The sequence below is a fragment of the Malaclemys terrapin genome, chromosome 7 (genome assembly GCF_027887155.1).
Source record: "Malaclemys terrapin pileata isolate rMalTer1 chromosome 7, rMalTer1.hap1, whole genome shotgun sequence".
NCBI classification, from domain to species: domain Eukaryota; kingdom Metazoa; phylum Chordata; order Testudines; family Emydidae; genus Malaclemys; species Malaclemys terrapin.
The window spans coordinates 1,447,478-2,022,509 of record NC_071511.1 but is presented as its reverse complement, the minus strand read 5'-3'; the positions used below and the strand labels follow the sequence as shown (position 1 = coordinate 2,022,509).

Genomic DNA, 575,032 nt, shown 5'->3' with positions numbered 1-575,032 from the left:
CATCCCAGCCAGGACTTTGTCAAGCTGGGCCTTAAAAACCTCCAAGGAAGGAGATTCCATCACCTCCCTAGGGAACGCATTCCAGTGCTTTACCACCCTCCTAGTGAAATAGTGTTTCATAATATCCAACCTAGACCTCTCCCACTGCAACTTGAGACCATTGCTCCTTGTTCTGTCATCTGCCACCACTGAGAACAGCCGAGCTCCATCCTCTTTGGAACCCCCCTTCAGGTAGTTGAAAGCAGCTATCAAATCCCCCCTCACTCTTCTCTTCTGCAGACTAAACAATCCCAGTTCCCTCAGCCTCTCCTCCTAAGTCATGTGCTCCAGCCCCCTAATCATTTTTGTTGCCCTCCGCTGGACTCTTTCCAATTTTTCCACATCCTTCCTGTAGTGTGGGGCCCAAAACTGGATACAGAACTCCAGATGAGGCCTCACCAATGTCGAATAGAGGGGAACGATCACGTCCCTTGATCTGCTGGCAATACCCCTACTTATACAGCCCAGAATGCCATTAGCCTTCTTGGCAGCAAGGGCACACTGTCAACTCATATCCAGCTTCTCGTCCACTGTAACCCCTAGGTCCTTTTCTGCAGAACTGCTTCCTAGCCATTCGGTCCCTACTCTGTAACAGTGCATGGGATTCTTCCGTCCTAAGTGCAGGACTCTGCACTTGTCCTTGTTGAACCTCATCAGGATTCTTTTGGCCCAATCCTCTAATTTGTCTAGGTCCCTCTGTATCCTGTCCCTACCCTCCAGAGTATCTACCACTCCTCCCAGTTTAGTGTCATCTGAAAACTTGCTGAGAGTGCAGTCCACGCCATCCTCCAGATCATTAATAAAAATATTGAACAAAACCGGCCCCAGGACCAACCCCTGGGGCACTCCACTTGAAACCGACTGCCAACTAGACATGGAGCCATTGGTCACTACCTGTTGAGCCCAATGATCTAGCCAGCTTTCTATCCACCTTATAGTCCATTCATCCAGCCCATACTTCTTTAACTTGCTGGCAAGAACACTGTGGGAGACTGTATCAAAAGCTTTGCTAAAGTCAAGGAATAACATATCCACTGCTTTCCCCTCATCCACAGACCCAGTTATCTCCTCATAGAAGGCAATTAGGTTAGTCAGGTATGACTTGCCCTTGGTGAATCCATGCTGACTGTTCCTGATCACTTTCCTCTCCTCTAAGTGCTTCAGAATTGATTCCTTGAGGACCTGCTCCATGATTTTTCCAGGGACTGAGGTGAGACTGACTGGCCTGTAGTTCCCCGGATCCTCCTTCTTCCCCTTTTTAAAGATGGGCACTACATTAGCTGTTTTCCAGTCATCCGGGACCTCCCCCGATCGCCATGAGTTTTCAAAGATAATGGTCAATGGCTCTGCAATCACATCCGCCAACTCCTTTAGCACCCTCGGATGCAGCGCATCCGGCCCCATGGACTTGTGCTCGTCCAGTTTTTCTAAATAGTCCCGAACCACTTCTTTCGCCACAGAGGGCTGGTCACCTTCTCCCCATGCTGTGCTGCCCAGTGCAGCAGTCTGGGAGCTGACCTTGTTTGTGAAGACAGAGGCAAAAAAAAGCATTGAGTACATTAGCTTTTTCCACATCCTCTGTTACTCGGTTGCCTCCCTCATTCAGTAAGGGGCCCACACTTTCCTTGACTTTCTTCTGGTTGCTAACATACCTGAAGAAACCCTTCTTGTTACTCTTAACATCTCTTGCTAGCTGCAACTCCAAGTGTGATTTGACCTTCCTGATTTCACTCCTTTATGCCTGAGCAATATTTTTATACTCCTCCCTGGTCATTTGTCCAATCTTCCACTTCTTGTAAGCTTCTTTTTTGCATTTAAGGTCAGCAAGGATTTCACTGTTAAGCCAAGCTGGTCGCCTGCCATATTTACTGTTCTTTCTACACATTGGGATGTTTTTTTCCTGCAACCTCAATAAGGATTCTTTAAAATCCAGCCAGCTCTCCTGGACTCCTTTCCCCCTCATGTTATTCTCCCAGGGGATCCTGCCCATCAGTTCCCTGAGGGAGTCAAAGTCTGCTTTTCTGAAATCCACGGTCCATATTCTGCTGCTCTCCTTTCTTCCTTGTGTCAGGATCCTGAACTTGACCATCTCATGGTCACTGCCTCCCAGGTTCCCATCCACTTTTGCTTCCCCTACTAATTCTTCACGGTTTGTGAGCAGCAGGTCTAGAAGAGCTCTGCCCCTAGTTGGTTCCTCCAGCACTTGCACCAGGAAATTGTCCCCTACACTTTCCAAAAACTTCCTGGATTGTCTGTGCACCGCTGTATTGCTCTCCCAGCAGATATCAGGGTGATTAAAGTCTCCCATGAGAACCAGGGCCTGTGATCTAGTAACTTCTGCGATCTAGTAACGGATGATTACATCTGTCAGCCCTGCCCAGCCACAGCACTGCACCCTGGGCCCCGATCCTGCAATCGGATCCACCCTGCGCTCCTGCCCATCAGTGGCCAATGGACTCACCCAGCAACAGATGTGCAGTGGCCTTCCCCCAGCCTCTCGCCTGCCTGCCTGAGCCCAGCAGCCCCCGGCAATCAGTGAGTATTAAGGCCATTCCAGCCCCTCAGCAGTCCTGAGGAAACTCCGGGCTGTGGATCGAGCCCCCGCCATAGCACAGCAAAGGGAGACCAGCAAGGAGAACTGCTGGAAGGAAAGGGGGACAAGGACACAGGAAGCAGGGAGAGGAAACCCCTCCAGAAGAGGGGCGAGGAACGGAGAGCTGGAGTGGGCTCTGGGAAGGGGGGGGAGAGGGCGCCAGATCCGGGGGTGGGGGAAAGACTGAGGGCAGCAGTGCAGAACATTTCCTGGCTGGTGCTAGACTAAATCAAGACAGAGAAGGACGAGGGGCTGAGGGGAAAGGAGCGGGAGACAATGAGCCCAGAAAACCCTGAAGGAGCAGGAGCGAGCATAGAGAGAGGCGTGCGGCAGCGCCCAGAGGCGGCAGGGCGATGACGGCTGAGAGACACACAGCCAGCAGTTGAAGGGGCAGGTGGCGCGGCCGGCTCCAAACCTTTCATTTGCAGACTGGTCCCCTGATGTGTAGCGGCCTCTACTCGAAGGCGCTCAGGGTCACAGAAGCCCAGCCAACCCCTCACAGAAAACAGCTTATGAAAGAGAGGTGAAGACAAACGCTGGCATGAGCTGGGCTGTTTAACCATGCTAAGAGGGGCTGAAGGTGCCTGCTAAAGTCACAGGTTGCCTGGCCATGGCCTGCAGAGTCCAGAATGGGAAGCCATGTGTAGTGGGGCAGTCACCCCGCTCCAGCCCTGAAAGGGTTAAAAGCCAGCCCTTGGAGAGGGCTGGGGCAGAGAGCCAATGAGAATAGGCTGATTGGGAAGCAGCCACAGTTGGTGCCAGGCCCAATTAGGAAAGAGCTGGTCCTATAAAAGGGCTGCTAGCCAGGAGCTGGGTCAGTCTCTCTCTAGCTCTTGGGAGAGAAGGACCTGGCTGCCTGGGAGCTCAGGGTACAGGGAACAGAGCAGGGCTGGGAAAAGGCAAGAGGAGCTGGGAAGCTCCAGCCTGGTAAATCCCCAGGCTGTGGGCCTTGTTGAAGGCCAAAACAGGTACTGGGGTTGTACAGGCTGCAGCCTGGGGTGGGGCAGAGGCCTGGTCCAACTGCCTTGCCAATGATGAGTGGCCATGACAGACTGCAGTCTGCCCCAGTGAGCGGGGGCTAGATGACGACTGGCAGTAGCCACTGAGGCAAGGGGCGTGAGAGGGTTGGGGGTTCCCCTGAGAGGGGAGACCCAGACCGTGGGTTACTGCTGGGGGCAGCACCCCAGTGCGCAGGGGCACCAGGGTCCAGGAGGGATAAGGGGGCCCTAAGGCAGGCAAGACACCGGCCTGCAGAGGGCGCTCTGGGCTGCACAAGAGTAATTCCCAGGACGACCAGCAGGAGGCGTCGCGCCGGTGAATCTCACTTCACTACACCATGTTTATAGTCCAGTCACCACAATGTGCTTGCTTGGTTCATGCTAACGGGCGAGGCCCCTCCTTGCACGCCAGGTGTCTGGGGCACTGGCTCTCTGCTGCTTCCGCAGCGAACGTAGCATGAAGGAACCACACCGGCACCGGGTTCAAATAACTGCGTTCACGAAGGGCTTGTCTACACTTGCAGTGCTGCAGCTGCACCTCTGTAGCACTCAGTGCCGACACTACCGACGTCGACAGGAGAGCTTCTCCCATGGGCGCAGTGACTCCGCCTCACTGGGGGGTAGCCATGTGGACAGGAGAAGCTGTCCTGTGGACATAGCGCTGTCACAGGGTGTTAGGTCGGTATAACTGCGTCACGCCGGGATGTGGATTTTCCACACCCCCGAACAACGTAGTTACACCGGCAAGTTGGTAGTGTAGACCAAGCCTGACTGTTCACAACATGCCGGGCCTAGCTACGTACATGCACTGCTGTGCTGCCGGGAGTCTAGGCTCAGACCACAGACCGCACGGCTAGAGGGCTCACAAGCTATTTAAAGGGATAATACCCAATTCCTCTATACTATGGGGGTTGTTACATGGGAGCAGTGGGAACCACGGACGGGAAAAAGTGAGCTTTGTCCCTTCATGGCTGCCACACCATCCTCTCCTGGGACTCTAGGATGCACCATGACACCACTGGGCCCTGACTGGCCTCAGCATGAAAGGCATCCTGACCCGACCGGGCCTGAGAGTGGGAATCAATGAAACTGTCCCCGGCTTCAGCAAATCCTGACCACCACCAGGGATGTGAGGCTTGGGTCCCTGCTCCCCTGTCTGTCACCTTCCTTCCCCACCTTCTTTCTCCTCAGTCCAGCCGCTCTCGTTGCCTCTGTTGAACAAGGGGTAGACAGCCAAGATGGCGTCGCCTTCTGCAACACTGCTGTGAGCCTCTGACTGGGAAGGCTGCTAAGGGCAATGCCGTGAGCCCGGTCGCGGTGTGCCAGGCTTCGGCACGAGGCTGCAAGTGGAAGGCAGCCCCAGAGACAGAAGGGGCCTTTGCTGTCCCTGCTGTTCTCTCCTCTCCCCTCGTGAGTGAGTTGGCCTTGTGTTCGCTTAAGTTTCATCAGCCCCAGGCCTTGCGCACCTTCCTCGTGCAGGCCGAGGGGACCGGCAGAACCACGCCGCACAACCATGGGTGGGCTCAGAGCACTCCCGCTCCCAGCTGAGTCCGATTAAAGTTGGATTTTCCCGCCCTCCTCATGCGTTCAGCTAACGCCATCACTGATCCCTGGATGCTGTGGTATCCGACGGGATTATTGCCGCACGTGGGGGGCTAGGTTGTGCCTGAGCTTTGCGATAAGGGGCAGGGTAGGGTACAGGCACAGGTTGCACTCCATGCCCACTCCTGCCCGTCAGTCTCCATGTTGAGGCCTGTTGTATACAGAATGCTTTGACTGTGGTTGGTTTTGACAGTGTTACAGAGCACAGGGACGCCGGAGGGGTTTTCCTGTTATAGTCCTGTTATTTCAGAGCTGTCCTGCTGGCAACTTCGGGAGGGGTTCTGCCAGAGTCCTGAGGGGTCTTGTGGGACATTCTGAGCCGCAGATGCCTTGTACAGAGCGAGAGCCATGTCTGGGAGTGAGGTCACCAAACATTCAATATTCTTGTGCTGCTCTCCCCACTAGACCAGAAATCAGGTGTGATGAGGTCACAGGAAGAGATGAAATGGTCGCTTTCGCTCTCATCCGGTGTGGGGAAAGTCTGTTCATCTGAGCAGCAGACTGTTTCTTAAGTGTCACTTTAGGCTGTTTCTGCCTGATGCAGGGAGCAGGCCTGATTTTTAAAACATCAATCAAATAAACCCTTTGCTGTCTAGAACTCTCAAGCAAGCAAGAAATCATTTGCCTGCTGCTGTGTTTTTCTGGTGATATCCATGTGCGGTCTGCAATAGTTGTGTCTGTCTGCTGAAACCTAAAACCAGGCCTCTGACCGCTTGTGATCATCCAAGCTCCTCTGCCTCCTTTTGGTAAGACCAAGGGTGTTAACCTCAATATCCTGGCTAAATTCTGCCTACTTAAAATCCCCATGCAGTTGCAACTCGATGCTGTGTTCTTTTTAACTACCTATCCCGATACGGTGACCAGATGTCCCAATTTTATAGGAACAGCCCCGATTTGGGGGGGGGGGGTGTATGGGCTCCTATCACCCCCGGTCCCGATTTTTCACACTTGCTATCTGGTCATCCTATATCCCGAACTCTTGCATGGTGATTGAAGAGCTGCTGTATTTCACTTTAGGGGCAGCTGCGTTTCAGGCCTGGCTGCTGTGGTCCCTGTATATCAGGTGAGGTTTGAGATCCTGGAAGATGAAAGGTGCTATATTATTGTCCGTTGGCATTAGGACCTCGTCCAAAGCCCGCTGAAGTCAGTGCAAGTTCTTCTGCGGGCTGCAGTGGGCTCGGGATCAGGCCCTACTAAGCAACTCAACCAAACCAAAGAGAGAACAAATCGCAGAGCTAACATAAATGTCAGGAATACGTCCACAGGCGCCCTCTTGCTGTGGTCTCCTTGCACAGAAGGGAAGTCAGTTTATGGGGAATAAGAGGTCAGGAAAACAAAACTGCCCAGCAGATAAGAAACTGCTTGTGTTAACCAGGCCGGCTCAGCAGTTCAGGCAGGCACGTGCTCACCTGAGCAGCTCCCATGCTACCTGCAGTTATCTCCCTAGGGAACAGCAGCAACCCGCTTTCTGCCCCGTCGCTGTGAGCTGGGATGCAGAGTGGGACATCTGTCAGCCTGCCTGGGGCCTGCCCCCTCTCCCTCTGAGTCTCTCCGGCTGGGCAGGGGGTGAGGAGCTCACTTTCTCACGGCCACGCGTTTCCTGCAGGTGAAGGGCTAGTGCAATCTGGGCAGCCACCGGGCGCGTCGCTCCATGCTGAGCAAGGCAATGCAGGTTGGAAACCTGGGATCTAATGCCATTCCCACTGAAGTCCTTGGGCTGGAGTCTCACTTACACTAAAGCCCCTTGACACCACTCTAAGGCGGTTTGCACTGCCCAAGGCTGGTTAATGAGCCTTACTGTGCCCTTTAATGGGGGTTGGATCAGGACCCTGGTGGTTAACTGTATTGATAAAGTATCCAGGGCTGCATTTGTTCAGGGGAAGGAGTGCAAGACGACTGTACGCAAAGGCCCTGGATCAACAGGGAATGCAAAGAAAAGGGGAGTGGGGCAAAAATCTTTCTGCACAAAGCAGAGAACCCTTAAAGTGCTAATTAGAGCTGAATAATGTCCGCCACAGACCAGGTGCTGCTTCTGACCTCAGACGAGTGGGGGCCTCGCTGTTCACATTTCCCATTACAGCCCGGCTGGAAGTGCTGCTCTTGTTAGGGTTACGTCAGCAGTATTTCTATTACCAACCGGCTTTTCGGCTGTAAAGCTTTGCTCTGGGTGATATGTGGGATCTAAGTTGTCATGCTGAAAATTACGTTTTGAACCTCGAAGATAATCCATTGGGCTCTAAGTGGTGGGAATGAAAAAGGAAAAGGCTCCATTCACCATGTGCCAGGTGAATGGGGCCTGGATCCTGAAAGATGTATATTGCATACAGCGCAGGGTGGAGAACCAGCCCCTCCGAAGAGCTGTTCCTGGCATCCGGCGTATAAAAGTAACAGCTGCTTAAAAGAAACCTGCCTAAATACATATTTGCTGTTAACTGTGGGCTCCTTTGGAAGCATTATAGTCTTTTGGAGAAATAGGTGCTTACCCAAGACAAACGGTAATGTTTCATGTGAAGGTGGCAGGCTGGATTCTGCTCGCAGTTACACCTGTGTACATTCAGAGTCACTCAGGTCAGCAATTGGGGTTACTCCAGATTTATACCTCTCTCAATGAGAACAGAATCCGGCTGATCTATTTTATAACCATCTGTCATAACTATAAAGGGAAGGGTAACAGCTGTCCTGTGCACAGTACTATAAAATCCCTCCTGGCCAGAGACTCCAAAATCCTTTTCCCTGTAAAGGGTTAAGAAGCTCAGGTAACCTGGCTGGCATCTGACCAAAGGACCAATAAGGGGACAAGATACTTTCAAATCTTGGCTTTTGTTTGTGTTCTTTGTTTGGGAGTGCGTTCGCTCTCGGGACTGAGAGGGACCAGACATCAATCCAGATTCTCCAAATCTTTCTGAACAAGTCTCTCCTATTTCAAACTTGTAAGTAAATAGCCAGGCAAGGCGTGTTAGTTTTCCTTTGTTTTCTCAACTTGTAAATGTACCTTTTACTAGAGTGTTTATCTTTGTTTGCTGTACTTTGAACCTAAGACTAGGGGAGAGTCCTCTGAGCTCTTTAAGTTTGATTACCCTGTAAGGTTAATTTCCATACTGATTTTACAGAGATGATTTTTACCTTTTTCTTTAATTAAAAGCCTTCTTTTTAAGAACCTGATTGATTTTTCCTTGTTTTAGATCCAAGGGGGTTGGATCTGTATTCACCAGGAGTTGGTGGGAGGAAGGAGAGGGGGATGGTTAATTTCTCCTTGTTTTAAGATCCAAGGGGTTTGGATCTGTATTCACCAGGGAATTGGTGAAGGTTTCTCAAGGCTTCCCAGGCATGGGAATTCTGGGGATGGTGGCAGCGGACCAGAGCTAAGCTGGTAGTTAAGCTTAGAAGTTTTCATGCAGGCCCCTACATTTGTACCCTAAAGTTCAAAGTGGGGATACAGCCTTGACACCATCCAAGGACACTTTCCTTACAGATTTCTGTAACTAAAGACACCAAATGATGTTCGACTAAGACGAAAAGTGGCACAAAAGAAGGAACGGTAACAAAGTCCAAATTAAGGCTGACACACTGTCCATGATGCCCACAGCATCTTTCTTACCCAACTGTGTAAGTTTGGAAACTGCAGCATGAGGCCACCCAATTTAGGCTTGGTCAATTTTCACCTTTATTCATAAATTTTCAGACAGAATTATTGTCCCTTATAGTTTCTGATCACATAATGTGATAGACCATAAACAACTAAGACGGAGCAGGTAGGAGTTCAAGTAACCGAGTTCTGGGGGACTGGGAAGTTCTCCTGAACTTCATGATGGTCTCTGGCCTCTGAGCTGGTGTTTTCCTGCAGTCTCTGGTCTGCTATTTCCCTGACTTGGGCCTTGCTCCCTTGGATTCTTATTTCTTTCCATATTACACAGTCATTAGATTTCTTCCAATCAACCTTATGTAACATGACGCATACCCAGTTGTACATTCACCCCAAACTTTCATAATTTGTTTTTCATGCTCCAGTCTATGTTGTTATAAATCATTAGCATTACACCAGCATTAAACACAGCCTTTATTTTCTACCATTCAGCCATTTCCTTTATGTTTTGATGTCATCGTTCAGTGCAGGTGGATCATCAGAACCTTTAATTGCTATTAAATAAGAATAGGAGAGTTATGGGAACAATATGACCTGACCTTAATGTCAGCATTTTATTATCTTTTCCAAACTGCGTCTTCATAGAATCATAGGACTGGAAGCGACTCGAGAGGGCATCTAGTCCAGCCCCCTGCAGTCAACGCAGGACTAAGTATTACCTAGACCAGGGACAGGCAAACTTTTTGGCCTGAGGGCCGCATCGGGTTTCGGAAATTGTATGGAGGGCTGGTTAGGGGAGGCTGTGCCTCCCCAAAAAGCCAGGCGTAGCCCGGCCCCCGCTCCCCCTCCCCCCACTTCTCGCCCCCTGACGGCCTCCCCTGGGACTCCTGCCCCATCCACACACCCCTGCTCCCTGTTCCCTGACCGCCCCCAGAACCCCCACCCCTGACTTCCCCCTGCCACCCCATCCAACCCCCCCTCTCCTTCCTGACTGCTCCCCCTTCCCCATCCAACCACCTCTTCTCCCTGATTGTTCCCAGAACCCCTGCTGACTGCCCCTCACTGCCCCATCCAATCCCCCTCCTTCCTGACTGCCCCCCAGGACCCCTGCATCCATTCAACCTCCCCCCCGTTCCCCACCCTCTGACCGCCCCAACCCCTATCCACACCCCCTGACCACCACCCCGAACTCCCCTGCCATCTATCCAACCCCCACTGCTCCCTGCCCCCTTACCGCGCTGCCTGGAGCACTGGTGGCTGGTGACGCTAGAGTCGCGCTGCCCAGAGCACCAGGACAGGAGCCTGGCTGGAGCCATCCACGCCACCGCGCAGCACAGAGACCGGGTCAAGCCCCAGCTCTGCAGCTGCGCTGCCCCAGGAGCTCACAGCCCCGCTGCCCAGAGCACTGCACCTGCGGCAGGAGGAGCTGAGACTGCGGGGGAGGGGGAACAGCAGGGGAGGGGCTGGGGGCTAGCCTCCCGGGCCAGGAGCTCAGGTGCCGGGCAGGAGGGTCCCGTGGGCTGGATGTGGCCCGGAGCCGTAGTTTGCCCACCTCTGATCTAGACCATCCCTGACAGGTGTTTGTCTAACCTGCTCTTAAAAATCTCCAGTGTTGGAGATTCCACAACCTCCCTGGGCAATTTTATTCCAGTGCTTAATTCAGGGGGACTTTTTGCTCCAAGTCTAATATCATGCTTATAAATTAGTAAAAAAAAAAAAAAACTGGTTGGTAATTTTGCCTGTTGTATTTTGAGGTGCTTTTTATTTTGCGGCCTTGATGATCAGTTTTTTTCCCCAACAACTGCATCAGACTTGAATGTTGTGTCAGCCGTCCCTTTGACATTGTTTGCTCCCCTGGTACGTCTTATTTCCTATGTAACAAACTCCACACGTGCTCCCTGCACGGGGGGCCAAGCTCCGAGGGTGGACGATGGTGTAAATGAGATCACCCCCTCACACTAACTTAGCCCCCACTTGAACAGTGGTTCAACTACATTATAAAGTCACGGAGCGTCTCACAGAGAAAATGTTGCTTTATTTCTCTGCCGTAATTTGGGGCCTGACCCTGCAAAGTTTTACTTAGGCAAGTAGCCCAATGACTTCAGTAGTAATATTGATGTATTGGCAGGTACATGCTCATATCTCTCATCTGTTGCAATTGCTATGTGAACTACTTTAAAACTGAGCAGTAAAGAGGCACATGAGATTCTGGGATAGGTCCTGCATCTTCCTGTGTTTATATGCTGAGAAAGAAATGGGGTGGAGACCAGCTAAGTATGAATAAAAGGCCAAAAGGAGGAAATGAACTAAACAAAGGAATTAGCCACGTTTGAGCAAGATCATTATGACTGATCCCTTTGTGTGCACACGGATTTTTTTATCAATGCAGAGCTGAGCTTCCATGTGAATAACCTCACAGACTTCCTTGTTCTTGTGGTTTGTTCTGAGCCGCTGAGCTGTGTGTAGTTGATTTAACATTTTACTAGACCAGCAGCACAATGCACACGGAAGGTGTTTGCGGTGATTCACAGAGGGGCTGGGCTATACCATGGACTCAGCCCAGTGGATCACTAGACTTACAAGCGTTAGTCAGAAGGTGTCCTGTCCTCTCTCTGACAATACCCCATTTGGAACGCAGCCTTCCGAGTGAAGAGGCCTGTCGGACGGTTTCCCTGGTATGTACATTTGAATTCAGTCCACAAAAGAGCTCTGATACCTTTGTGTGGCTGGAAAAATGCCTGGGAAAAGGGGTTTTTATGTATAACTAAAATAATAGATTTTTGTCCTTTCTTTTGGTTACCATTGTAGATGTTTTTTACAATTAAATCTGGCTCAAGCAAGGGTGATTTCAGTAGCTGGGTGTAAAATAAAACACAGCTAATAGCAACCATTTGGGACACATATTTATTTATTATCCTTTCTTATAACATGGGGAAGTTGCGAGAGAAATCGGATTAGCTGGTGTACTTTTTACAGTCTATAACCTGGGGCCAGGTTTCCTTCTTTCTACTCCTCTCTCTGTTCTTACCCTTCTTTAGTTCTATGTATCTGCTTTTCCAAAAGACAATTTTCCAGTCAGGGTTACTTGTACAACACTGTTTATGGCAATAGTTAGTTTTAAAGCCCTGAGCAGTTTCAGTTTCTGCGTGTCCATTGACGAACTGGCGATAGAACCTGTTGTCTGATGTGTGTTCTGTACCAAACGTCTATCGTTTACCGCTGTCAGAATATTGCTAGATGTATTTCTGAAAGAAACAGGACTTTTTTTTAGTACCAGCGCCAAATGCTGTGGCTAATAGTCGAAGGGCCAGTTGTTATTGCTGAGTATTGATCGGTTGTTTTTTGATAGCACCTGAAGAGATCCTTCTGGTCAGGCCCTCCTAGTACTGCGTGCTGTACACACATGTAACAGACAGCTCACAATTTCAGCACATGACAAGGAAACAGGCAAAGAGAAACAGGAGGAGTCGAAGAAGACAAGGTACCCATGTAATGATCAGGTTTAGTGCAGATCATGTTTAGCTCTCACAGGCTGGATAATAATGAACTCTTCACTGTCCGACAAGCGAAATCTTTTAATATTCTTGTTCAAAAACCCCAGAGCTGAGCTGATCATAGCTGTACATAAAGCAAATAGGTCTGTAAACGGTAGATCTGTGCAAGCTTCAGTGCAGACTCTTTAATGCTGATCTGACTCTGATGTGCTGTAGGGGAGGCTTTGGGGCCGATGTATCCACACATTTTATTATCTTCATTAGCTGAGTTTAAATTCATCCCCGGTGCAGGCAGTTCTCAACAGGGCTGTTGTTAACAACGAGGACTGCCAACATCGTCTGTTGGGTTTGGTTCTCCTCCCCACTAGTGCACAGCTAAGCCAGGTGTGCAGGAACATCTGGGAGCCAGTTCCAGCTCCTGGTTTGGCCCTGCTAAGAGTTAGGGCTCTTTGAGTCATTGACTCTGGGTCCTTAGTGGCACAAAGCCTGCGGCCGTACTTACACAGTGCGGGATTCTACCCGGGAAAGCAGTGACCGTGAAAAAGCTTTAGGGATAAAACATGAGTTCCATTTGCAATGCAGGGCCAAAGGTCTATGTGATCCCTGGATGCATAAACATGGGACTCTTCAAAAGGAGTAGAGAGGTCACTGTACCTCGGTATTTGGCACTGCTACGGCTGCTGCTGGAATACTCTGTCCAGTTCTGGTGTCCACAATTCACAAAGGATGTTGAGAAATTGGACAGGGTCCAAAGAAGAGCCACAAGAATGATTAAAGGATTAGAAAACCTGCCTTATAATGATAGACTCGAGGAGCTCAGTCTATTTAGCGAAGAGAAGGTTAAGAGGTGACTTGATCACAGTCTACAAGTACACCTCTATCCTGATATAACGCTGTCCTTGGGAGCCAAAAAATCTTACTGCGTTATAGGTGAAACCGCGTTATATCGAACTTGCTTTGAGCCGCCAGAGTGCGCAACCCTGCCCCCTCCAGAGCGCTGCTTTACCGCGTTATATCTGAATTTGTGTTATATCGGGTCGCGTTATATCAGGGTAGAGGTGTATCTACAATGGCCTCTTCAGTCTTGCAGAGAAAGGTCTCACGTGATCCAAGGGCTGGAAGGTGAAGCTAGAGAAATTCAGACTGGAAATAAGGTGTCCATTGTTCACAGTGACGGGAATTAACCACTGGAACAATTTCCCCAGGGTAGTGGTGGATTCTCCATCACTGGCAAAGTTTCAATCAGGATTGGGAATGTTTTGAACAGGTCGGCTCTCGGGCTTACGGGGCGCAGGTCTCTGGCCTGTGCGATGCAGGAGGTCTGACGAGACGATCACAGTGGCCTGGGAATCGATGAATCTCTGGACTCAGCACAGTGGAGCATAAACATAGCACAGTCGCCCTCTGACAAACCCCTCCCCACACACACACACACACACACACACCCATGCCCCTTACACGACAGGGGAGGAGAGCAGGTTGCAAAGCCACTGCTCTCTGGCTGGTCTGAGCCTGGAGGCCACAGGCAACTGGGCATGAATGAGAGGACCTCTGAGCCTGCTCTGATGCCAGGAAGGGGGAAGCAGTCTGGCCCTGCATCTTTGTAACCACCAGCCTGCTGTATGCTGCTCTTTCCTCGCAATCTTCATGGCCATTCTAGAATCTGCAGCTGTCCAGAGCGACCCTGGCCCCTCGGCTGCTTGTCACATTGGTCCAAGAGCTCAGTGCAGTCACAGCAGCAGGGTACCGCCTGGCCCAGACAAAGGGCAGGGTAGGTGTGAGAGCCACCTGCAGCGTGCCAACACTGTGCGTCAGAGTCCTTTATCTCTCTGTTTACCTTGGTTTCCCACCTCTTCATTTCCTCCTCTCCGTGTTCGTTGCTCTTTGATATTTGTTTTCTCAGCCTGCAGAAATCGGTGGCTGTGCTGAGGAATTGCAGTAGAACAGGTTCTTCCAATTGACCTGCCTGCTGCTTTAGCCCCAAGCCTGATCAACTTAGGGCAGGTCTTGGAGGGTGGGTGCGGGTGCCATAGGAACACAGCAGCTGCCAGATTGGGTCAGAGCCAAGGGTCACTTAGGCCAGTAGCTGGTCTCTGATGGTGGCCAGCACCAGCTGTTTCACAGGAAGGTGTAAGAACCCTGCAGCAGACAGCTCCGGGAGAAATCTGCTGCCAGGGAAAATTCCCTCCCAAGCCCCAGTAATTAGTGGCTGGCTTATGCCTGGAGCGTCAGGTTTCATGTCTGATCCCTGACGCGGGAGGGTTTTTTAGCACGTACCGTTCTAATTCTGGGTATGCTTGGTATCCATAGAACTGTCCGGTCTTTTTGTGAATCCCGTTGAGCTCCTGGAGGGACTGACGTAGCTTTAATTTACCTCCAGGCCCCGCTGCAGGGCTTGATGAAACGCACGGTGAGGCTGCGTTCATGGTGGTTTGGGTCTTGGCTCCGTGATGGGCACTGAAACTGGACCAAAGGCTGAAAATCAAGGATAAGACAATAGCCACATTCTCAGCCGCTGGGAATCACGTAGCTCCAGCTGGAGTCAGTGGAAGTCAAGGTCTAGCCCAGTGCATTGAGCTGGGGATAGCTGTCTAGTGGGACATGGTGGACCTTCTGTTGAGTCCTGTCACTTGCAGGCAATCCTCCTAGGCCCTGCCTGCCGACCCCTTCTTCACTGAACCAGCTGACCAGCCCCATCAGGGTAGGAGAGGAACAGCAAGAAGGAGCAACTGGACCCAGCGCAGAGAGAACACAGCAGAGCATGTGGTACTGGAAGCCACGGCCCGTGCCCCATTTCCTCAATGGCCCCATCACCACCATAGGGATCAGTGGGTCCCAGATGTTTGGCTTCCAGACCCTTTCCCAGCTCTGGGCCAGATGCTCAGCTGGAGCGGGCGGGCACTGGTCCATTGACTTCCACTAGAGCTGTGCTAACTTACACCAGCTGTGAATCTAGCTGCTTGGCTCCGACCTTGGCCTTCAACCCTGACACTGTTCACTGAGTAACTATTAACCTACCACCGCTGTAAATTCTTCAAATGACTCACATCTCGTAAGCCTTTGGCCAAACATCTTTATGAGCTGAACAATATATATATTTTAAAAAAGCCATCTAGCAGGTAGCATTTGCCTATGGACTAGCCCAGCTAATCACATTAGCCCCCACCCTTATCACAGGTAAAAATACATTTGTTCCCTGTCATTATAAAACAATCCAGCCCCAGCCCTCTTATCAAATTAGTTTCGATGCATTTGGTTCGGTTTTGCCATACAAATATCAGTATTTAACCTCCTCGGCATTCTGCAACTCAGAAGAGCCTGGGATTGATTGGGCCAGGAAGTCTCCTTAGAGACCCATTTGTCAGCCAGGGTTTTCCACACTTCTGCCAAGCAAGATTGCATCCCCCCTCCTTGACTTGCAAGAAGGAAAAAGGTTTAAACTGACCACCCTGAGAGCAGTGGTGCTGACGCCGGAGGGGAGGCTGCCTCCTCTTTAATACACAATTAAGGCCTGAACACAGGCTCACTCACCTGCCTGCGTCTCTGAACTGCCAGGTATTTCTGACGTCAAAAGCAAATACATTTGGCAAACGCTCTGAGCATAACAATGATCGTTTCAAAGCAAATTGCATCTATCTGTTCAGCTAGAAGGCCCGGTGCCGGATCCTCAGCAGGGGGAAATTGGCACGGCTGCATTAAAATCAATGGAGCATTGCTGATTTACACCAGTTGAGGAGCTGGCCTCATTTTTTCCAAAGCTGCACAGTGAATGTGAGAGACAATTCAGGATTTGGGTCTGTCTTTTGTCTGTGCTACTTTTCTTTTGATTTCTTTGAAGGGAAAATCCTTGTCTTCTATGTTTCAGTCCGCTCAGTAGCTAGAAATGTCTAATGCCATGAGCGTGGGTGTGAGCGTGTATCTAAAGCCAGGTTGCTGAGCTGAGGTCATCAGCCTGCCAGGAGAGAGAGAAAAGTGCAGCAGTGAAATGAAAAGGAAAGAAGAGAAAGCGGTGTTTTCCTTGGGACGCTAACCTGAGTTTTTCTCCACGATTGAGAGGAGAATGTGAACATTCATAAACTGGAAAGTGCTGACACTCTGAACCCCTCTCTAAGAATATGCACATTTCATGACATTTCTCTTCCAAAGGACTGACTGCTGCAAACAATATCTTGGAAAGATCCAAGATCTATTCTAACAGGTAGTTTCCTTTAACGTCAGTGTCTGCCAGGAGTCCTGTAAAGGAGGAAAAGTGTTGCCTGGATAATGTTTATTAAGAAATCGATTTGTTCTGGGAAAGGTTTTTAATTGCTTAGCCAAACAATCTGTACATTTCACACCCCCACCCCCACTATCTTCCACAACTTCTTCCTTTCCTCTCTCTCTGGCTAGTTGCTTCCTCTTCCATTGCATTTCAGTGGATCTTCCAAAATCAATCCATACAATTAAAAGGGAACATCTTAGAAATAGTGGGATGAAATGGTCCCTGGGATATTGCAGTGATGTGCCGGGGATTTCACCAGGGGCAGATTTGAGCCAATGAGTTTCATTTGGGGTTACATCAGAGACAAAGGGCACAGACAAGTAAATGATTTGCTGAAAGATGTATTACTTATTGGCTTATATGCTGTTTGTCTCTCTGCAAACCTGGCAGCAAAATCAACAAGAGTAGAGATGAATACACCTTGTGTGAGGGATAACAGCTGGCCAAGGGGAGGAAGCAATTCCCTAGATTATTTTCCTGGGAGTGGTTCGTCTCCTGTTAAGGTAGGATTTGGGGCCAGTTAGAATGGGGTTGTGTTGGGTGTGAAGCCACTGCCAGTGCAAAGGGGAAACGTGGGGGGGAAAAGCCGCCTTGGAAACACTCCTGCCCCTGGCCAAACTCCTAATTCATTGGAAGAAGGAGCTTGATCATTTTATGAAGAAGATGAAAGGACAAGGTTGCCTGTGACAGCAGGGAATTGAACTTGATGGCCCAGAAGGTCCCTTCCATCCTACGTCCTTATATTTTCTGCACCTCCCTTTCCTGGTTTCTTTCGTTGCTAAGGATATTGGTGTGAAAACAAGCACATGGATTTTCAGGGCTCCATCCCCTGTTTTATGTTAGTGGTGCCAGCAGCATCCTGGCTTCTGGCAATACTCACAGCAGGGAGAGGAAATCTCCCCTCACGGAGAACCCCCTCCCCCACATTGTCCCAGAAAAGGCTGCATGGCCCAAAATCTGGCAGTGCCCCGGGAGGGTGGAGTCATCTCCCCCCAACCCCATCTGACTCCCTGGCTTCATGCTCCTCTTCGTAGACACAGAGTTCTGGTGACTCAGTCATGGGCTGGGCAGGGTGGGAGCCCAGAGCTCAGAAAGGCTGAGGGTGGAGGAAGCACACGTTGTGTTTCCAGACACGGCTGAATTGGAGTCGGGGGGAGAGCGAGGAGCTGCAAGCCAGAGACTGAAAGCGGCGTAGGCCCAGCAGAGCAGGTCTGACCGTTCATGGTGCCCGTAGCAGTCTCCAGGCCTAGGTGCTATTCCTGGGACACTGGATCGGTCTCATTCTCCTGCGTGCCTTGGACCTATGCGGCTGCCCAGTGAACTGCAGACAGCTGGGCCAAGTGCCAGAGCAATGGATTGAGGCTCCAAGACAGAAGAGAAGGAGCTGGACAGCTCGGGCTGACGCTTCTGCCCCATAACCCCCTTTTCCTCTTCCGGGCCTGGCTGTGGCTGGCAGCTGCAATGCGGGCCTGGTTCTGATCTCGTGCGCCAGTTTATCGCCACTGGCAGACCGAGCAGGAGGGCTCCCACAAACGGAGCCATTCTGGAGAGGGGCCAGTCTGGCTGCCTAGACTGGTAACTCCCCGGCACATGCGGTGGTTGCCACTGAGATCCTTAGAGCCGTCCATTGGCAAGTACCCTATGCTTCGCCAAAAGGGCTTGACCCAGCCAGCTCCTGGGTGCGTTTGAAATCCGTGCGGCTCCCGGTGAAAAGCAGGACTATTCGTGAGGTTAAGCCTTGGCCCTTGGAGCTCGAGATCCTGGATAATTAGCTGGGTGAAAGTGTGCTGACGTTAACAGCGGTGCAGAAGACAGGCTGAGAGGTTTGTTTCAGGCTTTCAGCAATCTGACCAAACTACCAGCCTTTGGTCAGGGACCAGCAGTTCTAGCCAGGGAACCCAAGGAATTGTTGAGCTTTGTCTTTCTGTTCCAAATTCTCCAGCATCCAGTTCAGACATCTCTGTGCTCTAGTCAAGCACACGGTGCTGGGCTGGATGCAGGAAGCACTGGCTGCAGTTTTGCTGCCTGTGAGATGCCGGAGGTTCTGCATCAGCGGTTCTCAAACTGTTAGTCACGACCCCATTTTAATGGGGTCGCCAGGGCTGACATTAGACTTGCTGGGGCCCACACTTCCTGGGGTAACAGAGCTCGGTCTTCGGCTTCAGCCCCCCGGCCCGGGGTGGCGGGGCTCAGGCAGGCTCACGCTTCGGTCCACCCTCCTGGGGTTGTGCAGTATTTTGTTGTCCGAAGGGGGTCACGGTGCAATGACGTTTGAGAGCCGCTGAACTAGATGATCGTAAATGGTCCTAAATGGCTCGACCTCAGCTAACAGCTCATCCGGTGGACATGCTAAGAATAGGCAGCCAGCTAAAATCTGGCAAAGTCTCTTCAGTTTCCATTGTCTAGCGATTACTGTGAATCAGAGATGGATCTATGGGGGCAGTTCTCCAGTTTCTTGGTTTCTCCCATTATAACAGGACTCCAGTAAAACAAGTCAGGATGGAATTTCCTCCTTTTTCTTTCCTTGAAGGTTGAAGCTGTAGAGAGGAATGTGTCTCCGACATTAACGCCAATCCAGAGAAACACCTACAACCTCGATACTGGCTGAAAAGAAAAAAATTGTGACTTTGGCCCCTGTTTTCCTTGATTCATATAGTCAAGGCCAGTGGCTGGGGCATGAACAATATTTCACTGGAGTAAATTAACTTCCAGAATATTATTATCTCTTGTAAATAAGGGCTTCTGGGGTCAGAAAGCCCCACGGTGCTGCTAACTGCCAATACATTGCTTAACAAATATTTATCATGTTAATAATAAACCTAGATGTGAGGCAACCACATGCAGAGCGAGCGTTGGAGCTCCTTGAAAATGCGGCTAACGAAAAGGCCAATCTTTTGTCCCACATCATGACTTGGGCTAGTAAGCACAGTGTCATTAACTCTTCCTTGGCATGCTTCAATAGTCGCTTCAACTAAAAGTAAAACCAATACAGCCTTGTAACTGGGTTGAAACCCTTTGGCTTAGCAGAGACTTGGGGAGGGACAGAGTGGGCAGAAGGGGCAGTAATTTGCTAAGAATATAAGAACTTGCCCATCCTAAAGGCAAGGTCTTGTGGGTAAAGGCACTCGGCTGGCCGGGGGCTCTGGGCTCATAGCTAGGCCAAGAAGGCAGGGCTTCTCTTTCCCTCCAGCTCATCTCCACTCTCCCTGGGCAATATGGAAGTTCCTTCTCTGGGATCCGATTGTGCATTGGTGGGGCACTCCAGCCCCACACTGATCTCCTGCAGGAATGCAGCTTTGGTCCTTAAAGGACCTATCTCTAGATCTTCGCCAAAGGCCCAGGGGGTGTAGTCCTGGACAGGCTGGTTTCTGGGAGGCACCACCAGCTCTTAAAAAAGCATGTTGGGATGCAAGCAAAATCATTTCATACATGCTCCGAGGGCTGGACGGCGCCTTGTAGGCACAGAACCACATTGGGAGGTGGGCAGTGGAGGCCAGAGAGGCAACGAGCTTCAAGGAACCACAGCGTCTCTGGGCGCTCACTGGCTTGCACTCGGGGCATGCATGCCCCTCTGTGGGGTGCAGAGAGAGGGGCCAGGCCAGGCCCCTCCACACCCACTTTGGGGGGTTGGAAACACTTGCAGTACCAGCCTGAGGACTGAGGTAACGCTCAGCCCTTGCGCAACTATGGAACCATTGTCCGAGTCTGAGCAGGCAATGAAAGATCCGGTTTGCCATTAACTCTTTGGCCCAGTGATTACATGACCTGTCAATCAGGTTATGGGCGGGTCAGTGGAGAAAAGGGAGCGACTCGAGGGAAGGATCTTTTTTCTTCCCTCTTTACATAAAAAAGAAACGCACTCTCCTTCCCCCCAGCCTGGCAGCAGCGGTCATTATGTGCCCGTCAGACAGGAGACACGGAACCTACCACAACTCGGGTATGATATTTTCCAAGGGAGAGTTCACAAAAGTAGCATTTGCTCCTTTAAGGCTGAACAAAGCAGAGCTGGGGGCATGTGTCAAGCAGTTAAAATTAGCCTCCCAGCTCCAGAGCAACCACAAGTGGTAAAGCAGGAATTGAGGTGAGGGATCCGTCCTCCACAGTCACCTGCATTGTGTGTGTCAGATCAGAAGCAGCAGGATGGGGATAGGCGGCAGCACAGGAGGTAAATGGACCCTTTCAGGCTTCCTTTTACCACTGATAAGGGGTTAGCTTTGGAATAGACAGGCCAGACAATCCCATTAATTGGGGACTGAAGGTGCTCAAAGAGAATGGTAGTGAAGGCTTATAGGAGTAGACAGATAGACCATGCTCAATCCCTACGTAGGCAAAACTCCCAGAAAAGCCAGTGGGACTTGTGTTTCAGTAAGGCTAGATAATCTCATCGTCGGGGACAAACACTGATCTTAGTCACTCCACTGCAAATCCAAAGAACTTGGCAGACTTCTGGTGTCACCCCAGGGCAAGTAAGAATCGAATTTGGTCCTGTGTCTTTATTTACAGTAGAAATGATCCTAATGAACTTTAATAACTTCTTCTAGGTATAGGCCCCATTTGGTGGGTAGCCAAAAAAAAAAGTATCGAATATGTGATGCAAAGAATGGAGATCTACATGAGTATGTAATATTTGCTTGTTACTGTTTTCAGTTATTCAAATATTGCGGTTTCTTTGATGGTATTGATTTGTGACAATAAACTTTCCCTAAGCTGTCAAGGCCAAATCTTGCCATGTCCCCACCTGGTGGTTAGCACTCGTTAGGATTAGAAATGCACTTTGCATTATCCAGCTATGAAATGCAACAAAACGGTGATTTGAAATATTCTGTAATGAAGAATGTGCTATACAATTTTCAAGTAATTTTAAAACTCATTATTCTTATTCTAATCGTCAACAGATAGAAAAAAAAATTGATCCATTTTGAAGTAGAACATAAAACATTACTGGCAGGTTCAAAGAATAAGTGGCAAGTAGCCAGGGGTGGTCTGAAAAATGAAGTAAGTTTCAAACAGTGTAAGCTAGTCTCATATAATTGAGCCCAAAATTATAAAAATTCTGAACATTATAAAAATGACTTGCAATAGCTCCAGAAGAACCATCACAGCTGAATCAAGTCTGTGTGTAACTATATATAATGGGATGCTGCTTTGGTGTGACGTCTTGTTGCAAAAATACTCCAGTAGCATTACCGTAGCAATTAAGATCTTTAATCTAACACTCATCTATTGCTTCTGGAGGACAGTTACATTTTCAGATACTTTTTCTGTTTCAGCAGGTTGAGCTGTGAGCGTTGATTAGAGCCCAGATTCCGCTGTCCCTGAGCGCTACAATGAGGTTGACAGGTAAGAGGCCAGAGGATATTTGTCTTTTATAATGATTATTAAGAATGCTCTTTGTTCCTATTCGTTGGGCCTGTTTCTCGTTCGCAGGAAGACTCTACATGACCGTATTCAGCCGGCGGGGGCTAAAAGGATCTACATGTCAATAAGTGTGCAGCCTTGTTTTTAATAACTTTTATACAGTTCAGTCTATTGTCCTTTTTCCAATGAAATCCTCCAGACTGGGGAAGAGGTGACCGTGGAGAGGTTCTTTTCCAGAAGCGCCATTCACATGCAATATCAATGTTTTCTGCAATCATGTTTCCAAGGCAGGGAAAGCACATTGTGCTCCACTGACCATTGCTTTAAAACCAAACCCCAGTCAGATTGATCTGAACAGCTGTTCAATGAGAGCTAGTCACTAGTTGCGGGGGTCAGGAGCCTCCCAGCTCTGGGAACTCAAGCAGGACTTGGATTTACGTGGCTTTTGAACGCCTCAGGTTTACTCTAAGACAGAGAAGAACGTGGGTGATGCTTTGCAGTTATGTAGCATCTTTCGCCCACGGACCTCAAAGCACTATAGAAACGTGCATTAATAGAACCAAAGATTTTTAAGGCCAGAAGAGACATTCTGATGATCTAGACTGACCTCCTCATAGCACAGACCAGCAGCTCCACCCAGTGAACCGAACCCAGCCCCAGGAACACGGGCTAAGCCCCATGAGGCGCATATTATTTGTATGTAAGAATGGGGAAACTGAGGCACAGGGCGACCAAGCGGCTTGCCCAGAGTCGCACAGTGGGCCAGTGGCAGAACGTGACTCCCAGTCTCGTGCGCTCACCACTCGATCTCTTGCTACATGCAGGCCCCATTAAGCAAACCCACTGGAGCTTGTGAGGGCCGTGCCCCGAGCTCTGAACACCCCCGAGCTCTGGAGAGGGTTGGCTCTAGATGTTGTGGTTCGGGCTCATAGCTAAGTAGAACCCACATATCGTGACATTGCTGTTGCCAGAGCACCCCACCTTTACAGCCCCCCCATCCCTTCACCTCAGGGGGGATGAGCAGAACTCCCTTCCCCGCCTTCCTGCCCCTCTGCCGTAGGGGATTTGCCAGTATCTGCTCTTCTCCCCACGTAGCTGTCGGGGGTATTGCTTGTCTCTTCTCTTGCCTTCTCCCTCTGCGGCTGCATGGGGACTGGCTGGTGAACGCTGCTTGGCCAGCCCTCTGCAGCACCGTGCTCTAGGGCCGGGGACGTGGAGGGCAGGCACAACCAAACATCGGTGCTGGTGGCCTACCTAACCCCCAATGCTGTGGCCTACCTAACCCCAACTTGGGCCCCGGCTCCACGGGGGTGGATGTCTGCACCAGTGCAGGACCACATCAAAGGGGCTCTGCATGGGGGCAGAGGTCTGCCCCCCTGGCTCTGACTACGGGGGGGGGCTCTCGGGAAACTAAAGAAAGAGAGTCACGTTTTACTTCGCCAAAGGTCGGAGGAGAATTCTACCAGGGACTCGCTTCCTTCTCGGAGAGTGACCCGTGGTCCCCGGCAAGCAGCGGGAAATGAGCTCCCCCTGGCCCTGGCGGGTGGCTGTGCTGCTCCCCTCTCCAGAGCGCTGCGACTTACCGCGCTATTCTCTGCTCCCATTGCAGGGCTGATCCGGATAGTGACCGTGCTGTTTTCGCTGGGCACCACCTGGCTCTTCGTACAGACGTATTTCAACACTGGCTGGAAGGTCGTCAGTCTGCGGAGCTGGCTGGGTACGGTGATTTAGCAGGACAGCTGGGGCCAATCTGGAATACGTCGGTGGCTTCCCTTTTGAGGAAATAGGGGGCTCCATGGGATCTGTAGTGATATTGATCCTATCAGCCGCCGTGGTCCTGCCTCTGGCTGGACAAGGTATTCTGCCGCCCGTCCCCTCCACGGAGCCCATTTACTCGGGGAGCATGATTTGCCTTGTAAGATTTCGCATCCATCTCTGCAGTGGGTCTGTGTGGACAGCGGGCTCGCCACTCTGCTTGCCCACCTAGATCACCTGCACCGAGTCCTCCAACTCTGCGTCATGTAATGCCCACAGCGGGGCCATGGGAGTGGCACATAGGGCACGTCCGCCCAGCAGGAAAAGACCCGTGACAGCAAGTCTCAGAGCCTGGGTCAACTGATTGGGGCTTGCGGGGCTGGCACTGCAGGGCTATAAGGAGCAGTGTAGACATTCTGGCTTGGGGCACAGATGTTTGCCCCTGCCCGCACTGGCTCTGCATCCAGGGCATCCGGTCAGTTTATTCCAGGATTAATCATCTTTTCTCATTTACACTCATGGACGTATTTCTATGAAGTGGGTCTCCCCAGCCGGCCCCGTTAATCCAGAACTCTGGGTTGGGCTTTGTTTAGCCAGACCCCCGCCTTCCTCCTCCAATGGCTTCCTTTGCTGCCCAATCCCTCTTTCGGCTCGGCAAAGGGGCGGAGGGTTTCAGAGGTGTAACGCTGCTGTTTGTGTCTCCCCAGGTTCCGATCCTGACCTGCCCAGTGAGTATACGAGTGCGCCGTTCTCATGGCAGCCGCACAGAGCTCTGAGAAGTGCTGGCAGAACGAGGGAGGCAAAGCAAGGGGTGAAATCCTGCCCCGCTGAAGTGCCTGGGAGTTTCTCCGGTGACTCCAGTGGGACCAGGAGTTCAAACCCGGGGCCTGACTTGTTGCCAAAGATTCACACCAAGGCCCCAGTTCTGCCCCCCTTATTGCTGTCAAGTGCCCCCCTCCTAGGCGAGCCGTCCCACACGCACTAACTCCAGGCTGGGTGTCTTTGCACTCTAGCTCACACCGAAGTGCTGGGCTGGACGTGGGAATCCCTGGGCGAGGTTGTCTGGCCCATGCGATGCCGGAAGTTAGACTAGAGATGCTCAGAATGGTCCCAGGTGCCCCTGCACGACAGCTCATGACAATCGCAGTGATAGCAACAGCCTCTGCTCGACGGACATGCTGTGTCTGTGACTCGCCTGCCTGTTGAGACAGCCGCTGGGGGAGGGAAGCAAACCCCTTCTGGACGCTGCCCTCGGCTAACGATTACAAACGATTCACTCTGAACAAGCATCATACAAGCCTGCACCAGGGCCTGCCTGATTCACCCCCTCCAGATACACCGATCCCACGTTAAACCGTCAAACGGACTCAGCTAAACAAGCCTTTTCCTCAGCGACCTCCATTTCACTGGCTACTGGAGCTTACCCCAGCCCGTCTCTTTCCTTAGAGATGCTGCAGTTATTTCAGACACCCTTTTCTGCCCAAAAGAGTTGCATGCCAATATCAGAACAATAAACTCGAGTGGTGCTCTGCCACGGGGATGCCCCCACCCCCCCCTACAACTGTGCAAGGATGATTTCACCCAGTGCCCCAAACTCTGAAATCTCTGCTCAGGTTAGATGCAAACGCCCTCTGGTGTCTAGAGAAACTGAGTCAGTCCCCTCAGGATTTGGCCCATGTATTTCAAACCCTCGCCAGATTACCTATGTTAAGAAATGTCCAAAGGCTGCCTGTGCAAGGCCGTACAATTTACAGTCTGCTCTTCATTCCCTTCAGAGACCCAGCCCCTGCAAAACAAGTGTGGTAATCACAAAAGTTGTCCCGAAAACACTTTTGCATTTAAAATCTCGAGTGGAGCAGCCAATGTTGTTGGGCCGTCTATGTGCTTTGAAAATACGATGTAAGTACTGACCCAAAAGGCCATATTACACTGGAGGTAGGAGGGACTCTCTTGGGAGAGGACTTGGGGGTGGGCTGAGCAGCCTTGAGGGAGGAACCTTAGCAGCAGCCAAGCCTGGGGAGAGGGATTCAGCCACTCTTTGTTATGTTGTTAATTTCTTTGCTTGATAAAGGCAGACTCAGGCAAGGGACAAGTTTGGACCCTACACAGTAGGTGGGCTGTGCTTGGGAACCAGCGGGGAAAAGCGCCTGCTCACAGAACAGGGGAAGAAAAAACTGCTGGGTAACAATGGTGACAGGTATAGGTATAAATGAGGTTGAAAATCCTTTGACAATAGGCCTCCCTGCTGCTATGTTCATGACTATTGCAGCTGGCCTAAAACGAACCCCGCAGATGCCCTTTTCGAACGTCCCTTTGGACGGACATTGCTAGCAGGATGCTACTTGCCGTTTGATTCTCTGTGCTTTATTTCCAGTATCATGAGTGGCGTGAAGAACAACGTTGGCAGAGGGTTAAACATCGCACTAGTAAACGGTGAGTTCTCAGAGTGGGAATCATTCTCCTTTGTACACAGGGTGCCCTGTCCCGCACCGACTGCAGTGGGAAGATCGCCGACAGCAGGGCTGCAAGCGCCGGCCATTTCGATGCATTTGAGCAGCTACTTATCTCCATGAGTGACTGCGGCAATGGGAGGGAAATGATTGTATCCGTGAGATCAGTAATGACTCCTGGGGCTCTAGGTTTATAGCTAGTTACCTATTTAATTAACTAATGCTTGCCCAGCAACTATCCCAGCTAGTGGAGGTCAGCCCAGGTCCAATGACTTCAGCTCACACCAGCCGCAGATCTGGCGCTTGCATGGCAGAGCCTTAAGTAACACTCTATTGGGCCCACTCCAGAAGTCCTTCGTCAGGCAAACTCCTGTTGAACAGCGTTCACTCCGTTTTCATCTAGTCTTGCTGGGGCAGGGACCTCAGGGTTTGGCCCCTTACTGGCTGCTGACCAAAAACATATTGATTCCTGGAGTAAACCTGCCTGGCCATGTAGCTTTTCTTTGGACTCTCCCTGTGAGTCCCAGCACCCCCTGCTGAGTTTCCCAGAGTGGGCAAAATCACTGGCGCGATGTCAAATTTGGCACAAGCCCCAGAAACGCAGACCCACCCTGCTGGCTGGGCACTGAACAGAGCCAACTCCCTCGTCCTGCCAGTCTCCAGAAAGATACTGGCAATGAGAACACGGCTGGGAGGTTCAGAGCTCCCACATAAATAACGACCCCACTAAACGCACAGAGCTTTAACCAGGCGGCTCCCCAGCGGGGAGGAAAGCAGGCTAAGCAAGCAGCGCCCTGGCAGAGTTAATGGAAGCGCTCGGGTATCAGTAGGTTTGCCCTGAGTCTCTCCTACTGCTGGACATTACACGGCACCCCCTTAGGATGTAGCAGGAGCTGAGGCATAAGCCACTGGGGCAGACAATAAAAGGCACCGTAGCTTTGTCTCTGCACTAACTGGCTGTCCTCAACCCGAGAACTGAATTATCCGGTCAGCATTTCAGGGAAAGGGCCCAGCTCCGGCTGCCATCCCCCCCAATGGGAGCTCAGCTCGGCATCTTGAAGTCAATCTGACAAAAGGTGTCTCAGGTAGAAAGAGAGACCCCGGGGGCATCACTGTTACTCTGCCAGGGTGGTTAGACTGTCCAAGAGCCTTCAGTTCCCGCCTGGTCTAGTTTGTTGCTGCCCGACTGGGAGAGTGGGCAGCGGTGTGATAAAGACAGAGATGGAGACAGCACGAGCCTGGCTACAGACACCACAGATGGTCAAAATCTGCCCACATGTCCCCCTAGCCCCACACATGTCAGGGGGTCGCATGGGTGTCAGAGCAGAAGTGGGTCCAGTGAGGAGGCCAAGGGTTTAACGTAGGGGGTTGGTCTTAGGGAACCTTGCATTCCTCCAACGTACTGAGAACCTTCCCTGTCATTTATTAGCAGCATCTCTGCAGATTGACGGACTCTGCGGGCTGTGAATTTTGCACTTAATAATTCCTAGGAATCGCTCAAGCAGGCCTGGGACAATCCCCACTGAGCTTTTCCTAACAGAATTGTGTGAGATCAGCACTCCCCGCTTTCCTTCTGCCGCTGTCATTTCTCCCTTTGGCAGCTCGGGCCATCTCCCTCGGATCGGGGGTGCTGCCATTGCCTGAGTTCATGTTTTCATTCCACATTATGGTCCCAGTCCTGCAATCGGTGCCCCCAGTTCAGACCGTTCTGGAGCCCCATTGGGTGTCCCCCTCTGTGGCACAAGGATCTGTTCTAGTTGGTCCCTTTTGTTGGACTGGGACCTAAAATGAACTGATGGCCATTCAGCCGGGTGTCACTTATTTTAGCAGCTCCGCTCACTCATCAGCACTAGATCCTTTCCTGACTACTAGATGGTTGTGCTGATCCCATCGCTCCAGTCATAGGCAGCGTGTCCTTTACAAAGTGCAGGATTGCATCAAGGAGCCATTCTGCACATAGTCCACTGGATACATGAGCTGAACAGGACTAAACAAGGCATTTCTGTCACAACGCTTACATTATAGAAAGTAATTGCTCTATTTCATTTGCCACCTTTAGGAACAAACGGCCAGCTCATGAAAACAGACTTCTTCGACATGTATTCTGGAGGTAGGGCTTTGCTTTCACTAAACACTCAGCATCTACCAGTGCTTCCAGAGCATTGCGAGCAGTATTGATAACTAGCTCCTTCTACCTTCTCCTCTGTGTTTACTCACTAGTAAAATGAAGTGGACCTAAGCAGTGCTGCCAACTCTTGCTATTTCTTTTGGTGTTTTCCTTAAAGCCCCTATGCCTGGAATCATGTTATTATGTGAGACTCTCGGGGTTTATTTATTTTTTTTAAAAAGGACATTTCTGGCCCTCATGGCTGTGGAGAAAAGCTTGAAAACGTGCCCCCAGATGTCTTGATAGACAAAGCACATAAAAAGATCCAACTTTATTATTTTTAAAGCCTTATGATTATTAAACCAATGAGACCTGACTCATGGTTTGTGAACACTGAGGTTTGGCAATCTTGTTTATGTCGCCTGTTTTCTTCCCCTCCTATCACAGAGTAAATTACAGATTCAGTGTATGGAGGCTAAGTAGCTTTCTGCATTAATCACATCCAGCTAAAAGCATGTTTAAAAAACAGTCTTTATCTTCCTATAGAAACTCCTCTCGCTCTGCTCACATGAATTATTCTGCTGGTTTGAATGGGATGACTCTTGTGAGTGAACGGGACAGGACTGGGCCCACGTTTTGTGTCATGTAGACACTGCAGTGCCCAGATGCCAGCTCTTCTGAGACATGTCTCTAGCAGTTGGCCAATCACAAAGCACAGAGTCCGTGTTGTTAGTGCGGTAAGAAAGCTCATCTGTAGGTTGTAGGCTGAATCCCAAAGGATCTGTTCTCTGTCAGGAACGCCATTGCTCAGTGTCTTCCAGCCAGAGACCCCAACCTGCAGTCCAATGGGGGGAAATCACTTAACTGCCACCACACTATTTGCTTTCAAACATGGTTATTCCACCTGTCAGTATCCGAGACACCAAATTCTGCATACAGGTACACCGCTACTAACCTATTGCAGACAGCAGAGGGCAGGATTGGGCATTGCCGGGCCAGACCCTCAGCTGGTGTCAATCAGCGTAGGAATGTTAACAACCGTGGAGATGCACCACGTTACACCAGCTGAGGTGTTTAATTTTAAAGCGATGTGGAAATAACAGAGGGACAAGTCACTTACACTCTGCGAGGGCAATTCACGCTGTGCGGGGAGACAGCACTAGGGACAGGCACCACTCAGAGGGGCTTAACTGGCTGTTGGGGCTTGTTTCTGGCCTTCTGCATTGGATGCCTATCACTCTCGGGGGGTAAGGGCTCGGTGTCTCCCCTCAGCCCTCCTGGACGTCTGGGTGCTCAGCAGTGTACAGGATTAGACCCATCCTGCTCAAGAGCTAAAGACATTGCAGTTTTCGGCGAGGTCCCTAGACAGAGCCTTATACTGAAGAATCTCAGGTGACTAGAGTAGGTACCGGTAATGGTTGCAATGGAGTCACAGGGGGCCAGCTAATCTGCACCAACTTGATGTCGCTAACTAGGGTCTCAAACATGCACCTCGATGTTCCATGTGCCATTAATCTTAATTTCCATTGCTACCACCAGACTCATGCTAGGGAAATGGAATTCCACAGTAACCATAGATGCCGGCTTCCATCGGTTCTGCTGGCAAAGACGGCTTTCCATGCCAGGGTAGTGGGAGAAAATAGCTCTGCACCATGGTGCCAAGGGCCCAATCCTGAAAAGCGCAAGGGACCTTCTGCAAATTGCTGAGTGTCTTTGAACCCATTGAAGATAAAAGGCGCTGAGGGGGCCTGCTCCGATCCTGCCCGGAAATGTGGAGAAATTAATTTTCAGCTGGTTTTCCTCAAGGCAGAACATTCTGTGCGCAGTTGTTGTGTGTCTGAGGCCCAGTCATTAACCCACTCCATGGAACAGCCCAGTGGGTATGTGAGGGGGGGCAGTTGTCTTTGATCCTAATGCGTTTAGCCCAATCGCTTTTAGCTGATTGAGCAGCAAGGCGGTATTTTATTAATTAGCCGAAACGATGCTGTGTGATGAACTTTGATTTAAAGCAGGTTGGATAGGAAAACTATAAATAATACTTTACAGAAATGGGCTGCTTTGGCTCACAAGGGAAACCCAAAGGAGAATAATTGAAAAGGAAATTATTAGTGGAATTCAGACACCATCTTTCAAAAACCATAGCCTTTCCATATGGTCAGGACCTCAGGATCCGAGTAGCTAGTCAAACAACTTCAGGTACATTGCAGTAAGATCTCTGTGCAATATTTTTCTAACATAAAGCATGATTAAATGAAACCTGTCTGCATGTTATGCCAGGCAAGTGTAATTGTGTGGAAGTTACATGGCTGTCTATTGTCTGAAACAGGTCTGTTCTCTTAACGTCAATGTGCTGCGAATTCAGTCTGACTTGGAAAATGCTGTTGTACTCTATGGGTGTGTGGTGTTTAGATGCTGCATGTGATTATTAGAACTGGGAGCACTGGCTGCTGGGAGTCTGAAAGGACAGGAAACAGGAAGGATCTTGGAGTCATCATGGATAGTTCTCTGAAGATGTCCACATAGTGTGCAGAGGCGGTCAAAAAAGCAAACAGGATGTTAGGGATCATTAAAAAGGGGATAGAGAATAAGACTGAGAATATATTATTGCCCTTATATAAATCGATGGTATTCCCACATCTCGAATACTGCGTACAGATGTGGTCTCCTCATCTAAAAAATGATATACTGGCACTAGAAAAGGGCAACTAAAGTGATTAGGGGTTTGGAACGGGTCCCATATGAGGAGAGATTAAAGAGGCTAGGACTCTTCAGCTTGGAAAAGAGGAGACTAAAGGGGGATATGATAGAGATATATAAAATCATGAGTGATGTGGAGAAAGTGGATAAGGAAAAGTTATTTACTTATTCTCATAATACAAGAACTAGGGGTCACCAAATAAAATTAATAGGCAGCAGGTTTAAAACAAATACAAGGAAGTTCTTCTTCATGCAGCGCATAGTCAACTTGTGGAACTCCTTACCTGAGGAGGTTGTGAAGGCTAGGACTATAACAGTATTTAAAAGAGAACTGGATAAATTAATGGAGGTTAAGTCCATTAATGGCTATTAGCCAGGATGGGTAAGGAATGGTGTCCCTAGCCTCCGTATGTCAGAGGATGGAGATGGATGGCAGGAGAGAGATCACTTGATCATTGCCTGTTGGTCCACTCCCTCCGGGGCACCTGGCATTGGCCACTGTCAGTAGACAGGATACTGGGCTAGATGGACCTTTGGTCTGACCCGGTACGGCCGTTCTTATCTTCTTATGTTCTTAAAGAGTGGGGAGGAGTTGAAGAGACTGGGTGAGAGTTACAGAGGGTGCAGCAGCTTCTTGGTAAAGAGGTTTCCACTGTAAAAATAAAGTCCTGTTAAGTTTGTTCGTACCTTGCCTGATTGATACAACAGGATGAAATTCTCCTCTGCAATTCACGCTGAGGGCTCTCCCAGGACCGTAGGGGGTACAGTGCTTATGCTGGGGTGAATTTCACCCTATCCCTGTACAACATCTGTTGGGAAACTGGTTGTGGCTGGGTACCAGGCAGGGCCGCCCAGAGGATTCAGGGGGCCTGGGGCAAAGCAATTTCGGGGGCCCCTTCCATAAAAATAAGTTGCAATACTATAGAATACAAATTGCCCCACTTGCTCCCCCTTGCCCCCCCCCACCCCCCGGACGGCCCTGGTACCAGGTCTGTTAGCAGAATGTCTCTGTTGATTTTCTTTTCTTTACCAGATATCAAGCTGCTACTGGACTTCCTGAAAGCCATCGACAGTGGCACCATAGTGATAGTTGCCTCCTACGATGACCCAGCAACAAAGTAAGTACAATCCAAGGAGGTGATGTTTGATTTCCAAGGGCCAGTCCTTCACCCACAGAGTCAATGGCAAATCTCTTGTTCGGTTCCGGGGTAGCAGGATCAGACCCCAAGTCTATCCAGACAGTCCTTGCATTGCAATCAGAACTGGATTAGGATAATGTGCTCTACAGGGAGCTACCCCTTCAGACCATTCAGAAGCATCAGATGATGCAGAATGCAGCTGTCTGCTTGCCAGTCACCATGTGTCAGGGGGAGAACACATCACGCCATGTGTCGGGGGGAAAACACATCACACCATGTGTCAGGGGGAGAACACATCACGCCATGTGTCAGGGGGAGAACACATCACGCCATGTGTCAGGGGGAGAACACATCACACCATGTGTCGGGGGAGAACACATCACACCATGTGTCAGGCGGAGAACACATCACAGCATGTGTCAGGGGGAGAACACATTACGCCATGTGTCGGGGGAGAACACATCACACCATGTGTCGGGGGAGAACACATCACACCATGTGTCAGGGGGAGAACACATCACGCCATGTGTCAGGGGGAGAACACATTACACCATGTGTCGGGGGAGAACACATCACGCCATGTGTCAGGGGGAGAACACATTACACCATGTGTCGGGGGAGAACACATTACGCATTACACCATGTGTCAGGCGGAGAACACATTACGCATTACACCATATGTCAGGGGGAGAACACATTACACCATGTGTCGGGGGAGAACACATCACACCATGTGTCAGGTGGAGAACACATCACGCCATGTGTCAGGCAGAGAACACATTATGCCATGTGTCAGGCAGAGAACACATTATGCCATGTGTCAGGCAGAGAACATATCACACCATGTGTCAGGCGGAGAACACATCACACCATGTGTCAGGCGGAGAACACATTACACCATGTGTCAGGTGGAGAACATATCACACCATGTGTCAGGCGGAGAACACATCACAGCATGTGTTAGGCGGAGAACACATTACGCATTACACCCGTGCTCAGAAAGCTGCACTGAATGTCCAACGAAGTCCCCCAGGAGCTACGGACCATCACGAACCTCCCCACCTTCTGCCCCAAGTGCAAGACCTGCCATCTATAACAAACATATAACAGGTGTATTACCCAATCATTATAAACCTTATAACGATATGGTTTTAAAAACTCCAAACCCAGCACTCCCCTGTACACACTTCTCCCCCGGAGGAGACGGTGAAGGAACAAATAGGTGACAGACGTTGTGACAGACGTTCGTCATGTTGCTTAATGCCCAACGGGAAGGCTCCGCTCTACGCTGATGAGCATGTCGCACTGATCCAGACCCTGACTCGCAGGGCAGTGCGGGCTTCCCTGGAGAGGGTGAGGGAGCTGCCGCCCAGCTCTCCCGTTTTCCTGCTTCTTAGGCTGACCGATGAAGCGCGGACGTTATTCACCGACCTGGGAAGTAGCCATGCGAGCAAGCTGGCCTTCCGAGACAACTGGACTTTCGTAGGCGCGAAAGGGCTCAAGGATAAAAGCCCCTATGAACAGGTATTTTCCCCTCTCCCCCAAGAGTAAGCCTGTGGCCTTGGTTCGTATTTGGGCCGCTTCTGCCTGAGCTGCTACCATTCAGGCTGCCCTGTCGCCTGCTGGTATTCATCTGACTCGGACAAATTCTTTTGAAAAAGTGCCCGGCTCCGGCTGTAGTTCAGCGAGAACATGTGGCACACGTGGGAGCTTGCGCTCCCTTCCCTTGCACTGCTGCACAGCCGCACGGAACGGGGGAACCCGCCGGGCCTCGCATGCCAACAGAACTCAAACGTCCCCTTCTGCTGCCCAATTCCTGTGTCCCACACTGAGACCAGGCGCAGGGCTGAACGCCAGCAGGGCTCTGTTCACACACGTGCACTGGAGAAGCCAGGGCCATAGGGAAAGTGTGAGGCAAAATGCTTCTGTCCTAATTCCAGCAGTAGCCAAAGCTGCTGATTGGCAAGCCGCTGCCCGGGCCTTGCAGTGACCGGAGCTGTGCAGGAGCAGAGACCGGTCCCGAGTGCCCCAAGGCATGACTGTCTCCTCTGTATTCCCCTCTCCACGTAGCTGTGTGCTGCTCCCGCACATACAGTCTGCACAGGCAGACGGGAGCCGGGAGCCACTGCTGTTCCTTCCAGCACACACTGGTGCTGCTTTCACATGTGTGGGCAAAAATGTATAGAGTCAGAACTGGGTTAATAATTCTGTAATGGCATAATCTTTATACCCTACGTGGTGAATGGACAGCACCTGAACTTTCTACACTGGGAGCAGTTCTCTGCGCTGTCTGCTGAAAATGTACCCTTCATCTTGCATATACAATTCACTAACTAAATGGCAGGGCCACTAAAGGACAACAGCCTACTACCGCTACCAGCTAATGGAGCTTCTCCTTTAGCTCAAGTGGTAGAGCTCTGTGCTGCAGGGCTGAACATCCATGTTCCAAGCCGTGCTGACAATGCATGTAGGGGAGATGACATTATACCCACATTATACTGATTATCTGTCGTCTTGTAAATCTGACATTCCCTTCTGCCATGCCAAACCCCTCTGCTTTATTTCTTTTTCCCTCCTCCAAAGCACTTAAAAAATGAAGCGGCAAAAAACAAATATGACGGCTGGCCTGAAGTCCTGGAAATGGAGGGCTGCGTCCCAAAGAAGATGGATTAGCAGTGCGCTGAAGTCAGAACAACGTCCGCATCGAGCCTTATTTAACAATACATTCCTGTTTGGCTGGCAGAAGGCATTTCCGACTGAATCCGGCATATGGACTGATCCCCGCTCCAGGACAGCACCAGCCAACTGGCTGTTTTCAAATCCTCAGCCAAATTACACCGGTGTCTGATTGCTGCTTTAAAACCCTGTAGGCGATGGTACTACACCGGCTACAAAGCCATAGCAAATGTCTACGCTTTCAGCCTGCTGCTCTATTACATTACTCAGGCACATGTTGAGGTGAAGGCAGTAATGTCAATATCAGGCATTTCATTTTCCTGTCTGTCTCAAAACAAGAAGTGCACACCACCACTTGGGAAGAAATTGCTTCAGCTTCTGCTTCTTGAGTTGCTAAAAGTGATTTTAACAGTTTAAATCCTCCCACGTTGTTTCCAAGAAAAGAGATCAGAGACCAGGGGGCTTTTCAGCCTTGCTGACAAAGGCAGAACAAAATCTAGTGGCTGGAAGTGGAAGTTAGATCAATTCAACCTTGAAATAAGATGCCGTTTCCTAGCAAGGAGGGGGATTAAACATTGGAACAACTTGCTGGGGAGGTAGTGCACTCACTGTCACTTGGAGTCTTTGAGACAAGTTTTGATCTCTTTTTTAAGTATACACTTTAACCCAGCTTCTAGGAGAAATTTGAAAGCATTTGCGGGTGGGGGGGGGCTGGATATCATGGTGGCCTTGGAATGTGGGAATCCTATGACTCCCCCTGTTCGTTCCCTTCCTTCATGGGCCACGGGGAGGCCAGGAAGCTCTGCACTGCCCTCAGTGTGCTCATAACCCTTGCAGTTCTGCATTATGAGAATAACTGTAATCAAATCTCATGCTTCAGGGCTACAACCGGTCACCTGCAGTGGTCAGGAAGGGATCTTTCTGCCCAGTGAACAGTTGGACTGATGTGTTCTGAAATTTTTTTTTTCTCACCTTCCTCTGAAGCATCAGGGATGGGGCACAGCCAGAGTGAGGACACCGAACAGGGTTCACCAGTGCTCACGTGGTCCAGAAAATCCTCTTTCTTGGCTGCTTGGCTGGTGAGTCTGGCTCACACGTGCAGGGTCAGACTGATCCCCAGATCTGTGGTCAGGAAGGAATTTCCCCCCAGCTCAGTTTGGCAGGGATCGTGGGGGGTGGGTTTCGCCTTTCTCTGAAGCATGGGGCTGGATCACCTGCTGGGATCGTCTGAGCATGTGTCACCTAATCAATTCCCCACCATTGCAGTAGCCTCAGGCACTGGTGACACCGCGGTCCCTCCTTTACCCTGCCTGTGGCACCCAACAGTTTAGTCTCCTGATGAATAAACTCCTTTAGCCTAACTAAAGTCACTGGGCTCAATACAGGGGTAAGTGAGTGAAATTCTCCGGCCTGTGATGTGCAGGAGGTCAGCGGAGATGGCCCAATGGTGCCTTTTGGTCTTAAACTCTAGGAAACTATGTAACACTTCAATATTCTATGTTCAAATAGGTTCCAGAGGGGTAGCCGGGTTAGTCTGTATCCGCCAAAACAACGAGGAGTCCTTGTGGCCTCTTAGAGACTAACCAATGTATTGGAGCTAGAACCCACTTCATCAGAGGCCTGAAGTGAAAAATACAGTTAGCAGTATATATATATGCTGTAATATATATACGGTTTACTGTATTTTTCACTCCAGGCCTCCGATGAAGTGGGTTCTAGCCCATGAAAGCTTATGTTCAAATACATTTGTTAGTCCTTAAGGTGCCACAAGGACTCCTCGTTGTTTATGTTCAAATAGTTTTCTCAGGGCATGGTGTTGTCTTCCAATATATGGTACCCAGTCCTGTCACTCAGATCCCAGTCCACACGCACGCTTGCACACCAGTGGGTGTTTCTGCAGGATACCTGCATACCAGAGGGTGAAGTCAACATTTTAGATTATTAGCGTCTGAAGGAGTCATCATCCAGACAGCAGAACTCCCAGTGAAGTCAATGGGCCAGTGATGAAATCAATGGCCCATTGACTCCAATGGGACAGTTTGCACTATGTGCAAAGTTACCTTCATGTGCACGATTGAAAGGCCTTTGTGGCAGGCAGGGGTCAACTTTTACTCTATGGACAGCATCCAGCACAATGGGAACTCTGTCTTGGTTGTCTCACATGGACCATCAGCCTTGGGACAAAGTACTGGGCACTGCTGGGACCCCAGGTCTCACTGAAGTGCCTGTCTCCCCTCCCCTGGCTGGGGAACTTGCTGTGTGTGACGTTTTTTGCTGGTGTTCCCTGGGTTTGATTCCCGCCTGCTGGCGAGGCTTTAATGCCTGCTCTGGTGTCACAGGGCTAGAGAATGGGGAGTCCAGAGAGTCCAGAATGATTGGCAGGGAGGGGTTTTGCTCTTCTGCGTCACACACGCAGGGATGCAGGTTTCTTGCTTTCAGACATTTCTCAGAAATCAATTGTCTATTTTATACGGGGTCTCTGGTTCTGGGAATATCAAATCGCTGAACGATGGGGAGTTTGGGATTTTTTGAGTCTCTAATAAAATTTCTAACCAATGATGCTAACCAGCTCATTTTGGGGGAGAGTCACGCTGGGGAGCTGGGGGGGGCAGATCGGGCAGTGCAAGGGCAGATGAAGTGTAACTGGGATAAAAGCCCGGTAAAAATAACCTCGGCTTCTCATTTCAAATGACCGCAGTTGAGCTTGCAGAGTCCCCTGAGAATAAAGCCCTAAAGGTCCTTGCGGCGTGTGCAGTGAACAGGTCAGCTGACCACCTGGCTGGGTCCTCAGGGTGCTCACTTCCTCCCAGGGACGCTAACACCTCTCAGCACAGGAGCTCACGGTGAGGGTTACGGTGACTTTTACAGCAAGTGCAATGAGAGCTGACGGGTGAGGGAGGCAGAGGGGTCTAGTGGTTAAAGTCAGGGCTCTGTGCCCAACTCTGCTGCTAACATGCTGTGGACTCTGACTTCTAAGCGTGGGAAAGATGCAGTTGGAAGCTACTTTTTCCCTTCTCCCTCGCTCATTGAACAAAGGGGCACTGCTGGGAAGGAAGGGCCTGAGCATTTAAAACCATACGAAAACCTTTCTTTACACAACACCAAGCAAACCTCTGGAACTCACTGCCACTGGAGCTCGCTGAGACAAACAGGGCTGGAAGGAGGAGAAGGGAGCCACTTCTGGCCCCCTGTGGCAAGCTAGTCCTAACACTGCAGTGCCAGACCTCCAGGGTGAGAGCACCACTCTGCTGGGAGAGAGAGAGTAGGGTTGCCTTTCAGAAGCTGGCAACCCCATATGGGCACCAGCTGGGGAGCAAGACGCCCATGGAGGTTTGCGTTACATAGCATGCCTTGGCCATCCATGCCCAGAGAGGGATTTCGGTGCAGGGATCTTCCCAGGTCTGCGTGAAATGGGGGAAGACATGGTGCTGTCAGGGACTGGACACCGTGCTAGATGATCCACTGGACAGAGCTCGTATTGAACTTCCTATGAGAAATCTGAGCAGGGCAGGGACTGAGCCATGCACCAAAATGAGCCGAGCATTTTGGTGCATTTGAGGGGGGGGAGATAGCTCAGTGGTTTGAGCATTGGCCTGCTAAACCCAGCATTGCAAGTTCAATCCTTGAGGGGGGCCATTTAGGGATCTGGGGCAAAAATCTGTCTGGGAATTAGTCCTGTTTTGAGCAGGGGGTTGGACTAGATGACCTCCTGAGGTCCCTTCCAACTCTGATATTCTATGATTCTATGTCCCTGACATGCCCCATGGAGAGAAATCAGGATTGGATGTTTCTCTGAGCTATTCTCAGCCAGAAGTGAGGAGCTTGATGCAGGAATTACTGGGTGGAATCATGTTATATGAGAGGTCAGATCATAACAATCCCTTGTGACTTTACAAACCTATCAACCTTCAGCTTCATGCTTCTCTATGGCTGGAGCCACCGGACACCTGCAAAGAGCACATGGGGGGTTAAACTCCATGGGCTGTGGGCAGCACGAGCGTTGTTTCACTCAGTTCTCTTCCTGGCTGCAGATTTTCTTGCCTACTCATACGTGTAAGCAAGAGCCAGCATGCAGCCTGGGATGTGAGTGACGGGGAGAACTGTGACATGACAGATGTTGGACCCCAGGGGTTTGATGCTCCTCTCACACGAGTGGAAATCAGAGTGACTCCAAAAAAAAAAAATAATAATGGAGATATGCTATCTCCTAGGACTGGACAGGACCTTGAAAGGTCATTGAGTCCAGCCCCCTGCCTTCACTAGCAGGACCAAGTACTGCTTTTGCCCCAGATCCCTAAGTGGCCCCCTCAAGGATTGAACTCACAACCCTGGGTTTAGGAGGCCAATGCTCAAACCACTGAGCTATCTCTCCCACCCCAAACTGGCATTTCCTCTGTAACTCCAGGGAAGCAAAGTTCCAGTGGAGTTACAGGGGAAACGCCAGTGGTTAAAAAAATAAAGGAGTCGGGAGAGAATCCGGCACTGTTCCCCTTCACTGAGAGACACACTTGTGGCCATTGAGAAATGAAAAGTCTGAAAGTGATAAACCTATTTAACAAGTTGTAATTCTAGGTTCGAAGCAGTAGGTGGAAACCTTCCCGCAGGAGAGCTGGGAACACAGGCTGTCTGGATCTCTACTGGAAAATCAAAGCCTGCTGTCCCAGTTCACTAGTGATTCATCTTGTGCTTCAGAGTCTCACTAGACATCTGATGCTGACTAAACTTCACCAGGGTCCCCACTAAGAGAGATTTCATGTGGAGACGTGACTCCCTGTGTTTGTGTGGATCATATGCATGGCAGAGCTGCGCAGAACGCAGGGCTGCCTTTGTCAGAGCCCCGTTGGGAGCGCGGCAATGTCTGTACAAGTTCAACAGGAGCCCCAAAGCCCTATTTCACAAACACATCCGGCAAAACAGGCCAGCCCAGACGTGGCTCCGCTCAGCTCTTGAGCTGAGCCACATTCAGATCTGAAACACCCGTGTGCATCAGGTGTCTAAAGGCTGGGAAGATGTCTGGCCTAAAGCCTCTATCAGACTGCCCTCTGCCTCTCGAGCATGGTCCGGGCTAGGAAATCGAATGGCAGGTGAAAACGGTTGTCAACAATCAGGTGAGCTGGATGGGGGAAGAACATGGGTTACCTGTAATTGTAACCCACGACAAACTGGGTTCATGATTCTATAGTCTTTAATTTCATGATCACATCTGATTTTTTCCACCGGTCCTTGCCTCATTCGGTGCACAGCAGTGGTGTTGGAACAGCTTTTGGAGTGGGGGTGCTGACCTACACCCCTCTTACCCCATCCACGCCCCTCACCAACCCCTAAAGCTGGGGCCAGGAGCAGGGATGTGGCTCTGGGAGAGGGGGGCATGGACAGGGGTAAGGCAGCGGAGGCTGGGCCCACGGGGGGGGGGCCGGGGGGGGGGCCAGTGGCCGAGCAGGACCCTGGGGCTGGCAGTGGAGCCCCCGGGCACAGGGTCGGCGGGCGGGACCCTGGGGCTGGCAGCAGAGCCCCAGGGCCCCGGAGGCCGGGACCGCACAGGCGGGCCAGCAGCCGAGCGGGACTCCAGGGCCGGCAGCAGAGCCCCCGGGGCCAGTGGACGAGCGGGACTCCAGGGCCAGCAGATGAAATTCAGTGTTGATAAATGTGAAGCAATGCACATTGGTAAACATAATCCCAATTATACATACAAAATGACGGGGTCTAAATTAGCTGTTACCACTCAAGAAAGAGATCTTGGCGTCACTGTGAGTAGTTCTCTGGAAACATCCACTCAGTGTGCAGTGGTGTCAAAAAAGCGAACAGAATGTTGGGAATCATTACGAAAGGGAGAGATAATAAGACAGAAAATATCATATTGCCTCTATGTAAATCCATGAATACTGTGTGCAGATATAGTTGCCCCATCTCAAAAAAGATATATTGGAATTGGAAAAGATTCAGAAAAGGGCAACAAACGTGATTAGGGGGATGGAACAGCTTCCACATGAGGAGAGATTAATAAGACTGGGACTTTTCAGCTTGGAAAAGAGACGACTAAAGGGAGATATGACTAAGGTCTATAAAATCATGACTGGTGTAGATAAAGTAAATAAAGAAGTGTTATTTACTCCTTCTGGTAACACAAGAACTAGGGGTCACCAAATGAAATTAATAGGCAGCAGATTTAAAACAAACAAAAAGAAGTATTTCTTCACACAACCCACAGTCAACCTGTGGAACTCCTTGTCAGAGGATGTTGTGAAGGCCAAGATTATAACAGGGTTCAGAAAAGAACTAGATACTTTCATAGAGGGTAGGTCCATCAATGGCTATTGGCCAGGATGGGCAGGGTGCAAAACCATGCTCTGAAGTGTCCCAGCCTCTGTTTGCCAGAAGCTGGGAATGGGCGACAGGGGATGGATCACTTGATGATTCCCTGTTCTGTTCATTCCCTCTGGGGCACCTGGCATTTGCCACTATCGGAAGACAGGTTACTGGCCGTTCTTATGACTGCAGGAAGGGAAGGTCTGTTCTAGTAGATAAGATAGTTGAGTGTGACCCATGAGAAGTGGGGTCTACCCCTGGCTCTGCCATATGTTCCTGTTGAAATTGGGCAAGTCACTTAAACCAGCATTTTCCACTGTGTGTGTGTCTCATTTCCTAGGTGCCCAGTGAGAAACACCTGTGGTCTAATTGTCAGGCGTGCTGAGCATTCAGATGTGTAACTGATGTCCATAAGAGAGGAAAAAATCAGGCACTCTGTGGGCTTTTCGGAGACGGCCATGCAGCATGTCTACAGCCTGGCGTATGCTTTCCTGCAGGCGGCTCTGCGGCATTCCTGGGTTTGCTGATGCTCAATCACACAGAATTAAGGCAATTTTGTTACATTACAGAGACGCTCTTTCTGTTGCCTGGAAAAGAGGCCTAGGCCAAGCAAAAAGAATAAAGGGCCACAGATCAATGCAAAATACCGAATCCCCTTCTTAACAACCTAGCGCAGGGGGCGCACTCGTGAGCCTGGGCCTTTGGCCTCCGCTTCAAACCCTACATCCCCTAACCCTGAAAACAATTAGGAAAAGGAAGCTGCAGTTTCTTTTCTTAAATACAAATAAAAGCAAAATTCCCTTTAATAACTTTCGAAGGTTATTGCAAAAGCAGAGAGAGACTCATGAAAATATTTAAACCGTCAGGCGCCTGCCTGGCGTTTACCCACGTACCAAGAGCCCTCCGTGCTTTTACAATACGTTTCAGGAAGTCGTGATTTCTCACAAATAGGTCCTCAACTGTGCTGTAAAAACACTGCTGTTAAAGCCAAGTGCTCATGCACCCCCCGTGTCAGCGCTGAGAAACACGGTCCGTATAACCACCGCCGTAGCTTTGCAACTAACACCCGCTTCGTGCCTTGCCAGTGTCGATAGGCCAGCTGGTTTACTTCCCATCAGCAAGCAGGGACTCCATGCTAGGGCGGATAAAATTCAAGCTGTAAATATTTCCCACACAGCCACAGTGTCTCATAAAAATTCTATTCAGCCCTGCCGTCAGCACTGGGGTTGTGCTGGTTGGATGGGAAGGTTTTCCAAGGGGCCCTCATGTTTCAGGCACTGTACGGAGACTCTACGTTGGATTCTGCGACTGAGCAATCAGTCAGGCAGGTCAAAAAACTGGGGCTTTAAAGTCAGGCTCCTAAATCCATATTTCGGCAGCCCGAGGAGCAGGCAGATTTTCAGCAGTGCTGTGAGCAAAGCAGCTCCCCCTGGAGGCACTGGACTCTAGTGATCACCCAGCACTTTGTAAAATCTACCCATTTCTTTAGGGGCCTCCCCGGGGCCTTAGGAGCCAGTCACTCGAGTCACCTTTTTTACAAAAACATTTGGCTTGGTAGCTGCAAAAGGGGTAGGGGGGTGCCCCATGGCCTCCCGTCACTAGGATTCTTTATGACTGAGATCTTCCCTGGTGAGTTTATTAAAGCTCATTGACAAGTCTCCGGAGTGGAACTGAGCCCCCCCATCTCACACAGACTTTAACAGAAACAGAGGGTGTTCAGCACCCCCCTGGATTGGCCCTGGGTGCTGATTTAGCTGGGCAGAACTCCCGTGCAGCCGGAGCAAGCGTGTAGGACAAGGCCTTTGCCCGGTGCAGTTCGGCGGGGGGACCCACTGGGGCTAAGCCACACACACACGTCACGTTATGTAACATCTTTGTTTAAGATGCTTGTTTGTGAGCACTTGCAGAAGTTGAAGTGCTGCCTGATCGGGAGTGCCGGAGCCATAGCCTAGCAGCTGAATAATAAGCCTGCATTCTTTCTCGGAGAAGTGGGGAAATGGGCTTATTTTTCAAGGCGTCTCCGCCAAGCCATCGCGCCGTGCAAGACAAATGGCTAGAGAGGATGGCACAAATCCACGAGCAAACAAGGAGCTCCTAGTGCTAGGGCCCAGCCGAGCCCAGCAGGTCGAATTCTTTCCCAGATCAGCTCTGCATTCTGTGACATCTTGGTCTGTCAAGTACAATTACTATAATCTTCCACAGCCTTTCAGAGTAAGGAACCCAGCTTAGAAGCCAGGCATCTACAGGATGAAAGCCGCCTTTGTGCCTGGGCAGACCCTGGGTGCAAGTCGGACATTAGGTATACAGAAGTGAGTTCTTTACGTGGCGGGAGAAGAAGTCAAAGGAAAACTTCGATGCTCATCTCCTTTAAGATCCTGCTGATTTTTGCCTGCGTTGCTCTGTGGAATAAACTGGAGCTGTCAGGGAGCCAGGAGCCGTGAGCCCATGCCTCTCCACAGATTGTGTGGACAACACCACAGAACAACACAGAGCCTGCGACTCCCCGCAAGCGCAAGCCAATTGGACAATTCGGAGGGACTGCCGGAGATTTGGGGGAGGCTTTCTGGACACTGAACGTGTACTATGGGAGCAGCTCACGGGAAAAAGGTAATGGGATGCCTTTATTCTTTGATGCTTAAGCATTGGTGCCTTTGAAGAGATGACCCTTGTCTGCTCACATGTAGCTCTGATTAACCCCTTTGTGCACTGCCCAATCCTTTCAGGAGTTCAGTGGTGGGTTAGAGACAAGGAGCGGCTGGTGTGGACACAGGTGTCAAACGCTGTCAGCTGAATGAAGTCATTCGATCTGATCAGATTGATAATTGGCCTTCCTTTAGGGAGCTCTCTAGGGCCAATGAGGAGCGTGGGGTGGGGCTGAACAGTGATATGTCCGGAAGCTGGAGAGCTGCACACACGCACACACACACACCCACAAACCAGGCTTAGTTTTTGCAGTCACTGCCAATGACAATGTTCACTCACATATCTGATGTTTTTAATCTTGTCAGGCAAGGTCAGCAGGGTTTTACCGACTTCACTTGTGACAGTTCTAAGCGACGTTAAAAGCAGGGCAGCATTTTGCTTTCTGGCGCATTGGGGAGATGTGTAAAGTGAATGGGTGTGCAGGTCTGTCAATTGCATTCTCTCTAGATCTACAGCATGATTCCAGGGGTCCATCAGCAAGCCAGTGCCAGAAGCGAAGGAGACCTCTTGGGATTGTTCTACTTGCTAAACTCAGCAGCCTGGCGTCTTGCGTCACTAGGAGCAGCTCACTGCATTGTTTTTTCATTTGATTAGTGTAAATAAAATGTGAACTTATTCCCCTGTAGTAAAAAGCATTCCTCTCTGGCCGGTTTGGCATGCCTGCCTTCACGTTTCTGATCAGAAATGATCCTCCACCTTGAGAAAACATGTTAGAGGCTACAGCTGAGCAAATATTCATCGCAAATCAGTTCTTTAATGTAGCCTCTTGTCTGTTCGAGAATCACCTGCAAGCAGCTCAGAATTTCCCAGAATGTATTCACTGGGCAAAAGCATGACTGGTTCTCAGAAATATTTCTTGCCCTGTAAATTGTTCACAGCTCACTCGCCACCAAGTATGCAAGGCCGGATTCCTCTGTCAATGAAACTCAGCTGAGGTCTCTCCCTCCCCTCATCTGCCAGGAGGACGTGTTTGTTTTTCTCCCTTTCTCGTCTCCCATTAACTCCCCTTCCCACTAAGGGCACAGTCAGCATCAAATGCCACTGGCAGAGAATAAAGGCAGCAGCAATTACAGATTCATAGATTCCAAGGCCAGAAGGGACCGTTGTGATCATCTGCCTGATTCCCCGTATAACACCGGCCAGAGACCTGCCCCAAAACAACCCTGCAGCAGAGCGTCTCGGAAAACGTCCCAGCTCGATTTCAGAACTGCCAGTGATGGAGATTCCACCACAACCCTCGGGGAACGGTGCCCATGGTTCATGACCTTCACTGAATTGTCTAGCTTCAACTGCCAACCATTGGATCTGGCTAAACCTTCCTCTGCTAGACTGAAGAGCCCATTATTAAATATTTCTTCCCTGCATAGGCACTTATAGACTGTGATCAAGTCATGCCTTATCCTTCTCTTTCTTCAGTTACATAGATGGAGCTCATTGAGTCTCTCACTATAAGGCAAATTTTCTAATCCTTTCATCATTCTCATGGCTTTTCTCTGACCCCTCTCCGATTTATCAGCATCCTTCTTGAATTGTGGGCACCAGAACTGGACACAGGATTCCAGCAGTGGTCGCACCTGTGCCAAACACAGAGGCAAAATAACCTCTCTGCTCCTACTCGAGATTCCCCTGTTTATGCACATTAGCCCTTTTGCCCTCAGCATCACACCCGCAGCTCATGGTCAGCTGATTATCCAGCATGATCCCCAAATCTTTTTCCGAGCTTTCCCTGGTAGAGTCCCCCATCGTGTATGTACGACTGACGTTTACATTTAGCTGTATTAAAACACACGTTGCTTGCTTGCGCCCAGTTTACCAAGCGAGCTAGATCACTCTGAAGCAGTGACCTGTCCTCTGCATTATTTACCACTCCCTCAATTTTTGTGTCATCTGCAAACTTCCATAAATTAGCCTTTTCCTAACCTATCCCATACGCTCCGCCGCTGTGACACAGAGTATAGCTGCATTCGAGCTGCACAGTGGAACTTCCTGCTCGCGGAGACATACCTGTGTTAGCTCTGATTGAGGGGAGCCATGGTGCTGGGAGGGGATAGCCACGCCAACCATGATACCATCGGAGCCCCTCCTGCTGCTCAAGCCCCCGCGGCTGTTCTTCTAGCTCCATCAGGGATGTCTCCTGGAGTGGGAGTTTGCACCTGGCTTGAATGATGATGTACCCGAAGTCTGTGGGATGGAGGGCTGAATTTGTACCAAAGACCCCTGAGACGCGCTTCAATGCCTTCTATGTTACACCAAGCCGTGCGCTAGGAGCTGAGTGGGGACAAGGTAATTTAACGATAAAATCCCCCTCACGAGTGCTGCCATGGGGCCAGTCCCCCCCAATCGCCTCCATAACCCCTGCACTGTAGCTGGTGGATAGCAAGGCCCACAAAAAACGAGCGTTTCCAGTACAGCAGGCTTGGCTCTGACACGCTTCTGAAAGATGCTGGTTTGGAGACGACTTGACTTGGGTGGGTACAAACAAGGTCAGAGATTTCACTTGCATTTCAACAACCACAACGTTGCCTGGTTAGACAAAAGAATGTGGCCCTGGGTAGTGGCCGTTAAGCAGGAAGAGCCGTTAGAGACTAATGACTTGTGGGTCCATTTTTTATTGTCTAGAATGAATCTGATGGCGGTGGAAGGGAAAGCCCCTTTTCTCCTGTTTCCTAGGTACGGTTAGGTTGTGCGTTTCTCCAGCACTGAGTTAACGTCTATGTGCCCGAGCAGAAGCTAGCCTGGCTGAGGGGCTGTAATCAGGGGTTCCCGAGTGCCGACCTCCTTTCTCTGGCGTCCTTCGCAGGCATTTACAGACTCCCTGCGTGTGTTCAGATAAAGTTTCGCCTGATACATACAAGCGAAGGAGGAGAGCCGGATTTAACACGGCTGCCGCAATGTCTAGTGACTAGCTCGGCCCGGAAAACAGAGGAACAAAGGACAAGGGAGAGGCCTAGCCAGCTATCAGATGACTGGCCCAGGGCCGGCGTAGCAGCCCCTGTATGCCATGCCTCTCTGCAGACAGTATCGAGGTGTGGCCAGGATATAGCGACGCCCCATTGACAGCCCTTTGTGCGTCCTGCCAGCTAGCCCCAGTCGTTTGCTTTGTGGCGAAGTTTGGCCCTGGTTATGTAGGTAGGACTTTCATCCATCCCTGCAGTATCTGAGCCCCATGCCCGCGCTGCTGGATTCAGCCTCCCAGCCGTCCTGTGAGGCAGGGACTTCAGCCGTCCCATGTTATAGCTGGGGAAAGTGAGCCAGAGAGGAGAAGTGACTTGCTCAGGGACACACAGGGTGTCTGTGGCAGAGGTGGGAATTGGGATTCTGGCTTGAGTCCCAGTCCAGTCTCTTAACCACCTCACCCTCCTCTCCGGCTCTGATTTACACGGGTGGACCGGCCCTGTGCACAGGGACCTCGTGAACAGTACTGTGTGCTCCTGGCTGCAGCCCAGGACTTGGGCCGTAGCCTGTGCTCCTTGTCTCAGACCATGAGAACCAGGGGATCTGTGACGCGGACAGCCTGGGTGGAAGCCTACGCTGAGGCCCGCAGCGGGAGCCACGCCAAGAGGTTAGCAGTGTTTGTGGACCCCAAGGAAAGACATCTGTCGCCACACACGAAAGGCACAAGGGGGACTAGGGCCAGCACAAAGAGCGAGCTGATCGCCTGTGAGAGTCAGGGAGGAATTGTCCATCCTGGCACGTTGGTGCTGTGTGGGAGGAGCGTTACTGCCCAGTGAAGCGTTAGCACTGGTCCCTCTGAACCAGCTGCGTCTGCTCTGCCCAGGTATGACATCCCCTGTGTGAGCTCCTCCTCCCCTAGCTGTACCTGCCGGTCCTGGCCAGGTTGTGTTAACAGAAACTGCGTGGCGGTTTTGTCCAAGCCCTCACAGGCGTCATTAAGAGCTGCATTGAACACGCTGCTGCAGAAGGGATGGGTTCCCTCAGCCAGGCCCAGGCCCAGGAAGTGCCGGTGAGGGGCTACACGTACGTCACACCCAAGCTAGGGCTGAAGTCAGGAACTGTCCCAGCTTCACACCTTTCAGATTTAGAACAGAACAGCAGCGCCGAGGGATTAAAATAAGTGGATTGTGATGTACAGGACATCAGCAGAACAATAGGGCTTAGCAAAGAGTGCTGGCATATCCACAGGGAGCTTCTAGGGCTGCAGCTGCTTCACCATCGCTGCCTCATGTGGGGACACCAGCTCCGCACAGATCCACACCAGCAACTGCAAGATCGGGGCTGAAACAGGGACAAGATGCAACAGGAGGCGCAGAACACGGCCGAGGGCAGGAAGGGGGAGATCAGGGTGAAAAGGCCTCAGGGCCAGGCCCTCTGCCCAGTGCTTTGCAAAGCACAGATTCCGCCGTCATCAGTGAGATAGAGGGGAGTAAAGGCAATGGGGGGTTATTAGATTTAGAGCAGATCAACAACCTAAGCTAATCTAGCTCTCCGGCCCTGTCTGGGAGTGACTCCAGAGACTGATTTGCAGTTCTGAGGAGAGACCGCAGGTAGAGCCATGGGAGGGACGTGGAATTGCTCTTTCATGTCTCTGCTGTTGTGTCCGGGGTTTCCTTGCACCTCTTGCTCACCTGCACATTTAACACGTTAGCAATGCTGGCCTCAAGCTTCGCTGGCAGAGCCGGCCACCTTCTCAGTGACGGTTCTGGCCACACACATTCTCCGGAATGTCAGGCTTCCACAACACTGCAAAGACATACCCTGGTGTCAGCTCATCTTCCCTTGCAGCCGGGAGCGTGGCTTGTGGATATGAACTACTGAAGGCAGCAGTCCAATGATTTAGGAAGAAGGCCTTCAGACAATGACCGGGGGGTTGCGTAAGCAAATGAAGCATGCTGCACCAGCCTGATCGTCTGTTTTAAATTCTCCCTGTGGAGAGGTTTAGTTATAGTCAAGGGGAAGGGTCTGGCCTCTCTGGGAACGGGAGCCTGAAGATAGGCCATAGGTCAAGAGTGTTAAACTGGAAATAGCAGCTGGAACTGAAAACTCCGCCAAAGCCGTGAAGTCAGCCCGTGTCACTCAGTTCTTTATGAACTGCCATGGTGCTCTCCTACTTGGCCTGTCAGTATTTCTAGTCTGTCATAGGGCGAGCCCACCTGCAGTGCCCTCCAGTGGCAGAACAGGCATGCTGGCCTCAAATTCCCTCCTTCAGAGTCCCCATTAACGTCACACAGGCTTTCTTGCCTCAACAATTCCCTCCTTTGGGACAGTTTATTACCAAAACATAGTTCAAATATTCCATAACAAAAGCCCTAGACTAGGTCCACTTCTCCATAGTCGCCAATGTATATAGTCCTTAATATCTCACATTGTCTAGTCCACTGACCTAGCATGTACCATGTGCCCGCGTCTTCCACCACACCCAGATTCTTCTTTGGACCTTTCAGCAAGACAGCCACCCAGCCCGCACAACTAGACTGTAACCCCGCTCTTCCCAGCAGGAACCCCCACATCCTCTCTGCTGGGAGTTCTGCCTCACCAAGGGAGCACCCATATCAGCCCCCTTTTCCAGCTCCCAGCACTCAGCTGCCAGTGGGTAAGCTCCTCCACTGCTCACACATTCCCAGAACATCGGACATTCCCGCACTTCCAGGAACGGCATGGGCCTGCCCCCGCCAGCGTGACCTCACATGCCTGGCATGTGCAAGGTCCTGCCACATGGGGGATGCCATTTTCTAGAGTGCCCTGGCGCCACCAGCCTGAGCTGCATGAAGCGGGCAAGGTTAGGACAGAGGGGTGGAGTGGCGCCCTCTTCAGAATGGTGCCGCCCATCCGCTACTGGATAAAACCACCTCTGGTTTTCTCCTAGGACTGGACAGGGGACAAACCCACCAGAGAGAGGCCAGGCCAGTATCAAAAGAGACGAGTGGCCTCCCTATCCACTGCCCCTTGCCTTCTGCCTTCTCTGGCCCTTTGCTCTGGCTCTCCAACTTGAATACCAGGAGGCAACTCCCTCAGCTGCTCTCCTGCCTTCAGCCCTCTCATCTTCTGCCTTCCACCAGGAACCACCTACAGCTTCCTTCAGGGACCTCCTGCAGTCTCTTGATCTCTGGCCTTCCAGGCAGCTCTCGCTGCCCCTTCCTGACCAACTCTTCTCTTTAAAGCCCAGGTGCTTTTCACTCTTGTAATCAACTCATTCTGTCAGTTCCACTTATCCACAGACGACGACACAGTCCAGTGATGGTGACATCAGCCACTGGTATGGGAAACTGGTTGTCACCAGGCCCCAAGTCCATAGGAAGTGAAAGCAAAGCAGCAGGTAACCTTTCTGTACTGAGTGATAGCCTGTAATCTCTGGAGGGATGTGCTACTCCTGATTTAGTGTAACTACTGTTACAGCAGTAAAAGTATAATACCATGCGCTATGCCAGTCGTAGTATAACTGTACCTCTGGTCAACCTTACATTCCATCCCTTTCAATTGACATGGTACATCAGGCTATTGGTGAGATCACACTGCAGCTCTACAGAAGTTAAAGAAAGTTGCATACTTCAGCTCTTTTCTATTTAAGAAGCTTTGGAGAAGAGTGAGCTCTTCCTACTAATTTCTTCAGATTTTTACCTACCTCCCCCTCCCACATATAAAGGAAGCTCCCCAAGAAATGAAACTGTGCCTTGATTTTCCCTGCAGCTCCCATCGACGCAAACACAAGATAGATAAAAGATAAAATAAAGACAAGATAAAATAGACCTGTTGTTTCAAAATGATCCTGCTTCCTGCAATTTCAAATAAAATATGGTTAGCCATACATTCGTTGCAAGCACGATCATTTCCCCAAACCAGATGATTCATCCTGCAAAGGTGACGAATGCTACAAAAGTCAATATTTCAATTTTAAAATACAAGCTACGTCCTGGAATAAAATCCCTAGAAGGAAAGGGGCTAATATTACTTATGCTGTACCTCTCCTCTAACAGGAGAACGGTGCATCGATAAATAACAGGTCCTTTGCCCTTTTCATTGGCTTTGGTGTAGGTAATAGAGTAAAGCCATTGGCTATATATTCATAAGCGGTGTCTCTGTCAAAGCTAGTCATTTTATCCATTGTAAGGTTGTCCCAGATTATAAGCATCTGCCTGTTGATTCTGCCACTGGCACAGCAAGGGTAGCAAGTAAAGAACTAAGTAGAAGTTGGGTTTCTTTTGGTTCTTCTTCCTCCAGTTCTCAATATAGCAGCAGGCAGTGATGCCATTTTTATCAGTGTCACCAGACAGCTGAACAGGGGAATTCTCTTCCAAGCTTCACATGTGGATCAGCATCTGAACACAGGCACAACCTCAAGCATTCTAGCCCAACCAACCCTAAAACAAAGGCTTCGTTTTCTGAAGGGCATATTGTTAATGAGCCTCTGTTTGCCACAGACTGGACATTGGGTCAAAGCAGCACCTGGTATAATTCCATTTGTTCCAGTGGAGTTTACACCAGGGAAGAGTTTGACCCTTTCTCTTGAACAGTGCCAGCTGTGAAACGGCAAGAAGCTGGCAGAGAGCAGAGCTCTTAAATGCTAAGGGGAAGTTTAAAGGGAAAATCTGTGTCACTAAATGGAAAATTCACATTGACCAAAAGCCGCTTCTCTCCCTTGGAGCTTTTGGAAACTCTTGTCCTGCCCATTCGAATGCTGGGCCCTGCTTTTGGACAGAGAAGTGCAGAGCAAAGGCAAACAAGAGCAGCAGTGTTTGTGGCTGGCAGGACAGAGAAGAGCTTTATCATGCGAGCCAGAAACGGGCCCGTTCATTGACTGCAAGGCAGAGTGCAAGGAAGAAAGAACTCCAATTTCCGGGGGATTAGCATGTCATGCCAGCCAGCCGCGCCGAGAGCCGGAGTGTGATTCCACCAGCGCTATAGATCCGGGAACTTCCATTTAAAGGGAAGAAATGGACCCGGGGTCCCAGATGTGATTACTCAAAGACTGTTCTGTTCGTTCCCCAGCTCAGTTCCCATTTCCTTCCTTCTAAAGCTCATCAGCCTCCGCCGGCATCAGCTGGAAAGCAACAACCGATAGCAAGAAGAGCCTCGGGAATCAAACGGGAAAATGGAACGGAACGGGCCAGATCCCCAGCTGCTATAAATCAGGGTCGTTCTATTTACATCAGTGGAGCTTGTGCAGATTTGCAGCAGCTGAGGATATGCCCCAAATGTATTTATGTGAACATACAACTATCCCCACGTTAGTCAATAATCCCAATTAAACTGGAACCGCCAGTTCTGAAAGGCAGAGCAAAACTCACTGGCTGGAAGCTGAGGTCTGTGCTCCAAGGCAGAGATGTCGGGGAAGGCAGGAGCATCTGCACGGGAGGAGGATAGAGCAAGGGGGAAAGAGCATTTGCTTAGATTCAGAGACCCCATGGCCAGAAGGGACCGTTGTGATCATGTAGTCTGACCTCCTGTATCGCACGGGGCAGAGACCGGCCCCGCAGTGACCCCTAGAGCAGATCTAGGCAAACAGCCCATCTGGATTTCAAAATGTGAGAATCCACCACAACCCCTGAGCAATTGTTCCAGTGGTTAATGACCCTCACTGTTACAAACCAACACCTTATTTCCAGTGTGACTTTGTCTAGCTTCAACTTCCAGCCATTGGATCCAGTCAGACCTTTCACCGCTAGACTGAAGAGCTCATTAATTAAATATTTGTTCCTTGTGATCCCTTCTAGGCTGTGATCAAATCACCCCTTAACATTCTCTTTGTTAGACTCACGGAGCTCAATCTATGTAGTTTATCACTATAAGGCAGGTTTTCTAATCCTTTCATCATTCTCGTAGCTCTTCTCTGAGCCCTCTCCAACTTATCAGCATCCTTCTTGAACTGTGGGCACCAGAACTGGACACAGGATTCCAGCAGCAGGCCCGCCACTGCCAAATACAGGAGTGAAATAACCTCTCTGCTCCTATTTGAGATTCCCCTCTTTATGTATCCAAGGATCGCATTAGCCCTTCGGCCACAGCATTGCACTGTGAGCTGATTATCCACCATGACTCCCAAATCTCTGTCAGAGTCGCTGCTTCCCAGGCTAGACTCCCCCATCCTGTAAGTGTGACCTTCAGTCTTTATTCCTAGATGCAGGGCCGGCTTTAGGCCGATTCAGCCGATTCGGCTGAATTGGGCCCCGCGCCAAGAGGGCCCCGCGCTGCAGCTGTTCACCCCGCCCACTTCCCCCTCCTCCCCTGCCCTGCATGCCCTGCCCCCTCCCCTGCTTCCCGCGAAGTCTGAGACTAAGCAGCAGGGGCGGGCCGGCCGGCAGCACGAGGTAAGCTGGGGTGTGGGCGAGAGAGGGGCTCCGGGGAGGCGCGGCCCGTTCCCGCAGGCCCCAGCACGGCCCCTGTGGCCCGGCTCTGGCCCGGTCCCCGCGGCTCGGGCCCCCCCATCCCCCCCCGCGGCTCGGCTCGGGCCCCCCCGGCCCCCCTGCAGCGCGGCTCGGGGCCCCCCCGGCCCCCCTGCGGCGCGGCTGGGCTTGGGGCCCCCCCCCGGCGGCGCGGCTCGGCTCGGGTCCCTCCCCCTGGTGGCGCGGCTCGGCTCGGCTCGGGGCCCCCCCCCCCCGGCGGCGCGGCTCGGCTCGGGGCCCCCCCGGCCCCCCTGCGGTGTGGCTGGGCTCGGGGCCCCCCCGGCCCCCCTGCAGCGCGGCTGGGCTTGGGGCCCCCCCGGCCCCCCGCGGCTCGGCTCGGGGCCCCCCGCGGCTCGGCTCGGGTCCCCCCCGGCCCCCCGGTGGCGCGGCTCGGCTCGGGGCCCTCCCCCCCCGGCGGCGCGGCTGGGCTCGGGGCCCCCCCTGCGGCGCGGCTCGGCTCGGGGCCCCCCCGGCGGCGTGGCTCGGCTCGGGGCCCCCTGCGGCGCGGCTCGGCTCGGGGCCCCCCCGGCGGCGCGGCTCGGCTCGGGGCCCCCTGCGGCTCGGCTCGGGTCCCCCCGGCCCCCCGGCGGCGCGGCTCGGCTCGGGCCCTGGGGGCGGGGCTTGCTGCAAGCCCCGCCCCCAGGAATCGGGCCCCACTCTTGCTAAAGCCGGCCCTGCCTCGATGGATACATTTACATTTAACCGTATTAAAATGCACATTGTCACTTGTACCCAGTTTGCCAAGAACTCGGTATCGAGTGACCTGTCCTCTGCATTATTTATCACTCTCCCAATTTGTGTGTCATCAGCAAACTTTAGCAGTGATGATTTTATGTTTTCTTCCAGGTCATTGATAAAAAATGTGAAATAGCGTCGGGCTAAGGACAGCTTCCCACAGACTCTGTTAGAAAAACGGCTGCTTAGTGCCAACTCCCTGTTTTAACGCTGGTGGTGGCAGCAAATGCTGGTTGTGGGGGAGAGACACTGTAAGCCGATGAACAATTGCCCTCCGTGTGCTTTTCAAAGGCTGCTTACAGGCTATATTGACCTTAAAGAATGTTACTCGTCTGGCCAGAAAAGCATGCAGTGTGAGATGCTGTATGACTGATGGAAATGACTTGTGCTGCGGTGTGAAGGCCGGGGGCCCCCAGGCATTGCCGGGGACACTGACATTCAGGCCAGAGTTCTCAGGAAGGACCCACACTTTTGGATTGTCCCTAGCTCTTTTTTATAGCTATTGTGCAAAACCCAGTTTGGACGTTGCCGACTCTGCGAGTTCCTCTCGGCACAGGAACACACCCATCCTGCTAGAACAGCGGCGGCCTTCGCGTCGCAATCTGGGCATGACACCCCCCCTTCAGGCAATGGGACCATCGATGGTAAGGCCCAAAAGGCAGAGCAAGCGGGGCTGGTGGTCACTAAACACTACCAGGGGTTTCGTGGCACTGGTGTTTTGAGAGAAGATCTAATCAGCTGTGGGAGCAGGACAGAGAGTGGGGGTTTCCCTTGCGTTGTCCATAATAAACACGTCTGTTCAGGCATCAGAAGAGTTTCGCTAGAACGACTGGCCTGGCCAGTGCTGAAGCAACACCTATTTGTGTCTCCTAGCACTGGCGAGCTTGTTGATGAGTGGTTGGCTCTGACGCACAGATAAGCGCTCACGCTCTCTCCACGCAGTGCTGGGGAGACTATGGGCAGTGTGTCCACCCTGGCATGTGGCAAGGTTGGCGTGAGCTGGGGGATGAATCCAGTGGCTGTTTGTGGTCTGAATGTCCACACAGCTCTGTCCACAGGCATCCCTGCAGCCTGGTTCATGATGCCACATCCCCTGCCTTCTCCTCTTCCTCCTGTGTCCTCTTTCGGACCCCGGCAGCCTTTCCAAGCTGGGTTGTAGCCCAAGCGCTCCCGGGAGGAGCCTGCCTTTCTTCCAGCACTAGAGCCAGGCAGAGGGACAATTTCATTCCCAAAGGCTTTCCCACCTCATCTGTGGGCTAATTTCAGCCACAGTCAGCTCGGCGCCACATTTGTGCCTTTGCACAGAATACCCAAAGGCGAAGGCAGCGCCCTGGCCTTGCAGAGCTAACAGGTTGGGAGCTGTGGAGTACTAGCAATCATGGTTTGCAGTGGCCAAAAAGTGATGCCTTTTGCTTTACTTGGTGGAAAGAGGTTCCCCAGCCTTTCCTTCCCTCCAGGCCCTCATCTGCAGCTTGCTCCCGCCCTTTGGCTCCCATCAGCAGCAGTACGTCAGCCAAAGGGGTCAATGCAGAGTGACAGGAGGGGCGCTCTGCCCAGGGGTCTGCTCTTTAGGGTACTTCAGCTCTGACAGGCAGCAAAAAATGGCCAGTTCGGAGCCGTATTCCTAACCACGGAGCTAGTGGGTTAGCCCTACATGCTGGGGTTTCTGTGCCAGCTGCAGGGTTGATTGCCCTGCTAAGATGTACACTCTGACACTGGACCGTCTGCCTTTTGTAATTAGCGATGTGCCCGAGCCAGACACCATAGCCACAGCCAGGGCCGGCTCTGGCTTTTTTGCCGCCCCAGGCAAAAAAGCCTCCCGCCGCCCCCCCCCCCCCCCCCCCAGTGCGGCAGGGGAGGGCGCCGAGCCCGGCCTCCGGCCCGCTCTCCCTGACCGGCCAGAGCGCCGGAGGGAGGGTGGCGAGCCCACCGCAGCTCCGCTCTCCCCAGCGGCGAGCCCGCTGCAGCTCTGCTCTCCCTGGCAGCCGGAGTCGGAGCGCCGCGCCGCCCCCCTCCAGGTGCCACCCCAAGCACAAGCTTGGTGGGCTGGTGCCTGGAGCCGGCCCTGGCCACAGCCCGGCAAATGTCGTTGACATTCAGACTCCGAAACCAGACCCACACCCAAATGCCTGGCTGCTCCAGCTCAGCGAGACCAAACCGCTATTCTGAACAACCCTGAATTGTGGGGGTGGGTGTCAAAATCTGGGCTTGACCAATGAGACTTGGGCCCTTCGCTATTTTCCAGATTTCTTGTGGGAACCGAGAGCTTTGAGCCTTGTTAGCAGGAGCAAAAAGAAAAGCAGCTCGGTGGTTTGTGAAGCAAAGAAAGCCCGAGTGTAATTAAAGAGCCCAGCTTGCTGACAGGCGTCAAACTCTGGGCTTTCGCTGCCGCCGCAGTCGAGGAAGGGAGAACAAGCTCAATGTCACTCCGACATGCCCACAGAAAATGCCCTGACGTACAGCTGAGCGCACTGGGCAGGAAGCAAGAGAGAGCTGCTGTCTTCCAGCCCTAAGAGACCATTTGAATAGAACTAAAGGGACTGAATTCTGCTGACACTTTGGCCAAATGCCACCTGCGGTGTTAGGGAGGCTGCAGAAAGCATTTCTAGACAGATCCCTGGCCCACGGAACAGAGTTCCTTGTAGGACTTCTTTGCACAATTGTGCACACACATGTGCATGCACACACACACACACACACGCACACGCACACGCACACGCACAATCATTCTAGCTCTTTCAAGCAGACAGTCCCAAATGTATTATTGCTGGGTGAAATTCGCCCAGCAGGGTAAGGCACCCGAAGAGAGTCTGAAATGCAAACAGAGCTGCTATAATTCCACTGAATAGCGCGGGAGCTGTGGGAGAGGGGAATTTCGTATCCCCGGTGTGCAGAGGAGCTGGGCTCAGCATCACTGCCTCAGAAACCATTTACTTCCCCAGTGTGGAGTCAACAAAAAACAGAACCGCTGAAAAATCTGGGTTTTTTCTTTTGCTCTTTCTCCTAAAACTGTTTCCTTTGGGACTGACAAAGGCCCGTAAAAGCTCAGCTGGGGAGCAGGCTGGTCTGCGGAGTAGGAGAGGCAGGTGGAGTCGTTAGTGGGAAAGTGACCAGAGCGATCACTGCCCGGGAAAAGCACTGGCTGACAGATCTGTGCCAGCTCGCTGACGCCCAAATCAAAACTGATTCAAGTCTTTGCTGGGCTGCTGCTGCGGCTTTGTTCCTTGGGGTTTGCATTTGGATTGAGCCACTCACATGTCAAGGAAACTTCAGGAAGTAGCAAAATAAGAAGAATACTTTGTGTGTGCTTGTGGGGCCTGTCATCCCCACAGGATCCTTGAGCTCTTACTGCTGTGATCTCTCCATAGCCAACTACTGCTATGCAGCCACCTCTGGGGTGGGACTGTGGCTGTCAGGTGAACAATTTGCTCAGCTTCTACTGTATGGAAGTCTGGACAGGGGAAGTGTTGGCCAAGGATGCTGGGGCAAGCCGCTAAGCTAGCAATAAAAACGCTGACACAAAGTTCACAAACAATCTCTAACGCATCTCCTCTGCCGAAAGCTGTGAATGGACGACATAGGATGGATCACTCGGCGATTGCCTGTTCTGTTCATTCCCTCTGGGGCACCTGGCATTGGCTATTGTTGGAAGACAGGATACTGGGCTAGATGGACCTTTACTCTGACCCAGTACGGCCGTTCTTATGTTCTTCTCCATGTTTTCCAGTGACTTTCTATCTATCGCTTTTGCAACATTACTTCTACATGTACCAAGTCATGTAGGAGCTGCAGTGAGCATACTTCATTCTAAAATCAGCGTTAGTCGAACATGGGACTAGAGAGAGACTCGAGATGGGCTGGGTTGTGAAGCTCAGACACTCGGCAGTAGCTAAACTTGCTCAAAGTCCAGATGATTCAGATCCAGGTTTTTGATTTCGCTGATCATAGAGCCACAAAGACAGACCTGAATGTCTGCCACTGCCTTCAATTGTTCTTTGTAAAAGAGCAGCAGAGAATTATTCAGCATTAATGTCTCAGCTAGGAAGGCTTCCTTGACATCTAAAAATGTCTTCTTCAGTACAGGTGATGCTAAAACCCGCTGGCCCCATTAAACTCCAGTGTAGATCATGATTCATTATTTTATGGCAACCACAAGTGTGCTAGGCACTGCACAGAAAACATTCAGCGGGAGGTCCCTGCCCCACAGAACGTACGGCCTGTAGGAGTGGCTTGCCAGGTGACGGAGGGCGTGCCACACACCAGCAAGGGGAAGGGCATGGGAGGACACGCCCACATGGCTGCCTGTCTAGGAGCCATATGTCTTGGTAGTTCAGACATGAGAAGGTTTTTGTTTGTGCCCACATCAGTGCCTTTTTAGCTTAGGGCGGCAAAAAACCTAGAGCCGGCCCTGGGAACCAGGGGGTGGCGGTGTGTTTGCCCAGGGCACGCTTTGTCCCGGGTTTTAAGGAACTGTCCCTGTTTTCATTCCCAGGCCAGTGGTGATGTGTCCAAATCCTACGCTGAAACCCCAACAACCCAAACGTTGGGGCTGGGAGCCAGACATCTAGGCCTGGATACAAATTCTGCAGTTACCACCTCTCCCTAATGGGCTGAACCAGACCCCAACATCTGATCAGAGCCAACTTTGAGATTGGCCCAAACACAGGCTGGCTTTTTCTGCCAGGACCCATCTCCTGTAGGCCTGAGGCAGTGAGGTCAAGTGGGAAGGGGCCCATAGTGGGCGTCAGAAGAGCTGGGTTCTGTTGGCAGCTCTGTCCTCTGACCATGAGCAAGTCAGGTAACGTTTAGCACTCTGCTTCCCCATCTGTAAAATAGAGATAGTGGGTAAGATTACCAGGGCCGGCTCCAGGCACCAGCGCAGCAAGCAGGTGCTTGGGGCGGCCAACAGAAAGGGCGGCACGTCTGGCTCTTTGGCGGCGGGTCCCTCAGTCCCTCTCGGAGGGAAGGACCTGCCGCTGAATTGCCGCCGAAGAAAGAAGCAGCGGCGGTAGAGCTCCACCGAAGTGCTGCCGATCACGGCTTTTTTGTTTGTTTTTTTGGGGGGGGGGTTTCGCCGCTTGGGGCGGCAAAAACGCTGGAGCCGGCCCTGCATGAACACCAGCTGCATGTCAGAGCTAGGTATTGTTACTCGTGAAGTTCCTGTGTGATGAGTGTCATTTGTTGCAAAGCCCAATTCTATTTGGCCCCGTAGTGTTGCTTACCATGTTCTCCTCCGTGTGACAGCAATCCAGCCTTGAATCTCTCTGGGCCCCTTTTGTATCTGCCATCAAGGTAAACTCTCAACACTCCCCGGAGTAGCCAGGAATATCATTTGCATCCTTCATTCAATGTGTCTGGTACAATGCACAGAGTACACACACTCGGGCAGAGCAAGGCAACTTGAATGGCCCGGCGTTTCCATGGCCGGTACGAAAGGGACACTAATAGCAGTTAACAAGGTTCTGCTGAATGGTGTGAATGTAGCCAACTGAGGGCAGTGCAAGAATTTGGCTGTGTGGGTGTGCACATGTTACACACGCAGCGCACCACAAGGGACTAGATGAAAAGTGACCCATTGCTGGTGAGGATTTGGGGGGTCCTTTGGCATAGTGTACTGCATGGCATAATGTTGTGCTTTGTTTTGTGTTAGGTGGCACCCAACCAAGACTTTCCTTGTGGTCTTTGTGTTGGAGTGTCAGATTTGACAGTCAGTGCTAATGCTTCCCAAATTGTCCTTGCATACTGATTGGCTGGGCTGTGGGTAGTGTTTTACACTGTGTCCGGCTATTCATTGCTTTGGTTAATTTGCAGGCAGCCTGCTGTTCAGACCTGTATAAAAGCAACACATTACGCTTGATCTCACTGGTCTCTGTAGTGTTTGTTTTCAGACTCAATACGCAGCATTGAGATTGGACATTTATTGGGGCCGAGTCTAACTCCCATTGAATTCACTAGTGGGTTTTTCCACTTGGATTGAGCCCTGAGGCTATTAGCTTCCCTTCTTTATCTTTGCAGTTATATTTTGCCGGGGCAGTTGGCAAAATGGGCCTGATTCATCAGTGTTTTAAAACGTGTGGCCCTCTCTGCAAAACCATTGTTATTTCCTTAGTGCAGAACTTGCAACCAGAGCAGTGCAAAGAGTAAAATCCAAATGAACCAGCGAGACAGGAGTCCCTGCTTGGAACAGATCCCAGCCTAGAGACACAAGTGGGTACAGTACAGACGTTCCCCGGGTTACGCAAGACCCGACTTACGCAAATCCGCACTTATGGAAAAAATTCCGTAAGCTAGAAATAGGAGTTGTTGTTTTGGGGGTGGGAGGGGTGCATCATGGTCGGAGATACGTTAAATTTGAGTTACGCAAGGCGTTCCGGAACAGAACGCTTGCGTAAGTCGGGGAGCGTCTGTACTGCAAAGAACACACCCAGCAACTGGACTGGAGCTAAATTGAATTAAATCCATACCTGCTGTCCACTACACCAGCATCATAATATGACAGTGGGCCAATCAGTCCAACAACACACCCTTTGCATAATGCAGAGACAATTCACTAAGGAAACGTGCTTTTCTTTTTTTTATGTTGATGCATTTATTGTCCCTGAAAGTGAAGCATCACACTGGTTAGAAGCAGGTATCCTGCTTTTCCAATGCAGGTCCATCCTGACCTGCAACGCCCTCTTCCAGCTGCTCGGACTTCTCTGGTGCAGTGGCAGCTGACTCCCCTGTGCAGAGCTGGTGTCTGGTGCTGGGATGCGAATGAGAGTCTGTGGGGAATGGGATGAGGTCACCAAATCTGCTTCCATGTCAGGCCTAATCCAAACCTGAACCCTGCCCTCCCTCCAGAAATGAAAAGCGCAGGCCCTGAGGCCACAGAAAGCCTTAGGGAGGAAAGTGCGGTGGGGACAAGTCTCCTGCCAATAGCTCAGTACAGGCAGCACTCATTAAGGACCCGCGCAGTGTCCTGCCACCCTGTGTTAAATATGAGTATGGAGCAACTTATACTCGATCCAGACTTTGGCCATGAATTCATAGGGTGGATTCATGGTGTGATGGCCATGCCTGTCCTGTGAGCAATGAGCATGACCTCTTGGTATTTCAGGTCAGTGTGGGCATTTGCGTTAAAGGCCACCAGGGAAAAAAAACCAAAGGGTGCTTGATTTATGAATAAAATAACACAAAGGGCTATTCCAAGCACTGGCAACGTTCTACTTGAATAGCTAGTAAAGTGGCCACCTGTCTGATAGTCTCTGAGCACAGCCTGTGAGCCGCAGTAATGTGATAATAGTACAGTAATGAGATCTCGGGACTGGCCTCACTGTGTAAGCTTGCCATTTTTCGCCACAGTTGTTGAAAAGTCATTAGGTCACTGTTCGTTTTCCTGACATCAGCCAGAAATTAAATCTCACGGAAGTACTATAACCCTGAGCCTACCTTTAGCCCCGGTGGAATAGGACAGATTTTTAAAGGTCGGAAGATCAGTAATGAAATGTTACACCAATCATTTGATATACTGGAAAGCACTTTGCAATATGATAGTGAAATCTACTATGTTATGGGCAGGGAATAGAGGTAATATTATCTTTGTGCTTTGCTTAAAAAAACTAATCAGATGCTGTACAAACCCAGCTATGCATATGAGTCCCAGACAATGGGAACTGGCATAAAACAGCAATGCTTATGGTGTATTGAAACCAAGGTGAGATCAGGTATACAAAATCAAACAACCCGGCTCTGTGCTCAGAGGACAGTGTGTGAATTTCCCATTAACTTGTTCCTTATGTACATTAAAGGATTCCCATTACTATAGAAACATAATATTATGTCCTCCCTGGGTTAATGCTCTTTTCTGGAAATAAAGAGGAGGCGCTATCAGAGAGGGAGGTGTTAGAAGAAGAGGTGTGTTGGCAAACTGGTCATTAAAAAAAGCATTAAGCCACTAAGCCCACATGGTCCATCCAACAGTTCTGAAAGAACTCTGAAAGAAAGCAGGTGAGCTGCTGATGAAGATATGCAATCTCTCATTAAAATCAGCGACTGTTCCACAGGACTGGATGGTAGCAAATAATAATAATAATTAATAATAATAATTAATGGAGATATCCCATCTCCTAGAACTGGAAGGGACCTTGAAAGGTCATCGAGTCCAGCCCCCTGCCTTCACTAGCAGGACCAAGTACTAGTGTATGTTGAACCTATATTGAAAAAAAGGCTTGAGGGTAGTCTGGGGAATTACACGGCAGTAAACCATACATCGGTACTTGGCAAACTGGTTGAAACAATGGTTAAAAGTTGAATTATGAAACACCTGGAGATCATGATCTGATAGCATCTATCCAGCCTGGTTTCTGTGAAGGAAAATCATGTCTCACTAATCCTTTAGAAGTCTTTGAATGTGTCAATGTAGTAATGGTTAAAGGAGAATAGGCTGACATTATTTAGACTGCCAATATGCCTTTTACAAGATCCCTCACAAGAGACCATAAAAGAAGCTAGGTCATCATGGGGTGAGAGGCAAAGCATTGTCAGCTGCTAGGGGACTGTAACAGAGTGACTTGCCCCTGGGCTGGAGAGCTTGGGGCTAAGCCAGTCCCGATTACAGGATGAGTCCACCTGAGGGGAATCAGGTATTTCAAATACAAAAGGCAGCTGGAAGCTGCAGGAAGCGGGTTTGGTTGAGATGGCCAGAGGCAGGATCCTTGCCCGTAAGCAAGGGAAGAGACTGTGTGGATCCTAGAGCTGCAGAAAGATTGTGTGTTTGTCTGGGGACTTCTTTGAGTTCTGTTTTGTGTGTTTGTCTGGGGACTTCTTTGAGTTCCGTTTTGCACAATTATGTTGCCAGATTGCTGACGAGTGAATTAAAGGATCTGGGGCTGAGACGGCAACTGGAATCATTGTGAGTTCTTAAAGGGGCCCTCGTGAAGGAGGAACAGAGGCGGATGGTGGCCCTGGCACGACAGAAACAAAATGCAAAGAGTGGGATTCAATGGGAGCACAATTTGCAGATGACACAAAGAAATGTAGGGTTCTCAGGACCAGAGAGGACTGTCAGGAACATCAGAGATACCTGAACAAGCCAGGAGAATGGGCAACATCATGATAGATGAAGCTCGTTGTCAACACATGCAAAGTAATGCACATTGGAAGGGAAAAAATTAATCTGCTCGTACATCTGACAGGGTTCTACATTAACTGTATCACCCCAGGAAAGAGACCTGGTGATCATTGGGAACAGCTCAGTGCAGACCTCTGCTATACAATATTATGGTACGTAAGGAATGACAGGGAGACTAATACAGAAAATCGTTTATGCCCTTACACAAATCAATAGGCAGCCTTGCTGGGATACTGTGTGCAGTACTGGTCAGCCCATCTGCCACAGGACATTGCCGAACTGGAGGGAGGTCAGAGAAGGGTGACAAGAATGAGCAAGAGAGTGGAAAAACTCCTCTGAAGAAAGAGTGAAAAGATTGGAAATATTTACCTTAGAAAAGTATATAAAATACTGACTGATGCAGAGGACGTAGATCAGGAGTTTCTTTTCTCCTGGTCTCAGACCATAAGAACTAAGAGACATTTAATTGAACTGAAAGGTGGCAAATTCAAAACTGATAAAAGGAAATACTTTTTCACACAATGCATAATTAGACCGTGGAACTCACTGCCACAGGAAGTCATTGAGGCCAAGAACATAGCAAGATTCCAAAAGAAACTGGAGATCTATGTGGATGTCAAGAATATCTGGAGTTATAATTAATGACAAGGCCTAAAATCATAGAATCATAGAATATCAGGGTTCGAAGGGACCTCAGGAGGTCATCTAGTTCAACCCCCTGCTCAAACCAGGACCAACGCCAACTAAATCATCCCAGCCAGGGCTTTGTCAAGCCGGGCCTTAAAACCCTCTAAGGAAAGAGATTCCACCACCTCCCTAGGTAACCTAGCTGCTGAAGCATCTGCCGCGCTCGCCTCTGAGTCGCAATACAGCTGGCACACTACCAGCACCCAAGGGGTTTGGTGTACTGAGCAACGCCTCCCACCCCCCCCCCAAGAAATACTTCACTCATCATCAAAGGTCTGATTTCAGTGGGCTTTGGACCAGGCCCCAGTTGCTGAGAGGCAGCATAATAGACAAATTATTCAGAATTCAGATGTGAGAGGAGAGCAGCAGCTTCAGGTAACGTCTTAGTATCTAGGAGCACCCAGCTACATGGTCTCATACAAGGCAACGGGAGCCAGCAATGGGAGGGCGTCTCCAGTTTAAAATAACCAATGTTCACCTCGGATTTGGCTGGTGTGCTTCTAAGTCTCATACGATATGGTTTCACCAGATGGAATTGCTGTGTCTCTTGGATGTGCCTGTGGCCAATGTGTTGTTTCAATGCATCAGACCTCCCTTTAAGGGTTATTGTTGAAGCATTAACATTGTTTTCATTAATCAGTGTGTTCATTCACTGACCATCCGTGTAAACAGATCCTATGTCAACTTATGGGAATTAATTACCTTTTCTCTGATCTCACTTACATTAGAATATCTTGAGCAAACTCCAGTCAAGTTAATGGGGTTATACTGGTATGAACCGTGTGTGTGAGTTCAGAACCAGGCTGTAAATGTTCTTGCACTTGGTGGCATTTTATACACCTTAATATTTCTTAGTTACCATGAGCTGATTGCAGCAATTCCTTTCCTAGCTCATTTACTCCGATGGCAACATAATACTCTGACTATAATGCTATAAGATAAGGGCTTTGATATGGACCTAAATCCATCTGACATCATACTTATAAAAGAGCAATTAAATTTGCATTATTGCTACTTGGATTGTGCCCGTGTTGACAGCTGGCTTATCTAGCAACTTTCATCAACACACGAACACAAGTAAAGATTACCGAGAGGATGAATTTTGCTGAACGCTAGCGTTATGTTATCCAGGTGTAGGACAAGTATCACTTGTTCGAAATGTTGTATAGGAGGGCTGGGTAGGGGCTTTGGCAGAGGCGTGGGGTCCCTGGAGCAGACTCTCGCTCACCGGGCTAGAGATGGAAATTAACAAGTAGGAGGAAGAGGAAGAAGAAGGAAAGATAATTGATGTTTGCTCTTACCAGCCAGTTAATGGAGGTCCCCTGGCTTTGGCTTCACCTAATTTATGGTGAAGTTCCCCCGTCAAGCCGTTCAGAACTGAAGTAGCTCAGGAAATACAGGGGTTTCAGGGTGAAAAGGTGGGGGAATCCTTGGGATCTGGCTCCATGTGAGAGCAGGATCCAAACTTGGGGACTGTACAACACATGGGAGCAGAGCTGGTGCTGTATATGCTGACTATGAAACAAAACCATATCAACAAAAGAGCAAATTCCCACTCGAGCCAGTCTTTATAAAATAAGTCATTTTCCCAGTTTTCTCTGTGACATGCAATGCCGCAGCCTAGCAGAGAGACTTGTACACTCCCAGGAATATAGCCGGCCTAGTGTGGTGTAATGATGGAGCACCACTCCTGGAGGTAACAAACGAAAATCCATGTCCTAGGGGAGGGCATTCGCGTTTTCCATAAATACACGTTATTATATTTTAACTAACTTTTAAAGAACAGAACAACTCCAGTACGTAAGCTAGGAAGGGGAGTTTAAAATGGAGGGCTCAGCGCGTGTAAACTGAGGTCACTGGAGCGATGCCAGTCTATGCCAGCTGAGGCCCTGCCATGTAAACCGTAAGTGGGTGCTTGGTGTTCCCTTCCACAGCAGTTGTGTTTGAGAACCTCTCTCCATCGATGGGGAAATTTCCTGGCTGGATTCATGCCTGGTGGATTTGTTCGTCTCCTGTGGATGTAGGGAGCTCGGGGGAATTCATCCATCCTTGGCGCAGCTTCTTAGAACGGACTAGGAAGGCTAGTGATGCCTTATGCGCCTGCGCATTATGACTCCAGGCTGTTTGAGGTTCACTGGTTAGATCTCACACCCGAAGGCATGTGTGATGCTGACAGTGCTTCACCTGAAATGTCACAGCAAGCAGGCAGCTACAAACTGACGAGAATATAGGGCTCTGCCTGGAAGATGCTAAGAGCCCTTAGATCCCATTTACTTCAATCAGGATTAAGAGTACTCAGCACTTTGCAGGAGGTGCTCAGAACTTCACAGGATGAGGCCCCCAGTCCCTTTCATTTCATCTGTTAAGCATACCATGGCCTTCCTGCCTCTAGATTAGCTAGTTCTGAACCTAACAAAGAAAACTCTTCCCCATCAGGTTTTCTGCTTTGGGTCATTTCCCTTTCTCTTCATGTTCTCCTCCTGACACATCGCTGTTTTCCTCTGACATCATATCCCTGTAGGAAAGCGGCCATGATAAGGTTAACTGGGTAACCCAGGGTATTATGGGATGGAGCCAGGTTCCAGCCGGTCCCTTGCTTCCTGTTTAGGCAGTGGGACTTTCCCCCCAACTCTGGCATGATGCAGTGAAATAAAGCAGCAAGTTCCCAGCCTGCAGTGCTGTGAGTTGACTTAGTTTTGTTGCACTGAGCAGGCTCTGCAAAACTTCCGTGATTTAACTATCTAATTCTCAGAGGGAACCTTCAGCCCATATCCAGTGATGGCATTGTTCTGGGATAGCACAAGGCCTATGCTCTGACTTACTGCTCCCCTCCCCATGCAACTGCCCATCTGGTGTTGCCATCTCTAAACCGTTCCTACATGAGTCTCACAATAATTGTGGGTTCTCCATAAAGCCCCAGCTCCTGGAGACCAGTGATTACACACGAGACTCCAGCTTTCCTTTAAACAAGTAGTAAGTTTCTAGCCCTCAGGGTTGTAGAGAAAAGATCAAAAATGTGACTCAAGTGTAAGCTAAAGACTCAGAAACCAGAAAGCAAATTAAAAAAACAATTTAAAAAAAATACTAAAGATTTTTAAGCCAATCTCATGATTTTTTTGGAGCCTGAGTCATGATTTTTGACCATTTGGGGTTGGCAATATTGTAAATCTCAGCAGAATTCAGCCATTGTTATGTGAAGAAATCCTCTGCTGAGCTCCCCTACCATGCACAGCAGCCTTTGTAATCTCACTGTGGCACACGTGTTGACATTGGGCGTGTACCTCTGCATTTTTTCCCTTTGGGGTGTGTCATTAGCAGCCGTGTCTTTCTGCTTAGCCCTGAGCCGAGTCCACAGTTATACAGCAAAGCACAGGACATGACTTTTTGCTGATCAGTCCAGCTAGGCATGTTTACCGTTTTGACACCGGAACAAAGCAGTTCTTTGTTTGTAGCCTGACCTGCATGTCACTACTGGTCTGTTGCCGTTTGACGTTCCGAGGTCGTTTCAGAGCATTTTGGTTCCTCAGCACGTCAGGGCCTTTGTCTTTCTACACAATGAGGAATGCATGTCCTAACGAGGGGAAATTCACCTCAGCCCAGGGTCCAGCACTCCCACCTGCAGTTTCAGCCCTGGCTGCAGCGGGGTGAATTCCACCCAGTATGAGAGCCCTTCCAGTAAAGACTCTGCATCCTTTTTCCTGACCTGTCTCTATTAACAGAGTAGTAGGAAACCCACCTGACCCCATAATGCCAATAGAGTCAGTGGGGATGTGAGTTCTCTAAGCACAGTTGCAGTTACTGACCTTGTTGAGTGTGCATATTAGTAACAGTTATTTGGGGGGAAATAGATTAATGTGGCAAACTCATTCCCTTGTAAAAAGAAGAACAGGAGTACTTGTGGCACCTTAGAGACTAACAAATTTATTAGAGCATAAGCTTTCGTGGACTACATTCCCTTGTCTTTCTCTCTAAAGAAAAGAAAGCAAAAGAAGCAGGTCTCCAAATCTGCAACCTGGCCTTAGGGAACTGCTCCCCAGAGTTACACACTGCACCAAGCTGACACTTGCCTGCCTAAGGCCTTGTCTACACCACAGAGCCTTGGCCCGAACAAGCAGAGCCCCCTACTGCAGATGCAGCGTAAGCCGCACCACCTCCCGGAATGACACCCGCCAAGCTGACAGACGCGCTTGTCTCTCGGCACAGCTGCATCTAGAATGCGGTTTTGCCGGCATGGATACATCCGTGGGGGATTAGCGTGGTCGTGCAGACCAGCCCTGCAGGGTTTGCCTTGAGTTCTATCAGGCGGCGTCACCCACCACAGCAGTGCTGCAATTCACCATCAGAATACGGGCTGTGGAAAGTGCTCTGATGCCTAAGCGTGAGTGGCTGCCACACAGTTGTGCAAGAAGATTCTGCTCCTCTTCTGTGCTGTGGAGCTGGGATGGGGCCAGGCCAAGGCCACAGGGTCCGTGATTATAACCCCTTGAGGGAAGGAGGGCACAGAGGCTGACTTGATTTATGCCACACTTGGGCTTAGTGTTGTACAAAGAGGGAAGAACAATAAACCATCATTCCAGCCCTGAAGGCAAAACAGCTGCAAGTAAGAGGCTGTAGCACTGCCCTGTACCCTACCCGCAGGGTGCGGATAAGCTCCATACCCCCAGTCCATGCGTACTGCTCCACCCAAAATCTGTCATAAGCATAACGGGGACGTACACTCCTGGTGTTAACCCATTGAAGCTAGTGGGTCTGGTCCTCCACTCACCACCTTTTTACACCAACATAACTCCCTTCAATAGAGTGACTCCTGATTCACGCCAGGGTAGAAGAGAGATTTGTATTCAAGATTTGTATTCATCACGATCCCCCTGCCCCGACCTGCTGGAGGACTGAAAATCATGTGTCAGGACACGTTTTCCAAACAATATAATATTCAGTCATGGTTTATTTCCCCTGGAGCAGCGTGGCATTGAGACAGTGATACCGGGTGAGTCATGGGTGTCCTGGCTCCTCCTGTCACACTGTCTCCCTCAGTCCAGGAAGTCTCAGAGCGGTCACAGATCGATTACGTTTTAACAAAATAATACGTTTTCCCACTTAACCACCATCTTTTACTAACCTTGACAAGATTCTGCTCTAGCTGCCTCTGGCAGGGATTTACCCAGGAGCATCGCCAGTTTCTGGAAATGGCCGAAGCACATTTCTCAACCCATCGCTGCAATGTTTTTTCCGGGTGTCTGATTTGATCTGAAAAGCAAATTCCTGTCCATAGATCCCGCTGGATCAAGCAGAGGCACCCATTCCCCACTTCCACCCATCTGGAGCAGGAAAAGGTCGACTTGTGGGTAATTAACTGCATCCTGAGGGTTAGAAAGAAGCACTGAGGAGAGCTGCAGACCTTGTAGTGACTCAAGTGGAACTCACCCGTATTGTTGGCACTATTCTTTCTCTGGTTTTGGTGGGGGAGGCAGTATTCTAAGGGAGATATAGGCCCCCATACGGAGCGAATGACTTCACTAGGCCCTTGACTTTGATATTGCTGACCAAGCCCTAGATCCGCAGCTGGTGAAAATCAGCATAACGTCTTGGGCGTCCATGGATCTACACTGATTTATGCCTGGTGAGGGTCTGTCTCCTGTTGTTTATCTGTAGAGGAGAGGAAATATTTGACAGGTTTTGGAAGACGATCTTCCAGCATGTGGAGTGAAATCCAGGCTCAGTTAAAGTCCAAGGCAAAATTACCATTGACTTCAACAGGGTCAGGATTTCACCTGTGGACTCTGAAAGACACGACTGTGCACAACATTACCTCCACCTTCCTGCAATCTGTTCTCAGTGGGCTGAGATTCAAATGAGGTTTATGAAAGACACATAGGGGCCAGAAGGCGAAGTCTTTTCAAAGTGACCTGAGCCGTTCCCAGTTTATTTTGGAGCTTGCATACACGGTGATGGTTCACTAATGTCACCACCTGGCTGAATAGGGAATAGAGCTGGTCAGTCGGTTCGTCCCCTTGCCATGCATGTGGGAAAGGATAGTTTCATGCCATCCAGAGCTTTGGGAAACTGAGGGTCTGGCCTTGCTGATGAACCGTCTAATTTCTGTATTGATTATTCAGCTAGGTAGTTTTAAATAGCAATGAACAACTGCCACGCAAGGTGCCCTAGCAATTAATTAGCCAAATGACAACCACCCAGCAGCAACAAAGAACCCAATAATGAGTTAACTCCACCAGCTAATAAATCAACGCAGCAAACAGCCTCTGTAACTCCCACACCTAGGAACAGCCCCTATCCCTTCCCCCACCACCCTGTCAAATTAATGGCTTTTGAGAGTTAATATTCATCATTTGTTTTATAATAGTTCCTCATCTACTCCATAGGTGCAGTATTCAGTGCACTGACTGAGTCTCTGAGAACGTATTTAAGTAAAACCTAAGGCCAGATCCTCAGGAGGAGTGAGTCCGCTTGGTTCCCCAGAAGTCAGCTCACCGGGAGGGAAGACTGGTCCTGTGTTTAAGGAGCTGGTCTGGGACACAGGAGATCTAAGTCAATCACTCAGTTTCTGGCTCTGCGACAGACATCCCTGTGTGTGCTGCAGTTCTCCAGCTGTACAAACGGAGATCAGAATCCTTCCTCCAACCCCACGCCCCGCCCTACCCTGTCTTGTCTATTAGTTGTAAGCTCTCTGGGGGCAGGAATTGTTTGTACAGCACCTAGCACCATGCGGGTCCAATCTCAGTGGGGACATCTAGGCACAGCCGTACCCCAAACACTAAGGATAGCTTAGTGGTTTGAGCATTAGCCTCCTAAACTCAGGGTTGTGAGTTCAATCCTTGAGAGGGCCACTTAGGGATCTGGGGCAAAAATCTGTCTGGGGAGTGGTCCCCCTTTGAGCACAGGGTTAGACTGGATGACCTCCTGAGGTCCCTTCTACCCCTGATATTCTATGAAGTGATTATTCTCCTTTCCGCCTGAGAACAGCCCATCTTTTCTTTGAGACGCTTGTTTTCATTTTCCCATGAGTCACTCTGAAATTACAAGACCTGAACAGCTCAGGGTCACAACATTAAGCTACAAAATTGCTGCATAAGGAACATGGCCTACTAGGTGCCTGCTTAGGACTAGGGATAGAAGAAGTAAGAAAAATAACCAATAGTGCTGATAACATGCTGGATGAGTTGTCATCAGATTTCATTGTCTCAGGGTATCAAGTAGAGGAATTTCAGCTTTGCCAGTAATATTGGGCGAATTTGCAAACCATGAAATGCATTGTCCGAAGGAGCCGCTCCAGATAAGTATCACCTAGCAACCAGCGGCATTGGCACAGTAACCTTCAGGGAGCCGTGGAGAAATACAAAGGCTTTTTGTTAGCCCCGAAAACTTAAGAGCACAGGTTGAAATTGTTTACTAATTTAGATGCCAAAACGAATCGTAACTTCAGTAACTCCTAGGAAAGCAGGTTTGATGTGAAACTCCATGGCCCCCTTTGGCTCCACTGAAGTTCTTTACTCTCAGAAAGACTCATCCATCCCCGTACAGAGCCTGTACACCCCTACCATGTACAGGAGAGAGTAAACAGGCTGCACAGCAGAGAGGAGTCTGAGAGGGGGAGCTTTACGCATGGGCATGGGAGGCTGGGAGAGTGTATCAGACACAGAGCAGCATTTCATTTCTTCTATTTTTACCAGTTATCTAATGTTATCTGAGGCTGAGCTGATACAGGCTTCCTCAGGGGCCCACATCTGTCCTAGCAACAAGGCACTTGGGAGCTGAAGGCAAGTTTAAATCCTGCTCTTTTCCCCTTAATATGCCCCCGTGAACTTGCTGATCCAGAGCTGACCAAAAGCCACTGGCTGGTTCAAAAGCAATATGGAGAGAGCAGCTGCACCCATCCCTTCTTGGACAGAAAGCTAGTCGTGTGAATTAGGAGCTTGAGTATGGCCAGGATAATGGGACTGAGAGGAGAATCCAAGAGAAACTTGAAGGCCCATTCTGAGGGCGAAGAATTCCATTTGGGCTGTCACTCTGTATGCAGTTTAAACAGAGAGCCGGAGATTTCTGTAAATAACCCTGAGCAAAGTGCTGCTGTATCATGGAGGTGACTGGCCTGAAGGCAGTGACCCTGTATTAATAACCTGATACTTGATGTTAGATCCACATATTGCAAGTATTTTAATAGGAAAGGCGTGTTGCCTGATGGTTAGCACAATACACCAAGGGCCAGGAGGCCTCCTGGGTTGGAGCTGACTTGCTGTGGAACTTTGGGACAGGGACAGGGACTTTGGGTGTGTACCACTTTACGGGTTGTCACCAAGTGGTGTTGCCGCTTCAGAGGAAATAATACGGCCCTATCAGTGTAGCAGGCCGGTTGCTTTTTAGGTCATTGTTCTCATACAAGCTTATTCATATCTGCCTTTATTTGCGGTCATTATCTTGAGGCAGTAAGAGCCCCCAGGGCACATTTGCCTTGTCAGGAAAATGCACCATCCTGGGGCATCTTTGCAACAACACAGAAAATTAAGTATCAGAGGGGTAGCCGTGTTAGTCTGAATCTGAATTAGTAAAAAGCAACAGAGGGTCCTGTGGCACCTTTAAGACTAACAGAAGTACTGGGAGCATAAGCTTTCGTGGGTAAGAACCTCACTTCTTCAGATGCAAGTAATGGAAATCTCCAGAGGCAGGTATAAATCAGTGTGGAGATAACGAGGTTAGTTCAATCAGGGAGGGTGAGGTGCTCTGCTAGCAGTTGAGGTGTGAACACCCAAGGGAGGAGAAACTGCTTCTGTAGTTGGATAGCCATTCACAGTCTTTGTTTAATCTGATGATGTCAAATTTGCAAATGAACTGGAGCTCAGCAGTTTCTCTTTGGAGTCTGGTCCTGAAGTTTTTTTGCTTCCTAGACACCACCGTACAAATAAGCGATGGCCACATTAACACCACCCTATACCGAAAACCCACCGACCACTACGCCTACCTTCATGCCTCCAGCTTCCACCCCAGTCACACCAAACTTGACAGTCACTACGCAAGAGGATAAATGGACACAAGTCAGCTATCAGGAATGGTAATATACAAAAACCTGTAGGAGAACACTTCAACCTCCCTGGCCACACAATAGCAGATGTAAAGGTAGCCATCTTACAGCAAAAAAACTTCAGTTAGTCTTAAAGGTGCCACAGGACCCTCTGTTGCTTTTTACAGAAAATTAAATATTTCCTCTTATTTGTTCCACTTCTCGGCAAATGAAACAATGAAGGTTATAAATGTCAAAGGAATTGTAACAGAACAGTAATAACTAGCTGGACAGACAGACATCTATGGATCGTAGTAGGTCTGTGACATCCCAACTCTCAGCTTTCATTCTAGAACTTCTTGCTTGTGCTGAAAGTTAGCATGGCTCTGATCCATTTAAGGTTCGCCAGTTTTCCTGAGGTTCTTCTGGAACTGTCCATTTGAATGTATCTGTATGTCTTTGCTGCTGTGCAACAATTACTGTGGATGTGGAGTTCTGCTGAAGTGCCCGAGGTCAGAGAACCCAAGAGAGGTTTGCTTTAATTGTGAATTGTGTAACTGTGCTGTTTAAATGGAGGGCACTCACTTTTCTGACGTGGCTTTGTTCGAGAGAATGAGAGTCCTTCTGTCTACGTCAGAACGGCTCTTTTCAAATTTAGCACACACACACGCCCGCACGCACGCACGCACACATATATAGGTACCATGTATAGGTATTGAAATACATACCAGGTAATTTCTCCACTACACCCAGAAATATTAAAATCCAGCATTTCCCCCAAATCCTTGGCTTTCTGTTTGTAGCCTGCTTTACAGTTCACGGTTGTGCCACGGGTAGCTTAGAAGAAAACTCATGCCCCTGCTCTCTGGGGCCCTACTGTCTTCGAAGTCCATTGACAAGTCCATTGGCAGACTCTTTCCACTGATGATGAATTCAGGGCCTAGGCCGGTGAAGCTAAGGCATACGGCAGAGGTGATGAATTGGACTCTAGGGCTAAAGGAGGTGATAGGTCGTTGCTACATTATTCCTCCTCCTTCCTAATGCCTGGCTTGGCTGAGAAGACGGCCAAGTCCCTCTCCCTCTCTGCTGGGGGGAGCAGGCTGAGGTGAGAGAGTGTGAGGTGCAGACTGCGAGTGTGAGGGACTGGCGCTCGTCGCGTGGGTGAGATGACTCAGACGGAGGCAATGGAGACAGGCCCCCCGAGCACACAGAAAGGTCACCTCTCGCATTTCTCTCTCTTCTCTTTCACAGAAAGAATATTCTCTTCAGTCCACGTTTCCTAATGGAAGTGGGAAGCATGTTGTCAACGGCTCAGGTGAGTGTCTGGGGCGAGCCACACCGGGGTGGGAATGGCACGTTCTGCTCAGCCAAGCAATGGGGTGCTTCGAACGGCAAATGGGGCAATGCCCATTGTTCTGCACAATCAGTGTTCCGGGGGCTACCCCTTGCTAGCAAACACTGACAGGCTGGGGGGGCCAGGGGAGGGAGCTCAGAACATGGGTTCCAGCCAGCCACAATCTTGGTCCTCACTCAGGTAGGAGGAGTGTTACGGAAACACAGTATTTCATATAGGAACATCCGGCTGGTTCTGTGCAGCAGCAGAAGTGGGGGAGAGGGTGCAGGAAACCACCTCCCCCGCAGAGGGACCTGCCACAACCTCAGTAGGGAGCCCCAGGAATATGCTAGTCTAATGCCATTGGTGCAGCTAGACTGTGGCCTGGTACCCAGGGCCCATGGTCTTGTTCCTCATCTGCACTAACCAGTGCAGTTGAGCGGGTGAGGCGGGACGTGCGCATACACTTGTAAAAGGGTAGCAACGCTCCCCAGAATCCCTGGAGGAATTCGGGTTGAGCCAGCCAGCCCATCCCTGAGACCCCCAGCTACAGCATGGCCCCCTCCCGAGCAGGCTGCCGCCTTCCCCTGACTCTTCAGCTCCATGGTTAGTAAGTCAATATTACAGCCAGCAGGAAATCCACCTGCAGCTTCCCCTTAGGCTCCCACACTGCCAGGGTCACACAGGGCAGCCCGCAAAATGGCTCCCCTATTTCTTTCCAGGTGGTAAACTCCCCCACAGATGACAGCTCTGCTGCGACTGAAACGCAGCGATCGCAGGGCACCAGAGAGGAGCTCGGACAGCTGGCTGGGTTGTCTTGCAGAGCCCCCCCCTCCCCCCAGCCTGAACTTTCATCCAAACCCCAAAAGGAACCGTTCTCGGGGCGGAAAGTTGCTCACCCCCCACATCCCTCTCACCAATATGTGTTTGTGACCCCTGCTGAGACTAAGTCCCACGAGATCGTGGAGCTTGGGGTATACTTGCCCCCCCCCCATCATGAACCTGCTGAAGTCCCCCCCATGGCAGCCTCAGTCCCCGTCCCCCCCTATGCTTGTCATGCTACTCTCCCCTTCCTCCCTTCCCCCTCCATGATCCTGTTCCCTTCCTGTTCTTTACCCCCATGCTCCTGTGAACTCATCCCCTCGTGCCCTTCCCCCGCCCCCTCTCTGTGAACAGGCTGCATGCCTGGTATGGCCCTGATCCTTTTGTCTGTGTGATGCACTGACGTGGAGCATGTGAACATGCGTGTCTGGGCTAAGCGACCACGCAGCCTCCTATTTTCTCCCAGTCCAGAGAGTTTTTATTTACTGCAAGTTGTGGTTTAGGGGCCAACAGTCCCGGGTTCGATCCCTGCTCATAATCATGGTGTCGGTACCTTTATGTTGCTGCGGTTTGTGACACCTGTACCTTTTTGTCTTGTAGACTGTAAGCTCGCAGGGGCAGGGACTGCCTCTTCCTATGGGCTCGCCCAGGATCTAGCACGTTTTGGGCCCCACCCGAGTAGGAGCAATAATCACTCGAACAGTAACACTGCTGCCCCAGATTCATGTTGCGGTGGATTATCCCGGGCGGTGGGGAGTGTGGGCCCATCTCTGGACAGTCTGGCTGTCCCTGTCTGCGTGTGCAAGGCAGCTTTCAGAGCAGCAATCGCTGCTGGAACCTGGGCAGGGATTCTGATGCCTGTCAGCTCTGTGGGTTGCTGTGAGTGTTCTTGCTTCAATGGTTGTTCCGATCATTTGTCACACGTGAAGCTGTTTTCCTCCCCTGAAAAGCATCAGCTCGTCCTGAGCATGGAGCTAGCACTTGCTTTAGGAAGAATGTCCCCAAGCTGAGCAATTAACAGCAAATAAACCATTTCTGAGTGGAGCTGCCAAACTCCTGCAGAGGAGTTAATACTGCTCCCCTAAGGTGTGGGCGGCTCCCCTCGAGTCGCACAATAGTAATGTAATATCACAGGAGCCCAGCGGAATGGTTTTGTTAGTGCAGAATGTGCTTGTCAGCAGGGGAGGGCAGCAGCTATGCAGCAAGCTCAGATCACGTGACTTTATTCTCACTCCCTCTGAAAAGATCTTACAGAAGTGAGAGAGCTTAGCAGTACAGAGCCAAAAAGTCATGCACACTTAGACCTGCACAGCACTGAGAAGAAGCTAACTCAGACTACACACTACTGAGAAGCTCAGAGACCTGGCTCTCATGTCTCAGAGGGTGGAGGACCAGGTGAGGGTACCACCTGGAGCTACTGGACTCTACAGAGCAATGCTGGTCAAATCAGGTAAGCACAGGTGTCTCTGGCAAAAGTCTCCCAGGTGCCCTCCCAGGCAGAACCAGAAATTTGATTAACTTGAAATTTCCATTTGACCTTCTGCCTGCTCTTCCCCTGCATTGGCTTTGACAGCAGCAAAGGTGAAGCATTTTATGAATCCTCCTGGAGCTGTGCTGTCTCTGAGTTTCCCTAATAGGAATACTCTGCAGCACATCTGTGTTTATTTAAGGGACTATTTTACAACTAGTTTTAAGTCATGTAACTCTTTTGAGATCTCTTTCCTTTAAACCTTCTATAGTTCACAGGCTTCTTCCGCCTCTCCGAAAGGACCCATAGGCCACTGTGTATACCGTGACCAATCCTGTGCTGTCACTCAAATGTTCTGTTTGGAAGGGAATTATGCTGGAAGAATACGTGCTAATGAAATCCCTGCTGTTTAATTTTGGAGATTTTTCTCTGTGTTCTTTTAAATATCTTTGGGGTACCTAAAAACATTTTCTGGTGATTGGGACAATGGGATCTTTTTATTATGAGTATGCCAAAAGCAGAGAGCAAATATGCGATGATATATTAGTAGTGAATGTAGGATTTCTAGGCATCTGTCACTTCTTAACAAAAATAACTAAGCTGGTGCATTGGCAGATTAGCAATATGTACATTAGAGAGAGAATTCTTCTATGCCCATGAAAAATTTCAATTGTAATGACCCAAAACCCTGCCATCACATTATGGTTTTGACCACTCCCATAGAATACCAGAGCATGTTTTTATAAGTGTCGAGTGCTTGGCATTTCTGAAAGGCATTTCACTGAGACAGCTTTTTGCGGATACAGACTAACACGGCTGTTACTCTGAAGCTTGTTAATTGTTAATCGAGGCAGGACTCCAAGGACTGTCATGTGTATTTAACTGTCACAATCGGAGACATTTTAAACTCAATTGTTAACTAATTTACCAGATTTCACCTGCTGCCACCACAGCAGGGCTTTGGCTGCCGGGATAACTTTATAAGCAGTTTCAAGCTTAGCTGAAACACAGTCAAATTTGCATGAATTGTAAACACCTTATAACTCAGTTTGTTGAAAAATAAGCCAGGGTTTGTTTCACTTGGAAGATTTGGTGATTCCCTGTTTTGTTCATTCCCTCTGGGGCACCTGGCATTGGCCACTGTCAGCAGACAGGATACTGGGCTAGCTGGACCTTTGGTCTGACCCAGTACGGCCGTTCTTATGTTCTTGAGAAATTAGCTAGTGAGCAGGATTGGAGCAGTCCCAGGTGTCACGTCCAACCCTTTTGGATTTGAACACCTTGTGAAGGTATCGATACTGACAGCTCATGTTCTCAGCAGACAGTGCTAGCAGCTGGTTCTCAGTAGGCACTGGACCACGCTAAGTTACACCGGTGCAAATCTAGAGGGACTCCATTACTTTTGAGTTTCTTTTAACTTAATTTGCAACAGTGCAGGTGACAGCAGAATTTGTCCCCATATTTTCAAGAATGGCACTAAGAGTTGTGCTGGGTGGGTACATGGGAATATTAGTGAGTACCAGCACCTAGATGCCATGAAACAGTGTGTTACTCCTTGCACAGCTGTTTGGGGACGTAGCAGGGTGAGTCTCGTTCTCAGTAACACTGGTGTAAATCCAGAGTAATGCACCGCCTATTTGCAGATCAGAAATGGCAGGCTGCGGGAGGGGCTGGATGGCTTAGGAGCTTGGTAATGTGCTGTGGAGTCTTTGCCTTTCACAACAGGTTGCTGGATCAATCGAGCTTAGATCAGTGGTAACCCAAAGATGTTACCAACTGAGAGCTGTTGACCTACATGGAAGTAAAGGGTGTGGTCTCCTCCCCGTGGAGGGGCACCCACCTCCCAAAGTTGACACTTCCGGGGACCCTCCGGAAAGCTCACACTACTGCTGGCTGTGCTGCACTTGCTCTGTGGATGAACAGAGATCTCCATTCCCCAGGGCTGTCGGCCTGGAACCCTTCACCAGCACGAAATTCATAGAACGATCTATCAGGTCAGAGCAATTTTACAGAGCACAGAACAAAATATAGGCCTGCACTGGCACTAGGGAAGGACTAGGCAACCCAGCCGTCTTTTCAGTCTCTAATTTATGAATACATCTCCGTGGGGCCACCATGTCAGAGCTAATAAGTAAGACAGGGAAGCCACCAGCCCTGTGATGAGCGGGACACTCTGAAATGTTCCTTGTATGTTCTTTATCCCTGAACCCGTCTTCAGGAACACAGTTAAAAATCCAGGTGACAATAGGTACTGTGGCCCCAGTATAAAAACGTGAGCAGATACTGCTGTCAAGGTTTCTTTGCTTTCCTCCAGAAACAGTTTGTACCACAAAAGGCCATTTTCTTCCACCCTTATTCATGGTGAGAAGTACCTTATTCTGCGAGCAGTCCCTAGAGAGATTGCCTTTGCTATAAGATGAGCTTAATAAATTAGTGGAGAACAGTTTCTTTCCACACCCAGAGTGACATATAGCACAGAGATTCACGCACTGCACCTGGTCTGAAATCACATGGACCTTAACTGTAAACAAAATAAAAAAAACTTTCCTTCCCATAAAAACAACTTATTGCATTTGTAATGCCATTCATGTTTTCTTTCTCTTCCCGACATTGTGCCCTTTGTTCTGTGTTTTGTCCCTGAATTTTAGCTTAGAGAACCTGCAATGTGTGCATTTGCTGCTCTCATTCAGAGAGTTACGAATCATTTCCCAGGGTGATCACATCAGGTTACATTTGTCCTATTGCATTATAATGACCAGAATTAGGCTTGGTTAATTATTTAAAACTATAGATTAAACGGGGACAAAGGATTTTTGTCTTCCTTTTGGAGCATGCCCTGTTGCTCCTCAGAGATGTGACTGCGTAACCCAAGGGTGAATGATGAGGAGGGGAATGTCTGCCAGGTCTGTCTGTGGTTAGACCCCGTTTCCCCTGGATGGCATGCAGACAAACCAGAGCAAACGCCATGCACAGCAAATTCCAGAAGCTGCCTACGTGGCAGAGACTAAGAACCCAGACAGTTAAGAAAATCATAATGATGATGCCAATGATGCTCTGACAGTTATGATAATTAGCATCTGCCAATCATAGGGCTTTCTGTAATGCTAATTGCAATGTCCATCACCACTGCAGACACTAAGCTAATGTAAGGGAATCAAGTTGTTGTTTTGTCCCTAAAATGATCCTTGTTAATAATGAGACTCAAAATGGTTACTGCTCTGAATCACATATTGTAGATTCTGATCCTTAAGAAGCATCTGTCTAAGGCATTTCTAAACACCACTGAATCTCTGGTAGATTCTAGGATGCATTCACTTTTGATCATATAAACAAGACAGTTCTGCATTTGGCTCTTTTCAGTTCACACCTCAGGGGATAGAACAAAACTTTCCAAATCAGTTCATTTTCCTGGGGTTTGGAGAATTCAAGAGGATCAGGCCAGGTCAGCATTCAAAATGCTTCTTATTTGGAAGCTAGGTTCGTATTAATTTCATGCAAGACACATATTCCCACTGGCTAAAGAATACTGGCTGTGCTGCTCATTACGGTGACAAACACGGGACCAGTATGCGGCTGCTGTATTGGTCTGTGTCTTCAGAGTAATGGCCAGGAGGAACTGTGTCAGGAGCAAGTCCATTGTGTCTCTCTAGTCAGGATCCTTTTGCAAATCTAACTCTGCTCTGTAAACATGTAGGGGCAGAGCCTGGCATAGCATCACTGACTTCAGAGGAGCTGTGACAATTTACTCTGTAGATCTCCTCCAAAGACCTTACTATGGGAATTATCAAGCAAGGAGAACTCTAGCAAACAGAAACTCATGACAGATTAACGTTTCCTTTGTGTTTGTGGAACAAAAGTCAAAACAAATATCTGTCCCTTTCCCACAGCATCAGATTATACCAAAGTCATTGTGCATGTCAGCAATGTTGGGAAACAAAACAACCGATCTCTGGATTCCCTTGACATGGTTGGAAACGTTACCTAACGCTCCTCCAGAGATCTGAGACGTTACCGTTACTTGTGCAGCGTGGGTCAAAGGGACGGTAGAAGGATTCAAAACTCGCATGACTTCTCCAGTGTAACCTCAGGTTAAAAGCATAACAAAGAGCCTCCTGTTGATTTGTTACTGTATCTTTTGTGTCTTTGTATGACTTTGAGTACAGGATGTTGGGATACAGAACAGCCTACACCTAAATATTTCCAATCTTATCTCTTTTTAGTAAAGTAGCAAAAAAATAATCTAAATAACTGCAGGGTTATGATATAAATTGCCAAGAGGCAAGAAATTCAAACTGAATGATAATCATAGAATTGTATTCACCCACAAAAGCTTATGCTCCAATACTTCTGTTAGTCTATAAGGTGCCACAGGACTCTTTGTTGCTTTTCATAGAATTGTAGAATCATAGGTCTGGAAGGGACCTCGAGAGGTCATCTAGTCCGGTCCCCTGCACTTATGGCAGGGCTAAGTATTATCTAGACCATCCCTGACAGGTGTTTGTCTAACCTGCTCTTAAAAACCTCCAATGATGGAGATTCCACAACCTCCCTGGGCAATTTATTCCAGTGCTTAATCACCCTGATAGTTAGGAAGTTTTTCCTAATGTCCAACCTAAACCGCCCTTTCTGCAATTTAAGCCCATTGCTTCTTGTCCTATCCTCAGAGGTTAAGAACAATTTTTCTCCCTCCTCCTTGCAACAACCTTTTATGTACTTGAAAACTGTTATCATGTCCCCTCTCTGTCTTCTCTTCTCTGGACTAAACAAACGCAATTTTTTCAATCTTCCTGTAGGTCATGTTTTCTAGCCCTTTAATTATTTTTGTTGCTCTTTTCTGGATTCTCTCCAATTTGTCCACATCTTTCCTGAAATGTGGAGCCCAGAACTGCACACAATACTCCAGATGAGGCCTAATCAGCACAGAGTAGAGTAGAAGAATTATTTCTCATGTCTTGCTTACAATCCCTTTGCTTTAATTCATTCTTTAGGACATGCATATGGCATAACATATAGTGTCATCACACCACATCTAACACCATATATGGTGCCAGATTCAAAGTCCACTGAAGTCAGTGGAAATTCCCCCATTGATTACAATCACCTTCGGATCAGATCCAGAGATTGCCTTCCCGCACTCATCCGAGACCCCCTGCAAATTGGCTCAGCGGAGTAGTGTCAGTTGCGTTGTCAAGGGCCTGCAGGAAGCAGAAATGCTGGGTCTTGCTGTTCGAAATGCACACATTAAAACTTCTGGAAAACACATATTTTCTTCAAAAAATGTGCAGAGTTTTTAAAGTTCCTAATTCATCACAAAGGCTCCCTTGAAACTATAGTCTTATGCTTTGTCCTGGCATCTCCCTAGGACTCTTTATGTTATACGGTGATAAGTGGAACTTCTAGTACTTTTGAGTGTGTGGATTTTGAGATATCAGGTGGCTCCTTCAGTCAACAGGGACTCTTTCCATTAAGATTTAGGGATTTTTAATATGTGGATACTGAAATACTAGCCGGTAACAGGTCCCTTGTGTTCCATGGTATTGTCAATGTAGATGCCATTTATTTTTACGTGAGACTGAAGGTGCTCTAGGTTCATGCCTTAAATTTCCTTGTGGAATTCGGACTGACCAGCGGCAAGTGGGCATTTGCAGCCATCTTTCTTCTAAACAAACAAACTGTAAACTGTGAACTACGTTTTTGAACAGTCACATCCACGTTTAGAGACGTGAAGGCCCCAAGAGGTGCCTGCACTTCTATGTGTGCTGCCGTAGGCACACACACAAACCCTTCATGTGCTCATGCAACAAAGGGTAGTGTGGGGCACGTAGACGTGTACACACGCTCCAGCCTACCTTAAAGTGCTTAACTTTAAGCATGTGCTTAACTCCCATTTATTTCATTAGCAATGAGTGATGCAGCAGGCAGAGTGGAGGAAAGAGATCTGAATTCAGCATGCACAGAGGCCAGTTTTATATATCCTGTGTTTGTCTGGTAGCTGCCTTGCCCATCTTGCACTCCTGCGCCCCTGGTGACCCTCTTCCTCCATCTCCACGCGTTGTAGTGCACCTTTGACTTCAGTGTTCAAGTTAGGTGTGTGCTTTGCTAAATTGGGGTCTCGGGGGGTGTACCTCTGTAAAATTCCAGCCTCCAGCACAAACTATACTGATACAGATATATCACTAAGTTCTGATTCTTGTTTAAGCCGGGGTGAATTTTGGCGGCCAGGTTATAGACTCCTTAAAATCAGGGAGCACTGCTGACACATCTGATGCAGCCCTGTGACGAAGTGGGACTGTTCTTAATGTTTTCCTCAGTTTCCCCTATGCAGTTCTTAAGTATCTAGGTGGTGGGATAAGGGTGTATGGTTGCTGCAGAGCAAAGGGCCAGGATACATAAATGCCCGACCCTCTGTCTCCTAGCAACTGATGGCCTGGGCCCCTCCTCTGCAAAGGTGCCAACTGAAGGTGTTGGAGACAAAGGGATCAGGTGACCTCCTGGCCCGGGAAAGAGACAAAGCACAGAGAAGGAGGGGCTGGACGGGGGTTGGAGTTTGGAGCTAGCTAAGGACTGAAAGGGAGGGCGGCCGGGGATCTGCCTCGCTGGGCCCCAGAATGGACCCGGCGGACGGGTCCCGTTTGCTGGACCTACAAGCTCTGTTTTAGACCGTGTTCCTGTCGTCTAAAAAACTCTGTTTTACTGGCTGGCCGAGAGTCACGTCTGACTGCAAAGTGGGGGGTGCAGAACCCTTTGGCTTACCCAGGACCCCGCCTGGGTGGACTCGCTGTGGGAAGCGCACGGAGGGGCATATGCTGAATGCTCCCAGGAGAGACCCAGGAGGTGAAGCCGTGTGAGCTTCTTGCCCTGAAGACAGTCTGCTCCGAGGGAAAGGAGGTTCCCCAAAGTCCTGACTGGCTTTGTGGGGAGCAGTTCCAGAGCATCTCCCGGGGACTCCGTGACAAGCCCTAACTGTGGCAATGTGAATGATGACATTGTTCCATTTCACCCAAATGCCCAATGTCATTTCTGCGGCACAGACATTTGCTGGTGGTGCACAGTCAAGGCCTGCCAGCACTACTGCAAACTGTGGTACTAGCTTGAAAGAAAGAGCTTCATTTGAGCAGCTCGGCAGGTTAGCCAAAATCAGCCCTTTCGTGTATGAATACAGACCTAGCTGAGATTTCTCAAACTCTTTCTACCCTCTGGCCATGTTAGAGCCAGATTTCCACGGGTTGGGGAACCGAACATTTGTAGCCGTTTGGCAAAGCATCACACTTCAAACATCTTTGGGAGCAGAAGGCATTCAGAATGCTGCAGAATTTTCCATCCACCCAGTGAGTGTTAAGTGACCATTGCCAGATCCTTTTTTCCCTCTATGCAACAAAGGAGAAGGAACTTCTAAATGAATTAGCAAGTGCAATGGTATCGCAGTGCAAGAAAAGGCCAAGTCGGCTATTCCTAATTGTAATGGAGGTTTTTTAAAGCTAACAGAGAGAGCTTTATGTGTCTTTGAATATAGCCTTAAATATCTGCTTGATACTTAGTTTCCTCCCTGCCTTAACTTATCTGTTATTCAAAAGATATTAAAGCTGCTGCTATTTTTTTAAACATCTCTCCCAGATCCCATCCAAAATTGCTCCATACAGATGGGTTTTTAATATAATTTCTGCAGAATACAGCATTTTGGGGGTTGGGTTTTTTTGGGGGGGGGGGGGTTAAGTGTAGCAGCTCCAGAGTTATACCAGGAGTTGGCTTGGGCACTGGAACCTTGGTGCAAGTTTGAGTTGCCATAGAGACGTGTTGTGTTTGATATTTGTGCTTTGGCAGATAAAACGCTGCTTGAGTTTAGAACGCCACTGTGATGCCAAATTCTTGGAAATGACTATAACCTCAGCAGTGCTGCAACTGAGCGTGTGGAGTGCATAATGTAGGTTATTTCATAGTGTCAGATCAACAACTGAACCGTTCCAACTAGCTGTGATAAGCCACATTGCAATACAGTATATTGAGTTGTGGCTTTTAGATGACTCATGCAATGCATATTCTCCCACTACCCTATAAAAGTGTTGATATTACACCAACCCAGTTCAGTAGCCACCATCTCTAATTCGCTATTTTGCCGTTACTGTACTGAGATTTCTTCTTTTTGATCACAATAAGATACAGACAGGATATGCAAATAAGCAATGGGTTACTTCCTAGAGCTGTATTCATACATCACCATTCAGGAGAGGTGGATTGTTAGAACACTCTATTCAGCCAGTGATTTTAAGAGCCCTGAATAGCCACATTTATACCCAAGCTTCTGGAATCTTGGTCAAGTTTTGACTTTCTGGCCAATCTCCAGCAGGAACAGGGTTTCCTAGAATTATGAACATTAATGCTCCCTCCATGTGCGTCCTGACTCCAACCCCAGAATCATGCTTCAGGCCTCTAGTTTTACACTGGTGCCCTGTGTCCCAATCACCTATAAACAGAGAGAAAGGGGAGGAGGAGGAAAAGCGTTTTATTGATATAATTTGTCCTGAAGCAATCCCATAACATATAGAAGAATGAAATAATGAAATACAGCGCACATTCAGTCCTCCCTGAAAATCCAGCAGCAGTATTTCAAGACCCTGTAAGAGGGATAATAGGAGTTTGTTTGGTGCCCTTGAATATTTCCCATTCCCAGTATACATGTGTACTGCCGCACCCACTGTAGTTAAGGTCGGACTATTGTATTTAACAGATACCACCTGTTGTAGATATTTTCTAACTTTCATCTAAGCCCCCTTTTTCAGTTGTTCCTAATTTATTTTAAAAACTCCTTTTGGGGCTGAAATTTTCCATGCTTGGTCTCTGCTCAAAGGTGAACTTTTGTGGAAAGATGGAGTGAAATCATTTTGCAATTATTCGGTCATGAACAAAAACCTTTTCCCCAGATGTTCTAGCCAGAAAATTAGTACTCAGATAACTCAACCATCAGAAACTAGGAATTGCAAACTTGGCTTGTTTTATAGAACAAAGCTTAAAAATCAAAGCACTCTGAAGAGGAAAAGCTCTATAGCATTAAAGTTATACCTTTCGAAAGTCAGCACTTTTTGCATGTGTGCATTAGAATTTTTCCACACATTTTTATGAAAACATACAAATAATTTATATTGGTATATTTCCAGGTTAAGGGGGCATCTGTTAAGGTCATCCCAGGTAAGGTTGCATTAGTCAAGGATGCCCCAGTTGGCAACATTAATCACTGAAACATCTGTGAAATTATTTTGTTCAAATAGTGATTGATTTTTAAGTGTCAATGAGATCAACCAAACCAGCTAACTTTGACATTTCTAGCTTCAGCCCTTTCTAAATTTTCTAAGTTGGAATAAAAACAGCAGAATAGCAGACACCAGTTAATGGAATCCACTCGTTAGCGAAGCCAGCAGAGCTTGTGAGCGCCACTGGTTGAGAGTTCTATATCAAGAATATTGCAAGGTTGGCCAAGAAAGGATTTCTAAAGGGCTGCTGACTTTTGAAGGATAGTGCTTCAGCCACAAAGCCCAAGAGTCTGCGGAGCTCACTAACACTGCCAGGGAACCGTTAGCCTATTATTTGTATTATGATAAGCAAGATGGGGGGGCTATTGTTCTATTTGTCAAACACAGAGCGAGAGGCAGTCTCTGCCCTGGAGAGCAACAATCAAAATAGAGACACCAAAGAAAGGGTGGAGGGAAGGGACCTACCATACAAGTAAGTGAACAATGGGACCACTTGTAAATGCCGTGCGGAGTGGGGGAAGGCTGTGGATGGGTTGGTTTCCTGTTTTCCTTTTTGGGGGGGTTGTTCAGAGGGAAGAGGATTATAGCTATGGGGCGGGGCAAAGTTAAAGGGGAATTGAGAAGGGAAGCACAAGTCAGGCAGAGTGATGCTGGGGAGGAGAGACTGTCAGGGAGGGAGCGGGCAGCCAATCAGCAAAAGGGAAAGAATTTCAGCATAAAATCTGTAAAAAGCAGGTAGGCGCTGAGTCCTTGGGTCTCCCCTGTGCAGCTCTGGTCTGGGAGTGCTGGGGCGGAGCCTCAGCCCAGAAATAAAGCTTCTGAAGCCTAATAGCCCTGGGTTACTTTCTTTCTTTGCTTTTGTTTTTAGTCATTTTCCCCCCTCAATCCCTGGACCCAGCCTCAAGCTGTAACCAGCCATTGCACCTGGCCACTGAGTGATTACTTTCACTGCCCTTTAGCGGGGAGCTAATCCACTTAACATTCCTTGAGATTATTCTCCTGCATCCAGACTGGTAGACAAGGCAGCTAGAGCCCTTTAACACCAGCACCCCAGGCACCAGCATAGCAAGTCTCTGCCAGGTATGGGGATATATGGTTCTGTGGTCATGGTGCAAGGCCGTAAAGTGATCCATTTTTCCAAGACGGGGCATTTCCAGAGTGAATCCTTTCTAGTTAGAGATAAGTAGAAGGACCCCAAATACATGCTCTGTGACATGCATCTCCTGTCTCGTAGGGAAATGACTTCATTGTGACCCAAAGAGCAGAAGCAAATGAGATACAGGGATGGGGTTCACAGCTCGATTCACCCTCTGAGTTTGGGTTTCCACCCCAGTCCAGAAAATATAACTTGGCCCTGAAAGAGAGTGATGCTAGTGTCTGCGAGACCAGCTCACAAGGGAAGAGAAAGCATCATGCCACTCCAGAAGCCATCACCCCTGCCTGGATAGTATTCAGAATAAGAACATAAGAACGGCCATACTGGGTCAGACCAATGGTCCATCTAGCCCAGTATCCTGTTTTATGTTCTTATAGGCAGCAGGTTTAAAACAAACAAAAGGAAGTATTTTTTCACACAACGCACAGTCAACCTGTGGAACCCCTTGCCAGAGGATGTTGTGAAGGCCAAGACTATAACAGGGTTAAAAAAAGAACTAGATAAATTCATACAGGATAGGTCCATTAATGGCTATTAGCCAGGATGGGCAGGGATGGTGTCCCTAGCCTCTGTTTGCCAGAAGCTGGGAATGAGCGACAGGGGATGGATCACTTGATGATTCCCTGTTCTGTTCATTCCCTCTGGGGCACCTGGCACTGGCCACTGTTGGAGGATAGGATACTGGGCTAGATGGACCTTTGGTCTGACCCAGTATGGTCGTGGTTATGTTCTTATGTTCTGTCTTCCGACAGTGGTGAATGCCAGGTGCTTCATGGGGAGTGTACAGAACAGGGCAGTTGGAATGATCCACCTTGTCTTCCTCTCCTGGCAGTCAGAGATTTAGGGTCAGCCTGAGCATGGGGTTGCATCCCTGACCAGCTTGGCTAATAGCCATTGATGGACCTGTCCTGCATGAACTTCTCTAGTTCTTTTTTTAACCCAGTTATACTTTGGCCATCACATCATCCCCTGGCAACAAGTTCCACAGGTTGACTGTGGGCTGGGTCAAAAAGTAATTCCTCTTGTTTGTATTAAACCTGCTGCCTATTAATTTCATTGGGTGACCCCTGGTTTTTTTTATTGTGGCAGCAAAAGCGGACTGACAGTGTGTTCCATAACACACATCAGGCTGGGACTGAAAACAGCCTAAACTGGGAATGGCTCGGCTATTAAAGTGTGGCTGGAAGCCCTTGCTGAAAACAGACACAGTCAGGCTGAGCAGAGGAAGGGCATGTATTGTTCATCACCCGGACTTTGTTTCTTTGCCCAGGCCAGTGGGGGCCTCACACACTTTGGTGACCCTTGCAAACATGCAGTTCTGTCACAGAACACCGGGCCTCTGACAGGGGCCCCAAAAAGGCCAGAAACAATTATCCACTGATGCTGTAATGTCAGTCAGAGACAGCAGCCTGCAGGGGCTGCACGGCTGAAAGACCTCAGTCTGTGGTGGGTGCAGGGATATTAATTCAGTATAGATCGTGGCAATTAGATAGAGACCTGACATTTTAGCTACGTCTTGCTTCGTGGGGCTCAAAGGCAGCATCTAGCAAACTAACAAGTATGGGGAGCTACAATTTTCCTGATGTGGCAGAGTTTCAAACGATGCATTTGCAGTTATCTAACACTCCAGAGACATCATGCTTTTCAAACGCCAGCTAGCGCTTTTCCAAAGCATTCTCCCATCCTTGTTTTAAGGGGAGGCAATCAGTGCTCCACATTGGGCTGGGCAGAATGATCATGAACCCCCTCCTGGAAAATGCAGAGATGGACCAGAAAGGAGCCTGGCTTCGGGTCCTCAAATCTGATGGTGATTTTAGCTCTGGATTCCATTGTAACAACAAATGTTTGGGGCAGTACTTGGGCTCAGATAAAAGGTTCTGGTTTGGGCCCCTTGCTAATAAAATATGTGTAAACTCGATAGTAATGAAACTATAACTATGCCAAACCCACTAAAGTTGTCCATCCAAACCTAGATCTATACAAACATTCAAAAATAAGGAGGGAGAAATGTCACCAAGCTCCTCCCCTAAGTGAGCCGTATGGTTTAGAAGAAAAGTCTGTGTCCTGTAACGTCTGGCCCGGCTGGGTATTCAGGGTCACACATGATGGTGCATATACTAGATATCTGTGTATTGCTTATTAAGCAGAACTTCCCCGTTGCTTTTGAAACAGGTGATATGATAAAGGCTCACTGTATTTTTCTTGAACGAGGTGTCCTGCATGCTAGACACAGCACAAAACATAAGTGAAGCAAGAAGTTGCTATAGAAACTTCCTTTATATTGATACCAGAGTAAATATTTGCTTAAAACTTACCTAACTTGTTGGCATGCCTGTTTCAAGTACTGGAGATCTGCAGTGACTTTGACTGTGGTCTGAAATGCAAAATTTAAGGCAAGATTCTCCTTTAAGATCCGCTCAGCAGTGAGATCTGCACAGGTCAGGCTGCAGAATATGCACTCTGTGCCTCTGAGAAGAGAATTTCTCCCTTATTCTTTGGGCCTAGGCATTGCCTTGGCTTGGTAAACATTTCAAAGGGAACTCCTCCTTTCGCCACTCCTATCCCTAGGAGTGTTAACCTTGTTCCTTTACAAGGAAATGGCTTTCCCCCTCTCATTCCTCACTTCCTCTTCAGTTTGAGGTCTTGGTTCCTATTTCACCCCAATTTCTCCCCTGTTTGACCTGCATGCTGCCTAGGAATAACAGCCGGAGGTGAGCACATGACTATCTGCTACAGAGAAAGCTGGCCTAACCATTTCCTGGCAGCCAGTGCTTTAGAAATCTCACATTTTTATTAAAATAAGTTGGTTCCTGACTCTAGAGCTTGATTATGCCCAGCTGGACTCTATCAATGTGTTATGACTGTAAACATTAGGGGCCCAGTCCCCCACCGGTGTAGGTCTGCACAGCTCCAGGTTTGATGGGGCTTTGCAGATTAAACCAGCTGATGATTTGGGCCTAAACCAGGCCTGGTTTACATTCTGCAAAACCAAAACCAGTGGTGGTTTGGAACCTGGCCCTCTGCTACCCAAACCTCACCCCACCAGGTAGGGCATGACTGGAAGGGTTTGGGTTTGGCCCATTGCTAACTTAAATGGTCACTGGTCATTCAGCCATCGAGGCAAGCAGGAGTAGGGCCCAGTATCTGCCATGCAGCCTCTCTCCCTATACGTATCATAGCAACAGCGCAAGAGCCCCACGCCACTGTCTGTTCTGTCTGGCGCAGGTAGATGCACCGGCCACTTGACCGGCTCTGGTAACTCTCCAGGCAGGCGGCCAATCCACCCCAGAGGCTTTTCAGCCACAATACTCTGTTCCTTTCTCTGGAAAAACAAAGTGAAGGCAGCTCCTCTCAAGGACTGAAATGTCACATGAGGCTTCTCAGACTAATAACAAAGGCTGTGCCCTTCTCCCTCAGAGCCGCATGGACGCCAGGTGTCTCTGTGCCTCCAGCTTCACCCCGGAATACAAAAGGGAACTGCCACTAAGGCAGAAAGGCGAGAGAATTACGACAAGGCCAGGAAATGCGGGTGTCAGGTTGTCATCTGGGTTCCAAGCCTTTTGCTTTGGGCTTCTCTCTTGTGTTCTTTGCAAGCTAGAAAGGAGAAGTACTTTCCAGGGTGGCCTTCCAATTCTGTTTGTCAATGATTCTGACATGGGTCCCATAAAAAACTTCCGTTCTCTGCTTGTCTGGCACAAAGACAAGGAGCTTCAGTCTGAGGTACGGATAAGGCACCCAGAGCTCCCCCCTGCTGCTCCATCAGCGGGCTTCAGCCTGACCTGTGGGACCCCCTGTACCCGGGAGAGGCCGTTCAGGCTCCAGGGCTATCCTGTCTTCACCTCTCTCTGAAGCTGCCCTCCGGGGCGCCAAGTGGCGTCTCTGAGTCTCCTGCCTGCTAGGAAATGGACTGAGGCCTCCACTCCTTCCACAGCTCTGCCTGGGTGGGGAGGAAACTGCCACATGTGGAGCCCAAACCAAACGCCCTCCAATGTCCATGGCCTGTCCCAGATCTACGCCCTCTGGCCTTTTTCACCCGGAAAAGTGTCTTCCCTAAAAAGCCTCAAACATCTAGACATGAGGAAAGGGAACATATGTGAACAGCAAGCCAATGGCTTTTATAGGTGCTGGTAGGGCTGCCAACTTTCTAATCGCAGAAAACCGAACACACTAGCCCCGCCCCTGCCCTGAGGCCCGCTCCCACTCACTACATCCCCCATCCCTCAGTGGCTAGCTCTCCCCCACCCTCACTCACTTTCACTGGGCTGGGGCAGGGGCTGGGGGTCAGGACTCTAACTGGGGGTGTAGGCTCCGGGTGGGCCAGAAATGAGGGGTTCAGGGTGCAGGAGGGGGCGGGAAGGGGTGAGGGTGCCGGCTGGGGGTGCTGACTCTGGGGTGGGACCAGAAATGAGGGGTTCAGGGTGCAGGAGGGGGGTCTGGGCTGGGGCAGGGAGTTGCGGTGTGGGAAGGGGTGAAGGTGCCGGCTGGGGGTGCTGGCTCAGGGGTGGGGTTGAGGATGAGGGGTTTGGGGTGCAAGAGGGGGCTCCAGGCTGTGGGGTGGGACTGAGGGATTCGGGGTGCAGGAGGGGGTTCTGGGTTTGGTGAGGCTCGGGGTTGGGCAGGTTTACCTCAGGCAGCTCCTGGTCAGTGGCGCAGCGGAGCTAAGGCAGGCTCCCGGCCTGTCCTGACTCTGCGCTGCACCCCGGAAGCAGCCAGCAGATCTCCGCGCGCTGCTCTCGCCCGCAGGCACCGCCCCACCACCTCCCATTGACCGCAGTTACACGGGGCCAGATCCCACTGACATATGACTGAACCTTGCAAAAACAGGCCCAGTGCTGCTGGGAGGGAGCTTGGGTTACAACACAAACCCCTCTAAATGATGATACTAAGCAGGCTGATAGCCATATGGCTTTGATATTAGTTACATGCAGGCCTGAAACCTTTGGCTGAGCTCCACTAGAGGCATTTCAGGACATTTGGCCATAGGGTGCCCGTCTGGTAGAGTGCAATGGAGGAGACGCGTGGGTCCTGAACCCACAGGTAAGCCCTGAGTCGTGTTTTAGGGAACACGGGCACTTGTTACGTATTTACTTTTCATTCTATACTCCACCCTGAACTGTGTCAGGCAAAGGACCCATGAAGATTTATATAAGAATGGCCAGCCTGAGTCAGACTAAAGGTCCATCTAGCCCACTATCCTGTCGTCCGGGAGACTCCACCAGTGGTGTAGCTAGGAGTGGAAATTTGGGTGGGCTCCGACTTTCGGGTGGACAGGCAATGATAGCCTGTGCTAGCCAGGGCGACTCCAGGCACCAGCCGACCAAGCACGTGCTTGGGGTAGCACCTTGTAAGGGGCGGCCAATCTTGGGGTGGCGGGGGGCGCTCAGGGCTTTGTTTTTTTGTGGGTTTTTTTGGTTCGGCAGGGCGGCGCTCGAGGTTTTTTTGTTGTTGTTGGTTTTGTTTCGGCGGCGTGAGGTGGCGCTCGGGGGGATGTTTTGGCGGTGTGGCACTTGTGGGGGGTGTTTTGGTGGGGCAGCGCGGCGCTGGGGGGGGTGTTACGGCGGGGCAGCGCTCTTTTTTTGTTTTGTTTGGGGCAGCAAGAAAGTTAGAGCCGGCCCTGGTGCTAGCTCAGCTTCTCCCCTGACACCACACCCTGTTCCTAGCCCCGGTTCACAACCCTTGGGGTTTTGGTATTTTCTCCCCTAGCTTTCTCATCCTTCCCCTTGTTGCCTCTGGAAAAGGGAAGAAACAAAAGAAATTAAACCCAAAAGTGTGCTGACCGACTCCCCCCCTCCACTGCTGCAAATCAGTGGGCTCCACTGAAGCCTGATTTTTCCCCAGCTGAGGATCGGGCCCTAGAAGTATCTGACTCAGCCAGGCATTTGTCACTGAACGGCTGCACCCAGCCATCTTTCCCGTCTGCCAATAGTAATGTATGATTCCAATGGAAAATAATTTGCTATAAGAAATCATTGGCCCAGGATTCCAGCAGCCTTTAAATGTGTACTGAACTTCTCACCCCAATTACGCTGATGTAATGGGTTGTGATTTGTTTTTCTTCATTCCCAGAGTGCTGGGGCTCCAGCCACATTAACATGCAATGGGAAGCTGTTCAGAACTGAGTCATTTTCCTCAGCAGTATTTGTTCGTACACAATTTTAGTTGCTAGCAACCCACTTTAAGTTTGGTGAACACTTACTGACTGCGGAAGAAGCGGCCTAGCCGGCCTTTCCATTGATTGCTCTTTCAAATGGATGTTAAAGCTGAGAAGAGAAAGATGTTGCAAAACAACAGTTTGCTCTGTTGTTCCCCACACCCAAATGTAAAAGAGACAGTTCCTGATGTGGTGCTGCCTGCATGCACCTGCTTCCTGAGGTTACGCTGCACTGATTTATAAATTTCCAAACTGTACACGCATGTGGTTGTGAGTGAGTGATTAAGAATGAATTCCTCTTTACAGGCCACTTCAATTCCTGCATGCATGCAGCCTGGCACAACCGTCATCAGCCTGGCTGTGCATTGCACTAAAAGACACTTGAAAGTTTGCGTACTTTATCTCTCAGTCTGTGGTTTTGGTCATTTTGTATAAAAAAAAATTTTTTTAAACAGCATTACTGAACCTTGGACAACATCAGCAGGCTTGTTTGACATCCAAAATACTGTCAATTACAACATCACAAGCACATTTTGACATATTAACATGTGCAAAAGTATTATATGTGTGAACTGAAATATTGACGCTCTGGGGCACCGGGTTGGGTACAAAGCAGTAAACCAACAGGGTATCACTGAAAGTTGAAGATTTCATACATTTCATACAACTTGTAACCATTTCTTTGGAGCAGTTTATGGAGTCACGTCCTGTCGTCAGGGGCCCACTTGGAGCTGAGCACGTTAGGGTCTGGATGCACTAGCAGTAAGGTGCAAAGCAGCTGCACGGCACAGGAGTATCTGGGCCAATGTTTGTCTTTTGTTTTATTATGACCTATTTCGTTGTCATAAACGATTACAGCGTAGCGACTTGCATTAATCAATCAATTATCATTAAATGCTGTAGCCAGTGAACTGAGCGGCTGGCACTGTTTAACAAGTAGACTAATTCATTTGTATAAAATTCACACTATCATGGGGATTTTCCGAACAACATGATTTTTTGCATGGGTACATATATGCACACCCACGCACACCCACACACACCAAGCCACACGCATACACACACTTAGATTGTAAGGTCTTTGGGAAAGGGACCCTCTTTTTGTTGTGTTTGTACAGCGCCAAGCGTCCTGGCCCTTCACTGGGGGCTACCTGCTGCTACTAAAAAACATGTACATCAACTAAAACACACACATACATATGGGCACACACACACACAGGATGGGGTGGGGTGAAAGGAAGGTGTACCTGTTGGATTTTGACCTCAAATTCAGTTTGTTCCTGTCAATACTGAGCCTTCTCTTTTCTCTTCCAGCGTCTATGTATTCAGAAATACAGAGGGAGCGTCCTGAGGTTAGGAATTTCATGTCTCACCCAGACTACGTAGATGGAAATCCGGATCTCATCAGACCTAAGAAGCTCCTAAATCCTGTAAAAGCCTCGAAAAGCCACCAAGAGCTCCACAGAGAGCTGCTTATGAACCACAAAAGGTGAGGCAAAGATGCAAACACCTCTTCAGCTGCCTTTGCATTGGGCTGGACGAGAGAGACTGTGGTTTCTGGTGTCACTGTGGTTTCTGGTTCAGCTCAGGAGTGACTCGTCAGAAAGCCGCAGTCTGGGGTTTTTGTGGTAAAGCTCTTTATTGTTATGGGCAAATAGCAAAAGGTGTGAAACAGGCTACGGTGGGAGGCGGCGTCTCTCTGCCATGCTGTGACCCAGATTGTAAACGAATCGCTCCGTCATTCGGAAAAGCTAGGGAGTTCCTAAATGCCGGGCCTGCTTTTCAGAGCTGCAGAGAGCTCACCAGCCACTCCAACAGAAGGCAGTGGGAGCTGCAGGTGCTGTCTTGTGTCCCACAAACATGCCCCCCTCCTGTCTTACTCCCCCACCCACCAGGCAATGCCGTGATTTACAGCCCTTCTATGCCTCTTGGAGTGTTTGATGTGAATTTTGTGCTGGGGAAAGGTGGCCTGCTCTGTTTATTGACAGTGCGGATCATATCAATGCAAGATCCTGCACACTGGGAAAATGCTGACACCTGTTTCCCTACAAGCAGACTGCTGCTAGATTAAAGCTTGAGCTAGCATTCAAGGGCCTCATTCTCTAGTGTGTTACTTCAGTGTAACCGTATTGTAATCAATGGAGTTACACAGCAGTGTAAAGCTGGAATATGGCAATAGGGAATCAGGCCCAACAGGTGCATGGGCATTCCCGCAGTAACGTGGAAAGTGATGATTTCAAAAGCACATTTGGTACAGAGCCCTTTGAGCAAGGAGCGAATTCTACTGACTCTCAGGGGGATGTTTCCTAACCGTCTGAACTGTTTGCAAATCTGACACCATCAAACATGAACCATTGGAGAAGAGTGAGGGGGGATTTGATAGCTGCTTTCAACTCCCTGAAGGGGGGTTCCAAAGAGGATGGAGCTCAGCTGTTCTCAGTGGTGGCAGATGACAGAACAAGGAGCAATGGTCTCAAGTTGCAGTGCGGGAGGTCCAGGTTGGATATTAGGAAACACAATTTCACTAGGAGGGTGGTGAAGCACTGGAATGTGTTACCTAGGGAGGTGGTGGAGTCTCCTTCCTTGGAGGTTTTTAAGGTCAGGCTTGACAAAGCCCTGGCTGGGATGATTTATTTGGGGATTGGTCCTGCTTTGAGCAGGGGGTTGGACTAGATACCTCCTGAGGTCCCTTCCAACCCTGATATTCTATGATTCTATGAAATAATAATAATATCCATTTGCTTGGCTAGTTATAAACAGCAGGGAGAGTGAGTAGTGACGGCAGTAATCATAAGAGACAAATCAAGGTATTTAATTGGCTAACAATCAAGCCTTCCGAAAGCAAATTGGCGTCATTGATATTGACACAACCTGGACTTGGACTTGACCCTGACATTACAGGTGATAATGTGGACTTAGACAGGTCACCTGCGCACACCACGCTGGGAGAAGAGCAGAGAATGCACTTTGTTTAGCTAAACTTTTCACTGATCAATGCAAAAGTGAGCTGCAATTTGATGTTAGAGCGTTGGGCGTGCTGCCTTATGTTACTTCCACTTAGCCCACTAGATGTCACCAGAATGCAGCCTATACTACCACGAGCTCGCTCTCTCTCTCTTGAGAACCTCAGACATCTTTTCTTTAAACTCCAATTAGGGTTCTCAAAACGTCAATTGTCCCCCTTCCCGCCCTCCCCCCACGCCTCCCACACCAGGCCTTGTGGAGACTAAGAGCTGAAAAGTGACCAAGAAAATCCTCGTTCCAGAAGAATGCGTGGAGCCCCAGACCCTTTAAATTGCCACCAGAGCCCCACACTAGAGCCCTGTGGTAGGGCTGCGGGGCTCTGGGGGCTATTTAAAGGGCCGGGGCTTTAGAAGCAGGGGAGCCCTGGGCCCTTTAAATAGCCCCCAGAGCCTTGGGATAGCGGGGGGCTCCGGGGGCTATTTAAAGGACTGGGGCTCCAGCTGCCTCTGCTGCACCCCCTGCCCGCACCAGCCCCGCACCCCCTGCCCTGCCCCTGTCTCCAGCCAGGCCCTTCTGCACCCCCTGCCCTGCCTCCAGCCCTGCACCCCCTGTCCTGCCCACACCAGCCCCGCCCCCCTGCCCTGCCTGCAGCCAGCCCAGCACCCCCTGCCCACAGCCAGCCCCTGCCGCACCTCCTGCCCACAGCCAACCCTTGCCGCACCCTCTGCCCTGTCTCCAGCCAACCCCTGCCGCACCCCTCTGCACCCCTGCCTGAAGCCAGCCAGCCCCACACACACCCCTGCCTGCACCAGCCCCGCACTCCCTGCCCTGCCTGCAGCCAGCCCCTGCCGCACCCCCATGCCTGAAGCCAGCCAGTCCCGCACTCCTCTGTCTCCAGCCCTGCCAACCCATGCCGCACCCCCCATGCGGCCCTGCCTGAAGCCAGCCAGCCCACCCCACACCCCGTCTCCAGCCAGCCCCGCACCCCTTGCCCTGCCTGCAGCTAGACCCTACCTCCAGTCAGCCCCTGCCCTGCCTGCAGCCAGCCCCATGTCCACTGGTGCCCTGCAGTTCCCAGGGCAGTAACCCTGCACACCTGCTTCAATGAGGGGGGCAGGGAGCAGCTGGGATCCACACATGTGCACAACCTAGGGTGACCAGACAGCAAGTGTGAAAAATCGGGACAGAGGGTGGGGGGGTAATAGGATCCTATATAAGAAAAAGACCCAAAAATCGGGACTGTCCCTATAAAATCGGGACATCTGGTCACCCTAGCACACCCCCAGGGAGTGGCGGGGACCCACACATGTGAAACGGAGCTCATTAATAACCAATCAACAGCATATATGACACAATGTACATATTATATAATTTTATTATTTATATAGTTATGGAAAGTAAATAATACATGGAAGAAATGAAAGACTTTAATTTAAACATGTTTTATTTTTATTTTTTTTTTGTTAGTCATCCCTGCCGGGGCCCTGCCGAAAATGTTCGAATTGGGCCCCGCACTTCCTAAAGACAAGTTTCAGAGTAACAGCCGTGTTAGTCTGTATCCGCAAAAAGAAGAACAGGAGTACTTGTGGCACCTTAGAGACTAACAAATTTATTAGAGCATAAGCTTTCGTGGACTACAGCCCACTTCTTCGGATGCATATAGAATGGAACATATAATGAGGAGATATATATACACACATACAGAGAGCATAAACAGGTGGGAGTTGTCATAAGCTTTCGTGGACTACAGCCCACTTCTTCGGATGCATATAGAATGGAACATATAATGAGGAGATATATATACACACATACAGAGAGCATAAACAGGTGGGAGTTGTCTTACTAACTCTGAGAGGCCAATTAATTAAGAGAAAAAAACTTCTGAAGTGATAATCAAGCTAGCCCAGTACAGACAGATTGATAAGAAGTGTGAGAATACTTACAAGGGGAGATAGATTCAATGTTTGTAATGGCTCAGCCATTCCCAGTCCTTATTCAAACCGGAGTTGATTGTGTCTAGTTTGCATATCAATTCTAGCTCAGCAGTCTCTCTTCTGACCTGTGACTTAGGGCTTCATGTGGCCCATTATAAAGAAGGTTGGAGGCATTTGCAAAATCGGAATCTATCTCTGGCTGGATTTTGAACAGCCCAGTGGTGGAAGGTGCTTGAATCTAGGGATTTGCTTCAAGACCTTCTCTCATGTGCCCACAATGCATTAATACACAGGTGAAAGCTCCAGACATGTCTCATTTCCAGTGAGCCCATCAGGTCGTCTACCTCGGCTGCTCGGACCAGCACTGCTGTATTAATACGCATCCCAAGGATGAAACTCCTCAGTTATTGACAGAAACGTCTGCGTTCAGGAGAAGGGCCTTTGATTTTGGCCAAAAGGCCCAAACGCTCTCGGTCAGGCAGGAGCATCGCTATATTAGCTCCATCTCTAAAATCCGCAGAGCCAGAAAGTGAGTGGAGGAGCACCTAGACTAGATACAACGAGGAAATAATCTGCTTGAGGTTTAGAGGGAAACCGCAGGGCTAATTGCTGTCACTCACTCCCTCTGCTGGTAAAAAAGAAAAAACTCAGGCACTTAAACAGCCCCATAAAGTTACACATGATTACAGCTACGTTTTAGTCACGGGTAGTTTTAGTAAAAGTCATGGACAGGTCACAGGCAGTAACCAAAAATTCACGGCCGGTGACCTGTCCATGACTTGTACTATATACCCCTGACTAAATCTTGGGTGTTCTAAGGCAGTAGGTGGCCCGGGGGTGCCGTGGGTGCTCTGGGGCAGGGAGTGGCTTGGGAGCGCTATGGTTGATCTAGGGGGGGACCGGGGGCACCTCAGATGCTCTGGGGGGGCAGCGCTTGGCCCACGGGTGCTGGGGGGGATGGGCGGCAGTGCCCGGCCTGGGACCCCCGCAGGTGCTGGGGACAGGGGGGCTGGGCAGTGGCTGCCAGGGACCCCGCTGCTGCTGGGCTGGGGGGCGCAGTGGCAGAGACCTCTGCTTCTGCTGCTGGGGGACGAAGGGGGCGGTGGCCTGAGATTGCCTCAGCAGCAGCCGGTGCAGCTGGCCCAGGGGCTGCCCGAGATATTTGGACAGGCCCGGAGCCAGCCGCACCGGCCACCGCAGAAATCACGGAGGTCCCAGAAAGTCACAGAATCCATGATCTCCGTGACAGACTCACAGCCTTACACATGATCCTGGTTTAGAATTTAGCTACAAATTAATAAGAAAGGCCACTCCAGACTGTCCCACTTCCCCCAACTCACAGGACTTGACGGTGGCAATGGACCAGGGGCACCAGCTCTGGCTAGCTTTCTATGCCCATGACTCCCAGCCACTCACTGTAAACAGCACACATTTGCCAGGATGCCCTGCACTCCAGTATGCACCGCTGCATGTTACATATCCCCTATTAATGCATTCATGAGTTAAGAGCAGATACAAATCGCTACATGTTCCCAGCCCATAAACTTCATTAACCTGTAGCTAAAGTGTAAAATCTTCATTATGTTAGTTGAACGTTGCTTGGGTTTTGCATGTCGTTTCGGGGAGTGGATGAGCTCCAACCCAGGAATAAGTGAGTTTCCATTTTATTTACTGTGATGTCTTTCGATTTCGGCACCAGGCCTTGCGTCATTATTCAGCTGGGTGAGGAAGGGCCATTTAGAACCACATCCAACGCCCACTGAAACGGTTGGGAGTCTCTCTGACGATTTCAATGGGCTTTGGCTCAGGTCTTCAATGTTCCTATTTGGATCTGAAGACTGGGCCCCAGCTCTCTGAACCAGCAGGCTCCGCACACGTCGAACGGCAATGAGATTCTGGGCTGAAGGCAGAAAGGGCTCCAGCTCAGGGATACTCTGCGTTCTGTTCACAGAGGCTTGGGCGTGGAGAGCAAGCCGGAGCTCCAGCGCGTGCTTGAGCACCGACGGCGAAATCAGCTGCTCCGGCAGAAAAAGGAAGAAGAAGAGGCAAAGAAATTGCAGTCTCCATTTGAACAAGAGCTCCTGAAGCGACAGCAGAGACTGGATCAGGTAGAGACTGAATTTTAAATCACTCCCGATGTTATCTGAAGTGCCCCGCACACGGGCTGGAAGGTGCTTAAAATGGAGCCAAGTCCAAAGAGAGGGTTTGCTCTCCATGGCCTTATTCCTACCCCGAGTGCGAACTACAGTGGCTGAGTAAAAACAACAAGGCGTCTGGTGGCACCTTAAGGACTAACAGATTTATTTGGGCAGAAGTGGCTGAGTAGTGGCACTCCAAGGCATCCTGTCCCCAGTGGGCAGCCTCTGGCAAAACACCCCCCAGAGACTGCCGGAAATTGTCGACATAACATTTTTTCACCAGAAAATGCCAATCGCTCTAAACCAAAACCTTCCCCGGGAAAGTATTGGGATGGGCAAAGCTTTTGCTGGGAAGGTTTCTCGGGTCCAGGATGGAATTTCTGGTCAAACCCCGAGAGAGGAAGACCCACCCGGGAATAGCCAGTAATCCAGGGGTTAGGGTTATTGCCTAGGCCATGCGGAGCCAGGTTCTGGTCCTGGCTCTGCCTGATGCAGCCTCTCACATCCCAGGTGCACGCCCTAACCACTCGGCTCTTGGCTGGTCTCTGTCTCGCTCGCTCTCAATTTCGGGGTGTAAAATTTCGAAAGGTCTCAGTCTGTTCTGGTGCAGAACGAAACCTAATGGCAACACCATGACATTTGTCACAAAACGGTATTTTTGTTTGCTGGCCAGGCCCACTCTATAGCATTCCATACACCTGTGCTGGCAGGAACCAGGGCCTCCCTTCAGACCTGCTGCCAGCCCAGGCGACTGAGTGAATTTCATTCTGATTTTACTGTCTAGTTTCTCAAACTACATACAATTGAAATCTTTAGCTGTTCCAGATCTAATAACTACATTAAAATAATAGTTTATAATTATCCATTGTTTATTTATGTAGGGACAGATTTGCTCCCCTTACGCACATTAAATAGTACCTTACTCTGTAAATAGCTCCACTGAAACCAACAGGACTAATAGCAGAACAAGATGCTACTCAGTGTGAGTAAGAGCTACAGAATCCGGCCAGTAGTAATTAAGTATGAAACCTGCAACAATGTAGTGAATGGATTGCACTGCTATTCCCTAGCAGACAAATAACATTCACTTTCTTTCTTCTAGCTGGAGAGAGGACAAGAGAAGCATGAAGAACATGCACCAGAATTTATTAAAGTAAAAGAGAACTTGAGAAGAACATCAACGCTAACTGGGGAAGAGAAAGTAGTGTAGCATCTGCCAAACCTAAATGGAGGATCATATCAAGCTGGCGCTAATACCTACACACTGACAGCTTTGTATGTGGTGGACATTTACAGCCATGTCCTTGGGGCTACTTACTGTTACTAATGCTTGCTCCAGTAGAAATGCATAAAAGGGCTTTCCCGTCCAGGACAGGGTATTTAAATGGTAAAGCTGCGGTATTTACCAGTAGAAGTACACACATGAGGAGATGTGGAAGCAGATGATGTCATTCTCCCCTCAACTTGTGGGTTCATGCTAACATCCATCCCTATTAACTCTTGGTTAACCCCTTGAGATACAGCATATGCTCAAGACAGAGGCATTTATGGAGTGACAGCTCTCCAACAGGTTTGGGAGACCCTCCTAAGTAATCATACCAGATGATCTCAGACCGGGTGGCTGCTGGTCCTGAAATCTACAGGATAGCAGCTGTAGCTTGGGAGGGCTTCCTGGAAACCTGCAGGTGACACCTTAAAGGGATGATCCTGCATATTGCTGGGAATGGCCTCGGTGACGCGCAGGGGCCAGCTGGGAGAGCTATAGGGTGACTGTAAGATTTAAGCCTTAGAGAAGCTGTGTGTCCTCGCAGTACTCCCACGTTTAGCTGCTGTGAGAAACTCAAGTCCCATATCTGCGTGTTACTGAATCAGCCTTGCCAAACAGGCTGGGACAGCTCTTTCCCGGTATCGGTCCTGAAGTTACACCGAAAATCTGTTAACGAACTAGGACATAGCTACATAGCAGGGAGCACGTTGGGCTGCACCACAGAGGCCACCTGGGGTTTAAGGCTAATGTTAGACACTTAAAGCAAAGACTGGGAGTTCTGAGCATTACCGTTAATCAAACTGCACCCTGCCCTGCCAGCAGGTCCCCTTGGACCAGAGAAGCTCATACCGGGAGAGTCAGAGTGGCAGCCTCATTGACTCTTCTCTCCAGATTGTTGGGCTTTGGGTCCCCTCCCACCCGCTAGGCACCTGTTATTTTAACAGCTCTGAAAAGCGTGTTCCTGGTGCATTGCTTGACAGCTGGTGTAGGCGGGGTGGGGGAGGTCAGTATAGAGCCCCTCAGACCTAGCAGCTGCTCGACTTAGTGCTACAGCATAGCTGGGACCTGCACCAGTTTTTGTGATCTGTGGATCACTGCAAAATACTTGGTCATGCTCCTTTGTTATCCTTCTCCCCTGGAGGCCTGTTAAGGGGAGAGCGGCCACGCTCATTTGCCATGAATGCAGAGTATCCTCTCGTGTTCATGGTGGCAGAGGCCAGTGTGTGTTGCCATGGAAGGTGGCGCCTTTGCAGTCAGAACTGCCGCACTCCTAATCAAACTTCAGCTCCCCCCATTCCTGAACTTTGGGGACGTTCCGATCTGGAGCAAAATCCTCTGGCTCGGGCCCATCTTGGTTTCTTATCATTCACTGTTTCCCCGATAAAATGCCTTTGGATACTGACCGTCTGATCGCAGCAGTCAGTGGCCATGGCCTGTGACAAAGGCATCAGACGATTAACCAATATCCCCGGCGTGAGCCCCAGCGGCGTCACATGCCAAGTCTATATGCACTGGGGATTCAGCACATCTCTCTTAAAAAGTGAAAGCAACCCCCACAGGCACATTGTCTGGTCTCCCCACGCTCTGCTAGTTCAAGAGACTGTTGCTTATTCAGGCAGCAAATGTTTGTTTCCAAAATCTATTGCCTCTGGTCAACATAGAGCCAATGCAATAGCTACTCCAGCCTTTCTGCTCAAGGCAGCTTGTTGGGCAATCAGTGTGTTGTGGTTTTTTAGAGAGAAATTTCTCACCGACACAGAAGGGGAGCAGTTGGGACCATTTTACACATGGCTGTGAAGAACAGTGTGTTACACCTGCTAAGTAGCATCAACTTACCTAACATGGAGTCCTGTGGCACCTTATAGACTAACAGCTGTATTGGAGCGTGAGCTTTCGTGGGGGAATGCCCCTTTGTCAGGACTCTTTGTTGCTTTTTACAGATCCAGACTAAAATGCTACCCCTCTGATACTTGACTAACACTGTTATTAGCCAAACCTAACTGAGCTGGGTTTCTGATGGCTACATTGCTTTCCTCCCAGGGCTTACACCACTGGTTACGGTGTCTTAATTAAATATGGCCAAGAAATGAAACAAACTAACATGGCTCCTTGAAGGGTGAAATTCACCCCAGTGCAGACAGCCTGCACCCGTTACGCTCCAGGCGAATCACTCACCCTAAGCAGAGCACAGGACCATACGTCAGCTCCTTGCACTGCAGTGAATTCCACCTAAAAGAGCTAAGCGCTTGCATAAAGGAAAACCTGCAGTACTGGTAGCAACCGTGCCCTTTGAATCCATAGCATGAAATCCAGCAGGGCCAAGAACAACATGGGCACGTCTGTAAATCCCTATCGGTGGAATGGTTGAGTAGGCTCACGTCGGCTAAGACGTGGGGTGTGTCACCTTTTGACCAAGGATCTAGGTTATGGGTGATGGTAAAGCATGAATGCATCCTGGCAGGAAAAAGGAAGAGAGGGGCCAAATCATGCCGTTCTGACTCGGGGTAAGTTCCCCAGGGATGCCAGAAGAAATGTGCCTGCCTGTGGAGAGACAAGGGCCAAACTACAGCCGAGCCGAACGGCACAGTGGGTACGGCCCCACAAGGTTGACCCCACATGCCCCTGTGCACTATGCAGCCAGGCTCCATAGCATCAGGCTCCCTGGTGGAGACTGGGCGAGGCGGAGGGATGGCCAATGGGTCCACACACAGACCAGAGCCACCGATCTCGCCATAATCCATGACAGCCCAACTGCTAGAGTAACCCTCGCAAATCAGTTGCCTGGTTCCCTGCTCCCTGTTCCATACTGTGGAAGAGGGTTCCCTCCTCTCTAGTCCCTGCATTTGTCCCCCAACACAGGGTGGGAGCGAGGCAGATGTTCACCCTGAGCAAGGACTGCAGGCTCTAGCTCTGAGGGGTTGTACATTTGAAATGATGCTGTGAGTATTTAAGGGTTTACTGGCAGGTTTTAAAGTGCATCATTTTCAAACACAAATATCCTCACCTGTGTTACCTGGCAACCGGTTAAGGTGTTAAAACTGATGCTCCGTTCACCACAGATACCGTCTGTATTTCACCCGCCACTCTGCTTGGCCTAGAAAAATGTGGGAGACAAGTTTCTAGTCAGGTTCTGGCCCTGACCCTGGAGTCTGGCCGCACTGTTCGGATTGTAAACACTGCAGGAAATGTTTAAATCCAAAGAAATTAAAACCAGTTGTCACTGAATTAAAAAATACTGATCAGTGACAACAGTTCTATCATTATTACCTTACTAGGTTTTGTAAAACCTTTTTTTTTTTTTTTTTTGCCTTCTTTTAAATAAAAACCTAAATGATGGGCCTAAACTTCCTGTTAGATTCCCTTTCAAAAGCTTCCGTAAATAAATGTGATTTACCCAAATGATGCACAGTCCCAATGTTACTGAAAAGACAACCTTTTGCATTGTTTATGCTCTCGAATGCTCTAGGTAGTATACATACTGTATGTGTGTATGTATATGCACTTACATATTATGCAATTTTATTCAAATTAACTGTTGTTGTTCACATTATTTAATGCACACATTTCTGAAGAAAGATGATCAGCAAATAAATCAAGTGATGATTGTATATTTTGCTCTTTTCCACAAGGAACTGAAAAAGCTCCATGGATGAAGGCAGACAACAGCCAAATAAAATGATTTCAAATTCAATCACTGAAGTCCGACAGTTGATTGGTCCATTAGTGCTGCAGTGTCAGGCTCAGCAAGAAAATGTTTTCCTCTCCCTGGGCCCAATCTTGCCTTCCTCGCTCACCCAAAACTCACACTGAATTTGCTGCAAGTAACTCTGCAAGAGCAGGCCCTATATCTGTGCGGCCCTCCCAGGGTCGGCTCTAGGCACCAGCAAAGCAAGCAGTTGCTTGGGGCGGCAGATTTGCAAAAGGCGCAAGAATCCAGCCTGGGAGCTGAGAACCAACAGGGGGCCCTGGGAGCTGTAGTTCCTTGGTTCGCTCCCTGCCTATAGAGCCAGCCCTGGAGCAGGGAAAGAACTACATTTCCCAGCATTCCCTTGGCAGCTATCAACAGGAAAGGGAAGGAGCATGGAACTGAAATCTGCAGCTTGCTGTGAATGGTAGGAACAGAGACGCTCTAGGTTTTTTGCCACCCCCCCCTGCCCTGGGCTCCCCCTGCACCCCTGTATTGCCCCAGCCCTGGGCTCTCCCCCCCCCGCACCCCCTGACGCCCCAGCTCTGGCCCCCACCTGCACCCCCTGCTCCCCCAGCCCTGGGCTCTCCCCCCCACGCCCCCTGCCGCCCCAGCTCTGGCCCCCACCGCACCCCCTGCTGCCCCAGCCCTGGGCTCTCCCCCCCGCACCCCTGCTGCCCCAGCTCTGGCCCCCACCTGCACCCCCTGCTCCCCCAGCCCTGGGCTCTCCCCCCCCCCCCCGCACCCCTGCTGCCCCAGCCCTGGACTCTCCCCCCCCCACGCCCCCTGCCGCCCCAGCTCTGGCCCCCACCGCACCCCCTGCTGCCCCAGCCCTGGGCTCTCCCCCCCCGCACCCCTGCTGCCCCAGCTCTGGCCCCCACCTGCACCCCCTGCTCCCCCAGCCCTGGGCTCTCCCCCCCCCCCCCGCACCCCTGCTGCCCCAGCTCTGGCCCCCCCCTGCTGCCCCAGCCCTGGGCCCTTCCCCCACCCTCACCTCTTGCCGCCTCAGCCCTGGGCTCTCCCCCAAAGAAGGAACTGGGGGGACTAAATGGATGGTGCACCTCTCTATCTGAAGCCTAGCAAGGGAGATATGTGGATCCCACTAGAATTTAAAATGAAAAGTAAGGGAGGGGAGGCTCTGGACGTGGGCAGCTTTAGATACAGTACCAGGCACGTAGGAGGATTTCCACTTCTGAGCCATGGAAGCAGAAATTGACTTTTCCTTTCCAGATATAGCTAATATTCAGAAAGGGAATCTAGCACCTGCCTTCCAGATTTGAACACCTCAAAATTCAGGAGTGCTCAAGCTCAGTTTGGGCGGCTGTTACTTCATTTCTCCCAAATCAAATATACTGATCCACTGTAACTTGCTGTAGAAAAAGTAGAATAAATTGAGCAAGAAATGCTTCCCAGTGGTTATTAGGATTGGAATTTCTATTTTCAACAGCCATTGCCTTTTGTTTGTTTGTTTAAAAGGAAGACAGTGATATTGCATTGGCAAATTCCCCATAGAAAGAAAGAGTGGAACAAAAGACTAATAAAGGCACCTCAACTTTTCCTCATTTATGTAGGACAGTCTTATAATATGCATCCAGATACCCTCCAATCACACACGCTGAAAATTGTTCCACTTTACTGCAGTTCTGTAACCATATGGGAACCAATCCTGTCTGTGTTCTGTGCTCATCTAAAATTCCTGCTGAATGACCTGCCCTGGGAGCAAGTTACCAGTGACCCAGGGCTGCGGCGGAAGGAGGGTGCAGGTCGGGGGGGGGGGGAGCCCAGGGCTGGGGCGGCAGGAGGTGTGTGTGGGGGGCAATGGTAGGGGGGTAAAGGGGAACCCAGAGCTGGAGTGGCAGGGGGTGTGGGGGGGGGGAGAGCCCAGGGCTGGGGAGGCAGGGGGGTGCATGTGGTGGGGGAGAGCCCAGAGCTGGGGTGGCAGGGGGGTGCATGTGGTGGGGGAGAGCCCAGGGCTGGGGTGGCAGGGGGGTGCGGCGAGGAGCCCAGGACTGGGATGGGGGGCAGCCAAAATTTTTTTTGCTTGGGGCGGCAAAAAACCTAGAGTCGGCCCTGTCTACGGTCCTCTTCCTCGGACGGCTTTTACATTTGTCTGCGATGGCTTCAGGCAGCTTTTGTTTTAAAGGGCATGGGGGGGAGGGTCTGTAAATGGACGGCATGATACTGCTCTCTTTTTCCTAATCACTACTAGACGAGAGTCTTCCTGTTGCATGTACATGCCTTCGTTGTGCGTAATGGCACTAGATACGCGGGTCGCTACATCTTCGGTTATGTGTTTCGCAGCCATTTTCATGTGAGGCTTAATCATTTCTAGCTCCTTCTCAAAAGTGGCCCAGCTTTTCTAAAAAGACGTTTTGATTCTGGTCTGTCTTTATTTCCGTAGTGCTGGTTCTGACGTGCTGTTTACTCTCAGGAACATAATGAAATAAGAAGCGTAATAGGAATGAATAGTGAGGCTGGGCAGTTGAATGGTGAGAGGGGGGCAGGGTGAAGCCACTCCTGGGGATGCAGCAGGTGAGGGGTGGGGAAAGGCAGCATCACTAATTGTCTTTCTTCCCTGCCCAACACTTTCAGACCCAGTTCCACCCAGTGACAGAGTTCTATTGAAAAGAGTTAATTTGGAAGGAAAACAATAGATAATTCTTTTGCCTAGGGCCTCAAGGGCTGCAGTTAAGTCCTTAAATTAAGTAAGTAAGTTCTGAAGCATCTCTATAAGGCAAGTATTAATACCGCCATTTTACAGGTGGGGAAACTGAGGAACAGAGCAGTTGAGTGAGGAATACTGAAACCTGGGAATGTGCTGAGCCCCTCTGAAAAGCAGCTACCCAGCAAACCAGCATCAGAGCCTAGAACTGCGTCTAGAAGGTCCACCTGTCAGACACACACACACACACACACACACACACACACACACACACACACACACACACACACACACACACACACACACACACACACACACACACACACACACACACACACACACACACACACACACACCTCTCTGTCGTGCCCGCAAGCTGCTTCCCTCACAGCTACACACGCCAGAGAAGATACTGACTGACTCATTCCCAGAAATGTTCATTGCTCAGGTGCCGAACCACTATGCATTGATAACCACTATGTGTCATTGCAAATTCGCTGCTAATAGAACCCCAGTACATTCACTCAGAAACAATTACACAAAAACCGATACCTATTTCAAAGAGCCACTGTAGCCCTATCCTTTTCCATCAGCAACCTGTTTATCAGCATGTCACCTACGCACCATAAGCCTTGATATGAGAGCCACTGTGTCAGTGATTTGCAGCTGTGCATGTGAATCAGATAGGAAAAAAACTCCACCCCAATCAAATCTCACAGAGGCTGGTTTTACCTTCTTTGTGCTTTATTTTAAAACTAAAGCATGGAAACTCAAATCCCACCCAAAACATTACAGTAATGTTGGCTGCACGGTCTAGTCTAGCCTGAGAAAAGCAAAAAATTATGATAATACTAAATTGCACCCCGGACAACATTCTGGGTTTGGATAATTTATAAAATGATTTTTAAAATATCACAAAGGTGACCAGTTTTATAATAGTTGAAATACAAGGCAAGACCATCATATAATTGAAATATACTGAAATCAAGTCAATACAAAGAAACACTTTCTATTGAACTCTCTGCTCAAATATAACATTGAGTCAATTGTTCCAGTGAGTCAAATATTAAATTATGTCAAATTCTGTTCAGAGGGTTTCCTATCTACACCCCTAGCACTTTTGCTGATAGGAAAAATTGTGTCCAGAATAATAAATACAAGACCGTGACATGTCTCCTTCCTGTCAACTTTGTAAAAGTTTTCTTATATTTATTCTCCAGCTGCTTACCAAGGGCTACCTGCCCACCCCACATGCATGGTTGTGACTCCCACTGAAGTCATGGGAGTTGTACCTGTTGAACTGGGGTACCTGATTTAGTGTCGAACACACTACTGTGCGTGTGTATAAACTGTGTGTATAAACTGGGATTACATAGACAGCCCCCTTTGTGCCCTGGTAAAATGCAATTATACCTGTGCACTAATAATGAAATGACTGGCATGCTGCATCCTGTTGGCAGGATGGAAATAAACCACCCACAAACCTTCGCTGACATTCTGCATTTCTACAACGTGTTTCTATTGTAATGCGGTACGCAGTGGTGTTGTAGCCGGGTAGGTCCCAGGATATTAGAGACAAGAAGGGCGAGGTAACAGCTTCTGAAGTTGATCCAATAAAAAAAATAGGACTTCACCCACCTTGTCTCTCTCTTGTAAAGCAGCACATGGGATTTTAGGATTTGACAGATGTTCTACATTAGAGCCCTCTGAGCTCCAGTTGTCTATTAGTCACATCCATCAAAAGCACGTTGTTTTAGATCTAGGAAACTGCTACGTTAAGAGAGAAGGTCTGGATCTGTGTTCAGCTTGAGGTCATTATCAGTCGCAAATTAAACAGCTGGCAACGTTCTGTAGCAACCACAACACAGCATTCTGCGGTGTAAACAGAGCAGCTACATGCCCAAACGAGAAGCGGTAATGCTGGGACACTGCAATCCAATGCAAAGCAAACTGATCGAATCCCTTGAGCCAGAATGCACGAGTCACCCGCTGCTCAATGTGTGTCGTGCATCCTTCTCTCTGCCCCATCCACACGGCTTGTCAGTCTGTTACAGGGCTTCTCGAGACACACTGTTTCTTTAGCCCAAGTTGCAGAGACTCATGCTCTTACCTCTGGAGGTCACTGATTAATCCTTGGTGTTGGCCATGATAACAGCACTCACATTTGCACTATTGAGGGCATCCAAAACATGTGGAAGGAAGAGCTCTCTCTTCCCCCAACCTTCATAACAAACAGGAATCTGCCAGCATATGGAAGTCCATTGGCATAATGGAGGGTTTGGAAAAAATGCAAAACCCCAACTCCTACCTTCTGGCACGAGAGGAATTATTAAAAGTAAAATGTGAGGAATTGTTCCATTTGGGCCACGCTCCTTAAGAGAGAGGTCACAAGACTGCTGTTTAGAGCAAGCTTACCCTTGACTTTCCAAACTGGTTACTGCATTAATTGTTGGTCTCTTGCAATGGCTAGAGCAAGATGGCTGCAACTGACACAGAGAGCAAGGACAAAAAGACGTAGTTACAAATTCCAACCAGGTTTTGAGTTGCTGTTATAAGACTCTTGGCCTGATTTGTAGAGCTCCTTAGAACAAGGGACCAAGTTATTTCTCAGAACTTCACCTTTGTTCTCTTGCTCCCCGGAGGTGGATTTCCAAGACTCGTTAGTACTGATACATGTCATTTTAGATGGTCTCACCTTTTAACCCTCATGACCTTACTTTGTGGAGCTCATAAATTATTGAAACGAGTAATATTCTCTCCCTGCTTAAGCCCATACTTATGGTGTGCTCGTTTTCACTCACCGCCAAGTAATTTGGTAACTGTGAACAAAGAGATTTTTTTTTACATTGTGCTGTGAAATGGGACGTCTGCGCATGATCATGTTCTACCATAGCTTAAGCTTTCCCCTTTCTGCAGCATGAACACGTTGAACATTAAACTTCACCTCTACCCCAATATAACACGGTCCTCGGGAGCCAAAAATCCCTACCTCATTATAGGAGAAACCCCGTTATATCAGGGTAGCGGCAGCAGGGCTCCAGCGGTGATTTAAAGAGCCCGGGGCTCCGGCCGCAGGGAGCCCAGGGCCCTTTAAATTGCCAGCGGAGCCCCACTGCCAGAGCCCCGGGGTATCGGCAGCAGGACTCCGATGGTGATTTAAAGGGCCTGGGGCTCCCCACAGCGGCCAGAGCTCCGAGCCCTTTAAAGCGCCGCTGGAGCCCTGCTGCCACAGCTCCAGGGTAGCGGCAGGGCTCCAGCGGTGATTTAAAGGGTCCGGGGCTCCCTGCAGCAGCCGGAGCCCTGGGCCCTTTAAAGTGCTGCCCGAGCCCCGGTGTCGGAGCCCCGGGGTTACCACACTATATGCGAACCCGTGTTATATCGGGTCGCGTTCTATCGGGGTAGAGGTGTACCTTGCAAAAGGTGCCCCTAACAGAGATGGCTTTAACTGAGAGCTCAGTTCTGCAATGTGCTGAGTGCCCTCCACATCCTAATAAATCTTAACGCCTACATGACACAGAGAAAATTAAACAAAATAGTTAAACCTACAGTGAATGCTTTTGTGCATTGTTCTGACCTGAGCTGGATGAAATGCAATGAAACCCAAATCTCTCCTGGCTTTAGATTTTGCAACTGAGCCTCATCCCAGATATGGTGAAGAAATTCACTAAGACTACGGCTACACTACAGATTAAGTCAACATAAGTTGTGTCACTCAGGGGCAGTGCTTAATTTGTGCCAGGGCTGAGCGCCGGCACCTCTAGTCTCCGCAGTTCATAGCCCTGGCTATGAGCCCCGGCATCTCTTTCATTACAAATTAAGCACTGCACAGGGGGTGAATTAGCCACCACCCTGAGCAACATAATTTATGCCAACTTAAGCGCCGGTGTGGACAGCGCTATGTCCGCAGGAGAGCTTCTCCCGCCGACATAGCTACCGCCGCTCGCAGGGGCTGGCGTCATTACGCCGATAGGAGCAGCTGTGCCGCTGGAAGCTCTGTGGTGTAGCCACAGCCTGGGATTCACACACCTTCTCAGTGACCCTACGGCTGATCTTTGATCACACATGTGACGCTCATGGGTTTAACATGAAACTAGTAGAAATTCTGAGTGGACCAAAATGTTTGTATGAACCTCTGTAAACCAAAGGTGTTGAGTTTCACACCGCTCTAGTTCTAATACTACGCAATGTATTCTCAAGGGTTCTGTTGACTCTAGCGTTAAAACAAATCCATGAACTCTGTGTTTGTAATTATGCTCCGTACCACGGCAATATAGAATTGCCCATTATGGAAGTGACAGTGGGGTCCGGCTTCACGAGGACAGAACTGCTTGAGCTGTAGGAAGCTCGCAGTTAGCAATAGTGAATATATTACACACACTGCTGAGCCCGTCTGATTCCAGCCAATAGAAAGCAGTGGAATAAATGCACATTTCACAGCCAGCTCTTTATTGAATATACAGATGGCTTTCAGTAATGTGAAAAGACATCTCTGAGTGAGAACTTGAGATCCTAGCTGCATTAAACCCTATTTAACTCAATCTCATCTGTCATCAGAAGACACTCGCCTCCTGAAAGGCATTTTTAATAAGTGGAGTGAAACCTGAAATCACAGGCTTACTGCCAGCCGTGGCTTGCCTTCCTCTGAAGATGCTGGAGGGTGTGTCTTACGGCAGGTAGAGTATTATAAGGGCCTTAAAGTTAGAGGGGAAGAAAGGACACACATTTGAGAATAAGGAGAAATGAAGTTAGTATTTGTTATCTCCTTATTTGCAACATTACTTACTCTCTTTGGTGCAACGGATTCAGGTAAGAAGTCAGATACATTTCTTTTTGAACTTTTGCTTGGAATGTCTTAGCTAGGACAATTCAAGTGCAGCTCAACTCTTGAAAAGTGACTATGTAAAAATGATCAATTTCTTGCTCAACAGATCTAGTCCTTGAGTGTTTTGCTAGTCATAATTACTTCTAGATTTAAGGCTTCTCAGCCCTGCAGGTAAGAGAAAGAGTGCTGGATTCTTTTCTCCTTTTTTGTGCATCATCACCAGAAGTGTTCACTAAGGTTTGAATTACAGAGTCATTCCGTTTATAATGTTCTGAACAGGATGGGCATTCGGAGCTGTGTATACAGACAGGGGTGAGGAATTTATGTATTGGCATGTATAGAAAACTGTGCTCAGAATTTGTGCTGCAACCTTCAATTCCTAGGGACTCCCTCCTCAAGCAGATCGTGGTGCACAACCCAGGAAAAGACAAACGGTGGGCCTTTGAAACTGACAGCTCAGCCAGCATTTCCCCACCCCGACGAACCAGGAGTCACCATGCTAGAGACAAAAAGAAAAGAAAACAAGATCTTTTTAAAAAGGAGCCTGATATCAGACTGAGGGGCAGTCGCTTGATGAGTACTGATTGTGAAACGCTGGATCCCCTCCATGGGCCGGGGGGGGGGCACATTGGGAACTTGTCCAATGGCAAGAGATAACTTGTATTAGACGAGGGAATTTCTCTAATATAGAAGTGGAACACCTGAAGTTGCGCCTTTCTGTTTATTTTCTAGGTCACTTGGCTGTGTGGCGTTCCCTTGCTATTTCATCTCTGACTCAGTGATTTTTTCCTATTAAATAAACTTTTTCTTTATTTTGCCCCTAGGCCAGTCTCTGTTGTGCAGGCTGTGTGGAGTGTGTGTGCCAAAGTGACCGGATATCTGGGGAGCTGGTTTCATTCTCCTGGGAGTGATGAACTAGAGGGGAGAAACCCAAGTGTCTGGCAGTTCAGAGCTCGGGAAGGACAGATTTGGGGACACACGGGACCAGAAGGGCTGTTGGGGTCACTGGAATACCCTGGCTGGTGGAGTCCCTCATGCGGGTGGGCTGGTTACCAGTGGGGGGGCTTTGAGCCATCACAGCCAGCATTGAGTCTCCGCAAGGTGACAGAGGGTGCTAAAGGAGTTGGCGGATGTGATTGCGGAGCCATTGGCCATCATCTTTGAAAACTCATGGCAATCGGGGGAGGTCCCAGATGACTGGAAAAAGGCTAATGTAATGCCCATCTTTAAAAAAGGGAGGAAGGAGGATCTGGGGAACTACAGGCCAGTCAGCCTCACCTCAGTCCCTGGAAAAATCATGGAGCAGGTCCTCAAGAATCAATTCTGAAGCACTTAGAGGAGAGGAAAGTGATCAGGAACAGTCAGCATGGATTCACCAAGGGCAAGTCATGCCTGACTAACCTAATTGCCTTCTATGATGAGACAACTAGCTCTGTGGATGAGGGGAAAGCAGTGGACGTGTTATTCCTTGACTTTAGCAAAGCTTTTGATACGGTCTCCCACAGTATTCTTGCCGCCAAGTTAAAGAAGTATGGGCTGGATGAATGGACTGTAAGGTGGATAGAAAGCTGGCTAGATTGTCGGGCTCAACGGATAGTGATCAATGGCTCCATGTCTAGTTGGCAGCCGGTTTCAAGTGGAGTGCCCCAAGGGTCGGTCCTGGGGGCGGTTTTGTTTAATATCTTTATTAATGATCTGGAGGATGGTGTGGACTGCACTCTCAGCAAGTTTTCAGATGACACTAAACTGGGAGGAGTGGTAGATACACTAGAGGGTAGGGACCGGATACAGAGGAACCTAGACAAATTAGAGGATTGGGCCAAAAAAAAATCTGATGAGGTTCAACAAGGACAAGTGCAGAGTCCTGCACTGCTACAGACTAGGGACCGAATGGCTAGGTAGCAGTTCTGCAGAAAAGGACCTAGGGGTCACAGTGGACAAGAAGCTGGATATGAGTCAACAGTGTGCTCTTGTTGCCAAGAAAGCTAACGGCATTTTGGGCTGTATAAGTAGGGGCATTGCCAGCAGATCGAGAAACGTGATCGTTCCCCTTTGTTCGAAATTGGTGAGGCCTCATCTGGAGTACTGTGTCCAGTTTTGGGCCCCACACTACAAGAAGGATGTGGAAAAATTGGAAAGAGTCCAGCAGAGGGCAACAAAAATTATTAGGGGTCTGGAGCACATGACTTATGAGGAGAGGCTGAGGGAACTGGGATTGTTTAGTCTCCAGAAGAGAAGAATGAGGGGGGATTTGATAGTTGCTTTCAACTACCTGAAGGGGGGTTCCAAAGAGGATGGAGCTCGGCTGTTCTCAGTGGTGGCAGATGACAGAACAAGGAGCAATGGTCTCAAGTTGCAGTGGGGGAGGTCTAGGTTGGATATTAGGAAACCCTATTTCACTAGGAGGGTGGTGAAGCACTGGAATGCGTTACCTAGGGAGGTGGTGGAATCTCCTTCCTTGGAGGTTTTTAAGGCCCGGCTTGACAAAGCCCTGGCTGGGATGATTTAGTTGGGAATTGGTCCTGCTTTGAGCAGGGGTTTGACTAGATGACCTCCTGAAGTCCCTTCCAACCCTGATATTCTATGATTCTATGAGAGCGGGCGCAGCTAGAACCGCTTACTGGTCTGGGTGATCCCCAAAACATCACAATTGCTTTTCCCGTTGGTGCAGACAGAGAGATATAGAAGCCTTTACGTTTACTTTCCCCCCGCAGACCAACCGCACCTTCATCGCTTCCCACTTGTAATTGAACTCAGCTGTTTGGAATGAAAATGGAAGTTACATGCGTAATGTCGCCAGGCATTGTGCACCAAATGTGTCTTGGCACCTTTACGGCAGGCCTGCAGTTGGATAGGTATCAGCAACCCCGTTACCGTATTTATGATGTGTTGTTTCTGTACGGGATATATATACACTGCACACATCACAACAGCTGCCAGTGTTTTCTGGGAAGGTGCAGCGGTGTTCCTAGTGTTGGCCAAGCTGCAGAAAAGCCAGTAACCAGATAGAGCAGATTGCTGGAAGGAAGCTCTCTGCTAGACATATGTCATCTTTAAACAATAATCTTCAGGATCTTACAGTTAGAGTGAAAGCAAACCCAAGGCAAGCACAATAGTAGTGTGGTGTTATACCTGAGAATAAAGCAATGCTAGGCATCACTTTTCAGCATGATAAGCACTGTGAACATCATGTTCTGAACATTATTTTAAAGTATTAAAGCTGTAGGCTGATTGTTCTTCGTAGTAAACAGGAGATTCCCTGCATGATGCTGCATCCTATCTTCTCTGACTCTCCATTAACGTGCTACAATGATTTGTCCCTTTGTAGCCTTCTTGAAGAAATCAGATGCTCTTGAGTTCTTGGGCAAAATCCGCAAGCGCCGTGATGTGGACGGAGGCTGTGCTGGTGGGAGATGCACCTTTGAAGAAGACAATGATGTTTTTGATGATAGAAGCTTTGGGGTTAGTAGATGGCATGCTACATGGGAGGGCTTGAATCACGTTACCATAGTAATATGCGACTACTTCATTTGTTCCATGAAGGGTCACTATGATCCTTCATTGCCTTAATTCATGTAGGGCTAGAAAAATGTAATCATAGAAATGTCGGGCTGGAAGGGACCTCAAGAGAGCATCTAGTCCAGCCCTCTGTGCTGAGGCAGGACCAAGTAAACCTAGACCATCCCTGACAGTTGTTTGTCCAACCTGTTTTTTTTGCTGTGCAGACATACCCTCTGATGAGTTTAGATTAAGACCTTGTATCATCCTGGTACATTGCATAATTTGCAGTGATGAAATTCACCCTTGTGCAGAGGGTCTGCACAAAGATATAGGCAAAACATGAGGGCCTCTTAAGCCTCCAGGGTGACAGCAGTGTTCACGTCCTTGTACAAGCTCTCTAAACTTCACCGGTGAATCGTGTTCTTGCTCTGCTCCAATGATCACCACTGCTCCAAACTCCAATTGGGATTCAATAGTCACTAACAAGGTAAAGGCACAATCCGTTATTTCTGTTGTAGTAAAGGGATTGCTAGTGCCTAGTTTATGAGGCAGGGCAACTGATATGGCAACTGTCCCTATGGAAAAATATTTTGAGGGAAAAGCAACCAAAGCAATGCAAAGTCAGCTGGATTTCTGTTTGTTTGCCAAGTGTCACCCAGGTTGACATATGTACTAGAGCAACCTAAAAAAAGTCTCTCTTTTTGTTTCCCAAGGAAGAGTTCTTGAATTTTTATCTCTTTAGGAGTTTGTTACAGCGCCTTCACTACTCTGGGAAATATCAGGTATCTAGATATTTATACCTAGATCTACATTTAAAAGAATGAAATAGGTTATTTTGCATTTCTTCTACCAAGTCTGACCTATTAACTATCGTAGGCAGTGACTCTATGGTCATGTTGGTCCCAGGCTATCAGCGACACAAAGTGGGTGAAGTAATATCTTCTATTGGAGCAACTTCTGCTGGTGAGAGAGACAAGCTTTCAAGCCACACAGAGCTCTTCTTCAGCTCAGAAGCTTGTCTCTCTCGCCAACAGCAGTTGGTCCAATAAAAGGTATTACCTCCCCCACCTTGTCACTCTATTAACTATCAGCCATTTTCCTGGTTTTGAGGCCAAAATGGACCATCCATAGTGGTCATCTACTCTGATCTCCTGCATAGCACTGGCTGTAAAATTTCATCCAACAATTCCTGTATCGAGCCCAGTGACTTGCGTTTGAACCACAGTCCTCAGTGCCAGTTTTCCAGGCTGATATTCAAATAAAGTCAAGTCCCCCGTTCAGATCGTCCACAATAATGTATTTATTTGCATTCTTCTACAGCCCCCATTTCCAGACCATCTGGGTATCACACATTCAACTGAAAAATGGACCAATTAATCTTCGGCCCAATGTTTGACACAGGCCCTATCTAGGACTAGTATTTATATTGTGATAGAACCAAGAGGCCCCAGTCAGGCCATGAGGTCTTATTGTGATAGGTGCTGTACTGAGAGAAAGGAAGACAGAGATCACACCCCTAAGAGCCTACAATGTAGAGATAAACACCAGAAGGGATGCAACCAACAGGCAGAAGGATGGGGTGAGGGCGGGAATGTCATATTAATCCCAGGACTTCTTGTCTTTACTGTATTTGTTTTATATCTCTTACAAAAACTGAAGAGTCAGGGGGACTGTGGGGCAGTCAGGGTTGCAGCACGGGAGAGGGAGGAATTGTGGGAGGAAATGGAAACGGAAGAGCAAAGACGAGAAGGGTGGTGGGACATAAGAAGCGTAATAGGAATGAATAGTGAGGCTGGGCAGTTGAATGGTGAGAGAGGGGCAGGGTGAAGCCACTCCTGGGGATGCAGCAGGTGAGGGGTGGGGAAAGGCAGCATCGCTAATTTTCTTTCTTCCCTGCCCAACACTTTCAGACCCAGTTCCACCCAGTGACAGAGTCTCTACCGAAGCCCACCATGACGCCGCAGGTACTTTGCTGTTTGACAGGCTGTATGGCTCGCTGGATTGCTTTGACCCGGAAGCACTTTCGGGACCACAGTTCAGAGAGGTTTTTGATGAGGAAGGAGAATTAAAAGTTGCTGTGGTCTACAGACTCATCAAGCCAGGGCAGAAGAGGGCAAAGATGAAGCACTTGTAAAGCAGATGATAAATCTCATACGCTGGTGCTCATGGGAGATTTTAACCACAGAGAGAGAGAGATACAGCAGTCAGCCTTAACAACTACTATCACTAGCTTTGCCATAGACACACAGATTAGTTACCTCCGAATTAGCAGTGTCCTCGTGGTAGTTCTTCCAGTCAGCACAGGGAATGTTGGCAGGTCAGAAGTAACATAATCTGTGTACCTAAGGCAAAGTTAGCAAATTTTAACGGTGATCATCTCTCTCTCTCTCTCATTAATTACAACCTCCCGCAAGCACCAGGCCATGAGACTTGTCACCACTACTGCTTATGATCACTACCTCTGGTGGACTATATTTATTTGTTTCTCTATCGCCCCACTCCAGCCCCAGCCCACTTATTTGTCTCGTCCACCTGTTACATCTTGTCTTTAAGACGGTAAACTCTTTCAGGGCGGGGACAGACGTTTATATCCTTATACAATGCCTAGCACTATAAAGCCCACCCTGGTTGTGGCTTTAAGATCTTACTACAGTGTAATTAGGCTTGGAAGGATTAGATTTTTATCAATAAATGTCAATAAATGTTGATTTCACCATACATGCACAAACCGATGAAAAATATCTCCATTGGTAATTGAAATTTGCAGAGAGGCAAAGTAAGAAAAATGCTTCTTAAGACCTTATTAGAGTTTGATTTTAGGATATTTACTTTGTAAATTTTGACATGTGATGTTGATAGTTCATGTTGTGATGGCTATAAAGCTTTTTGAATCTCAGTATCTACAGTCATTAAATAATTATTGTCTGCATAATTGCCTGCAACTGTGAACTTTTACATTGACAACAAAATACTTAACAGCCATAATTTTGCACAAGTGTGAATATTTACATTAATAAAAATATTTAAAAAACAAATCAATATTATCTGTCAAAATTATAAAAAAATAAAAATGGAATTCTTCCAAGCCTAAAAGTAATATTAAATCATAATTTTCATTTGTCAGCTGGTCTATCTGTTCTACAGCTAGAGCTGGGATAATTTTATGGATGAATAGCTTATTTGCCAAAACACGTCATTTGGGGTTTATTGAATTCAAGTTGAATTTGGCTACTAATTTTGGTAAAAAAAAAAATTCATTTTTTTTTAAAGAATATAAATGTTTTGTTTTGACATTTTCAAAATGAAACATTTTGACGTTTGTAAAAAAAAATTTAAGGGAAAAAGACACCTGACAACTAAACAAAACATTTCATTCTACCTGAAATAATGTTTTCCATATTTCGTTGCAGTAAGAAAAACTGAAAAACTTTCATTTCAGTTTGATCCCAAACAATTTCCCCCTCAATTCTTCGGTTTGGCCACCAAACAAACAAACACAATCTGTTATTCACTCAGCTCTAGTGACCCCTCCTGACACGAGGAGTCAATAGACTCAATTCTTTTCTTATTCTAAACCACAGGATTTCACTGCTTCGACTGACATAATTCTCCAGATGTGCTCCTCTAGTACAATACCCAGCTCCTGCAGACAGATCAGATACACAGCCTTACCACAAAGAATAAATGTAACTCTGCTCGGGTTAACTATCTGGCCAAATATACTACTAGTCAAGTGCAAAGTGAGGGTCTGACTCTTCAAAGCCTGTAGGTTTCCATTCATTTCATTAATTTGCAGGCGTCTTCACCACCATCATCTGTTCCACCTGAAACTCGTCTCTTCGACTGATGCCCAGCTGGAGCGAGTGGATGGATTCACTGGTGACTGCCCAGTTGTGGTCAGAAGAAACCCAAGGAACATTCAGTCATCGCTCTTCGACAAGTAGAAGAAAAAGTAGCAGAAATTGGCTACTTGGAAGTTGTCTTGTCTGTATTAACTCTGATTAATAAAAGCATGCAAATAACGATGAAACGCAACACTCCCTGACTCAGATAATACAGACAAAAAGACACCAGGCTCCTCCCTCCTCCCAGACCCCCAGCTACGTTCATTCTAGCTACATATGTATAAACACAAGTACCCAGAAATGCATTTACCAGCTTTAACTATCAAAGGTGATGCACAAAACAAGTAAGACAGAACCTAGACCTAAAGGTTCAGAAACAATAAAGCTGAATATTGATTAGAATTTAAACACCCTTTATTTCAGAACTAAGAATAAAAGTGCAGTGTGAGAAACACAAAGAGTGTCAACAGCTGTTTATAGATACCACAAATTACCATTTATTTACTTTGCTTTTAAGACTTGGTATTTGAATGTAAAATATTCTGCTTTGCTCTGTATTTAAAAAACAACAGTGTTTTCTTACATATACAGGAGTCCTAGAGTTACATTGGTCAGAAATGATAAGGCTATTAAAGAAAATATATTCTTTCCTGGAGAGGTTGGGAGTGTTGGAGGCATGATACCCTTATTCCAGGCTACTAAAAAGCATGGTAAAACTCTGAGCAGAAAGCAGTTTGCAGCCTGGTTTATAGATTAAGATGCTTGCGCCCTACATAAACCAGCCAGAATCAAGTTTAAAAGAAATAAAGTGATTGTGTCTAATGTGGACACACAATAGCAGACTGATCTGGTTAACATGGCTCCCTGCTCTAAACACCATGATGGCCGTAAGTACATTTTAACGGTGAGCGACATCCTGTCTAAATACACCTGGGTGGAAGCCCTAAAGGATAAGGCCGAGAAAGAGGTGACGAGGACATTTAAAACTATTTTCAATCTAGTCAAAAATTACAGATGGACTGTGGAAAAGAATTTGTAACCAAAGCTTTAAAGAATTTGTTAACACAAATACTGTTTTGTTATCAATAATGAAGTTAAAGTAGGGGTCATGGAGAGATTTAACAACACTTTAAAATGAAAGATGTGGAGGTACCTTACATCTGAGCACCTATTGATACAGCGACATGATGCAGGCTTTTATACAGAAGTTACCACAGAACCATCAGTGGGCGACCGATCGATGTGAACAGTTCTGACGCGCTGGCTGTGTGGAGAGCGGTCTAGGCGGCCAGTTTTAAAATAAAGTTCACACAATCTCTTTTTAAAATCACGTATGGTACCTAAATCAAAAGGGGCATCAGTTAATGGGGGACTGCGAGGTACTGCTGTTGTGCTGCGTTCACATCTGCGGCAGCAACAATGAATTTATCACTATCATGCATGGCAAACTGCTGTGTCTCTCTCTCTCTCTCTGGTTAAAATCTCCCATGAGCACCAGCGTATGAGATTTATCATCTACTTTACAAGTGCTTCATCTTTGCCCTCCTCTGCCCTGGCTTGATGAGTCTGTAGACCACAGCAGCTTTTAATTCTCCTTCCTCATCAAAGACCTCTCTGAACTGTGGTCCCGAAAGTGCTTCCGGGTCAAAGCAATCCAGCGAGCCATACAGCCTGTCAAACAGCAAAGTACCTGCGGCGTCATGGTGGGCTTCGGTAGAGACTCTGTCACTGGGTGGAACTGGGTCTGAAAGTGTTGGGCAGGGAAGAAAGACAATTAGTGATGCTGCCTTTCCCCACCCCTCACCTGCTGCATCCCCAGGAGTGGCTTCACCCTGCCCCTCTCTCACCATTCAACTGCCCAGCCTCACTATTCATTCCTATTACGCTTCTTATTTCATTATGTTCCTGAGAGTAAACAGCACGTCAGAACCAGCACTACGGAAATAAAGACAGACCAGAATCAAAACGTCTTTTTAGAAAAGCTGGGCCACTTTTGAGAAGGAGCTAGAAATGATTAAGCCTCACATGAAAATGGCTGCGAAACACATAACCGAAGATGTAGCGACCCGCGTATCTAGTGCCATTACGCACAACGAAGGCATGTACATGCAACAGGAAGGCTCTCGTCTAGTAGTGATTAGGAAAAAGAGAGCAGTATCATGCCGTCCATTTACAGACCCTCCCCCCCATGCCCTTTAAAACAAAAGCTGCCTGAAGCCATCGCAGACAAATGTGAAAGCCGTCCGAGGAAGAGGACCGTAGACTGGGCCGACTCTAGGTTTTTTGCCGCCCCAAGCAAAAAAAATTTTGGCTGCCCCCTGTCCCAGCCCTGGGCTCCTCGCTGCACCCCCCTGCCGCCCCAGCCCTGGGCCCTCCCCCACCACAGGCACCCCCCTGCCACCCCAGCTCTGGGCTCCCCTTTACCCCCCTACCATTGCCCCCCACACACACCTCCTGCCGCCCCAGCCCTGGGCTCCCCCCTGACCTGCACCCTCCTTCCGCCGCAGCCCTGGGTCACTGGTAACTCGCTCCCAGGGCAGGTCATTCAGCAGGAATTTAAGATGTGCACAGAATACAGAAGGATTGGTTCCCATATGGTTACAGAACTGCAGTAAAGTGGAACAATTTTCAGCGTGTGTGATTGGAGGATATCTGGATGCATATTATAAGACTGTCCTACATAAATGAGGAAAATTTGAGGTGCCTTTATTATTCTTTTGTTCCTCTCTTTGTTTCTATGGGGAATTTGCCAATGCAATATCACAATCTTCCTTTTAAACAAACAAACAAACAAAAAGGCAATGGCTCTTGAAAATAGCAATTCCAGTCCTAGTAACCACTGGGAAGCATTTCTTGCTCAATTTTATCCTACTTTTTCTACAGCAAGTTACAGTGGATCAGTATATTTGATTTGGGAGAAATAAAGTAACAGCCGCCCAAATTGAGCTTGAGCACTCCTGAATTCTGAGGTGTTCAAATCTGGAAGGCAGGTGCTGGGGGGGTTGGGGGGGCCTGTGGCTCCGCAGGGGAGCACAGCAGCATGCATGCAGCAGCATGTCTGGCGCTGCGCGAAGCCAGACGCACTGGTCTGAATGGCACGGTAAGGGGGCTGGGGGGTTGGAGAAGGGGTAGGAGGTTCCGGGGGGGGGCAATCAGGGGCAGGGAGAAGGGGGGGGTTAGATGGGTCAGGGGTTCGGGAAGGGCAGTCAGGGGACAGGCAGCAGTTGGATAGGCATGGGAGTCCCAGGGGTTTGTCAGGGGACAGGTAGGGGGTGGGGTCCTAGGGGGGAAGTTGGGGGGGTCCCGGGAGGGGGCAATCTGGGGACAAGGATCAGTGGGGCTTAGATAGGGGGTGGGGTCCTGGGGGGGCAGTTGGGGCAGGGGTCCCGGGAGGGGGCAATCAGGGGACAAGGACCAGTGGGGCTTAGATAGGGGGTGGGGTCCTGGGGGGCAGTTGGGGCAGGGGTCCCAGGAGGGGGTGCTCAGGGGACAGGGAGCAGGGGGGTTGGATGGGTTGGGGTTTCTGTGGGGGGCAGTTGGAGGGAGTGGATGGGGGCAGGGTGGGGCTACCCTCCCTCCCCGTGGAGTGTCCTATTTTTTTAATGTTAAAACATGGAATCCCTACTCCCAGGGCAGCGCTCCATTCACTGCAGGCTGCAGCATGAGGTCTCAGCTTCCTCACTCCCTCCCTCTTTCCTGTTGATAGCAGCCAAGGGAATGCTGGGAAATGTAGTTCTTTCCCTGCTCCAGGGCTGGCTCTATAGGCAGGGAGTAACCAAGGAACTACAGCTCCCAGGGCCCCCTGTTGGTTCTCAGCTCCCAGGCTGGATCCCTGCCGCCCCTGCAAATGGGCTGCCCCAAGCACCTGCTTGCTTTGCGGGTGCTAGAGCCGCCCCTGACCGTAGATCACGGGGAAGGGGATCTAGACTCCCTGGGGGCCGCGAGCAGGTTTCCAGGGGGCCACCAAGCAGGGCAGCATTAATCTCACTGGAGCCCAGGGTAGAAAGCCGAGGCCCCACTGCATGGGGCTGACGCCCAGGGCCCTGAGCCCCACCACCTGGGACTGAAGCCTGAGCAAGCCCCAAGCAATGGCCCTGCTTTCATTCATGGTGCCCTGAAGAATGTGCTGAATCCCGGCTGGATTTATTTCAAATCGCCCCTCATCTAACCAGGATTGAGCATCGCTTTTCTGGTGAGGTGCCACCTTGGCTGCTTGAATGGTGAATGCCCCTCGAGCATGTTTTGTTTCAGGACACAGGGATCATTACTTAGACCTCACTCAGCAGCACTTTGCAGTGCATGCGCTGCAAGACAGCGAAAGAAGACGGTTCCGACCTTGATGACAATGCCAGGATCACCCCATTTCCACCCTTTTTACCAGCTGGCTGTCACTCTGGGTGACTGACTTATCAGCCAGACAACAACGCTTACCCTTACAAAGCCTTTATAGAATTGATTTTAAACTACCACAATGAAATCTTCTCTATGCAGGTGTCCCCCAGAGGGTTTCAGGAAGACACAGAGGGAACTCACGAGACCACCACCTGGCTGGTGTGGGTAGCAGAGGGTTTACACCGCAATTTCATTTTTCAAGAAAGATGCTGCTGAACGGTGTGGATGTGAAAATTAAACTCACACGTAGCAAAGATACTTTTTGCCTCATGAGTGGGAATGCCAGTCAGAATTATAAAGTGCATATTTAATGCTGCGACTCTCTTTCTGAATCGTCTGAAAGCGGCTCCGGGGGTCCTTTTGGGACATGCAGAGGCTCTAATGACAGCCAACGCAAAGCGCCCTGTGGACTGGTTGGGGATGAAAGTGTTTAATGTTCCAGCCAGTAGTCACATCAGTAACCAGGAAAATCTCTTTCTGGGGCAGTCACCCAAGCAGCTCGTTATTGGATTTGCAGATAATGATGTTTTCGGTGGAAATTATGCTAAAAACCCTTTCAACTTTAAACATTACAATGCTGCCACAAAAATTGTTGCTATTTTCAGCCTCCACTTATAGACAGTTTGTAGTGTGGTTGTCACTTAACCATGGCCTGGCTACCCCCAAAAACAGCTGTTCTTGTGCAATTTTTCTAAAGCCGCAGTTCTCTTTGCTCTTTTGAAGCTGGTTCCCGAGAGCTTTCTTCTTCTTGCTGTTGTTGGGTATCTTGGTAGATAGCAAATGATGCCTCTGCTAAATAACACCCATAAAACCCAGTTTTAGGATCCAGTAACAGATATTTTTTAAAGTTTTAAACAAAATCCTAGATTTTTAATGAAAAATGATTGATAACAATAAATTGCTGGATGAGGGATTTGAACTTCTGCAGAGACACAGGCTACTGGGTCTTAAATACAGCAGATTAACCACCCTTGCTCTAATCAGGTTAGGATACAGCTTGGCAAATTACTGTACGAATGTTTCTTCAGGATGTAAATGCATAGCAGAACTGTCAGAACTAACCCCTTCTTTATACTAAAAGGGATGATAATTATCTTTGAAAAACTTTACCTATGCACTGTCATGTTTATTTCCAATTACTTTTGAGTGAGATCAAAATCTTCTGGTTGTGTATGGAAGGCGGGGGGAAGAGCAGGGATTCTGCATGGTTCATCTCTCCTGAAAACTGCTCTCTGATTACTTAACCAAACAGTCAAGTCATCAGTGTTTCACATTTCACAAATCTCCACATATATAATGTCAAAATAGCAGTCATTTCTAATGGCAGCAATTTTTAATTCACTTTAAGTCTTGAATATGTTTAAGTTAAAAGCAAATTTTAAAAATACAGTTATTTCAAAAACTTGCCACACTTACAGCTTCTCAAAACCGTTGTGTAAACAGAATCAGAAACCCTTAACCTTCGCAATTGTACTAATAATCACAAATAACAACTATACCTATGGTCTTGGGTATTATTAGGAATAAGGCCACTTTGAATGCTGACTTGGTCTAAATTCCACCATATTTGGGCAAAAATAAAACAACAAGCAAACAAACAAAAAATAGACCCAGCTGATCTTTAGGAGTCTGTTTTTTTCTGGGGGGAGGGGGCGGGGCCGTCATTTCTGTAGCTATGCTCAGTTTGTCTTTTTTGGCACCAACATACACATCTACAGTCTCTCTTGTACTGATTACAATCAGAACAAGATGCAAAGAACTAAACTTCAGTGTTATCTTCAGCCTGTAGGTGTCCAGGGAACAGATTCCTGGAGCTGTTTGGAACTCGCAGTTTTCAAATGAAGAAACAGATTTTCCCATGAATTTAGCAAACTATGTCAAGGGCACCATTGCTTTCAGGAAACCAATAGCTAAGTTTTCAGACTCCCTCAGATACCAAGGCATAGAGAAAGAAAAGGAAGGACCCAGGCAAAATGTCACCATTTCTGCAGAGAAACTTTTTACATTTTTATTATGAAAATGACGAGTTTTAATTTTCACTGAAAAGGCTGAAACATTTTAAATTAAATTAGCAAAAGCCCCCGCACAGTTCCTGGCCTGCACCCATTTTTAAAGAGGTATCCGAAGAAGCTTGCCTTTAGGATCTGTCTGAGGGGGACTGAACAAAGATCTCCTTTGAGTGTCTTCCCAAATGCACTCTTCATGCGTAAGGGAATTTTCACAAGTGCACATTATAAAAGTATGAAAACCAGGGGTTCTCAAACTGGGTGTCAGGACCCCTCGGGGGTCACGAGGTTATTACATGGGGGGGTCGCAAGCTGTCAGCCTCCAAACCAAACCCCGCTTTGCCTCCAGCATTTATAATGGTGTTAAATATATAAAAAAGTGTTTTTAATTCATAAGGGGGGGGTCGCACTCAGAGGCTTGCTATGTGAAAGGGGTCACCAGGACAAAAGTCTGAGAATCACTGGCAAAACCTTTGGTGCTGAACTGTTTCGCTTCAGTTAGGAATTGCCTTAATCTAAAGTGAATAATTGACAGCGAGAGATAAAGCAAATATTAACTGTTCTATTATCAGAGTAAATCTGCATTCCCATGACCTTCAGTCACACACAGATCTTCGCCCTCAGACAGTCTCCTGTTGCATTAAATAATGGTTCACTGCTGAATCTCCGCGTCAGCCGTGCAGTTCAAACCAAAGCTTTACACTTTTGCTTTTGTGAAACAAGTACTGACCCCACAATATTTCCTGTTGCCTCCTTTCCTGACTTTTCTGGGCGGGGTAATGGAGATTGAAAGTGGGGACAACTCCTCGCTGGAAAGAGGCTCTTTGCTGAAGCTCTATTGCCCAACTTCAATCCAGACTTTGCTGCACACATAACAGAGAGTGTGGGAAGGGGGCTTTGAAACAGTGTCAGGCCTTCCTGCTCTCACTAATAATGCCGCTAATTTCCTAGCACCAGCAGCCCACAATGGAGGTGGCTGCGACAGGGAGCCTGCGTGGGGCGAAGATTCAGCCACCTAGCACAGTAGGGAGTGTGACACCGTTTCAAAGACGGCTCTCTTTCCCTCACTGGCTCCACGCTGCCACTGCCTGCAGCATGCTCAGGCCCCCAGAGCTGTCATATGCCAGTGTGTCAGAGAGACCCCGAGGGCAACCTATGCCAACCAAAGTAGGTGGGTTGGGAGAGTGTGTATCTGCCGGCCCTCAGCAAACATGGTGGCCCCATGCTGCCGGGAGGCAGGGCGGCCCTGTGAGGTGATACAAAGGGAAAATGTGGTGGGGAAGGGTCAGGGATAGAGTGCCTGGGGGAAGCACCCTTGGGTGTAGGCCTGTGTTCTGCTGCAGCTCAGAGCAGGCAATCGTAATGGTCCCTCCTGGCCTTACAATCTGTGAACCGTGGACGGTGGAAGAATTGAGCGGGACAGGGAGGATACTGGGAGGCAGAGAGGGAGAGGAAGGGAGATGGTGATGGGGCAGAAGTCTGAGGGAAAAGGGAACATGAGTGGGAGGGTCAGGGAGCAGATGAGGGTCTGAGATGGAGGAAGCCAGAAGGGGGTGATGGGGCAGGAGCTTGAGGCTGGAGGAAGAAGAGAGTGATGGGAGGGGGCATGGAAGGGGACAGAGAGCTGGGAAGGGGATGCCAGCCCTCGCCAAGCGGCTAAGGAGCAGGCCTGTGTTTGTGTGTGCGTGCATTTACATTGAATTTCCACCCCAAAACGATCTCACACCCACACACGTTGCAGGACTGGGGTGTCCCCCAAGGGGTGAATACTCAGCAGGCCGACCAAAAACAAAACCATTTTTAAAAATCAACCGCCTGGTGTTTTGGGGGGGGATTGAGCCTGGGTTGTGAGCTCTTGGGATCAGCCGTTCTATTCTCTGCAGTCGTGTTCTGACACCACTGGAGCAAGTGTGACGGGCCACCCACTAGAGGTCAGTGGTGGTGCACAGCTGCCAGTGTGCACTGCACCACAAGGAGTTAATGACAGGGCGAGTCCTGGGGAATGGAGTTTGCAGTCAGCTGCTGAGGAAGTTGGGACTGGACTGGAGGTGCTACTTTCCCTTCGAATGGCTGCCAAGGGGAAGGTGAGTGTGTGTGTGTGTTCGCACGGGTGAATGAAGTGCAGCTAAATCAAAGTAGGAGCATGAAGCTGAAGGTTTCTGGGTACCTCTAAGCTGCCACGTTTGCTTTTCACTGTACAGCTAGGGCAGTCGATTCCATTGGTTTTATTGGGCTGCTCTGGGTTGAGCAACGTTTCTATGCTAGACGATAACAGGCCGACCCTGAATTCGATGCCTTAAGATCATGCCAGGTGCTACGATACGTCTTGCAAAGGGCATCCAAAATTGAAATAACTAGGAATGACAGATAGGTGGATGAAGCCAGACAACCTCGTTCATCAACTCCGGCTGAACGGGGGTCCTTTTACTCAGCACTAGAATTGTACGTTTGGGTAGAATTACGGTTAAGTGTAGACAGATTTTAAAGCCAGAAGGGATCATTAGGATCATGTAGTCTGACCTCCTGACAGAACAGGATATAGAATTTCACCAAGTGATTCCTGCATCAGTCACATGTGGTTGAACTAGAGTGGGTCTGGGAGAATAGCTGCAATTCATTGAAAGAGCGTATTCTATTTTCCTCTCCTTTCCCTTGAGTTAAATGATTCTGCAGTCATGAAATCCTTATTTTTCAGCAACTCTGCTAAACAGCTTAATCTCAATCCAAAATTAAAGTACTATCAACACATGCATCTCGTTAAAAACAAAAAAAAAGTGTCCCAGCTACAACTGTGCTTAATTGTGTTAAGTAGTCAGGAAGCCTACTTCTCGCTCAGTCATTACCTGTCAGGGTTAATAAGCAACATGTTGGATAGGGGGCGTTAACCAGATAAAAAGCAAAACCTAACGACCTTTTATCCCCCTGACTTTAACCAGAAAGAGGAGTGGGATAGTTTTACGGGAAGAACTTCTGTTTTAAGGTAAGAGATTGTTGATGGCCTTTTTTTATGTTCAACATGTAAAGGCGGAATTGTGAGTTTGCTTCGGATATGTTGTGGTCGTGGAGAGGCAACTTTTCAAATTGCTATACAGTGTATGCACTATAGCTGCAGGCCTGCAACTGGATCTGTGGGAGCAGTCAAAATGTGTTCACACATGCCTAGGCATTCCTCAGCAATGTTGCAATGTTTTGAGTGCAAACACTCCCAGGCCCATTTAGAATGGGGGATGGTGAAGGAAGAGTAGTTTTGATCAGGGCTGGCTTTAGGAAGTGCGGGGCCCAATTCGAACATTTCAGCAGGGCTCCGGCCGGCAGGGATGACTAACAACAAAAAAAAAAAAACATGTAAAGAAAAGCCTTTCATTTCTTCCATGTATTATTTACTTTCCATAACTATATAAATAATAAAATTATATATTATGTACATTGCATTATATATGCTGTTGATTGGTTATTAATGAGCTCCGTTTCACGTGTGTGGGTCCCCGCCACTCCCTGGGGGTGTGCTAGGGTGACCAGATGTCCCGATTTTATAGGGACAGTCCCGATTTTGGGGTCTTTTTCTTATATAGGATCCTATTACCCCCCCACCCCCACCCCCGTCCCGATTTTTCACACTTTCTGTCTGGTCAGGCTAGTGGTGTGCACATGTGTGGGTCCCAGCTGCTCCCTGCCCCCCTCATTGAAGCAGGTGTGCAGGGTTACTGCCCTGGGAACTGCAGGGCACCAGTGGACATGGGGCTGGCTGCAGGCAGGGCAAGGGGTGCGGGGCTGGTTGGAAACGGGGTGTGGGGTGGGCTGGCTGGCTTCAGGCAGGGCCGCAGGGGGGGTGCAGCGGGGGTTGGCAGGGCTGGAGACAGGAGTACGGGACTGGCTGGCTTCAGGCAGGGGGGTGTGGCGGGGGTTGACTGGAGACAGGGAAGGAGGTGTGGGGCTGGCTGCAGGCAGGGCAGGGGGTGCAGGGCTGGTGCAGGCAGGGGTGTGTGTGGGGCTGGCTGGCTTCGGGCAGGGCCGCTGGGGGGTGCAGCAGGGGTTGGCTGGAGACAGGGCAGAGGGGGCAGCAGGGGCTGGCTGCGGGCAGGGCAGAGGGTGCGGCAGGGGCTGGCTGTGGGCAGGGGGTGCAGGGCTGGCTGCAGGCAGGGCAGGGGGGCGGGGCTGGGCTGGTGTGGGCAGGACAGGGGGTGCAGGGCTGGTGCGGGCAGGGGGTGTGGGGCTGGAGGCAGGGCAGGGGGTTCTGCAGGGCCTGGCTGGAGACAGGGGCAGGACAGGGGGTGCAGGGCTGGTGCGGGCAGGGTGTGTGGGGCTGGAGGCAGGGCAGGGGGTTCTGCAGGGCCTGGCTGGAGACAGGGGCAGGACAGGGGGTGCAGGGCTGGTGCGGGCAGGGTGTGTGGGGCTGGAGGCAGGGCAGGGGGTTCTGCAGGGCCTGGCTGGAGACAGGGGCAGGACAGGGGGTGCGGGGCTGGTGCGGGCAGGGGGTGCAGCAGAGGCAGCTGGAGCCCCAGCCCTTTAAATAGCCCCTGCTGTCCCAGGGCTCTGGGGCTATTTAAAGGGCCCGGGGCTCCCCTGCTTCTACCGCCCCGGCCCTTTAAATAGCCAAGGGAGCCCTGGGGAAGCGGCGGGGCTCCAGCGGCTATTTAAAGGGCCGGGGCAGTAGAAGCAGCGGGAGCCCCAGACTTTTTAAATAGCCCCCAGAGCCCCGCAGCCCTACCCCAGGCTCCAGCAGTGGGGGTCTGGTGGCAATTTAAAGGGCCTGGGGCTCCAGCCCCTGCTGGGAGCCCCAGGCCCTTTAAATTGCCCCCTGGGGAAGCTGGGCCACCCCAGTACAACACACCAGCTCTTGCCGGTACGCCGTACCGGGGCTTGGGCGCAGGGCCCTCTTAGGGGCGGGGCCCGATTCAGGGGAATTGGTTGAATTGGTCTAAAGCCGGCCCTGGTTTTGATAGGAAATTTTAAGTAAAAGGTAACAAGAATCGCTTTCCTTAAACTCTTACATTTTGAGTCCTAATCCAAGATGACCATGTGCCATCAAGTGCCCTAAACATGAGCCTTCTATGCTGCCATATGGTGGGGTGTAAGCAGTCATGCAGATCCACATATTCTAGTAAATTGTCATGAAAAGTTACCTGCCTGGGGACAATATCTACTCCCGCACCTTGTGTGTTGATGATGGATGCCAGTGACAGAAAACGCACAGTATTCTATTTGCCAATTCATAGGGGGGGGAAGAAAGTGACTGCCCTGCACACGTAGGATTTTGCCAGGCTGAGTTAGTGTCTGCTTAGCCGTGTTAGTCTATATCCGCAAAAAGAACAGGAGTACTTGTGGCACCTTAGAGATTAACAAATTTATTAGAGCATAAGCTTGGGCTGTAGTCCACGAAAGCTTATGCTCTAATAAATTTGTTAGTCTCTAAGGTGCCACGAGTACTCCTGTTCTTTTTGTCTGCTTAGTGGAAACCAATCAGCTGGTGCTTTTACAGTTCTTTTGGTTGCACAAAACACCACATGATCAGAAAAATCCAGCCAAACAGCGTCAGTCCTCGGGACTAAGCAGAATTCATCCTCCTTGTAAGACCAGCTCCAGACTTGCAAGTAGCTAATGAAAATGCTGCCATAGGGGATGCTCACCTGGGTTTTCGAGGGCTGACTCACTAATTCACCATCTGTTCTCAGGGCTTCCAGCAATCTCAGATGGCCCAGTGGAACAGGAGTGGCTATTTCAGGAGCCCTGGTAGCAGAGATGTGAATCCCGACCTTGAAGCTGAAAGACAGACTGCCTCCTTCAGCGTGGAGAGGCTCACTGCCATATTGGATGGAGGTGCTGACAACACCAGGACACGGAGGGCAGTGGGTGAGTGGGCTTTAAAAACCTTGATGCTTCCTGGATGAGAGAGACACTTCCATGTCCTTGGTATGTCTGGTTCTTCTCTGCAGTGGTGACTCTTCTATCCCGTGAGGAACCTTCTCCTCAGATCAAGCAATAAAAAATTCAAGCAAAGGAAACATCATAAGGGGCTTTTAGAAAGAGAGAGGCTTGAGCCCAGGATTCTCAGCTGATGTAAGTCAGCCTAACGCCACTGGAGCTACACAAATTTACACCAAACTTTTTGCCCCACTTTTCCTCCTCCAGATCTCTGGCTGACGTCATAGGGTGCAATAAATTAGGCAAAACATATAATTAAAGTTAAGATTTTGTCATGGATATTTTTAATAAAAGTCAGGGACAGGTCACAGGCAATAAAGAAAAAAATCACGGAAGCCGTGATCTGTCCCTGACTTTTACTAAAAATATCCATGACAAAATGGGAAGGGGCCAGGCAGCTGCAGGGTGGCTGGGAGCTCAAGAGCCCCCACCACCCATAGGGGCTCAGAGCTCCAGGGATCCCCTTGCCCCCTCCCCGGCAGCCAGGGAGCTCCAGGGATCCCCCTCCCCGGCGGCCAGGGAGCTCCAGGGATCCCCCTCCCCGGCGGCCAGGGAGCTCCAGGGATCCCCCTCCCCGGCGGCCAGGGAGCTCCAGGGATCCCCCTCCCCGGCGGCCAGGGAGCATGGTTGTTCCATGATTTTTGTGAGGAGAGCGGTGGGTAAAAGGGGCAGCTGTGGAGGGAAGGCTGAGATGCAGCGACAGCAAGGGAGAGGGTTGCAGCCAACAGCCAGTCAGCACAGAGCAGAGACAGTCCAGTCCAAACAGCCGATAGTTCACTGACTGTCCAAAGGTCCCTGCTTTAGCTGCTTCAAGTCTCTGGCTGGCTCCTCTCTGCAGGTTTATCGGTTGGGAGGTGCATTCAAAATTGTACTAAAGGTCACAGATTCATAACCCCAGTCTGTATATGTATTTCACAATGACCACCAAGTTCAGAACATTACAAGCTTTCATAGAAGACCAAACAACATATTGTGCAACCAGTTGATTCAATTACTTATTCTTTGGGGTTCAGACCCCTGTTCTCCCCGACTGTCACACTTCCTCACTACAAGTGTGTAACTGATTTGGCTGGTCCTTCCTCCCGGGCCAGCTCTCTGTGCAGCAGGGTATCCAGAGGACATTGCTCCACATGATGCACATGTCCCCTGGGCACCGTTCCCCCGCTGAGTCAGTATAGGACAACAGCCAGGGATAGTCCCAGGATGCACGGATACAACGAGAGTAAAGTAGCATGGTACGGGTGGGCAGGATACCTGGCTGTGTTATGAAACACCGGTTGTGTGGACACAATACAATGCTGTGTGGTAACCCTGCCAAACAGCATGTCATGACCAGGTTACCATACCGCTTGTACTCACCAGATAGACAGGACTCTGCAGGTAGCCCGGCTACAAACAAAGCCTGCAGCCGTGCCAATGCCAAGGAGGGGGCCAGAGCAGGAGCACGTGTGGTCTGGAGGAGGTTTCTGGCCTGGAGGGCTGGAAAACGGATCATGAAAATTAAGCTGTGAAGGGAAGAGGGGGATTCTGTGGGTTTGATCAGGTTGAATCCTTGCCTGGGTAGATCACATAGCTCTGCCTCACCTGAAACCGAGGCTGGGACCAGGGCTGTCTGCAGAGACCTGTGCCAGGTGAGGCTTTCCCTGTGGCCAGCCACCACTGGGGTAAAGCTTTCCGTGACTCCGGGTTTGCTGAGAGACTGATCGTACTGTGGCAGCGGCACCCCGAGCCGCACTCCCGCCGCGCGAGCCCGCCCGTTCCGCTCCACACCCGAGCCGCACTCCCGCCGCGCGAGCCCGCCCGTTCCGCTCCACACCCGAGCCGCACTCCCGCCGCGCGAGCCCGCCCGTTCCGCTCCACACCCGAGCCGCACTCCCGCCGCGCGAGCCCGCCCGTTCCGCTCCACACCCGAGCCGCACTCCCGCCGCGCGAGCCCGCCCGTTCCGCTCCACACCCGAGCCGCACTCCCGCCGCGCGAGCCCGCCCGTTCCGCTCCACACCCGAGCCGTACTCCCGCCGCGTGGGCTCTCCTGTTCTGTTCTACAGAGGCAGTTATCTACAGCGACCCTGGCTTTAGCAGAGAAAACCAATACTTCCAGAGCCAGAATGAGAGGTATGAAACAGCAGTCAGAAAAGCTGTGTACCTCAAGGAGAAGATGCATCAAATGGGATGGACTGAAGACGGGCCTGAAATTAAGTACTGCTACAGGTAATGGCTTTAGTATTGTTAATATTATTTTTCTTTTAAAAAAAAAAATCTGCTTAAATCACCCCTCCCCCAATTAAGAGGCTGGAGGCTGCAACTGTTAATGGACTGATTAACAGGGGTCCCCCCACAAGCATGCTACAGATTCTTACTTTAGCCCTGTGCCTGGGAGAAAAGAAAAACATTGGTATAAAACTGCAAGGGAACCACTCAAGAAGTAGCACAGCTGCTCCTGCAGCGACTCAGCACGCTGGAAATGACAGTGATCCAGCTTCCTCCTGCTGTCCTTTCACACACACCCCCTTCCCTCGAGTGCTGCTTGTGAAGACAGATGCGGCCTGGACGAACTCAGGCCGGGCTCCCAACTCACGTGGTCCTTTTAAACAATCCACCAGGACAAACAGAAACACGTTAAAAATTCCGAGTTAAAATGTGAGAGTGGAAGGTAAGCGTTTACCAGTGAGGTGGTGGCATGAGACCCGGAACGATAACTCCAATTCCCCATGAAAAGTTCTCATCCCCGCAGCTGAAGACAGAGAATGCCGCCCCAACTGAATTTTTAAGTCTCTTCCATATGATAAAACGCTACTCAAATGAGAGGCCAGTAGTATGACAATCTGACGACGTGGTTTGCAAACAGTCACTGCAGCTCAGCTTTTGAATTCATGAAAAAGGCAGGGAATTTACAAAGTAGTTGGAGAAGTTCAGTTTTTTAATAAAAAAAAGTTTGGTTCATGTATTTATTTAGTTATATGCATAAAGGAGGAAGCTGCTATCCTGGGCTCTAGGCGCCTTTGCTATCATTTTTAAATGCAATGACAAAATAACCAGTGGCTTTCCCCAAACCAGAAAATAGCCAATGGCACTCTTATGATACCCACCATACCTGCTTTCATCAGCCCCTTTCCCCATTGACATCAATGGGACTAGTCATGTGCGTCCAGTAAGCGTGTGCATAAGTGCTTTGTTGAAACAGGGCCGGAACACAGAATGCCTTGCAGGAGGACCGAGTCCCTGGCCTGCATCTCAGATACAATCACTTGGCAAGTTCTGCAAAGAGCCCAGTGACTCACAGTGTGGGAGATACTTGCCACTGTTTCACTATCTCTAAAAACTGTTTTGAAAATTCATTTTTAATAATGTATATTCCTAGCTAGCTAGCTAAAGAGTGTATCACTGCTGTGCTGTGCAATCTTCCTTCACGCATTCCCTTACACACATTTCTCCCTCTCCCCTCCCCCCCACCTCCCACCCTAGGTGATCGTGAAGCTCTCCGAGGTCTTGTATAACAGGACAGGGATGATCATTTATTAAAGAGAACAGGTGTCCATCAGTTTTTAACAGAGGTGCCTCTGGTGGCACTGCAGTAAAACAAGGGGGTGCAAATAATCTAAGGCAGTGGTCCCCAACCTTTTTCCTCGGGCGGACGCCAGACGACGAGCCACGGAGGACCGTGGCGGTGGACGAGCATCCGCCGAAATGCCACCGACAAGCAGCAATGTCAATCGGCGGAATTTCGGCGGCGACGCATCTGGATGACGCTGCTTCTCGGCGGTATTTTGGCAGATGCTTGTCCGCCAGCCAGTACGTGGGTGCACTTAGACGCCCCGCAGGCACCGCGTTAGGGACCCTGATCTAAGGAGATAATTCTGATCAATCAGCTCCACTGAGCAAAGATTTCTACATGTGACAAAAGGTGAGCTACCCTCTATGCAGAAGGAGAAACTCCAGAAGGAAGGTTTCAGCGTGGTAGCCGTGTTAGTCAGCAAAAAGAACAGGAGTACTTGTGGCACCTTAGAGACTAACAAATTTATTTGAGCATAAGCTTTCGTGGGCTAGAACCCACTTCATCGGATGTATGCAGTGGAAAATACAATAGGAAGTTATATATACACAGAGAACATGAAAAAATGGGTGTTGCCAAACCAACTATAATGAGAGTAATCAATTAAAGTGGGCTATTATCAGCAGGAGAAAAAAAACTTTTGTAGTGATAATCAGGGTGGCCCATTTCCAACAGTTGACAAGAAGGTGTGAGTAACAGTGGGGGAAAAAAATTAGCATGTGGAAATAGTTTTTACTTTGTGTAATGACCCATCCACTCCCAGTCTTTATTCAAGCTTAATTTAATGGTGTCCAATTTGCAAATTAATTCCAATTCAGCAGTCTCTCATTGGAGTCTGTTTCTGAAGTTTTTGTTGTTGTAATATTGCGACTTTTAGGTCTGTAATCTAGTGACCAGGGAGACTGAAGTGTTCTCCAACTGGTTTTTGAATGTTATAATTCTTGACATCTGATTTGTGTCCATTTATTCTTTTACATAGAGACTGTCCGGTTTGGCCAATGTACATGGCAGAGGGGCATTGCTGGCACATGATGCCATATATCACATTGGTAGATGTGCAGGTGAACAAGCCTCTGATGGTGTGGCTGATGTGATTAGGTCCTATGATGTTGTCCCTTGAATAGATATGTGGACAGAGTTGTCAACGGGCTTTGTTGCAAGGATAGGTTCCTGGGTTAGTGTTTTTGTTGTGTGGTTGCTGGTGAGTATTTGCTTCAGGTTTGGGGGCTGTCTATAAGCAAGGACTGGCCTGTCTCCCAAGATCTTTGAGAGTGAGGGATCGTCCTTCAGGATAGGTTGTAGATCCTTGATGATGCGCTGGAGAGGTTTTAGTTGGGGGCTGTAGGTGATGGCTAGTGGCGTTCTGTTACTTTCTTTGTTGGGCCTCTCCTGTAGTAGGTGACTTCTGGGTATTCTTCTGGCTCTGTCAATCTGTTCCTTCACTTCAGCAGGTGGTTATTGTAGTTGTAGGAATGCTTGATAGAGATCTTGTAGGTGTTTGTCTCTGTCTGAGGGGTTGGAGCAAATGTGGTTGTATCTTAGAGCTTAGCTGTAGACAATGGATCGTGTGGTGTGGTCTGGATGAAAGCTGGAGGCATGTAGGTAAGTATAGCGGTCAGTAGGTTTCCGCTATAGGGTGGTGTTTATGTGACCATCGCTTATTAGCACTGTAGTGTCCAGGAAGTGGACCTCTTGTGTGGAGTGGTCCAGGCTGAGGTTGATGGTGGGATGGAAATTGTTGAAATCTTGGTGGAATTCCTCAAGGGCTTCTTTTCTATGGATCCAGATGATGAAGATGTCATCAATGTAGCACAAGTAGAGTAGGGGCGTTAGGGGACGAGAGCTAAGGAAGCGTTGTTCTAAGTCAGCCATAAAAATGTTGGCATACTGTGGGGCCATGCGGGTACCCATAGCAGTGCTGCTGACTTGAAGGTATACATTGTCCCCAAATGTGAAATAGTTGTGGGTGAGGACAAAGTCACAAAGTTCAGCCACCAGGTTTCCCGTGACATTATCGGGGATACGGACCCATGGAAAAGTACTCATTCTTTTTTCCAGAAGGAAGGTATTTCAGACTCCTTCTACCTCTTCTCACTGTTTCTATTTTATAAAAAAAAATAAATATTTTACAAAAGAGAAATTTTCACCATGTGCTACTGAAATGACATTATCTAAGTTCCTATGGACTGCAGAACTTCAGAACGTGCCATTCTGGGATGGCACCATGCAGTTGAGCCGGCTGGCATGTCATCAGAGGAACTGACTAGACATTTTTAAAAAAAATTAGGTACGTTCAAAGTTGTCTAAGTCCTAAGTGACAGCAGATGCAGTTCAGTCCGTTCCAGCTAAAATCAGTGATGTTTTTGATTGTGATTTAAATAGAAGGAAGAGGAAAGATGAAAGGGGGAAAAGAGAAGAAAGGGTTAATAAACATCAAAGAAAGTTTAGGGGTTGGATGGTATTTTTTAGAATCTCAGTTCAATACTACTAAGCTGATCCGAAAAGAGAGAGAACACCTTTCCACATTGCCAATTAAAAGACAAGGGAGGTGTAATTATCAAACAAATGACTCTCAAGCAAGGTATGCTATTAAAGACAAAATGGAACCCGCTTTGAAGGATTATTTTTCTCGCACTTCCTGTGTAGATGCGTTATGTTACAAAATTAATTCAAAAGATCAGTAACAATGGGAACTCAGAACTGGTATGTGCTGAAGATTGTTTAAAATGCCTTATGCATTTGCACTGTTGCATTAACAATATTCTTGGAACGAGCACTCATGCAGAATACTGTCCATACGTTCCTTCCAGGGCACTTGGCGGAGACCTAGCATTTAACATCCACCGAGTCTTTAAGAGCAGTATCTTGGCCCTGGGAACAGATGAACAGATTGCCAAGTGGATCCCACTTGCTGACAAATATCACATTATAGGAACCTATGCTCAGACGGAATTGGGACATGGTAAGTCTACAGAGAAAATGTAGCATGTCCTTAGGAAGAAAAACACTGGCCCAGATGTTACAATTGGGGTAAACTGGCTCAGCCTCATGGACTTCATCTTAGGATATGTCCGAAGATTGTTTACAACGTGAGGCACCTTTTGGGGAAATGAGCTGCTCCCACCCAAAACATTTCAGAGACTTGAGTTTAGCGGTTGTGGAGCTGTTCATCTGTGGATTGCATGAGAGTCCCAAAGGAAGAGGGAGGTGGTGGAGTCTCCTTCCTTGGAGGTTTTTAAGGCCCGGCTTGACAAAGCCCTGGCTGGGATGATTTAGCTGGGAATTGGTCCTGCTTTGAGCAGGGGGTTGGACTAGATGACCTCTTGAGGTCCCTTCCAACTCTGATATTCTATTGTTCTATGAAGAGGAAAAGCCTCTCTCGCTTTATAGAGATGGCAGGAAAAAAATGAGTGTCAGAGAAAGTCTGCTGAGCTGAGTTTTGCTTTTTGATTCTGAAAAGTTCAAGTGGTGGAAGGGGAAGACTTGGATGCCAGAAAACTGGGATCCAAGAGGAGCACCCTCATCCCGGGAGTTGGTTGGGAGGATATATTTGGTTCTACATTTTCTATTCCTGGGAGAGGGATTTGCCAAGTTGCATCAAGGGTAGATGCGCCTGGAAGATGGGTTTTAGGGTAGCACTCACCAGAGAGTAAACCACAAACATTTGGGGAGTGTCCGTACTAGTTTCCAGAAAGGTGTAACTACTGCAGGTTAAGTGGCAAACTTAACTTAAGGAAAAATTGTCGTGTAAAAAAACTCCAGAAGTCTACAAGTTGGGCCCAGCCGAGAGCTGCAAGAGCCCGCACTGAATGCACAATCTCTTGCAGATCCTTCTCCAAGAGGAAGGGGTCTGGTAGGAAGGGGGAGCTAACGATCTACCAGAGGTCCAGTGTCACTTTTCTGCAGTGAGGCCTCGAGGACGGGGTGTCTGTCTCTCAGATGACCCTTCTGACACACTGAGGGATTATGTCCATTTATCTTTGTGCAGGGACATTTCTTCGGGGTTTGGAGACAACAGCGATTTTTGACATTTCCACTCAGGAATTTACACTGAATACACCAAAGATCTCTGCAATGAAGTGGTGGCCTGGAGACTGTAAGTACCAAACTCGGAATTACACTCTAGTGTTCCTAGTCTGCACCGTTCAGTCACTATCCCCTCCCGCTGCCCGACTTAACTCATCATGTGGGTGTCAAGGCTGCCTTTGCTTGCCCCCTAAAACGCATTGGGATTACATTTTAAAGCTGAGCTTTGTGACTGAGTGAGCCACGTGTTGTAAATATTTATTCATATTTTTAAAAGTCAAAATGGACCACTATGGTCTAGACTGACCTCCTGCACAACAGAGGCCAGAGGGGCCCACCCAGTGACTCCTGCAATGCAGGGAGTCATTCTGCTCTGCTCCAAGTGACACTGCGAGCCCAGTGACTTGTGGTTGAACTAAAGCAGATCTTGGAATTACTTCCAGTCTCAATTTAAAGACTCAAGTGATAGTGAATTGATCACCCCCATTGAGAAGTTGTTCCACAGGTTAATTATCCCCCACTGTGAAACGTTTCACCCTCTCTCCAATGAAACATGTCTAGCTTCTACTTCCAGTGCCTGGATCTTGTTAAGCCTTTGGGTCAGTCTACACTGCAACTGGAGCTGTGATTGCAGCATGTGTAGACACAGCTCAAGTAACTTTAACCTAGCACTTTTGGGAAACTGCGGTAACATGGGCTGCAGCATGGGCAGTTCCATCCTGCCTGGGACCCTGGGTACTCACTTGGTTGGCTACTCCGCGGTGCCATGGTGTCACTGCTGTTGACACTCTTGCTAGCTTGGGTACATCTACACATGCTGCAAGCGCTCCTCCAAATGCAGTGTGGAAATGCAGACCCTTTGCTTGCTGTAGCAAAGAGATCCCTCCAGTGGTGTGCAGTGATCACTCAATGCTTAAGGGGCTTGCAAGAGCTCTGCTTTATTCTGTGTCCAGTTCCAACTGACGGTGTTTAACAAGAGCTTCACCAGCATCTGTCTGAGACGCTCAGCCCTGAAAGCCACAGTCCCCAATACCACAAGTGGCAGATGTCTTCTCCCTGCGTAGGTACTCACGGAGCACAATGAACCCTGCGGTCAGTTTGCTACCAGTAGGTGGCAGGCTTTCCCAAAGTACCTGTAGAAATTAGAAATCAGCGAAAGGACCAGGCTTTGTCCCCTCAGTCCACATGCAGAAGGAAGGAAGGAAGGAATAGTTTTCTGGTTACAGAGAAGGATGGAACCAGGAGCTGTAGGATCAGGACATTCATTTCTTGTGCTTGTTTCCTTACCTGCAACACTGGGCTAACACACACAGTACCCCCTCTGCAGGGTGTTGAGAGGCCAAATTCACTAATGTCTGGAAAGCTACAGCGGTGCAGAGAATCAGCACCTGTACTCACAAGCCAGTGTCTCAGGTTCCCCTTGGTTTGAGGATGGCACATTCCACACACAACTACAGAACCCAAGGCAATTATATAAAACACTTAGCACTTCAATAGCATCCTGCATGAGCCTTAACTATTTACATAGATGAGTCTCCTCATTCCAAAGGGAAACTGAGGCAGGAGGATTAAGTGATTTGCCCAAGAAAATCCAGAAAATGAACAGTGCTAGGAGAACTACTCAGGGACTTCCTGGCTCCCACAGTCCCTGCTCAATCCACTAGATCACATCTTCCTCCAGGAACCATTCACTATCGACTACTCCATGTGTTACATCAAAGAAAACCAACATCTGCTACATTTAACTGTAAAAGCATTTATTGTATCTAATCTTAGAGAAACCTGGTATTCTTTCCCCTTCTAGTGGGCAGATCAGCAACCCACGCTGTGGTTTTTGCCCAGTTGTATATTAAAGGAAAGTGCTACGGTTTGCATGCCTTCATCCTGCAGATCCGCAGCCTTCATGACCATTCACCTGCACCAGGTAATTTACTCCAGATCCTACAGTGGTGCTTCAGTGTCCTTGTCTAGTTCACTCTCAACATATTTTCTAAACACTGGGCCTGAATTGTGAATAGTCCTACCTGGACACCAGACAATTGTCCCAATGTAGGACCAAGAACTTATAAAGATATTCCTGAATTTTCAGGGGGGGTCACAAGCGATGCTTGTCAAACATTGTCAAACATTGTCCCAGCATAGCTATAAATATGCCAAGCCCTTTAACTGAAGAATCATTGGTAATGCCCTTTGGCAGCTTTAATGTAAATCTACTTTCAATTGTGAAATGTCAAGGCTCCCAGGTGTGCTGCTGTAACCATTTTTGGTATTCAAACCCTATTCCCCAGGCAGCACCTATAAATCGGTAGATAGGTAAGGTGGGCAGACAGCCCTTTGGGACTCAGTTAATTTTCCCCATGGTGTGAGGGAGGTTTCTTCAAGGGAAGGGCCAGGGAGTTGAATTTTACCTTGTGCTAGATCTACAAACCTACTGAAGTATTAAGAAAAATAAAGTTCCAGTGGAAGTAAACAGGATCCGTTTTCCCATTCTTTAGGGGTTATTGTGGGAGACATCGGTCCCAAAATGAATTTTGAACACATTGACAATGGTTATCTCATGCTGCAGAACATTAATATTCCTAGAGAAAACATGCTAAGCAGATTCTCTCAGGTACGTGATGCATTAAATTACAAACACCTCAAGTAGATCCTATAACATCTAGATTTATGGCAAAATTTTACACTCAGATGTGCATGCAACTTCAATTGAAATCACTGGGAATTATAGATGAGGATATTTACCTGTATCCTAAATGTACTCTGTACATCAGGAGTCACACGTTAGCGGTTAAGGCAGCAGCTCCCGAACATTTTCCCTGCATGATCCCGTTTTTAGATGTATTGCCTCCCGCAGCCCCAGACAGGATGGAGGACGCCATTTAAAAATGGCAGCCTCTGTGCAGCGTGATCTTGCACACACCGTACATGCCAAGTCATGCTGGCATCCTCTGCACAGTGTGACTCCCACACGCACGGTGTGTGTGTGAAGTCATGCTGCATGGAAGGTGTCATTTTGTATAGCAAATAGCCTCTTCCATGCAGCATGACTTCACACGTACGGTGTGCGAGAGGTTGTGCCGTGCAGAGGACTGCTACACACATGCAGGATTGCTACGACCTCATTCGCTGATGGAGTGACCCCGCTTGGGGGTCACAACCCACAGTTTGGGAACCGCTGAGATAAGAATTATGATGCAGGCAAAATATATTGGTGTCAGCAGAAGAAAGAGCATGTGTATCTTAAAATGGGTACTTTAGCCCTTAGATACTGGAATATTTAGCTCCATGTTCATTTTGCTCAACACAAAATGACCACAGAACCATCTATTTTACTGAAGCCAACTATTGCCCTCCGTGGCTGCTGTTTTATTTCTCTGTATTTCAAAGTCTAGGTTCTACCAGATGGCACCTACATGAAACAAGGGTCCGATAAGATTAATTACTTGACCATGATCATAACACGTGTTCAGATTCTTTGGACTGAAGTTATACCCATGCTGTTGAAGGCCTGCACCATCGCCATCAGATATTCGGTGGTTCGCCGGCAGTCCAAGTTGAACCCGGGGTAATGGCATGTGGATAAACAAGGGGGACAGGTGCAGTGTCACAGTGTGTCCCCCTTCTCTATTTTCTGCCTTTATTCTGGTCTCCTTTCACACGTGATCTCATCACCATGCCATCAGTTTATTCACCTTTCTATGTGAGGAAGGAAATCAACATCTTCCATCGCTATTTACACTAACACCTTTTCAGCCAAATCCTAGAAGATCCCATTCACAATTATTGTCTCAGATAAGACCCAAGCTTTATGTTTATATAATCCAACAGCCAGGAAAGATCACTTATTTTCTCCCTGATTGGCCGCCCTTCATGATTACATAATCCAGCAGAATCCTGAAAGAGACACTGATGGGATAGAGAATTCTTCTTCAGTCCCATTCTATTAATGGATGAGACATTAAACTGATTCCCTAGTGAACGCAGTGTAGCGATGTCATTTCCAAACCTGAAGAAGAGCTCTGTGTAGCTCAAAAGCGTCTCTCTTTCACCAACAGTTGGTCCAATAAAAGATATTTCCTCACCCACTCTGTCCCTAGTGAATAGCTACGTTGTACGGTGCAGAATTTTTATTAGCATTATAAGTCCCTGTGTAATGACTGCATTAGATGGCTATTGTCCAATTGACTTAGACCCAAAACTTTAAACACTTTCATGATTTCTTTCTTTCTTTTAGAATTCCAGTGAAAACAAAGTCTCCTTCAAATGTGCAAACACTGCACCACTTTGCTAATCGGAAGCTGACTAGTTTAGTTTCATTGACAAGCTCAATTTTGGGCAAAAACTAAATACAGAAAAAAGTGAAGAATAAATTAGACTATTAAAAAAAGCTGTAAGGTCCAAATATTTTCATAAGAAATGCAGGGTTTGACCCACAGGAAAGGCATCATATGCTTTTATAATCTTTAATATAACAGTGCACATTAAAAAAAATACACATTCTGTATTCAAGAGCTTTTGAAATGTAATAATTTGGATTGGACTGTTAATACTGCTAATAACACAAGACAATCTGTAAGTGTGTGTCTCTGTGTAAGGAAGTTGTTGCTGTTACTAGGGCTTTTCCATTTTTTTTTCGATTATTCTTTCCCCCAGTTGAAGAAGAAATTTTGCTAAAGCACCTTTAACCTTCTGTGCCTTTATTACAGAAACATCGGCAGGAGTTGGTCAGTTTGAGCTGCTTTCAGACCAGAGGATCCTGCCTTAGGGTGACCGGATGTCCCGATTTTATAGGGACAGTCCCAATTTGTGGGTCTTTTTCTTATATAGGCTCCTATTACCCCCCCAACCCCTGTCCCAATTTTTCACATTTGCTGTCTGGTCACCCTATCCTGCCTGCAAAGCAAAAATACTTTGGGCTCCTTAGATTACAAAGACATTTCAAACTAAACTAATAATTATTGCTGTCCACAGCTTTCCATACTTTATAATCATAAATCATCTTCCTGCAGTGACCCAGAGGCAAAAATCCTAAACTACCAGACTCAGCAACAGAAGCTACTACCTCTGCTAGCAACAGCCTATGCCTTTCATTTCATGAACGCCTACGTGAACAAGTTCTACAACAAAGGATACACAGAGATCAAACAGGAGAATTTTGATTCACTACCTGAGGTAATTTGCAACAAAAATAATAAAATAATCATTACTATTATTTGCAGACTGTGCATTTTAATCCCTAGATCTCACAACTAATTTACAAAACACCTCACTAGACAGATGGGAAAATGAAGGACTAGGATGTTAAATGATTTGCCCAAGGCCCACAGTAAGATTACAACTCAGATCTGGACATCCAGAGTTATGTGCATGCAAAAGACAACATTTGAAAGGTTTTTTAGCTTGAGAAAACATTGTTTCAATGATCCGATAGCTCAACATGGCTCAGATTTACTTCAGTCTTTCCACACTCACAAAAAATTCACTTCTGGGCTAGGGTTGCTAAATTTGGTTGCACATATTCCTGGAGGTTTCATCACATGACAATCTTGAATTAAAGATTAATCTTTAATTCCTGGAACCTCCTGGAGGGTTGGCAACCCTGTTCTGGGCTGAGAATCAGTATGTAACTTTTGGGGCAAACCAGTGAGTGCCTGTAAACTGGGGCGAGGGGCACACTCAGGGCAGGTGGAACAAGGCGTGAAGAGGTGAGGCGAGGGCGGAGCAGGAGCAGAAAGAGGCAGACCAGGCCTGGGCCCTTGGGGAAGGGGGCGGGGGTTGAGGAAGCCGGAGCCTGAGACTCCTCCATGTGAATGCTGCGGCATGAACTAAAAGGTATCTAGTTCGCATTAACGCACTCCTCTTGAAACAGGACTAAGTTAATGCAAGAGAGTTACAGCGTAGGAATGCTGCAAGTCACCTGCCCATAGTCCAAACTGCAGGGCCACGTAGACATAGCCTATGAATCACCTGGCAGCAGGGTTTAGAAAAAGTGGACATGGTCTAAGCATGTGCAAATTTGCAAGGACACAAATGGACAAAAATCGGGCCCTTGAGTTTGCATGTACATGCAGCCAGAGGACCGACACTAAAGAAGTCAGATGTACCAGAGAATACCGTAATTTAGCTTTTTGTAAACTTTTAATGGCCTTAATCACATTAATTGTGTGGCCAAAGGCCAAACTCCTTCACTGTTAACAATGTATCTGCTTTATACAGCTTCATGCGCTTACTTCAGGCCTTAAAGCCATAATTACAGAGTACTGCACGGCAGGAGCGGAGGTCTGTCTCAGGGCCTGTGGAGGACATGGTTACTCTGCGCTGAGTGGACTCCCTTTTTTGTATACTAAACTAGCCGCTTCTTGTACTTACGAAGGGGAAAACACAGTTCTGTTCCTGCAGACTGCCAGGTAACTGTTCAGCCCTGTTTGTTTAATAACCTGCCTCCTAGTCCTCTCGCTCCCTACAGCATCTTCTCCAAAGCAGTTAAGGACATCAACAGCTTTCCTATAATGCAAGTCCAAATCAAACCCATTTCACAAATGATTCAGTTTTCACTCCCACAGGCAGGAAAGGAGGGGGAATAGTCACTGTCCGTCCCTAGCGCTTGGGATCTTGAGATTCCATGGGGATGGGGGTTGTAAACAATTGGCTACGTTGTACCTACCTCAAGATCCTGTCATTGGGAGGTGAAGTGAAAATACCCCTCCACCCGATAAGTTAGGGAAAGAGTTTTCAATTGAATTTGTTGCCTTTTAAGGTAATTTTAAATTAAGCTTAAATTTTGAGAAATTAAACTTGTTCCACTTAGACCAGGCTGTGGCATGATGTTGTTTTCCCTTGGATACATAGTCTACTAATTATCTGCAGTGAATAAAACACAGTAAAGGTGTTTTACTAATTGGAGTAATAAAACATGCACTTAGCTAAAATGGGAAAAATCTAGTCCATGTCCTGAGAGAGAGAGAGATCCACACCACACCCCCACCACTACCCACCCGCAGCATTTGCTGGCAGTACCAGCAGCAATGCCACAGATAGGACGGACTCAGAAATGACCTCTGTACTGTAGAGTATTACTCCTGGAGATGGTCCATCCAGGTCAGGGCTGAGCCACATCAATGGGACTTGGTGGTGAAGCTCACACTGCTTGTCTGTTTGTCTACCTGTCCGCGGAAAAAGAGCTTCAGTATTTGGGGCTCTCATGCCAGCATCTTTCATGCTCATGCACAGTTTTGTTTTGTTTTTTATTAAGGGGATAAATGCACCAAACACAAATTGGTTTTAACTTTCCTAGTTTTGTGGCTCATGCAGTTTTAAAGAGAATTATCTAATTATCACACAGATAGAATCATGTTAACAGCAATAGCAATTCTAAGCATTCATCAGGACTCAAACATTAGACAGACCCTGTGGAAAGCCAGGCCCATCACATCAGGTTACTGCAAACAGCACACAGAAAACAAAATTCCTGTTAATGGGTGGGTTTTAGATTTTTTGACGGGACACGTAACTCACTGCTTCTCCCTCACCACACAGAGAGGCTCATGACACCTTCCAGTAGTTTGCACAGAACAAACAGGTTCAGTGCAGCCTATTGCAACAGATTCTTTAAGGATGCGTGTCCTAAAATGACAACTAAACTAAAATTCGACCCGGGTTTGAAGTCCACTAGTTAAGCCAGACTCACAAAGCCATGTTCTTTCTCCAAGGTCTGTGCACCACTGAGGCGGAGTGTGTGGCTCCCGTAGAGGAGTGGGGAGCAGCTTGGGTTAAGCAGCAGCAGAAAGGAGTCATTGCTTAACAAGTGGTGGAGGGCCTGTCCAGCCCTGCTTGGTTAGCTGGATGTCAAATGTGATGCAGTCTGGGTGGGGATGCACAGGAGGAGACAGGAGCTTGTGACAGGGAAATGAGGAACTTCTTTCCCCACCTCATACCAGAGGAGAAAGGGTCCTACATTTTGACAGTGACTCCCCAGATTTCCAAACCATGACCCGGTATGTATTCAAATACACTTCCCAGGGTTTGCATCTGGCTTCAGCTGAAGAAGCCTCAGGTCTCCTCAAGAGGGGTCACTTTCAGGACATGGTGCAATTTTGGAAACATCCCGCGATGAGGACCCATTCTGTTACCCTGTTGTCAGGTTTCTGGTAAAGTGCCTTGCAGCAGTTCACTCCGGCCAGCCCATCCCTCCATCGGCTGCCTATTTGTATTCAGTGGACTCTGGAAAGTGTCAGGCATGGACCAAGATGGACTTTCTCAGATCAGACATTTACGGAGAGGCCTATCGGCACAGAGCAACCAGGTCAGTTGGGCTGGAGGAGAAACTTTTCCAAGTTTAACATTCAAGTAGTCTTTGAATTCAAATCCTTCATCACAAATAAGGAAACCACCAAAATCGGCTTCTTAGCTTAAAAAAGGAGATGGTAGTTTAAATTCAGCAAAAACTTGTCTCATGCCGTTCTCACAGAAATGAAGATTCCGCCCTTTCCTCGTGGTACCCTTGCAAGTGAGTCAGTTTTCCCTGCTCCAGATCCCACTAATATTAAACTTCTAATGCAGAATAGTAGGATTTTTAAAGCCATGCATAATACGTAACAGCTAGCATATTCTGAGCAGCATTGGGCTCTAAAATAAAAATAAAAATCACTAAAAATACACGTCACCAAATGGAATCTCTGCCATCCAGAGAGACTGCTGGGCAATTTAACTCTGTGCCATTCTAAATGTTGCCAAGAAAAATAAAACATCAGATGCTTAGGAAACTAATTCCTTCTCCAAATTGTGTCTAGCACAATGGAGCTCCAACTCGGATTCTAGCCATTGTGTACTACACCAAATTAATAATAATGCTACAAGTCCACACATCTATCGGTTATACACATTTACAGATCGAGTGATGTCACGGGTCTCTGGAACCAGGAAAACACTGCAAGCCAAATCCTCCTGTTTACACCAACATAAATGCAGAGTACCTCCCCTGAAGTCACTGTAGATTCATACTGTAGGACATTAGAACAGTATCTGGCCCCGTGTACTGAAGGCAGCAGTGTTGGAGACAATCAGTTATAAATACTGTCACAATTTCTTTAAATCCATTGCTCGCTCTCTCGCCTCATTCAGAAGCTAAAGAAAATTCACATGGGTCCCAGCTAAACAGAGATGTGAGCTGCTCTGGGTGGAGGTCCTTTAGTGGAGGAGTTACCCGAATGCTTTTCTCTGACTTGTGGTTAGATGGCTTCAGTTTCCATGGCCAAAGCTCTTTGCCTTCCGGGTACCTGAAATGAAATTCATTTAAAATACTCACTTCCGACATGTCTTTTTGACATGGTGGGTACATAGAGTGGAGAATAGAGAGTGTGTTTATAGACACGTATAATAGAAATAATTTTCTTCCCAGACTCCTCGGAAATGCCGCAACCAAACTACAGGCTTTGGTTCAGTCAGGAGCCGAGCAGCACGAGGCATGGAACCAGTGCACAGTACAGCTTGTACAGGCTGCGAAGGTCAGTACAAATCAGTATTCATTAGCCCTACTGGGTATGGCTGACCGACAACAGGAACCCATGGTCAGCTTAAACAGATTTAGTAACATTCCCAGTTATTTACTGTTCATAAGACAGAAGCACCTATTCTGTTCCATACAGCTTATACCTAGAGCTCCCAGCTGAGATCAGAGCCCCATTGTGCCAGGCACAAAACAGAGTGAGACACTTCCTGTCCCAAAGAGGTTACAGTCAAGAAAACAAGAGGCAGGAGGGGAAACAGAATCCATAGAGAGGTGAAGTGACTCACCCATCATCACACATCAGCCAGTAGCGAAGGAACTTGCTCCCAGTTCCGTTCTTGCTGCACTGAAACGCACTATCACAAATCACCATTTAACTCAATTGCCATTGAAAATGTTCATTCATTTCCTTTTAAATTCAGTGCTAGAATCAGAAAAAGTTGTAGGTTCATTGGGTGAAATTTACCCCAACAGAAGTTTATTGAAGTCTCTTAGAGTAACACCCAGGGCGAATTAGGCCTATTATTTCCTTTTTAGCTTTAAAAGGGTATTTCTACTACCAAAAAACAGGAACAGTGATATGTCTGATACTGTAATTTCCACCTTAAAAGAAGGAAATGGAATAAATAAGATCAATTTAGCGAGACCCGAAAATGACAGTATAGCCTGATGAAACTGATGTGGGAATTAAGGCAGGCAAAATATACATTCCTCAAACTGAAATTTGCCAAGACAGAGTTAACACCCTCTATGCTTCAGCTCTTTAGTGGAGCACACCAGGGGAACCATTAGAGAAACCTCATTCAAGGGGGAAATGAAAACACTTGGAATTTCATTACAGCTCTAGTAAGCAACAGATAAAAATAAGTTATCTGCAAAGTTTCAAACTTTGCTGCAACCATGTTAAAAATAAAGTTATCCTCTTGTTTCCTTTTTATCTAAAGGAGAATGTTTTTGAAAATAAAGATCTATAGCTCATTTGTTTTACTAAAATTAAAAAGTTTAAAATCTAATTTCTTCTGAAATGTGTACTTATATCTCAGCTTCAGCGTGAGACTGTCCAAATTAAACTGGAGGAAGTATAGCTCCCTCACCGGGGTTGTGTATAAAGGAAACTGACCACTCAACTGCAGCAGAATTGCTTAGATGTCCCTTAAACAGGAAACTGCACCCAGTGTGCTTAATCCAGCAGCCAAAGTTCACAACAGTGCAAGTGCTTCCCATCAGGAAAATAGGGCCCAGTGCCTTTGAAAACATGAGAGGTTATTCCTCTCCTACTAATCGCACTTTCAAAAGAAACTGTGCGCTATGATCTTCCAGGTCAACGTAATCTTTCAAAAGCAGAAGTAACTAAATCCACTTTGAGCAATATTGGCTCGCTCTAATGGCATTACAGTCCAGCCAGCTGCCCAGCGTATGTGTTTTCACCCTTTCTGGTAGATGGAAGAGCTGCAGGCAGCCTCAGTGGAGCAGGGTATTCAGCATGGATACGTAAAAAAAAGTGCCGCATTTATTATTAGGGATGGTTGAAAAATTGGAATTATTTTCTGTGAAACAGTTTGAATAGAACAAAGTTTTTTTAGTTAGAAGTTTTCCAAAAAATTGTCCAATGAATCAATCTGATACATTTCAAATGGACAGAAATTTAAATAAAAGCTTCCATTTTGGAGCCTGTCCTCTCCTCTCCTGACCCCCAGAGAAAGGGATCAGGGACAATAAACAAAACATTTTCATTCAGCCTTCTCTGTGCACAAATCTGGATTGTAGGCTTGATCCTGCACTCATTCAGTGACTGAACCCCCAACCCCCCATTGACTTCCATGGTCCATGAGCTTGGCGGCAGGCGGGGCTGGGAGAAATGGCCCATGCATCATAAATAAGGGCCAGGAATGCCCTACCAACTGTGGAATGGGAGTTCAGTCAGCAGAGAGAGAGAGACAGACAGAATTTGATCAGGATTTGTAAATAAACAAAACACTGATTAAAGAACGAGGAGTACTTGTGGCACCTTAGAGACTAACAAATTTATTTGAGCATAAGCTTTCGTGGGCTAAAACCTACTTCATGAGATGCATGCAGTGGAAAATACAGTAGGAAGATATATAGACACAGAACTTGAAACATATATATCTTCATGTTCTTTTTCATGTTCTGTGTCTATATATCTGCCTACTGTATTTTCCATTGTATGTGTGCATAACGATGAAGTGGGTTTTAGCCCATGAAAGCTTATGCCCAAATAAATTTGTTAGTCTCTAAAGTGCCACAAGTACTCCTGTTCTTTTTGCTGATACAGACTAACACTGCTACCGCTCTGAAAACACTGATTGTATCAGGTGTTTATCAAAGGAAAACCCAGTACTGAGTAAAGAGAATGGCAGAGCAGGAGTGAAAATGAAGTGAAGCTCGAGTTCCCCAGGTCCCTGCGAGTGACCCAACCCAGGGATGGAATTAGAACCCAAAGCATGGTCATTTGTTACTTTTCCCACCACACTTCCTGCTTCACTGAAGACAGCCCTGAACACACATCATTCTGTGACATCTTTAGCACACTAGAAAATACCAAGAGGATTTCAGAGGGAGAAAGATATTTGTATTATTTCTGGGCAGAATTCACCCTCTCCACTACTCCCATGTAGACTGCTCAGGTGAATCATTATGCACAGAAGTCTAATATTAACTCAGTTTGCCTATTTCATGTTGGAGTTCAGCTGTACAGCTAATTATGCTCGTTAGCAGGGATCATTTCTTTTGCTTTAGGTCAGCAGCCCAAAGGATTTCCATCAATTACCTAAAACAACAAAAGCATTGTAAGCTCTTTGGGGCAGGGACGCCTTTTGTTCTGTTTGTACAGCACCGAGCACGACAGGGTCCTGGCCCAGGACTAGGGCTCCTAGGCACTGTAGTAATATGAATAATCAATAATAATTCATTGGAAAGATGCACATTCATTTGTCGCTCCCTGACGAAAGACTGAAGCCTCCTTAGCTCTGAGCTCCTGGGAAGGTTGAGTGCTGCATGCTGCTCCAGTGTGACATCTGCAGTTGAATGGATTTGTTTTCCCCTCTCAGTCCACACATAATCAAACAGCCTTGCTGAGGTTCAGTGCAATGGGTTTCAGTGTGTTTCTGCCATTCAGATTGCCTGGAATGCTCACTGACAATATTTTGAATAAGAGTAAGCCAAGACTGGAAGCACTTTTCTAAGCTTTATCACAGTGGTTCTCAAACGGTGGGTTGTGACCCTGTTTTAATGGGGTCGCCAGGGCTGGTGTTAGACTTGCTGGGGCCAAAGCCCGAGCCCCATCACCCAGGGCTGGGGCCAAAGCCGAAGCCCAAAGGCATTAGCCCTGGGCAGCGGGGCTCAGGTTACGGGCCCCCCGCTGGCAGCTGAAACTTTTGGGCTTCGGCTTTGCCTCCCACCCCCGCCCAGGACAGTGAGGCTCAGGTGGGCTCAGGCTTTGGTCCCCGCTCCTGGGGTCACGTAGTAATTTTCATTGTCAGAGGGAGGTCGCAGTGCAATGAAGTTTGAGACCCCTGCTTATCAGTATCACAGTGGTGATTATTACTGTCCCCCCTTCTCTTCCATACTGTAGAAGTCAAACATGAATGTGAACGGCCTAACCAGAATAAAAACTGGCAGAAAATGGCCTGTGAAAATGGAAGGTTTGATACCCTTTGCTGGAATGTTTAGGTCACTCAGCATAGCCCTTGTCACTGGAGACATTTATGAGCATGCATTCATAGTTGAATTTAACTCTTTTCTAGGCTCACTGCCACTACATCGTTGTGAAAAACTTCATAGACACAGTGGAGAAACTTAGAAATGAGGCTGAAATCCAGAAGATTGTGAAACATCTTTGTGACCTTTTTGCATTACATGGTATCTTCTCAAACACGGGAGATTTCCTGCATGCTGGGTATATATCTGGGGACCAAATGGACATGGTGACTGCATCCTACTTGGATCTACTCGCTGTCATTCGGTGAGCTACAATAGCATAAGAAAGTTATACAACTTTCCCCCCACACCCCACAAGAGGAGGGAAAATGATGTTAAATAATTGTTAAGAATAGTTAAGTGTGTCACCATCACCAAGCCTGATGGGGTATCAGGTTTACATTTGTACACAAATCCTATGTGCAAGCTTTATTTTCACAGTTAAACAGATTTAAACCCTTAGAGGTCTGAAAAAAAACAAAACGTCTCAGGATTTCATAAATTGCCTGCTTTTAAATATCTTCGTTTTTAATCATTAAAATGTTACTACCAATGAAAGGTAATGTCTCAGGTACTTTACATTCAGCATCAGGGGGTAGCCGTGTTAGTCTGTATCTACAAAAACAACAAGGAGTCTGGTGGCACCTTAAAGACTAACAGATTTATTTGGGCATAAGCTTTCGTGAGTAAAAACCTCACTTCTTCGGATGCAGTTCAGTTTAAAAAGAGTTGCATGCACATAAGACTTCTCACACACACACCTAATTCTTCCTTGGCTTGAGATATTTCTCTGCGGTGATTGGATTGCAAACAATGTGGCATTGGGCTACTGCATGAGAAGCACAAAATAAAACAAAAATTAAACCGACTACATGTGACAGTGCAAAATGTAATTCATTGCCTTAATGGTGAAAAGTTAGATTTTAGAAATGGTTGTAATTGTAATAATCTAAGAGGTTATTAGCAACACAAGCAAGAAATTTTTAAGTACAATTTTACACTGACTATGGCTTTAAATTATTATACTATTTAGAGAAAAACGATCTATTTCAACTAGAAAGTTAAATAGCAACCATGCAGAGTGTCTTGTAGCTTTTAAACATCCAGTAGTACATGCTAACCTTATAAATAAAATAACCCTTGACCCATTGAATACTTTCTGCCATTTTACAAGATTTCTTAGTTTGTTTCAAAGTCATGTTTGGTTATAATCAGAAAAGATGAAAAGTTTTTCAGCCATGACTTTTAAACAAAAACAAAATTAACCACGGAGTCATTTCTCAGATAGTACAGTAAATTAATCCCTTACAATGTTTAAAAAGCTGTTTTCACATAGGATTTACTTTTTATAATAGAGCACTGCAATTTAGATATTCAATTTCATTGGGACGTTAGACTAAGTTGTTGACCAAGTGAGTTAATTGGGATTTTGCACACAATAGTAAGAATACACCCTACACAATGGACTAGAAAATAACAATTGAGGCAGCACACATTTGTACTAGAATTTCTCAACCAGGATTCAAAAGGTAGCAAACCTAAACAGAACTTTCAAAAGACCTTAGCCCATGGAACTCATAGTCAAACATACTGCTGAGGTCAAGAATTTAACAGGACTCAAGAAAGGAGTGCCCATTTCTATGGGATAATGAAAACATGCATGGAGTCAATATTTAGGATTAAAATGAAAACAACCAAGAGTTTGAAAGGGATACAAACACTCCAGCTTCGGGACATGAGACCATCTCATTGACAGGGGCTCGGAAGAAACTTCCCATATGAGCAGGTTGTGACGGGTTTCCCTCAGGGTGCCACTTGGAACTGGGGTACCACTGAGCCAGCCTGACCCACCAGACAGGGCTCCCTGTAACTGGACTGCTGTGACAAGCTGCAGACCTGCTCCCAGTCTCCCTCTTTCACCAGCATACATACAGATAGGGGCACATCCAGCTGTTGTAACATGCAAACAGGCTTTCTGACTAGCCCCTGCATGGGAAGGCTTCAGCTAAGGAACTGCCCAGATACTAAAGTGCACACACCCCTCTGGAACGCAAACCCAAAATACACCGTCCTGTGCTGTACAGAGAACTGTACAGCGTAAGCTCATGAAATTCACTCCCTCCCTCGATGTGGAGAGAGATATGCAACAGCTTTTTGCCCCCTATTTATGAATTTGGGATAAGATAAAACAAGTTTATTAGCTACAAAAGGTAGATTTTTAAGTGACTGTAAAAAATAGCAAACAGATCAAAGTAGATTAACTAGCAAATGAAACGAACATGCAAGCTAAGGTTAATGTAATAACTAGTTTCTTTAGAACTAGCAAATTCTCACCCTAAATGTTGTTTTAGGCAGATTGCAGAGGTTCTTGAAGGTCAGCTGCTCTTGCTGCAGCTGAAAACTCCAGGTATTTCTTTCAAAGGCCACACACCTTCTAGCCTGGGTTCAGTCCTTTCTTCCCCAGTTCACTCTTAGGTGTTTATAGCAGTCATCTTGGGTGGGGAGACAGTGAAGAATGAACCACGTTGAGGTCACTCTCCTGCCTTAAATAGGTTTTGCATATAGCAAAACTTAGTTTCCAAACTTAGGTCCCATGCCAGTCAGTGAAAAAACACTGGTATTCCAAGATGGATTCCAGTACCGGGTGACTTGATCACATGATCCTGCAGCCATAACTCAAAGGCTGGTTGTAACATCCTCAGGAAGACTTCCCAGGAAGATGGGAGATTAGCATCTTCTAAAACCTATTGTTCTTCCTAATGGCCCTTTCCAGCCAGCAATCTAGACTGATTGCATTCTGTCTAGTGCGCGTTCCCCAGGTGTACACACATTTGTAATAGCTGCACAGACAATATTCCTAACTACAGATACAGAAAGGATACATGCATACAAATAGGATAATCATATTCAGTAAATCATAACCTTTCCAGTGATATCTCACATGACTCATCTTGCATAAAATACATCTTAGTTATGTCAATCACTTCATAATATCTCTATGAAAAATATGGTGATGTAGTGTCACAGGTTATTTCAGAACTACCTACTACAGCATTTCATGCCGCTGTTGTACTTAAAGATTTATCTACACCGCTGGTACTGGCTATTGTCAGAGGCCAAGATTCAGCAAAGTATTTAAACACCTCATCACTGGTGACTACTCGGGTGCATAAAGTCAAGCATTCGGGGCCAGAGATAGGATACTGGACTAGATGAGCCATTGGCCTGTAATTAATTAAGTTTATCTCAATATACTGCAAGCTCTGCTGTCCTGAGGAAGCCCTAACACGTGTAGATTTATGAACATTTTGAAACCAACATGGTATTTGACCCATTGCTTAGTTCTTTGTTTATATGATGACATTATCCATCGCTTGTTGAGATCCTGGCTTTTTAAGGAGCTTTTCTAACAAGTAAATATAATTTGGAGGCATATTATTGTAATTCCACTTTAATTTCCTCCATTTATTTTTCAAAGGCACTAAAACCAGAACTTCATCATTTTTGTGAGGGAAATAAACAGTGTCATTTATTTAGTTATTTTAAAAAATAAATCCTCTATCAAACTTTATTTTTTTCTCATTAGTAATGCTGTTTAAAAGCTTTCTACGATTAAATCTCTTAGATAACGATTTACCAGTGGCAGTAGCATCAAGCGGTGACTTTCTAATACAATGATTAAGATTTGCATTTCATTCAAATGACAAGTGTCACTGCTTTTGATTGTGGGATAGCAGGATGTGACTGCCATGTGAAATACCATCTAGAAGTGAAAAGCTACCCCTGTGCCAAGGGCCAGCACAAGCCTAGAAACCACTTAAGCCCATCAGCCCACCTTAAAACACAAGCTGCAGGGCCTGCTGATTAAGTGCATCACATAAGATTCAATCCTGAGTCAGGGACCAATCCACAGAGGTGCCAAGCACCTTCGACTGCCATTGACCCCAACGGGAGAAGAGAAGGCTCGGCACATTGGGTAATCTGCCTCTCACAAAGTAAGGTATATTGGCCAATAATCTCTCTCGAAAACCAGGAACATTAGTTCCTAAATCACCAGGTTTCTTCACATGACAGTAAATACCCAACGGCAAATATGAAATTATGTTTTCCCCCATTTGGCCCCAGCAAAGTGGTAAGGATTTCATTAACCCTGCAGTGAGTGCGGTCCATTTGCTTCTCTAGGAACGATGCAGTGCCACTAGTGGATGCTTTCGACTTCACCGATGAAAGTTTAAATTCTGCGCTTGGCAGTTACGACGGACACGTCTACCAACGGCTTTATGAGTGGGCTCAAAAGTCACCAACCAACCAACAGGTAAGGACAGTGGGCTACTACCACGGAGTGTGGGGGAGTCAGGGCCCTGCACCCCCACTTCCTGCGATTCACCGGGACTCTCAGCCAGCCGGTAACACAGAAGGTTTATTAGACAACAGGAACACAGTCCCAAGCAGGGCTTGTAGGTACAACCAGGACCCCTCAGCCAGGTTCCTTGGGGGGGGGGGGGGGGGGGCAGGAGCTTAGACCCCAGACTTGGGGTTCCCTGTGTCTTCCTTGCCAGCCCAAAACTTTAAGAAACCCCCCCAGCCAACTCCCTCCCCTCCCCCCAGCTCCTCCTCTCGCCTTTGTCCAGTTCCCCAGGCAAAGGTGTCACCTGGCCCCACCCCTCTCCTGGCTCAGGTTACAGGCTCAGGTATCGTCCCTCAAATAAAGTCATCCCCTGCTCTCCCATCCCCCATGCAGACAGTCCCAGTAAAACTAGACGACATTCCCAGGTCAATCCGCCCCACTCCCTACTGCGTCACAGCTACAAACTACCGGCACCTACGCATTAGCCTAGGCACATTATTTTGACATATAACATTCAAGGCTGAAGAATGGAAAATAGCCGGGAGAAAGCAAGTGGACTGACAGGTTGGAATTTTGAGGCCAGAAGGTAAAAATCACGTGTTCCTTGGAATGGAGTATTGAATTGTGTCAATTACATGCATGGCTCAGAATCTGAGAGTTTAATGACTGAGGCCCTGCTCGAGCAAACAACTCCATTTGGATGGATCTCGACTGACATCAGTGGGGCACTGCACAGCCACACGTCCGTCCATAGAGAGCTGCTCGAGCAGGACATCAGAACCATGTCTGCCCTTGTTCCATGCGCAGAACAACCAGTAAGAAGCATGGTTTGGTTCTGGTGCGGTAATTGGAACCTTAGAAGTTTAGACCTGTTTGTTCAGTGAATTCAATGTTCGCAGAAGGCACTGGCCTCACACTGCTGGAGCCTGAGATCCAGTTTAACCACATAACAGGTACAGCATAATAGCACCACTGCATGATTCTCCATACTACTGTGCCAGTCTGCCACTGCCCTTTTCTGAAGAGAATGCCCTGTAAGTGGGGACAGGGTTTGCTCAGGCCCTTTTATTCCTTGGCCGGTTCAGCAGAGGCCTACTAGTACCATTTAAAATGGTGTCTTGTCATGAGCCCTGCTGCAACAAGACCACCCTGAAACCCATCAGATTGTCTTTCAGTCATTAGTGACCAGGACTGGATCTGAACAGACAATCTAGAGGTCCGGGGCTCTATCACCTATTACAGTAGCCAGAGCTGTCCAGCCCTCTGTCTGGAACATTTATTTATAGCTCTGAACTACCATCATGAAAAGGCAAACAACATGAACAAAACCTATATATGTACAATTTAACACCATGGAAAGATAGGATAGTTACATACTCTGCATTAACAGGCTGCATATTCAGAGGTACTTTTATCGCTACTTCTCAATAAGTACACCTCTACCCCGATATAATGCTGTCCTCGGAAGCCAAAAAAATCTTACCGCGTTATAGGTGAAACGGCATTATATCGAACTTGCTTTGATCCACTGCACCGCGCAGCCCTGCCCCCCCTACCCCCCCGGAGCTCTGCTTTACTGCATTATATCTGAATTTGTGTTATATCGGGTCGCGTTATATCGAGGTAGAGGTGTATGTTCTTCTTATAGTATGCTTAAGCAGTAGGGGGTATAAGTTTTAAACAAGGTAACCTCCCCCTTCCCCATCTCACACATCGTATTCTCAGCACACTGCCTTCATTTCTAACATCACATTAAAGGTGAATTAACATCACTATTCACACTACATTGCGTTTTCTTGCTTAATTTAAAAACACAGCTCACCTACTTAAACAAGATTTTACCTTCGTACTTTTCCCAGCAAACCAAGCACCACTAGCAAATTTTACAAATGAATGCACAATTTGAAGTTTGCCTTTAGTGAATATTCAAGTTAAAAATGTGCTTTCCGAAATTAAATGCTTTGCATCCTCATTTGGATGAGCAGCGCTGCATATTAGCAATGTAGGGGAATCCCAGGTACCGGGTTGGGGGGCATTACACACTACGGTAGCATATTTTTAAAAAATTACACTTCAAAGATCATTCTGAGTTATTTAGAAATCGTTGTTCCTCCTTAGTCACCGCTGATACCTTCCTATATTCTCCCTCTTCCACAGGTGAGCCAGGCCTATGCAAGGTACCTGAAACCACTTTTTCAGAGTGCTCTGTCAAAACTATAAAGATCAACAGCTGCTTGGGACACACAGACAACATCTTCTTTGGTTCCATGTATGGGGCACTAGCTAGCACACTGCCAGCGTTTTATAAATAATCAAAGAGTAACACAGAACAGTTGACTGTAATGTCTGCAAACATCAACTGAAATTCTTAGTAATTTACATTTAAGAATGGAAGGAAGCCAAACAGTTTTCAGCTACATCCATGGTTATGCCGTGTTTCATTAGGAACTTACCTAATTTTTTTTTTTTTTAAATATGTTCACAGTAGCTGCAGAAGCTGCCGTATTTAGCAGTCCAATTCTCAATATTTTATTACATTCAGATTAAAAATAATTACTTTCTTTCTGCCTGGGACATACGTTTGTTGAGCCCATAAAATGCCTTGCACAGAATCAAGGAACTTAAGTTAACAAAAGTAATGTAAAGTCACAGCCAGAGGTTCTAAATTAAGGTATATTGGCCAATAATCTCTCTCAAAAAACAGGAACATTAGTTCCTAAATCACCAGGTTTCTTCACACGACAGTAAATACCCAACTGCAAATATGAAATTATGTTTTCCCCCATTCGGCCCCAGCAAAGTGGTAAGGATTTCATTAACCCTGCAGTGAGTGCTTAGATTAAAAGCTCTGTTAAAATGTAAACTCTTTGGGACAGGGGACAGAATTCCTTCTTGTAGCTTGTTGAGCAGTGAGCACTATCTGCACTTATATAATCAGTCAAAACTCACACAGTATGTGCCAGCTTCCACTTGTGAAAATGATCTATGATGATGAAAGCTGCCGATACCCTTTCTGTAAACTTCAGCCTCCAATAGAGGTGTGTGATTTAGGGTTTGCTTATTAAATGGGTCAGTGGTGCTCAAGTAAAAAGGACAGATGTCTTCTATTTGGTGATTAAACCAAGCATTACATTGCAAATAAATGAAGAAATGTTGCGAGTACTTATTTTAGGATTTTCTTGTACCGTTGCAAACAAACTGTTTTACAGGGGTCTCGCTTGGCAAGGAACAGAAGCAGCTTGCTGGAGCTTCCTGAGTGAACTAATAGCAGCCTTTTCCTATCTGAATAAAATAAAAATCACTTAATGCTCACAAACAAAACCAAAAAACCCATCCCCTTAGCACCAATAAAAAGGGAGGTGAAGATATGACCAAAGAAAAACATGGCACTGAGAAAGGTCTTCATGGTCAAAGAATTGTGAATGAGCCAACCTGAATAACCCTAACCCACTGCCAATTCCTTGAACTCTAAGGGTATATTTACATTGCACTAAAACACCTGTGACTGCCCCATGTCAGCTGACCTGGGTTTGTGGGAGCATTGTAGACGTTCTGGCTCAGCCTGGGTTCCTGGACTCCCTCCCTTTGCAGAGTCCCAGAGCCCAAGCATGGACATCTACACTGCAATTTTGTAGCCCCTCAGCCCGAGCTCTGAGAGTCAGCTGACATGGACCAGCCGTGGGTACTTTATTGCAGTGTAGACATACCATAAGCCCAACCAAAAAGCTGCTGAAGTGGTAGCCCAGGCTGCAAAGCCCAGGCTCTCTCGGACCACACCCGGGATACTGGGGTCCATACTGGCCAGATCAGTTAGGCCAGGTGAATAGGACGTTTGTATACTTAGAGATGATTGTGATTTATTTAAGGGAGACAGAAACATTACAACCTAGAAAGAGGAGTAAGCAGAATTGCACTGGCCTAGTCACTCAAAGCAGATATCAAGTTTATTTATTTCAGTGTCTTCTAACTTTGATTCCTGTTTGTTAGCATCTTTTATGATTAATTCTACAGAATGCATAAAAGAGGCAGGAGAAGTGTCTAGGGAATTGGCAGATAAGAATGCAGAGCCAGAGTCCCATTGACTTCAACAAAAGCAGCCCTGCGCAGGGTGATGAGAGCTCTGAGACGTGCTGGCAGTTGATTTGATGAATATGAAACCGGATAATGTTTCCCACCAGGTTATCGTTATTCAGACTCTAGATGTACCCTGGATTAGCATCTTTTAACTGGCATTAGTCCTTTCCAACTTCCCATTTGTCAAAATATATAACTTCCCCTCTGAATTTTCAATATGGAAATATGAGGCTACAAAGCCCATTAAGTTGAATGTTAAGAGTGAGCTAATATTCTTATGCACCAGAATAGGGAAAGTAGGAGCTTGGCCAGTTTCACTTTCTTGTACTGATATACCTTACTCCCCCCTTTTTCCTAGAATAAATTAGTAGGAGAAGACAAAAAATACAAGACTTATTTCCATATTTGACATTTTATTAGCTTCTTGCTGGCAGGCATTACACTTGGGAATAATATTTCACCAGGCATTAAAAATATGAATTCTACCACAGGGATATTTTGCATTCAGAATCCAGTATAAATATTTCTAATCACATTTTCATGGCTACAGATAATATTTGGTTGCTTGATTTATATGCATAGAAAAACAGTTGTAATAACTGTAAAAAGCCGTACTTAACAAGTACTTTAAAAGGGTAGGATTTGTTTTCCTAAAATATTACAATACTGTTTATTGATTTAGAAACTAGGTTAGTTTACATGATGCTAGCACTTCCCCCATCTGCATCTTAAATCCTGTTTGTTCTTTACTCCCAGTGTTTTAGCATTAAATGGATTAGAGACCATTTAAATAGGTGAATTTAGCACTTTAGGTCAAAAGAGCTGACATCAAACTTCCTACCATACTGATTTTTAAGACTCCCTCTTTAAAAAAGTGTCTTAACAGTGTGAACAAGCACATGCATATCTTTTTCTGGACAAGACAAAAAACAGATCTGCTAGAGCATGTAACTTCTCCAGTCCTTAATGGTTATCAATAAATAATCTCATAAAAAAAGCCCATGCTGTTGCTTTAGTCAAAACCAGATTCTCTCAGGTATGCTGTTCCAGGAAGTTGCATGTAACCACTGAAATGTCATCTGTGGAGTCATACATCAGTCATCCGTTTTCCGTGCCAGTCTACAGAAAGTCCAGTTGTGCTCCACTGTATTTTCATTGGCCCGCTCGCTCATATGGTGAACTCTTGTATTTCTGATAGTGAAACCTTGTTTTGTAATGTACTCCATCAGATGGACTCTGAGGGAAACTTCCTGGTGGTAATCACATGGCCCAAAAGTAAAGGAAACTTGGCAGTCTCTTGTGTCCATCATGTGCTTATTCCACTTGGTAAAATGGTTTGAAATGCCTTCCAGTAATGAATGGACCTTAGTTGTGATGGTTAACTGCGTTATGATTACTGCCACTGGATTGGAATATTTGGAAAGTTTCCGTGTGCTGGACAACTCCACTACTTCCTCAAAGGTATCCACAGGATACAAAGGCTTGGGGTCATTAAGACATTGGATTAGGGGTTCAATTTGATAAAAATCTGCTTCTTTTCGAAGCAAGTCAAATTCCTTGAAGTCCAGTGGCAAAGTCAACTCTGAAGTCCTTAAAAAGTTAAGAACATACCGGAAAAGTGGTCCATCTCGGTCAATGAAGTAATTGCCCTGAGAGTCCCTGGCAGTGGGGAAGTCTCCCCCGAACATGGCCCCAAGCATTGAATCGGGATATCTTGTTAGAGTGGTGAGGGATGTTGTATACAAGTGTCCACCCACATTTATTGTGACTGGATCAGTCATCTAGAAAGAAAGAAATTCCAGAGGTTTATCAAACTACCATGAGAGATTTCTTATCGCCAACATGTGGCAGTTGCTGTCGGAAAGCTGCCAGCCCTAGAAAGAATTGCAACTGTTCAGTTTGAAACCTACCAATGGGGTTATACCGGAATAAATTCAAGAAACCAAGCCAAAATCCACACCTGGCAACTTAGAAAGCATATCTTCAAAGTGCTCTACAGGTATTAACTAAAGCCCAGAGCTCAATGTCAAATAACTATTTCATCCTCTGCAAAGTAAATATTTTCTCCATTGTACAGATGAAGAGACTGATGCACAGCGTAAGTGATTTCCCCAAGGTACGAGACAGAATTTCACCTCTGGCTCCTTGCTTTCACAACACCCCTCTTACTCGAGAAGGAGATAGCAAAACCTCTTCCCAGAAAAAATGAAAGGACCTAATGTAATTTTAGATCTAGGACCAAGAGCTTCCATCCAAAGGTACAGCTAGGGGACAGCATAAAGAAAACTATCAGGCAAATAATATGCGGCGTAGAGGAGGGTCCAGAGTAGTAGAGCTAGCCTGCAGCTACAGCATCCAGATCACACCTAAAAGGGCAGGGGAGAAAGAGGATAGGGCACCATGCTGGGCACTGATTCTGACAATCAGGGCAGAGGACCAGCCGGATAGGCAGACAGACAAAAGGGAACAGGAGGTTTAGAGAAAGAGGTGAGAAGGAAAAATAAGAGGTGTGTGTCTAGTTTTGTTATGAAAGATGAAGTTGAAGAAGCAAGAATATTTTTTCAAATAAAATGACAGCAGAGTAATTAAAGGAACAGGAAGGGAGAACATATTTTTTTCAACTCTGTATACCAGAAAGGTGGCTTTCTAGACCATCATCAAATTGTATCTTTTTAGGAGAAATGTAACCCTTTTCTTGCTGTTGTGTTAAATAATTACTACTATTTAGCTGAAGATTAAGAACATGAACTGTCCCAACACACAATATGAAATGAAACACTTACTAAAAACAAACCTATTTGCTTATATTATTTTTACTAAGTTCAATTGTCTTCACTCAACATTAAACCCTGGGTATATACACAAGGCCAAGAGATTCGACATAAAAATCTGGAAAGCCCAATTCTATTTTTCAGCATGCATTCACCTTAATATTGGATCACTTACCATATATCCCCAGTCTCCATTATCCATCTGTTCTGTTGTTTGATCTATGGCAGTCTGAGTTTAATTGAAGGCTGCTAGGAGGACACACAATTCACCTCCTATTCCCCCCTGCAGGTTGGAAAAAAGAATGTGGCAGACTGTAAATACTTACAAGAACAAGAACAGAGCAGAATATTTCTAATCAAAGACAGACTTGTGCCATAAACCAGTCTCTTGCATTCAACTACAAAGCCACGACAGTACAGGCATCTAACAAAGGAGGACTTCCCTATATGAATTTCCAGCATATCCTTCACTGTTACTCAGACTGCTGTCTCTAGAAGCAACTGGTAATCACTTTGTAGGCTGTCCTAAGCATTCCAGCTTTGTTAAACAATGAGTCTGTCTTTGAAGATGATTTATACTCAGAAGACAACCACATATTTCACTTGGGAAAAGGAGATATGGTTTAATAAGTAGTCCCAGTTACATAAATCAGAAACTTTATTTACCCACCTATTGAGATGGACTTTCAGCCATAAGAGATAGATTAGAGGGGGTGTGTGTGTGTGTGTATCGATACATGTGTATCGATACACACACACGTATATAATTATAATTTCAATGGTATTAATCAGTAATTCTGCATAAAATTGTACTGAAACCCACGAGTCACTGTGTTTAAAAAAAAAAAAAAAAAGTGAGATTCTCATGGAGTTAACGCTTCATTAGAGGGGACTGCAACTTGGCTGCAAGAGTGTGAACCACAAAGTGTGAAACCAGAGCCCAAGCTGATTTCACAGCTGCCATAGAAACTTGCAAAGCAGTTTACTTTTCAATGCATTTTTATAAAGAAATCAGAATACATTTTCAACAATATTCCAACAAGAATGGTTTGGAAAAAAAAGTTGTGCCCATAACTTTCTAAGAGAGATCCTCAAGAGCGTTCACTCACATGGCCAGGGAAGTGACTCCCTCCACTCCAGGAATGATGGGTGAAAGCCTACAGCCTGGGTTATGCAGGAGATCCCTTCTGGCCTTAAAAATCTATAATCTATAAACAGATTAGTACAAAAATAATCCTAGGAGAGCTTTTTAAAAACAGACATGTTTTACAAGCCCTGTTGTTGGCAAATAAGATCGGCTGCAGTATTCAGTCTCCTTACAGCACTCCAATCCATGATCACCCAGCAAATGAAATCACAAAGCTTTGGCTGAGACAAAGCCCTACATTCCTCTGTACCTCTTCAAACTCAGACCCAAAAAGAATTTGCTCTTTTTTTTAGTCCCTAGCAGAGAGGGGGTCCATATCACCCACTTCAGAAGAATGTGGAATAGTTCAATGCCTTCTGCTCCAAATAGGCCCAGTAGCAGAGCACAATGGCTCTCTCAAAAGGTCAGCCAGGCACTTGGAGAACTGTGATATAGCCACAGCACGCACTGCATCTCAGAATGAAAGAACTTCAGTGTCCAATCCGGCACTATGACGGGGCGGATTGGCCCCGCACTGGTTCAGCGGGGGTTAATCCTTCCCTCCTAGCAGAGGAAGCCACACCCAGGCATGCTCCAGTCAGGTATAAAAGCTTGCAGAGCTGCTCAGTCAGGGTGGACCACTGGAGGGGAAGGAGGCTCGTTGCTCTCTCCAGCAGAAGAGAGGCTCGCACCATGAGACGCAGAGGCCAGACACGTCCAGCCACACTGCAGAGGGGAAGTTGAGGATGCCACGACCTGGCTGAACCTGAGAATATGGTAGGAAATGACCCAGGGAGTTCTTAAAGGGAAATGGTGCTGAAACCATTCGGGCCGGTGTGTTTTGGGAAGATCCCCGCCGGACCACTGGTGAAGAGAACTCGCCACTAGCAGGGCCCTGGGTCAGGACCCAGTGGAGTGGGTGGGCCCGGGTCCCCCAACCTGGGCAACCCTCCTTTGAGAGGAGCTGGCCCCACACAGTGAGTTATATGAACTCTAGCCGCTAGGCCGCACTAGGGGAGAAGAATTAGCTGGACTCTGGCCATTGGGCTGCACTGCCCTAGGGGCACATTGTATGGACCCCATCCGCTAGGCTGCACTACCCCAATCGGCAAGGGGAAGTAGATGGACTCATGCCATTGGGCCACCCTGTGCAAACTACAGAAGGGTTTAGAACATGGACTTGGGCGTAGAGAGTCTATGCTACCTCCCACCCCCCTGACCTAAGGGGCCGATGAGGTACTAGCTCCGCCACAGGCACTTTTTGCAAATTATGAAAAGCAACCCAGTCAAATACAACTAATCACATTGGAGTCCCATGAGGTGGAGAGCACCTCAGAGCAGTGTAGTAGCAAATGAATGCTGACCTAAAAGGTGGGAACAACCTTAGAACACCAGCTCGACTGCCATATACTAGAATTCATTTCATCAACAGTAAAGGAATTAGTGGTCAAGAAAACAAGACTTCGCAGCTTATATTTGCTTTTAAGAATCTTCAACCTGAGCACAAAGTACAACACACAACTGCATTACACCAGGGAGAAAGAGCGGGGAGGGTTTCTGATAAATTCCCCATAACAACACTGGAGCCGCACTCAGACTTGTGGTAACAAGCAGCAGGCTGGCTAACCTAGTGAGGAGGGCTTTAAACTAAGTTCACCGGGGGAAGGAGACCAAAGCCCTGAGGTAAGTGGGATACCGGGAGAAAAGGACTCCTGCCTCATACTGAGAAAGCAGGACGAGTTATCTTTAGTGCCTAGATACAAGTGCAGAAGCCTGGGAAACAAGCAGGGAGAACTGGAAGTCCTGGCACAGTCAAAGAATTATGATGTGATTGGAATAACAGAGACTTGGTGGGATAACTAACATGACTGGAGCACTGTCATGGATGGATATAAACTGTTCAGGAAGGACAGGCAGGGCAGAAAAGGTGGGGGAGTTGCATTGTATGTAAGAGAACAGCATAACTGCTTAGAGCTCCAGTATGAAACTGCAGAAAAACCTGAGAGTCTCTGGATTAAGTTTAGAAGTGTGAGCAACAAGGGTGATGTCGTGGTGGGAATCTGCTATAGACCACCAGACCAGGGAGATGAGGTGGACGAGGCTTTCTTCCGGCAACTAACAGAAGTTACTAGATCACAGGCCCTGGTTCTCATGGGGGAATTCAATCACCCTGATATCTGCTGGGAGAGCAGTACACAGACAATCCAGGAAGTTTTTGGAAAGTGTAGGGAACAATTTCCTGGTGCAAGTGCTGGAGGAACCAACTAGGGGCAGAGTTCTTTTTGACCTGCTGCTCACAAACAGGGAAGTATTAGTAGGGGAAGTAAAAGTGGATGGGAACCTGAGAGGCAGTGACCATGAGATGGTCGAGTTCAGGATCCTGACACAAGGAAGAAAGGAGAGCCGCAGAATACAGACCCTGGACTTCAGAAAAACAGACTGACTCCCTCTGGGAACTAGTGGGCAGGATCCCGTGGGAGAATAACATGAAGGGCAAAGGGGTCCAGGAGAGCTGGCTGTATTTTAAAGAATCCTTATTGAGGTTGCAGGAACAAACTATCCCAACGTGTAGAAAGAATAGTAAATATGGCAGGCGACCAGCTTGGCTTAAAAGTGAAATCCTTGCTGATCTTAAACACAAAAAAGAAACTTACAAGAAGTGGAAGATTGGACAACTGACCAGGGAGGAGTATAAAAATATTGCTCAGGCATGCAGGAGTGAAATCAGGAAGGCCAAATCACACTTGGAGTTGCAGTTAGCAAGAGATGTTAAGAGTAACAAGAAGGGTTTCTTCAGGTATTTTAGCAACAAGAAGAGTCTAGGAAAGTGTGGACCCCTTACTGACTGAGGGAGGCAACCTAGTGACCGAGGATGTGGAAAAAGCTAATGTACTCAATGGGTTTTTTACCTTTGTCTTCACAAACAAGGTCAGCTCCCAGACCTGCACTGGGCAGCACAGCATGGGGAGGAGGGGACGAGCCCTCCATGGAGAAAGAAGTGGTTCAGGACTATTTAGAAAAGCTGGACGAGCACAAGTCCATGGGGCCGGATGCACTGCATCCGAGGGTACTAAAGGAGTTAGCGGAGGTGATTGCAGAGCCATTGGCCATTATCTTTGAAAACTCATGGTCATCGGGAGAGGATCCGGATGACTGGAAAAAGGCTAATGTAATGCCCATCTTTAAAAAAGGGAAGGAGGAGGATCCGGGGAACTACAGGCCAGTCAGCCTCACCTCAGTCCCCGGAAAAATCATGGAGCAGGTCCCCAAGGAATCAATTCTGAAGCACTTAGAGGAGAGGAAAGTTATCAGGAACAGTCAGCATGGATTCACCAAGGGCAAGTCATGCCTGACTAACCTAATTGCCTTCTATGATGAGATAACTGGCTCTGTGGATGAGGGGAAAGCAGTGGACGTGTTATTCCTTGACTTTAGCAAAGCTTTTGATACAGTCTCCCACAGTATTCTTGCCGGCAAGTTAAAGAAGTATGGGCTGGATGAATGGACTGTAAGGTGGATAGAAAGCTGGCTAGATCGTCGGGCTTAACGGGTAGTGATCAATGGCTCCATGTCTAATTGGCAGCCAGTTTCAAGCGGAGTGCCCCAGGGTCGGTCCTGGGGACGGTTTTGTTCAATATCTTCATTGATGATCTGGAGGATGGCGTGGACTGCACCCTCAGCAAGTTTTCAGATGACACTAAACTGGGAGGAGTGGTAGATACGCTGGAGGGTAGGGACAGGATACAGAGGGACCTAGACAAATTAGAGGATTGGACCAAAAGAAATCTGATGAGGTTCAAGAATGGGGAGGGATAGCTCAGTAGTTTGAGCATTGGCCTGCTAAACCCAGGGTTGTGAGTTCAATCCTTGTGGGGGCCACTTAGGGATCTGGGGCAAAATCAGTACTTGGTCCTGCTAGTGAAGGCAGGGGACTGGGCTCAATGACCTTTCAAGGTCCCTTCCAGTTCTAGGAGATAATGGAGATATCCTAATTTAAAATTTAAAGGGCAAGTGCAGAGTCCTGCACTTGGGATGGAAGAATCCCATGCACTGCTACAGACTAGGGACCAAGTGGCTAGGTAGCAGTTCTGCAGAAAAGGACTTAGGGGGTTACAGTGGATGAGAAGCTGGATATGAGTCAACAGTGTGCCCTTGTTGCCAAGAAGGCTAACGGCATTTTGGACTGCATTAGTAGGAGCATTTCTAGCAGATCGAGGGAAGTGATCATTCCCCTCTATTTGGCATTGATGAGGCCACATCTGGAATATTGCATCCAGTTTTGGTCCCCCGACTACAGAAAGGATGTTGATACATTGGAGAGAGTCCAGCGGAGGGCAACGAAAATGATTAGGGGGCCGGGGCACATGACTTATGAGGAGCGGCTGAGGGAACTGGGCTTATTTAGTCTGCAGAAGAGAAGAATGAGGGGGGATTTGATAGCAGCCTTCAACTACCTGAAGGGAGTTCCAAAGAAGATGGATCTAGACTGTTCTCAGCGGTAGCAGATGACAGAACAAGGAGTAATGCTCTCAAGTTGCAGTGGGGGAGGTTTAGGTTGGATATTAGGAAAAACTTTTTCCACTAGGAGGGTGGTGAAGCACTGGAATAGGTTACCTGGGGAGGTGGTGGAATCTCCTTCCTTAGAGGTTTTAAAAGTCAGGCTTGACTAAGCCCTGCTGGGATGATTTAGTTGGAGATTGGTCCTGCTTTGAGCAGGAGGTTGGACTAGATACCTCCTGAGGTCCCTTCCACCCCTGAGATTCTGTGAACAGTGAGCATCAAGGACAGCTGGCTACTTAAACTGCACAGCAAACAATGGGAAAAGAGATCCTCCTGTCTGCAGAGTAGGTGTGAAGCAGCAGTAACATATTCTAAAGGAAGAATAAGACAGTACATGCTCACCGACATAAGAGATTTTCTTTTTCAAATTTCCATTATGTAGCCGATGGCAGTCAACTGCAACCTTCCAACCCTCGGCATTGATAAATCAAGCAAAAGCTACCCTTTTGGGTGATCATAAAGGGAAAGAAATAGATTACATCTTCCTGTCTGTACCATAGCAAAAGGCTTCACTTGATCACAGCACTGCTATGTAACATCAGGGTGAATAATTTATGAAAGCACTTCGCTCAGACAAGCCCACGTGTCAATAAATAAATAATTAAATAACGGGCATTCAATAAGCTGCATTGATTTTGTGTAGGATTTGAAAGTCAGTAGACATACAGAAATCTGCTAAAGCAAAGATAATATTAAAGTGAGGAGCACATTAGAAAAACTCAATAGCAGCATTAAAACTGCATCACAGCCTAAGTGAAAATGCCACGTGCTTTAGAAACAATTAACTTTCCTCATCAGCATTAGCCATTAGCCTGGAAGTTTCTAGGTTGCTCTTTTAGGCAACTCCGTTTATAGTGATTATTTATTCTGGTCAGGTACGACTCAAGCATAATGAATATCTAGAGGCAGACTAGAATGGCGAGGGAAGCCTTTGACAGCTCTGCCTTTCAATGCATTGGATTATTTTAGTTAAAGGGATTTAACCACAGAATCTTTTAAGATAACGTATCTGCAACTAAAGAGAATGAATGCTCTCTCGGGGTTAAAATCAGCAAGCTAGCATAAGACTCCACTTAATCCCTATTTAGCCCACAGCCATTTCCCCCACTCTATGCAGAATGTTGACCATATAATCAAAGGTTAATTGAGCGCCATCATTTTGTGGCTGATTTTAGGGCAGCTAAAGAAAACTGTCCTCAATAAGCTTTTTGGGGCAAGACACACAGCACTAGAACAGTTAAGCACGCTTGACATTTTACCTCAGCAATGGAGGAAAAAAAGAAAAATCAAATGAACAGTAGAAAGCAAGTGACTGATGGTAAGTGGCCGTCTGATGATGAATGATCTCAGTATATCAAATCAGTGTGATCTCATTTATATCAGTGCAGCTTCTGAAAAAACTGTTGTTTAATATTTCATGACTCTAGAGATCTACTATGCTACCTTACTATCAGGCGTAGTGCTTATTACAGTCATTAGTCCCATTACTTCCATGGAGCTGGGGGGGGGGGGGGGGGGGTGGAAGAGAAGGGAAAGAGAGACACAGCGCAGGCTCAGAGTACAAATTATAATCAGAACCATCTGAGCATTCTCATCTGCACCATCCACACTGTGGAGAAAGGTTCAAGCCAGATTGGAAGAGATTTAACCCAGTGAGGTTCTTAAGCTTTTCACTGTGTGGACCCCATTTTAGAAGAGCGTGTGCCATGCGCCAACCTCACCCCAATAATACAATGTTAGGAAACCGTTCCTTATTTTTAGTTATCTTTTCCTGCAATTTAGCAGCTAGACTAGAGGACAGCCAGCACCATGTGACCTGCCAGCTGTTTGCAGACCAACTGTCCGCAGACAACTGCTTTAGAGCCTACAGCTTAATCATTTCTCTCCAATAAATCAACTAAAAGTCACTCTTAGTTCCAGTCTTTAATGGTTACTCCAGTATCAAAATATTAACCCTGTCTGTGTGCCTTCAATAGGTATCTTGGCTTTCTAGATCATTCATAAATTTATAGACATCTTAAAGACTGTTGCAGAGCTCATCTCAAAGGTTGCAAAGCTAGCACTCCCACTACACAGTTACATACATTTCGCTATTCAAGCTGCTCCCAGAGACCCACTTAAGATAGGTCACTGTCTCTGGCATTCACACATATATAGATGAAACAAATGTCCTAGCTTCAAGTATTGATAGTTACATTTGTACTGAATCTCTCTTCTCCTCAGTTGTGCAGAGTTTGAAAGATAATATTTTCATAGAAAATGGATGGAAGAAATTTGAGGCCGTCACTTGAGTTAAAAGAAACCAAGCTGGCACAGCAAGCTGCTTGCATTTGCAAATACAACAGAAATGTCATCATAGCCCAGTATTATTCTTAACTAAACGATTTATGACTTGACTTTTTTCTTAATACAACCCTGTTCAAGGGGTGTAACTCGGCCGTTTTGCTTTACTCCGCAATGAATCATGGTTTATACATTTCCAGAACCAAATTTTTTCTACAATAGGTTACAGACAATAAATATTACTCTTTATTGCTATTTAACTTGAAATAAGAAAACAAAATTCACACACAATAGGTGGTCTTAATGTTTTCATCTCTGCATGCTTAGTTACTTTATTATCATTTATAGCATCCTCAGCTCTTAAGGGGGAGAGCTTTATCAAACAATTTTTGTCAAAAAAAAAAAAAAAAACCCCACACACATATAGTTCAGACCTTTTCTTTTAGCTATAAAGTTTTCCATTTTAAAAGGTGTCAGGGGATGTTTTGATAAACTGAACAGTAATAAATCACCAGGACCAGAGGGGATCACCCAAGAGTTCTGAAGGAACTCAAATGTGAAATTGCAGAAGGACTAACTGTGGTTTGTAACCTCTCATTTCAATCCGCTGCCGAACCAAATGACTGGAGCATAGCTAACGTGATGCCAATTTTGATAAGAGGCTCCAGAGGCGATCCTGACAATTACAGGCGGGTAATCCTGAATCAGGAGGCGGCAAACTGATTGAAACCCTGGTAAAGACCAGAACGACCAGCCCCAGAGCTGAGCCCGCTGGGTGGGGACGAGTCCGCGCCTCGCCACTGGGCTCGCCTGGGGCGCGGGGCGGTGCACGCCAGGGGGTCCCCCGGGTCCCAGGGCTGCCCAGAGCTTTCCCTCCCGCGGGTCGCGGGGATGAGCCCCCAGGGTAGAGCCGACGCCTGGCCCCGGGACTGCACCGGCCCCACGCTCGGGGAGCTGCGCGAGAACCCGGCCCCCGCACCCAGCTGGCGGGTCACGACACGGACCCCGAACACCGTCCGCCCTGGGGCCCCCGCCTGGGCCCGGCTGCGCCCCGCGGCCCCGGGGAGCGGGCAGGACCCCCGCGTCCGGCCCTTCCCTCCCGTCCCAGCGCCGGGAACGGGACCCAGGCGTCCGGCCCCGCCCTCCCATCCCAGCGCCGGGAACGGGACCCAGGCGTCCGGCCCCGCCCTCGGGCCCCACCCCGGGAACGGGACCCAGGCGTCCGGCCCCGCCCTCCCGTCCCAGCGCCGGGAACGGGACCCAGGCGTCCGGCCCCGCCCTCGGGCCCCACCCCGGGAACGGGACCCAGGCGTCCGGCCCCGCCCTCCCGTCCCAGCGCCGGGAACGGGACCCAGGCGTCCGGCCCCGCCCTCCCGTCCCAGCGCCGGGAACGGGACCCAGGCGTCCGGCCCTTCCCTCCCGTCCCAGCGCCGGGAACGGGACCCAGGCGTCCGGCCCCCGCTCACCGGCTGCGCTCGCGGCTCCCGGGCTGTGGAGAGGCCGGCGACAGCAGCGGGGACAACTGAGCGGGAGCCCGGCGTTCCTGGAGCGCGGCCCTGACTCCGCCCCCGGCCCCGCCCCGCGCCCGGGCTCCTCCCCCCCGCCCCCGCGCCGCCGCGCGCCGGCCTGGCCCGGGCGGGGTCCGCACGCGCATGTCTCGGCTGCCGCAGCCGGGAGGGGCGGAGGAGGGGAGTGCGCGCGCACCCACTGCCCCGCTCGAAATGCCTCTCCCCCTCCCCCTCCCCGAGAGGCTGGGCAGCGGCTGCGGCCCGCGCGCTCCCCGGCGCGTGAACCAGCTGTGCGGGGCCGGGGTGCTGAGAGCCATTGAACTGGGAACCCCGTGTCTGACAGAGACCGCGTGCAGCGCCCCCCACCCCCTAGTGCAGCACCTATGACTCCGTGTAGGTGTACCTCCGGGGTGCAGTAATTCGTACACCACCTCTGGGGGTCTGCTAAACAGCCTCTGGCGAGGAGTTCCACAGGTTAACTGTGCCCAGTGTGAAGAAAGACGTCCTTTTGTTGGTTTTAAACCTGCTGCCTAATGATTTCATTTGGTGACCCCTGGTTCTTGTGTTATCAGAACAAGTAAAGAACACTTCTTTACTTTCTGCAGACCAGTCATGATTTGATAGATTTCAATCCTATCCGTGCTTAGTCATCTCTTTTCCAAGCTGAAAAGTCCCAGTTTTAGTCATCTCTCCTCAGACGGAAGCTGTTCCATTCCCCTAATCAGTTTTGTTGCCCTTTTCTGAACCTTTTCCAATTCCAATACATCTTTTTTGAGACAGATTGACTCATCTGCATTCAAGTATTCAAGATGTGCATGGATTTATATAGCAGCGATATGATATGCTCTGTCTTATTATCTAGCCCAGGGGTCGGCAACCTTTCAGAAGTGCTGTGCCGAGTCTTAATTTATTCACTCCAATTTAAGGTTTCGCCTGCCAGTCATACATTTTAACGTTTTTAGAAGGTCTCTTTCTATAAGTCTATAATATGTAACTAAACTATTGTTGTATGTAAAGTAAATAAGGTTTTTAAAATGTTTAAGAAGCTTCGTTTAAAATTAAATTAAAATGCAGAGCCCCCTGGATCAGTGGCCAGGAGCCGGGCAGTGTGAGTGCCACTGAAAATCAGCTTGAGTGCCACCTTCGGCATGCGTGCCATAGGTTGCATACCCCTGATCTAGCCCTTTCTTAATGACTCCCAACATTCTGTTCGCTTTTTTGATTGCCGCTGCACATTGAGTGGATGTTTTCAGAGAACTATCCACAATGACTCCAAGATCTCTTTCTTCAGGGGTAACAGCTAATTTAGACCCCTGCATTTTATATGGATAGTTGGGATTATGTTTTCCAACGTGCATTACTTTGCATTTATCAACATTGACTTTCATCTGCCATTTTGTTGCCCAGTCACCCAGTTTCTGAGATCCTTTTGTAGCTCTTCGCGGTCTGCCAGGGTCCTAATTATCTTTAGTAATTTTGTATAGTCTGCAAATTTTGCCACCTCACTGTTTACCCCTTTTTCCAGATCATTTATGAATATGTTGAATAGGACTGGTTCCAGTACAGACCCCTGGGGGACACCACTATTTCTCTCTCTCCATTCTGAAAACTCATCATTTATTCTTATGCTTTGTTTCCTATCTTTTAACCAGTTACCAATCCATGAGAGGACCCTCTTATCCCATGACAGCTTACTTTGCTTAAGAGCCTTTGGTGATGGACCTTGTCAAAGGCTTTCTGAATATCTTAGTACACTATATCCACTGGATCCCCCTTGTCCACATGCTCGTTGACCCCCCTCAAAGAATTCTAGTAGATTGGTGAGGCATGATTTCCCTTTACATAAAGCATGTTGACTCTTCCCCAACAAATTATGTTCATGTGTGTGTCTGCCAGCCATTAGTTCAAAAACTGCTCTATGACCTTTTTAAGTGCCAGCAATCTGGTTCCACTTTGGTTTAGGGGGAGCCCATCCTTCCTATATAGGCTCCACCTAAAAAGTGTTGCTAGCACTGATTTTTCCAGTCTGACCCCTGCTTTGGGTACACAGATTCAGCCCCATTTCGATGGATCTATCCCATCTCATTAACTTAACTTTTGGAGCTCTGGGGCCAGCATAGCTACATCACATGGAGACGGTATCCCAGTGGAGCAGCATAGGCACTGTATGACACAGAAGACACACCCTGGCTGCGCAGAGCCCAGTCCCAGGGGAGCCACTTTAGCTCCAGGGTGGTGTCTGGAAACGCCATTAGTGTGTGTTGGTGCAAGTATTGGGATCTTGTGACTTCACTGTCTGACACCACACCCAAACACTGTGACGCAGCACAACAGCCAGAACTGTGCAAGGCAACTACCAGAGTCTCCCCAGTACCAGCTGAACTTTGGGCAGTGGGATGCAAGTGCCTTGTGACGCACTCATCTTCTGGAGTGAGACCTGTGGCCTGCAGCTCTGCTTCTTTAGGCTAATGGAACGTTCTGCTACTACAAGAACAAAGCCCATGGGCCCTTTCTCAAGAGCCAGCAGAGTGTGGAACGAGCTCCCACAGACAGTAAGGACCATCGCTAACCTCAGTCCCATTGCAACCCCTATCATAACCACAGAGGCTTAGGGTATGTCTACACTACCCGCCGGATCGGCAGGCAGCGATTGATCCAGCGGGGGTCCGTTTATCGCGTCTAGACTAGACGCAATAAATGATCCCCGAGCGCTCTCCTGTCGACTCCTATACACCACCGCTGGGAGAGGCGCAGGTGGAATCGATGGGGGAGCGGCAGCAGTCAACTCACCGCAGTGAAGACACCGCGGTGACTAGATTCAACTAGGTCTAAGTACGTCGAACGTAGCTGAAGTTGTGTAACTGAGATCGATAGTTCCCTGCCCCTCCCCCGCAGTGTAGACCAGGCCTTATAACGGTGGCAGATTTTCACAGGCACATCCCTGACACTACGGACACCCTGCTAAGTTTCACAGGCGCCTCTGAAGGAAAAACATTGACCCAAGAATTTGTTACGTGGTCAAGAATAACAAACGTTCCCCAGCTTCATTTTCAGAAGCACCTGCACCCACCAGTCTGAAATCCCCCTTCGCCCCTCCCAACATAACCACAACCAGCTGGAAGCAGCACCCAGCCTGGCCAACGTCAGGCCAAACAAGCGAAGTCTGAGTGACAGCAGCAGCTGGAGACAAGTCTGCCATGCCCGCCTGCCTTCCTAACTGTCAGGGTGGTTAAACACTGGAACAAATTGCCTAGGGAGGTTGTGGAATCTCCATCTCTGGAGATATTTAAGAGTAGGTTAGATAAATGTCTATCAGGGATGGTCTAGACAGTATTTGGTCCTGCCATGCGGGCAGGGGACTGGACTCGATGACCTCTCGAGGTCCCTTCCAGTCCTAGAATCTATGAATCTATGAAGGCAAAGCTGTAAAGGATGGCGCCTCCGTACTAGTTTTGGTCCAAGCGGCTCACCATAGCCGCCGGGCAAGAGGACGTTCGGCCCGCGGATTCGCTGAACGCGCTCAATGCACGGAAGGGCGGAAGCGAGGCAAAGACAACCCCTAGGGCCGCTTCCGTCTCTTCTCGCGATAACAGTGGGTAGCTCCGCCCCCTGCGCCCGGCTGCCAGGCAGTGAGGGGGCGGTCCCAGCTCTGATTGGACAGACACGCTGTTGCGCAGTGACGTGTGGGGCCGACAGGCAGAGGGCAGGGGCAAGATGGCGGCTGCCGCAGGGGCACTGAGGAGGCTGGTGCGGTGCGGGCCCCAGCAGGTAGGGTCGGGTCGGGCCGGGCCGGCTGCCCCCGCCCGCCCCACGCTCCCCCGGCTCCGTGTTAACGCTTGTGCCCGTCTCTCCGCAGGGCCTGGGGCGGCGGCTGCAGCTGCGCAGCGGGATTCACGGCTCCGCGCCGGCGGCCGTCCAGGTAACGGGGTCACGGAGCGGGGGGGGGGCAGCCTCCACTGCACCGCCACAACCCCCCCCCCCGCCCGTGAGGGGGCGGGGCGGGGCAGCTGCCCAAGCTCGAGGGCGGGGGGGTGGGAACGGGCCAGGACCGGGGGGGGCGCCGTGACACGGTCTGAATACACACTGCTCCAAAGGGCCGAGCGACGCCCTCTGTCTTCACCCCCTCTCCCGGGGAGAAGGCGGCATGTGGTGCTTTCCTATAACCGCCCCTCGCTTATTTCAAATCGTTGTCTTGTGCCTCGTTCGGTAGCTGTGACTGCTGTCGGTGTATACCGAGCGCCGCTGGGGCTTTTCACCGGAGACTCCTTTTTTATGCTGTAAAGTACTTGCCCTGAACAGTTAACCCGTCTTTATCAGGTGACGGTCCGTGATGCATTGAATCAGGCATTAGATGAGGAGCTGGAGAGGGATGAGAGAGTATTTTTGTTGGGAGAGGAAGTCGCCCAATATGATGGTGCATACAAGGTGAGTAGACTCATGTTTATGAACTTAATTAACTAACATTTGGAAATCTAATCTTAGCAACCCAATTTGTCTTTGCTAATTGCAGATTAGCAGAGGTCTCTGGAAGAAATATGGAGACAAGAGAATAATAGATACTCCTATATCGGAGGTATGAATAAATTAGAATTTTGTTAATCTCTCCCCACCCCCTCCCCTGTCTTTTGGAAGTCATACTCATCCTTAGTTTCTTTTTCTTTTTAAGATGGGCTTTACAGGAATTGCTGTAGGTGCTGCTATGGTAAGTAACTTCTGACTTTTTGAAGTGTGATCGGTTTTCTCTCTGTCTAATCCATTTAACAGAAAAATGTTAAATGCAAAATACCTTGCTATTATGATAGCTATATTAGCAGTTAACACTAGTTTAACTGTCTTAATTTAACAGGCTGGGTTGAGGCCGATTTGTGAGTTCATGACCTTCAACTTCTCCATGCAAGCAATTGATCAAGTTATAAATTCTGCTGGCAAGACACTTTACATGTCTGCAGGCATGGTGCCTGTCCCAGTTGTCTTCAGAGGTCCCAACGGTGCCTCAGCTGGAGTAGGAGCACAACATTCACAGTGCTTTGCTGCTTGGTATGGGCATTGTCCTGGACTGAAAGTAGTCAGCCCTTGGAGTTCAGAGGATGCTAAAGGTCTGCTTAAAGCATCAGTCCGGGATGACAATCCAGGTGACTAACTTTTTATAAATACCATGGTCGAATGATTTAAGTGCCAGATGCTTAACTTACTCTCCAATTAGTCTCTGAAATAAATGTTTTTTAAAAGCAAATTTAACTATTAAATTAACACCTAGGCTGTTTAAAATCACAGCTTTAGTGCAAAGATTCTCCATGCCCTTATAAGAGCAATTAGGGTCTTTCTGCACACTTTTCCTAGCGTATAGTATCTGCAGCTGACTTCATGGCAAGTTATATGATCAGTTTGTGCCTTTCCCAGCTCAGCTTCAGTATGTGGTTAAGAACTTCACAGAAAATTAAGACTATTGAAGTTGAGCTGTCCCAGAAAAACAAACCACATACACAGGTTTCTAACTTGTCTAGTTATAAATGCTAGTTATTAACTCAGTAGTGCCATCTTGTTGAGTCTACATTTATAGAGTAGAAAAGTCAGTTACTCTATCCATTAACCATACCGCACAAATCACTGTAGTATTGGGCACCTTTGATGCATTGACTTTTTTTTTTTTTAAAGCCTGACACCATAACAATGAACTTGGGAATTTTAAGGGGGCATGCTGCTCCATACAGTGGCTTTAATGCTAGCAGGCACACACAACTATGCACCTGTGACTTGGTGGTGATTCTCCTTCTCTCCCCAGAGGGAGAAGCATATGCAGTAGAATGTCTTGTTTTGGTACCATGTCTTTAATATATAAATATCTATTACTATGTATTTTCTTTGACTTTGCTTTTTATAATATAATGTGCCTGGCACTTGGAGCAGAAAGTGGTAAGGCTTGTGATAGATTTTAGTTCATTCCACAGTGTTGGACAGAACTTTCTCAGAAGGTCAGTCTCCTATACAAATGTGCTTATTAACTACTATTGTTGAGAATTCCATTATGCCAAAGTTCTCTTTTAAAATCTTCCTAAAGCATGATATGACTTCTTTGCAGACTTCCAGGAACTTAAAGGGAGAAATCTTACACAAACTCCTGGCCCTAGGTCCTCTTGTTTAAATTCAGTTTAGAGGGAGGCCCAGATGTTTAATTTCTGTAGTGACCAAGTAGGAAAATAATTGGTACTGTATTGCCCTATTAAGGAACCAGCCTCCTGCATCCTTTCCCACATGAATAATGGGACTGCTCCTGGGAAAGGTTGTTGGATCAGGTCTTCGGCTTCTGCCTATCACTGAATATCTCAAATCACCAAACTTAAATGCTCCTGGTTTATTTTTTTTACCGTGTTAACAAACAGGATCATTTAGTCAAACTTACTAGCTGCTCAAGTTAACTGAGTCATATTTCATGCTGATACAAACATGCTACCTAAACTATGCTTTTATTGCACTTGTTTGCCCTCTTGTAAGTGAGCCAAGAGTTGAGCATAATGGAGCCCCCTACCACTTTAGGAACTTGGGGGGAGGATAGAGTAGGGAGGAGAGGTTAGATGATGCTGTATAATAATTTCATCTGGAGAAGTGCATCAAACTAGCCAAAGTAAGCACTTGATGTGTTTTCAGTTGTGATGCTGGAAAACGAATTGATGTATGGAGTCCCTTTTGAAATGGCAGAAGAAGCTCAATCAAAGGACTTTCTTGTTCCTATTGGAAAAGCCAAAATAGAAAGGCAAGGTAAGTTCGGAACACTTCACATAATCTGCTCCTCAAATTCTCCTCCTCTGTTGGGTCACTTTAATTGAATCATGTATTTCACATACAAAACACTCCCTTCTTGTGGAATAGGCAAGTATGTGAAGGGACAGAACTCTGGAAGTTGAGTTTGTTTGGACTTTAACATACTGTACACTAACTTCCTGTTAACAAAAAAAAAAAAAAATCACTTGGTTCCATCCTCTTGGCCACAAAGTATCTTGGTCATTAGGAAAAAGGTGCAATTCTGGATCAAGTCTGGAATGAACCAGGTACTAGGCCTATGTGCTGAGTGAAATCTCACATTTCTCTTCCTTCCTTGTATTTAGACAACTACTTTTGTTTAGATCTTTGATGTGCTGAACAAATTTGCCGTGGTTCAAATGTCTTATACGTAAATTCGTTTGCAATGATGAGAAGAACTTCATAGCCTACCATGGCAAATTAATGCTTCTCATTCTGCATGTAGAGTACAAGTGTCGGACACCTCAAATACGCAAACTCAGGATGAGTTGAGTTGTTGAATTTCAGGCTATTCCTAATGTATAAATCTGTTACTTTTGAATAGACTAAAAAAAGTGCAGTTAAATCAATATTCAGTCCTTATGTACTTACTATTTCAAAGCTGGACTGTGTTGTCCTGAGCTTTAAGGCTACTGAGGGTGTAGGAGGAAGATCTGACTTCTGTAGTTAACGCTTATGTAACTTGATCCATCACCAGCTTCTGTGTTTCAGGAACCCATGTTACTTTAGTGTCACACTCCAGATCTGTTGGACACTGTCTGGAAGCAGCTGCTGTACTTGTCAAAGAAGGTGTGGAGTGTGAGGTGTGTTATGGGAGGATTCTAGTCCCTTGTGAAGAAATTCCTTACTCTTTAAATCAAATTAAGGCCCTGCAAAATTAAGCCCAGTAAACTGTTTGCACTTTAAAGTACTCTTTCATCACGGATTTAAACAATGATGGAGACAAATGTGTTCCTTTCATATATCTGCCATCCCCTGACTTCCCATCATAGAGCTGGGCAAAATTTAATGCCATGGATGTAAGTCAAAATCACAAGCACAAGGGAAGCTTGTTTGTGAGAGAGGTTTATGCATGGCCGTAGTGCTGCAACTAGGCAGGATGCCATTTAGTGGGATTCCTAAGGGGTGACCAGGGGGTTTGTCTAAAGAGTTGTACCAGTTTAAAGTGGGGTTTATTTTTAATTGATTCTATACTGATTCTGATGTCCAGCCTTTTCACTAACTTAAATTGGTTTTAAAATCAATTAGTTAAGGTGTGTAGACAAGGCCTTAGTTGGGTGTTCACATTTTAAACTACATCGAGGCAGTGAAAGGTCTATTGTTTGCCTTGATCTAAGGAGGCTTAATGCAGAAAAACACAAGTGAATGTGTGTGCAATGCTAATTGCATACACCTCTATATTCAGGGAGGGATGACTAGAAAGTCAGACTTCTGACATGCTGGAGGGTGAGATGGGAGTCTGTAGCATGATATGGCTAAAATTAGTCATCCTATCCCAGAACGAAGTGCGTAGTTCCTCTTTGGACTGTGGGTGTGATGACAGCTGAAATACAGAATTTAGGCTCCTCTGCAGAGGAAAGATGGCTAAAATAATGGATGCAGAATACACCCAGTTGGAGGAAATGCCCTAGATCTCAGTTTGAAGCATTGACTTTCTTTAGCCACTTATCCTCTCAAGGACTAAAACAAGAAAAGTACTAAGGTGAAGTTAACCACTTATGCAATTATAGATAGGCTTAAAGAACCTCTTGCAAAAAAAAAAAAAAACCACACTTAATACTCTCTCTAAGGTGATAAACCTCCGTACTATTAGACCAATGGATGTGGAAAGTATAGAAGCCAGTGTTGTGAAGACAAACCATCTTATAACAGTGGAAGGAGGCTGGCCACAATTTGGAGTAGGAGCTGAAATTTGTGCTAGGATCATGGAAGGTATGTCAGAATAGCTTCTGTAGCTTATTTAACTTTGTATGGTTCCAAAGTTAGCTCACTAACCTTAAACAGACAGCTTTCATGATCCATTAGCTGTGAAGACAACTTTTTTGGGTGGGGAGAAGGAGGAAATTTAACAGGAAACTTGATTTGACTAAACTTAAGTTAAATGGTTAAACAAAAGCACATGGTAGTGAAAACCTTTACCCCTTTATTCTGCTGGGGCCAATCCCCCTAGAGCCAGAGCTTGCAGGGGCTGTGGAGGTGGCAGTGAGTTAGGCAACCTGGTAATGTGCCCCAGAAGAGCATGGGACACATCTCCCTTTCCCCACCCCTTGTAAACTTACTTGAATGTGTGAAGACTGAGAATTAAGCAAGAAAGTCTACAGGATTAACATGTCAAAGGACAGATGCAGGAATAAAGGGATTGGCCCCTGGATCACTTTGAGACCTTAACTCCTTTGAAAAAAGTTGTAGCTAAATCTGCATGAGCCTTTTCTAAGACCTTTTTTATTCTATTCCAGGACCTGCCTTTAATTATTTGGATGCTCCAGCTGTGCGTCTCACAGGTGCAGATGTTCCTATGCCTTATGCAAAGATTTTGGAAGAGAACTGCTTACCTCAAGTGAAAGATATCATATTTGCAGTGAAGAAAGTGTTAAATATCTAGGTTGTATATACAGGGTGCCCTTGCAACATGTGTGTCTTAAGAAGAGCATTAATGGAACAGACTACAAACATGTATTCATAACAATGTTATATAGCTCTATTGACCTCTTTGTATTGAGGGAAAGGTTTAGGTGACCTTTTAAATGTATTTAATCTGTGTTTAGTGATTTATCCTCAACTACTTTCATCTACCAAGCTAAGCAGTAAAGTACACTTACATTTGTGGGTGCCAGACTCATTTTGTAAGAAGTGAGAGTCTGTATTGAAAGCCTTAAGGATTACAGAATGTGAAAAGAAAATGTTACCATAGCAAGGGATCTAAAGCTTCCCTCTGACTTACAAATGGTAAAAAATAACCTTTGACTCAAAATGCACCTGAAAATAGCAATAAGCACTTAAGTGGTGGTGTCTGGGACTGGACTGCAGCATCATAGCATGCTTGAGGAGAGCATTTGCTGACTAAGTGAATGTTAGTTTTAACCAACTGTGTTTAGCTAGTGCTGGAGAACAGTGGTATTCTAGAGCTGGCACCTCATCTTCTACATTGTGGCTGTAATTATTGCTGGAAAACTAGCAAGTTCAGTGTGGGAAGGGAGGTAGCTGCCACTGGGATGTTCTACCCTTGCCATGAGGAAAGGAGGTTGTCCCTATAATTACAAAGTCAAAGAGGTCCATGCTAGCATAAAGGGTCACCTATGCTGTGACTTTCTTCTTCCTAATTGCACAGAAGTGAGGTAAATTGCAGAGGGGAATGAGAGATGCTGGCTGCAGTACTGTGGTTGCTTTACATTGGAGGAAAGAAGAAAGTGGTGAGCATTTCAGCCCAGTGTGCAGCAGGTTTTTTATTTAAAACCATGCTCTTCTGCAGCTCATTAGTTACAGCTGCCTGACTCAAGGTGCAGTTTTTTAAAATGCTAATTTATTATGGTAGGACTACCAACTCTTTAGGTGCAAAATCAGTCCCAAGAAAATTCTTGTGCTATTCACTTTCATATTGTCCAGTACAGTAGCTTCCCCTTTGTCAGATAAACTGATTGTAGAGGGGAAATAAGTCAGTCTGGACTAGTTTTGTTCAATCCCAAGTAGCCTGCTAGATCTAAAAACTTAAAGGAAGATCTACTAAATAAGGGTTAAGACTTTAAATGCTGTTTAAATACTTTGACCATATGATCAACAGGAGCACCTGTCCAAAAAACTAATCTTAATTATACCTCAGTCATCCACTCAGTTTCACCAGAGGGGTAATCAATGATCAAGTCCTGGTAAAATAAGGCATCATTTGAAAATATTTCACCACTTTTTTTTAAAAGCAGCTGCCACTATTGAGGTTAGACAGCTTGACTGCTAAGTTGTCTTAACTTTAGAAATAATGGAACCCTCATTTGGATGTAGTAAGTATAGGTTTAAGACCAATCCTAACCTGAATAAGGAAATGAATAGATAGCTAAGGTGCTGTGTTTTAAAAAAAGGAGGCAATAGTGAAATCAGAGAAACTAGACAAGTGCTGTTACTGTTCTAGAGGGAAGCACTTTTAAAGTAAGTAAACCTCTGAACAATAGTTTCAGGAGCAGCTAGTGATTGGTCACCACAGCCTATCACAGTTGTGGCCACGCATCAGTCACTGTCAGCTGCAATACCAAAACTATCTTCATGGAGGGAACTGAACAAGCCTCACTCACATACCCAAGGAGCTGAATTCTTTCCCTTCGCCTAGACAGTCAGGAACTTGATGCAGCACTAGCCTATAATTTCAGTACTTCTGACCATAGGAAAATGGCCATCTGTCACTTCAATGCAGGGTGTAGCAGCTTCTGCTATGTTAGATTCTCTATTTTATAGCCCCACTATTTTTATTTTAAAAGCAGGGACCCTCATTCTCTGACTGGAGGAATTCCAACATTTATTTTAATAAAAATATGACTGAATATATATCACAGGTTACATGAAACTTTATACACAATGACATTCTCTGCATAGTAAACACTGATGTGTACTTCAATTTAAAATGGATTATCTATAATCCTTTAAAGTGCAATTTGTTTAAGGTTTTAAGCAAATCATAGAATAAAATCTTTTCAAGCAGTCAACATCTAAAAACAAAGTGTTCTGCAACTTCCCCAAGAACAAGATTAATTTCATATGGATGCAAATTTTACCTGTGCTGAAAACTCCCCAATCCAGAACTTGTGTTGAATAATCAGTGCCAAATTAACTCCCATTTTATTGCCTGAAGTAACAGGCTGTTTGTTTCCCCTGCACATGTGGTAACTGGAACCAGCTACATGTTTTAGGGGGGGGGGGGGGGGGTCATTCCAACAGTGCATTACATACAAGCATGAGCACCATTGTTGAATTTTGGAGTACCCTCCAATGGCAAATATGCCATAGAGACGAAATTAAATCTACAGTTCCCTCACCCATGTACTACACTTTTGGATTAAGTGCTTTTAAAAAAAAAATTATCTAAAGCAAATGGCTGATTTTTGATGCAGCAAAAATGTAATGTGCCAACTACAAGGAATTATAGGAAAATAGGGCAGACTAACGTTAGATTTTTCAACTGTGTTTGAAACAAGGGGTATGGTGGAATCAGATGTACTGAGTCAGTATCCTCATGCTTGTTCTTATTTTCAGATTGTAGAAATATTGCATTACCTACCTTCCTCCCCAAAAATCACTTAACTAAAGAAGTTCATTTTAACTGGAATAACTGAAGTCAATAGTTACCACCCCGATATGGCGATGTAGTTCAAGTGATGTAGTGCTGCTACTCAAGGACAAGGAGAAATAATTTCCCTAGAAAAAGCTGAAATGGCTCTGAACAAACAGCTGCAGAAGAATAGACCAGCATGAAGTGGCTGATCACACCTCAACTGAGGACAGTTGTTCATGGGAAAAATATCCGATCCTGCTGTGAAGAGTTAACTTCAGCTGATCCTGGGAACACTGTAGTCACAGGTGTCTGCTTTCTTCAAAGCTCCTTTCTGAAAGTTTTGAATGGAGCTAAGTAAGGCTTCTCGGCTGGCACTGTCAGCAGGCGAAGGGTCAGGATGCACTGCCCCATCCATTTGAGGAGGAAGTGGAGGAGCTGCTGGTGGTGGAGGCGGCGGCGGTATAGTTGACACTCCTGTTAAGATGAGACAATTACACAAGAAACCACCACAAGATTAGCCAACCAAAAATAAGACCAAGCTGATCTAATAATTGCAGCTGCCTTGCTAGAATAGTAATAAATCAACTAGGGAAGTCATTTACCCAAGTAAATATGCAACTTCTTGAGTATTGCAAATAGGTACCAGATTGTGGAGAAGGAGGACATAGAAATTAGACGAGAGGAAGACCTAGGAGATCACATCCATCCACCTGTAAGTGCAGGCTATACAGTCCCCTGATAAGAGATCATCCAAGTCACCTTGAAGGGAAGCCCTGGATGCCCTGTTACTTGGAGAATCAAGGGCCAATACAACTACAAATTAGAAGAATCTTACACTGTCTGAGAGGGATGAAATAAATGATTTCCAGGACTTTTCCCTCATCTCTGATTCCTATGGTTTGTTTCTTAGTACTAACATCAAGTGAAGCAATCTGTCCCCCACCCCCCATCTCACAAAGCCAGACCCAATAAATAAAATAGTTGGACTGTGGCACTAAGTTTCTTACTGTTTCCCAGGTGTAGCTACACTGTAAAGTCTTTTTTCCTCTAGTCAGATTATTTTCTAGTCCAGGAGTTCTGTTTTTAGGTCATTAGCTATACGTGAAAGTATCAATGTTATAAATAGACCCATTTTCTAAGAAATAGAAAAAGGCAAGTTCCTATTAAAATTAATTATTGAGCAGTGATACCCTTTTATAGATTACACTGCATCACAAATTCTTACGAGGGCCATGAGCATGAATCACAAAGACCACGGTGCTGGCCAGTGGCATCTTTAGCACTGAAAAATCTTGACTTGTTTTGCTACATTGTGTTCTAGACCAATTCTCAACCTTTTTCTGAGCCCCCCACTCCCATGCTATAAAAACTCCCCAGCCCAGCTGTGCCACAACAACTGTTTTTTTGCATACAAGAGCCAGGGCTGGTTTTAGGGGATAGCAAGCAGGGCAATTATCTGGGGCCCCACACCACAAGGGGCCCCACAAAGCTAAGTTGCTCAGACTTTGACTTTAGCCCTGGGTGGTGGGGCTCGGGGCCCTGGGCTGCAATCCCACATGGCAGGGCTTCAGCTTTCTGCCCTGGGCCCTAGCAAGTCTAGTGCCAGTCATGCTTGGCGGACCCCCTGAAAGCTGCTCGCTGCCCCAGGCCCATGGTTGAGAACCACTGGTCTAGATCACACATACGCTTCACTTTCTGTAATTCAGTTAGTGTCAACTTTACACTCTGACATCAAAAATACACAGACACAACCTCCCTTGCAACTCCACATTACATGGCCATACAAAGTCAGAGCTGGGGAATTTAGTTAAGCTTGAAAGGATTTGATTTTTTAAAATCAGCAAATCTTGGTTAACGTCAATTTCACTGTTCACAAACAGATGAAAAAATATTTCAATGGATAATCAAAATTTGCAGATAGGCCAAAAAAGCTGCCTGATTAAAGTGGCTTAAGGTATTTATATTTTGACACATGATGTTGACAATTTGTATTTTAACAGCTTAAAAGCTTTAACTTTTTGAATGTTAACATCTACTTAAATAATTACTGTCTGACCTCCTCCATTGCCACCCCCATATTTGCCTGCCACTGAAAACTTAAAATAAACTTAAAATCCATAATTTTGCACAACTGTGAAAATTTAACTAAGAATTAAAAAATGCTTAAAAATTAACATTGATATCAGTTGAAATTAAATTCTATATCTATATAGATTGAATTCTGCCAAGCCTATTTATAGTGTCCCCTATTCTGTCAGATAATAGGATGACTATTTCCAATACACACATCACATATACTGCAAGGGGTGGAGGAAGTAGGATTACATCCAACACCCAGGTACTTTTTTGGTGATAGGAGCTATTCAATAGACAAACTGGAAAGAGGGGAATGGGAAAGATACAGCATTGCACTTAGTCATGCCAGGTTTAGGGTATGTAGAGAACACAGGTGAAAACTGCCATTATCTGACAAGAGGCTAAGGGAAACAATAGTTACCAAAGCAGAACCACGTGCTGCCATATTTCCATTAACAATACTTAAGGAATTAAGTCACACAGAAGGACATTCAGAAGTTATTCAATGCTCAGCCACAAACAGAAAGCAGGTGACGCAATCACTTCCTTCTCAACTTGTTCCATTCTTCCTTTCTGCTGCTTAGTCTCAGACTAGTAAGTGGTGGTGAAAAATAAGTGCTGTAATAAAACAAGCTGAGTTCCAGATGGAAAGAACTTTAGTTTGAAACATTTTCAATGTGTGTCAGTTTTAAAGATTGTTCCTATGTGGAAAAATCTACATCAAAAAGGAGAATGTTTATACAAAAACATTTTATTTGGCCAGTGAATAACTGCATTCCTATGGATACTGTACTTCAGACACTTGCACATGGACAAGAGTTTCCCTTCCTCACAAACCAGCACCTCCTGCAATGAGGGAGACAATCCTTTTATGGGAAAACAACAGCCTGTTCCCATGGAAATGTGACTGTTTCAAGTCTTTGTTTTACTCTCCTCCTCTCCAGTAGAAATGTCAGTGTTCAAAGAAGGACTCCCACACTGGGCAAAGTGGGACCATCTCTCTGTTACAGAGGGTTGTTTTTTTAACTCCATCCCTCTCTTTGGCAATTGAGCTGGAAGCAAAGTTAATACACATTTCAAAAGCAGAGATGGCCCAAATTCATCACTATGTAATTCACCAACCTACCTGATTTGCTAACTAATGGGCTCACTTATGATCAGCACAGTGTGGGAAGATACTATGAAGAGTGATACTTGAAATTCATGGCAGAAGGAAGAACAAATCGTGATCCACAGCAAAGGCTGAGGCAGGACGGTAAGCATTAAGGTTGAAGTGGTCAGAGTAGGTGAGGTCATCCCACATCTTATTGTTTAACTTGTGATCAAAGGAATTAGCCGTTAATGATATGCCACAAAGAAAGAGTCAAGAGCATCTGAGTAAGGAACGAGATTGCACGAGAGAGACAAAGCAGAGAAACTGATCAGATATGACAGAGAAGATAACAGACTAAAGAGGCTAAAAGGATGAGTTGTCCAATACCAAATATGAATGATTATGAACAAAAAAGGCAGGACTTCTGCAAGGGGACAATGATAATAGTAACACAGAAGGAAAAAAGGTGTAAACTTGATGAGAACAGTGGTGGAAAAGTCATACATTTAATGATGGATCACTATTTATTAATCAGTCCACGGCACTAATGTTATCTAGTTTCTAGACTGGTTACTGTTTTGAAGGGGAGAGATCAGTTTACTTTTTGTACTTTTTTAGAAAGCCTTTAGAACTCCATACTATATAATGACTGAACTGGAAACAGAACTGCCAGCACCAATGTGCAGTAAGGGGAAAACTCAGCTTTCCTCTATTCCAGAGGCACTTCGGTTGATCTGACAATTTAAATCTGAATTTAGCCTTAACACAGTTGCAACTATTGAAACTGTGTCTAAGTCAGGCGGGAGAACTATGTACAAACATCACATGTGTTCCATTGTATGACATAATGGGCCCCACTTACATGAGTGTCTTTACTGACAGGTGTCTACAGGTTTCCAGGACCTGGACTCTAGTTTATAAAATGTAACAGTTATTTCATTTCAATCAGCACATCTTATAAAAAGTGTCAGCCAACAAGTCATCTGTCTGTCCTTCCTCCCTGCTACTGAGTCATTCTGAGAAGGGAGACCCTGCGGTTAGGTCTGCACTGCAGTGCAAGTTCAGGGTTTGAACTCCGGCTCAGGCCTAACCCCCTTCCATCAATATATAAATTGTACTGAACGTGGGTCCCACTGTCCCATGGGGGTGGAGGGTCTAAGCTATATTGCTTTGCAGTGTAGACACAGCCCCATTGGGCTCATGCTCTGGGAGTCCACAATCACATGGGCCAACTTTCTTTGTCCTCTGCACAGTCAAGTTTGGTGAACAGTCAGTTTTCTCCACACTGCACCACAAGCAAGGGCGGGAGTGACCACATTTTGGGGAGGGTGCCAAGAATTCTGGGATATGGGTGGTTGGACTTGGGTCCACATAACGCAGCATAGATGCTGGAACCCCAGGTTGGGACCCAAGGTTCAATGATTCCTAACCTGCGGTTATAATTGAGGGTAGACACTCAAACCCTAGGTTAACAAACCCGGGGCTGCTAACTCGAGTTCTACTAACGCTAGGCTTACACGGCAGTGTAAACTTACCCTTAGAGTAGGTCTACACCGCAATTAACACCCCCATGTCGGATCACTCCGGCTTGCAGGGCTGTAAAATTGCTGTGCAGATGTTTGGGCTCAGGCTGGAGCCCAGGCCCCACATTACCGCCCATTGTGGGGTCCCAGAGCCTGGGCTCCAGCCCAAGCCCAAACATCTACATGGCAAATTTTACAGCCCCGCAAGCATGAGTCAGCTGATATGGGCCAGCCGTGGGTGTTTAACTGCAGTGTAGACAGACCCTCACTCACCTAAAGAACTTTGGTGCAGATGCAGCTACTGTCCAGCAGGAAAATACTTTACAATACCTATAGGGAGAAAGTGAGTTGATGCAAGAGTTTGGTTAGCAGGAGGCCTTCCCTACAGATAGATTGGAGGAGGCTGCTCAGGGCCAATGAATCATTTGTTTATCCCTAGGACTTCATGAATGAACACAAACACCTAGCAAGGGTTTTTAGAGTGCCATTTTTGTTAAGAGTTTGTTACAAGGAATTGAAAGTTTATCGGATACTGTAAAGCTGAAGCCTGGACTTGAAACAAAAAAACTCAATAATGGATTTAAAAACTACAGCAATTGTGAAAATTACATGTTTAAAAGGTTGGTAAGAGAATGAGATGCAAACAAAGAAAATCATTTTACTGATAGTTTTTAAAAGATACTATATTTAATTAAAATAATTGAAGTAGCTTATGATCTACTTCTTCTTTGTTCCTTTTTTATGCCGTGAGAAGTTCAAGGTCTATTCAGCTTTCTCATACAGAAACAGAACATCTTTAAAGAGAGCGAAATCAGCATTAGCTTACGTTACCGATAATTCGTGTTCAAAATGATGTAAGCTCTATTGAAGACAGCAGAAAGAGAGAGAGAGAGAGAGAGAGAGAGAGAGAGAGAGAGGAAGGACACGTCATTATTCTGGTTCTAGTGTCATTCAGTCACACTATGTTAGCTGTACAGTTAGTTAGGTTACTCAATGGTTATACTCCTACTTTTTTCTATGAATTAGAATGTATTGGTTCTGAACAGTTTTAAAATGCTCATTATATAAAAATCAGCCAAATAATTGTGCACGTAATATAATGAACTACACTTTTCTGTACTAAAATCCTTATTGACTGATGAAACATTATGTTGGTAATCTCACAGACACACATCCATCCAAAAATGCCAAATGTCAAGCTCTGGGGGTCTTGAAAGCACTTTTAGTTACACTAAGGTACATCTTAGAGTGATTCAATAATAAAACTGTATGAGAAGCAGCCATAGGAAATAAAATCCATTCATTTTGAATGTAACATTCTAATCATTTATTTTTACCCTAAAACACTTAGATTGTGCAGATCAGATACACGCTCAAAAAAGGAAGAACAATTAATGCAATGAAGTTGGCTCATAGTGATGGAAAAGGCAGAACACCAGCATACTGACTGCCAGCAGGACGTCTTTCTCCTTGAAGGATTTAAAGCTAAAGAAAAAACACCCATAGTCAAGTCCAAATCCTGCTCCTGGGGTCAACTCCATTTACAAGTTTAAGGCCAAAAGAGACCATGATGGTCATCAGCTCTGACATCCTGCATCACAAGGCCAGAGAACTTCCCCAAAAAAAACCCTACAGCAGAGCTTTTGTCAAAACAGCCAATCCCGATTTAAAAATGGTCAGTGATGGAGAATTCACCAGGACCCTTGGGGATTTGTTCCAATGGCTAATTACTCCCACTGTTTATGTCCCATTTCCAGTCTGAATTTGTCTTATCTTCAACTTCCAGCCATTGGATTGTTACACCTTTCTGTGCTAGATTGAAAAACCCATTGTTAAATATTTGCTCCCCATGTAGGTATATAGACTGATCAAGTCACCCCTTAGCCTTCTCTTTGTTAAACTAAATAGACTCAAGGAGCTTAATCTATCACTATAAGGCAGGTTTTCTAATCTTTTAAATCATTCTCATGGCTCTTCTCTGAGCCGTCTCCAATTTTTCGACATCCTTCTTGATTGGTGGCCACCAGAGCTGGGCACAGGATTCCAGCAGCAGTTGCACCACTGCGAAATACAGAGGTAAAACAACCTCTCTATTCCTACTTGAGATTCCCGTTGATGCATCCCAGGATCACATTAGCTCTTTTGGCTACAGCGTCACATTGGAAGCTCATGTTCAACTGATTATCCACAAGGACCCCAAAAATCCTTTTTGGAGTCACTGCTTCCCAGGATAGAGTCCCCCATCCTGTATGTCATGGCTGACATTCTTTGTTCCTAAGGAAGAAGGAACACCCATGAGGCAATTGGGGCCACTCACATTAGTAAGGGAAATTGAATCGACCAGAGGTGTCATCTTTCAGCCTCTACCTTCCTTCCTAGATAAGCTGGCTCATTAATTAATGCTTACTGGGGTCAGGAGCCATGCAATGAAGAATGAGTTATATTCCTTTATAGCATCCTCCATCCCATCGACTTTACGTACAACTCCCGATCACAGAAAATGAATGGATTTTTAAGTGAGAGCAGAATTAATGCAGTCAGGAAAAAAAAAAAAAAAAAAAAAAAAAAAAAACACTGAACATGCAAGAGGTGACGACAATCACTCTAGCCAAAAGCTCAGAGCCAGAGGAACCTGTATTAGAATCAGCATTTGCCACCACCTAAATAAGGTATCTCAAAAAGATTTAATAGTAAAGCTGAGAGAATAATTTACAACAAGTTTAGTCTCCTTCTCTTAGCAGCATGTCTGTTAGCCAGCCATGTTTTCTGCACACGTTATTCAGATTTAATTGATTAATCTTTTGGAACTTTTTGCTCTATGAACAGACATTTGAGTTATGTTGCTTCGTTGTAATTTATTAAAGTCACATAGTATTGTTTCTGCTCCGTGAGTGGATATGCACACAAGCACTACCGAAACACATTTATGGGTCCAAATTTCTCTGAATACTCATGTATGAGTCTTTGAAATTCACTCTCTGCACTATAAGTGTTTGAAAGCAAACACAAAAGGGTCATGAACATAGCCAAAGGGAAATCACTGAGAAATTCAGAAGATTATTCATGGATATTTGTTCGCATTGCTCATTATTGTTTGCTAGCAGCTTTAGCAGTGGCAATATTAAAACTAGGAAACAGACCAGCTTGACCTTGCATATTTGAGGACTGATTTGCCTTCACCCTGAATGAAGAGAAGGGAGATGAAGGTACATGGCTCTTTGCAGGATCAGGCCCCTCAGTAAGCAATACATTAAAAGTTATTCAAATCCCGCTAGTGGAGAGGCTGCACATTAGGCACCACTGTAAGGTCCTTCATTCCACTTAGATTAGGCCATTAGGTTTCCATTCCACTAGCTGCTAAGTGCTACATGTTCTAATTGCTAATGAGAAGGCACCACAGAAGACAATCTACCCTTACTTCCTCTAATTTAGAGCCATGATGTGGCTAATTCCCCAAGCACAGCACTGAATGTCACTTACCCAGTTCTACCCCAGAGGGTTCAGTACAGCACTCCAGCTACAATATATGAAGATGTCTAAATACAGTTCGTTATTTAGACTCTTAACCCAGTGCTCAACCAGATCATTTTTTCCTCCACAAAGTTAATCAACTGCACTGACATGAACAGGATCCAGACCAGAAATCTAGAGGAGAAAAGCTCGACACCTCTGCCAGTCACCTCACCAATTAGTGCCCCCATGAAACTTTCGTCCTTAGTCGAAATCAGGGAATGGGGAATACAGAATGCTGCTTCTGTAGCCTGTATCTTCTTTCTAAACAACGTTCTTCAGTTGTGTCAGGTTTTTTCCCCAATAAGGTCATTTAATGGTTTGATTGCACACAGAAGTGGAAAAGGCATATTCCTGGTGAAAATCAGAGACCCAAGCCCCCATAACTTCCTTTTATAGCTAATATTTGAAGTGAATTTAACCATTAATTAATGCAAAATAAGATGGTCTTTTTATACCATCCCGTATGTATTTAGTTTACAAAAAAAATACATTCTTAAATGGTGGCAGTACTAAGAATGCCTGAAACAAATCAGAAGCATCATCACCATTTGCATGCCACAGCACTTTTTGATTAGCACACATGCAGGGACAATTTGCATAGAATCAAATATGTTATGGACTAGATCAAGCAGCCAAGAACACAATGTCAGAAGGACGAGTGACATATGGTAGGGTGTTCATAATAGAGATGAGACAGAAGCCCAACACATGCTGAAACTGACAGAGCATATTTTAGTTTAAATCCACATCAATGTCAAGACATGAATCTAAGTAAAAAAAACCCTAACTTCATTTCACAAAACAAAGAACCATTTTCTAAGCATCTATCCGTTTGGGAAAGGTAGAACAGTTTCTTGCATTTTCATTTAATTCCTCGTTTTTAAAACGCATTCAAATCTGGGGGGGGGGGGGGAGAAGAGAACCCCAACCAAAATGTAAAATAAAAGTTGGTACAACTGGAGGATAACAACACTTACTTGAATATGGAGCAGATAGTGGCATTCTAGTATCCTAAATCCAGTGGAACTGGAAGACTGAATCCTTCTTAGAGAGGACATAGTTCATAATTCTCATTCTGAACTTGACACAAAAAACTTTGCTGAAGTTTGTGGACTACGGTGTCTTTTAGAAGGTCAATTAGAACAACCAACCACCCCAACAAACACACTGTCATTTCCCTAACCAACTAATGTAGCCTAGATGTAGGAGCTGACGCCGTTCAATGCAGCAGGTTCCTTGGACCAGAAATCAGGTGAGCTAGTCACTACTGCATAGGTAGTTGGCATCAATGTTTCTTTCTGAAAATGGATAGTATTAGCACCCTCTAATAATGCTGCTCTTCAGTGAGCCTTACAGAGGATGTCTGGAAAGTACCAATGACGGTAGGGTTAGGGTAGTGCAGATTTAGACTAGCATTTGTATTGTGTGGACAGATTATCTACAGGAGTGTTACAGGGAAATTTGTTAAAGAAGAAGGCTTTGTATGTTACAAGGCTATCTAGGATGCTCAGAAGAATGCAACTGTCTGAACTTTTGTCACTAGATGGTAAATAAATGTCATCTGTAAATTTTTATGGCCAGTCCTTGTCCCCTAAAACTATCACCCTTAAGGATATGATAGATCATCTCCTGCCCTAGAAAAACTCAACAGAAGACAGACCAACACTGCAGTGTCTCTTTCACTTACCTGCTGTAGAGGGTGGAGTGGGGGATGATGGAGATGTCAGAGGGGAACTTGCCCCAGAGCCAGCTAAACAAAATAAAAACCACAATAACTACAGTTGTGATTTCAGGATTCATTACAGTAACATGGGCCTGCCGAAACAGTCTGATTTTACGGACTGCTTCCACTGAAGTCAATGGCATAATTCCCATGGACTGGAATGGGTTCAGAAGCCTAACCGGTCTGAACGGACGAGCCGCACAGTGTGGGTGAACAGATCAGGCTTGACAAACATCTCCGCACCCTCAGAATTCTCCAATGGGGAACACTTCTTGTCAACAGCAGGTAGGCTGCTTTGAAATCCAACAGCATTTAGTCTGAGACTAAATTTTGCCCTCCTTTAGGTGCATGCCACCCACTGCCTGCAGACTCTGATCCCATCTCTCTTCCTAGGAGAGAACTTTCTGGTCAGTTGCTATAGCTTCACCAGTTACTTTGATAGCAGACTGTATTTCACAACAAATTGCTTTCTGGAATAGTTTACACTCTAAGATGGGCACTTCTTCCCCTTGCAAAATCATTTTAGTTAACAGAAACTGGCTGCACTACTAGACAGATCAGCAAGGTGATGGCTTACCCCACACACAGCCATCTTCAGGACTGGACACAGATGCAGTAACACCCCCCCCCATAGCTCATGGATTCATTTTAATAACTGCTTATCAAGAAATACAAATTGCAACAATGTTTCCATGTGAAGGATGAAGTATCCAATGGATTGACTGACCAATGCTATTGTAAGCAACACCACACCTTCCATCCAACACTCAGAGAACTAAGTTAAGAGGTTTTCACCTATTAATAAAACTATAAACTACCAGTGACAATGTTTTTAAACCCACAATTTGACCATGATGAAATAACCAATACTAGGATAAGCTTGTAATAGTCTGTTAGTATACAATAGACAATTCAAAGTGATTTTAGATTTTCTAACCAGCATGCAATTTGATTTTGTGTTTTTAATCCAAAAGAGAGAGAGAGAGAGAGAGAGAGAGAACTGTAAACCTGTTGAAAGGGCTCTGTTAGTTACCTGAATTGTTTGAGTTGCTGTATTTTGCTAAGTGTTCTTCCCCACTTTCGACAGCAGTAAGCTTTGACTTCTTTAAGAATCAAGGGGAGAGAAAAGACAGGAATAAACAGCATTTCACTGCGGGCTCTTACCAAGATGCCTTTGACACATGAGGATTTGCATCAGCCCCCAAAGGGTTATTAGAGCATGCGGGGATCACCAGTGCTCGAACCACACTCTTCCCTCAAGCGTACTCCTGCTGTCGCAGCCCTATGGGCCAACTCTACACCAGCTAGAGAATTGCCCATTGCTGGGGAACATCCCCACCTGCCCACTTTGGGCAGTGATATGGCCCTACTGCCAACCACAACAAGGGCCAGAACCAGAGATGCAGGAAATGTACTGCAGATGCAGGAGATCGCACATTCTGCCGGGGGGGATGGGAAGCTCAGGGACAGGCTGTTCTATGTACTTTAGGCATTCATATAGCCACTCAGTTTTTCTCTTTTAGCTCATTTAAAGTTACTGCAAATCAACTGCGGTCAGCATTTAAACATTGCTGCACAGCGCATTACCTGTCTGCATAGGTCAAAACAATCAGAACAGAGTCTCTCTCTCCACCCACCCCCCCCATGGGGGGTGGGAGCATATCCACATTATTCTCTCATTTCTTCAGCACATACTACACTTGGAATCTACATACTTCTCTGCACGCCAGAAACTCATGTTAAACAGTCCCATTTACCTTTCGTGCCAAGATTTTTCTTTTCTTTTTCTCTTCCTCAGAACCATGGTGAGACTGAGCTCTTGTCAGTCGTCTATGCTGGTGAATCTTTAGAATATGAGAGAGACACAGAGACCAAAACAGCCCACATGAAATGTACAAAACTTTCATCTGGCAACCTCAGAAAAGGGGAAACACTTGGAGAAAATACTCGTGGCTTTGAATTTTTTTTAAATATTTAGATCTTTGCTACTGGTTTGGGGCCTGAAGACCAGAGTTAAAATAAAGTTAGATTTATAAATTCGTAGGAAACGTTTTGGGAGCCACTCACTGTGGAAATTCCACTAAAGACAATGGCAGATCCATGCATACAACAGCTGCACAAGCGCAGTAATCAGGCCATGGCTCCTTTACTAGGGAGCGGAGGGGTGTCAAATGTGCTGCAAAACAAATGTGTTCCAACGATATTATTGTCCACCACATGGACTGGATAGTCTCTCTCTAAAAAGCATTCTTAGATCATACATCTCATACTGATCTCTTCCTCAGCTAGAGGTGGGCCTGTAACAAAACCGAAGACAAAAAACACTCCCAAAATTTGGGAAAGCTTGGATCTGATCCTAAGCTTTAAATCTGGTTTCCTTCCCTATAACAGACTGGGGAAAAACCCCAATTCAGACCCCCAAACTTCAGGAAACTTTAGATCTGGACTTTCTGACTCAAGCTTACCTATACCTTTCAACAGCCCTTTGAAGACTACCAAATTAATATTCAAGTACCCAACATAATACAGTCCATTAAGGGCACCAATTGCACTTTTATTTTTAAATGTAAGCGAATAAGAAAACAATATATGGCCAGATTTCCAAACTGTCCTCCAGTTTGTCCATGTATTTATCTGCATGTGCAAAAGCCAATACAGTGTACAAAAATCACGTGTGTCTCTATCATGCAAAAGTGTCAGAAGCCAGGAAGTTTGGCTTCATGCTGTCAATTAGCCATTTTAGCTCATGTAGTTTTTAAATATGATAAAGTTAACTAGAAAAACAAACAAGCTTGTGTTTTCTAATGTAATACTCATGTTCTATCTTACATTGTGCAGCATACCTTTAAGACACCCAAATATAATTAAATTGAAAAAGAATCTGTTCTAAAATGTTTCTTACATCTACTGCAATAGTCTCGCAGGCATACTTCACCTCAGTAAGATTTATTAAACCTATTGATGAAAATCTAACATTTCACCGTTTGTCATAAAATCTTTGGTTTAAAAGATCACGGGAAAGAATGTCTGTGGGAAAACCAGAGAGCAATGCAGAAATTACCAATTTCTGTTCTTCAGTGAGTCTCTTTTCTATGCATTCCTTGGCAGTTTTCAATGCCTCTTTTAACTTTGTGGGAATCTGGTAAAGGAAAGAAAATAATCATGGTATGAGATGTGCCAAGCAGAATTAACACAGCTTCACCTCCATACATCCACTTTTAATCTGAGGAATTTCTGGATCTATGATGAGTCCCCAGGTTCTAACATTGATTGTTTAATGAAGATAACTGTGTATCCACTTAGACCACATGGGATTTCTGCAAGCACTGCTCCCTCCAAACCTGGCTGCAAGCCTCAACAACAGGAAAAGAGCATGGTGTATGATGGAGGAGTTAAGGCCAATGTTAATCTAGCAGCTGTTCAGATACAAGGGGCTTCAGATCGGACTGTGGACTAGCTGATGGTTTAGAGTGGTTCTGTTGATTTCTTATGGGAAGGTTCCAATCAGTGGCAAGGAGATCACGCTCCCATGCAATACTGCAGGAGTCTGTTCTCACCATTGCTGTTGAAACTACTTGCACATGGCAAGTAGTTGGTAAACAGACATGGTGCCGGATCTATATTAGGTTACTCATGCTTTGAAGAGATTGTTTATCCTGAATCTCCTACAGAACTTTATGAAGTTCACATTTGTTCATCTTATAACAAAGAACCACCAAAGAAAATCTTGCTGTTTACTTCTCTTGTCCACTATGTACAAGTAACTTCTTTTCTGAGGGACAGTTTGAGGCATCTGCAGAATTTGGTGCTGAGTGCTCCCCCACTATCCCTAAACCCTGAGTTTGCTTTACGTTTGGGTCAGTGTTCACAGTAAGGAACAGCAACTACCATCATCCTTAAAAAAATCTAATGAGTAAAACATACAAGTGTCCCAGGGACATTTCAAATGAACGAATCCAATAAACAAGCTCCCTTGCTAAGTGCTGCTGAAAGAAACAGCAGCACTGGTGCCTTGGCAGCCCTGAACAGAGCCAAGCATCCATCTCATTCACCCAACCCCCCATTTCAGATTGATAGCACCAAGGCCCAAAGCCAGCCACATAACCACACAGTCAGCAGCAATTCATGATACGCCAGTGTCGTTCACTTTTACCTTAAACTGTGGTTTCTCGGAATTCGTTAGTAGAATATCACTGAATAATCTGAAAGGAAAGAAAAGTTCAAGCTGGTGTGTTATTTCCAAGAGACAGACAGGATCAAGAAGAGAATGCAGCATTACCACCATCCCCTCCACTGCTGCTTATTCTTTGCACTAAGACAAAGTGGATTGGACCAATTTCTGCTGGTGAGAGACAAGCTTTCGCGCTCACACAGAGCTCTTCTTCAGGTCTTTGCACTGGCATGTATATGGTGCTTTTCATCCAGAGGGTCATAATGTACAAATAGCAATCCTCCCTGACACGTAGCCACCTCTGATGTGGAACATGCAAGACTAGCTAACAGCTTTAGGAGGAGACCAAGAGAGACACTGACAGCTGAAACAAGGTAATTTTAGTTAGGCAGACCAGACTCTCCCACAGCCAACTCTCCCTTTGCTTAAAATGGCATAACGACTACAGGGATCAGGTGGTTTTTTTGGGTACACTGCATCTAAAAGATCACTCCTCTTTGACAAGAAGCTCTCTCTTTGCACAGTCATTATATATTCAAAGCAATAAAGAGCAAGGAAGACATCTGAGTAAAGCTTCACATTTCCGTTTACCTGGATTTTAACACTCCAGTTAAAGTAATTGAACAAGGAAAAAACATTTCATTCAATCCCACTAGACAGCAGCAACAATACAAATGATTAATCCTCTTTTCAGAGCACAGGGGAAGTACACTAGAGGGCAATGTTGTTATAATATTCCTATTTTCAGACTATTTCCAGCTACTTTCTATTTCTTTTTGAAAACACAGTAGAAGGTTGTCCAGTGAAATGTCAGAGTTAAATCCCCTGTGACCAATAGTTTAGAATTTTGACACTATTGCAGATCACCACATGTTTACACAAAAGTGATGAACTTCTCCAACATCCCAGATCCAGACACTCAGGAACAATAGTAGGTAGAAAATTCAGAGAAAGGTGTGATAAAGTTGTCAGAGTCCCTTTAAAACCTACTTGTGAATTTCTTCCCCACTCCCCCCGACCCCCGCTTTTTAATTATGTGCCCTTGCCAAAATTAAACAAACTCTTTCTACAGAATAGAATTTTATTCAAGGAGAGAGAGAGGTTTATTTTTTATTGTATTGGCATGTATATGAACCCAGAACCTACACATTCCAAATCATGCTGCATGTACACATCAGGTTAGACTGGACATGGATGATCTTCTCTAACTCATGACCTTTATAAATTCTTACACCAATACCATTTCCCTATTGTCAGATTTCTGTTTATTTCCTCTCCCCCTCAAATAAAAAAAGAAGACGACAAAAGACAAGACTGCACTGACCCTTTCCCACCAGAGAATATGGAACTCTACAACACGCCCCAAAATGTGTGGCAAGCTACACACCGGGGGACTAGGCCACAATTCTAAAGGACAGAATATTACACTTTTGCCCACTCCCTATTTTGAGCACAAACATTGAACAAAGCAATAAAATCTACTTTGTTAATCACATTGCAGGCTCACTGCCAATCAAATCTATTAAGGATCACTTCTGCATTTTAGATGTTTTCTTATCCTCCCTCCATGTACTTTTGCATGTGTTCGTAATGGATGGCTGGGCCTATTTAAATAATTACAGCAACATGCTCTGTACACCGGGCTTATATTTTTCAGGGTTAATTACTTCCCTTTTTGGGGGATTTATTTTTAGCAATTTGAATTTTATATAGAGGTCCAAAATCAGAGGTTTTCAGGGCTCTCTTTGAACACCCTATAATAAGTAAGTAAGTATGTATATAATATAATATTATATATTTACTCATTACAGAAATAAATACTGTAATGAATAATCTCTTGTAATGTTCCCTGGCATACTTTAACGTAGAACCAATTTAAATAGCACTATGCTAAAGTGCACTAGGGAACTTTTAGTGTACATCAGTAAGATCTACATGGACCAATTAACATGCAGCACATTAGTGCATTTTAGAAATCTCACCCGAGTGTTCCATATTACTGCTCTATATAGACAAGCCCATAGATCAAGAAACCATTTCCAGTGGGTTTTTTTGATAAATGCCAATTTTTTCTTTTTTTAATAAAATAAGGAGTGTTTTATGGTTGTTTATTAATTAAAGTTGAAAAATCAGAAGTCCTTCATTAAAATGCAAACACCACCTGTGTGGGTGAATGTATTATATGCTACAATGTAGCAAGGGTCAGAATAATTTAAGGAACATCGTCCATATTTTACAAGTGACGTACATCAAATAAAGTTAGACCATTAATGCTCTCATTTAGGAGAGGTTATTCCTCCCACCAAAAAAACCCTTTATTATGAATGATGAGAGCACAGAGAAAGCTTTGCTCATATTAATATAATTAACAATACTAAAGTCTACAAAAAACAAGGCAACGAGAACTTACGACATCTGTAAGATCTTGGAGACAGCTGGCATACCATTCTTTAGGGCCTCACAGGAGAGTAGGGATTCCAAAACAGCCACTTTAAAAAGGAAGGAAGGAAGGAAGAGAAAGAATGGGCAGATTTTTATACAGCAGGAACACATTTGCTAACATTTTTATCCCGAACCAAGGAAAGCAGATTAGGCACTGTTGTGTAACACTCCCTAACTAACCTTTCAACTAAAACAGTTCAGGAGCAGTAGATATTACTTTTACCAGATGATCAGAAACTGTGTAGTAAAGAAAGAATAATAAAGCAACTCAGTGTATCTATGTGCCATATATATTTCTTCAGGGAAAAGGCATCTCACAAACACAGAAACGTACAGGTATGGTACATTTTCTATTGTAGTTAATTTAGTAAATAAATTATCCAGCCTCAGAACTCTCCTTCTAAAGCTACAAGACATATTAAGTAGGTTTCTAGTATAGTCAAATATGTCCTTTATAGTTGGATTAAAAGAAAGGCAGACAATTGAAGTTACTTTAAACAGAGACTAATACCTCCCCAATAGTATACTGACCGACTGATGCGGATGGAGCAGGAGGGAAGCCGTCCACTGGGATTGAATCTGGAGGTCTCCCATACGTCATTTCATACAGTAAGTGACCAAAGCAATGTACATCAACACCTTCTAAAGTCTAGGAAGACAAAAGCCCAGCTTGCTAGAATCAAGCAATTTTGCACATTTCAGTTTCAATATTTACAATGCTCCATTAAAGAAGGATGGACTTGTGGTTAGGGCACAAGACGGAGATACGGGTTCAATTCCTAGTTTTGCCACCAAACTGTGTGACCTGGGGCAAGTCCCTTAGTCTCTGTGCCTCAGTTCCCCATTGATAAACATAATCCCAATCCTCTCATGCTTTGCCTATCTTTTCTATTTAGATGCTAAATTTGGAGGAGGGGAAGAACAGTTTTACTATGTACACAAACTGCACCTAGCCCAAATGGCTTCTCTAATAAAATAACCCCTTCACAAGTCATCTATTTGGCATTTTCAGTTGCAGGTGACAATTCAGCTAATTAACCTAATAATTGACCTATTTTCTGTTCACACAACCCTTATTTCTACAAAACATAGATTTTTGAAAACCATAATACTGAAAGGAAATCTTGAGCTAGCGCATTTTTCTATTATTCAAACAGTAAACACAGATTGAATATACTATATATACCCATACCACCACACACCCCACTGATTTCCAACTAGCCAATAAGTAGATAAAAAGGACTATTTGTACAAAATACCAGAGAGTTTAGTGCATTTGGCTTAATTTTAGCATAGTGAACTAAGTGTTAATAGAGGATGTTCACTGGCTTTTAGATTTATGTTAGTAGCAGACATATCTGTGGCTGCACTTATTGGCTAAGACTTTAGTAAGTTTTGATGGCACTGACAGTGAATATAACCGTGAACTTTTGAAAGTTTCTTTGGCAACTCAGTACAACTGTTGAACAAGGTCAGCAGCTGTCCCATGTGATACCTTATGTAATTTATTACAATGAGTACTTGAGGGCAAGGCAACATACCAGTTAAACACTTGCAAGTTCTACAACAGGGCAGATTTCCCAACAGAGGGGAAGTTAGGTCTAGCTTCTCTGTAGACACAGTCTACTGTTGATGTGCAAATCAACAGCTGAGAAATAATAACCTGCACCAACCCCTGCCCAACTTATGAGTTTTCAAGAGCCAGACATCTACATAATGTCTCTAGTCCATCCATCTTAGAGAACATTCTCTATTTCATTCCAGAGAGATATATGCTAACTTGAGCAGATGCCTACCGAAGTCGTACTTTCTACAACAGCATTAAGGTCACTTTTCAGGGTTGATAAACTATTGTAATATCTTATTGTCAAGTACAAATTGTTTTACTATCACCTCTACGATGATTTTCACGTAGGAAATATCTATTTATTGCTTTATATTTTAAGTGACTTACATTAATTTTCCGAAATTGTGTAAAATACGATCGATAAAAGGATGGGAGTCCCAGCAAGGAATTCTCTAGATCCAGCAACCTGCACGTATCACCGTCCAACATCACGTTGGAGGAATGTAGATGCCCATAAGGAAATCCTTTTTCATGCAAAAATTTTAATACCTGAAAGATCAGCGAAAAGTGTCACTGTGAGGACATCTGTTTGGACGATTGTCAGATAATGTTTGAAGTGTACTTAAAAGACTGCACAATGGATGGACCAGCTCCCCAGACTCTGGATCTTTCATTTTCCCCCATTCAGCTCCCATCTTCTAGCCACATGGTCACAGAGTCAAGCCACCTTCTACAGCTCTTCATTCAGATTGGGACTGGCACCACCTGTATGATATCACTCCTCCCTAGACCTCACCTGGTGGTTTCCCCAACCCATCAGGCGCTAAAGGTTCATGTTCTCACATTCCTCTCTAACAACTGTTTCCTCTACCCACTTCAATCAGAAGTAGAGATTTAAAAGGATGCTGCTGACTTTAATTTTTTCTTTAAAATTTACTGATTCGGAAAAATTCCAGTTTCTGATGGAGCACCCTTTTAAGTACTAGAGCCTGATTTTTTCAAAAGTTACCCTTATTAGTGCTTTTATGGATCCCTACTCCTGTCTATATTTATGGGTCTTTCCGGCAAGAAAAAAAGGTAGTTAACTTAGTCCCCAGCGCAGCAAATGGATCCACGTGGGCAGGCTCTGCACAGGTGCAGAGCGCCAGTTACATCACAACGGGGGCTCCATGCCAGGATAATGGTCTGCACACAAGGATCCAATTGCAGGATGGAGACCCAACTATCAGGGCTGGCTCCAGCTTTTCTGCCACCCCAAGCAGCAAAAAGAGTGGTGGCATTTCAGCAGCAGCTCAATCGTGCCACTTCTTCTGCGGCAGTTCGGCGGCGGGTCCCCCCCTCTTCCTCTTTGGTGGCAACTCAAAGAGGAAGAGAGGGAATGAGGGACCTGCTGCCGAGTTTCCGCTGAGGACCCGGACGTGCCGCCCCGATACCGGATGGAGTGCCGCCCCTTTGAATTGGCCACACCAAGCCCCTGCTTCCTCCGCTGGTGCCTGGAGCCGGCCCTGCTAACTATATAGGGGACTACACTGAACTGACTACACACAGTGTGGCCAAATGTACAAAATAAACTAACTTCAAAAGGATACAACATTTTTAACTCCCTTCCATTAGAATAATCCAAGCTGTTAATTAGGAGATTTTCAAGCCGTTAGTTATGAGGATATTAACCCTTTAGTCACAAATGCATTTTAGACAGTAAAAGGAGTTACCTCTAATATTTGTCTCCCAAATGTTTTTATTTGCTGAAGTTCAAGACCTTGAATTTTTTTGGGATTGCAGTACTTCTTCAGGAATGGGTCTTTTGGTTTTGCCTTTTTTAAAAAAAAAGTACACAGCTATTAATGAACATATAAAATGCCATGCTCGTACTAAGCAATTATAAAGAAGAAAACTTAAGTACTCGATTTACTCAACATAAAAAACTCTTTATACTATTATTAATATACACTCTAAAGACCATAAAGTAAAAAAACATGGCAGAGCATTTTGCTAAAAATCAGTGCCATTGTACAGTACCTTATAGATAAGGTCCTTTAGTGTTCCCTTCTCATTGAATGGTCTAATTACCAGTGCCGAGGATTCATTGGCTGTGGCAAAAGTGACTTTGTAAATGTAGGGATGCTGCCAAAAGAAGAAGCTATTAAGAAGATTCATACATCTTAATGTGGATTACAGTAAATTCATGCTAGATTCATTTACTAGAGAACAGATATCCTGAAGTAATATCATGCATTTGAATTATTTGTTTATCAAAATGACAAGCCAGAGTCTGTAGTCACATCTGCTTAACGGACCATTACTTTAGTCTTAACCAAGGGCAAACATAGCAAGGATTTTATTCAGCTTCCACTGAAGTAGACAGGAATCTTATTACTAATTTCAGTAACAGCTGGATCAGGCCCTAAATTAGTAACTCACACACAGGGACGTGCACAGGAATTTAAATCTAACTGAATTTGAAGCAGCATGTTCTGTGCTCCTGCCGCAGCCCTGGGGCTGGAGGAGCTTGCTTTGCCCCCTCCAATTATTGGGGGGGTGCCCAGGCCCCTGCTTGCCCTCCCCCCTCCCCCCCCCGTGCACACCCCTGCCCACATATGATAAAACAGATGTACTCCAACTGGAGGTGACCAAGCACAGGGGAATTTGGTGGGCATCAGGGGAAGTTAGGAAGTTGCAAACTTCATTACCTGCTCTCTTTCTCATGATCTCTTACACTGCAGTCACTAGCGTGTTGATAAAAAAGATTAAGGGTCCAGTCCTGTAAACACTCATGCCTGTGAGTAACTTTAAGGGGAGTTTAATGGGACTATGCTGCATAAGATGTTACTGTAGCTGTGTTGGTCCCAAGAGATTAGAAAGACAAGGTGACTGAGGTAATCTCTTATATTTGAACCCACTTCTGTTGGTTAGAGAAACAAGTTTCTGAGCTTACACAGAGCTCTTCAGATCTGGGAAACTTACTCACACTTGGTCAACACCACACACTTACTTTGGTATAACTGGGTCGCTCCGGGGTATGAAAAATCCACACTCTTGAGCAATGTAGTTATACCAACCTGAACCCCCCCATATAGACAGCACTGTGATGGCGGGACAGCTTCTTCCACTCACATAGCTACTGCCTCTTGCAGAGTCATTGAGCTGACAGGAGAGCTCTCCCCCATTGGCTTAGATTGTCTTCACCAAACACACTACAGCAGCGCTGCTGCATGGATGTACATTTGTACCATAGACCTGCCCTTAATGTCTCACAGCTAAATACAAGATGGAACAGATCGTTTAGTGTAAGTAAGTAGTTGAATGGTCCCTTGAAATACATGTTAAAATGAAGTGGCCTGTTATGTTCCCTATGACTGAAGGAGTATTAATGGGCCAGGTCACCTTGAGTGGTCCCTTGAAATATGTATTAACTATTTATGCTAAACCATCTGTTCCATCTTGTGTTCACCTTTGAGACACCAAATGTGGTTATGTTTACATTAGAGCACTTACAGCCTGCACCACTGTAGTGCTTCTGGAGAAGACGTTCTCAGCCAATGGGAGAGAGCTCTCCTGTCAGCTTAATGATTCCTGCCTCCATGAGAAGCAGTAACTATGTCAGTGGGAGAAGCTCTCCAGCCAACATAGCGCTGTCTACACTGGTGCTTAGGTCAGTATAACTCACTTTGCTCAGGGGTGTTGATTAATCATCTGTTATACTGAAGTAATTTGTAGCAGAGACAAGGTCTAAGTTTCCCAGACCTGAAGAAGAGCTCTGTGTAAGGTCAGAAGCTGGTCTCTCTAACCAACAGAAATTTGTCCAATAAAATATATTACCTGAGCCACTTTGTCTCTATTTATGCTGGATAAAGTTACTCATGGGTTTGTGGGCTCAGACCCTAGATTTGCATATGAGGTAGTTCAAGATTAAGAATTCACAGCACTAGTTTCATAACCTTTTCAGAAATTAATATCACTCACTAGAGTAACTCAGTGCAAGTGGGCACTATTTACTTTCTGCTGACAACTTTGCTTGCAGGATTGGAAAAAACAACCATTCCCATTTAAAACTTGGCTGTAAGAATTAGCCCCAAGGTGACAGCAAAAAGCAAGAGAGTCTGAAAGCGGAGACAGGCTGCACAGGACTCCCTTTGGGGTCAGCAGATACCATTCCTTATTCAGATAGAGTTACTACGATTGGATCCTGCCATGTGGTGTTCCCTGGAACATCGGAAATAAGAGCACTGCCTCCAGGCTACTGACAGATTGCAGACAGAGCACAGAGGATCAAAACACATTTCACGGATATCCATTAGATCCTCAGGACATCTGATGAGTTGTTAAACAATTAAATGTATAGACAGCACTATTGTGAGAGCCTGAAAATCTTGGACATTTACAATCCAAGCTGATGCTAACTCAAAGTATTATGGAAAGCTAGGAAGAGAAAAAACACAGCCGCCATGACTGACATTTCTGGTACTGCTACTTTCCTGGGTGATTACATATTACCTCACCAGGGTGCAGGAGGCTTAACTAGTGTTTGCAAAGGCTTTGAGCTCTTCAGATGAAAGCAGTTTTATAACAGTACACAATATTTTTATATTCGACTGCATACACTTTTTCAGGATTAGTCCTCATCAGGGTTAGTTTTGGGTTGGCTCAGTTTAAGAGTCAGCAAGGCAACACTCACAGAACAAGAAGGAAGAAGTTTCACAGCGCACTGGAAGTCTTTATCAGACAAGTATTTATCAGGGCCAAAGTCAGCCTAGAAATGAATACAAACAGTAAGGCATCAGCTGACTAATATACAGAAAAAGATGGAAGGATTTTCACTTAGTTTGCTCACAAGTTACTAAAACAGCTGCTTCTTAAAAATTTACCTCTAGAGTAAAAGAGGGCAAATTCCAATGCAAGGTAATGCTTTATACATTATGAAAAGAAAAATTCTAAAAGCTAAACTAGCTCACAAGTGGTTCACACTGCCACTTAGAGCTGGATCCCAAGCACCCAAGTTTACATGTTTCTGTAATTCACAGGCAAGATCTGATAAAACACTATGAAGTTAGGCTTCACTAAAATAAGATCTTGAGGATGAACTCAAAACATTTATTACTTTTGTTGGGGATGAAGGCAACCACACAGAGGGGTTTTATAATGCTGCTTTGACTAGTTCATTTATAGTGATCTTGAAGAACCTGAAAGTGGGATGAAATTTAAGATCCAAGCATACCCAGCTTAACATTAGTCGCTCCTTTGGTTGATTCTTACTCTTCATTAAGAAATACCTCTTACGTATTCGCCAACCTAGAAGGAAAAAAAGTTTTCATTTTTGTTTTTAAAAAAGCTACTGAATCATGGTAGGGTTTATGGGCTCACTCTCTATTATGCTTCTCCAATAAGAAAATTCTTGTAGATTTACAAAGATCTCCATCACTAGGGCATTATACCAACACATACCAAAATTATGTCAATGTGGAAAGATACATACATAATTTAAGGTTTCAGAGTAGCAGCTGTGTTAGTCTGTATCCGCAAAAAGAACAGGAGTACATCCGAAGAAGTGGGCTGTAGTCCACGAAAGCTTATGCTCTAATAAATTTGTTAGTCTCTAAGGTGCCACAAGTACTCCTGTTCTTTATACATAATTTAAGGTTTCAATGCTTAGTATGATCAGTGGTAAGACTCCAAATTCTTCATCAAATTCAGTTCCATATACATAATGATAGTGCTCTTCTAACTTGGCTCAAACTGCCACCATAATTCTCCATTTTAATTAAGTCTCCTTCACAAAGAGAGACACCCCCTCTCCTTTCCCCTCCCCACCCCACCAGAACAGTAACATGGCAGCCATGTCTCTCCTTGACCAGAGACCCAAACTGCCCATTTCTTACCTATATCTTTTAGTGGCTCTACCACCTCCCACTTTGGCTCCGACCGGAAGAACATCGAAACATGCTGTAAGGCAATTTCTGCAAAGAGATTTTTAAAAGTCTGTTAATTATACACATATTGCTGAATGTTCAGAGTCAGAAGCAAACTCCAGGGATTTAGGCTTTGCTTCACACGTAACAAGGCAGCAAAACTGTTTTTTCTATTAAAGTAAGTCACAAAACATGGCTAAAAAGTGTTTGAGCTTTTAACCTGAAGTAGTTTAGATCTTCCAAGAGAAGAGTGTAAATCAGCTGGCTTAGGGAACACAAAACTTCATGCGCTAACATTTCCTCTGCACTAGAAACGGGCCTAAGCCACAAGATCCAAGACACCCCCAGAGACAGTTCAGATCCAGATCCAAAGCTCATGGTTTGGATTTCCCCATGTCTGGTCTGCCTCACAACAGGACATTTCTTTGTTATTCACCTTTATGCCAAATTTTAAAACCTTACATTAATTCTGCCATTACCATCTCTGGAGATATTTAAGAGTAGGTTAGATAAATGTCTATCAGGGATGGTCTAGACAGTATTTGGTCCTGCCATGCGGGCAGGGGACTGGACTCGACCTCTCGAGATCCCTTCCAGTCCTAGAATTTATCTATTTATTTTACTTCTTGCTGCTCTGCTCCTGCAGAGTAACAGGGGCTGACTAGTGCAAAGGCACTTCCTTCCCTGCAGACATTCTGCTGGCAGCATCCAGCGAGCAATTATGAAAAAATGAAACCAGTCCAGATCACTTGAGACAGACAACACTCCCCCACAGCTGGAAAGGCAACTCTGTTAGGAGTTCATAAGGGGATTTAAGAGAAACAATCATTAGGGAAAGCAGGCAAACAATGAAACTTCTCTAATGTCACTGATCTTGACAGGGACAAATAGTGCGAGTGAATAAGGATGCAGGGTTTTAGATTTTATTTGACCTGTTGTGTATTATTTTCCTGTGACCATTTGTGGAAACGTGCTTGGAGAAGAGAAAAATGGTGCAACAGTCATTGTTTATTGGTACCACAGTAACTTAAAGTAATGCCACACTAATGGGGTCTGCCAAGATCACAGGCAGTGACTTTATCATTATTAATTCCCCTGGTACTTGCTGTAACAGTAATCTTGATGAACTTGCTCTGAATTAATATGGATGTCAGAATACTTCTTACAGGATCGCCACTATTTGTTCAGTGGTAACTAGATGAGCTGATATTTTAATGTATTACTTACATTTTAGGTCTCCTCCATAGCTTAACATAAATGTCAAAGAAGGTTTAGGGAAAGGCAGTTCACTGTATGCAGAGACAGCAGACACTAGGACAGGACTGGCCAAATTTACTAACCCGCAGAGCTGTATAGGACAATCTCCAGAAGTTCGAAAGCTGGGGCGTGCCTGAGGGGACTCAGCCCCACTCCTGCTGTGAAGCCCTGAGCCCCAGCAAGTGTGCCCCAAAGGGCTGAAGCCCCATGATTCCCCTCCTCACTGGGCATAAGCCCCTACCCTCCCCCCTGCTGTAGGGCAGGTATCTCAAGCTCCTCCCACCCCTCCAAGTCAGGTAGATGGAGAAGGGGGTAGCAAGCGGGGGGGCTCCGCAAGCTGCACTTTAACTGGAAAAAGAGTCACATACAGCCTGCAAGCCACAGTTTGGCCACACTTGCACTAGGATATTTCAGGGAGAGCGTGGACACAAATGAAAAATAAATAGCATGTTTCTGCTTTGGTAGGTTGTGCTTTTACGAAAATAAAGGTTTGCATTTCACAGTTTATAGGGGCATTGAAACTATACATTGTCTCTGGTATGGTTTTCCATTGGTTAGTGCTACAGGAATAAATTGTAGAATTCAAACAAAGGCAGCCAAGCAGCTTTCTGGGGTGGATTAGGCTATCATTTTACATCAACCTGGCACATCTTATAGGTCTAGGGTTAGGGTGACCAGACAGCAAGTGTGAAAAATCGGGACGGGGGTAGGAGGTAATAGGAGCCTATATAAGAAAAAGACCCAAAAATCAGGACTGTCCCTATAAAATCGGGACATCTGGTCACCCTATCTAGGGTTCACCAACAGAGGGGGTGCCTCTTGGTCATCTCCCCTTCCAGCTGCAATCACATAAGCCATTTCTCCTCCTAGTTGCAATCCTGAGGACCTCCCTCATTGTCCTTCAAAGCTACCTAACTGCTATGGGGCTAAACATGGCAACTATTATTGTAACTATTACTTACAAGGGGAAGCAATATTGAGCATATTTAATATATTTTCAGCCAGGGCTGGCTCCAGGCACCAGCTAAGGAAGCAGGTGCTTGGGGCGGCCAATACAAAGGGACAGCACTCCATCTGCTATTGGGATGGCATGTCCAGGTCTTCTGCAGAAATTCGGCGGTGGGTCCCTCAGTCCCTCTCTTCCTCTTTGAGCTGAGCTGCCGCTGAAGAATGGAGCGAGGCGACTGAGCTGCCGCCAATCGGCTATTTCCCCCCCCCGCTTGGGGCAGCAGAAAACCTGGAGCCAGTCCTGTTTTCAGCTTTCTTTACTGAAAGATAAGTTAGAACCAAGGAGAGAAGCCAGAACCATTTGGCTAGCAAGCTTCCTCCACAGGTGATCAGCAAGAGCTCTGAACAAGTTTGAGAGCTGCTGTCATTGTTTTTTTAGAATTTTCTGCATTTAGTATCTTCTGCAAGAACAGAGTTTTCAGTCAACAAGATCTGAAGAATATTCCTAGTCTCCCACAAAAGGATTTATTGCCAGCAGCTTTAGTATGGACAACAACGTTTAGAAAGTCCAACAGGAAAATCTTGTTTGGACAGGTACCATAAAATTCTTCCTCCTTTCATACTTGCCTGCTACGTGCTGGCCTATGGAGAAAGGGGAAAAACATACAAAATCCAGAAGCAGCAGTCCATGTTGAAGAAGGATTGGTTCCTAACAAGCTGGGTGAGCTCCCAGAATGTCAGTCAGTATGGTCAATTTATGATTAGAATTAAAACCATACACATGCACACTTCAATGTTTCCACCTTCCCAATTTATACTATGCACCTACCAACATTTCTCAAGGTGCAGGATCAGAGCAGGTCATATGCATATTTATGCATTGCCACAAAGTTACACAGATCAGGACACATTCCCTGTTCTGAAGAATTTAAAATCAAAGTAGAACCATAATACAATAATACACAAGTCTCTGACAAGTATCAGAGGGGTAGCCGTGCTAGTCTGGATCTGTAAAAGCAGCAAAGAGCCCTGTGGCACCTTATAGACTAACAGACATATTGAGCATGAGCTTTCGTGAGTGAATACCCACTTCGTCAGATGCATGTAGTCATCATCATCATCATCATCATGACTACATGCATCCGACGAAGTGGGTATTCGTCCACGAAAGCTCATGCTCAATACGTCTGTTAGTCTACAAGGTGCCACAGGGCTCTTTGCTGCTTTTAAAGTCTCTGACAGTGCTTTTCATCAGTAGATCTCACAGTGCTTTACCAAGAAGCAAACATCATTATCCCCATTTTACAGAGAAGAAAGTTGAGGCACAGAGAGATAAAGTGACTTGCCCAAGACCATCCAGCAGGCCAGTAGTCAAACAAAGAATAGAATCCACATCTCCCAAATGCCAGTCCATGGCTGTATGTGTAAGGTCAAACTGTACACATAGGACAAGACATTGGACAGCAGCCCAGGAAAAGACTGTGTAGCAGTTACTACTAATGTGAAGAAGACAGGAGGGATTACTGGCAGAGGTGGGTTTCAAGGAGGAATTTGGAAGAGGAAAGCAAGGAAAGTTGACACCCTAGGTAAATTCACTCACCCTTATTGGTTAAATGGGAAGAGTTTTACAGAGGGGTAAGCGTCTCTCACCCGCGTGTTCCCGTAAGGATGAGAAAGTCTATACAGCACTCTAGAAAAGGACTACCTTAAAAGAAAGCGAATTAGACATGGGGCTGGATGTCAGGACTCCAGGATTCTATTCCCAATGGCTCACTGTGTGCCCTTGGACAAATCACAACCTCTGCCTTAGTATCCCCATTACAGATGCACCACCTCTGTATAACACAGAGCTAGGCATGAAGAATGCTACCTGTGAAAATGTCAGCTACCCATGATGCAGTGGGCAGGAATTTGTGAGCTACGACAGCAGTACACAGTAATATATGGGGTCTCTATAGAAACCATGAGGAATTTGCACCATGGGCTTCACAAAGTACTCAGCAAAGCTGAAATCGTTTCCCTGCGTGTCTTCGCTCACTGCCCTAGCTCAGGTACACTAGTTTAAACTGCCCCTAGGTAGAATCTTATGTTTCCCCTGGTTACATTCCCTCATACGGATTCTCTTGATCCTGACCACTCTTTGTGGTAACTGCAAACTTGATAACAGTACAGTTAATGCACAGATCTGCTTCATGACAGACAGCATGTGGGAACTTCAGAGTAAATTCACTGCTCTATGCCACAGTATCACTCCTTAATAGGATTAATGCACAATTTATAAGGTGAGACTGGTCCTCTGTATCAGGAAGGAGTAAATTTCTCCTGTACCCTTCTCAGCAACTATTAGGCAAGTAAATTTATTACTGCATTTTTACAATCCTTCACTTACCAGTATAGTTTACAGAATAGTTGTTTGGATCCAAGAATTTCTTTACCAATTCACAATTGGACAGTATGTGATTGGTAGTGATGACGTTGAGATAGTTCTGGAGTCCCTTCTGTCTTTCAGCTATGAATTCACGATCCATATTCCCAATCAACTTTTTGGGAGGTAGAGGTAGACTTAGAGCCGAGATCTTTTTAAAAAAAAAAAAAAAAAAAAAAAAAAAAAAAAAAAAAAAAGGTAAGATAATATCAAACACTTCCTCTTCCAATGTCTCATGGCGGTAAATAATTGAGTCATAAAACACAAACACTAGTTTTGTGCAGTTCTAAGAACCAGGTAATTTTTAAAAAGTGAATATACAGAAAGTCTATATTGATATTTTGCTTTAAGTTCTGTGTTTGTACAGCGCTGAAATAGTCTGATATGTACTCTCATCTCACAATGTAGAGATTTGTATATGTACCACCACCAAAAGTGCCAGGAGATTTAAGTGCAAGAGACACATTAACAAAATGAGAATAAAGCATTGTGCTTTCTCAGCATACCTATGTCATAGCACAAACCAACATTGCATCCTAGTATATGCTCTTGGCAAACTGTCTTCTCTCCTATTTAACTTGTGCACAGATTGATAATAGTTTCTAATTCAACCACTACCATTATTGGGACTTAAAGAAGCTGGCAGTAAGGGCTTTTAACTTGCAGGTTCAATAATATGAGATATTCTTCACATCCCATTCTAAAATTTTTGCTGTGTAACATTATATAGGTAGAGCTGTTATTCTAGTGGTGGATCACTATATACTCCTTACCTACAAGTTGTGAGGCTTTAGTTAATGTTCATGAAGCACTTACAGCTCATCAGATGAAAGATGCTGCAGAAATGCAAGGTATTATTTTAAAGAAATCAAAAGATTGTGTTTGAAAAACAAGTGTAGGTTGAACAGTATTTAGATCTTCTTACATCATCTGACAAATAATTTATTTTGTACCCATTCTTTCCAACACATCCCTGTTCAGCAAATCAAAGCAGATGCCTGACAGTTACTGAGCCTTCATGGGAGAAATCCTGAAGAAACCAGGTGTCTGTCACAGAGGCCCATGGCGCCAGCTGGCAAAGGGTTCCCTATTCTGTAACAGCAACTCTTAACAGGCCTGACAAACTCACTACACCTATCAGAGAGGTAGCCAGGTCAGTCTGTATCAGCCAAAACAATGATGAGTCCTTGTGGCACCTTAGAGACTAACAAAGTTATTTGGGAATAAGCTTTCGTGGCCTATAACCCTAGCCCACGAAAGCTTATGCCCAAATAAATGCGTTAGTCTCTAAAGTGCCACAAGGACTCCTCATTGTTTTCGCTACTCCTAGCACACCACCACCATTTATCTGTAAAGAATATCATGTAAGATCTTAAATGAAAGCCAGGATCACAATGATCATCCATATTGTTGTGAAATGTATGCACAGATACCATGTCAGAAGTTGCAGGCACATATAAAATATATTCCTGAAAGCGTCTGAATCAAGGCAGAGTTGACAAACAGGTTTCTATCAGACAAAGGATGTATATTCATCTGTCTGCCCCAGTTCACATGCAAATCAAACAATGGAAGCTCTATTTGCATACGCAGTCAACATGAATTCAGCACACCAGAGAACAAGTGTGTGTGTGTGTGTGTGTGTGTGTGTTGCTGACTTTAGGAAGAACATAATGCATTTTGGGGACTATAAGGAGAAGAAAGCCTAAGGACACCCCTATCCTTCTCTGAGGAAGGATAGTGCTTGGGGATAGCAAACCTGGTATTTCTGGGAGTAGTGACAGGCTGGATGTCACAGGGGAAGACTTCAAGGGGGTTCAGGGACTGCGGTGCACCTATGAACCTGCAAAGCAAAGTGAGGGCTAGCTTTGGCTTGAGGAGACGGTACGACAGCGTTGTGTGTGCACAATAGCTACTTTTCTAAAGAAAACAGTTACGGCACTGGGGGGACACTTCCCCACACCACCTCCAAGTGCTCAACCCGGAAAGCGGAAAGAAGGTGGGAACTTTTGGTGGTTATGCCATCCTCATTTCTCACTGCCACCAGTTGGAAAAATAGAGACAGTTTAAAAAGCTGGAGGAAACTATCACTTTTTGCGAGAGGAGACAATGCCCTCAACCTTTCCCTGCTCCTCCCTTCACACTCCCTGGCATTATCAATGTTGATAAATGCCAAGTAATGCACATTGAAAAACATAATCCAAACTATCCATATAAAATGATGGGGTCTAAATTAGCTGTTGCCACTCACAAAAGAGATCTTGGAGTCATTGTGGATAGTTCTTTGAAAGCATCCACTCGATGTACAGCAGAGTCAATAAAGCAAACAGAATGTTGGGAATCATTAAGAAAGGGAGAGATAAGAAGACAGAAAATACCATATTGCCTCTATATAAATCCATTGTACGCCCACATCTTGAATACTGCATGCAGATCCGGTCGTTACCTAGTTAAAATAGGACCATATAGATCATTGTTGCAACCACTGTTATATATTTGCAACATATTTTGTACAAAATGTGGCATGTAAGGTCTATGGAAGGTTATGATTGGCTGGTTAGGATTATGCTATCTGGATGCATGTATCATTTTTGTATTTGAAGTTATGAATACTGGCTCTATACCTGGATTTCAAATGTTTGCTCCTGGGGTAACGCCCACAAGGTAGTCAGCCAGCACATCTTGGAGGCACTATTCAAATTAAGTGGGTCATCAAGAAACACTTAATTGATGATGCACCATGGGAGACGCCCAACTACACTGAATGGACTGTCCTGCAAAGTGCTGCTTGGGGTATAGTTAGTGGCTTCTACATGTCCAAACCTTCATGCGTGGACATGTGACCTGCCCAGATGACTCCAAACACTATCGTCTGCTGTAATTTTCCACTAGCTGTGCTGAGGGCTTTGTTTGAAACAGTAGGTTTTCCTCCACATGGCAGAAGCTATAAAAGGCTCTGGAAACTCTCCCCCCCCCCCCCCCCAATTTTGCCTCTTTTCTGCTCTGACCTCTGGCTATGAACATATATTAATGGGAGCATCTAACCAAGGGACTGAGAACCTTCCAATGATTTGGAAGCAGCCACAGATTTGACTTTGGCCAGCAGTTTATTCCATCACTGCTACAAGCCTGAACCAAGAACTTTGCAATTGTTGTATGTATTTGATTCCTTTAGCCAATTTTAACTCTAATCTTTCTTTCTTTGTTTTTATGAATAAACCTTTAGATTTTGGATACTAAAGGATTGTCATCAGCATGATTATTGGGTAAGATCTAAGTTGAATGTTGACCAGGGTGTGTGGTTGATCCTTTGGGATCAGAAGAACCTTTTATTTGAAGAGATTGGTTTTAAAGAACCATTCATCTCTCTATTGTTTTCAATGGTAATACAAGGACTGAATGCCTAGGGAAACCGCTTTTTTGACTTGTTAGCCAGTGTGGTGAAACATAAGTTTACTTTTGCTGTTTGTTTGGTCTATTTTATGGGGGATTAGCCACCAGTCTTGAGGTGTATCAGCCCTATTTTTCAGTAGTTTGTCCTGAATTTGGCGTCCTCAGTTGTGATGCTCTGGGGCACAGTTACAACATCTCAAAAAGATATTTTAAAATTGGAAAAGGTTCAGAAAAGGGCAACAAAAATGGTTAGTGGTATGGAACGGCTTCCACATGAGGAGAGATTAGTAAGATTGGAACTTCTCAGCTTGGAAAAAGAGATGACTAAGGAGGGAGGAATATGATAGAGATCTATAAAATCATGACTGGTGCAAAGAAAGTAAATAAGGAAGTGTTATTTACTCCTTCTCATAATACAAGAACTAGGGGTCAGCAAATGAAATTCATAGGCAGCAGGTTTAACACAAAAGGAAGTCTTTCTTCACACAATGCACAGTCAACCTGTGGAACTCTTTGCCAGAGGCTATTGTGAAGGCCAATACTATAACAGGGTTCAAAAAAGAACCAGATACATACATGGAAGATAGGTCCATCAATGGCTATTGGACAGGGATGGCTGGGGGGGAGGGATAGCTCAGTGGTTTGAGCCTTGGCCTGCTAAACACAGGGTTGTGAGTTCAATCCTTGAAGGGGCTACTTGGGGATCTGGGACAAAAATCAGTACTTGGTCCTACTAGTGAAGGCAGGGGGCTGGACTCAATGATCTTTCAAGGTCCCTTCCAGTTCTAGGAGATGGGATATCTCCATTAATTTAGCCTCAGTTTGGTAGAAGCTGGGAATGGGCAACAGGGAATGGATCACTTGGTGATTACCTGTTCTGTTCATTCCCTCTGGGGCACCTGGCATTGGCCACTGACAGATACTGGGTTAGATGGACCTTTGGTCTGACCCAGTCTGGCTGTTCTTATGAATCAGTAGCTGACAAAATGTTGGTAGGAAAAATAAGGTTGTGTGACTGTCTTAAGTTACTGGAACGCATGCAAAGCATCCTAACCACTGTGCATTTCCCCACATGCTCACCCTCCTACTTGAGGAAAACACATCTCCCTTGCAGGCTAAGCAAACACACACGTCAGTCTGAGAACCTGCACCAAGATTCCGCCAAAATTAAAGAATTACAGCAAAGCTTCTAAACAGAAAATGCATCTGATTTCTGAAGTGCAATCAATCCATAGAAAAACATGTCAGATCACAGTCATAAGGCTCTTCCCCTGAGGGTTAGACACTGCTTTACAGCGAAGTGACTAGTTTTAGGTGACCATTTTCAAACTTTCTCCAAATGCTCCTGGGGCAGATTTAGTTCCTTGATTCAGAAAAACAAATTTGACTATTTAAGGCAAGCCCAGTATTTTCACCTTGGACTTCTGCAACCCCACCTGCCAAATCACAAGGGGGACTGGGATCATATTTATGGAAAGGCACCTCAGTGAGGCCCTGACCCTACAAAGATTTATGTATGTGCTTTAGGGCCTGAGGGAATACTTACTCTGGGCCCTAATTCAGCACATAGAGAAGTAAAGCACCCACTGCAGACAATGGGATTTTTGCCAGAGATGGGCCAATGTTTTAACACTCTTATCTTCAAACCAGAGCATTCTTCTTAGAAATCTCTGTTGATAATTTAGAGTGCCTTGTTACAGCAAGTCATTTGCTCCCTTGGCAGAGAATGGTCTGAGGAGTTCTCTCAACAAAATGGAGATCACGTGACATACAATTTCCACACTTCTACACTAAATAATCTTAAAGTAAAAAGAAGATATATAGGATGGATTGCGAGAAGCTTTTCAATCCAGTACACTCAAGGAGACTCAGGTTGAGATTTTCAAATGCAGTTTGGAGATTTAGCCACAAGTCTCCCAATAATTTCAATGGGAGCGGTGTGGCTAAATCCTCTAGTCAGTCAGCTTTGAAAATCTCAGCCCTCGCTATTTTTAAGAAGTATCCGGTAATAAGGCAGTACAGACAACATAGAAATCCACAACAGTTCCAAGCTCAGGAAGACATCCAAGCACAACATCCTGAAGCAACAGGCAAACAGGTCAAGAATTAAGTGAGTCAGTAAAGAACATGGGTGGCTTATGGCTTTAAGTCCGAGAGAAGCATCATTTCTCTCTTCCAGGAATAGAGAAAAGTTTCATAGGCAATTTTACTCTGAATTAGCTTCCATCTCTACAGGAGGGGTTTAAGCTTGTTTTTTCAAATTCCCAAGGTCAGTCACAGGGCCTGAACATTTCTATACAAGATGGTGCTGTTGGGAGTTTTGGAAGGAACTAGGGACTGTGCTTCTTAAGGAATTAGAAAGTGTACACATGTGTATGCAATGCTGGAGTTATTTTACATAACTCAGTGGAGCATGAGGAAGAAAAAATAACCTTAATATGCCCCATTTCCCTGAGTGTTGCCCCACAAGCCTTGGCACAGAGGGCGGAGCTAGAAGGGATGTGTTGGGGGCAGTGCTACACAGCAGCCAACACTGCAGAGATTCCTGACAACACTGCAGCCAATATACGGTTTAAAGCAGTGGTTCTCAACCTGTGGTCCGTGGACTCCTGGAGGTCCACAGACTACATCTAAAATAGCCAAAGGGGTCCGCACCTCCATTCAAAATTTTTAGGGGTCCACAAATGAAAAAAAGATTGAGAAGCAGGGGAGGGGGAGGGGGAGGGAATAGCTCAGTGGTTTGAGCATTGGCCTGCTAAACCCAGGGTTGAGAGTTCAATCCTTGAGGGGGCCACTTAGGGATCTGCGGCAAAATCAGCACTTGGTCCTGCTAGTGAAGGCAGGGGGCTGGATTCGATGACCTTTCAAGGTCCCTTCCAAAATATCTCCATTATTAAAAAAAAAAACACCACTGCCTTAAAGTCACTTTAGGGACCGCTCCTTCCCACTGTGCTTCAAGTTCTGTGCTGTGCCTCCTAGAGGATATGTTCTCCCTCCTCCCAGCTTACAGATAGTGGGAAGGTCTGTTACTAAGCATCTTTTATTACTTTGACCCTTTTCAATCTTCTGTTATTTACTAAAACCGCTTCTGAGGAAACATGAGTTGAACATAATATGAGCATTTGGGCTTAACTGAGACTGCCCTGGCTGGGGCATCTGCCCACCACCTCAAAAAGAATAATTCCAGATGTTTCTGCCAATGCAAAAAATAGTTACAATCCCCAACAGCCTTGTTCCTTCCCCACAAGCAATCTCTTTTTACCTCAGGTGTCCCCATGGTGCAATTATTCAGTTAGAGTTTTGTAGAATACATTACACCAGCTTTTTACCAGTCAGAGGTGTTGTAGATAGCAATTTTGTCACAAGCACGCTCCATTTCTCTCTTCTAGGAAGTGGTATGCATTTTAAAGAACAGTGACTATCAGCCTACACACAGGACTAGGAGGGAAAGTCACAGGGTTTGTCCATTCAGAAGGATTTTCTTTTCCTGCTCATGGGGGGTTGTTTTTAAAACTGCTCCGTTCCCACATATGTGCTCTCTTCTGAAAAACTGATGGAATCCAATCGTCTCCTGCTGAAGTCATGTTTGAGCTGAACACAGCTAATACATGCCAAGATATACACAACCTAACAGAGTAGTCATGAACATTGTATGCTGTATCAGTATATTAAGGGCCCAATTTTGGATTCTGTACTCAGGAAAAATTCCCAGTTAGATCAAATGAAGACAGTGGGAGCTTTTCCTGATTAAGGAGTGTAGGATTGGACTGTAGAAGACAAAGAAAGTAAAGTTGGTCAATTAATAGTGGTCATACAAAATCTTGAGTGCAAATTCAGACCTGGTGGATAACCCCCATAGAACTCAATTAAGTTACACCTGCTTAAATGGAGTCTGAATTTCGTCCCGAGTCTATCTTCTACCCTCTACACGGTCATCTCTGCTTCTGTATTTAATGTTGCTCCTATCATGAGCACAATTCAATATTCTTGCCCATTCTTGTTCACTAGACTTCACCAAGTAGTCAGGTTTTTAAAACCAACAAGGAAATGAAAATCAGAAACAGCCTTAAGGTCCTGTAGTCACACTACATGGGGGGGCGGGGGGGGGGGGAGAAGAAGAAAGTGACAGATCAAATCTATTCTTAAAATACTAATAGTGCTCAATTCATATGTTATTTGTCTGGTGTTAAACTAAGAAATCCTGGAACCACAAGCATCCTTCCTGCAAATGTTAGTTCTGCTTGCCCCTCATCCCACACACTTTGCCTTTTCCTACGCAAACTAAAAGAAACTACTGTCCTAAAAAAAGAAAAGAAAAAAACCCACAGTCAATTCAGTGTTTAACTGAGGAACGCTTTGCAATGATACAGAAATCCATCACATGATAAGCAGCATCTGGAAGTGCTTTTAGAGGAAGACCAATAACGAGATACATAGCACTTCTGTGCTGAATTAAGAAGGTCAGTATGTGCCTCTGTTTTGTGAAAGCCAAAGAAAGAAGGGGTAATAATAGTACACCAAACCAGAACAAGTCACATTACTGAGGGGAAAGAGTCAATATCTGCCAATCTCCTCTCTTTAGATTGAAATTGGTCACACAGAGGTTACAACCAACATTTCCCACGGTAAAACCTAAAATAGCTCAGCATTTCTCCTTGTTCAAAAATGTCAGTTTATAATTTTAAAACTTAAGTCATTTCATTTCCAGCCATGTAAGTTTGATGCTGTCTCTGTTCTCTTCATTGTTGTATACAAAGAAAGCAAATGTATTTAAAATACAATATAGTAGTTAGAATTATAGTTATATATCGGGGGAGGGGGATCTTACCTGCAAACTACTATTAAGCAAATCAAAGTCACTGTATCTTCTCACAATCTGCAAAACATAAAGGCAGTACTGAAGCAACACACTAGTTATCAAAACATCCTGCAACATAAAATCTAAACAGCATGAGGGAAACAATTCCTATTGCAATCTTGGTTTCACTAAGCTTCTCTGTATAAATGCAAGACTGCTGGGTTTACACTGCTGTCTATGAGTCTATGCCAGCAAGTGGAGAGAAAGAGGAGTTGCTCACTGTGATATCTAATCTTGCAAGATTCATAGATCCCTAGGCCAGAAGGGATCATTGATCATATAGCTTGTCATCCTGTATAATAACTCAGGCCACAGAACTTTCCCCAAAAGACTCCTAGACCAGACCTTTTAGAAAGTCATCCAATCTCAATTTAAGAACTGCCAATGATAGAGAATAAGAACTAAGAACGGCCGTACCGGGTCAGACCAAAGGTCCATCTAGCCCAGTATCCTGTCTACCGACAGTGGTCGATACCAGGTGCCCCAGAGGGAGTGGACCAACAGGCAATGATCAAGTGATCTCTCTCCTGCCATCCATCTCCACCCTCTGACAAACAGAGGCTAGGGACACCATTCCTTACCCATCCTGGCTAATAGCCATTAATGGACTTAACCACCATGAATTTATCCAGTTCTCTTTTAAATACTGTTATAGTCCTAGCCTTCACAACCTCCTCAGGTAAGGAGTTCCACAAGTGGACTGGGCGCTGCATGAAGAAGAACTTCCTTGTATTTGTTTTAAACCTGCTGCCTATTAATTTTATTTGGTGACCCCTAGTTCTTGTATTATGGGAATAAGTAAATAACTTTTCCTTATCTACTTTCTCCACATCGCTCATGATTTTATATACCTCTGTCATATCCCCCCTTAGACTCCTCTTTTCCAAGCTGAAGAGTCCTAGCGTCTTTAATCTCTCCTCATATGGGACCTGTTCCAAACCCCTAATCAATTTAGTTGCCCTTTTCTGAACCTTTTCTAGTGCCAGTATATCTTTGTTTAGATGAGGAGACCACATCTGTACGCAGTATTCGAGATGTGGGCGTACCATCGATTTATATAAGGGCAATAACATATTCTCATTCTTATTCTCTATCCCCTTTTTAATGATCCCTAACATTGTTTGCTTTTTTGACCGCCTCTGCACACTGCGCGGACATCTTCAGAGAACTATCCAGGATGACTCCAAGATCTTTTTCCTGACTTGTTGTAGCTAAATTAGCCCACATCATATTGTATGTATAGTTGGGGTTATTTTTTCCAATGTGCATTACTTTACATTTATCCACATTAAATTTCATTTGCCATTTTGTTGCCCAGTCACTTAGTTTTGTGAGATCTTTTTGAAGTTCACAGTCTGCTTTGGTCTTAACTATCTTGAGCAGTTTAGTATCATCTGCAAACTTTGCCACCTCACTGTTTACCCCTTTCTCCAGATCATTTATAAATAAGTTGAATAGGATTGGTCCAAGCACTGACCCTTGGAGAACACCACTAGTTAACCCCCCCTTCTGAGAATTTACCATTAATTCCTACCCTTTGTTCCCGGTCTTTTAACCAGTTCTCAATCCATGAAAGGACCTTCCCTTTATCCCATGACAACTTAATTCACGTAAGAGCCTTTGGTGAGGGACCTTGTCAAAGGCTTTCTGGAAATCTAAGTACACTATGTCCACTGGATCCCCCTGGTCCACATGTTTGTTGACCCCTTCAAAGAACTTTAATAGATTAGTAAGACATGATTTCCCTTTACAGAAACCATGTTGACTATTGCTCAACAGTTTATGTTTTTCTATGTGTCTGACAATTTTATTCTTAACTAAGAATGCCCCACGATGCTTAGTAAATTATTCCAGTGCTTAACTACTCTCACGGTTAAAAAAAGTACCCCTTATTCCCAGTCTGAATTGGTCTTGCTTCAACTTCCATCAATACAGCTTCTGAGCTGTAATATTATATTGGAGCAGCTTCATTAGCAGTGTTTGCAGACACCTTCCAATTTTCCCATCCTAGAAGCAACAATTTTGAATCTATGATTTTGAAGTACTTAACTTGACCTTCCCCAGGAAGTCTATCTGGTAGCAGTGGATGCTCACAAGCTCTTTACAGGATATCATCATCATCATCACCACCATCACCAACAATTTTTATTACAGCATAGCCTGGACAAGACAATGGTTCCACTACTAGCTGGAAGGCAGGTTCTGGCAGACTATTCAGACCCCATAATTTAGATTTAAAAACAAAATGCCATCTATAAACACTTGCATATAGATATGTAATAGGAACACACTGCACAGATTATTCTTGGTTTGGCCTAGAATATCCACAATGGCAGAAGACAATGAGGTCTTCTGTAATTACCACAGCCACGTCGTTCTTCTAAGATGAAGAGGTCAGACAAAAGTGTTCCTCTAACAATCACAACTTTCAGAAGTTTTGGTTAAATATGGAAATAGAAAGTTTTTTTTTCCTGGAATAAAAACACCAAAACTTGCTTCCAAAACTAGAGCAAACAACGTAAAGTATCCTAGATTATTCTATCTACTGATGACTGACTAAATAAATAAATAGGAAAGCATGCTAGTGGGAACTGTGTATGAGAGCAACATGAAGACTTTTGTTCTGTGTCCACTGGTAGAATTGTCACAGAAACTAAAGGACGGATTCACCAAACTTTACTTATGGATGTTGCCCACTGTTGTTGGGGCAAGTAGTCCCACTGACAACGGGTAACAGTTGGCACAAAATGGGCCTTGGTGTTGTATCTTAGGTCATATAGATATAAGAAAGCAGGTCACATGCACTGGTTATCTGGAAGACCTAAACACTGAAATGAAGCCTTCATGCTAATTAATACCGATACTAGAAACAGTTTCCAACCAAACACATTCAAGCATTTCACATTCCTGCCTCACTCTCAAATAGTATTTGGTCTCTAGCTAGAATTAGACTAGCCAGGATGAATCCAGGTCTTTTCCTAGGAACAGTGGTGGATTAGCCACTGGGCCAATGGGGCCTGTGCCCAGGGACCCCAGAAAAATGGGTACCCTGACCGCACTCCCCTAGCCCACCCGGCACTCCTGCCGGGGAATGGGGGAAGCCCTCGTGCCCAACCCCACTCCTTGGCAGGAATGCCAGGTGTGGGGAGGGACAACTGCAGGAGGAAGGGGTAGGGAGGGGCCCCACAAAACTGTAATCCACCTCTGAGTAGGAAGAGGTTCTGTTTAAGTGAACCAACATTTAGAGAGAGATTACCTGCCAACTGTTTTCCATGGAAATTCCTCTCTGCACACGAATTATGTATTCCTAGAAATGAGAGGGAAAACAATGAAGAAAGTTATTAGAAACAGGAACTAATGACTCAAAGTGTGAATGCATAGTCAGTCTTCTCTTTATAATGGATTTAAACTGACCACTATGAAATTTGGAAAAGCTCAGAAATGGTGAAAATTCTGGATTTAGATTTAAAACCTCCCAGCTGGGAACTGTTCTAATCAGGGGTCTCGATCAGACCCATCTCTAGAACACACTGAAAGGTGAAACTGAATTTTAAGAGCGTACAGGTTTCTGAAGCATTTAAGCACTTTCATTTACGTAATGAGAGACAATATTGAATACATACCCTCCTGTTAACTCAGCCTGTAAAAGCTGAAGAAAAATCTGTTCCCCAAAGATCTAACTTGCAAGATATCTCCTGGATATTACAGCCACCTTCATAGCTGAACAAACTCCAGCTCATTAATCCCAACTTTACTACCACTCATTGCTGCTGAATGCGAAAAGTACTATAGAAAACTTAGGTGAGTGGATGAAGGGGTTAAATACAGTGTAATAAGCTTGCATAATTAGCACACTTCTATTACTCCTGATGCAGTGTTTCATTTCCAATGCATAGCTCATTTTCATTGCTTACAGTCAAAATATATAGTTAATCTAAAATCTCTTGAACCACATGTATATTTTAAGTACTGTTGATTTTTACGCACCCAGCTTTACGTTCCTTGGACTTAATTCTTTTCAGTCTTTCCCTTTATTTCCATAGTCATCTTTACACCGTGCCTCTTGAAATAGGGCCTTTGAAAATGTTTTTTGGGGGTTTTTTTTGAGAGAGAGATACTTTTGAAGTGTATTTATTTCTTTGTGCATACCCATCTGCTGATTTTGCTCCTCCCTTCTCAGAACTAGAGAAACCCAAATCTCCCACACAGCAAAGCATATGGATGAATTCTAGTCAAGCAAAAAGAACAGGAGTACTTGTGGCACCTTAGAGACTAACAAATTTATTTGAGCATAAGCTTTCGTGGGCTACAGCCCACTTCATCAGATGCATAGAATGGAACATATAGTGTGAGTGTGAGAGAGAGCGTGCCACAAGAGTCCAAAAAGCCAAAGCTAACCCAAAGGTACAATGTTGATACTACAGGCACTCCCCTGCCATCAAGAGCAGTTTTCCAATGAAGATTAAAACCAAAAACCAAAAGGACATTGTTTAAAAACTATCCACTGCACAGATAAACCTCAGACTAGACTCCTTGTTTCCTCTTTATCCCTAGGCCTCCAATAACTCTTTGGAGTAATGCAGATCCACTCTTGTGCACACGGATGCTTAAGTCTTCAATCAGCTCTTTCTTGTTCAGCACTTGTGTCCTCGGATTGTGAGAAAATGTCCCGAGTCAGAAATATGCGGCTTCCTCATCTCCAGCAAGGCAGCTGTGGAGAACTCCCAGCACTGGGGATCAGCTCAGCCAAGGGCCAGGGGATCATTTTGGCTCTGGCAGAAGAAAGGAGACACACAAAACACTCCCATGATTAACAGAGAGCAGATAAGTCTCACATTGGAGTGAATTCTTCCTCTGTTCCCAGGATCCATTGTGTCACTGAATGGACACACACACACGGTGGGAGTTCCCCTACCAACTCTAAGAGGTTAATTAAGATGAGCTATTGTTAGCAGAAGAAAAAAAAATTTTGTAGTGATGATCAAGATGGCCCATTTCAGACAGTTTGACAAGAAGGTGTGAGGATACTTAACATGGGGAAATAGAATCTGTGTAATGGCTCAGTCATTCCCAGTCTCTATTTAAGCCTAAATTGATAGTATCTAGTTTGCAGATTAATTCAAATTCAGCAGTTTCTTGTTGGAGTCTGTTTTTGAAGCTTTTCTTTGCAAAATTGCCACCTTTAAATCTGTTACTGAGTGACCAGAGAGGTTGAAGTGTTCCCCTACTGGTTTTTGAATGTTATGATTCCGGATGTCAGATTTGTGTCCATTTATTCTTTTGCGTAGAGACTGTCCAGTTTGGCCAATGTTTGGCCTATTCAAGCAGTATCTCTCCACATAAAATCAGCATGAGGATGGTTTCCACACCATTCATTCCTCTTTACCTTTCCCCAAAGCCAAAGAAGAGCCCTGATCTCCAACCCAGGTACAATGAATGGCAACAAAGTTAACCCTGATTTACACCAGTCTAACAAAGATTAATTAAGCAGACACTTTAAATGCCTAATTCACAGCTAATAGTTGGGTTTTTTCCATTTTCTGATTTCTAATCTGTATTCTAGGAAGTGGGAAGAGACTGCTTATATATACACACAGACAGGAAAAGTAGTAACCACTTATTCAGCAAGTCTCTAAGGAACATTAGTTGTTTCTCTGAAAGAATGTAAGGGAAAGATGATTCATGAGGTTTGGTGATTCATCTTTACTAGTATTTTAAAGGAAGCAGAGTTATTGCCCAATCTCCCCGACTGCTCACTGTTCACACGGGGACTGACCTCATTGTGCTACTAAGGAATGCTCTCAGGCCAGCAGAATGGAGGCACAGCTGCCATTCAATCACTGCTCGGGAAAATATAAAATTGCTTTCAATACAATATGATTCTTTCCTGAATAAAATACCAATAACACAGCTTCATCCACCAGCTTCCCTTATCTCCCTTCCAATACACTATCCCCATCGCCACAGTAAAATTCCTTAGAAGACAGATTCGTATCCAAAAATCTCAATTATCTTACACATCCCCTTGCCCCATCCAGCTACTTTTTTATCATCGGGCCTCCTCTTCCACTGCAATCAGCTCTCCCACAATCCACTGACTCCACTGGGTCAGACTGAGAAATACCGTTCATTTCCACAATGAACTCACTAGTAAGTAACTTCTGACTCAAACAAGTTAGGCTGCTCCACGGGTTCCTCGCTCCTCATCTGTTTTATACCAAGGAGGTTTGAAAAGCTGACAAAAGTACAGAAATCCAGGTCATCTTCAGTTCATCCAAAAGCTTATCAGAGGCCAAAAAAAAGGCTTTTCAAGCTTCCAGCTTTTTAATGCTCGAAACTGGAAACCGAATTAAGCAAGAACCATCAACAAAATACTAGTTTAAGAACACTGGATTGAGGGGTTTTTTTTAAATAAGGGGTTCTAAAAAGCCCCTTTTAAATGCTTATTTGAGAAATCTTCTAGTATGGAAAGTAGCAGTGTAATCATGAAAGCTGCTTAGACCTGTGGGTCCCTTTAATAAGGGACCAAGTATGTTTACTATTACACAATTCATCATTAAACCACCTCATCTAAGATACTGCTGGCACAAAGTGATGCCTACATGCAGTATAAACAATGCAGCTCGTGTCAGCTGTACTTTATAATGTACACACCATTTCATAAATAATTTATCAAAGTAGGACCACAGCAGAAGAAAATTAGAGACATGTTGCAATTCACTGAAATTTACTGAACAAGGAAACCACTTTGGAGAGAGCAGAGAAAAGGTGCTGTCCCTCTTCCCAAAGAAGGAAGAGCTGGCTAGTTCTCTTGCCTTAAGAGAAAGTGTTTTGAATTTTATTAGAGGTCATCTGTAAAGGATCCGGCAAGATGCCACGCACTTTGGACTCCTACAGACTTCAGTGGCATAGGGACAAACTCAGCACCTTGCAGAATTGATCCCTGAGACTGTATACAACAGATACAGTCCAAGTACACTGTAGCTCTCAGGTCAGGGACACTTCCTTTGAGCGGACAGCAGCCAACATAATTTGGCTGCCATCCTCACGGGGACCTCTGGGTGCTATAGTAATACCAATAATAATAATAATTAACAGTGCTATTAGAAACCTTCATACTGATAACACTAAAATAAGCTGTGTGTTCAATAGTCAGGTATCTTGTCTTTTAAGCTATGACTGTATTTTACAAAACTACGTTGGGCTGTTTGAGGTTTTCTTCAAAACACACACAACTCAGTTTTTTTAGTTAATGGTCACCTTTAATGCTGATTCCATTGTGTGTTTCAAAGCAAAGGAAAATGTTAGAGAAGAGGCTGAATTAATTGCAAATTAATGGCACGAGGATCTACAAGAGTTTCTAAACAACCGAGGTTCTCTCCTTTCCTAAAGTTATAGCTTTAGAAAAATGTAGTCTGATTTTACACTACATAACGATCTAGAGAGACAGATTAAAAAATCTGAATTAAAATTAACTAAAGGGATGATTACATGTTTAAAAACAGTGTCCCCATTAATCATTACTCAAAGAAGAGAAGCTTTCAAAATATATTTTGAGGAATTAATTCAGCTTTTAACTTCTGGGCTACTTTAAAGCAGCAGACTAATGGAATGGCAAATTCCACTTCACTGTTGTAACTTCAATGTACAATACACCAAGCAGGGAAAGAATGGATTCCAGAGAGGACATGCACACACACACCCCCTAATGGTTTTACTACTTTAAGTAGTTCTGCAGCTCGCAGGTTCAGGCATGCAACTCCTGCAGCAGGGATCTGCAGAGAATATCATGAAAGAGACTAGTTTCCCATTTAAGGATTAAAAAGCAAATGAGAAACAAGTTCTCATCTACAGATGGACGTGTAAAAACACTAGATGTCTAAATAGCTGAAACGCATTAAAGCCTTTCTGCTGAAAAGGACTCTGCTGTCAGAACACGGTATCTTGTTATTAGGCCTCTTACAAGTATTTTACCTTAAAACACATTGGACATGATTCTGCTCCAACTGAAAGGAAATTCAAGGACAGGAAGACTTTTGCCTGCTAAAGAAATTAAATCCATTCTTGGTACACTAGTATTGTCTGACTTGCTAAGAGCAGATCTTGCAACTGGACCACCATGTTCACAAGAAGCTATGTGACATGTTAGTCACACTGGTTAACGCACTATTAGAAGAGACTCAGATACTACAGTGATGAGAGTGGTGTAAGAACCTATACAGAATAGAATTTAAAAAGCCCCGATGAAATCAAATCCAGTTGCAGGATCAGGCCTTATACCCGGAGGGTTATATGAAGTGCCATTGAAATGTATATGAAATACAAATTGATTTGATGCTCAAAATTAAAGAGTATATACATGGTAAATATTGAGACATGGAATGAGCTATGTCCAATTATACATGCTAAGAAATCCTAGAATTTTTACATTGTGTTTAATCAGAAAAAGAGCTCTCTGAAAGTTAGATCATGGTGTTCTATATATTCTCACTTAAGGACTTCCAGCTCAAGTGCTATCAATCCACAAGCAAAACAATCTACATATATATGTACTGTGATTTTTTGTTTCAGTGTAGAAACTAAGAAAAAAAAATAAAGTTCTTTTTTGGTTTGTTTGAGAGACAGGTGCTGTCTCCTCAGTCTTCACTAACAATCAAGAGTCAAAAATCAAAAGTCAGATGACAATTTTGTTGCTGCAGCATGAAGCTGAAGAGAACTCCATATATGTACTCCACAGCGCTAACTGACATTGAACTGTATCTACTCAAAAGATCCTAGGACACGTGGGGAGCCAGTCTGCTGAGGGAGTGTAATTTTTAATAGTGATTTTATAGCCATTTTTCTGACAGACAACACCACTTGGTACAAGTTTAAGATGTTTGTGTGTGTTCTCGGTCAAGAGAGAGAGTTATATTTATTACCATGAAGGGCAAACTTTTGTCCGAACATTTCAAATACCAATTTCATTCCCGCTTCGGTTACTGACTAAATCAAACATACATAGTGGATATTCATGCTGAAGTTTCCTCCTCATCTACAAGATATAGGAATCAGTCTGGTGCCAAATGTAGAATTCTATTCAATGCCATTTCCCCAATATTTTAATGTCATACTATCCAAACTGTTGTACTTGACCTAATTTAACAGAAGCGGGCTAATCCACTAGAAGAGTCCATTTTAAGTTTCCCCATCACTAGTTTTTGTCTTGCACTTTGTATCTTAGCAGGTTTCGAGATTTTTTTTTTTTCCCCTGCAATTCATCACCTTTATCTTATAGGTCACTGGTTTATTCAAAACTCGGACCATTTCTGGAGCCTATAACAACTTTACTGAGTATTCCTAGCCTGGATGTCATATGATAGCAACAACATTAAATCAAATCTGGACCCAGATCTTGGTTTGTAAGAGCTATGGAAGAGGGTGTTTCATTTTTGATAAATCCAATGGAAAGTTTTTTAAGCAATCCCCACAGCATTTGCAGCCCAACTATTACAACACTACATGACTTAGTAGTTTCAGACTCAAAAGAGGAAACTATTTTCACTGTTCAAACCAACAGATGCAAGATCAAACAAATGAAAACAACAAAAAAAAAAAACCTCATTTTTCAAATTTTCTGCTTTAATAATCTTAGATGCCATCAGTATCACAGATAAGGATTTTAATTGTTGTTTAATATTTTTAATGTGGCCACATCCCCTTAAATTATGGATAGAATATATCACTGGCAAATGAACAACAGGTTTATTTATAGCCCCCTTTTCACATCTGCTATAGGGCAATGCTAATTTATGAAGATTCTGCTCTCCATGTATTTGTAGAGGATAAACACATTTATAGCGAGTATTTCTTCTTGTTGGGGCCTTTTCTTTGAAAGCCTGAATGGATTTTCATTTAGTCTTCCTTTTCATTCAGTATTTTCATTCAGTTTCACTTAGTCTTCCTATTAATAAAACATAACCACCACCCTGTGTCTTCATTAGGTCAGGAATACAGTAAAATGCAACTATTCCTCCCCAAGATGTCTTGACAAGTGCCTCTTCTTGGAGAGAATCCTGCCGCTACACTTGGGATCTGTTACTGTAATTTAATTTCCCCATCAAAGTTCAAATCAGATGCACTATATAATCAATTACTTCTTGCTCTCACCCAGTTTCCCAGCTCAGAAACAAGGGGATAAGGTCAGATATGCGAGGTGACAGGGTAGTAGCTTTATGTCAGATAGGAAATTCAGACTGCTGTGGCATCCACTATCTTGTTTCAGCCATTACCCCACGCTGCCTCTATGTAAACTATCTGTACTATGCACACCTCAAGACCATTTTATTTTAATTCTTAACGACAGTGCTTCTACCATAAAAGCTATTAGAAATACACGCACCCCAAACAGCTTTTAAATCAAAAGCACAGTGCTACTGCATTCTGATCTTTTGTGCATTTCTGGTGAAGTGCAGAATTACTATTAGAATCTTCCCCAATGTGAATTAACAAAACGGAAGTACAAAGACAAATGATCAAAGGGTCACAATACTTGCTACTGAAATCCCACACATGGAAGTCACATCACACCGAGTATTTGGGATAGAAAATTGCTTTTGAGTGCTTTCTGTACAACAGAACTCTTGGTGTTTTTTTAAATTAAATTCCTGCTAGAGAATCAACCAAAAAACAAAAACAAACAAACAAAAACCCACCACCACAAACAAACCAAAAGAAAAGACACAAAAAGCTATTGTTATCTTTTTACTTGTACGGGATTGTAATAAATGCTGTTGAAAACAGTTAAATGAGGGGAGGGGGGAAATCACCCACAACGAAACTGGGATCTGGCTTGGTAGCACAAGGAAACAAATTATGTAAACTCTCATGCAACTAAACACGCTTACACGTCTCAGTTTATGAAGACAGGTAAAAGGTTTGTCAGAAAGTATACCTAAAATAGCGTTGGTTATAATGCAAGTTTGAACACAGCTCAGAATTGAGAGCCCTGGCCTTGTAAACCACTAGTCATGACTTCTAAACTCACTGATGCCTTCTAAAAGATTCCTCATAGTTAGAAGCGGGAGATTGTGTTCAGAGAGAGATTGCTTTACAAAAGTTACTTCATTGAACTACCAATTTGAGATCCTCAGACAGAAAGCATTGCAGAAGTGCAGATTTGTATGGTTACAATTTTGATCATACAGAATGCTTATTAACTATAAATATAGCACTATCTACCTCTACAGTTATTCATGTTACAACGTTCACCAGACACAAGGAGTAAGTCAGAAGCCTGCTGCCATGATATGCGTGCATCTAAACAATGAGTAAGGCTGAAGGACACACCCCTTAATGTTCAAAACAAGTCTTACCAATGCACCTGCTGCTGTGGAAGTACACCTGGCCTCATCTCTTACATCCTCATTCCCTGCTAAGTGGGTAAAGCTCTGAAACATGTGATACCATACAGGTCTCCTTTTCTCTGATTCTGTACCATGGTACTGCTTGATAATACCATGGTAAACACAGTTTTTAAAAGTGCAGTTATACTCCAAGAGCAGCAGGCCTATAAAAATAGCATTATGGAATTCCATTGTTGTTGGGTATCAATGACCCCAGACCAAGTCTGCTCAGTTTTTAAGAAAATGGGGTCAGGTGTAAATACATCACAGGAAAAGGAGCCTGGCAGCTGAAAGTCAAACTGGGTTCTTTCTGGCTAAGCATCATAATCGGAGTGCTACATTCTGCCCCCAGTTACCCCTGCGCAGCCTCATCTTCACTGGACTTGCACAGATGGAACTGCGGACAGAATTTAGCCATATGTTGTCACCTACATTAGAACCCAGCTCCACTCCCATCATTGTGATGCATTAGCAAGGCTAACGTATGCAAAGAAATGTTAAAATCTTACTTTGGCACTAGAGTAAGCAGGCATAACTGTGCCGATGCAGTGGGAGATGGCCTGGGTAAAGGCTAGTCTACACTAGACGTGCTACAGCGGCGCAGCTGCATTGGTGCCAGGGCCGGCTCCAGGCACCAGCGCAGCAAGCAGGTGCTTGGGGCGGCCAATGGAAAGGGGCTCTTTGGCAGCAAGTCCCTCAGTCCCTCTTGGAGGGGAGGACTTGCCACCGAAGAATGAAGTGGCGGTGGTAGAGCTGCCGCCGAAGTGCTGCCGATCGCGGCCTTTTTTTTTTCCCCCTCGCCACTTGGGGCAGCAAAACCACTGGAGCCGGACCTGATTGGTGCCGCTGTAGTTCATCTGGTGAAGACGTGCCAATGGGACAGAGCTCTCTCTCTCTCATTGCCATAATAAAACCACCTCAGTCAGAGGCGGTGGCTATGACAGCAGAAGTGCTGTCCACACTGGTGCTTAAGTCAATGTAACATACATTGCTCAGGGGGATGGCTTTTCACACCGGAGTGACACCAGTTGTACCGACATAAGTGGTAGTGTGTACAAGCCTGAAGAAGATGGTGTTTTTACACTGTGGTTTTATTGACCAGCACAGTACAAATAACCAACAATAAACAACAACAAGTACAGGTACAGCACATGGCATAGAGCAAATCCATTGAGGAGAGAGGAAGCGAAGGGGCTGCACAGCACCGAGCTTACTGCAGAAAGCCAGGAGACAAAACCCTGCTACCGAGCCACCAGATCCACACAGCGAGCTACCCTGGGGCTTGTTCCCACCCAACCCCAATACCCCAGGTCTCACCCCCCACTTCCCCTGGGGCTCCCCCCCACCACCACACACCCGGCTCCCCCGGGGCTCCCCCCACACACACACACACACTCTCCCGGCTCCCCCGGGCCCCCCCCACAGACACACCCGGCTCCCCCCCCCACACACACAGCCCCCCTCCCCTCCCCGGCTCTCCCCCTCCGCTGGGGCTCCCCCCACCCCACACCCGGCTCCCCCGGGGCTCCCCCCCCACACACACACACACTCACCCGGCTCCCCCGGACCCCCCCCCACAGACACACCCGGCTCCCCCCACACACACACAGCCCCCCTCCCCTCCCCGGCTCTCCCCCTCCGCTGGGGCTCCCCCCACCCCACACCCGGCTCCCCCGTGGCTCTCCCCCCCCCCCACACACACAGCCCCCCTCCCCTCCCCGGCTCCCCCCCTCCGCTGGGGCTCCCCCGCCCCACCTCACATCTCCCCGCAGGGGCTCGCGTCGCTCCCCCGGCCATTGCCGCCCGGCCCGGCCCGGCCCGGCTCACCGTGTGCGAGTGCAGGCTCTGGCTCGCCTCGATCACGGCTGTCAGCGGCACCGTGTCGTCCAGCAGCACCTTGCCCGCCGGCGGCTTCTCCATGAAGGCCATGCCGGGCCGGGCCGGGCCGCGAGCGGAGCCCGCGCCGCCAACCTGCCTCCCGCAGCAGCGCCCCGCAGCGCCCCGCCCCGCCCCGCGCCGCGCCGCGCCCGCCGCTGTCAACACGGGACAGGCGCCAGCACCGCCGGGTCTTAAAGCCCGAGCGCGCCCGGGCCGCGCCGCCCCGCCCCGCTCGCAGCCTGGGGCGGGACCGGGGCAGGGGCAGGGGCAGGGCCCGGCCCGCCTCCCGGAGCGTCGGTCCGGCCACGAGACCCCGCACAGCCCGGGGGGGCTCAGCCCGGCCCCGCTACCCCCAGCCCGGAGACTGACAGCCCGGGGGGGGTCACCTCAGGGGCCCCGCTACCCCCAGCCCGGAGACTGACAGCCCAGGGGGGTCACCTCAGGGCCCCCGCTACCCCCAGCCCGGAGACTGACAGCCCGGGGGGGGTCACCTCAGGGGCCCCGCCACCCCCAGCCCGGAGACTGACAGCCCGGGGGGGGTCACCTCAGGGGCCCCGCTACCCCCAGCCCGGGGGGGTCACCTCAGGGGCCCCGCCACCCCCAGCCCGGAGACTGACAGCCCGGGGGGGGGTCACCTCAGGGGCCCCGCCACCCCCAGCCCGGAGACTGACAGCCCGGGGGGGGTCACCTCAGGGGCCCCGCTACCCCCAGCCCGGGGGGGTCACCTCAGGGGCCCCGCCACCCCCAGCCCGGAGACTGACAGCCCGGGGGGGGTCACCTCAGGGGCCCCCGCTACCCCCAGCCAGGAGACTGACAGCCCGGGGGGGGTCACCTCAGGGGCCCCCGCTACCCCCAGCCAGGAGACTGACAGCCCGGGGGGGGGGTCACCTCAGGGGCCCCCGCTACCCCCAGCCAGGAGACTGACAGCCCGGGGGGGGTCACCTCAGGGGCCCCCGCTACCCCCAGCCAGGAGACTGACAGCCCAGGGGGGGTCACCTCAGGGGCCCCGCTACCCCCAGCCAGGAGACTGACAGCCCAGGGGGGTCACCTCAGGGGCCCCCGCTACCCCCAGCCAGGAGACTGACAGCCCGGGGGGGGGGTCACCTCAGGGGCCCCCGCTACCCCCAGCCAGGAGACTGACAGCCCGGGGGGGGTCACCTCAGGGGCCCCCGCTACCCCCAGCCAGGAGACTGACAGCCCAGGGGGGGTCACCTCAGGGGCCCCGCTACCCCCAGCCAGGAGACTGACAGCCCAGGGGGGTCACCTCAGGGGCCCCCGCTACACCCAGCCCGGAGACTGACAGCCCGGGGGGGGTCACCTCAGGGGCCCCCGCTACACCCAACCAGGAGACTGACAGCCCCGGGGGGGGGCTCACCTCAGGGGCCCCCGCTACCCCCAGCCCGGAGACTGACAGCCCGGGGGGGGTCACCTCAGGGGCCCCCGCTACACCCAGCCAGGAGACTGACAGCCCGGGGGGGGTCACCTCAGGGGCCCCCGCTACACCCAGCCAGGAGACTGACAGCCCGTGGGGGGTCACCTCAGAGGCCCCCGCTACCCCCAGCCAGGAGACTGACAGCCTGGGGCGGGGGCTCAGCCCGGGCCCCGCTACACCCAGCCAGGAGACTGACAGCCCGGGGGGGGGGGGCTCACCTCAGGGGCCCCCGCTACCCCCAGCCCAGGGACTGGCAGCCTGGGGGGGCTCACCTCAGGGGCCCCGCTACACCCAGCCAGGAGACTGACAGCCCGGGGGGGGGGTCACCTCAGGGGCCCCCGCTACCCCCAGCCAGGAGACTGACAGCCCGGGGGGGGTCACCTCAGGGGCCCCCGCTACCCCCAGCCAGGAGACTGACAGCCCAGGGGGGGTCACCTCAGGGGCCCCGCTACCCCCAGCCAGGAGACTGACAGCCCAGGGGGGTCACCTCAGGGCCCCCGCTACCCCCAGCCCGGAGACTGACAGCCCGGGGGGGGTCACCTCAGGGGCCCCGCTACCCCCAGCCCGGAGACTGACAGCCCGGGGGGGGTCACCTCAGGGGCCCCGCTACCCCCAGCCCGGAGACTGACAGCCCGGGGGGGGGTCACCTCAGGGGCCCCCGCTACACCCAGCCAGGAGACTGACAGCCCCGGGGGGGGCTCACCTCAGGGGCCCCCGCTACACCCAGCCCGGAGACTGACAGCCCGGGGGGGGTCACCTCAGGGGCCCCCGCTACACCCAACCAGGAGACTGACAGCCCCGGGGGGGGCTCACCTCAGGGGCCCCCGCTACCCCCAGCCCGGAGACTGACAGCCCGGGGGGGTCACCTCAGGGGCCCCCGCTACACCCAGCCAGGAGACTGACAGCCCGGGGGGGGTCACCTCAGGGGCCCCCGCTACACCCAGCCAGGAGACTGACAGCCCGTGGGGGGTCACCTCAGAGGCCCCCGCTACCCCCAGCCAGGAGACTGACAGCCTGGGGCGGGGGCTCAGCCCGGGCCCCGCTACACCCAGCCAGGAGACTGACAGCCCGGGGGGGGGCTCACCTCAGGGGCCCCCGCTACCCCCAGCCCAGGGACTGGCAGCCTGGGGGGGCTCACCTCAGGGGCCCCGCTACACCCAGCCAGGAGACTGACAGTCTGTGGGGGGGGGGGTTCACCTCAGGGGCCCTTGCTACACTCAGCCAGGAGACTAACAGCCCAGGAGGGGACTCACCTCTGGCAGACTCGGGCCACCCCTCAGAGGCCACAGCCAGCCAGGAGACCCAGCACAGCCGGGGGGGCCTGCTGGCTGCTGGAAATCTCCTGCAGGCTGGCGCTGGTGGCCCCGTATGGCAGACGAAGCAGCAGGCAGTCAGGCAAGTGAAAGGGGCTGGCGGGAGATGCGGTGGAGGTGGAGGTGTCAGTGTCCCAGCCTGTCCTGCTGCCCCTCTCACGCCACTGTGGCTCGACACCAGGGCATTGCAGGCACGTGCAGTCCCTGCAGCCCCTGGGGGGAAGGGAGTGGCAGGCCAGGGGGTCTTCTGCAGGGCCGGCTCCAGGGTTTTTGCTGCCCCAAGCAGCAAAAAAAAAAAAAGTCACGATTGCTATCTGCGGCAGCTCTACCGCCGCTTCATTCTACGGCAGCAATTCAGCGGCTGGTCCTTCGCTCCGAGAGGGAGTGTGGGACCCGCCGCCGAAGAGCCTGACGTGTCCCCTCCTCCATTGGCCACCCCAAGCACCTGCTTGCTGGGCTGGTGCCTGGAGCCGGCCCTGATCTTCTGCCGCCGCCCCCCATTTGCTTGCAGTTGCTGTGCCCCCACACAGCTGGCCCACAGCTTCCGTGGCAGGAACAGCGTAGGGCAGGGACCCATCCACCATCCAGGCAACCCGGCCACAACCGGGACTGTCCCAGGTCAGACCCAAGTCCCCGTCCCCCCAGGACTTCCCCCTACACCTCCCCAACCTCCTGCCCTGAGCCCCTCTCGCCACCCAACCCTGACTCCTACACCCCCCATGCTCCCAGCCTTGACTCCTGCACCATCCACATCCCCACCCCCTGCCCTGATCCCCCCACACACCAACCCCTTGCTCTGAGTGCTCCCCCACACACATCCCAGCCCCTGAGCTCCTCCCCCCGAGGGGGGTTGTAATACGACAGTACCTGTAAGAAATTTAAGTTACTTTTACCCCTGCCGGAACCCCAGACCAGCAGTGGACTGAGCGGGGCTGGCGGCGGGCTGAGCAGCTCAGCCCGCTGCCGGTCTGGGGTTCCGGCTGCCAGCCCCCTGCCAGCTGGGGTCCAGACCTCCGGCCCCGCTCAGCCCACTGCCAGCCTGGGGTATCGGCAGCCAGCCCGGGGCTCTGCTCCTGGCCTCGGCCCCGTGCTCTTCAGCCACTCCCTGCTGTGGCCCACATTGGAAAACTCAGCAAGGAAAAGCAACGGCAAGGATCACACTAAACCGATAAGATCTGGATTTTAATCTTATTTTAAATTAAGCTTCTTAAATATTTTAAAAACCTTATTTACTTTAAATTCAACAATAGTTTATTTATATAATATAGACTTATAGAGAGAGACCTTCTAAAAACTTTAAAATGTATTACTGGCACGCAAAACCTTAAATTAGAGTGAATAAATGAAGACTCGGCACAGCACTTCTGAAAGGTTGCCGACCCCTGGTTTACAGTTTTGTTCAATGGCTTTCAGCACCCCCACTATAAAAATTGTTCCAGTGCCACTGCTCTTACCCAACAACCCCCCCAAACTTGACCCATTATATCAAATGGACACAGAACTGCACACCAAGGGAGGCAGAAGGGAAAGGAATTAAAGTCAAAAGGAGACTTGGAGTTGGGTGCCTTTGAAAATCTTCCCCAAGGTTATTCAGAGAAGGCCTGATCCTGAGGGGTCCTGAGCGTACTTGACTCCTCACTGGGAGTTAAGGAGGCTCAGCATCTTACTGTGTTAGGCCCAATGTAATAAGAGAAAAGAAACCAAGTGAAGCACCTCAAACTGAGAAAAAGAAACTGAAAGTCATGTGCAGTCAGTGCTGGTTCTGTGCCAGGAGTGGCCAGGGTAAACTCAGTGCCTCAGAGATGAAGCAGCTTCAACATTTTTCCTGAGATGAGATCACACTGAATACAAAAAAGGCCTTGTCCACTCCCACCTGCCCCCATCCGACCTCCTCCAGTTTCAAGGAGCCAGATTACAGCCCTTGCTCCTTTGTTAAACTCCTTTTGTTTACCTTTGAATTACAATGTGGCTTTGTAAGGACAAAACACCATTCACTTCACAATATACACAAACATATCTGGACAATTTATACTTTAGAATATTTTACCATCATGGGGGTTTTGCTAAACTGTCTGGGGAGAAGCATTTATACAATGAAAAATAAAAAAACTTTCTGAGGTTGGTGATAGTTCCCAAAATGAATTACATTAATTGTGAATAAATGTATTTCCAAGGAGGTGGGAGATACTATGGAAGGCATTGATAGCGTAATGGGCAGGGACGGAGGACTTTTGGCCAGCAAACTATGCAAGATTCACCAGCTGAGGAGAAGGGCTGGTAGTTCTGCTCCTGACACTCTCCATTACTCCAGTGCTGCTAGGTAATTTTTAAACATTCATGTTAGCATCTCTAATCACGCTGGCAAAGATGCAATGGAGGCTAGAATGATTCAGTCTCAGTTGTTCTTTACTCCCCAAAAACCTAATCTGTTTGAAACATTGCTTAGCACCACTAGTAACCCAACCAAAGGCCTGGTGGGTCTGGACCCAAGGCACATTTCAATCAACTCAGGATGAGCAAGCAATGTTTAGCAATATAAATTAATCTAGGATAGACAAAACTTTAAGGCCCTGATTCTCTACTGCTTTGCACCTTGCCTAGTCATTTATACCTGCATGACATGGGCAGGGCCAATGGGTGGGTGGGGGGAAAAGCCGGTACAAATTACCGGGGACCGGCAGTCCAGAAGGGGGCCCGGCTTCCCCCCCCCTCGTCGGCCCTGTTTAGCCGGCCCGCCCTTGCTGGGGAGCCCGAAAAAAAAATTTCACCAGGACCTGAACCCGCTCTCGGTGGCCCTGGACATGGGTGTAAAAGGCTACCTAAATACTATGGACAATAGGCAAGAAACAAGGCTGGAGACAAACAGGCCCTCTATTGATACCTTCCCTAACCCACCTCCCTCCAGTTCTAATAGACAAATTCCACCATTGAATGTCATTTGTTTGTTTACAATTAGATTTTGTAAGGCAATATGCATTTTACTTCTTCATACCTTCAAACCCCATCTCTAGACCAATCATTTACTCTCCCCATCTTAGCAAAGAGGCTGATTGTGATCAGCACTATATACAAAGGTACAAAGGACAAAGGTAGTGAGGACATTTGGGAAATAGCCTCTTGCAGCAATACCAACTAGAAGTGATGAAGTCGATCATGTGAGGAAATCCTGCTAATTAATCACGCAGTGTGTATCAGCATCCTTCCCCTCAGCACGGCTGCGGGTTAAACTTACAGCAGTTGTCCTTTGCCATTGGTATTTACTTGTCACTGAAATAGGTTAAATAATCATGGCTAGAGGATAACAGTAATGTTTACACACAAGTCATTTGAAATCTTGGCAGGGAGGGGGGAGCAGTCCAGGAGCTCTCATGAATCCACTATCAAAACAGCTCCTCCACTACTTTGGGATGTGTTTTTTTTGTTTGTTTGTTTGTTTGCATGGGTGAGCATGGTAGGGAAACAAAGAGCCAGAAGCAGGAAAGAATAAAATTATTGAACATCTCTAATATACTCAGAGGTAGATCTCTTTATGCATATACAGTAAATTCGGTCCTATGCAGCTGGTCAGGCCAAAACCTATGCACCACTTGAGTCCCACATAAGACCTTAAAAGCAAGGCTTAGATGTGCACAGGTCTGTCCCTCTGCACTGAGATGAATTTCACTGTTATAGAATGAGTGTAATGAGCATTTAGAGTAAAACAGTAGTAGATGCGGACCTCAAAAAAAGTGAACATCCTTCTGGGATGTATTAACAGGAGTGTTGTAAGTAAGACACGAGAAGTAATTCTTCCGCTCTACTCTGTGCTGATTAGGCCTCAACTGGAGTGTTGTGTCCAGTTCTGGGCACCACATTTCAGGAAGGATGTGGACAAATTGGAGAGAGTCCAGAGAAAAGCGGCAAAAATTATTAAAGGTCTAGAAAACATGACCTATGAGGAAAGATTGAAAAAATTGGATTTGTTTAGTCTGGAAAAGAGAAGACGGGGGGGGAGGGGGGGGGACACATGATAACAGGTTTCAAGTATGTAAAAGGTTGTTACAAAAAGGAGGAAGAAAAATTGTTTTTCTTAACCTCTGAGGATAGAACAAGAAGCAATGGGCTTAAATTGCAGCAAGGGAGACATAAGGAAAAATTTCCTAACTGTCAGGGTGGTTAAGCACTGGGATAAATTGCCTAGGGAGGTTGTGGAATCTCCATCATTGGAGATTTTTAAGAACAGGTTAGACAAACACCTGTCAGGAACGGTCTAGATAATACTTAGTCCTGCTACTAGTGCAGGGGACTAGACTAGATGACCTCTCGAGGTCCCTTCCAGTTCTATGATCCTGATATACATCATTACCCACCTACCTGAGAAATAAGATGATCAATCGGTATTTGTCAGCTATAAATCACTTTGCTAAAGTACAAACAACGCGAGCTGTCTGGCACTACATTGGATTATATGGAAGTTTAATAAAGATTCACTTACAGTGCCATAAGAAAATTAGAGCATTTGCACATTGAGCTATCACAGAAGTTATGGTCTCAATGACGGAAAAAAACAGGAAGCTTTTTTTTAAAACACAAGACTTCATACAGCTACTCCACAGAGAATGAAATAGCCAATTTGAACTCAACTTTGCCATCAGTTGTTTAGTTTGATTTTCCCCAGGAGTTTGTTTGCCAAAAGAACATCCTTGAAATAACACAGGACCCTCAATTGTATAAATCTTCCACTTTTGCAGAACATAGCCTTATGTGTGAAGTCTGTATTACTGTAAATTCTTTCCATAGCAACAGTATTGCCTAGCGGAGATCTGGGACTATCAAAATCCTTTGTAGAGCAGACTTCTGTCTGGAGCTACCACCAGAATTCTTTCAGCATCTCTGGTGTCAGATAATGCAGCAATGAAAGTAGTGCTTTCTCTGTATTCTCCTGTTGGGAGTTCTTTAAGGCCTCCCCATATGTACCATAATTAATCTGGATTTTCATTTACTTGTAAAGGCCTGGGAGCTCTGGCAGTATTTCCTCCCAGCAACCCCATAATATGAATGATTTTTAGTCTGCACTGGTTTTCCAGAGCATAGTCTGTATCTATACTACAGAGACTACATTGGCTTAGCTATGTCCATGTAGCTAAGGTGTCATAACCCCATAGTTTAGATGCAGCCTACACCAATGGAAGGGTTTTTTCCATGTGTTTAGAAACATCACCTCTCTGAACAAAGTCAGTTTTCTTCCATCAACATAGCTGCATTTACACTGAGGGTTTGGTTGGCATAGCTCTGTCAGTCAAGGGTGTGTATTTTTCACACACCCTGACTGTTGTAGCTATGTTGAACTAACTTTTAAGTATAGACCAACCCTAGAAAGCACAGCTTATTTATATGACTGAAATAAGCAACACTTAAAAGTTAGGTTATCGAAGTCATTATTGTTGAAAGCCTAATTTTTAAGCTCTTCTCCACAGCAGAGAGGGTGAGTTGTAATTCTTGTCAGTGCCCCCAGACTCCCTTAAGCTCTGAAGCAAGACCACCATGACAAAAGGAGTTGGAGGAGCTGAATGTGATGGTATCAGGAGCTACACTGTCAGTTACAAGCTTCAGTGTCAACATTATCAGCTACCAATTTTATTTTAAGCATTCTCAGAATATGCTCATGTATATGAGCTATACACAGAAGCTGAAAGGGCTATTAAAAAGATCTGATGCAAAACAATGCTGATATAGAGTACTAATTATTGCTTGAGTGGAGCGCACAGGAAGAACTATCAGCTGGTTGATGAGCCCTCTTCTCTTTTTAACTTAATTGTCTCTTGTTTTCAAACAGATCACCAGAGATGACAATCTGTCACAAGACAGAAATAAAAGTGTGTTATAGAGAAGTTTAAAAAAGTCTGAACTATCATGGGAGAATAATCAGCAGTGTTTGAGGTTTGAGATTTGACTTCTTTATTACTTCTCATAACACAAGAACTAGGGGTCACCAAATAAAATTAATAGGCAGCAGGTCTAAAACAAATAAAAGGAAGTATTTCTTTACACAACGCACAGTCAACCTGTGGAACTCCTTGCCAGAGGATGTTGTGAAGGCCAAGTCCATAATAGGGTTCAAAAAAGAACTAGATAAATTCATGGAGGATAGGTCCCTCAATGGCTATTAGCCAAGATGGGCAGGGATAGTGTCCCTAGCCTCTGTTTGCCAGAAGCTGGGAATGGGCGACAGGGGATGGATGATTACCTGTTCTGCTCATTCCCTGTGGGACACCTGGCACTGACCACTGTCGGAAGACAGGATACTGGGCTAGATGGACCCTTGGGCCATTTTTATGTACGCTATTAACTCAGCAGCAAGTTTCACAGCCAAGAAGATATCTACTTTTTCTCTAGCTCCTGAACAGTGAGAAAGTCTTCCTTCTGCTTCCTGCCATTTTCTTTTTAGTTGCATCAACAGCAGTTGAAACCGAGATCTGCTCGAAAGTCAGGAAATGACTTGCCTTTGAACAAACTCTTATTTTACTTGTTTCATCTTATAAAGTCACTGATCGTGCAGCTACCTCTTACTTTTACCTTGTTCACAATATTGTCTCTAGGGTGCAGTTTAAAATGTCTTGGCTACCTTTAAAAACTTTTAAAAGAACATTGACTTATTGTGTGTTTAAAAAATAATCTACTGTAATTTTGATCTATAAAGCCCTTTATGGGACAAGTCTAAAGGCTACCACACCCTCACAGAAGACAGCTGCTACGCTCAAGCTGACAGACCCCAGATTTGTATAGTGTGACGTAGGCTTGGTCAGTAGAAAGCTCTTGATTCTGGCAATTGTTCCCTGGGTCCAACAAGCTCACCCAGAGTCCAAAGCCCAAGGTCTAAGAATAGATGTTTGCTTTGTCTCTCCCCAGCATTCTGGCTGGCAGTTCTGTTATTCACAATGTATCATTCTTAACGTAAGCATGCCTAGAGATTTAGAATATATAGATATCATAAACAGACCTGGAATGAGTAACTTTAAGAGAGAAAAGGCACCACAGCTACTAAAGCAGAAGTCACCTAGTGTACTTTGACTATCCATTGTCTCCACAAAAAGCAGGTTATGAGTCAAACTCTGCCATCAGCTCCACAGCACATTGCTCTAGCTTATATTGTATAGATAACACTTAGTCCTGCCTCGAGTGCAGGGGACTGGACTAGATGACTTCTTGAGATCCCCTCCAGTTCTGTGATTCCTGCAGCTCTGAGAATGGGGTCAGACTTCGCTACTTAGGACAGCCCAGGGTTTGGGGTTGCATGGGACTTTGGAGACCCCAGGTTTAATTCCCTGCAAATGTCCCATATGACCTTTCGCACATCACAGCCAGTATTTTAAAAGGTATTACACATCAAAATATGATAGGTGCCTAGGCACTATGGAAAACCCCACAAGGTGCTTAGCTGCAGCTTTAGATGTCTAAATACCTTTAAAAATCTGTCCCCTGGTCTCTTTGGGCCTTATTTCCCCATCTGAAAAATGGGGATCATAGCACTTCCCTACCTCACAGGTCTGTTGAGAGCATAAATACATTACAGTTTAAGAGGCTGCTCAAACACTATGGTACCAGGGGGCAGATGGGCAGGTAACTCCCTTGTCAGGGAAATTTAAGGTTACAGCAGCGACCTCATCTATTCTGATCTGATCAAACTCTGCCTGTCTCCCTCATGCACATTTGTCTCCACATGTTGTCTGAAAGAACACCTCCTAAGAACAATTCCTTCTATCTACCCTCTTTCCAAAGCAGATCAAGGCCCAATTTTGATCACACAATAAGCAATTCTGTACTAGAAAGGGTTTAGCTCATAAAGCTACCATGTGTAGCCACGTCTGTAAAGTTCCCTTATAATTTAGGTTTAAGAGTTCCTCTAGTTGTGACAGGTTGCCACATGACATTTAGTTTGTAGTTTAGCAGTGGTAGGAGGTTATCCAAGACCTTTACACAGACCATTTTTGTATGGCCTAATGACAGCCTCAAATCAAATGAGCCCTTTCGCTTGAAAATTAAGTGGAACAATGCCTTAATTTGTGAAAGAAACATCAGAGCTACCCTAATAAAGGCAATGGTTGAATAACAAGCTTTTTATTCTTGTAAGTCAGAGGAGAGGATGACATGTGAATGTGTTAATATGAACCCACTGCTGCTTGCTTTATCCACCCACTTGTAGTCCCTTGGTCTTCAGTGAATTCATAGAAGGGGTGAGAGAGAGATCTGGCCCTTTGCCATATCTAGAACCTCAAACAGAACAAGAGTTCAAAACTCAATACATTAGACATGTGAAATGTGGCACCTGTTGTGCAATAGTAACAAGGAACCAAGAGAATACTATATTTATTTATCTGAGATACTTATCTTGGCTCCCTGTTTACTAGTCAGGGGACAGGAATCTCTTGACCAACTCCAGAACATTACGGGAAGTAAACATTTCTTTGTAAAAGGTTCCAGTTAACACTGGGGTTTATTCTGGTGACAGAGAGTTGAGCTAGGAAACAGACCAGGCTTGGTTGCACACGATGGTAATAGATGTAAGGTACGTATGGATCATACTGATCTTCGTGTGCCCTTACAAGCCATCAAAAGTGATGTTTTACATCTCTCACCTACAAGGCACAGCAGCTCTCAAAATTGACAGCAAGCTGTGTCCTTCAAAGTGTTTCTGCAGGCTTCCTCGTACCAAGGTTTGAGGTATCACACATGTGAACCCCCCACATATTTCTGAATTTTACTAAAGAATAAAGCACCATGCAGTCACGAGCGCTGACCTTCTGACACCATGACTTTCACTATCCCTTCCATAACAATCTTTTCACTTTCCTTAACAGTACATGATACTGAAATGTATGCAACAGATCTTTTCAGTCTCGTCACTTCTGCTGCAGCTAAGACTTCTTCTCCAATGTACAAGGGAGCTGGGAAGTGAATTTCCTGAGAAAGAAACACACAACCATAGCCAGGCATTTTAGTACCTATAACTGCAGAAATAAGTCCGTTGATCAAAACTCCATGTACAATTGTTCTCCCAAACCTAGTTCTCTTTGCATAGTCTTCATCCAAATGCAGTGGGTTTGTGTCCCCAGTTAAGTCAGCAAAACTAACAATATCTTTCTGTGTGAAGGCTTTAGTAAGTTCAGCCTTGTCTCCAACCTGTATATGTGAACGCTGAAGAGAGAGAGATCTAAGCAATGAGCTGGCAATGTTTGGTTTTGTCAGGATGGTTCTTTTGAAATCCCCACCAAAAATTCTAGGTCTGAGTAGTGCCAACATCTTGAGCAACTTCTGCTTCTTACAGCCTAACCACGTCTCCGGTGTATTCAATCCAGTAGGAGTTCTCTGCTGTTCCCAGATAACGCAAGGAGAAATGGAGAGGTCTGGTGGGGGGGAAAAAAAATGATACATTATGAAAACATCACACATACCAAACAATTTCCAGCAGGCAAGATTAAAAAAAAAAAAAACAACAACAAAAAATTTCCCCCATATAAAGCAAAATTAGAGCAACTTAAGCCAACCATGTTATTCAACTATCTCCTTGGAGACCAACTCCAGCTCCCAGACTCAATTACTGAAAGTTATGTGGCAGAATGAAGTGAAGCATTTCAAAAGGAACAAGCATTGGGCTCTGGAATTCAAGTGCAATGGGGTTTGGAGTGAGTGAGTGACAGTGGGCGAAACATACAAGTTTGAACCCAGATAGGGGCCAAGGACAAACTGTCATGGAAATTAGTTTCCTCAAAAATCTGTTAACAAGATCTACTACAGTGAGGTCAGGTCTGATATGTAAAGTGATGAAACTCAGACACAAGAATCTAGTTTTATAAGATCGCATCTATGTGGGCCCCCAAAAGGAAAGACGATTCCCAGCATCTACTTCCTTTCAGACAACCCCAGATATGACAACAGGTGATTGTTACAACCACCGTACAATATAAAGAGAGACCTGGACATGACAATTTAAGTTGATTGAATTTCAGTAATTATACGACAGACCGATTCAATCTCTCACCAATCTGTTTCACACCCATCCTTAAGGGTATTTAACTCTAAAACGGATCCGGTTTTACACAAGTAAGCCATGTCTCTATTAAGAGGTTCTGTGAACCTGAGTAGGCTGAGTAACCCTAAAGAGGACTAAAATTCAGGGGCAGGTCCCGGAGTTCCCCAGGGCTTTACCTGTATCACTCTGAAAGCACACTTCCTGTTCTGGTAGGAGCCCAGCAGTGTTAGAGCACTCCACAGCTTGACAAGGCCACTAAATTATGACAACATTAAATATATTATTAGGATTCACATGCCTCAAAAGATTTTGCTGCTGGGTATACAGCTTAAATAGAGATTCCCTAAACAGAAGGAATAATGAACTCCCAACTGCAATTTCATCAGTAGGCTCTGGTGATAAGTTTGTGACAATTACCCTTCAGTGTAGTTTGTCTTATCTATGGTTTGAAGTATTTAATACAATCAATGCTCATGGGTTTTTCCTTTGTCAAACCCTTTTTTAATGGGCCTGTTTCCTGAACCGCTCTTCCTGTGCCTTTAGTTTCCTTCCCTTTCCCATCCCCAATAGCTTCCATTCATCTTTAGTGCCCTAATCTCCCAGCTGCTCCTGACCTCTTCCCACAGCAAGGGATAACAGACACAGGTTTCAGTACTACATCATCCACTCCTGGTCATTTTATGTTTTAAGACAGGAACACTGTATGGATCCATGTTTAGTGTCTCACTGAGTACGTATTAAGTTTGCTCAATATAAGTAAAAAGATGTTTTAGTCTTTAACCTCCAGCCCTGCATACTCAGCCTAGCAAAATCAAGCTGGGTTCTTTCTAGGTCATGCATGATCATCAGTAAGAGATTCTGTGGGTCCAATTTTCCTTTCAGTGTCATCTGAGCAACCCTATTGCCGTCAACTGATTAACCACGGGTGTAACTGATTGGCTTGGAACCAGGGCTTTGGAGTGGAGCCTGGAGCTGGAGCGCGGAGCAGGTCCAGAGCAGTGGAGCTGCAGGTTTTTGCCTGGAGCTGGAGCGGAGACGGAGCACAGCTCCAAAGCCCTGCCTGGAACGCAGGAACCAATTCTGTTGATGCACAAGTAACACTATCTAATTCACTCTAACCTGCATTGGCTCTGCAGATGTAACTAGTACTGAACACTTACTTCTGTAACTAAATGCAGCAGATAGGACTACACACAAGTAGCAGCTCTGTCAAGACGTTGTGAGGTTTACGCATCTTCGTCACTTCTTAGACCAGTGTGTCATTTTAACTATTCTGGACCAGTCACATTTCTGTGGTCTGAGTCAAAAGATAGTTTAAACCCACAAATGCCAATGGAAATTTGTTGTGTTTGAGGTGGTTTCTTAGTCTGCCTTTTTACTGCTCTTTTGATTCCTAGTGCTTTGCCATTTTTCTTAGGGTTTGTCTACACTGGCAATTTACAGCACTTTCTCGCTCAGGGAGGTGAACCCCCCCCCGAGCTCAGCAAGTTTCAGCGCTGTAAAGCACCAGTGTAGACATTGCACCAGCGCTGGAAGCTACGCCCCTCGTGGAGGCGGGTTTTTCAGGACGCCGGGAGAGCTCTCTCCCAACGCCAGGGCCGGCTCTAGGCACCAGCAAACCAAGCACGTGCTTGGGGCGGCACATTTTTAGGGGTGGCATTCCAGCCAGCCCCCCCCCTTTTTTTTTTGCTTGGGGCGGCACACCTAGAGCCGGCCCTGGCAGCAGCAGCGTGTCCTGCACGGGCGGGGGCCGCGCCCTGGGGCCGCTGCGGTTCGCGTCAGGGAGCAGCGCCCGCACCGTATGGCCAGGTGGGCTCTGAGCGCAGGGCACCTGGGCTGGGGGCCGCCGCCCCATGGGGCGCACGGAGCTGCCTGCAGGTGCCGCAGGGCGGCCGCCCCCCAGCGCCGCAGCCGGGGCTGGGTGAAGCACCCCGAGCCACCCAGGGACTGCAGCAGGGCAGCCAGGAGCAGCGGCAGCAGTGGGGACCGGTGCCCGGGGTGCTGCCGTGCGGGGCCGCGTCCCGCTCTCCGGGGCTCCGCTCCCTCTGGGGCTGCCCTGCCCCGGCTCCTCAGCCCCCTGCCAGGATGGTGCCCCGGCTCTGCCCTCCCGGGTCCGGCCGGTCCTGGAGGCGGGAGCCCCGGCTGGAGGGACCCTGAGCTGAGGCGCGGCCCGGGAGCCCCGCTGCTTACCCCGACCCTGCCACCGCCGGACCGGCTGGAGATGAAGGGGCAGCGGGCGGAGTCAGCACTGGTGGGGGGAAGCCCAGGGCTGGGGCAGCAGGGAGTGCGGGTGGGATGGGGGGTGGGGGGGAGAGCCCAGAGTTGGGGCATCAGGGGGTGAGGGTGGGGGGAGAGCCCAGGGCTGGGGTGGCAGGGAGGTGTAGGGGGAGCCCAGGGCTGGGACGGGTGGCAGCCAAAAATTTTTTTGCTTGGGGCGGCAAAAAACCTAGAGCTGGCCCTGCCCAACGCTGTGCCGCGACCACACAAGGCACGTGGAAGTGCTGCTGCGACAGCACCTTAGCACTGCCAGTGTGGACTAGCCCTAAGTAGTACATGATTACTCCCAAGTTATTTAGTGCTTTACATCAAAAAGTCTTAAAGTGCTTTATAAAGCTGCTCACTTATCCTCATTTTACAGATGGGGACCCCATTACAGAGATATTAAGTAACTTACTCATGGTCACAGAGCAAGTCAGTGGCAGAGTCAGGATCAGAAAAACATTCAACACCCTTGCTCTAACTTCTAGACTCTAAATTAGGCAGCCCTCATATTATTAATGTTGAAATATAACAGGGATGTAAAGACTGCTCTGAAAGGCAAGTTACTGGATTTCACACCTTAAAAAGGCTTTTCACAGAGCTTTTTAAAATGGAGAGGAATCATTTACAGTTTTGCTCCACACCTAATCATCTTTCACTTCAAGTGCCAGGCACATTCTTCCCCCTGCCTCCTCTAACCCATCACAGAAAAAAAAAAAAAAATACTCCTGAGTGATCACTAAGCAGCATTCACATACACCCCAGAAACACACAAGAATCATAGAATCGTAGGACTGGAAGGGACCTCGAGAGGCCACCTAGTCCAGTCCCCTGCACTCCTGGCAGGACTAAGTATTATCTAAGACAGCGGCTCTCAAACTTCATTGCATCGTGACCCCACTTCTGACAACAAAAATCACTACACAACCCCAGGAAGGGGGACTGAAGTCTGAGCCCGTCCAAGCCCCGCCACCCTGGGCTAGGGGGGCCAAAGCTGAAGCCCAAGCACTTCTGCCCTGGGCGGGGGGCATACAACTTTAGCCCTGGGTGGTGGGGCTTGGGCTTCAGACTTGCTGGGGCCCAGGGACACCACCAGCCTTGGTGACCCCATTAAAATGGGGTCCCGACCCACAGTTTGAGAATCCCTGATCTAACACCATCCCTGACAGGTGTTTGTCTAAGCTGCTCTTAAAAATCTCCAGTGATGGAGATTCCACAACCTCCCTAGGCAATTTATTCCAGTGCTTAACCACCCTGACAGGACGTTTTTCTTAATGTGCAACCTAAACTGCCCTAGCTGCAATTTAAGCCTGTTGCTTCTTGTCCTATCCTCAGAGGTTAATGAGAACAATTTTTCTTCCTCCTCCTTTTACATACTTGAAAACTGTTATGTCCCCCCTCAGTCTTCTCTTCTCCAGATTAAAGAAACGCAATTTTTCCAATCTTCCCTCACAGATCATGTTTTTCTACACTTATCATTTTTGTTGCTTTTCTCTGGACTTCCTCCAATTTGTCCACATCTTTCCTGAAATGTGGCACTCAGAACTGGACACAATATTCCAGTTGAGGCCTAATTAGCACGGAGTAGAGTGGAAGAATGACTTCTCGTGTCTTGCTTACAACACTCCTGCTAATACATCCCAGAATGATGGTTGCTTTTTTGCAACAGCGTTACACTGTTGACTCTCAGTTAGCTTGTGATCCACTATGACCTCCAGATCCCGTTCTGCAGTACTCCTTCCTAGGCAGTCATTTCCCATTTTGTATCTGCGCCACTGATTGCTCCTTCCTAAGTGGAGTAATTTGCATTTGTTCTTATTGAATTTCATCCTGTTTACTTCAGACTGTTTCTCCAGTTTGTCCAGATCATTTTGAATTTTAATCCTGTCCTCCAAAGGACTTGCAACTCCTCCCAACTTGGAATCGTCTACAAATTTTATAAGTGTACTCTCTATGCCATCATCTAAATCACTGATGAAGATATTGAACAGAACTGGACCCAGAACTGACCCCTACAAGGTCCCACTCAACATGCTCTTCCATCTAGGTTGTATTTCCCTAGTTTGTTTATGAAAAGGTCATGCAAGACAGTATCAAAAGCCTTACTGAAGTCAAGATACACCAAATCTACCGTTTCCCCCCATCCACAAGGCTTGTTACCCTGTCAAAGAATGCAACAGACAAACAGGTTTAGAAAATCTGACTCACGAGGAAACATTAAAAAAATCCAGGCATGTTTAGTCTTGGGAAAAGACGACTGAAGGGTAACCTGATAACAATCAACTATGTTAAGGGCTGTTATAAAGAGGACAGTGAGCGATTGTTCTCCCTGTCTACTTAAGGTAGAAGTAGTTGTGATGAGCTTCATCTGCTGCAAGAAAGATTTACCAGTAGGTTACATATTAGAAATAACTTTCTAACTAGAAGGGTAGTTAAGCACTGGAACAGACTTTCAAGTAAGGTTGTGGAATCTCCATCACTGGAGATTTTTAAGAACAAGCCGGACAAACACCTGTCAGGGATGGTCTAGGTTTACTTGGTCCGGCCTCAGTGCAGGGGCTGGATTTGAAGAATTCCCAAGGTCCCTTCCAGCCCTGCATTTCTATGAAATCACAGCTATTATTTTCTCCCTTATTTTGATAGGAAACTATCAGAAGTTGTAAGCTCGTTATTTTCAAATTAAAGGTTATTTATACATCTTACACAATTCCATGTTGGTACTTGCAAGGTACTATATATGCAATCAGTGTCTTACCTGCTGGGAACTCTTAGTATTGCAGACAGGGTTTTTTCCTCATATGTTAAGACATCAACAGGCAAGGCTGCACCAACCTATGCACAAATAGGGCACTACTGTTAAATCAATATTATTCACTGCTTTAACACCAGTTTGTGAACATATGATTTCCACGTTCTCCAACTGAAAATATTATTATTAGAGCAACTTTGTAATACCCAGCTCTTATACAGCCCTTTTCATTCACAGATCTCAAAGCACTTGGCATCATTAGCACCATTTTACAGCTGGCAAAACTCAGACAAAGAGGTGATATGACTTGTCCCACCTCACCCAGTAAATCAGTGGCAGAGCCAGGAATAAAACCTAGGACCTCGAGTTCCAGTCCAGTCGGCCATATTCCCTCCTGCTGTTTTCCCTTTGAAGCTCCACTGCAGCAGGAGCACGGACACCGGGACTTAAAGGGAAATGGCTGTTTTCACACCCAGCTCAGTGGATGTCAGATAGCACTGAAGCAGGCTGATAGGAGGTACATTAAGGCTCCTAGTTCAGTGTCTTGAACTTAAAAGCCAAAGTCTATGAAACGGCAAAAAGCAGGGAGAGAAGGGCTCTGAGGGAGCACGAGGGACATCATTTTAAATTGTTTCTTCCTTTCCCTTTATGCCCCATGAGCCAAGCCTCCTTCCTGCTCACTTTCAGCTCTGGCTTCCTAGTCAGAATTCTAATTCGGGTAATACTATGGTTCCTCTTCAGACGGTATAAATCTTTCGCCCTCACTAAATTATGTTTTCTAATGGAAAGGATGAGCTAGAATCACTCATTAGGCCACGAACCTAGAGAATCACCAACGTTTTGGTCATCTTTTGAGGGACCCCATCCACATACTGACCCAGCCTGACCATTTAGCTTCAGAGAGCTTCCAGAATCACCCGTTTGCAATTCTGGGTGAAACAGTTTCCACACTGAGAAGTCAATTAGTCAGACTTCTTTGCCCTGTTAAAATTAATGTTAGGTCAGATGAATCGTGTATGCAGCATAAGAAACTTCAGGGTTCAGGAAACTTTGAATACACATCAGAACGGCAGTGAAGATGGAATTTTCATATCTTTGCCTACTGAAACAGAAGAATTGTAACATTCACTACCATTGTTAAAAGCAGCCTGAAGTTTACAGATTTAAAAACAAACAAACAAACCATAATCATAGGCCGTGGCTACACTTGAAACTTCAAAGGGCTGCCGCAGGAGCGCTCCCGTGGCGGCGCTTTGAAGTGCGAGTGTGGTCGCGCGCCAGCGCTGCAGGTACTCCACTGCCACGAGGGGATTAGCTCCCAGCACTGGGGCACTGTTTACACTGGCGCTTTAGAGCGCTGTAACTTGCTGCGCTCAGGGGGGTGTTTCCTCACACTGCTGAGCAAGAAAGTCGCAGCGCTGTAAATCACCAGTGTAGCCATAGCCATAGCGCGGTATATAAAGAACAAGGTGCCGAAAGATCAGGCTCCGCCATTCAGCAGCACACTCTCCTAGACTTTCCATTTGAAATAATGGTTTGTAAAAAAGTCAGCGCTATTTATTTAAGGATGTGGTGATTCTGCATCATGTGCAATCTTCAAGTGGAGAGAGAGGCTCAACTCAACTCAGAGTTATGGGCTTGATCCATAAATTATTAGATGAAGTTCTTTGGCCATTATTATGCAGGAGCTTAGACTAGAAACTAGAGCATCCTAAGGGTTGCTTCTGGACCCTGAAAACAAGAGTCAATGAATTCAGACACCAGTCAGTCACAGGGTCGACGCGCTCCTACCTCCCCATGTAACTCCTTCAGTGCGGAAATAACCAGTTGCTTGAAATGAGCAGCATTCAGTCGAATCCCACCTTCCTGACATTCTCTGAAACGAACCAGGTTTACATAAAGGCTGGTTAGTCAGCGCTCCTCGTGGCCAAGTGGCTCTGGGCTTGGGGAAGGGGGAAGGGGGCGCTCACAAGCAAACCCTCAGGTAGTGGTGTTCGGACGCGTTCCTGAAAACGAGTCTGTCAAACGCCGCAGGCGGGGGCCCCTCCCCCGCCCCTCGCTCCGCCATGCCGGGACCCCTTGGGCCCGCGAGGGGACAGGCCGCCGCGCGCGCTGGCCACGCCCCGGTACGCTGCAGGCGGGGCCCCGGGCTGGGAGACGCGCCGGGGGCCCGGAGCCGGGCTCCCCCTGCAGCCAGCGGCGGGCACGTGGGCGCAGCTCCCGGCAGAGCGGCGAGCTCTGCTCTGCGCACGCGCGGCGCCGGCCCGGGAGCGCTAGAGAGGCGCGGGGTGACGGGCTCTCGCTAGGCCCGCCCAGCCGAGGGGGGGATTGGACCGAACCGGCCCCGCCCTTCCAGCGTTCCCAAACCCGCGCGCCGCGCCGCGCCGCTTTCTGAGGTCACCGGGGGGGAGGGGAGGGGAGAAACTGATCTGTCCGCCCCACCGACCAATCAGCGAGCAGCTCCTCCTCCTCCTCGTGGCCAATGGGGGACACGGCCCGCCCCCTACGGCGTCCCAGCGGGGCCAGTGCGAAGCAGGAGAGGGGGTTGGGCTGCTGGGGAGTAGCCGGGCGGCCCCTCGGTGGCTGTCGCAGCTCAGGGAGCGCCCGGCGGGCTCGCCTCTGCTCTGCGCGTGCACGATGCTCCCCAGTGACGCGGCTACGGCGCGTGCACGATGCTCCACTGACTTAACGATTTCGCCGCGCGCCGCTGTGGCCTGGTCCCTGTGGCTGCCCCCCCCCCCGGCCGCCGCGTTGCCATGGGGATCTGACCGCGCGCAGGCGCAGAGCTCGCGGCCCGCTGTCAAGCTGTGTGGCTGCGGAGTGACTAGACCGGGGGGACAAACATGGCGCCTGTAGGGCGGGAAACGCCTGGCGGCGGCGGGGCACACACCGGCCGGGGCGGGGGCCGGGGCCAGGCTCAGAGCAGACGCGACATGTCGAAGCTACAACCCCGGGAGCGGGGCGAGAGAACCCCCCCCTTCACACGCCAGCAGCCAGGCCGGGGGCGGCAGGTGTAGCCGCTCCCGCCCTGCGCACCGGGGCTGCCCCTGCGGTGCTGAACGGGGGCGGGGCAGGGAAAGCGCTGGGCCGCCGGCGGGGCAGGGACTTTCCTCTCCTTGGCCTGCTGCTGCCAGTGCCCCCCGTGCACGCAGCTCAGGGCCAATGCCTCCTTGGCTCGTCCTCCTGCTGCTCTGCTCATGCTACGCGCCCCCGCCTCAGCATCCACCTTCACGCGCCTCCGGGTCGCGTGGCCCTTTGACCGGCTGCTGAGGGTGCAATGCACTTGTGTGCAGCGCCCCAGCACAAGGATGCTGCACAGAGGCCACGTACTAGTGCTCTGCACCAGGGTAAATGGGCCCTGAAGGCCTAAAGCACTTTCTGGGTAGAGAGCAGCTCAGACCATTAGCGCTCTGGCTCTCACAGAGAGACTAGAACATGGATAAGCAGAACTGAGTTGTTTAAATGTTTATTGGTTGGGAATTTAAAAACAGATATTCAGACTGGCCTCAGTGGGGACTAGGCCCCCATAACATTTCCAATTTAAAGTGCATCCATGAGGCAGGTGCACAAAGAAAGTATCTCAGCATTTTCACAGAGTGCAACTAGTGTATTTTTTCACCTTAAAGTAGAAACAAGTGAAAAGATATTCTAAAAAAAATTCACCCTTGGGGCTGAGACATGTGGAAAATGCCAGACTCAAAGGAGAATTCACTAGAATGCTGTGAACACTTAAGAATCGGATTTTTTATCCTGATGAAAGTCACAACAACCTTAACTACAATGCGCTCTACCCAGCAAATGCTGTATCTAACACCACTTCGTTTTATATGTTATAATGAGCTTCCCTCCCTGCCCAGGTTCCCTAGGGAAAGACCTGTGCATTGCATGGGTATGGACGCTATTCGTAATTAATATTCCATGCACAGACTTGCCATGTTCATTAACATGATACAGGATCTAGGCTGCATTTTTTGGAGCTGCTGCTTCTTTTTATAAATTTCCCATAACTGGGTTGTTAAAAAAAAAAAGGCAAAAGCTACTGATAGTGCCTAGAAGCTGCACCATGGCCTCTACCTGCCATCTAATCTACTACATTACAAACTGCCTAGGGAGCCTATCCTGCCAGCTTGTCCCAGGACTTTGCTGCTATCACTCCTCCATTGCAGCCCTCTCTAGAACAAGTGCTGCTGTTGCTATCAGGATCTGTGCTCTAAGCCACTCACATGCCTGTCACACCTGAGGGATCCTTTAAAACTAGCTCCCTCAGAGACAGGTGTCACTGCATCCATTGCAGGTGCTCTTTTAAACTGATGTGGGAGGTGGCCTCTACACCTGGCTTTCCTGGAATTGAGTTGTTGGTGGTGGGTTTTGTTTTGTTTTGTCTTCTGAACTGCAGCTAGTGCTTTGGTTCATCTTTCCAACCTCACTCACATGGGTAGATGAACACACACTGGCCTTAATCTTTAGTCTAGCACTAGTCATCAAGAATACAGAAACTGTTCTTTAGTTCATCTCCCACATTGTTGTCTTTTATATACACTTCATGATGGTGATCATCACCAGTGACAAATTTAACACAGTCATTGAGCTGTCAGTCAAAAAATTTCTAGAGCTAAAGTTTTTGGCTATTCCATCTGTAAACACCAGATGGCAATGCGGAATTCAAGGTGGGTTTGCGCAATGAAAGGGAGACCCCCTCAGATTGCTCAATGTATCTAGGCTTGGAAGGAGTAGCTTTTTATCAGTAAATGTCTCTGGATGTCGATTTCACCGTACACCCACAAACTGATGAAAAAATACTTACATTGATAATAATCAAAATTGACAACTAGGTAAAGTAGGAAAAATGCTGCTTGATTAGAGTCGCAATCCAGTGATTTCGTCTTTTGAATTAGGCTTGTGACAAATGGGGCTTGTAGCAAATGAACAGTAAGAACAGGTGTGATTTGTTGATATAGGATATTCACTTTGTCTATGTGGACAGGGAATGCTGACAATTTGTGTTTTGATGGTTTATTAAGCTTTAACTTTTTGAATCCCAGCATCTACTGAACTGATCCTATGCAGACTCATTGAGGAACCACCAGTCCTCAGTAGTCTCTGAAACAACGGGAGTGCCTAGGGATCTTCTGACCCATTACTTCTGAACTTGTTTCTCAGATTTCCTAAAAAGCACCATGGAAGGCAAACTACATCCTGCTCCTCCAACACTGGCTCCAGTTTGGGCTTGTTTTTGAGAGGTTTGCTATTAAGTCTTTGTCTTCGTAATATCTCCATTGGTGCTGCGAGGCAGACAAAGCAGGAGCACTGCTCTTGTCCTCTGTTCTCTCAGTGTCAGCTTCTGTGGTACTCGTTGGCTGGTTTTGGCTTGGAGTATCCGTGCTTGATCCTTTGTGAGAGCAAGAGTTCCAGGCGGGGTGGGGGGAGGGTGTTTGGTCCGTGTGAAAAGCTTGTGTGCAGGTCTCAAGGGGGCCTGAAAAGGGGGGGAAACAGCAGCAGGATGCCTGCAAAGTGACCCCTGGCCATGAGGGGGGCTATCGCATAAGCCAGCTACATCATGCAACACACAGGGATCAGAAGAACAGAGCTGTTTTTTTAAGAACTACAGTTGATGATAATCCCATTCCAACCAGGAGCCCTTACCTCCCAGCTGTGCCAGAAGTGGCTATGTGTATCTGCTCTGTTTCTGATACAAGTGAATTGATATCTGTATTTATAGATCCTGACGGGGCTTGATGATGTGTGAAACACACATAACAAATGCTACCTAATATGTAAGAGCAGAGTTTGTCTGGCAGAAAGAACTATACCAACAGGTCCTATAAAAAGTCACGGACTATAATAATACATGTAACTTGTACACAAATGGAAATATTCCATACACAGAACACGTGGATCTAGGACAATAGCATTAAATGGAACAAAGTTCATGTCTTTCATACTAATTTTTCTTCCTTTCTAAAAATATATATATATTTTCAGGATGTACCAAAGAAGAGTTCTGGAACATGGTTCGTAAGAACATGAACAAAGTCCCAACACAGGTCATCTGGGGAAATGAAGATCAGGTATTTTGGTGAATATAGGAACTGGTACTCTGTCGCTCTAGGAATGGAATATGAACGAGAACAATTATTTAGGTTGCTTTGCATTTTATTTCCCAGAATCGTCACTATCATGAGGTGGTGTTGAAGCAATTAGAAATAGAGTGATTCAAAAAGAAAAAAGCTGATACTAGCTGAGGTTTTGAGTTTAAGTAAATCTGAGGCTTGAAAGATGCCAGACTGGCAGCAAAGGAGTCACAGTGACCTCGTGACTGAAACAGGACTGCTGGAGGCAGCGCTAGCTTTACCGTGCTGCCCCAGGCGCGCTGCCTGGAGCTTCACTTGGAGGGGCAGAGCAGTCTGAACTCTCAAGTCGTGTCTCCTGCTGCAAATGCCAAGATTATCAATTATGAATGTGTTCTGCGTGCTAGGAACTAGACTTGAGATCAGACTCATTTCCCATAGATCAGCCATCCTGGATACCAAGGACCACAGTGAAAGAATGCAATGTGACTAGAGCAGAAAGGTTGCTGGTCTTGTCACTAACCTGATATAATTCCATCCATGGCCAGGATGGCTATGTTGAACTGGCTGATGTCTCTCTAAGCCTGAATAGCACAGCATTGATCCCTATGGATAGAAACTCCTATCTGAAAAACAGAGAGCAGTTCAGTAAAGTAGCTTAAGAGTGGGGAAATGTTGGTCCTGCCCTTACTAGGAGCAGAACTCTGCTAGCTACAATCCCATTTAAACACAAGGGGTGTTAAAATAGTAGGGTTCTTGCATTATTACCCTGATCTGAGCATTCAAAGTGTTCTAAAACTGTGTTATAGCCTGCCTAAGAGGGTAGGTATCAGAAGGGGGAAAATAGGGTCTGGTTTTCAGAAGTGCTGAACATCTCCAACTCCAGTTTAAATTTATGCTTAGCACTTCTGAAAATCAGGCCTAGAAGAATCCAGCCTGCAGAGGGAAAAAACACCATTTTTAAGGGGAGAAAATCTTGTTTAGGGTCAGCACACAGTGTTAGAGCACTGCTAGTATCAGCCATTCTGATCAGGGTTGCAGCTCGCATTGTTCTGAACACTGTGTGGATAAGGACTAAATGTTCTCATTACTTAACTATTATGAACTTCGTTTGGGTAAAGGAAATAAATGAGGCGCTAGCTGAAGAATCTGATGTGGGGAACAAATGCTTGTCATAGTATCCTACTCTCATACCCAAATGCATATAAGATAAATGCAGAGATTTTTTGCCCAAAAAGGGTCACAGTCACAGAGTCACAAATAACTTTGTACCCTGAGACAGAGACTTCCTATAGTACTTAGCCCTGTTTCTGTCATGCGAGTGCTGGCTGTTTCTGGAGTGGCTGTTTTAACAAACTCCATTCCTGTCACATCTACATTCCAGACAAAAGTGCATCTTGGAGTGTGTGGATCTGGTGCATAATACACAGGCCATTAAGGAACTAGCATGAACTTCAGGAGAGTTGCAAGAAGTACAGTCTCATTCTGCTCTGAAAAGCACCATGTAAATGGCATGCAGTGCTCTATGGGTCTCCAAAATTCTGAACAGCTGGGCTCCATTTACAGACAGATATCTAGTTCTTGGAGATTCAATCTGGTATCTGAGAACCCAGCTGCTCTGTGCTTCTCATACATCACCTGTAATAAAGGTCCCAAATTAGGCCCTGTACAAACCCACGTCATGTCTTTACGTGATGCCATCTGAATCACCTGTGCTAACTCAGAGCTTTCAGTGGAGTTCACAGGTAGGGCTGACTAAATATTAGTAAACTCTTCTGCTGAAGATACACCAGAGGAATACAGATTGCTCCCTCTGAGCATGTTTGGCTTTGCAGGGTTGACCCAGAGTAAAAAAAAAAAAAAAAAAAAGCAGCGAAATGTTAGTTTAGTTCTTAAAGTCAGCGGCTTTGTCTGAATAAAGTACCTGGAGCAAATCCGCTGAGCAAACATGGAACCTTCTTGCAGCCACTTCTCAGAGTAGGACCACACATTAATTTACAAAATTCTGCTGCTCTGAAAAGCTTGTGGGAGTTCTTCTACAGAATGTGACGGTGCCAGAGTTTATGCAGCTCATGTTATCTCATCCTCTGTAACAAGATTTGATCAACATTTGTAAGTTTATAGCAGACCCAGGCAGATTTAAGATTCTCTTAATTTTTATAACCATCTAGGCAATGTGATAGACCCGAAGGAATAAAAATACCTAGAGTCTCAATCTAGAAAAGTTAAGAATATGTAAGAAATGCGGTAAGAGGAAAACCTTCCTGGATTGAGACTTTAGGAATTTTTATTCCTTTGGGTTTATCACATTGCCTTGATGGTTATAAAAATTGTTGAGAATCTTAAATGTCTGGAACATCAGAAAAGTACTGTTTATATCATTATGTCATATGGAGAGAACTATGCATGAAAGTAAGACTTGCAAGATAATACTAACTCCGTATGTGTGGTGAATGAAATGGATGTAAAGAAACTGTGTACTGCATCTTTAAATTTGTTGAGAACCATTTTGTTCTCAGTGGCTTCTGCTGGTTCAGTGGACACACAGATACAGACACACACACAATGGAGCCTTGATTCTCTAACTTTTCTTGTTTGTATTAATCTAACAAAAGTCCTTTAGCCAAGGTCATGGTTGCTCTGTGTGTATGGAAGAACCTAACAGCATACTGGCAGTGGTGGTAGGGGGCGGGGTGTTTCACCACTGTATCCGTCTGCTGTTTGCATCTCTGCTTTCAGTCTAAAGCAGTGGTTGCCAAAGCGTGGAGTATGTAGTGGTTTTCTGGGGAGAGCTGGTTGGTCACACGGGGCTAGAGTCTCCTCATTCCCAGCTACATTAAAAAAAAACAGCTAAAAAGACATGCATACTTTCCTGAAATTACTTTTCCATCAACGCTGTTGCTGTAGTCCCCACTAAACTTTTGCGTATAACACCTCTGAACAGACAGCAGCTAGAGACCCAAATGTGCCCTCCCTCTCAGTGGAGCAGACAGTGCTGGTGATAGTCTGAGGATATCCAGATTGGCATGGAAACTGGAAAGACAAGGGGCCCCACTGCTGGCCAGCACCACTGCTCTTGCCAACTGTAGGTAAGGTTTTTAAAGACTTAGAGGGCTGTTTAAAACACAGTTCTATTCTGATGCAACCACCATCACTACTAAAATGTCAGAATACCTAGGAGCAATCAGCTCTTGGATTAAGAGCAGTCTTCATGCTCAAGCCAGACAAGACTGAACAGATGCTGGTTGGAAAGGAGAAACCCTTTAACAAAATGACTGGGACGATGTCTCCACCTTCCATTGAAGGCGCACAGGCCCTATTCACCAGAGGGGGATGAAGCTTTGGGGTCCTGTCTGACTCCTCACTGATGTGTGGATGGCCAGAAAGCATCAACATCTTAAAATGCCTTCTTTTACCCGCAGCTCATTAGGCAACTTCCTCCCTGATGAGGACTGGCTCCCATGATCCGTGCCTTTCTTTTCAAGTCCCTCCATTATCTCCCAGATAACTCTTGATGCCAGTTTAAGACCTTCATCCTAATTTTCAAGCAATTAATGGATCAAGCTCCAACTACATCAAAGACCAGACTTTGATTTATGAACCTCCATGACAGCTGCGTTCCACTGGGACAGAGGCCTGCCTGCTGACTGTACTGCCTAAACTAAGATGTTGCTACTTTTTGCCTCCTGTTGTTTTTGCAGAGCCAGTGTAACTACGGAGACGAGCTTGGATTCCAAGTCTGGCTCCACATCAGCACTAGAATTGTTAAGGATACTTACGGCTGGTTATATTTTAGTTGTAATCTGAACAGACTGGATATGGTGCCTCTGAGATGATAAACACAGAACCCTGCAATCCCTTTCTTATGGTCACTTAAGGTTATTTTGAAGGCATAGGGCTGTATTCTAAATACACCTCCAAATAGCCATGGTCAAAGAGGATCAGACAGCCCAAGCTTTTTTGCCCTGATCCTGGCTCCATTGAGACCTAAGGAGGCTATTACACCAGTCCTGCAAGTGGAGCCACAGAGGAGTGTTCTGAGATATGGGTTTAAGAACTGGCGCACAGACTGTTTGGAGCATTTCAATGCATGTGTACCCTGAACCAGATCCACATAATTCCTCCCCCAACAACCACAGCCATTCCCATCCTGCTCGTCACAGGAATAACATGGGGATGAGGGCTCTAGCTAGCTAGAACCCAGGCTCCCAATAATTTACAGTATTAAAATGCATCCTTTTTCTGGAAAACCTGAAGATTTCTCAGAACCTGGCCCATAATTCTCACTAATTTCTGTGATTGCTATTCCCTTGGGCTGCTGGATATTAATGCCAGGTCATTCTGTTGGCCTTTATTAAACTAAATTAATTCTGCTAAAACTGTATTTAAAATGTGAATTATCTTGGCAAGTGGGCAGAAAAATATGCTTTCGATGATATAATTGTTGCCCAATAGAACACTCTTATGTTCCATGAGCTGTCATCCCTGCATATAAAACTGAAACAGAAGTCTGTTAGCACAGTTTTTGGACTAAGTACTGTTCTTATTCACCCCTGCCAGTGCAGCCCAAGAGAGCAGAATGCAGCTCTTCATGCAGGCACATGTTTGAACATAAGAAAATATCTAATGCGGGAAGGACACAACAAACGTCATTGATTCCATACTTGGCAGTGAAGAACAGGGGCTGCTGGCCTCACAGCTTGACCTACTTGGAGTTTCTCCAGAGAACAGAGTGCATCCTTCCTACGACTAAACAGATTGTCTTAATTTCCCTGGGGCAAAGATACATATTATATGATGATGCAAATCCCTGAATTCACTAGTGTTACAAGATTTGATTAATGAGGATTCTCACTGCAATACAAATGGTAACCTAGTTTAGGAGTAGCATTAAATCCCATGGGAAAACTTGAGCACTTTGGAATGATCAAAGCATATAATATGAAATTTTTCTCATTGTCATTTACTTGGATGCTTGAAGTTGACAACAGTTGGTTTCTTTGACATTAACATAAAGCTTTAAAATGATAGGATAACAAAACAAAAACTGAATCTGAACCCCATAACAAGTGGGAGCTGCAGCAAACATAGGTATGAATTGTAACCAATGACAAGTGTGTGGTTCACCCCAGGCAAGAAGGGTAATCATTTTGAATGTGTTCTTTTTGTTGGACACTACTCTCCCACTCCCTTGGTTATAAATGATAATTCCCAAGGACTAAATACTCCATTCTTCAACCCCACCTCCAACCTCCTAACTCCAGCAATAGCAGGAGAAGGAAATCTTTTGAGATGACAGAGAAAGCAGCTGAGCTGAGAGCTCTGGAATGAACTTTAGATTTGAACGTGAAATACTAAAGACAACCATGGATTGTGGAGCTTCAGCTAACGCAGGTGAGTTGGAGCAAACTGGAAAGTTGTAATCAGGACTAGAGGCTTTTTAAGAGTTTTTCTCCAGCCTTTGCAATAATAGATGCCCAGCCACGGCCGAATTAACATGGTCATCCCACCAATTTCTGCTTGAAAAATAAAGTAAAACATTTGAAGATGACGTAGAAATAGCAGCCTGCTTTCAGTTACTGACCACACTGGCTCTGAAATGAGAGGCTGGCAGCTTGTTTTTACGTATCAGATTTTTTCTCAAATACAGATGTTTATTGTCAATTTAAGTGCTCCCCTGCCTACAGACAATTCCCATGTCGAGGACACAGTACTGTAAAACTTGGTAACCAATGGCAGCTCTCTATAGTATATATATGTTTTAATCCTGCCTTAGTGCCAGCAACAGTAACTGGACTGAGAATGCCCTGCTGTTAGTTTCAGAGATATACTGCACCAAAGCCAAGCCCATTTAAAAGAAAAAGAGCATCTCTGCCTGTGTTGCCCACAGTATGTTTATCATGGAGCATTCAATATTTGTCTTTCTGAAGCTGAACAGCTTAACTTCAGGAAAAGCCATCTGTATTCAGCTATGTCTGAGGGGATTTATTCCAGAACCAGTGAGTATTTCTTCAACAGCCTGAAATGAAATTGAAGATGAGACTGCAGAACCCTACACCTTCATTGCCCAGTGAATTTCTTGAGACTGCCTCAAACCATGTTACGTATCAAGTATTTGCATGGAGGTTTCCATGTTAAAAAGGGCACATTACATCATTCAAATGGCTGTCTCAACTTGGGAGGAAATGTAATTTTCATAACATGCAGATTTGGTCAAAACAGTTGATTTTAACCCCACAGATTTAAGGGACAGTAGTTCTGATAACCACTCATTTGTTTACAGTATCAGTATACTGTAGATGTTAACAAATCTGCAGCTGTGGCAGATGAGATTGTTTAGAAAACTAAATATGGGTTGTGCTTGACTGTAATCTCAATTTACAAGAAGTGCAAGGTGACTAACATGATACATTTCCTACCTGGAGTAACCTTGGGCAGCATGAACTCATTTGGGGATGGGGTGGAGTTGGGACAACAACAGAACAGGGACATAATCAGAAAAGTGATAAACAGTTCTAGTCCCTCATGCTAGGGTAAAAAAAAACACCCTGTTCTACATTTTGTAGTGGATCCTTTCACACTTTGTAATGATAAAGCATAAACGTTTCTCTGTACAGGGCCATGCACCATTCACAAGGGATCTTCAGTACAAACTGCTCTCACCAAGACACTGATCCACGCAAGGGAGCTAGAACTTTATCAGGAGGGGAAGGAAATGGGTCACTTTAGGCTAAGCCTGGTGTGCACACAATTGGGGGGGGGGGAGGATTTTTCTACTGAGAACTTAATTGGTACAACCCCTAGCATGGATGTAGTTGCAGCAGCATAGAGGTGCCTTATAGTGCAAAAGTGAATAGCCAGATTGCTGTAAGGCACCTTTATACCACTATATCTACACTGGGGGAGTGGCACGGCTTTAACAACACTGGGATAAAACAACGAGGAGTCCTTGTGGCACCTTAGAGACTAACAGTCCAGTCCACACAACACTTCCTAGACCCTACAGTGCTAATAAGCGATGGTCACATAAACACCACGCTATACTAGAAACCTACTGACTACTATACTTACCTACATGCTTCCAGCTTTCATCCAGACCACATCACACGATCCATTGTCTACAGCCAGGCTCTAAGATACAACCGCACCACTCTGAACACTGGGATAGTTTCTGTGTAGACAAGGCCCGTGTGCATTACAGTTTAATTGTGACAAGTTTCAGAGTAACAGCCGTGTTAGTCTGTATCTGCAAAAAGAAGAACAGGAGTACTTGTGGCACCTTAGAGACTAACAAATTTATTAGAGCATAAGCTTTCGTGGACTAGAAGTGGGCTGTAGTCCACGAAAGCTTATGCTCTAATAAATTTGTTAGTCTCTAAGGTGCCACAAGTACTCCTGTTCTTTTTTTAGTTTAATTGTGGACACTGTAGGAGCTGTGCTTGGAAGGATCATTGCCTGCTGAGGCCACTGTTGCTCCTCATGGCGTGCATCTGTCTGTCGTTTTGCTAGGGATAACAACCTGAGCACAAAACTTCTTCAGTTGGTCTTATTTTTAAAACCTACTTTTTAAAAAACTCAATCCAACAATTCCTAAAGGATTCTCACTTTTTTAATCACAACAACCTCCCCTACCCCTTTCCTGACTGTTGGTTTGATGGCCTTAAGCAGAAAGGTTACTGACCAGTAAGTAGGGGTTTTCATGGTTGTTTGCAGAGTTCCACACTCTTGGGCTGCATGTTTCTTTGGCACACAAATTCAGCCTTCTGGATGGCTGTATCCATAGAGGCTGCACATGTACCCTTGTGGATCCAACTGCTTGGCCCAGGAGATGTGACTTACTGTTCTGTAGTGCCTTTCCACATGACCTGTGCGCCAGGATTCTGCTGTTGGGGAATTCCCTGCCTTGCTGTGGTCTCTCTGCTTTCATTCAAGAACAGTTATTTGTGTAGGCCTCTTCCTGCCAAAGAGAGCCTTCAAAAACACAAACCAAAAATAACTGCTGCAGTGCTATCTTCCTTGAGTCTGCAGCCAGCCTGAAACAATGGCAGAGATCTGTCCCCATTCACCGCAGTGGCGTAATAGCTCAAATCTAACATCTTGCGGATATGCTGATCCCAGATGACAAGTGTCTGTGCACGTGATGCTTAGACATCAGTAAACTCTGTTGCTCTGCTTGGTGCCAAGGTAGACCCAGCTCCATGCCGCTTGTTTTCTTGGGCTGGGAAGTTTCTCTCCCCTCTCGGTTCCAATGGAGAGGGATTCGAATGCCCAGAAGGTGTGGGGTTCTTCCAAACGCCTAGTGCTCCTGGCAAGCTTCGGATCCAATCTTTAGCTCACGTCTTGATTGGGGAGACAGAGTCTCTAGTGGATGCACTTCATACCTTTTAGTGACACGGATCTGAATTCCCAGCTTCCCAATGCTGACATGGGAAGCAAAGCCCAGAGACATGACACATTTATGTCATCCAGAGCCCCTAGTGAATTTGCTAAGACACTTTCCATTTTGAAAGTTGATCAGTGTCCCATGGATACACCAGAATTCTTCTCCCATATCTATACATTTAAAGCTGTATATACATTTTAAGAGGGTTAAAATAAAACCACCTCAGCAAAAGCAAATATGCCATCATGCTGGGTGTTCAGATAGTAAACTCTCCAGGTCACACAGCACATCTTTTGTACTGGATGTTTACGTGTTTCCTTTAAAGGTTTTGTGTTAGTTTTGTTAAAGAAATAGACAGCCACAGCTCAGCACACACTATGCGTCAGCCACAAACGCAGGGCAGCTAACTTTAGAAGCTTATCTCACCTTAAAACTAGTTTTGTTCTCCTTCAGAATTTGTTTTAGGGCAATCTATGTTTTGCACAGTGCTCAACACACCAACAGTACTCATATAATAAATCAGAATGCCAGTCGCACCATTTTACCATGTAGTGTGGCAACAATAGCAATAGGAACTGGTTTTATCCATAGCAATAATAGCCACATACAGGTGTAATCTAAATGCCTCAATAGGGTCCTCTCACCAAATGGTAAAATTCGGTGGTTGGGGAATTTTGTAACTGGTTTTATTGTGTCAGGGAGAGAATACCATCTTCAGCAGGCCACAGAGAGTACTAACTATAGTGCCTCCAGCAGTCCTCCAAAGAATTTAGCTTTCTCCTTTGTCAGTAGACATACCCAGCCACTTCATTACATAATGCTGTGGGGGGCTGTGTCAGCTGGAATAAGTTAACACACACACAGGATTGTACCAGGAAGGCTGGACACGACATGTCAGCATTTTATTAACCAAAAGTGAAGCTGAACCCCAGAATGTTTTTAAACCATAAGCTTATATGGCAGGTATTTTTTTCCCCCACTGTCAACATGATAGTGCAAGAATCAATCTCTCTGTAATCACTCATCCTTTGAGAATCAAATACTAGTTGTAAAATGAGTTAATAAAATATGGGTCTCCCAATGAATCAATCAATAAAAAACATTTAACTCAATGCAACAGACCAATTTGCAAAACTGACTTATGGAATTCTCCCAGGTGAAAGACCTTTAAAGCACTTGGAGCCTTGAGGTAGCATCTTTATGCAGAATTCTTTTTTTTTTTTTTTTTTTTTTCTTCTGAGAGGAGGAAAATATTGGTAGCACATCTTTAGCTCCAGCCAGGCTAAGTGGATTTCAGTAATTCTCTTATGAAGCTAGTGGTTTTCTTTTGCATCTTTAAATACTGATATAACACTATAGCCTGTAAAGAGAGAAATTACAAGGAAGGCCTCTTGAAATAAAGCATATGGTTGAAGTGACTGAAAACAGAAGTAACTGTAATAACAACAAAAGGTAGCTGGAGTGAAAAAACCCAAAACATTTGTATTTTGGCAAGACTGGTTTACAAATACATGTCAAGAACCAGAGTCCCAACATCAGCTAACTGAAAACGAAAGAGAATGGAAAGTGACATTCAAAGGGGTTTTTTTTTTTCCTCTGTGCAAAACTGCACTTTGTTTTTGTTTTTTTAAAAAGAGACAGCTTTTTTTTGTACATTGTGAAACCTGTGCTGTGACGTTAACCAGAAATACCATATGCCAGGACACTTGACCACTGAAAGCTCCTCTCACTGACTTCACAACAATCACAAGCAGAGAATCAGAAATAAGACAGATATTTCTCCAAATCTCAAGGTCACCATCCTCTTACCCACTTTGCTGCTGAGTTCTCTTATTAAACTAGAGCTCTCTCCACTACCAGTTGCTGAGAATCCACGGCAGATTTACTAAACACAGAGCCATGCCACCAGAGAAACTCACACATCCATTAGAGACATTAAAACAAAAGTGGCTGGAGAGTAAGACAGGGATGTGGTGATGCAGCTGAATCACCATTGGTCGATGTCTCTCAGTCAGTTCTCTCTCGCTACTTTCAAGCACTCTGACTTTGGCTAGCCAGCCAGAGTATGAATAAAGGACAATGGTGCTATTGAGTAACATTCAATAGGTCACCTCTCCCTATCCCCACTCCTCAGAAGACTACAAAGCAAATTGGTTAGAACAATCCAGACCAGCCAGGCAAATCCCAAATGATGGACTTTAAACTGATGGCCCCCTGAGGTTCATTCTCTCTGCTCAAAGTTCAATTGCACACTTGCATCATACCAGAGTGTCCCATCGGACATTGGGTGTCACACGGCTCTGTGTGTGATAATGCCACCGTGCTGCGTTCAAGGAGCACAGAGCTGGGTAGAAGTTTGTAAATCTGTTCTCCCTCATCTGGGACCTCTAGCTTTCTGAGTCCATGGCCTCATGTTCCTTCCCTCTGCCTTCTAAATCCATTAAAATCCTTCCATTCAGAAGTTCCTTAAGGCCCTAACAAGGGTACCCAGTAGACTTTGCTTCCTTTTGGCCAGGCTTCAGTACCGTTTACAAGGTTTGCATATTCTGAGGCACCGAGACCTATAATGCAGAGAACTGAACATTGTAATGTAGCCAAACGTGCTGCACTCCAGTGGATACAAGGGAGGGGCATCTGAGGAAGTGTTCGTATGGGAAGGACCAAAGCTGGTTGAGGATATTTATTCAGAGAGATCCTCTTTGGTTCATGTGACAGCTTAAGCTGTATGGAAACTCAGATGGATTTGGAGACCAGCTTGTGTCTGGATTGCCTGGACAATCCACAGCTGGCCTGGCCTGGGAGCCTGAGTCTACTTTTGAATTTAATCTCTCAGTTATCAGCGTGAGGACTTGCCAACTGTTCTTTTTTTTTTAAATTCCACAATTACAAAGAAAGCTTATGAGTGTTTTTAGTGTTAAACCTCAGAAGCATGAATGAAATTCCAGTTCCTGCTGCTTTTTTAGCCTTGCAGAACTGAACCTGTACAGTAAAGCAGGGAAAACGCACTGTGCTAAGAATGGAGGCAGTTACAAGAGCAACTAGATAAGAGTGTGGCACACCTTGTTCAGTGGTATTCATTACAAATCAGTCCATCATCTGAAAGCGTAATGCAATCTACTGTAACTAGACAACATCAGTACAGCCTCAACCTGATACGGATCCCACTTTACAGAACAGTGCAGGAGCTGGGAGGAGTGAGGAAAATATTATGGGCTAGAAGCCAACTCCATGTTGTAGTTCTTCACCTTCCACTTGTTAAAAAGAGCAGATTTCTAGTGTGCTAACAAGCAGGACTTCAGAGTTGTAGTATTCTCTCCCCTTGTTCAGGTGGTCATAAAAAACTAAATAGTGGGTTCAGTTCCACCCAGAGTCTGCAATTAAAATTTCACCATCCCAGAAACATGTAGGTAAGTTTCACATAAATTTAGAAGACTGAAAATGGAAAGGGGACCACTAGACTTATTACCTACAAATTCAATGCCTTTTCTTTATATAAATATTTTATTTTATACCATAAAAAGGGTCCCCCTGAAGGTCTGAGTCTCATTTAGATAATACTCTGATAAAATCTCATCAGGATGTGCCTTAAGGTCAATAGATCTATAGAAATAGAAGTCTCCCTAATAAATGCTGCAGATTTGACAGATAAATATCTTTAACTGAATTGTTACCTAAATCAAAAGACCACTCCAAACACACCAACTGCCTAGTTAGCAAAGGCATTTGCTTCATGAAGTCAAATGTTGCTAATTTCTGAAAGATTTAACAAACAGACTTGGCATTTGGAAGTATCTAAGTGTCCAATCAAGTTAAAGAATATTACAAAATATTAGAATTGGGGGGAGCTGCTTAAGTACATAAATATTGTTCCTTTAAATTACAAAAAATTAACCTCCTTAAAAAGAGAGTTTTAAAACTGATCCAGACAACAGCAATGCCCTGTGAAATCTAGCAGTATAAAGGATATCTCTAAAAGCAGGAGAGGGTCATGTGCTGCAACATCTCAGCAGTAAAATCTGCCCACTTTAAGAAATGGAGATGGGGATGATACAGCTATGGCACCTTCAGGCCACTGGAGCTGTTGGACCACTATCAAACTCTCTGCATATGTTTGGTAGCATAAAGAACTAAAACAATTCTCTTTACTGCTCAGAAAATGTTCAGAAGTCAATCAATCATTCTTCATTTTCTGCATTTCAGTATTGAGCAGTTATTTCTTGTGCCCCCAGGTTTGTTTATAGTTTTATTACAGAACTGCAGTACCTGAAGCTTTCAGCAGATGGCAGGAACACCTCAATGCCAACTTACTCAATGGCTCTGATAATTTCAAGTCCCCTTGATATATTCGACGTCAAACCCAAATGCTACAATTAAATTTTTGACATTATGTAAAGGAAGTGTCAAAGGAAGATATTAAGAGACTGTAAAGAGAAGGCAGCTCCCTGGGGGGAGATAAGCAGCCTGCCATTACAGATCTGCTCTGAAGATTTACCACAACAATAAAATGAGAAAGAAAAAGAAGGTTCTGTATCTTTTACACTTTGGGTTTCGCATCAGGCACTTAAATGGTTGGAGAGACATGCCATTCTGAGCCAAACAAGTGAGAGAAGGGTTAGAATCATCTTTAAACTAAGCCTAATAATGAAATTTCAGCAGCAAAGTGGAGGCATGGAGTGAGCCTCTCCCCATCCATCTGTGCTGAGACTTATTTATTTATTTCTAAAATGCCCAAGAAGACAGCAGCAGTAACTGTTCTGTAGTGTCCATTTTTCCTTATGTGTTGTGTTGTGTTGCTGATAGGAGGCTTTTCTGTGTCTTGAACTGAGAAGGCACTAAGATACCCTGTGCCTAATTCCCTGGATCCAACAGGTCCATGCTTGAACCAAACATTGCCACCAGCTGCTCCTCATAATGTGTTATATTCCTCTTCATAATGTCCATGCAGGGGCCAAGCAGCCTCTCGAATGCTTGCACATCCATGACTACACAGAAACAAATAGAAGAGTGAAAACAAATAAAGAGCCGTCCTCCAAAATAAGGCAATAAGCTAATCCCAATTACTTTCTAAAACTCACGTAACTTGAGTCCAGCCAATATGGTTTTAATGTTTCAGTGGAAGCCACACCCACTGAAGTCAAACTTCTAGTTTTACAAAGCTATCATGCTGATCCAGGAGACTAAAAAATAAATGTCTGATCCTGGGATAAATCTGGAGGTCAAATGCCAAAATACACAGCTGCAATACAAGCAATACTGAAAAATCTCAAAGTCATGTGTAACAAACATCTTTAAAGGGAAGGAAATCAAGCTGAATGGAGGTTGTGCTTTTATGCTACCATGCTGCAGATACACACTCGACTCTATTTATGACTTCGCTTTTCTGGAATGGTGGAGGCCAGGCACATAAAGGAAGTAACACACTTAATCTCCACTGGCACTTCTGCCATCCCCAGTCAAAACAGAGATGGTACAAAGAAAGGCAAGATGAAGGCAACAATGGTTCCCAGACTGAAGTGCTGAAGGTCTCTTACAGGCCAAAACTCCTGGCCTTACCTGAAGAACAAGCAATCCAGATTGGATGCCAGTTAGGATCTACATGGCTGTACAACTTAATGGAATAGCATAGACAACATGAAGCGATTGGGCATTGCTTGAAGGCACCTATTGCAGAGAGAGACCTAGCAGCACAAAGTACCCTTACCTAAACACTTGACATCCCCAACAGCATAGGCAGAGGCTGCTCTGGGTTTGTTGGTAACAAGTGCAAGCTCTCCAAAATACTGTCCTTTGTGACACCGGGCAATCTCCACTTCCTGGTTAGCATCCTTACTTGTCATAGTCTGTGCCAGAAACAGAACAATATGTGAAGTGAATATTTTAATTGCTAAACAGTGCTATGCATACAGCTCTCCCTGAACAGAAGATCACAGCTGGCAGAGAAATGCTTCAGTAATGGCTCAGTATCCTGTGCACAGGGTCTCCAGAATATTCCCTAACAAAGATTTTAAGTATAACATACACAAGGCTCTGCCTCAAAGATTGCCTCAAACTGGGAGAACTATTCGTTTGAAAGCAAGTCTCCAGTTAAAAGAAGTCACAGGAAGGGCAAAGGGTTAAAAGATGCTGTACTTTGAGTATCTGTTGACTGTCACCTACTACAGTCCCCCCAGGGAAGACTGTATCCATGTTTGAAGTTTGGAAGGGAACATCATGGCAATTTGCACATGTGCGGATGGAAGCAAAGCATGTTTCTCAAACAGACATGCGTCATTTTCAGAATCGTTTTTTGAAATAGCTTGAAGCCACTTTAGGGAGATGTACAGCCTGCCTTGCCCAACTGGAAACAATAATGATCAAATCTTAACATAATCTGAGAGTTAGTCTGTTGTACAGCACAGCACTTTTATTAAGAACGTAGATCAGGCCGAGAATCCATCTAGCCCACTGTCCTGTCTAACCCTATCCAGTACCACATGCTTCAGAGGAAGGTGTAAGAAACCTCCATGAATCAGTTTTAAACTAATGTGTTTTCAATTTCAGTCAATGTCTCCTTGATCTCCTATTATAAGAGGTTATTTTTCTTTTTAGCCTCCCCTGCCCCTCTAGATGTATATTGAGCAGGGCTGTCTACAATGATGCCCAGGACTTTTTTTAAATTTAGAACACAGCAATAGCATGAAATGGTTCAAATTTTTTCCTTTCAGTGTTAACTACGCATGTTTTAACACTGAATGTAACCTGCTATCGTGCTGCCCATTCACTTCGTTAGGTCCCTCTGCAACTTTTCACTCTTCTGTAGTCTTTATTCACCTACATTAGTGTGTCATCTGCTGGTTTTGCCAACTCACTGTTCACTCCTTTTCCCAGCACATTGATAAATATATTAACCACCACTGACTCTATTATGGAACCATGCTACACCTCCTCTCCATTAACCTTTGGCTATAGTGAAAATTGACCATTTATCTCTTTTTGTTTCCTGTCACTTAGTTTCTAAACCACAATAGCTCTTGACTTCTCACCCCATAACTGTATTTGAACTCACCTTGCTTTTAATCAAGATTTTTACTTCACCAGACTCTACAATGTAAAAGCTGTCTGCTTTATCACCCTATAAAGAGAAAAGGTAAGAATAAATTAGCCATCCTATTTTAAGATGCAGAAATTATCTTCCAATGTTCACACTATACAGGGCTTAGTGTTAAATTGTGCACAAGTTGAAAATTTGCTGCAGTGAGTAATACAGGAAGTGGCCTAAATTGGGCTAAAGCAGTAGCTGAAAATGGGGACGAGGAGTCTGAGGAGAGTTCACCTGCTGACATCCAAAAGGCTAACAATGCCAATATCAACAAGGAAGGCTGGTGAAATACAAGGGAAAAAAATTGACAGGAAGTTGACCGGGTACAAAAACAAAGCAACAAAGTGATAACGAGGGGAGTCAAAAGAAATAAGAAAGGGTTCTAGAAGTACGTTCAGTAAAAGAGAAAGGTAAGGAATACACAGAATCTCTAACATCAAACAGGAGAGCAAGTATGAGAAAATATCCAAAGAGTCAACACTGCAATGAGCTGCTTCTGCTCAACTTGTAGTCAAACCCTTGTGCAGGAAGCAGGCCAACAGCAAAAGGGCAAACAAAGACGGGGAAAAATCTGGCAAAACTACTGCAGATCCTGATGAAACGCATCATATAGTTTTTAACAAAACTAACCAAGGAAGGCCTGGAACCTCTGAAAACAAGTTTCAGTGAGTCATTGGAGAGACACTAGCAGTCTGGAAAATACCATACATGGTAGCAACTATTCCTTTAAGATCAATAGGAGGAAAGAACCAGAAAATTACCAGCTAATTAACCCGACACATTCTGGGCAAAACAGCTGAGACTAATAAGAATCTAATACATCAATTTCTGTGGGAAAGGTGTCTAAAAACTCAAAAGATATTGTATTGCTAAAACTAAGCTATGCCAACAAATCAAATGGCCTTCTATAGGATTAATGGTATATCTGACAATGAGTGGATGGAGTATATTGGGATGGCAATAAGGCATTCAATATAGAGCCAAAAATATAATATTAAAGAAACAAAGTTACTCATTCAAGGGAAAAAAAAGATACAAATTGGTGGACAGCTACCTGAAGAGCAACCAAGTCCAAGAAAGATATTATAGGGTGGCTTCAGGTAATCAACTAAATATGACCTTGAAGTGCAAAATGGCTGGGGAAAAATGGGTGTGTAGCAACAAATGCACCAGAACGACCACCCTTGGAAATACTGTGTGTTCCCCTTAGGACTAACAGGGTGACCCCCATTACCTGTCTAGCTTTACTGTGATCCCATATATACGCAAGTACAGAGACAAGTGTTTTGTAGACAGGGCAGAAGCTTCGCCTACCAAGAACAGTGACCAGCACTTCCCATAATAAGACTGAATTTTCAGTTGCTTATAACTTTGCAAAAGTAACCATTTGGGCTGAAATTTTCCATGCCAGGCCTCTACTGCAGGAGGGTTTTTTGGGAAAATTCCAGCCAAAATGGTTCAGCTGTATCCAAGAATTAGCCTAGGGAAAAATATGTTTTGCCCATGTTAAAAAATTCAGGCAATCTTTTCTTTGAGAAGCTCTAGCACCTCAGTGCTTTGGAGCAGGAAGTTGTAATTTGTTAGGGGACTGCCCCCTGTGTGTCAAGGATGTGCCTTTTGCCTTCCCCATGAATATCTGCACACTTTTTTTCTTAATAACCCAAATAAGAGTAATTCATTTTATTGTACTTCCTGTATAACTTCTGAAAAAAGGCTTTTAAAAATATTCACAAGCAAGAAGTAAATAAGAAGGAAAATGGATAATGGAACAAAAACCTAGAGGGACTAGATACCAACCCATCCCTGAAAATAAAAAAAACCCTTAAATGAGATGTTAGTAGGAATAATGGCGTGAACAAGGTCAAACTGTACAACCAAACCGATATCTATGATTCTATGTAATATAAAAAAAGAGGGGGGAATTCAAAGTCCAAATACCTGAGAAATGATTCGCTCCCCATCTCGATACACCTTCTCCCCTATTACATCAACTATCTTCATTCGCTCTGAAACCTGGAACAGAGTGAAAATTTCCATTCAGCCTACAACTGCCCCGGAGGTTCATAACTCTCTCCATTTGCTATAAAATAACAGGCAAGTATAGTTAAATAAATTTAAGACGTGCCTTTGGGAACTGAAAAACATGCATGCCACAGTGAAAGTTTTTGCTACATTCCATCACAGCTTTCAAGAACAGAATACAATATAGGTAAAGTAAATTCCAATGTCCAATCTAAGCTTCTTTCAATCCTTGTTTTAATTTCCTATTCTTAAAGAGATTTTTAAGTTTGCATAAAATTGGTTCAGAAATCTAACAATTGAAAAAATTTTACTAACTAATTTCCCTATGTTTCCATTAAAATGAGTTTTCACACACACACACACACACACACACTGGGAGCCGCGATCGGCCGGACCTGCGGACGCGGCAGGTAAACAAACCAGCCCGGCCCGCCAGGGGCTTTCCCTACACAAGCGGTGTCCCAAGTTTGGGAAACACTGCTATAGGGAAACATCTCCTCTGGTTAATATCTAGCCAGCACATGTAGTTGCAGTTCAAAGTGTTGCCATATGATGGATCTGAGTTGGTAATTAACTCCCAGGACATCAGCTATGTCACCTTCTAGCTAAGTGATCAGAAGAAATCCCATGGTTCTAGAGTCTCTTTGACATCTCAGTCTCTGAACCTTGAAATGTCTTCATGATGGTGCAGGTCTTGTCTATTAACTGAGGTTTTGCCTCAGGAAGATTCTAGTGGGATCTATGAAGAAGTGTTCTTGGGATGAAAATCTAAGCAATATGTAATTTTAATTGCTGTAAGGGTGCCCAGAAACTAGGTGATGGCCCTTTTTTACAAATGTAAATACTACATCCCAGACACAACCCTCACATTTAGGATAGATCAACTTGACATTGGATATTTTCTAGGGGAAAAAACAGTGGGAGGATTAACCAGTGCAGAAAGAAGTTTATGACCTGTGAAGATACAATTTGCAGTTTTTACAGTCAAACTAACTATGGATCCGATCATTCTGGTGGGTAGAAGCAGAAGGTATGGGAAGGATGATAGAGAGTTGATGGCACTCCTGAGCAATTAGGACCTGAAACCATGTGAAGCTTTTCCCATTCTTGTGTACTACATCAAGCAGACTGCTTGCTATGCTCTTTGAGATCAGCATGCCACACAATTTACACTGAGCATCTGGGAGTTATTGCTTTTTCTGGTGTCATAGATAGAGAACCAAATTCAGCAGTGGAGTAAATGGAGATTGACTCTATTGACTTTAGCGGCGTTTACTCATTTATTCCAGAGCTGAATTTGACCCTATGTACTTATGACTAAGTTGCAAGGGGAAAAAGTCAAATGTGTTAACTTGGCTGCAGTTTAAAGGCCTGTTGTTTTAATGATGGTAAATTAGAAATTAAACATTAGAAAACAGTTGTATGAAATACGTATGCCTGAGTCTACATGTACAGGGAAGAGACAATAGTTTAAAGAGATTAATCTTACATTAAAGCTCACATTTCTTCTTGTCCACTTAGCCTCTCAAGAGAGAATTGATGGGTTAAGAGTGGCGGCAAAAACAGTTCAGAAAGTTATAATTCTACACCGAGGATGATACATCAGTAATGGATTTAAATCTTACTCAACTAATCTTGAGCATGCGTACCTCAAATATAATGAAATGAGTTATTTTACATACAATATAAACACAGTTCACCATGCAATAAGCCACCAAAAATGCTAATGAGATTTTTTTCTATTTCCCTAAATATTTATGCGACACTTTAGTGCTCAGGAAGGTCACAGTGATGGAGCTGGTTTAACCCAGGTAACAGAGGGAGCAGGGGCTGTGAACGTTTCCTCCCATAGCTTTGCCAATACACCTCTGTCCTGATCTATACCACCATGTTTTTTCCACCTCTTGAGCAAAGACTGCCAGTCACATCTAACCATAATACTTTGCTTTTCTCTAGCACCTTCCATCTAAGGAACTGAAAGTGCTTTACAAACATTAAGCCTTAGAGAGCACCCCTGATGGGGAAACTGAGGCAAAGAGACGTTAAGTCACTTTGTAAAGTAACAACACATTAGTACCATAATCTGGAAGAGAACCTGACCCCTTAACTCCCATTCCTTGCTTTAAACAATGTTGTTTCCCGTATGCATGGTGATTTTGAAGAAGGGTACATATGGTATTTAAGATTAAATCAGCAACCTTTCATTCCTCTTGTGACTGAAGGAAGGATTTGAACAAAATTTTTGCATAACTGCTGTAAAAGAAATTAGGTTGTTCTACTAAGGTGTTGTTACTATAACTTCTATTTCAAATTGTGCTCTAGCAAGGATCCAACAAGAATCCTATCTACTTGAAAAGCATCAATAACAGCAGACTCTCTAAAGCGAATGCTAATAAAACAACTTTACCTCCAGTGATTTAAGAAGGGGCACAGACTCAATAAATAATTCAAATGTCTTCCTCTTCTTCGCATTGTTTTTCAATATAATTCTTCTGAATGTCACTCGATCCTGTAAGAGAAAGGATAGAAAAGTAGATTATTTCCTTTGGACAAAATGACAAGTGCTTAAGAGATATGCAGACTGATGCTCTCTCTCCACAAAGCAGGAATGCTGCTGTGACGGTACCTCCCATAAGGCTCTATGGAAATATGCTCAGAATGTGTTTTATGCTACATATGCCATGTCATATATCTCCATAAAGGTTATGATCTACTGAATGTATTAATCCTATTTGCATGCATGTGTCATTTTTGTATTTGACGTTATGAATGTTGGCTGTGTACTGGCCTGATTTCTAAATAACCTTAGTAGAGCATTCGATCAGTTCCTGGAGAAAGGAATGTTGAAATTAAGTACCTGATCAAGAAACACTTAAAGGACAACGGATCTTGGAATGCTCCAATCCACATAAGACGTCTACTTGAGGACGGTTCAAGGTAGCATGTAAACAATGGATGCTACCTGTAAAAACTGAGTCATGCATGGACATGACTTGCCCAGGTAACTCCTAAACTCCATCTTGGAGCTGGACTTTGCATAGGAGTGAGGAGGGGGGTCTCCACCCACAAGAGAAAGTCTATTTTAAACCCCTGGGAGACCCCTCCATTTTGTCTTCAGCTGGCTAAAGAAAGAGCATCTCCACCCCCCAGGATACTTGGAAGAAACTGGAACAAAGGACAGTGACTGCAAGAGGTGTGAGTTATTGCTGGACCCAGGCTAAAAGGAGATTAGTCTGTAAAAGGGAGCATTCTGGAACTGGTGAGGATCTTCTCTGTATTTAGTTTGATTAGACATAGATTTGCGCATTTTATTTTATTTTGCTTGGTGACTTACTTTGTTCTGTCTGTTACCACTTGGAACCACTTAAATCCTACTGTCTGTATTTAATAAAATCACTTTTTCCTTATTAATTAACTCAGAGTATGTATTAATACCTGGGGGAGCAAACAGCCGTGCACATCTGTCAGTGTTCTAGAGGGCGAACAATTTATGAGTTTACCCTGCATAAGCTTTATACAGGGTAAAATGGATTTATTTGGGTTTTGACCCCACTGGGAGTTGGGCATCTGAGTGTTGAAGACAGGAACACTTCTGTGAGCTGCTTTCAGGTAAATCTGCAGCTTTTGGGCAAGTAATTCATACCCTGGGGTCTTTGTTGGAGCAAACAGGTGTGTCTGGCTCAGCAAGACAAGGTGCTGGGGTCCTGAGCTGGCAGGGAAAGCAGGGGTAGAAGTAGTCTGGGCACATGAGGTGGCAGCTCCCAGGGGGTTTCTGTGATCCAACCCGTCACAGCTGCAAATGCTAGTTTATAAACTGTTTAAAAAGTCTATTAAAATTGTGCTGTATTAATCAAATAATGGGCTTTGCTGATGGCTGCTGTAAAAAGGACCTACTGTAATAGAAATCAGAAGTTAGGAATTGTTGAAAACTGATAAGGGAAGCAAAGGGACACAAGGAGAAATCTATAGCCAACAGAGTTAAGGACAAGAAGGAGGAGACTTTTCTAAATATATTAGGAATAAATCCTGACTCTGATATTGGTCCATTGCTAGATGGAAATGGCAGAATTGTCAATAATGCAGAAAAGCGTAAGTGTTCAATAAATATTTTTGTTCTGTATTTGGGGGGGGAAATGCAGAGGATATAGTCTCATATGGTGACAGCACTCTCCACTCCAGTAGTATCTCCGGAGGATGTTAAACAGAAGCTGCTAGAATTAGACTTTTTAAATCAGCACTTTTTAAAACAGATAACTTGCATCCAGGTGTTCTAAAAGAGCTGGCTGACGAGCTTGCTGGACAGTTAATGCTGATTTTCTGTAAGTTCCAGATGACTGGAAGAAAGCTAATGGTGTAACAATTTTTAAAAAGGGTAAATGGGATGACTTGGGTAATTATAGGCCTGTCAGCCTGACATCAATCCCAGGAAAGATAGTGGAGAGGCTGATATGAGACTCAGTTAATAAAGTATTAAAGGAGGGTAGTAATTAATGCAAAACAACATGGGTTTATGGAAAATAGATCCTGTCAAACTAACCTGATTTTTTGACGAGATTACAAGTTTGGCAGATAAAGGTAATAATGCCGATGTAACATACTTAGACTTCTGTACAGCATTTGACTTGATACTATGCAACATTTTGATTAAAAAACCAGAACGATATTAAAATTAACATGACACACATTAAATGGATTAAAAACTGGATAACTGTTAGGTCTCAAAATGTAACTGTAAACAGGAAATTGTCATTAACCATGTGTTTCCAGTGGGGTCCGGAAGGGACCAGTTCTTGGCCCTATACTATTTAACATTTTTATCAATGACCTGGAATATAAAATCATAACTGGTTAATTTTGCAGATGACACAAAAATTGGGGGAGAGGTAAATAACGATGAGGACAAATCACCAATTCAGCACAATCTGGGTTACTTGGTAAACTGGGCACAAGCAAACAATGTGTGTTTTAATATGGCTAAACATATACATCTAGGAACAAAGAATGTAGGTCACGCTTACAGAAGGGGGACTCTATTCTGTGAGGCAGTGACTCTGAAAAAGGTTGGGGGGTCATGGTGGATTCTCATGGTGGAACATGAGCTCCCAAAGGGACACTGTGGCCAAAACAGCATAAGCAGTCCTGGGATGCATAAAGAAGGGACTGTCAAATAGGAGTTGAGAGGTTATTTTACCTCTCCTTTTTGGCATTAGTGTGACTGGTAATGGAATATCGTGTCCAGTTCTGGTGCCCACAATTCAAGAAGAAAGTTGATAAATTGGACAGGGTTCAGAGAAGAGCCACAAGAACGATTAAAGGATTAGAATACATACCTTATAGTGGTAGACTAAGAACTTGATCTATTTAATTTAACAAAGAGAAGGTTAAGGGGTGACTTGATCAATGTAGCCACTAGGTAGTAGCATTGACCAAATGAGATTAAGCTTGCCCAATATCTGCAGAGGTTGTTCACCTCATATTTTTGTATCAGAAATATTTAGCTTTCTTGAGAACTTCTTCTCAGCAGGCTAAGGGAAGAATAGTACAAAACATGTAGGGACAAAATCAGAAAAGCTCAGGCACAAAATGAGTTCCACCTAGCAAGGGCCATAAAAGACAATAAAAGATGTTTTTAAAATATATTAGGAAAATATGAAGGAATGATTATGTCTTCTACTTGGTAGGGAAGCAAAGCTAATAAATGATCACATCAAGAAAGATCAGGTGTTTAATACCTATTTTGCTTCACTCTTCACTTAAAAGGTTAATGGTGACCAGGTACTCAACACAATTATATTAACAAGGGGAAAGGAACACAAACCAAGATAGGGACAGAACAGGTTAAAGACTATTTACATAAGTTAGATGTATATTTAAGATGGCAGGGCCTGATTAAATTCATCCTAGAGTATCTAAGGAACTACTGAAGCAATCTTGGAACCGTTAGGGAGTAGCTTTGAGAACTCATGGAGGGTGGGTGAGGTCCCACAGGACTAAAGAAAGGAAAACACAGCACCTATCTTTAAGAAGGGGGACAAAGAGAACCCAAGAAGTATAGACCAGTCAGCCTAACTTTGATACCTGGAAAGATACTGGAACAAATAATTAAGCAGTCAGTTTGTAAGTACCTAAAGCATAAAAGGGTTATAAGAAATAGCCAACATGAATTTGTCAAGAACAAATCATGCCAAACCAACCTAATTTCCTTCTTGGACAGGGTTACTGGCCTAGCGGGGGACACAGCAGCAATGATATACCTTGATTTTACTAAGTGTTTTGACACAGTCCTGCATGATATTCTCATAAGCAAACTAGGGAAATTTGGTCTAGGTGAAATTACTATAAGGTGGGTGCATAACTGGTTGAAAACTCATACTCCTATAAGAGTAGTTATCAATGGCTTACTGTCAAAGTGAGAAGGCATACCTTGTGGAGCCCCACCGGGGTCTGATACGATTTTCATTAATGACTTGGATAATGGAGTGGAGAGTATGCTTATAACATTTGAAGATGACATCAAACTGGGAGGGTATGCAAGCACTTTGGAGAACAGGGGTAGAATTAAAAAAAAATCTTGAAAATTAGAGAATTGGTCTGAAATCAACAAGATGAAATTCAGTAAAGACAAGTGCAAAGCACTACACACTTTTCAAAATGGGGAATAATTGACTAGGTGATAGTACTGCTGAACAGGATCTGGGGGTTCTAGTGGATCACAAACTGAATGAGTCAACAGTGTGATGCAGTTGTGAAAAAAGCTGATCTCATTCTGGGGTATATTAACAGGAATGTCATATATAATTATGAGAGAGAGTTATCCCACTCTACTCGGCACTGGTGAGGCCTCAGCTGGAGGAGTAAATACTGTGTCCAGTTGTAGGGGCCATGCTGTAGGAAAGATGTGGATAAATTTGAGAGAGAGCGCAGAAAAGAGCAACAAAAATAATAAAAGGTTTAGAAAACCTGACCTATGGGGAATAGTTAAAAAACTGGATGTGTTTAGTCTGGAGAAAAGACGATGGAGGGGGAACCTGATAATCTTCAAATATGTTAAGAGCTGTTATAAAAAGTGTTCTTTTGGTCCTTCATGTCCACTGAAGGTCGGACAAGAAATAATGGGGTTTGTGACCCTACACCCCATATTAGTCAGAGGGATATGCTTATGGTATGAATATGGCACAACTAAGATATGTTTTGTGCAAAATGGGTCATGTGAGGTATCTTTGCAAAGGTTATGATTTACTGAATGTGATTATCCAATTTGTATGCATGTATCATTTCTGCATCTGAAGTTAAAAATATTGACTATGTAATAATTACAACTGTGTTTTCACCTGGGGAACGCCCACCAGACAGTATGCAAACAGCCTGGATGGGCCATTAGGAAGGACAATAGGACTTTGAAGATGCTAATCTCCCTCCTTCCTGAGAAGTTTCCTGGGATGCTGCTTTAACACTGCAGGGTCAGGTGATCATGTCACCTGGTACTGGACATCATTTTGGACTTCTGGTATTTTTCTACTGGAAGGGGGTGGGGGTCAAACTAGGAAACAAAGGATTCCTGCCATATGTAAATCCTATTTAAGGCTGGGGAGGGAGTTCATCTTGGCTCTTCTCCACTGCCTCCCCGCCCAAGAAGGAAGACTGCTGAAAACGCCTGAAGAAACAAAGGAACTAAGCTGGGAGCAAGGCCTGAGCCCAGGTGAGTGAAACAAATACCTGGAGATTCAAGCTGCAAGCAGTGCAGTTTACCTTCAAGAAACTCTGTAACCTGCATAAAACAACCCTTAGGGTAAGAATTTGCTAATATTAACCAGTTAATTTAGTATAAGAAGCTTAGTTTGTGTGTTTTGTTTTAGTTGTTCAGTGATCTGCTTTGTTCTGTTTGCTATCAGTTATAATCACTTAAAATCTACCTTTTGTTAATAAACTTATTTTTTGTTTATTCTAAAACCCAGTTTGTGCAATTCATAATGGTGGGGGGGGAGAGGGGAGCTGTGCACATCTTCCTCCATATTGAGGGAGGGAGCGAATTTCATGAGCTTACACTGTATAGAACTCTATACAGCACAAGACAATATAATTTTGGGTTTACACTCCAGAAGGTGTCTGCACCTCTGTGCTGGGCAATTCCCCAAGCGGAGTCTTCTCACACAGAGCTGATTGCAGACTCTGTGCGATTCTACGGGTGTGTGTGTGTCTGTCTCTCTCAATGGGACCCCAATACATCAGGTGGCATCCCGGAAGGGGGTCCAACCCATCACAGGGTTCATTTACAGCAAGGGAGATTTAGGTTAGATATTGGGAAAATCCTTCTACCTATAAGGGTAGTTAAACCCAGAATATGTTGTGGAATCCCCGTCATTGGAGATTTTTTGAACAGGTTGGACAAACACCTGTCATGGATGGTCTAGGTTTACTTGGTCCTGCCTCTGTGCAGGGGGCTGCACTTGATGACTTCTCAAGGTAATGAGAGCCTGAGGGACTAGCTGAGCATTTTAGGTATGCTGGCAGAGCAAGAGGCAGATCTTAGAGAGGTTATGATGGGAACAGTAGTAAGATCTGGGCACAGCTTAGAGCAGGGGGTCTCAATCTTTTTCTTTCTGAGCTCCCCCCCCCCCCCGCAACATGCTATAAAGACTCCACAGCCCACCTGTGCCACAAGAACTGGCTTTCTGCATATAAAAGCCGGGGCCGGCGTTCGGGGGTAGCAAGCAGGGCCATTGCCTGGGGCCCCCATAAAGCTACATTGCTCAGCCTGCAGCTTCAGCCCCAGGTGGTGGGGCTCAGGGCCCTGGGCTTCAGCCCCATGTGGTGGGGCCTCGGCTTTCTACCCTGGACCCCAGCACGTCTAATGCTGCCCTGCTTGGTGGCCCCCCTGAAACCTGCTCTCGACCCCCCAGGGGGCCCCAGACTCCTGGCTGAGAACCACTGGCTTTGAGTACTGGTGTAGACAGATAGCTGAGTCAGGGATGACACTCAATCTGTGGCCCTGAGTGACAAAGGATGGTGATGTTAGCAGTGATGGAAGACAAGTTCAGTCTTGACCAAAGGAAAGAGTGAATGGGAGCATTGGAGAAGAGTGAGTGAGAAACACCTAATGAAAAGCAAGAGGAAAACAGGGTTTTGGGGGACAACGGGAAAATGAAGTCACAGCAAATCTTGCTGATCTTTCCTTTGTAATAGCTAGTTACATCCTGTGTGGAGAGGCAGAAGACACAGGAGCAAAGGATGATTTCAGGAAGGCATCAGAGGTTGGGAATGAGTGTGGGAATGTGGGTTTGAGAGTCCGTGAGGGAGGAGAAGGGCTTCTGTTTGACCAGGAAGAAGGCAGAATTGAAAGAGGGGCGTGTGCATGTGAACGAGTCTCTCTCCAGAAGCATTCAGTGGCACAGGAGCAAGATAAATCAGATGTTGGGAGTGAGTACTCTTCACTGCTTTGCAAGAGACCTAGATTAGATTACTGATCTTAGTCTCCGACTCTTGCTGAGATGGGCTTGCAGTGCTGTTGCATTAGCTAAAGCCTCCTAAGTGGAAGAGAGTGCGAGTCATTCCTGTGGTTTAGTAAGTAGCTGAGAGCAGAGAGCAGGCAAAGGGATCGTGGGAAAATAACCATATTATGGCTAGATAAATCAACTTCATTTCAGCTTAAAGGTAACTGGAATAAAAAGTCATTTTATTCACTTTTTCTAACGAGCTCCATGTGCAGATGGTTCATTTTACATTATTTAGCCCGTTTTGTTACGGAAATTAACTAGATCCCAACACTACTCCCAGGTTAGCTTATCAGAATCTTTCCTTTCCTTTATGAACCACAAACAGAAAGAGAAGTCAATCTTCTCAGTGTGCACTGAGATTGCACAAACATGCTGGTGCGTAATAGCTTATCAATCATATAATCAAGGTCATAATGCACAGTCAACCTTTACTGATAGTTGCTGAGGAGCCCTGTGTACTATACTACAAACTTCAAAAGGCTTCTGTGGTATTACAGTCATTTTATGACGTGAACCCTAGCAGATGAGTAACACAGAGCACTATGAAGGCAGACCTTACACAAATACTGTAGAGGAAAGGACCATATAGGACAGGGGTCGGCAACCTTTCAGAAGTGCTGTGCCGAGTCTTCATTTATTCACTCTAATTTAAGGTTTTGCGTGCCAGTAATACATGTTAACGTTTTTAGAAGGTCTCTTTCTATAAGTCTATAATATATAACTAAACTATTGCTGTATGTAAAGTAAATAAGGTTTTTAAAATGTTTAAGAAGCTTCATTTAAAATTAAATTAAAATGTAGAGCCCCCCGGACCGGTGGCCAGGACCCGGGCAGTGTGAGTGCCACTGAAAATCAGCTAACGTGCCGCCTTTGGCACGCAGGCCATAGGTTGCCTACCCGATATAGGAAGCTCTGATTTCTAAAAGTCACATTTAACAAGCTAACCCAGAAATAAAAGCAGCAGTATTGTCTATCAGCCCAAAAGGTGGGAACAACTCTCTAAGCTGTGCTCACCCTGGGACCTCTTCCACAGTAATGTGAAGCAGGGAACATGAACATCATGAAAGCTACAGTTTGTCCTTGGGAAGATGAACAAATCTTTTGGTGTCTCCTCCTACAACCTCACAGCAAGTGTTTCAGATTACTTGACAGGCTAACGAGAAAGAAAACTACAACTGTTCCCCTGAGAAAGAGGAAGATGCTAGGAAGTTAACATTCTTGCTTCCCCAGTCCTAGATGGGTGGGGCTGCTCTCCTAATATAAAATACATGCATTCCTTACCTTCTCTTTATCCCTCTGCAGTATGAAAAAACAGACTAACTAGCAAAAGCTTTACATTGTAGCCCCTCTGAAGTGATCAAATGACCCTCACTAATAGATCTGGAGTTATGATTTATTGACAGATTGTTTTAGGGAAGTGCACAATGAACTCTGGGTTGAAATAATAAATTATGATAAAATAGCTATTTGCATACAGACACGCAATGCGAAAAAGTAACGGCTGACGGACGTGGTGCATTAATTAGTGTTTAACACTTGATGCAGCTGAGAATAGTTTTCCACACTTACCAGTCCCCAAAGGGCTCCTTCTGTTGTGGCAACAATGGTAGCAGCTCTAGGAGTGTTGTACATCAAGGCCAGTTCCCCAAAACTGCCGTGATTGTCATAACGGCCGACACAACGAGGCTGGCTGTCTCTCGTTACAAAAATGTCATACAATCCCCTGGAAAAAAAGGAAAAAATATTGTTCATTAGACCAAATTACAGCACTGCTAATAAAATCGTGCTTTCAACAGCTGGCTCAAATACAAATGATGCAAATGTTTTCCCAGTACAAAAATTAGTTTTCCTATCTCTGATTTGTGTACAAAGAACACATGCTCTGCCCAGTTTGCCATTATCTGATTGTAACCTATTTTTATGTAAGATGCCTTCAAAGCACCGCTCCCTTCACAATGCATTTTAACTCCTTGAAGCTTCCTTTTGTCAGTCTTGATCAGGGCTCCCTGCTTTCTTCTGAAATTATTACTTGGGCTTCCTGACTTTGCTATGCCTAGCAGATGTCACTGGGTTTAGGAGCTTTATCAGTTAGAATAACTGCTGTTAGTTCTGATGTTTGAGGTGCCTGGCTCTTTAAAAGACATTTTGTCAAACTATATTTGGGAGTGGGGGAAAGAAGGGAGATGAACATTTGAGTATGAATGTGTCTCCTTCAGTTAAGACAAGAAGATACACCAAGAGGGCTTTTGCTGTTTTGGACGGGGATTCCAAGTACTTGGGCAGTCCAAATGAGTTTCTCTGGTTATTCCATTTATTCTGCCCTCCCTTTATAGTCTAATAAACCTTTGAAAAGCATCTCTCTCAAAGTTCATAGACCCTGCTGTTCCTCCCTTCCTGTGGGCTTCTCATTCCCCATCTGATTTCTATATAAATGGGGCTTCCATTGTTTTGGTCACACCTTGCTTAATTTCTTTGGAGACAGGGAGATAGCTATAATGTTCCCTCCTGTCTGGGCGAGACCTGTTTCTCCCTTTGTTTGGGTCACAGATTGTAAAGCATAATATTAAGAAGTATTCATAATTCTCTATGTAGTATTAATAAATACAATTCACAACTATACTGATCACCAATGTGTCACGGGGGGGAGGGATAGCTCAGTGGTTTGAGCATTGACCTGCTAAACCCAGGGTTGTGAGTTCAGTCCTTGAGGGGGCCACTTAGGGATCTAGGGCAAAATCAGTACTTGGTCCTGCTAGTGAAGGCAGGGGGCTGGACTCGATGACCCTTCAAGGTCCCTTCCAGTTCTAGGAGATAGGAGATCTCCATTAATTAATTAATTTTTTTAGGCTTTCATAAAAGACCATGCTCACACTTTTATCATACAGTAATATTGTATGCAATCAATAGATTCAATTTCTGATCATTTGAGGTTCAGCCTCCACCCCGTTTTTATAGACCAGCAAAAATCTGCAATGTATTCTTTGAAAAGTAAAACACAGCCAAGCTTCTTTCTCTTCCTGGGTATAGACGCCATGCTGTCTCCTCCCCCCGTTGTTAGCTTGCTAGTTTAGGTTACCTAATATGTAAATAGCCCCTCATTCTCGCCCTCTGATGACCAGACTGGTCAGAGAAGCAAACATTTCTTTGTCTAGGGCAGACTGTTTACCAATTTCCACTGACATTCCTGATTTAAAACACATTTTAGTCATAATTCTAGCATATATCCATAATGTTTAATACACACCACATACATACATCATGCAAGAATATTAATAGAGTTGGAGTACACTAATTGGTCAGGCCAGCTGAAACTCATTACATGATACTCAGGAGCCCCCTACCCTCTGGCCCTGGGATGCTCTTAGGGTCACACCTCCCCCATTACAATGCCGCAGGAGGGTCAGCCACTGGCTGACCCAGAGGCAGAAGGTTAGAGTCGTCTTTCCTGGACAAGGCAGCTGCCCGTATTTTCCTTCCCTGTGGAAGAAACCTGTTTTCTCACCTTTGTCTGTTTACAGTCTCCAGGACATAATATCAGAGTATCCATAATTTCACATACAGAGTTGTTACAAACATTTCAGTGATATTAATGACCAGTGTGTTTCATAGATTTCATAGATTCTAGGACTGGAAGGGACCTCGAGAGGTCGAGTCCAGTCCCCTGCCCACATGGCAGGACCAAATACTGTCTAGACCATCCCTGATAGACATTTATCTAACCTACTCTTAAATATCTCCAGAGATGGAGATTCCACAACCTCCCTAGGCAATTTATTCCAGTGTTTAACCACCCTGACAGTTAGGAACTTTTTCCTAATGTCCAACCTAGACCTCCCTTGCTGCAGTTTAAACCCATTGCTTCTTGTTCTATCCTTAGAGGCTAAGGTGAACAAGTTTTCTCCCTCCTCCTTATGACACCCTTTTAAATACCTGAAAACTGCTATCATGTCCCCTCTCAGTCTTCTCTTTTCCAAACTAAACAAACCCAATTCTTTCAGCCTTCCTTCATAGGTCATGTTCGCAAGACCTTTAATCATTCTTGTTGCTCTTCTCTGGACCCTTTCCAATTTCTCCACATCTTTTTTAAAATGCGGTGCCCAGAACTGAACACAATACTCCAGCTGAGGCCTAACCAGAGCAGAGTAGAGCGGAAGAATGACTTCTCGTGTCTTGCTCACAACACACCTGTTAATACATCCCAGAATCATGTTTGCTTTTTTTGCAACAGCGTCACACTGTTGACTCATATTTAGCTTGTGTCCACTATAACCCCTAGATCCCTTTCTGCCGTACTCCTTCCTAGACAGTCTCTTCCCATTCTGTGTGTGTGAAACTGATTTTTTCTTCCTAAGTGGAGCACTTTGCATTTGTCTTTGTTAAACTTCATCCTGTTTAACTCAGACCATTTCTCCAATTTGTCCAGATCATTTTGAATTATGACCCTGTCCTCCAAAGCAGTTGCAATCCCTCCCAGTTTGGTATCATCTGCAAACTTAATAAGCGTACTTTCTATGCCAATATCTAAGTCGTTGATGAAGATATGGAACAGAGCCGGTCCCAAAACAGACCCCTGCGGTACCCCACTCATTACACCTTTCCAGCAGGATTGGGAACCATTAATAACAACTCTTTGAGTATGGTTATCCAGCCAGTTATGCACCCACCTTATAGTAGCCCCATCTAAATTGTATTTGCCTAGTTTATCGATAATTTGCCTAGTGTTATTAGATTTCAAACAATATATTACCTGTCACCTTTTAAAGAAATATCATGACACAGTGTGTATGCCAGGCCTGACAAGAGTTTCTGACAGAGTAGTGAACCTCAAATGGGCCTCTGATACAGAGGTCATCTACTCCATCACGCTGTGCTGAGGCGGGACCAAGTATACCTAGAGTCCCATATGCATTAGCAGACACTGCACTGCAACCAAGCCAACCAACTGTCAGGGATGGTCGATTGCAGTACCTCTGAACCATACCTACACCTTCATGAAAAGGCAAAGATTTCCTACATTTTAATGTTATAAGGGAAGTGTCTGAGCAGGAACTATGCATCTGAGGAATACCCTAATAGAGTCATTCCTTGGAACAGACATTGGTCAAGGAGAATTTATGAAAGATGTGATCTCTAGAGGAAAAACAGCCAATGAATCTGTTCAAGGAAGAGAACCCCAGAAAAACCACCACATCAAGTTTTTATATAGACTTAATGTTGGGTGCAAAGTTATAATCTTCACCAGCAAACTGGAGAGAATATTATTTACCTCCCATAGGGTGTCAACTGCCACCTAGAAATAAGAGAATTGTCAGAAATAACAGCAAGTGGAACTCTCTAATAAATACGTTTAGGAATAAATAGAGTTCACTAAGTTAAGTCCTAGCTGGCAGCATCAGTCAAGCAGCAGTTAGGAGTGATGACTGCATACCCTGGCATTGGATACGAGTTATCTTTGAACTCTGCTATTTCTAAAACAAGCACTGGGTGCAGCTCTGCGCCAACACCACTTGCAGATAGCGCCACCATATTGATGCTTCCTGCACAGACACCTCAACTCAGAAACTATAGCGTATCAGGTGTGGGAAAGCTTGCAACAAACCCACAAATCGGCATTCCTGCCTCAAAGCCTTTCAGACCGAAAGATTAAATTTAGTTTGCTGGGTCAATCCCAACTATGTCTGGGTCAGGCTTGAGAACATTTCAGGAGATACCTCAAAGCAATCCAAGAGTTACCAGTCTCAGTTGAGGCCTCAACTGAGGCACTCTTCTTTCATCCAGAAAGCTAAGGCTGAAGCCAGAAGAACAGGGAAATAGCCTACTATGTCTACAAAGGACTTTGACCCTTGGAACCATATTACTTAATTATATATGGAATACAGACAAGAGAAAACACAATTTCAGTATGCTAACAGAAGGCCACTCTAGCAGTGAACAGTGAACTACCAATGCCACATGCAGTTAACAGAGACACTATGAGCAATAAGCCTATTAAGGGAAGCATTAAGGCCATCAACAGAGGATAGGCGTAAGGACTCCAAAAAATAAGAAAGCACCAATATTGATAGGAGCAATAGTCAGATGAGTGATACAGTTAGTGCAAGGACTATACCTAATCCAGCTAGGAAATTGGGCAAGGTCAGACAAACAACAAATGTTTGTACACTAATGCAAGGAGCCTGGGCAATAAAATGGAGGAGCTAGAACTGACAGTACATGACATGAAACTGAATATTATACGGATAGCAGCAATCGGATGAATAGCAGCTCCATAGCAGGAGATGATGCAGCCTGAAACCCACTTAAGTTTCTGGGTAGACACTGATGTTCACTTAGCTATGTCTGCAATAGATACAAATAGTCTCTGAGAGGCTCTAAAAGGTTTAGTTCTGTCCAAATAATATGCTAATGCTCTCCTAACATCCAAGGTGTGATGGGCAGCATCCTCTCTAGTCTGATGGGGTTTAGTGTGGAAAACTGGCAGATGAATAGCCTGACTGATATAGAAGTTGAAGATGACTTTGGGTAGGAACCTGGGTATGGTTGGAGGGATACTTTATCTTTGAAGAAGATAGCGTAGAAGACAGGAATAACCATCAAATCACCTAACTCACCAAGTCTTCAAGCATAGTTAACTGCGCCACTAGAAAGGCAGTTTATGGAGAAGTTTAAAACCATACAAATATTATTATTAAGGATACAAGAGCAAACTATCCCAATGCACAGGAAAGATAAGTAGTACAGTAACAAAGCACCCTCGCTTTAACCAGTAGATCTTCAATAACCAAAAATTCAAAAAGTAAAAACTAGATCAAATTATAAATGATGAATATATATTAAAAAACCAACAACACAAGCATGTAGGGACAAAATTAGAAAGGCCAAGGCACAAAATGAGATTAAACTAGCTAGGGACATAAAGGTTAACCAGAAAACACAAATACATTAGAAGCAAGAGGAAGATTAAATGACAGAGTAGGCCCATTACTCAATGAGGACGAAAAGACAATAACAAAACGCAGCTGTGGCCGAAGTGTTAAATAAATTTTGTGTTTCAGTTTTCACCAAAAGGTTAGCAGTGATCAGACCACTAACATAATGAACATCAGTGCAAATGAGGTAGAATCTGAGGCTAAAATAGGGAAAGAACAAGTTAAGAATTACTTAGACAAATTAGATGTCTTCAAGTCAGCAGAGCCTGACGAAATACATCTAGAATACTTAAGGAACAGCTGATGAATCTCTGAGCCATTAGTCATTATCTTTTGGCACTCATGGAGGACGGGAGAGATCCCAGAGGGCAAGAAAAGGGTAAATATAGTGCCTATTTATAAAAAGGGGAATATGGTCTAGAATTCCCTGGGTTGTCCAATCAGCTTAATTTTGGTACTTGGAAAGATAATGGAGCAAATAATCGAACTATCAATTTGTAAGTATCTAGAAGACAATAAGGTGGATAAATAACAGTCAACATGGATTTGTCAAGAATAAATCATGTCAAACTAACCTAATATCCTCCTTTGTGAATGGGAGGGAAGAATTAAATGTGATAAATCTAGAAAGGCTATTGAGACTGTCTTACACGTCATTCTCAGAAGCAAACCAGGGAAAATGTACCCTAGATGAACCTACTATATATAGTGGGTGCACAACGGGTAATTTTCAGTGGCTCACAGAGTCAAACTGGAAGGGCACATCAACTGGGGTCCTGCAGAGCTCTGTCTTGAGCTCAGTGCTAGTCAATATCTTCACAAATAATTAAGGTACTGACACAGGGAGTATACTTGTAAAGTTTGAAGATGATACCAAGCTGGGAGGGGCTGCAGGAGCCTTGGAGAACAGGATTAGAATTCAAAATGATCTTGACAAACTGAAGAAACGGTGTGAAATAAATAGGATGAAATTCAATAAGGACAAATGCAAAGTACTACAAATAGGAAGGAATAATCAATTGCACAAATATAAAATAGGAATTGACTGCCTAGGAAGGAGTATTGCAGAAAGGATCTGGGGGTTATAGTGGATCACAAACTAAATATGAGCCAACAATGTAATACTGTTGCAAAAAGAGTGAATATCATTCTGGGATTTGTTAGCAGGAGTTTTGTAAACAAGACAAGAAAGGTAATTCTTTCACTCTACTCAAATCTGATAAGGCCTCAGCTGGAGTACTGTGACCAGTTCTGGGCACCATACTTTGGGAATGATGTGGACAGCAACAAAAATGATTAAAGATCTAGAAAACATGACCTATGAGAAAAAATTGGGTTTGTTTAGTCTGGAGAGGAGAAGACTGAAGGGGTGGGAAACATGATAACAGTCTTCAAGTACATAAAAGGTTGTTTTAAAGAGGAGGGTGATAAATTGTTCTCCTTATCCATTGAGGACAGGACAAGGACCAAAAGTAATGGGCTTAAATTGTAGCAAGGGAGATTTAGATTAGACATTAGGAACTGTATGGGTAGTGAAGCACAGGAAGAAATTACCAAGGAAGGTTGTGGAATCTGCGTCATTCAAGATTTTTAAGAACAGGTTAGACAAACACCTGTCAGAGACAGTCTAGATAATATTTAGTCTTGCTTCAGTGCAGTGAACTGGAGTAGATGACCTACTGAGCTCCCTTCCAGTCCTATATTTCTATAATTCTAAGTGGTTAGTGGTTCAAAGGGAGGTTTCATCAGAAAATTAAGAACTAAATTCAAATCTCAAGCTGTGGTGGGTTCTCTGTCATTTGGGAAGAGATTTGATAAACTTTGATGAATCTGGAAGTTGCAGGATAAGCAAATGCCAAGAAACCTTCCACAGGAGAATGAAATCCTGTAATGACCACCACATGGACTTTAATGGAGCTCAAAGACAGACCTCCTATCTTCAGAGTGAAAAAGTATTCTAGAACCTCCGAAATGAGAGAGCTGACAGGAAACAGAGGAAAGTAAGTGCACAGACTTTCTGAAGGTAAATTTTCCGTGTGGATTCCCTTCTGCTGTTGATTAGGACTTCTTTAACCTTTCTGGAAGAGAAGAGTTTTAACTCTGAGAGCCATCTAGGTACCAAGCCTTGAACCACAGAGTGTTCAGGTGGAGGTGACAAATGTTCCCCAAGTCCTGAGTGAGAAGACTGGGCATCAGAGGGAGATTGATGGCCAGCCAGGAGGAGAGGTGAAGCAGATGAGCTCCCCATCCAAGGAGGGACGCAGCCAAAACTACTGTGACAGTGGGAGGAAGATCGTTGAAGGGAACCCTGAGCAAACCTTGTCCGGACTCTTCAGTCAGTCGAGGGACTGATACTACTACACAGCTGGGAATAGAGAGCTACTTGTTCAGACTGTGTATAAACTGTCCTGGGCAGGCTTGGAAGCAGCGCAGATAAGCCTATTTGGAAGGAGCATGAGGAGCTGCAGACATGATCTCACAGTGACCTATGGTCTCAACCGGACTTGCGCAATTAAGTGAGTCAGACTGAGAAATCTGTCCTCAGGTAGATTTTGGATGTCGAGGCACCAAGAGTGGCCCCTTTGAACGCTATCAACTGTCAAGGTAAGAGGGAGGATTTTGCAGTATTGAGCTGATGGAGTACGTGAGGAAGAGAAACTCAGCCCTCTTTACTGTGGTTTGCACTTCAGTGTAGGAATGCACCTGGGAAGCCAAATGTTGAGATAGGGAAAGACTACTCCTTCCCCGGGTGAAGCTGTGCAGTCACTACCACTATAATTTTTGTAACCACTCCGAGGATGGCAGAGTCCGAAAGGGAGGACTCCCTGACCTACATGAAGCATTGGAATCTCTTATGAGAGAGGCGTATCACAACATGAAAGTTTGCATCTTGATGGTCAAGGGCTGTGAAATAGTTTCCCAGTCCACACATGGAGTAACAGCTGCGATTGTTACCATCTTGAATTTTTGTATCTTGACAAAGGTATTAAGCATCCTGAAATCTAGAATTGACCTCTACCCGCCCTTCTTTTTTGGGAACCAGGAAGAACTTGGAATAAAATCCCCTTCCTCTGTACTGAGTGGGAACTAATGTCACAGCTCCTGTGCAAAGGAGGGAGAAACTCTCTTATACAAGTATTGCAAGGCAGGTAAGGAACTGGCTAAAAGGGAGAGGACAATGGGCTGTGTTGAAAGAAAAATTTTCAGGTCTGAGAGAGATTGTTAATAGAGTTCATCAAGGATTGGTCTTGGGACCAATCTTATTTAACATTTTAATTAATGACCTTGATGCAAAACACAGAAGTGTGATAATGGAATCTGCTGATGATACAAATTTGGGAGACACTGTCAATACAAAGGAGAATAGAATTATTATGCAGGAAGAATTGGATGACCCTGAGGACTGGCGTAACAGAAATGGGATGAAATGCATTAGCATATAGTGCAAGGTCATGCATTTAGGGACTAAAAAGAAAAATTTCTGCTATAAGCTGGGGGGAGGGAGGCTCATCAGTTGGAAATGACAGAGGAGAAAAACCTGGATTAATTAATTGATCGTTGGAGGACTAGGAGCCACCAATGCAATGTCGCTGTGAAAAAGACAAATGTGATCCTACGATACATCAGGTGAAGTATTTTCAGTAGAGAAAGGGAAGTACTAATGCTATTATACAGTCACTGCTAAAACCTAATCTGAAATATTGTGTATAATTCTAGTCATCCACATTTAAATAAGATGAACTCAAACTGGAACAGGTGCAGAGAAGGGTTATTTGGATGATCAGGGGAACGGAGAGCATATCTTCCAAGAGGAAAGTAAAAGACTACAGCTTGTTTGGCCTAACAAAACAAAAGCTGAGAGAGGAAAGGATCTGATTGCTCTCTATAAATACGTCAGGGAGAAGAGCTATTTAAGCTAAAGTACAATGTTGGCACAAGAACAAATGGGTAAAAACTGGCCATGAATAAATTTACGATGGAAATTAGAAGAAGGATTCTAACCATCAAAGGAATGAAGATCTGGAACAGCCTTCCAATAGGAATAGTAGGGGCAAATACTCAAAACTAGTTTTAAGATGGAGCTTGATAAATCTGTGAATGGGAAAATATGCCAAGGTTGCCTGCAATAGCAGGGGGCTAGACTCAATGACCCAGAAGGTCTCCTCTTCCAGTCCCAGTCCTATATTCCTAATTTGCCCTGCATCCAGGGAACCTCAAAGAGTCATCTTAGTGCCTCTGAAGCAAAGTGGACCCAAAAACCCAAGCCTCTAAGGCATTGATGGTGGAATTTACTGCTCTACACCAGAGCCAGAAGGCTTTGAGAAAGGCCTGTGCCTAACATCTCCAAGCAGGTGGAGAACTAAAATCTGCCACAATAGTTACAGTTCAAATAGGGAGCTCCTTTGTCGACCATGATCAGAAAGGAACTGTAAGGAAAGGTTCTCAAGAACACTAGGGCACCAGCAATTGCTCTGTGTACAAGACACCTACTGATGGCTTAAAGAGCTAAAATCCTTAGAAAACAAAGGAATTTCCACCTAACTCAAGCTAGAAGTGCGTGACCCAGGAGTAGAAATCCAATCAATGTGGTATCTTTAGGGAAAAATGCTTTTGGACATGGAAAATAGATACAATAAAATAATATAGATAATGTTAGATGTTCAAAGATGATGATTTGTGGAACCAACAGTACAGCAGACACTGCTGAGCCTGCATTTCCAAATCAGGTCTCAACTGTCATACAATACTACTTATCAGGCTTGATTCACTTATTCTCAATATATTGTCTTTTTGACCTGCACAGTTTTGCCCACAGTTGTGACAGCAGTAAAGTACCAACTACCGTCATATCCTCGGGGGGGGGGGGGGGGACGGGGACGGGGACGGACATGTGGCACAAACTCTACAGCCTTAAATCTTCTGCAGCCAGCTAGCTTTCAGTATAAAGTGTTTTATAGCTGACAGCCTATTTGTAGAACATAAGCTAATCAAAATAGGAATTTGGCTGAATTAACTAGGTTACCAGAAGCTAACGTAAAAGTGCTTTGTAAACTCCCTAAAAATATCATAAATGACAATCCAAAGGAAATGCACTGTCTTAAGGAAATGCTTTGAAATCTTTAGTGTCTATTTAATGGTGCCATTATTTGAAAGAGGAGCATCTGATAATTACATGAATCAACATGTGTGGCTGAATCAAGATCCTGTTCCCACAACCACTTATCCTTACATTATTTAAGATTATTCTTATTAACATCACAGTTTTATAGGAGCCACAAACGTATATTCTTCATATCTGCAGAAGAATTAAGTAGGTGTTTATCAATAGAACTGTCATTAGGAGATGCTTATAAGAGGAAACACTGATACACCAGAGTTTCTCTGAATGCCTTTATTATAAAAAGGTAAAAAAAAAATATATATATATATATATTTATAGGTATTTTATACATATGAAAGGGAGAATCTCAATTACACAGATATACAGAACCCATTGATCTGCAAGAGAATAGATAGACTGATTGACTGACAACTGGGTACCTTAAAATAGCTACCTAGTACAGAAGATTAGGCCGAATAATAGAGGAAAGATGTTTATAAAAATCCCTAACGAATGAAAAAAATTAGAAAAACAAAAGCCGCATGAGGTGCTAAGTCTATAGGAATTCCCTACTATTTCCAGAATGATTCAAATGGAACAGAAATTATGAGTTCTGGATTTTTATCTCCATAGAACTCATACAAGTCAATGGCTCATTTTCCTACCTCTCAACGACATAAAAGTTGTCTCCATCATCTCCTTGGTCAATGACATGTTCCTGAGGTTTAACTTTCCTCTCAAACATGGCGTCGAGAACCTGAGACAGCTGCTCCTGGAAGGTTAAAAAAAACCGATTAACATTAGTCATTGGAAAAAGACTGGTTCATTCACCTTTTGTTCTGGACAGTGAGTAGTAAGGCATATGGATTTTCATATCCTGAAGAGGAATATTTGAGTTATTTTAATATTTTGACATTAACAATTCAATTTTATTTTAATATTTAGTATCTCCAGGGTTTGCTTGCATTGCATTTTCTGACAAAAATGCTGATTTGTAGTTCAAGCCTAAACAGCTTAATCCACTGCTATGGGTTCAACGCCAGACTCTCAGCAAGTGTAAACTGATATAGTTCCTTTGATACAGACATGCTGATCTACATCAGCTGAAGATATGGTTCACTAAATCTATGTACATAACAGCACCATATTTAACCATCAGTCTCTATCACTGTGCCATTTAAGGGTCTTATATGAATGCTGAACTTCTTTCCTATATTTGTTATCCTTAAAACCACTGACAATTGACTTTCACTGTAATTTCTGTCCACTATCAGATACGCTAACTTTACATTTAAACCACAACAAATTTCCAAAATGCAACTCATGAACACACCTAATCCAGCGTTTATGCTGCTTAATGCATTTTAAAATTTACTACACTAGTTTTACAATGACTCATTACAGCAGTATCTGTAAGCACCACTATGTTAGAAGTGCTGTCTGACTTTTCATCAGAAATCTCTTATTTTCTCATCTTAAACCCGCCCGGTATTTAAACTGAGAAGACAGTCTCAGCCTGAAAGCTGTTTGTTTTAACCACATATTTAAAGTATGTGTGTCTAAATAACAGAAGAAGTCAGAAAAATGTAAGCATTGTGGCTATAAATGCTTTAACGCCTAAAGCTCAACAGTGCCTTATTTTGGGGGGTAGGAAGCAGAGCCTTTAAAAAAAATCTTCAAGCTTGTTGATAATGTGAACAAGTATAGTTGGATCCTGAAATCTAAAATGTAAACAGCCATAGGAGGTTAAAATACTGTGCATGCTCACCAACTCCAACTCCTTTTTAATAAGAAGTAGTAGCATAGCTGATGCACATCCCCAATACATTACAGCATTTTAAGATTCTACAAACTCACTCACAAGATATTGTGAAACACAACTGCATTAGTGAAACGATCACATTTTTTGCAGGATTCTCTCCCATAACAGAACTTATATTTTGTTCCCCTATGGCTTTAGATGTGGGGACATAATGCAAGTTAGTTTTCCACAGGCAAGAGTGTTCAGATCTGCAGCATATTAAGGATTTTTGCTAGGAACCTGGATTGGTTTTACTCCAAAATTTACTCTGATTCTTGCAAGAAGTGATCCAAAGGACACTGGCTTCTTAGTTTTTGATTATGATTGTTTTGGTAGCTAACTTATGCCTTTTAGAAGACATATTTAAACAGAACAATTGATGTACTGGGCCTACATTTACTTTGGTTCAACTCAACTGAAATCACTGGAGTTAAACAAGAGATGAATTTGGCCAATTATGTGTACTCCAGTCATGCAAAGTTATATTTACCCAAAGAATAATTTTTTGACAGGTTAGTAAAATAGACGTCTTAGTGGGTCCCTTGAGAGATATCTTCAACACTATTCTGTTAAGGGAAAAACTTCTACAGCCTATGAAAGACGCTGTTGTGGTTGTTTTCCCTCAGGACACAAAAGACCTTACCTTATATGGGCCTATAGGAGCTGCATCACTGTTGAATCACAACAAAGACTATAGCAAAAATACTAGCGAGCTGACTGCAGTCTACGCTCGCAACTTATATAAATCCAGATGAAACTGGATTCATTAAGGATAGACAAATGTAAGACAATATTTGGAGAGTAGTTGAAATCATCCATAATGCTAGATTTAAAAAAAAGGTTTTTTTGTTATCACTAGACTCAGAGAAAGCCTTTGACAGAATAGAGTGAAGCTTTCTGTTTCAAGAACTATCCTGGACTTTAGCCCCCAGAGTTCCTTAAATGGATAACTGCTCTTTACACCAACCCAAAAGCAACTGTGCAAATTATTAGGGTGAAATCTCCCCTATCAGAACTACAAAGAGGGACCAGGCAGAGATGACCAATGCCTCCTCTACTTTTTGCACTGCCCCTAGTGCCTTTTGCACAGAGGATAAGGAACAATGAATCCATCACAGCAACAAAACTTGCAAGAATAGATCAGAAAATATCAATACATGCAAATTAGGTAATATTCTGATATAAATCAAATATTTACCTAAAATGAGTTGCTAAAGAAATCCAGGAATTTGGGAAGGTGTCTGGATTTAAAGAAAATTATGCAAAATCTGAAATGCTAGGTATTAATTTGCTAGACTCTGAAAAGTCACTCCTCCAGAAACATTTGGGTACAAATGGGCAACAAATTATATAAGATACCTGGGAATTCAAATCTCAAACAACCTAGAAGAGCTCTATGATTTAAATGTCAAACTACTACTTCAGCAAATAAACCAAGATCTGGAAGGCTGAAGAAAGTATGCAATGTCTTGGTTGAGAAGAATATCTATAGTCAAAATGAACACTCTGCCAAGCACTTCTTTATTGTTTCAAAATCCTTATGTGATTCTGTGAAGTTTTAGGAAAAAAGAACCGTAAGACCAGTAGGACAATGGAACCGACAATGGCAGGGGATTAGACTACATGGCCCTTGTAGTCCTTTCTAACCCTATGGTTCTATGATTCTACCCCAGATAAAACCCTAGCAGGAATACACAGGATGTTAGAATTCTGTGGAATAAGAAGAGACCAAGAGTGAGTGCAGATACTTTGTACAGACCCATTAAACAGGATAAATTAGCTGTTCCAAATATTCTATAGTGCCAGCCAGCTCAAAGCAGTAGTGAAGTGAGGGTGCTCTTACCCAGGCAAACACTGGCCCTTTATGGAACAAGAAAATTGTGGCAGTGAAAATGTCACAAGGCTACAACAGATTAATTAAAAAAAAAAATCATGCCCTCCCCAAATTTACACACAGTCTTTATCAAACGCTACTCTATGAGGTTGGGATAGAACTAGAGAAAAGATAAATTATTTTCTGTTTCCAATGGCACCCACTGCTAATAAGCCAGATCTTAACGCAAATTGTGAACTCCAGAGCTTCAAAAGATTGGGAGAGTGATAGAATATACATGGTTGGCCAGTTATTCAATAAAGAAACTTTTCTAACTTATTTAAAGATCAAAACTAACTTTAACTGGGTCCACTCTGCCTTGGTACCAGTACTTTCAAGTCAGGCATTATGTTTCTTGATTTTCCAGAAAACCTGTTTTATACAGAAAACAAACTTTAATAAAGCGATGGTGTCTACTCAATTAGAACACAAACAAAAAATATAACTAATTGATATCAATCTTTGCAGACAGCTTTCCTAACAAAAAAGTCTCTATTTATGACATGCTGGGGACAAGGATGCTGATAGACAAATTACCCCAAGGGGGTCTGATCCGGAAAAGAAGACCAGTGATCTTAGCACAATACAAGAAAATTTCTTGAGGATACTGTTTCAATGATACCTCACATCAGTCACATTAAAAAATAACAGAGATTAATGGGGATAAATGTTGGAAAAGTTGTGGTGAAAGAGGAGATTTTATGCATATATAGTGGACATGTCCAGTCATAACAGAGTATTGGGATGCCATCTGTAATCCAATATCACAAATTGTTGGAAATTTATTACCAAATGATCCTTTGGTAATCCTCCTGTGGCTTCCAAGAGGAAATGAAGAATTAATCCCTTATCTGCTAGTAGCTGCTTGGCTATTAGTAGCCTCTCACTAGAGAAAGGAAAAATAGTCCAATCACAGAAGAATGGTTCAAAAAATATGGGAGGTTGTAGTTATGGAAAACTTAACACACCAATTACGTAGCCAGCAAAATAGCTACTTAGATATTTGTTTACATTTTATTCAATACTCAAAGTACATCCATCAGCCCCCTCCCCCGCCCCATACCTGTTCAATGTTTCTGAATATTAACATTTGACAGACATGCCTGGTCTGTTAAACGCATACACTGAGATTTCACTCAACTTAATAAAATCACTAGAAACAACATATTATAGGTGTTGCAATGATGCTCACTCTGTAATATGGTAACACTCTGTTAAACAGATTACTTTCTTCTGTAAAATGTCTCTTTAAACACAAGGTAACTGTTGTAATGATAGTTTTGTTTCTGATATTTACATGGCAAAAATTTGTAAACTTCCTAAATAAATAGTATAAAAAATAGTTTTACACTCCCTCAGTCATCACAACAAAGGGCAGAAGAGCAGAGTTTTGACTGACTGTTTTGCAAGATTGGCTTACTTATATTAGACCATTCATTATGTTGAGACCACATACAGAACTGGATACAAGCAGATGCTGCACACATTGTGTAGCCTGGTATGTATTCTGTAATCGTTCTTCCCAGGCTGTTCATATTTTTCAGTTACTCAAGGGGACTGAGAAAAAGATGGCAAATGCTATCCACCATTCATATTGCTATTGGAAAGAAGCTTGACTCCTTTTGTAAGGTGCCCTCAGAGGTAATGACGTCCTGCACCATCTGCCTACACATCCTGATCATTTTCTTCAGCGCACACATTGTTCTAGTGTTGGAGCCCTAACAACTGCCATAATTAAGGTTGCTCAGTTAAGAGCATAAGAACAGCCAGACTGGGCCAGACCAATGATCTATCTAGCCCAGTATCCTGTCTTCCCACAGTGGCCAATGCCAGATGCTTCGGAAGGAATGAACAGAACAGGAAATCATTGAGTGATCCATCCCGTTGTCCACTCCCAGCTGTTGGCAAACAGAGGCTAGCACCACTCAGAGCATGTGGTTGCATCCCTGACCATCTTGGCTAATAGCCATTGATGGACCCATCCTCCAGGAACTTACCTAGTACTTTTTTGAACCCTGTTATAGTTTTGCCCTTCACAACATCCCCTGGCAACGAGTTCAACAAGTTGACTGTGCACTGTGTGAAGAAGTACTTCCTTCTGTTTTAAACCTGCTGCCTATTAATTTCATTGGGTGACCCCTAGTTCCTATGTTATCTGAAGGAGTAAATAAGATTTCCTTATTTACTTTCTCCATACCAGTCAAGATTTTATAGACCTCTATCATAACCCTCTTAGTCGTTTCTTTTCCAAGCTAAGAAGTCCCAGTCTTTTTAATCTCTCCTCATACAGAAGGTGTTCCATACCCCTAATCATTTCTGTTGCCCTTCTGTGTGCCTTTTCCAATTCTAATATTTCTTTTTTGAGATGGGATGACCAGAACTACATGCAGTATTCAAGGTGTGGGAGTATCATGGTTTTATATAGAGGCATTATGATATTTTCTGTCTTATTATCTACCCCTTTCCTCATGGTTCCTAACATTGTTAGATTTTTTGACTGCTGCTGCACATTGAACGGATGTTTTCAGATAACTATCCACAATGGCACCAAGATCTCTTTTTACACCCCATCATTTTGTACATTGAATTTCATCTGCCATTTTGCTGCCCCATCAACCAGTTTTGTGATAATCCTTTGTAATTTTTCACATTCTGCTTTGGACTTAACTATCTTGTATTTTCTGCAAATTTTGCCACCTCACTGTTTATCCTTTTTCCAGATAATTTATGAATATATTGAACAGCACTAGTCCTAGTACAGGCTCTTGGGGGATACCACTACTTACCTCTCTCCATTCTGAAAACTATTTATTACTACCCTTTGTTTTTTGTCTTTTAACCAGTTACTGATCCATGAGAGGACCTTCCCTCTTATCCCATGACAACTTACTTTGTTTAAGAGCCTTTAGTGAGGGCCCTTGTCAAAGGCTTTTTGAAACTTTTAGTATACTATATCCACTGGATCCCCCTTGTCCACATTTGCTGACCCCCTCAAAGAACTCTAAAAGATTGGGGAGGCATGATTCCCCTTTACAAAAACCATGTTGACTCTTCCCCAACAAATTCTGTTCAACTATGTGTCTGATCAATCTATTTTCCTCAGATTCAGCTTCCAAGTTCTGAACCATATTTTAGGGAAAAGAGAATCAAGTACACTGGTAACAAAGCAGCACTTATTGGCATAAGAACAGCAGCATTAGCAAAATGGGTTTGTCATTAGTGAAAATAGAAAGGGATGCAATTTTCTTGGGGGGAGTGTCTAAAAATCATGGTAATCAGAATCTTGAAATATTTAATTGAATTAAAACAGATTGATTGGTGTTTGATCTTTATGTACATGCTCAAAAACAGACTGCAAACAATTCATTTTTCAGAAACTGGCACTGTGAAAGTGATGGGCTGGAGTGTTAGAGTCAATGACAAAAACAGTGTGAGCATCATCAGCTGTGTGTGTAACTGGAGAATTCTGTCAAAATACTGGCATATTAGTATGCAAATATCAATGGGATAAATTTTACTGAGTGAAGGAAATGATCACTTGAATGATCTGACATAGTGGGCACGGTCATCACAAAGTAAGATAGCAATAGTGAGCAAAGCTACAATAAGCCATTTTCTGCACTGGTTCAAAGCAGAATGAACTGCACCAGTGCAAGTCACGGCTTACAGTGGTTTTGCCTGTCTGCACTAGGGATTTGAACTCATGCAGCTACAAGAGAGCGAACTATTAATGCTGAATCCCCAGAGCACAAGAGGTCTCAGAACAAGGCAGTTCCTACTGATATGAAGAAAGTTATACCAGTGCAACTAGTGTATACAGACAAGAGCTGAGGAAGGTCAGACCACAGATCTACAATGCCTAACTATTCCGTTATAAAATTCTTGTTAAGATATCATAGTATCACATATCAGTTGCTTCTACTTTGGATACTGCAACAGTGTTTCTGGGCAATCCACAACCATGCTATGGAATGATATTTTAGATTCTTATTTTCTGCATGAGATGGTGGTGGCTCACTTCATACTTCAGTGTACTGTTTCCTTCTCAAGTGTCATAACCTAAAAGCTACAAGAGTTCAGAAATTTTCCTACTGCTTCTTTTAACAGCTCTTTGTGGTTCTCAAGTTAGCAGCAGCAATAAGGCTGTCAGGCCTTTGACTGTTCAGCTACCTTGGTTTCACAGTATATTATGAAAAGCCTTATGGCTCTGGTCTTGAGGAGACCAAATGGTTTCCAAGGCTTGTCTAACCAACCTGTTACATAAGACAGTGCTGCTCTTTTGTGAGGGGCAAGAAGCGATTCTGTTCAAGTTCTACCTGACGAAATCACGTTTTTTACCCTCTGGTTTCCAACAGCCAAAAAGATAATTGGAATCCTGTCACGGTTCAGGGCAAAACATTAACAATGGTTACGAAGGAGAGCTCAGGATTCTGAGCTCAAGACTTGACTGGAGAGTACTTATGCCATCTAGCTAGTGTTTTATTTTAAAATGTATTCAACTGTAATTTAAATATTCTCATATTCTGTTACTAGTTTGAGGGTTTAGATTTTTGAAATAATATAAATTCTTCATAGTCATCTTTTCATAGAATCATAGGGTTGGAAGGGACCTCAGGAAGTCATTTAGTCCAACCCCCTGCTCAAAGCAGGGCCAATCCCCAGCTTTTTTTTGGGGGGGGGGGCCCAGATCCCTAAACGGCCCCCTCAAGGATTGAACTCACAACCACTGAGCTATCCCTCTCCCCCCTGCATTCAATCAGGAGAAGAAAGCAATAATCCCTCTTTTATATAGACAATTTCTCCTCCACCCCATTCAATCAGGAGAAGATAACAATAATAGAGAATACTGAAGCTATTACCTGGATCTATTTCTACTTTAACCTTTTACAAGTTGGATATTTGCTTCTTAGTTGAATCCTCCTTTGTAAGGAGGCTATTGCAGGATACAAATTCAGTATGTCCTTGTATTCCTACAATACTCCTTTTGCAATATTCCACTACTGAGAACAATATAAATGGCTAGTAATTATACATACGGTAAACTACTGTAGTTCAAACATTATAGCAGTACTACCTGATCTAGGTTTTTGAAGAGGAGTATATCTTTGCATGCTTCTTGCAGTCTACATCTCTGCTCATCTGTTTTTGGATGAACTACCTGCAAAGAAAAATAAAACAAAACCTGTCATGGCAGTAAAGAAATCTGATCACAATCTGAAGCAACGTATGTAGCCTCACTTAATGTGAATCACAACATTAAGTAAGAGCCTTGATGTAGCTGGAACCTCAAAAGAATGAAAAGTGAAATAATGTATAAAAGAAAAGTGAAAGAAAAAATAATATCTATATAGGGACAATAATTGTTCAGGAACTCGTACTTAAAAAAATTTGATATTCTGACAAAGGATATTTTTAAAGAACTTCTAGACAAAAACAAATACACAAATATTTAGAAAATTAAACTGAGTGAGCAAAAGCTGTTTCATTATTGCTCTTCAATGAACTATTTTATTGTTTTAATATTCCTCATCATAACAGCTCCACTTAGATTTACCATAACTAGAGCATTTGAGATATTTATATGTCTTAAAAGTAGTTATTTGAAAAAAAGAATTTTTAAATTCTGGAATTCTTTTCCACTCTTTCCCGCTTCTGAATTGTTTGGTGATCTTCAGGCAGCTGAAACACAAAGCCTGCCTAAGAGACTAGATCAGAGTATGGCATGGAAGGATGGAAAAGAACCCCCACCCCCCACCCCAACAACTTGGAAGAAAAGGAACAAGAAAACAATTCCAAGTAAAAAAACAAAGTCAGCCCTCTCTTTTCTTCTAACCTGTTCTGTTTTCTCTTTTCTCCTAATACAGAACTTGGGCAAGCAAAGAGGGACCAGCCACCAGTTCAACTGCAGTGACCATGTCTGATCCAGAGAACTCTCTGCCTCGTATGAGCAAGAGCTGGATAAGAAACCCATGACCTTTATGAGAATGAGAGAGGTGAAGCTAGTGCAGAAGGAGCTTCTCCCTGACAAATGACCCTTCCCAGGCACTTTCAGACACTAAGCATGGGAGGTCAGCAACTAAAATTTTTCCCTTGCACCAGTGAAAATTAGTCATCCATTCAATCCTAAGAGATGGGCTTATAAAAAGGAAACTGAGATCTCAGATGACAACAGTTTGTCCAGTAGATCCGCACAGCCTACTAACAACAAAAGTTATTTAATTTTTTCTAAACTCAGTATTAATTAAATTAAAATTAAATGTATAGAAGTAGACTGTAAACCATGTTTTTAGAGAAAAATAGCCAAGAAAGCAATGAACAAGAAGGTGGAGGAACAGAGGGTATCCCAGCAATAGCAACGTATGTAGCCTCACAGTAAGTGTTGGTTCCACAAGCAAGTGTATTTGCAGCCCCAATGGCCACAACTTTCTAGAAGGTTCAGATTTTGGTGCAGATGCACATGAGAGTGGGGTCTATATGGACAATAATTGAATTTGAAATTTTATTTTTTTGTAAGCCTTAAATTCCACTGAAAGTATCTGTAGTACAGAAAATCTTGATGAGATCCAAAATACATGGTATACTACTCAGATACCTTTGTGGGGATCGTACTAGAAATACCTAGACAGTACAGAAATCTTATGATACATGTTTCTAGTGGCCATAACCACCAGTAAATCATCTAAAAAACGTGATACCAGAATTTCATCTGATGTCACTACAAAAACCAAGAAAAACTGAAGTTTTTAGTTTTGTTTTCTTCAGATGATGTCTTCCCAGATAAAGAGAACAAATGTTCATTTCTTCACTAAAATAATTCATTATAATGAAAACAAAATCCAAGTAAATTCACTGGGGGTTAAAATTGGATAGTAAGCAGATAAGAGGATGAATTGATTGAAATTAACCACATAGATAGCCAGGATTCTGAAAGAAAGTTGCACCATTACTTAGCCATTAAATAAAAAAGAATGAGAACACTGAAAAACTTGATGTAAAAACAATACAAGTCAAAATACTACTCAGGAATCAAAACCTCTAAAATGGTGGTTCGCAAACTTTTGTATTTGTGACCCCGTTTCACACCGCAAGCCTCTGAGTGTGACCCCCCTTATAAATTAAAAACACATTTTAATATTTAATACTATTATAAATGCTGGAGGCAAAGCAGGATATGGGGTAGAGGCTGACAGCTCGCGACCCCCACGTAATAACCTCACGACCCTGAGTGGTCATGACCCCCCCTGCTCTAACACAATAAAATGAATCCACTTTTCAAAAACATATTTGCAGTTACTAGAGACACCTATCATCTATTTTTCAGTATTTTGTAATAAAATATTTTAAAAGAATCTCCTCCTTTAGAATAAATTAAATTGGCTATAGATTTTCACAATATTGAAAATCTGACATGTCCTTGAGACTAACAAGGCAACTGAGCTTCATTCCAGAAGTACAAGTCCCTAAAGGAAATATCGATCCCTATCAACCAGGATTTTGTTACATACAGTAGCCCTCGAGAAATACAATTACAATATCGGAACTGTAATAATCCCTATAAATTCCCTGCATTTAAAAAGATACAACAATTGGTGATTATAGGCTCAAGCACATTTCAACAAAGCATTTCCAATACAAGCAGCAGGTAGGCTCTCCCAGACCAGCTTTGATAAGGAAGGCAGTAAAAAACATGAGAGGTATTCTAGGCAGCCAGACACGAGAGCTGTGCTAAAGCTTCACTAATTCTTCACACTAGCACCAGTGCTCCAGGAATTGTCTGAACAAGTGTTACTTAAGCAGATAATTAAGAAAGGGAAATATTTAAGTTCATATAGATGGTAGGCCTCTAGCTACAATTTTAAAATCTTTTTGGATAACAAATTTGTAAATTAAAGCCCATAATGCCCAAAGGAACGTCCAGAACAAAGACTTAACATTTCAGAATAATTCTGCTTTTTCAGTAATCATTTCATTTTGCAGAATTAAATGTAGAATTGACAAGGGGATGATGTGCTTCATATGCACATTAACGTATGCAAAAGACTATGCAAGATGTGATTTGCCCATTCTTACCCTTGGTTCTGTATCTTCCTCTTCCTCATCTGGGTTGAAGGCTTCAGCACAAACTTAATAGGAAGAAGAAGAAAAAAGTTACACAAAAGCTCTATTTCACTTGAGCATAAGACAAATAAAATTTCAATTCCTTCCCTCTAAATTTGCCTTTCTATATTTCACTTTTGTTTTTAAAGTGATTTCTTGTATGAATAGGTCATAGTGCCAAAGGATGAAATCCTATTTATCATCAGAGTAGATACATTATGGTCATATCCAGACACCAAAGTGAGGGGCACGTAAAAGACTGAGTAAGCGTCTTCCACATTGGCCAAAACTATCTTTTAAAACTCTACCTCAAACCAACCAGCTTACCTTCAAATTATAAATACAGTGCTCTTAATCAAAACATACAGATTTCAATTCTGCAATGTCTTATAACCACATTTATAATGATCATGAACATAGATCCATTCACAAAACTTTCCCTAAACATTAGAGGAAAAACCATCTTGTAGCCACGACCCCTCATCCACATACATTTCAAAACTACATACAACAACTATAGATTCACACAAACCCTTTATTAATATATAAAACACAAAATGTAACCAATAAATATGGTCTCCATTAAGGCTATAAGATGGTGGCTTAGGATGAGAGAGTGAAGATGTGGGCTGTGAGTCATGGAAAGCAGGTAGGCAGGATTGAAAAGGGGAACTGATTAGTGGAGTATAGATGGGTTGTTGAATGACTAATTTGCTTTTTATGGTCTGTCTTGGAGAAGAAGGGGTGGAATATGGAATCTATCCATCTTAAAGTTCAGGTGTTTTTTCTGAGGAGGGCGGTAGAGAATTTCCCAACTTTTAAGTAAGTATTAACACTAATAACTACCTAGATGGGTAAGTATCAACTCTTGGTATGTACTATCACATGCACTCCCACCTCTCAGAGTCCAACATTTCATAACATTCAAACAGCCTGGCCCCCAGAGCTGTAGTCCTTCCCATGTGTCCTGTGCAGCCCCATTTCTCCTTGGGCACAGACTATTTCTGTGTCTCATGCACCTATCATCACAGTATGCGGGCACTGTCCCATAATGTATCTTCTGAGCTAAGCCAGCAGTTCTCAACTAGGAGGCCACAGCTCCCTGGGGTCTGCGAGCCCTTTCAGGGGGGCCGCAGGGCCCTGCCACTGAAACCCAGTGCCCAAGCAGGGAATGGTGTGGGGCTGAACTCCCGAGCCCTGGTGCCCGCCCCCCCGCCATGGGACTGATGCGGGGGGAGGGCTGAAACCCTGAGCTCCCCCCGTCCCCCTGCTGAAGCCAGGAGCAAGGGGGGCCTGAAGCTGGGAGCAAGGGGGGCCTGAAGCTGGGAGCAAGGGGGGGCCTGAAGCTGGGAGCAAGGGGGGGACTGAAGCCCCAAACTCCCCCTCCCCCCCTGCAGCCAGGAGTGGTAGGGCTGAAACCCCGAGCTCCTCCACTACCTTCTTGGAGCAGCAGGGCTGAAACCCCAAGCTACCCCCACACACTGCAGCCAGGAGGAGTGCGGGGCTGAAACCCCTGCCCCCCTCCACTGCAGCCAGGAGCAGGGGGGGCTGAAACCTTGAGCCCATGGGAAGAGTTGAGGGAGCACAAGGGTGTTGCCCCCCCAAACTGCAGTGCCTTACCTAGAGTGGGGAAGTCCTGGGGGCAGCTCCACCCCCCACCTCCTCCTTTCCCCCAGGCCCCCTCAGGACCTGCTCTCTGGCCGGGTCCGAGGCCAGCAGAGCCCTCGGGGAGCAGCCACCGGCACACAGCCCCAGACAGGTGGGTGGCCTGCGGAGGTGAGTCAGGGGGTGGAGGTGATGCCCCCTCCCCCCAAAACAGAAGTCAAACTAGGCCTATGCCCAAGAGTTCCCACCCTGGCCCAGAGTCCCAAGTCTCCCCTACCCCTGCTTGGCTCTGGAGTTTTTATAGCATGTTGAAGGGGGCCTCAGAAAGAAAAGGTTGAGAACCCCCCTGAGCTAAGCAGAGGCAATGCGTGGGAGGAGCATGTGAGGTCATGAGCCCCCTCCCCCCAATTTGCCACTTGGCTTGTACTGAGCATGCTCACACGGACTAAGCAGGTTCAGTAACATCTTCTGATGTTGCTGCCCTACCTTGATCCCCCGCTATCGGCAGGTATGGGTCATTTCTGGAGCTGAGCAGGACTTCCCTGTTGAAAGTCTTTGCAATACATTCCAGAAACACTAAATTTAATACATCACACACAATATATATTATATAATTTCATACACCCTCCCCACACTATATACATAGAGACAAAAGACTTGGGAGCCACTCATCAGAATAGTCCAATTCTGTTGTATAGCCAGAAATATATAATCAATTGATGTTTATAACACCCACTAATACATATTTAAATCAGTACACACTAGATTTTAATCACCTATATCTGCATTAACAAAGTGAAAGCCCAGCATTAAAAATAACATTAAATAATCTTTTTGGACACCATTTAAAAGAGGACACAATAGGCAGTGAACACTTATTGCATGCATACAATGATGTTATGAGGAAGAAGATTCCTGGCCAAATGACTTTAACCTTTAGTTATTACTGACACAATCATGATGTTACAGAGTCAAGGTGGGGGAGGTAAAATCTTTTACTGAACCAACTTCTGTTGGTGAGAGAGACAAGCTTTTGAGCTTACACAGACCTGAAGAAGAGCTCCGTGTGAGCTCGAAAGCTCTCTCCAACAGAAGTTGGTCCAATAAAAGATATTGCCTCCCCCATCTTGTCTCTAACATCCTGGGACCAGCACGGCTACTGTCACCATGTAAGAGAGGCAATTATAATGGTCCGTTTCAAGAATTTTGATGTCATTTGAGTTCAGTTTCTCAGTGCTTCAGGACAGACTTTTCTTCTACTGCAGTTTCAAAATTAGTAAAATCTGGTACATAATGACCTTTTTGGGAATATTAAGAGCCAAATATTCTCCAAGTTCTAGAAAGATAAGTCTTTAAAAGAAAATGTTTCTATTAATTTGAGAGCTTTGACAGTTCTTACATATCTAGGTGGACTTCGATTACATTCACATGAGATGCACAGATGTGCAGAGACACAAGGTGAAAACATTCTTGTTTTTATCTACTTCTGCTCTTGCGTTAGTAAGGGTAGTCTTGCGGCTAAGCCTGTACACCACTTAATTTTAAAAGAAAATAGACAGGCATTTTCTTTTGTACTTTATTCATTATCCTGACAATACTGAAAACTTGGCAAAATGCCCAGCTCATTACCATGACATCTAACAAATTAATGGATTTAGGAAGAAATTAAAAAAAAATAGCAGGTTTTAAAAATCTAGAACCAACTCTATTTGGAAGGTGCTGAATACTAATTTAGAGAAGCATATGGTACTGACCACTAATAATCTAGTCATTAGTCTTTCAAAAGGGTTACAAAAATCCATCATTTTAGCAACATTTAAGGTGCTTGTATATGTTCCATAAGCAGAAAGGTATAAATACAGTCACTATGTTAGCTAATTAAGTTTGAGTCCATTTTTTTTCTGGGCATGAATACTAAAACCTAATGCAAACCATTCATTCACATCACAACAATGAAGCCCAAATGCTGAAGTCATTAACTGTATGAACAATGACAGAGTGCTGTGGCACATCAGCGACCACATCACCATCCATGGTCTGCCAATACAGTTGTGCTCTTCTAGGACAAAACAGCTAACTAACCCCACAACGCAGCGCACAAGAGCCATAGATAAAGGGTTCTTGATTAGGGAGCATCTGGGTGTGGAATGTGGAACTCCAAAGGATTTCAGACGGTTCCATAATTTGTTTATCGTTAAGGCACATCACAAGATCTTCCTCTATGATAAAGCTTTCCCAAAACACTCCATTTTATAAATACACCCACACCACTAGATATGCATATCAAGGTTCTCAGCTGACCTGAAACAGCCAGACACAAGTCTATCAGAAGAACCCAACGTGGAGCTATGCAGTTGAGGGAGGCTTTGAAAGAACAGTTTAAAGTCAGCCACAGTAGTGTTTTGTGCTGGAGAGTTCTCTGGGCCTTCAGTTTTGGGAACTGCTAAGAATTGCATAGTGCTTGCTGTGCATTTATAAATAGGACTGGGTATTTTCCTGATGGTTATGAATTCTGTGGTGCTTGGTATGCATTTACAAGTACTGTTTGCTTTGACTACCACTCTGCAATATTTGTTGTCAATAAAGATAATTTGATTATCCAAAAACAGAACTTTATTGGGTGGGGGAAAAAAGTGCAGAAAAGTAATGTGCAAATAAACCACACAGGCAATGCTATACAAATTTTTAACATGTTTCTATGGCTGGTCTGTGGCTGTGCTTGCATAGTCTCTTCTCCCCACAGGCCCAGGAGATCCAATATTTCCTGTCTACTCCAGGCAGGAATCAGTTGGGCAGTTGCACACAACAAGGGTGAGCAGCTAGGTATGCTCACCATGATGGGCAATCAGGAAATGGCATTTCAACTCTGACCCTTGAGTAGTGGAGTTTAACACAGTACCAGAGCAGTCACTCATGCAGGGAACGGGGCACTGGGGGACAGCTGCTGGAGGACTGTTAGGGTATGTCTTCACTACCCGCTGTATCGGCGGATAGCAATCGATTTATCCGGGATCGATATATCACATCTCGTTAAGACGCGATATATCGGTCCCCGAACGCGCTCACCATCTACTCCGGAACTCCACCAGAGCGAGCAGTGGTAGTGCAGTCGACGGGGGAGCCACTGCAGTCTATCCCGCGCAGTCTGGACCCCAGGTAATTCGATCTTAGATACTTCAACTTCAGCTATGCTATTCGCGTAACTGAAGTTGCGTATCTTGGATCGATCCCCCCGTCCCCCAGTGTAGACCAGCCCTTACGGTCAACACCGCTCACGCAGTATCTATACCCTCCTGGTGTCAACCTCAATAGGTTGACAAATGCTCTATGCTATTTGGGGAGCTAGTTTTATTGTGTTGCTATAATGGCATGCATATCAGCTAGAGACAAATTTGAATGTAGATATATGCATACATAGGTTGACGCAAGGCATCTTACAACAACCTAATTTCGTAATGTAGACCAGACTTAAGATAAATATGACAAAGAAAAGTAACTTAATAGGTAGTTCTGTTTGTCATATAGTCTGTCTCCCATACTACTTCCCTCCCACACCTGCTCAGGGATTGCTTTTCAAATAGTGAGCCCTTTTCCATTTCTGTCTTTGCTTCGCTCTGGAAGTTTCATTATCGAAGTGGAAGTGGGTAGGCTGGTGCTTTTATTCTGATTTTGACAGCTCTTGCTTCCTGGTAGCTAGAACAGTAATACAATATCTGTTGACGGATGAGGAAGAAAGGAGATCTAGGACAATTATGAATTCTGAACTACAGATTAAATACTGTGGAGTACTACAAACTCACAAACTAGCAACAAGGTTGCCATGCTAACAAATGGCAATTGAATGCCCTGTCCATCCCAGTATTTTACAAAATTACTAATGCAAGAAAAATATTGTATATTAATATTTTCCAGTGCATCTCTCTGAACATTCAGTTTTATCGCCATTTGTTTTAATTTGTAAGCTGCTTGGGGAAACAGACTATCTGGGTCTTTTACAGCATGTTATCTATTTAGATTTTTATATCAAGTTAATCACCATGGTGTCTTAACATACTGTCTGTGCTTGAATAATAATGCTGTGCATCTGTTCCTTTTGCTGCCATTAACTATATACAAAACCCTTTAGCATATTCATGAAAAGTTAACATAAGGACAACTAAAGGTTACCCATTTGTAAGTTAAATTATAAACGCTGATTACACCAAGCTGATCCTTACTTTTTCACGAAGAAAAAAGGTAAAATGCTCCACTATCTTATATGACTGAATTAGCACTGTTGGCTATTTCAGTGTCTAACAAACAGATATTTGTGGGAAACCAACATATACAGACTATCCTAAAGATAAGTTTTGTTAGTATTGTCTTCTTGAATCCATCTCTGATAACGAGACAGTGGAATCAGACTTTACCTACATGGAATTTTTATAACAATTGTAGCTACACTGGAGCAAGACATGGCACACCAGTGTAAACTATGCCTTGCACCAGTGCAGCACATACACATCAGGCATGTGCATCACCGAGCTACACATTTACCCTAATTGTGAGCTCCACTGTAAAAAGAGCGAGTGTACGTTCATAAAATGTCACAATAACCTCGAACAACAAGTATTAATGGGAAAAGGTGCAAAAACAAGATGCGCAGACTGAATTAGTTTAAACAAAAAGGCCTACTGATATAACTCAAGGACTGTGTTAAGATCATGCTTGGTTAGCAAGAAAAGCGTGGAAATGAAAAAAAATCAGTGAACCAAAATTGGTGTGTCGGAAACTAGACCTAACTGATGGGCAGAATAAAGAGAGGATGTAGTATTCTGTCCAACACTCCCTTTTGGAGAGATAGAAGATGCACTTTCTATCTTTGTTGTTCAGTGTGTGTGTCCTGTTTTGTCTTCTAGGAAACAGGATCGGACTTTAAAAGCAGCAATAACAGCTCCAGCCCATTCCAACTAATTTCTCCCTCTCTCCAAAAGGACAGTTATCACCATCTTTAATAACATCTATAAAAACCTGTCGAACGGGTTTTTGTGCTTTTAAAAACTCTCTCCAGCTAAAGGGTCTTTGCTTTCTCCATCATCACTGTCCCATCCCTGTATAGTCCTTTGTTCTGTAACATGCATATGTCATGTCATGATCAAAGTCCTTGTGGCTCAGTGCAAATTTCAAAATACATATGGTAGCTAGGATGCACAGGTGAACACACACAGAACTCTCAAGAAGATTGTGTCTGGGCCATAAGTTGGGACATCAATTCTGCTTTTTCAAATCACCAACCACAAGGCTCAGATTGTGGAAGATTTCTGATCTTCCAAAAATGTGAGTTAGAATTATGTTGTGTGACACTCAGAGTGCAAACAGCATGCCAAAAACCTCAAACATCAAAAGTGAAGTTTACATTAGAGATGTTCTCATTTTTCATTTTATATTTTTGTTATCTTAGCAAACAATAAAGACCTCCTTTGTCACACTTTCTCTGCACTCTTGGAGATGGCATTTTCTGTAACTTGAACACAGCCATGGAATCAATATTAATATATTTTTACCCATATAAATGCTTAATTTTTCTTTTCTTTTCTTGCATCCAATAATGGACTTATGAGTGGAGTATATCCAGAACAAGGTGCTTTGCAATCATTCATTTAAAGCTTCCACTTTGTGCTACATTTAAGGCAACATTCTTTGCATAACAGAAGACTGCAACTTTAGCAAGTTCACATCTTTGCCTTTTCAGTTGTTTATAGATTGGTAACTGACATTTTGCCATTTTGGGAATATCAAAGAAGAACAGACATTGCTTATGACGTGCCCATGTGTTTGGTATCTCTAGCTCTCATTACTGTCTTTCAAAATATTGTAAAATATGTAAAATATTGGGGAAATGAGTAACTGGACTACTCCTCATAACATTATCTTGTCTGTGTCAAAATTCCCATTACAGCATATCAGCAAAAAATTGCAATAGTTCGACCCATGTGGCACCGAAGGCTAAATTTTATTGCCATAATCTCGGTCACACACTCCCTCTACTTTAAATTAAATCTTTTCGGTGATGTGATGAGTGCAACTTGAAGGGCCAAGCCTGGGTCCTGCTTTTCAAACAGTCTAGGATAATGATCATTTCTCCATAGGAAACATTCACAGAATTATATAAGTAACTTTTCCTCCAATTGCAATTTCAGGTATACAGTAAGCCAAAACATTTATATGGTGCTTTATAACATGACTATCTTATGTTGTCTTTTAAAATAAGCCAGTAAAATACAATAAACAGCCATAAAAATAGGTCAACCTAGCCACAGGTTAAATTAAATAGACATGTTAAATATAGTACAGTATTAAAAACACTAAGATTAAGTTCCCCTAGGGACCAAACAGGGACTTTCCTGAGGGAAGGCATAATATGATAAAAGTAATTTATGAACAGCAAATCTAAACTGAAATTTGGCACCTTTACACTGAATAAATCACTTAGACAACAATTCTTTTGATAGAGCTATGAAGTAGTTGATCTAAGTTATTCACGTAGCTGAAGTTGCATAACTTAGATCGATCCCCCCCAGTGTAGAGCAGGCCCAAGACTAGTTACTTGTAAGTCTATTATAGAATGTCCAGGGAGATTGAAGTGTTCACCTACTGGCTTTTGTATGTTACCATTCCTGATGTCCGATTTGTGTCCATTTATTCTTTTACGTAGGGACTGTTCGGTTTGGCCAATGTACATGGCAGAGAGGCATTGCTGGCACATGATGTTACATTAAAAAAGCCTGCATAAAGGGAGGCTTGATTTTTAACTCCTTGTCAGAGAAGCCATGTGCCAAAGAATGAATAAATCCACAGTCACTCATTCTTTTTGCAGTGAAGGATCTCTTTGAATAAAGGTGTATAGATCCTTGTGGTGATAGAGAGATATACATTATACCATACACACACAGAATTTGGTATTATAGACAAACTAATTTTGGTTAATTTGAAAGCAACTGCCTAGTATTTACATAGCACTCTATCTTCAAAGCACTTTGTAACAAACAATAAACCTTAGAACACTGTGAAGGATATTTCTCCATTTTACAGATGAAGGCTGAGGCACAGAGAGGTTAAATAATTTCCCCAAGGTCATCTTGCGACTGAACCAGGATTACAACTCCTACACTTCTGGCTCCCAGTTCTGTACTCACACCAGTAAATCTGGGCATCCCATTAGATCCTGAACTGCTCTGGATGTTAAAGTAACATAGAAGCAGAGTACTTTGTACAAAATAAGTTACATCATGCTACAGAATTGATTAAAAACAATGCAACTTTATGTGGAAGCAGTGTAGAAGGAGCTCACATTCTGACATGGGTAATGCCTTGATTTTGCCTATCACAATTAATGTTTGAACAGTATTTCAAATTTGCTACTTAATTTTTACTTCAATTCTCTGAATGGATATTTAAACAAAATCTTAAAAAACAGCTTGTTAGTCATTTGCATTATATATGTTGTATGTGTCCGGATGGATTAAAAACAAGGCTTGTATATAGGTTTGCTTTGCAAGCTCCAGAAAAACAGGAAAGAAAAATAGAATGTAAGCATACTGTTGATCCTATGCCAAACACTCCACTGTGGGGCAGCTTTCTAAGAGAGCCTCCCGGATGACACAGCTGTCCATAAAAAAAGGTCTCTGGAAAATATGATGCTACTGCTATGTCAGCATACCCCGCTTTACAACATGAGGCAGAAGGATAATTTTTAATTATTTGCAATGTTTTATCCAATTTCATAACCACAAAATATGTGTAACTGATTCAGATTAAACCAGCAACTGAGCACCAGAAATAAGTAATACTTCGTCTTGGTTACAAACAGCAGGGAGAAATGTTTAATTTTATATTTAGCCTTTTCTGTAGAGTACTCAAGACTCTAAGATTCCAAGAAATGAATCAGTAAATCTGTGCTCCCAAGAGCAGCCTCTTACACACAGATTTTTAAATGCAAGCAGATAACAGAAATGATTTAGCTAATGAACACAAAGCAGTCAGAGTATTTTCCCTCCTGGAAATAGGAAGCCCTCCATCTCAATGCCCAAACAGAGAAATCATTGCACCTTTATACCTTCATCTGTAAGATGTGAATTGCAAAGACAAAGGCATGTATTACATGAAAGGAGAACCAGCACCCTAGAAGTAGTGCATAAAAAGGCTTTTGAATTAAGATGCAAAGAGAAAGCAGCAGTACATTTAGTGTTGAAAATTACCTACACCTTTTCTGTCATCTATCATGACAGCAGCTTGAAGGATGTCTAAGTCAGCGGTTCCCAAGCTTTTTGCTAAGTCGACTCACCAACTGCATTTTGTCTTTTGTGGAGGTACACACAATAACTACTATTTTAAAATGTTTTTGATTAAAATACAAACACAAAATTATGTGCTTTTCACACTGCTAGCACCTTTCCCCAGCCTCCTATCCATCTACCTCAGCCTAGCCCCCAAACCCTCTTGCTCTCCTAGCCCTGCGCCTCCCCACCCCCCTGCAGCCTCAGCCAGCCCCCCGCAGCCTCAGCCAGCCCCCCACTCTGGGTCTTGCAACCTGGTGCACGGGGTCACACTGCCACTCACTTAAATTTGTCCTGGCCACCCCTCCACCATGACAAGACAAACCTGCATGGCGCTGTGACCTGGTGCACCAGGTTGCAATGGGAGCCTTCTCAAACAGGAGACCTGGCTCAAACCATCACTTTTCCCCTACACTGTGGGTGGCCCCATTGGGGGAGTACTTTCAGGGCATGTGGAGGTGATGGTAAGGGGAAGAGGATAGTGACAAACAACCACATTCTTCCCAGGATCAACCACTTGGGAAATGCTGGTCCAAGTCCTAGAAGGCCTTTGTGAACTAATAATCATTGTTTTAGAAAATTACTTTCAAGAACTTTGGGACAGCATTACCTGTAAGTAAAGATGGCTTCACACCTGTGTCAAAATAGACCTAAAACGGGGTTTACATAAGAACATAAGAATGGCCATACTAGGTCAGACCAAAGGTCCATCTAGCCCAGTATCCTGTCTGCCAACAACGGCCAATGCCAGGTGCCCCAGAGGAAATGAACAGAACAGGTAATCATCAAGCGATCCATCCCCTGTTGCCCATTCCTAGCTTTTGGCAAACAAAGGCTAGGGACACCATTCCTGCCCATCCTGGCTAACAAGTCCATGAACTTATCTAGTTCTTTTTTGAACCCTGTTAGTGTCTTGGCCTTCACAACATCCTCTGGCTGACTGTGCATTGTGTGAAGAAATATTTCCTTTTGTTTGTTTTAAACCTACCGCCTATTAATTTCATTTGGTGACCCCTAGTTCTTGTGTTATGAGAAGGAGTAAATAACACTTCCTTATTTACTTTCTCCACACTTGTCATGATTTAATAGACCTCTATCATATCCCCCCTTAGTCGTCTCTTTTCCAACCTGACAAGTCCCAGTCTTATTAATCTCTCCTCATACGGAAGCCGTTCCGTACCCCTAATCATTTCTGTCACCCTTTTCTGAAGGTTTTTCAATTCCAATATATCTTTTTTGAGATGGGGCAACCACATCTGCACACAGTATTCAAGATGTGTGCATACCATGGATTTATATAGAGGCAATATGATATTTTCTGTCTTATTATCTATCCCTTTCGTAATGATTCCCAACGTTGTTTGTTTTTTTGGCTGCCGCTGCACGTTGAGTGGATGTTTTCAGAGAACTACCCACAATGTCTCCAAGATCTTTGTTGAGTGGTAACAGCTAATTTAGACCCCATCATTTTATATGTATAGTTGGGATTATGTTTTCCAATGTGCATTACTTTGCATTCATCAACATTGAATTTCATCTGCCATTTTGTTGCCCAGTCACCCAGTTTTGAGAGATCCTTTTGTATTTCTTCGCAGTCTGCCTGGGACTTAACTATCTTGAGTAAAAAGCGACAAAGAGTCCTGTGGCACCTTATAGACTAACAGACGTATTGGAGGATAAGCTTTCGTGGGTGAATACCCACTTCGTCAGATGCATGTAGACATCATCATCATCATCATGACTACACGCATCCGACGAAGTGGGTATTCACCCACAAAAGCTTATGCTCCAATATGTCTGTTAGTCTATAAGGTCCACAGGACTCTGTCGCTTTTTACAGATCCAGACTAACACAGTTACCCCTCTGATATCTTGAGTAGTTTTGCATCATCTGCAAATTTTGCCACCTCACTGTTTACCCAGATCATTTATGAATATGTTCTTTTGTGTTTTTCTGCACAGGAGGCACAAAAATATGTGGTCCATATGAATTCTGTGCTCCTGCACAGGCGCAGAATTCTGTCAGGAGCATAGAAGGTTCCCAATATGATTAACCACATACCCTGCAATATCTACAGGAAACATTTTGTATAGATTCTAGTCCTCTTAAATTAAAAACACTTTTCTGTTACATGCATTATCCACAGAAAAACTGGAAAGAAAAGCTCAAGTTACCACAGAAATGGAAGCATACAGAGATCTCAAAACAGTTATTATGAGAGACTGTTTCAAGGGGAATATTTTTTCTATATCCAGCCTTAAAATGGGGATCTAATAACTAAAGTCCTAGATGGCTGGGGATCTTCTTGAGGCCTTTCTCGCCATGTAATATTACCATAATTGTAATCAGCAGATACACTTGTGCTTTCATCGGTTTTCTCTGCTTTTGCGAAAGGCTGGTTGAAGTTTCTGTAGGGGCACAGAGTACTTTTCAGGGTGGATAAAATAAATCCGTCTAAAATTAAACTTGAAATTATGACAACCTATGTTCAGGGCTAAAATTACTATTATCTATTCAAATTATTTAAATAAAAAATGTTGCATCAATGAGCCCTCAAATTTTAATGAGTTAAGCAGAGCTGCTTTTTTAATTACATACAGAAACGGGGGGAAAACTCCTAATTTTTGAGGTCTACTCAAATTTTTATGAATATGTCACAATGTAATGCATTATGTATATTATTTTCATGCTTTATAATGAAGCAAATTTTCCACATGTAAATATTTTCAATTTGTTATGCAGAAAAGCTTTTCCCTTCATCACTTTTGGTTTCAGTTAGCAGCAGGTGCAGAGAGAATATTTGTTTTCATTTGGATAAACTCATTCAAAATTAAGAAACTGGGAGCTGAAAGAGCAGGAAAGCTTGTTTTCCTCTTATAATCTATGAATGGAAACCAGATGGGAGAGGATGAGATCTAATAATTCTAAACCTGAAGGCCGTGAGGCTGAATTTTCAAAGGTATTTATAGGCACCTGAAGGCCCAGTGTGACCAGAAACAGTCCATCAATTCACCAACTACAATTAATACTAGCTTTGTCTAATAAATCAGTTTTAAATTTAACATAATTCTTGATAAACTTGTTTTTCCCCCCTTATCTACCGAGTACATTTAAGGTAGTTTTATTTAACAAACAATTTTTAAATGCTATTTTGCACATTTTTATTGAATCTAACTACCATCAAAATGCAGTTCAAAACAAATCCTGAGGGGAAAAAAATTGAATTTTTAAAACACAATTTTACCCCACTTTACATACGTTACATAAAAAAGTAAAATTTAAGAATCTGCATAAATGGATGTTAAGATATATAATTGCTTAATAAATGTGTATAGATAGACTATCCTCCTGGTTGGTTAAAAGGAGTAACAAATTTTGTATAAAGCTATATTTGGTTGCAAATTAATACAGTTTAATGGTTATACCAACCAACCAATGTGAATAAATCTTTCTTTAGGACAAGAATTAAAAAATCAGTAATTTAAATCCTTCCACGTTAGTACTTTTTGTCATTCTGGTGATTGATTTGTATTGTGTGGGGGAGGGTAGATCCTAGTTGGGTCAGGTATTATAAATAGTAGCTTTTATATTATGCATTTTATATTAAGGATCAGCACCTACGGCTTTGGACTAGACCTTTTTTGGTATGCTCAGAAATATAAGCATCACTAGCTGTTATCATGGAATTATTAAATATAACTTCAAGGTGAAATCTAATGTATCTACACAATATGAATCAACTAACTGAAGTTACATTTGCTAATTTCTAAAAGTAAATTCTTTTCATTATTTATTAAGCACCAATTATGCATGAAGAATTTTTAAAGAAACCTCTGTATTCCAAAGAGAGGAAAAGGGCTTCTTTCCATTAATGTAATGAATAATGATTCATATTTCTTACACGAAAGCACCCACACAATGCATCACTACTTTCATCTGCCCTCCCACACACTTAGTCCCTGCACTCATATCAGCATTTTTAAAGACAATTTATTGTCACTTGTAGTTATGTCAGTTCTGCAATGAAGACCAGCAAAAAATGACAAGCACATCAGACTTTTGTAATAGAGAAGCCATTAGTAACAATCTGCATTTCTAACATAAATCTCTTACAGATTATAGTTTGCCTGTAAACACTCACCAGGAGTCATCATACCAGTAGCAGTTCTATTAAAATTGCAAATAGTGAAACATGAGAACTCACTAAATATCAGAAGAAGCCAAACCTCCATTTCCAGTTAATCTTTTCAGTCCCACAATCCAGTACATTAAAAGTATGGAGAGTACATCATTTATACTGAATTAGTTACCCAATTTTCCTCCATGAATGATTTAAGGTTAAAAGATGTTGGCAGAGGAGAGAAGAGGCAGGTGGCACCCTCAGAAGAGGAAAACACTGAACATTATGGCTAGATCTGCATCTCAGAGGATAGGGTGCAGGCTTTGGCTACTGTCGTTATTGGGGTGTCCAGAAGGAGCATGGATTAATTCAACAGAACCCCAAAATTTTGTATAATATTGACCACCAGAGGGTAGACCTGAGCTGAAGTTATAAAGTATATCGGGAGACTAATGTAGTTCACAAGCTCTTCATCCACCTAAAGAAGATTTTCAGAAACATCACATTAAAAAAAGAGGTGTGCTCGCACATTTGAATTCGCAAACTTCCAGATAACGTTAAGGTCTTAGCAGATCCAGAATGCGAAGCAATTACTGAATTCAAGAGAGTTCTGAATGTGGATTGAATGTGTATAAATTAAAGTTATAATTAAGGCTACAATTCTGTCACGGTATTTTTTAGTAAAAGTCAGTGACTGGTCGCGGCCAATAAACAAAAATTCAGGGAAGCCTCTGACCTGTCCTTGACTTTTATAAAAATACCCGGGGGAAGGAGGGGAGACAAAGAGAGAGCTGCCGGGGCTTGCAACTGCTCCAGCCCTGCTGCTGCTCCTGCGACAGGGGCTGACTACTGTTGCTCCAGAGAGGCTGACCCAACCCCAGCTGCTGCTCCAGTGGCTGGGGACTGCTGCCCCAGGTCTGGTGGCTGGTCAGCTATTCCAGCAGCCACTGCTCCGGCTGCTCCAGCCCTGCACCAGAAGTCATCACAGAGGTCTCCGAAAGTCATGGAAACTGTAACCTCTGTGACAGAATCATAGCCTTAGTTGTAATCAATATAAACATAAAACAAATACAAGATTGGACAGAATAAATTACTGACGTCTAAGCTCTTGTCTACCTGAGAAAGTCGCTCCAGTTTAACCTAGATTCTGATTTTAAGTTGATTTAGTTAAACCACTGCAAACCCATAAAATACTCTTATTTTGGTTTAAGAATGGCAATATTTTAGTTTAGTTTATGTCAACTGGTAACAGGTTTTATAGCTAAACCAGAATAAGCCACTCTTAAACCAAACTAAGAGTGTCTGCACACAGGTTTTCATTGACTTAAAAAATTTCAACATTACAGCATAAACAAGGCATTGGAGTGATTAATTAAACATTCCAACTTGAGAGATTAGGTGAAGAGAAGAATCAAACTCCTTTCATACGTACCAAGTGTCATGAACAGCAAACTCCTTTTTAGCTGTCAAAAACATTTTTAAAAGCAACGTACTGCCACTTGTGATGTACAGAAAGAAACTTAACTGAGCAAGAAAACTGAAAAGGAACTAAAATAAAGACTATGAAGCATGCCAAGATTATGGTTTGCATTCCACTGAGGAACTGGAGAACAAAGTAGGTAACTGCAACCCCACAGAAAGTCACTCAGGCAGCAACTAGCTGCTCACAGAACATTGCACATCATGAATGGAAAATGGCAAATGGGATTACATTTACAATGGAATATGGAGATCAATGGATGACAAGCAGAGCAAGAACCATCAGGGACAAGATGAAAACATTAAGTAGGAGCCTTCACAGAGAGACTTTATGATGGCATGTTGTGACACCAAGGTTCTGTGAGTAGTGTAGGATGGTTACATGACTTCAGAGTAATAAACTCACCAATTATATGAAATATCCAAAGTGATATTCTTTGTGCATGCTGTATGGCAACAGTTTACAGAGAAAATATTTTAGCAAGTAGACATAAAAGGGAGATACATTTAAACTACAATTTTAGAATACTATGAAATTACCTAAGATAGCTTTTCTGTACATAATGTTGTCACAATGTTAAAGTATATGCGATCCTAAGGTACCCATCAATGCCGACTGACAAAGGGTTCACCATTCTGTAACAATAACTCCCTGACAAGCCTGGCAAACTCACTACACCCAGCACCTTGCTTTCATAGTATTTATCCAAGGAGGGTTAAGTGAGTTATCTAATAAAAGCTTAGGTCATACTCATCCTTAATCATGGCAAGATGTATGTACAGATGATATTTGAGTTGTGTGTATATATATATATATATATATACACACAGAGAGAGAGAGAGAGAGAGAGAGAGAGAGAGAGAGAGAGAGAGAGAGAGAGAGAGATCTATCTATCTATCTACCGGAAAATGTTTTAAAGTCTGAATCAAAGTGGGGTTCCCAAGCAGGTTTTGGCCAGACAAAGGATGTATATTCACCTGTCTGCCTTTGTTCACATGTAAAAGAAGCATCCAAAACATTGCAAGTCCATTTCACTCTATGCATCTGAAGAAGTGGGCTGTAGCCCACGAAAGCTTATGCTCTAATAAACGTGTTAGTCTCTAAGGTGCCACAAGTACTCCTGTTCTTTTTGCGGATACAGACTAACATGGCTGTTACTTTGAAACATTTCCATACAATGTCAACATGAGGATGTGAAGGCAACATGGAGCTAGCACACGAGGGAAAAAGCCACAGAGGTTATCTGATTCTGGATACAAAACTGTGGCTTTGGGAAACATATGGGGAAGGCAAAAAAGACATCCTTTCATCCTTCACCAAGGAAGCAAAAAGGACAGCACTTTTTGCATTAATAAATGTTGGTTGGGGATGCTGGGATATTGTTTTTGGTGACAAACTACTTTGGACAAGGGATTTACCTATTAAAGTTAGGAAGCATGTTATATATTTTGTTTTAATATGGAACCATTTCTGTTTCCATCATTATTCTTATTCACTCTTTTAAATCTTATGTTTGGTAATAAACTTCTGATTGTTTTCACTATAAATATATCTCAGTGCTCTGATGTTATATTGGAGCTGCTTCCCAGTTGAACCAAACAAGGTGGTGTGTACATGGTTTCTTTGGCAAATGCTTACCTGGTAATTTCTGAGAGTGTCTAGTCATTAGGGTATAATGGAGATATCCCATCTCCTAAAGCTGGAAGGGACCTTGAAAGGTCATTGAGTCCAGCCCCCTGCCTTCACTAGCAGGACCAAGTACTGATTTTGCCCCAGATCCCTAAGTGGCCCCCTCAAAGATTGAACTCACAACCCTGGGTTTAGCAGGCCAATGCTATCCCTCCCCCCTTAATTAATGGTTTTACACTGCAGAGTAATGTTTCAAGAGGGCTTGGGTGCACCTATTACCCTCCAAGTTTTAAGTAAGAGCTGGCAGAGCCCTGATGAGATTGTTTGTGTGGTTAACAGACTGGTGGTGTCAAGGAACTGACACCCAGTTAAGCACCAGCAAGTCTTCCTCTTGCTGGAAGTAGGGGGTAACAAGGTGACTTTCAGCCCTAGGCACTCTGAGAAAGCATCACATTGTGATATCTCATGATCTTCCAGGGCAAGACGCAAGTGCAATATGTCATTGGAAAGACCAGATATCAGACCTTAAACCTATCAATGGTCTATCACAGAATACTGCCCTCATAAGCGTAGAGCCAAAGGAACTGAAGGGAGAGAAAGAGGAGAAGAATTCCACATTTATGAAAAGAAGAAAACCATTTTATGGCTAGTGAGTTTTAAGTTAAATAGATATATATTAAAATACATATACTCAGATGAAGCTGCTGCGAGGTTTGGGATTTTGGAAGCCATCTCAGAAGAGACTGATTAGTGGGTAGAGTGTAGATGAGGTAGTCAAAGCAGCATGTTAGGGCCCTACCAAATTCACGGTCCATTTTGGTAAATTTCATGGTCATAGGATTTTTTTTTTTTAAATCTTAAACATTTCAGAGTTTCATATATTTAAATCTGAAATTTCAGTGTTGTAACCATGGGGGTCCCAATCCAAAAGGGGATAATGAAGGGGTCCCAACCAAGGCAACTGTAGGGGGTCACGGTATTGTCATCCTTACTTCTGAGCTGCAGGAGGCGGTAGCATTGCCTTCAGAGCCAGGCAGCCAGAGAGCGGCGGCTGCTAGCCAGGAGCCCAGCTCTGAAGGCAGCGCCGCTGCCAACAGCAGCACTGCCTTCAGAGCTGGGCTCCCGGCCAGCAGCTGCAGGGCTTCCTGCAGCTGGGGGACGTTCCCGGAGACGGATGAGACCCGCCCAAGGAGCGCCTATGCAGAGGCACTCCAGCCCTACCCCTCCCCAGCTTCGGGCCCAGCACTTGGGAGTTAAAGGGGCCTTGGGCTGGCTGTGTGAAGGGGGTAGGGGGCAGCAGACTTTGACCACAGCGCCCTGGGGGTTGCTCACCCATAACTCTGGCTCTGGACCCCCACCCCCGCCAAGTGCCGACCCCCTCATATCATGCCACCCTAACTTCTGCTGGCGCTGGCATTGCCTTCAGAGCTGGGCACCTGGCCAGAAGCCACTGCACTCTGGCCAGTCAGCTCTGAAGGCAGCACAGAAATAAGGATGGCAATACGGCAACCCCCCTACAATAGTCAGATTTCACAGGGGAGACCAGATTTCATGGTCCGTGACACATTATTCATGGCCGTGAATGTAATAGGGTCCTAAGTATGCTAAATGCAGTTTATCACGCAGCTATACATTTTATAATGTGGCTGTCACACCACCACAGATGTGGTATGTGTGATTATATAATGTACTAGCGGTGACCCACAGCTTTGCCATTCAAGTAAAGGGTTTTATGGTAAGTATGAGTGATAGTGGGTGAGTGGTGTGATGTGCTGGGAGATTTCTGTTGACTTACATGGGAGGGGGGTTGTACTGAGAGATTGGTGTTATTTGTGCAGACAGTGAATAAATGGTATGTGCTGTGGTGAGGGGCTATGCAGGTTTGGGGGTTACTGTGTGTGCTGGTTGTGTTGATTTGCATCCGGAGGAGAGGAATTGTTCTGGGGCATTTTGTGTTGATTTGTGTGGGTGGTGAATAAGGGGTGTGTGCTGCAGTGAGGGGCTATGTGCATTTGGGGTTACTGTATGTACTGGTTGTGTTGATTTGTGTGGACTGTGTTGTGCTGGGAAAGTTGTGCAGATTTGGGCAGAGGGCAAATGAGGGGTGTGTGCTGCCATGAGCGACTGTGTGTGTTTGGAGTTAGTGTGTGTGCTGGTTGTGTTGCTGGATGGGTGGTTTTGAGAAACAGTGGCATTTGGGCCAACTAAACCACCATCTGCACAGTCTCCACCATATAACTAGTGTAGAGTAAGAGTGGTGACTGGTTGACTTACCTCTGATATCACAGTGGTCTACAATTCTTGGTATGGCATAAATACATGCATGTACCCTGCACACTTCTTATCACACTGTCTGTACTCGGCTAGCTTGATTATCACTTCAAAAGTTTTTTGTTTTTTTTTTTTTTTTCTCTTAATTAATTGGCCTCTCAGAGTTAGTAAGACAACTCCCACCTGTTTATGCTCTCTGTATGTGTGTATATATATCTCCTCAATATATGTTCCATTCTATGCATCCGAAGAAGTGGGCTGTAGTCCACGAAAGCTTATGCTCTAATAAATTTGTTAGTCTCTAAGGTGCCACAAGTACTCCTGTTCTTCTTTTTGCGGATACAGACTAACACGGCTGTTACTCTGAAACCTGCATAGGTGTAATTCGTAAAGTCAGAATGGCTTAGAATTTAAAAATTGCATGGTGACAGACCGTAAAGCTTAGTGACCAGTCAACCTGCTGAAACTCTGAGCAAAGAGCCCTCGACTAGACCTGCAGCTGTTTCCATCACTTCACTCTGACTCTACAGACACAACAGGACTCAGGTAACACAAAGAGCGACAATCCTAGAAACTTGTAATATAGATTATTCTGGACAGGGATATTTAGTAATGTGTCCCCCTCTGGATAGAGTTATTTCCTTGTGACGGATAGAAGTGGCATCATATGACAGGGATGCCTGTGATAGCAGGGTACTGACCTGGATGACTCAGGAGGTCCCTTCCAGTCCTATGTCCTCATACAGCCAAGAGGATGAGTTCAACTAATGTTTCTGGGTACTTTAGAAAAGTTAAAAATGATAATTATTACAAAGTAAATTTTCCCATGTCTGCACATTAGCTTCCACTGTAAATTTCACATTTTTACAAGGGACATCAATTTGAAAATGTTTTTTTAAAATGAGTTTAAAGTAGTTTCAGATATTAACATTTCTGTGGGAGCTCCTCTTTCCATGAGTCTCCTAGTAATTTTTGTCATTTTATAATCATATCTTCTTGTTTTTTAAAGTTCTTCTCTCCATTGCTGATGGATGAGATGACACAAATGACCAAGGAGACTGACTGCAGAGGACATGCAGTCAATTTATTCTCTGATCTTTAAGAATCACCTTGAAGCAAAGGGATAAATAATATATTATAGTACTTGGAAACTTAGCATTTTAAATTGGTCTATGTATGCAACATGTTGTCTGTTGATATTTGTGAAAGAGGAAGCATTCAACATCCCAGTTTGTGTTGTGCACAAGTACTGTTCATTCACTGCTTCTGAAGTCTTCTACTTCTTACAAAGTGTTTCCCAACAGTTAAACTGTCTGCTTCAAAGATGTCTTTAAGTAATCTCATCTGCTCACATGGCTCCAACTACCGTATCATCTCTGCTCTGCTGACTCAAAAATCCACATGTAGATTCCTAGACTTTTCTCCTTCCATTCAGCCCTGCATCTTATCTGGTCTCTCTAACATGCCCTCTTGAATATCTGACCATCAGTTAAAACTTAAACATTGCCAGAACTGCACTCATCTTCCCTTCCTAATTCTCTTCACAACCCCTCTCATCATCACCCTTTCTCCTTATCAATACCATAACCTGACCATTATCTTTGACTCCTTTTTTATTACCCACACATCCAAGCTATGTCCAAGTCCCACCACTTCTTCCTCCACAAATACCTCCAAGAGTCATCATTTTCTTTCTATCCCTACAACTAAAACCCTCATTCAGCCCCTCATTTTCCATTTTGATTACTGCAAGCTATTCCTCTCTGACCATTTGACACCAGCATTATACCCCTCTAGTTCATACATGACAGCCACGAAAAATCATCTGTTCTTGCCCAGCATTCTGACCACGCTCTCACTCACATACTTTTAAGTCCTGCCACTATGTTTCACCTCCTTCATTGCATCAAGATGAAGGTTGTGGCTGGCTCTTTCAAACTCTGTCCTTCTTTCAGGCTGGGTCTACACTACAGACTCGTGTCGGTAGAACTACGTTGCTCAAGGATGTGGAAAATCCATACCCCTGAGCGACACAGTTATACCAACCAAACTCCTGAGGTAGATAGCATGATGTCAACAGAAGGGCTTCTCCCATCAACATAGCTACCGCCTTTTGGAAACCGTGGCCAATGGAAATTGCAGGGGCAGCGCCTCTGGGCGGAGGTAGCGCACAGGGCTGCCTGCCCCACGTCCACCTAGGAGCAGCCGGGACAGGTCGCTGCTTGCGGGGAGCCACCCGAGGTGAGCGCCTCCCCCCCCCCGATCTGATACCCCGCACCCCAACCCACTGCCCTGAGCCCCCTCCCACACCCAAACTCACTCCATCTTAGTTAAACTGGCATTTTTCACTTACCGGTACCCCCCATTCTTCCAACATGCCAGATAAAACATATATACACACACATACATTTTATTTATCTATCCATCTATGCATGCGCTGACCTCCTGTCAACCTCTGCAACTAAGTTTGTGGACACTTCCTGGCAATATCCAGAAGGAGCTTTGAGGAGCTAGAATCCGGTCTGTCATCTGATCTTGGTACCTTGGCCAAGTACTTCTCAAAGTGGCAACCTAAACTAAACTCACTAAAGACAATGTCATCTTGTTTCCATCTCACCAACTGATTAGCTCATTGGCTAATTGTTTTGAAGGCCTAGCATCTGTCAATCGTTTTTTAACTGTACCCTCCTTATTTTGGGGATAAATCTTGACAGATCTCTGTCCTTTTTTGACAGCACATCAAGACGACATGCACTAAAATACACTCGAGAGTCAGACTCCTCTGCTGGTTTGCTGGCAACTCATGGGGGACTAGTGCAGCTACTTTATGGACATCTACCAATGCCCTAATTATTACACATGCTGAATACTGTGCAGCAGAACGGAGCTCCAGTCAATACTGTGGCAAGTTGGACTCAACTATCAACTCTTCCCTTCATATCACCACTGGTACGACCTGGACAACTCCAATCGCCAGCCTTCCGGTCCTGGCTGGCATTGCTCCATGGCAATTAGGCATAAAGGCATGGCTCTGGCTGCATTACTGCATGCAGCCAACTATGAAAACAGCTTACTTCACACTTTCATCTCAAAATGTCACCAAAAACGCTGCCAAAAATGCCCAAAAGGCTCCTTCTCTGAAATAGTTGAGCCTCTCAGACAGTATATCAGATATGACCTTTCTAAGGAACAGCAGCAACAGGAGGTACATGACCACACTTTGGATCGATGGCACATTTCTTGGCAGATAGACAACTCAGATCTGCATCCCCTAGTTTCTCTGGATAAGCTCTCACATGCCCCTCAAAACAGCCATATTAAATGAAAGATCCTCCCTTGTTACAACAGGATACATTGTGATCATGGGAGGTTAACTTACATCTTTATCCTTGGGGCTTCTTGAGCTCCCCATCGTGCCCCTGTGGAGCTCAGGAGCAAACACCATGTAATCTGGTTATCTGTAATCTGATCTCAATCATCTGGATGGTGGATGGATGCATTTGATGTCTCCAGACAATATTGCTGTGACAGAGTGGCTATTTCTTTCTTGAATTATGGACACCAGAACTGGACACAGTATCTCAGCAGAGGTCACACCAGTGTCAAATACAGAAGTAAAATAACCTCTCATTCCTACTCGTGATTCCTGTGTCCACATCCCAGAATCATATTAGCTCTTTTGGCCACAGCATCGACCGGGAGCTCATGTTCTGCTGATTGTGTCTTCTGCAAACTTTATCAGTAATGATTTTATGTTTTCTATCCTCACAACTATCAGCTCTACAACTGCCACAGAAAGGAAGAAGCCTTATGTAATGATTCAATATGAATATGAAAAATTAACACCATCAGATTTAAGCAACAATAAACAACCACAGTTACAATAAGTAAGCTATTTCATTGAAGCTGGTTTCTTTAATAACTGGCAGTCGTAAGTACTGGCTTTAGGATGGAAGCCCAATAAATGGAAACCAAGAGTTGTTTGTGAGGAAGCAGAGAAGCATCTGATTTACAAAATCAAATGCTGACATTTCCATTCCATCAAAATTTCAAAATATCAGCAGAAAAATCTCATGAGCTACTTTGTTTTCCGAAGATCAAAATGATACCATTCTATACTACGCAAGACATCTTAATACTGTGACGGGGCAAGGCCAGATGGCTATAGGAAAGTATCTGCATATATGCATCCGAAAAAGTGGGCTGTAGCCCACGAAAGCTTATGCTCTAATAAATTTGTTAGTCTCTAAGGTGCCACAAGTACTCCTGTTCTTTTTATAGGAAAGTAGTGAGAAACAAGTATGTTAGCCCTAGGCTAAACAAATCCCTGTTACCATGGTAACCAAATGGCAGTTGCTCCAGGTTAATCAAGATACCTGGGGCCAATTAAGATCCTTCCAGAAAGCAGTGGAGACAGCTAGGTTGATTGGGACACCTGAAGCCAATCAGGGGCTGTCTGAAACTAGTTAAAAACCTCCCAGTTAGTCAGATGGGCACGCATGTCAGGAGCTGTGGGAGGAAGTTGTGCTGTTGGAGAGACTGAGCAGTACACACCATAAGAGGCACAAGGAAGGAGGCCCTGAGATAAGGGTGAAGTGGAGTTTGAGGAAGTGGGGGCTGCTGTGGGGAAGTAGCCCAGGGAATTGTACGTGTCCTGTTTCTAAAAGGACAGCTACCATAGCTGATATTATTAGGGTCCCTGGGCTGGAGCTCGGAGTAGAGGGCAGCCCCGGGTTCTTTCCTCCCCCCCCCCCCCGATTAATCACTGAGACTGGGAGACAACAGAGACTGTGTGAGGGAGGATCGTTTCTCCTCACCTCCCTTGCTGGCTTATGAGGAGAATGGCTCAGTAGGCTGTGACCCCTGTCTCTAGAGAGAGAAGGGCTACATGGAGGGTCACAATGAGCCTCTCAGGCTAGCGAAATCCGCCAGGAAACGTGGGACCCACGGAAACAAGGACAGAGCTTTGTCACAATACTCAATAAAATTAAATTTAGTGTGTACAATTATTTACAAGAAAAGCTATTTTTGCCTACTCTGCTAACCGAGCTACCAGTAGTTTGATTCATTTTTCAGAACATACAAAGACAAAAGACAAAAGTTGTACTTCAGTTACCTTGACATTTAAAAACAACACTGGTGAATACGGTTTTTTCACAAGGGTTCCATAGTTACTTGTGGCTAACTCTTTGTAGTGTATGAAGCATAAACTATAATTCCCAGTCAAACAATAAACTTGTGTGAGTCTAAGTCTTACAGACTGAAAGTTAAATGATTCATCAAATGTCATGTTGGAATGGAAGGTCATCTCATCAGGGCTATAGTACTCTAAATCAATACACATGCATCCCGATTTATATATTTTATCTTGGCCTTAAGAATACAAAGATTTTCTCTTTTCACCTAGATCAAACTGGAGGAATTTTAGTTTCAGTATCAAACAAAATTGTGTTAAGTTACAATAAATCCAAGAACAGTTTTTCAGCGAGTTTTTCAATTTGACCAGAGGTAATTAGTTCATATAATCAAGGCCACCAATATGCTCAGCAACAAGCTGGACCTAAATTCTGCATTAAGGCCCTTAGTACATTTCTGCAGCACTCCATTCAAACTAGAATTTCTGAAGCAGATTCAGGTATATTCCAAAATGGAAATTTTGCTTATTTAAATACAAAAATGAATTAAGTATGAACAGACATTCAGTGAGTATAGCTTTGCTTGTGTAGACTGATATTAAATTCAGTTTATTTCACACTGCTGCCAAGTTTTCAATATGCCAGATTTGTGTAGTAACATGACCATATTGTAGAAGTTGTTTGGGGAAGGGGGAAACTGAAGTGTTGGCATCCAGGACACAGCTGAGACTTTCAGCAATGGAAAGAAGATACAACCCTTTTAGCTTTCCTTGTGATATGGTCCGAAGTGGCTGTTCTTGGATGGGGGAGGAGATGGGGAAGATGGGCAAGCTAAGTTTCCCACCACAGAAACCCTTGACATCAGTGGATCCAATGACAATGGATAAGCAAATTCTCTGGATATTACTGCTGTGAACATAGTGAACTTTGTTTATTATTTTATTGATTTAGTTTGGTTTATAGCAGCAGTTCGCAAACAGGGGCCCGGAGCCCCCTGGGGAGCCACGAGCAGGTTTCAGCGGCTCCACCAAGCAGGGCCAGTGTTAGACTCATTGGAGTCCAGGACAGGAAGCCAAAGCTCCGCTGTGCAGAGCTGAAGCCCAGGGCTCTGAGCTCTGCCACCTGGGGTTGAAGTTGAAGCCTGAGCAACTTAAGCTTTGTGGGGCCCCAGGCAATTGCCCTGCTTTCTACCCCTTAATGTCAGCCCTGGCTTTTATATGCAGAAAACCAGTTGTGGCGGCACAGGTGGGCTATTGAGTTTTTATAGCATATTGGTGGGGGCCTCAGAAAGAGAAAAGTTGAGAACCCCTGGTTTATAGTAAATATTTTAACATTATCTGAAATGTTTTTTTGCCTAAGTCACTGATATTTGCAATGTTAGAGTTTATAAAACGGTGTTTTATTTGGTTTGTTTTAATTGCCTGGGAATTGCCTCAGGTTTTAAAAATATTTAAGAATTCTCAGTGACAGACATTCCTGTGTAACTTGCAAACTGCATAGGGACGGACCCCACTTCTCCCATACTACCTACCTCCCAAATGTGCTTACTTCCTCCCTGTGCCTAAAAGACCCTTCCCTACCCCATGGATAAAGAAGGAAACTACATGGGAAGATGGGTGGAATGGGAAGGAAAACCTACATGGAGACAGGGGAAAGAGGCATAAGAATTGGAGATAGGCTCCCTTTCCTCCCTATACATCTCTTCAAGACTCTCTCCAGACTAAACATGGGGGTGGTGGGCATTAAGATAGGGTGTGGGGAGGGCAGTTGTCCCCTTCCCCATGCTTCATAACACATCCTTGGACTGGCAGGTCTGGGTGTCAAGGCAAAACAGGAAGTGGCCCACCCATCCATCACCAGCAGTAATGGGAGCCCTAAGGGGGCACTACTCCATGAGGGCAGGCGGCAGCTCGAGTGTGTAGAGAAGGTCAGAGGGGCAGAAAGTGCAGAGCTGCAGGGGACAGAGGGCAGGAAGTGACACTGAGATAAAGAAGGTGCAGACCCTGCTCCCCCCCCCCCTTGGTGCAAAACTGGACTGGCTCTGCAATGCTCAGGCCACTACCACTTGAAAGTCGATCAGCACTTTTCCCCACCCATCTCCCGCTCCTGTCACAGGTAGATGGAGGCAGTGGCTTAGCTCATGCTAGCTTCTCTCAGAGGACCAGAGTGGGACATGCCCAGCCCCCTGGCTTCCAAAGTGTCACAGGGGAAAAGTGGGGGTGGGGAGGGGGAAAAGATGGCAGGGATTGCAGAAGTTAGGGTTTGGAGGTTTTTTTGGCGAGGGGAGGGGGGGGGGGAAGAGAAGGAGGTTCGGACCATCTTTATAAACATCCACGAAAGTCCATCTCCATAGAAAGCTTTGGAACACTATCCATAAAACCTTCCTGAATTGTTACAAATATGGTCACAAACAACCTTTACAAAACCTTAAGTCAGAACAGTTTGCTAACTTTGACCCTGATCCTTCAAGCACAAAGGGCCACATCCTGCAGCTGAAGCCATACCAGTACCTGCAGCTTGTGCTTCATCCTGGAGAAGGGGATAGAGAATGGGTCAGCAGGGCTTAGCACCTTTGCGGGGGGCGGGCAGGATAGAGGGGAATGGTTATATCTGCACTTTCCTCCTTAGCATTGCCCAGAGAGGTAGAGTCAGTGGGCCACTGTGAGACACCTGGCCTCCAACTGCCAGGGCTAATGAGTTGATGCTAAAATGAGGCATGTGACAGATATGACTGTACCATACAATATCCTGGGCAAACCTTATGGAATTAAGTTAAACTTTATTGAATTACATTTAATACCTTTGGGGTCAACTGTATTGCTTGTGCACTATTGTGGGATTGTATATAACTTGTTTAGGAGGAGGAAGGATTAATGCAATCTCTGAGAGAGAATATAAATGTCAAAAGACTTATGTTGAACAATATAGCAGACACAATTGAAGTATTGGACAGTAGGCATGAAATGGAATTCCTAGGAAGTACTGGAGAGGAGGCGATAGCAAACCCACACCTACGGACGCAGCCTTTGAAGCTTTGCCATGGGTGGAGGGGTATTGTTTGTCTGATGGGGAGGACAGTTAAAAGACCCACTCAGTATTTTCCAGTGACCACACACAAGTCAAAGATTTTTGGATAAATAGCATGGTTTTAAAGAGGCTCGGGGCTTTTTATTCTGATCCAGCAAACGGACAGAACCTCCGATCCACAGAGGGGTGTGTAGCAATTGATAACTGCAGCAATAACACTGTAACCATCCCTGAAGAGAGAATTGAAGCAGGTGTGCTTAGGCAGACTGTCTTTTGCTAGGACTAACCCAGGGAAGGCAGGAAACTGTTCAGTCTGGAAATGCCCCAGTCAGGCAGGAGAGAGATACAGCTCTCCACCCAAGAAAGGCAAGAGCCCAGGAGCCAGAAGCCTGAGAGTTGGTGCCCTTGCTGAACCACTAAGGGGGGGAAACCGATGCAGTTGCTTTGAACTGCGACAAGACATTTCTCCGATTTTTGCATGTTAGCAGATGGTTACTTGCCTTCTTGTAACTGATGTTCTTCAAGACGTGTTGCTCAGATCCATTCCAAACCCGCCCACCTTCCCCTCTGTCGGAGTAACCAGCAAGAAGGAACTGAGGAGGCGCCGGGTCGGCAGGGTCATATATTGAGCACCATGAAGGCGCCACTCCAGGGGGCTCCACAGCCGACCCGACGGGTTCTGCTAGGGGAAAAACTTTCCTACAACTGCGCACATGGCGCGCACACACCTAATTGGAATCGATATGAGCAATTACTCGAAGAACCACCCCATGCTCTGGGTGTCCTAAGCTTCTAATTGCCAGAAACTGGGAGTGGACGACACAGGATGGATCAATCAATAATTGCCCTTTTCTGTTCATTGGCCACTGTTAGAGGACAGGCTAGACCGACCATTGGTCTGACCCAGTACAGCCATTCTTAAGTTCTTAGCTATCACCCACCTAGCACAGTCTCCATTATCCTGTCTAGCTCAGTGTATCTCTGTCCCCTGCTAGTGACTGCTCCACATAAAATAAGAACCTACTAAAGCTACTAGCTGGAGGAGTCACTCTTTTAATTCAAGCTGTAGAGGCTTGTGTTTTCAGCTTTGACAGACTCAAGTTTGAATCCTGCTGTCAACCCAAATGAAAGGGGTGTTGGCAATGTTGTTATAGTATAGCCATTCTGCCCCTACACTATGGAGCTCACAGCCTTTGGACATCTGGAATAGCTCCATTTTCTCATTTACATTTTTGATTTAATTGCTTTTAAACAATGATTAGTTCTCAGGATGGATTACTTTAATATTTACGTTAATGTAAAATGCCTTGAGACCACACCAATAAGGTGCTTTAACGAGTTGTCACTGTCCCTCCAAATTCACCACTGCAATAGTAAAATGTGCTAGTGTCAAAATAATTTACATGAATTAAAAAGCTCTGATTATGGCCCACTTCCTTATGTGCAGCAAAACCTTTGTCTCCAAATCATGCCCTTAATTGAACCTGAGGAATTGCACTGTAGGCTAATAGGGCTGCCTAGGTGAAAATGAGGACATAATTTGGTCACAAGGGGACTTTACATGTGAAAATACAAAGGTCCTAAAAGATCTTTGCTTCTCATTCACTATCACAGGAAAGGACCATCCCAACTGTCTAACCTCAGGCTGAATTTGCACAGGTGAATTAGAAAAAAAATATTTTTATTTAAAAACGGAGAATATTTGAACTGGAAATAATTGACAGATAATGAACATGGAACTCACAATGCCATTTTCACAAAAGTACTTTTAAAAGTAGAACTACATTAAACTAATTTCCTGGACAACTATCCAAGTTTAGTTAAATGAAAATCAAAGAGAATTTAAGATGATTTGTGCTGTACTCTGGTGGAACAACAGTGGAGTTCATTTTTTTTATGTTTAACCTTCTGGTGGTTCAATACCACTCACTTTCAATATCAACTTTAAAAAAAAAAAAGGGCTGGTAAAATCAAATGAGAAAGTTGCAAAATATTTAACCATGTGGAAGAACTATGCCTGGGAACAAATGCATCAATTATGCTTCCTGAACAAATGGACATTTGCAGATCTGACATTTTTAGCTACGGCAGTGTAGCTGTAGCTGTGCTGGTCCTAGAATATTAGAGGCACAAAGCGGGTGAGATAATATCTTTTATTGAACCAATTTTTGTTGGTGAGAGAGAGAGAGAGACAAGCTTTCGAGCTACAGAGAACTCTTCTTCAGGCTCCTCTGTGTGGCTCAAAAGCTTCTCTCTCTCACCAACAAAAGATGGCCCAATAAAAGATACTACCTCGCCCACCTGTCTGTCTAGTTTTTAGCTATTATCAGTCTCTGGAGGCATGGCACAAGCATCTGCTGCTCTTAAGATAACCATCTCTTCAGATTAGACCAAGTGACAAAAATTGTCTATTGGAGAAGGCCTAACTTTCTGCATTCTGGTCAAAGATAAAACTGACAGCAATCTGGAAGATTAGCAAGAAGAAATAGCAGCAGATTCAAATAAAAGAAGCTGAAACATTCCCAGAGTTACTTAGATGAGTCTTTTCTGTGGCCTCTGTGATATAGGTCTTCACAAATGTATCTGGACTGAATGGTTATTAATGTTGAAGTTGCCTTAAGGCTTGAAATTGTCATTGTCAAGGTTCCTTCCCCACTCTGAACTTTAGGGTACAGATGTGGGGACCTGCAAGAAAACGTCTAAGCTTAACTACCATCTTAGATCTGGTTTTGCTGCCACCACTCCCAAGTGCTAACTCCCTTCCCTGGGTAGCCTTGAGAGACTCCTCCACCAATTCCCCGGTGAACACCGATCCAAACCCCTTGGATCTTAAAACAAGGAGGAATTAATCATTCCCTCCCTTTCTTTCCCCCCCACCAATTCCTGGTGAGTCCAGATCCAATCCCCTTGGATCTTAAAACAAGGAAAAATCGATCAGGTTCTTAAAAAGAAGGCTTTTAATTAAAGAAAGGTAAAAATCATCTCTGTAAAATCAGGATGGAAAATAACTTTACAGGGTAATCAAATTCAAAGAGCTCAGAGGAACCCCCTCTAGCCTTAGATTCAAAGTTACAGCAAACAGAGGTAAACACTCTAGCAAAAGGATCGTTTACAAGTTGAGAAAACAAAGATAAACCTAACACGCCTTGCCTGGCTGTTACTTACAAGTCTGAAATATGAGAGACTTGTTCAGAAGATTTGGAGAGCATGGATTGATGTCTGGTCCCTCTTAGTCCCAAGCACGAACAACCCCCAAAACGAAGAGCACAAACAAAAGCCTTCCCCCCACCAAGATTTGAAAGTATCTTGTCCCCTTATTGGTCCTTTGGGTCAGGTGTCAGCCAGGTTACCTGAACTTCTTAACCCTTTACAGGTAAAAGGATTTTGGTGTCTCTGGCCAGGAGGGATTTTATAGTATTGTACACAGGAGGGTTGTTACCCTTCTCTTTATAGTTATGACAGTCATTAATAGGAAAGGTTTTCCCACTAACCTATAATTTGCAATCTATTTATTTCTAAAATAAATAAATGGAGAGAGAGAGAATTACAATTATTTAAATAGAATAACTACTATGTAATGTACTAAATACAACAGACAAGTGTTAACAGGCTACATAAACTGGAAAGTTATTGCTTTCAATAAGCACACATTTAAAATATTTTCAGAAGTGTATTAAAATAATAAGGGAAACTTTACCTGATACTCTTCTGTTAAATCTGTTAATAACTGGAGCTGCAAAATAAAGAAAAAAAAAATCAGTTAAAGGTGAAATTACTGTTTACTAAAATAAGTCATTAGAATCAAAACTATCACATTGATAAAGCCACTTTATATTTTATATTTTATATCCCACCCTATTAAAATCTTACATACACTCTTCATCCACTTCCTTATGTACCAGGAGGAGTTTGGATATTTAAAGCTAAGCTAGATTTTTCAAGAATGTTATAGGATAAAAAATAAAACAGCCTTTTAGTACCTGGTATTTTCTTCCCATTACACTAATCAGGTTACCATCTCAACCTTCTTTTTGATAAACAGATTGAGCTCCTTAAATCTCTCACTGTAAAGCATTTCATCAGCCTCTCAAGTCATTTTTATGGCTCTTCCTGCACCATCTCCAAAATTTCAACGTCCTTTTTAGAGTGTGGACATGAGAACTGGATGCAGTATTCAGGGCCGGCTCTGGCATTTTTGCCGCCCCAAGCAACAAAAAAAAAAAAAAAAAAAAACCTGCGGCGCGGCCGGAGCCAGGGTGCAGGGGGACTCCCTGCGCTGCAGATGTGCCCCGGTTAGAGGGGAGGAGGGGGAGGGAGCGGGGGGGAGAGAGAAGGGGGCGGCCAGGGCTTCAGCAGGGCACTGCCACGTGGCCCCAACCGCCGCGCCACCTGCCGGGAGGGCTCCGCGCCGCTCCGGTCAGCTGGGAGGGAAAGACACGGGCTGCCCTACCGGGCTTGCTGCAGGGCACTCCCCTCCTCCGCACCGCCGCCCCCCTACAGGGTGGCCAGAGCGGAACAACAACAAAAACCAGCCGTGCCGCCCTAGGATTGGGCGGAATGCCGCCTCGTACAATCTGCCGCCCCAAGCACGAGCTTGCTCGGCTGGTGCCTGGAGCCGGCCCTGGCAGTATTCCAGTATCAGTCTCACCAAGTCTGGATACAGAGGTAAAATCACTTCCTTACTCCCCTGTTCATCCATCCAAAGACTGAGTTAGCCTTTTTGCCACAGCATCGCACTGGGGATTTATGTTCAGTTCAGTTGTTTGTCAACTTTGACCAAGAGATCTTTTTCAGTCTCTGCTTTCCAGGATACAGTCCTCATTTTGTAGGTATGGCATGCACGCTTTAATCCTAGATTATGACCTTGCATTTGGCTATATTCAAACGCATTCTGTTTGAATGGGCCCAGGTGAATTAGTGATCCAGATTGTTCTTCCGTCTTTTCTGCATCTGCACAGATAACGTTATTTAAATCAAGAGTGGAGCAAGCAAAAACAGAAAGATAAAGCTGAGTGGTGCTGTTGAAGACAAATAATGGCACTACGGCCACTCTTTCTGCCTATGTGGAAGAAAGAATGGCAGCACAAAAAGAATCAAAGCAAAACCTCACAGTCTCCTTCCAAGGAGAGAAAAGTGAAACTACGCCATCCAAACTACAGACAAGCCCAACCAACAGCTAGAATGGCTACACTGGCAGACTACCATAAAGAACAATGTGCAGTGCTGACTCAAGACACACCAGAGAATCACAGCCCAATGGGGAAAACAATCTTTCAAGTGGAAGAAAGAACAGACAACAACAACAACTAGGGAGGAATGAAAAGCATTAGAGACTGAGACGTGGGACGGACCAGGGAAGTGCAGGGGCCTGAGAATTATTTATTTATTTTGCTGAAGGGAAAGAAGAAATAAAGCAAGAAACCTGGGATTTGGATCAGATTTATCTCTGTTTCCACATGTACATAAAAGTATCAAAAGATGGAGTTCTCTCCAAGAACGCTCTACGACATCGAGCACACATGAACCACTCATAGGAGTGTCATAGGGGCTTTGTCAAATAGAGTTTTCCACTCAATTTGTTATTAAAAATTTCCTTTGTTTTTAATCTTTTATAAGAATGCTGCAATGGTAATTTGATCATGGAACTTTAGAGGGGAGTGTACCAACATACACAATTTGTATGCCATATATCAAGGTTGATAGAGCAAAGCATAAAAGCACTTTTTGCTACTTCCTTACAGAGATATCCACTATATTAGGAGCACAATTTGTGCCCCACTCATGTAACGTGCACTGGCTGTAAATACCAAGGCATCATCTAAGACCTGCACTATTACTTTTATATTTTGGAGCACAGTAGATCTAGGACTTTTAAATGCTACCTGTTGGAAATGCTGAATTGTACACACAAATGCAACTCAGGAGTTTATGGCACCTTTTCACAAATTTACTCCAGGGATGCAGTAATTTTAACTCTAATGCAGTTCATCCTCAAGACAATCAATCATCACATGAATATAAGAGCAAATGAAAAAACTGCCCCTTCACTTCCATGGATGCAGAGTCTGAAGTGTGAAATTTGCTTAAAATTTTTCAAAAGCTATCGTATTTAGGCATGTTAACATTCCAGAATTGCACCACAAATGAAATATCTACAATATTACACAGCTACTGTTATTACCAGAACAACTCAGTAACATAAAAAAACGACAAAGAGAGACTATTACTAGAAGTCATAACATGAAAGTGCTGGTACGTTAAAAACCCACCATATTTTACTACACACTAACTCTCCGAATCACCATAGGGTAACAGAATTTTCTGCTGAAGTACAATTTCATCTCATGACTGAGAAATTCAATTTTTTCTTCTAACATAGCTGGGATTGATATGGGATTGATAAAGTTTTTTGCCTTTCAGGCTTCTGTAAGCAGTAAATACAACATCTGAAGAGGCTCGTAGAAGGCAGACAATATGGATAGTGAGCGATCAGCTGTTGTGACCTGCACAGAATGTGCCATGTTTGTCTTTCTCCCAGAGGACAGAAGCGAAGGTTAAAGGACTGGAGAACTATGTATCAACCCTGCGTTGCATCAGAAAAAAGGAAGAGTTTCTGGATAGAAGTCAGTGTTTGGTACTGCAGGCACAGCAGGCTGAAGAACCAGAGAGGGCAGTGCAGAACAGGGAAGAAAATTAGCAGGAGGTGACCTCCAGAAGAAGAAAGAGGAGAACCCGTGTACCCCCAATACAGATAGAGGTAAGAAGCCGTTTTCAGGCTCTCTGCACAGGTACTACGGCAGAGAATTGTTTGGAAGAGTCATCTGAGGGAAAAGATCAGAAGGAGACCCCATTGGCCAGAAGGCATGGGATGCATTGTCCTAGAAATGGAGGTTCCACCACCACCACTCCCAAGAGGAGGAGACAGGTGGTGGTGGTCAGGGATTCCCTTCTAAGGAGGGATAGCTCAGTGGTTTGAGCATTGGCCTGCTAAACCCAGGGTTGTGAGTTCAATCCTTGAGGGGGCCACTTAGGGATCTGGGGCAAAATCAGTACTTGGTCCTGCTAGTGAAGGCAGGGGTCTGGACTCGATGACGTCTCGGGGTCCCTTCCAGTTCTATGAGATAGGGATATCTCCATATATTATATTAATATTAAGGAGGACTGAGTCATCCATCTGCCAGCCAGACTGGGAAACTTGAGAAGTGTCTGCTGCTTGCCTGGAGCTAGAATTCAGGATGTGATGGAGTGTCTGCCAAGACTGATAAAGCCCTCGAACCACTATCCCTTCCTACTTCTCCATGTGGGCACTAATGATACTGCCAAGAATGACCTTGAGCGGGTCACTGCAGACTATGTGGCTCTGGGAAAAAGGATAAAGGAATTTGATGTGCAAGTCATGTTCTCGTCCATCCTCCCTGATGAAGGAAAAGGCCCAGATAGGGACCATTGAATTGTGGAGGTAAATGCGTGGTTACGCAAGTGGTGTCAGAGAGAGGGATTTGGATTCTTCGACCACTGGATGTTGTTCCAGGAAGAAGGATTGCTATGAAGAGATGGGATCCAACTAACGAAGAGAGGGAAGAGCATCTTTGCAGGCAGGCTTGCCAACCTAGCGAGGAGGGCTTTAAACTAGGTTTGTCGGGGGATGGAGACCTAAGCTCTGAGGTAAGTGGAATACCGGGAGGAAACACAAGGAGGAGAGTGCAACAGGGGAGGACTCCTGATTCACACTGAGAAAGTAGGGCAATCAGCTAGTTATCTTAGTGCCTGTACACGAACGCAAGAAGTCTGGGAAACAAGCAGGAAGAATTGAAAGTCCTGGCACAGTCAAGGACCTATGATGTGACTGGAATAACAGACTTGGTGGGGTAACTCACATGACTGGAGCATTGTCATGGATGGGTATAAACTGTTCAGGAAGGACAGGTGGGGGAGAAAAGGTGGGTGAGTTTCACTGTAAGTAAGAGAGCGGTATGACTGCTCAGAGCTCCGGTATGAAGCTGGAGAAATGCCTGTTGAGAGTCTTTGGGTTAAGTTTAGAGGCGAGAGCTGCCAGGGTGATGTCGTGTTGGACATCTGCTATAGACCACTGGACCAGGAGGATGAGGTAGACGACGAGGCTTTCTTCGGACAACTAACAGGAGTTTCCAGATTACAGATTTTGGTTCTCATGGGGAACTTCAATCACCCAGACATCCCCTGGGAGAGCAATACAGCAGTGCGCAGACAATCCAGGAAGTTTTTGGAGCGTGTTTGGGACAACTTCCTGGTACAAGTGCTGGAGAAACCAACGAGGGGCTGTGCTCCTCTTGACCTGCTGCTCACAAATAGGGAAGAACTGGTAGGGGAAGTAGAAGTGGGTGGCAACCTGGGCAGCAGTGATCATGAGATGGTCGAGTTCAGGATCCTGACAAAAGGAAGAAAGGAGAGCAGCAGAATATGGATCCTGGACTTCAGAAAAGCAGACATGGTCTCCCTCAGGGAACTGATGGGCAGGATCCCCTGGGAGGCTAATATGAGGGGGAAAGGAGTCCAGGAGAGCTGGCTGTATTTTAAAGAAGACTTATTGAGGGCACAGGAACAAACCATCCTGATGTGCAGAAATAATAGCAAATATGGCAGGCGACCATCTTGACTTAACAGAGAAATCTTCGGTGAGCTTAAACACAAAAAGGAAGTTTACAAGAAGTGGACACTTGGACTAGGGAGGAGTATAAAAATATTGCTCGAGCATGCAGGGGTGTAATCAGGAAGATGAAAGAAAGCACAATTGGAGTTGTAGCTAGCAAGGGATGTGAAGGGTAACAAGAAGGATTTCTACAGGTATGTTAGCAATAAGAAGGTGGTCAGGGAAAGTGTGGGACTCTTACCGAATGGGGGAGGCAACCTAGTGACAGATGATGTGGAAAAAGTTGAAGTACTCAATGCTTTTTTTGCCTCAGTCTTCACGGTCAGCTCCCAGACTACTGCACAGGGCAGCAGAGTATGGGGAGGAGGTGATCAGCACTCAGTGGTGAAAGAACAGGACTATTTAGAAAAGGTGGACATGAACAAGTTTACGGGGCCAGGTGTAATGCATCTGAGGGTGCTGAGGGAGTTGGCTGATGTGATTGCAGAGCCATTGGCCATTATCTTTGAAAACTCATGGCGATCGGGGGAGATCCCGGATGATTGGAAAAAGGCAAATATAGTGCCCATCTTTTAAAAAGGGAAGAAGGAGAATTATGATATGATTGGAATAACAGAGACTTGGTAGGGTAACTCACATGATTGGAGCACTATCATGGAGGGGTATAAATTGTTCAGGAAGGACGGGTGGGGGAGAAAAGATGGTGGAGTTGCACTGTATGTAAGAGAGCAGTATGACTGCATTGGTTGGGTCTCACGGTTCTGGGTCTTGATATTCAGTACCAGGCTCGGTACCGGAACCAAGGTCCTGCTCCGAGAGGAGAAGTGGGGGTGCTCTAGATTCCGATACGGAATAAGACCTTCTGGAATGTGCCCCCTGGATTGGAGGAAAAGCCCAAGGGTTCCAGAACAGTCACTGTGCTGGCACCTGCCACAGTGCAGGTGGCCAAGCCTTGCAGCTGGGATGCCCTGGCTCGGGGGATGTCAGCTAGAGTGTTGATGCTGGCTCTTGCAGGAGACATACAACTCTGCCTCTGAGGATTCCATTTTAGAAGATCAGGGAGGAGCGGTGCTAGCAAATGGTGCCGGGAGGGAGGGGACCGGGGCTCTGCCATCATGACCGGTTTCCCTTTTGACGACTCTCTTGTAGTGGACAGTCCATCGGTGCCAGACTAAATGGTGCCTGTTCCGGGGTTGGAGTCAATGGCACCAGATGAGTTGCAGGAGCCTCAGAGTGGTGCAACATGGGTTGCACTCTGCTACCATCTCTTTGCCCCGCAGACCTCTGAGTTGGGGATCGCTTTCTGTCCATCTTCTGCTTCTTTCTCGGCACCAGTGGAGAGCAGTGCTGAGAGTCCCTTACCATAGTCGTCATCTTCTGCACCAGGGATGATGGACAGTGCCAGGAGTCCTGAGAAGCAGAAGGAGCATCCTTTTCCGGTGCTGGAGATGTGAAGCGGTGTTGACTCTCCTAAGAGAAGACGGAGTGACTTGGCACCAAGGGATAATGAAGTGCTGCCTCCATGAGGAGATCTTGCAGCGCTTCCACATGAGAGATTCCCCAGGTACTTAGTCAGCTGGAATGGGGGTCACTGAGACAAACAGACTTGTGGCATGAAGCACAAGACTTAAACTCTGGAGACCGAGGCATCCCTGGTGCCCAGAGGGACTTACCCCGCTGAGCGGGGTTTGCTATCCTACTGTCTTAACAACTGAAACGTAACGACTACAAATAGAGATGACTATACAAAATAAAAGAATCCAAGTCCACTGAAGGAGTATATGTGAAACACAAGGACAAACTGTAGTTCCAGCAACCCTCATTGGAAGTAAGAAGGAGCTGAGGGGGTGGCAGGTCGTCAGGACCCTTTCTATCAGCACCATGACCATGCGACTCCAGGGTGCACCAGAGTCAGTGTGACAGATACCACTGAGGGGAAAACTTTCTGGTGGCAGAGCTCGGGGCAAGCACACACCTACATTGGAATGGACATGGGCAAGCACTTGGAGAACAAGAATGTTCTTTGCTTCAGAAGAGCAAGGTCCATCCGCAGAGACCAAAAACGGATTACGAACAAATAATAGCAAATCCCTTCGGATTTTAAAATTTTCAAATCGCATTTTAAAATTTTCATTCAGATCGTTTAGGAACTTTTGCATTGCTTTCATCGAGGTTTCATCTGTAACAACAACACTCAATGTGGGAAAGTGCAACATCTTTTCTGTTAAGTCTGTCTGAAAGATTGCAAGATTCCTCTGATAGACATACACTTTTTCAAACAGATCCCCAATACAGCTTGCACGGCCTTGGAGCTGCAAATTGAGGGAATTCAAGTGATCAGTAGTATCGCACTGAAAAGATACCTGTGACATAGAAGGGACATCAAAAGATACCTGTGACATAGAAGGGACATCTAGGAACTCACAAGCCTTATTGGTCTTGTGGTTTGAAATAAATTTTATTATTTCTTTTTAAAGTGCACAAAATATCTCTAACACGTACCCCCTACTTAACCAGCAAATATAATTGTGCTGCAACAGGTCACTATATTTGGCTGGAACGTCTTATAAAAGAGCTTTAAAAAGATGATGTTGCAAGCTAGAAGTTGAGCATATGTAGTTCACTAATCTCTTCACAACATCCATTTTTTTTTTTCAAATCCCCAGACAACTTACCATACAGGACTGCGTCTGGTGAATGATGCAGTGAAGTGTATTTAATGAAGGATATATCGCTGCACGACTTGAAGCAAAGCCCTTCTCCTTCCCTCTCATGGAGGGACCTCTGTCTGTAACAAGTAAGTTTACTTTCTGCAGATCTAAACCATTTCCCCCTCTCCCCTCCCTCCCCCCAAAAAGCCTCTCTCGTGTGGTGTAGGTTTCTAATGGTATTAAGCACAAAAATTCTTCCTGGAAAATTTCACCATCATAAAATCTAACAAACAGCGATAGCTGGCCAGTGTCATTTAAATCTCTTGATTTGTCCACTGCAAGAGACATGTATTTGGTGTTTTTTAAATCAGAAAGCAGTGCTGACAGACAATCCTCATAAATTACCTCCAATCTTTGCACTGCCGTAGAATCAGACAGGAGAACTTGCTTCACATGGTTCACAACGTCATCTTTGTTTTTATCTCTGGCAAAAAGCTCCTCCAGCATTTCCAACGTGCACTCTTTCACAAGCTCGGCATCTAGAACAGGCTTTTTCTTTTTAGCTAGTACTCACGTTATCCGAAGAGAGGCAGCTGTTGCTTTTTCCTGTACTGTTGCTGATGTTGTGACAATGACATTTGAAGTGTGACATGGAGACTTCAAGATCTTCAATTTTGTCACATCTTACAACACTGCCAGGAGGATAGGCCGTGTTGAAATTTGTTTACTTTGATTCAAAGTGGTACCCGCCTGTAAGGTTGTCACTGCAAGGCGCAATAGTTTGGCATATAAAGGAGGTATAAAAAGAAAATCCTCTGTCCAGTTTGGGTTAAAATCTCAGTCTTTGCTGTCGACTTTGGATGTTTACTCCCACTCATTCATTTTTGGCTCCGTTTCCATCACTAACAAAAAAGTGGGTGGCGTCCTAGCTCAATTGTAGCTGATGCCATTGTGAGAACTTAAGAGCCAGTCAGTTACTTACTAAAGAAGCCATAGGCAAATGATAGGCAGCACATCACTGTTTGTGAATTTAATTATAAACATTATTTATATTTATATGCGAGCTGGCAGGCCACACAGGAAGCCTTGGCAGGCCACATTTGCCCCCAGGCCACCTTTTGCGCATCACTGATGTAGACCCTGCTGGAGTGCTTGTTTGTTTGAAACAGTACTATTGTTAAAATGCACTAGGGAACCTATAGAGGACACCAGCAGGATCGACATGGACCAATTAATGTGCAACACAGTGATTTCAGAAATCACATCCCTGCACAGAGCATTAGCCCCCTCCCTGTAGAAAAGCCCTAAAATTCTACCTAACTTCAGTGGACTATTGCTCAGTCACACTGTACTGTCAGATCTATTGGGTTCAGAGTTAATTATAAACTCAGGAAAAAGATGATATGCATGGCTGTGGACACCTCTATGAAATGGTGTGTTCAGTGCACAGTGGTGGTAAAGAAAATAACCAAGATGTTAGCATAGATGTAATCACTTTGAATATTGAGTCCACTTTTTGTCATGCTCTCAAAAGGGATACAGCAGAGAAATCAAGAGCAATACAAGGAGATATTAAAATCTTACTCTTCCTTTCCAAAACTATCAATGGTAAAATAAGAGATAAGATTAATACATGGCATAAAGAAGCATCTTTGACCAGATTCCATAGATCACCGTTCCTCAAAAGGAGGACTTAAAGGAGCAGCTCTACTGTAATGTTCTTCAAGGCAGAGGAAAGGTTATAGATAGCAGTCACATTAGTAAGAAAAGGCATGATGCCAAAAATAATGTTTGATGTTACTGCCAGTTAGCTGAGCAAGAATATTAATCGCTTATAAATTAATTAACTCAGGTTGGACAATCTTTCCCCCCCACATAACAAGATCTACTTGCCTGTAAACAAAGTTTTTAAGATTATCTGACAGAGTCAGATGTATAAATAAAAGAAGTGCTTGCATATTCTGACTACTGAGGTTCACAAAAACATGGTTTAAATCAGACACAATAAGAAACACTACTGGCCAAAAGCCATACCATGCTATGAGCTTGTCAGCTCTCACAAGCTGACTCACAGAAGTGGGCAGACAATTCAGCAGGTGGCACTTTCCCCTCAATCAGTAACTAACAAGATCTTCCTCCACTTCCTCTTCTCTAATCAGGTCTACCACAAACACAGACCTTTGGATCCTTTTACTGACTTCCTCTTGCATGTTAAGTTCAAGCTCACTCTGCTTTCAAGATTCTTCAAAACCCACTCCCACTTAACCTTATTATTTCATCATATTGACTCCCTTTTTGCGGCAGAGAGTAGCCTGTCGTAGCCAATCAACACAGGGAATTTCATAATTGAGAACACTGTGCAGCATCCTGCTCTGATTATCTCAGTTCCATTTCAGTTCTGTAGTAAAGACACTGTAATAAGTTTTGTAAAATGAATTAGGTCAGTCATATGAGACCGCCCTACAATACCAGACTATTGCAGTCTTTGCTGAGAAGCAGAGAGGGACTACCATATTTGTGTGGCAAAATACAGCATTTGTGGAGAAGCAAAGTGTAAATAAGCAATACGTTGACTATATAAAACAACAAATAGCAACATAATTGCTCTGGGGCACAATGTGAGCTGGATCCCATTGTTCCAAACCCTTAAAACCCACCAAAGTATATAATGGGGCATCTTTAGGGCTATTGAAAATCAGATAAATATTCGGCTTCAGTATCCATCTTTAACTTCAACAAGCTTATCTAGTAGCCAAGGCCAAAATCCTCAGCCCTGCACCATCTGGATTCAGGCCAAAAGGCACAACAGAAACAGCATGAGGGCTGTTGATGGATTATCTCTTGAGGTGAATGAAGGGCAGATATCCATTCTCATTCTCCTGGAACCTCCAGACAGGTGATTATGAGTTTCTGCCCCATCTCTGGGAGGTGGCAGGGTTCCAGGGAACAAGATCAAATGGCGTGTGTACTGTCTCGAGACATTCAAAAAGTAGTGCTGGGAAAACTATACTTCCACCCCCACATGCCTCACTTGCAGAGTCCCACGGGCTAAGTTCCCTGTAAGCTGTGCAGTCGCGCAGCAGCCATCTTAGCACCGCGCAGGTGCTCAGAGAACCCGCCCGGGGACCTGCCATGGCAGGGCTGCCCCTCCCCTGGCCCAAACCTAGCCCGTCCCCAACTCTGCCGCGTCTGGGACAGCCCTCCCCTGGCCCAAACCCAACCCCAGCCTGGACCTGCTGGGGGAGGGGCGCCTATCCTGCGGCCCCAGCCCCGCAGCTGCCGCAGCGGGGAGAGCCACCTCTCCCCGCCAGCCCAGGTGCTGCTGCAGGGAGAGAGAGCTGGGGAGAGTTCTCTCTCCCCACCATAGCCCAGAGCACCCCTCCTGCATCCTAAACCTCTAATTCCCAGCCCCACCCCAGAGCCCGCACCCCCTGCACTCAACCCTCTGCCCCAGCCCTGAGCCCCGGCCCCACCCCAGAGCCTGCACCTCTACCGGAACCCTCACACCCCTGCACCCCAACCCTCTGCATCAGCCCTAAGCCCCCTCTCACACCCCGAACCCCTCGGCCCCCACCCCCACCACATGAATTTTGTTATGTGCACTAATATGAAGGTGATGTGTCACACATCACCTCCATATTGGTGCACATAACAAAATTCATTCCGCACATGGGTGGGAAAAATTAGAGGGAACACTGCCCACAAGGTTCTATTCTCTCTTTAGTCTTATTCAGCATTTGCAGGCAGCCATTAGGAGAACTGAGGAGATATCACTGATTCAAATGCCTTACCACCACAACATTACTTTCTACAAGCTAGCTATGTGCTTGTCTTAAATCAGAAGGCTGAAGCTAAACCCAAGTAAAACAGAAGTTATGCTGATTGTCAGAGGAAAACACTTCAAAAAAATTGATAGCCATGGTTTAGTCTCCTCTGCCTAAAGATATGTATTCACAATTGGTCACGTCAGTCCACAGCTTAGGAGAGCTCCTGGATTCCTTCCTCATGTTAAGCTCACATATAGCAGTGTCCACAAATAACATATCCTACCTTCTACAGCTGGAAAGGAAAGAACATCCCCATCCTGGCAGATGATGACCTAGCCTCAGCAAGTAATACTCACCTTCATTATCCTCCTAACTGAACTATAGCAATGCAACTTACTTGGGCACGAAATGATCAGCCATCAGCAAACTAACTTGAGCACAATGCAGCAGCATGCCTCCTCAGCACTAGCCATATTAAAACCTGTCGTCCACTTGCTACACTGGCTTCCCATACAATAATGTGCCAAATTCAAAGTTTTGGACTTATCTTCAAGGAGTTCAGTCATCTGGGTCTGGCAGGGCTCAAACCGGGAAAAAACAGGTGCGGTTGTGATGTTCCCAGACCAGGTGCCAGCTCATGCCAAGGCCCCTAGGCCTCATGAACATTGACAAATGCATAGCTGGAAACCAGTCTGGCTCACCTGTGCATTAGCATTGTTAAAACAAATGTTAAATTGATAAGAATGTGTTTAGTCTTGATGAAATGCTTGTAGGATGCTGCATGTTACATCTGTAGCCCATGGTATAAATTTATATTGAGTGTTTGCATTGTAACTGTACATTGTTTCTGTATGGTTTAGCTCAGCAAACAGGAAAGAAGCATTCATGTAAAGAAGCCCCATTGAAAGCAAATGAGTTCCTGTGAAACATCAAAGAACCAAGACTTTGTTGATTGCCCTCCCAAACACACACCCATGAAGAGGAGACACTTGTTCCATTAGTTTGAACTCTGGGGGAAGGGAACCAGAAGGTACTGTATCACTGTGCTGCTTGAAATTTGGAGAGGTCAATATTTCTAAGCTGAAGCAAGAGATTCTCAACCTGCTTAAAGGTTAGTCCTATTCTATTACAATGGTGGGAACTTGGTGTAAATGATTAATAATGCACAAACTCAGCTCAGCCAAACTGTTACATTTCTGATTCATAGAATATCAGGGTTGGAAGGGACCTCAGGAGGTCATCTAGTCCAACCCCCTGCTCAAAGCAGGACCAATCCCCAGACAGAGTTTTGCCTCAGATTCCTAAATGGCCCCCTCAAGGATTGAGCTCACAACCCTGGGTTTAGCAGGCCAATGCTCAAACCACTGAGCTATCCACCAGCTACTATTAATAGATTAATAGAACACTTGACCATAGAGTGGAACAAACATACTGTTTGGTGTCAGGTCCTTTTATTTGCTGCCTCTTTCAGCACAGGTGTATTTCACTAACTTGATAGCTTAAGCATGATTGGCTGCAAATATTAGCCTTACTTCATCACTTTCACTCAACTAAAATAAATCGTATGAATGCAACCCCTTTCCTGCCTAGGTGGTAAACCAGATCATTAAAATGTACAGTATTTTTCCCAAAGCTGTATCACTTATATAACTTCCCTTTTATACATGTAACTTCATTACAATTACAATATTAGATCCCATCAAGTTCCCTAATTTTCATGACTGTATCTGACAATATCTAATATGAATTTAAATTTTAATTCATTCACAAATAGAGAAAAAGAGGAAGCCTCTGTCTGCACCAGTGGTGTACTCTTAAGAAAGGCTGCAGCAAGTTTTAGTTCTGCAGAGTACTGAAGAAATCTAGCCATTAGACCTTGCATTTTTATTCTCTCAGCCTTCTGTTCTATCTTTTTCTAAAATAGCCTTGATGCCTCCGCAATTCTCAAATAGTAATAACTCATAACTTTGGGCCCTTAGTTACAACAACATAATTTGATTTTGTGATGGCATTTGTGGTTGTTTCTTATTCTTGCAATAGGAAACACTTTGGCAATTTTTTTTTAAAATCTTGCATGGCATTTATACTAATGGGCAGATGTTTTACAGTCTACCATGCACCCAAAATAGTCTTAATTTTCTTGAGCTTGGCTGTCCACAACAATTTAATTGTTCTAACTTGGACTGGACAACCACATTTATTCCTTAAAGTATATTACAAGAAAAGCCCTGGTAAATAAATGAACAAAGTTTACAACGTACTGCTTAAATTCACATGCACAGTACCCAGCTTAAACAAAAATAAATTGAAAAACATGAAACAGGTTTGGATAAAAAACAAAACACCAGCAAGTGACTACTGCAAAAACTATCAGATTATTGTACAAAATTATCCTGTGTGAATGAGACGAAGACAGAAAACATAACGTAAACTGTTCCCATTTAACAAGTCAATTAAAAATTACCCAAATCATATTTAAGCTCATACTATAAACTCTTCACACTGTAAATATTAGGAGCAGAGTCAAATATCTGTTGAGATGACTGGCTGTGTGGAATGCAATGTCAAGTGCTGATAAGGAGGTGTGAGACTCTGGCTGTCAAGCCATTTCTCCTCTCACCACGATGTCAACAGGCTCATACAAACACAAACAATTATGATGGCGAGAAAATTTAACAGACTCAAGTTTCAACACTACAGGATTTTCAGTAATGAAAATGTTTAAAGTGCTACTACAGAAACAACACTTCTACCAACAGATGAATAATCCTTTACAGTAGATACCCTATAAAAAGCAGTATTGACTAGCAAATATTATATTTTAAGAGAAAGCCATAATACACAGGTTTCTTATAGAAGATGGAACTTCTCCACAGTAGGTCAGTAATACCTGCTGCACCTACATGTCATTAGAATGTCATGCAAAGGTTCAAAACTTATTTTTGAAATGTTAACATGGAAAATTTCATTAACATTTAAACTATGTTCTATCTGCTAGTGCTAACATGAATGCTAAGGACCAACTTGGTTTTGGACAGTAGCCACAAGACTCTGAAATCCCACACACCACAGCAAGCAGAAATTTGAAGAGGGCAAATAGGCTGAGGGGGAAACCTGGAATCTTGTTGAGGTTGCAGAGAAGTAGGAGAGATTTAGATGATACATCAGAAGGCAAAAAGTGGGGGATTAGAAAGGAGGGAGACAAAGGAGGAAAGGAAGTGATGAAAGGAGTGAAGGGAGAGAACAGAAGAGGGATCACCAGTTATTGAAAACACTGCAAGGAAAAACAGATCCAGGATAGGAAAGACAAGGGAAAAAATGTATTGATGGAAAAGTACAACAAAAAAGACATACAAAGTTGCATCTTTTAAAAAAACTAAAGTTGATTGACAAAATTATAGTTGAATTCAATGCACAAACAATACACCCATATTTTGTCCCTCCTACTACAAGGGAGAGTGATGATGCAGTTATTTTTTACCCTGGGTATTAACGCTTAGTCTTCTGCCTAAACTAGGAGACAGTAAAGTTTGCAAGTTCAGTGTAGCCTCACATCCTTGGATCCAGATCTATCCAATCTATTTTTATTTGGAGTTTGATATTGCAGAAGCAAAATTTTTTTTTTTTTTTTTTTAAGTACAGCGTTGAAGCTTGATCTCAAACATGAAAGCAGCTCTTGGGTATTTGTTTTCTTCTGTTTTGTTTGCTTTCAAAGCACTATATGGAGAATTTAAAAACTATTTTAAGGTAAAAGTTGAGTCAACAGGCAAGCAAAATGAAATGTCTAAAGAAACAAAATTTGGACTAAATTCACATAGCAAACACTGTATTATCTTCTTTTACTCAGGCAGCTCTCTAATGAATTATTAAAAGCCTTTGCACTCCAATACTGACAGATTTTAGGAATCTGGCAGATCTCGAAGGGAGTAAACCATATCTGGATAAACTTTAAAACTTAGAAAGCCAGGCAAAAGGAAAACTCCATTGATTAGCCAGCACACTTTTGCGAAATATTTACTAAAGAATGTTTTTTTAGAATTGAATAGTTTTTAAAATCCCATTGCAATTTTATTATTTCCAGGCAAGTATCAGGGGGTAGCCGTGTTAGTCTGTATCTACAAAAACAACAAAGAGTCTGGTGGCACCTTAAAGACTAACAGATTTATTTGGGCATAAGCTTTCGTGAGTATAAACCTCACTTCTTCGGATGCATAGAGTGAAAGCTACAGATGCAGGCATTATATACAGACACATGGAGAGCAGGGAGTTACTTCACAAGTGGTTAACCAGTGTTGACAAGGCCAATTCAATCAGGGTGGATGTAGTCCACTCCCAATAATAGATGAGGAGGTGTCAATTCCAGGAGAGGAAAAGCTGCTTCTGTAGTGAGCCAGCCACTCCCAATCCCTATTCAAGCCCAGATTAATGGTGTTGAATTTGCAAATGAATTTTAGTTCTGCTGTTTCTCTTTGAAGTCTGTTTCTGAAGTTTTTTTGTTCAATGACAGTGACTTTTAAATCTGTGATAGAATGACCAGGGAGATTGAAGTGTTCACTTACTGGCTTGTGTATGTTACCATTCCTGATGTCCGATTTGTGTCCATTTATTCTTTTGCGGAGGGACTGTCCGGTTTGGCCAATGTACATGGCAGAGGGGCATTGCTGGCACATGATGGCATATATGACATTAGTGGATGTGCAGGTGAATGAGCCCCTGATGGTGTGGCTGATGTGGTTGGGCAGGCCAGTCCTTGCTTACAGACAACCCCCCAACCTGAAGCAAATACTCACCAGCAACTACACACCACACCACAGAAACACCAACCCAGGAACCTATCCCTGTAGCAAACCTCGTTGCCTACTCTGTCCCCATGTCTACTCTGGCAACAGCATCAGAGGACCCAACCACATCAGCCACACCATCAGGGGCTCATTCACCTGCACATCCACTAATGTCATATATGCCATCATGTGCCAGCAATGCCCCTCTGCCATGTACATTGGCCAAACCGGACAGTCCCTCCGCAAAAGAATAAATGGACACAAATCGGACATCAGGAATGGTAACATACACAAGCCAGTAAGTGAACACTTCAATCTCCCTGGTCATTCTATCACAGATTTAAAAGTCACTGTCATTGAACAAAAAAACTTCAGAAACAGACTTCAAAGAGAAACAGCAGAACTAAAATTCATTTGCAAATTCAACACCATTAATCTGGGCTTGAATAGGGATTGGGAGTGGCTGGCTCACTACAGAAGCAGCTTTTCCTCTCCTGGAATTGACACCTCCTCATCTATTATTGGGAGTGGACTACATCCACCCTGATTGAATTGGCCTTGTCAACACTGGTTAACCACTTGTGAAGTAACTCCCTGCTCTCCATGTGTCTGTATATAATGCCTGCATCTGTAGCTTTCACTCTATGCATCCGAAGAAGTGAGGTTTATACTCACGAAAGCTTATGCCCAAATAAATCTGTTAGTCTTTAAGGTGCCACCAGACTCTTTGTTATTTCCAGGCAATAACTGAATTTGCATCTCAGTGGAGGATGGGGATGGGAGGATCCTATCCTATTTTAACAATACTTTTCAGCACATGACAAGCACAATGCAAAATAGAGATGAAAGAACTGGCTTTCCACTGGACAGTGGAAAGTTTCATAGTTGTATAATTTTATAAAAATTCTTGGGTTTTTACTTTTCACCTCAGGAGCCTTAAAATTTCTAATTCTTTCTAATGGAAAGCAGATTCTCTTTTTCTATTTTGCCCTGTTAAATTGCTTAGATGGTGGCTTCTGTTTGATTGTTAATTGTTCTTTTAATTTAACAGTGATTTTTCTGTGGTTTACTCTTTGTAATTAGATACAGCAATAATAATCTTATATTATGCTGTAGTTTTGCTTTAGAAAGTAGAGCAAGCTGATGTTAAGAAATATCTTAGAGAGATTTCTATTATAATGGTGCCTCAAAAAAAAAACCTGAGCAAAGGGAACTGCTGAGAGAGAGATCACAGAACTAGAAAAATTAACAAGGACTTTTGACAGATATTCACTGAATGACCCAATAGATCTTTTCCATCACTAGCTTCTATCATGAATTATTTTACCTGAAATGTAAATATCAACTGAAAATTTTATATTGAAAAATTAATCATTGTTGTGACACTAAGCCCCATATTATTAATAGAAATATTGTTATAATATGATTATAGCATATCTAAGATGTATTTTATGCAAGATGGGTCATGAGAGATATAATTGGAAAGGTTATGATTTACTGAATATGATTATCATTTGTATACATGTATCATTTTTGTATCTGAAGTTAGGAATAACGTCTATGCACCTATTATAAATGTGTTTACACCTGGAAAATGCCCACTAGACAGAAAACAATAAGTCTTTGAAGATGCTAATTTCCCACCTTCCTGGAAAGCCTTCCTGTGGACACTGCAAATAAACTTTGAGTTATGACTGCAAGGTCATGTGATCAAGTCACCTAATACTGCACTCCATGATAAAATTAGTACTTTTCCACTGACCGGGGTGGGAATCACACTAGAAGACAAAGGATTCCTGCCACATGTAAAACCTATTTAAGGCAGGGGAGTGACACAATCGTGGTTCATTCGTCATTGAATCCCCGCCCAGTATGGCTGCTGTAAACATCTAAGAAACAAAAAACAAGGGGGGAGAAGGACTGAGCCCAGACTGGAAGGATGTCTAGCCTGTGAATGAAATTTCTGAAGTTTTAAGCTGCAAGCAAGACCAGCTTGCCTTCAAGAATCTCTGCAATCTGCCTAAAACAACATTTAGGGTGAGAATGTGCTACCTGTAACCGGTTTCTTTGGTATCTTAAAGCTTAGATTGTGTGTGTTTTACTTGCTCAGTAATCTGCTTTGTTTGCTATCCCTTAAAATCTATCTTTTGTACTTAATAAACTTGTTTTTGTTTTCTCTAAAATCAGTTTGTGTAATTCATAATGGGGAGGGCAAAAAGCTGTGCAGATCTCTCTCCACATTGAGGGAGGGGGCGAATTTCAATGAGCTTACGCTGTATAGTTCTCAGTGCAGCACAAAACGATACAATTTTGGATTTACACTCCAGAGGGGGAGTGCACTTGAGTGCTGGGCAATTCCTTAGCTAAGCTCCCCCATGCGGAGGTGATCTCAGCATGTGTGTGAAACTGTAGCTGGGCGTGTCCCTACCTGTGTGTGTGCTGGTAAAGTGCAGTTTGAAGTCTGAGGGAGGGCTTGGCTGGCTTGCCTCAGCAATAGTGTAAAGGGAACCCAGGCTAGTGAGGCAGGTGGGCTCAGTGGTACCCCCGTTTCAAGAGGCACCCCGGGGAGAACCTGTCACAATTGTCAATAAATATTTTGGCTACCATCTACAATTATTTTCAACGTGCTAATTAGAGATTATGAATTAAGACTATAGAATATTTAGGTTGCTTTCAGTGACTAAATAGTGCTGTCAGTTTATTCACTAATCTTTTACTTTTGAAGATATGAATTCCAATCCTGCTTAGATCCCAGGTTAGATGGAACAATATAAAAAAAATGGCAGTGTCAAAAAGCTGTGCACTTCTTAATGGCTTTCAAATGAAATAAAACATTGTTGAGCCACTATTTATATACGACAATAAATAATTACATACAAAAATGCCAGATGTATGGTTGCCCATGCAACCTTAATCCTGCCTCTTAGATGTCCAACCTGTGTATTAAATAAAGCTGGGGTCCTGTAGAAAAAGTAACATGATCATACAATTAAAGATTGTAGCGTAATGCACACGCACAAGCGGGTGGAATGAAGGCTGCACAGGCAATCATAATCCTATAATTTCCCAGCTTTTGAGTGCTTGACTTTACAACCTAAATAACTCTTAACGTAGTATTTTTTTAAATATAATTTCCTAGGAAATGAGGTAAAAACAAATTCTATTTTATTCATCTGGAACAACTGCTCGCTCCATCATGCATCTTCATCAGAGTTTGAATCCTGAATCTTGCGCTACAGAACTACCTGCATTGTTTGACAGCAGAAAGCAGCTGTTATTTGGGGAAGCAGGGATGGAAGAAATGGGCTACATCCAAGGGATGAGCAGGGGAATCCCTGGCTAGTTTCCTCTCGCCCAGTTCCAGAGTGGTGGTTGGGCTCCTACCCCTGATGCCAGGAGAAGGGTTTCATGGAACAAATAATAGTAACTTCTCTCGGTCACGAATCTTCAAGATCTGCTGCAAACAATGGAGGGATCCAAACTTCTTTAAAATGTATGTACTTTTTTTTTTTTTTTTTTACAGTGGAAAATATTAGTCAACCTAAATAAACGCTTGTTATCAGCTCTCCCTATAACACACAGATCCCAAATCAAAACTGGTGAACTAAAAGAACATGAGAAGATTACTTTCCACCATCCTTGAAAAATGCTACTTATCCAAAAAGAGTAATATTTTTGGTTGGCAAGTAATATAATTATGGTTACATTAAAAACTGATGATTTAACAGATAGGCTTGTAGAAATTTTGCCTGGACGGGTACATTTTTATGATTGGTTTGAAGGCTGGCTTAAACAGTTTTTATTTAATATACCCCTTTGTAGCTCAGCTGAAGTCATTAGAGGCAACATGTCAAGGTTTCACACCAAAATTGTGTGATGCAAGGAAACCCCAACCCTCAGCACTAAGGAGTTAATGCAGCCTGATTGAAGCACTTTTTCATTCTCTTGTGACTTGCACTATCAAAACAGCATTCCATATTATCTACCATTGCAATGACGTGATCCACACAGACCTCTCTATTTCTTGCTGACATGTTTCAGAGTTCTTGACAAATGCTGAAAACTTTTTTAAAGGAGTTCATTTTTAGGAGGGTTATAAAGATTATCTATATTAGTAGCACAGGTGTACAAGGTTCCTTACAAACAAGGTCCCAGTCCTAAGGTATAATCTAAATTAGAATGATACAACACATATAGTGATTAAGGATCTGGCCATATGAAAACTGCACAATAGAGGAGATTAAGAACTGAAGTCCATGAAGGATTTGAAAGAGGAGTTTTTGTAGTACACAGAAGAGGAAGGATGTTCATAGTATAGGGAAAGTCACGAAAAGAGGTACAAAGTAACGAGTGGGAGGAGACTATAAAGCAAGCATAGAGCAAGAGACAGGGTGTAGGAGGAAAACACAAGCTGAGATGTAGGTGAGGCTGTCATGAAGAGTCTTGAGAGTGAGGAAGAGCAACTTAAGCTTGATTCTGAAAGACTAAGCCAGGAAAATTATTTGAAAAAGAGTGCAGCAATATGGTCAGAGAAGCAACACTATAGACATTTCAGTAGTCACAGTGAGATAAGGCATGTACCATGGGTTTTAGAAGTTGGTACGGAAAGTTGTTTTGAAATATTGAACACCACAAAAAATTTGGAAAGCGCCTAGAAGTTTTGAGGGGAGAACTCTAATGAGGAATTGAAGATGGCAGTGCGATTGGGGGAACCAGAATAATGGAGTCTTCAGAAATTAAGAAAGAGTATACAAAACGTTTTAAGACTTGTAAACAATTAAAAACTTATCTATAAAAATAGAAGGTGTATCCTGTCTAGGGAATCCTGAAGCATTTCCCAGTTGGTCAGAATCATAGGTAATTTTACACATATTTTCCCACACTGTTTCCAACACTTAGAACAGTGTCCTAACCTCTTTCTCTTTTGAGTCTCTCCTAAACACTCACTTTTGGCTTCCTTCCCAGAATTACCTACTCAACTCTGCTCTCATGCGCCTCACCCTCATTACTGGACTCTCATCACATCAGAAATACAAGTTATTAAACTAAAAGACAGGTGCTTTTGACAATCCCAACCTAACTGACTTTGGAGCCTAAGCTTCCATTGGACTTGGGCACTTTTGAAAATTTTACCCGTTAACAAGATTTATGTCCTACTGTAGCAACTCAACTCACAGTTCTTTTAAAGATGCATTCTCTCTCCCTTGCCTGTACTTCACCTAATTTTAGTATGGTATGATTTCAGAGGTGCTGAGCAATTACACCTTTCATTGGCTTCAATTTTCAGAGCTTTTGAAAATCAGATCCTAATACCTCTGGAGCAGAGAGAGTCTTATTTATCTGTAAACCACTAGCATACAGCAATGACTCTTCACAAATAATTAACATAGACTGGAAGATACAACCTACTTGAAAACTTTTAAGAACCATTTTTAAATAAGTAGAAACAAATTGTTAATGTCTCAATAGCTGAGAAGATAGTTTAAGGAATTAACATTCTCTAAAGTTGTTGTAATTGTTTAAATTCAGCAATTCACAATTGAACAACATCTATTTCATGAAAGAACAACATGACATAGCTTTGCAACTTTCATGGCAACAAGTAAAAAAACTGGGGGCCAGCGAGTGCAGCATGAATAAAACCTAAACCACAATTAAAACAATATTATTAAGAGCAAAGTATTTTCTAAGGGCATGTCTACACTACAGCCCTAAGTTGACCTATGTTAAGTTGACTTACAGCCACCGTAGTAATTACTGCAGTGGCTGATGTCCACACTACCCTCCTTCTGTCAATGGTGCACGTACTCGCAGACCAAAGAGAGGCAGTGTGGGGGGCTGAGAGACCTCTGCACTGCTCCCCACCTGAAGCCCAGCTCTTGCCTCGCCGCTCCCAGCGGGGGAGGAGGGGAAGAGGGGCAGCACAGCCGCACAGGTTTCTCACCTTCCAGAGCCGGGAGCCTCCGGGCAGCAGATCAGCTTGGAGTGGGAAGCCAGGGACAGCCAGCTCCTGCATGGAGCCTTGAAATTGGCAAGACAACCAACAGCCAATGTAAGTAATGCAGTGTCTACACAGATACTGTATCGCCTTAACTACACCAACATAAGCCCTACGCCTCTTGTGGCGATGGACTTATGTTGGTGTAATAGGGCATTTACATTGGTGGGACAAGGTTGTAGTTTGTCCACTGACACAATTAGGTCAATGTAAGCGGCCTTATGTCGACCTAACTGTGTAGTGTAGACCAGGCCTAAGTAAACTTTCATTATTATTAAAAATGTATATTATGGCACTGCCAAGAGACATCAGGATCAGAGCCTCATTGCTAGGTATTGAATAAACTTGAGCTAAGCAGAGGCACTGTCCCACAGAACTTACAATCTACAACGACATTGTCTGCTACTCCCTTTGCTTTGCCAACAATGCCAGCTTTGATCACCTGCTTCTCCTGCAGATACCTTTGCATTTTCTTCCAGGTTGGCCCTTATCCAGGGAGAGGGAGAGAGAGAATCCAATACCAATCCTTCCAAAAGAATACTTGTAAGTACTTTGAAAATTACCTGGAAATCATGCCAGAAATCCAAAACAACAACTATCAAAAACAAACAAAACCACCTGCTGTGGTCTCTCCACCCCCTCCTCCATGTCGCTCACCCTTACGGCCTGGTAAAAAGTATGGGGGGACAAGGGCCCCCCGCTTCAGTGCCCATGGTTGCAAGTACCACTGCATCCTTGCTCCAGAAACATCACCTTTGCTTTCATATGTTATACAAAATGTAGCAGGCATATATTATACTATAATCTCTGTATCAGTCATTGAAATTTCCTCACCATGCAACACAAATTGAACACACAGCTTAATCAGCATTTGTTTGGGGTTGTGTAAATGAGACTGGCTCGTTAGCTTACAGTAAGAGTGAGCATTGCAGTATCACTCAATCTAGGTGGGAATGGAAATCTTTATGTCTGTGTGTTGTTGGGTTTTTGTGTGTTTGTTTTTTGGAAATAGAGTCCCTCTCTGCCCAATCTTGAAAACTCCAATTTTTGAAAATTCTGGAAATCATGCTCTCTGACCACTCTACCTACACATCTAAGAACTTATACTGCATCACCATGGAAAAGTAGCCCTTTCTGTTAATATACTCCTTGACTTTACTGGAGGTGGTATCACAGAATATGGGGAGATGGGTTTCCTGAACAGCTTCTGCACAATTCAGAAGCCCAGTTGTTTAAACCCTTCCGTTAACTCTGATGCACTGATCACCTTGATTACAATCCCTTGCAATATGCTATGTATCACTATGCAAATCTCCACAATAGTAGCTCCCACCATGGGCTTCCTGATCCCAAACTACTGACTATATGGGGTAGCCATAAATGCAACACTACTCTCTCTCTCGCGGCCCAACAGAGTGGTGCTCTCATCTTGGAGGTCTGGCATTGCTACATTAAGGCTAGCTCACCACAGAGGGACAGAAGTGTCTCCTTCCTCATTGTGAAGTTATACAGTCACTGTTGCTTATCCCAGGTCTCAAGGACAATTCAGTCCCACTAGTCCGATTATGGTCCGGATCCAAAAACAGCATTCCATCTAGTGAACAAGTTAATCTCAAATACACACTCCCAGCTTTTCTGGAGGTCCCAGAGGATTAGTGATTATTGCAGCAAATTCTATATTTTATGCCAGAACATTCTCCACCTGAAAATTTATAGAAATTTGCCTGGGAATCATGCAGTTTGACATCTTCTTTCAATTTCCCTGGATAGCTCTCAAAAGCAACTGATACAGAGAGCTGTGCTAGCAACTGTGCAATAGGTCCCAAGCAAGCAACGCAACAAGAGCAAAGTACAGCGTAAGAAGTGGTTCAATTCTCTAGAGTTAACACAACCTTTGGGCATGCCTACACTATGACGGTATACCTATGGTGTTGTAGCTGTGCCACTGGAGCACCGTAGCATAGACTCTTCCTACACTTATGGAAGAGGTTCTTCTGTCTATATAAAGAACAGGCGTACTTGTGAAACTGCATTATTGATTACTATTAAACTTTTACCAGAAACCAAGTATTATGGCTGAAAATACTACTTTCATTAAGTAGTCTGTATTTAAAGGGAATTCACAGTTTGTTCTGCAGTAGCACACATTAATATTTGGAAGATGCCTGCAATGTGCAGTCCTTAATTAGAATCATGTCACAGCTACCATCATGTAGCACAGTGAATGTAAATGCTGGATATCTGCACTTGGCAGCTGCTTGGCAGGCTTTATAATACGAAATCTTACTGAAAATTGATAGTGTCTTTAAATAATGTAATACAAGAGTATAGACAGTATTTTGAAAATCAAATACTTAATATCCTGCAGCAGTCTTCCAATCCATCCACATCTGATATACTGTTTACCATCAATTTGGGCTACTTAACAGCTAGTAACAGGATTTATATTCAGCCATCATTTTCAAAGAGAGCAGCCTAATAAGCTAATGTAACATGACAACATAGCTTCCACTGGGGAAAACATCTAATATATAACTTCTAATCAAAGTTTTGGGGACCAGGCTAGATGGACAAATACAGTGTGATTGAAGTTACATTGTCAAGCTTGAGACAATAAAAAGTGAATATACTGCATATCAAAACACGTAAAAGCAGTGAACAACAGAAAAGGTCAGTCTCAATGAACAAGCGAGCATGGATAGAACAGACCAGGTCTCGTGTCACACAAGTCATTCTAAACATGAATAATGATACATCTAGTCATCCTTAAAACAATGAGTTAGTAGTAGTTTCAGGTACCCAAGTCCCTCTGCCTATTCATGGTTTTACATAATTGCATTTTCCTAGGGTTTAAAGCATTGTTCTCTCCTTTTACTATATGGAAGGCTCTCACAAACAGGGCAAAGTGACTAACCACCAGCATGGGGGGAGGGGGCAGTGAAACTGAGTGTACATAAAATGCTGTCAAATAAGCACTAAATAAGCTAAAAACAAAAATCTTTATAAATATATATCACAATCTTAGGTAAAAATGCATTTACACACATGTATATTTTTAAAAAAAGACACACTGATTTCACAAATATATTTTTCTTGCATGATTCACTTTCTCTGTTGTTTTTCCATAGTAGCAGAACACTACACAAACCCTCTCAGACAAAAGTTAACAGAGAACGGCAAAACAGCTGCTCATTGGGAGGTAAAAGTGGCATTACAAGAATGATAAGAAGCAGTGTTGTCTAGATAGTTTAGAACAGGAGACAGAGTCAGGATCCAACTCTATTCCCAACACTGTAGCTGTCTTAGACAGTGAAGTTAGGCAAGTTCCAGATTCTGTACCTTCAGCTTTTCCATTAAAAAGTATACAATAATTAGGGCCCTACCAAATTCACAGTCCATTTTGGTCAATTTCATGGTCATAGTATTTTTAAAATCATAAATCGCATGATTTCAGCCATTTAAATCTGAAATTTCATGGTGTTGTAATTTTAAGGGTCCTGACCCATAAAGGAGTGGGGGGGGGGGCACGCAAAATTATTGTAGCGGGGGTGGGGGGAGTTGTGGTACTGCTACCCTTACTTCTGTGCTGTGCTTCTGAAGGTAGAATGCACTTTGGGTAAAAGTGGGTTTTAAGGAAAGGAAGGAGTGAGAGCAGCAGAATTATAACAATGCACTTCAAAAAGAGCAGACTTTAACAAAGTCAAAATACTAGCAGATAAGGTCCCCTGGGAAGAAAATCTAAGGAGGTCAAGAGAGCTGGCAGTTTCTTAAGAAGACAGTATTAAATGCACAACAGCAAGCTATCCTGATGCAAAGGAAAGATAGCAAGAATAGTAAGAAGCGAATATGGATTCATCAGGAGTTCTTTAATGATCTGAAAATCAGAAAGGAATACTACAAAATGTGGAAACATGGGCAAATTGCTAAGGAGTACATAAGAACAGTGCAAGCACATAGACAAAATCAGAAAGTCTAACGCACAAAATGAGTTACACCGAGCAAGGGACATAAAAGGTAGTAAGAAGAGTGTTTACAAATATATCAGGAGCAAGAGATAGATAAAGGAAACCATAGGTTACCTTAGCAGAGAAGGAGAGCTAATAACGGACAGCTTCAAGAAACCTAAAGTGTTAAGTACTTATTTTTCATCAGTCTTCACCTTAAAGGTTAATGGTTACCAGATAGTCAACACAATTAATATTAATAATGGGGAAGAAACAAGCCAAAATAAGGAAAGAGCAAGTTTAAGAATATCTAGACAAATTAGATGTATTCAAATCATCATGGCCCGATGAAAGGGTACTTAAGGAACTAGCTGAAGCAACCTCAGAACTGTCAGGATTATCTTTGAGAATTCATGGAGACAGACAAGGACCCAGAGGACTGGAAAAGGTCAAACATAGTACCTATCTTCCAAAAGGGGAACAAAGAGGACCTGAGCAATTCTCTTCCAGTCAGCCTAAATTCAATACCTGGAAAGACACTGGAACAAATTAAACAGTCACTATATAAGCACCTAAAGGATAATAGGGTTATAAGGAATAGCCAACATGGATTTGTCACAAATCATGCCAAATCAATCTAATTTCCTTCTTTGACAAGGTTACTGGCCTAGGGGAGGGGGGGGGGGGCACGACAACAGATGTGACTATCTTGATTTTAGTAAGGCTTTTGACAATCCTGCATATCATTCTCATAAACAAACTAAGGAATGTGGTCTAGATTAAATTACTGTAAGGTGGGTGCGTACGGGTTGAAAGACCCAACTCGAAGAGTAGTTATCAATGGTTCGCTGTCAAACTGGGAGGACATTTCTAGCGGGGTTTCATAGGGGTCTGTCGTGGTCTGACATTCAATATCTTCATTAATTACTTGGATAATGGAGTGGAGAGTATGCTTATAAAATTTTCAGATGACACCAAGTCAGGAGGAATTGCTAGAACTTTGGAGGACAGGATTAGCATTCAAAACAACCTTGACAAATTAGAGAATTGGTCTGAAATCCATAAAATGAAATTCAATAAAGACAAGTGCAAAGTACTACACTTAAGAAGGGAAAATCAAATACACAACCTACAAAATGGGGAATAACTGACTAGGCAATAGTATTTCTGAAAATGCTACAGGAATTATAGTGGATGAAAAACTGAATGAGTCAAAAATGTGATGTAGCTGCAAAAAAGGTTAATATTCTGGGGTGTATTAATAGGAGCATCAAGTGTAAGATACAGGAGGTAATTGTCCTGCTCTACTTGGCACTGGAGAGGCCTCAGTTGGAGCACTGGGTCCAGTTCTGGGCACCACAATTTCAGAAAAATATAGACAAATTGGCAAGAGTCCAGGAGAGACCAACAAAGCAATAAAATAAGCTACTAGAGACCCTTTTTTAAAAAATGCATAAACATACTTCCACAACTATTTATGGAAGGGTCTTATGGAATCCAGATATAAATTTGTTTTGGCAAATATTTAATATAAATAAATCTCTAAGTAATCTCTTAATATGGCTGATTTAAAATTTACAGACTCTAAAAATCCTTATTTGGGAAGTACTAAAGCTGTAATCTATAATGAAAGACTTTGTGTACCAGAAAAAAAATTAAAAAATTATGAGACAGTATACAAAAAAAATGGATTCAACTGAAAAACATTTCAATTTTATCATAAGCATTCCGTTGAGATTATTTAAAAAATACATTGAGAAATTACCTTTTACATTTTTACTGCTAAGAATACACATGAACTCAAAAATTCAATACTTAATTAAAATGTATACAGATATGAAAATTAAGCATAATATTTTGATCTTCATATGAAAGTGCTCGGCTGAAGACAGAGAACCCTCATTATGAAAATATGAAACAACTGGAGGTGTCACAGAAACTTTGTACTGTACATTTTCATAGGAATAGGAAGAAAGTACCTCCACTCCTATAAAGTTACGATTGTATAAGCTGGTGGGCTAACACCAGCTCAGGAATGAACCATGCCATGCCAGAGTCTGTTTCAGGCCCTGGCCTCAGGGTACAATTATTCATACACAAAACATTCATGAAGTAACATAAAACAAAACAGGTTGCAGTACCTTTCTCCTTGTTTCTCTCAGCCCCTGGAAGAGGACACACCACTTCCTTCAATCCCCTGCTGAGTCAGATTATTTTGATTTATTATTTGTATTACCATAGCACCTACCAGGCAGCCCTTAATCCCTTCGGAGCAGTTTGACCCTGTCGCTGTCTGTAACAGGTCACTTGTATACATTTGTATACACTCTGCTGGGAAATGGCCATGCCATTTCTTCAGGTTTGCTGCAAATGGCACCATTATATTTCTTTGACAATTCAGCAAATGTATTTTTCCATTAAAACCCAATTTCATAGCTTCTAATGACTGATCCAATATTGCAATCTATTAAAAGACTTTCATGATGGTAACTTCACCCTTTTAATTTGCACCAGTATGATAGACATTTTAGATATGTACAAATACAGTCTCTGCTCTGAACAGTTTACAATGCAGGAGACGGATGAAGCATGGTAAAGGGATTCATCAAGCCAAGCAAAATGGCAGGGGTGAATTTTGCAGACACTTTGTTAGTTCCAAGGGACCTTTGTGGAGCGAGGGGTTAGTTTTTCCTCCATCCAATCTTGTTCACATTACTTAGAGGGAAGTCCCGCTTTTTTATAGGTGGACCACACCGTTGTCTCATGGATATGTCCCTCCCATCTGTTATCACATGGACCACTGCCTCTCTCAATTGCAATAGCATAACATCCATGGGAGAGCTAAAGCAGTTGCTTACCAGGAAAAAATATTAAGAAAAATGTATAATTTTAGCTGTTTTTTTTTTTTTCCAAGGGACAAAATGCTAAAAGTGAACCACAGCAACTCTCCCTCCCATTTGAGAACAGACCAAATGGAAGTGGGGAGAGCCAGCAACAAGTGACTTGCCACGAACCACAGTCTGGGAACCTCTGATTTACACACCAGTAATACAGTATCTAGAGCTTATGTCACTGGATTACTCAACCATTTACTAATTTACACTAGTGACAGAAAACCATTGCAAATTAGCAAAATCAGAAACACAATAAAAAAGGATAATACAGTACCAGGCTAACTTTGTTCATTTTCACAATTAAAACTGAATTATAATTTAGAATATGTTATAATGCAGTAAAATGTTCTATCATACAGTTGTAAAAATAATGAAGTCTTAGAAATAAAATAGTTCACTACAGACTATTAAATATTTGATAAATGGGGAGAAATACAGAGGTGACGTATTAGAGTTCACTGCAAAAGACCATGTTCAAGAACAAAGGTGAGAATAAAGGATCTGACATTCTGAGAGAGGAAACTTCTGAAATAGATTCAGGTCTTTATACACAATGTGCCTTGAAACCATATATACTGAATTACTGATAAATTTGTAAGTGGCTGTACTGATACCATGCTCATTTCAGTACAAGACAGAAATAGTTCTAAGAGGAACCAAACTATTTCCCCGATTTTGTGAAAATACAGAAGTTTAAATTTGTCTAATAGAAAGTATAGGTAAACTATAAACTTCATGCGAAAAACTAAGCTGTCATGGCATACGAGGGAAGGTCCTCTCATGGATCAGTAGCTGGTTAAAAGATAGGAAACAAAGGGTAGGAATAAATGGTCAGTTTTCAGAATCATCATGTTCCCATTACACCTCTGGTGTTTAGGGCAGCGACGAAGCTCCTCCACTCCTATCTGTTTCTGGCAAGTCTTTCAATGGCTCCCCAGCTGTGCCCCAGGTTTTTCAGCTGGGTTTCCACAGCTCTTTGCCATGTTGTTTTCAGGCGGCCTCATTTCTGTTTGCCTTCAAGTGTCCATCTTATTGCTACTCTAGTGATGGAATCAGTTTCCATCCGAAGCACATGGCCAATCCAATGCCTCCTGGCAATGATGGAGCTCATATCCTCCTGGCTGCACTGTGTCAATAGATCTTGGTTTGAGATTGTTCTGGGCCAAAAGATACGGAGGATTTTTCTGAGATAGGCTGTATGCAATGAAGACAGTTTGAATATGTCATACTTTCTCATTCCCCAGCATTCTGCACTATAAAGTAATGTTGAAAGTACACAGCTCTGATAAATCTTGAATTTGGTTTTGGTGTTATATTTTGATGATTTCCAGACAGTATTTAAGCTCCTGAAGGTGCCCCTGGCTTTACTGATTTTGTTCTGGATGTCCTGGCTTGTTCCACCATCCTGGCTGATGGTGCTGCTCAAGTATGTGAATGTTTCTACATTGGTAAGAACATGATTCTCTATCCGTACTGGTGATGGTGAGGCAATATTAAAAAAGTCATGATATCTGTCTTATTACGATTGATTTTCAGTCCAATTTGTTGGCTGAATGTGTTGAGTTAAGTTGTTTTTTCTTGTAATAGGAGAGCGACATCATCTGCAAAGTCCAGGTCTTCCAGGGATGAGAAGGGTGTCCATTTAATGCCTCTTGGCATGTCTCCTGTTGTACGCTGCATTACCCAGTCGATGGCAATGTTAGAGAGGATTGCAGACGTGATACACCCCGATGTACTCCTGTTTTGACTTCAAAACTGAGCTCACTGTAATCAACACTACATGTAAAGTTGAAATAAAAGCTTTTGATGATGTTCATTATATGGAGAGGGATTCCATATGCCCATAGAATGTGCCATAGGCTGGTCCTGTGAATACTATCAAAAGCCTTCTCAAAGTCTATGAAGTTTATGTAGAGCTGCTGTTTCCATTCTAAGCACTGTTCTATTATGTTTCGTAGAGTGAAGATCTGGTCTGTGCATCCACGCCCTTTCCGAAAACCGGCTTGCTCTTTTCTGAGAACGCTATCAACTGCCTCTGATATACGCTGAACTATGATCTTACACAATACTTTGCTTGGCACATATGAGCGTGTGATACCACACCTGTGATACCACGCCAGTTATTCCAATCACAGAGAGTTCCTTTCTTTAGTATCTTCATTATAACACCATTGGTCCACTCATTTGGCACTTTTTCCCTTTCCAAGATTGATGTAAACAGAGGGGCCAGGACAGATGCTGCTAACTCAGGATTTACCTTGAACAATTCTGCATTTAAGTTGTCCTTGCCAAGAGCTTTCCCATTTTTTAAGGATTTGATGGCTTGAATGATCTCTTCCTTAGTTGGGGTGTCTGTGTTGATATCAATATCTTCTTCTGCCTCAATGTTTGGAATCATTAAGAAAGGGCTAGATAATAAGACAGAAAATATCATATTGCCTCTATATAAATCCATGGTATGCCCACATCTTGAATACTGCATGCAGATGTGGTCGCCCCATCTCAAACAAGATATATTGGACTTGGAAAAAGTTCAGAAAAGGCAACAAAAATGATTAGGGGTATGGAATGGCTTCTGTATGAGGAGAGATTAATAAGACTGGGACTTTTCAGCTTAGAAAAGAAACTGCTAAGGGGAGATATGATTGAGGTCTATAAAATCATGACTGGTGCAGAGAAAGTAGATAAGGAAGTGTTGTTTACTACTTCTCATAACAAGAACTAGGGGTCACTAAATGTTTTAAACCTGCTGTCTATTAATTTCAAACAGAAGGAAGTATTTATTCACACAACGCACAGTTAATCTGTGGAACTCTTTGCCAGGGGATGTTGTGAAGGCTAAGACTACAACAGGGTTCAAAAAAGAACTACATAAATTCATGGATGATAGATCCATCTAATAGCTACTAGCCAGGATGGGCAGGGATGGTGTCCCTAGCCTCTATTTGGTAGAAGCTGGGAATGGGCAACGGGGATGGATCACTTGATGATTACCTAATCTGTTCATTCCCTCTGGGGCACCTGGCATTGGCCACAGTCGGAAGACAGGATACTGGACTAGATGGACCTTTGGTCTGACCCAGTATGGCCTCTCTTATGTTCATTTGGCAATTATTTTCTACCATTCTCATTGAATGGTAAGAGTGAACAGCTTCTAAAAATTTTGATTTAGTCCAAACTTCCATATCATTAGATGAATTTAAAGGCAAACATTCATGACAAAAACTGAATATATTTACCATTTAGATGGGAACGGTTATGGGAAATAAACTGTATAAAAATTATAAACTTAAAGATCTATGTTGTCCATTGTCATGGAAAATTCAAATAATTTAGAAACTAATTCCAGCTTTTTTTTTTTTTTTTTTTTTTAATAAAAGCTTAAGGCTATGTATTATTCCTTACATAGTCACATTGGATATGTTTCTCAAATGCTGCAACTAGTTCCCATTCTCAGTATTGATAGTAGTGGAAGAGTTGACCATACTCAGGCTTTTGTACATTTTGTCTGTGCCCATTTTGCTTCTCTCTTACAGCTAAAAAGGCCTGAAAGATATTAAATATGCTTTGTTTTCTGTTGTTGTATTTACACTAGAAATACCAGGTTTTGACTTCTCCACGTTTGCTGGAGGACTAGTAGAATTATTACTCTTATTATTACTTATTATTTTGAAGGCTCCTATCTCCATGATATTCAAGTGCCAACATCATAAGAGACAAATTTGAGCAATTTAGAGAGAAAGGTGTTTTAAACAGACTCTTTAGAGCTTGTTATCAATACTTATTTAACCCAAACATTTGGTGAACATGTGGGGAAAAAAGCTCTCTGTGAAAGCTGAAAGAGCCCTCACCCATTCAAACTGAGGGTTCACAAAGCTGCACTCTAGTTCTCAGTTCCCAGGAATCCCCCATTAAAGGCACAGGAGACGAGACTTGGTATTACTAATATTTCTAAGAGAAAAAGCAGACAGTTTCTTTGTTGTTGTTGAAGTCCTTTTTATAAACTGAGAACAGGCAGAAAGGGCAGAATGACTGATTTCTCCTTTACAAGTCACCTTCAAAGCAGACTCAGTCACCTTTGTTTCAGAGTAAAGAAAAATGCTGATCAAGACACTTCCATACTCTCAAGTGGAAAAAAAAAAAAAGAAAAAATGTTCTGTATTAGGGTTTATTGCTTTTAAATATACCCTCAGTAAAACACTTCTGAGAAACTTTGCTTTGGTGTTCTACTTGGCTCAGCAACCATTTATTGCTTTATACTGAGTACTACAAATCAATGGGGATTTATCCCTGAATAATTGATTTTGTGCAGAAAGATCAAAGCAGCTGCTGAAATCTTCACCTTTGGAGGTGCACTATAAAAGTTATCAGAAATGTATGTCATACTATTTTAATGGCAGCGGTGCAACCTACTGTAAGGTACAAATTCCAGATTAGCTCATTGTTACTAAAAACATCATCATTGCCATGTACAAATCTTATCCATAAGAAAAATATATATTTTGCCTAGTAAATGCAACATCAAGCCACTGTTACAGAGCAACTTGCAGCACACAGTACACATTACAAGTCTGTTTTAATGCTAAGATAAATGTTAACTCCTCATAGATTTTACAAACAAAAGCTTATACAGGTCCTGAGAAAAAAGAATTAGTGTACAGAAATAAACACATATCCCAGGAATTGCACCCTCACATTACTATCCACAATTAAACCACAAAGTACTATATCCATAGTAATCAAAAGCTTCCAACAGTGAGAAATAAGGCTGACTTCAGTGAGACTCCACAAGGGACTACTCATGTGGAGCAAAATGCAAGATTGGAGGCCTATGTAATTAGGGAATGTTGACCCTCATTTGAACAACAGTCTAATTATCCTATATCAGAGATAACCCATATTTAAATCCAATTAAAAAATGGTATATACATGAAATTGCAGAAGTATTTAATCAAAATATTACTCAAGCATTCAGAAACTGATCTAATCAAAATCCACGTAATCAGAGATAAGATGGACTTACAAAGATTTAGCCCCTTAAAACAGGGATTTAGGAATCTGTCTTTTTTTTTTTTTTTTTTGCAAAAATAAATGACAAACTAAAACCATGAGTGTAATTTTTTTTTTTTTTTTTTTTTTTTTTTTTAAAGAGGCATCCCTACAGCCTCCACTACTGTAGGATCCAAGAGACTTACAAACATTGATGAATTGACACAAGTAGGCTGATCAAAGCATCGGACTGGAGAGAGGTTACCAGTGGAGTTCATCAAGGATCAGTCCTGGGACCAATCTTATTGAATATTTTTATTAATCACCCTGGCACAAAGAGGAGGAGTGTGCTAATTAAATTTGTTGCGGATACAAAGTTGGGAGGCACCGTCCATACAGAGAAGAACCAGAATATTATACAGCAACATCTGGGTGACCTTGAAGATGGGAGTAACAGAAAAACTGGAGAGCTTCAGCAGTACAAAGTATAAGGTCATGAACTTAGGGTCTAAAAAGAATTTCTGCTATAAGCTGGGGGCTCATCAGCTGGAAGCAACAGAAGAGGAGAGAGACTTGAGTGTGCTGGTCAATCACAGGATTATTCTGAGCCACCAATGTGATGAGGCTGTGAAAAGAGCAAATGTAGGATGCATTACACAAGACATTTCCAGCAGAGATAGCGAAGTAATAATGGCATTGTACAAGGTACTGGTAAGATCTCCTTTGGAATGCTGTATACAATTCTGGTCACCCATGTTCCAATTAGAATTAATCTTTCTTGAACAGGTGCACAAAAGAGCAATTAGGATGGTCAGGATAACTGAGTGCCTATGTTAGGAGAGGAGACTGGAAGAGCTTGGCTTGTTTGACCTAGCAAAAAGCAGGCTGAACAGGTATATAATTGTTCTCTATAAATACACCAAGCACCAGAAAGGGTAAAGAGCTATTCAAGCTAAAGAACAATGCTGGCTCAAGAACAAATGGGTATAACTGTCCATGAACAAATTCAGGTTGGAAATTAAATGAAGGTTTCTACTCATCAGAGAGCGAGGGTCTGAAACAGCCTCCCAAGAAGAGTTGTGGGGGCAAAACACTTCATTCGTTTTAAGAGCTGGTAAATGTAGGAGTGCAACAGTAAGACCAAGTTGCTTCTGATTGTGGGGCACAGGATCCACAGCTCTGAGGCTCACTTCTGGTTTGTGTTTTACATTCCTTAAAACTCATGTCTCAGGACTTTAGCCGGCCACCCGCAGGAGTTGGAAAAGGAATTTTATTTTCCTCCTGCACCTCCAATGTTTTTTTTTGGAGGGGGAGGGTCAGAGAGGGGTAGGGGTTGGTCTCTTCCATTGAAGCATCAGAGAGAGTCGTGGCTAGAGGTGGAACACTGGATGGGGTGGGGCTCTGAAGTGGCACCGACCATTCTCTCTCAGGTGCTTGGATGACTGGTTCTTGCTCACATTTCCAGAGTCTAAAGCATCACCATATGTGGAGTTGAGAAAGAATTTTCCCCCAGACCAGATTGGCAGTGACTTGGGGGGGAGGGTGTCATTTTCCTCTGCACCAGGTGGATGCAAGTCACTTGCCAGGATTCTCTGGGTATCTCAATCATTTTCATGCCATTTCAGGGGCCAGGGCATTGGTGCACTTCAGTCCCTCCTATTTTATCCCTGTGGCACATAACAGCCTAGTCTTTAGTGGGCTGTGATGTTTTGGTCTGATTTTGATTGTTGGGTTTAGGGTGTCAGTGGCCTGTGACATAAAGGAGATCACTGGATCATCTGGTGGTTCCTTCTGGCCTTAAACTCTGTCAAGTCTTAGGATTCTCCAGAATGGTAAATTCCAAAGCTGAAAAAAACCCTGCATCAAAACTTAAAAGTGCTATTCAGCTCAAATAATTTGCAGCAGAGCCTTGACATGAAGTTTAGGGATGGAACACCCTCTTCTCTTTCAAACTATTCAACAAATGAGTATTAGCCAGAAAAACACCCTGGACATAGTGCCATCCTTTGAGGGAACGCCAGACTGTCTGACACATAGGTCTAAGAACGAAAAATAAGATAAGACAAAATTTTCCCTCTCAGTCCCCTCCATCTGCTTGTCTTCACAGTGGGATGCAGAAGTTAGTAAATCTTCCCTAGAGAGGGAAGAATAATTCAGTTTACCCATGTAGAATTGCACCCTGACCATAACATCTGTGACAACCTACCACCGAACACTGCATCAGCTGAGGGAAGGATGTCAGCTTGACAAAATGACTGAGTTTATACATGATATTTTCTTTTAGGCCTCTCTCTTGCAAGACTTCACAAGGACTCAGTATGCACAGATCTTTAAGCAGAATTGACACTTTGGGATTAGTGTCTCCTTACTGCCCTTTTGTGATGCCCATTGGATGGATCTTGTATAATATTCCTCAGAAATACTCACTACCTACCTCCCAAAACTACGTCTTTGCCTCCTTCGTAAGTCATCTGTTACAGTGCTAAGAGCATTCTGAGACGACACATCGTGCTTCGCACCTTGCCATTTTTGTAGAATTGGTGGTACTTGTGAAAATTTCAGAAAATAAACTAGAAGAGATAAGCCAAAATAGCATAACTCTACAAACCTCATGTCTATTTGATTGACATTCATATTTATTAATTTAGTCACTGGAAGCAATCAAAGCTGGGGTGCATTTGTGTAGCTATAAAGTTAAGTTACAGTTCCCACCATAAAAATTTTTCAAGGGATTATCATTCAGATGTAAATACTAGCTCTTTATATAAACAAGTTTGTTGTAAAGAGCACTGCAGTAATCCTTCATATAAACCCATTTAGCTTTCAGATTGATCCCAGAAGATTTTTATCTACTGTATTAATCCCACTGCAGCACTAAACGTATATGTTAAAATTCTTTATAAAACTTGATAAATATTAGTAAGCACATGCAGGACACTGCACTTTTAATGGATGAAACTGAGTTAGGAATTTTTTATTCTAAAATGTTCAGCATTAATAAATAATATATTTTTAGCATGTTTGTTCCTGAAGAATTCCAAAGCATTTCACGAACTATATACAAAATTACTTCACCTCATCTGTAGCCACTTTCTTAGCAGCACAAAGCAACAATTTACAAGCGCTTAATAAAGAATACTGTATCCCACTGAAAATACAGGGGGGGTTGAAAAGAGAGAACGTGGTTACCAAACTGGGGAAGACTAGGTTAACACCCAAACTGGTGTCCCTAGCCTCTGTTTCCCAGAAGCTGGGAATGGGCAACAGGGGATGGATCACTTGATTATTACCTGTTCTGTTCATTTCCTCCAGGGTACCTGGCATTGGCCACTGTCGGAAGACACGACCTTTGGACTGACCCAGTGGCATGGCCGTTCTTCTAGTATATGCTAGATTTTTGTCTTTTCTCCCTCTCATTCCCCATGTCTGTAGTCTGTAATCCTCCCCTCTCCCCCGAGATTTTTTTCATTCTTTTTTTAATGATGTGTACAGACCTTAACTACTTGTTCTTGTTGTTTTACGAGAAGGGTAAAAGGTCTGGGAAAGGTTTTTTACATTAGAAATTGAGGGTTTTTCTACCCTAGAAGACTGTGGTGATTGTACTACAGCAGAGGTCAGCAACGTTTGGCACGCGGCTCGCCAGGGTAAGCACCCTGGCGGGCTGGGCCAGTTTATTTACCTGCTGACGCGGCAGGTTCGGCCGATCACGGCCCCCATTGGCCGCGGTTCACCGTCCCAGGCCAATGGGGGTGGCGGGAAGCCGCGGCCAGCACATCCCTCGACCACGCTGCTTCTCGCCGCCCCCATTGGCCCGGGACGGCGAACCACGGCGAGTAGGGGCCGCGATCGGCCGAACCTACCAGGTCAGCAGGTAAATAAACTGGTCCGGCCCGCCAGGGTGCTTACCCTGGCAAGCCACGTGCCAAACGTTGCCGACCCCTGTACTACAGGTTGAACCTCTCTAGTCTGCACAATTTTATTTTATGTTTTTTTATGCTTTATCTACTTATTTCCTTGTGCCAACACAGTAAAATTGTGTAACAATACTAACACTTTGTTATGAAGAGAGACAGTAAGCCTTGGCTAGGCGGTATTGCAAGAGTTGTTCCATTTATTCACCTCAGCGAGATAAAAATAAAGAGAGACCCGCTCGCTACAATATTAACCTTCCGTGGTTCGGCAAATTCTCTGGTTCGGCACTGGGCAGGTCCCAAGGGTGCTGGACTAGAGAGGTTCAACCTGTACTAGTGAAATGGTACTAAAAGTCATGAGTGAAAAATGAGCAAATGTAAGAGAAGTTTTTAGTCAAACTATTTGAAATTCTGTTTTTTGTTTTGTTAACACCTATTAAATTCAATTACTAAAACTTTGAAGAAAAGACATCCTTCTTAAAGATTCAACATCCCTGCCCCTCTGATTAAGGTCTGAGAGCTAATATACACCCTCCGTGACATCCAGAAGGTTCTCCCACATAGGGAAGACCGGAGCTCACATTCTTGAGGTTAAAAAATAAATGCCACCTTTTTTGTTTTTGACAAATACTCTTTAGGGTGTCTTTATAAATCACAAAGCAGCAAAAGAGGAAACGATTCCAGTTTTTAAAAATCTTTTGCAAGAGCTTTTGGCCTGCACTGGTTAGTCAGCTCACTATCAAAACATTTTTAGAGGTGGAACATTAGAATTCCTACCTGTGCTGAAAAACCTTTGGGCTTCTCCTACAATAATAGTATGATTAAAAACAATTTCTCTCTTTTTATATTAGTGTTCTAGCTTACTCTATAAAATTGCCAATTGATGTCTTGCTAAAGAGCTGATTAGTAGTTTATCTTTTCCTGGTATGGTTGATATTGAAGACTCTTGAGCTAACCTTAGAAATTATTTCTTAGAGATTAAGCGACTTTGTAGTTTAGTAAAACAAATGCTGTGCTGCCTCTTACAAGCCACAGTTGTCAGCTGTTCTTATTAATAGGATTAGAGATTAAGGCAGATTTATGGACATGCAAAACAAACAATGTGGCATCTTAGCCCTTCATGCTCAGCAACTCTAACTGTTTATTAAAGCAAGCCAATCCTGAATGAAATCAAGTGGTTTTGGACACCAGGTTAACTCTGCAAAAAGAAGAGGAGTACTTGTGGCACCTTAGAGACTAATAAATTTATTCGAGCATAAGCTTTTGTGGGCTACAGCCCACTTCTTCAGATGCATAGAATGGAACATATAGTAAGGAGATATATATACATACAGAACATGAAAAGGCGGAAGTAGCCATATCAACTCTAAGAGGCTAATTAATTAAGATGAGCTATTATCAGAAGGAGAAAAAAAAACTTTTGTAGTGATAATCAAGATGGCCCATTTCAGACAGTTGACAAGAGGTGTGAGGATACTTAACATGGAGAAATAGATTCTATCTGTGTAATGACTCAGCCATTCCCACTCTCTATTCAATCCTAAATTAATGGTATCTAGTTTGCATATTAATTCAAGTTCAGCAGTTTCTCACTGGAGTCTGTTTTTGAAGCTTTTCTGTTGCAAAATTGCCACCTTTAAGTCTGTTACTGAGTGACCAGATTTCAGAGTAGCAGCCGTGTTGTTCTTTTTGCGGATACAGACTAGGAGTACTTGTGGCACCTTAGAGACTAACAAATTTATTAGAGCATAAGCTTTCGTGGACTACAGCCCACTTCTTCGGATGCATCCGAAGAAGTGGGCTGTAGTCCACGAAAGCTTATGCTCTAATAAATTTGTTAGTCTCTAAGGTGCCACAAGTACTCCTGTTCTTTTTGAGTGACCAGAGAGGTTGAAGTGTTCCCCTACTGGTTTTTGAATGTTATGATTCCTGATGTCAGATTTGTGTCCATTTATTCTTTTGCGTAGAGACTGTCCGGTTTGGCCAACGTACATGGCAGTGGGACATAACTGGCACATGATGGCATATATCACATTGGTAGATGTGCAGGTGAACGAGCCCCTGATGGTATGGCTGATGTGATTAGGTCCTATGATGGTGTCACTTGGAATAGATATGTGGACAGAGTTGGCATCGGGCTTTGTTGCAAGGTTAACTCTGTGAAGGCATTAGTGTCTGCCACATATCACCTGTGTTGGGATCATCTGATATCGTTAATCTTTACTCACTCTTGTTTTAATCTTGCCAATTCTCAGCTCCATAGGCTTTTAAAGAATCTTTTTGTTAAGTACCGGTAGGTTCACAGTAATGTAAAAAAATACATTACATAAACTTTAGTCCAGCCTCATAAAACTGCCATGAATAACTAGCCCATATTCAAGATCTAAAAGATTACTCACCACAGGCAACCAAGTTTTACAAAGTTGCTTTAGGCTAATTCTGCAACTGTTCCAGTTGATAGCACTTTTGACAAGACTCACCATTTAAAAAACGCACTGCTTGCATTCATGTCACTGACAGCATTAGTTTATTTGCTCAACTGGTCCTGGACACATTTTCCTAATACATAAGGTTCCAAAAAGAGCTCTGAGTAACTTGAAAGCTTGTCTTTCGCCAACAGAAGCTGGGCCAATAAAAGATATTACCTCACCCACCTTGTCTCTCTAGTATCCTGGGACCAACTGCAAGCAGAAATGAAAGAATGATGGCTGGGGAGCTGATTAAAGATTTCATTATTGCTTGGGACCAGCAGGCAGATTGTTCTTTATGTAAAGAAAGCTAAATATCCATTTTTTAAAAAGGTTCTGTTCTAAATGTCCCCTAACAAATATGCTAACCAAGGAGAAAAGAGGAAAGTAAAATATTAGCTTGCAAAACCTACATGGCAACAGTTGAGCAAAGAAAACTAAAACATCCCTGTTATACTCTAAAAATGCATGGGGTTGCGCTGTGGAAGATGACACTTTTCTTGGGTGTGAATAATCTTTCATTTGGTAGAGCTAGAGTATCTACATAGGCAATCTACTACTGACTTAGAGCCAATGCATACAGGGCAATAATTATAACACTAGGGCTGAAAAGGGTAAAATATGAAGATAGATAAAGGGAGGTGGGATTATTCTCATTGGAAAAGAGAGAATATAGTTGAAGCTTCCAAACATGCTAGTGTAGAAGAGATATCAATATATTAAACTAAAAAAAGTTGAGAAGATTCAAAAATTAGGTTTCAATTAAAAAATGAGGAAACAAAGTAAATAGAGAATACAAGTGAAGTAATTTTGCACAAAGGATGTTAAACATAAAATAAGTTCCCAGGATGAGATGAGTCATCAAAAGAGACTATTAAGTTAATATAAATAAAAGCAAGGATTGTATTTGACTGAGATATGGTGAACAAAAAATGAATATGGGCTTAAAATAAAGCCAAACCAGTAGGCGCTTGGGATGGGGTCTGCTAGGCCATCTCTGGCCGCTACCGGAGGTGTTGGAGCCCTGACATCCCCCTTGCTCAAGGAAAACCCACTCAAGCCCAGGCTACCAGGACTTGGTCCTCCACAGGACTGGAAGGGCCAGGAGGAGACACTAACAAATCAGGAGCCAGCAGGCTAATTAAGAAGGCCTGGCTTCTTCTTCTCAGAGACAGTGCTGGCACAGAGGAAGAGCTCGTCAGTGCTAACTCAGAATCCCAGGACTAGGTCAGGGTCTTGCCGTCAAGCACTGCAATTAAGCACTTTCATTTGAAGTTGTGTTTATTTAAAGGCACAAACAGCCAAATTCTGAGTGTGTTATTTTTACTTAACTGTTAAAACTGATGCTGAGCTTTTGGCATGGGCTATCCTGCTCCAGGCACGCATCCGTAGCTTTCAGACAGAGGTAGGGAGCAGCTGCAGTACCATGGTTGGCCCTGCAAAACGGGGCACTACAGAGCTGCCCCTGTGACAGCGCTGTTTATAAAATGTCTTATTGTAGGAGAGATTAGCATCTACTATCCACTGTATATTGCTTAGATTTGTATCAGAAGTCTCAATTGTCCTATTAAGGTATCAACATTTTGTATCTGAAGTTTGACTTAGTTTACAAGAGAGATTTTTTTTCCCCCAGCAGAAGGCTAAAGTAAATGTGAGGTCTCCCAATTGTGTAAAATTAGAACTGTATTGAAAATCTGATCAAATTTAAACTTTGTATTAATTCATCAAGCCATTTATCCAGATCTAGAAAAAAAACAACCAACTCTAACTCACAACAATAAAGATGGTTCTTTGCTCTTTTGTGACTAGAGCAATTGCAGAATAAGGCAGGGTTATTGGTTTTTAGTTTGGTCTTTTTTGGTGGTTTTTTGTTGCTGTTGTTTAAAGATTTTAATATTAGGTAAATTCCAGCACATTACTGACTTATATTCAATTTGAGTCCATTATAACCTCTGGATCCTTTTCAACTGTATTACCGCCTAGACAGTTATTCCCCATTTTGTAACTGTGTATTTGATTGTTCCTTCTGAAGTGTAGTACTTAGCACTTATCTTTATTGAATTTCATGTTGTTGATTTCAAACTAATTCTCTAATTTGTCATGGTCATGTTGAATTCCAATCCCATCCTCCAAAGTGCTTGCAACCCCTCCCAGTTTGGTGTTACCCACAGATCTTATAAGCATACTCTCCACTCCATTATCCAAGTAATTAACAAAAAGAATGAATAATACCAGACCTAGAAATGACCCCCTGTGGGACCACACTAGATACTCCCTCTCAGTGTGACAGCAAACCATTGATAACAACACTTGGAGTATGATCTTTCAACCCATTGTGCACCAACCTTAGAGTAATTTCATCTCAGCCACATTTCCCTACTTTGCATATTAAAACGTCACAGGGGATTTTGTCAAAAGCCATACTAAAAATCAAGATATATCAAGTCTACAGCTTCCCTCCTCTCCACTAGGCCAGTAATCTTGTCAAAAAAAAAATTACGTTGGTTTGACATGATTTGTTCTTGACAAATCCATGCTGGCTTTTATCCTCTAAGTGCTTACAAAGTGATTGTTTAATAATTTGTTCCAGTATCTTTCTAAGTATCAAAGTTCAGCTGATTGGTCTGTAATTCCCTGGGTCATCTTTGTTCCCCTTTTTAAAGACAAGCACTATGTTTGCCTTTCTCCGGTCCTGTGGGACTTAACCTGCCCTCCATGAATTCTCAAAGATAATTGCTAGCAGTTCTGATGTCGCTTCAGCTAGTTCCTTAAGTACCCTTAGATTAATTTCATCTGACCCTGCCGACTTAAATAGATATTTAGATATCTCAATATTCTAAGCTGTTTCTCTCTCTTTTGGCTTGTATTCCTTCCCCCTTTTTGCTAGCATTTTAATCAAACATTCCCTTTGCGTTGCTAAAGATTCTTGATACACCTTCATTAAAATGTAAATGAAGATTCCCTAACTGTTGCATTGTTCGTATGAAGCATAATTCAATTGTGTAACAAAGGAAATACTGTACTAAGAATCAAATACAGATATGGAAAGAATAAAAGCTGGATAACACATCACACCTGACAAACAGACACACAGCCAAAGCTTTCATGTTATGTCCAAGAACCCGATTAGAACAGAAAGGAAATACACGGCTTATTACTATTTTCTTCATAGCCTAAACACAGGGCATGCCAGCCCATAACAATCACTAATCAAAAGTAAAGAGAATTAAAACCTCTATCCATTTCACATTAGCATACATAATTATCCAAATGTTCAAGCAGCAGAGTCCCCTTTCATCAGATTCAGTTTTTTTGTATTTGCTCTGATTGTATTCAAGAGTTTACCTATCAAAATTTCCTCTTGTACTAGATACATAATTTAACTAAATTCGACAGCACTGTATCTATCTATACTTATTTTAAATATTTTACATCCCCTAAGCTTGTCTCATCAATGCAAGGAAAATTTTAATATAACTCCATTAACACTAACAGGAGTTACCTTTATTTAAATCCTTCAGACTTAAATCTGTAGAAATTGGTTCTTGGATGCAAAGATGTTGTCTCATGTATAACCATTACTCTTTTACATATACATTATTCTTCTTGTTCAAGGCCTGTTCTTCCTTAAACACTTCCAAAATATCTTATTTCTTTTTGGACTCTGAAAGCCACAGCTGGGTATAAAATAATATTGTGATTACAAAAAGTTAAGGCACATAGATGTTAGCTGCAACAACATCAAAGTAAAAGAAGTAGTTCTAGCACTAATGATTATTATTTATTGTGGTAGTGCCCATACATAATGTGCTTTACAAATAGGACGTTCATCTCTTGGACTGTTTTAGCATTACAACGTGCAATAGCACAAATAAGTTGCAAAATATGTGTAAAGAGCTTGCTGTAAAAAGAGTTATTTTACTTTTAACAGCCAAAAAAAAGCAAATTGGGGCTAACAGTACTATGCTTTGTGACATTCCTTATTTCCAAAGATTTATGAAATATGGAGGTACTTGTTCATTTAGTGAATATGCTGCTAAATGTTAAAGCACTTTAATGTTAGAGGCTGTTATGTCACCAAAGAGAGCTCTGAAACAAACCCAAACTGAATTGCATTTGACAGCTTGAAGAGAACACATCAACAAGCACCAATACCCATTTGTTCTCCTCCTCCAAAATATTAAAATAATTAAATTGATGAAGACATTGCACTTGAGGTGCTCAAGTGAGTTGATTCAGTGTACCAAACTCCATAATCATAGAATATCAGGGTTGGAAGGGACCTCAGGAGGTCATCTAGTCCAACACCCTGCTCAAAGCAGGACCAATCCCCAGACAGATCTTTACCCCAGTTCCCTAAATGGCCCCCTCAAGGATTGAACTGACAAGCCTGGGTTTAGCAGGCCAGTGCTCAAACCACTGAGCTCTCTCCCCCACCCCAAAAACACAGAAAACAGATCTAGCCTACCTAGTACAGTACAGGAAAATAAAAGGCAACTCAGATTTTAAATGTGAACAGTATTAACAGATCTAACTATGTCAGTGTTTGCAAAGTAATTATTATTGACCATTAAAAGGACTACAAAGGCTCCAAAATTTATCCTTCACGGGTGGATTGAATGCTTGCTCTATTACCTGATATCACTTTATAGAAAATAACACTTTAAAACGACTTGAAACTTTTGATTGCTTTCCCCCCCGCCCAAAAGGTGCTATGGTGCTTTAAAGATGGCATTTTGTAAACTTCTGATATTAAGCCAGGAAGCACTCTGTACAAGACCTAAAGCAGGTAAATTTTTACCTGCTCTTCCAATACATAACTACTGTGTTTTTCACTGCAACAGTAGAGCAGAACAGAGGATTCTTTCAGGGGGTAAACACTTAAAAAGTGTTCACTTTTGCCCTATACATGCTCAGGACAGGAACCAAAAAAAGCATACGAGCCTTCCCACCTCCACCAGGTGCACAGAGAAGGAAAGTTCCCCAGGGAAGAAAAAAGCATCAGATGCCCTAAACTAATTATGATTATTTAGGAAACTGAACTGCCCACACACTGTTGGGATGCTGATGTGGATGTATCCTATTACGTACACTGAGCTCAGCACCCACCACTACTACCCAAAAAAACCCCACATAAATGGAGAAAAGGATATTAGATGTTTAGAATTTTCAGCTTTTAATAATCCAGGTAATAAAGTTAGCAACAGATTTCAATTCTTCATAATAGTGTGTAATTTTAAATAAACAGAGAAAAACATCAAGCACCAAGTTCATACTCAAAGTCAAGGGAAAACAGTTATGGTTGCAACTCTATCCTTAAATAACCATATTGTGGTAAGTATTGTAAAGGCTGCACAAAAGCACATGAACTTACTTACATACTGCATACTCAGCAGTATGGACATTTCAATCTTTGATGGTTCCAGTCAGACCCTACAGTACCGTTTTGACAGTTACTGGGTAGCTGCTTACAATTGACTACGTCCTCCAGGATAAAAAAAAAAAAAAAAAAATGAGGAGTCCTTGTGGCACCTTAGAGACTCACAAATTTATTTGGGATCTCTCTCTCGCAGTGGAATAAAGGCCTAACTTTGTACAGCAAATTGCCTTTTCAACTGCATATCTACTTGTTATGGGGCAGAACACTTCAGAACCCAAATATGTAGCTTCTCAATAGTATGGATAACAAAAGGCAAAGAAACACAGATAGAAAAGCCCAACAAAGGAAGCTAAGAAACAATTACTAGCAGACTCCACACCAATGCAAGCTCATGTCCGAAGGGACATAATGTGTGGGTTACAGCAGCCCTAGATTCCCTTCCCCCATTCAAACCACCCTGTCTTGTATTAATCTGCAGCTAAAATGACCCAGGACATTAGGGAGGGACGAGGACTGTTGAGGTTTTTGTTGTGGAATTCATGGAACAGATCTCTCAGTAACGAAGGATTGCAGGAGGATGAGTGGAGAACACACAGCCTGGGAAGAATGCTGACAGGCGAACAACCTTCCGACAGCCCCTAGCCCAGGGGTTCTCAAACTGGGGGTCAGGACCCCTCAGGGGGTTGTGAGGTTATTACATGAGGGATCGCAAGCTGTCAGCCTCCATCCCAAACCCGACTTTGCCTCCAGCAATCACAATGGTGTTAAATTAAAAACACTTCTTTACATATTGATAAGGGGGGTCGCACACAGAGGCTTGCTATGTAAAAGGGGTCACCAGTACAAAAGTTTGAGAACCACTGCCCTAGCTAGGAAAAGGGGGACCCCGACAGTCCCCTGCCATCGTTCCTCTCCACTGTGCCTCATTTCCCGAGGGACGCACTCGCGGTCAGAGGATTACCAGCATTACCGCCGTCAGTCGCTATTTCGCTTTGCCCATCACTGTCACCGCAGAAAGTCGGAAATAAGGAACCGCGTACCCGAGGAGAGAGTTTACACGGAGGGACCCAAGCCCAGACCACTTGCCTCTCCCCTTCCTGCCCCCACCTCCCGTTAGGGCTCTTGGGGGCACCTGAGCCTGGCAGGTGGAGCCGCACCCCCTTGGCGGGCGTCCCTCTCCTGCTGCCCCCATGCCCCCGCAGGACGGCTCCCGGTGCCTGCCCCCACCCCGCCAGCTGCCCCGGGAGCCGGACTCCGCCCCGCCTGCCCCCCGCGCCCCCCAGCCCGCGCCGCCCTCCCGGCCCTTACGCTCGAAGTCGGAGTCGGAGTCCTCGTCGTCCCGCCCGGGCTCCTCCTCGCCGTTGGACTCGGTCTGCATGGGCTCCCCGTCGAAGTTGACCCCCTTGCGGGCCCCGGCGGCGGCCTCCTGGTCGCGGGCATCCCGCAGGCGGGTGAAGTAGTCGGCGGCGAAGCCCAGCAGGTCGGGCGGCCGGTGCCGCAGCACCTCCACCGTGTAGCCCTGCAGCAGCTCGGTCAGGCCCGGCGGGATCTCGATACTCATCGTGCCGGAGACTGGGGCCGCCTGCCCCGGCTGGTTCCGGCGGGCTCGGGGCCTCCCTCCTCAGGGCGCTCGCTGACTCCCGCCGCCGCTGTCACACAAGCCGCTCCGAACGGGAGCTACGCAACTGCGCATGCTCTGCGGGAGGCGCGGGGCGGAGCCCGATGGAGGAGCAGAGCTGCGCATGCGCTGGGGGTAAGACAGGTCGACCTGTCCAGAGGCGATACGGGTGAGGATGCGCATGCGTCACAGTAGGGACACGCGCACAAGGCGCGTCCTCGGATCACAGAGCACTAAACCCGCCCTGTGGGAGGAAGGGGGGATACTGCGCATGCGCATAGTGTGGGTTCAATCGGGGGAGCACCACGCGTGCGCAGTAGAAGAACGCGGGAATCTGATGTGATGTGGGCGACATTGAGAGGCGCTCTATTTGCAGTCACTGCGAGAGCGGCTTGCCTCTCGAGCCTCCCACTCCTGCCCCCGGCTATGCCCCCTCTGCTGGGGCACCGTGCTCTCCAGAGCGGCCCCTCACCCCGCGGCGGCCCACACCCCTCCGTGGGTCCCGCGGCCCCGACCCAGTCTCCGCGTCCTTCCGCAACGTGTGCGGGGCAGGAGAAACCCCTTCTCAGCCCTAGTCTCCATTGCCTGGGGCCCGAGCGCCCCAACTGCCTCGGGGGCGGGGCCGAGTCCCTCCTTTGCACACACCCCCAACTGCCTCGGGGGCGGGGCCGAGTCCCTCCTTTGCACACACCCCCAACTGCCTCGGGGGCGGGGCCGAGTCCCTCCTTTGCACCCCCCAAACTGCCTCGGGGGCGGGGCCGAGTCCCTCCTTTGCACCCCCCCAACTGCCTCGGGGGCGGGGCCGAGTCCCTCCTTTGCACCCCCCAAACTGCCTCGGGGGCGGGGCCGAGTCCCTCCTTTGCACACACCCCCAACTGCCTCGGGGGCGGGGCCGAGTCCCTCCTTTGCACCCCCCAAACTGCCTCGGGGGCGGGGCCGAGTCCCTCCTTTGCACCCCCCAAACTGCCTCGGGGGCGGGGCCGAGTCCCTCCTTTGCACCCCCCCAACTGCCTCGGGGGCGGGGCCGAGTCCCTCCTTTGCACCCCCCAAACTGCCTCGGGGGCGGGGCCGAGTCCCTCCTTTGCACACACCCCCAACTGCCTCGGGGGCGGGGCCGAGTCCCTCCTTTGCACCCCCCAAACTGCCTCGGGGGCGGGGCCGAGTCCCTCCTTTGCACCCCCCAAACTGCCTCGGGGGCGGGGCCGAGTCCCTCCTTTGCACACACCCCCAACTGCCTCGGGGGCGGGGCCGAGTCCCTCCTTTGCACACACCCCCAACTGCCTCGGGGGCGGGGCCGAGTCCCTCCTTTGCACCCCCCAAACTGCCTCGGGGGCGGGGCCGAGTCCCTCCTTTGCACCCCCCCAACGGCCTCGGGGGGCGGGGCCGAGTCTTTCCTTTGCACACACCCCCCAACTGCCTCGGGGGCGGGGCCGAGTCCCTCCTTTGCACACACCCCCAACTGCCTCGGGGGCGGGGCCGAGTCCCTCCTTTGCACCCCCCCCAACTGCCTCGGGGGCGGGGCCGAGTCCCTCCTTTGCACACCCCAACTGCCTCGGGGGCGGGGCCGAGTCCCTCCTTTGCACCCCCCAAACTGCCTCGGGGGGCGGGGCCGAGTCCCTCCTTTGCACACCCCCAACTGCCTCGGGGGCGGGGCCGAGTCCCTCCTTTGCACACCCCCAACTGCCTCGGGGGCGGGGCCGAGTCCCTCCTTTGCACACACCCCCAACTGCCTCGGGGGCGGGGCCGAGTCCCTCCTTTGCACCCCCCAAACTGCCTCGGGGGCGGGGCCGAGTCCCTCCTTTGCACCCCCCCAACGGCCTCGGGGGGCGGGGCCGAGTCTTTCCTTTGCACACACCCCCCAACTGCCTCGGGGGCGGGGCCGAGTCCCTCCTTTGCACACACCCCCAACTGCCTCGGGGGCGGGGCCGAGTCCCTCCTTTGCACCCCCCCCAACTGCCTCGGGGGCGGGGCCGAGTCCCTCCTTTGCACACCCCAACTGCCTCGGGGGCGGGGCCGAGTCCCTCCTTTGCACCCCCCAAACTGCCTCGGGGGGCGGGGCCGAGTCCCTCCTTTGCACACCCCCAACTGCCTCGGGGGCGGGGCCGAGTCCCTCCTTTGCACACCCCCAACTGCCTCGGGGGCGGGGCCGAGTCCCTCCTTTGCACACACACCCCAACTGCCTCGGGGGGCGGGGCCGAGTCCCTCCTTTGCGCACACACCCCAACTGCCTCGGGGGGCGGGGCCGAGTCCCTCCTTTGCGCACACCCCCAACTGCCTCGGGGGGCGGGGCCGAGTCCCTCCTTTGCGCACACCCCCAACTGCCTCGGGGGGCGGGGCCGAGTCCCTCCTTTGCGCACACCCCCAACTGCCTCGGGGGGCGGGGCCGAGTCCCTCCTTTGCGCACACCCCCAACTGCCTCGGGGGCGGGGCCGAGTCCCTCCTTTGCGCACACCCCCAACTGCCTCGGGGGGCGGGGCCGAGTCCCTCCTTTGCACACCCCCCAACTGCCTCGGGGGCGGGGCCGAGTCCCTCCTTTGCACACACCCCCCAACTGCCTCGGGGGGCGGGGCCGAGTCCCTCCTTTGCGCACACCCCCAACTGCCTCGGGGGCGGGGCCGAGTCCCTCCTTTGCAAGTATCAGGGGGTAGCCGTGTTAGTCTGTATCTACAAAAACAACAAGGAGTCTGGTGGCACCTTAAAGACTAACAGATTTATTTGGGCATAAGCTTTCGTGAGTAAAAACCTCACTTCTTCGGATGCATAGAGTGAAAGCTACAGATGCAGGCATTATATACAGACACATGGAGAGCAGGGAGTTACTTCACAAGACCTCCTTTGCACACACCCCCAACTGCCTCGGGGGCGGGGCCGAGTCTTTCCTTTGCACCCCCCCCAACTGCCTCGGGGGCGGGGCCGAGTCTTTCCTTTGCACCCCCCCAACTGCCTCGGGGGCGGGGCCGAGTCCCTCCTTTGCACCCCCCCAACTGCCTCGGGGGCGGGGCCGAGTCCCTCCTTTGCGCACACCCCCAACTGCCTCGGGGGGCGGGGCCGAGTCTCTCCTTTGCACCCCCCCAACTGCCTCGGGGGCGGGGCCGAGTCTCTCCTTTGCACCCCCCCAACTGCCTCGGGGGCGGGGCCGAGTCTCTCCTTTGCACCCCCCCAACTGCCTCGGGGGGCGGGGCCGAGTCTCTCCTTTGCACCCCCCCAACTGCCTCGGGGGCGGGGACGAGTCCCTCCTTTGCACCCCCCCCAACTGCCTCGGGGGCGGGGCCGAGTCCCTCCTTTGCACCCCCCCAACTGCCTCGGGGGGCGGGGCCGAGTCTTTCCTTTGCACACACCCCCCAACTGCCTCGGGGGGCGGGGCCGAGTCCCTCCTTTGCACACACCCCCAACTGCCTCGGGGGGCGGGGCCGAGTCCCTCCTTTGCAAGTATCAGGGGGTAGCCGTGTTAGTCTGTATCTACAAAAACAACAAGGAGTCTGGTGGCACCTTAAAGACTAACAGATTTATTTGGGCATAAGCTTTCGTGAGTAAAAACCTCACTTCTTCGGATGCATAGAGTGAAAGCTACAGATGCAGGCATTATATACAGACACATGGAGAGCAGGGAGTTACTTCACAAGACCTCCTTTGCACACACCCCCAACTGCCTCGGGGGCGGGGCCGAGTCTTTCCTTTGCACCCCCCCCAACTGCCTCGGGGGCGGGGCCGAGTCTTTCCTTTGCACCCCCCCAACTGCCTCGGGGGCGGGGCCGAGTCCCTCCTTTGCACCCCCCCAACTGCCTCGGGGGCGGGGCCGAGTCCCTCCTTTGCGCACACCCCCAACTGCCTCGGGGGGCGGGGCCGAGTCTCTCCTTTGCACCCCCCCAACTGCCTCGGGGGCGGGGCCGAGTCTCTCCTTTGCACCCCCCCAACTGCCTCGGGGGCGGGGCCGAGTCTCTCCTTTGCACCCCCCCAACTGCCTCGGGGGGCGGGGCCGAGTCTCTCCTTTGCACCCCCCCAACTGCCTCGGGGGCGGGGACGAGTCCCTCCTTTGCACCCCCCCCAACTGCCTCGGGGGCGGGGCCGAGTCCCTCCTTTGCACCCCCCCAACTGCCTCGGGGGGCGGGGCCGAGTCTTTCCTTTGCACACACCCCCCAACTGCCTCGGGGGGCGGGGCCGAGTCCCTCCTTTGCACACACCCCCAACTGCCTCGGGGGGCGGGGCCGAGTCCCTCCTTTGCACACACCCCCAACGGCCTCGGGGGCGGGGCCGAGTCCCTCCTTTGCACACACCCCCAACTGCCTCGGGGGACAGGGCCGAGTCCCTCCTTTGCACACACCCCCAACTGCCTCGGGGGGCGGGGCTGAGTCCCTCCTTTGCACACACCCCCAACTGCCTCGGGGGCGGGGCCGAGTCCCTCTGTTGCACATAGGGTGACCAGACAGCAAGTGTGAAAAATCAGGACGGGGGTGGGGGGTAATAGAAGCCCATATAAAAAAAAGCCCCAAATATCAGAACTGTCTCTATAAAATCAGGCCATCTGGTCACCCTCGTTGCACACATACGCCAACTGCCTCAGGGGGCGGGGCCGAGTCCCTCCTTTGTACACATACCCCAACTGCCTGGGGGGGCAGGGCCAAGTCCCAGCTTTGCACCCCCCCAACTGCCTTGGGCGCGGGGCCGAGTCCCTCTGTTGCACATATACCCCAACTGCCTTGAAGGAGGGGCTGAGTCCCTCCTTTGCACACACACACCCCAACTGCCTTGGGGGAGGGGCTGAGTCCCTCCTTTGCACAGACATCCCAACTGCTCTGGAGGAGGATCTGGGCTTGTCCTCTGGCCACTACTCATGGAGTTTAAGTCCTGTGTTGCCCACACCCATTTTTCCCCACTGCCAAGAAGCCCCTATTCCGGCTCCTCCTAGATCTTTTATTATGTTTTTGGCTGTACTTCTCTCCCCATCGTCTCATTCATGCACACCCAATCTGTGGCCCCACAAAGTTGCAGGACCTCCTTGTCAGCCTTCTCCTGGCGATGGCCAAAGTGGCCATCTATAACACCAGGGAGAGGATGTTGGGTGAGGGGGTTCTTTGCAACTGTGAGGCCTATTTCCAGTCCTCCCGTTCACGTATCCGGGCAGAGTTCCTCTGGGTGGCATCCGCTGGCTCCCTTGACACCTTCGAGCAGCAGTGGGCGCTGTCCAGGATTCTTTGCTTGGTCTCCCCTTTAGGTTCTCTCTTTTTGACCTTTTGACCTTCAGACCCGCCCTTGTTTTCTTTTTTGTTGTCCCCCATAATCAATTGAGTTCCTGGGATTAATGGATCCTCCCCAAAGGCTGTGGGAGAGGTCCTTAGGGTCCTTCCCCTGGAATTTTCAATAAGACCAGTCGCCAGGATTCCCAGGAAGCATGATTAGCACGCTATCAGTTCTTAGGCAATTTGCACTTCCAAAGAAGTGGGCTGTAGTCCACGAAAGCTTATGCTCTAATAAATTTGTTAGTCTCTAAGGTGCCACAAGTTCTCCTGTTCTTTTTGCACTTCCCTGTTCCTCATGGCCATCCTGCAGACAACTGAGGGGATGAGAGCTGCCCTTCAGTATCCCTATCTGTAAAATGGCAATTGCAACATTCACCTACATCAGTGGGGCTGTGAAGATGAATTCTTCAAGACTTTTGAACATGCAAAACATCCAGTAAGTGTAACTTATGTTATTTATGTTGTTATATACATCAGGGGTTGGACGGAGCTGGAATAGGTCAGTACCCGCTGTCACTGTTAGGATGGACCTATCTGTTTCTTCAGAATGTAAGCTTTCATTCTCGGGGGTGGGTGGGACAGGAAATAGTTTCTAGCCCTGAGAAAGCTGGGAAGAAAAGTTTGGGAACGTGAGACTGTAAAATGCTGTTTCAGTGAACCTGGATTAACATAATGTGCTTATGAGTAAGGCTAAGTTTTTGTCACAGATATTTTTAGTACAAGTCACGGGCAATAATGAAAAATTCACAGAAGCCCATGACCTGTCCTTGACTTTTACTAAAAATGCCCATGATAAAATGGGTAGCCTGGGCAGCTGGGATGGGGAGGAGGCTGGGAGCTACAGGGTTCCCCTCCGCTTGTGGCTCCAAGCTGTGGGCATCCCCCTGCCTCCCACAGCGGTCTGGAGCTCTGGGGATCCTCCCTGGTGCCCACCATGGCTGGGAGCTGAAGGGGTACTCTGGCGTCCCTCTTGCTGCCTGCGGTGGCAGGGATCCCCGCTGCCGTGGCTGGGAACTCCAGGGATCCCCCCTGCAGTGGCCGGGAGCAGCATGGGCCCCCCTGCTGCCTGTGGTGGTTGGGAGCAGCAGCAGGGAGCTGCGGGGCTCTCCCCTGCCATCTGCAGTGGCTGGGAGCTGTGGGGATCCTCCCAGCTCTGTGCCTCCACAAGTGGCAGGGGACCCTGCAGCTCCCAGCCAGCGCTGGCTGAAGTCATGGAGGTCTTTGGAAATCACGGATTCCGTAACCTCTGTGACTATCTCGCAGCCTTACGTATGAGTAATATCTACCCCATTCATCTTAATTTGTGTAGCCTAATAAGGGCAATTTAAATATCTATGTAGTCTGTTTCAATCCTCCATGGTTGGCATATTAATTTCATGAAGCTGACCACCTGGGACAATCTGGTTGGTTGCTCTTGAAGCTGAAGCAGCCAAGAATTTGGACTAAACATGAGTGTGCTTGTTCTGAACAGAAGCTGTGATGAACTTGTGACCACAAAAGAAACCCTTTGCCTGGGGTTTGGAAGGACAGCTCCAGCCAGAGCTCATGTTAGGGTTGGGGTGAACTCTGGTAGGCTTATTAACATGTGTGTAGGTTCTTTTATTGTTTTCTCTGTAATGCTTTAACCTTAAGAATAAAATAGACTTGTATAGAAAGAACTGTGGTAACATAACTGTTGACAATCCCTCTATCATCAGCCTCTGAAGAGAAAGCAAGCCTCTGTGCTTAGGCAGTCTGTCTCTGCTGGGAATAACACAATAAAAGTAGGGAACTGTGCACCCTGGAAAAACACTGGTCAGAAGGGAATGAGGACTAGGTCTCCACCCAAGAAGGGGAATGGCTGGGAGTTGGGAACCTGAGAATGTATGACCCTGCTGGACCACTGAGGGGAATTATAGGTGCAGTTGCCCTGAATTTACCAAGGAATACTACTATCTGGTCAGTGATCAGGTGAGCACCAAAAGCTTTGGTGGCACAATAAGATTGCCCATGATGGATGTAGAGTGAACGTCCAGACAGACTTAAGGACCTAGCTAGATATTGATCTAGGTGGTGCTCAGTCTTCAAGAAGATTAATGCATTTTGGGGATTTACCATGATGATGATATAGTGCAGGGGTCGGCAACCTTTCAGAAGTGGTGTGCCGAGTCTTCATTTATTCACTCTAATGTAAGGTTTTGCATGCCAGTAATTCATTTTAATGTTTTTAGAAGGTCTCCTTCTATAAGTCTGTAATATATAACTAAACTATTGTTATATGTAAAGTAAATAAGCTGTTTAAAATGTTTAGGAAGCTTCATTTAAAATCAAATTAAAATGCAGAGTCCCCCGAACTGGTGGCCAGGACCCGGGCAATGTGAGTGCCACTGAAAATCAGCTCGCGTGCCGCCTTTGGCTACCCCTGATATAGTGTATTTCATTTCTCATATGTTTTACCAGAAACATCCAGGTGTTCTGGGGTTGTGGATGAATTTTGGGATTATGGATAGATGAAATTTGAATAGAGTGCCACCACTTTTTTCCAAGTTGACTCCTGTGTATGTGCTGAAAAGCCAATGTGATGTTTTATATGAGAGTAAACGCTAGTCTGAGATCAAGAAGTTGGTCCACCGTGCTTTAGAAAGTAAATCCTCCAGAAGTAGTGGCATGAAATTGAAAACAGAATAAGAACTAGAAACTGCAGATTACAGACTTTTTATTTTTTTTAAACATCCACCAAGATAAATTAGAATTAGGATTCAAATCTCATTTCATGTATTAGGAGGCTACCTGGTATCAGTCTTCAAGAGATGTTCTAAGGAGGATATGACCTGAAATTTTATTGTGCCAAATTAATCCCTGATATATCTCTACTGAAGTCAGTGGAATTACATCAAGGATATATTTGGCCAAATAATTCAGAACACAAAAAAATGAATTATCCCTATTTTTTGGTTCTGATTAAAAAGTTTAAAACAGTTCCAAACAGCAGCGACTGAATTTGTAAATTCATTCTGCACAACGTTACCTAGAGAGATTTTAGGTGATAAGTGAGAATCTGACTTTTTTTAAAATGTTGGAACAAAGAAGCAGTTGACCCCTTTATACAGCAGCAGTTGGAAAGTAAACGATATAGAACCTGGTGGTAATTCACAAGATTCAAAATTAGTGATACTGTAGGATGACTAGAGGCCAAGATGCAATATATATATAATCTAAAACAGCAATTTCAAATTGGCAGCTTCTTATCTGACGTCAAATTCATGGCCCCCTACATTTATTGTAAAAGTAAATAAAAATTATATCAGTGATATGCTTATCTAATATGCGTGAATGTGTTTTGAGCGAATACTTGGACTTAAAGGATAAGGGTGTAGAGGAGTAGGGGAGCAAGATTTTCTTTGCTTTAGTTTATAATGTTTTCAAGGCTTCATGACCCATGGATCGTTTTTTTGTGACGCTCCGCCTCCCCTTCCCCAAGAAACAGTGGTCTAAAGAAACAAGCACAGGACTGGGAGTCAGCAAGTCTTGATGTCTAGTCCTGCTTCTACCAATTATGTGGCCTTAAATTTCCCCGTCGGTGAAATGGATTATAATATATTGACCTACCTTATACTGATCAGGTGAAGGTTATTTGCTTAAAATGTGAAGCATTTTGTAAATTCAGTATGAAATTTGTGTGTGCACATTAGAGCGAGCGAAAACAGTGTACTGCATTATGGAGCTTTCACTTATATTCTTCGTACAAGAGATGCACATGGAGCACGGTATCTATTTATGTGCACCCTGAAGGCCTGCCAGACATACAAGTGCTGTCTACCCTCTTCATGGCTTGGGACGCACCTAAGACTTGAGACCAATGGGAACTATGATGTTGGAGAAAAAATAGGCCTGCCCAGCCTTGAAGGGAATAAGGATGTTGGTTTGGTGACACCACTCTATGGTGTCGGTGTTAATATTTTTCCTTTCTTCTTTTTTAACAATAGAAAGGGTCAGAAATCAACATGTATTTTAATTATGAGCTTCACTCTCACATTCAGAATTGGCTGAGACTGTTTATGACGTGTTGGTTTGCTCATGTGCCAAGAGGTCCTGTGGCTTATCCATGTGGCTTTCAGTCCACTCCCCCATACAGACAGATACCTTTTATTCATGGTTGTTGAACCAGGGGCACAACTGAGGACACCGAAGTCTCCTTATTCAGTGCTCTTGCTGAAATTATTTTTGTGTACCATGCGGGAGGCCAGTTAGAAATCTTCTGGCATTTATTACAGTACTCAGTGTCTCTGTTACAAGATGTTCATTGTAGTGCTGCTTTCATAATTTGGTTTGGGGTAAGCTTGTTTTTATATCAATATAAAATTAAATAAAAATACAAGACATATCTCATCAAAAGGCTCTAGCAAATCTCTCTGAGGACACAGAATTAAGCTGTCTTTCCTTACACTCTATGGTAGACACACCTACCAGAAGCAATGTACTTTTCTTGGAAGATACTTTATTACGGTTACACATCTCACCCCTACTCCACCACCTTATCTGTGGTCTGTTACCAGAACACATTGCACCAGCCCAGTATCTGTCCGTGCCTAGACTGGTAATGAAAAGCTTCATGGAAAATGGCCTTGATTGATAAGAGAAGACTCAACTTCGCTGCCATATCCCGCAGGTGTAAATGGGGCTTCTGGCAAGTTCTTATCTCCTTTGGCCCTGGGGTGCTAGGAGTGTTACTGTTAGTAAGGAGGTCTCTGTAAAGGCAGTGTGCACTTTTAAAAAGAAACCTTGGCAAGTAGGGAGAGGAAAAAGGGGAGTCTGCAGCTCCAAGGGAGTAAAATTATTTCTCTTGCCAAGTCTCTTGCACAGCAGCCAGCCGCCTGGCTGTCCTTTGCTTTTGGCACTAGTCGGCACTTGTACCAGTTTTGAATGGTTGTTGATAATTTTCTCATTTGTCCCTGTATGTGTAAATCTGGCTATTTATATAAAAATGTGTTACCAGTAAATATTAGTAAGGCTCTAAGGAGCTATGATGTATTAGTCTTCTGATGTTTATATGTCCATACACAGCAACCAAACTCAGATGGAGGAGGAAGACACGCTATAAAGGAGACTAGCACATAAACACTAGGGCTCTGTTTAGTTTCTGTCTGAAGGTCAGTGGACAAAGAGAGGAGCCTCCAAGGACACATGAAGCACATTTCAAAGTTATTTTATTCCATGGTTCATTTAATATCTTCATACTTTTTTATTTTGCGGGTGTGGGAACTGATAGCAAGTTTGTGCAAGAGACTTGTCCCTGTCAAGTGAACTTGAAGTGTAATATCCCCCACTCTGTGCATATTTATAGCTGATAATAATCTATGCCAGCTCTCTAGCTGTACATTATATTTTTTCATTAGAAAAATCCCTTTATCAAAAGAATGCTAAGGTTGAAAAGTCAAGAACACAGACGTTCGAACATGAGTGACTGACCAAATTAATTCTGTCCCTACTATAATTGCATAATCACATTCTACTTTTTTCCACAAGCTCCCTGCCTTATTCAGCATGGGATGGAATAAGGCAGAGTTGTATAGTTAATGAGGCTGTAGTCCATAGGACCCCTCGGTCAAACGTTTTTCTAGAGTAATATTTTTCTAATCCGTCTTGCTGCCTGATAACTTTTTGTTATTTCTGTGTTACTCCTACTCTCAAGCCCCCAAATTTTGACTTTTCCCCCCGCCCCTTATCCTTACCAGACTCTTGTGCTTTGTGTGCAGGTTCACAGTGAGAGTAATAAGAGTTGCATACCAAAACAGCATTGCTCATGCTTGTAGCAGGAGCGGCAAGGTTGCAAGGAAAGTGGCAAAATAATCCATGTTACCTTCTACTTGGAAAAATAATCAGATTAGTTTTCCAGATTGTCTCTTTAGAGGTGAAATAAATAAATCTCTTTACGTAACTACTTTCCATAATTAGTTCTTTTTGATAGTGCTATCAGCACTGATCTGAGCACAGCAACATAGATGTTACGCATAATACCTAACTTCTATTGTGCTTGACTTGGTGCCTTTAACCTCAGTTGAGGTCTGGTCTACACTAGGGGCATGCATCGATCTAAGATATGCAACTTCAGCTACGTGAATAACGTAGCTGAAGTCGACGTATTTAGATCTACTCACTGCGGTGATCGACTGCTGATGCTCTCCCGTCAACTCCGCCTGTGCCTTGCGCTCTGGTGGAGTACCGGAGTTGACCAGAGAGCGCTCGGCGGTAGACTTATCGTGTCTAGACTAGACACAATAAATTGACTCCTGCTGGATCGATCGCTGCCCATCGATCCTGCGGGTAATGTAGACAAGCCCTAAGTGTCTGCAACCCAATGTAGAATGAGGATAATAGGGGAACGCACTAGGTATTCTGCTGGTTGATATTACAAAATAAAATTTCTGGTTGTTTAAGGGAAGCTGGATTTGCAACTAAGGGTATGTCTACACTATGGGATTAATCCGAATTTACAGAATTCGAATTTTGGAAACAGATTGTATACAGTTGAATGTATGCGGCCACACTAAGCACATTAATTTGGCGGTGTGCGTCCATGTACTGGGGCTAGCATCGATTTCCGGAGCGTTGCACTGTGGGTAGTTATCCTATAGCTATCCCATAGTTCCCGCAGTCTCCCCCGCCCATTGAAATTCTGGGTTGAGATCCCAGTGCCTGATGGGGCAAAAAAAATGGTCGCAGGTGGTTCTGGGTACAGCGTCACCCCTCCCTCCATGAAAGCAACGGCAGACAACCATTTCACGCCTTTTTTCCTGGGTGAACACTGCAGACGCCATACCACGGCAAGCATGGAGCCAACTCAGCTCAAGACAGCAGTCATGAACATTGTAAACACCTCGCGCATTATCGTGCAGTTTATGCTGAACCAGGACCAGAAAAACGAGGCAAGGAGGAGGTGGCAACAGCAGCACGGCGACGAGAGTGATATGGACATGGACACAGAATTCTCTCAAACCGCGGGCCCCGGCGCTTTGGAGGTCATGTTGTTGATGGGGCAGGTTCTATCTGTGGAACGCCGATTCTGGGCCCAGGAAACAAGCACAGACCGGTGGGACCGCATAGTGTTGCAGGTGTGGGACGATTCCCAGTGGCTGCAAAACTTTCGCATGCGTAAGGGCACTTTCATGGAACTTTGTGACTTGCTTTCCCCTGCCCTGAAGCACCAGAATACCAGGATGAGAGCAGCCCTCACAGTTGAGAAGCGAGTGGCGATAGCCCTGTGGAAGCTTGCAATGCCAGACAGCTACCGGTCAGTCAGGAATCAATTTGGAGTGGGCAAATCTACTGTGGGGGCTGCTGTCATGCAAGTAGCCAAAGCAATCACTGAGCTGCTGCTACGAAAGGTAGTGACTCTGGGAAATGTGCAGGTCATAGAGGATGGCTTTGCTGCAATGGGATTCCCTAACTGTGGTGGGGCAATTGATGGAACCCATATCCCTATCTTGGCACCGGAGCACCGGGGTACCCGGTACATAAACCGCAAGGGGTACTTTTCAATGGTGCTGCAAGCACTGGTGGATCACAAGGGATGTTTCACCAACATCAACGTGGGCTGGCCGGGAAGGGTTCATGACGCTCGCGTCTTCAGGAACACTACTCTGTTTAAACGGCTGCAGCAAGGGACTTACTTCCTGGACCAGAAAATAACCGTTGGGGATGTTGAAATGCCTATAGTTATCCTTGGGGACCCAGACTACCCCTTAATGCCATGGCTCATGAAGCCATACACAGGCAGCCTGGACAGTAGTCAGGACCTGTTCAACTACAGGCTGAGCAAGTGCAGAATGGTGGTAGAATGTGCATTTGGCCATTTAAAAGGTCGCTGGCGCACGTTACTGACTCGCTCAGACCTCAGCCAAACCAATATCCCCATTGTTATTGCTGCTTGCTGTGTGCTCCACAATCTCTGTGAAAGTAAGGGGGAGACCTTTATGGCGGGGTGGGAGGCTGAGGCAAATCACCTGGCTGCTGATTACGCGCAGCCAGACACCAGGGTGATTAGAAGAACACACCAGGAAGCGCGGCGCATCAGAGAAGCTTTGAAAACCAGTTTCATGACTGGCCAGGCTACGGTGTGAAAGTTCTGTTTGTTTCTCCTTGATGAAAACCCACCCCCTTTATTGACTCATTCTCTGTAAGCAACCCACCCTCCCCCTTCGATCACAGCTTGCTTTCAAAGGAAATAAAGTCACTATAGTTTAAAAATCATGTATTCTTTATAAAAAGAGGGAGAGAACTGACAAGGTAGCTCGGGTGGGGTTTGGGAGGAGGATCGGAGGGAAGGAAAAGGCCACTAAAAAAGGTTAAAATAATGACAGCCTTTTGCTTGGGCTGTCCACTGGGGTGGAATGGGAGGGTGCACAGAGACTCCCCCCCCCCCCCGCATTCTTACACGTCTGGGTGAGGAGGCTATGGAACATGGTGATGGGGGAGGGTGGTTATACAGGGGCTGCAGCGGCAGTCTTTGATCCTGCTGCCATTCCTGAAGCTCCATCAGACGCCGGAACATGTCTGTTTGCTCACGCAACAGCCCCAGTGTTGCATCCTGCCTCCTCTGATCTTCCTGCCGCCACCTCTCATCTCGAGCGTCTCTCCTCTCCTCACGTTGGTCCCTTCTGTCCTCACGTTGGTCCCGCCTGTCCTCACGTTCACTGGCATCTTTCCTGTACTTTGATACCATGTCCTTCCCTTCATTCAGATGAGCTCTTTCATTGCAGGTGGAGTCCATGATTTCCGCGAACATCTCGTCTCACGTCCTCTTTTTCCGACGCCTTATCTGAGATAGCCTTCGGGACGGAGGAGGGAGACTTGAAAAATGTACAGCTGCTGGAGGGAGGGAGGGAAAAAAGGGAGAGAAGTATTTAAAAAACATTTTACAGAACAATGCTTATACTCTTTCACGGTGAACAACACTATTCACATTACATAGCACATGTGATTTCTGTGCAAGGTCGCATTTTGCATCTTAATATTGAGTGCTGTGGCTTTGCTGTTAGAGATCACAGACGCAGGTCTGGGCAACAGAATTCGGCTTGCATGCAGCCATGGTAAGCCATTGTTTTTCGGCTTCTGCGCCCTCCTTTCCCACATGCCAAGCAAAGCCTGTTGAGTGCTGCGGTTTTCCTGTTAACCTGCAGCAGCAGAAAACAAACTAACACCCCCCGCCATCCAATTCTCTGGGATGATCGCTTTATCTCTCCCCCCACCGTGAGGCTGGTATCAGGGAAGATCTCTGCTAGCCACACGTGAAAAGCTCAGTGCCAATCCCCCTCTCCCCCCCCCCCCCCCCCCCCGTGCTTGGCTTACTACAGGGAAGGATTTATTTTCAGCCACAGGCAAACAGCCCAGTAGGAAGGGCCACCTCTGTCCCCTTAATTAAATTCCCGTATTTCAACCAGGTTACCATGAGCGATATCACTCTCCTGAGGATTACACAGCGAGATAAAGAACGGATGTTGCTTGACTGCCAGCAAACACCAGGACCTTACGCTGCCAGGCTTTGTCATGCAATGATACCAGATTACTTGCTACTCGCATGGTGTGGTCAAGTGTCCTACCGTGGAGGACGGAATAAGGCTGCACTGCCCAGAAACCTTCTGCAAAGGCTTTTGGAGTACCTCCAGGAGAGCTTCATGGAGATGTCCCTGGAGGATTTCCGCTCCATCCCCAGACACGTTAACAGACTTTTCCAGTAGCTGTACTGGCCGCAAATGCATCCCAAGTCCTCAGGGCAAATTAATCATTAAAAAACGCTTGCTTTAAAACCATGTTTTATATTTTAAAAGGTAAACTCTCCTGAGGTCCCTTCCATGGGGCATGGTCTTGGGTACTGGCTTGGGAGGGTACTTTACTCAAGCTGAGAAAAAGATCCTTTTCTGTTGGGGAGAACGGAGTGCTGTGTGCTCTCTGCAAGCTCATCCTCCTCCTCCTCCTCCTCCTCTTCCCCATCCGCAGAATCCTCACTCAGGTATGGCTGATGAGATTACCCCCTCCTTGGAATCCACGGTCACAGGTGGGGCAGTGGTGGTGGCCCCCCCTAGAATTGCATGCAGCTCAGCGTAGAAGCGGCATGTCTGCGGCTCTGACCCGGAGCGACCATTTGCCTCCTTTGTTTTTTTGATAGGCTTGTCTGAGCTCCTTGACTTTCACGCGGCACTGATCTGAGTCCCTATTGTGGCCTCTCTCCATCATGCCCTTGGAGATTTTTTCAAAAGTTGTGGCATTTCATCTTTTTGAACGAAGTTCTGCTAGCACTGAATCCTCTCCCTATATAGCGATCAGATCCAGTACCTCCCATACGGTCCATACTGGTGCTCTTTTTCGATTACACTGCTCTACAGCCAAAATGCTTCTGAAATAAATGTAGTCAAACTTTACTAATTCTGGGTCACTGAGAACGAAAATGATGCTTAAAATTGTTGATTGGCTCTAGTTTTCAAGATATGCTATTGGGTCAGTATAAACTACCCTTGACTTGGGAATGGCGGAGGATAAGTGAATTATAAAGGGAAGGGATCGCAATTTAAACCAGAAATGACTAAAATACATCTTTGACTGGATCTATGAATAAATCTATGACTGGGTTTGGACAGTACTTGCTTTTTAGGCAAAACAATTAATGATGCAATCTGAAGCTGGTATTGCGTCATACATGATATGAATTGCATCATATTATTCCTAGAAGTCATGGATGATGCAATCATAACGAAGCTTACATCACTCTGCTGAACAAATTGCCCTATATCAGCTCTAGAAATCATACAGTGTCGTGCTCTCTTATTTGTCAGTGTTTGATTTTGCAAAGGGACACATTTCTGTTTAGCCAAAATGAGCAGAGATGCCTTGTACTTGTGTGAACAGTGCAGATTACTTCTGCTATGTTTGTGGTGAAGTGACTTTTGCATCACAAAAGCGCAGTATAACCACTATGGTTAAGAAAGCCTATCACCTTTATTTTGGCTGCAAAATTGGAGATCAGGACAAGAGGTGGGCCCCACACATATGCTGCAACACTTGTGCAACAAATCTTCGCCAGTGGTTGAACAGGAAAAGGAAATCTATGCCTTTTGCAGTGCCAATGATTTGGAGACAGCCAACAGATCATACCAGCAATTGTTACTTCTGCATGGTGCCTCCAGTTGGGAAAGGTGTGTCAAAGAAGAAAAAGTGGACTGTGCATTATCCAAACATTCCATCAGCTATACGCCCAGTACCCCACGGAGAAGGACTGCCGGTTCCTCATGCACCAGAATCATTCTCACTTGAGTCAGACGAGGAAGAGGATGAAACTTCTGGTCCTGAACCATCAATGTCACAGGACCCACATTTTCTCCCATCCTCCTCCTCTGAACCACACCTCATAACACAAGGTGAACTGAATGACCTTGTCAGGGATTTGGAACTACCCAAGAGTAAGGCAGAGCTGTTGGGCTCCAGACTACAGCAGTGGAATCTCCTGGCAGGTGCTGTTAGGGTTTCGTGTTCCGTGACCGTCAAAAGGATCTTGTCCCATTCTTCTTCATGGAAGGTGATCTTGTAGTCTGCAACAACATCGATGGTGTGATGGCAGCCCTCAACATCATTCACGATCCAAATAAGTGGAGACTGTTCATTGATTCATCGAAGATGAGTCTTAAAGCTGTTTTACTGCATAATGGCAATGTTTTGCCATCAATTCCAGTTGGTCATGCAGTCCATATGAAGAAAACCTATCACAACATGAAACAACTTTTGAGGTGCATAAACTATGACCAACATCAGTGGCAGCTTTGTGGCGATTTGAAGGTTGTTGCTCTCTTGCTTGGTCTGCAGACTGGATACACAAAGTACTGCTGTTTTCTCTGCGAATGGGATAGTCGTGCAAGAGATTCCCACTACATCAAGAAAAATTGGCCACTCTGACAGTCATTGGAGCCTAGGAGGAAAAGTGTTCAGCATCCACCACTTGTTGAATCAAGGAAGATTTTGTTACCACCCTTACACATCAAGCTGGGCCTGATGAAGAACTTTGTCAAGGCCATTGACAAAACACAAGTAGCTTTCAAGTACCTCTGTGGAAAATTTCCAAGGTTAAGTGAAGCTAAGATAAAGGAAGGTGTCTTTTTGGTCCTCAGATTCGTGAACTTCGAGATGATGCATTTGACCATGCAGTGCGTGGCAAGGAAAAGACCGCATGGAAAGCCTTCCAGTTAGTGGCAATAAATTTTCTCGGAAACAACAAGGCAGACAACTATAGGTTGTTGGTGGAAAACCTCCTCAAGGCATACAAAAGCCTTGGTTGCAACATGTCACTAAAGATACATTTTTTGCACTCTCATCTAGATTTTTTTCCACCGAACTGCGGAGCAGTGAGCGACGAGCACTGCGAGCGATTTCACCAGGACATAGCATTTCTCCATTGTTGCAATCAGGGCAAATGGAGCCCATCAATGCTTGCAGACTATTGCTGGACAGTGACAAGAGATGCTCCATTTAATGACTACAAGAGACAAGCCAAGAAGCGCCGAGTAGACACTGAATAGGACTAAACTATGTACATAATAGTTTTTTGCCTTTTGTTTCATAATACATTTATTTCTATAACCCTTTTGCTGATTTTTAAAGTGTTACATAAACAGGACAGGTGAAATATTATCATGTAAAGCAACCATAAACACATGAAAAGACCTAGGTTTACAATTTATGATTAAAACTCTACTATCTACACAATATACATAGACATAAAATGTAAAAACTTAAATATCTTAGAAACAGTAGCCAATCAGTTGTTTTAATTGTTCTATTTGAATTCAGCACATCAAAATACCTAATAAATAGCACATTTTATCTCTGAAGCAGACGACTTCTCAAAAATTGTAGACCAGTATTATCAGCCAGCATGGTTACCTGTGCTGATGAGCTCTCTGTGGTGTCCTGTGCTCTCCTGTGCTGGGCAAACAGGAAATAAAATTCAAATGTTCGCAGGGCTTTTCCTGTCTACCTGGCCAGTGCATCCGAGTTCAGATTGCTGTCCAGAGCGGTCACAATGGTGCACTGTGGGATAGCTCTCGGAAGTCAATACCATCGAATTGCGGCCACACTAACCCTAATTCGAAATGACAATATCGATTTCGGTGCTACTCCGCTTGTCGGGGAGGAGTACAGAAATCTATTTTAAGAGCCCTTTATTTCGAAATAAATGGCTTCGTTGTGTGGACGGGTGCAGGGTTAATTCGATTTAACGCTGCTAAATTCAAATTAAACTCATAGTGTAGACCAGGCCTTTGTGAACACCGTTCTTCCAAGCTATCTTTAAAGGATCACTTGCCAGTGATCTGCTTTAAAAAAAAAAAATCTTCTCTGAGTTATCCAGTCAAGGCCCAGATCACTTTAACTGTGTGGATACTAATATTTGTGGGGTGTGTGTGAAAAAACACACCCCTGAGCGCTGCAAGTTTCAGCGCTGTAAAGTGCCAATGTAGACAGCACACCAGCCCTGGAAGCTGTGCTCCCAGCGCTGGTAGCTATTCCCCTTGTGGAGGTGGTAGCTATTCCCCTCTCTCCCAGCTCTATGTTGTGACTACACAGCCATGTTAAAGCGTTGCCACAGCCAGCACTTAAACTTTGCTAGTGAAGACACGCCCTAAGACAGATCTGGGGAAGAAAGGACTGGACCCAGGCTAGAAGGTGTCTGACCTGTGAAAGAAATACCTGGAGTTCAAAGCTGCAAGCAAGAGCAGTTTATCTTCAAGAATCTCTGCAACCTGCTTAAAACAACATTTAAGGTGAGAAATTACTACTTGCAGCCAGTTTCTTTAGTGTATTAAGTTTAGTTTGCGTGTTTGCTTTATTTGCTCAGTAATCCGCTTTGAGCTGTTTGCTATCCCTTATAATCACTTAATCTACCTTTTGTAGTTAATGAACTTGTTTTTGGTTAGGGTTGTTGAACTTGTTTTTGTTAATTCTAAAACCCATACAATTTTGGGTTTACACCCCAGAGGGGGTGTGCACTTGAGTGCTGGGAAATCCCCTAGCTGATTCTTCCCATGCAGAGCTGATTTCAGTGTCTGTGGCCTGGTCTACACTATGACTTTAATTCGGATTTAGCACCGTTTCTGCAGCTGGGCGTGTCCCTACCTGTGTGTGTGCCAGAGGAGGCTTGAGGGCCTGGCACAGCAGGGCAGGGTGAGGGAGCCCAGGCTGGTGGAACGGGTGGGCTCACTGGGACTCCAGTACATCAGGTGGCACCCTGGAGTGGGTGGGCAACCTGTCACAGGGTGTTTTCCCTATCACAGTATTGTTATAATTAATATAATCTAACGCAAAATAAACAGCATAAAGACTAGATCAATAAGCTTGTAAAATATGTTGACAGAACGAATCAGAATTCTCAAAACATTGTGACCATGAGCCTACAAAAGACTCACTTGGTGCCAGTTCCCTGTGACTAGATGTCTGCTGGTCCTTTCTGGCTGTGGCTGCAGCATATGCCTTCAGTTTACTGCATGTCTGCAGTCTCTCCAATCCAACTTCTGCTTTGTTACGTCACTGGAGATGTGTTTATACCCAATAACATTGTAGATATTGAAGACAAAACCTTCTGTACTCTTTCTGGCAGAGTGAATAATGTTAACAAAAGAGAGAATGAGCCTGGGCTTAGCAACCAGGATGCAGAGATCCTTCAGTGTGATATACAGGATAAAACTGCTTTCGTTTGTTTTTCTTCTTAGTAGGAGTGCTAAGAAAAGAAAGTCAAAGTGACTGAGGCTTTGATGCCCCCTAACAGAATGAATCAGTTTGCACTTGGCAGAAAATAAAATTCTTTCAAAGCATACCTCTTTCCATGAAGCTTTTATTAACATTATCTCAAAGAATGAATATTGCACATCTGTTTTAAAGCTAAATGAAATTGATACAGAATTCTCTATCACCAGTACCTCACCCCAGACAGACTAAGAGTATGTCTACACTGCAGTTAGATACCTGGGGATGGCCCATACCAACTGATTCGGGCTCCAGTCTGAGCCTGAACGTCTATACCACAGTTAAACACCCCCTTAGACCAAGTCAGCTGGCATGAGCCAGCTATGGGTTTTTAATTGCAGTGCAGACATGTCCTGTATAGTATTTTAGGGTAAAATTCAGCCCTGGGCATAAGTCAGTGTAATTTCAATGAAAATCAATGGTTACATCACTTACACCGAGGCTGAATGAATCAATTCTCTATATGAATCTGGCTTGGATAAATGCTGGCAAAACATTCTTCTGCATTCAGTGATAATCTTGAACTATCGACAAATTGCGGGGGAAATCTGTTCTACTGAATAGGAATCCCAGGGTTTCATTGACCCAACTGATTATTTATACAGCCAACTTTGACTCTATTGGTTACACTTATAATTCTTTGAATGGAGAACCTAAATCTCAAAACCTGTGATCTTGTAACATGCCATGTTCAACTAGGAGTGTGCTGGCTGTTGCACAAGTCTAAAAATAAACATCTTTGGAGTTTAAATGTTAGGGCAGGGGTAGACAACCTATGGCATGTGTGCCAAAGGCGGCACGCGAGCTGATTTTCACTGGCATTCACATTGGTCCTGGCCACCAGTCCGGGGGACTCTGCATTTTAATTTAATTTTAAATGAAGCTTCCTAAACATTTTAAAAAGCTTATTTACTTTACATACAACAATAGTTTAGTTATATATTACAGACTTATAGAAGGAGACCTTCTAAAAACGTTAAAATGTATTACTGGCATGCAAAACCTTACTTAGAGTGAATAAATGAAGACTCGGCACACCACTTCTGAAAGGTTGCCGACCCCTGTGTTAGGGCCTCATATGACCCACACATCTTATCATAGCCAAAAAAACATTCAAAGAGCCAAAAAGGCGAAAAACCCTGGGGGATCCTGCGCTGTAATATGCTATCTGATCTATCAGAAACCATATTGTCACAAATGACATTGAGCATGGTTTCAGTAACCTGTTGAACAGAGATAAAACCTACATGGTATGACTGCACTGCAATAAAATAAACCTGTGGCACCAAGAGTTAGGGCCCAGGTCATAGGCGCCGACTTCCCCGCTTTCCCCTGGGTGCTCGACCTCCTCCGCCCCCACTCCACCCCTTCCATGCAGCCCTGCCCTGCCCTCCCTCTTCCCACCCCTGCCCCGCCCCCATTCCAACCCCTTCCCCAAAGTCCCCGCCCCATCCTTGCCCCTATTCCAACTCCTTCCCCAAATCCCGGCCCCGCCTCCTCCCCTGAGTCCACCACGTTCCTCCCCCTCCCTCCCACCACGCCTCCAAATAGCTGTTTGGCGGTGGCTGAGGAGAAGCGTTGGGAGGGAGGCGGAGGAATGGGGACACGGCACGCTCAGGGGGAGAAGGAGGAGGTGGGGCGGGTGTTGAGGGGAGCTTGGCTGCCACTAATTTTTCCCGGAGCACCCACAGAGTCTGAGCCTATGGCCCAGGTCATCTGACTCAGGCTCACGGTGCTTGGGCAGGAGTGTGGCTCTGAGACTCTCAGATGAAGCCCAAACATCAACTCTGCAACTTTATAGCTCTGCAATCTGAGCCTGCTGACCCGGACATGCCATGCTCTTTATTGCAGTGTAGACATAGCCATAGGCTCCACATCAGAGAAGCTTTGTGGAGTTTCTGAGGAAGGAGTTCAGGATTTAGATCATAGAAATTACTAGACATTTTAGATACCCTTTCCAGATTTCTCATCTGGTCTTCTTTTCAGCAACCAGCTGCAAATCTGGAGCTGTCTTTAACTCCACACTCCCTTTTTCACCTCACAACATAGCCTGTGTCTGCCACTACTTGCACATTCATCCTGTGGAGTAATATAGACAAGCATCTGTGCTATTATTACAGCTCCTTTCTCCATGGCTTCTCAGAATCACTCCAGTCTGTTCAGAATGTTACTATCACCTTCTCCCCTGTATATGCAAACACCATCACATCTTCTCTGATCTTGTATTCCCATTTGGTTTCCTATTTACAATCATATCCATAACCAAAATCTCATCTTCAGGGAACTTTATGGCCAAGATGCTATTTAAATCCATGATCTCATCACCCTATGCCCTACTACTTGCCCCCTCTGTTCCACCAGTTCTGGTCTTCTTTCAGTCTTTTATTCCCCTTTCTCCTCTGTCAAAGCTCAGTCCATTAATGATGCTGCACCAACTGTCAGTAACAATCTTGCCTTCCTTTCTCTGTTTATGCTGATAATCAAAGCTGTTAACAGCTTGATCATTACAGTTTCCAGCAATTCATGCCTCTCCCCTCCTGTTCTTGTACGTGCTCCATAACTGTTGCTTTATGAACATATAATATTAAATTGTACTGTATGTGGAGCGTACATTACTGATCCTCCTATTTTTGATTCTTCTGGGTGCTGGCTTACTACTTCTAAGAACTAGACATAAAACTAAGATAACTGAGCTTTATCCACCATATCTCTAACTTCTTTTAATTTTACTTAAACCCTTTTATGAGTTGTATTACATCCATTATCACTAGCTTTAATTAATGTAATTAAGCTTGTAGCACAGCATGCAGTTCAATTTACCAATAATTTAAAGCTCAGTTTGGTGTCATAACCATTTCTTTTCAGAGAACACCAGCAAGAGCTCCCAGTTGTTTTTTCCTGCCATCCATTACACACTGTGCTTTAGCATATATTATAAAAATGTTAGTAGAGGACTGACTAGTTCAGGAGAGTGGTAATGTGAATGGAACCTTTTACCTCTAGGTTATTTCTTACAATTCAGCTCAGGCCCATAATGAATAAAAGTAATTTGTCTCTGACTGCTGTTCGGTAGCCAATATGAAATAAGCTGATGGTCACATTTCAGTTGCAAATGAGGCAGATGGCCACATCATAACATTTGGACTCCTCATTGTCTCAGCAAAGGGACCAAAGATTGAAAGACTGAAATAGCTTTGCATATCACTGGATGGTCCCTCCAGATAAGAGTTAAATCAGTTTGGTATCAAGAGCTTCTCGCAGTGATATTGTGTTGCAAATCTTCTCCTAAGAAATATTAAGAGACTTCCATCTTCAGGGCTATCAGCCCAGCACCTTCTAGCAGTATTAAATTCACATTAGAAGAGGGGGGGAAACAATGTAGTTTTAAAGAACGCAGTTGCACAACCTTCTGTACAGCTTGCTTAAACATGCCTCTCCATTGACATCTAGTGTCCATGCAGACAGAGCTTCAGACACCTGATATTTGTATTCAATATTTGTTTCTAAAACTTTCCTTTAATGCCTTTTCCATATATAGTTACTGTGAACTCTTATTAGGAACAATAGGACAACATACTAATGAGATGGTGACAAATTATTAATCAAATTTCACCCTAAGCATCAAACTGCACCAAATCCATAGGCGCCGATTCCGTGGGTGCTCCGGGGCTGGAGCACCCATGGGGAAAAATTAGCGAGTGCTCCACACCCACTGGCAGCCAACCTCCCCCCACCCCCATCCCCGCCTTGCCACCTCCTCCCCCAAGTGCGCCGCATCCCCGATCCTCCCCTTCCCAGTGCTTCCCACCCGCCACGTAACAGCTATTTGTCGGCGCTTAGGACTTTCCGTGAGGGAGGGGGAGGAGTGGGGACGTGGCGCACTCAGGGGAGGAGGTGGAGAAAAGGCAAGGCAGGGCAGGGACTTGGGGGAAGGGGGTGGAATGGGGGTGGGGTGAGGGCGGTGCAGGGGCGGGAGGGTCAAGCACCCACTGGGCAGAGGGGAAGTCAGCACTTATGGCCAAATTCCAGTTTTGAAAGTTTGGTTTAGTTTTTAGAAGAGTGCCTTACTAGGCCTAAAGTTTGTTCTGACCCAACAACCTTCTGTCTTTGAGTTTAGAAAACAGTTACACTTGATCCTGGGATTTTTTATGCCATCCAAATCTGCTGCCAACTCCATTTTCTTGGTGTAGAACATCTTCTTAAACGCTACCAGGGCCTTCTTGTGGTGTAACCTTTTTTCCTCCTTCCTTAAAAAGTAGTCCTGCATGTAAGGCTTTAAGTACCTGACCTTCCTCAACTGCTTTTTGCCAGCTTGTATTCCTCATGACTGTCCTCAATTCTTACTTACTGTCATTGCTTAAACTTTTCCTTCAGCTTCTCTACTGCCTCCAGTATATAATTTGACCACCACCACAATGCTTTGCCATGAACATTTCCTTCCTTTTGTTTGGCCACAGACAGCTTTTACACTTTCTGTAATATTGTTGGATGTTTTCTCAAGCCTCATTGGCATCATGGTGTTGGTTTAATCATTGACCAAACTCCACAGAACCTCATTCTTAAATCTCAGACTAACTTCTCTATCCACAAGCCTCCACCATTTTATCCTTTATTCCACAACTTGGAAGTCCATTACAGCCAGTCTATATTGCACTGCAATCTGCTTTCCTAGAATCACTTTACAGACTCCCACATTTTTTAGATCTTTTCCTTGTCAGGAACTAGTCAATCTGGGACCTGGTGGCACTGTTCTTATAAGTAAGTGTTCCTTCCTCTTTACAAAGTATGTCTAATAAGCCCATGGGCTCTGACTGACTCCAAGCTATCCTCACCAGTTTCATTTCTAGTTCCAGAGTCTCATTCTTCATGGCCGTTATCATAGCCCTCACTGTGTTTTCCCATATGTCTGAGATGTGCTCCGACAATCTAGTACTCAGCTTGTGGTACTTCACTTATAAATGGTCCAGCGGTATCTGGAATTCCTCCTTTTCCTCAGTTGTACAACCAGCCTGCAGCACTTATCTGCATAAAACATTCAATGTTTGTTCTCTGATCAGTGTACTTCGAACTTTTATCAGCTGGTCACTCTTCATTTGGACGTCCACTGCTGCAATTATTCCTACTCCATTCCTCCTTGCTACTGAGTCATGACATATCTTGTAACCCTCCCTGATGTTCAAAGATTTTGACCCCTTTCATTTTCTCTCATATACAGGCAGTGTTCACTCTTCTTCTCTTCAGCGTCTGTGACTTCTCTTGATTTCATGAATTCATTGTTCCCACATTCAAGGAAGCCAGAGTTGGTTCTTGGGCTTGCTTCTTTAGCTGCAGGCAACCAGCGTACAGTAGCCTTTGCTCATTTTCCACAGCAGTCAGGCAAAGCAGTTGTGCATTGTTTCCAGGGAACACTACTGATGTACACCCTAAAGATGATGATGACCCATAGAGCATGTGTGCACATCTTTTAGAAAACTGCAGGCCAGGCCTGACATTCTTGGCCTATGATCGGAGTTTCTTTTCCTAGGTGGAGTGTCTGGCACAGCCGATGAGCCCCAGCTACCATGCACAATCTGGTTCTAAGGCCATCCGTCCACATTTCACCTCCCCCTTCCAATTAAGAATACCTCTGCCATGAGAAGGCAAGAGGTAGAAGTTTAGCTGTCAGAGGCTATAATATTTTGCATGGGCCTCATGAGGCATTTTCTAGGAAGTGAGAATTCATCGTCAAACCCACCTCAGCCATGACAGCTCTTTGCCCTTATCTCATTTGTATTTTTTATTTATATAAAATTTTACAAACAAAAGTGAGACAGAGGCCCTGCCATGAAGAACTTGCAGTCTAAATTTTTACATCTGTTAATATGTTAACTTTCATAACTGTGAGTTATACAAGTTTGACAGGTACATTCAGTTTGTGGCTTAGTTAAATGCCACTGGCTTTCAAAGCCTTTAGGATCCTAGAGTACTTGGTCTGTGTGGGTTTTTTTTGTTTGTTTGTTTTTGTTTTTGTTTTTTTACTTTAATATGTATACTTCTAATTTTGATGTTTGTAATTAATAAGATGATTCAGCATTCTAATTTCTCATTCCCCTTAAATAGGGTACTTAGCTTCTGTGGAGAGGGAATGGCTTGAATTATCCAATGACGAGCCCTCTGGGCAGGTAAGGAGTGGCACTAAGGCTATGATGGGAGTGCCATGCAGTCTTCATCACCCAAAAAGGTGTTCCGATGTATGGTCTCTGCTGTAAGACTATAGAGAAGATAACACCATCCCACTCCCCTTCAGCACTAAGACCCATGGGGGGTATCCCCCTTCCCCATAGCCACATGGACTTGGAGAGGACAAAAATTCAACAGAGAAATGATCCCAGTGCTATAGAAATTCTAGCTGGCAGTTGCAAATGCAAGGAGCAGCTTCAGCAGGTATTGCACTTTGAGGGAAGGGGGTAACATAGGGCACAGGTGGGACATAGTTGGGGCCACCACTGCTCTCCCGATGGCCCGTGTACAGGGGTGACATCCGTGGTTGCTCTGCAGGGGAACTAGGACCCAACGCTAAGACTAAGATTTTGTCACAATTATTTTTAGTAAAAGTCACAGGTAACAAACAAAAATCCATGGAGCCCGTGACTTTTACTAAATATAACCGTACAAGCCAGGGCAGAGGCACACAGCCCCAGCTGCAGACCCCACTGCAGGGCAAGGGCGCGCGGCCCTGGTGGCAGTCCCCAGCACAAGCTGTGGGGCTACATGGGGCGCGTGGCCACAGTGGCGGCCCCCGGCATGGGGCACATGGCCTCTGCCAGGGCTCCAGCCACGGCTTCAGCTGCTGACAGCTGAAGCTGAAGAAATCTTGGAGGTCCGGTAAAGTCACGGAATTCGGGACTGCCGTGACCTCCGTGACTAAATTGGAGCCTTACCCATCGTTCTGACTCTGCTTTTACGTCCTATCCCTTTCCCCATTCTCTGGCTGTGTTAGCCAATACATATGTTAGGGATAGTACCTTCTGTGTGGTGAACACACTGAGAATTTGCTTTCTGGAAGGAAGGTATCTGTTTCCTTTCCATATTGTACTGTTTTGTTTTGAAATAAGTTTGGCTAAATTCAGTTATTTGGTCTTGAACAATTTTATGAATAAACTGGTGAGCATAGTCAAATGGTTGACTACACCTTTCTCTCAATTGGTGAGCCAGCCCAGAGCCATTAGCCAAGTGTTAAGTCAAACCGATTTGGCATGGGGTCGCAACCTAGCCATCTGGATTTTGGATAGTAAATCTTATAGAGCAGGTGTGGCCAAACCGGGACTTCCCCCCTCATTATCTGACTACCAGACTTGGGGGAGTGGGTTGGACTTCTGTCCTGTGGCGGGGTGGTAAGGCTAGGGACCTCTGCCCTGCAGCAGGGTGGCAGGGCTAGGAGCTCTCAAACTTCTGAAGATTATTGTATGTGGCCCGCAGGGTCAGTAAGTTTGGCCACCTCTGTGATAAAGGTTGGCCTTTAGGGGTTATGGATCCTAAGTACACTTGTAGCAGGCTACCCCGGGCCCTGGGGAAATTTATAATAAGTGCTGCTTTAGTGAAATGCCTTAAATAACTGGTTAACAGAAAATAATAAAAGCAAACTGCTTTTCTGGGCAGAGAGCCATACTTTAAGACTATATTGCAGTAAAACATTTTCTCGGCAAAATGCCCAGATACAGCAAAGGTTAAAACTGTGAAACACCAAAGCCCACAAATTAAGAGTAATGATGGCCAAAAAATAATAATAAATTATTTTGCACATCTTTTGTAAGAAAATATGTACCTAAATTTGGGAGCAGGACATGAGGCACAAAAACAACCCTGGGATTCATTATGTGAAGTAAAAGTTAAACAAATAAGGAAACAAATCAAGGAACTAAAAGAATCAAAATAAGAAATTTAAAAAGCCAATGGAAGGTATAGGCATCTGTAAATACCCGTTTTGCTTACAGTTCACAAGAAATGAAGGGAAGGCTAGGAGAATGGCAGTGTGCAGCCAGCAAGAGAGACAGAAGTTAGGTTGGCAAAGACAAGCTAAAAATATTAAACATGTGTGGAGTGACCCAAAAGCAGTTAACTCTAGCGAGGAAGGGCATCCTATAATCCATTTGGAGTGCAGACAAAAGCAACAGGCACTTGGGGAACAAATTCAGGTTCTGTGGGAACAGATAGAAACCCCCATTCTCCTTCCAGAGCTGGGATAAAAACCAGATGTCCTGGTTCTCAGTCCTCTCTTCCCTCCCCCTTCCACTAAATGCCACTCCCCTCTCAGAGCTAATAATATAACCATCCTTCTCTAATATTTTTACATAAGGGTCAAGTTTTTCCTTTCTCCTTCAAGCCATCCCCTTTCCATTTTTCTCTGGTATTCCTCACTTGGCTCAGATTACTAAACTCAAACTCACTGTGCCTGCCTATACTTTAAAATCTCTCACAATCTTAATTAATCTCCCTTCGCTCATGTCTCCCTCCATTCCTACATTGTTTCCTGCTCAAGTTATAGATACAGAGACAGAGCAAGTGGGAAAAACAAAATTAATCAAAAAGCTTAGGGTAAAAATTTTACTTTAAATAAATCCAGTAAGATTAATAATTAATGCTTCAGCAATGCAATAGCTAAAGAGACTTGTGACTTGCTTGAAGATAGTTAGCATTTTTGTTGCTTGGCAACCTGCACTAACCAATATATGACACGTGGGTTGTTCTTATTTCTATATAGTAGTGTGCTTAGTTTATTTACTTTATCTTAAGTTAATTAAATTAATACAATGAATTGGGCAAATAATTGAAGTGATTTTTATCCATTCTTATTACTTTTTAAATAAAAGGTAACAATCCTGCTAATTCAATGTTTAATCCTTTTGTTTAACTGTTTGTAAAATGCATTGTTTTAATAACTTTAAGCTCTTAATGCCTTATTTTGTAGAGTTATAAATACAATAGGCACCATACATAAGCTTACAATTGAAGATGAATGTTGTCCTGTTTGGGAGTCCTGTAAATATTTTGTTTTTACTTTTTTGTTGCAACAAAAATAAATTTTGCACTTTTTTTTGTTAAACATGAGTTCTACCAAACTGTTAATATTGTGGTTGGGTCATAACCACCATAATACCAGTTGTGGAATTTGTTGCTAAACTCAAAGGCCTCAGTTATGCAGCTGTCAAGGCTGCTTCCCCACTCTGAACTTTAGGGTACAGATGTGGGGGCCTACATGAAAACTTCTAAGCTTAACTACCAGCTTAGATCTGGTCCGCTGCCACCACTCTCGATGCTAATTCCCTTCCCTGGGTAGCCTTGAGAGACTCTTCACCAATTCCCTGGTGAATACAGATCCAAATCCCTTGGATCTTAAAACAAGGAGAAATTAACCATTCCCCCTCCTTCCTCCCACCAACTCCTGGTGGATCAAGATCCAACCCCCTTGGATCTAAAAACAAGGAAAATCAATCAGGTTCTTAAAAAGAAAGCTTTTAATTAAAGAAAAAGGTAAAAATCATCTCTGTAAAATCAGGATGGAAAATAACTTTGCAGGGTAATCAAACTTAAAGAGCCCAGAGGCCCCCCCTCTAGCCTTAGGTTCAAAGTTACAGCAAACAGAGGTAAACACCCTAGTAAAAGGTACATTTACAAGTTGAGAAAACAAAGATAAACTAATACGCCTTGTGTGGCTGTTTACTTACAAGTTTGAAATAGGAGAGACTTGTTCAGAAAGATTTGGAGAACCTGGATTGATGTCTGGTCCCTCTCAGTCCCAAGAGCGAACAACTTCCCAAACAAAGAGCACAAACAAAAGCCTTCCCCCACCACCCCCGATTTGAAAGTATCTTGTCCCCTTATTCATAGAATCATAGAATATCAGAGTTGGAAGGGACCTCAAGAGGTCATCTAGTCCAACCCCCTGCTCAAAGCAGGACCAATTCCCAGCTAAATCATCCCAGCCAGGGCTTTGTCAAGCCGGGCCTTAAAAACCTCCAAGGAAGGAGACTCCACCACCTCCCTTATTGGTCCTTTGGGTCAGGTGTCAGCCAGGTTACCTGAGCTTCTTAACCCTTTACAGGGAAAAGGATTTTGGAGTCTCTGGCCAGGAGGGATTTTATAGTACTGTACACAGGACAGCTGTTACCCTTCCCTTTATAGTTATGACAGACGCGTACATATATTTCTGCCTCAGTAAATAATTCAGTTGCACATTAATGCAAAGGTAATCAAATCTTAACCTTTTTAGGTTTTTATAAACTTGTTTCCACCTTTAAATATTAAAATAGCTATTTTTAAACATTTTGGCTATAATGTGCTTATATATGATGTCTGGTTATGTTACAAAATGTTAAAGCTAATCAAACAGATTTCAACAGGTTACTTTTGTCTCCCAAACACAAGCAAGGCCTTGTCTCGCTACACAGTTTTGTTGGCAAAAGGCAGCTTTTGCCGACAAAACACTGGAGGTGTACACATTACAAAGCCACTTTGGTGGCAAAACAAAACCATCTCGACGGGAGACATAGAGCTTTTTGTGGCAAAATTAAAGTGACAGAGTGTCAGTGTACACACTACTGCTCCTTATGATGCCATAACTGGCCTTCCCCAGTATCCCACAATGCCCACCGTGACTGCTCTGTTCACTGTTTTGAACTCTGCTCCCCTGCATCTAGCTATGCAGGCATGCTCCCCTCCCCTTTGATATTCCTCAGCATGAAGAGCTCACAGAGCTGCTCAGAATGCTGCTCTTGGTAGCTGAGGAGGCTGTGGGAGAACTTGGAGGGAATCACAGAACAATTCATGTGGAATGCTGCTCTCCGCAGCACTAGGAACGCAGCCACTGAGGGACGGGGGGGACTGCTGTGCTGTGCAGAACTGGAGGCTGATAGGGGAGTGTCCCCATCCCCCTGCCTCAGGCTGTTATCTGAACGTAGAGACAGCAAGCTGATACACTTGCCCCGTGAGGCATTGCAAACCCTTCCCAAAGCACCTTGCAGCCAGTTGCACAGTGAGATAGCTATCCACAGCGAACTGCTCTCTATATTGATACAAGAGCTGCTATTGTGGATGCACTCTGCCAACACAAGGAGCATAGTGTAGGGTTACTATATTTAAGGTTTTAAAAAAGAGGACACTCCACGGGGCCCTGGCCCCGCCCCTTCCCCAAAGTCTCCGCCCCCTCCCCTGAGCGCCCTGCATTTTCCCCTCCTCCCTCCTAGCCACGCGAAACAGCTGCCCGAACGCTACCGGCGTCACGGTTTGCCGGGCAGCCCCCAGATCTCCAGACCCTGTGCCCCCGGCCGGGCGCTTCCCCAGCGCAGCCGGAGCCCGGGAGGGGAAGCGCCCGGCCGGGGGCGCAGGGTCTGGAGGTCTGGGGGCTGCCTGGCAAACCGTGAAGCCAGTAGCGCTTGGGCAACTCCGCTCTTCAGCTGTACAGAGCTGAGGTGTCTGAGGGGAGCTGCAGGCGGATTCCCCCGCAGCAGCGGGGAATCCGCCTGCAGCTCGCAGCCTGCTGGAGCCACTCAGGTAAGCAGGGGACTGGGGCAGGGATGCTGGCATTTTCCCGGACATGTTCGGCTTTTTGCCAATTCCCCCTGGACGGGGATTTGAGGACCAAAAAGCCGGACATGTCCGGGAAAAGCTGGACGTATGGTAACCCTAGCATAGTGTGGACATGAAAAATGGTTTAATTAAAGCACTTTAATTAAAATGGCATAAGTTTTGTTGACAAAACTCTATAGTGTAGACATAGCTCAAATGTCGTGAAAGTTTATTACCCTCAGTGTTTGCATAAACATCCATTTAAACTTACTTTTGCTTTAATTTTAATGCTATTTTCTTTGGTGTTGTGTTAAAAAAATTAGTTGTTAAAGTTTGTGCTTTCAAATATTTAATAAGTTTAATTGCTCTAGCAAGCAAATTAACTCTTAAAAAGCTTGGGTAAAAGTTTGGTTGCTAAACAGAGTGGTCAGAAGATAGAGCTATATCTCTTCTCACAGAAGATTGCTAAGATGTGCTCACAGCCAACCACTATATTTATTAATGCACATGTTAAAGAAGTAAAAATAAATGTCTATGCAAAAGAATCAAAAACAGGAATATTTGTGCTAAAGAATTAAGAAATTCAAAACAAAAAGAAAAAATGTATTTTAACAAAGAAGTAGATGTCATATGCTGTGTCATAGATGGCTTGGTCCCCATCACATTGTGAACAAACTGATCTCATCTGTGGATAAATTAAGATTATGGAGGGGAAAAAAGTGAAGTGTATGATGTTAACCAATTTAAGCTGTTTAAGGGTGCGTCCCACAGACTGGAGACACCAGAACAGGGGTCGGCAACCTTTCAGAAGTGGTGTGCTGAGTCTTCATTTATTCACTCTAATTTAAGGTTTCGCCTGCCAGTAATACATTTTAACGTTTTTAGAAGGTCTCTTTCTATAAGTCTATAATATATAATTAAACTATTGTTGTATGTAAAGTAAATAAGGTTTTTAAAATGTTTAAGAAGCTAGGGTTACCATACATCCAGATTTTCCCAGACATGTCCGGCTTTTTGGTCCTCAAATCCCCATCTGGGAGGAATTTCCAAAAAGCCGAACATGTCCGGGAAAATAGGGAGGCATGGTAAGGGGACCCCAAAACTAACAAAACTAACAACTCCCCCAATCTGTCGGGGCACAGAGATGGCGGCGGCATCCAAGCGCGCAGCCGCCTCCTCCCCGGGCTCCAACTTTCCCAGCTCCCACCACTCTCCACCGCGGCAGGGGCCAAAGCAACTTCCCCAGCGCAGCAGCAGCTGGAGCCCGGGTGGCGGGAGGGAAAAGGGGAATGCGGGGTGCTCAGGGGAGGGGGCGGAGTTGGGGCGGGGACTTTGGGGAAGGGACTGGAATGGGGGCGGAGTTGGGGCGGGGCCGGGGCCCCCGTGGAGTGTCCTCTTTTTTCAGTGTTGAAATATGGTAACCCTAAAGAAGCATCATTTAAATTAAAATGCAGAGCCTCCCTGGACTGGGGCCAGGACGCGGGCAGTGTGAGTGCCACTGAAAATCATCTCACGTGCCGCCTTTGGCATGCGTGCCATAGGTTGCCTACCCCTGCACCAGAATATATCAGTGCACAATGAAGAAACCTCTGGGTATTTGGAAAAAGAAAAGATAAGGTGCTTTATAAATAACAGACTGGTCAACTATACACCTCTACCCTGATATAACGCGACCTGATATAACACAAATTTGGATATAACGCGGTAAAGCAGCGCTCTGGGGGGGCGGGGCTGCGCGCTCCGGCAGATCAAAGCAAGTTCGATATAACGCGGTTTCACCTATAACGCGGTAAGATTTTTTGGCTCCCAAGGACAGCGTTATATCGGGGTAGAGGTGTACTTCAGCCTACCGCATATGGACAATTGAGTACACAATTGACTATAGAGACATTGGCCAGACCAGGTCTAACTCAGTTTAAGCTGATATTCTTAAGCAAAGTTAGTTTATGCATATACCTCATTGGAATATGGGTAAATTTGTTCCTTGGGTAAAAGCAAATGTATTATTGTATACGACTTTATTCATAGAACAGCATCTGATCAGGAATATACATGAGACTCAGTGGCTGAGCTAGAGACTCTGCAGTCTGCTGTCTTCCAAACTAGGAGACACCAAAATTTCGATGGAATTAGTGATTCCATTTAAGGATTATTTGGATCTGGAATGCCTATTATGGAACAGGGCTGGTCTGGGAAATATTAAAACACTAACAATTTTGAGCATCCGGCAGCGAAAACAGTCTCAACCCATAATTCATGGCATTCAGGGCATAGCTCCTGAGGAATAGTATAGGCTGTGTAGTATTCCTATGCATTTGAGCCAAACTAGTCAAAAGTAATGACTAAATCACAGAAAATAATACAGCAAGGAAAAAATATGTAGGTAGAGAAATTATTTGCACTGTTCTTGGGAGTTGTGTTAACTACCATAACCAGTTCATTAGGGAATATTGAAAATGGGAAATTGCCTGAACTTAATAATATGATTTCGTAAAATTGCTTATCCTCAGTGTATAACAAAGGTTGTTGTAAATAGTCAGTCTGTTAAATCAAAACAAATTCTACTTAGTTCAATACGTAATTTGGGGTCAGTGACCCCACATCCTACTAGAGGTACATCCTTCCCAAAACAATCATACGTAGTGTTGGGCGCAATAGGTTTTTTCTTTTTCTTTTCTGGTCTCTCTGCCTATAGTGGATCCTGATGCTGCAATAGTTGATAAGTTGGCTACTGTCCATTTAGTAGGTTACCTGGAAGACAGCATGTACAAGGAATGTTTGGATCTACCTCAGCTACTGATGCATCACTTAGCAACGCAGATGTGAAGGGCACTGCATCTGACTTCTTGTTCTATTAAGGGATATCTATACATATGTAAATATGTTTTTGACATTGTGATTTGAGTGTGCTGCTGTGTAGGTCTGTACCTGTATATTTACTCCTTGGAGGAATTCTGCGCCACTGCGCATGCACAGAATTCATTTCCTCCACACATTTCTTTGCTTCCCTGCAGAAAAATGCCTTCTGACGGGGAAGTAAAGGGAAGCTGCAAAAGCGGTCACCTGCCCCTCCCCAGCAGCATGGATAGATTGTTTTGGGTGCCCAGAGCACCTGGCAGAGAGGCAAATCACTATAGGAGTTGGGGAGGGGATGGGATGCCCCAGCTGGTGGCTTTTACCCTATGCTGGGCTCAGCTGATAGTGCCAGCTGGGCTAGGGAGGATGGGACTTCCTCTTCCACTGCAAGGAGCGGCTGAGACCAGCTCAGACCCACCCTCAGAAACCTTCCGACCTGCAGGAAGCTCTGCATGTGCACACACCAGGCTTCCTGTTCCCATCGCTCCTCCGCTACAGAGGGAGGGAGGGAGGGAGGGGTCTGTGTATGGGGAGCTTCTCCCCTGCACCCAACCCCTGTACTTCCCCCCCATACCCAGACCTCTTGCCAAGCCTCCCCAACACACCCAGAACCACCCCACGGAGCCCCCTGCCAAGCCCCACCCCTGCACCCAGACCGTCCCCCACTGAGCCCCCTGCACTCAAACCCCCACCCCACCAAACCCCACTCCCCCAGCACCTGGATCTCTCTGCTGAGTCCAATGGCCCCTGCACCTGGGATTCCATCCCCCAACAAGCCCTGTGCATCCAGATCTCTCTCTCTCTCTCTCTCTCTCTCTCTCTCTCTCACTCACACACACACACACACACACACACACACACACACACACACACCCACCAAGCCATCTCACCCCACACTAAGCCCCTCCACACTTGGATCCTGCTGGACTAAGCCTGCTTGCCCCACACCTGGATCGGGGGCCAGAGCTGGGCGTTCATGCAAGACTCTCGCTTGACGTGGAGGGGCAGGGCCCTGGGGTGTTTCTGGGGCAGGCCCAGCCCTTGTGCTGTGTCAGGGTCAGCTGCAGCCTCACTACTGAGTCTGTGTCCAGGGGGTTGGGGCTGCAGGGTGATCTCCCACACTCTGTATAGTGAGTGGCCTGTGCTCCCTGATACCATGCTGGAGCCTCCACATCTATTTACTGTCAAAATTTGCAGAATTTTAAATGTGTGCAGAAGTTTTATTTTTTTAGCGCAGTATTCCCTCAGGAGTATATATTGAGACAGGAACATTAGCATCTACTATCTCCTGCCCTGTAAAACTTACAGCTGATCAATGCCACTTGGTAAGAGTGACCTATAATATGAATGGATAGTATTGTGTGGTAAAACAATTTCTTCTCATGTACATACTATAGTTCAACCCACAATGTTAATCCCTAGTCCACTTTATGTGGTAATAGTTTTAAATTACCTTCATTATTATATTATCACTAATACAGTTTGATAAAAGAGGATAAGTCTCAAAGTCTTTTCCTCTGCTTCATGTTAATTTGGCAAAGGTGTCACCCTGATGTTATCATCAAATGACACATGGGTGACTTAGCCCATACCTATGATAGGTGTAGTATACACCACATTAATGGGTATTACGTGTACACGGTTCTAGACTTCAATACTTTATATAGAGTTGAAGTTAATGTTAACAATGTATTATGCTCTTCCCACAAGTCTGTTCACCCAGTATGCCACAACACTTTGCAAAACTGAAGTCAGCTTTGGCATTAGCAAATAGGAACCTGTTAATGCCAAGATACATGAATGGTGGGGTATACCACTATGCCCAAACAGCTTGGAGTGTGGTATCCAACACAGAAAGAAGAAAAGTACAGAACAAAACAACAACACGTTACAAACTGATGGGGTGGATTTGAATGATGTGTAAAGTCATAATATAAATGCTACTAGCTTAAATGCATATCTTTGAAGCACACTTTCTGTGTAAGGTAAACACGCTGCAAGAATTTGCTTTCCAGAAGGAGTGGATGTATGTCTCTTTTTATATTGTACTGTTTAGTCTTTAGACAGTAAGTTTGGTTATTTGATCTCTTGAAAAATTTTCAGAACAAACCTTGAATTGTAGTCAAACAATTGGCTACATCTTTTAATCAATATCTTTTTTTTTTTCTCTTTAGAGCAGGGGTGGGCAAACTTTTTGGCCTGAGGGCCGCATCAGGTTTCGGAAATTGTATGGAGGGCCGGTTAGGGGAGGCTGTGCCTCCCCAAACAGCCAGGTGTGGCCCGGCCCCCACTCCCTATCCCCCTCTGCTTCTCGCCCCCTGATGGCCCCTCCCCCGGGACTCCTGCCCCATCCAACCCCCCCGTTCCCTGACAGTTCTCCCCCAGGACCCCTGCCCCATCCACCCCCCAGCTTCCTTTCCCCTGACTGCCCCCGGAACTCCCGCCCCTTACTGCCCCCCATCCAACCCCTCTTCTAATTCCTGACTGCCCCCCCACCAGACTCCTGCCCCATCCAACCACCCCTTCTCCCTGTCCCCTGAAACCCCGCCCCTGACTGCCCCCCACCCCCATCCAACTCCCCTCCTTCCTGACTGCCCCCCCAGGACCCCTGCCCCCATTCAACCCCCGTTCCCTGCCCTCTGACCGCCCCGATCCCTATCCACACCCCCACCCCCTGACCACCACCCCAAACTCCCCTGCCCTCTAGCCAACCTCCCCCGCTCTCCGCCCCCTTACCGCGCTGCCTGGAGCACTGGTGGCTGGCAGCACTACAGCTGTGCTGCCCAGAGCACCAGGAGAGGCAGCCGCACCGCCTGGCTGGAGCCATCCACGCCACTGTGCAGCACTGAGCACCGGGTCAAGCCCCAGCTCTGCAGCTGCGCTGCCCCAGGAGCTCGCAGCCCCGCTGCCCAGAGCACTGCACCAGCGGCGGGGTGAGCTGAGGCTGCGGGGGAGGGGGAACAGCAGGGGAGGGGCTGGGGGTGAGCCTTCAGGGACCAGGCAAGAGGTCTCAGGGGCCGTAGTTTGCCCACCTCTGCTTTAGAGGGTAAATTCTGTAGGGACAGTCTATTACTCTAGCCCAGTGGTTCCCAAACTTTAATAATCTGTGAACCTCTTTCACTATAATGTCAAGTCTCGCGAACCCCCTCCTAAAAATGAATATTTCCAGGGATTGTCTCCTTTACCTGAGTATAAATTATAAAAGCAGTGATCTTGGAAATACGAAATTTGTTTTTATGACATGTTTATTACACACTATTTATTATTAATTATTATTTATCATTACAGTATTTTTATTACATTATGAAAATGGCAAGATCTCACTTTCGTAGCTTGTATCACTTTGAATAAGCCTGTTAGAAGACCAGGCTCCTATGTTTCATCAAGGAGTATCAGATGCGAAAGAATGAAGGTATTTAAGAAGCCAACTCAAAAAGAGTTCTTCCTACACAAGCATTCAGGTCTTGAGCAGTCCAGGCAAACAACGCATGTTACAACAAAGCTTAAATTTGTTCTTCATAATCATTTTAAAAACAATACTAGTTGCCTATTTAATTTTAAAAACAGCAAAAAATATCTACCTCCCTTTCCATTTCTTATAAGGAGTCTTGAAGTTTAAATCTCCTCAGTGTGATAGAGATGTTTGCTTTGATCTGTTTAGCTCTTGGAAGTCTAGGAGCTCTGGGCTGCTGGCCCCGTGCTGCCCGGGGTCCCTAGGGACAGCTCTGTCTTCCACTAGGGAATTTTTTCCCAAGAACCCCCTATAACATTTTGTGAACCCCCGTTTGGGAACCACTGTTCTAGCCCCATTCTCAGTTGGATACAGGCAATAACAATATAAAAAATAAATATAAATTAGAGGGCTTTTCAGGCTCTGCTAAGGAGATGGAGGGCAACCCCCTTCTGCTGGGAAAAAAAGAGTTAAAACAGCCATGCCCGGTTTCAGTAAAAGTCAGGGGAAGCTTGCACTACCTCCTTATATTCTCCCCCGGATCCCCAGTACTGTGTGGATAAGCTGTTATCACCCTCGAGCTGTCAAATCAGCTCCCCCCACCAGCTCCAAGTTAATTTAAAATGCTTCTGAAAAGTAGCCCAACTACAAGTGAATCTGTATTGAAAGAGGGTGCTGCATCAATAGGCCCAGAGCAAGAGTGAAAGCCTGGAAGTAAAAACATGGATTAAATACATCCAGACTGGAGTATGTATGTATTCAGCTAACCTGTAAGAGTAAAACAAAGGCATATGAATAGGGGGGGAAATGTGATGTGGTGTCTCATTCAGAGTAGTGCCTTGGTGTGGATGCTGGCAAAGCTGAGGTAGTAGCCAAATGGAGTCCTTCATTCCAAACATTTGATGATAGTTATATGTCTATAAATCCACGTTTCTATTCATTCCTGCCCTGCTAGCACTTGTCTGTCTCCATTCATCCCTGACTTTTCATCCCCCAGGTAAAAACTCAGATTCCAACGAGTCCCAATTCTCCCATCATTTCAATGGAATGAAGCAGCAGCTGCAATCAAGAGCCTGTTGCCAAGCAACACATTTCAGTTTCCCCATGGATTTGGGTTACCATAGTGACAGCTGGGAGTGCAGATGCACTAGGCTGAGTTGCATAAAAGCAGCTGCCCCTTGAAAAGCAGGGCAGCTCTGTCCTGAAAGAGAGACTCCTAAATGAGCAAAGGCAGGTGGAATAATGAGCACAGGCCTGTGTGTTCGCAACCTATACTTGCTATTTATCTAGTGCTGAGGGAGAAAATGAGACAAGGTCCCTGGCCAGAGGCGCTTACCAATTTATACAGCTGACACAGCAAGTAAAGATAATGTCCGCACAAAGGTGTGGGGGATTAGTTGAGTGAAACAGGTGCTGAGGCTATCAATCTTGTGGTTTACATCATCAGAACCTACAAACAAAATTACATCTTCATAAATAATCTGGGTGCACATTATTTTGTTACAAAATGTAGCTACCAAAGGAAGCAGTCTTGTACTTACTAAGTTAGTGCAGTTTTGTGTCATTGTAGCTAGACATCACATTCCATTTAGCCTGCAGGGGATTACAGCCTTGTTTTATATAGACAGATTTTCCTGCAAATGCTTCAGCAGGATGCAGCAACCTGCTCCTGCGGCTATAAGCAATCTAGTCACCAGACCCAAGTTGTCTGCAGGAGCTCCATGAGAAATGCTGATGAGCTTTCAGAGGGCTATAGAGTAGTAGACCAACTATCCACAATGGTGATCAGTTACTAACATAGTATAGCCTGGGGAATGAAAAGTTTGGGATGAATGGAGACATGGCTGCGTGCAAGTGGCACTAGTCACTGATAACAGGTTATTTTGGCTACATAAATATATTATTAAGAATGGAAGTGGTGAGACATATAGAAACGTGAGAATTTTGGAACTATTTGGATATTAAGTAAGCAGAGAAACTGAGGGTTGGTACATTTTGTGTTGACTGACATACAACCTCACAGAGACTGTTGGAAACAAAAATACAAGAAACACTGGAGAATATCATAGGTGGGCTGTGATGGTCCAGGCTTCCACCATCCCATCACCTTGATGTTCCTACTAGAGATTGAACATATACCTTATTTTATACCCCTTACCCACACGCTCACATGTCTGGTGCGAGCATATGTAGATTGCCTCCTGGCCCCGGTCCATGAGTGGTATTCTGGGGAATCATAATTGAGGTTCTGACTGTTGACATAAGCTACTTGCATCAAAATATATTTCCCAATATTTCACATTGCATTCATATGTTTACCTCAGGGTTACATGTACCCCAAAATCCCCTAGAAATCCATTATTTCAAGATTGTCTTTGTTCTTTTGTGGGTTGTTTATCACAAACTACATATTGTAAAAAGCCCCTGTAAATTTATAACCTAGATCAAACACTTATGCTAACATGTCTATTTATGCTAATTACCAGGTGGCCTTTTAGTGATTCCCAAAGGTATCAACAATATTTTAAATTGTGTTTTCCCTCATTTCCATGATACTGTTTCCTTAAGCAGCTCATCCTAGCATATAATTTATAATACCAATAGTTTGATATAAGGAGTTCCCAGATCAGGACAGATGTCAGTGGTCAAGAACAAGTAGCCCATGGACTTAAATGGGAATAATCATGTGAGTAACTGCTCACTAAGGAACATAAGGGGCTCATAATTTTGTTCATAGGCAGCAAGTATCCAGATCGCTTGGGGAGAATTTTTAGAAGCAGAGAAGGCACTTAAAGCCTGAAGAATTTAGGCAATCAGATGGCTGCTCTTGCTATAGGAAACTTTTCTTGGTTAGGACTTGTGCAGTAGGAGGCCTCTGTTGTAATTAGTTCTTGAATAAATGGCATCTCCAGAACTCAAGTCTCTGCATCCAGCTTCCTCTTCTTTAGCTGCCCCATCACAGCTCCAAAGTCTTTTCTAAATAGTGTTCTGCAGTAAAATTCTCTGACTGCTCTTCAGGAAACAAACTAAACCTGGGTAGAGCGTCTTATCTTGATTCCTTCAGAAAAAGATAGCCTGCTTTAAGGGGACTCGCACAGATTGTAATCTTCAAAGGCATAACCACATGCTATAAAACACATGCTGGTGACAGTGTTATGCCTCAGTGAGTGTAGTGTCTGACACACAAATGTTTAAAAATAAAGCACTGCCTCCACTTATAAACTAGCATGAGTCCTGCTGATCTAACACTAATTTTGGATTCCATCTCCCTAATCTGCTTCCCCAAGCTATTGCACCTTCCAGAAAGCTATTGGCAGTTAGCAGCCTCAGAATCCAAAACACTGTTAATTGTGTATTTGTATAAGGTATCTAGACTGTAGGAAGTATTTCTCAACCTGTGAAATTTTGCATTGTTGCACTAAGCATGCGTGCAGCTTTCTCTGAACTGATGCTCCCTGTGATCCAAGAACTTCTTTGTGTCAAATGGCAGAGGGCACACAGGTGGGCATAGAGTTTTATGGGTCATATCTATGCACAATAATTCACCAAAGGGTGGCATGTAAGGTCTCTATTGAGAGCCAATAGCCCAGTGTTTATCATAATAATTGCAAACTGTACGTATAGATAATATTTAAGAAGTTATGTACCTACACTGGAAATTATGTTCTTAAAGCCTTGAAATTAAAAGAAGGTGATACACCTCAGGTTCTGTTCAGACAGGGGACTGTAGATGTAGTCTCTTTGTCTTGTCTTTGTGCATTGTGTCTCTCAGAATGTAAGCCTATTTGCATATGCAGCCACCAACTAATCAACATTGCAAAATCTCCAGGAAGAAGCACACAGGAAGAGGTGCCTGGGTTATGAATAAAGATCAAGGGATTGCTTTGATGTATTTGGGGCTGCAAAGAGACACAGTATCCTTTCACTGAAGAGACAAGCTGACAGTGAGTTATGTCTCATGAAAGAGGGATCACAGCCAGTCGCTGGCTGGTGATCACAGCGCTGGTGAGCTATCCTGTATTATGAGAATATCTTGTTAATTAAGTCTAGGTTCTAAAATGCATAAAATTCATCTTATGGTTTTATTTTACATTGAACCATTTCTTTCCATTACTTTTGCTTGCTTCTTCTCAAATCTCTGTACTTCGTTAAATAAACTCATACAAGTTTTCACTATCAGTATATCTAAGTGCTGTGTGATAAGCAGAGCAGTAATCTTAAACGAAACTGGTAAACTAGGGCGTACTATTCCTTTGAAAGCAACAAATCTGTGAATGCTGAGCATGTCCAGTGAAACGGGCTGGACATTCCACAGGGATGCTTAGAGGGAGTGAGGATTGAAGCATGCCAAATGCTAACATGCAGAGGGACAGCAGAGCCTGCATAATCTGAGAGGGGAGTGCTTGTGTTGCCCAGGCCCGAAGGAGTCAGGGACCTGGCCCACAGAAGATAGGGACAAGGCTTCCTCACACTAAGGGCAAGTTGTAGTGAGGTACCTCATAACTGTGGGTACCCCCAGAAACCATCCCATCCCACCCCATCTGTTGTCTCTTGTCTCATGCTTAGATTATAAGTGCCTTGGAGCAGGGAGTGTCTTTTATTCCGTTTGTACAGCATCTAGCACAGTGGGGTCCTGGCCCACGACTGGGGTCTCTAAGAACTACTGCAACATCAATACTAAATCTTACACTTATACATAATGTCGCCTTGACATCCCACAAAGCTTCCAATTCCAAAACTAGCAGCTTCAGTTATTTGCAGTTATTCAGCATTTTTTTCTCCTTCCAACTGTGCCCGAGGAGCAGAAATTCTGTAATGGAGCCTTTGGTCCCAGCAGGGAATTAGAAGGCAAGGTACAGAAATAACCACACTAAAATTACCCCTCTCTGATTGTCTGAGGCGTGTCTTCTCTGCCCCTAGTAGAGATCACCATATTTTCCAGCTGACAGCTGATTCAGACTCCGTCAGAGGAGAAGCAGTGTAAGCACAGCCCTAGCTACTGGGGCTGGGAGGGACATGGTAGGTCACTTCATGATCCCTTAGGGATGTGGACTATGAATAATAAAAGAACCACTCCACTTGGCTTCAGCCAACCAGCTCCCTTCTCACATGATGTCCAGTTTATTTCCCCCGGGGCTCCAAGAGGAGCATTTAATGCATTGAACACAACTAGGTCAATAAAATAGAGAGATGGTCAGTAAAATTCTGTCCCTCCCACATGCATGTTGTGTGATCCCTGGTCTAGAGGATATGCATTTCAGTGTCCTTGCTTTATGTGTGTGTTTTGCCAGAGAGCATGCTGTGATTCTGCCTTTTTTTATATCATTCCATCTCTGTCCTGCATGCAGGCGTTAAGCTATTTGGGCCCTGTCAAGAAAAGGAGGGGGGTTAGTAGCTTGTTATGACAATTTGGAAGCTCTGTTGTGGCTGCAGAATGTTAACAAATATGGAATGGTTCTGCCAAATCTGGTCCTCCTGTGTTCTGCAGTTTCCATGTGCTAAGAGCTGCAGCCAGAGAACTGAGCCATTTAAAGGGACACAGACTTTTCTAGCTACAAGCAGCACTTCAGCTTACTAGAACTGAAGGAAGTTACAGACCTATTATTTCCAGTCTGTTTACTTTGTGCATTTGACAGCGTGTTGGGGACATTCTGTTCCATACTCCTCCCTATGTATAGCAAGATTTTAAAACCTTGTTTTAAATGAGAGGATGTGATGTCAAAATGGAACTGTGTCAGGAATGGGACAAGGTGACAGGAGCAGCAGGGGACCAGCCTAAGATGTCTGTCTGAAGCCTGATCTCAGAGAATGACAATTTGCCTCCATCAACCTTCTACACCAAATAACCTGATCAAGAAAGTGGAACACAGGGTTCCAGAGGATGGATTCCTCAAAACAAACCCAAACATTACAAACAAAAACCCTCACTGAGAAAGGAGGCCTCTCTGACTGCAAGTGAGGGTATGTCCTCACAAAACAGGCAGGAATAATAAGGCCAAATAGCCAAATGGTCACACCACGGTAGACCTCAGAAGTGAATCTCTGAGTTTAAGGTTCTGAGAAATGATGTTCAAGAGTCTAGCAAAAAGAAGGAAGTTACTGACTTTGAAGGTTGAGTCCCTGTGTTAGAAACTGACTTGAGAGAGAGCGAGCGTGCACACGCTGCAGCATCACATGGCACTACTGGAGTGGAGAGAGAGAGAAAGATGTAACTTATGTTAGATATAGAAGACAGTGAGGAGAAAAGGTTAGAAATTAAGGTTCTGCCTGAAAATGCTGAAGGAAGAAACCCAATCAGGTATGTCAAGTTGTTAAATCTGAGCTCTCTGGAGGTGATGAAAGTGGACAGAGCACGTAGAATCCTATTCCATCAGCTTGTGCCTCATAACAGATCCAGAGATCTGATTGTGAAGTTTCATCTTTATCAACAAAGATTTAATTATGAAAATCATGAGAAAGTTTCCAGAGCTTACCCTCAAAGGCCACAATCTGTAATTCCCCCAAGACCTTACTGCCCTAACTTTAAGAGAGACAAGACTAGAGATAGGGGAAATTACAGCAGCAGTCAGATGGGCAGAAATCCACAGTAGATCAGGATTCCCATTTACATACTAATTTCCTTCTAGAATTGGTATTACACAATCAATAGTTTTAAACAAGGGGGGAAATAGACTCCGGTTGCTTGGGATAGAAATCCAAATCTCAGACACACACGAGGATACTCCAGAGGTTGCTGAAAACAACAACAAAAAAATGACTGACAGCACAACTCCAGCAAAGGCAGGCAGGAAAAGAAAAGGTGAAAGACTAGAGAACATATTCACAATGGCAGACGTAAAGCTGAACAAGAGGACTCTGATACCTGAGAAGTAACCTAATCATTAACCAGAAAAGACTTCTTGGGAGTCATCAAGAACAAATAGCTGATCGGCATGAAATTTGTATTAAGTTTAAGTGGAGTGATCATAACAGTGATCACTGTGTTCTGTATCTTAAAATATAGAGAAAATAAAGGATAATATGGGGCGAGTGGGTGGCTGGGTAGCGGTCTCAGGAATGGAGGAGAGTGGAGGGGATGGAAAGGGGCCCTTAGCTGTTTTGTATACCCATGAGTAACTCAAAAAGATCAGATGGTAATCTGTCCCTAAGGGTGAGGGTTGATGTACTCTAGGTGGGGAGAGTACCTCTACATTGCAAGAGGAGAAGCAGTCCACATATTCATGGGGAGAGTATAGCTGTTTATGGTTCAACAAATCATGGTAGTTTGAGAACTGATTTATATGCTGGTTTTGGTATTTTATTTTTTGATTTTAAAGTGAGTCTGGAAAAGACCTAACCTCATTGAGCTGTGCTGAATCATATAACAAAGATTTTAATTGATTGTATTCCTAGTGCCAGATGAAAAAGAAATCCATTTCCTTTGTTATTACTTGCTGGAGAGAAAACTTTTGATAGCATAGAGTGGAACTCCATGTTTAAATTCACATCCCATATGGACATTTGGCCCCCAGTTCCTTGAAGAGATGGTGGCTCTTTATACTAGCTTGTCTTGGGGTGCTCTATTCATTGCTGGCTGGTGTCTCCTTCAGGCTATTCTGGGGATTAGCTCCGCCCAGTCCCATGCCCCCTTTCTTCTCTTCCACCATTGCAGGTCTCCTGCTCATGGAGTTACAGTATGGCTGCTTTGTGACTTCCAGGGGAATCTTTCCAAGTCTCTCTGCACAAGCAGCGTCAGGCAGTGCTCACACCTACTGCCCTGATTAGGACACTCCCATGGTGACTCAGGCAGTCTTCCCGTTCGCTGCCCTTAGCAGTACCACTCTGCAGTGGTTGGTAGGGGAACCCAGGCCTACCCTCTACTCAGGGTTCCAGTCCAGGGCCCTATAGCGAGCAGTTACAGTCTGCAGCTACATCTAAGGTCTGGACTATTTCCTGCCGTGCTTCTCCAAGCTTTTCATTCTTCAGCTTTCCTAGTCAGACCCCTCTCTCTTAGGCCTACTAGGTAAACCTGTCTCTTTTCTCACGGGTTTCTCCCTCACCTCAGGGAGGGGGACTGCAGGGTTTCTCCCTCCTGCCTTTATAGAAGCACTGCCTGTTCCCTCACAGGTGAGCTTCCTCCTCATTAGTGCCCTCCACACAGATTACATCTTCCCCATTTGCAGCTTAATGGGCTGATTGGGCTTGTGTGGGGAGTACACCATATCACACAGCCTCACAGCAGCTGTAATTGTTTGAATCCTGGGTCCAGCACCTCCTCCCCTTATGCTGCAGGAGGAGCCTTCAGATGCAGGTGGGCTTGAGCCCACCCAGCTCTTCAATAGGTTCAGAAGCCAGTGAAGTTAAATCTCCCCCTTTTGAATTGCACAGGAGAGATGTCATTGTTGCCTTTGCTTTTTGCATTGGCCATGCATCGTTTTGCAGAAGGTAAGGAATAATGACTCGATCACAGCAATAAAGCTTGCTGGAGCACATAAGAAAATTGCTTTGTTTGGCAATTATATGATTTTTTTTATCTGACCTGGCATTTCTGTAAAATTAGTATCAAAGAAATCCATGACTTCAGGAGAGTGTCTGTCTTCCAAGTGAATGATGCGAACTCTGAAATACGAGCTAGGAGTTTGCCACACTTGGAAGAATCATCCCCGCACAAAACATGTGGATACAAATGGGCAACAGGTTCTGTCAGATACCTGGGAATTAACATCTCAAGCTCGAGCTCTATGACTCAAATCTCTAGTTCATGATATCAAACCTCTAGTCCAGCAAATAAACAAAGATTTGGATTGGTGGGAGAAGTATGCAATTTCTTGGCTAGGAAGAAAATAAAAATATCCACAGACAAAATGAATACTTTGCAAAGGATATCTTCCTTGTTTCAAAATCTTCCTATAATAGTCACCTGAGAGAGAACACTAGCAGGAGTATAGCGAACGTTGTTAGAATTTATGTGGAATAAGAAAAGACCAAGTGTCATAGTTCATGGCATCTGCACATGTATTCCCCCTCTACGGTCCAGCAAGGGGCACCTATTCCTAAGCTTCAGCCGCTGCCTCTCTTGGGTGGAGACATACATCTCTCTTCCTCCTGAGCAGGTATCTCCAGCCTGCCCAGTTCCCTGCCTATACTGTGAATTCCCCAGCAAAATCAGAGTGCCTAAGGAGGCCTGCTTTACATTTCTCCTCAGAGATGATAAACAGTAATCGATACAGTTTAGTTACCACACAGCTCTTTCTAAGCAAGTATATTTATTCTTCAGGTAAAAGCACTACAAAGAATACATATTACAAACAATAAAAGACTCTACATACCTGCTAGAGGTCACCCCACCTCCAACAAGGGCGCTGGCCTGTGAACAGTCCTTCAAACCCTACCAAGAGGTTTTCCCGTGGTTGCACGTTCATAACCCCTTTTCCTCAGAACAAGAGCATAGACTGGGCCAAGTCCTTCCAGCCCTTCCCTGGAAGGATTAGGGGCCCACCTGGGACAGAAGATCTTTTTGATTAAAAAAACAGACAAGAAGGCCCTGGGTCAGTTTTAACACAGGCTATTTAACCAAAAGTCCTTTCTTTGTCAGTTGGTCCCTGAAGAATCCAGTTTCCGCCAGTACATGTGAGCCTCTCTCCAGGTAGGGGGAGCTCTCTGGAGGGGTTACAACCTGAGTGAATTTGCCTAAATGACCCCCACTGTTCTAAATTCCTGGAGGGCTGTTGTCCCCCTCTCTCTGTAATTACATGCAATCTCTGCCCACAAAGATACATACATTTAATTCAGTAGGGTTTGCTCAGGATGTTGCCCTATCTGTCACACTAACGCTGAGTTTGGATACTTTGTACAGACCCATTAAAAAGGGTGGACTAGTTCTTCCAAATATTACACGGTATTGTCAAGCCAGCCAGCTCAAAGCAGTTAGTGGCTTGGGGGTGCACTAACTCAGCCAACACTGGGTCTTTATTGAATAAGAAAATTGTGGCCATGTAAATATTGCTGTATTACCATGGATTAATTTAAAAAAATCACACCCTCCAGAAATGTATACATATCCTTTGGCAAAGCGTACTCCATAGGTTTGGACTAGAACTCGGGATAGGATGCATTACTGTCCCCATTGCTGTATATTAGGGGGGATTCTGTGGGTTAGTATGCTGTTCAGAGGTATGTTGGAAATATTCTTTGAGTCAGAGACGTCAAAAGTAGGATTCTAGGTCACTGCAGAACTGTATTAAACAGGGAAAGATTAAGAATTACCTGTCCCCATTGCATATCATTCAGATTTAACTCAAATTACAAACCAGAGAGATTTAAGAATTGGGAGAGCCCTGGAATACATACAGTCAGCCAGCTCTTCATCAAAGAAATTTGTCTAACTTATTTAGCAATCAAAACCAGCTTTAACTGGCTAACTCTCCCATGGTACCAGTACCTTCAAGTTAAACATCGCTCAACTTTTCTATAAAGTTATTTTATACCGAAAGCTAACTTTAGTAAACACAATGACTTCTGGTCAATTAGGAAACTAAAAATAACACATCAATCTTTGTAGGCAACTTTCCTAACAAGGAAAATGTCCATATATGACACAGTGGGAAAAGGATTTGGATAGACAAATTACCCCAGAGGACTTGATCCGGAAAAGAAGACCAACAACATCAGTTTGTACTATGATAAAAAAAAAATGTTGTATTGTTTCAGTTAGCACCATTCTAGTTAAAATATAGAGAGAGATTGAATGGTGATAAATATAGGAGAAATTGTGGTGAAAGCAGAGATGTTATGCATATGTGGTGCAGATGTTCAGTCACAGAGTACTGGGGTGCGGTTTGTAACCACACATGACAAAGTGTTGGTTATCTCTTACCACATGATCCTTTGGTAGTCCTCCTGGGGCTTCCCAGTGGAAGTGGTCACACTCAAAGAAATGAAGAATTCCATCTCTTATCTGGGATGAGCTCATTTGCGTAATGATTAATACTTTCTTGCTGATGTTTACATGGCAGTGATTTGTAAACCTGTTCAAACTTCGGAAATAGTTATACAAAATTTCAAGTTGACATGGATTTAAAAATTAAATAAAAAAGGACTAAACAGAGTACTTGAAAAGGTTTCTGCAGGAGCTGTCCTGCACTTACATCCCACAGGATATGTCAAGTGCCCTGATAGGGTTTTTCCTCTCTCCCATGTGTATGGCCACTATCCTGAACTTGGCCCTCACCATAGAAACCCCCACTGACTTCAGTGAGAGTTCGTCCTCGTTATGAGTTCTGTGATTTCAACAGTAGTTTGGATTCCTAACTCAGTCTGCTTTGATTTTTAACATTAGAGACCAGAGTTAATGCACAACACAACCTGGCCTCTATGTGCAGTTCATAAAGACATGGCATCAGTTTTACTACTGGGAGTACCATTGTGTTACACACACTACAGAAAGAAAGGTAAATATGGTCTCTGATTGATCCTAACTTACTAAAATTATGTATTATATTGCATGTGTAATTCTCCTTTGTATCACTACTGTAAGTCAAATAGGCTCAGAGAAGTAGAGTTTACTTCTCCATGATCCTCTCTCTAGATTGCAAGTACACCTCTACCTCGATATAACGCTGTCCTCAGGAGCCAAAAAATCTTACCGCGTTATAGGTGATACTGCGTTATATCAAACTTGCTTTGATCCGCCGGAGTGCGCAGCCCCACCCCCCCGGAGCGCTGCTTTACCGCGTTATATCAGAATTCGTGTTATATTGGGTCGCATTATATCAGGGTAGAGGTGTATCATGTGGTAGAACCTTTTGGTCATTTCCATTTATTCTTTTTCAGCACACGTTGGGGCACAAATCCACTGAATTTCTGATTGCTCTTTTCAGCGTCACTCAGAAGATTGACTTCACTGAGTCAGACTGCTACAATGGTGAGTCAAACGCCCAAAGTGTTACAAGGTAAAGTAATGATTGAACAGGGTGAGGGGGCTGATTCTGATATTCTGCCCTGTCTGGACCAATGGAAGAGGAGTGCTCAGACATTAAATTCAGCTCTCATGTCCGCAAGAGAGAAATCTCTAGAAACTAAATGGATCTTTGGAATTGAAGGAAACAACTGCTAGAATCCAACATGGGAGCATTTTAAAGGAGGGAGGAAACTAAGATTGGTGATCAAGCCCTTTAACCAATCCCCTCTTCCATGTTTGTTGAGAACAAGAATGAGTCTTTAGTGATAAATTGCATGCAGTTTTCCAATGGAATCGGGAGTCCTGCCCACTAGCAACCATGTGACTCTTTGCCACTGTAGCTAGTTGGGCAGCACAGTACAGTAACTCCTCACTTAACGTCGTCCCGGTAAACGTTGTTTCGTTATGTCGCTGATCTCTTAGAGACCATGCTCGTTTGAAGTTGCGCAATGCTCCCTTATAATGTTGTTTGGCAGCTGCCTGCTTTGTCCACCGCTTGCAGGAAGAGCAGCTAGCTGGTGGGGGCTGGCAGCCCCCCATCAGCTCCCTTAAGTTCCCTGTGCGGCAGCCGCCCAGCAGGCTATCAAGTGCCGGGCAGTTCAGGTGTCCGTCCCCCCATTGCCGAATGCTGCTCCTGCCCTCTGCCTTGGAGCTACTCCCAGGAGCCTCCTGCTTGCTGTGCAGGAGGTGAGGGGGGAAGAGGGGTGCTGATGTCAGGGTGTCCCCCTCCCCCACTCCTGTACCTCATCTCCACAGAACAGAGTGGGGACATGATGGGGCTCAGGACGCAGGGAGCTTGCTGGCAGCAGCAGCTGTCTCAACTTGCTGATCTACTTAAAAAGGCAGTGTACTTAGAGTGGGGTCAGCGTAATTAAAGGGGCAATGCGCATCTCTCTCTCTCTCTCACACACACACCCACCCACCCACCGGTACTTTGGAAAGTGGAGTGAGCAGTGTGCTCCAGTGGGATAGCGTGGGTTCATTGTCACGTTCAGTTTCCGCAGGGAATGTTTGCAGTCACTGCCGTGTGTCTATTGTGTCTCCTCCCTCCATTCGTGCTGCCTTGTAGAGTGTGAGGCTACATTAGCAACGTGTTACCCTTTAGGGCTCAGCCGAGTGCTAGTTCATCATTTAGCAGCAAGGCATTCCCTGGGAAATATCCCACCCTCTGACTTCACCACCTCAACCAAGCTTCACAATCATCATAGCTGTGTACAGTATTAAATGTTTGTTTAAAACTTATACTGTGTATATAATGTCTCTTGTCTGGCAAAAAATAAATTCCCTGGAACCTAATCCTCCCTATTTACATTAATTCTTATGGGGAAATTGGATTCGCTTAACATCGTTTTTCTTAAAGTAGCATTTTTCAGGAACATAACTACAATGTTAAGTGAGGAGTTACTATAATGTCATGATGAACTGGTAAGAGGCCACCCACTAATCTGTTGTATCCCACTCACTACGTATGGCCTAATGGGCATACAAAATATATAATTTGTTGCCATGAACTCTTTCCACAGAGGGAGAAATGTAAAGAGAATTCAGGAAACACTATGAAAATTAGGAAGTTACAAATTTTACAGCAGCTATTGAGAGTTAACATAAATCAGGAAGAACCAGATATTCTGTGCATCAAGCCCAAGGGCAGGAGTGCCCTGTAAGGGCAGTGAAACAGATAAAGCAAATCAGCATGATATTAGCATGATCAGAGGGATGACAAAGCAGAACGGTACAGTGCCTTGAGAATCCAATGGGAGAACTGTATGGGCCACACTTTCTTCCTTAGATTTTACTTTCTCTCTGCATATACGTGATCTCCTCATCCCCTTCTTAGAGAGATGGCTGCACCGATCAGTCATGAGTAGTGTGTCAGTCTACTTTACTAATAAAAATCTATGGCATTTGTAAAGATGCCTGAACTTCCGAACATGTGTGCTGCATCCCCACTTACATGCAGGTTTTCTTTGCTACACAGTCCACAGACAGCACACAATTATTAAACTGCATGTGCCCTGATCGGAACCACACTCCTTTGCTTCAAGACCACAGTTACTGGGGAATACCGCTTTAACCCTGTCTCTCTGGCATGTAGAGCCCCTTGACCTTTCCCTTTCAGTGGTAGTTGACCTCAGTTCAGTGCTTGTCAGGTGTAACCAGCCAGGTTGTTCGTGTCAGGTTTTTGCTTTAGCAATTGTTCCCCCGTTTCTAAACAAGGGGGAAATGCTCAAAATCCCCCAGCTTAACACCTAGGTTAAAACAACAATAGCAGACAGGTTCCTTTTGCAGAAGTTAATGAGAAACTTCAAGAGTGACTCCTACTCTTAGTTGCCTTGTGCCCGGTTCCTTTCACAAATGTTTCGAACAGGCAGTTTCTATCCCAAAGGAAGGGGCCATGTCTCTGGCTGGTAATTTGTTAGTCTCTAAGGTGCCACAAGTCCTCCTGTTCTTTTTACACTCAGGAAAGCAGCTTTCAGCAGCAAAGAACCCGTCCTTGTATTAAGGAATTAGCAGACAATATTATTGTTCATCTGAGGAAACATTTCAGACCAGCCTTGTCCAAAATGCTACTGAAAAATTGCACAAGACTGTACATTGCCCCACTAGCTAATGCCCAGGAGTAGGATTTACCCAGGCCACTAAATGTTGCTGTAGCAAGGAGTGGAACAGGTGGTAGTAAGTGCCTCTGCCTGCTAGTAAGTGGGGCACATGGGGAATCTGGGAAGAGCCAGTTCTCAGCCCTACTTCCTCCTTCAGCATGGAAGGATCTCCCATCTCAAACATTGCCTCGGGCCAGGAATTGGCAGGCAAGGGTCTGGAAGCAATTGGCATAGAGCCAGAAGCCTAAGTGGGGGTTCGGCCTGGGGAAACTCTAAGGTTTGTCAGGCGTAACCAGTCTGTGGAACTCCTTGCCAGAGGATGTTGTGAAGGCCAAGACTATAACAGGGTTCAAAAAAGAACTAGCTAAATTCATGGAGGAAAAGTTCATCAATGGCTATTAGCCAGGATGGACAGGGATGGTGTCCCTAGCCTCTGTTTGCCAGAAGCTGGGATTGGGTGACAGGGGATGGATCACTTGATGATTCCCTGTTCTGTTCATTCCCTCTGGGGCACCTGGCATTGGCCACAGTCGGAAGACAGGATACTGGGCTGGATGGACCTTCGGTCTGACCCAGTCTGGCCATGCGTTAGCTTAACCTAATTGCAAGGGCCCTTAGCAGCTAGACTCAACTGAACCCCCTTTCCAATAATTGTAGCTGGTTGTGGTGTAGCTCAAGCAAGGAGTTGGGGCAGGTAAGGGACTGGAAATTAATTCACTTGCCTCCCGTCTCCCAGGGGAGAGGGAACATATTTAAAGGATTAATCCAACTTCAGAATTCCTTAAACATATAAAAGGCTGGAGAGAGAGAGGAGGAGGGCAGCTTCCAGCAAATAAATATTAGGAAAGTAAAAGTAGGATCTGAACTGCTCTAGGACATGCTCCCAGCACAGGGAACCAAGAACCAGCAGTTTGGTCAATAAATATTCACTGAAACATTCAGTTTGTTCTCCTCCTTGCTCACCCCCAGGGAAGCAGCAGTCAGTATAAACCTGCACAGAGCATTATGTCAGGAGTGAGTCTTCCATTTTGCATATGCAAATGTTTTTAATCATTAATCAGTGGTACTTGGGGTTAGTAACTACATGATGATCCTTAGCAAATCTAGATTCAAACTGTCATCTGCAACACTGGAAAGTGAACCTGATCTACAGCCTTTTGCTGTAAGAGTTCCAGTAAGCATAAGGGCTTAGCGAGCAACGTCTGTTAGAACTTGGCAACACCCACATCAGTCACAGGAGAGCGTGAAAGTTACTGATTGTACTTATCTGAGCTGTCTCAGAAGCAGCTGGGTTAACCAGACCTCAAGTGTACGAAACTGAACGTGTCACAGGCTAGTGCACTTGCACACTCACAGGCAGCGTATGGCAGGACAGGGAGCAGTAGCAGGTAAAGGAGGGCCATATCTGCCTTCCTCAGCAACTCTGGGCCTCTTGCTTCCCCTTCTCTCTTCCAAGGAGCAGAGAAGCTCCTAAGGTGGATGAACTGGCAAAAGATTTTGGGGAGGGGAGAGAGCATCCAGGGTTGGAGGGGGAAGTGGAGGTAGTCCTGAGTTGTGGGGCTCTTCAAACAGTGGGAGGGTCCACTCTGTCCTCCCCACCCATGTAAACAAAACAAACACCTTGCTCCCTCAACTTCTGGGAAAACAAAGGGTAACCCAGAAGCAGCTGGATGACTCCTCTCTGCTCCTTACAAGAGAAAGAGAGTGAGGAGTGTAGATCAATCTCTGATAATTTTCATATGACTTTACATTGTGCCTCTTCATATAACCTTGTGGTAGATCTACCCACGTGTGACCTCTGTTTTCATGGAACTTTGTATCAAAGCCTCATGTAAAAACTTTGCATTGCCCTTGGTATAATATTATAGCCCCTAAGGATAGAATAAGATAGAAGAAAAATTTCTGTTTGCTAGCAGTAGAACAAAAGCTCTTCCCCCACCCCCCACTCTTAATCAATTGCCCTGTTGAATGAATGAGGTGTGGATGAGCAAGGCATGGAAGGCAGCACCTCCAGACAGCCTTCTTTTGGAAACACCCTCTTTGCAGCATTGGGACAACACTCAAAAGAAAGCAGCACAAAGGACCAATGGACACAGACACAGAGTTTGAATCTGGTACAGATTTGCATAAGAGGAAAGCTGCTATAAAAGTGAGGTGTCTTGCAGAGGACCCCGGGTCTCGTCTTGTCAACATGGGAGCATCGATCCGGATCGGCAGAAGCCCGGCTCCACCCCCTCCCCCATCTAACTCACCTGGCCAGTGAAGTTAAGGGGAGCAACTAATTGGTAACAACAAGACAGAGTGTGTTTGTGTGTGTGTGTGTGAGTGTAAGTGTAATATATTATATGCATATGATACAGTGTTAATGAATACATGTATTACTAATAAATGTGGCATTTTGTCTTATTCCCCCTGAAAAGATCCTGTGCAGTACTTTAAGTACAACATTTTGGTGGAGAATGCGAAAGGGGGAGCAAGCATAGAATCCACAGTTATTATAAAACTGGTGTGCACACCGCCAGCTTTAGCAAGCCTGGCACTAGAGGAAAAAGAGCGTAAACTTTCAGTTAATTAACCAAACTCTGAAGGATATAGGAGTTTAGGTTTAAATTGTGTTATAGAGGTACATACACCCTCAGCCGTAGCAAGACTGAGCTAAAGAGTTTCAGAGTAACAGCCGTGTTAGTCTGTATCCGCAAAAAGAAGAACAGGAGTACTTGTGGCACCTTAGAGACTAACAAATTTATTAGAGCATAAGCTTTCGTGGACTACAGCCCACTTCTTCGGATGCATATAGAATGGAACATATAATGAGGAGATATATATACACACATACAGAGAGCATAAACAGGTGGGAGTTGTCTTACCAACTCTGAGAGGCCAATTAATTAAGAGGAAAAAAAAAAAAAAAAAAAAACTTTTGAAGTGATAATCAAGCTAGCCGAGTACAGACAGTGTGATAAGAAGTGTGAGAGTACTTACAAGGGGAGATAGTCAACGTTTGTAATGGCTCAGCCATTCCCAGTCCTTATTCAAACCGGAGTTGATTGTGTCTAGTTTGCATATCAATTCTAGCTCTGTAGTCTCTCTTTGGAGTCTGTTTTTGAAGTTTTTCTGTTGTAATATAGCCACCCGCAGGTCTGTCACTGAATGACCAGACAGGTTAAAGTGTTCTCCCACTGGTTTTTGAGTATTTTGATTCCTGATGTCAGATTTGTGTCCATTAATTCTTTTGCGTAGCGACTGTCCGGTTTGGCCAATGTACATGGCAGAGGGGCATTGCTGGCACATGATGGCATAGATCACATTGGTAGATGTGCAGGTGAACGAGCCCCTGATGGTATGGCTGATGTGATTAGGTCCTATGATGATGTCACTTGAATAGATATGTGGACAGAGTTGGCATCGGGGTTTGTTACAAGGATAGGTTCCTGGGTTAGTGGTTTTGTTCAGTGATGTGTGGTTGCTGGTGAGTATTTGCTTTAGGTTGGGGGGTTGTCTGTAAGCGAGGACAGGTCTGTCTCCCAAGATCTGTGAGAGTAAAGGATCATCTTTCAGGATAGGTTGTAGATCTCTGATGATGCGCTGGAGAGGTTTTAGTTGGGGGCTGAAGGTGACAGCTAGTGGTGTTCTGTTATTTTCTTTGTTGGGCCTGTCTTGTAGGAGGTGACTTCTGGGTACTCGTCTGGCTCTGTCAATCTGTTTTTTCACTTCAGCAGGTGGGTATTGTAGTTTTAAGAATGCTTGATAGAGATCTTGTAGGTGCTTGTCTCTATCCGAGGGATTGGAGCAAATGCGGTTATATCTTAGAGCTTGGCTGTAGACAATGGATCGTGTGGTGTGTCCTGGATGGAAGCTGGAGGCATGTAGGTAAGTGTAGCGGTCAGTAGGTTTCCGGTATAGGGTGGTACGCAAAAGAATTAATGGACACAAATCTGACATCAGGAATCAAAATACTCAAAAACCAGTGGGAGAACACTTTAACCTGTCTGGTCATTCAGTGACAGACCTGTGGGTGGCTATATTACAACAGAAAAACTTCAAAAACAGACTCCAAAGAGAGACTACAGAGCTAGAATTGATATGCAAACTAGACACAATCAACTCCGGTTTGAATAAGGACTGGGAATGGCTGAGCCATTACAAACGTTGACTATCTCCCCTTGTAAGTACTCTCACACTTCTTATCACACTGTCTGTACTCGGCTAGCTTGATTATCACTTCAAAAGTTTTTTTTTTTTTTTTTTTTTTCTCTTAATTAATTGGCCTCTCAGAGTTAGTAAGACAACTCCCACCTGTTTATGCTCTCTGTATGTGTGTATATATATCTCCTCATTATATGTTCCATTCTATATGCATCCGAAGAAGTGGGCTGTAGTCCACGAAAGCTTATGCTCTAATAAATTTGTTAGTCTCTAAGGTGCCACAAGTACTCCTGTTCTTCTTTGAGCTAAAGAGGAGAACTTAGTATTTCTCACTCTGATCCGGGGAAGGATTTGTATAATTGGTGTATGAACCCTCGGTGGTAGCAGACTGAGTAATACAGAGGGAAGCTTAGCGTCTCTCCCTCTGGCCCAGAGTGGGTTAAAAACATAAGATGCAGATCTTGTTCTGTTAAACCAAACTCTGAAAGATATAGGAGTTTGGGCAGTGTAGTGTGGTTTATGTTTGTTTGTTTTATTTTGTTTTGGTAAGTAATATTGTGGTAATTTCACAATTTTGAAGAAAATGTTTAAGGAATGGGACCAGGAAGGGTGGGGGCTAGTTGGAAAGCCCACTCTCCTTGCTAAATTGGTAGTGGAACAAGGCTTGTGCCCATGGAAAGGAACTGTTTATTGGAAAAAGCAGGATCGGGCCCAGGCAAGCAATAGATAAAGAAACTGAAAAACAGGTTGGGTACAGAGAGTTAAAACAGCACTCTCAAATCTTACAGCAGCAGTAACATCAGGAGAAGAAACATTTAAGACCCCAGAACGGGGCAGACCTTTGGGACCCCCTCTGGAGATTGGGAAGGGGGATATTTGGGTAAATTCCTCCTCCCAAGGCCAAAATGCCATTGAAGCAGTTAACAATAGTGCCTGCTTCTGCCTCAGATCTCCAGGCCATGGCAAAATGGCTGGAGATTTTAAAACAGAAATTTTTTTCTAAATGGAGTGTTAACGCCCTTTTACTGAGAGAAAGGGAGGATTTACACTCACAAGAAATGCACCACTTAATTAGCATTTGTGCAGCCCCAAGTACCAAACACACTGTGGCCTAGTCTTCACTTACCGGCTGGTCCGGCGGCACGCCATCGATGTTCTGGGATCGATTTATCGCGTCTGGTTAAGACGCGATAAATCGATCCCGGAAGTGCTCACAGTCGGCGCCGGTACTCCAGCTCGCCGAGAGGAGTACGCGGCGTCGACGGGGGGAGACTTCCGGCCGCGTCTGGACCGCGGTAAGTTCGGACTAAGGTACTTCGAATTCAGCTACGTTATTAACGTAGCTGAATTTGCGTACCTTAGTCCGAAGTCCGGACTAAGTGGGGACCAGCCCTGAGGCAGAGACCAAGCAGGTTCTGCCAGGGTAAAAGCACTGTGCTAATTTGTTTCCAAGCTTCTATCTTTCAGGCTCTGAACCAAAACATCAGAAGAGCTGGTACAAGCTGAAGAGTTATAAAATACCATGGTTATAGTGTCATGACAAAGTCTGTGTTGCATGTTCTGTGTTGCATGCTCTGTGTCTGTCTCTGGTGGTGTCCTGTGTTAGCATTGGGTCCAGAGAGAGAGGGGATACTACACTAGACAGGGTAAATGTCTTTTCCTCTCTCTACTTCCCCCATCTCCATCCAACTTATCAATCACCTCTTGTGTCCAAAAAAACTTTGGTTCCCAGTGCATCAGGTTTCTCTAATAGTCATTTTGTTGTTCATTTTTGTTCTTGATACATTTGTATTGTTAGTTACATTTGCTTGTATTGTTAATTCCACACTTTCCTCTATGCACTCTGGTTCTATTTCCCCAAGCCCTGAAGGGTAGTTCTTGGGCCCCCATAACCTGTAAGACCTTGGCCCATAATTGTATGGCCCCATCTTTCAGGTCCCCAGAAACCTCTGAGAACAACTGTTAAAAATAGGGAATTCTACAACATTTTAGCAACTGAATGTTAGTTTAAGTCCAAATCAGCTTAACCTTGCATAACAACTGTGGTACTCCTACAAAATCTTATTTGTTGTGTGTGCTTAAGAAGGTCCTGACCTCAGTGACTTTTATTGTTTGATGGCTATTGCAGCATCAAACTTGGGCCTCATTTTGTTTGTCAATGTACCCAATTATTGTAATGGTAATGGTTTTGTTGTATTTCCAATTATTATAATTATAATTGTTTGCATTTGTGTTTATGTTATATCTGGTGTTTAGTCAATTGTAATGGTTTTAGTTATATTCACCTGGTTATAATTGTTTGGTTTGTTTGCAACAAATACAAAAGATTTATATGGTGACCACTCAAGAATTGTTCTTGAGAGGTCAAAAGGGGGACAATGTAGATCAATCTCTGATAATTTTCATATGACTTTACATTGTGCCTCTTCATATAACCTTGTGGTGGGTCTACCCACGTGTGACCTCTGTTTTCATGGAACTTTGTATCAAAGCCTCATTTAAAAACTTTGCATTGCCCTTGGTATAATATTATAGCCCCTAAGGATAGAATAAGATAGAAGAAAAATTTCTGTTTGCTAGCAGTAGAACAAAAGCTCTTCCCCCACCCCCCACTCTTAATCAATTGCCCTGTTGAATGAATGAGGTGTGGATGAGCAAGGCATGGAAGGCAGCACCTCCAGACAGCCTCAACTGTCCCCTCCCCCATCTAACTCACCTGGCCAGTGAAGTTAAGGGGAGCAACTAATTGGTAACAACAAGACGGAGTGTGTTTGTGTGAGTGTAATATATTATATGCATATAATACAGTGTTAATGAATACATGTATTACTAATAAATGTGGCATTTTGTCTTATTCCCCCTGAAAAGATCCTGTGCAGTACTTTAAGTACAACAGGAGCAGGGTCCTGAGCTGCAGGTGTTGTAGCAGGGGGCAGCCTGGCAGGGACAGCCTCATTAATGGAAAGCGTGCTAAATTAATTGTATGCCTTGGTGGACCTGGTTAGGGACAACTCCTCATTCCCCAGCCCTCACTTCCCTTGGTGCCTCCTGAGGAATCTAGGCAGGGATCTTCTCCCTAACCCAGTCCCCCCACCACACCTGTAACAGCTGCTTTGTTTGCGTCCCACCATGAGAAAACAGCCTTAAAAACCATTTTAACCTAGCAGTGGTGGCACCACAAACAAAAAAACCCCTCAGCGATTGCCCATTTCAGCCATTTGTCACACATTTCAGTGGCGCGTATCAGACAGCGGCAGGTCTAAAGGTTGAGAGGCATAGAATTACCACCACCAAAGACAGGTACCCATCCATACTTCAAGGTAGGCAGATCTCTGAACAAAGTGTAAGGGAATATTTGTATGCCCTTTGCATACGCTAATCATGCGCCAAAATGCCGAGTGCACAAAACCACAAGCAAACATTCTAGCTGAGCAGCGGCAAACTTTATTGAGTCCTGATAAAATAGGATCATTTAATCACAACTGGAACAGGTTACAGACTGTCTTGCCTGTCCCTTGCATCAATCGTGTCAATTCAAAATTGGTTATGTTTAACAGGATCTCTTAATGCTGATTTGAGGAGCCAGACGCTGTCTGTCCCCATTAAGTAAGCCATGGAAGGAATTCAGCACCAAAATAAGTTGAAGTCTTCTCCCACTTTGAAATCCTCTCAGTACTTCCTAGGTCACCATCTCCCAGAATGCATCATTCAGGGACATCAGATATAGCATAGATTGCAATGAGTCATATGGTATTTGTGAAGTTGTGTTCTGGATATAGTCAGTGAATCAGGAAATACCAAAGGGATTTCAGAGGGGGGAAAGAAAGGATTTTGAAGAGAGATGAGATCAGTTAGAACTTGTTTCTCTGCTGAATGCCCCCGCCAGCCGGGTTAGCAGTGCTTAGTCAAGGAAGTTGGGCATAATTCACTTTAACTCTTAGTTCCATCGTGCACCTTTCATCTGTTCAAGGTGGTCATCATACAAGGTCCTCCATAATGCTTTAGAATCCCTCCCTGCCCCCTCTCCCCAGAATTAGGATTTTTTTAAGCTATAATCTGTTCTGTTCCATATTGCCCCTCATTACATGCGCATAAAATAAAGGCACCATCAACATGCTAACAGCTGATGAGTATCTATAACTGATGGAAAATAGCGTCTCACCTCAACATTGGCAATAAAGTGTTAAGCTATATCCTGAGAATTAAGTGCACGCTGGCTGGTAATTACTATTTCGAAAGATTTTCAGCACTAACGGCTTCTTCAGTAAATAAAGAAAGAAATTAAGAGTCTCCCCTTCTTCCAGAGGAAGTACTTAGGGACTCTCACTGTAATAGCAATAAGTGTCTATTAGCAGCATCACTGCTATGGTGCATTTGGTTCAGAAGGTAAGCGTACTCGTACTTCCCGCTCCTCATGAAAACTCTACATCAGAGTTATGGCTCAAGGTTCAGAATGGCACCTGTTATACCATCCAGAGGATGTGAGTAAGGCAATGGGGATTAGAAAACTAATAATTCCTATGGTTTCTCAAGTCACCCTTTAATCCAGCACCAGGGTCTTTTTTTCCTGTCCCAGGAGGACATTTCCTAGTCTTCACAGACTTGGTGCAGCCCAGTTAAGGAACTTCATAGCAACTTCGAAACCAAGGAAACAGGCCTGGAACAGACACAGAACACAAGGATCAGATGAGCCTTAGGCACAACGCTGGAGTGTTTGGAAAAGGTCTTCTCAAAGCTGAGGGGTACAGCAGCATTATAAACCCCAAACATGGTGTGTTCCCCCCCTTTACATGACTTGTCATTACTTCCAGTCCAAGATATGACTGTGTCCCTCTATAGCAGAGGCAGAATTTCTGATCTTCAGTGTCATTTGTTAGATCCTTCCATTTAAAACAGGTGCAGATTCAATCTAGCCATTCAAAGTGCTGGCACTTGGGTTAGAACAAACTAACAGTTCTACACATCTGCTAACACCAAGAGGGGTTTAGTGCAAAGCCTGTGCCCCTATTTCTGTTAGCGCTATCCCTACAGCCTACTTTAGTTTCCCACCTACAGAGATTTGAGCCAGTCTTTTAAAAGCTTGGAAATAGATCCCCCAGACCATACACCCAGGGGTGTGCAGCACTAGTGAGAGAATACAACAGTCAAACAGTCTGGAATCAGAGTTAACTGCCTCCTTTACACCCACTAGGTATTTAGGATGCAAGTAGCCAGCTCCCTGCAGATATTTAGGATGCAAGTAGCCAGCTCCCTGCAGATATCATGGTTTACTTACTGCGTTAGCGGGAAAGGCCCTTATCATAACGGCTGTGAACCCTTTGTATAGGGATGAGACTCCTTCCTCTCTGATAAGCTCCCTCAGCACATCCCTAAAGCCATTAGGATACTTCCCTGGAGCAGCTGTTGACAGAAGCAGAACATGCCATCTATGGTTTGTGAATGCAGCCGGCTGAGACTAATTGTTGCACTGTGGCCTTCCACTGTAATTCATATGGATTATTTTCCAAGTAACAAATGATTTCAAAGACTATTTATTTACTTTTATTATATGGAGATAAATCTCTCTCATAGAACTGGAAGGGACCTTGAAAGGTCATCGAGTCCAGTCCCCTGCCTTCACTAGCAGGACCAAGTACCATCCCTGACAGATTTTTGCCCCAGATCCCTAAGTGGCCCCCTCAAGGATTGAACTCACAACCCTGGGTTTAGCAGGCCAATGCGCAAACCACTGAGCTAGCTCTCCCTCCCCCTTTTAGTCTAGTACGTCACTGACAACTCAAACAAAGACCCAGTGAGCAGGAGCCATATGCTCACCAGCACTGTAATGGTTTTAAATAATAATCGGGTCACCTGGGGGGAAAAAAAAAAAAAAAAAAAGAAAAAAAAAAGAGGAACTTAAGCTAAGGGTTAGAAAACTGGGAGCTTCAATCTGGCGTTATTACCGCTGGTCACGCGAACAGCATCGGCAGGTGGAGAGTCAGTGATGTATCAATCAATAAAGCGGGTTTGCAAGAAACAACGCTGGTCTGTTCTCAAGAAGAATATCCTCCTACATACTAGAGCGAGGAATGGCAGTGGCTTTCCAGTGACAACTACAGGCTCCATTTTAATGCTGATGTTACACAGATCTGACCAGGTGTTTGAGGAAAGTGATTTTATAGGAACAAATTACCTGGTCATGTGACATGCCACTGGAAAGTATTACCATTACGGGGCCCTTGACCAGCTACTCCAGACTAACCCTTCAGAGTCACAAACAACTTTTGGAAAGTGACTCAGTGGAGCAGGGGCTGCAATATTCTACTATATCCCATTCAGGTTTTGGTCCCTTGGTCTGGAGCATCACAGAAGCTAAATTACAAAGCAAACAAAACAAAAAACACACCACAAACAAAAGGGTTTTCCTGCATCAGCAACCACTGTTGGATCCACTGGGACAGAAGCTCTGCCTAGGTCCTTGATGCGTGACAGAGAAGATGCAGGGATCTCGTCAATGCAAGGCAGAGCCAGAGCCTGCTGCAGGGCTCTGGTGTACAGGAATATTCCTCTGGGAGGAATGCCGAAGGAATCAACCAGAATCCTAACGGCAGCCTTTGCTGGAGCCCAGCAACCCCAACTGTCTGTTCTCCCCAGGGACTGGGCTGTCCCTACGGCAATTCTATGGACTGTAGATATTTCCATGATGTTTGCAGATTTGCCAGTCAGGAAAAGCAATGGATTGTGAGAGAGAGGCATAACGATGGTGTTCCCTGCTCCACTGTGATTTTATTTTAGATATCACCTGTCTGAACCAATGCAAGTGTGCCCAGTCTTATCTGAAATGATTAAGCACTTTCAATGGGGGTATATTTGTAATAAATACCACCTAGCTCTTCTACAGCACCTTTCAGCACAGCTCTCAAAGAAATTTGCAAAGGACGTATCATTTTACAGATGGGGGCACAGATGAAGTAACTTGCTCAAGGTCACCCAGTAAACCTGTAGCAGAGCTGGAAACAGAACCCAGGTCTCCGGAGTCCCAGTCTAGTGCTGTAGGAGCTAGGCCACACTGCCTCCTTTCTAAAATTCTGCCCAGCCATAAGCTTCTCTATTGGATTGTCCACCCAGCCCACAGAAATGCTACATCTTGTGGAGCTCTTACACGGCTGACATCTGACTCACCAGTCTGGAAGCGGGATTTCAGCACATCTGGAGGGATGGCAACAGCCCAGTTGAAGATCCCTGCCATACCCCCGGCAAAGAGAATCCTAGGCACGCTGAGGTCACTGACACTGCAGAAATATTGAATTGGAAAGGGGTCTCTCTTTAAACGAATACATAAAGATCAGAAAGGTAGCTTGGCTGAGAGATAAGACATTACAATGGTACAGACCCGGCGTGAGAGCAGCCACTGTAGGAATTCAGAGTGAGAAACTTGTGGCCATAATGTGCTGTCTCTCCATGGGAAAGGCTCAACTCTTATTGCTCTCTCATACTTGCAGCATGACAAGGATGCCTGAAAGACCAGCTTTTAGCACACAGCAGGGACGCAGAACGGGTGCATCTCACACTGAATGCTTTTCTAATTGTGCCATTAAGAGGAGTGCTTCAAATACCATTCAACAATCAATCCAATCCCACAGTGAGATGAGTCATCTGGCTGGGAAAGCCACTGACAGCAAATGCCTCAGCAATCACAAAAGACACTACTCTGGTGATTTTGCTCTCATTTGCTTAGCAGGAGAAATGGACTGGAAGTGTCTGGAGAAAGTCAGCATTGCCCTGACTTAGGATTTAACTAACCTCTTCCCCTCAGGGGTCAGAATGTTTTTCAGCCATTCATACGTCATGAAGTACATTCCACTGGCTGGAACATCTAGTTGGGAGAACAATAAAGAGACTAATGACACCTGATCGCCTCCGCATGCAGGGGGAAAAGAGAGAGGAAAGGAAGTATTCACCCCTAAGGGGAAGCTCTGGGCTCACATCAGCTGCCAACCTTAAGGACTGTTCTGCACCAGCCTCAGCAATGCCATCAAGTACCACTAAGTTCCCTTTCTGAGCCTGTGCAAACTGCTGTCTGTCTGGATGGAGCAGCAAGAACATTTTCAGAAAGAGCAGGGGCATGGCTGCAGAAACACCTATTCCTGAACCTCTGAGTCACCAGCCCTTCCAGTCACATTGTTACCCTGACTACGAGACAGGTCTAAGCTCCCCAAACTGGAGACTGGGCAGATTAAGCCAGTCTCAGTAGCTTTGTAACGGGTTCACAGCCGTTTGTTCCAACCAAACTTTCTGCTTTTTTATATTGTCATGCAGCCAATGCTCAAGCCCATGGCGAGGATCAGACAACCAGTTCTGCCAGGCATGTTGTCCATGCTGCTCTAGCTGTTACAATCCTATGAGAGTCATGGGACAGATCGTTTCCTGGGCTGGTGGAAACGCAAAATGCCTACAGTTTCTCTATTTAAGGATGCTCAGGTGAAATCACTGCCCCCAGACGGGGCATATTTTAACCTCATTCAGGGGAGAAAGCATCAAACATATTTCTAACCTGACCCATGGGGCTTTAATTTGTTCATTATAGGTGCCTTTAAATAAAAATTTTTGTTTTTTATAAAAAGGAGAGGGAAAGGAACATGAGGGACACACAAAGTATTTTTCCTCCACACCAAAAATGAGTGAACAAATAAATAACACTTTCAAGTTGGGATAAAGAGTAATTCATTGCATCTTTCAATAACCAATCCTATTGACCATCTCAGACTGGGAGTCTCATGTACAAACCCCATCCCAAAGTTAAGAAAATGCTAGCTTCCTCTTTTTTCTTCTCTGTCTCTCTGCTTCTTTCCCCAGACCCATCATCCCTCGCCCATCCTGGAAGTCTATCATAGCCTTCTGCGTCTTGGCTTTGATTGGTCTTTACCTCTCAAATCCCTTTGTGTCCATTTCTAGCCCTCCTCCCCTCATTCCCTTTTGTACTCCCTCTAGTCCTCCTTCCTCTCCCCACCCCCACCAACCCTGCGACACATCCTAGTCGCAATTCTCAATCCCCATGAGACACAGGGGTAGCTGTGAAAACTGCAGCGCATAAAACTGATGCACAACATCTCTCAATGGCCCAGGGTGAGATTTACGATGTTGGGTCAGTTTTGTTCTGATGCTTCTCTTCCTGCAGGGGTACTATTAGAATATATTTACTCCAATTACCTCTCATGAGGGTGAGCACGGTTCCTTTGTATATGCCTCGAATTCCAGCCTCACGGTACAGCTGTTTCGCACAGTCCATTGGGCCACCGTATTTAATTTCACCTGAAGCAGCCTGGATCTGGAGAATTAAAGCAATTGTTTACCAGGCATAACCCAAATAGTCATTTGGAACGCTTGTGCTTTCTAAAGCTACACTGTCAAGTGGAAGTTACCAGCTCAGCCCTTTTTCATGTGAGCAGAAGCCCCCCAAGGAACGTATGCCACTGGGCTCCTGCTGATATATAGACAGACTGGTACAATGCATGTGAAGTCACCATATTCCCAGCCCGCTTTTTCTCCCTTTTCTCCCTGTAGTCTTTCCTCAACTGGCAGACACCCCTGTGATGTCGGCCAGGGGTTCTCGCAACGAACATTTTGGTGGCCTCAGAGAGTGTGGCCACATACTCTTGCTGGTGGCCGCTCTGACAATTTTTCCTAAAATACTTAATTAAATTTAGAAAAAACAAATAAATATGCACATACACAGCTTCAATCAGAGTAATTTATTTATGTAGGGTTTTTTGCAGACCTAATAATAAAAATAATGTATAGTTGTATGTATTCCTTATTGGATCTAAAGATAATAGCAAAGTACATTATTTGTGTTTCACGTAATTGTCTTTTGTTCTTGGTTGGGGGTTTGTTTTTTTGGGGGGGCATTTTTAATGACTTGCTAGCTAGTAAATTTGCTTCTGTGAAAAGTGATATTTGTATGTTTGTTAATATCACTTGTTAATATCACTTTTCATAGCAGCAGACTTGATAGCTAGAAGAAAGTGAAAAGTGATATTAACAAACATACAGATACCACTTTTCACAACAGACTTACTCAGCCCTGGTAAGCCGAGGACAAATTAAGTCTTGGATAGGGCAGTGAGTAGGCAGGCAGCGGGGGGGCCAGGGGCAGCACCAGGGGCGATTGGGCGGTGAGCCCGGGGCTGGGGCTGGAGCCCAAAGCCGTTGGATGGAGCCTGCTGCTGTGTGGCCGGAGGACAGAGCCCACCACCCCAGAGCTGAACCCCACTGTCCCTGGCCAGGTGGGGAACTCACACTGGCTGCCTGCTCCTCTGGCGTTTGTGGCTCTGCCGCTCCCCCTCCAATCACTGCCCAGGAGGCTGTGGCCGCAAGAAAAACCTCTGGTGGCTGCATCTGAGAAACGCTGAGAGGCCAATGCAACTCCAGTGGGCAGCGGAGCTTGGGCTTCAGCCCCGGGCCCCAGCAAGTCTAAGCCAGTCCTGGCGACCCCATTCAAAGGAGGTCGCAACCCACTTTGGGGACCTGACCCACAGTTTGAGAACCTAATAAACACTCCCCTTCATGTTCAGCCACTGCATAGTTTACACTTACTAAAATTTCTCTCCTACCCAGACTGAAAAGGATCTGCTTCCATAGGTGTTTACTGAACCACGCACTGGCTGGATCGTGCCAAAGTAAGAGTCGATGCTTACCTCGTTTTCACCCGTTTAAGTCTGAAATAACTCAGCTGAAATCAGTCAAGTTACTCCAGATTTACACTGATTAGAATAGGACTCCAAGGAAATTTCATAGAACTCAGACAATTTTTTTTGAATAAAAGATGTCCTGTGATAATGCTTTGCATGTTGGAATCAATATCTAACATCCATTACAGCCGTCAGAGTGAGAGAGGGTAGAGATCAGAAGGTCTGGCACAGACAATATTTTCATTTGTTCAAATTCACATTTCCCACCGGGGTTTCAAAAGACCAAGGACTGTGACAGGTTTAAAGTTTATGGTCACTAGACTAGTTTTATAATAGCTTGTTTTATATATTTTTGAAATAGGTCCTTCTGTTACATACAAGGATTCCAGGGAACTAGGGGCAAAATCTTTATCATGCAAGAGTTTCACGAACCCGATAGTTACTATAAAGGCTTTGTTTTACACGAGAAGCTGAGAGACTCTCCGGATTTCAGAAGTGCCCAAGTGGTCAGCTGGTATCCTCGGGCGATGATGCGTATCTGCTGAATGGTGTGTATAGGAGTGCATGTTGTATTTACCAAACGGAAGCTGTATAATGCTTCTCCAGGACAGAGTCGCATCAAGTTATGCCTCAGCCCTGCTGAAAGGGGCACTTTCTAAATTCAATACAGAGTAAATATGCTAATTAGAGGAATTCTATCTCCCTAGCAAGGGCTTTTTAACTCAGACGACACACCTGAAATTAAAGGGTGGGAATTTCTCCCCCTCCACACACAAAGTCTTACCTGTAAAAGGCACTTGATTCTCTCTCCTGGAGCCATGATTGCTGTTGTGAACACTCCAGATAACATGCCAGCAGCAAACAGCTGGGGATATCTGTGCAGAGAACACAGGAAAATAAAGATCCCAAGATAAATAATCCAATAAACATGACATTTAATCTAGTCAGTGTGAAAGGACTTAATGCAACATTACAGTTCAACATAAAAGAGTTTGGAAATCCAAAGCTATGGTTCCCTCAGCAAATATACTTCTGCTCGTGTGCATTCATAGTATTTTGTATTACTCAATGTGCTTACGTTTCATGCTACAATATACAGAGTGTGACCAAGTCATTTGGTGGGCCCGAGCTGTGTGCCCCCCCTTTTTGGGGGGCAGGGGGGGAGAAAAGAGCTCTGGCTGTCAGCCCTGCGTGGCTGGGGCTTGTACAGAAGGGCCATGCACAGCTGGGAGAAGGGGGGGGATGGGATAAAGGCAACAGGTAAAGCCCCGTCACCCAGGGGCTGACAGTCAGAGCCCTGCCGCCCAGGCTCCCCCCCATCCCTCACCAGGGGGCAGTGGTGGGGCTCTAGTTGTCAGCTTCAGGGTGGCAGCAGCAGCACAGAAGGGTGGCAATAGAGTGGTAAGTCTGCTGTGAAAAGTGATCTTGACAAATATCCACCCACATTGCCACCCTTACTTCTGTGCTGCTGCTGGCAGGGCGCTGGTGCATGAATGGGGGGGGAGGGGGGGAGCAGGAGGACCATAGGCAATTACTGACCCAAAGAAGGGGAACACAAATAAGTTCTGCTCTAGAACCGTAAGTCTTAAGGCCCAATTCAGTAAAGCACTGAACAATTGAGTTCAATGGGAATCCAAGTGTATGAAACAAGCTTTAAATTTCTTGATTTATAAGAAAACTTGAGAGAACCATGATGGATTTGGAACAGTTGAGTGAGCAAAGCTCTTGAACAAATGTATACACAAGTATATTAGATGTGCATCTGGAGTGCCATTTCTGTTAGAAACCCCAGCAAGTGGATGAGTAGTACAGGATTTTCAAACCCCCTTTGTTCTTCCTAAGCCAGATTTCTTCAGATGTGTCACACACTGGTCCTTTCTAGAGACTAAGGCTATGGCAAGTTGAACATTTCAAAAATAAACCAATTTTTTTAATTAAAAAACTTCTCATTCACAAATAAAATGTTATGCATCTGTGACAGGTTATCAGCCATCCACAGAATTCCAACGGGGGGCCAACAAAGGAGCAGGGGAAATGTTGTTCCAAAACGTCATGAGGCTGACCATAGCAATACCTCTTCAGCCATAACTACGGCTACATTGGGGGAGGGGAGGGGGTGTGTGTGTGTCTCTCTCTCTCTCTCTCTAAGACACGCAACTTATGTCGGCGTATCTTAGGTCAATTTACCTGGCCGTGAGGATGGTGGCGAGTCAACCACTGCTGCTCCCCCGTCGACTCCGCTGCCGCCTCTCGCTGCGGTGCAGTTCCGGAGTCGACGGCAGAGCGATCGGGGATCGATTGATCGCATCTACGCGATCAATCGATCCCTGATCGGTGGGTAGTGATCGATCTATCTGGCAAGTAGTGTAGACGTGCCCTAAGAGAAACACTCCTGCAATTAATAACCTAACCTACAGAGTGGCTGCAGTGAGAGTCCCACTTACCACTAGCAAGAAGGAAAGGTCATGTCTTGTGACCACCTGGTCTGTCAGATGGCTATACTGGAATATACATGTAATCTTTCCACTCAGTTTCCCTTAACAGCAAGGCTGTTCTAAGTCATTATCATTATGTAACACATACGGTATTCAGCTACAACGGAGTTCTTTAATGACGGTCTTTCTGCACAGGGAGGGAATTGTACAGTACTTGCCCACCTGCTGTCTGTTTTTAGCCTGTGCTATCAGTCCCACGCTTTTAGGAGTATTACCACCACCAGTGTTTTGGGTTTTTTAAGGATATTTCTAATCCAGAGAGGAGACACATTTACACCACAACCGAACGTGTAATTCAACACAGCAGGCTGGGAGCCGTAGAAAAGGGATCCCAAGCGTCTGAACAACCCAGAACTTACGTCAGAATGTCATCAGGATTCCTCTGCTGGAGTTTTTTCCCCAAACCAAATCCAAAGAAGCACACAGCAAACATGGGAGTCACTCCAATAATCGGAGCTGCCATTCCTTTATACAAGCCTCGGACTCCCTGCAAGACACAGCGGATTATTTAGGTTTCATGCAGCATTCTTTAGGGCGATAAATATTTCACCACATCAAGAAGCAAATAAAGTTACTATACAAGATGATCACAGCAAAGGCGGCCAGCTGCATGAATGAAAGGGATTTGCCGTGATACAGTTTTAAAACACAGCCCAGAGGGCCTGTGGGGAAGTCATGCCAGGACTTGCTAGCCCGGGGGGGGGGAGGGGGGAATTTGGGGAGGAGACTCCAAAAACATACCTACCAAGATGGCACTAGGCTAAGCCATAGATTTTCTTACTCTCCAAATAACTGCCATCCTGCCTCCATTGCTTCTTCATGTTTTTCACCAGCACTAGTTCAGCTCTCTGCCACCCCAACTCTAAAGTAGCTAGTGACCCCCTTAAACACAGTCCTGTTCGAAACCCGCATGGCTCAGTACATGTCTCTCATATACAGGTACAGAGACACACACGTACTGTATTACAGTCTTCAAAAGGCAACATTTCAGTATAACCCTGACACTCAGCATGTCTACAGTGTGCCAGACTCCTCCCTGGTGATAGGCAACAAGCGACGAAGGGGGGGAAAAAAGGTAAATAAAAGAAAACCCCGATTTAGCTGTCACCGGAGAGGAAGAGACAGAGTGAAGGACCTGCCGCCGAAGACTAAAGCGGAGTGCTTGAGTTGCCACCGAAGTGCTGCCGAATACCCCGACGGAGTGCCACCCCTTTCTGTTGGCCACCCTAGGCACCTGCTTCCTTCGCTGGTGCCTGGAGAGAGGTGTGTGTGTGTGTGACGCACATTTCCTCTCTAAGTACGCTGACCCCACGCTAAGTACATTGCCTTTCTAAGTAGATCAGTAAGTTGAGATGACAGCTGTTGCCAGCAAGCTCCCTCCGTCCTGAGCTCTGTCGTGTCAGTGGAGATGGGGTACAGGAGTGGGGGAGGGGGACACCCTGACATTAGCACCCCTTTTTTCCTTCCTCCCCCCGGGAAGAAATGCAGGCCAAATAGGGGAAAACAGGTTAGAGAATAGTTAGGTAAGTTCCATGTATTCATGCTGGCAGGGCCTCATGTAATCCATTCTTGGGTACTTAAGGAACTAGCTAAAGCAATGTCGGAACCATTAGGAATTATCTTCGAGAACTCATGCAGGACTGGTGAAGGGCAAACATAGCACCTATCTTCAACAAGTGGAACAAAGAGGACCTGGGCCATTATAGGCTAGTTAGCCAAACTTGGACACCTAGAAAAATACTGGAGCAAAATTATTAAACAATGTATATGCCCCTAGAGAATAATAGGGTTACAAGATGACCTCGCATGGATCTGTCAAGAACCAAATCATGCCATACCAACTTAAATTTTCTTCTGACAGGGTTACTGGCTTAGCAAATAGGAGGGAAACTGTAGATATGATGTATCTTGAGTTTAATAAGGCTTTTGACACAGTCCCACATGACAGTCTCATACACAAACTAGAGAAGTTTGATTTAGATAAAATTACTATAAAGTGGCAGAGACAGTAGCTATATCAAGGGTTCGCTGTCGTACTGGGATGACATATCTATTGGGGTCCCACAGGGATCAATCCCGAGTTCGGTGCTATTCGATATTTTCATGAATGACTTGGATAATGGAGCGGAAAGTGTGCTTATAAGATTTACAGAAGACATCAAATAACATTTTATAAAGAGAAGTGCAAGGTAGTACATTTAAGAAGGAAAAATCAAATGCACAGCTACAAAATGGGGAGTAAGTGGCTAGAGGGTAGTGCTGCTGAAAAGGATCTGGGGTTATAATGGATCACAAATTAAATACCAGACAATGTGATGCCATTACAAAAAAGGCTGATACTCCTGTTAACACACTGGGGTGTGTCGTATGCAAGATGCTCAGCACCAGTGAGACCTCAGCTCTCTGGAGCTGTATCCAGTTCTGGGCACCACAGTTTAAGAAAAATATAAACAAATTGGAGAGTCCAGCGGAGAGCAAAAAACCATATTAAAGGGTTTAGGAAACCTGACCTAGGAGGAAAGATGAAAAAAATGGGCATGCCTAGCCTTGACAGAGGATGGACCTGATAACAGTCATTAACATAAGACTGTTATAAAGAGGAGAGTGATCAGTTGTTCTCCATGTCTACTGAAGATAGGACAAGTAGTAATGGGCTTAATCTGCAGCAAGGGATGTGATGTTGCACCCAATATTGCTTTATAGAAATATGCTTATGAATGTAAATATAACATAACTGGAATATGTTTTATGCTAGATAGGCCATGTAACATATCTTTGCAAAGGTTATGTTCTATTGCATGTATTCATCCTATTTGTAGGCAGGTATCATTTTTATATCTGAAGTTATGAGCGTTGGCTCTATGCTTGTATTTAAAGTGTTTGCTGTAGAAAGCACATAAGACAGATTTGGTCAACATAGTGTGAAGGGATTATTCAAGTAAATGGAAGTACTTGGCGAACAATGAACCTTGATAGACGCCAATCCACATCCGAGCTTTCCTGGGAACGTCCCTGTAGAGAACTAAGTCATGCATGGACAGGTGACTCGCCCATGTGACTCTAAGACCATCTTGTAGCTGGGATTCTACACAGAGGGAGGGAGGAGTTTCCACCCACAAGAGAGAAACTATAAAAAGTCCTGGGAGACCCTTCCATTTTGTCTTCAGCTGGCTCAAGAGGTAGCCTCTCCACCCCCAAAGGATACCTGATAGAAACTGGAACAAAGGACAGTAACTACAGAGGTCTGGGCCCAGACTAGAAGGAGGCTAGTCTGTAAAAGAAGCTTACTGGACCATCTCTGAGGGTGAGATTTCATCTGTAATCACTTTCTTACTGTATTAGGCTTAGACTTGCCTGCTTTATTTTATTTTGCTTGGTAATCACTTTGTTCTGTCTGTTATTACTTGGAACCACTGAAATCCTACTTTTTGTATTTAATAAAATCACTTTCACTTATTAATTAATCCAGAATAAGTATTAATACCGGGGGGGGGGGGGGGGGGCAAATAGATGTGCACCTCTATCAGTGTTCTAGTGGGCAAACAATTTATGCGTTTACCATGTATAAGCTTTATACAGGGTAAGATGGATTTATTTGGGGTTTGGACCCCATTGGGAGATGGGTATCGGAGGCTGGAGACAGGAGCACTTCTTAAGCTGTTTTCAGTTGAGCCTGCAGCTGGTGGGGGACGTGGCTCAGGCCTGGGGCTGTGTTTGTAGCAGGCTAGCATGTCTGGCTCAACCAGGCAGGATTCTGAAGTCCCAAGCTGCCTCAGAGGTAGTCTCAGCACATCAGGTTGCAGTTCCCAAGGGTGTTTCTGTGATCCAACCCGTCACAGGGAGATTTAAGTTAAATACACCTCTACCTCGATATAACACTACCTGATATAACACAAATTTGGATATAACACGGTAAAGCAGTGCTCCGGGGCGGGGGGGAAGGGGCTGCGCACTCCGGTGGATCAAAGCAAGTTCAATATAACGCGGTTTCACCTATAAACAGTAAGATTTTTTGGCTCCCGAGGACAGCGTTATATCGAGGTAGAGGTGTATTAGGAGAAAAGTTTCCTAACTATAAAGGTAGTTAAGCTGTGGAATAGACTTCCGCGGGAGGCTGCGGAATCCCTGTCATTGCAGGTTTTTAGAACAGACTGGACAAACATCAGTCAGGGGCCATCTAGGTTTACTTGGTCCTGATTCAGTGCAGGGGGCTGGACTAGGGTGACCTATTGAGGTCCCTTCCAGCCCTACATTTCTGTGATTCTACAATGGTGCCTTCCGGCCTTAAAAATCTATGATTCTCAACTAGCACTTCCTCTTTTGCTTCGTCACAGAGGAGATTATGGGTTCTAGAAGAAATTAGAGACATTGCTTGTGTCAACAATAGTCAGTCTCTATTTTAGGATTTCCAGAGAGCTCTCCATAGCACAGGCATTAAAAATCACCACCTACAATAATACAGCCAGCAAACAACTTGCCAATGTTCATTACAGCCTTTAACTTTAGGTATTAACATTAACGACATTGCTGACTTAAAAATAAAAATAATATTTATTTATTTATCACACATTCCAAAAAGATTATTTTCTCCCTCTACCAGTTCTTCTGTCAGATTTTGCAATCTGATGAAAATTTTGAATTAGAACCATTTGAATTGATAGCCTGATTTTATATAGTCTCAAGGGGACCAGATTCCCACAAAATTCCACTCCAATGATGTACATGAGCAACTGACATTTTTGGCAGGCATAGCAAGTGCCAGTATACAGTACCTCTCGAACGAGCGTCTGTCTGAAACAGTCGAAGGTCCCAGAATAGAGTGGAGGCTGCCCAGCCTGAGGTTTTGGTTGGGTCTGTAGTCTCACCTGTAAAACAAGAAAAAAATCTTTTTTTTCCCCCCTTTTAAAAGGTACATGACTTTTTTAGGATTAGTTCCAGAGAGCCATATTAAAGTCATAGGTTTTATAACCAGACATTGTAATATTTGTACAAGGGTTAAAAGTCAGTATTTTAGCTTGTGCAAATATCTAAAAAAGAACACAAATACCTTAAGTTATTTCAATAGTGTTATAAATATTACACTTAATTTAAATTCAAGTTAATACTCTCTACACAGCAGAGTGGCTGCTTTAAGCACTTCTGAGATCCAGCGCCATTTCTACTGCTCTCTTTCCCCATCTGCTAAACTCCGTATGCAGGTACGGTCACCAATGAAACTTGGTTTTATTTATCTTCAAATTAAAGAATATAATTAAAAGGAAAGGAAGTGTCTCATCTCCAGTTTCATCAATCCGTAGATCAATAATCCAGAACAAATACTTGTTAAATTCCAAAAAGCTTCCCACTCATATCACGATGGGCCATCATGCTCTGGAAGTTGTATTCGCCACAGGTCTGATGTCTATATTAAAGAGGAGACCCGATGCAATCAGTTATATCCCTTTAGCTCATGGCAGGTCACCAAAGCAGCCTTCTGTTGGGCAGCCTTTGGACAGCTTTGCTGTTTCATGGTCTTCAGTTACTTCTTTATCTACCTTTCCCCCTCTCAAGCTCTAGGCTCCTTTGCCATAACAGAGTTTAAACACATGTAACAATTAGTTATTGGGGCTCAAGGTCACAAATTTCCCTTAATTTATAACTTTCTGATGCTTTTTGGAACAAGAGTTTTGATTTCCAGTCATCACTCATTTTTCTAGATGCTAACTGGACTTTTCTGAGTGTCTTAAGATGAACGCGCTGGGTAGATGAAGACAAGCAAAACACAGATTGGAACAAATACATTGTTAAAACAGATAGATGCTACCATTTTGAGAGTAACGATGAGCCAATGGTTAGGGGACTAGCCTGAGACTTAGGAGACCCAAGTTCAATTCTCAGCTCTACCACAAACTTCCTTTGTGATTTTGGGCAAGTCATTTAGTTTCTCTGTGCCTCAGTTCTCCACATGTAAAACAGGGATAATGGCACTTCCCTACCCCGCAGGGGTGTTGTGAGGATAACTACGTTAACGTTCCTGAGGTGCTCACTTACTATGGTAATGGGAGCCATCTGAGTACCTGAAATAGACAGATTCTTAGAAACAGAGTGGTACGAAGAACACTCCTCCACACACACACACACACACACACACACACACACAGCCCCCATAAGCTAACATAATGAAACTGTTCACACTCAGATAGAAGTGAGCTTAGGGACATTTTTATTTCAATTAATGGCAGAAGGAAGGCCAAGGGAGTTCCAGCTACCACAGGCTGAGAGTGGAAATGCTCCAAAGAGAATCATCGGTATGAGTTTAGACCAAAGTGGAGTTGCCTTCATATGCTAGTGTAGTAATTTCTCTTAAAAAAAAAAAAAAAAAAAAAAAAAAAGAGAAAGTCACTTGTATATACTATCAAAGTGACAGAACAAAGAGTACCAGATATCCCATTCATGTCTCTCCTTTAAAATAAAGTGATAATGATCAGCCTGTGAAATTCTAACAAAACAGGATCATTGATATCATGAGATAATGGTGAGTGGCACATCAATGCTGCCTCTGTGTGGTAGGAAGCAGACACCTTAAATTGACCGAGTTAACTGGTGAAACCAAGGGCTTCTGAAAAACAGCACGACTTCACATGTTTGCACAGATCACGTATCATTCTAGAGGACACAGGCATTATAAACACTGCCACAGTTGCCAGAAACTAGATGCAAATATTGCTTCCAAGATAAGAGGACACGCCCTGTAATAATACTGTGTGTGTAGGATACATCACAGGTCAATCAACACAGAGCTTTCAGGTCAGTCCCATTTTCATACAATAAGAAGGGTGGGGGGGGGGGGGGGAGGAGAAGGGCGATACTCAGTATCCATGTCCAGATACAATTCTGCCAGAGTCTCTGCACACCCCTCATGGCTAGATGTTCTCAAAACTGTTGCCTGGTCTTGTGAATCTAGTGTCAGTTTTACTGAATGTGCACAGTGACTTTTGGCATCTTTACCAGCTCTCTTTCAGATGCTACTAGATTCCACTGCCCAGAGGGGGACCCTGCAGGCTGGTCAGGAGGTTTTATGCCAAAACTAGAAGTTACCATGACTCCCTAAACAGGCAACGTGAGGAGAGAATATATTTTATTGGGCCAACGTCTGTTGATGAAGGAGACAAGCTTTTGGAGGTTACACCCCCCCCCACAGCTGTACTCCTCCTCCTCTCTTCCCCCCACCCACGCGGTTAGTACTCCTCCCCTTCCCCCCGCGCGGTGCAGGCCGGGAGCTGTAGTACCTCTACCCACCCCCCCGCGAGCGGTGCAGGCCGGGAGCCGTAGTACCTCTACCCACCCCCCCCCGCGCGGTGCAGGCCGGGAGTTGTAGTACCTCTGCCCACCCCCCCCCCGCGCGGTGCAGGCCGGGAGCCGTAGTACCTCTACCCACCCCCCCCCGCGCGGTGCAGGCCGGGAGTTGTAGTACCTCTGCCCACCCCCCCCCCCGCGCGGTGCAGGCCGGGAGTTGTAGTACTCCCCCCCCCGGCGGCCCCTGGCTCCCCAGGCTCACCTTGATGGTGTCCAGCGGGTGCCCCACGAACACCAGGCAGACGCCCCCGAAGCCGCCGGCGAAGAAGTTCTTCACGGGGCTGATGGGCTGCGGCTGCTTCGCCATGGCCGCGGCGGGAGCGGAGCCCTGCGCAGAACCCCAAGGCGCCCAGCAGCGGAGCTCTCGCGCTGACCTTTACCCCAGTCCCGCGCCGCAAGGCATGGCGGGACACGGGGGGCGGGGCATGCTGGGACACTGGAGGACTGGCCTGCCGGGACTCCCTCGGGCCGGCGGCGCGATGCGCATGCGCTCTACTGCCGCTTGCCCCCGGGCCGGCTCCTGCTCTGCGTCCCGTCCCCGTCCCGAGTCGAGCCCCGCACCCCGGAGCGCTTTTCCCGCCCTGTAAAGACCCGGGGCCCGCGGGGCGTCGCCCGTCTGCGTCGGCCTCAGCCTCAGCCCTGCTCCGGCTTCAGGCGGAGCCATTTCCCGGCGTTCTGTCACTGGCCCCGTGTGAACGCGCCTGGGCTCCGCTCCCCGCAGCGGGCGCGGTTCTGGGGCGGGGCGGGGCGGGAAGGGCCGTGGGGAATCCCGGCCCGCACCAGGGTCCCAGGGCCTCGCTTCTCAGGAGGCCCCACGTGTCCTGGGCCCGGCCCTGGTTTGAGTTGTGTCTTGTCGGAAAGCCACTCGGCCAAATGACGAGTTCCTGGGGCTCTCTCCTTTTCCCCTCGATCCCACGGTGGGATTCTGGGCTATTCCCCAGCTCAGGGGCCGGGTCTCGCCTCCCGGCTAATAACCGTCTTTAATTCCCCCAGGAGAGCAGCAGTGGGGCATAACTGCTATGCTGTCATCAAGCAATATTTTAGCACGTGTCTCCCTTAATTCTGGTGAGTGTCATTTTGTGGTCAGTTTCATGAGAGTATAGGTGAAGAAAAACTAGCCATGCTTTAGAAAGAACTATCTGCGGAGGGGTCTCTGTAACATAAACTACTCCATCTCCGTGTCTGGTGGTGTGAGGGGTGTGTCTGAGTAGGGGTAAGGTCTAGCTGCTATTCAATTTTCCTGACACAGTTTTAGGAACCCCCTCTTCCTCAGAGAGCTGATAGCAGGGAGCTCTTGCCCTCAGAGAGGAAAATTTGTTTCTGGTTTGGAGCAGTGATGCAAACACTAACATCGACACAGCTGAAGTGTTTTTACCACTGGCTTTTCCTGGCACTGTAATTAAAGCATCTGAACCCTGTCAACACCAGTACTTACACCACTGAAAGTAAAGCATGGCTGACTCATTACTGGAAAATGGGTACAGTAGAACCTCCGAGTTACAGACCCCTCGGGGATGGAGGTTGTCCATAACTCTGAACAAAACAAAGCTCCACCTCCAGCAGTTCACACTCTGGGCCAGTTCCAGAAGCAGCTAGGTAGCTTCCTTCTGGACAAGCTTGTCCCCCTCCCCACCGAGGGGTGGTGGTGAAAACAGCGCCCCCCTCCCAGCGGGGTGTGTGTGTGTGTGTGTGTGTGAAAACAGCGCCCCCACCCCAGGAGAGGGTTGTGTGTGAAAACAGCACTCACGTCTTACAGGAAAGCAGTGCAGACACTGATGCGGTTTCTGCGCAGGGCTCACAGCTTTGCCTGAGAATCTCAGCATCTTCAACTCCTAGCTGTAAGTGGGGGCCCAGGGTGTGGGAGTGGGAACAGAGAGCCCGGATGTGCCTACCTTTAAGATGCAATACAGGCGCAGTACGTATTTGCTTTGTTGTTTGGTCTCTGCTGTCTGATTGATTACTTCCAGTTTCACATGGTGTCCTGTTGACCAGTCAGTCTGTAATTCTGGCATTCATATTTTTGAGGTTCTACTGTAATAATTTTCCAAGTGTAGACAAGGCCAAGTTGAAAAAGAGAAATTCTTCGGAGACTGTTAGTCTCTAATCAATCCACAAGGCCCTGATACAGATGTTCAGTCACTCCGGCCTGCCCATGCTGCCTAGTCTCCCTCATCCCATGGAGGCAATCAGAAGGTCACACTGAACCCACAATTCTCGCATGGCAATGCCAGGAGGTGTCCCAGAGTCCCTTTGCTCCCCAGCCAATTTAATATTTTAGTAAGGGGTATAAGGAATAATGACCCAACAGCTGTGCAGTATTTAGCTGCAATTCTTTTATATTATTCTCAGGTAATGGTGGGTGGTTTGTTAATGTCATCAGAAAGCCCACAAGGGACTGCAGCAAAAGTAACTGTAGGAGAAGGCTTGCTGAAATAGGTGAATCTTTTCTTACACTTTAAAGATGGCAAGTCTTGGACTCAGTCTGGTCTCCGGCATTTGTGGATTCCCAGCTAAAGTCCCTCCAGTGGGAATAGCCTGCCCCCAGTATTTGCATGTTCAAATCTGGACTCCATTAGCTTGAGTATCTTTATAGAATGCACTGCTGTGACGGAGTGCAAAACAAAAGCTGTTCTTTCTGTGAACGGTTTCAGAGAAGCAGCCGTGTTAGTCTGTATCCCACTATTGGATGCGACGACAAGATAGAGTACAACAGATGGGTATAATATGGTTATGTTAGTCTGTCCTACCTAACTGGAAGGCAGCTGGTTATTAGAGTTTCCGAATTGCCTTCAGGATTAGCCCAAAGTAATTGCAATAATTCAGTCTAGGAGTGGTAAAAGTGTGATTCACTAGCCAAGTGTGTGATCTTGTCTCACTCTAGCAGCAGGCCCTAGCAAGAATAAGACCCTGCCACTTACCACTTGACTTAGAGGAGTGTTTGCTATCAGTAAGCTCTCATTCAAGCACTCCTTTTCGGTGCTGAATGTCCCAGGTTTGATTCCTGCTCACGAATGTTATTTATGCTACATATCAAAAGCATAGCTCCTTGTGGTCAAGTCTGTACCTGAGAAGACAGGGCAAAGTCAAAAGCTGGGAAAAAGCATTTCTGATCAGTGCTGCAGTTTGATTGTCCATGAGCATGAATAAGTCTTATCAGGGCCAAAGTTAGAAAACATGAGGGCACTGTAGCCTCTCTCTTGATCTTCTCCTAGCATCTTAAGACTGAGCACTGAAGGACTAAGGAAGTGAAAGCCATCAGTGAAAAGGAAGATTAATTATAATCTTATGGAATCTATGTAAGGAGAGAACAAAGCCACATCAATGCAATGGAAGAGAGGGGAAGTTGATAGCAATAAATAAAAATCAGAAGATAGGAATTATAGAAAATTGATAAGGGAAGCAAAAGGACAAACGTAGAAGAAACATATGGCCAGCAAAGTTAAAGACAATAAGAAGGCATTTTGAAAGTGTATTAGGAACAAAAAGAATCCTAACAATGGTACTGGTCCATTACTAAATGGAAATGGTAGAACTGTTAGTAATAATACAGAAAAAGCAGAAATAAAAAAACAGATGTAATCATATCATACAATGATAATGAAATTCCATTGCAATAGCAACTCGTAACGGAAGCTGTTAAAATTAGACCTTTTTAAATCTGCAGGTTTAGATAACTTACATCCAAAAGTTCTGAAAGAGCTGGCTGATGAGCCTGTTGGACCATTAATGTTGATTTTCAATATGTCTTGGAACAACAGGAAAGTTCCAGAGGACTAGAAGAATGCGAGTGTCGTGCCAATTTATAAAAAGAGCAAACTGGATGACCAGGGTAATTATAGGCCTGTCAGCCTGACATTGCTCACAGGAAGAATAATGAAACCGCTGATACAGGATTGGATTAATAAAGAATTAAAAAAGGGTAGGTAGTTTATGGAAAACAGATCCTGTCAAACTAACTTTATAACATTTTTTAAAATACGATTACAAGTTTTGTTGATAAAGATAATAGTGTTGATGAAATATACTTCCACTTCTGGAAGGCATTTGACGTGGTGCTGCAAGACATTTTGATTAAAAAACTAAAATGACAAAGTTGATATGGCTCACGTTAATTAGATTAAAAACTGGCTAACTGATAGGTGTCAAAATGTAATGGTAAATGAGGAATCATCATTGAGTACGTGTGTTTCTAATGGAGTCCCACAAGGAACAAGTTTTTGGTCCTTTGCTATTAAACATTTTTATTAATGACCTGGAAGGAAATATAAAATCATCACTGTAAAGTTTGCAGATGACACACAACTTGACAAATAATCAAGAGGACAGGTCACTGTTAAAGAGCGATCTGCATTGTTTGGTAAGCTGCATGTAAGCATAGAATATTTGTATTATTTTGACCAAACAAACATATCTAAGAACACAGAACGTTGGCCATACTTACGGACTCCATCCTGGGAAGCAGTGTCTCTGAAAAACAGCTGGGGATCCTGCTGGAGAATCATGTGAAAGTGAACTCCCAATGCGATGCAGTTGCCAAAACAGCTAATGCAATCCTTGGATGTATAAATGGGGATCTTGGAGTAGGGAGGTTATATCCCCTCTATATTTGGCACTGGCGAGACTCTTACTAGAATACCATGTCCAGTTCTGATGTCCACAATGGAAGAAGGATGTTGATAAATTGGAAAGAGTTCGGAGAAGAGCAGTGAGAATGATTAAAGAACTGGAAAACCGGCCTTCTGGTAAAAGACTCAGTCTGTAAGGACTGATTGGTGAACAGATACTTTGCGAAGGGGCTCTTCGATCAAGCAGACAGAGGGGCAATGCGAGTCAATGGAGGGACACTGACGCTACACAAGTTCAGACCGCAGAGCAGCAGCATGTTTGAAACAACTTCCCACGGGGCACGGCGGCTACTCCCTCGCTGGGAACCTGTACCCCAGGATCGGACTGATGTCCCCAAAGGCCCGCTCCGGCCCAAACAGCAATTCCGGCGGGTTACGGCCGGGCTCAGCCAGGCGGGGTCCCGGCGGTTCCTTCCGGCTGCATGACCCGCCAGCCCGTCCCGGGGCCGGGAGCACTGTCCGTGGCGGCGGGGAGGCCGGGGCTCGGTCCCGTAGCCGGGTCAGACAGGCGGCCCGGGGCAGGGGCAGGGCCCGGGGGTCGGGCACACACCCCTGGGGGCCGCGCCCCAGCAGCGGGGGGCGAGGTGACCCCGGCGGCCCCGGGAGCCGAGCGAACCCCCCCCAGCCCCGAATGGTTCAGACCGGGCCCGGCCCCGCCGCATCCCTGGCTTCCCCCGCGCCGGCGGAAATGACGTGTTGCTGGACGCCCGAACTTCCGGTGCGCAGGCAGTAGCGGCCCGGCAGCAGGAGCCCGGGGGACGCTGAGCCCCTCTTCCCGGTGGTCCCGGCCCCCCGCGGCCTTCGCCCCGCAGCCCCGGTAAGTCGGAGGGAAGCCGGGACGGCGCTGAGGAGACGGGCAGGGCGCCGGGCTGCGCCCCCGCGGGCGCAAGCGGGACGCGGCTGGCGGGGTAGGGCCTGGGCCGTGTCCCACCGCCCGCCCCCCCGAGCCCGGCACGGAGCAGCCGGGGGGGCGCTGGGTGTGCTCCGCTCTCTGGGGGCTGCTCCCCCTAGCCTGGCTGTGCCCCCGGGGGGGTATGCAGTGCCCCCCTCCCTGGGGACTGCTTCCCCCAGAACCTGTGCTCCGGCTAGGGCTGAGCTGTGTGGTGTCCCCCTTCTTGGGAGCTAGGTCCCCATCCCCCCAGCCAAATTGTGGTGGGTGAGGGTACTACTGGTAGCAGGGAGCCCCCCCATACAATGGCCCTGTCTTTACTTGGCCCTTCCTAGCCATTTTCTCATGGGGGGACCTCATTCTCCCTGAGTGTTAGCCTCGCTGATGGGCTGGGCTCCCAGTTGACTGAGTCATTCTAACCTTTGGGAGTAGGTACCTACCTGTATCATCCCAGCCTGCATATGCTGTGGTTGGGACCTATTAATATCAACCAGCTGCCTTCAGAGCACCAAAAACCTGTCTTGCCCTTCTCCCTCAAGGGATGTTTGGTATGTGTCTCTTTGTGTAGGGGTCCTGGTGGTGGGACAATGGAATATAGCCTTCCCCCACCTCTGTGCTAGATGGTAGTGGTAGTCCAAGGGACATAGTGAGCAGCACAGTATACACTGATTCTTTAGAAAAGGTTTAATGGGTTTCTCAGATAAAATTGTGTGCTGTGTACCCTTATATAGGGTAACTTGAAAATGTGCAAACTTTAAGTGTAATTTACTATAGGCCTTTAGTCCATCTGTGTTGTAGTGCTGTTAAATGAAATTAGGTCTGAAAGGATTTTGTTTAATTTGATAATGATTTCTATCCTCCACATGTGGCACTCTAACTTCAGCAGGCATGCTGAAGGGGAAATCCTTTCCCACGGTTGTGACAGGAGTGGCATACTCTTGGCCTACTGGCTGGATGCTATCTGCTTGATGTAAGTGTTTCGGTCCATGACAGGTTCAGCATCTGCAAAATGCAAGTCTTTTTTTTTTTTTTGACATCCTTGAGTAGAAAATCTAATGAAAGTGAACTGATGTATGACTGTTTTAGTTTGAAATGGCTTTAAGAGGTGTGAATTCCCAAATCTATATCAGGTCCAGTGTCAACTCACTCAGACATATTATTATGTTCTTGATTTGTACATGCAGCTGCTAATGCAAATCAGGGAAGTTGCATAGGCAAATGTCCCCGAAGGACAGAAATATCACCACTCCTAAAAGTCTTGCATTCTCCCCCGAGTGGAATACAACTGTTTAGTTATTACATAAGGCCCTTATTCTACTCCCAAAACATCCCACGGCATCAGTGCAAACCCCCTGTATGTTGAAGTAGTAAATGGATCATAACTTAAACGTAGCTCTTCTTTCTCCACAGGAGGTGCATGACTCCTTGGGTAGGACTGAAGGCTTTCCTAACTAGTAATGTCTGTCTGTCCTGAGTGATCTATGACATCTGCTAGATAAAACTGGCATAACACTTAGATTCTTGAAGACTTTATATGCGTGATTATTAAGGACTACCCTTGGGTGGTTCTAGATTCCTGGAGACTAGCATATCTTTTAGACAGATGTGCATCGCTCAAACAGAAGGTACAGGCTCTATGCAAGAATTACTGGGTGAGGTTCTATGGCTTGTGTTGTTGCAGGGGATCAGATTATCATAATGTGGCCCCTTCTGGCCTTAATCTGTGACTAACCTTTTCTTGGAGAGGCTCAAAACGTGTGTGTGAGTAAGTATATATTTGCTTTGGACTTGGCAAAAGCAGAACTCAGCATTGATTATGAAATATAGTATTGAGGAATCTTTGGTTGGAGAGCCCACAGTGGAAACCCAACAAGAGAGACATTAGTTGCATGTAAAACATACTTGCCAAATACATCAGCTTTTCCAGATATTTTCCATAGAAGCCCATTTGTCTCCTTCCCTTAATTTCTGAATGTTTCCATTTGGGGAAGCCTGAGAACTCTTTTGTACCTAAGGGGTTTCATATGGCATTGGAAGACCCTGCTTTTAGAATCTATTATATGGATGATTTCTCAATGATGTAACTTAATTACTTGGATTTGGTGTCTTTTTCATCTGGCAGAAAAGGTGAATATTTGTCTATGGCAACTTGACTAACACGTTTTATTGGCGTTTCTGTTCTGCTCATCACTATAGTATCAATGTTGTGGTATGCGAACATCACTCACTGAAGACTATTACTCAGAGTTCCACGTAATTTGGCAAAATAAAGTTATACCACAACCTAAATGCTCTCTCCATAATCCTGACCCTCCATCCTTTGGTTTTAGAGGAAACTGAATGATATAAAAAAAAGTGGATGTGACACATTGCAGATAAGTCAAGAAATCATGAGGTATGTTATGGGTATGGAGAACAGAATTCAGCAGGCTAATGTGACTAGCTTCCAACTCTCATCCTCTCCTATTGGAGGAGGTTTAAATCTGCTGAAATGACTGCAGTGCCTCTGATTATATATTAAGTCTGCTCCTGAATGACTTAGAGTACCTAACACATGTGTTTAAATCAGGAAACAAATAGAGTGGAGGAAAATAATGAAGTGCTGTGATTGAGGTTGTCCATGCACTAAAGACAGGAAATTCAAAGTTCTGGTTCCCACAGCAACAGTAACTTGCCACATTGCACATATATATTAAAAGATTAAAGTTAACAACATCAAACAGCAATTCAAAATACCACATATATGCAAGGGGCCCAATTTATACTCCCGTGGGAAGTAACTGCAATTTTTAAAATCTTGTGTGTGTAAAACTCAGTCACATCAGTGTATTCCAGCTCTTTTCTTTTCTTGTGTTTAATATAAACCCTCTTGAGACCAAACTAACTTGGTTAGATCCTAGCTTGTGATACTCATAACTCAAGGATTTATCAGCTTGTGCTGTCTGATGATTCCTTTATAATGAATACATGGTGGTCATTATATTGGTGACTTGAGTAGAAGTTGTGCAAGACAGGTAACCAAGATCAAATTGACTACTTTGCCAACAGCAATGAGAATGTTAAGCATAATTTTTCTATGTTGATCCTTCCGTGTAATTTTAGTAGCTAAACATTCATTTTTACTGAGAATGTCAAGAAAATGGACTGATTTCTGTAGCTTTCTCCTCTTTGGATAGAAGGCCCCAGCCAAGTGTAAGCCAAGGCATGTCTGCCAGATTCCAAGTAAGGGAACGTACTGAGGAGCTCCTGCCTTTCTGGGCCACTGCTTTGTGTGCAGCTCAGAGCTCTAGGATTCTCTCCCCCCCCTCAGTCTGAGCTGCCAGTTAAATTCTATGCTCCAGAGACAGCAGGGACTGAGCATGGGCTCCTGGGGTCTCCACTGAATTGCCGTGACCTGGGACAACTCATTTCCCATAGGTACCCACACTACCTTACGTGAAGGGGGTAAGAAATAGTTGAAGTATTTTGAAGATGTGAAGTACTAGATATGATCTAGTTACATCCCTGACCAAACTGTATGGTAGAGGTTATACAGCGATTTCCCAGATGACAAGACCTCTTTAAGTCCTGATAGAAGCGCTAGGAAACAGTGCAGTGAGCCCTGGTTGAGAACCACACTAGTGAGACATGCCCAGGTTTTGCAGGTGTAGAAGTCAGAGCTGATCTCTAGTCAGGGACCTTCATGATAGAATGTTGCTCTCTAGCTCAGCATCAGGTCAGTGCATTTCTGACTGTTTTATCATCTGTGTGGTATGAAAATATTCTGTTAATATTTTTTTTTCTTGTGCCTAAGAAATTGTTCCTCCCCCATTTAGGAGACAAGTCAGATGAATTCAAAGGAGTGATAAAGTGTGGCGGAGAAAGAGAAGCTGTGGTTGCTTTCCTGGTCTGCAGTTTGGCGGGGCACTAAGATGTCTGTGGACATGAACAGCCAGGGCTCTGACAGCAATGAAGAGGATTATGACCCTAACTGCGAGGAGGAAGAGGAGGATGAGGATCCTGGGGATATTGAGGATTATTATATTGGGGTAGCTAATGATGTGGAGCAGCAGGGAGCAGATGCCTTTGATCCAGAAGAATATCAGTTTACCTGCCTGACTTACAAGGAGTCGGAGAGCACCTTGAACGAGCACATGGTCAGCTTGGCCTCCACATTAAAGGTGAGCAAATGTTTCTGCATTCATGAGGTGTGCATATAAGGCTGTATGACTGAAACGGCAAATATTGATCAAAAATTTGAGTTGGATCACTACTTGATGAGGGTGGTGTTTAAGATTAGTAGTTCTGAGCTGACTCAGGGCTTTATACAGACTACAGCATGCTGTGTCTGGGGGCTGATCATCAAAAGCTATTTACAGAACCTTTTTGTGAGAATTTTCAGAGCTAAACTTTTCATTAATATTATTGGAGAGTTCTAAAACAACAGGGTAAAGCAAAGAGAAAAGTATGAAAAGACATCAGACAATAAACATAAGTACAGCTATTTATGTTTACCTCTTGCCAGTCATTTTCTGAACAATGCTAAGAGCATAAAGCCCAACACAAATACCCTGCCAGTTTGAGAGAGAGTAATCATAGACTTTCAGAAAGATAGCTCAGATCTCCTGCACCAACCCTATCATTGCATTGACAAGCAATTTGATTAAGGGTGGTGAGCTTATCTGCTGTTATACTAATGACTAATTCCTCCTTGGAGAAGATTTTCACTTCTGTAGATCAGCCCGTTGACATTAAGAGAGACTACATTATCCCTTTTGTGCAACTGGTGGTATATTACAGGCTAGTAGCAATGCAAGTTTTCTTGCACTGCACTACCAATGTGCTTCCTTCCCATCATGGAGGGGCAATTTATAGAAGTAAGATGAGAATTCAGTCTCTAAGATGCTTTCAGACCTTGACACCTCAGCTAAAGCTGTCAACAAGTCTGCCATGTTGTGTCAGACGTAATGGTGTCATGTTGTGATGTGGACCCTCAGCCACGGGAAGCTGGAGAGAAACTTCACAGAAGTTGTCTAATGTTGTGATAGCAGTACAGCATAACATGCCACCCACACCTTTATCTGATCCTGCTGTCCTTGATGCCCACTTCAACAATTCTCCCCTACCATAGCTAACTGGCTCTTGGTCACATTATTCTTTTTAGAACATTTACATTCTAGCTCAGTTTCCTCATCCCTTACAGATTCTAGATAAAGTGGACAAAAGGAGGGGGCAAACTTGGATCTGGCTTCCAGTCACTGTCATTTTTAAGTGATTCAGTAAATATTTAGAAAAGGCTGTTTTGCTTCATGCCTGGGTGACACATAATGTATAAGTGACTTGTCCATTGAATCAAATGAATGAAAACACTAGACTTTCAGTTTAAAATCAGAGGATATCCTTTTTCCACAACGCACTGAGGGTTGTGTTTACAAAGACCTGCGGACAGCATCGAATTTGTATTAAAACAGTGAAGACAACAGTTGCCCTCATCTTTAAAATCATAGACTTTAAGGCCAGAAGGGATTATCATGATCATCTAGTCTTAACTCCTGCACATCACAGGACACAGAACCTCACCCACTCCCTCCTGTATATGCTATAATCTGAGTTACTGAAGTCCTCAAATCTTGATCTAAAGACTTTTAAATTACAGATAATCCATCATTTACTCTAGTTCAAACCATCAAGTGATCAATGCCACACACTGCAGAGGAAGGCAAAAAACCCAGGGTCTCAGACAAATTCTCTTTAATTTGTCAAGGTCCTTTGAATTCTAATCCTGCCCTCCAAAGACCTAACAGCCCCTCCCAGCTTGGTGTCATCCGCAGATTTTTTAAGCATATTCTCCACTCTATTATCCAAGTCATTAGTGAAAATATTTAATATTACTGGATCCAGGACAGACCCTTGCCGGGCCTCAATAGAGCCGTCCTTCCAGTCTGACAGCAAACCATTGGTAACTACCCGGAGTACAATCTTTCAACCAGTTGTGGTCTAGATGAAGTTAGTAAAACGTGAGAGCACATTTCCATAGTTTGTCCCATGTGATATTCTTATGAGCTATATCAAAAGCCTTACTAAAATCAAGATATGTAACATGTGCAGCTTGTCTCCTATCTCTTAGGCCAGTAACCTTGTCTAAGAAGGAAATTACCTTGGTTTGGCATTATTTGCGCCTGACAAATCCATGCTGGCTATTCCTTATAACCCTACTGTCCTCTAGGAGCTTACAAATTGATTGTTTAATAATTGGTTCTGGTATCTTTCCAGGTATTGAAGTTAAGCTGACTAGGTCCTCTTTGTTTGTTTCCCTTTTTGGAGATAGCTACTATGTTTGCCTTCTCCAGTCCTCTGGGTCCTCACCTCTTTTTCCATGAATTCTCAAAGATGTACACGAATGGTTCCAGCGTTGCTTCAGCTAGTTCTCGAAGTACCTTAAGGGCTTGTCTTTGCTACGGGGCAAAATCAGCACTGCTGCAATTGATGCAGTGGTGTCAATTTAGTGGATCTGGCGAAGACTCAATAAGTCAATGGGAAAGCGCTCGGACGTTGATGTAATTATTCCACCGCAATGAGAGGCGGAAGCTGTTGATGGGAGTGTGTCTCCTGCCGACATAGTGTGGTGTAGACACTGCAGTAAGTTGATGTAAGTGACTTCACTCGGGGGGGTGAGTTTTTTGCACGCCTGAGTGACATAACTTAAGTCTACACTACCACTTAAGTTGACAAGGCCACGGATGAATTTCATCCGGCACTACTGACTTGATGACATCTACTTATCTAGCTATTCTTTAACTGGCTCTTCTCCTATTTTGGCTTGCATACCTTCCCCCTTGTTAATATTTATTGTTTTAAGTATCTGGTTACTATTAACCTTTTTAGTGAAGACTGATACAAAATAGAAGACTGATGCCAAAATAGGTATTAAACATCTCAGCCTTCTTGATGTAATCCATTATTAGCTCTCCTTCCCCTCTAAGTAGTGCCCCTTTACTTCTTTTAATTTTTCACTTGCTCCTAATGTATTTAAAGAACCTCTTGTTATTTCCTTTTATGTCCCTTGTGAGATGTAACTTTGATTTTGTCCCTACATGTTTGTGCTATTTTGTACTTTTGCTTTGCAATTTATTTGTCCTCTCTTTTTTTCAGGTAAATACAGAGCTGATGGAGGTATATCGACCTCTTACTATTCTTCCTGTCTTTCCTTCGCCTCAGAATAGTTTGCTCTTGTGCCCTTAATATTATCTTTTTGAGAAGCTCACTGCTCCCCCAAACTCCTTTTTCCCTTAGATTTTCTTCCTATGGGACGTTTACATATCAGTTCTGAGTTGTCTTTTTAAATCCCTTATCTTTATTCTGTTGCCTCTATAGTTTCCTGATCACTTTCACCCAAGTTGCCTTCAGATTTGCAACCAATTCCTTCCTATTAGTTAGAATCAAGTCTAAAATTGCCATCCCCTTGGTTAGATCCTCCACTTTCTGAAACAAATTGTTACTGGACATTTTATATTTTGCTGTATTACTTTTCCAAGAGATATCTGGGTAGCTAAAGTCCATGTGATGGGGTGTGACTCACCACCTCCTGCTGGGCATGCAGGGAATTAGCTCTTGGTTGCTGGTGGGTCTTCCTCTAGTGGTGTCTCGCCGCCATCGTTTCTGCTCCACCGCTAAGACCCACGTCACTCCCCGGACCACGGTATCCTCCACTTTCTCCCCCCTTCTGGGGGAACTGGCTGTGTCTAGTCCTCCACTTGCCACTGTGGCTTCCTGCAGCCCTCGGTCTAGCCCCTCGCCTCAAGGGGTAAACTGCAGTCCAAATACTGGCCACCCCCTCTGTGGCAAGTGGGGGAGGGGCCCAGGCCCACATGCTGCCGCTCCTCCAACTCCTGCTGCCTATTTCCCTGGGCCACTTCTCTGTAGCCCTAGCACCTTCCCAGCCCTTTGTGTCTGGAGCTCCCTATTGCTCCTCCACCCAGTACTGCTCTATCTAAGGCAGCCAGTCCTTCTCCCTTGCACTCCAGGGAGAGACTGACTCTATGCTGTTGAGCAGCCCTTCTTATATGGCTCTCCCTGGCCCTGATTGGCCGCTCCAACCAACCTTCTCCTGATTGGCTCTCTACAAGCCCTCTTCCCATTGTCTGGGTTTTGTGCGGCCTCCCTGAGGGCTGCTTTAACCCTCCATCTACCTGTGTGGGGCAGCTGCCCTGCCACAGCCCCCATTACCAATAGATCTTCTGTTTTGGATATTTCTACTGTGCTAGAAATGCTCCTCCTCCTCCTGATTTGGTGCTCTATAGTAGGCCCCTACCATAATGTCACTCCAGGTTTTTCCCCCTTTTGTCCTCACCCGGAGACTTTCAGCTGGTCTGCCCTCACCTCCTCCTAGACCTCAGGACAAGTGTGTATATTCTTGATGGGCTCTAGGCCCAAAGACCAAACATTGCAGCTTTTGGCTACTGCCTGAAAATAAAATTGTAGAAACTCAGTGTAGACAAAGCGAAGCTAAATAGTCTGTCTCTTCCAAGCTGATTGAACTGCAAAGAGGAAACAAATCACTTGAAGGGCAAATATTATTTTAAGAATTGTTTTCATAATCTTGTAACGGCAAAGGATTGATTTCAATTAACATGTGCTCATTTAATAAAGTGGTGTGGCTCATGAAGGCTACAGGTCCCAGTGGACAATACTTCCTTGTGCTTTGAATAACCTCTGCTTGGGCTGGAATGGAGTAGTCAACCCCATGCGCAGGCTACATCTCCCGTATTAAAGCTGAGTGAGCTCACATGATACATTTGTTTTAATCTAGTAAAGCTTTTAGTTCCCTGTTGCCCACCAAGTAGGAATGGCATTGGGGTGGGGGCAGTAAAGAGCATTCATTTTGACCCTTGGGTGTTATGCTCTTAACCAAATAGGTTGCTTTTCTGATGCAGCTGTAGCAAGACATTGATTTAACCTTTTTTCCCTGAATGAATATCCTAGCTACCTCTTCCCAACTTGGTCCACCATACATACTAACTCATTTGTGATGTGTCTACTGGGAGACATTTCACAGATCTGAGACAATTCAGTAGTTCCTATTCTCTTCCTCTGCTTGTGCCTTAAGAGCAGCCTTGTGAGATGCATCCCAAAGACTTGGGAATTTGTTGCTCATGAAATGAAGGGTCCTTCTTGCTTTAGTCAATTAGAATCAGTTTTCCCTTCAGCATTTGAGTTGCTGTACCTGTTCGTATTCAGGATGTGACTTCCGTTCTTCTGGACATGCCGGATATGAACAACAATCTGAGTGGTAACAGAATACTAGCTTTGCTAGCATGTCTAGTCTAGCACCCTTCTAAATCTGAATGGGCTGACGCATCTGACGTTAATTAGTTGCTAGCATCACTTAAGATTGCACTGTTTTTGGCAAGCTGAGAATATATGGGGTTTTGTGTTATGCCTTAAGAAATCTGTACCTAGATTGTGTTGTGTGAGATCTTGACTATACTGCTCTGGAGGCTGTATCTGATATGTATTTGGGTACCTCTCACTACAGTTCTGGGCATTCATTGGCTTGGTATAGCTTATTGCAGAGAGTATTTAAAGGATACCATTGTAATGGTTAAGATTTCTAACAGCTTTATCTAGTCACAAAGGTCACTAAAAATGTTTAGCTGAGTGTCAGAAATATAACAACTGTCAAGTGGGAAGCTGCTCTTTCCTTGCTGTTCTCTAACGCCCACTCCATGTGAAATTAACTTTAACTCTTCCGCCTTCATGTTTTTGTCACTGGTCCCCCGTAGAACAAGAGTTGTCCATTTCTTAGGATTCTCATCTTTCATGTGTATCTAACATGCAGACTCTCCTGTCCCCTTATTTTTTTGTTTCAATAAAAACAACTTTAAAAAATTGAGATGCTGCCACTTTGTCATCTTTATGAGGCATATTAGGATGAAGAAAATTCAACTCCCATTAGCAAGCATGGAGATGGGGGACGTTGGATAGCTGCTGTTAAGAAAACAATATAGTATCATTAAATGTTGATCTTCCCCTGCCCCTATTGAGAGATCCACTACTATTCATGGTCCTGAGATACTGAAACAGTATCTGATGTTTCTGAGAACTGTTAGAAATTCTCTTGGACTCCTTATGTAGTAATGTCCTTGATCTCTAAGGTCTTAACAAATCTATAGCAGTTTCCCTTTAAGGTGGATTTCTTCATAAGTTGTATTGTACTTATGGGTACCAGCCCATTCCTTTGCATGAGGGTTTTCACACTTCTTGCTATCACTCTAGGTATATTATGATGATCCCTCTTTTTCCTTAGGGAGACTAGTGATTCCCCAGCTCGTTTATTCCAAGACTGCTTATAGAGCAGTTGTTGTAAGATCTGTGCTGCGGATCAGGAACCCTTCCTAGAGTCAGTGCCACCTTTCTCTTCAAGGACTAAGGTGGGTTAGTACTTAAGCAGTGTTTGCCCCTTCAGAGGAAAGTTTGAAGGGTAAATTAAAGACCATTGGAGGAAATACAGTGTTGGAGATAATCCAAGGTGCAGAAGCTGTGCACCTGGCTCCCACGCCTGGGAGACTGTTTTCTGTGCCACCTCGGTTCTTCGTTAGCCTGGGGATGCACTAGCAAAGCTGCCTTTTGAACTGACCTGCTGTTCGTGCTATTGACCTGCTCACATCCATCGCTGTTCTTTGCTTCAGAGAACGAGACTCATTTCCCAGGGTAGCATTGCATGAGGGCCCAGTCGTGCAGGGAGCCTTGCACTTCCATTTGTCTTATTCTTTGGGATTCCCTCTCTGAAGGCTTCTGGAACAATTTTTTTCTACAGGATGGTGACTGGTCGGTACTGTGACCATGGCCACTAAAGCAAGTATTCTACCCTTGTCCTCACACTTACAACAGATACTGATATTTCTTCATGGGAATTTGATTCAGATGGGAATTGCCTGCTCTGGTCACCTATTTCTTTTGACAGCATTCTTGCTTGTCCAGGTTAGCTTCCAGTCTTGAATGTCTGTTTTCTCTTTGCAGCATAAGGTATAGTGGACCCATCCTAGAAACCTCCTGGGCTGTCTCCTCCCACCTACAGCCCTCCATCCCTTATAAGTCACGTGGCACTTTCTATGTGACGTTTGGCTTGGCCTAACTCTTATTGAAATTAGCTACCCAACTGAAGAGACTTCTTATCACATGGTACACGTCTAACCAAATATATGAATGTACTCATCATATGATGATAAGCATGTATGCTACATTAACCTAGATAGACCCTGCCACCAAGAGCCTGTTGTTTAATCTTTAGTACCTAGCACAAGGGGACATCAGTCCCTGGTTGGGGTCTTTAAGTTCTACTGTAGTACAAATAATATCTTCTGAAACTTTGTTCCCTTAGCTGTTGCTGTTACTGCTTCCACGCGACAGAGGGGAGTTCTGTATGTTACACTGAAACTGTACTATTATCTAGCAAATGTGTAAAATCTGGGTTGTACCAATAATATACTCAATTTCAGTGGGACAAGGATTATTCCTTTCATATAAGGCTTGTAAGTTTGTGGTCTTCAGTGTGCAGTATCGGCTCAAAAAAATATTTTGAGCCAAAATAAAACAATACTCCTTAAACAATTACCTCAAAATCCAATGTACCAGCATGTCTGGAGTGGACCTTTGGCTGGAAAGATCATAGAGCCGGCAGGAAAGCCCAGGACTTGCAAAGTTAGCAGTTTCACAGGATTATTTGAGGAAAATCAGTTTTATTCCTCACTGCCCAAGCCTTCAGCTTGTTGCTATTCCCAGCTTGATGGAAAAACTAACTAGAGATGTGTGGGTTGATTAAATCCCACTCCTTTTCTTTTCTCTGAGTCATGCATCACCTAAAACTTGCAGCCTGTCTGGATCTTCACTGAGCGAACATGGCAGCTCACAGCTGTTGATGAGTCTGATCTTGGGGGGAGGTGGAGGGAAGAGAGAGCACTATGGAAATAATCTGAGTTTCACATTGCCATCTTATAGCTGGACCAGATGAGCACAGAAGCTGTGCGAGGCAATTAAAATACATTGCCAAATTCACATGTTATGGCTGTCAAATTCAGTAATTCAGCTGATATTGCTATTCTGTGTACCCTGAAGTGATGGCCTTCATATGAGCAATTTCTTCTCTTTTCTTCAGTTGTGTTTCTTAAAAACACACCTGGGATCCTCTAGCAGAGAGAAGTGGTGAAATGGGGCAGAAGATGGGTTTGTCTTTACTGCAGAGAACTCAAGTGGTGACCACGCACACCCTTAACTTGAGTGTGATGGTGCTTTTAACTGGAGTTGGCTGGCCTGCTGGGGCACAGGGTATGGCTTGAGTGAGCACAACTCAGCAGCAGCTAACACAACCCCTCTGTATAATGTCTTGCTTAGAACTTATTTTCATTGAGCTTGCATTGTCTTCCCTGGAAAAATAACTTGCAGTCTGAGAAATGCTGCACTTAGTTAGTTTTCCCTAACTAAAGCTCTACTGATCCCACTTGGCAGCTGAAATCACTGCTGTGTGCACGCGAGAGCAGGTCGATTAAGGCTAATGTAAAATGATTAAGTACAGAGAACAAGGAGTTGAGACTTAATGTGAGATCCTCTTTATTCAGTGCGCAGCAAGCTATGTTGTGGACTGAAAGCACTTGCTAGTCTTGCTTAGCAGCACTTGGAGTATTTATGAGTCCTTCACTGCACTCTGACTTGTAAATATGTTTCTAATCTTGTGGGCTGACATTGGGTGTCTGCACGCCTGTGGCCAGGTGACGGGGGGAGATTAAACCCCCCTGATTTAGAAATAGTTGTGCTATGCTGGTGTCAGGACTGTTCCATGATATCAAGGCTACAGCTCGTGAGTCTGAACTGCATTTCTCCTACTTCTTCTACAGCTCACAATCTGTAGCTGAGGGAGAGGCTGAAATGTCAGTCTAATTCTAAGCAATACTCTGAATGCTTAGAACTTTCACAGTGTTCTACCCAGTATGTCAGAAGTCTGAGTTAAATAGGTGTTAATTAAAAGTTTTAAACTGTATGATGAAAAATGCCTTTCATTTGCCCAGGTTTCAGTTCCTGGTAGTGTCTCAGTCCCACTGTTTCTACAGTTCTCCAAGGAATTCTCCTGCAAAATCACAGAAGTTGATATCTGTCTCTAATGAAAAATATCTCCGGTCTTCTTTATGAATGATAAAGAAGCACAAAAGACTTATTTTTTCCTTTTCAGGTTAAACTTTTACTTAGATATGTTTCATTCTAGTTAATACAGTATATGAAAGTCAAGCATCTTTAGAAGTTTTCAGCAAAATATAGTGTGTCCTAACTGGGATCTAATCTTGGGAGTTGCCGTAGTTCCCTGTGGTGGTACGGTTTGGAAGGCTGGAGTTGTCTAAATTGACCTCATCTACTCTACCTTCATTGTTCATCAGCCATGGTGGTTGCAGCGGCTCTTGCTCTTCGTGGGTTGCTTTGACCATGCCAGGGTATTGGTGTAAGTCTGCAAGGGTTTGATCTAGCAGTAATTTATCTTGATCACCAATTACCTTCTCTTGATGAGACAATCCAAAGTTGCAACCACTGGAAAGTCATGTTCTAGGATTAAAAGGAAAACTTGAGAAATATTTTCTTACCTTTGTGGCTTAGAGAAAAACTTTTATTATGGTAGTTAAAACCCAGTGTTGGCTCTACTGGGGGAAAGAGGACTTTCTTCCTGGTTTCTCCCTGGAGAGATTCCCAGCCCCAGCAGTAGTGAGCCCAAACACTTTCTTTTTCTCCTTCCTACTAGGTTTGTTCTCTTCTCTGACCAGGCACTTCCAAACACAACCCTGATTTTGCAGGACGTTTTCAGCCTGACTTAAAGTCACAAGATGTGTTGACTCTGACTCATCCCTAATGTACTCTCTCCTTAAGTGGTCATGTAATGAGCACGGGGTCAAGCTGCACCCTGTTGGGCTCCCAGCCAGCACGTTTCAAAATCTGTGTGTTGGAAAAAATGGATTTTTCTGTGGACCAGTTAGAGCTTAGTCTAAGAATGTCCCTAGGAATTCTCTTTAAAACGCCATCAGGAGGTCTCTGCAAAATCCACAATGAAGACAGAGCTCCAGAAAAGCAAGTCAGACCTGGAAGACATTCAGGATGAGGTCTGCATAGCTACACCACCAAACTAATCACCATTAAGGATTCTAAGTTCTCAAACATGAAACACACTTTAAGCTTTAGGATCAAATTCCTACCTGGGTGGACCACTCTCAAGGCCAGGTGGCAATGGTTGAAAAATTATAGCCACAGAGATGTCTCAGATAGAACCGTAGGACTGGAATGGACCTCGAGAGGTCGTCTAGTCCAGTCCCCGGCACTCAGGGCTGGGCTAAGTATTATCTAGATCATCCCTGACAGGCGTTTGTCCAACCTGCTCTTAAAAATCTCCAATGATGGAGATTCCACAACCTCCCTGGGCAATTTATTCCAGTGCTTAACCACCCTGACAGGTAGGAAGTTTTTCCTAATGTGCAACTTAAACTGCCCTGGCTACAATTTTAGCCCATTGCTTCTTGTCCGATCCTCAGAGGTTAAAGAGAACAATTTTTCTCCCTGCTCCTTGAAACAACCTTTTATATTATCGTGTCCCCTCTGTCTTCTCTTCTCCAAACTAAACAAACCCAATTTTTTCAATCTTCCCTCATAGGTCATGTTTTCTAGACCTTTAATCATTTTTGTTGCTCTTTTCTGGACTTTCTCCAATTTGTTCACATCTTTCCTGAAATGTGGGGCCTAGAACTGGACACAATACTCCAGTTGTGGCCTAATCAGCGTGCAGTAGAGTGGAAGAATTGCTTCTCATTTCCTGCTTACAATATTCCTGCTAATACATCCCAGAATGATGTTCACTTTTTTTTTTTTTTTTGCAACAGTGTTACACTGTTGACTCATATTTAGCTTGTGATCCACTATGACCCTCCGATCCTTTTCCTCAGTACTCCTTCCTAGGCAGTCATTTCCCATTTTGGATGTGTGCAACTGATTGTTCCTTCCTAAATGGAGTACTTTGCATTTGTCCTTATTGACTGTCGTCCTGTTTACTTCAGATCATTTCTCCAGTTTGTCCAGATCATTTTGCATTTTAATCCCATCCTCCTCCAAAGCACTTGCAAGCCCTCCCAGTGTGGTATTGTCCACAAACGTTATATGTGTACTCTCTATGCCATTATCTAAATCATTGATGAAGATATTGAACAAGACCACATATGTGGGGGCCAGGCTGCAACTGCTGGAAAATAAGGTGGCCTGTCTAGGAAAATGAGCTGGGGACACAGCCAATTAACTCTACGCTCTTCAGCCTTCAAGAAGGAATAGAGCACCCAGAGAATTCCTTTATCCAATCCTTCAGATGTTTCAGCATTCTCTTGGGCAAGATAAACTTTCCAGGACACATCAATATGATGAGTTTTTCTTACCCTGAAAAAAGACAAGAACCTGAGGACTGTAAAACATACCACCCAACTTGATTAATCTGGGCATCAGAATAGGTGAAGATTTTTCTAATTGGACTTTATATATTGGAGATCAACAAACCACAACATCTGCAGAACTCTGTATCGTATGCTACTCGAGGGGGGTGAAACAAAGGTCTCAATTCCTGTAGGCAGAAATGAATCATGTTTATTGCATTATCTCTATTCAGTACCTGAGAAACTTAACTTTGCCCAGCAATTTATAGTGTCTTGCTAATTGTTCTGTAACTCTGCCATGGGGACTCCTGCTCATCTAGAGTACTTCCTGCCCGTTGGGGCCGAGGTGCTGTGCCCCCACTCCTTCAGTGTGTGGAGTTTGCACTTCAGCTACCCGTGCTGCAATGTGTTTTGAGGATAAGCATAGCCCTTCAGCGTCTAGGGGCTGTCAGTCTGGCACTGCTTCGGCTGTCAGCAGCTGCAGCCAGGGCTGTATTCTCCCCTTCCCCCCCATGGCTGGAGCTGGGGCTACCCCACCCCGGTGGTGAGACCAGAGCCCTGTGGCTTGGTTGGGGCTGTGCCCTCCGTCCCATTGCTGTGGGGCTTGGGCTGTCAGTGCCCCCACCCCCTGCGGTGGGGCTTGGGCTGTCGTTCTCCCCCCCCCCCCTCGGTTATTTTTGGTAAAAGTCACGGACAGGTCACAGGCTCCAGTGAATTTTTGTTTATTGCCCGCGACCTGTCCATGACTTTTACTAAAAATAACTGTGACAAAATCTTAACCTTAGTTATAAATCATTGAAACTGATGCATTTTATCTGGGGTGGTTTTGTGGAGAAGCTTTGGCCAAGACCTAGGACAATCACTTACTCTTCTAGTTAGCACACACTCTTTAACATCCTTCTCAGTCAAAACGAAGCAGGCAGCATACAGTGCTTGTCCTAACGGCTCATCCTTCTAACCGTGCCCATTCTCCTGAGCTGCCTCCAAGGTGTCAGCCCTTAATATATCTGAATCTCCATATGTGACTCTAATTTACAGCCTCGCATTTTAAAAACAAGTGTTCAGTACCTGTATTGTCATGTGGTTCAGACCCCAGCTTTACCCTACAGCCCCATCACACTTGTATGCTCCTATTAATACTGCACCAAGATAACAATGTAAGATTTGAAACTTTTAACTTGCTTCCTCTTCTGGGGCTACCTGGAAATATTTGTAATTTAGCCCTTCTCTAAAATTACACAGGGTTACCCTGCTCAGGCCAGTAGAAATTATTTCATTCTAGCCTCTGCCCCAGACCGGTTGCAGGGCATCAGCCCATCACTGGAAGTTGTACCGTCTCTAGTCCTGTGGCAGGAAAGCTAAATGTTTCCTTTTCTTTCTTACCATAATCTGTGCCCCCGCGTGCAGCAGGTCACCTCTTCTCCGCCCTGCTCCTTAGGGGGTGTCTGTCTGCTCCTGCACAACTCACATGGCATAGTGTGCTCTATTATGACTAACGATACGCTTTAGTCATGGAGGTGACTGGTTCCATGACTTTACCGGACCTCTGTGACTTCGGTTTCAGTTGTCAGTGCCCACGGCCGGAGCCTGGACTGCGGTTGTGCATCCCTGCCCCCGCCGTAGTGGTGGAGCTCAGGCTGTCAGTTCTCTTGCCCCCAGTGGCAGGACTCGGGCTGCCAGTCCCTGCCCCAGGGGGCTCCAGCTGTCATTCCTCCTCCCCCACACTTATTTTTAGTAAAAGTCACAGACGGGTCATGGGCTCCCGTGAATTTTTGCTTGTTGCCCACAACCTGTCCGTGACTTTTACTAAAAATAACCGTGACAAAATCTTAACCTTAATTTTGACCTGGCCCCTGCCGCCTCCTCTCTCTTGAGTCCCACCCTTTTTAGGCTTAGACAGGGGAAGCAACAGGCAGGTTTTGAGTTTCTCACACTTAGCTGCATCAGTTGGAACAGTGGTTACTTTAGATACAGCTGTATGTGTAGCTCCGTTCCCCACCCATGGCATTGTTTATCCTTTTATTGAGGGGATCTGTTTAAACTGGGACCCTTCTTTAAAGCTTGAGCTGGAAAATTATAGATTCATAGATTATAGGACTGGAAGGGACCTCGAGAGGTCATCGAGTCCAGTCCCCTGCCCGCATGGCAGGACCAAATACTGTCTAGACCATCCCTGATAGACATTTATCTAACCTACTCTTAAATATCTCCAGAGACGGAGATTCCACAACCTCCCTAGGCAATTTGTTCCAGTTTTTAACCACCCTGACAGTTAGGAACTTTTTCCTAATGTCCAACCTAGACCTCCCTTGCTGCAGTTTAAACCCATTGTTTCTGGTTCTATCCTTAGAGGCTAAGGTGAACAAGTTCTCTCCCTCCTCCTTATGACACCCTATTAGATACCTGAAAACTGCTATCATGTCCCCTCTCAGTCTTCTCTTTTCCAAACTAAACAAACCCAGTTCTTTCAGCCTTCCTTCATAGGTCATATTCTCAAGACCTTTAATCATTCTTGTTGCTCTTCTTTGGACCCTTTCCAATTTCTCCACATCTTTTTTAAAATGCGGCGCCCAGAACTGGACACAATACTCCAGCTGAGGCCTAACCAGAGCAGAGTAGAGCGGAAGAATGACTTCTCGTGTCTTGCTCACATCACACCTGTTAATGCATCCCAGAATCATGTTTGCTTTTTTTGCAACAGCATCACACTGTTGACTCATATTTAGCTTGTGGTCCACTATAACCCCTAGATCCCTTTCTGCCGTACTCCTTCCTAGACAGTCTTTTCCCATTCTGTATGTGTGAAATTGATTTTTCCTTCCTAAGTGGAGCACTTTGCATTTGTCTTTGTTAAACTTCATCCTGTTTACCTCAGCCCATTTCTCCAATTTGTCCAGATCATTTTGAATTATGACCCTGTCCTCCAAAGTAGTTGCAATCCCTCCCAGTTTGGTATCATCCGCAAACTTAATAAGCGTACTTTCTATGCCAATATCTAAGTCGTTGATGAAGATATTGAACAGAGCCGGTCCCAAAACAGACCCCTGCGGAACCCCACTCGTTACGCCTTTCCAGCAGGATTGGGAACCATTAATAACAACTCTCTGAGTACGGTTATCCAGCCAGTTATGCACCCACCTTATAGTAGCCCCATCTAATTTGTATTTGCCTAGTTTATCGATAAGAATATCATGCGAGACCGTATCAAATGCCTTACTAAAGTCTAGGTACACCACATCCACCGCTTCACCCTTATCCACAAGGCTCGTTATCCTATCAAAGAAAGCTATCAGATTGGTTTGACATGATTTGTTCTTCACAAATCCATGCTGGCTGTTCCCTATCACCTTACCACCTTCCAAGTGTTTGCAGATGATTTCCTTAATTACTTGCTCCATTATCTTCCCTGGCACAGAAGTTAAACTAACTGGTCTGTAGTTACCTGGGTTGTTTTTATTTCCCTTTTTATAGATGGGCACTATATTTGCCCTTTTCCAGTCTTCTGGAATCTCTCCTGTCTCCCATGACTTTCCAAAGATAATAGCTAGAGGCTCAGATACCTCCTCTATTAGCTCCTTGAGTATTCTAGGATGCATTTCATCAGGCCCGGGTGACTTGCAGGCATCTAACTTTTCTAAGTGATTTTTAACTTGTTCTTTTTTTATTTTATCCGCTAAACCTACCCCCTTCCCATTAGCATTCACTATGTTAGGCATTCCTTCAGACTTCTCGGTGAAGACCGAAACAAAGAAGTCATTAAGCATCTCTGCCATTTCCAAGTTTCCTGTTACTGTTTCTCCCTCTTCACTAAGCAGTGGGCCTACCCTGTCTTTGGTCTTCCTCTTGCTTCTAATGTATTGATAAAAAGTCTTCTTGTTTCCTTTTATTCCCGTAGCTAGTTTGAGCTCATTTTGTGCCTTTGCCTTTCTAATCTTGCCCCTGCATTCCTGTGTTGTTTGCCTATATTCATCCTTTGTAATCTGTCCTAGTTTCCATTTTTTATATGACTCCTTTTTATTTTTTAGATCGTGCAAGATCTCGTGGTTAAGCCAAGGTGGTCTTTTGCCACATTTTCTATCTTTCCTAGCCAGCGGAATAGCTTGCTTTTGGGCCCTTAATAGCGTCCCTTTGAAAAACTGCCAACTCTCCTCAGTTGTTTTTCCCCTCAGTCTTGATTCCCATGGGACCTTACCCATCAGCTCTCTGAGCTTCCCAAAATCTGCCTTCCTGAAATCCATTGTCTCTATTTTGCTGTTCTCCCTTCTACCCTTCCTTAGAATTGCAAACTCTATGATTTCATGATCACTTTCACCCAGGCTGCCTTCTACTTTCACATTCTCAACGAGTTCCTCCCTATTTGTTAAAATCAAGTCTAGAACAGCTTCCCCCCTAGTAGCTTTTTCAACCTTCTGAAATAAAAAGTTGTCTCCAATGCAGTCCAAGAATTTGTTGGATAGTCTGTGCCCGGTTGTGTTATTTTCCCAACATATATCCAGATAGTTGAAGTCCCCCATCACCACCAAATCTTGGGCTTTGGATGATTTTGTTAGTTGCTTGAAAAAAGCCTCATCCACCTCTTCCACCTGGTTAGGTGGCCTGTAGTAGACTCCTAGCATGACATCTCCCTTGTTTTTTGCCCCTTTAAGCCTAACCCAGAGACTCTCAACACTTCCGTCTCCTATGTCCATCTCTACCTCAGTCCAAGTGTGTACATTTTTAATATATAAGGCAACACCTCCTCCCTTTTTCCCCTGTCTATCCTTCCTGAGCAAGCTGTACCCATCCACACCAACATTCCAATCATGTGTATTATCCCACCAAGTTTCAGTGATGCCAACAATGTCATAGTTGTATTTATTTATTAGCACTTCCAGTTCTTCCTGCTTATTCCCCATACTTCTCGCATTTGTATATAGGCATCTAAGATACTGGTTTGATCTTTCCTCCCAGTTTTGTCCTGACTCTCCTTTCTCTCTGCCAATATAGCCCACACTCCCTCTTGTTTCCGACCCATCTCCCCGGTCTCCATGTTCCCCACTTACCTGTGGGCTTTGCTCACCTGTCCCCGTCGAACCTAGTTTAAAGCCCTATTTAAAGCCTAATTAATGGCCTGCAGGTTCTGGGAGAAAATACTGGCAGGCATTGGCATGTTTTACTGTAGATTTCTTTTGGCCCTGACACCTGACAGTGAGCGAAAACATGAACTGTGCGTAATGGTTTGAGAAACAAATTTCATAGGAATAATTTCCAGCCCAGACCACTAGCACGGAAAAGTCTGAACAATGACCTGCATTATGGGGCGATGGGTGTGTGTGTGCGCGCGTGTGTGTGCGCGTGCAAACCCCTAGGTGTACAAGGTGGGGCTCTGGAAATATGCCTCTTGATTCTTTTTTTCCTCTTTTCACAGGTGTCTCATGCAGTTGCTAAGCTTGTATTAGTTAGTTTCCACTGGCAAGTGTCAGAGATTTTGGAAAGGTAAGTGTGACTAACTGTATGTATCCCATGCTAGTCGCTTTTCACTCTCACTGTTTTGCAAATATGAATGTACCAGGCTGTTTCCCACTGATGTCTACACAAGAGAACGGTTGGGCCAGCAGGGAGGCTGCATACTGTACCCCAGGGGGTGAAGAGGAAGGTTGCATTTTGATCAAGTGAATTCCCCTAGCTGACCAGCTAATGCAGGTAGAATAAAGGGAGGGAGATGGTGTTTGTTTGTCCTGGAAGGCTACCATCTGTTTAAGGGATTGTTAAGCAATGCAAATGCATTTTGCTTTAAATTTGATCCTGTATATTGAGAAAGCTTCAGCAGTAGTTGATTATAACAAAGGGAAAATTTCCTTTAGGATCGCCTCTGTTTCTAGTAAGTTTTTCCACTGAGAGAAGAATCTGATTCCTGGCCATAAACAGGTACTGAACTAGTGCCGGTTTACAAGACAGTCATGCTTTCAGATTAAAGCTTTTTGCTCCTTCTGGATACAGTTGGTGATTTTTGTGGAGAGCACTGATAGGATGTCAGGCTATTGGGACGTGGGATACTGGCTCAGTAGCGATTCGAGTAGTACTCAACAATTCTTATAGCAGATCAACAAGCTGCAAAGGCAGAGTGTAGGTTGTGTCCAAACCCATCTGAGAAGCACAGGCCAGCAGCCAGTGCCTCTTTGCATCTCCTCTTGGCTGGTCCAGAAATAGTAAGAGTGAATCTGCCCCACAAGTCCCTGGTAGCAATCGACCCCTTCCAGAGAGGGTGGGAGAAATGCAGTTTCCTGAATGGCCATGGTGCACACTGAGGGAGCAAGCAAGCTTCCCACAGTACGTAGCTGGTCCCCAGGAGGTCTAGAACTAGCTCCAGAAGGTGGGATTTCTGCATGGGAGCCACTGCTCTTCTGGCATGTAAGCGGTCAGATCTGGAACAGGAGTACATTGGGGAGGGGCTTTATTTTTAAAACTGCAACATTACAGATTGTTTCTTAATGCAGCCGGTCCTCAAGCTAATGTCAAACTTCCATTTTCCTTCCTTAGCTGCACTTGATATAAATTCAGTGGAGGCCCCTAATTTCAATCCCTAAAAGTTATGAAGTGAGAAGAAGGAGGTTTACCTATCCCAATGTGAATAGAAATGACTTTGATTGAATTCAGTGATGTTTACATCCATTGTGAAAACCTTCCTCTGCAGTGTTGGAAGCCCCAAACAGCAACAAGTGGCTACTTCTAATGCTGCTTATTTCTTATTTGATGTTCTTGGAGGGCGTGGGTGCTGTGATACAATTGCATAAATATTTATCTAGATAATGTATTGGAATCAAAGTGAGACCAAACTGTCCAAACTGAAGTGTGAAATGTCAACAGCCTTTGTTGAAAGGGGATTTAGATCAGGAAAATCCGGTTGGTCTATCCTGTCTAAGAATATAAGGGAAATCTAGTTCACATTTGGATTAAACATCAGGCTGGACTGATTTAAGTCAAAGTGATTTAAATCAGAAAGCAGGAAACGGTCATTTAAATACCTGATTTTAATCTCATTTTGCATGAGTACTTTTGTTATTTTCCTAAAAGGTTGATTCTCACTAGTTGGTAACCATTAAAACGTGATGATTTGCCACTAAATACAACTTTACACTTGTTTGTGCTTCTTTTTGCTAACCAGGAGGGTACACTGGCAATTTTTAAATCAAGATTGGCTATTTTTCTAAAATATCTGCTCTAGGAATTATGTTTGGGAAGTTCTATGACCTGTGCTATACAGGAGGTCACGTTAGTTAACCACAGTGGTCCCTTTTGGTCTTTGAATCTCTGTGTCTGAGATTTATTTAAGCAATTATACAGCTTCTTCCTTAGTCAGATTCTTAATTTTTGCATTTTTATTATGGCGAATGATGCATTTCTTATTTAAAATAATTTTTGACTTTTGATTTGTGTCAAGCTTTTTGGATGGGAATTCAATTACAAATGCATCAGACCAGCATTTTAAAAAAAAATTAGTTAAATAAAATTACCTAAAATGTGCTGCATACATAAGAAAAAAGTTTATCAAAACAGGTTTTGCATTTACAACTGATTTATTAAACAAAGAAAGTAATATCTGTAATTAGTGAATTGAACTGATTGTTTCTGGCCACTGTTTCCTTCAGGATTTTAGAATTAGTAAACCTCACCTTCTTATACCTAGTTTTTTATTCTGCAATTTGAACAGGAAAACAAGCTTTCCTTCTTTTCAACTTACGATTAGTTTCTTAGCTTTGAATCAACTAGGCACTGAACTGTCCTAGTCGAATAAATTGAAATGAAGAAAATATTCTCTCTACACCAACAGAAGGAACTGCTGCTAAAAGTTAGGTTAGTGCTTAAACTGTGGTTCCAAGGTGCTTAGCCAGTGACTTCCACCAGTTCAGTAGTTTGACTTTCTTTAAAACTTCTGCAGCAAACATGTCTTGCTTAATATTTTTAAAATTTAAATTATTTTCTTTATATTAAGTAAAGGCCTATTTAATTTCAAATTTAATTTTAAATATATATTTTTAAATAATATTAAATAAAACTGTATTTAATGTAAATTTAAAAAAACAGACAGATAAATCCAGTTTTTTATTAAAAACAATTTTTATCCACCCTGTTAAGCATAGTCACTATTTTTTGAACAGTGCTAGTTTAGGGTTGCCAGGTGGGTTGCCAGTGCTAGTTTAGGGTTGCCCAGTTTTCGACCTGAACGCCCGGTCGAAAAAGGGACCCTGGCAGCTCCAGTCAGCACTGCTGACTGGGCCGTTAAAAGTCCGGGCTAAGGCAGTGGCTCCCAGAAGCAGCGGCATGTCCCCCCCCCTCTAGCTCCTCCATGTAGGGGAAGCTAGGGGCTCCACGCGCTGCCCCGTCCCAAGCACCGGTTCTGCAGATCCCATTGGCGGTGCCTGCAGATGGGGCAATGCGCAGAGCCGCCTGCCTGCACCTCCGCTTAGGAGCCGGAGGGGGGACATGCTGCTGCTTCCAGGAGCTGCTTGAGGTAAGCATCGCTGGAGCCTGCACCCCTCACTCCCTCCCACGCGCCAACCCCCTGTCCCAGTCCTGATCCCTCTCTTTCCCTTCAAACCCTTCAGCCCCAGCCCGGAGCACCCTCCTGCACTCCAAACCCCTCATCCCCAGTCCCACCGCAGAGCCCACACCCCCAGCCGGAGCCCTCACCCCCTCCTCCCGCACACCAACCCCTAGCCCAGAACCCCCTTCCTGCACCCTAACCCCCTGATTTCTGGCTCCACCCTGGAACCCGCACCCCCAGCCACAGAACCCGTACCTCTCTCCACTCCCCAGCCCCCTGCCTCAGCCCAGAGCCCCCTTCTATACTCTGAACCCCTCGGCTCCACCCCCCAGTCCCTTCCTGCAACCCAGAGCCCGCACCCCCAGCTGGAGCCCTCATCCCCTCTTGCATCCCAACCCATTGCCTCAGCCCAGAACCCCCTCCCGCCCCTGACCTCCTCATTGCGGGCCCCACCCTGGAGCCCTCACCCTGTCCCGCACCCCAACCCCCGACCAGCCCGGTGAAAATGAGCAAGTGAGGGAGGGTGGGGAGAGAGCGAGCAACAGCGGGAGGGGTGATGGAGTGAGTGGGGGCGGGGCCTCAGAGGAGGGGTGGGGCAAGGGTGTTCGGTTTTGTGCGAGTAGAAAGTTGGCAACCCTATGCTAGTTATGTCCAAAAAAGGAGGGTTTTATTAGCAAGGGCCCATGTTGCTGCATTAAGGCCTCCATGAAGAATGGGCGTAGCCTTTCCTGGATCAAGTATCCTGTGAGACTCCACTCCCGTTCAGCCAGAAGCTGCTCTTCATTAGTCGCAAAACGGTTCTTGTAAAATCAAAATGCAGTTTGGTGCAAGAGTTTAATTCTTAAATTCACCCTTCCAGGCACAAGTCCAATTCTGCCCAGTTGCTAGTGGAAGCACGAGTTCAACCCACCTCATCCAAACATGTAAGTAACTGGCAACTTCATTCTGCCCCACTCCATTCTAGGATCACCTTACTCACTGCATGGCCTGCCTCACACTAACATTTCTTGCAGACGTAGTGTTTTAAACCTTTACCAATACCTCCTGTTGCTGTTTTACAATGAGACATAGCCAAAATGTCTCTGGCACTTAAATGTAAGCCTTCATATGGGGTTGCAGTTAATGTTCAAGAATAACCTCTCCAGATGAGTAAATTAAATCCCTGTAGCTCTTCAAGAGCAGGTTAGATCAAACCTGGAAGTGAGAGTTCTGCAGAATCCACCGGAGCAGACTGCATGGCCCAAGAGGGCTCTTCTGATCTTGCTCTGTTTGTTTCTAAGAGAGGCTTTAAGAGAACTGTGAGTTGATAGAGAAAATAAGGCCTATTTGTTACTGAAATTAGGTGTTGCCCTGAGGTGGCTGCATTGCTCTGCCCAAGGATGTTGAGGCTAATCTACAAAGGATGCTTCTTCCCAACCAGTTTCACAGTGACCTTTGAACCCACAGTTTAGGTTTTGAAGCAGTGGTGGCCAGAGTCCTTGGAAACTTGCTTCTCAGTTAGAAGCTTCCTACTGCATGTTTACAGGATTCATTCGCTGGGAGTGTTGCAATCCAATGTGTTATGTCACAAATAGTTATTCTGGGAATGGATTGTGACTTGTCAGAAACTGGATTACAGAATATTGGATCTAGGGGAGGCTGGTTTTTACAATGGATAGTTTCTGTTGCATCTGAGTCAACTTTTAGCTTTTTTCTTTTTCTTCTTCATCAGTAGTAGCTAAAAGTGGAAGGGTGCATGAACTTAAAATAAACTCTCTAGCATGTTTGGGTTCCAGACTAATTTAATCTTTACTACATATGTTGTGAAAAGGGCCCTGAGCACTTACGAACTGGAACTAGTTTTCTTGTATCTGCTTTCATCTAGGTGCCCTCCTCTGAGGAGGACACCTAGATGCTGTTCTGTGCCTTTGGGAGGAAGGGTGAGGTAGTTAAGGCATTGGATTAGGACTTGGAAAATCTGGGTCCAGTTCCTAGCTCTGCTACGTGCTTTGCTGGGGCAAGTCACTCTGCTTCAGTTCCCTCTCTGTAAAATGAACATACTGCATTGGTTGCCTGGTCTATTACCATGTGAACTCTTCCGGGAGAGACTTCTCTTACCATGTTTATACAATGCCTGTCACAGTGCGGTTCTGATCTTCGCTGGGACCTTTAGGTGCTACTCTCAAGGTAATTTGTTATCGTAGTGCCCCTTTATGAACAACCAGATTTTTCCACATGTGAAGGCAACATTATGGAAGGAGGAATTGTCCCTCTTCATCAGTGGAAAGACCCACTCTGACTGCAAGCTGTCTAAACTGAGGTACTGGTCCCAATAGGTCTCATGCATTTAAGATTGTATTGTAAAGTGTGTTTACACAGTTTGTGGAAACACCTTTAATGCTCTGGAATGCACCACGTCTTGAATGCAGAATATATAGGCCCCAGGTTGTGGAAGTTCTGTACACAACCCTAAATGAAAATGCTCGTTATGCTGCCACCTAGGAATACACACCTACCCCGGAGAACTCCTCCAGCGTAGGTTAGAGGAGAAAGTATTTTCAGTGTTCCTCTGAATCTGCTTATGCTATGTGTACCAGAGAAGTGGGGGGAAGAGCATGTATTCTAGAATGCCATAGGGAAGGGCACCAGCTAGAAGATTCAAGGGGAGAGTCTCAGAATCTGAACCAAACAGCTGATAAAAGTTGCTTTTCTTGGAGTGAAACTATGATGTGTATAAAAATGGGAATGGTGGAAATCCTTTCTACTTGCCAAGAAACAGTGGGTCCTTCTGCAGCAAGTCTACAAGAGAATTATAGGAGAGACAATTAGCTAGAACTGGGGAAACTGCCTGCTGCCCAAATAAATGTTTACTTGATCTAGGCAATAAGCGATCCCTAACACTGTGAGAGAACTGTTCTCAGCAACAATAGGAATCTGTCTCCTAGAACAAAGATGGTCCTACTGTGGGAGACGATGATGCTACCACAGGGTTATACTCCTAGTGTGAACAGGCCCTTGCACTCTCGTTCAGCAGTGGCTGTGTTCTAAGAGTGCATAGTCAGGCCTGGGAGGTGAGTTATCCCATGCAGGTTTCTCTGGAAGGTACCAAAGCTTTAAGGCGTTAGAAAGAGATTTGCATTATGGCTTCAGTCTGAAAGGGACAAATGGGTGTATAAACTTTGCTTCCAGATGTGGAGGCAGAATCTTGCTTGTGGTGGTGCTCTGTTAACCTACTTCCCCTTCAACTTGTAAGGGTGAGATGAAACATAACGAGTAGCTAAGGGCTGCATGTGTTGCTTAGTGGCTCGTTCTGCACGACCACATGGGAGATCCAGATTGTTTCCTAGTGACTTGCTTCCTGGACCAGCAGGGCCTGGGGGTAACATTGACTTTGCAATGAATCCTGCCCATTCCTCCTCCACCAGAAGGATGGTGTCTGCATGCAATATGTGACACAAGTGAAGGTGAAGAGATAGGAGAGGTTCCTTGAACTTCACAGTGGACTGGGATCTGCTTTCCCTCCCCACAAACACTGATGTGCATAAAGGTGCTACATTGGCTTGCATCATTTGTCATCTGAAATTGCTGTCCAGCCAAACAGACACTGATAGGTGAGTTCCCAGAACGATTGCTTCCTGGGATCTAGCCAGACAGTGAATGAACAAGTCCCTTTGAACTGACCTCTGCTAACAAGATAGACGGAAAAACTAACTGAAGAAAGAAATAATGCAATAGTGTATTTCAAAGGGATGGTCAATCTGCATTTGGTAGCAGGACAAGGATGGAGACCAGAAAAACAAATCTCCATGTGGGTAATACACCAGATCCGAGGCACAGGCAGTCCAGTGACTGGGATGAGGAAAGCGAAAGACTTGTCTGTTGTCCTCTGGCACCTAAAAGGCTCCTAAAAAGAATTAATTGGTGAAGCAGCGTGCTCCTTTCCTAGATGGCTCCTTCTCCCAGCCTCTGATGGGCTGAAGCCAAGGGCAGTCTGAATTAGGTGAAGGTGAGTCTGTCCTGGGGTAAAGTTTTAAAGACAACACTGGGCTCCTTCCACAACAGTGCCATGTAGGGGCAGGTAATGGTCATTTTGGGCTTACAGGGCCAGCAGAGCTAAGTGATGCCAGGACCCGTTTCAGCCCAACTCTGATTTGCACCTCTCTTTCAGACAATGGTACATTCCTCCCATCACTGCGCAGTGTGTATGCAGTTTGTCCGAAAGGAGAACTTGCTCTCTCTGGCTTGTCAGCACCAGTTTTGCCGTAGCTGCTGGGAGCAGCATTGTACAGTACTCGTCAAGGATGGTGTCGGAGTTGGTGAGTTCAAGGCAGACACTTTGGTGGGTTTTTATTTGATGCATTGACCCCCTCACCACCTCCCCCACTCCCCAAGGCAGCTGGACCAGTCACTTTTTAATATCTTAATATTGAGAAAATGAAACAGGCAGTTGATCTGTATGGAAAATCAGTGCCTTCAATATTTAAACTGGCTGCTGGTTTGGACTGAATCCATAAATGCCAGGATCTCGGGAATCTTACCCGGGTCCCTAGAGGATGCCGCTGCCTCCCAACAAGGAACTATAAATCACCACTCCCGTGTCCTTACGTACATTTGTACATACTGACAGATTTTGAAGTGCTCTATATACTTCTAATTAAGTACTTCAAAGAGTCTGTACTTAGCACTTATAATAATAATAATAATAATAATGGAGATATCCCATCTCCTAGAACTGGAAGGGACCTTGAAAGGTCATCGAGTCCAGCCCCCTGCCTTCTTGGGTTTAAGTACATTTTAAAGGTACTTCAAGCATACATAACTTTTTCCTAATCTGCAAGTACTTCTTCAAAACAGCGTTGGTTTGTTTTTTTTTTAAATCCTATCTCTCCCGACTGTCCTGGGTTCCGACAGGCCCAGAACCCATTGCCCTGACTTGGGACCTTCAGGCTCTGAGCTCTGACTGCCCAAGCTTTGTTCTGTTAGCCTGGCTGGTGCACCAGCCAAGGAGTGTAGTGGCCCCACCACTTCACTTCTGATAGGTCACTGCAGCCGGCATAAGGGAGACTCGTTGCCTGGCCCGGGCCAGCAGCAGCGAGGAGACACATACCTCTCGATGTCCTGCACAGAGAAAACAGGACCCATAGCTGCATCCCCTGCAGGGTGGTGTAGGAAATGCTCACCAGCCCCTGGGCGTGCTCCAACACAGCAGGGCTGTTGGGAAAATGGGGATATTTTGTCATGGTTATTCCTTGGCTATTTATGTATATGAATACAACTTCATTGTTGCTGGTTTTTCTCTTCCACTCTGTGCTTATATTATTTAAGTAGTTGTCCATAAATTGACCTAACAATTGCAGGGAATACAGGAGTTGGAAGTTCTTGTTCTTTTACTTACCTCTTTAGAAGTACTATTTCCACAGCATACTTGTACTTAATAGTACTTCTGTAATGGCGTATGTAGCACTTAAGTATCAGTACTTATGGCAACTCTGCTATAAATTGGACATAGCTTTTGGTCTGTGTTCTCTTTCTGATCCTGCCAGGCTGTGATCACAGTCACTGTTGTATTAATTTAGGTGGAATATATGGGCCCAAAGAGGTGAAGGCTTTATCATGACCAACATTAAACAGTTTTAAACAAGGTTCAGGGTTTAGAATACAAAGACCTCAGCCTGCTTAGTGCCATGGCGCCAACATCATTAAAAATCTCTTTAGCCCTGTATTAAAAATATGGGGGGGGGGGCAGTTAAAGCATTTGAAATGTAAAATATTAAGTAAGGCTTTCCTCTTAACATCTCTTGTACCCTTCCCCTTTAGTTGGAGAGTCTTTAGAGGGGGGAAAACCCACATGTGAATCTCTCTTGGATGGTAATAGTGATCCTTTTTGGGGAAAAGAGAAAAGTTAGTTAAGCTGGGCTGGAGCAGTTGTTAAAATCCAATCCCGTTTTGTAGAAGACAAAATAAGATGAACACACACAAAAGAGGAAGAGAAAAGAACAGCAAAGGTAGAAAATGCAACTTCTGCCTCTGAGATGGACTCACTTGCAGTCTCCCTGCTGGAAAAACATAGGCATAGCATGTGATCTTATCAGCCACCCCGAGACCTGGCAAACTTGGACCATAGACTCATAGACTCATAGACTCATAGACATTAAGGTCAGAAGGGACCATTATGATCATCTGGTCTGACCCCCTGCATGCTGCAGGCCGCAAGACCCTTCCCTGGACTCTACCGTTGAAGTCCCCAATCCTGTGTTTTAGTGACTTCAATCGGCTGAGACCCTCCTGCTAGTGATCCCTGCCCCATGCTGCGGAGGAAGGCGAAAAACCTCCAGAGGCTCAGCCAATCTACCCTGGAGGAAAATTCCTTCCCGACCCCAAATATGGCGATCAGTAATACCCCGAGCATATAGGCAAGAGTCTCTAGCCTGACCCTTGTTGGCCATTATGCTGTTCATGTACCATTGCTTGGTTTTCCTTGGCTACTATGTTTTATCATTAAACCATTCCCTCCATAAACTCATCCAACTTAATCTTAAAACCAGACAGGTCCGTCGCCCCCACCGTTTCCCTCGGAAGGCCGTTCCAATATTTCACCCCTCTGATGGTCAGAAACCTTCGTCTAATTTCAAGCCTAAACTTCCCCCCGGCCAGTTTGTATCCATTCGTTCTCGTGTCCACATTAGTACTAAACTGGAATAATTCCTCTCCCTCCCTTGTATTAACCCCTCTGATATATTTAAACATAGCAATCATATCCCCCCTCAGCCTTCGCTTTGTCAGACTAAACAACCCAAGCTCCTCTAATCTCTTTTCATACGACAGGTTTTCCATTCCTCTGATCATCTTAGTCGCCCTTCTCTGCACCCGTTCCAGTTTGAGTTCATCTTTTTTAAACATGGGAGACCAGAACTGCACACAGTACTCCAAATGAGGTCTCACCAGCGCCTTATACAACGGAAGCAGGACCTCCCTATGTCTACTAGATATACCTCGCCTAATACATCCCAAGACCGCATTGGCTTTTTTCACCGCCACGTCACATTGCCGACTCATAGTCATCCTGCGGTCCACAAGGACCCCTAGGTCCTTCTCCTCTTCCGTTACTTCTAACCAATGCGTCCCCATCTTGTAACTAAAATTGTTATTATTCGTCCCCAAGTGCATCACCTTACACTTTTTACTATTAAATTTCATCCTATTTCTGATACTCCAATTCACAAGCTCATTCAAGTCTCCCTGCAGAGTATCCCTATCCTCCTCCGAGTTTGCAACTCCTCCCACCTTCGTATCATCCGCAAACTTTATCAGCCCACTCTTGCAATCGGTCCCGAGGTCAGTTATAAATAGATTAAATAAGATGGGTCCCAAAACCGAACCTTGAGGCACTCCACTAGTAACCTCCCTCCAACCCGACAATTCACCCTTTAATACGACCCGCTGCATTCTCCCCATTAACCAATTCCCTATCCACCTCTGGATTTTCATATCGATCCCCATGTTTTTCATTTTAACCAATAGTTCCTCATGGGGTACTGTATCAAACGCTTTACTGAAATCCAGGTATATTAGGTCCACCGCATTTCCCTTATCTAATAAGTCCGTTACTTTCTCAAAGAAGGAGATCAGATTCGTTTGGCACGATCTGCCCTTCGTAAAACCATGCTGTAATTTATCGCATTTGCCATTAACTTCAAGGTCCTCAACTAGTTTCTCTTTCAGAATCTTCTCCAGCACCTTGCACACTACTGATGTTAAACTACAGGCCTATAGTTACCCGGGTCACTTTTTTTCCCTTTCTTGAAAATAGGAACCACATTGGCTATTCTCCAGTCTAACGGGACTACCCCCGAGTTTACAGATTCATTAAATATAGTCGCTAATGGGCCTGCTATTTCCCGCGCCAATTCCTTCAATATTCTCGGATGAAGATCGTCCGGTCCACCCGACTTAGTCCCATTAAGGCGTTCTAGTTTTGTTTCTACCTCGGATGCGGTAATCCCCCATCCCGTATGCCCCTCTGTAACGGTGCTAGTATCCCTAATACCTTCATTGGCCTCATTAAACACCGATGCAAAATATTCATTGAGATATTGCGCCATGCCTAGATTATCTTTAATGTCCTCTCCGGCTATAGTCTTCAGCGGTCCCACTTCTTCTTTCTTTGCTTTCTTCCTATTTATATGGCTGTAAAACCTCTTACTATTACTTTTAATTCCCCTCGCTAAGTCCAACTCTTCCTGGCCTTTGGCCTTTCTCACTCTATCTCTACATTCTCTGACTTCGCTAAGGTAAGTTTCCTTACTGATCCCTCCCCTCTTCCACTCTTTGTACGCTTTCTGTTTTTTCCTAATCGCCCCTTTCAGCCGGTCGCTCATCCAGCTCGGTCTAAGTCTCTTGCTTAGTAATCTTTTTCCCTTTTTGGGGATACAGGCCTCTGACAGCTCTTGCATCTTTAACTTAAAGTAATCCCAGGCTTCTTCTGCCTTTAGGTCCCTTAATACGTTTGCCCAATCCACTTCCCTTACCAGTCCCCTTAATTTGTTAAAATTGGCCTTTTTAAAATTATAAACCCTAGTCTTTGACTTAATTCTGGTACTCTTTCCATTTAGTTTAAAGCGAATTAGCTCATGATCACTGGAGCCCAAGTTGTCCCCCACTACCACTTCCTCAACAAGGTCCTCACTACTTACCAGAATCAAATCTAAAATGGCCTCCCCCCTCGTCGGCTCAGCTACCACTTGATAAAGGAATTGATCCGCAAGCACATCTAGGAACATCTGAGCCCTATTATTGCTACTAGTGTTTGTTCCCCAGTCTATATCCGGGAAGTTAAAGTCCCCCATAATTACACAGTTTCTATTAGTATTTACCTCCCTTAATACATTAAACAATTCCTTATCCATATCCTGGGTCGATCCTGGTGGTCTATAGCACACCCCAAGCACTATCCCCGGAGAGGCTCTAGTAGTCCTTTTACCCAGCTTGAGTATCGCCCAGACGGACTCTGTGTTATCTATTCCATCCACTATTATTTCTTTACAGCTTATTTCACTATTGACATACAATGCCACCCCCCCACCTTTACCTTTATCCCGGTCTTTCCTAAACAGCGCATACCCCTCCATACCTGCGTTCCAGTCGTGACTGCCATTCCAGCGTTGGGCTGTTTAAGAGATTACGTTTAGCTGCCTCTTTCTGGACAGAGACTTACAGCAGTGTGGCTGTATACAGTCTTGGCCAACTAAGCCAGACTCTTGTAAATAGAAGGAAAAATTAGAGGGCTAGACAGGACAAGAAATAAAGTGGGGAAGGAAAAACACACACCGCGGGGTGGGAAAGTAGCGCAGTTTCACATCCAGGTGGTATTAGGGATTGAGCTAGAGCTGGTGGTGAATGTCATTTGGCTCCCCCTAATTTGGTCTGGCCTGGCCAGGACATCTTTCAGTACTAGGATTAAGACGGCTCAGGGTGCAGGTGGCAACCATGATAGTGAAGCTTGTTCCTTCCTTAGAGACTAACAAATTTATTTCAGCATAAGCTTTTGTGGGCTACAGCTCACTTCTTCAGATGCATAGAGTGGAACACACAGACAGAAGATATTTATACATACAGAGAACATGAAAAGGTGGAAGTACACATACCAATTGTAAGAGGCCAATCAGTTGAGATGAGCTATCAGTAGCAGCATGGCCCCACAGTACGCCAACATCTTTATGGCTGACTGAGGGAATGAGAGCTAAGGAAGCGTTGTTCTAACGCCCCTACTCTACTTGCGCTACATTGATGATATCTTCATCATCTGGACCCATGGAAAAGAAGCCCTCAATGAATTCCATCATGATTTTAACAATTTCCATCCCACCATCAATCTCAGCCTAGACCAATCCACACAAGAGGTCCATTTCCTAGACACTACTGTGCTAATAAGCGATGGTCACATAAACACCACCCTATATCGGAAACCCACTGACCGCTATACTTACCTACATGCCTCCAGCTTCCATCCAGGACACACCACACGATCCGTTGTCTACAGCCAAGCTCTAAGATACAACCGCATTTGCTCCAATCCCTCAGACAGAGATAAACACCTACAAGATCTCTATCAAGCATTCTTAAAACTACAATACCGACCTGCTGAAGTGAAAAAACAGATTGACAGAGCCAGAAGAGTACCCAGAAGCCGCCACCTACAGGACAGGCCCAACAAAGAAAATAACAGAACGCCACCAGCCGCCACCTTCAGCCCCCAACTGAAACCTCTCCAGCGCATCATCAAAGATCTACAACCTATCCTGAAAGATGATCACTCACTCTCACAGATCTTGGGAGACAGACCAGTCCTCGCTTACAGACAGCCTCCCAACCTTAAGCAAATACTCACCAGCAACCGCACACCATACAACAAAAACACTGACCCAGGAACCTATCCTTGCAACAAAGTCCGATGCCAGCTCTGTCCACATATCTATTCAAGTGACACCCTCATAGGACCTAATCACATCAGCCATGCCATCAGGGGCTTGTTCACCTGCACATCTACCAATGTGATATATGCCATCATGTGCCAGCAATGCCCCTCTGCCATGTACATTGGCCAAACTGGACAGTCCCTACGCAAAAGAATAAATGGACACAAATCTGATATCAGGAAACATAACATTCAAAAACCAGTGGGAGAACACTTCAATCTCTCTAATCACTCAGTGACAGACTTGGAGGTGTCAGTTTTGCAACAAAAAAACTTCAAAAACAGACTCCAAAGAGAGACTGCTGAACTCGAATTAATATGCAAATTAGACACAATTAACTTAGGCCTAAACAGAGACTGGGAATGGTTGGGTCATTACACTAATTGAATTTTTCCCCCACCCCCCGTGTTAAGTTCTCCTCACACCTTCTATGGGTCATCTCGATTATCACTTCAAAGTTTTTTCTTCTGCTGCTACTGATAGCTCATCTCAACTGATTGGCCTCTTACAATTGGTATGCGTACTTCCACCTTTTCATGTTCTCTGTATGGATAAATATCTTCTGTCTGTGTGTGTTTCACTCTATGCATCCGAAGAAGTGGGCTGTAGCCCACGAAAGCTTATGCTCTAATAAATGTCTCTAAGGTGCCACAAGTACTCCTGTTCTTTTTGCGGATACAGACTAACACGGCTGCTACCTTGTAACTTGCTCCTTCCCTTTCTCTTGTCTTTCAGACAGCCAGCGTTGTGGTAGTCAGCTGAGTTTCCCCCAGGGTCTCTTTTTGAGGGCTCCAAAAGGGACTGATGAGTGGAATAGCCCAACCCCTCGTTATGTTGTCCATCAATTAGGCCTAAGTATTGTCCCACCAATTTAGGTTCATTGACTCCCAGACTCTCACTGTTCTTGTTTTCTAGGCATGACCTTAACACAGTCCTGGAATTATGTCAGGAGGCCTTTTTGTTTGTACTAATTCTGTTTTTCTGTCGACTTTTTGCACCTTTTTCCATCCACATTTATTGTTATAGGTTACTGTGAGATTTTATGAACTTCCACTCACTCCTTACAGCTGAACTCACAATTAGGGGAAATTTGTAGGCCCAATTATCACATCATCACTGAGGTGTTTGAAGCTGCAAGACTGCTGTGTTTAAAGGTTGCAATTCTTCATGAGCACTTTCTCCTTGATGTCTCTTGGCATTTGAGTGTATAGGGGTCTTTGAGTGTATTTCCACGGGCCCCCTGTGTGTTGGTGGAAGCCATCGGTAGCCATTGCTACTGCAGGTTGACTGGCTTCTCCTCACCTGACAGCAGTAACTTCACACATATAGGTGTTTTGACTGGTGAAACTGGGACCGCCCAAGATGCCCTTGCCTCAGTCATCTTCCACTGAAAGCAGCTGGACTCCAGCTTTTCAGCAGCCCTGATAAATGGAACTGTCTTATCACTTGCATCAGAACAATTAATTGCACCTGAGAAGCTGTGTTGGGACCAGCACATCTCTGATCTGCGTGCATGAGTTTCTCAGTTCATATCGCATCGTGCAGCAACTGTCCTCTGTTTTTAATAGGGGTCTCCTGCATGGCTCAGGACTGTCCACTTCGGACACCAGAAGACTTTGTGTTTCCATTGCTGCCTAGTGAGGAGCTGAAAGACAAATATCGGCGCTACCTCTTCAGGGACTACGTGGAGGTATTTTCTGCTTCATGTTCCTGTAGGCCTGTGCCCTGACCCTTCCCAGTAGTCAGATATTTGGGCCAAGATTTTCAGAAGTGACTAGATTGGGAGCTTCATTTTTTAGGGCCCAACTTGAGACCTCTTAAAAGGGCTTGTTTTTTTCCAAAAATGCTGAGCCACCCTCCCCTTGCAAAACAGGACCCTGTAAAGCAGGGGTTCTCAAGACAAATTATTTGGTGGCCTCAGAGTGTGGCCACCAACTCTTGCTGGTGGCCACTCACACTTTTTCCTACATTATTTAATTAGCTTTAGGAAAAACAAATAAATATGCACATACACACATCCAAATCATTGTAATGTACTTATTGCTAGCTAGTAAGTCTGTTGTGAAAAGTGATATTAACGAACATACAAGTATTGTTTTTCACAGCAGAATTACTCGGCCCCTGGGGACAAATTAAGCCCTGGATGGGAGGTCAGGGGAGGCAGAGGGGACCATGGGTGATGGGGGTGGGGAGGTGGGTGGCCAGGGGAGGCAGTGGGGGGCTGGAGCCTGAAGCCCTGTGGCTGGAGGACAGAACCCGAAGCCCTGCGGCTGGAGCCTGGGGCCCACCACCGCGCAGCCGGAGCCTGGGACTGGAGCCCGAAGCCCTGCGGTCCAAAGCCTGAGCCTTGCTGCCCCTGGGAAGATGGGAACTCACTGGCTGCCTGGTCCTCCCACACTGTGCCTGAGGCGTCTCCAGAGTGGGGCAGGACCGAACTGGCAGCTGGCAGCTCCAGCAACTATCACAAAGGTGGTGCATCCAGGAGCACCAGGAAGTGGGAGGGGCCTCTGCTTTGCTCCTCCCCGCCCCCAATCACAGCCCAGGAGGCTGTGGCCGCAAGAAAAGCCCCTGGTGGCTGCACTTGAGAAATGCTGCTGTCAAGTGTCCCAAGCTGGGCACCCAAAATCATTAGTGACTTGTAAAATATTGATCTTGGTATCTGGGCTTCTTGATGATGCGTCTCTAGAGAGTTCAGAGGCTGGAGATGCAGTCGCTGCTGCAGGATTGTTGCTGACAGGCATGTTGTCTGTGGCTCATGCTGTGGTTCAGGCCTCACTGTCAGAGTTCTCAAATGATTCGCCAGAGTAAATTTTGCTCTAATGTCATCCCAGTGACTGCAGCTGGTGCCTGGCCCATATCTGGAAGCAGAGTGCTCTAGTGTTAGAGCGGAGAACTCAAGCTGAAAGTTAAATATTGGTGCAAGACCAAGAAATATTTTTAGGCAGCTACAGACTTGCCCCTCATCCCGATGCAGTGCAGGTCACTATCATACAGCATCCTTTGTACGTGCCTTCACTCTGCAAAGCTTCGTGAGTCGTATCTAACCTAGAGAGAACAAGAATGTTGAAGACAAGATTTAGAGGAAGTAACTCGGTGACTTGGACGGAGAAGGAAGTACCCTAGTGACACCATCTCCCCAGTCACTGTGGGGAGTCACAGGGAGGGGACAGACTAGCCACAATTGAGAAGCAGAATCTGTGCCCTGGGGCAGTAGGGGGGTGGAATATGAGGTGAGGGGAAGGAGTTCAAGTAGAGTGAGATTCTAAATCTGTCTGGAGTTTCTCATCATGGTCTCCTGACGTTCTGGATGGGATCTCGAATTTCCTCATTTCATGACTAACCACTGCAACCTCAACTTTGAACAAATGCAAAATATAAAGCCTCCAAATCTTTTGTTGGGACAAGCACTTAATATCGAACTAACCTCCTCCGCATGTAGCAGAGATCGATTGCCCACTGTTGGGCATCTTCTGGTGGCTCTTTCCATTGTCTTCTCCAGATCTAAGAACTACGGATTCACGTTAACAAAAGGCAGGACTTTTACTCACCAAGAATGGAGATCGTTATTCTCCCATACCGATTGCTAACCGTGCCACTCGGTGTATTTGCAGAGCCATTACCAGCTGCAGCTGTGTCCCGGTGCAGACTGCCCCATGGTCATACAGGTACAGGAGCCCAAAGCTCGACGAGTGCAGTGCAATCGATGCAATGAAGTTTTCTGGTAAGGAAGTAAAAGGCTGTGAGGAAAGCATGTGGCACAGGCTTATGCTCTCCTTAAGGTCACTTCATTTGAGAACGGGTCTAGTGTGTCGAAGCACCACAGACACATTACTAGAATTGTTTGTAACTTGAGCCATCTGTGTAATAAGGGTGTAGGCCGGGCCTGCCTTTCAGTGGTGGTCAGTTCTCACTGAACTCAATGCGAGCTGTGGGTTCTGAGCACCTCTGAAAATTGGGCTCTTAGTAATCAAGGAAAACAAGTCTTGTCTAGTTTCTTCTGTAGCTTGGATTAATCTACAAATTATGATACAAGCATTGGTGAGTGATTTTGGGTACAAAGCCTTAATGGCTGCTGCTGGAACCTATGTGCTGCCTGTGTTTGTATATTGCTTCCCAGAGTCTCTAGTGCATTCCCAATATCCAGAGAACCATAAAGCCAAGGGACTCAGCCTAAATACACACACAGGCTTCCATGGTATGAATGCTCCTAAACATGCATAGAAACAAAGTGTAGCATTTGGATAAGATGTCAGTTGATTTCTGTATATGAAGTCTAGAATATCTTTAAACTTCTATGTGCGTGAGATCCTCCCCAGCATCAGAATAAACTTACACTGGCTAGGAAAGCTAATGGTGCTTTCCTGGCTTGCAGTGTCCAGGAGAGGAGTAATAGAACTGGGAGTAATATTGAAAGGGTTGCTGCTTGAGTATCTTCTGACGCCCCCTACTCCAAAGGTCTAGCTGCCTCTTGAGTGTCCAGGGACAGTAATATACATGGGGTAGTAACCAAGCCTCCCACTAGTTGCATGCGGTTAACCCTGAACAGGAGCCTATTTGGAATTTATCTGGGATGACTTAGGCTTGCTCCATTATCACAAAAGTGATGCAGGGGCTCCAGGGAAAAGAGGATGGCTGCTCATCAGATAGCCAGATGCTCACTTGGCTGAGAGGGAGCTCTGTATTCACTTCCATTCAGAAGCAAGGTAGTGATATGTTAGAGTTTTAGGAGAAGGAAGTGATCATTCCCAGAAGGACCTGGTGTGAGTTCTAAAGCTTGAACCCAGCCCCTCTCATTGTGGTATTTAGGAACAAACTGCTTGTCTCCTCAAACCTATTTCCCATCCAGATCCTGGTTATGAGGAAAGACTGACTTCTTGGTTATTAACACATGTATTAACTCTGGAATTTCTTTCTCTTCCTGTTAAGTTTCAAGTGTCGGCAGATGTACCACGCACCCACAGACTGTGCCACCATCCGGAAATGGCTCACCAAGTGTGCAGACGACTCTGAAACAGCCAACTACATCAGTGCTCACACTAAAGATGTAAGGGAGAGCACGTCAACATTCCTTTCAAGCATCTAGTCCTGCTGAGAAGGGGGGAGCAATTCTGTTCATTTTTAGCACTTTATGCTGCTTTCTTTATAATGTTAGTAAATTCCCACTTGGGGTTTTGGTGCAAAGATCTTGAATACCTTGAAATCTAATGAACATTTAGATGTCTATACACTAATGCAAGAAGTAAGGAGAATAAACAGGAAGAACTAGAAATACTGATGAATAATCACAATTACGACATCACTGGTATCACAGACACTTGGTGGGTAATTCACATGATTGGAATGCTGGTATAGAAGGATACAGCTTGTTCAGGAAGGAGAGGCAAGGAAAACAGGGAAGAGAGGTGTTGCTGTGTCTATCAGATAGATACACTTGAACTGAGGTTGAGATAGCTGAGGATAAAAGGAGTAGCTCAGGACTTAGTAGTGATGGGGGATTTCAACTACCTGCACATCTGTTGGGAAAATAACACAGGGGACAAATTATCCAACAAATTCTTGAAATACATTGGAGACAAATTATTACAGAAGGTAGAGGAAGTGACTAGGGGAGATTTGATTCTAACAAACAGGGAGGAACTGGTTGAGAATTTGAAGGTGGAAGGCAGCTTGGATAAAAGTGATCAGGAAATGATAGCGCTCATGAGTCTAAGGGAATGGTAAGAGGGAAAACAGCAGAATAAAGACAATGGACTTCAAGGAGGTGAACTTTAGCAAACTCAGCAAATACTGTAGGTAATATCCTGTGGGAAGGAAGTGTAAGCGAAACAAGGGTTCAGGAGAGTTGGCATTTTTTTTAGAGAGACACTATTAAGTGCACAAGAGCAAACTACCCTAATGCGTAGGAAAGAAAGGAAGTATGGTAAGAGGCCACCCTGTCTTAGCCAGGAGAGCTTCAATGACGTGAAATTCAAAAAAAGAGTTGTACTGAAAGTAGAAACTAGGTCAAATTACAAAGGATGAGTATAAAGAAACCCACAAGCGTGTAGGGACACAATTAGAAAGGCCAAGGCACAAAGTGAAATTAAAATAGCTAGGGACATAAAGGGTAACAAGAAAACATTTTACAAACACATAAGAAGAAAGACCAAGGATAGGGTAAGCCCCATTATTCAGTGAGGAAGGAAAGACCATAACAGAAAACGCAGCAATGGCTGAAGTGTTAAATGCCTATTTTGTTTCAGTTTTCACCAGAAAGGTTAGCAGTGGTAGCATGACTAACCCGAGTGAACGTCAGTGTAAATGAGGTAGGATCTGAGACTGATTTGGGAAAGAACAAGTTAAAAATTACTTAGGCTATGTCTAAACTACAAACCTTACAGCGGCATAGCTGTACCACTGCAGCCGTGTCACTGTAAGGTCTCCTTTGTAGCAGCTCTATGCCGGTGGGAGAGAGCTCTTTTGTCAGTGAAACATATGCCTACAAAAGTGCTAGTGGACACAAAGCTTAGACAAGTTGGATGTCTTCAAGTTGGCAGAGCCAGTCAAAATACATTCTAGAATACTTAGGGAACTGGCTGAAGAGATCTTTGAAAACACATGGAGAGAGTGGGAGAGATCCCAGAGGACTGAAAAAGTGCACATATAGTATCTATTTATAAAAGGGGGAATAAGGACAACCCAGGAAATTATAGACCAGTCAGCTTAAGTTTGGTACCCAGAAAGGGAATGGAGCAAATACTGGAACTATCCTTTTATAAGTAGCTACAAGACGATAAGGTGATAAGTAACAGTCAACATGGATTTGTCACAACTTATGTCAAACCAACCTAAAATCCTTCTTGGACAGGATAAGCAGCCTGGTGGATGTGGGGGGAAGCAGTAGATGTGATGTATCTTTACTTTAATAAGGCTTTTGATACTATCTCACATGACTTTCTCTTAAGCACTCTAGGGAAATATAGCCTAGATGAAGCTCTTGTAAGGTGGGTGCACAACTGGTTGGAAAATTGTACTCAGAGTAGTTATCTGTGGTTCACACAAGCAAGAAGGGCATATCAAGTGGGGTCCTAAAGGGATCTGTCCTGGGTCTGGTTCTATTCAATATCTTCATTAATAATTTGGAGAATGGCATAGAGAGTACACTTCTAAAGCTTGTGGATGGTGCCAAACTGGTAGGGTTTGCAAGCACTTTGGAGGACAGGATTAGAATTCAAAATGTTCTTGACAAACTGGAGAAATGTATTGAAATATATAGGGTGAAATTCAATATGGACAAATGCAAAGTACTGGACTTAGGAAGGAATAATCCTAGGCAGTCATTTCCCATTTTATATTTCTGCCATTGAACAAGAACAGGAGTACTTGTGGCACCTTAGAGACTACATTTCTGTGATTCTGTGGCTAACTCTATTACTGCAAATACACTTTAAACTGGGAAACCCATCTGTGTGTTGGGCTGGTTACTGAAGTGCTCTCTCTATATGCCAGTCTTCATTCTGCTAAATTCATTGTGAGCATCAATCTGCAGCTGGGTATGTTGCACTCTAATGGCAGAGAAGCCGCGTGGTGGTGGCTCAAACACTTGTCTGGTGTACAGCTGCAGTTAATTTTTTTTTAAAGGAGAATGCGTGGATACACAAAGGGTAGATAATATAGCCCATCCCCATTTGCAGTAGTGTGTAGCTTCGGTTCTAACCATGGAGTTCGGAAAATGAAAAGCTCTAGAGCATCGATTTCCATTTGCAGGATGAGGCTTTATAAGCAAAAGACCTAGGGTTATCTAGCCTGAAGTGGGGGATGCACAGATATGCAGGGCAGTGTGAAAAGGAATATGCCTATTGGAAGGCCTAGTCCTGATCTGGCTGGGGGAGCCAAAGGGACTCCATGACTTAAAAGGTCTTTGTCTGTAACTTTGGTTTTCTGAGCACTTGATTAATTTAAAGGCAACAAATTTAGACTCAAGAAAAGGAGCTATTTATGTAGTGTGTGGTGAACCTGTGGAATTCATTGTAGCTGGATTTAATTTAGGACTTTATGGTTCAGGAAAATGGTTATGGATTCAGTGCCCTTAGTTTCTAGGTCAGAGACCCCAATCTAATCCAGACTGGTGGTAGTAATTCTGGACTGTGATATGATTAGGTGTCTTCAGATTTAAATTGGCAAAGTTGGATTACTTCCTATGCTTTGCAAACCAAGAAAATATAGTAACAGTCAAGTTGTGCAGAATATCAACTGATTACCTGTGGAACAAAGAAACCTAGGTAAAGCATTGTATAATCAGGCAGGGGTATGATGGCTTTGTATTTCCTCTGAAGCAGTTACCCATCGGCTACTACTGAAGGCAGGATACAGAACTAGATGGTCCTATGGTCTGAGTCATTATGGCCAGTACTATCTTTCTATGTAAACTGGTTGAATTGCTAAACCTGACCAGCCAGTTAATGGTAACTAATGAGAGTGAACTTTGGTTCACAAGTGGTAACGCTAAGAATAATGACCTTACTCCTTGGAACTGTTATCTCAAACCACTGATCTGTTGTTGATGCCCTGAGTCATCCATCCATCCCGCCTTCATCCCACTTTAAAATGGGTTTGACAGGAACAGTGTATGTGTAAGAATAGAGCCGGAATTCTGTTCTTAAGGAATATTAGAGAACAGCTGGATCTAATGAATGCTTTTGGTTTTCCCAGTGTCCCAAGTGCAATATCTGTATTGAAAAGAATGGAGGCTGCAATCACATGGTGAGCAATTTCCTGAATACTTCAGATCTTCCTTGTCCTTAGCTGAAACCTCCCTGTCCTTCTGCAGATTGCTAATGGCTCCTTTTTCCTTCCTTTTCAGCAATGCTCCAAATGCAAGCATGGTAAGTAGCAGTGTCTGGAATCTGTTGGGGAAAGGGAATATTCCTTTATTACCCCAGTTGTAAATTTTGTTGTCTTATAGCCAGTTAACCACTCCCAGTACAAATATGAAGAGGATTCTAATTACACATCTGACTTGGTGATAAAGGCTTATTGTTTCACTTGCTATGTTCTTAACTGGTTTCTGATTCATCGGTGGCATTTAGATTTAATGCTGTAAAAGGTCTTCAGCTCCCTTTCTGTCATGAGATTGATGCTCCTCAGAAATGTGCTCTGGTGTTTAAAAGCTTTCCTGATGTAGTTCTTGTTCTGTACATGGATTTCTGTGCCACCAGCTGAAACCGCTTGCATTGTAATGGAACACTCTGAGCCTTTATGTCAAACTAGACTTAGTCTTTATGTTCACTGATGGACAGAATGAGCCCCTACATGGACCAAGCCACAGAAGCAGGTGTAGGTCTGTTGATCTCTATAACCTTATCTGCTAGATTGCTCCTCAGTCTACTCCCATGCAAGAAGCAGCCTGGCTGTCCTCAGCCCTTATTAAAGCCCTGAAAAATATCAGGAATGCAAAGCAAATGGCTTTTGTGGGATGCTAAATTTCTCTAACCCCCCAGGGAAGTGAGTGAGACTACCTGTTGCTGGGGCTCCCATATTGCAACTCTGATACCAGCCAGTAGGGAGGACGAGGAAGATAACCCACCTCAGAAAACATTTAAAATCTACCCCTCCCAGTTCACTTCCTTTGCTGCTAGAAGATCAGCAGGAATGATAGTTACTTGGAGGGATGCTGTGGTATCAGGAGTAGGAGAGCAACACATTCCTAGTGATTGAAATTGGAAAAAGAGCAGGCTAGCCCTTGGGTGGAATTAGTAGATTTCACCCAGCTGGATGGGAAAGGTAAGCCTTCCAGAAGTGATTCGTACAGCAGCTGTTTAACCTCCTCTTTTCTCCTTCCTGACAGAACACTGCAAGTATCCCACCTCTAAAACCAGGCACTTCTGTTTTGTGGGGTTAGCTGTTGCTCTACTTTTTCTCCTTAGCTCTTTTTACCTACGTCCTCCCACTCAGGTCAGGTCTACACTACAAACGTATATCTGTATATCTACGGGGCTCGGATGTGAAAAACCCACACCCCAAGCACTATAGGTATACCAACCCAGTCCCTTGTGTAGACAGCACTGTGTCAGCAGGAGGGTTTTCTCCCAGTGACATAGCTACCGCCTCTTGCAGAGGTGGATTAACTAGGTCGACGGGAGAGCTCTCTGCCGTCAACGTAGGCGTGTCTCCACTCAAGTGTTACAGCGGCACAGTTGTGCCAATGCAGCGTTTCAAGTGTAGGCTTGCCCTCAGGGATTTCTGTTCTGAAGCTGTCTCCTAAACCACTGGATATGGATAGGTGTCTTAGAGTCTCAGAATTTAAGGCCAGACGGGACCATCAGATCCTCTAGTCTGACTTGTGTCTCACAGGCCACCACCACCACCACCCAGCGTGCACCCGCCAGAATGGAAAGTGGATTGTCTGTGTGGATTTGTTCACCGCTGGATCAGATTAGGATCCTTCAAATCTGATCCAGCAAAGACCCATGCTAGCAGCTTGCCAGTAGTCCGAGAGCTGCAGCTCATTCGCTAGTAAGACTGCAGCTGCCCTTTTCTTTAACTACGAGGTGCAGCCTGCGGAGACGACAGGTCCCAGTTTCCAGCACTCCTTGTGGATCCAGGCAGTGTCCCCTTGGAGCATGCTGGAAGTGTTACCTCACAAGCTGCATATTTAGCTATCGACCCCCAAGCCGGGGTTGTATTTGGCCCACAAGCTGTATTCTGTTTCCCCCTGGGCAAGATGGCACAAATAAACTTCACATGCTGCTTGGCTAAAGGAAGCCCTTGAAACAGAGGGGCTGTTCCTCTGTAATTTGGTTTCTGGAAATTCATTTTTTCTATGCATCACAGTGATTGTGCCTTGTTCTCTGCAGACTTCTGCTGGATGTGTCTGGGGGACTGGAAGACCCACGGTAGCGAGTACTACGAATGCAGTCGGTACAAAGAGAATCCTGATATTGTAAACCAGAGTCAGCAAGCGCAGGCCAGGGAGGCCCTTAAGAAGTACTTGTTCTATTTTGAGCGGGTAGGACACATCTCTTTGGCCAGAGCTGCTGTAGCCTTTTAATGTCCCTGCCTAGTGCAAAGGTTATTGCCAGCAATGTCAGTGTAAGAAACACACAAACAAAGGATTCGGTACAGAAACTTTTGTTCTCCATTGATTGCTTAAGTTTCCTGAGGCTGCAGAAAATCAGTATTTCCTGGATTTTTCTCTTCTTTTGCAGCAACTAGTACAATGGGATTCTCATCCACGAGTAGGGCTCCTAGGGGCTACAATGATACAAACAACACAAAATAATAATTTGAATATAGTGGCCCTCTGCAAGATGCTGCTGTGCTGTTGCAGATAGGTATCATAGGACTGGAAAGGACCTCAAGAGGTCATCTAATCCAGTCCCTGCACTCATACAATATCGCTGCAACCATTTCCTCACAGGACCAGGGAACCTTCCAAAGTTCCTTATGGCATGAATTTGTAGGGACCAAGAAGAAACAAATCTCGGGTGTTTAAATTAAAACTCCATCATGTGGTTTAATGAAATTGTAAGGGGATTTCACGTCAAGACACGTTTAAAGAAAGGCTTTTGGAATCGGTTACTAACCAGTGAGACAGTCATAGCTCCTCTTTCCCTGCAGCAGGCGTGAATAGGACTGGTCAGTCTGTACAGGTCTAATGCAGATTCTCTAGAAGAAAACACTGTAGATCCAAGGTTGCCACTTTTCCGTGAGGTCAGCATGCACTCGTTTCCTAATTCAGATATCAACAGCTGCTTATTCATAGCATTAACCTAGTCTTAAAATAATAATAAATGAATCCTCTTGACTTTCCAGATCAAGGGCCTCAGGGAAATGGCCATGTTTTACAATGATGTTTCACAGCACAGATGTGTCTGCCTTCAGTAAGCCCATGTTAAAGGTTAATCTAAATCTCTTGGCAGAGACTTCTTAAGTGGGGAAATTCCTATTATTTTACTCCTTCTAGTCGCTCACAAGATGCTGATGTGACCATAGGCATTTCTACAGAGGGGCTGGGTTTGCTCCCTGCTCCCACCTGCCTCTTATAGTGTACGCAACCTCGTGGGCTTGCAACGGGGAGTGTTGCCTTGCTGTCCTCCTGCCCACAGCATATCCTATCCTGCTGGACTCCAGCCCATCTTACTTCCTGTTTGCTGGAGCTTGTATCTGTAGGTAGCAGCACTTTGATCTCATGCCCTTTTTCTTCTACTTTTGCAGTGGGAGAACCACAATAAAAGCTTGCAGTTAGAGGCACAGACATACCAGCGAATTCAGGAGAAGATCCAGGAAAGGGTGATGAACAACCTGGGAACGTGGATAGACTGGCAGTACCTGCAGAATGCTGCAAAGCTGCTTGCAAAGGTGGGCATTTTTGGCTCTTTCAGTCCACAGGAGAGAGCCTACACACCAAAACACTTGCATCTGAGTAGCACACTGAAGGAGGAGGCAATTCAGGGGTTAGATTTGTAAGGGATGTTGTGCCCTGAATCAGACACCAACTGCCTGAGGTTAGCAGGAGGATGCCTTTCTGAGCAGGTTATTCCATAATTGGTCCTGACAGGGTTTCCTGTTCCTCAGAAGCATCTGATAATGGCCTCTGCTATACTGGACTGGTCTGGCAACTCGTGTGTCCCTATGTTAGTCATAGAAATAAGCTGTGCTAACAACATCAAGGTCTAAAACTCTTTTCCTCTTCTGTTGTAGTGTCGTTACACCCTGCAGTACACATATCCGTATGCCTACTACATGGAGTCTGGCCCCAGGAAGAAATTGGTAAGGTGTTTGCTCAGACTTCTTGGCATCTAGCTAGGGAGCATAGTAAGCCAAGCAGACACCTAGATTTGTGTCTTCAGTCCCAGAGTTTGTGTGTTTATAATAAATCCATGTAATGACATATATGTGACACTGAACCTCACGTATCCTCAAACTTCATAATCAGCTCCAAACCCTCCCACTCCTACTCCCCGTCAGAGATTTAATAGCAAAGCTCCTGTTGGATGTCATTCCAGAGACATCCCTGTTTTTACAGACTTTGCTATAGAATAGTACTACAGTGTGAATGACAAACTAGTTGTCAAACTATTTTTCCCCATAAGGATTCACATCATAAGCAAACGCGCGTATCTAGAATCTGAGTTGGTTACTATTGGCTCCTAGCTCCTGGGAGATGGGAGAGTCACAGCAACAGGTTAACCTTTCAGGAATCTGTATAAAAATGGAGGAAGTAAACCTCAGTGCAAATGGTAGGGCGCTAGCCAGGGTGCGCTGCCCTAGAGCTGGGGCTCGACACGCGTGCTTAGCTTTTCAGCGTGTGAGTTCAGTGGGATCACGGAGTGGAACTGCTCACATGCTAAAAATTAAACATGCTTATCAGTCTTTGCAGAATTGCGTGCATAACCACATAGGCCCTGATCCTCTGGTGAGCCCTGAGTGGGTGATTCCCTGTGACCTCATGAAGCCCCACCGGCTTTGGCTAGGTGTGGGTGTCTGTCTGTCTGTAAGGTACTTATGTGGCTCCCATCACCCTATATTTTGGCGCTTCTCCCCTCCCCCCCACCCCCCCGAGAGGCAGGGAAGTATCATCTCATTTTACAGCTGGGGACCTGAAGCGACATTAACAAGTATACATAGGTAGGCTGGTGCAGAGCCAGGAACGGAAGCCGGGTTTCCAAAGTCCTATACGGAGGCTATAGTGGTAGTCATGTTTCAGAGTATCATGTGCAACAAGATTTATTCAACTTTCCACCATCTAGCACAGTGAGAGAATTAGATGCTATGTGATCGAGTCTTTCGTACTCAGCGGCACTTCAGAACCTTTACATTAAAATGGAAATAGATGGAAAAAATGCAACTTTTTTTTTTTTTTTTTTAAGAAGGCAAACTACAGCTTCTGCCAGATTGCGGCATGGGTGGGTCCTTTTGCGCATATTCTATTAATAACTATGGCTTGCTTGTGCTCCCCTGTACAGCTCCATCTCTTGTCTTATACTTAAATTATCAGCTCTTCGGGGCAGGGACTGTCTTTTTGTTCTGGGTTTGTACAGCATCTAGCGTAATGGGGTCCTGGTCTGTGACAGGGTGTGCCTAGATGTTACCATAATACACCTAATCGAAATTAAAATGTACAGCCTCTGGCACAATGGGGTCCTGCTAGGGTTCCTGGGAGCTACTGTAATACCTATAATAGTTACTCAGTGAATTTTAATTCACTCTCTTGCCTCAGTTGACAGAATAAGAGTCTATAGCATTTGGCAGATGCTTCCTTTTGATCATGTTTCAGCTACCACGAGGCACAGGACTTAGATCTGATGAATAAAGAGGGGATGTTTCTGGACATAGAGACCCTGTGTTTCTCTCTAGCTGCCCAAGGTTGCTCTGTGCCTCAGTTTCCCATCTGTAAAATGGGGAGGATGCTATTTCCCTACCTCCCTGGGGTGTTGAGAGGACAAATCCATTGATATTTGTAAGGGGCTTGGGTACTCCCGTGGTGGAGGCTTTATAAACACTCACAGCTAGTAGATCTTGAGTAAGGCCTTGTCTACACTACCCGCTGGATTGACAGGCAGCGATTGATCCAGCAGGGGCCGAGCGCTCTCCCGTCCTGGAGGTTTTTCGCCTTCCTCCGTAGCATGGGGCAGGGGTCGCTTGCTGGAGGATTCTCAGCGATTTGAGGTCTTTGGATCATGATTTGGGGACTTCAACAGTTGAGTCAAGGGAGAGAATTCTTCCAGGAGTGGGTGGGTCAGCTTTTGTGGCCTGCATCATGTGGGAGGTCAGACTAGATGATCATAATGGTCCCTTCTGACCTTAGAGTCTATGAGTCTATGAGTTTCGCTTTGCTGCTAGTATTTGAGTTAGTGAGATCAAATCTAGCTTGGGGTTTGTCTGCCTGTGCTGCAGACACACCTTTGAGTGCAGTGTAGACATAACCTTCAGCTAGACGTTTGCTGACTCTTGTTTTGGTTCTTTCCCAAGTTTGTAGTGGGAGCAGGACAAATAAATGAATCTTGCTCTTTCCATGACTGACTGAAGCCCCTGTTGTTAATTACAAGCCAACCCAGCTGCACAGTCACTTACATCACTTTACTATCAAGGAGGCCGCTTTGGTAGGCCCAACATGTGACTTAAACTAAGTGGTTTTGAGACTGCGATTCTGGGATAAAGTTTCCCTGTTGGGAACACCATAGTGCTCGGCCCTTGTTTTACATGATGGTGTGTACAGGGCAGAAACTGCGTTTCCAGCCCGTAAGTGGGATGGAGATTCACCAGACTGCAAACACCAGTTGATGGTGTCAGTTTCCTCCTTATTGGGCATATCCTAATGCTTGAATAATTAAAAGTTGAATGTACAAAAATCCATCTTCCTTAGGATTTTGAAGTCCCTGGACATGCCACGTTCTAGTGCTCATTGTTTTCCCAAGCATTCCAGAGATTTGCTCCACCAAACCTGTTGCGGAGAGGAAGGCCCCTAGGGGTGTGTGCTTCCTCTCGCCACGCCTGTTTGGTGGCATAAAGCTGCTCTGGGTAGATTGGTTTCTCTAATTGTCTGTACTGTTGATCAGTTTGAATACCAGCAGGCTCAGTTGGAAGCTGAAATAGAAAACCTCTCCTGGAAGGTGGAACGAGCGGACAGCTATGACAGAGGGGTAAGTTAGCTGTTCCCCTGTGTCTGCTGGGCAGCCCTTCACTTACAGGTGGCTTAGTACCTGCACAAAAGGGTCCAGGCCAGCTTGGCAGGCAGGTGAGGGCAATCAGATTAGCTTCAAGTCTGGCTTTTTGTTCACTTGGCCTGCAGATGCTTGTTTCCTAGCTGGGGGAATGGGGGGAGAACTTTGCTGCTCTCCAGCAATGACTCCTGGCTGACTGAACCAGGGCTGACAGGCTCTGAAGGAAGAGGCATTCAGCCCTTTGCTGGAGGGAAAGTTACCCTGGTGTGCAGGGTTTTTTTGCTTTGGGAGGTGGGAGGGAGCATCAGAAACCCTCTAAGAAGGGAAACCTAAGGAGAATTGGGTTCAGAGGGACATTCTTTTACACACTGTCAAATCGGAAGGGTCCCTGCAGTCCTTAATTTGCTTGAGAAGCAGTGAATGGGCCTCACACTCTACCATACAAGTGCCTTTTCTTTTCCTCTGGGGAGTTCAGATTAATGGGGTTCTGCCTTGCTCTTCTTTGTTCCAGGACTTAGAGAATCAGATGCATATAGCAGAACAGAGGAGGAGGACCTTGCTTAAAGACTTCCATGACACATAAGGTGGAAAGAGGTGGTGACGTGCAGGGGTGAGAGCAGCAAGCAAGGTGGCAGTGGCTGCCTCAAGAGAAATGAGCACTGCCTGTGGGAGAACCCGGCCAAGGACAAAACCATCCCCTCCCCTTGCACAACAGACACGTGCAAACGCCCCATCTTAGTCCCTTTCTGTTTTTTATCTTTCCGCTTTTCATTTCTGCCAGGCTAGAGGCTGGAGTTCAGATTGGCATCTTTCCTGGGATGTTTCCTCCTACCCCAGATGGCTTTTGAGAGAGGGAATTTTTCTGAATGGCTGTTAATAGTATTAGATCATTACAATTTATGTCATTTTCAACGGTTGTACAATTATACAAACAAACCCTAGAATAACACACAACCCTTTTTAAAAATAAATTGGCAGTGGAGTGTTTTTCCTTAATAATCTGCTTGTAAATTAAATGGGCTTCTGTCCCAAAATCCTTTTATGCACTGAGGGTTATGAAATAACCCAGCTAGATTTCCCTTTCCTCTAACATGCGCTTTGTAGCAATGGCCTGTGGCTGCACGAGGAGAGTGGCTGGAGCTCAGAGGGTGGCTGCTGCTGTGTTTGCACCTTACAGCATCAGCGGTGGCTGCAGATCAGCACAATTGTGTGTGGCATCTCTTCTCTCAGCAGTAGTTTGTGCTGCGTGAACCAAAGCAAATGGAGGTGTTAAAGGGCAGAGATCAGGTTAACATAGGAGATATGCCTAGAGGTAATTCAGATCTTTGCATTCAGTGAATTTAAGGTCTTCCATGTGGATTTTTGCTTTAGTTGGTTTTTAGGGGTTTTCTATGCTGCCAAAACCATGGTGTTCGGGAGACTGTTAGAACAGTTGTTCTAACAGTGTTAAATAGGCTTGGTCTTGTTAGGTAGAGTGGAACAAGCCATGTTACTTCAATGCATACAGCTTTGTAAAGATCAGTCATACATGGAGTGTAACATGATCAAACCACTTTGGTCCCATTTACCCGGGCAAGACTAAACCCCATTGCAAGTCAAGGGGGAACAGTAATGCATAATGTGATCCCCGACACACATCTTGGCAATGTAGACAGGCACTCAAAAAGAAGTGCTAGAGCTAACATTGTACTGCTCTCTTAGAGCCTGCATCAAGCCAGACTGAAAACTGACTGGTGGAGTTAATTTATGTGTATATTGGTATTCCAGCTGCTGGATGGTTATTATAAGTCTGATTATTGTCTGGGACTCTCAGAGCTTTTGTATGGGCATGTTTAATGTAAAATATAAACAATTTTTTTAAAAAGTGACCTCCCCAATTCATCTTAACAAGAGAGTCACTTCAAGACAGTGGCTTAAATGCCAACACTTTACGATGGTGGATGTACCATGTACAGGTGCCTATGTAACACATGGACTTGTACATGCATCTGCTATATGTAGGCAAAAATGGAGTAGCTGAGTGTCTGATCTGAGGAAATCCCCAAGGCTAGTGTGAAAGTAGGGAATTCCCTTCCATGCCATTTTCTTGAGGAATGTTGCCCTGACACATTCCTTAGTAGGATATTCTTATTTTCACCCTTTTTGACTTGACAGGATGAAAGACTGACTGTGAGTCTTCCTAATTCCTGCTTGACAAAATAAGCTGCTACTCTTGTTTATATGAGACACATGCACCATATGACTCTACCCCCAGAACTGAGTGTGTAGGTTTTAACCATGTGAAGGTGGGAGAAAAGAGAGGGCCCTCAGTTTGAGAGGGATACTTATTAGATGAACTAATCATGTGGACAGAGCCTGTACAGTACTGTGCAGAGGTAATGTTTATGCAGCGCTTTAAAGGCGTAAAGCGCAAAGTACTAATGTAGGATATGAACGGGTGTTCTAGTTAAGCTAGCTGCAGTCAGGTGAAATTTGGCCTGTTTGCCAGAGAGGTATAGGGAGGTATCTTTTCTAATCCTAAATACTCAGCTTTGCTGCCAGATGGTGCCCACTCCTCCCTGCTCACTCACATCACATAAGCATTCAGCTCTGAACCAGGATAAGCATATTTTGCTTAAACACAAAGTGTTTTAAAATCCTCATTCCTGGAGCAGTGTAGATCAGATGGCAGGAACCAATTGCCAAATGGCCCTGAGAGCTGACTCGCAGTCCAGACTGCTCAGACACCTTGGCGATGAGCACTTACGAAATCATACAAATACAGACTGCGTTGAAAGCCATCTCTTCAGAATTACACAAAACTCAAGCTTTGTCAACAGGGTTTTGTTTCTCCAAAACTCTTCCAGGAAGGAGGCTGTGACTGTCCTGGTTCCCACGTACAGATCCTGCTTCCACCCTCTGTGTGGAAAACAAGGCGGGATGTGTCTTTGCAGCGTGAGCCCAAACAGGGCAACATTTGTGCAGCAGTAGTATAGGAACAGTTAAAACTGTGGGGTGATCCCCCCACATTTCCTGCTCATTCTGGCATCTGAAAAGGATAAGCTGCTGCTGTTTGAGAGGTGGGTGACTGATAGGAAAGAAATTAGTGTTCTCAGGATCAAAGGTAAAAGGGCAAATTCTGTTTTGTGAACACAGCCCCCTTCGAGTCAATGAGGTGGCCTGAGAATAGAAGTCGGATCAGGCTATTAACTCTAAAAAGGTACCAATTCCGCCCGCACCAGTAACAGGGCAATCTTGCAGTGTTTGTCCCTTCCTCTTTTTGCAGCTGCTTGCTGTTCCTAGGTCAGCCTGACGTCTCTCTCCATCCTTGCATCTGAGACTCATTATTTCAGCTTTGCTCATGCGAATGCACTGGCTGACTCAGATCTCTAACAGGCATCAGGCTTCCGGACCATACAGTTTTCTACTAACAATATGAACTGCATGACTGCTGCTCCGCACATGAATTGCTCACTGTACCAATGTGGGACAGGAACAGCAGGAGGTTTCTGTACTATAATTTCACATTCAGACTTTTTAAGCAGGTGATAAATAAAACTTTATTTTTAAATGAGACTTGTTCTAGGGACTCCTTTTCTCATCTGCATCTGCTCAGTTGGATTGTTCTCCAGGATTTCAGGTAGCAGCTGCTGCTGTGGGAGCTTTAGTATTATGGAGAGTGTTGCTGTTTCTTGTCTGCCTTGTTCTGTTGGCAAGGTCTTCTCCAAGAAACTGACACCACTCTTAGCTTTTCTCTATAGGCATTGGAGGGGAAGGGGCAAAGGAAAATGCCCTTGAAATATTTCCCAGAGGTGGAGTGGTTTATTTGAAATAAATTGTGAATTTATAATTTTAAAGGTGTGTGCAGTGTCTTTATTCCATCAGCTTTTAGGTGAAAAACCTCTACTTACTTTTTTTTATTATTATTAAATGTGTCAAGCAGTGAGACATGGGCTGTTAGAATCACATGAAGCAGCTAATAGCACAAATCATAATTTGAGTGCTACAACTGTACTAAAATGCTGGTAGGGAGGAAGGTTTTGGCATTAAGGAACTTGGGAGATTCTGTTCTTGGCTGTGCCTTTGATTTTGTGACACTTTGGCAAAGTCACTTAATCTCTCCACCTCCATTTCCCATCTGTAAAATGAGAAAATACTACCCTACTGCAAAGGGTATTTTAGAAACAAAGTCTGGACTTTGAAGCTCTTGACCGCTATGAGTGCCATCAAAACCCTATAAAGCAATGTGAAAAGTCAAAGCACAGCTTTGGGGTTGATGTATTAAAATATTAGCATAAAGAAGGAAGAGAATAGGCACAGATTTGCTAAAGAATCATGCTAATTGTAATTCCTGTTTTTAAAAAACACAGGTGATGCTGAATTTTCTGTCCAATTTAGGTAAGATAGTGTCACCTTCTAAACAAACTCTTCAGTAACAAGCATGGGACTGTTGCATATTGGAGAAGTCAAAAAGGGGTATTCAGAATATGCAGTAATCTTGTTTCCCTTTTTGCTGACTTTCTCTAAATGAAGAATATCCAATATTTTTTGTCTAATTAGTAGATATTCTGAAAACTAAACATACACTATTAACAAGCAGCAAAGGTTTTGCTATATTGAACTATTGTTGCAGGTAACTTATGTCATATAGTAGACAGCAGGCTCCATTCAAATCACCAAAACTATCAAATTCCCTGAAGTTGAAATTTAAAAAAATAAAAATACAGCTGAAAATCCCAGATCACTTTTAAAAAAACACAAGCTTGCGAAGCTTGATGCCTATGCTGCTAATACGCATTTCTAAAATCTCTGTTCAACGTGGAGTGCGTAGGAGTGAAGGCTTGTCTAGTTTTAAACAGTTCATGTTTTGGGGGGCAAAAGGCTTAACCTCCCAAGAACTCAACCTTGTAGCTGATCTGGGGGAAGCTTGGTTGAGGTGGCCTTTATGCCATTTTATGGCTCTGCCCAGCTCTGGACAAAGAAATTTGGTCAGGTCAGGCTGTAACTCGTCAGTCGTTTTCATGCTGCAGCTCTGTGATGTGCCAGCTGGAGCTGATGAGCACTTTGCCAGCCGGGCCTGGCAGAATTTGGGTGCCCTTGTTTGTAACTAGGAGGGGAAAGGGGGGGAGCATTTTAAGATTTTTACTTATTTGAATGTTCAGTTGCATGGAACGGGGGGCAGGGGGAGAAGAGAGGTGTAACTTTTTTAAACTTGAGATTCTCCCAGGAGTGGCAGTGTGTGTGTGGGGGGTCTGACCCCCATTTAATGACAGCAGTCCGAGGCTGAGCGTTACCCCTTCACAGCTATTAATGCGTGTTGTCACTGTGTCCCTCACACCTTGAACCCAGCTGCTTGCTCCGTGTTGGGGACTGGGCCCCGTGTGTTCCCGCTCCCTGCCCGGGCAGCCTGCACCTGTGGGCGAGCGCTCACCAACAGTGCTGCCAATTCCATATAGGGGGAAGTTACCAGACAAACCCTGGAAAGTCGCTAGATGTAGCTGTTTAAGCACTCAAAAAGAGTCAAAAATGTCACTGAACAAAATTCCCAGAGAATTGAACAGAATTTTATTTATATACAAACACACACACACCCCTCTAGTCACAAAATCATTCACAAGTAGCTCAATAGTGTTAATAAAATCCATTCCATTCTTTCCTTACTACATTCTCTTATGCACCAGAACGCTGTCAGCAGGAGGGTGCCCTCTGCTCATTGGGCAGGGCGCTCTGTACATGCCAGTCCAGGTCAGCTGGGGTTAATTAATTTCAGTTGAGCCTCCCTTTTGTGCCAGCCTGGACTTGGGCTGACAGATTAGTGAAAGGCAGACCCCAGAGCCAGGGGGAAGAGGGGCATTCATCTGACCTGATCTCAGTGCTGCAGGGAGCCAATAGGGTGACTGACCCGATTTTATAGGGACAGTCCCGCTATTTGAGGCTTTTTCTTATATAGTAGCCTATTACCCCCCGTCCCGATTTTTCACAGTTGCTGTCTGGTCACCCTAGGAGCCAATAAAGTAGATTTCAAAACAAAAACCCGCTAGCCAGCCCCCTTCCCCCTGCTTCCAAGGTTTAATTTCTGAACAGCTGGGCCAAGCCAGGAGAAGGAGTAAAGGGCTTCATCCCTGGAGTCATGGTGCCCCCTGCCCCATTGGGGCACATAGTCCTGTTTCATCCCACCCCACCTTCCCTCCGTGTGGCTCTCCTCGCCTTCCCTTCCCTACCCACTTCTTTAGCTATCTTTCCCTGCATGACAGGGTGTGCTATATACTACGGAGCGGCAAGAAAGAAAATTTGGGTAAAAACAAGCCCTGGCTAATGTGCTGCTCTCTCCAACATGTGCCTGGCTTTAGCAAGTATTGAATTGTCCTCCACAGCCTTCGTTTCCTCGCCTGCAGATTATAGTGAGGATGGAGAGAGATAACTCAGTGGTTTGAGCATTGGCCTACTAAACCCAGGGTTGTGAGCTCAATCTTTGAGGGGACCACTTAGGGATCTGGGGCAAAATCAGTACTTAGTTTTGCTAGTGAAGGCAGGAAGATGGACTCGATGACCTTTCAGGGTCCCTTTCAGTTCTATGAGATAGGTATATCTCCATATATAAAATTATTCGATCTCAGCCCTAGAAGTCCTGGAATGCGATTCCTTCCGAGGACGTGCTCCGGTGGGGGGTAATGACATTGACTTGGTGTGTAACAGACTGTAGGAGGAAGAGCCTGTGTAACGCTGACGGAGCCCGGTCGGCGGCAGGCGGGAGCAAACCTGGGATCGCCGGAGCTTAGCACATGGGCGTCTACCGCACGAGGTCAAAGCCAGCTGGCTGTTAGCTACGACTGCAGAGCGGAGTCATTTTCTTTCTCCCTAAGTGGTCTTGGTGCCACTAGACGGGACAGAGCCCCACCCCAGGAGGATTTTATTAACACGATTGAGCTGCTGGTGAATGATTTGGTGACTAGCGATCTTGGTGACGTCTCTCTGAACGTCACTACAAGGGGCAGTGACAGTTGCTAGATTTGTCACTGGTCACTTTGACATGTTATCACTAGGGAAACCAAAACAGATTAGTGTCACTAAATCTAGTGACAAAGTCACTATTGGCAACAGCCGGCCTCGCACAGACCACGCGCCGAGCCGCCCGCACGGGCACTCCAGGGCCAAGAGCCGTTGTTTGGCTTCGGGCACGTCTTTGCCCTCGCTAAGCATGGCCGCGAGTTCCCCCTATGCTCAAGGGGGCTGAAGGTGAAAAATGCCTCAGTCAATTGGCCGCCCTAAGGAAGATGGCCACCACTTTCTACTGTTCGCAGCGGGCCTGAGGCCAGGCTACCCTCAGCAAAGATGGCCGCCACTTTCCCCTGTTCGCAGTGGGCCTGAGGCCAGGCTGCCCTCAGCAAAGATGGCCGCCACTTTCCCCTGTTCGCAGTGGGCCTGAGGCCAGGCTGCCCTCAGCAAAGATGGCCGCCACTTTCTACTGTTCGCAGCGGGCCTGAGGCCAGGCTACCCTCAGCAAAGATGGCCGCCACTTTCCCCTGTTCGCAGTGGGCTGAGGCCAGGCTGCCCTCAGCAAAGATGGCCGCTCTCGGCCCGAGCCGGGTCTCCCGTGGCTCCGACCCCCCTTTCCGCCAGGTGTGCGGGACGCGCTAGTCTGTGTGCGCGAAAAGACCAGGCGGCCTCGGGGCACTTAGAGACTAAGAAGCGTTCCTGGGCTACGGCCCACTTCATCGGGTGCATCTGAGCTTATGCTCAAATACAGGTGTTGGTCTCTAAGTGCCCCAAGTCCGCCCGGTCTTCTGACGTCAGGCAGTTCGTCCAGCCCCGCCCCTGTGCGCCGCCATGGCCATTGGCCAGTCCCCTCAGCGTGACTCGTCGGTGCTGTGACGCTCGCTCTCCCTCCTCGCATCCCCCCCCCGTGCGTGGTGACGACATCACGCAGCGGTCCCACCCGCCCCTTCCGGGCCGTTGCCGGGGTGACGGTGTGGGCGCTCGGGGGGCTGGCGGGGCCGGGCGATGGCGGCGGAGGCGGCGCGGGCGGAGGGGCCCCCGCTGCCCGGGCCCCCGGGGGGGCGGCCCCGGCAAATCTGCTCCCGCCCCTACTTCGTGGTGCTCATGGTGTTCGCGCACCTCTACGTGCTCAACGTGCTGGGGCTGCTGCTCTTCGTGCACCTCAGCGCGGGGGACGGCCCGGGCGCCGGGCCCCCGCCCCCGCCCCCCAGCGAGCCTGAGCCCGAGCCCGCGCCCGCCCTGCCCCGCCGCGAGGGCATCAAGGCAAGGAGCTGGCGCGGGTTAGCGCGGGCGGGCTGGATCGGCACGGCCTGGCACGGCAGTGCCCGTAGAGACCGGGGCCGGGCTGACCCTGAGCCGCGAGCTTGGCCTGTTGCATCCTAGGCTCAGCGTGGTGCCCCGGACCGTGCTAGGGGCTGGCACAGCTCGGCACGGCCCGGCTCATTGAAGTTTGGTCTGAGGTGACTTAGCAAGAAACTGTAGCGGGGTCAGAGCTCTGCCGGCTTGGTGCCATTCTCTGCTCTTTATTTCTTACCAACTTTGGGGTAAATTGGGCCTTGCTATAAATGGGTGTCACTCCATTGATCTCAGTTGCACCTTAGCTGAATTTTTAACCCCTTTAAGTTGAGTTTAAGCCAAGAACTAACCTGTCCAGAGCCAGTGATGAGGTGCCCAGAATTGAATTCAGACATTCAGATGCAGTAACACACGAACTGTATAGAAAGGGAAGCCTGCCTGCCTGCTATGTCTGTATATATGCAATCCAAACTTGCAGGCAAGCTTTTTTTTGTTTTGTTTTATAGTGATTGTTGAATGTGCAGTGGGGGGGAAAGCACTGAACATTTGTCCCTGGAATGTAGTATGTTAACTCCTGCTGTTTTGTCCCCCAGGTTGGCCATAAGCAAAAGGTGGAGCTGGTCCCTAACAAAGTCCATTTCATGAAAACTCTCAGCTTGAAACCGCTTCTCTTTGGTAAGACACAAGACCTGCTCACACGGTGGCTGAAATCCCATTGGTATTTTAATCCACACTGCAGTCTGGATATATTTGTGGCAATTATGGGCCCCAAGCCAATAAAGAGAGAGCACTAGAGTTATGGTAATTCAGCATCTGGTTGATACAATTAAAAACACAGCTTTGTAAAAAGGAGAAACTTCTGCAGTAAATCACGAAACTGGAGTTTGTGTCCTCATAGATGTTGTTCATTTGGTGTGAAATGTCTGAATTCTTTATGTTAAGTGGTAGCTTCAGAAGGAATAGGGTATATGGGTGAGAACCACTGTCCATGGTAGAAGGTTTTGTGCCTTTCATTGGGTCTCTTTACTGCAGAGTTAAATTGAGTTATCTACACTCCAGTTACTGCTCTGGAGTTAGCCTAGCTCCAGTGAGAGCAGCCACACTGTGAAATAACATTTGAGTTGCTGTGTGCACCCGAAGAAGTATGCATCCGAAGAAGTGGGCTGTAGTCCACGAAAGCTTATGCTCTAATAAATTTGTTAGTCTCTAAGGTGCCACAAGTACTCCTGTTCTTCTTTTTGCGGATACAGACTAACACGGCTGCTACTCTGAAACCTGTGTGCACACTGCCACTGCACTTGCTGTGTGTGGCCCTTCTGTGGGCACAGCCCATAGTTCTTTGCACTTCAGTAAGATGAGATGCTGTATAAATGCTTTCCCAGTAAATTGTGTGAGAACTTTTCTGTCCTTTCTGGTCACGCTGGGGGAATTGTGGGACGGCATTAGAAGCAGGGTGTTCATTTAGCAAGCTGCTGAGTTGGACTAACTTAAGCTTAGCTTATATCTCCTCTCAGGCCAGCCAACGCGAGTTAAAAGCATCAGTGTGTGCAAATTAAAGGCTTGTGTGTATGTGGGCAGGACTCAAGTTAGGCACAACACTTGAGTTGTAACTTGAGTTAACTTTGCGGTGAGGACAAAATCTTTGAAGCATCAGGGGGTTGGTAACTAGTACCTGACTTGTAGATTGAGAGTCTCTGCTCAGATGAGTCAGAGAAAATTGAGATCTGTTACTTAGTTGATGTTCCATAGGAGGCAGAGCTTGACTGTTCCCTTTTACGTGCTTTGTCTTATACAGTATATACATGTGATGGCTTATGTGTCCCCTTTAACATTGTTAGCAGCCCAGTGCAATAAAAACAGGCCTGTGTGAATTCCGCAGATTGGCAGAAATCCAGTGGCCAGTTTGCCTTTGGCAACCTGCTTTGATTGTAGCTCTTCTGATTACTCCCACAGGGCATACAGACGTGACTGATACTGACATTATAAAATGTATAGCTCTTCTCTCCTGTCTTTAGGAAATGGATTATTCAGACATTTTTTTTTCAGATCTTTATTAAGATATACTTATTAAGGCAGAGAGAATCAGTTCAAACTTTTGAGCTGCTTACCAGTTCTTTTGCTTTTATTTTTTAGTATAATTTGAAGAATAAGTGAATGGATCTGATTTCCATAAAATGTTGGAAACTGATTTAAGAAAAAGGGTGACTATCTCAATTTGCCTTCTTACCTCCTAATCTCTGGAGAATCAATGTACAAGCCATGGAACATGCAGCTGGGAGCGTTATATGTATAATATGGCAGAAAGGACTGTGCAGGCATAGGTCACTACTTTGGTTATTGTTAATTTTTTTAGTGTTTCCATTGAGGTAGAGGTTGAGTTTTCTTGGAACAGCCAAATGGTTTGGGTCTTTTAAGGGACTTCTGTTTTAATTTTTAATCAGGAAGGGGAGATTTCATGTTAATTTCTCCTCCAACAGTTAAATTCCTTAAATCGTGTTGTGATACCCTGGTTAAATATGTTCACCCTTTGTGTTTAAGATGTTTTGATCCACTGTTCATTGAGATTATTAATTTTGGACAGTCCACTTAGGAGAGTTTGGAAAACTAGTTAATTTCCCCCAGGTTCCCCCTAACCCCCCAAGAAAACCCCTTCCCTTTTTTAAAATCCCATGGACCTAAGCTCCTGTTGAAAAGATGCTAGTGATTGAGATATTAGGGAGGTATAAGGGATCCTGGAACGTTTGAAAATAAGGCAACTTAGCATTGCTGTTTAAGTATCTAGGAGAGGAAATGAATAATGAAGATAGTAGTAGAAATAGTGCCTTCCACTGTCCTTGGCATGGCATGCTAGTCACACTTTTAGTTCCCAGCCATTCCACAGTACACAAGGATTCCTCTTAGCTAGATCTCGGTTTAGTATATTGAAAAGATGTGAATAACTCTTACTGGCACAGTTGTGTACAAGTTTTTGCTTGTCCAGGTGGAGAGAGACTGTTTTCATCACGAAAGCTTATGCTCAAGTAAATTTTAGTCTCTAAGGTGCCACAAGTACTCCTGTTCTTTTTGCGGATACAGACTAACACGGTTGCTATTCTGAATTCTTTATGGCACTTTCACCGTTGTTGTGTCATATGAATAAGAAGAAAAGGATCCTTGTAGTTCACGCTACCTGATTCAAAGTGAAAGCTCAGAAAAAACCCAGACACACTTCTTATTTAAATCCTTTTAATGCAACGAGGATCTTTAAGAAACACACACGGCTCTGTCATTGGTTTCTAAATACATAGTATTCATAACTTGTAAATTCCAAAATAGTTTTCCCTCTGGCGGTGTGTAAAGACTGAAGTTTGGAACTGGTGTCTTATAAAAGTCACACACCCAAAAACCCTCAATATAATGACAGGGAACACAGTGTGAGGGGTCAGTTTGATTTACTAATTAAGTTTCCCTTGGGCCCTCAGTTCTAACTTATTTACCCTTATTGATGCAATTCACCTAACAGAGCTGATCCTGGCCTTCAAGAATGCTGCTGTAGTTGACAAAAAACAGACTTATGGCATAATAGACTCACAACTTTATTAATCCAGGTTAACACCTCTCTTCCAGATTCTGGGGTAGGCCTTGTTTTCTGATCCTGTTATCTGGAAATGCATCACTCCTGGAACAGTGCTTGATGTCCAGCACTTTAGGTCCTTATTCAGCTTGTTCTGCTTTGTCCTCTGATAAGGAGTTCTTATTTAGGAACTTCAGCTCACAGACAGCTCTTATCACCCCACTGAGCCTCCCAGGAGCCCGGGTTGACTTTAAAAGACCACTAAGGCATTCTCTACCTACAAGTTGTTTCAGTTTAACAAAATTGGTTTAAAAATTGATGTGAAGTTGGAACAGCCCCACTGTGTATCTGTTTTCGCTTACATCAATAAGAGATCAACACCTCGTGTGTGTAGGCAAAGCATAGCGGCTCTAGCTGTAAAGGACTTTCCAAGTTAATTAATTCAAAGGCTTTTATATTTATCAAAACGTTTTGCAGAGTTTGAGGACAAGTATAGAAGTGAGTGACTAGTCCATATTCTGAACGCCTTCGGGAAAGTGTAGTGCAACATTGATTTCAGGCAAAGGATGTCATGTTAAAGACTTCTCATCAGCCTTGTGTTTGGGAGTGTGGCAAAGGACACTACTGGGAAATTGGTTTTGTTTTGTTTTAATACTTAAACATTTACAAATGACACAGAATCACCTGCCTTGAAACCAAGCTGCTTATTTCATGGAGCTAGGAAAGGTTCTTGCCCTGTATGTTTTCCTCCTTATGAGAAGCACTAGTAATGAAATAATCGTGTTAATATCAAAGCAGCACCAGACTGGGCTTTTTTCAGTCTGTATAGCTTTATAGATTCTGTGATAACTTCGAATGCAATCTGCTTTGAGGCAGTTGTCTTTTAAGAGATCACCTGGCAAGGAACTCGATGGTTTGGGCTTGAATTTGTAAGCCAGGGGGGAAGGGGGATAAAAGCAGGGAGTCTTGCTGTGGTTTTAGGTGTTTGACTTGGTGCTGCACAGCGTTTGGAGTAAAGGACTAGAATGAGGTAGAAGTAATATCGCATCCATTAAATGCATTAAAAACTGGCTTAACGGGTAGTTCTCAACATGGAATTGTAAGCAGGGAATCATGGAGTGGATGTTTCTCTAGTGGGGCCCAGTGGGATCAGTTCTTGGCTCTGCAGTATTTAACGTTTATATCAGTATCCTGGAGGAAAACATAAAATCATCACCAATAAAATTTGCAGATGACACAAAAATTGGGGAAGTGGTAACTAATGAAGAGGACAGGTCACTAGTAAAGAGCAATCTGGGTGGCTTGGTAAGGAGGGCACAAGCAAACAGTATGGGTTTTAATACCGCTAAATGTAAAGGTGTACATCGAGAAACATAGAACGCAGGGCATGTTTACAGGATGGGAGACTGAAAAAAGATTTGGGGGTTATGGTGGGTAATCAGCTGAACATGAGTTCCCAGTGCAACGCTGTGGTCAGAAGGGCTAATGCGATCCTTGGATGCATAAACAGGAGTATCTCGAGTAGGAGTAGAGAGGTTATTTTACCTCTGAATTTGGCATGGATGTGACCGCTGCTGGAATGCTGTGTCCAGTTCTGACATCCACAATTCAAGAAGGATGCTGATAAATTGGAGAGGGTTTAGAGCATAACAGTGAAAATGATTAAAGGATTAGACAATCTGCCTTATAGGGAATAAATATGTGATAATGGGCTCTTCAATCTAGCAGAGAGAGCTAACACAGTCTAATGGATGGAAGATGAAGCTAGACAAATTCTAACTAAAAATATGGTGTAAATTTTCAATAGGCAGGGTCATTAAACATTGGAACAGTTTACCAAAGTGTGTGGTGGATCACTGGCAATTTTGAATTAAAGCCTGGATGTTTTTCGAAGAGATCTGCTCTAGGAATTATTTTGGTGACGTTCTGTGGCCTTTGTCATACAGGAAGTCAGACTAGGTGATCACAGTGGTTCCTTTTTTCTGGCCTTAGACTCTATGAATCTAGAAAATCCTCTGTGCCTCAGTGGTCCAGAAGTTAAATTTGCACAAATGTCAGGATGTGGCCAATTTCCCCAACTGAATTTGAACAGGGAAAGTCCTGGGGCCGCAAGCCTCGCCTCAGGCACTGCCAGAGCTAAAGAGAAAATCTGGTTGCCAATTAATGAAACACATGAAGAGCACTTAGAGACAATGGTATCTGAAATGCACCTCTGTCCAAACAAATGTTCCATGCATCTCCCCTCAGCATGCTGGATGATCGTTAAAGTAAATGACTGATGATCAAGAAACAAAAGAAGCCTCACATTATAGGTAAACATGTCAATTATCACTGTACAAAGAAGACCCATTTACCCCCAAAGCTTGTTTTCTTTGCTTCCCTATTTCAGACCTGTATTTACTGTATTTGCTCTAGTTTAGGAATACCTCCATACATGACATTTACTTTCACCAGGAATTCTGGAAAACTAACTCCCTCTCTTTGTTTGCACGTGGCTGTTGTGCTCTGCTTCAAGGCCTGTGGTCCACAGTTATGGCAGTGCCTGTCTGGAAAGCAGGAGGACCATACCTGTCCTTGAAGATGACTGCTGGAAGTGCTGCTTTTGATATAGGGGATCTGCAAAGGATTTTAGAAAAATGCTCCTGTTGCCATTTTTGACTCTTTTGGATAAAGAAAGAAGGCCTGGAGGGATATATTTAAAGTTATTTTCCCCCCTGCTTTGTTTAACCTTTGAAATATCAGAAGCATTGAGTCTGATCTTCCCAGGTTTTGACAGGGGACTTCCCAAATTGTCTCAGACCGTACTTCGCTGAAGGGGTGTGTGTTGAATCTTGAACAGAGACATCCTTTCTCCAAAATGCATGCTAGTCACTGGAGTTAAGTGGGTGCTAACAAAAAGACTTTTAAACAGTCTGACTACAAATCCCTTCGACTCCCAGTTGTTCAGCTTTCTGTCCTGACTCTTGGGAAGTCCTCACATCACCAGTTCTTCAGTCACCAGGGTCTTCCTAGGTAAACGGAATTGTTTTTTAAATTCCCTTATTGAATTAACCCTTTTGGGGCTACCTTTTTCTATCAGAAAGTAAAAAGGGCAGAAATCCAACATTTTCCTTCACAGGTCTCCTTTAAAACTTTAGCCATTACATAGGCAGCCCCATGGGGTAGTTGCAAGTGGTGAATACAGCTGCCGGCCGCATGTCCCACCAAGCAAGGTGACCTGTGTGTGGAAATGTCTTTGTAATATCTCTGGACCTACAGCAAGCTTGCACTTGTGCAAAGTCTGTGTTTCAGGGACAAACCACAGGATTGAAATTACTACCAGGTTTCAGTGTGAAGGGAACAGGCAAGAATAGCTATTAGGTATCTCCTCCAGTCCATTCTAAGCTGAGGACTTCAATTCACTTATTCCTGCTTGCCAAATCTATTAGAAACTAGGTTTCCAGTGCAGTAGGAGATAAAGAAGGACACAGCATGTTTGTGTCTTTCTATTTCTTGGAGCAACCGGTGACTCCCTAAGCTCTTAATTAATTAGCATGTTGTATAGCAATCCCTTAGTGAAATACTCTGTAGTATGGCCCCTAGACCTTGGCTATCGACTACATTGAATCCCACTAAAAAATAGCCATTGTACTGACCCACGTCCCCAAAGCTCTGGTTGTCACGGATCATTTTCTAGATACAGGGAGGGGAACAATTTTCTATCAGTGGAGCAGAGATTGCTGACATCTCCTGCCAGACTATGCTCGGCACCGGTGATGTTTCCATCGCCGCGCAGCCAGCTGCAGGTTCCTGTTCTTCTTGTGCCATGCATAGGCCTTGTTTACGACCACCTTGTCATTCTGCACCTCTCCACTGATGACATAGACTCCTGTGTGTGTACCTCTCATGATGTTGTGAACACAGGTGGCATCTAGGTCCAGCCAGTGCTGCAGTCTTGGGTGGATTTCTGCCCGGAGGAGGGGGCCATGCTTCAAAACCTCCAGCTTGGAATCCAGGTCAAAAGCAGAGATGGTGGAGGTCATGTTCTTCCTGGAGATTCTAATTTTCACAGCTGGAAGAGGCAAATGGGAAACAGTTACCTATTGTTATTACCCACCTGATTTATGTTCATTCCCTTTGGGATTTCTTTACTGCTGGTGGTTAACGACCTCCCTCCCACTTCTGTTGGCAACATACAGAACTTTTCCATTTTGAATGCAATAAGTGTTATAGATGTTTCCCTGACTCAGTGATGTCCCAGCCAAATCAGAGGTTGTACTCAACTTGTAATCCTCCAAATCTGTGATTACAGTCTTTCTAGTGCCAATAACTGTTCTCTTCACTTCCCCTTTCCTTTGAGTAGGGAGAAGGATGAGTGCTCATGAAGGAGATTAATGCCACTGGATAGGCAGAGGCACAGGGCAGGAAGCAGTTGTGAGGGTGGCCTTGTGCATCTGCCTGGTGCACCTTAATCTTGCTCTGCACTCCCTTTGTTGTTCCAGTCTTAGCCTTCCCCTCAGAGCAGGGGCTGCAAGCAGTAATATCCTTGTCAAAGTTGTCCAGGATTCAGCCATGAAGATGGTGTGGCTGAATGCTGTAGAACTTTGTGGAAATTGAAAGTTAAGCAAGCTGATTGGCCCAACCCAACTACCTGCTCCAGTCTCTGGCCTTGGAGCAGAAACAGGAAATTGCTGGGCTAAATGTGTGGGGTATGAGGTGTGTAGGCTGGAGATGACCAAGTGTATCTGTCTTGATAGGAATCTGATTTGAACTCTGGTCTCCAAAGTGAACCACATGATTGGCTCTCTCAGCATATGGGGGAATAGAGCCAAAACCAATACAAAATGCATAATGCAGCATGTTGCCCTTGGTGCAAGCTGTGAATTGTGGGCAAGTTGCCAGAGCCACCCTGAGCAGTTTGGACACTTGATGCTCAGCACATAGGTGAGGAATGAAAACTGTAAAAGCTGGAGCCATAGCTTTTGCAAGTCACTTTCTTATAGCAAGTAGAAGAGGCTTCCGGGGGATGCTGCTGTTTGATTGGCCATCAGAGAGCTGGCATCTGAGGTGGGAAGAAAAGGTATGTGTACTCACTGAAATCATTGGAACAGAAGTTTTCCAGTATCTCCTTGGCGGTGCTGGCTTCCTCGAGCTCACAGTCCCTACAGCTGGCTCGGGGCACTGCTGCAACAGACACAGAGTTATAACATTCTTCTTTAGACACTCTACAAACCCTTGTGTCCGGGAACAGATGTTTGTGGGGTGTCTAAATGAGCATTTACACTTGTGTTGGTTAACTGGTAGTCACACAACAGTAGTTACAATAGGGGCCAGCCTTAGTGGGTGAGATTGGTTCTTCGTGTGTGTGGTAGAACTGTCAGGTAAGCACTTGTTCTGGAAATGCTGGCAACACCAGCAGCCCAGCTAATGGAGCAGAATGTGGGGAAGGTGGGGTCGGGTAGGATTTCCCCTTACAATTTTACTTCAAAGCTGTTTGAATTTTGCTTCACACCCACTGACCAAGAGAGGAGCTTGTGCCATTTTTAGCTGTTTTCTGATATACAAAGAAGGCCTGAATAGTTTTTTTTTATGCATGTTTTTTTAACCTGAATATTGAGAATATTGAGCTGAACATCATTGGCTTTCCTGGAGGATCTTGTGGCTATCTGAGCCTGTGTATTATTAACTTTCATGCCTTGCTTGGAGGGGCAGGCATAGATAAATCTATAACAAAGTCCTCATTTCTCCAAAATGTTAAATAGTGATGGAAATTGAACAGGTTTAACAGAAATAAAACCCCAGACTTCTAAATAGTCTGACTAAAAATTCTTTCCCCTCCTAGCTGCTCTGTTTTCTCTCATTTCCTCAGTTCTCCAGTTACCATAGAGTTACCATAGAGTTCTCCTGGATGCACAAAACCAGCATTTCTATTGTACAAAAGCCTAGCCGAATTTAAAGAGGTCATTTTAAAAAGAAAAGCCCAAACACGGCACAGGCCCCTGTTCTTGCTTTGCAGTTCACCTTGAAATGTTATGTATGGCTAAGTGAGTTAGAAAAATGCCTTACTTCTCCTGCTCAAAGTGGTTTCATCAGTGATTGTTGAAATGCATAAGTTGTGATCTGCAGGGAATTTGTTGCAGTTCAGGATTTCAGGCCATGGGTAGCCATAGCAAGCCATGATTGGAGCACAGCTGTTCCTAACAGCTTCACACAGGCTGCGGCAGGGGTAGATGAACCTAGTGAGAGAAACAGGATTGCGCTGAGTCTCGAGCTTTTCGCTGCAAGCACAAGTGAAGGGTTAACTGTTCCAGAGCAAGCTCAAACCACCGGCCTTCCTAAATTAACAGCGTTGTGTTGTACTTTGGAATGACATTCATATTCCCTACAGTAGCTTTAGTTTGCAGAATACAACAATTACGGTCCCAGAGGTTTTCTCTAGGAAGGAAACATCCAAGTACTTTGTCTCAAAAATTGGTACTGATTTTCCAGAAACCATTAGTAAATGGTCTGTACCGGTGTTTTAAATTGGGATTAACCTCCACAGGCATTGCCTCCACAGGCTTGCATTTGAATGGTGCTGTAGAAATGTTGACATACATTGTGAATATGCACATTTTGAAACCAAACAATAAATGTGTGAGTGTTTGAAGGGTGTTAACACAAATGGGAGAGGATACACTAGGGTGAAACTACGGGCTAAGAGCCATTCCCTTCTCCTCGTGACGGGCGTAGGGTATTGCCACAAGCTCCCATCTTCCGTAGGGGAAAGCGCTTGCTCTAGCTGGGCAGCTGCTGCTTGTATTTCTGTTCTGTTCTAACTAGGTCCCTGGAGCTCCTGAACTGCTGTGCAGTTTGTTGCCAAGAGCAAGGATTTTTCCTTTGTAAGAACCCCTAGGTGCTGGAGCGTGGGGGGTGTTGTGTAAGGAGAGGTACTGGGAGTGATGCAGGAGCAGGATGATTTGGTTCAGGACAAGAGTGGGAGCCAAGGATATTTCTAGGTAAAGTTACTGGAAACCTGGAGTAGGAGAGAGGAGTTACTGTGTGTAGGTCAGTAGCAATTCATTGTGTGCAACTGTGCGAGAAGCTGGACTCCAGATGAGCCCATGTGCCGTGTCTGAGAGACCTGTGGAGAGGGTGAAACGCCTAGAACAGGAGAGCAAAGAATTTAGAAGCAGGAATACAAGGCTTGCTGGTGGTGGGAGACAAGGAGAGGAGAGAATTACTGTGTTGATATTTCAGGGATGGCCAGCTTGCTGTGTGGAAGCAAAGAGAAGATGGGCTTTTTGCATACTATACAGAAGCTGGAGCATTGGGTGAAGACCAGCATGGTCTGCAGGTAGAAAACTACCAGCAGGTTTTCTGAAGTCATTACAGTTAGAGAAGTGTGTGGTTATAAGGCAGCTGATCTTCAAACTAAATTCAAAACCCAGGTCACATTGTATGGCAGGATTTTTATTTCCCCTCAGAAATGCCCGGAGGTAGAGGGGGAAACCCCTAGTGAGTCATCTCATTCATCCCCCTGCCCAGGTCACCCTGTTCCTTACAATACTTTGGTGCTTTATCCAGTCTAGTTCTAAATGACTTCAGTAATTGGGTTCCCCAGCTCGTCTCGGGAGCCTGTTCTCCTATTAGGAAGCTTTATCTGACTGACCATGTTGAAATAACATATCGGAAATGCCTTACCTGTCCAAGCAGATAGGTGCAAAGAGTGAGCAGAGGAAGATTCTGGCATCTGGGTGGCACTCTCTGGCTAGCAAGGGCAGCCAACTAGAAGACTGCTGGATCACTTCTGCCATAGTCTCGTGTTCCAGCAGGTTGGGGATGCGCATCTCTGAATATCCAATGTCGTAGCACAAGGCCATACTTCTTGGAATGAGCATACACCTGGAGGAGCTCCTCAAGAAGTGCCCATAAACTCCTGGGGAGCCCCAGGTTAACAGACATATGAAGACAGCCAACAGCCACTGCATGCTCAGTTTGGGAAATCTGCAATTTGCTGCATCCATTCTTTCTTCAGACCAGTAGCTGTAAAATGTTCAGAGAACAGGTGAGGCTCTGCCTTCTGCAGTGCACTGTGGACTGACTTGCTCCTGACTGGGAAATGGTTTTTATAGCATGAAGCCACCTCTCTGCTAATCCAGTCTCATTAAACGCAACTCTCTTGGAGCGCTGGTTGGAAGACAATACCACAGTTTGTGTTTGCCTTGATTGTTTGGATTTTCGTAGGGGGCTTGGCTGAGATCAGCAGGTGTTGATTGGGGGGAGGGGGGAATGGCTTGGCGCCCCCCTGGCTTGGAGCTCTCTGTTCAACACCATTTCGCTGGCCCATCCTCTTCTCCGGATTAGTCATTATTTTATAAATGCCAGTGTTTTCCTCCCTTTTGTTTTTGTGGAAAAGCAATCAAGTGTTGCCCCAAGTCAATTAGGAGCCATTTGTTTAGCTCGATCCATTGTTAAACAGGCAATGGGGTGGGATGGCCCCCCTGTTCAGAAGTTAACCATTTCAGGGAGCTTTCTGCCCAGTTTGGACAGAGCAATTCATTTGCATCCATAGGGGAGGCTGTTTACACACAGGATTACCAGCATTTGATTGACAAACTCTTCATCTAGCAGTCTGTGCCATAGAAAGCTCATTCTAGTGAATATAAATTATATTTTGGTATGAAATCCAGCTGCTGTAATTTAGGAGAAGTTGTTCTCCTAAGCTTGTAATTAAATGCCAAAACCTTTGTCATGTTATTTCAGTCCAGTTTAGGGAACTTAAAGTATTGGGGGTATTTCTTGTCAGTTTGCTCAGTTGATTCTTAACTTGTGTTATGCCACTAACTAGAAAGTGGCAAGTGGATGTTGCAGCTCTGCAGTATTTCTATGAAGAGGATTGTGTGCTGCCTGTGACAGGAATTGTTCCCTACCAGGGGGGTTGTGGACACACACGTTTTTTGAGGGCTTTCTGGGAAGCAAGCGGCAGTGTTGCTTTCTGCAGACTTAGCACCTAGCTGTACTGAATGAGAAGCCGCCTACTCACTGGGGATTTTAGCAGATGTAATTATCTTAATTTGTTTTCTTTTCAATGTGTTTCTTGGTTGAACTGTGGTCTGTTCTTAGCCCAGAGACTTGCCAAAATTCTAGGGGAGGTAGTTCAGAAAGCAGAAGTGTGGTATTTGAGCTTTCAAAACTGGACCAGATGTGCTTTCCGCCTTCCTAAAATATCTTCAGTGCTAATGAGGTTTGAGTGTAGCTGGTGTGTCCTATGGGATCTCTCCAGTATCTCACTGACAAGATTGTTAACCCCAAACTCCATTTGACTGGAATTCTCCTGGCCACATAATCACAGATGGAACTTTTCTCCTTTGAAAATTGTATATAATCTTGGTATTGTCTCTATAAACTGCTAGCTTTGTGTTGCTAACGATGGGGGGGGGGGGGGGGGGAAGAGAGAGAGACTTTGATGGGATATAGTGTCTTGATTCTGTAAAGTCTATAATACACCTGCCCCTTATTTTTGTGACTGTCGCTGGAATCTCTCTTCTTCCCCTGTGGTATAAATCTGTGTTCGGAGATCAATCATCTTAATTTGGAATTGAGGAGGTGGGAGTTAGGTTGGAGGCTGCCTTTCCCTTTCACATCAGTGGATTCTCTAAGCCAGGCTCCACTGAAGAGCTCCTGGTTCTCTGCCAAATTCCCCTCCAAATGAGGGCAAAGAAAGTGTAACAGTACTGCAAACATGCCCAACACAAAGGCTCTGGGTTCTCTTCCTCTAGAGTAATTTCCTGCAACTAGGTATTTAGTAGAGTCCCTAGCACCTCAATGGTTAGTGCTCAGTGCTGCCCCATTGGGACCGAGTTCCATGGGGATGAGTGTGGTGCATTGAAGGAAAGAATATTTTCTCCTCCCCCAAATCTGTTGGGAAGCTTCTAATTTTCTCCCCCTTTCTTTGTTGTCTGCCATTGGTTAGGGATTTCACTGCACCAGGTTCCTTGGTCTTTCATTCACACACACTCTTTGCTTCTGCAGAAATTCCAGATTTCCTGACGGAAGAAGAGTGTAAGCTGATTATCCACCTGGCTCAATTGAAAGGGCTGCAGAAAAGCCAGATCCTGCCTACTGAAGACTATGAGGAGGCCATGGAAATGATAGAAATCAGCCAAATGGACATCTTCAACCTGCTGGACCACAACCAGGATGGGCAGCTGCAGCTCAAAGAGGTAGAGAAGTGGAGAGAAACCTAGAGAGGTTTGATATCGGAACTCAAGAAGAGAGGCTGTTGTGAAGTTCCTCATCCTTGTATGGCTAACTGTACCAAGGCATGGCTGAGCCCAGCCCAGCACATTTCATTACTTAATTGGAGGAGGTCAGGTCTCTACAGGACTGCAGCATGGAAGGGAGACTTCTTCTCAATCTGAGAAACGTTCAGTAGCAGTGATCCTGCTGTGGGGTTGCTAGGAAATGTCTGCTCTGATCAGCTGGGCAAAGGCTCCTATGCAGAGATAAGAGAGAGTGTGCAGTTTTGTGGTGTTTCGTATCTTCAGGGCTGTAGTTGGCACTGGGAGGGCTTTGCTTGGTGAAGCCTGCATAGCTAGCCATGCCTTCCCATGGTGGGCAGGGCACTGCAGAGTCACTGGTTAGAATGATAGATCGGTGTGTAAGCTACTGAGTCCGCTAGGGTAAGCAAGTGCAGAGAAGGCCTCAGAATGAATGCGGCCATTGTGTTACAGCACAGGATTGGGAGTCACGACTTGGATCCCAGTAGTGCTTCTGACTCACTGTGTGACCCTGAGCAACTCATTTTCCCTAGATGTGCGTCACATTTCCCCAGGTGTAGAATGGCGCCAATGACACTTACCTGAGGGCACGTCACAAAGGAGGGTATGCAGCTGAAAAACGCTATGTAGTTGCTGAGTATTGCTCTTGATCATAGTGTGACTGCAGGACAGGCCTTCTTCCTCCAAAGCCTGGAGTCTGTCTGCAGCTCTCTGAGGTGTTTCCTTCCTGGATCCTCTTCAGAGAGCAAGCATTTCTTTCTAAACTGTTCCCTTCGAAAGTCTTTACATGGCACAAGTGAGAACATTAACTCTGTATCTGTTCTGTTGACTCTCCCTCCAAGGGAAAGGAAGACACCTGCTGCCTTTGCTTGGCTATTGGCTGGCTTACTCCCAGTTGTGCTTTTATGATGGCATAAACTGAAATGTTAGAGCAGGCGCTGGTCACACTGCTATAGCTAAGGTTGCAAAATAGCTTCCATTTGAATCCCTTTCTCCTCTAGCTGATGTCTTTCAGAGAAGCTCTCTCAGGATTCAGAGCTACCAGCCCGTAGGGCAGGGGTAGGTAACCTATGGCACGTGTGCCGTGAGCTGATTGTCAGTGGCACTCACACTGCCCGGGTCCTGGCCACCGGTCCGAGGGGCTCTGCATTTTAATTTAATTTTAAATGAAGCTTCCTAAACATTTTTAAAACCTTATTTACTTTACATACAACAATAGTTTGGTTATATATTATAGACTTATAGAAAGACCTTCTAAAAACGTTAAAATGTATTACTGGCACGCGAAACCTTAAATTAGAGTGAATAAATGAAGACTCGGCACAGCACTTCTGAAAGGTTGCCGACCCCTCACGTAGGGTTTAATTAGCATTACAGAGAAACGAATCATTGCCCAGGATGTGACTATCTTACTCGTAATTTCAGGTGCTGACCCACACCCGCCTAGGGAATGGCAGGTGGATGACCCCTCAGAGCATCCGGGAGATGTACACGGCGGTCAAGGCAGATCCTGATGGCAATGGTGAGAGGAGCTTTGAAATACAGCCTCTGAGAATCCCTTTTATCTCTAAAAAAACAAGAAGAAGTCTGGTGGCACCTTAAAGACTAACAGATTTATTTGGGCATAAGCTTTCGTCACATCTGAAGAAGTGAGGTTGTTTTTGTAGATACAGACTAACACAGCTACCCCCCGATACCTTTTATCTCTAGCACACTGGAGACCAGATCCACTGCATAATGGAGAATCCTTTGGGTGCACTCTGCTTTGTTCCTCCTTAGTTAGTTCTTGGGGACCTGCAGCCCCTTTAATCACCAGAGCTGTAAGATGCGGCCGCCACACCCCCACCTTCTTGGGGCGAGTTGTGTCTCCTTCCTGCCGCTCACAGATTTGGAGCGCTGCCCTGCTAGCTCCCCTTCCTGATGAAAGGGTGTCGGGGTCAGTGGACATGAAGGCAGTTTCCTCAGTCAACTCTTGGTGCTTCTCCCCCTCTCTCTTGCCATCAGCGTTTTAATATATTCCAAGAGCCCAGTTCCGCCCGTCCTTCCTCTGGCCTTCCAAGAGCTCCCGCTGTCCCAGGCATGCAGTTTAACCTCTCCTGCTCTAATTAGAGCGCGTCAATTGAGTGACTCTCCATTTCCTAATCAAATTAAGTAAACATGCAGTCTGTGCCCACTCACTTCCAGTCGCCTGGCGCTCTGAGCAGCCCTGAGGAACTGCTTTGGAGCAGGGGAGCAGCATTTGGTGAATGGGAAATTTGGCTAAATATCCGGTCAGCACGCTTGCCTCAGTGCTCTCTTGGCTCCTGATGTCCTTGGCTGGGGAAAGGGCGGATGATCTAACTGTCTGTGGTGTTTCCACCATGCTGAACTTTAATAAATGAGAAGCTTCAGTTCTACTCCCGGGGCCGTGCTCTGTGCCATTGGCAGGGCCTCACTTCCGGAGTCCTGCTCCCCTCCATTGTTACCAGCACAACGGGCAGGCCAGGTCACAACGTGGATGTGGCACTGTGTCCTTAGAGGCAGGCAGAAGTGGGGGACAGGGAAGTGGGGACAGAAGGATGTGTGCAGACAGCTGGAAATGGTGACAGCGAATAGTTCAGCTGAGAGTGCCAGCATCTGGGGAAACTGTCCTAACTTTCCCTCTGACAAGCCCCCTTCTTCCCTCTTGGGAAAGGGGACAGTGGAGCTCTATTCCCAGCTGTTGCTATGAACCATAATTTCTTGTCAGCACAGTGAGTTCTCTGAAGTTCAGGGGCAGCTGGTTTGGGTGTTTGGTTTTCCTTTTGGAGGCAAACATTTCTAATCCACAGTTAGATGTGCAGAGCTGTCTGGTTGCTGTGCTGGCCTATGAGGTTGCCACACTGCCAGAGTACGACACCTGGGGCTAGACACCAAATCTGATTCTTCATAAAATAGAAAATGTCAGGGTCTTCCGTAAACTGGGAAAGGCAAAAAGATACTCCCGCCCTCTGCTACTCATGCATCACCATTACAGTGGAGAGTCCAGGCATACATGTCAGGACACCCATGGAAGGAAATGTCTGTGTTTTAATGGAAGCCACCTTTTACATCTCATTTCTTGATTATTGTCACTCACAGTAACCAGAACATACTCTGTTGCATTTGCCTTTCACATTTCTCTTTGAATTACATAAATGCAGAAAAGCTTCACAATCAGCTTATAAATTGTTTGGCATTCACTGTTTAAAATTGGCAGATAAAATATTTGTTTGAAATGTGGGCAGAGTCCTTCTGCAGAGTTTTCAAATCAGAGTCCGTTTATTCATCCAAGTAACAAATCCATTTAAAGGGGCAATGCAGCGTTTTAGCTAAGGCATTTCAAAGGGCAAATCTGGAGATGGTGTTTATTTCTTTATAGTAGATTACTTTGTGTTCTTTAAGAGCTCTTCACAGTGAAAATGCAGGTAACCAAAATGTAGCCGCAGAGTTCTACATCTCCTGGCTGTTGTATTCCTAGAGTTCCCAGCAAGGCCTCTGCCCAGATAAAGACAGAATATTGCATGCTGGGACCTGTTGTCTTCACTGGTGCATCTCCATATTAGAGACAAAAGCAAATGCAATCTTCTCTATTTAACACCTGTCAGATGTGGCTCTCTGGCTACCAATGAGTTGCCAGTGCAGCCCTTAGACAGAGTTGCAGGCCCTTGGAATGGCGGTGCCTAACTATCCCTGAAGGCTGGACACTACCAGGGAAACGAGCGCCTGGGCCAGAAAGCTGAAGAGACAGCCTGCTTTCCTTCTCTTTCACAGGTGTGTTGAGTTTGGAGGAGTTTAAACAGCTAAACATTCGTGACTTCCACAAGTACATGGGGAGCCAGAAAGTGAAGATGAGCGATCTGGTGCGGAACAGCCAACACACGTGGCTGTACCAGGGTGAGGGGGCACATCAGGTCATGAGGTCCATACGACAAAGGTAAAGGCATTGGCAGGGTCAGGATGCTGTGTAGACACGGCCATCATGTCGGAGGAAAGGTGGGCTGGACACACGTAGGGGGCGATATACACATAATGCTAAGCAGCTGTGCCTGGGGTCCCAGGACAACAGGAAGTGGTGGTGGTCTGTTCAGTCCTCATGGAGTGAGAGCGTTTGGAAGACAGGGATCACTGAATGCTGACACCGAAGAGGGAGAGTCCCATTAAGGCTTGAAATTCATCTACAAATGCATTGTTCTGTGGACAGAAATGAAGCCTTCAGCAACTCTTTGCTTCTGGGAGCTGCCTCATAGAATCACAAAGACTCAGTGTTACATGGGATAACTAATGGAAACATTCACCGGTGAAATTGTTACCCATTCCCAGTGTTAGCTAATTTGCCAGTAATTATGTGCATTTACTTTAACTACTCGTACATCTCACCTGGATCTCTCCCCAGTAGAACTGACTGCTAACAAATGTCGCTTTATTCCAATTTAGCTAAGCCAGTTTAATCCTCTGAGCATACATCCAGTGATAAGCCTCGCTGTGATGGTGTGGCCCCATTTGTCCATCCATTGAGGTTGGATTCGGCCCTGCACAGACTTCAAACCCAGCCCTCCTGGGACACTCATTCACTACAGATGCAGCTGAAAGTCACTTCCATCTCCTGGCAGATCATTTGGCCTCAGTGGGCTTGAGAGAATTAGTTGAGCCATCAGGAAGGGGAGCTAGTCCTGGCCTAATAAGTGGGTGGCTAAAGTGGTTCGAGACCTAAAAGTGGCTCTTGTCCACCGTCCTCTTCAGTGTGTCCCAGAAAGAGAACTGGTCCCAGTGTGTTATATGCCACCTTGACCAGAGTGGGTCAGCAGCTGCTGTTAACTGGAACCCATGGGCTCCTGATGCAATGCCAACATGACCCTTATTTGGGCAGTATTGGGGTGTCCCTGCTGAAGCAGAAGCTTACTGTTCCAAAGGCTGCTATTAAAATCCTTTGTAGGATTTGGAGATTCTCAGAAGCCAGAGCCCACATAATCCTGGTACAGATTTCATGATCCAGGCCTAGCACCTACCCCAAAGAGGTAACTAGTCTGGGTTCTTACAGTGTATCTGAGAGGTTCCTGCTCACTTTGGGGATGATCAGAGATGTAGGAAATCCTAGAGCACAAAGGTCTGGTCTCATTGCTTGCTTCCCATGCACCTCAGTCCTGTTGGGGACAATGCAGAACAGGAAGCAGAGGGATGGATGAGAAATGTGATAAGGCTATTGATAGCTAAGTCTTTCTGCCCTTCCATGCAGTCCTGTCATGGTCCCTCTGCTTTGCTATGGATCTCTGAGCTCTGGAGGGCCATTTGCAGGACCCTTGGGAAGGGGAGGACATGGCACCTGAAGGTCCCTGGAGACCTGTGCACAGAAAGGAATCTTTCCCAGCAAGTGGCAGCCCTGCTGAGCGAGAGGAGCTTAGCCAGGAAGTTTCTGATTAACACTGACTAGGCTTTCTGCTCCATTGTTCTGGCTGTCCAGTTCTGCAATGGGTCCCCTCATTCTGTATGCACTAGGTGTGGTGTTGTGCACAGTCTTTCCAAAGAAACTCAGGTATAAAAGTACACCTGGTACCTGCTGGTCCTCTGGACTCCAAGGTCCTCCGAGCAGGGAGGTGTTGGTCACTGGTCCGTTTCAGCCGCTGTATAGTGCTGATGCTGACTGTGCAGTGAGTAAACCTCGCTGAGTGTTTAGCAGAAACATGTTTTGCAGTTGTCTTGTAAGCAGGGTTGGGTATTTGGTGACCTTTCTTCTTGGCACGAGGCCTTTTGCTACTGAAACGAGGTGACCTACCAATTGACTTAAATGACAAATGTCACCTTCTGCCCCTGGCTGATTGCCACACTGTGTGTTCTCATGCAGTTTGATTCATTCAGGCAAAGCCCCCTCTAGGGTGCTTTTGAACGTGCATTGGCATGTCCCCTTTACATCAGGCTCCTGGCTTCTGCTCAGGGTTGAGGGGGCTTGGGTTTACACCCAGTATTCTCTCTAACTGCGTCTCAGCTGAGAATGAGATGCCATGGGGAAACCAGGTGCTGGGGCTGAGTGAGGCTGTGAGGCAGGCGGGATCCTACAGGAGTGATTCAAAAGGGAGGAACCAGCTTCCCTGCACTTAGATCCCTCCTGGAGACTCTTCTACCCTGACACCTGCGTGAAGTCCCCAACTCATAAGACCAGGGAGAGAGGCTGTGGGATAATTTATACACTTGAGAACCATCAATGTGTCTTATCAAGGCCTTGACTAGTTATCACTGGGCCTACTTGCTGCAGCTCTTCTCCTCTGTCCTCCTCTTTGCTTCTTTGAGGCAGGAAGCGTCTCCCTGTCTGTAGAGCACGGTGCACATTCCTGGTGGCCATAGTGGGATTCATAAAATCATAGAAGATCAGGGTTGGAAGGGACCTCAGGAGGTATCTAGTCCAACCCCCTGCTCAAAGCAGGACCAACCCCCAACTAAATCATCCCAAGCCAGGGCTTCGTCAAGCCAGGCCTTAAAAACCTCTACAGATGAAGGTTGGCTTGTTCTGCTTCTCCCCAACCTGCTTTCCGGCTTCCCCAGGGTGATGCGCTTGACCCGTCTACCTCCTGAGATTGTGGAGCACAGCGAGCCGCTGCAGGTTGTGCGGTATGACCAGGGAGGGCACTACCACGCCCACATGGACAGCGGGCCGGTGTTCCCAGAGACGGCCTGCAGCCACACCAAACTGATCACCAACGAGAGCGCTCCCTTTGAGACCTCCTGTCGGTGAGTCGTGCACTCAGCTGTTAGCTTCACACCAAGCCGGCTTGGTGACAGGGCTCAGTCTGGGAGCAGATTTAAAAGGAGACCTATCTAAAGTGATCTCAGTGTGAAACGTGGGGCTAAAGGCAGCTCACTTCACTGCACATAGATTGTGGGTTTGCTTGCTACCTTGCTCAACTGAAATGGGAGTGAGAGGGTTAACCCCTTTGGTCCCTCTGGCCAATACAAGGAGAGTCACTGACTAGCTCCAGGAAGCTGTTGGCCCATCCCCACTGGATGCTAGAACAGTGCTCCATAGTGGGGATAATCCTGCATTTTAGCCACACCCTTGAGAGCAGATGAGATGGTCCCTGTTAGCCTTCTCCTTGGAGAACACTCTATTCAGGCTCTGGGCCAGGCGATACATGCTTGAGCCCCTATGCACGTGCCAGCAAAGCTAGCCCATTGGTTGTGGGGACAGAGTTTAGGGAAGGGCTTGTGCGACAGCCTGTGGGTATCTTCACTATTCCAGTTGCACCCTGTAAGCAGCTGTGCTCTCTGTCTTACAGCTACGTGACCGTGCTGTTCTACCTGAACAATGTGACGGGGGGAGGAGAGACCATCTTTCCTATAGCTGATAACAGAACCTATGAAGAGATGGTAAAAGAGCCTCTCCCCCACCTGCCCCCATCTGTGTTCTTGCTGGCCCCTGAGTTTGTTGGATGTGGTTGGGGAAAGGCGAATTTGGGGCTTGGGTTTACACATGCTAGTCTCTTTAATTAGGGGAAAGGAGAATGTTTTAAACCAAGTGATAATGAATGTGACAAAGCCCAAAGGGAAGAGACTAGTACAGGGGGACACAGGAGCACCTCCTGAGGAGAGAGACAGTGCCCTAGCACAGGTTCTGCTTTGCTGCTTGCCTCTTGGCAGATTTCCTTGCAGGAGGATGAAAGCTCTTCTCATTGCATGCACTTTGCTGTGCATGAAGGGAACAGAGACTATTCAGATGGCCAGAAGGATAGCAGAGCACCTGGGGCAGGGTGGGGAGGGCAGGCAGCTCACTGACTTCTGTACTCCCTACATTGGCTGCTGCAGATATGAGGGGAGCCTCCTGTTCTGCCTAATGCAAACGTAGAGCTGATTTCATGGAAGGGGCTGATAAAGGGGGATACAATGGAGCGGGGCAGAGGCTCCTCATCCCAGTCCTGTTTACAGGGTAATGTTTATTCTCATGTCTTTTTCTCAGTCTCTGATTCAGAATGATGTTGATCTACGAGACACACGGAAAAATTGTGATAAGGGCAACCTGCGAGTGAAGCCACAGCAGGGCACTGCTGTCTTCTGGTACAACTACCTGTCAGATGGGGAAGGTACTGTCCCACCTCAGCACTACGCCTGTTGGGAGGGGAAGAGAGAGGATTTGGGAGGACAGCAGCCTGTTTCTTTGGGCCTCGCTGTTTGTGTGTTGTGGGTCGGGGCATTTCTTCACATGAATTCTGAAAGGATGGCCAAGGAGCAGCAGCCAGGAACTGATGAGCACTGCTGAATTCTCCTTGGTAGTAGCTGGGCAAATCTTCCTGTGTTTACAGCCAGAAGACCAATGGTTCCTAACGGCAACTCACTGGCTGCCTGGTGCTCCAGCATTGTGCCCCAGATTCTCCACAGGGGGAGCAGGGCCCAACCACTGTTGGTGGCCCCAGCAACCAATGCCAAGGTGGTGCATCCAGGAATGTCAGGGAGGGGCTGCTACTTTGTCTCCCTTCCCCCCAGTCACAGCCCAGGAGGCTGTGGCCACAAGAAAAACCCCTGGTGGCTGCATTTGAGACGTGCTGCATTCGATTTTGAGATCGTGGTGGAGAAAGGAAAGGGGATTACTTGTGCCTTGTGAGCAGCCTGTGGTTTCACTACAGGAAATCCCAGCAGAGGGTAGTGAGGCACCACTGCAGTGGGGAGACTGAAGGACAGGTCTGGGCTCCAGCCACTGCACAAGACTAGAAAGCGCCTCGTGTGCTGTCATTGAGATCCCAACAGCAAACACACAGAATACAGAGACTAGCTGCTGATGTGAGTTTGATGCAGAGTAGGTCAGAGAGAATCAGTGGTGCTGTTGGAAAGTGCTGGGGGTCAGCTAGAGCTGCTGTAAAGTCCAATGTTTCTTTTACACGATACGATGAATTATTTTAAAAGACAGATTTTACCTTCCAGCACCCATGGGATTTTGCCTTTCAAAGCCTTCTACTGACAGCATCTGTCATTTCTGTCCTGCTTTGAAAACTGTTCTTCACATCCACCAGCGTTAAGTCCCTAGGTGGTGATTAGTTAGCTAGCTATGGCAAAGCTAATCCCTGGCGTTCTCCCTTAAACCAAGTCACTGTCCTAAAATCCTAGTAGCTGACGTGGTCTGACATCTCCTTTTGGGCTGGATTGTTGTACTTGTCAACAGGAGAATATGTGCAGGCCAGAAGTTAGTCCTCAGCCACATGTCTGTCTGTGCTCCACTGCCCTAGGGAGACACTGCGGGGTTGTGAGGTACAGTAGAGTGCAGTGCTTCCCAATGTGACAGTTGTGGTTTGTTTTCCTTCTGCAGGCTGGGTTGGCGACCTGGATGAATATTCCCTGCATGGAGGCTGCCTCGTCACTCGAGGAACCAAATGGATTGCCAACAACTGGATCAATGTTGATCCCAATAAGAGGCGTCAGATCCAGTTCCAGCAGGAGATGGCTCGCTATGCCAAAGAGGGGGATGAGGCTCAGAACGAGTGGACTGTAGATAAATCCTACAGCAACGTGCATGTGGAATTGTAGTGTCCCAGCGCAGCTGGGCTTGGAGGTGCCTCTTCAGTAACACTGTGGGACCCTTTTTGCACTTGCCAGTTTAGTTTATATTGATTTAAGTCCTTTGGTATTCTACCCTTCCCCCTCCCCACACACATCCCCGCAGTGGTCTCAGGCTCGGCGGTAGCCTGCATCTCTGTTGGTGAGACTGGGGAAAGCACTACAGTAACGAGCCTGTTGGGAAGCAGGCCTCATGCTAATGAGACAGAGGTTGAGGAAGATTTTGACGACAAGGTGTATTTTTATTTCAGGTTTGATTTTTCGTGTGAGAGGTCAAAGTATCAGTGAGCCCTGCCCAGCTGAGGCTTCTTGCCTCTCCAGGCAGGGCCTTCTCCAGGGGAAGGCGCAGTCAGAGGCACTGCAGAGTTTCAACCCCTCTTCATCCTGGGTCTCAATTTTATTTATTTATTTATTTATCATTGAAATGGATTCAGTCTCTCTTTAGCTGCCTCCCAGGGGTTTCCTTGGCACCTGCCAGTTTCTGTCCCTAGAGTATCCTGCTGCTATTACCTCCAGAGCACCAGAGCATCATCTCATCTCTCTTGACCAGTAATTGGCAGCACTGTCAGCCAAGCCAGAGCCCTCTGGTATGGAGGCTGTATAATCCAGGAGGGAATGTGGGAAGTGGGGTCACTGAGCTTCTGCATTAAGTCACTTCCCTAAATTCCAGCCCCATGATGTGAGACTGATCAGGGGGCAGAGGGGTGTCAGTCCTCCGGTATTAGTAGGAAGGGAAGTATTTCAGGTGCGGCTGTGTGCCTATGGAGATCTTAGATTCACCATTAGAATTATACTCTTTCTCAGGGGTTGATGTGGTTCTGAAATGCTTTTATGTTGTGTTGACTATCAGGGAGAAGGGAAGCTTTTATGTGCAATAGCAGCAGAGCTGATTAAGGGCGGGGGGGAGAGTTTCACTCTAACCCTGTGATTTATGTGGCTGCCTTGTTAGGTGTTTGACTGTTTCCTGAAGGTTCCTTCTGCCAAGTGATTCTTTCCACCCCAGTCACAGAGCTACGTATTTATGCCAATGTCTCTGTAGCAAATTGGAAGCGCGTGAGGGGAGTGACTCCAGTGCCTCTCTCCGGACAACTGAACAGAAGAGGTCTCTGTGTATCATCATCCGATCCTCACGTGCTGAGGAGTTGGTCACTCCCGGCTCGCCTCAGCTTGAAGCATTTTCTTCCCTAACTGCTTTAGATTTCAGTCAGTGGTCTCTTTTTTGTGGGAAGGAAACAATTTGAAATGTAGTGAGGAGTGGAACAGATCCCTGCCTTGCCACAGCATAGGGCATGGGCTGAATGCATGACTGCAAGCTCTGGAGATGGGATTTCTTCACGGCTAGTACATCTGGAAAGTCAACAAGCGAAGGTCCATGCAGCCCTTAGGGCTGAGTGAGCCTGTTGGATGTACAGCCATCTGCTGAGGAAGTGGCTGAGGTGGGAGCTGGGTTGGTTGGGTTGGCTTTATTTATTTATTTATGTATAAGGCTGCTGAACTGAGGAGAGGGCTCAGTGTGCTACTTTAGTGCCTCGTGTTTAGCCCTAGGGCCAGGTGGATGCACTGATGATCACAGCTCTGTCTTAGTGTAAGAGTACTAGGTTACATGCCACGCTAGTGAGAGAGAACTTCTGACCACAGTCCTGCTGCAAGTTACCCTGCCAAGCAGGAGGATTAGCCATGACAGAAGGTGGGAGCAGGGAAGTGTTGCTATGAAATCTAATTCCCTTTCATTGCTCTCTCTGGGTTTTGGGAGCAGTTTGAAATGTTCAACAGAACATGTGCCCCAAAGAATGGGAGCTGTCCTGTTGCCCCAGCACTAGGGAACCGGGTATGTTGCTAGTAGTTGTTCCTGTGTTACTATACTGCTACTCAAGCAGAAATAGGAGATGTACTAAGCTAGTAATGCATGTTGCCACCATGCAACCCTCCCAGACAAGGAGACCAAGAGGACCCTATCAACATTCTGTGTCTCATAGGAATGTGCATCCAGAAACAAACCTGCATTAGGGGATCTCCTGCCACGGGCACTGCAAAGGGTTAACAGTGTATTTATAGCATTTCGCTCTCTTCCAGGTGCACACTGGAACCCTGCTGCCACTTAGTGAGTAGGTAGCAGGAGTGTATTGTAAAGGGTCTTCTGGAAGAGAGTAACCCCAGTTGTTTGGTAGCAGGAATATAAACAGGACTCCAATGACCTGTCCTGTTCAATGCAGCTTGAATCTGACCAGTTGGAACCCTTTCTAGCTGTATGTACTTGACTGGGATTCTTGGGTTTGGTGTGTGCTTTGGGGGTGCTGCTGCCCCTTCCTGTGTTCTTTCCACTTTACCAGCAGAGACTAATCTAAGAATGGAGGATTTTGTACATTATTTTTTTAAGATGTAGCTCGGATGCTTTCTTCATAGGGTGATGTGATGTCATTTTATTTATTCGCCAGAAGGCATGACTTTTTATTGGCTCTGCCACGTCCAAGCCTGCAATCAATCTTTTTGCTACTCTTAGCTCCTTTTGAGTGACTTGGCACGGTCAGTTGCATGTGCAAATGACTGACCAGAGTCTGCCCTTGGTTTTCTGTGTTTTCCATATCCTCATGTGCACTCAATACGTTTTTCATCCCTTATTTAATATTTATTTAATTTATTGTATCCATGTGCAAAGAAGCCAGGCTGTCTGTCCTGAAAATAAAGTTTTGAAAACTCTGACTCGGGTGTGAGTAATGTTCGTGTGTCCAGGTGCTGACTGTGCTTCTTCTGCAAACTCTCACCCTTAGCAGCAGCGTGAGGATTCGGGACCCTCTGGCACCTGTTCGTGTCATCCCAGCACGAGGGGGTGGCATGTTGTGATGCTGCATTGTAATGTTACAACCCTGCCTGGGGAAACGCTGCGGGGGGCACGACCTTATGACAGGTTGTCTTATGAAAAGACGACTAAGTGAGTGGAGGTGGGGCCACTAGAAATGCCGCAGGTCGGTGCCTAGGACACGTAACTATTAATCCTGTTACCGCAGGCGGGCCTAGGGCCCGGGGTGCTCGGCGCTGCACAGAGCTGAGCCGCAGGGGCTGTCGGCACGAGAGAGCCGGGAAGCCAGGGGTGCAGGCGGCCCGGCCACGTGAGCAGCGGGCCCAGGCGCCACGAACGCTGGCAACAGCCCTAGCGACCGCCGGCCAATGGGGCGCAGCGTTAGAGACCCGGGACGCGGAGCGGCTCGCGGAGCAGTAAGGAGCCTCTCGATTGGTGGGTGGAGTGTGGGCGGGGCCGAGGCGTGTGAGGTGAATTGATCTCGCGCTTCCGGCCGGGCTGGGGGCTGGCGCGAGCCCGGGGTAGAGTCAGGGCCGCGCGGGGCTATGGCGGCTCCCCGGGCAGCCCCGGCCATGGACTCGCGGCTGCTGCGCGCGCCGGTCACGGCCCTGCGGTTCGTGGGGGGAGCCTGGCTGGTGGCAGGTGGGGCCGGGCGCGGGGGGGGGGGCTGGGAGCTGATACCCGGGGAGGGTGTGGGGGGGGGGCTGGGTACCCTGGGGGGGGGGAGCTGGGAGCTGATATCCGGGGAGGGGGGGGCTGGGTACCCTGGGGGGGGGGGAGCTGGGAGCTGATACTTCGGGAGGGTGTGAGGGAGGAGGGGGGCTGGGTACCCCGCGGGGGGCGAGCCAGGAGGGGGGCTGGGTACCCTGAGGAGGTAGCAGTGGGAGAGGCAGGCCTGCGTATCCTGGTGGGGCGGCGATGGGTGGGTCTGCGTGGTTCGGTCCCGCCAGGCGACCACGGAGCCTGTTGGGCTGGTCAGCGCTTGCCTGCCGCTGGGGGCGGCTCATCCATGGGCACTTCCTGGGAAGGTTCAGCCCTGCGGCCCCTCCACCATGCCAGGCGGCCCCTGTCCCGGCTGGCTGCTGCCTGGGGGACCCCCTGTCGCGTGAGTGCAGACAGGGGAAGGCCTCTGGCAAAGAAGGGGAAGCTCCGGTGCAGCCTTCGCTGCGGCACCAAGTGCTGCTGTGGTGGGACCAGGCACCCGATGTGGCAGGTGCTGCGCTGGCCCAGGGAGGGCACTGCTGGGAAGGGCTCTGGGTTAACGCCCATCTCTTACTGCCTGTTAGGTGAAGGACCCAACGTGGTTGTGTACAGTCTGGATGCTGACGGCGGAGAGGCGGGGAGCCATTGGCAGAGCGTGCTTCGGAACCATCGCATCCACGGGATCAAGGAGCGGAGGAGTCCCTCCCCAGAAGCCGAGCAGAGGACTCTGGCTGTCTTTGGGGGCAAAGGTCTCATTGTCCTGGAGCTGTGTGTGCGAGGGAAGGAAGTGAGTCTGACTGAACTCTGCCAGCTCTGTGAGCTGCATGACTGGATATGGGATCTGCAGTGGCTGGCGGGCAGCACAGGGACCCTCACTTATGTTGGGTTGGCCCTTGGCCATAACTCTGTGGCACTCTATGACTATGCCAGTCACAGGACCCTGCGGGAGGTGCACTGCGAGGAGAAGTGCATCCTCTACTCTGCTTATCTGGTTGGAGACAGCTGGGATGAGCTGGTGGTAGTGGCTGGCACAGTCTTTAACCAGCTTGTGGTCTGGCGCGTGGCTGATGGGAGCGATGAAGCAGCAAGGATAAAACCCCAGAGGAGGGTCAGTGGGCACGACGGAGTCATCTTTAGCATCTGCTACTTGAAGAGCAAAGGCATATTGGCCTCAGCCTCGGATGACCGGAGCATTAGGGTGTGGGATGTTGGGGACCTGCAAGCGCCTCGTGATCCGGTGCGCTGCCTCCTGGTGTGTTATGGCCACCAGTCGAGGGTGTGGTCTGTCAGGCTGCTGAGTGACTATCTCATCAGCATCGGGGAGGACTCTGCCTGCATTGTGTGGAACTACAACGGAGAGGTTGTTCAGAGCTTTAGAGGGCACAAAGGGCGCAGTGTCAGGGCAGTGGCTGTCCACGAGGCACGGGGCTGGGTGGCCACAGGTGGGGCTGACACTGGAGTTAGACTCTGGCACATTAGAAGACCTGAACCCAATGGGAATGGCCTTGTGCAGCTAAACTTCAGCCCGCCCCATAGGAATGGATCCCCTAAGGCCATAAAGCTGGTGGACGCAAGCCGGCTCCTCGTGATGACTGATGCGGGGGCCATCTACAGCTACGACTTGGCCTCTAAACGCTGGGCTTTTGTCATGGAGGATGCAAACTATCAGTCCTACAGTCTCCTGGAAGTTGTGCAGCTAGCCAAGGGCATCGTGCTGTGTGCCATGGGCAATCTGATGGGGCATGTCAAAGTCTTCCCCCTCTGCTGCCCCACAGAAAGTGAGGAGAAGAGGCTGTATGGGGGAAAGGTCCACAGCCTGAGCTGGGCCGCGTGCCCAGGTGGGGATCCCAGCAAGTGTGTGCTCTTTGCCTCTGGCCCAGGGGGTGTTCTGCTCTGGCTGGAGGTCTCCTGCTGCTCCTCCGGACGACTGGCTTCAGTGGTGGAGAAATGTTGCTATCTCTTGCCAGTCTGCAGGCACAGGTGGCATACAAGCATTGCCTTCTTGCCCCAGGAGGGGCTTCTGGTCTGTGGTGACCGCAGGGGCTCCCTGCTGCTGTTTCCCTGCAGCACAGCTCTGGGATCTGGCACAGAACAGATGCTAAAGGCAGGACAAGAGGATGCTGCCGATGACCCTGTGGGTCGTGGTTCGGTCTGTAAAGACTCAGGTGACAAGCCAGGTTTGATTTCTTCCCAGGGGGAAGGAAACCGCCGCGTCCAAGGTCCCATTTCCCTGCTGTTTGGGCTTCATGGGAAGCTGGGTGTGACCTCAGTGACCTGCCATGATGGCTTTGTTTATAGCACGGGCAGGGACGGCTGCTACCGCCAGCTGCGAGTGCAGGACCAGCAGCTGCAGGTGCTCAGGAAGCAGAAGCCATGCAGAGGGCTGGAGTGGATCGAACAGCTGCACTTCACCCCTGATGGGAACCTGCTGGTGCTGGGCTTCCACGCCAGCCACTTTGTGCTGTGGAGCACCCGGACCAACGAGCAGCTGCACTGTGTGCCATGTGGCGGGGGCCACCGCTCGTGGAGTTACGGCCGCTGGCTGGCTTCCGAGGTCTTTGCTTACATCAAGTCTGGGGACGTCTTGGTCTATCAGAGCAGTTGCAGGCCCAGCAGGCAGCACGTGCTGAGGGAGCCTCTGCATGGGCGGGAGTTGACATGCGTGCGGCACGTGGGCACAATAAGGACCCGCAGGGGCCGGCTGGTGGATATCCTTGTGACCAGCAGCGAGGACATGACTGCCAACGTGATTGCCGTCAGTGAGTTGTCCCATTCATTGGCTACACTCGCAGCCATCGGCGACCACATCTCAAGCGTGAGAGCTCTGGCCGTGGCCAGTGGCAGTTGGCAGGAGGAGACAGCTGACTGGTCTGCTGTCCTGTTCTCTGCCGGGGGCAGGGCTGAGATAGAATGCTACAGGCTCGTGCTCAGCTGTGACCACAATGCCAGGAGTGGCATGGCCTGCCAGGTCATCCACGTAGCCTCCCACCAGCTGGACGAGCACTGGGATCGCATGAGGAACAAGCACAGAGTCATCAAGATGGACCCGGAAACCAGGTAACACCCCAGCCTTCCCCAGGAAAACAGGGATGTGGGCTGGGGCCAGATGGGGAGCTAGTTCCTGTCATGGCCCTGGAGAGCGAGCTTGAGACCCCTGCCCTTCAGTCTGGGCCAGAGCTCTCTTGATGCTGTCGACAGAGACTTCGGGAAGGCTGAGCCCTCCTCCCCCCAGTCACATAGCTGAGGGCCCAGCTGAAATGGGACTTTGCCCTCCTGTCCTGGAGAGCTCACCCAGTGTCCCTCATGCCTCCAGTTGACCTGGAGATTGCCAGGCTGGTGGGCTCTGCCGCCCCCCAGTGTGGAGGCAGGTACTAGGGTGTGGACTCAGTCCCTACTGTTGTCTCCTCTGAGAGGCCAGAGCTGTGTGGTGTGTCGTGCTGTGGGGCTGCCCTGTGGTGCCCAGGCACAGGGGTGGCCAGTGGGCTGACTGGTTACTGTGTTTGCTCCAGGTACATGTCCATTGCAGTTGTGGCTGGTACCGGCGCTCCCTGCCTATTCCTGGCTGCCGCTTGCAGTGATGGATCTGTCCGGTAAGGAGGAGTCTCGGCTCTGACCCCAGAGACCTGGTTCCCCGCCATGGGCTGGCCTGTCCCAGCTTGCCAGGGGAAGGAGACACGGTATGATCCAGAGAGGGCGCAAAGCCCTGGAGGAAGAGATGCAGCAGAGTGGGCGCGATGAAAGCAGCTGCTCCCCTGGCCTCCCTAACTCCACCTGTGTGCAGCCTGTGAGGCAGGGGCTGGAAAGCGCTCCCCCTTCCCCAGCTGCTCCCCTCCTCTCTGGGTCGGGAGAACACCCTGAATCTAGCCACAGGGGCAGGAGAATTGGCACCTGGGCAGCGCTGCTCCCTTGCCCTGACAGCCTTTCCCTTGCTGCTCCTGCAGGATCTTCCTGATGCTGGAGCCTGCCCAGAAGCTGCGGCTTGTGGCCGATTCCTTTCACCACCAGCGCTGCGTCCTGAAAGTGGAGACATTTACGCACAGGGTAGCGGGAGACAGGAGGTGAGCACCGTTTGCCTTTGCCGCATTGGGCCTCCCTGCAGCTAGATGGGGAGAGCCGCTTTTAGCTGTGATTGGAGGAGAGCAGACGAAGGGGAGGGGTACAGGGAGGCTCATGCCCCCTCACCCTCAGGATAGCTTTGCCCTGGCTCTTGACCACCAAACCTCCCATTAATCCCAGCGGAGCTTGCATGGATAGGAGCCTCCGTGGTCCCATAGTCTCGGTCCTGCGGGGATCTAGGGATGCTTTGTGGCAAACCTACCCTCACCGGCACTCCAGGGCCAGTACAGCTGCAGGCCTCGGCTCTGTGGTCGGATTAAATGCTGGAGAACGGAGGAGCCGAGATCCAAAGGTTTGCTCACTGCAGGGGCTGGAATCGCTGCCGACTCCCCATTGGGTCCCACCTAGGGCAGCTGGTTTGTGCACTGAACAATCTACACTTAGTTCAGCCAGGAGCCTCCCCCAATGTGTTTGGTTTCCCAGGAGACACTTCCTGTGCAGCGCTGCCACTGATGGGAGTATTGCATTCTGGGATATAACTGCCACCATTGAGCATGCTGCAGCCGCCCAGGAATTGGCGAGTGGAGAGCTGCAGCCCCTCGGTAGGTGTTTCCCAGCTTTCCTGTCTGTACTGATTGTAGAAATATCCTCTGGAGTCGCTGCAGCTGTGTCAGCAGCGGAGGTGACTGTTGCTGCGTGCCCTTGGTTATCATTGAGCTCTTCTTTTCTCAGCTCTGGGGGCCCCGTCCCTGACTGTCCTGGCTCACAGCTGTGGCGTGAACAGCCTCCACGTTCGGCAGACAGCGGCAGGACGGTACCTGGTGGCCAGTGGCAGTGATGACGGCTCCATCCACATCTGTTTCGTTGCTGTGGATACAGCCCTGAGTGAACCATCCCCCTCCCTTCCTTGGGCCGTAGTGCCCCCTGGAGCCAGCGCCGGGGCTCGCATTCTCCTGCTCGAGGCGTTCTCAAGGCCATGTGCCCACGCGGCCCATGTGACGGGACTCAGGGTCTTGCGGCCAGACCTGCTGGTCTCCGCCTCTGTGGACCAGCGCCTGACGCTTTGGCGTCTGGGCAAGGACAGCCTCGTCTTCCTGGGCAGCAGGTTCTGCCACGTGGCAGACGTAGCTGAACTGGATTGCTGGGGAAGCGAGGAGCAGGGCTATGGCTGTGTGCTCTGCGGGCAGGGCCTGGAGATTGTCTGGGGCAGGGCCGGAGCAGGTCCCCAGCAGCTCCCCTCCTGCGGGGCGTTGGAATAAAGGGGAGCACATGGCAAGGCCTGAGCTGCCTTATTCGGGGGTTGGGGGGAGAGGCTGCCTGCCTGTTGCCACAGGAACCACAGAGCCTCTAAACCCTCTCTCCAGCTGGCACCCATCCTGCCGCTTCACCCTGGTCCTAGTCCCCGGGGAGCTGGCACGTCAGCCGAGGATGCATCTCAAACACTGGCAGTTCCCTCTGGGCAGAGCAGCCTGGGAACCCAGCGGGGCCTTGCCCAGGCCTGCTAGTGACCCTAATAACACTTGGCTGTTCCGGAGCCCCGTACCCCAGGGGACTGCAAGCCCTTGCCGTGCTGGTGAAACCCCATACCTCTTGGGAGCTGGAGCAAGGCAGCTCGATCCCTGTCTGCCACATGGCAAAACTGAGTCACGGTGTGGGAGTGACGAGCAGGGGCCCATGGAGTTGAGAACAGAACCCAGGCGTTCTGACACCCACCCCTGCTGGGTACACACTCGGCATGCTGTGTGCTGGCTGGCTGCTCAGCTCCAGGATGGACGTTGCGGGGTTGCCTGGCTTGGCTGTGCCTGACAGCATGTCCTGACCGCAGAGCCCTTGAAGGGGTCCCACGGCTGTGTGTCAGGGTCTGACAGCGCCGCCTGGACGAAGGAGACGTCCTAGCCCCAAGCTGAGATGGCAGCTGCTGGGGAACACGCAGACCCCGAGTGCCACGGCCATGAGCAGTTTTGTTCCCCATCCCCAGGCTCCACCGGTGGGTGGTGCCTGCACTGTGCCCTGGGGACTTGGGGCCAGGGTGCGATGCACTTGGAGATGCTTTGTGCTGCTGGCTCCTCTCCGGCTCAGGCTGAGTAATTCGGTGCCCTGCAGCCTGGGCTGGCTGGGGTGACGTGCTCTCCAAGCGCCACGTGCAGATTTCATAGCTCTGGATTGCAGTTTGCGGAGGCTGTGCCAGGCCCCTTTGTGCAGCCCAGCTATTGTGCACTGACAGCTCCATGGCCCTTGGGCCAGTCGCTCAGGTGAGCTGCTGGACGGGCTGTCAAGTCGGATGAGCTGCAGGGGAAGTGAGGAGCACAGAACGAGGGACACTGCACCGCAGGGGGAGGTGGCCCGTGCGCTGCCCTGCGCCCTCGCAGCACACCAGCCTGACCTGGACCATCCAGGGAGACAGGGCAGAGCCTGAGTGACCTTCCAGAGGTGGCTCTTCAGGAGAGCAAAGCAAAGGGCAGCCCCCGGAGGAGCCTAGGCAGGCACGGGGGCTGCAGGCAACAGGAACCTCTGTGACCAATGCAGTTGGCTGACAGCACTGCCCACAGCGGGAGTCACCAGCTGGCCAGGCTGCACCGCGAAGATGGAAGTGACCCCATCCTTCGGGAGGAGCCAGGTGACTGGGAGAAACAAGGAAGATGGTGCCGGGGACCAGCTGGCCAGGACAGGTATGGCGCTGTCTTGGTGCAAGGGCACCACCCTGGGGGCTGCAGGGGCTAGTGTTTGACTGGGAGAGTCTCGTGTTCCTGGGGGCAGGAAAGCTTCAACTTCTCTTTCTCAGGCTGGTACTGTCAGGGCTTGGTAGCAGCGGCGCAGCCAGTGCCACACGGACGCGTAGACCACAGGGTCACCGCTCCTGCCAGCTCGCTGTGGGGCCTCACTTCACTGCTGAGCCCGCCAGGCCTGTGTTGGGCTGATGGGTCTGGACAGAGCAGTGGGGGAAGGGCCTGAGGCAGAGCTGTGGGCGGGGGCCCAGGACTGGAACAGCAGGGGTCTGGATCGGGGTGTGGCAGAGCTGTGGGCGGTGGTCTGGATCAGGGTGCAGCAGAGCTCTGGGCGGGGGCCCAGGACTGGAATGGCAGGGGTCTGGATCGGGGTGCGGCAGAGCTGTTGTGGGGGGACGACTGGATCGGGGTGCAGCAGAGCTGTGGGCGGGGGTCTGGATCAGGGTGCAGCAGAGCTCTGGGCGGGGGCCCAGGACTGGAACGGCAGGGGTCTGGATCAGGGTGCGGCAGAGCTGTGGGCAGGGGCCCAGGACTGGAATGGCGGGGGTTAAACAAGAAAACAGCCCCTGCTCCATAACAATGTGTATTTGGACCCAAACACCAAGGCTGTAGGCTCGGGGCAGGGACAAGCGTCCTTGGGGCCAGTGGGGACCTCAGCCAGTTCAGAGCAAAACAGCCAAAAAACCACCTGTTACAACACAACTGAGGCTGAGGCCTGGCTGGCCTGGGGTGCCCCACTGGCAGTGGCTGGGACCCGGCCTCCCCTGCGCATTTGGCATCAGTGGCTGGGAGGCAGAGCCCAGGCGGCTGCTGCCTCCTCTCCCCAGCACTACCCTGTTTCCCCGAAAATAAGACAGTGTCTTATATTAATTTTTGCTCCCAAAGATGCGCTAGGTCTTATTTTCAGGGGATGTCTTATTTTTCAGAAATGAAAAATGCCTTATTATCGGTGGATGCCTTATTATCGGGGAGGTCTTATTATCGGGGGGATGCCTTATATTACAACGAGAGGCAAAACTGTAAGTAGGCCTTATTTTCGGAGGATGTCTTATTTTCGGGGAAACAGGGTAGCTGTGGTAAGGGCATTTAACCCCTTCTGTTCCAAAACAACCAGCCCCTCCAGAGAGCAACTAAACCTGTGGGGAACCCCTCCCCCACCCTCTAAAACAGGGTTAACCCTTTAACTCCTAACAGCTTCAGAACAGACTCTGCGCTCCCCATTTGGCACTTGTGTGGTGGCCGCAGGGCTCAGATCTGGCTGAGCGGAGGCAGGTGGAGGGTAGCCAGGGCCCTGTGGATTACGTCTCTCACTCCTCTCATCAGCTGTAGCCGAGCAAACATCTGGCTGAACAAGTGAGGCAGTGGCTCCTGGAAGAGAGGGGGCAGCAAGTGAGAGCAGAGGCTGCAGCTTCCCTGCGCTCCAGGGGCAGGGCTCCCCGCAGTTCCTGCTTAGTGTAGGGAAGGCATCCTGGAGTCCCTCCTCCTCTCCTCCCCATTCTCGCAGCCCCCCTGCCGGATGGGGTGCCCTCCGCCGCTGAGAGCTGGGCAGGGGAGCGTGCCCTAGCCAGCAGGCCAGGCTTTCCTAGCTGGGCACCCCGTTAGTGCACTGTCATCCCATTCGCTTCCCGTGGAGGGACACGCCCAGTTGGGCACTAAAGCCTGCTGGGCGGGTGGGAGAGCAGCAGCCGCCGCCGCCGTGGCCAGGTGGGCGGGAGAACAGCAGCAGCAGCAGTCGCTGCCGCTGGGCGGGCGGGAGAACAGCAGCAGCTGCTGTCACTGGGCGGGCGGGCGGGAGAGCAGCAGGAGCTGCTGCCGCTGGGCGGGTGGGAGAACAGCAGCAGCTGCTGTCGCTGGGCGGGCGGGAGAACAGGCTGTTTCCCAGGAGGGTCCCCGCTTACCCCCAGGATGTGAACGCGGTTGTAGTAGGAGCTGAAGTCCATGCTCAGGTGGATCAGGAACTTGCACACCTGCCATACAAAGCAGAGCCGCTAGAGCCCCTCCTTACCAAGGGGGGTGGTCAGGGACCGTGTGCACGCTCCCTGCTAGGTGGCCGCACAGTGACACCCATCCCAGTCTGCCTAGTCGATCACCCCATTGCAGTCCTTCCTCTCTCCAAGCCGTCCGCCCCTACGTCCAGCACGGCCTGGCTGGAGCTAGCAGCTTCACACCCGTCTCCTCCCTGGGGCTAGGAACGGGAGGTCTGAGAAACGCGGGGCTCCTGCTGACACGTGCTGGGTTCCCAGAGGAGGTGCTCTAGGGAGCAGCCTGGGGTTCAGTCCCAGCGGAGAACCACAATTAGAGGCTGGCTTGTACGACTGCTTTAAACAAACGCCCCAAGGAGCCCAGCAGAACCGGCAGCTAGCACCCTGCCTGTAACAGCAGTGGCCAGGGCCCCACGGTCACCCACTCCTGCACAGCACCCTGGGCCTGGCCAGCTCAGCAGAGAGGCCAAGGACTGAATGGGTCACAGAGCATGAGCGCCTCTTGCTCTCAGCAAGGCAGCTTGTGCTGCTGCCTCCATTGGACCTGGGGCCAGCCTGCCTCTGCCTGGAATCCTTCCTTCTCCGTGCTGTTGAGGTGATGGCCAGACTGCTGGGGTTATCCCCTCTCGGACAGGCCCCTGGGGCAATGCCTGGAGACAAGCTCCCTGTTCTCCACTCCTGCCCAGTACTGCCCCTGCACACTGCTGGGCCTGTCAGCCTGGGACACCCGTTTGTCTCTCTCACCGCTGCCCTGTAATCAGTCCCTCCCTCCATGAATTAACGTGTAAGGGCAGCATGCTCTCCTGCAGACCCCGCTCCCGCCAGGCAGCAAGGACTGAGCTTTTCGGAAGAGGGTTATTTAGCAGCAGCCAGGCTTAGTCCCTGCAGGCTCTCGCTTACTTGTCCTCCCTGCACTCCTGTTTGCCAAACTAATTTGCAGCTTGTGTTAGACCAGACTGAACTCTACAGGGCTCAGCAGGCCCCGGTTCTGACTGGGACCTCTAGGCACTGCAGCCGTATAATGAACCTCTTCAAGAACAGTGGCTCTAGCGCCGAAGCAGCCCTCTCCAGTGCTCCACAGACAACCTGCAAACCTCCAGGCTGGTGCCAGCCGGGAGCAGCCCTCGCACCCGCCTGGGGCTCTGTCCCCAGCAAGCCAGAGCCCTCAGCGGGGGGGTAGCCTGCAGATCTCACCGCCTCCGTGCTGGCTGTGATTCGAATCCCTTTCCTGGAGAGGGGCAGTTGTGCTGCCTGGCTCAGGGTCTCTGGGAAGGGAAGGATGTAGTTGAACAGCAAAAGCCATTCACCCTGTGGAAGGAATACAAATGTCAGTCACCTCCCAGCAGCCTCCGGAGCTCTCTCCCCTCACCCCATGCCCAGCTTGGGTAGCTCCACTGGACTGGAAGCCAGGGCAGGGGAGGACAGAGCCATCAGGCCCGGTGAACTCTGGGCTGTCTGAGATTCCAGTGGCCCAGTGGCTCTGACCCCTCCCAAATACAGGAGGAAATGGCTGTGGGCGGAGTGAGGATAAACTTGACTGGCAGCTCCTCCAGCCATGGGTCTCTAGGTCCCAGCCCTCGCCCTGGGCCACTCACCTCTTCTCTGAGCAGGGAGAAGTTCAGTTCTGATGCTGGGGGGAAGGCCGGGTATGCACCTGGAATAGAAGTTCAGCGCCTGGTTACACAGCTGTGGCAGCACAGATCCGGGGAAGAGCCGCGATTGGCAGCAGCTCAGAGACGGGCAGGGATTTGATGCCTGGAGGCACCTGGCATAAAAGATCCTTCCCAGCGAGCGAAGCTGCCTCAGTCGCATCATCCATGGTTCTTGGTGCTGTTTCCAGCCCACTGCAGGGGGAAGACTTCCCCAGCACCTTCCTGCCATGATGCTGGGGCCCTTGGCCTGAACCCTGCTGTGCTTGGTGAGTGGGCCGGGCCTGCCTGGCTTGGTGGACTCCACCCCTTGGAGCGGCTTTGTCAGACTGCTTGTCGCAGGCCCATTCACAAAGGATTTTCTCTGCCTTCTGGATCAGTCAGACCAAGGGCTACGAGTCCGTCCACCCTGAGTCCCTGGAGCCTCTCGTGGGCCCTGACGAGCAGTAAGGCCCAGCCTGGCCGATTGCTGCCGTCGCTCCCAGGGGTCGCTCCCTGAATTGGTTTGGGGCCCGAGCGGAGCAGAGCGTCCTGGCACTCACCTTGCTCCACAGCCTGCTGGTACGTTTTGAAGAGCGTAGCAAGCCGAGCGCAGTTGTACATCACAAAGGCTCCGCTTTTCGTCCCCTTTGTGGAGATGCTGCTGTCCTCCAGGTCGAGGATAATCTGAGGGGGGAAACCAGCTCCGTTCCTTTCTCACTTTTCCCTCAGTGGTCTGCCCCGCAATGCCTACTTCCTCCCTGTTCCCATGAGTCCCTGCACACTTCTCCTGGTGGGATCTGACCCTGGCCTTCTCTTGGGGGAAGGAGAGTTGGGCAAGTACCAGGTCACATCTAGGCCCCCCAGATCATTATCCAAACAACAGGGCTCCCGTCCTGCTTTTGGGATACCAATGCATGGTCTACCAGAGCTCCCTGCTAGCAAAGGATTCCTAATCATCAACCTCCATTTGCCTTTGCTTCGTTTCATCCCTTTGTTCGTAGTCGCACCCTGACCAATTCCTTTCCCTCCCCACGTTAACCTCCTTCAAATGCCTGCTCCTTAGCCATTTGGGAGCCCACGGGAAAGCTGTCTAGCTCTAACCTTCTTGTCTGTCTCAGAGTCCTTTCCCTGAAACGTACTGACTGCCTTTTCCCACGTTTCCTGGCAGGCTGTCCTCCCTGCATTCCTAGCCCCTCTAGACGGTGGGATGCTGCTCACTCCCTGTGGCCCCTCTAAGGCCAAGGGGCCAGCATGCACCGGGATTGCCTCTTAATGACCAGGAAGGTAAAGCAACGTGGTTCTTTCTTGTGCTTACCTGACTCTGATGGGCTGTACTCAGCATTTCAAACCTGATGGCAGCTGATGTCAAGACGCTGATGATCTCAGTCCAAGAGTCATCTGCGCAGAAAATGTGGCAAAGAACATGCAACTAGAAGTGCCCAGCTGAGCCCACCAGCCATGCCCCCCCGCTAAGCCTGCACACTCCCTGGTCAAACACCATGAGCAGGGCACTCGTGGTCATCGCTGGGACAGGTGTCTCAGCCCCAGTCCACTTCTTGCCAGAAGAGGAGGGCACGGCAGGGGGGCAGCCCAGCCGCCACCTGGGGAACATGGGCTTTGCAAGCTTAGTGCAGGAGACTGGGGTACAGCTGGGGGGGCCAGCACCCCCTCTCTCCACATGCCATGCTGGCCTGCCTGGGGATGCTCCCCACTTCTCTCTCCATCAGCAGACCTCAGCCCTGCCCAGGAGACTGCCCCGGGGGCAGGAGGGAGCTTGCTGGCTGTTGCTTGTGAAGCGATTGGTCTCTGCTGAGGCCCCAGCTAGTAGCCTGGTGATGGTGGTTTGGATGCCTCCTCACCGGACGACCACCCTTCAGAGGCTCAGCAAACACCCATCATGGGAATGACTTTCAGTCCCTGCTGATCTGGGCTGGGAGAACCGAAAGGCCGGGCCCTGCAAATCTGCTTGAAATCCACAGACCATGTTTGCGGCTCAGAAGGGCTCTGAACTCTGGAAAAAGCAGGCCTACGGCAGCGTGGTGTAGTGCTGCCGGGGAGAGAAGAGCCATGAGCCATGACTCCTCCAGCAGCTAATTGCAGAGGCAGGGCTCTCACGCCTGAGCCTTCACACACACACAACAGCCAATGTGCAGCAGGAGGAGCTGCGGGTGCCGCTAGCCCTGGTGAGCGGCTGCCTGTACTAATGCAACCTGCGGGCGAGGAGACTCCAGGGGCTGCCTGGTCTCCTTGGGCCAATGAAGGTGCAGCAACAGGAGGAAGCATCCCGTGGCCAAGCGAAGGCAGAAGCCTTACCCTGAACAAGGTCTCCATACTTCATGACCGAAGCTTCGTACATCTGGCACCTGCGGAGCCTGGGAGGAATAAATGTAGTGATGCAAGAGAGCCTAGGGCTATCGTCCCCTTGCGAGCTCTCAGCTGCACTTGGCAGTGCACTGGCCCATCTGAGTACCACGGCAATGCCCACCCAACAGAGCTGGGGATCGGACAGTGTCCAAAAGAGCCACCCAGCAGAAAGGGGCACTCTTATTGGCTTGCTGTAGCAATGAATCCCCCCCCTTGGTCACATCTCTGCCCACTCCCATTGGCTGCCAGGGTTTTGGCTCCAGCTCTGCCAGGCCAGAGAGGCTGGGCTAAGAGACCAGGTCTCGTTTCTCTTGGGCAGCAGAGTGGCAACCCAGCAAGCTGGGACCGACTGTGAAAACAACCTCCGTACAGCAAGGACAGCGTCAAACTGAAACCAGCTCCCTGAAAGGCGGTGTTCCTGACCACGCTACTAGAGACTGGGCCCCTCTGCCACTGAACCGGTAACATGGGACGCTGCTTCATGATGTGAGGGCAGCTGGGCCTTCGGCGCACCTCATCAAGCTGGGCCCCTCACAGGAAGCAGAAGAGAGGAGGTCCGAGCGGCCCCTCTCGCCTTTCAGTGGCTGAGGAAATCAGAAAGCCGTTGATCAGAATTCTAAGGATGCAGACCTCTTTCCTGCCCGGGTCCCTGGCTGATGCACTGACGCAGGGATCGGCAGAATCTCAGGCCAGAGCAGAGCAAGAAATGGGGGCAGACAGCAGGCTGGATATGCGACTGTCCATGCTCAGACCTGCCTATCAGAGATGCTGCAGTGAGCTGTCAATCCAGCACCACACCCCGGCCTAGTTCTATCAGGCCTGCCTGCTTCTGTCCTCACCTCCCCACGGTGTCTTTGCAGGACAGACGTTGTAAGAAGGGCTTCCCCTCTCTTTCCATTTCTCACCGCATTAACCAGTGACCCCACCCCAGAGCACTAGCCCTCCACTGTGCAGGTGGTGCAGAGCCAAGGCCTGTTCCTCCGAACGTGAGCTGTAGCCCTGCGGGGCTGTGCAGATCAGGGTTAATGGCTTGAAGAGGAGACGAAGTCATGGCACCAGGGTTCTCTTCCCAGTGCTCCCTATGTAACTTCGATTACGTCTCCTCTCTGGCTGTGCTACCCACCTCTGTACAGTGCTGCGAGCCACTCAGAGGAGTTGGGCTGAAGAAGCACTGTGAGGGTTACAGAATATTCTACAGTGCTGGCCAGTTGGGCAGCACTTTTACAGAAGGACTAAACACCCTGATTATCAGCCACCTGAGCAGAACGCAGTGAAACGCGCTCGGTTGAACGGCTGCAGCAGAGTCCTGGTAAGTGCCAACTTACTGGAAGTACTGGGGTGCCCCCACAGGAGGGGGGGAGTTAGCCACCTTCACTGGCCCACAGATGAGGTGTTTCTGAGAGAGAGGAGGAGAGAGTGAATCCTGGGGCAAACGGCTCCCTGACCTTTTGCACTTCACCAGCCGTTCAGCTGTGCTTAGATCCAGGGTGATGGGCACCACACATAAACCTGAGCCCCGGCTCTGAACGGATGCTCCCAGACCGCTGTAATGTCACAGCTTATTCAGTCAAAAGAAACCAGCCGTGCTGTGAGTGATTCGTCTACCCCTCTCCTCCCATGCCCTGTCACCTTAGCATCAAGGTCTTTGGGGGCAGGGACACTGCCTTTCTCATCTGTAGTGCTCGGCCAGAAGGGCAGGGGGAGGTTACAGAGGAGGAAAAGGAAGGTTTTCAAGGAGATAAGGTCCCCTTTCACCATGAGTTCTTCCTGGGGGAAATCGGAGGGAGCCATGCTCAGACACCCCTGCCCCCAACCCAGACAACTTCACACAGCAGCAGGAAACACTTTCCCATCCTTGTCCTCTGCTAGGTGCTGCCATGGGAGGCAGCAATGGGGGAGTCAGAGACATGCCTCACCTGCAAGGTTGTGTGAGCTCCCAGGTCCAACATCCTCCAGAGCAAATCCACCTGCTGCTGCTGAAACTCGCCCTCACAGCTCACCACATGCACCACCCTGCAGCAGCCTCCCGGCCCCGTGCCCTGCAGCAAAGCAGCACCCCGGTTAGATGTGCTCCCACCAAGCCCAGGAAGGAGCAGGGCAGGTGCTCTGGGTTCCCTGTTTACCAGAGCAGCAGGGTTACTCACCGCACAGCGCAGGGCCATCTGTCGCAGCTCTGCCAGGACCCGCAGTTTCTCCTCAGTCACTGCCAAGGAGGAGGAGAGGACTCAGAAAGGGAGGTACAGGTTCTTTGCACCCTGTCTCCACCCCAGCTGTTATTGCCTCACTCAGTGTCCTTTGGGGCTATGACTTGCTAAAGGCTGGTGCGCCAGAACCAGGAAAGAGAGTGGAAAAGGGGGATTTGAGACCAAACGCCCCTTGTTTTCTGTATGAAAATAGAGCAACTGCAGCCTTGTGCCCACCCAGTCAGACAGCAAACGTTAAACGGGTGACACTTACCAAGACAGACATCTAGATTGGGGTCATAGCCCTCCAAGCTCTGCTGCGCCAGGAAGTTTTTCAAATGCACTTTAAATATGACATCATCAGCCAGCCTCGTCTGCCCTGGCTCCGGTCCTGGGACTGTAGCATAAGGGCACTGGCTGAGGACTTGCTTCAAGGCCAAAACATCCTCAGGAATGAATGTCGTTTCCAACTCTAAGGGCCAGTCGACTCTCAGCTGGTGCAGGAACTTCCGGATTCCTTCGTCAGGCACAGCAGGAACCAGGTGGACAGTCATCCTAGAATCAAATACAGACACCATTCAGCACGCAGAACTGGTGTCAAACACAAACTCCTTGCTCTGTCTCACACCCTGAGCAGGAGCCTGGAAGAGCATTTCAAGAGCTGGAGAATTCAATCCACTGACCCCTGTAGTCTGAGCACTTCAGCCAAGTGGTCAGTTACTAGAATGGCTCTCAGATTGCTCAGGCTAAGCATGTCCAGGCTTCTCCGGCTCCGGAGGGGTGTGCAGTTGAGGATGATACTCTGCGCACTTGCTGACTGGGAAGGCTTTGTGAACTCAGCAAGAGAATTCAGGACCTGCTGGAAGGCAGCAGGTCTCTGTAACTGAACAGTCAGCCCCAGCGCGGTCTGCTGGCAGCTCTGGAGAGGTGGTACTCCAGGGCCGTTTAGTGAAATCACATCTTCTATAATGTCTTTGGGAACCTGCAAGAAGACAAGACAGACATACGAAAAGCTCCTCTAGTAGACACCTTCTTGAACACCAGTGTGCCATCTTGCAAATTCCTCACTCTTACTGACAGAAACTAGCTGGAATCTCACCAGTCTAGGTTAGATTCATAAACTTTCAGGCAGTTACTGCAGCCCATGGTAGTAGGCGCTGCTGTCCCTTCGGTGCCTGTTGTGAGCCTAGGACCGCAGTGTGGTGCAAGGGAACTGCTGGGGGAATTCTGTACCACTGTGCAATGTAGAATTTTGCAGGGCAGAATTTCCTTTCCCCTGCAGAAATGGGCTGCATGCTGCTAGCCGCTGCTCGAGTCCCTAAGCTCCGCTTGCACATAGAAGACACTGCTGGGGAGAGGGAGCTTGAGGGTTCCTGGCAGGTGCAGTTCCCAGCATGCCCTGAGGGAAGGAGAGGGCAGCACACAGGAAACTCCGTGCAAACCTGGGACAGAACATCAGGCTGTTTCTCCCTCTGGATCTGGGGGGGAGGGGGAGCCCTGCAGCTGGACTCTGGGTGGTGGAGGGGCTGAGGGTATCTAGGCTGCCCCCCACACACACACCCCGTGGTTGGGCTCTGGGAAGGAGTGGGTTCAGGTGTATTCATGGGGCCCTGGTGTCTTCCTCCTGACTGGGCTCTAGGGTGGGAAGGGGGGAGAGAAACTGGAACTGGGTTGTCATGGAGGTTTCTTTAACTCTCTACTGGGGGGGAGGGATTTTTGTGGTGCCTGTATTGTTACAGACATACTGACAGGTATTTTGAAATAAATTACCAAAATAACTTAAATGGGCGTGATTATGTAGTGTTATCTTGACAAATAAAATTTGCAGAATTAGGCAGCGTTTTAAAATATTGTGTACAGAATGTAATGTTTTTTAGCACATACTTTTTCAATTCTTTGTCACAGAATGCTCCCAGGAGTAAGGGGGGGGCATGCCCTTCGAGGTGATTTTGAATGAGACGTGAAAGAGGTTCTAGTTACTAAAAGTTCTTAAGATACATTTTGCAAGATTCAGGCTGTTCACTGAATAAATTCCAGTTTGGGTTAAATTCCCCTGCAGCTTTCACACTTTCCTAAGGTTTTATTTACCTCTCATGCAAAATCGGTATGTAGGGTTGTTACTTGTGGGGCAGCGGTTGCTGTGTCCCAGTGTGGAGCTGGCCCACGCCTAGTCATGTACACAGAGTGCCTGTAATCAGCACCCTCCACAACTGGTCCTAGACAATGTGTTCTCCTCAGGGTCACCCCCTGCTCTGCAGCATTGGCCCTCCAGGAATCCCCCACCTGCCTGTCTGCCTCAAACTCAGGGCTGAGCCCCTCCTGGCAGACTTGTGCTGCACCTCCCCCCTCCCCACAAACATGGCCCAGAGTCACCTTTCACCAGCACTAGACTCCGCCCCTTGCCCACAGGCCCCTCCCTCTCCCAGCCCCAGTTTGGCCTTTGGCCCCGCCCCTTGTCCACAGACCCCACCCCTGCTTGGCCCCGCCCCTTGCCCACCCCCCGCGAGCCCGTAGGCCCCTCCCCCTTTGCTCTCCCCGCCTACCTGCCCCCCCGCGAAGAGAGGCCGCAGCGCGGCCTGGGGGGCCAGGAAGTCGCGGCTCCGCAGGTTCCGGGCGCTGCTCTCCTTGAACCAGACGGAGGCGGGGGGGCCGGGTTCCTTCTTCAGCGCCGCGTTCAGGGCCCCCAGGGTCTCCGACACCCCGAACCGGCCCCCGCCCGTCTCCATGGGGACCGAGGCAGCTGCCGAAACCGGAACCTCCCGCCAGGGATTCGGGGGCAACGGACAATGAGCAACTTCCTGTTTGCCTACCGGAAGTAGCGTCACAGATTCGAGCAGCCCTCTTGGGTGTGGAGGCGGGTGACGGCGGCCATGTTGGGTGTGGCTGGAAGTTCCGCGGACGCCATCTTGGGTGTCGCCGGAAGAGTGGGGTTGCCATCTTGCCCGTAGCGTGGAGGGCAAGATGCGGCGGCCATGTTAGGTGTGGAGACAGACGCCCTAAGGGGGCCTCTGAGGGCCTGGGCCCGTGGGACCGGCACTCCCGGACTCCCGGCTAATAGCAGCGAGGGCCCCGGCCCTGCCCGCTCCCACTTCGCACCCCCCAGTGCTGGCCCCGCCCCCTCCCGGCTCTGCCCGCCCCTCGTCCGCCAGCCGGGCCCCGCCCCTCTTCCGGGGGCCCGCCCGCCCGGCTCCTCCTCTTCCCCCGCCCAGCACCGGCCTAGTGCCCATCCCACTGCCCCCACCAGCACTGGCGTGGCACCCATCCCACCCCCCCCAAATCCTCCCTCCGCCCCCCCCCACCAGCACTGGCGTGGCACCTATCCCACCCCCACCCCCCCCCAAATCCTCCCTGCTCCCCGCCCCCCCCACCAGCACCGGCCTAGTGCCCATCCCACTGCCCCCACCAGCACTGGCGTGGCGCCTAGGGTTACCATACGTCCATATTTTCCCGGACATGTCCGGCTTTTCGGCACTCAAACCCCTGTCTGGGGGGAATTGCCAAAAAGCCCCCCGCCACCAGCACTGGCCTAGGGCCCATCCCA

At 45.8% G+C, this 575,032-nt stretch overlaps 14 protein-coding genes across 29 annotated transcripts; 7 read left to right on the top strand and 7 right to left on the bottom strand.

Annotated features, from left to right (window-relative positions):
* The first annotated feature begins 11,315 nt into the window (after positions 1–11,315).
* Positions 11,316–35,341, top strand: FAM3D (FAM3 metabolism regulating signaling molecule D). Of its 3 annotated transcripts, none has more exons than XM_054034840.1 (10): positions 11,316–11,490; positions 21,841–21,910; positions 23,538–23,645; positions 24,391–24,411; positions 25,459–25,582; positions 26,058–26,116; positions 28,193–28,243; positions 31,971–32,055; positions 33,474–33,600; positions 34,660–35,341. In XM_054034840.1, the coding sequence occupies exons 2-10, from the start codon at positions 21,898–21,900 to the stop codon at positions 34,747–34,749; spliced, it is 678 nt and encodes a 225-aa protein (XP_053890815.1). In that variant the 5' UTR covers positions 11,316–11,490; positions 21,841–21,897; the 3' UTR covers positions 34,750–35,341. The 3 variants fall into 3 exon arrangements, with proteins under 3 accessions (XP_053890815.1, XP_053890816.1, XP_053890817.1); XM_054034841.1 differs by having other exon boundaries at positions 11,317–11,490; positions 21,844–21,910; XM_054034842.1 differs by lacking the exon at positions 11,316–11,490 and adding an exon at positions 17,052–17,073 and having other exon boundaries at positions 21,844–21,910.
* An 8,163-nt stretch (positions 35,342–43,504) lies between these two features.
* FAM107A (family with sequence similarity 107 member A) lies at positions 43,505–104,815 on the top strand. Of its 2 annotated transcripts, XM_054034653.1 has the most exons (5): positions 43,505–43,665; positions 73,898–73,961; positions 94,136–94,310; positions 99,671–99,827; positions 100,960–104,815. In XM_054034653.1, exons 1-5 carry the CDS (start codon positions 43,642–43,644, stop codon positions 101,065–101,067), a joined length of 528 nt encoding a protein of 175 aa, XP_053890628.1. In that variant the 5' UTR covers positions 43,505–43,641; the 3' UTR covers positions 101,068–104,815. The 2 variants fall into 2 exon arrangements, with proteins under 2 accessions (XP_053890628.1, XP_053890629.1); XM_054034654.1 differs by lacking the exons at positions 43,505–43,665; positions 73,898–73,961 and adding an exon at positions 76,003–76,251.
* Positions 104,816–128,017: 23,202 nt separating this feature from the next.
* On the top strand, positions 128,018–160,271 carry ACOX2 (acyl-CoA oxidase 2). 2 transcript variants are annotated; one of them, XM_054033621.1, is made up of 15 exons: positions 128,018–128,121; positions 131,710–131,887; positions 134,006–134,168; positions 138,321–138,472; positions 139,499–139,606; positions 141,341–141,460; positions 142,032–142,147; positions 142,929–143,101; positions 144,546–144,708; positions 145,753–145,943; positions 147,677–147,838; positions 148,934–149,039; positions 152,809–153,026; positions 156,944–157,076; positions 159,267–160,271. In XM_054033621.1, exons 1-15 carry the CDS (start codon positions 128,104–128,106, stop codon positions 159,327–159,329), a joined length of 2,064 nt encoding a protein of 687 aa, XP_053889596.1. In that variant the 5' UTR covers positions 128,018–128,103; the 3' UTR covers positions 159,330–160,271. The 2 variants fall into 2 exon arrangements, with proteins under 2 accessions (XP_053889596.1, XP_053889597.1); XM_054033622.1 differs by lacking the exon at positions 128,018–128,121 and adding an exon at positions 128,930–129,017.
* Positions 160,272–160,364: 93 nt separating this feature from the next.
* Positions 160,365–173,477, bottom strand: KCTD6 (potassium channel tetramerization domain containing 6). 2 transcript variants are annotated; one of them, XM_054033624.1, is made up of 4 exons: positions 173,390–173,408; positions 165,064–165,162; positions 164,130–164,237; positions 160,365–162,964 (listed from the first exon to the last, which is right to left on the bottom strand). In XM_054033624.1, the coding sequence occupies exons 3-4, from the start codon at positions 164,154–164,156 to the stop codon at positions 162,278–162,280; spliced, it is 714 nt and encodes a 237-aa protein (XP_053889599.1). In that variant the 5' UTR covers positions 164,157–164,237; positions 165,064–165,162; positions 173,390–173,408; the 3' UTR covers positions 160,365–162,277. The 2 variants fall into 2 exon arrangements, with proteins under 2 accessions (XP_053889599.1, XP_053889598.1); XM_054033623.1 differs by lacking the exon at positions 165,064–165,162 and having other exon boundaries at positions 173,390–173,477.
* Positions 173,478–177,111: 3,634 nt separating this feature from the next.
* On the top strand, positions 177,112–183,052 carry PDHB (pyruvate dehydrogenase E1 subunit beta). Its single transcript, XM_054034546.1, has 10 exons — positions 177,112–177,199; positions 177,288–177,350; positions 177,749–177,856; positions 177,942–178,004; positions 178,098–178,133; positions 178,278–178,563; positions 180,077–180,187; positions 180,941–181,032; positions 182,020–182,161; positions 182,686–183,052. Exons 1-10 carry the CDS (start codon positions 177,146–177,148, stop codon positions 182,829–182,831), a joined length of 1,101 nt encoding a protein of 366 aa, XP_053890521.1. The 5' UTR covers positions 177,112–177,145; the 3' UTR covers positions 182,832–183,052.
* A 1,661-nt stretch (positions 183,053–184,713) lies between these two features.
* Positions 184,714–235,717, bottom strand: PXK (PX domain containing serine/threonine kinase like). Of its 6 annotated transcripts, none has more exons than XM_054034544.1 (19): positions 235,590–235,717; positions 225,635–225,685; positions 222,349–222,396; positions 214,092–214,278; positions 209,468–209,545; positions 208,807–208,880; positions 208,267–208,341; positions 205,611–205,715; positions 205,304–205,405; positions 203,979–204,140; positions 202,556–202,673; positions 201,993–202,071; positions 199,565–199,613; positions 198,473–198,550; positions 197,169–197,255; positions 196,445–196,514; positions 195,376–195,438; positions 191,007–191,036; positions 185,868–185,957 (listed from the first exon to the last, which is right to left on the bottom strand). In XM_054034544.1, exons 1-18 carry the CDS (start codon positions 235,689–235,691, stop codon positions 191,020–191,022), a joined length of 1,545 nt encoding a protein of 514 aa, XP_053890519.1. In that variant the 5' UTR covers positions 235,692–235,717; the 3' UTR covers positions 185,868–185,957; positions 191,007–191,019. The 6 variants fall into 6 exon arrangements, 5 of the variants coding, with proteins under 5 accessions (XP_053890516.1, XP_053890517.1, XP_053890518.1 ...); XR_008445655.1 differs by lacking the exon at positions 191,007–191,036 and adding an exon at positions 194,666–194,763 and having other exon boundaries at positions 185,877–185,957; XM_054034541.1 differs by lacking the exon at positions 191,007–191,036 and having other exon boundaries at positions 184,714–185,957.
* Positions 235,718–246,454: 10,737 nt separating this feature from the next.
* Positions 246,455–247,664, bottom strand: HTD2 (hydroxyacyl-thioester dehydratase type 2). The gene has a single exon (XM_054035828.1). It carries the CDS (start codon positions 247,662–247,664, stop codon positions 247,149–247,151), a length of 516 nt encoding a protein of 171 aa, XP_053891803.1. The 3' UTR covers positions 246,455–247,148.
* Positions 247,665–247,679: 15 nt separating this feature from the next.
* Positions 247,680–255,753, bottom strand: RPP14 (ribonuclease P/MRP subunit p14). Its single transcript, XM_054035829.1, has 5 exons — positions 255,373–255,753; positions 255,194–255,278; positions 253,409–253,485; positions 248,571–248,649; positions 247,680–247,768 (listed from the first exon to the last, which is right to left on the bottom strand). Exons 1-5 carry the CDS (start codon positions 255,468–255,470, stop codon positions 247,712–247,714), a joined length of 396 nt encoding a protein of 131 aa, XP_053891804.1. The 5' UTR covers positions 255,471–255,753; the 3' UTR covers positions 247,680–247,711.
* Positions 255,754–268,719: 12,966 nt separating this feature from the next.
* PRKAR2A (protein kinase cAMP-dependent type II regulatory subunit alpha) lies at positions 268,720–388,911 on the bottom strand. Its single transcript, XM_054033827.1, has 11 exons — positions 388,552–388,911; positions 341,529–341,564; positions 310,222–310,274; positions 307,226–307,309; positions 299,143–299,249; positions 288,017–288,170; positions 279,361–279,462; positions 276,870–276,944; positions 274,899–274,964; positions 273,555–273,693; positions 268,720–272,835 (listed from the first exon to the last, which is right to left on the bottom strand). Exons 1-11 carry the CDS (start codon positions 388,802–388,804, stop codon positions 272,702–272,704), a joined length of 1,203 nt encoding a protein of 400 aa, XP_053889802.1. The 5' UTR covers positions 388,805–388,911; the 3' UTR covers positions 268,720–272,701.
* A 59,913-nt stretch (positions 388,912–448,824) lies between these two features.
* SLC25A20 (solute carrier family 25 member 20) lies at positions 448,825–466,293 on the bottom strand. Its single transcript, XM_054036070.1, has 9 exons — positions 466,099–466,293; positions 463,334–463,426; positions 458,921–459,048; positions 456,851–456,941; positions 454,586–454,703; positions 453,179–453,251; positions 452,558–452,667; positions 450,672–450,796; positions 448,825–450,053 (listed from the first exon to the last, which is right to left on the bottom strand). The coding sequence occupies exons 1-9, from the start codon at positions 466,201–466,203 to the stop codon at positions 449,991–449,993; spliced, it is 906 nt and encodes a 301-aa protein (XP_053892045.1). The 5' UTR covers positions 466,204–466,293; the 3' UTR covers positions 448,825–449,990.
* A 102-nt stretch (positions 466,294–466,395) lies between these two features.
* Positions 466,396–525,290, top strand: ARIH2 (ariadne RBR E3 ubiquitin protein ligase 2). Of its 4 annotated transcripts, XM_054036067.1 has the most exons (16): positions 469,540–471,338; positions 472,294–472,380; positions 475,226–475,570; positions 492,240–492,307; positions 496,216–496,279; positions 499,504–499,651; positions 507,379–507,500; positions 509,422–509,531; positions 510,737–510,854; positions 514,502–514,552; positions 514,653–514,674; positions 516,646–516,797; positions 518,006–518,149; positions 518,492–518,560; positions 521,350–521,433; positions 521,966–525,290. In XM_054036067.1, the coding sequence occupies exons 3-16, from the start codon at positions 475,322–475,324 to the stop codon at positions 522,035–522,037; spliced, it is 1,473 nt and encodes a 490-aa protein (XP_053892042.1). In that variant the 5' UTR covers positions 469,540–471,338; positions 472,294–472,380; positions 475,226–475,321; the 3' UTR covers positions 522,038–525,290. The 4 variants fall into 4 exon arrangements, with proteins under 4 accessions (XP_053892044.1, XP_053892042.1, XP_053892041.1 ...); XM_054036069.1 differs by lacking the exons at positions 469,540–471,338; positions 472,294–472,380 and adding an exon at positions 466,396–466,961; XM_054036066.1 differs by lacking the exon at positions 472,294–472,380.
* A 4,138-nt stretch (positions 525,291–529,428) lies between these two features.
* On the top strand, positions 529,429–555,750 carry P4HTM (prolyl 4-hydroxylase, transmembrane). The gene is made up of 9 exons (XM_054035688.1): positions 529,429–529,692; positions 530,319–530,400; positions 543,272–543,462; positions 544,945–545,041; positions 547,291–547,453; positions 550,054–550,239; positions 550,785–550,875; positions 551,462–551,585; positions 552,803–555,750. Exons 1-9 carry the CDS (start codon positions 529,435–529,437, stop codon positions 553,018–553,020), a joined length of 1,410 nt encoding a protein of 469 aa, XP_053891663.1. The 5' UTR covers positions 529,429–529,434; the 3' UTR covers positions 553,021–555,750.
* A 612-nt stretch (positions 555,751–556,362) lies between these two features.
* On the top strand, positions 556,363–561,877 carry WDR6 (WD repeat domain 6). Its single transcript, XM_054035794.1, has 6 exons — positions 556,363–556,489; positions 557,134–559,606; positions 560,059–560,139; positions 560,491–560,607; positions 561,089–561,207; positions 561,338–561,877. The coding sequence occupies exons 1-6, from the start codon at positions 556,393–556,395 to the stop codon at positions 561,862–561,864; spliced, it is 3,414 nt and encodes a 1,137-aa protein (XP_053891769.1). The 5' UTR covers positions 556,363–556,392; the 3' UTR covers positions 561,865–561,877.
* A 2,528-nt stretch (positions 561,878–564,405) lies between these two features.
* DALRD3 (DALR anticodon binding domain containing 3) lies at positions 564,406–574,287 on the bottom strand. Of its 3 annotated transcripts, XM_054035796.1 has the most exons (13): positions 574,035–574,282; positions 572,175–572,473; positions 571,766–572,046; positions 571,453–571,511; positions 571,225–571,347; positions 570,634–570,704; positions 569,258–569,316; positions 568,260–568,342; positions 567,505–567,628; positions 566,909–566,967; positions 566,508–566,621; positions 565,230–565,298; positions 564,406–564,699 (listed from the first exon to the last, which is right to left on the bottom strand). In XM_054035796.1, exons 1-13 carry the CDS (start codon positions 574,215–574,217, stop codon positions 564,580–564,582), a joined length of 1,644 nt encoding a protein of 547 aa, XP_053891771.1. In that variant the 5' UTR covers positions 574,218–574,282; the 3' UTR covers positions 564,406–564,579. The 3 variants fall into 3 exon arrangements, with proteins under 3 accessions (XP_053891771.1, XP_053891770.1, XP_053891772.1); XM_054035795.1 differs by having other exon boundaries at positions 571,225–571,511; positions 574,035–574,287; XM_054035797.1 differs by lacking the exon at positions 571,225–571,347.
* Positions 574,288–575,032: the final 745 nt, after the last annotated feature.

What these genes read in the sequence shown, in the direction of transcription:
- FAM3D (XM_054034840.1), top strand. An exon ending in TTCCGATCCTGACCTGCCCA is followed by an intron (nt 24,412 to 25,458) that starts GTGAGTATACGA and finishes CATTCCCTTCAG; the next exon opens with AGACCCAGCCCCTGCAAAAC. An exon ending in TACGATGACCCAGCAACAAA is followed by an intron (nt 32,056 to 33,473) that starts GTAAGTACAATC and finishes CCTGCTTCTTAG; the next exon opens with GCTGACCGATGAAGCGCGGA.
- FAM107A (XM_054034653.1), top strand. Translation starts at nt 43,642, where the DNA reads ATGGGAGCAGCTCACGGGAAAAAG. An exon ending in GAGCAGCTCACGGGAAAAAG is followed by an intron (nt 43,666 to 73,897) that starts GTAATGGGATGC and finishes TCTCTTTCACAG; the next exon opens with AAAGAATATTCTCTTCAGTC. An exon ending in CTGCTTATGAACCACAAAAG is followed by an intron (nt 94,311 to 99,670) that starts GTGAGGCAAAGA and finishes TTCTGTTCACAG; the next exon opens with AGGCTTGGGCGTGGAGAGCA.
- ACOX2 (XM_054033621.1), top strand. An exon ending in GAAATTAAGTACTGCTACAG is followed by an intron (nt 134,169 to 138,320) that starts GTAATGGCTTTA and finishes CGTTCCTTCCAG; the next exon opens with GGCACTTGGCGGAGACCTAG. An exon ending in TGCTAAGCAGATTCTCTCAG is followed by an intron (nt 142,148 to 142,928) that starts GTACGTGATGCA and finishes TTCAAAGTCTAG; the next exon opens with GTTCTACCAGATGGCACCTA.
- KCTD6 (XM_054033623.1), bottom strand. Translation starts at nt 164,156, where the DNA reads ATGGATAATGGAGACTGGGGATATATG. An exon ending in ATGGAGACTGGGGATATATG is followed by an intron (nt 162,965 to 164,129) that starts GTAAGTGATCCA and finishes CTTTCTTTCTAG; the next exon opens with ATGACTGATCCAGTCACAAT.
- PDHB (XM_054034546.1), top strand. Translation starts at nt 177,146, where the DNA reads ATGGCGGCTGCCGCAGGGGCACTGAGGAGGCTGGTGCGGTGCGGGCCC. An exon ending in TGCGGTGCGGGCCCCAGCAG is followed by an intron (nt 177,200 to 177,287) that starts GTAGGGTCGGGT and finishes GTCTCTCCGCAG; the next exon opens with GGCCTGGGGCGGCGGCTGCA. An exon ending in AGTCCGGGATGACAATCCAG is followed by an intron (nt 178,564 to 180,076) that starts GTGACTAACTTT and finishes ATGTGTTTTCAG; the next exon opens with TTGTGATGCTGGAAAACGAA.
- PXK (XM_054034541.1), bottom strand. Translation starts at nt 235,691, where the DNA reads ATGGCCTTCATGGAGAAGCCGCCGGCGGGCAAGGTGCTGCTGGACGAC. An exon ending in CCATGGAAAACAGTTGGCAG is followed by an intron (nt 222,397 to 225,634) that starts GTAATCTCTCTC and finishes TATGTTTTGCAG; the next exon opens with ATTGTGAGAAGATACAGTGA. An exon ending in TCCAAGATCTTACAGATGTC is followed by an intron (nt 199,614 to 201,992) that starts GTAAGTTCTCGT and finishes CTTTCCTTTCAG; the next exon opens with ATTATTCAGTGATATTCTAC.
- HTD2 (XM_054035828.1), bottom strand. Translation starts at nt 247,664, where the DNA reads ATGTTGGCACTACTCAGACCTAGAATTTTTGGTGGGGATTTCAAAAGA.
- RPP14 (XM_054035829.1), bottom strand. Translation starts at nt 255,470, where the DNA reads ATGGCGGAGCGAGGGGCGGGGGAGGGGCCCCCGCCTGCGGCGTTTGAC. An exon ending in CACTACCTGAGGGTTTGCTT is followed by an intron (nt 255,279 to 255,372) that starts GTGAGCGCCCCC and finishes GGTTCGTTTCAG; the next exon opens with AGAATGTCAGGAAGGTGGGA. An exon ending in ATACTAAGAGTTCCCAGCAG is followed by an intron (nt 248,650 to 253,408) that starts GTAAGACACTGA and finishes GTCATAATTTAG; the next exon opens with TGGCCTTGTCAAGCTGTGGA.
- PRKAR2A (XM_054033827.1), bottom strand. Translation starts at nt 388,804, where the DNA reads ATGAGTATCGAGATCCCGCCGGGCCTGACCGAGCTGCTGCAGGGCTAC. An exon ending in CTCCGACTCCGACTTCGAGC is followed by an intron (nt 341,565 to 388,551) that starts GTAAGGGCCGGG and finishes TTTATTTTGCAG; the next exon opens with CTCCAGTTATTAACAGATTT. An exon ending in TGGGGATGTCAAGTGTTTAG is followed by an intron (nt 272,836 to 273,554) that starts GTAAGGGTACTT and finishes GTTTCTGTGTAG; the next exon opens with TCATGGATGTGCAAGCATTC.
- SLC25A20 (XM_054036070.1), bottom strand. Translation starts at nt 466,203, where the DNA reads ATGGCGAAGCAGCCGCAGCCCATCAGCCCCGTGAAGAACTTCTTCGCC. An exon ending in GACAGACGCTCGTTCGAGAG is followed by an intron (nt 459,049 to 463,333) that starts GTACTGTATACT and finishes TGTGTCTTGCAG; the next exon opens with GGAGTCCGAGGCTTGTATAA. An exon ending in GAATCAAGTGCCTTTTACAG is followed by an intron (nt 454,704 to 456,850) that starts GTAAGACTTTGT and finishes TTAATTCTCCAG; the next exon opens with ATCCAGGCTGCTTCAGGTGA.
- ARIH2 (XM_054036069.1), top strand. Translation starts at nt 475,322, where the DNA reads ATGTCTGTGGACATGAACAGCCAGGGCTCTGACAGCAATGAAGAGGAT. An exon ending in GTGTCAGAGATTTTGGAAAG is followed by an intron (nt 492,308 to 496,215) that starts GTAAGTGTGACT and finishes TCACCCTTCCAG; the next exon opens with GCACAAGTCCAATTCTGCCC. An exon ending in AACCCACCTCATCCAAACAT is followed by an intron (nt 496,280 to 499,503) that starts GTAAGTAACTGG and finishes CCTCTCTTTCAG; the next exon opens with ACAATGGTACATTCCTCCCA.
- P4HTM (XM_054035688.1), top strand. Translation starts at nt 529,435, where the DNA reads ATGGCGGCGGAGGCGGCGCGGGCGGAGGGGCCCCCGCTGCCCGGGCCC. An exon ending in CCCGCCGCGAGGGCATCAAG is followed by an intron (nt 529,693 to 530,318) that starts GCAAGGAGCTGG and finishes TTTGTCCCCCAG; the next exon opens with GTTGGCCATAAGCAAAAGGT. An exon ending in GGCAGATCCTGATGGCAATG is followed by an intron (nt 545,042 to 547,290) that starts GTGAGAGGAGCT and finishes TCTCTTTCACAG; the next exon opens with GTGTGTTGAGTTTGGAGGAG.
- WDR6 (XM_054035794.1), top strand. Translation starts at nt 556,393, where the DNA reads ATGGCGGCTCCCCGGGCAGCCCCGGCCATGGACTCGCGGCTGCTGCGC. An exon ending in GGGAGCCTGGCTGGTGGCAG is followed by an intron (nt 556,490 to 557,133) that starts GTGGGGCCGGGC and finishes ACTGCCTGTTAG; the next exon opens with GTGAAGGACCCAACGTGGTT. An exon ending in AAGATGGACCCGGAAACCAG is followed by an intron (nt 559,607 to 560,058) that starts GTAACACCCCAG and finishes TGTTTGCTCCAG; the next exon opens with GTACATGTCCATTGCAGTTG.
- DALRD3 (XM_054035795.1), bottom strand. Translation starts at nt 574,217, where the DNA reads ATGGAGACGGGCGGGGGCCGGTTCGGGGTGTCGGAGACCCTGGGGGCC. An exon ending in GGGGCACCCCAGTACTTCCA is followed by an intron (nt 569,317 to 570,633) that starts GTAAGTTGGCAC and finishes TATTCCTCCCAG; the next exon opens with GCTCCGCAGGTGCCAGATGT. An exon ending in TCTCCCTGCTCAGAGAAGAG is followed by an intron (nt 566,622 to 566,908) that starts GTGAGTGGCCCA and finishes TTCCTTCCACAG; the next exon opens with GGTGAATGGCTTTTGCTGTT.